The sequence below is a fragment of the Aythya ferina genome (genome assembly GCF_964211825.1).
Source record: "Aythya ferina genome assembly, chromosome: Z".
In the NCBI taxonomy this organism is placed as follows: Eukaryota; Metazoa; Chordata; class Aves; order Anseriformes; family Anatidae; genus Aythya; species Aythya ferina.
In genome coordinates, this window is record NC_140299.1 from 11,967,657 (window position 1) to 12,499,358 (window position 531,702).

The 531,702-nt window shown below is 39.1% G+C and overlaps 10 protein-coding genes and 2 long non-coding RNA genes across 32 annotated transcripts; 8 read left to right on the top strand and 4 right to left on the bottom strand.

Annotated features, from left to right (window-relative positions):
- The first annotated feature begins 53,317 nt into the window (after nucleotides 1-53,317).
- On the top strand, nucleotides 53,318-139,257 carry RAI14 (retinoic acid induced 14). 4 transcript variants are annotated; one of them, XM_084503665.1, is made up of 18 exons: nucleotides 53,318-53,479; nucleotides 63,942-64,033; nucleotides 102,684-102,814; nucleotides 119,557-119,645; nucleotides 121,379-121,443; nucleotides 123,591-123,648; nucleotides 124,371-124,441; nucleotides 125,867-125,973; nucleotides 128,396-128,574; nucleotides 129,242-129,270; nucleotides 130,325-130,411; nucleotides 131,057-131,134; nucleotides 131,845-131,905; nucleotides 132,242-132,360; nucleotides 132,870-134,396; nucleotides 135,182-135,331; nucleotides 136,896-136,961; nucleotides 137,214-139,257. In XM_084503665.1, exons 2-18 carry the CDS (start codon nucleotides 63,998-64,000, stop codon nucleotides 137,289-137,291), a joined length of 2,931 nt encoding a protein of 976 aa, XP_084359791.1. In that variant the 5' UTR covers nucleotides 53,318-53,479; nucleotides 63,942-63,997; the 3' UTR covers nucleotides 137,292-139,257. The 4 variants fall into 4 exon arrangements, with proteins under 4 accessions (XP_084359791.1, XP_084359794.1, XP_084359793.1 ...); XM_084503667.1 differs by lacking the exon at nucleotides 53,318-53,479 and adding an exon at nucleotides 53,616-53,731; XM_084503666.1 differs by lacking the exon at nucleotides 53,318-53,479 and adding an exon at nucleotides 53,634-53,751.
- A 7,636-nt stretch (nucleotides 139,258-146,893) lies between these two features.
- Nucleotides 146,894-156,515, bottom strand: RAD1 (RAD1 checkpoint DNA exonuclease). Of its 3 annotated transcripts, XR_014687179.1 has the most exons (7): nucleotides 156,195-156,515; nucleotides 154,628-154,736; nucleotides 152,530-152,788; nucleotides 152,067-152,165; nucleotides 151,583-151,768; nucleotides 148,979-149,089; nucleotides 146,894-148,101 (listed from the first exon to the last, which is right to left on the bottom strand). XR_014687179.1 is itself a non-coding variant. In XM_084503975.1 (6 exons), exons 1-5 carry the CDS (start codon nucleotides 156,387-156,389, stop codon nucleotides 151,585-151,587), a joined length of 846 nt encoding a protein of 281 aa, XP_084360101.1. In that variant the 5' UTR covers nucleotides 156,390-156,515; the 3' UTR covers nucleotides 149,574-150,442; nucleotides 151,583-151,584. The 3 variants fall into 3 exon arrangements, 2 of the variants coding, with proteins under 2 accessions (XP_084360101.1, XP_084360100.1); XM_084503975.1 differs by lacking the exons at nucleotides 146,894-148,101; nucleotides 148,979-149,089 and adding an exon at nucleotides 149,574-150,442; XM_084503974.1 differs by lacking the exons at nucleotides 146,894-148,101; nucleotides 148,979-149,089 and having other exon boundaries at nucleotides 151,492-151,768.
- On the top strand, nucleotides 156,485-161,194 carry BRIX1 (biogenesis of ribosomes BRX1). The gene is made up of 10 exons (XM_084503973.1): nucleotides 156,485-156,683; nucleotides 157,428-157,539; nucleotides 157,939-157,982; nucleotides 158,624-158,694; nucleotides 159,073-159,122; nucleotides 159,220-159,293; nucleotides 159,390-159,440; nucleotides 159,688-159,789; nucleotides 160,329-160,457; nucleotides 160,753-161,194. The coding sequence occupies exons 1-10, from the start codon at nucleotides 156,540-156,542 to the stop codon at nucleotides 161,020-161,022; spliced, it is 1,047 nt and encodes a 348-aa protein (XP_084360099.1). The 5' UTR covers nucleotides 156,485-156,539; the 3' UTR covers nucleotides 161,023-161,194.
- A 975-nt stretch (nucleotides 161,195-162,169) lies between these two features.
- Nucleotides 162,170-175,371, top strand: DNAJC21 (DnaJ heat shock protein family (Hsp40) member C21). Of its 2 annotated transcripts, none has more exons than XM_084503982.1 (12): nucleotides 162,170-162,405; nucleotides 162,700-162,793; nucleotides 165,486-165,609; nucleotides 166,494-166,616; nucleotides 169,742-170,046; nucleotides 170,595-170,746; nucleotides 171,104-171,191; nucleotides 171,443-171,601; nucleotides 172,188-172,227; nucleotides 173,486-173,670; nucleotides 174,084-174,156; nucleotides 174,865-175,371. In XM_084503982.1, exons 1-12 carry the CDS (start codon nucleotides 162,309-162,311, stop codon nucleotides 175,027-175,029), a joined length of 1,605 nt encoding a protein of 534 aa, XP_084360108.1. In that variant the 5' UTR covers nucleotides 162,170-162,308; the 3' UTR covers nucleotides 175,030-175,371. The 2 variants fall into 2 exon arrangements, with proteins under 2 accessions (XP_084360108.1, XP_084360107.1); XM_084503981.1 differs by having other exon boundaries at nucleotides 162,179-162,405; nucleotides 174,081-174,156.
- A 1,672-nt stretch (nucleotides 175,372-177,043) lies between these two features.
- AGXT2 (alanine--glyoxylate aminotransferase 2) lies at nucleotides 177,044-188,590 on the bottom strand. The gene is made up of 14 exons (XM_084503983.1): nucleotides 188,481-188,590; nucleotides 187,303-187,388; nucleotides 186,747-186,931; nucleotides 186,317-186,440; nucleotides 185,122-185,216; nucleotides 183,912-184,005; nucleotides 183,278-183,371; nucleotides 182,100-182,200; nucleotides 180,901-180,993; nucleotides 179,941-180,073; nucleotides 179,221-179,309; nucleotides 178,106-178,255; nucleotides 177,680-177,778; nucleotides 177,044-177,384 (listed from the first exon to the last, which is right to left on the bottom strand). The coding sequence occupies exons 1-14, from the start codon at nucleotides 188,533-188,535 to the stop codon at nucleotides 177,274-177,276; spliced, it is 1,509 nt and encodes a 502-aa protein (XP_084360109.1). The 5' UTR covers nucleotides 188,536-188,590; the 3' UTR covers nucleotides 177,044-177,273.
- Nucleotides 188,591-191,031: 2,441 nt separating this feature from the next.
- On the bottom strand, nucleotides 191,032-361,148 carry PRLR (prolactin receptor). Of its 12 annotated transcripts, XM_084503761.1 has the most exons (18): nucleotides 361,099-361,148; nucleotides 342,596-342,681; nucleotides 325,175-325,229; nucleotides 286,243-286,339; nucleotides 285,574-285,668; nucleotides 224,298-224,366; nucleotides 218,896-219,009; nucleotides 217,745-217,877; nucleotides 215,444-215,613; nucleotides 212,121-212,290; nucleotides 210,720-210,861; nucleotides 209,075-209,207; nucleotides 206,780-206,949; nucleotides 205,319-205,488; nucleotides 204,154-204,298; nucleotides 203,228-203,327; nucleotides 200,842-200,911; nucleotides 191,032-200,205 (listed from the first exon to the last, which is right to left on the bottom strand). In XM_084503761.1, exons 7-18 carry the CDS (start codon nucleotides 218,963-218,965, stop codon nucleotides 199,180-199,182), a joined length of 2,499 nt encoding a protein of 832 aa, XP_084359887.1. In that variant the 5' UTR covers nucleotides 218,966-219,009; nucleotides 224,298-224,366; nucleotides 285,574-285,668; nucleotides 286,243-286,339; nucleotides 325,175-325,229; nucleotides 342,596-342,681; nucleotides 361,099-361,148; the 3' UTR covers nucleotides 191,032-199,179. The 12 variants fall into 12 exon arrangements, 10 of the variants coding, with proteins under 10 accessions (XP_084359887.1, XP_084359885.1, XP_084359892.1 ...); XR_014687114.1 differs by lacking the exons at nucleotides 325,175-325,229; nucleotides 342,596-342,681; nucleotides 361,099-361,148 and having other exon boundaries at nucleotides 191,032-193,582; nucleotides 197,398-197,457; nucleotides 199,154-200,205; nucleotides 286,243-286,502; XR_014687115.1 differs by lacking the exons at nucleotides 325,175-325,229; nucleotides 342,596-342,681; nucleotides 361,099-361,148 and having other exon boundaries at nucleotides 191,032-193,582; nucleotides 197,398-200,205; nucleotides 286,243-286,501.
- Nucleotides 361,149-363,220: 2,072 nt separating this feature from the next.
- Nucleotides 363,221-429,647, top strand: SPEF2 (sperm flagellar 2; the record flags this gene model as incomplete). Of its 2 annotated transcripts, XM_084504685.1 has the most annotated exons (33): nucleotides 363,221-363,278; nucleotides 364,031-364,133; nucleotides 371,058-371,310; nucleotides 372,633-372,803; nucleotides 375,291-375,431; nucleotides 376,114-376,193; nucleotides 377,126-377,342; nucleotides 381,696-381,884; nucleotides 383,034-383,221; nucleotides 385,006-385,174; nucleotides 389,125-389,344; nucleotides 389,849-389,979; nucleotides 390,183-390,252; nucleotides 393,234-393,307; nucleotides 394,258-394,361; nucleotides 396,163-396,419; nucleotides 398,109-398,217; nucleotides 399,032-399,189; nucleotides 400,204-400,343; nucleotides 402,365-402,492; nucleotides 402,599-402,737; nucleotides 406,069-406,206; nucleotides 408,763-408,923; nucleotides 409,767-409,953; nucleotides 410,764-410,920; nucleotides 413,148-413,270; nucleotides 416,237-416,375; nucleotides 417,708-417,937; nucleotides 426,221-427,413; nucleotides 427,516-427,733; nucleotides 427,820-428,028; nucleotides 428,123-428,246; nucleotides 428,349-429,647. In XM_084504685.1, the coding sequence occupies 33 exons, from the start codon at nucleotides 363,221-363,223 to the stop codon at nucleotides 428,722-428,724; spliced, it is 6,354 nt and encodes a 2,117-aa protein (XP_084360811.1). In that variant the 3' UTR covers nucleotides 428,725-429,647. The 2 variants fall into 2 exon arrangements, with proteins under 2 accessions (XP_084360811.1, XP_084360812.1); XM_084504686.1 differs by lacking the exons at nucleotides 363,221-363,278; nucleotides 371,058-371,310; nucleotides 372,633-372,803 and having other exon boundaries at nucleotides 364,105-364,133.
- Nucleotides 429,648-435,848: 6,201 nt separating this feature from the next.
- LOC311427380 (sperm flagellar protein 2-like) lies at nucleotides 435,849-450,414 on the top strand. The gene is made up of 7 exons (XM_084504687.1): nucleotides 435,849-435,893; nucleotides 438,046-438,228; nucleotides 440,008-440,100; nucleotides 440,778-440,942; nucleotides 444,930-445,118; nucleotides 445,210-445,332; nucleotides 450,266-450,414. The coding sequence occupies exons 2-7, from the start codon at nucleotides 438,223-438,225 to the stop codon at nucleotides 450,347-450,349; spliced, it is 660 nt and encodes a 219-aa protein (XP_084360813.1). The 5' UTR covers nucleotides 435,849-435,893; nucleotides 438,046-438,222; the 3' UTR covers nucleotides 450,350-450,414.
- Nucleotides 450,415-466,674: 16,260 nt separating this feature from the next.
- Nucleotides 466,675-469,705, top strand: LOC311427688. Of its 2 annotated transcripts, none has more exons than XR_014687489.1 (5): nucleotides 466,675-466,877; nucleotides 467,068-467,210; nucleotides 468,258-468,309; nucleotides 469,009-469,117; nucleotides 469,432-469,705. It is a non-coding gene; the product is annotated as an uncharacterized lncRNA (long non-coding RNA). The 2 variants fall into 2 exon arrangements; XR_014687490.1 differs by having other exon boundaries at nucleotides 468,262-468,309.
- A 7,730-nt stretch (nucleotides 469,706-477,435) lies between these two features.
- Nucleotides 477,436-494,575, top strand: IL7R (interleukin 7 receptor). Its single transcript, XM_084503768.1, has 8 exons — nucleotides 477,436-477,687; nucleotides 483,307-483,445; nucleotides 485,200-485,354; nucleotides 487,082-487,236; nucleotides 487,612-487,786; nucleotides 488,235-488,325; nucleotides 490,306-490,381; nucleotides 491,736-494,575. The coding sequence occupies exons 1-8, from the start codon at nucleotides 477,597-477,599 to the stop codon at nucleotides 492,237-492,239; spliced, it is 1,386 nt and encodes a 461-aa protein (XP_084359894.1). The 5' UTR covers nucleotides 477,436-477,596; the 3' UTR covers nucleotides 492,240-494,575.
- Nucleotides 494,576-496,781: 2,206 nt separating this feature from the next.
- Nucleotides 496,782-515,171, bottom strand: CAPSL (calcyphosine like). 2 transcript variants are annotated; one of them, XM_084503772.1, is made up of 6 exons: nucleotides 514,917-515,171; nucleotides 505,996-506,132; nucleotides 504,522-504,699; nucleotides 503,487-503,696; nucleotides 501,082-501,185; nucleotides 496,782-496,944 (listed from the first exon to the last, which is right to left on the bottom strand). In XM_084503772.1, the coding sequence occupies exons 2-5, from the start codon at nucleotides 506,130-506,132 to the stop codon at nucleotides 501,084-501,086; spliced, it is 627 nt and encodes a 208-aa protein (XP_084359898.1). In that variant the 5' UTR covers nucleotides 514,917-515,171; the 3' UTR covers nucleotides 496,782-496,944; nucleotides 501,082-501,083. The 2 variants fall into 2 exon arrangements, with proteins under 2 accessions (XP_084359898.1, XP_084359899.1); XM_084503773.1 differs by lacking the exon at nucleotides 514,917-515,171 and adding an exon at nucleotides 510,489-510,864.
- On the top strand, nucleotides 496,951-501,080 carry LOC311426930. Its single transcript, XR_014687116.1, has 2 exons — nucleotides 496,951-500,603; nucleotides 500,724-501,080. It is a non-coding gene; the product is annotated as an uncharacterized lncRNA (long non-coding RNA).
- Nucleotides 515,172-531,702: the final 16,531 nt, after the last annotated feature.

Below are 531,702 nucleotides of genomic sequence, written 5' to 3' on the forward strand. Positions count from 1 at the left end.
CAGAGATGAGACTGACTGGCCTGTAGTCTTCCATTTTCCCTTTTTAAAAATGGGAGTTGTATTTCCCCTCATCCCATCAGTGGGAAGTTCACTGGCCTACCATGCCTTCTCAGATGTGATGGATAGTGGCTTATCAGCTTCACCAACCAGTTCCCTCAGGACCCTCAGATACATCTCATCAGGTCCCATGGATCTGTGCACCTTCAAGTTCCTTAGCTGGTCTTGAACCTGATTTTCTCCAACAGTGGGAGGTTCTTCATTCTCCCAGTCCCTGCCTTTGCCTTCTGGAGCTTGAGCTATGGGGTAGGTGTAATTTTCTTTTTTGTATAGATTCATTTAGCCAACATGGGCCTTGGAGAGAAATAAGGAGACATTATTCCTGCAACATGTCTTTAGAAATGCCTCAAAAACCTCAAGACACAGAAGCTGCTAAAGCAGACATTAAATTTACTGATCTGATTTTAATTTTCCTCATTGGTTCATAAGAAAAACAGATGGGATGCTGGATTATGGCCAAAAGATCTTCTGCAGTGGGACACTTTGGCTCAACAAGTCTCGCACCATGTCTGTAACTTCTATTAACTTCATCAGTAATGTCGGATTCAGTTTCTGGCAGGAAAGAAACCTGAGTATTGTTAAGAAAGGCTCTGCCACGGGACTGTTAGCCAGCTTCTGAGCAAAGAAACTCCCAACACAGAAGGCAGCAAGCCCAGCCTCTACCTTTAGGCTAAGCTGCATGGATGGTATGTGGGAAAAGCAACACCATCATTGTGGTCAGTGCCTGTGGCCAGCTGTAGGCATGGGTAAAGTTAGCTGCCACCAAAAGCAGCCTGAAGGATGGAAATGGCATCCCAGAGATGTGCCAGAGAGAGAAACTGCAGCACTGAGCGGCCCCTGGGGACGAGGCAGAAGTTTGCCCTCCCTCGGGCGGCCATGTCAGGGAGGGGGGGCATGGAAGGAGGTAGGCCTCGGGGATGTGGGGACATGCTGGGCAACAACAGAGCTTGGGGCTGAGGCAGATGGAAGGACTCGACATGGCAGGAGGCTGGACAGGGCAGGGCCACCTCACACAGCCTAAGCAGTGCTCCTGGACTGGAAGGTCTTCATCTTCCCCCTTCTCCCCAGAGCAGCAGCTTTCACCTCCTCTTGGAGACTTTGTTTCCCCCATCTGCTGATAAAACGGCTACAGGACACTAGCCACAGGCACTCCTTTTAATATATTTATATATTTATATATTATTTTTTCTTTCCAGAGAAAACCTGTGCTTCTCAGGGTGACTTTGGAAAGCAAATTGTATCCTTTCAAGTAACTTCTGCAAATCCTCAGGTTGATATCTTTATCATGTGCTCCAGCTGATGGGATTTTCCGCCGTTAGTCCTCACCCCGATTTTCCCCTGAAATATACCACATTGCACAGATTAGCAGTGTCCTAGGCAACAGGTAAGCACATGTTTTCCTGAAAACCAAGAAAAACCAATCCCCACCAGCAGAAGTGTGCCAGGAGGTTAAGCCAACAAGGCAAGGATGAGCAGCAGAGACAGGAGATAAAGGTGTTCACCTAGCCTGGTGGGCAAGAAGCATTTCTGCAATTCAGAAGTGCAGATTTACCAGCACAGTGAAGTGTATGTGTCTGGAACTGGAGGGGATTCAAAGCAACCTGCTGAAGCTTTACATCTATCAGACAACAAACAGTTTGCTAGACTCAAACAGAGGTTGCATAATTGTCCCAGCACCCCCTAACACAGCAACCATCACTGAGAGAGACTTACCTGCCTCCTTTCAGGCAGTGAACCTAAGCAGAGGCTCGAGTCTGCACAATATCCATCAGAGGCTGCCCATCACATATCTGAATGTCCTTTATGAAATACTCTTCTGCATGCTGTGGTCTGGGGTCTTGCTATAGATTCATTTCTGCATCCAAACTGAGGTTCATGTTGTGCAGGAACCTGCAGTGAAACATGGGGTCCTGCTAACATGGGCAGCAGACAGAGTAAAAATTTGCTTTCAGGTGGGGTGAAAACCCTGAAAGGACAATAATTTTTAGTGGTCTGGGTTTACTTCACTCTGAAAGCTAACAGGACCCCAATGTGCTATGCATGCAATGAGCAGAGCAGCAGGAGCTGCCATGAGATCGGTGTTCCAGGGCGCTGTGCAGTGCAGACCCCCTAAAGTGCATTGGGGAATGAAGGATGAACCACAGGAAGAGAAATCCACATGAAAATTATTTGTATTTGGTGTAAACTCCATCAGCAGAGAGAGATAGGCCATGTTAGGAGACAGCTCATCACATCTCCACACCCAGAGCGTGTAGCGTGCCGGCAGCTTGCTGACAAAGGAGATGGATCCTGCCAAATGAGACCACACATCTCCTTTAACTGAGAGAAAACTGGAACTGGACCCAGCATCAGACATGGCAAACAAATCTATATGAGGACTGTGGCCAGGGAGTGGTCAGCCACATCCATCAGCGGGAGGATGTTGCTGGCAAGCACTGCAGACAGCTGTGGGGCAGCTGCTGTCCCTGTGCTGGTTCTGCTTGGAGTCGTAGGGGTGGGATAAGGGTGAGTTACCAAACACATTCTTCTGTGCTAACTGAAAAGAATGACCTGACCACAGCAAAAGGTACACGACCATAAGCTTCTTCTTGATAGTAGGAAGAGCAGGGGGAGAAAAAAATATTGAAGTAACTGAACCTAATTTTGATTGTATGGGAACAGAGTGTTGCTTCTTTACAAAACACATTATACTGTGGAAATACCTTCCAAACATCAGACTGCATGTGTTCAAAGGACTGAGTTCAGTGAAGGAATACACTTACCTACCAAATAACTCCCATTCCAACATGGAGGGCAGAAAACTGGCATTCAGATTCAGGGACATTAACTGAAGCATACCACACCCATAGGATCTACTTACTTAGTAGCCTGTACATGTGGTAAGAGCAGTTCTTACGGTATATCCATTCATCCATCCACACACCTATCCACCCATGGCTTTAATAACCTTACTTCAGAAATCCTTGCTGAAAGCTGTAGGCAAGTTGTCTTGCTTGTGGCTCTCATGCACTTGGTTCAGGAATTTTGTCTCTTCTTCATGTATTTAACTGAAGAACAGAATTGTATTCAGAACAGTGTAGGTTTTATAGGACTCCCTCTATTGCTCTGTGCTACAGCTCACTGCCCTCTCTGTGGCAACTGAACAATCTTTGAACATTTACGTACCGTTGCTGACATTTGCATGGGTCTGAGCCTTAGCGTGTAATAGGGCAGCAAAAATCACTGCAAGTCTGCAAGTCTTACTTGCATTTTAATTATTCATTTATTTACTGTTACAAGCCACAAGATCATAATTTAATGCAAGTTCACAGACCTGAACACTGAGTTTTTGTCAAAACTTGATTGACTTATACATGGTTTTGTGAAAAAACACATGCAAAGCTTAAGCAGACTAAAGTGCTTAGTCTCTCATACACACAGACCTCAGGGATTTTGGATAAGAACAATGTAAATGCCAAAAAACAAACAAACAAACAAACAAAACAAAAACAAAAACAAAAAAAACACCTCACAGCAAAGTTAGCTTTTTTCAGCTTTTTTATTTATATATATATATATATATATATTATTATTTTTTTTTTTTTAAGATATATGCTTACAAAACATATCTGGCAAAAATATTAACTAAACTCTCTAATGTACTGTATGTCCCCACAACTCAGAGGTAGCACCAAAGTTTCTGGTCCCAATTAATGAAAGTCCTTAAACCTGTGTTTACATCTCCCTCAACTCAGCAAAGCCTTTGTGCTGCTCTCCTGGTCTGGCTAAGCATCAGCAGCACTGCAACTGACATTTGCTCCAGTGGTGACCTTTTTGACTTGACAAGCAGTCAAACAGTGTAAAGTGTATCCACATGACAGCCCTGAGGTAATGCCTTGTCCATCCCATGTCCTACAAGAGACTGCTTTGTAACTTACACTGTGATGTGGAAAGCTAGAAAGCAATTGATTCAGAGAGGGAAAGATAAAGTTTAGAAAATGCAGTAGTGTTGAATAGAAATTTCTAGTCTAGACACTCAAAAACATACAGAAGCCTGCATGAAAATAGCAGGAAAGATAAATGAGCAGCTTGAAATTCTCCTTTGCATGGAAAATTTCCTTAGCGTCAGGATTACTGGAGCTTTACTTGCCAGCCCTGCTGTGTTGTGACTGCACAGAAAAAAAAAATAAAAAATAAATAAGAAGGCCTTCTCTGAGAAATCCAAGGTACAAACTTACCGTGCACTTTTTATCTAAATTACCCAGACAAGGTATTCCCACTTATGCCAATACATTTCAAAGCAATATCCACAATTACTCTGGATATACACTCAAGCAACCAACTTACTCTGCTCTTGTTCTTGTGAAATTTGCAATGATTTTTAGCCTCCCATATGTCCTACATGGTACAACATAATGAGTAGTACCAGCCTTGAGCGATCACCTTGGAATTTTGCACCATGAATATATTGCTCTGCACCCTAGCACCCTTACTGATGCTTGTGTGAGAAACATCCTGCATTTAAAATTGTGAGAAGTATTAGTAAAGATTGCAAGACTATAAATGTTTTTGTTTTTATTTTTAATTTAAAGTTCATGTTTATTTGAGTGCTTGATTTAAAATGCATTAACAGAGCTCATCACACACACACCAAAAAAAATGAGATAAAATGAAGAGGTAAATCTATAGTAGTCAGTCTGTCATGCCAGTGAATAGGCTTATTTCTCTAGCTCTCAACGGAACAGAAACAGCACCATCTGTTGCTCTCTATGCTGTCAATCACAGCAACTTTTTTGCTGCCCAGAAGATGATTACAAGAACTGAATCATATGCAACAGAAATTAAATGAGGAGGAAAATGTTTATTTTCAAGGTGTGCTTGGACAGGAATAATTTAACCTGACCCACTGCATGTGTATGGAAGAATCACAGTTGCTTTTTCTTTTTACAAAAACAATGAACAATCCATGAGATTTTTTTTTAAAAAAAAAAAGGGTAAAAGCAGTTTCATGTTTCTCCAGAAGTCTTGCAATGTAGGAATGACCCTCATAAAATTATAACCACTAGGGATGGAAAATATTTTCTTGGTCTAGCCTGATCCCTAAATGTCAGCTTGAGTATATGTCTAGTGGAGCATCTTATCCAAATAGCACCATCCATTATTTGGCTGGTTGAGACAAGACATTTCTCCAGACTGCTTTCCTGACACTTTCTCCCAGAAGGGTTAGATGACACTGCTGAAAACCCTGCTGCCAGCTGGAAGCTGTTTTACAGAAGGGCTCTCATGTTGCTGGGGCTGAACCCTGATAGCAATGGCGGAAAATTTCTCTCCATTCAGTGCAGCGTGAGCCAATATATTAAAAAGCATCTTGGATGAGCACAGACATGGGAAAACCATGGCAGAAATTTTAACAGGATGCTCTTGCACTGTTGCACTTGTGCCATTCACCATTTCACAGTTCCTTCTTGGAGGTAAAGATGCTTGCCCACAGTTTAGCAGACAAACACTGCTGTTTGTCTAGGTTTTGCATCTCTCTCAGGTGTGAGATCCTACTCTGGGAACTCAGACGGTGCAGCTGGTGTAGGAGTCCAGTGAGCTTGGCAATCTCTGCCCTGTCACATAACCAGATTTGGGGCAGAGGACCTTCTATTTCAGCTGATCTGCTGCAAAGAGGGTCTTATAGTCTAAGTTATTAAGAAAAACCTATGGCAGTTATAATCTTCAGTTTTGACTGTTATTAGGAAAGCAATGAAGGTGCTTTTTTTGTCCACATATCGCATGGCGTGTTTGCATGGGGCCTTCAGCGATGCCCAGGAGCTCACTCGGGGCAAAAGCGCTGTTCAGTCCTGTGCTCCCCAGGTATGCAACCTGAGCATCTTTTGACATAAAAAATACACACAACCTCCAGAGCCCTCTCACAGACCAGAGGAGAGCATCCCACAACTGCAGCCCTCACCTATTCTCTTCCACAGGCCTAGCGCCAATAATTTTCTTCCTATGAATTTTGGAAATGAAGTGAGAAAAACAAATTACTTTGTTTTGAGTGATCAAAGGAGAGTGCTGAAAGGCTCAGCAGAGACTGGCAGCTGCTGTTCTCCTTCACTTCAAAATTGAGTTTGGAATATTGGACATTGGAGTTATGGTCAAGATACCTTAAGGGTGCCTGGTAGAAAATGAGATTTCTTCCCCTCCTTTTTCCCCAGTCAGGTGTTTGGTTTCTTTACATAAAATGCCAAACTAAAACTGACATTTGTTTCACATCAAGCCCCAGTTTTGACTTCAAATTTTAACATGTGCAAAAAACAGCAACAACAACAATAATAATAATAATAAAGTGGTTTTCTTTTCACTTTTGTGCAATGGCTTCTCTTCTTACCCCATGGAAAAAAAGCGGGGAGATATTAAAAAAAAGGGGGGGGGGGGGAGAAATGGAGTTTGAAAAGGCAGAAACAGAGAAAACTAAAGAGTGCAGTGAAACTAAAAGTCACATTTTTTGCTCTTCAACTGTTTTGCAGAACAACACTAGGTTATTTAATCTTTTCATGCTGAGGTCTTTGTCATAAATCAAAGATACTTAAAAAAAAATGTTTCAATGTTAATTACATTGCAGACTTTGATGGAAAATTATTTGGCCAAAATGTTTGAAGAGCCTTTCCTATGTATACAGAACATGTGGGGATGGCTGAAGTTGGCAATAATCATTTTAATTGTCATGTGATACTTGCTAATCACAAGTTGCCCAGGTTAGCACGAGAAGCTGGATGTGGATATATCTTTTAGCAACTTGCCTTAAACTTTATGATGGAAGTTGAGGAATTTATCAGCTCCTCCAACGATACACTCATTCCCTTATCTGACTTGTCAGCTCAAGATTAAATTTCTGCAGAAAAGCCAGATGCAGCTGGGGCTTCTCCTTCATTCACATTGACCACTGCAGCACACAGATCAGCACAAGGCACAACCATAGCAGAATATCACCCTCCTAACTTATCTGCATCCAGGTTAGGGAAGCAACTGTTGCTAGAAGAAGTAAGATAACACTGCACTTCAGTCAAAAGTGCGTAGTCTGGGTGCGCTGGTGTTTCCTCTATCAAATCTAGAAAACTGAAGAAATTAGATACATACATCAGTGCTTGGCTTTAGTCTATTCTGTTTATTGCTGTCAGATAAAACAAAAGGAATAGCTCAGAGAAAGCATTCTCCCCTGTACCCCCGTCATCCCCCCCCCCAAAAAAAAATATGTACAGAGAAACATTTTTATCTCTAGTGGTGTGGCATCAGCTCCACAGTATGGGAAGAACATCTAAAGATGATCTACCATAGCAGGAAACAACAACAAAAAAATAAAAAATTGAAAGCTGAAAAAGCAAACTGAAGTCAGACTGACCCACAGAAAGGGTCACCAGACCAGAGGCAGTGAAGAGCATAGCATGAAGCTCTGTGCAGCAGTCCTGGGTCCAACAGGGTAGAGTTGAAACCTGAATAATTTCTCGCCAGCAAACCAGCAAGGCTGAATCTTACATACTGAATAAAGCAGAGATCCCATTGCTGCTGGGGAGAGCACTTCTGAGTGTGTATGCTTGCAAAGACATCCAGAAAATATGTGCCATAGCAGTGGAAAAAAAAAAAAAAGGCTGAGTGTAACACTGCTGTCACACAGTCATCTTTTGTCTTTGGGTCTCTGGGACTGCATGGTATTGTACAACCATCCCCCTAAGAAAAGACCATTTAAACTAGCTGTGGTAACAGCTGAACCCATCCTTGTTTCTGCCTGAACACAAAAACTTCAAGAGAGGCCGCAGGATGGCATCAACAGTTTTGTCCTGCTTTGGCACAGCCAAGGCTTCCTGGCAGGCATGGCACACCTCAGGGGCCTGTCCCTGTTCACTCAGGGTCTTCTGAGCTAAGGGTGAGGAGTGGGAGAAAGAAAGGTTCAAAGGAAGCTTCCAACCCTGTCTCTTTGCCTTCTTTCTTTGGATACTTTTTGCAGTTTGGCTGGTGGTGTTCATATGAGCCTTTCCTCTCCCTTGCACTTTCCCCATCCCTGTGAAAAATGTTGATCAGTTCCCAAAGAAGACATATCTTTTTCAGTATAACATTCAAAGTGAAGAAACAGAGGTAGGTGGCAAGTTTTTTGATTGCTTGTAGCTGTCAGGAATACCAGAATCGTCAAATGTTTCCAAGCCTTTTCCTCCATGTCATGAGCCAACACCTTTCCCTCTCCAGCTACTCGGTGCTGTTCACCTTCACTCAGGATTTCAGTATCACTGTGGGAAAAGAAAACTGCAACCTGGCTTGGAGCAGTCCCACAGAGATCAACCACATCTGGAGGTAGCCCTGAGCCAGCTTTGTTCTTTTTGTTGGCAAGGGCAGCTCCAATCGTCCATCTCAGGCTCCAGCACCATCCCAGATGCAGGATTTCTTAAAACATCCAGGATGGGTGCTTATAGAGAGACATCCACCACACTAGTCCAAGAACAATCCTTTCAGTACTTAAATTCTGATGCATTTTTTCATGTGTGTCCAGGGCTAGCATGTTCTTTATGACCTGAAAAGAAATACAAAAGTAATCCCACAAAGCATTAGCAATGCAGACTTAAGAGGAAAAAATCTATTATTGATTTTCTGTTCAAGTGTTTTCTTGTACGCTGTTTTCTAAGGCAGTGGCTATTGAGTTTCTTACAAGTACATTCTATGTCCTGGGGTGATGAGACCTACAGTTTGATACCAGTGTCAAAGACCTTCATGCAAACAAACAAACAAAAGCAATAGTATTCAAACTGATGGCACCATGGTGCCTGAAGTAGGTTAGGAAGGAAATGGGAGCAAAATCTGTCTGAAAGGGGAGATCTCTGTAGTTTCACATCTGCTATATTTTTTTTTTTGTCCTTTGGCTTCATATCCTTTCTATGCTGCAGCATTCTTTTATCCATGCTCCTGAGGGAAAGATTAATGGCTAAGAAGGGCTGTTCTTCCCCTTGGGTGTCCCCGTGTGGGTGATAAAAAGGAACCTCCCCTGCAGCTTTCACACATGGTCACACAGAAAATCGGTGTCTGAAGATTTTGTCAAAACAGTCCTGAGAAATTTGGATAGTGTTGAAAACCAGCTGGTTTTTCAAGTTAACTGGTATCAGTAGAGTGAATTAATTAGTATGATGTATAAAAGAAACCATCTCCCTACCTGCAGTAGTCTGGACAGTGCAAAGCAGCACTGCGAGCACCTCCTTCCCACTAGTTCAAACTCACCTTCATGCCCCTGCAAGATCTATTTCCACTATCAGCACTCAAACTCACAGCAGCTGCCCAGCTCCCCCTTTCCAGGCAGTGCACTGGGCTCTCATGCTGACACCAAAACTCCCAGCTCCTTCCTCCTGACATCTTGTGCACCCATTTGTGCTCTTGCCAGAAGAGGAGAGCTCAGAAGGAGGGGTCCAGCTCTGTGAGGGAGTATTCTAAACATCTTAGCACCATGGTCAAGAAATTCACAGTACAGCACAGCAGACTTTGATGCTAACTTCAAAGTGCAATATAGACAGGGACTGGGATTCACATGGCAGGCTGTGAGCAGCACCAAGGTCTATACTGTACATCATGCACAAACTCTTTTTGTGTATACATACAGCCCAGCTTTTTAGATCAAGTGGTTACCTCTGGGCTCATCACTGGGCTTCCATGTTGAGTGCATAGCCCCTCACAGCTATCAAGAGAAGCTGGCATGCATGAACTCAGTATAAGCAAGACTTCTCAATAGGACTGAACTAGTATCTTCAGGACATGTCTACCATTAACATTACCACAGACGCACCCACCTGAACAGAGGAGCAGTGGGGTGGCAAGCTTGCCAGCTTTAAATGTCCTCATTTATTGTTACTAATTGCAAGCCTAATTGCAGCTCCCTCACAATTAGGAGTCCCAGTGCACCTGCTGATGTCCTGACAAACAGGGTCTAAGAAAGAACCATGGCTGCGAGGTTAATTTTTTCTTTTAGAAAATCACAATTGTTCATATCTTCACCTCTGCTACAAACCCTTCCACTCTCCCCCGTGTCTCTCATGATCCCACCGTACACCCTGCTCTGCCCAACCTCAGCACAGGCTGCTGCCTCCATGTGAGTAAACGCATTTGTGCTGTCTGCTCTGTGGTGGTTATCCATATGCTACCTCCCACCCAATTGGACAGGCAAAGTGGCTTAAAACAGGGAGAAATCCTGACAGCTGGAAGAAGTATTTGTCCCATCTTTGTAGTGGACAGAGGGGACTGTGCTGGTGTGTCTGCCTGTGTTGCGTAAGAGGTGTCTGCACCACTCCCCAGTCTGAGTGAAGCCATAGGGGAGCCCCAAGCTGCTGTAGCTGGGACTGAAAGCAGTGCTCAGCCTGGGTCCTTCCACTCTGGAGCTTGCTCCTACAGCATAAATGAAAACAGAGCAACTACTTCACATGGCTGAGCCATGCGTTGTGAAAGGCTTCTGCTGGCAGAGAGGACAACTGTGAGCACGCTCACGTGGGAAGAGCAAGCTCTGGGGGAGAAGGCCACAAGGCTGGCTTAGTCAGAGCTGTACATGGCTCAGATTAGTGAAACCTACTTCTGAAGTATCAGGTAAGTGAAGTAAGTAGTCTGGTGTATAAAGTGAAGTATAATTTATACAAGGATTATAGGTCTGTTATGAAAATGATTCTGATGGAAGACAAGGTTTATTCTTGCCTAAATTAAAGTGGCCACTTTGCAGGTTCAACGGGAAATGGATTGACCTCAGCAGTGCTTATTCATGTGCCTTAAAACTTCCAGAAAAAATATATATGATTTTCTTTTAAATGAAGGTATGTTCGTCAGGCACTGCACACACAGATGCGTGCAGCAAGGAGCAAGCGTCTCAGCAGACAGTGAGATGCACTGTTCCCAAAAAGCCATGTCAGAGCGCTGAGGCACAGGGCCAGAAATTCCAGCATGCGGTAGGATAGAGAAGGAAACACAAGAAGAGGCCGGGGGGGGATATGGGGAAGGAGCTGTGTCTCCAGGGAATATGTGGGAGTTCATGTAGCAGAGGAGTCTATTGTGTAGATAAGTATGCAGACAATTTCCAAATGCATGGTGTTTGCTTGATAAATTATAACAGATTCCTTGGAGTTACGCCAGGCTATGTGTAAATAATGTATATTTCTGATGAGATGAGAAATACAGGCAAGGACAGAGGAGTTTAGAGCTGCCACTTTGAAACGTGGTGACAGTTGGGAATTTGGAGCCATCCAATAAGAGGAATCTTCTGGATATTCCAGTTGGGTTTTGGAGCAGACTCATGTTACGAAAATATTGTAAAATAATGTGCTGTTCATACACAATAATGTTGAATAATACTCCATTGCTGTTTCTCCCTTGCTGTGGTAAGGACTGTGATATAATGACTCCCTAGATCAGAGATATGTAGATAGGACTTACAACTATTGCATTAATACAGTTACATTAGTTTAGAAACGTTTCGCTGTAGTCAATTAATGCATCACAAGATGCAGTGTTCAAGACAAGGGTCATTTCAATATGGTAAGAATGCAGCACAAGCTTAATTTAAAATGAAGGTTATAAAGGAGCTTTTGTGCCCTGGAATTTTGATATTTCAAAGTTTGTTCACAGAGATCTACTAAATCTAATGACAGTGAAGCATAAGGCCTCCCTAATTAGAAGAGATGGAGCCAAGACTGGACATTTGCATCTGAGTTCAAAATAATAGAATCATATCCATGCAAACATGGAGCACGTAGTGTCCTTCATACAGGTTAACTGCTAGCAGAAGACATCATTCTACACACCACAGCTAAACTGTATACTCAGTGCACATATGCATCTTACCTTACAAGTTATTAACCTATGGATTAATCTGCTGGTTAATAGGATGGGCTCCAGAAAAGACATCTGGAGAAGCTCCTGGTCTGGAGCTTAGTGTAATCCAAAGAGAACCACCCACAGCTCTCACACGTAACTGCAAGCCATCCACCCAACCTCCCCATCCTCGAGCAAGGATTTGAAGCAGCTCAGCTGGTTATTGCTGAAGGCAGGCAGGTTCAGAAAGGAACACAATGACCTTCAGTTATGCTGCCCCCCACTTAGTTCCTCTCAAAGGCTGAGCAAACTTCACCCCCATGGGACGAAATTACTCTGTGACAGATGTGAACAGGCTGGTGGCAGATTGTTATTTCAGGTGATGGGAGTGCACACACTGGTTAATGCTATCTGTAATGTATGTATCGATCCTGGAAATGTGGGACCAGATGAGTCCCATATCCTCCTGTTGCCATGGAGATTCCTTCTGGGAAATCGGCATTTATTTCTTCTTCTTGAATCAGTCACATTGCTGCCTGCAATTAAGATGATTAGTGATATGTGGGCCCTTGTTTCCGTTAAGAGGAAAAAGCTGACTACACGATCCAGCTATCTTTCTAGTGCACTACAGTTCATGAACATGTAACACCCTCAGTGCTGTGGCCTGGAAACAAGTGGAACAAGCAGAAAGAGAAAGAGTTTTGATTGTCTCAACCCTGTCCAAAGGCAGGGGTATTTAATGGCCCCCTTGTTTCAAGCTGAAGAGGTGCAGTGCCACAGCTCCCCCCACAGCAGAGAAGCGTTTGCCTGGGGTCAGTGACTCTTCCTGGCATCTGTTGGAGGATCCCAGCATGACTGCATACTCATACAGCTATTCCTTAAGGGTCTTAATTCAAGACATGCATGAGCAAAAATAAGAAAATGTCTGAATGCCCGACATGCCTGAAATTATGAATAGTATCTCCGTTTCAGAAATGTGCTGTATATTTGGCTGACAGATCCCTGGGTATGATCAACTTTGAATTTCATCCCCTTTTAATCCATGAACCAGACAGGATTTTGATGGCATGCAGTTTTGAAAGGCGAGGAGTTAAAGGTGGAGAAAGGCCTGAAGGCTATGTGACAGCCCTTGTGCAGAGAGCAGGGGGTAAAGGTAAATGCAGCAGGGCACTCTGTGAGAGGTGAGAAAGGGAGAACTGGAGTTGTAGGAAAACAAATCGAGGGCCATGAAGAGCCCCTACCATGGTGCAGAGACAGGAATGGGGGCACACACAGAGGAGACCAGTGTCACCATCAGGGCATAACAGGGTGCACCCACACTATCCCTGGCACGATGTGGGCAGTGAAGGGGTCACAGATGTCCAGAAAAGGCAAGAGAAGAACTCACAGTGGATGTGTAGGAAGGACAGAAAGGAGCTACAGGAACAGGTAACCTACACATAGGAGCACACAAAGCTCACTGGTTTTTAGGGGTTTTGAGCTGTTGAGGTGGAGTTTGAATGTACAAGCTTCAGAGGGCCACATCTGTAAAATACAATACCGGTGTTACAAGGGGTGTTATCTGAGGACTTTTAACAGGAGAATTCCCACATGTCAGATTTTAAATGTTTTATGGTGTTCCAAATATCACGGTTCTGTCACAGGCAATCACAGAAGATGCAAGACCTGTAGCTCTGATCTGTAGCATGGATCCCATATTAACTAGACTATTTTTCTTGGGAGTTTTTTATCAGCAGTTGAAGAGTGCTTTTCAAAAGCCACTGGGACACGGTCCTGGGCAACCTGCTGTAGGTGTCCCTGCTTAAACAGGGGGTTGGACCAGATGATCTCCGGAAGTCCTGTAAACCTCATACATTCTGTGATTCTCAGAAAAATAAATGAAATGTGATGGTTGTGTAAATTTGCTCATCTTCATTTTCTTCTTTAAAAAAAGGCAGGGAATTGGAGCATTTTCTGAGGGTCTCACTGCACCACTAACATTCTGGAAATCCACACTGGAACAGATTGTATTCTCTATTCCCCTTCCTCCCTTTCTATTCTCCCCAAAGTTTACTCATGCTTCTTGATACCACAAACAAAGGCACAGTTTGCTACTACAGGTATGTGAAATATAACTCTAGTCAGCCTCTGCTTAGCTGTTTCTGTTGATGGAGCACAGCCACATCAAAGCATAGAGCTCACCCCTTGCTTTCCATTCCTTCAGACCAAGAAATAATGCTGGAGTTTTCTCCTTCCTACCTTCCTCCTTTCCTTCCCTTCTTTCTCTCTCCCTCTCTTTTCCTGGCTAGTATACCACCCTGGAGACTCCATAGATGAACATTTCTTTAAAGATATAATGGAGATGGTGATCAGGCTGGCTCAGGAAAGAGGAGATAGGTACAAGATAGCATGCAGAGTAAAAGAAGTTAATGGGCAGAGAGCTCTGGGAGCCTGCGGTACCCTGTGCAGCGCTTGCACTCGGCAGGAAATGATGAAGGGCTCTGTTTAGCCAGGAAGGTTGCCCGGAGGTGGAAAAAGGCAGTCTTGTAGTGCCTTAGCATTTCTAATGGTCTCTGGGAAAGCTGGGAGGTGGTTTGTTGGGTCTCCAGGGAGGCAATGATTTCTGATGATGAAAAGCTTGGTTTGACAGCATGAAAGGCAGCTGCCAGCCTCACTGAGAGCTCACACAGCCGGGCAGGGCAGGCGGCCAAACCCCACTGAAGGGGGCATTTGTGAAAAGCTTTGTGGACCCAAAGGGTCAGAAGTGATACTCTCAGAGGAGAGCACAAGTATCCTCTGGCCAGACCAAACAGCCCTGCAGCTCAAGGAAGGTTGCTCCTTCCCACTGCCGACAGGTCTGGAGCATCCCCGGTTGGTGTGGTCCTTGGAGCAGAGCCGGCTGTTTCCCAGACACCAGCATTCCTCCTCTTCATTCACCACAGCTGTGCTGCAGTAAGGGAGTTTTTATTTACTCAGGACTGTGATGACAATACGAGTAGGACAGCGTACTTTTGCCAACCTCCTTTATATGCACTTTGATAGATGATGCTATGCAGATTGTTTCTTTCTAATCTTAAACCTCTATTTATAAACATTCTTTCTCTCAATAGGTCTCATATCACTTTGTGAGCTATTGCATTATGGCACTATAGTTGTTGTTATCTGACAAATGCATAAATCAAATAGAATAAAAAGAGATTTATTTCACCACTGGTCAAAGCCAGTGCTATAATTCAGTCCCCAGTTCCCAAGTATCTCCCACTTCCACTTCTGTCACTGGCATTTCTTCCTTTCTCTAGAAAAAAAGTCTGAAGAAAACAGAAGATCTTCTCAAGAACAAAATTTGTAGTGATATTATACATACGATAGTGTTACACCAGCAGTGACATAAATCTAAAAGTATAATGTACCAGAGAAAAATAACTGCTGAGAGCAGCATGATAGCTGGATTTCATGCTGTTTGCTTTAATCTTCTCATATAATGTGGCATACATATTTCAGAATGCAAACACTGACTTGCTTCTCCTTAGGTTTTGAATTGGTAATATAATCCACATGACAAAGACTAGAAAACAAATGTTTGAGAGATGCATATTCATATGTATCTGCAAGTCTGTCTTGAGGCAAGGCAGAAAAGGCGTAAATATAGGACATAGAATTAGCCTTTTCTAAAAACATTTATTTCTCCAACTAGGAAAAAATCCAGGGGCAAAATTTCTAATACTACAGTATTTATCTTGCAAGTGTCTTGTAAAATGTATTTCTAATACAACCAAAGCAAATTTACAAAGTTGTAGACAAAAATATCAGGCATATGCTATGGAGCTTATCCTGGGAACCCCTGGCAGTGAAACAATACAACAGCCATTGTGGTCCAACTGCTTAACCTTAGCTCCTATTGTGATGCAACAAAACTGAGTTTGTACCTAAGGGACAAACATACATGATCAGGGAGTTAATTTTGATCCTGTATGTAGTCTTGATGAGCTCAGCTCTGGAACCGTGCAAACTGTTCTGCTGGTAGTGTTTTTAAAGATTTCAAAAAAATTGAAGAAGGTAAGGAGAGCGTCATGAAATTATTCAAAGTGCCTTTAAAGACTATCTTCATCTCTTTATCAAAAATAAATTTGCGAGAACATTTGTATGTAGTGTCTAAATAAATGGGAAGAAAACGCCAATGGAGTCATTGCAAGAACTTGTGACTAGACCCTAAAACCAGGTGAATTTAAATCAGAAATCAGAAAAACTGTTAAAGTAGTGCATTGTCCAATCTTTGATATGTTTGGCAGGTATCCTGCTGGAAGATATGTTTGTTTTTGCTTGATGGAGGAGAAACAGGGTGTTTTGGTATGGGCTAAGACAGATACACCACGGATCAGATTAAAGGTTACACTCAGTCCAGCCAGCACAATCTAACAGCGAGGCAGCTCTTGCAGGTGAGGTGTCAAGGCTGTTCTGTTGTCAATAGGGAAGGTAAGCCAAGAGAATGAATCACACCATTTATCTCAAACACCGATCTCAGGAGGAGATGAATTGCCTTTTTGGGTTGTCTTTCTCTGTTATTTGGATTGGGAAATGACACAGCTTCATCTGTACTCTGGGACAAAGTTATGTGAGGTGAATCCCAGCTCTGCCCGATGGTCCCTTTGGATCTGGAGTGACCAAGCAGGCCAGCTGCAGATGTTACTCAGTCTTTGCTCAGCTCCCAGTCACTCACTGCTTTAACCCAAGTTTTGGGTTATCTTCTGTGCATGCAAAGAGCAGTCTCTTCTGGCTGTATTTTTGTGGGCATTTCTCAGTAAGAACAGATTTATTTCTTCAGAACATGCATTTTTCTGCAGCTTGGCCATTCTCAGCTACTCACATCCCCCAGCTGCCACTTACACTCCTGCTCAGTGGAACCAGCAGGCAACTTCACGCTGCTTTTACTTTACATCAGCCCAAACCCTCCACAGCTGGCTCTTCTTTCTTATACCCTCTTACATGTTTGCTATAAACCTTAATGTATGCACAGCTTCTTAGCTGCTTTACAGACAGGAGGTGTGCATGTTGGTGCCATCTGGCATCACAGGGCTTCGTGTCCCTGGTGTTTGCAGGGTCGCAGTAGGAAGGGTCCCATGAGTCCATCATACTCCACAGTGCAGCACTTCTGGGAATAACCTCAAACTGCAAGAAAAGGCATAGAGAATTGGGGCTTAAGGAGCTGCTTCTGGGCAGTGCCACAAGGCAGTGCTCCGTCTCCCTCTAGTGATGCCTGGGAGCAGGAAGGAGAGTGGCACAGCTCAGGTTTGACCATGGCTCGCATTCAAGTTTGGCTTGTGCCATATGGCCTAGTCCTGTGAGGGCTGCTCATACCTCTACGTGGCTTCCCTTAGCGGCTTCTTACTCTCCTGTCCTCCCCTGAAGGGAAGATTTCATCCATCAAGTCTATGGGAAGGACAAGCCGGCCCAATTAATTGCACAAGTCAGACAAATAAAGCAGTTTCATCCTCAGGCCACAGGCATATCACACAAGGCCATGTGTGGTCACAGGTGAACCCAGTCCCTGCCCAGACAGGCTTCTCCCTCTCCTGGCACATGGTGGGAGGCCCAAGTCTCCATACCTGACTAGTGGTTCCCGTCTCTGTCTCCTGGACAGAGCTCTGGTTAAGGCTAAATACATCATCCAGGTGAGGGGCCTGGAGAACAAGTCCTATGAGGAGCGGCTGAGGGAGCTGGGCTTGTTCAGCCTGGAGAAGAGGAGGCTCAGGGGCGACCTTATCGCTCTTTTTAGGTACCTCAAGGGAGGCTGTAGCGAGGTGGGGGTTGGCCTGTTCTCCCACGTGCCTGGTGACAGGACGAGGGGGAATGGGTTTAAGTTGAGCCAGGGGAGTTTTAGGCTAGATGTTAGGAAGAACTTCTTCACTGAAAGGGTTGTGAGGCATTGGAACAGGCTGCCCAGGGAAGTGGTGGAGTCACCATCCCTGGAAGTCTTCAAAAGATGTTTAGATGTAGAGCTTAGGGATATGGTTTAGTGGGGACTGTTATCGTTAGGTCAGAGGTTGGACTCGATGATCTTGAGGTCTCTTCCAACCTAGAAATTCTGTGATTCTGTGATCCCGTACTGTGGGAAAACATTCTGTGGATGAACTGCAATCCCTTAGGCAGCCTAATCTAGCAGAGGCCATGTCAGAGCTCACGCCACCTTCTTATGCCAGAGAAGAGGGGCCTTGTATCGCTTGAGAAGACCGTCTCTGCAGGCAGTTTGCAAAGCAAGAAAGCAGAAGATGGAAAATGGTCTCATGCTCCAGGATATTATATCTGGCCTGCTTGGTGTTGCACATTGTCACTGCTCAGAAAACACCATGGGTTACCTTCTTTGAGCAAGAGACCTCCCAAACTTGCTCTCTCTGGACAGAGTCATGTAGCTGGGTATCAATATGGTGTCTTGGGTCTTTTAGAGGACACCTTGGTCACTCGTCTTTGCACAAGGGGTGAACATGTATCCTCCCGGTCTCCTCTGTACGTGCCTTGTCCCCTGCAATGGGGACTCAGCTGGGTATCAGCCACGGGGCTGGGCAGCGTGGGGTCAGCGAGAGCCCTGGCTGAAAATGCCTGTGGGACAGAGCAAGGGGGGACACACAGCACTGGAGAAGAGGCAGGCCAGGCCAATCTAACAGCCAGCCAAGGCAGAAGGCATGCAGGGCACAGCCGCTTCCAGCAGGCTGCTCCGGGAGGCAACTTTTCTCTCGAGTTTGCATGAAAAGTAGAGCCCACTAGATGGCAATCACAGGTCTAGGATGGCCGAGATCCCTGCAAAGCTCCCCAGGTTTAGTTCTCCGGAAGCGTAAAACAGACAGTACGTAGTGACTGTATCATGAGCACACTGGTATTCAGATTTCCTAATATTTCCTGAGAGCTGTTTAGGGGTAATTGTCCAATAAATCTGAGGTTTCTTTGCCATATGCTGAATTGGAAGTGCTGTGCTTTTTCAAACTGTCTCCTTCACGGATGCTTCAATAGTTACACAGATTGACTTGAGCTATTCGAGTAGGTTACCAAGGCCAGAAGGAAGGCTCCTTCTCTGCCACGTCCCTCCCATCCCAAACACGGTGAACACCCTCGCTCTGCCAGGTCTGACTTTCCCTGGAACTGTGCCACTCCGACAGTGCTCTGCCAGGCTGGGGATCCAGGTGGATCTGTAAAAGGCCCAGCAAGTGCCAGAACAAACACAAGGAAAGGGCAAAACATGTCTGGGATCAGAGAAGTGAGCAAGAGGGGCAGGACTTACCATTCTTGGTGGTTGGGAGCTGTTAGATATTACTTGTAACTTCAGCTTTAGAAACTTTTTCTTAACAAACCTGCTTTTCTTTGAGGAATACATAGGGTTTTCAGCCATGGATATAAAGAACTTAATTTTATTTTGGGAGGGACACCAAAGTAGAGGTCTCCCAGTCCAACACACACAGCTCAACACAGGTGAGATCAGGTTGCTCAGGTACTTTTCTGAGTGTTGAAGGTCTCCAGGTACAGAAATTCCCTACATCTCTGGTCTCTGTTTGAAGATTTGTTCCCCTACACAGAGAAAAAGGTTTTATTTTCATCTAATGAAGATTTCTCATGCTCTAGCTCGTGTATCTATTACCTCTTGTCTTACCACTGCACACCTTTTGTGAAGAGTTGACTGGATCAGCCTTACCTAGTTACTACTTACCTAGTTACTACTAGTTACCTAGATAAATGTAGACAGTATTAAATCACCTTCACCTTCCAAGGAATATACTCCCAGAGAAGTTTTACACCAACAGAGTTTTGCTATCAAGTATCATCATTATTTCATTTAGTTTAAAATGACTTTTTCCATTTTCTGATCAAAACAAAAACAAAAAAGAAAAGAGCAATAACAACAACAACAAACACGTTGCAAAGCATTGGGCAGTTATGTACATAAACCTGTTTGATACAATGGTCCTGAAGCAAAGCTCTTTATGTTTCTTAAAAAAATAAAATGAAAAATCAGTGTATGTGGTTCCCCCTATGCGGTTCACTACACCCATTCAAGGAAGTGTGGTTTGCAACACTAGCAGCTGACACCCACACATAAAGCTTTAATGACTTCAGCTGGGGTGAGGGCTCTGACTCACTAAGAGGGGCTTATTACCAGTCTGGGAGAGCTGCCTTAACCACTAGATCCCCCTTTACCCCACCCTCTTTTGGAGGTTCCTACCCCAATTGCAGGCATAGCTAAAGGTCTCCTTAAGCGCCACTGCCATAAACTACAATCCAGCTGTGAAGGTAAACCTGCACCAATTTTGGTTTTCTTCTGTGCATGAGGGCTGTGATTTATAATTCATGAACTGCTTTGCTCAGAGATTATCTGGAAATTGATGGACTGATGGAATTGAAGCTTCATTTCCAGACTCAGGGAGCTCTGGTAATCAGAGCTGAATCATTTAGTCTGTATTGTGCTCATGATGTGAGCAACAAGGAAAAGGAGAGGTTATCTCTGCACTCACAGACAATGAATCAACAAAAAGACATCATTAAAGAACTAAAACTGAGGGAGGAGTACAACAGGAGTTCAAAGTCACATGAACTCACTGTTTATGTTCAAAACAAGTCACCTGGAAAGTGGGAACTTCTGGGTTACTTTGAATTAACCTTGACACTGTAATGTTCCTTCAAAAAACAGAGCACAAGATGAACGTTGTCATGCTAAAACCCAGTATTGTTGCCAAGTATTCCATTTAGTGAAAATGAAATTCTTGATTCTATACGCAAGTAGAGTGGATACTCCATATACTCAAGTCTCTGTCCTCGATACTCATTCAAGTCTTGATAGGCAAGGAGTAGAGTGGATCTGCAAAAGTGACAGTCTATCTTTCAGATCCTTTATTCATGATTAATGCAAAACTCCCACTGAAATGTAAGGGTTTGACTGACCATAACTAGTGATTAAATATTGCCACAGCCAGTTTGCAACATAAGTATTCTCCACAACAGGAAAGGGATATGAAAGTTTCCCTGAACTATGATTTTCTGTAATTCATACAATGACATCATGATTCCAGGCACTAACTTTTGCACTCACTATCACATGCTGGATGAATGTTACACCGTCTCACTGCCCCTTCCGGGTCCCTTTGATCCAGGCAGACACACCAGCTGTGGCAGCTGCTGAGCTTTGTCTGGAGGAAGAAAATTGTCTTCTATGGAAGATTTAAAGATTTTTTTGGTTGATTCATTTGAAGCTGAAATAAACTTTCTGAATTTATCTCACAAAAATGAAGCACTACCTTTTCTCAAGCCTATGCAAATTTCATTTTCACAAAATAGAATTGTTTGTATTTTTTATTTCATTATATAATATATGACTTAAAGATGTTTATATACACAAAAACATTGAAGCAAATGCAGTTTAGCATACAAACTAGAAACATATGTTGAAACAGGACTTTTTTTTTTTTCTTCTGTCTTTTGAGTTGAAACCTCAGCAAATTCAATTCCACTTCTGAGAACATTTCAAATTCCACAGGCGGGCAGATCCCAGCAGCCTCTTCCACCGCAGCGTGTTTTACCCCTTCCACTGCTGGTGCCTTACTCTATTTTCTGAGCTGCTTTGCAGCAATACTGGAGTTACAGGAGTCCTATCACTCAACTCTTTTATACATGGGATCACATTTTTGGGAGAATTGTTTTTAGCAAAGCTGTGCAAATCTGCTTGAAAGGACGACCTAGCACAGGTCTGCTCAGGACATGGGCCAGCTCTGCCGGGCATGCAGCGGAACACAAATGGAGGCTTTTCTCAGCTCCAATAATTGCAGCCAGACCTGGTGCTGCTTAATTTAACAGCAAGGCTCTGAGGCCAAGATTTTCTGTTAGCAGAATCACGTGGGAATTGTAAAATGCTCAGAATGTCTGAAAATCGGTTGGCTTATTCAGATGGCTGAACAGTGGACTTTGGAGACACAGCTTCAGGCAGACATTTTCAAATGTCTTGGCTCTATCTACTGTAGCAAGCAAGGTGATAGCACAGTTCCTTTATATTGCTTAGAGAAATGCATGTATTCAGACAACTGAGTCACATTTCTAGCTTTAGAAATCTGGCCTCTAATTCAGTGATTGCCCCTCTTCCACTTGGGTGCTCATAATTTTATTATGCAAAAGTCAGTCTTTGTTAGGGAATGGAAAAGAGATCAAGCTTAGCCTTTTAATTGTCTTTTCTTTAAAAATGGGGAAAATGTTTTCACTGCTACTTTTTTTTTTTTTTTTTTTTTTTTTTTTTGATGACATGACTTCTCAGGGTAAATATAGGGAAGCAGATGCCAACATAAACAGCAAGAGTGCCCTCCTTTGACCACATCAATGGGAAGTCCCAGAAAGATTTGTGCCCTGATCAGCTCTTCTACCATCTTTTTTTTAGGATCTGTCTGAACTGCTGCACCCATTCCTCAGTCCCCAAGATGTGCAACCATGTGGCCACAGGCACAAGACCCTCATCCTCCAGTCACCCATCGGGATGCTGATGTGACACTCAGTCCTGTGACCCAGACGGGATGTGAGGGACACACATCCAGCTGGGGACACCCAACAGGGTCTGGTCATAGATGAGATGATAGTCCTTCTCTGGAGCACATCTGATAAGATGCTGGAGGAGAAGGCAGGGTGTGTTTCCCTCAAACACCTGCAGTGGATGTGTAGAGGTTGCTTGCTGTGTCCTCTGAATCCCACACTTTCATTTGATCCCCATTCTCTTCAGCAAGGAAACAATGGCATCCTGAGAGCTACAAGCACATAAATGTTAATATTCACAGCTATTCTCCCTCAAAAAGAGGGTGGACCCACCCCTGCCCTAGCAAAACCAGCCCCTGGTTCATGCTTCCCAGTAACCTTGGTGTTGTTTGGGGTAGCGTGAGATGCGAGCTCATGATTAAGCAGCAGGGAAAGGCTGTGTGAACCCTTGCCCCTAACTCTAGCTGGCCCATGCAAATGTGACTTGGATTTAGTTCCCCTGCACAAAGCCCTCTCCTGACCCAAGGTGAGTCCCAAATTGGCCAGGGGCTGCATGTGATGCCCTCCATACCCTTTGCCAGTGTTGGAACGGATGCTCTAAGGTCACCACAAGCTGTTTTTATTGCAAGTTCCTTCTCCTTTCCTGCCAGGCACATTTTCCCTTGAACCATATCCAGGTCTCCACCTGAGCAATACTCACCCGCCACTTCACCACATGTCAAATGCCTGTTCAAGCACTAAACCAACAATGTCCCTGCAGAGTTTTCATTTATCTGATAGCAAGCAGATTGAAATTACTGGTTACATGCTTACCTCTGCTATGTAAAGCCAAGGAGCTTTAACTCTTTGCTCACGGCTGACAAAGACTGGCAGGAAGTTTGCCTCCAACACCTCTGCTCTCTCTTATTTCTGCCATATGAAATTACCATTTGGGAGCAAGAAGTAGCTTTTCACTGGCAGAGAAGTTGAACCTAGAAATATCCTCCTGCAACTCCAGAAGCCATCATTCCCACTACCCATGTTAGCCTGCTACATAAGGTTTTCAAAGCTCTGCTCTTGAAAGGGAAGGCTCCCTTGGTAATGTACACAGGCTAGCACTACACAATGCATTCTCATTTCATTCACTCTATTTTGGAGAATTAATATGTTATCTGGGAGCTCTGGCAGATTGCAACCTGCCATGTGCCAACAGTGCTATCCTGGTGCAAAAATAAAAGCTCTATACCAAGATGACAAACAAGACACAAAAAATAGTAATTCACCACAAATCAGCACTGGTAGAGCTGCACCTACAGAACCCGTCTGTTTTGGGAAAATGTTTTTCATAAAAGGGGTAGACCAAGTGGTGCAAGGATGCCAAGAAGAATGAACAGCTGTCTGGAAACTGTTTTCTTTCCAGAGAAATTGAAATAATGGAGCAGGTTACCTTGGGAGTCTGATGAGGTTTCTAAGAACAAATTAGAGAAATTCTTTTGGAAAAGGTTAAATTATATCGGATCCTATCTTCTAACAGGGGAAGTGACTAGCTGGCCCTTCAACATCCCTTCTAGAGCTATTTTTGTGTTTCCATGACAACTCTTTTTCAGATAAAATTTTTCATTGTATCACCGGGGTATTCTAAGGTGACTCATGGAAGACAGTTTATGGGGGTTGATACTTAACACCCACATGTGAATAGCTAATAATGTTTTTTTTTTTTTTTTTTTTTTTTTTTTTTTTCCCCTAGACTGATCCTCTTATTAATTATTTGAGGACACTTTCATATAAATCTGGTGTTAAACCATTTTCATCATATTTCCATCCCCCCACTGAAATTCAGCCAAAGATGGGATGACAGCAACAAGATCACACCCACTTTCAGTAGGACAGAGAGGGAAGAATAACGTTTCCTGTAGTCGCTACCAAAGGAAGTTCATTTAAGCAAGATTTTCCAGCTGGAATTTGCCCAGGTATGCCAGGGTTCACATAATTGCTCTTTAAAAAATAACAAATGGCCAGAGAGAATTTGACTTCTTATTGCCTTGCAGAGCTCCAGCTGAGCAGCATCCTTTCCTCTCTGGGGAAGGGACCTGAGGTGGGACTAGACACTGTGCAGAACCAGTGCCGACGACGTTGCCAGCTTGGACATACTGGAAAAGAAGCTAAAGAAGAAGCTGCAATCCACAGGAACACACATCAGCCAGGACTGATAAAGAAATACTCAGTCAGCAAGTATTCTTGGCCAGAGAGCTCTTACAAGAGGTTTCCACAATAGCAGTAGCATAAAGGGTGAAAACAGCTATCGAGTGACTGAGAGCTGGTGGTACAAGCCTAGAGGGTGAGGTCAGATATTGCAGGTGAGATGGGAGAAATTCACTTTGTCTTTTAGGGACAAGCTGAAATTTTCCTCCTAATGGGTATTCTACACCCTCCTTATGTAACTGTAGGAAAATGCTGGTTAAACAGATGCTGGGCTGCTACCCTGAGCAATCTCTTAACTGGCCTGGCAGGCGGCTTGGCAATGGCCTAGGATCCAAAGGCCTGGATGGAAAACTCTGAAACAGAAGCTGCTCGCCACGTAGCACATTGGCATCCTGCGGAAAAGACCTTGGCCTGGGACCAGGTACTTCTGAGTAACAAAACCAGCCGCAGGACGAGCTAGCATGGACACTTTGTAACTGTAATTTACAGACAGCTTAAGCACTTTTCGTTGGTGACAAAAGTACAGGAGTAACGAGACTGTCCTAGCACCTACACAGATGTTAAGACAGAGATTACAGAGTGATGTTACACACCCGTTAAAAAACCAACCATCTGCCTCTCCCTCCAAATTGTTTTTCTTTATTTTTTTTCCTTTTGCTGCACACCACCTCACTTTAGTCTCACAGGAGCTTCCCACAGGGCCAAGCCAGGCCATGTGTCCACATGGTGCATCTGCTGGTCCCCCAGCACATTCCCAGTGATATTTTGCAGACCTCCTTGGGTGGAGGTGCGGCAGCTATGGTGAAAGCTGGGCCACCTGGGCCAGGCAAGGAGTTTTCCCCTGCAGCTGCTCTTGTTGAATCAGCATACAGCAGCAATTGCTTGAGGAGCTGGGCCTGATTCACATCTCGCTTGGACTAATATTTCAGTTGGGAATGTATCGGTGTGCAGCTGCTGTAAGCAAGGTCAAAGTGAGCTCTTACGCACAAAAGGAAATAGAGAACGGAGGCAGCTCTGGGTCAAAGTCATAGGAAAGGCACGGTGGTGCTTAATTGCACGTATAGTTACTCTATACATTATGTCATATGTTATGCTCTTCCTGCTCCTGCAGCCAGCCAGCAATCTGGAACTAAGCTGTGGAGGAAATTGACTTTAGTTCCTCCACCTGTCTGCTGTGTGGCTTGGGGAGACTCTCCATCACCTCATGCTTCTGGGAGCATGAGGACACAGGCTGGGACAGCTCCAGTGCTGTCTTCTTCTTTAACTAAAATAACACAGTCATCTTCTTTAACTGTTAAAATGCCACTGGCACCCAAGGAACACACAGAAAGTGAAAATGCTGTAGATTAAAAGGCACCGCTGTGTCCTTCATAGCAGCGTGTAGAAATGAGATGAAGATGCTGGATGAGACAACACGTAGGCAGCAGAAGGTGTTCTTGGGCTGTGCTTATCAGTATTACCAAGAGTGAGGGATTCTAGCTGTAATTCTAGCTCCTTCAGATTAGGTATCTCTGGTCTGAGGGATTTGTTTTGATTCCTCGTGTAGTGAACAGATAGAGAATGGCAGCTGCAAAGGGGGTGATTCAGCCCACCCTAAAATAGATGGAGTGAGTCATCCCCAGACAGGCTTATCGCCTGCCACCTATTATAGAGAGAGACCAGACAAATTGCTTAGGTGAGATGCCATGGCTTTTAGATGGCTAAAATTAAACAAGTGGTATTCCAGTCTGTAGTCACAAAGGTCTTTAGGTCTTCTGCCCAGTGATTCTGGTAAAAGATAGCAGCTTTTCCATCTTTCACTTGCAGTGAAATGACATCAAGTGTTCTTGCATATTTGGAAAAGCACGGTCCAAGCAGGGTTTCAGCTCTCAGTGCAATTAGAAGAATTCCAGAGGAGGACAAATAGGGCCCCAGGCGGCTGAGCCCAAAGAAAATCCAGGATAAATTATCTGGGGTCCACAGACACTTAACAGAATGCTGAACATTTATTTTTAGGAAAAAGCATTTTCTTGGAACATTTTCCTTCAACCAACATGCAGGGTGAAAACATGAGAGGCAAGGATTGGAGTGAGGGGGATTTTCCTGGGGTCTGGGCCTCAGCAGCACATCCAACAGACCAGGAGATGGGCAGCAGCACCACAACACAGAGCTGGGTGCTACAGCGGTGGAGCCTTGGGTGTCATGGGCATGTCTGCTGCCCCTGCATATGCCCAGAGTCACCAGCACCACTTGCCATCATGGCTAAACAAATACACTATGAGGGAGTCTGCACTCTGACCCCTATTTTCGCCTTCTCCTCTCCTGATGGCTTTCTACGGCAGCTGTACAGAAACGGTGTGAGTTTCAAGCAGTCTCTGACCTCCTGACGGAGGAGCAAGGCTTGCCAGAGAAGAGTAGAAATGTAGCTGTGTCCCTTCCTAAAGCTTCAGCATGTTTTACAGAATTATAAATAATAGACCATTGCATAGCTCAGGGCAAAGCTGTTAAAAACAAGTCGGGTTGGTTCTGCTGGATAAGGTACAGAGCAGGAAGGTTACGCAGCAAAATGTCACAGCCCAGAAAATAAGCTGGCAGCAGGATGCAAGGAGTGAGCTGAGTTCCCATGCTGAGGCAGGGAGCAGAACGAAGCCTTCGCACCACCAAGCACATTTCCTGCAGCATCGATATGTGCTTTGGTTGCATTTTCCAAGCAACACACGCTAAGGCAGCAGAGTTGCAGAAGGACAAAGCCAAGGGTCAGTGGTATTTTCTCTGCGGAGCCTGTGGTGGAAGCTGAGAAGTCCCAGAGTAAGCAAAAGTTTTAGTGCTGCAAGGGGCACAGCGTGGGCACAGACTTAGCACCTACAGGATGAGGGTGAGCTGCTGCTTGGAAGTGTCTGGAGCACAAAACAAAAGCAAAAAAAAAAAAAAAATCAGCACAGCTATGTTGAAACCAGGGTGGTTCATACAGAAAAAATCTCTGACAGCTTTCAGGGTAAAATCATTTCTGGAACAGCTGTGGTGGTTTAAAGTGTTAACTCCTGTGATGAGGGAGGTCTCCATCACTTCCGAGGACAGGAAGAATTAAAAAAAGCATCCCACAATCCCAGGACTCTCTGACTTGGGAGGCTCAGACCACCTGGTAGGTAGCTACACGAGGGAGCAATCCACTGAATAGTTGCACCAGCAAGGAGTTAAAATTGTTGCTTCCCCTTCATTTAGACAAACCAGTCTGCTTGTGGTTGCCTCGAAGAAAAAGCAGGCTGTGGTATGTGGGCTTCTGGGCCAGAATCAGGCCACATTCGTGCTGTGGTGAGAGACCAGCGTGGCCAGGCTGCTGCGAGCATCCTCCCTGAGCTCTTTGCTTGAGGCTGGCGGCAGCCCTCCGGCCGCCTGCTCCTGTCACGGTGGGATATGATGTCCCCAGCATCCCTCTGCACTGTGAGCCAGGCTTGTCCAACCAAGACTATTCTGCATTTGTTTTCCCATTCCTGGAGTCTGTGGCAAACAGAAAAAAAAAATATATATATATGAAAGCAGTGAGTTAACAGCTCTTGGAGCAACCCTTCCAGCAGTGCTGGGTGTGCCTTCCTATTTATGCTTGACAAGTGTTTTTCTGGCACCAGAGGGAGGACAAGGGCAGTGGCACACTCTTTGCAGCAATGTGCAGAGGCAGTGAGGAGCCCGGTGGGCTCACAACCTGCACAGACCATGCTTCTGTGGAGAGGTCCCCATCTGAATGGCCTTCTCGGACTGAAACCCTGGGGCAAAGCAACAGGAAAAAATGCTCTGTGTTAACACTGCCCTGCAGAAAGTTGTTTCAGAAACTGTCATCCTTGCCAAGTGTAAAAACAGGCATTTTACCTACAGGAAATGAGTCCTGCCAGACAACGAGCTATCACAACCCTCCAGACGGAGTCCGCGCTCTGAAGGAACTGCGTGGCAGGAGGAAACGGGTTACGGAGCAGGCAGCACTGGCCTCAGAGGGAGCGGAAGGAGTCAGGCAGCTCCTGAGGATGAAAAGAGGCATAGGGAAGGCATGACAGGGCTCCTACATGTGTTTTGGTTTCTTCCCTGATGTAACAGGGGTAGTTAAATAAGCTACAGGCACTGGCGGGAGTCCCAGGTGCAAAAGTGTGCTGAGTAACAACGTGCAATGGGGCAGCGACTGCGGCTTCAAATGCAATGAAACACAGGAATAGTAAAACAAATATTAAAACTCCTTCTCCCCTCTGCTCCCTGGACTGACAACACTCATCCCTCTTCTCTGGCAAGATCTGGAGTGGAGCAGAGCTGTCTGCATGCTGTCTGAGCCTCAGAGTGAGTTTATGCCCCGTTTCCGAGAGGGACAGAGGTGAGTTGCACCATGGAGCAGTAGTGCCAGGGATGTGACTCGATTTCCCAGGTAAATCAGGTCACGAGGGAAGCAGGCAGCTTGTGACTGTCCAAGAGACACAGCTGCACAGTCAGTCCTGAGCCTCACTGCCCCTTTGTCCGAGACTGGTGGTGTTACACTACGAGGTGAATCATTACACTGTTTTTCCTTGGTTTTATGAAAGATGCAAGTGGTATTGCCCATGGCTGTTACATGATCTGCTTCCTCTTTAAAACATTCTTCCAAGAACAACATTCCTACCCTATTATCTTCTCTTTTCTCTCCTCTCCCCTTCTTCCTAATCCCTTCTCCACAGATCAGTCATTTGTCACTGTTTTCTCAGACTAAATTCCCCACCAAACCCTCCTCCACCACCGGGGGTGGAGGAAGGGGGCCTGCAAGCTTCCTGCATAGCTCTCCTCCAGGCTTCATGAAGCCTTGCACAGCCAGTGCTGCCCTCTCCAAAATGGCACCCTTCCTCTCTCAAAATGTATCTCAGGGTACTAGGAGGGCAGCAGAGTGACTTGCGGGTGCCAGGAAGGCTTAGCATGGGATGCTGCAGAAATAGAGGGTGAGTTTGTTCTGCTCCTCTCTGCCTGCAGCTTGCCCAGGCTTTCTGCACGCTGGGCAGCTGTGGCTTTTTAATCAAAACAACCACCCTGCAGCCTCTATTTGGTTTTGATTTGCAGGAGGGAAATTACCAGCAGCTAATAAGCTAATGTAACTTTTACTGGGAGTTCAGGTATGTAGCCTGCTAACCTTGACAGACTTAATCACGCACATTTAACTGGAGCACTTTGCTGCAGGATTTTGTACAGATGTTTCCAAAGGGCTGAAGGAAGAGGGGTCAGGGGACTCACATCCACACGAGATTCAGGTAGGTCTCAGGCTAGGGTTGCTTGTCAAGGAAAAGAGGGCAGGGAGAAGAGGTAAAACAGACTATACATAGTCTATCAGTGCTGTGGTTTTGGTCTCTCAGGATTAATTAACTTCACTGGGAGCACGCAGAAAGCAGCTCTAACTTGCACTATAATTGCAAGCAGTGCAGCCACAGCATGAGGAACAAGGAGGTGCCACTACTCCTTGGAAGTCACAAGCCTGAAACCAGTTGCCATTGCTCACAGCTGAGGTCTAAGAGCGTGCTTTCACTTGTGTCCCTCTCAACAACAACCGCCAGCAGCTAGGAAAAGTCCTTGGCCAGGGCGTGGAGGGAAAAAGCCAAAGGCTCTTGTTTAAACCAGTTCTGTGCTCGTGTTGCTTCAGAGGAGCCACCCCAACCACCATGGACAAACCAGAGAAAATGTTAGACCCTCAGGACTTGATCCCATTTCCTGGGAAGCCAGTGACTAACCTGCCAGGAATGGCAGTGGTGGGAGATTGCTGCTGCTCAGTCCTGCTGCCCCATAGCCCGCCTCTGAGGAGCAATGGAGGAGCTCCCCAGTGAGCACACTTCTTTGCATTGCCCAATAACAGTGCAAATATCGCTGATCTTTCCCATCTGTCCATCCCAGACTGAGCACCTTGCCTCTGGCTGCACGGATCAGCATTAATGAGATGCTGGGTGGAGACTGGACATGGAGAGGACGTGGAAGGGATGGGGTGAACTCCCCTGGCAATGAAATTTGAAATTTCCCCTCCAGCAGAGCCCCAGCTCTCTCTGTGCAGAGAAAGAAGTGGCCAAGGAGCCGCACGCTTTCTTTAGTGGGGAGAGATGAAACCTTGAACTGACCTGCCTTCGTGTATGAAAAATGAGAGCAGAAACATGGGAAGAAAAAACTTGTTTCATACCAGCTTTCGAACCCTTCATACCGGAGGATCTCAGTTCATCTAAACGTGGGGATTTGAAGCTCACATTTCATCCCTGAGAGAGGCTAAAACACACACCCCTCCTTGCCTTCTTTCTGAGTCAGTGTCAGAAAGCAGAGTCTGCACACTGGAAAGCCCCCTGTGCTCCGGCAGTGACGGCAAATTTCCATTCCTGGAAATCCCCCGCCGGCTCCAGCAGCCCTGGCTGGGGAGGAGAGCCAGGGCTGACCACTGTCGCCTTCCCGGAAAGCCCAAGCAGGGGGCAGGGGTTGCAAGGAGCATTGCTGGCAGCGGGGCATAGCAGTGAACGCTGCAAAACAGCAGGACCAGGGGCTGCAGGGGAATTTTCCTTTTCCTTCCTCTCCCAGCCTCCTTTTTGGGACAGAAATTACCAGGGGTCAGCTGAGACGCAGCAGTTTGTTGAGGGGGACCAGCATCTGCTTCCTCCACCTTTTCACTTTGTTTATATATGTATATTACTGTCTGGAAGAAATGTCTTGTACATTCCAGACAGCAATAACAAAATCTATTCAGTGTGGAGGGAACTGGGATGGTGGGTAAGGCAACACAGGCAGCCCAAGCTAAGCCTTTGGCTGTGCAAACATGACAGGATAGTGGTTCTGCACTGTTCCTTCCCTTCCCTTCCCTTCCCTTCCCTTCCCTTCCCTTCCCTTCCCTTCCCTTCCCTTCCCTTCCCTTCCCTTCCCTTCCCTTCCCTTCCCTTCCCTTCCCTTCCCTTCCCTTCCCTTCCCTTCCCTTCCCTTCCCTTCCCTTCCCTTCCCTTCCCTTCCCTTCCCTTCCCTTCCCTTCCCTTCCCTTCCCTTCCCTTCCCTTCCCTTCCCTTCCCTTCCCTTCCCTTCCCTTCCCTTCCCTTCCCTTCCCTTCCCTTCCCTTCCCTTCCCTTCCCTTCCCTTCCCTTCCCTTCCCTTCCCTTCCCTCCAATTCCCAAGGGAACTTAGGGAGACACAACTCATCAGTCTGGGACTTGCTCAGAATATTCAGAATCCCCTTCTCATTAGGGTTTTTCACATCAAATTGGTTTGATAAACGTTTTGACCTCTGCATACCACTGATAAACTCTGAAAGCTGTTCCCCTCCTCCCTCTACCCTTACTGTAAATATCTTGCAGATGCTCTGCTCATTTTTCTTCTACTATAGCCAGCTGGCAACTCTGTTGGCACGCCAAAGAATTCCAGTCATCATAGCAAAGCAACCTTTTAGTTTTCATCTCTGGATATTTTCTCACCAATATGCCAATCAGTTGATATTTTAAGATTTCTATTTAATTTTGCCATTAGACCAGTGGACAGAAAGTGTAATCTAGACTATGAATCTTCAGCATAAACATCTTCAGGAAACCCTGTCCATCAGAATGAGAATATTAAGCAGATGGAGTTGAAAAAGGTTATGGAAAAGTCCAAGAGAATTTCACAGAAGGTTAGTGCCTTTGAACAAAATATTTAAACCAATCTATAGCATTTTATAATAGGGATAGAATTTTCTATTAAATTCCTTGGATGGGGCTAAAAGTTCGCCTGGAAGGATCACATTCAGTATTGAATTTTCATTTGCTGGGTATATCCCAGAGGCTTCCAGCTTTGTTTCAATATATTACTATTATTTTCATCCCTAGTAAATGCTAAATGCTTTTCCATTTAAAAGAAAGAAAAAGAAAAAAAGAAGCAGCAAGCCAGAGCTGCTAGGTAGTACCACTGTTATGCACAGAGACTGTGTGAAGTCCGTGAGACTGACATCCAAGGAATGCACACAAAATCACAGGAAAAATGTGCTGGACACGGCTGATGTGGAGCCCCTGTGGTGCTGTGCTCTGCGAGAGGAAGGGAGCTGGCAAGAGAGGAATTTGTCTCTGTCCATGTCAGTGGTGGGACAAGCACGCGAGGCAGAGGGGAGGGTGGCATGAGGCTGATGCAGCACGCCTTGTCTTTAATGAAGCTTGTTAATTCAGACCCTGGGCTGCACGGTCCCTGTCGCACAGCTCTCAGGCAGCACAGAGAGTGGGCAAGGTTAGGCTCTTTCTGCTCACTGTGGTGCAGAAAACTGCCCAGAGCAATGCATTTGTCTGGAGGAAGCCAAGTGAAGCCTGTGGTTTTCGAGCACGCCCAGCACTCGTTTGTCTCCCAGCACTGCCCCCGTGTTATTCCCAAGGAGCTCAGAGGCAAATTGCAACAGGCAAAGCCTTTTTCTCCATATCCACATGAGTTTCTAGCACACAGGAGTTGACTGATCCGCTCCAACATGTAACACCACATGTGACACTATTAATGCTTGTTTTAGCATGAAGGAGAGGGAGGCGTGAGGATGACACAACCAGGAGTGTGGGTGGGAACTGGTTAGGCAGGTGTAGCTGTTGGGAAAAGCATCTACCAAGTTTGGCTCAGAAATGGAGAGTCTGAGCCACAGGTAAGTAGGGGAAAGAGAGAAGGGGTAATAACACAAAGACCAGCCTGATACACTGGAGAGAGCAATGATGAACCCACAGAGCGAGTGTGGAAAATCAGTGGGGTCTGAGGAGTGCCGGGAGAGGATGGAGCAGGGAAAACAAGGGAGAAAAATATTTTGAGGAGTGTCAGTGGAGCGAAAGGAACAGGAGCTAGATTGATGGTATGTCAGACAGGTCTGGAAGAGACAGATTTGAGATTAAGTTATGGATTCTCCTCCCGATTCTACTCTTGAGGTGGAAGAGATGATGGATTTATGCATCACTGTTACTTTTATACAGCCTACTGAATGAAAGGTTGTTTGCTGTCACAGCGTGATTCACACGTTTCCAAGGACCAGGCCTGGAAGACACACTGTGTCTGTACATTGAGCAGTTGTGCCTACTTTACTTCTCACTTGAATGGACATCCTGGTTAAAAATCTAACACTGGCTCAAAATCTTTAGGCATGTTCAAGAAAAAACTAACTGCTTACATCTCTCCTTCTCTGCTCCCTACATGCACTATTTCTACTTTCCCATTTCTCCAAATCCTCTTTTATTTATTTATTTTATTTTAACTTGAGGGGGTGGATAAAGAGGCAATCACAGCCAGCCAGGAGACCAAGAGATACAGGAAATCTGACTAGCCAGCTGGCTACTCACTCCTGGCAAACAGGAAGGTTAAACAAACGGGCTCATGGGCCACGTGTACACAGCCAGCCCCAATCTGAAATATAGCTGTTAGTTGCTTCCCCTAGCTCAGCACCACCTCTGAACCACAGCCCAATTCGTCAACTCCTGACAACCGAAATACAATCTCTGAGCTCTCCTGAGATTAATGTGAGCCCTGCTGCATGGTCAGCATAGAGCTGCCCTGCCTGTCCCTGCTAGCTTCAGCCTGAACCCTTTGCGGTCCCTTGGGGTAAGTCCTATCCCAACCTAATCAGCTTCTGTTGACCAGACTTTTCCCCTTCCCTTCACAACTAGTGTCAAATCCAATCCAGATGTGAGCACTTGAATTTCCCAGCTCTGCCAATGAACTAATGACCGTGGGTGGGTACCTGGGTGGGTATCTTTGTTCATTAGTCCATCTCGACCTTAATGCAGAGATGCCTTTCCCCTAGGTCTAATCATGCAGCTCCTACTTTGTTCTTTTCCTATTTTCTCCTTCCAAACCCAGTGCTAACTGGGCAATGAACCTGCATTTTGTACAGTGATCACTCCCAGAAAGCTGGAGCAGGGGCTGCCTTGTCAACACACCCATGTGAGATCTTTGGTGGCAAACTTCAACCACCTAACACGATAGAACTGTTTTACAGAGAGTACATAACAGCATGCAAACCTGGCAGAGCTGAAAAGGATTTTCCTATGTTTATTTTGCTGCTTGGAGAAGGAGAGGTTGGAGAAAAATGTAAGATGGTGGCCTTCCTAATCACAAAGGACAGGCAGGAAGGGAAGCACTCAAACAGTACTTGAATATGATAGCCCTTCCATGGGCATGAAAGGGCCAGTCGAGCTGGGGAGCTGTGACTGGGGGAGCAGAAGGGAAGCCTGACTCTCATGGGAACCCCTGGCTGCTGAGGCAGTGGGTGCCAGGCATGTGTGCCCCAGCCTATGCAGTACAGAGCAGGCTGGAGGAATTACAGGCGAAGGACAGCCGGGTGAAGAAAGAGATTTTATTTTTTGTTTACTCATTGTAGCCTTGTTTCCAGCCTTGTAATGCAAAGACAGATTGTGTTTCTTCCTGAGTAAACTCTTACTCTGTCTTTATCCTTACATTCCTTTGCAGCTGGAGGTGGTCCAAGTGGGACTCTCAGATTCAGTGACTTTTTTTTTTTTTCTTTTCCAATAACTAATGCAAATACAGTGCTGTGTACCATGCCTCTCCGGGGTGTTTGCACTGTGACATCTGTTCAGCTTCATAAAATACAAGGACCCTCCCTTGACTCCTTCAGTCTGAGCAAAATGGGAAGTAGATGTCACGGCAAACCAGTTGGAGAAAACTGTGACTGGATATACACACACGTATTTTTACAGGCCTCATACATTGGGAACTGGTCCTCAGCAGTCTGCAGGCACACAACCAAGCAGTTTAGAAAGTTCCTAGGACATTGACACACAACCACACTACCCGCAAAAGTCATTTAGTGATTACATGACTGTGAAATTGCACCTGCAGTTATACTGAAACCTGACTAGTAAGCGTGATGGTCAGTGTGACACAGACCTACAGTACGTGTATAAAAAGGCCAACAACTTCCTAATTGCATGCATAGAGGTAAATCAGGCTCTCAGGCCATGTATTTGAGACTGTAACACATTTTACCACAGTCAGCTTTAACTTTTGTTGCTTTGTTTCTCTATGTTGGGCCCAACAGAGTTCTTTCATTCCCAAAAGAAGGACCACTGTGGGGAGTAAAAGTGATGTGAATCACTTTGGGAATTGAGGGCTTGCTTCTCTCCATTCTTCCTCTGTGTCCTACCCCATCAGGTCCCTAGAAAGCTACAGTGGTTTTAACTTGCATCAGCCAGCAACAATCCCATAAAGATGCTGAGATAGCTGTGGGCTGCTGCTGCATCTACCATCCAGATGTTCCAATTTCTCCCCAGTAAAGCAAAGTGTAGCATAAGTCCTGTAAAAGTTACTCTGCTCTGATTTAGACAACATTCTTCAGAAAGAAATCTGTATCTCTTCCATAACCCTATAACTTATGAGGCGAAAAAGGAAACATAAATCAAACATATTTAAATGACCTGGATATGGGCCTCACTGGAAAAATCTTAAATGCTTCTGTGGTCACAGGAATAATTTTCACTTCATGTTTTTGGACTCCATAACACACCACCAAAAGCACTCAACATTGGGAAAGTAAGATCTCTTAATGGAAATATTATAGACTTGTAATTTGCTTAGGCGGCAGTTTCTGTAAAAAGATTTCTTGCTATTCTAAGGAAATGAAAAACGTATGTTTTGTTTTCATACAAAAAGCACAGCCATTGACAGAGGAAGGGCAGTAAACAGTGAGTGTTACAGCAAAAGTCTTGGTGCAGTGCTATTTTAAGGAAGAAAGTATGAACTGCTCTGCTGAAAGGCAATCACAGACCTTTATGGACTTGAAGTTTAGCTTGAAGTGTAATGGACAACATAATAAATGTTAAATAAATAATAAAACTGGTTTAACTTTAGGATGGACTTCACTTTGGGCTTCACTTCTGTTGCCATTTTCACAAGGGTAAAATTTCAGTGGACATCTCTGATTGAACAATACAGATTGTATTGCTGGTAAAGCTGTAAAGCAGAAAGCATAGAGCTATACACATTGAATTAGATGTTAAAATACATTAGAATGTGTCAGATGAGTTAATATATATGGAATCAAACATTTTTCTGTTATTAAATCCTTTATTCTCTGTGAAACAATGAGTTGCAAGTAGGTCTGCCCACAATTAAAGAGTTCTGAGACTTTTAAACAGTAATAAATGATTTGAGGTGTAAATCTCTCTAAAACAACAGGATATTCAAAATGTTTCAAGCACCTGCATTCAAAAAATCATGATCTTTGATCCTTAATTTTATCTCATTTCCAACGCCCCAAAATGGAGCCACACAAAGTGGTTATTTCGTACCAACAAACTTGGGTTTCAGTTCTTTGCAAGCTCTAACTGTGTTATTTAGATCTGAAACTAAATCCCTTTGCAAAGTTTCAGCAGGTCCAGATCAAGGGTTTGGGTTTGGTCTAGAGTATAGAAAGTGGCCCAGCTGAAAGGCTCGGAAAATAACTGAAACACGCCCGAGGTCAGAGTGCTGGTGAGGATCCAGGTCTTTGATTCTGGCTCCTCTCTAATTTAAGCCCTGTATTTGATGAATTTTCTCAGAATAACAAAGGCTGAAGGCATAATGGCCCTGTGGTCAAGCCTGGAAAGCAATATATATATATATTTTTAACCATGAAGAACTTATGTTCATCATATTAGGAATTTAGACTGACTTCTGTCATTTTTAAGTAGCTGCAGAGAATGCTGCTGTGTCAGGGAAATGGGCCAAGGAAAGATCTGCACTGTATCTCCAATAAAGTTTACCTGGCAGCTAAAAATCAGCTCAAGTGGGGATTACCTAACTGTAATATTCTCAGTTAACAGTGAGTACACTCATTTTAGACAGCTAATGGTTTTAAACACCACCTCGCTCATACGCCCGCACAGCCCTAAGCGGTGTTTTGGCACACTTGCTGGTGTGCCTGCCCTCCTGCCAGGGCTGCGCTGATGATGACTCTCTCAGTTCACACACGCATGGTGCCTGGCTGAAGACATGTGGGACGAGCTGAGCGGCCGTGTGAACTTTTCACGGTGGTTTCTGTGATGTCTGGACCCTCTGGAATGCAAAAGATTCCTATTTCACCAGTGTACCATGACTTGCATTTTGGGCAGAAAAACATGTAAATATAATTAGGGAGCTGGCAGCTAAAATTCCCTTTAAAAACACAGTCAAGCTCTGTGGCTTTCATTTCTATTTTATTTGGGACAGATTAATCTGATACTGCTCGAGACAAACTTGCCTATTGCCTTAAGAATTTGGGAGTTCTCCAGCAGACTGTCTATGGGTTGTGTGTGCCTGTCTGTCCAGAGTAAAGGTGAAGCAAGAACTGTATGATTTTCACTTGGTTGTGAGCAATTGTGAGAGGCTGTGTGTTCTTTATCTTTCTTCTCTTTTCCCTTCCAAGTATCAAGATACGCAGTTTTTAAATACCTACCACCAGCAGGGTCAAGGCTTTCATAACTCAAAAAATGTGTGTTTCTCCCTGCCGAGGTTATGGGCTGAGGAGAGTAGCCCTGCTCTGGCAGCCTCCTCCATCTCCATCGATGTTGCTGTTGTCTATGGCCGGGCTGCAGGGAAGCAATATAAGGCCAACAAGGTATTGACCGCCTTTTGGGTAGGCATGACAAGATGCAGAGCCTCAAGAAGTCTTAAGGGAAGGAAAAGTGGACTGACAAAGAACCAGGTCTGTGGCTGAAAGACACTGATTCCCTCCTGTAATTAGACAGACATAGCTATCTAATTTTGCTAGAAACTACAGACAGGGAATTCCGTTTCCCCCATGGTCAGGCAGGAAATGCAAAGTCCTGGAGTCACTGACTTTTATGTAATACGAATACACTGGAACTTGTAAGGACCCTAAAAGCAGTTCTCCAAGGCCAGCTTCTGGAACCAAATAGGGATTTACTGCTCTGTCTGTGATGGGGGAGGAGTAACACAGACAGATTGATTTCAATGCGTGAGGAATTTCTGTTTATGGAGCCTGTGATTGCATTGAAAGGACAGAGAGGCTTTTCTAAATTGCTTTTCCAGAACATCAAGGAAAGGCTTTAATGTGCACAATGGGGGTATACTAATTTATCTTCAATCTCTTGCAAAGCACTTCTCCCTGGGCTCTGGAAACCAGCCTGCAAGAACCTCTTTATGGCTGGTGCCAGCAATGTGCATTGACACCCCCAAAACACAGAAGAATGACATTTCCTTATTTCTTCTGCTTTGTTGCTTAATACTTTCCCTTTTTGTGGCACTATGTATAGAAATGCCATGCCTACTCTGTTTTATTTAATCTTTAAAATCCATTTTCCCTTTCCATTTGTAAATTCTGCACACGTCTTATGTCTGCATCCCTAGGTCTTAATGCTGACTGTAGGTGATGGATCAGCTCCCACTTGCTAGTTCATTTGGGAGTCTGTACAGCTACTGACTATAGCCAAGGTTAGTTTCTCAAGTAATTGGACCACAACCTTTTGTTCTGCTTCAGTGTTTGTGTGGCTTCAGCTAGCAAAGGTCTATGGCAGACCATGCTTACCCATACACAGGCATCGGGTCATAGCAGCAGCCCACAGGCTTTTTTTCAGGGCAACATGTGCCGTGATTACACAGTCACAGACAGGCTATGGGAAGAAAGCAAAAGATCTATAAAAATGGTAAACATGTATGGTTATGTGATCTATTTTTGTCTCTATAGTAGTAGAAACATTTTTAAAAGAATACCTCCAGCAACGGGGAATGAAAGAAATCAGAGGAGGAAAAGGAGGAAATTGGACAGAGTAGAAAAAATAAAGAGAAAGAAGAGACAAGGAGCAACAAAGAAAAGCCATGAATAGGTGGAAAAAGGAGAAGAAAATTTTTGAAAGGGCCCATTTGGAAAGCAGAACAACAACAACAAAAAGAATAAATAATAAATGCTGAAGCTGTGTTCAGTGCACACTTTTGAACTGAGATGTCATTTATATTTTGGTGAGTATTATTTGTTCCTTCACACCCAGAAAACAAACTCCCACACCCATTTCATAATATATTCTCAGTGTTAGCTGGATACAGCTATACTCACAAACAGGCAGCAATAAATTTCTGTTCATGCATGTACATAAAAGAAAAAAAAAATGTATGTTTTATGCTTTTGCTGAGATGCTTAAATGTAAATGAGGTTATAAATAAAAACACAAACATTTTCAACTTTCCCTCTCAAAATCTCATTTGAAGTTCAGGTTGAGTATGGTGTGTTCTTAAACCAAACATACACACAGCTCAAAAGCACATGAGCAGCCCAATTTTTAGGATAGAATTCTACATATTTCCTCTTTTTTTCTTGGTGGTATGGCCAGCATAAAGAGTTTCTATTGTGCACTCCACCCTAAGACTTGGGCTTATGGCTCACAATTTCCAAAGCTGAGCTGATACAATTGCTTGGGAGGTTATTCTGTACATATTTTTGTGGTATTTGTGGAAATTATATGGTAAAACTCTCCTTGGTTTTCAAAGACGGAATGTTCTTTCACTCCAACATGGAGGTTTTACAGGAGTATGACCTTTGTGTTTTTTTAACTGATCTAGATCAGGGTTATCATTAGCTTAAGGGTTTCAAAACACTCTCTCCCCACCTCTTCTCCTCCTCTCCAGCCACCAGCAGTCTGCAAAACCTTGCATCAGCCACAGAAGAATCTTTTATTTGAGGCTGTGCTGTTGCATTTACTCAACAGTAAAATTTTGTCATGCTGCCCTAGCCAATATTCCACCCATTCTGAATATCTTGCTGGGATTACAAATTTAGGAAATCCTGATCTAGACCTAAACTCCTGAGAAATGTCTTTTTGTTGACAGAAAAAGAAAACACATTTCAGTGAAGTTTAAAATGTAATAAGAGAGGTTTTCCAAGGTTATTTGGTTGTGCTCACACATTTTTATTATTGCTTAAAAAAACATTTACAGAGCATTCAGAGCATAATCGCAGTGTTATCATGTATTCCTGTCTCCCAGATTGTTAATCCTCAAAGACAGAGGAGGCTGTGGTGGAGAGATAGGGGCAGATTCCAGCCAAATGGGAAGGACACAGAGTAAAGTTAATCACAGTACCAGAATAGCAATGATTTCATCAATGACCTCGGTATGAGGTTTCCATTCAAAATCTGCTTCAGAAACATCAGAATTTATAAATACAAAGTTAGCTATCATGTTCACATTGACAGCCCCTCACATGGCTTTTCTTTCTATTGAAAATTGATTCATGATTTTTTTACATTAATCCTGTTTAAGGGTAACAACATTACTGTATCTATTCACCTACTACTGCAAAAAATGCTGTACCTATTATTTGCAAGGAATAAAAAAGAGATAAATATCTTTAAAAAAAAGTAATGATGAATGGATGTTTACTGTTATAAGCATCTACCATGAGTATTCCATCTCATCATAGGTGTAGCCTGTGTCACAGAATTCCTTCAGTTAATCTTTCACTCAGCCCCACACCGCTCACCTGAAAGGCACCCATCTGCTCCTGGCAACTCCTTCTGAGCTGGTGCTGAATTCTGGGGGCCAGCAACCACTGTGCTCTAACAACCCACCACACTGGCCTGATATATGAATGTAATTTACAGCCACTCCAAGCTCCACTTTCATCACATAAAGAAGGCTTTATATAACTGAAACTGAGTTCCAAATGCATTAATAACTAAAATTGCACAGGTACATGAGGTCAGCTATAGCTACCTGGTGAGCTGGATGGGAAAGCTCAGCAGCAAACTGTTCTGTCCACCCCTGGATATCCTGCCCACTTTAGCCTGGTAGATAGTGGGAATTTATTACCAGCTTTGGGATTTTGCTCACATTTTTCTGACCTTCAGGGCATGCTCAAGAGTCTGCTTCTGCTTTCTTAGGTAATTAATGGAGGAAGTGATGAGGTCTGGGCTCCGGGAATGCAGTGTGTCTTGAGCAGTGATGGCTTGTATAAATAGATTAAGTGACAGACAGAAGCTTGCTTTTTTTCTGTTTGTCTACAATATAACAATTCTCATTTTGTTCATTTTGTAAATACACAGGCTTGTGTATTTATCTAGATATACTCATTAAAACATAGTCTTTAAAAAGACCAGTATATGATCAAAAACCTTAGAAAAACTGAATCACTTTGCTGTGGCAGTCCTTTCTGACACAGCACCTGGGAAGAAATCATGGGCTGGGAGAGAAAGAGTGAGGGAGAGAGGCAGAATGTTAAATCAACAGTGGGAGACACAGAAGCAAACAGAGAAAAGAAAACACAGGCCATGGAAGAGGGCACAGAGGTGAAGGGGAGCTGTAAAGGAAAAAAATCCAGACAAAGAGAGAGCAAATGAGATGGAGACTGTGAGACAAAAGGTGCGGGGGAGCAATATGGGAGAGAAGGAATGGGAGAAACCTATTCCATCAATTTTTGTCATTTACTAATGGAAATGTCTTAAAAAAACTGATGGATGCATGGTCCTCTCAAAAACGTACACGTGTTCCATGGGAAGATTTGAACGCAGGGCATTTCTTTGCATGCCTGGCTATGAAGCCCAAATTGTCCTCTGATCAGTGAAGGGAACCGTCAGCGTAAATGATGTTTAATGGCTGCTCTTGACATTAGAAAAGATTGCCCTCACTTCTGATTTATAGCCCCAAGGGGATAGTCTATGAAAGAATCTTACACACTGAATTTCCAGTTTAATAGACACTGCCCCAATATTCAGTAGAAATATTTCACGTTCTTCATGTATTCTTTCTTTTTATGGATTTCATCTCATCTCAGAGCAATAAAATCTTAGGATATGCTCCTACTGATTAAAATTTAGATTAGACAAAATTGATCTTATTGATTATCTGAACCTCAATGTGCCACTACTTAGAGATTTGATGAGAAACATTTGCTCCCTTTTGCACATCTTTAGATCACTTTAGTAGCAGAGAAAAGAAAATCTTAGATTAGTACATGTGCATAAAGTAAAAAGATTGAGGAGTATGACTGTATTGTGATACTTCAAATTAGACATAATATGCATATACATGTAGCTACAGGTTTTAGCTACTTGTCTGATATTTATGCACTTCAGTCCATTCTCATATCTGTAATCCCTTTTGTTTTACTAGAGCTATTTGCGTGAGAATAAGCTATCTGAGTAAGTAAATGTTTCCAGGATTGGCCCCTAACTGCTTTTAGTATGGTTATCAACACTGGCCATCTGTGTTTTTTCATTTTAATTCCATAATTGAATGCTTGCCCTTTGAGAATTTCAAGGACCAGGAAGCAGCAATAAACCTCTTTTGCAGCTTCAAACCAAATACTCCAACAATTATAAGTTGATGGGAAATGCAGTAAAAAGATTTTTTTTTTTTGACAGAGCAATTTATAAATATAATTTAATTTTGCTAACAAGAATCATAACATTTCTGTGCAAAGATGTGGCTTGCTTGGCTGTGTGCTTAACTATTTTTGAGCTAGTCTTTTGAGATGCAACCTAGACAAACAGCAAGTACATAATCAGATAAGTAGGTCTGCATCAATGGTACATTCTGATTTAAGATTATTAGGGTTTTTACTCACTTTTATTTTGTTTTACAGACTGTAAATCCAAGCCTGTATTTTCTAGTTGGTAAGTAAGGAGAATTAAAAACCTGCAACCAATGAAAAGCAGCAGTCCAATCTTCCATCTATACTGGTATGGTTGGAATGTTGGTAAGGATACAGTCACCATCTTATGATTCAGCGCTTACTCAGCTTTTGTTAACTCTCCCATGATTAGTTTTAATAATGAGATAAAACCTAAGGATCCAATCACCATACTGGTTTTAAAGTATGACTGGGAGCTGTAACCGTGCAAATGAAAGCAGATATGGCTACAAGACCAGATACCTACTTAACATTAGCTGAAGGAAAGAATAAAATATACGGATAGATTCTTACTTACAAGGCAAATAAAGCAGTGAAAATGTAATTGGACCTGCTTTAAAGGAACTTTACACACAATAAACAGCATAAATCACCCTTATAAATGTAAACGAAAATACAATTATTATATTAGATCCAATTGGCACAAAATTAAGATTTGTAATTTTTCTCAGAGTTCTTGACTAATAATATTCCTCATGAAATAAAAAAGTTGAGGTTAATAAAAACAATTCCCATGCACAGCAAAGTAAATCTCTATGCTAATGTTTTTACCTTCAGACCAAGCACAAATTTATAATGTAGACTGTTCCCTAACTCTCCAGGAGAGGAAAAAGCCAAAAAGTATAAAGAATGATAAGTCGTATCTTTATTATATATTTATTTATTTATTTCAGGTATTAACTGCAACATAGTTATTAAAAATAAAAAAATAAAAAAATTAATAAATTATTCAGTCATTACATTTATAAAGAACATCACAGTCTTTGCTAGCCTTCTGGTCCAGTGAAGCATGAAGCCATTCCTAGTAGACCAAAGCTTCTTTGAATACTGGCTGTTTAGAACAATATATGCTACTTTGCAGATTCAATTCTCCTAAATACTGATGGCAATCTCACTCCATCATGAACTGAGGTTTTAAAACCTGTTGGCATGGCAAGTATTCAATTTAGTTCGACACAGCTTTCATGCACGGATACATATCATGTAATCTCACCTCCTTGGAGGCAGAGAAGGAATTTGGACAGGCATTTTCTAGTAGGTAGACAGACAAAGGGGCTGTCCAGATTCCTAAATCAAGTTAAAGTAAACAAATTGAAAACACATCAGGAAGGTTTGTCTGTGCTTATGTTAACATTTTGTTTTGGTGTGGTTGGGAGTGAACCTCCCATCATGTTGGCTTGATTTGCATGCAGAGCAGCTCTGGTCCACATGAATTAGATGTAGAAGAATCTCCATTACAAATTCTCATTAAACATGCTCCACGTCCTTGTGGGATTACGTGGGTCTAAGTCAACAATTTGTACTTTGGATGTCTTTGAAACACCTGTGTTGGGGATGCTTTGCTCAGGGGAACAGACTGAATGATATCTGAAGGAAAAACGCACAGCTGCATGCAGTGTAAATACAGGGGCCTTAGCTCCAGCTGCTCCCTCAAGCACCAAATGGTTCAGTGAAGTAGACACAGGTTGTTATCATCCTCATTTAGAAGATGTCTCTCACTGAGACCTTCAATTCACTTGTATAATATGCATTTTTTACAGAAGATGAAAAGGGATGGCTTGATATACTCTGAAGGACATCTGGGGAAGGTGAGGTTCCTGGAAGTCAGCAAAGTCTTGGGAGGGAATGATGCTGATGAAAACAGAGGTTGAGGGAAGTTCAAAAGCTGCATGAAAGTCATGTCAGAAGTAAAAGTAAAAAAATAAAAATAAAATTAAGAGACAAGACTGCCTTTCGCAAGGGAATTGCTGATTCTATTATTTACATTAACAGAGATTTTCAAAGCAAAGAGACCTATTTGCTTTCTTCAATAAGTGCAGTGCTGCAAAAAAATCTCTCAAAGCACAGGACATGTTGAAGGATGAATTCAGTAGCAGAGGCTGTAGTCTTCCCCAGTAGGCATCTCATTGCAACCAGCTACCATTTCTCTGCAACCTTTGAAGAACCGATTTTCCAGATAAAGTCACTGTGTGGCCCCCAGCACAAGAAGGACATGGATGTATTAGAACGAGTCCAGAGGAGGCCACGAGGCCATGAGGATGCTCAGAGGTCTGGAGCATCTCTCCTATGAAGACAGGCTGAGGGAGCTGAGGGTGTTCAGCCCAGAGGAGAGAAGACTGGGTAGACCTTACAGCTGCCTGCCAGTGCCTAAAGGGGGTTACAGGACAGCTGGGGAGGGACTCTGTGACAGGGGGTGATAGGACAAGGTGGTCTGAGCTGAAACTTAGAGTTTCAATGAGACAAAAAGAGTATATGAAACTTATTCCCAAAGTCAGAATAGCAGATGCTGAGACTTCCTGGCAGGAATAAAATTCTGGATAATGAACAGATGCAGTTCCAGCTAATGATAGAAAATAAAAATCTCCATCTAAAATATTTACAATGAATACATTTAATATATCACTTAACAATCAGGTTCAATTATGGGGCTACTCTAAGGGCAACTCTATAGAGAAAATTATGCTGTTGCAGAGTATGGAAGGCAGAAAGTAGTTCATGATAAAACTGGAAAGGGCACCTAGTTCTTTTTGATGCCACGACAGAAAATGATGGTTTACAAGACATTCTGTGAACTCTCATATGCATAAATGTTCTTAAAACCCTTCCTTTCTTTGAATTTTCAAAACAAAAGCCTCTTACTTTCATGAATGATTTCAGAAACAAATGCTGAGAAAATCCAGTCAGATTATTTTAAGGTACTTGGTATTTACTCAGTTCCAACAAGTACCAGCCTATCTAATGCTCATAGAAAAAGTGTTTGGTGTATCCATCTGTCTCCACTCTTCAGTATCCAATTGCAGACACACTTCTGTTATTCAACTACTAAAAAGGGAATTGACAACATCCTTACTGCTAATATCTACACATTTTTTTTTGTTTTTGTTTTTGTTTTTGTTTTTGTTTTTTGTTTGTTTTTGTGTTTTTTTAAATATATTTTGTTGCTTTAAAATTACAAAATATAATGGCAGGCAAGTACCCAAGTAAACAATTCTATCTTAATTATTGTCTGTGCTTTATTATTACATTTTATTGTAAATAGTTCCATTCCTTACAGTAAAAATTTCAACCCGAGGCTGCAGTTTCTTGGCTTTTATTTTTAAATGCACTTAAAAGTTAATTAATAAAGTGTATCCATATCTCTCAGTAGTTGCATTTTTCCTTCCAGGGCAGCAGAAGGAAATAACTAGCAACTGACTAGAAACAAATGTTGACTTTTTATATTTAATGATGTTTATTCAACCTGAAAGCTAGAGGAAATGGAAGCAGCACCAGATTGTCAGCTGGGCTCTCACAGTCATGGCCTGCAAGAATTGAACTCTATGCCCAGGGCAAAAGCTATCCGGATATGGTGTCGGGCTCTGTCTTTTCTCAGAGTTTGGTGCCGCCAGACCAGATCCGACCTTCCTGCATAAACTGGAACACTTTCTAAGAAGGCATTCTATTCTCATTTCTTATACAGCAGTTCAGATCCAGGCAAAGTTTGAAACTGAAAGAGCTGGTATGGGTGAATCCAAATCCAGACCTCCTGTATATTGAAAGCCATCAGTAAGACACTCCAAGATATTGCTGGACTTCTAGGATCTCTGTACACCATCCGCTATAACAACCCCTAGTGTCAATGTGATTGTTAGTGGATTTTTGAATGGTTTGTCACCTCTCAGCACAAATTCGATCTGCCTGAAATCTGAGCACATCTAACCTGGTGACAACAGCACAGCCGCCTCATGGTGTTAGCATGGTTGTTCACAAAGGAGTTCATTGCTGGGTATCCCTTGCATTCTGCTTTCCCCTTAACTACTAATGCACTCTGGAAGGGCTCCAAGCCTGTAGTGGACTGATGTCCCCCTCCCACAATCATGACCATTCATTTTGTTTAGTCTGTTTGCATTCTTTCAGCGCCTACGTTCTCAGCAACTTTAAAGAAAATGACTGCTCCTTGAGTGTCTTCATTCCCAGATGCCAGGTCTCTGAGCAAGAGAATAAAAGATATTCACACAGCAATTACTGGGAGATCAAGCTCCCCTCTCCTCCATACCACAGTCTGGTGAATGAGACATTGCGGTTGATACCAGACCTATCTGTCTGCCCCAGATCTCCACCTGGAAGGGAAGCACAGGCAGAGGAACAAGTCTCAATGGCTCTTAGGAAAGAAAGACTTATGTTATGATTGGTGTAATGGGAAAGCAGAAGATGGGTTTGTGGTGAGAGCATGCTGGGACTTCTGTTATCTGTTCCTCTGATTGGGAAAGGAGGGTGAGATTTGGCCTGGACTCAGTAGTGGACACATGAATCCACAATGGGTCATGAAAGATGGATGAGCAGGAAGAGGGGGATAACCCAGCTGGTGACCACCATTACATTTTGATATTACCCTCGCACAGGATGTGATCCTGTGAGTTGTTCCAGGCCAGCAAAACTATTTCTTCACTCTAGGCTAAAGGAATCTGCTGAACAGACTGATTGAGTCTTCTCTGGTGGTAGGTAATGAAATGTCTGAGACTGAGCATTCAAGTGACAGAGCATGCACATAACGTAGAACTGTGAGAGTGTAGGACGTTTCAGCCTTAGCATTGTAGAGGTATGCAATATTGGTTCAGCTCTGCAGAACGTGGCTTTGGGTTTTGATGTGCCAAACCCATATCTCATCAGCTCATAGAACTGTGTCCTTGGATCCATATCCGTAATCTTTGATATAAAACTGCATTCCTCTGTGATGTTTTGGCTTGTCATGATCTCTAAAAACTGGTACAATATATCAAAGGCTTACTCTCACTCCTTTGTTTGCTACATATTTGGTGGTAATTAGCTGCTTCATTTGTAGAAGTCCTTTCACAAAGCCTCTCTGCTGGAGCAGGATTACATAAGATTTATATCTGTCCTTGTGCAAAGTGCAGAAATCTCCAAGGTCTGCACACTAAATCGCAGAGTCTTAACCTTGGATCCCATCCCAATTTCCAACCCTTTGATTTTTTTTCTTATGATCGAGGATGTACGCTATAGCCATCTCTGAGAAATAAAATGGAAGGTCTGATGCTCATTTACTACAGCTCCAGCAGAGGCAGGGGACTTTCAGTACAAATATGAATCAGTTCCAAACAAGCTGTTAGTTTCTTCTTTTGTTAAGAAATTATGATTTATACATAAAAAAGAAAGATCTTAATGCCTCAAAATAAATGAAGAATCATAGAACAACATTATGGTATGAAAGTCTCTGTATCAAAGGAAGCACTTTTGAAAACAAAACAGATGACTGACATAGTGATTTTTTTTTTTTTTTTTTCTGGAGATGTAAGTGAAACTTCTGTTTCAAAAGCTTGAAGAGCAACAACAAAGATAGAATTTATATGGGATATTGCACCACTACCACAAAATCAACAGCAGAAATTGTGTCACAGGAATACAGCATGGGACAGAGCTGAAGTTTTAGCTTAAAAAAAAAAAAAAAAAAAAAAAAAAAAAAGGAGTAAAGCAGTTAGGAAATGCCATTTGCAAGGTGCTTGGTTTCTCTGTAATGCAAATAGTCATATAAAATATGCAGGAATGTGGATTTCTTCGTTTTGAATGGGAAGAGGAAATTGATTTACAAGTCCTGAATGGAAGAGAAACCTTACAGCAAGAGCAGAGACAAAGCAACTCCTGGCATGGCGTGGAGTATATATGACACATAACTGCCTCTGCCTGTGGGAACTGCTTTGACTTTTGTGCTATTACAACATAATCAAGGTGCTCTCCAGCGTAATTGAATACTAGGGTTTTACTCTTTAGTGATCTGCAGATTAGTATAATCTTCGTGGTTATTCTCGGGCAACTGGCCTTTCAGGACTTTCCGTGGTGGGCTTTCAAAGAGACCTTTATATTTGCAGAGGGGTTGGAGTCAGCTCTCTGCAGTGTGTGCTCTGCCTGGCCTCTGGCAGTCGGTTAGCTTCACGCAGACGTTGCCATCAGGGTTTAGAGATGTCTCAAACCCTCAAGCTTCCAAGGAGGTCTCTGGGTTGTGCAGAGGCTGGGAAACAAGGGATTTCCTCATGGGTGATCTTGGTCCCCAGCTGTTCCTGGAGCATCTATTGGGCCAAGCAGTGAGAAAATCTTCCTTTTGCTTGTGAAAGAAAGGGGAAAATTTGAATGAGCCAAAACTCAGAATTTTCATAGCTCCATGCAGGAATAGCTGTGAAGGTGAGACACTATCTCAGAAAATAAAAATAAAATAAAATAAAATAAAATAAAATAAAATAAAATAAAATAAAATAAAATAAAATAAAATAAAATAAATAGCAGGGAATGCTCCAGAAAAATAGTTCATTTATGGTAATCTGAAATACACCCTTTTGATTCTGAGGTAGGTTTTTAACAAAGCTTTACTTTTTACCTATAAAAATCTTCTCGCCTATTTGGACTGTTGCCATTCTGCTTGCAGAGCTTTTCTATAAGAAGAAAATAAGCATTTTTTCCTTTTTAAATTATTCACATAGAAGCACTGACATTTTAGGCACAATTTGTTTTTGTGGGGAGCGTGTAATCTTCTTTTGTTGTTTCCATGGACTTGTGCTTTGAAAATAATTTTAAAATGAAATACGTTATGGGATAATTCCGCGAATGAGTCTCTGTGGGAAAGCTGCATTAGATCATCAAGCTCACTGCCTTACAGCTCCAAGCTGTGGTCCCCACAGCAAAGATGTATAAGATAGTGAACTTACACTGCACTGGATGTTAGTGAAAGGGCCAAGAAATTATTTTTCTCCTAGTTAAACCTACAGAAAGCACATTCATATCAAAGCAAGCACAGATTTCCATAATAATGTGAGAAAGTGAAAGGAAAAAAGAGGATTTTTATTCTTTGTAGTTAAGAAGGATTGCATTAATTCCTTTTGTATATCCCAGTGGCTAAAGCTAAACTGAAAAAAAACATATCCAGAGGCAGATAATGTCCTTCATCTCATAGGGACAGAAGAGTAAACTACATTTCTGGAGGGTTGTTCGCCCTCCTAACCAGACACATGCTCAAGCTCTGATCCTTTCAGTCCCACCCAGGTAAGGCTGCTCTTTAAGGGTGGCTCCCCAAGGTCCAGGTGATCTTCGCTGCAAAACTCCTGAAGCATGTAACTACAGTGACACAAACAGCCTATTTCTGCTCCTATGGGAGAGGAGGAATATAGAGATTTATGAGGCCTGGCTGATGGCAGCCCAGCCTCACAGTATTTGCCATGGCAAAGCAGGGCTCAGTGGTGCAGAAAGAAGCTGACAAAACAAGTGAATTGCCATGCAATTTTTCTAGAAATATTACCTGGGACCATAAAGAGGTCCCGTAAATGTCAAAGACTCTGTGGGACTGGGACTGGGACTGGGACTGGGACTCCATGCAGAAAGGTGTGAAGAGGATAATGTCATGTGAAAGCCATGAGGGAGAAGGAAGATTGATGGAGGCAAAGGAAATACCCATCTAACAAGCGAAAATTGAAATAATCTAGAAAATTCCCTGCAACTATTTCTGGACTTATCTTCTCTAGCCTTTAAAAGATCACTTCAGAGGAAAACAAGTCCCTAGACAGATTGTCCTCTCTCTCAAGGTGTCACCTCAGTTAAAAGCTTTGCCTGAGCATCTCCAGTTGTGACTTTTTTCAGTCTTCATTATTTTCCTCTGCTGTCCCTGTTTCTCTTACGTATCAGAAGGCCCATTGCTGGTGCTACACAAGTGGTACCGGAACAGGAAAGGAGAAAAAGTCCCCACTGGGTGAAACATGTCATGCTGTGAACTGAGACAGAAGAGAGGCATCAAGTAACTCTGTACTGTGATAACATTTTTTTTAAAAAAGAAAGTGCTCTGGCGGAAGCAGATACAAAACACACTTTTTAACTATCTCTCATTTGTTACCACAGAGATTCCTGCATTCTGGGGGGACATCTCTCAAAAAGTGTGAAAAAAAATATTTTCCTGTAAGCAAAGAACTGTTCAGGGAAAAAAAAAAAGCCTCAAAATCTAAAAACAAACTTTATTTAAATTGTTCTTCAGTAAAAATATCAGCCAGGATTAGTGAAACAAACTATATTCAGGCTGGAAGCAATCAGACCAAAACAAGTTCAATGAGGGAAGACAATATGCGGAACTTGGGGCTCACAGAACAAGTTTACATGGCTTGCAAGATGGCAGGAAAGTGATAAACCTGTTCAGGAGCATGATTTCCTTTGCAAATGATTTCTAAGCGAAGATGTGACTGGCACTTTGTGTTCTACAGAAGGCAGTAGCCAGAAGCAGCAAAAAAAATTAACAATGCCAAGTAAGATAATTAGCAGATGCTATCAAGGCAGTAGAGTGATAAGGTGTGATTGAAGACATCTTTAAGCCACTTCCAGGCCTTTCCCTTCTGGAGAAGCAGCAAGGAAAGCACAGGTGGTTTCATTACACCCTCACTGTGGTGGGCAGCAGCTCCAAGTCACAACTGGCAGCAAGCACCCCAGCTTTTCCAGGAGAGGCTGAGCAGAAGACAATATTCTCTTCCTCTCCCACCCTCTTTGCATGCCTGTGGTACAAAGGGTTGGAGGGAGATGGGACAGGCACGTCACACAGCTGACATGCTAATACTTTCATTTTGACTTTGTTTTTGTGTGTTGGATATGCTCCACCTTCCGCCTCTTGCAGATTAGATTATCTCCATTTTACTAACAACTTTTGTTAGCTCACAGGTAGCATTTGTTAACTACAGGTTTCAAAGAATGGTTCTCACCCAGTAGATAGATAGTAGTGGCACAGGTGGCTACCCCAGAGCTTTATGCATGAGATCTCCTGACTCCCAGTCTTGCGCTCTGCCTGAAGAGGCACAAAATTACACAGGAGTGTTTTGAACCAGAGGCAGTGCCCTGCCCTTGGAGAGGAACCCAAAAGGGAGCTCAGAGAAGAAAAGATGAAAGCACAGTCTTCCATTAAAGGAGACTAACCTAGAGGGCAGTCAGGACCTGTAAGGCATCAGTCTGGTTTAACAAATTTAAGCTAGCTGCCACTACAAAGCCCAAAGCCTTTATCCTGGACCACAGTTTATGAGACGGTGAAAAACACTTCTCTGGGAACTAGTAAATACTGTATTTCCCAATCCTCAAGAAATGAATGTTTTATCACACCATAGCCAAAATATATTACCTGTTATTAAGGTGTTGTATGTGACCATCCTATGCAAACATACTGAAAAACCATCTTCATGATATTCTGGCATTATGAAAGCAGGTAAAACTTCATAATGGTCAAACTACTCAGAATGTAAGAGATTATACTTGCATATTACATCATTTTCATATTGGTCACGCACAATTACATGTAATTTTGCTGGTGTTTGAAGAAGCAGGCAGGGTATTTTCTAACCATATTGTACACGTGTATTTTGCTTTTAAAAATAACCGGAATTAAAAACAATTGCACAATAATCACAGCAAGTTTTGTAGCTGCTGAGATGGTATTGTTGGAGAAGTTTTATTTTCCTATTTACTTTTTTTTTTTTTTTTCTGTGCAAATTAAATTTTCAGCATTAACTATATTAGATTAACATTGGTGTTTCTTTACAAGAAAAAGGAGAGGTAACAGGGCCGGCACGATTACGTCTGTTCTCAAAGGTAAAACACATGCAGAATAAATTGGCTGAGGTAAGGACTGCGTGTTAAGAGAGGAAAGTATGCTTCTGGCGATAACCGAGTGTATTTATTCAATAATACTTGCCGCTATTACAATAATGACCTAAAGTTTTCAAGTGCTTACTTCCTCCCCTTTACTGTTTGCCACTTCATGTGTGGATATGGCTGGGAACAGAAAAGATTAAGAGATTATAGGGGGCCTTCTGAGGTGGGGAGCGTGGTTGTGGCGAGTGGGACCAGCTGACGTTCTCCAGTTCTCCAACCCCATGAGGTGGGAAGTTGGCTAAGAGCAGTGGACTCCTGTGGTGGAGACTCACCAATGTTAAGAGGTAAATTTGTTGACAAAGTGTCCAGACTTCACTCCACGGGGTCTGGAAGGCAACTGCGGCGTTTGCGGTGAGGTGCGGAGGTGGGACAGCGGCTTGCCATCGGACGAGGCGCAGCCGTGAGAGGAGGAAAGCTACTTTTTGGACCGCGTCCAGTGAATCACTACCTCGGCTCAGACTTGTCATTTTCTAAGCCCAGAGAAAGGTTAATTCGAGGGACGGGAGCAGAGGGGGCGGCGGTGGGCACGGCAGCGCGCCGCCCCCCTCTCCTCAGCCCCCTCCTCAGCGCTAACGGTCGCGGGGGCGCTGCCGCGCAACGGCCGGGCGGGCTCCGCGCGCCGCCGCCACGTGACGCGCGCGCGGGTGTCCCGGGGCGCGCGGCGGCGCCGCTCCGCCCTTCGCAGTGCCGGGAACCGGAGCGGGACCGGAGCGGAGCCGGAGCGGGACCGGGACCGGAGCGGAGCGGAGCGGGAGGCGGCTGCTGCTGCTGCGGCTCCATGCGGTGAGCTGAGGCTCGGAGGAGGAGGAGGGGGAGGTTGTGCACGCCCGCACGGCGTGAATCGGGGCTTTGTGTGCGGCTCCCACCTGCCCCCGCCGCCCCGGGCTGCTGCTGCTGCTGGCGGAGGAGGAGGAGGAGGAGGAAGGACGAAGGGAAGGAGCTGCTCCGGAGCTGCTCCGGAGGGGAGAAGCCGCCAGCTCGGCGCAACAGGAGGAAACTTCTCCCTTCTCGCCCCCGGAGAGCCCCGTTTGCACGGTGCGGGGAGCGAGCAGCCCGTGAGTCGCCGCCGCGGGGCTGCTCCGTTTTTGTCTTTTTCTTTTTTTTTTTTTTTTTTTATATATATAGATAAAATACATCCTTTTGGGTATTTCTGCGTTTCCCCGGGGGCTGGCGGGGGTGACAGCTGCTTGCCAGCGCCGTCTGCACGGGTCCTCTCGGTGGAACAAAGCGGTGGCCCCGGGGACGGGCTTGTGGCGGCTCCTGCGCCGGGTGGTTTCCCCCTGGGGCTTTAGTTTTATTTATTATTATTATTTTAATATTACTGGAGCCCCTTTGGTCCCCTGTTATCGCCTCGCTCCCCACCGGGATCCGCGCTCGGGTGGTGGCGTGGGGCTCAAGGAGGGCGGGGGGAGGGTCCCTGTGTCTGCTCCGAAACGACGGTAATTAAATTAAAATAAATGTAATTAAAACGCAGGCAGGCTGCGCGAGGGGTCGCGTCAAGTTTAAGCAAGAGCCCTGCGCTGCTAAGTCTCAGCAGCACAGGAGGGGTCTGCTTTTCTCCTGCACGGCGCTTGGCAGCCAAAGCCTTCCACAGGCTGCCATGGCTCCTTGTGACAGCCTCAAGTTTCCCTGAGACCGTGAAAAGTGCGGCGACATCCCGCTGTATCAGCGCTGCGGGATCTCAGCAAAGTCCCCTGTTTGTTTCTGGAGGGAGCGTGAGCGCACTCCTTACAGATCCGGTGCGAAACGCAGCCGAGCTGGAGTGAGTGCTACTTCTGCAGAAGCTGATTTTTTTTTTTTTTTGTTTCCGTGTATGCCAGCAAGTTTAAGATTAGCTTGTTTTATTTCAAGTTAAAAAAAAAAAAAAGGAATGCCAAAAAATATGCATATGTCATCTTAGAAGGGCCGTCTGATGTCCCAGATTAACTAGGAGTACATGAAGCTAGTAAATATCTGTCAATGACCTGCTTGGCTCTTTTCGCGGGACACTCATGGAAAGCTGTCAATGAGATTTTATTTACTAATAGCAGAATTGCATAAGAGCCATATGAACCGGAGTAAAAGAGCATTTGAGTAGAAAGAGGCTGGATATGAGATCAGGGTTCTCTTGAGTTCAGGCCAAGCTCAGTGCCAATAAGTCACTATGCAGTAGCAGATGTCCATCCCTCCAATCTCTAAAAATATTGGCTCTGTGCTATTCTCTTCCCTCTTCCAAGAGCACATCTGCTAGCGAAGCAGTAAAGCGCTATCTCCTCCCCTCTCCTTCCCTGAACCAAGAAATGGATCGCATCAAGTGGAGAAGAGACGAGGCAGGAGGCTGCCAGTCTCTCAGAGGGATGTAAGCATTTTGCAGGAGGGTTTACTCACTTGCCCCATCTTTATTTTTATTTTGTACGCTCCCCATTACGTTGCTTTTCTTTCACTCCCTCTCTAATAAGGAGTTTATGCCTTTCTTAATGGAGAAGCAGTGCCAGGAGACCACGAAAGCTAACTTCTTGTGTGAGACGTTGGCAATTTGTAAATCCTACTGCAACAATACCCTAATCACATGCCTTTTGAGAGCTGCTTGTGGGCTGGTCCTTTTTGCGTAGGGATAATACTTGAAATAGCTATAGAGGAAAAACAAGCAAAATTAGAACAAATCAATTCAAGGCTCAGTGCCTTGCTTAGTGGCAGAAATAGTAGACTACTGAAAATCCCAGGCAGCTTCCATTAGCTGAGTGGTAGGTGGGAGCAGAGCAGTCCATTACATCTTTTGGGGTTGGGGATTTGCATACCTGTACTTCCCGCATATCTGGGAAGCCTAGTCCCTCTAACTTGTTCCTTGGGGCTGCTGTCTAAGTGCCTGTGAATGCATGGGTGCAGGTGATAGCTCTGCATGCAAGGTAGCTTGGGGATTGCTTTGGGAGTTGTTGGTCTTGCTGCTCCTTATGTCTTGAGGGTCACCTAGTAATGCAGTTTCAGGGTGTAGAAGAAGAGAGAGTGCAAATAGCTGCGATTCAGGTAATATGTTATAGCAAAGCTTGACACTGTCGCACTGACAGATGTGAGGCTGGTAAGGCATGGAAGCAACTGAAGATCTCCACAGGTATTTAAGGAAAAAAGCTAGTATAGGCACCGTCAGAGGACTGCTGAATCAGAAGACCATAGCAACGAGAGAAAGCATCTTTCCCTCATCTTGAGATCCAGACCAGGATTGCCAGTAATGCCTGGAGGTGATGGTGGCGGTCACAGAATCACAGAGTGGTTGAGGTTGGAGGGTGCCTCTGGGTCCATCTGGTCCAACCTCCTGCTCAAGCAGGGACACACCAGAATAGGATGCCCAGGACTGTGTCCAGGCAGCTTCTGAAGATCTCCAGGGAGAGAGACCCCACAGCCTCTTTGGGCCACACATCCCAGTGCTCCATCACCTGCACTGCACAGAAGTGCTTCCTCGTGCTCAGAGGGAACCTCCTGTGCTCCAGTTTGTGCCCATTGCCTCTTGTCCTGACACTGGGCACCACTGAAAAGAGACTGGCTCTATCCCCTTTGCACCCTCATCTCAGGTATTTGTAGACATTGATGAGATCCCACCTGAGCATCCTCTTCTCCAGGCTGAGCAACTCTCTCAGCCTCTCCTCAGAGGTGCTGCAGTCCCTTCGTCATCTTGGTGGCCTTGTGCTAGTTGGTGTGATCACTTCTGGAGGGGAGAGCCAGCAGCCTGATGGTTAGTGCATTTGCCTGGGCAGTGTTAGATCTTCACTCACGTCTTTCCTCTGTAGAGCAGGTCTTGCATTTTAGGTGAATGCGCTCATAACTTGCCCAAACTTCCTAAAGCTGCCATAGTGTTTTTTTTTTTTTTTTTTTCGAAGCCTTTGTTCATATTCAAAATTCTGTAAAAGAAAATGTGTGGAGGGTTTTTGTGTTTATTTTCCACCTGAGTCTATAGGGAATTGGGTAAAGGGGAGAGCAAAGTTTATCCAGTCACTACAAAGAAAAAGAACTTCGATGTAGGTCAGTCTGTGACTCTGTAGGACTCTAGAAGGAGATGAGGCCTTCCCACTTCTTTCCTTATAACTGCTGAGTGTCAGCAAGTGGCTGTGGGCTATTGCAGATGGGCATGCAGAAACAATGGCCTACATCCGATTCCCAGCAGCACTGGGGCAGCCTGAAAAGTCTCTGGGCAGTTTGGTGCCTGAGTGATTTTTGAGAACCTTGTTTGCAAGGACTTGAGTTCCCACCAGGGTAACTCTGAGGATGTTCTAGAGATTCACAGATCTCTGAAACCTGGGAGAGTATCACGAACACTGCATCTCCTCCACTATTTGTCTAGCAGTGTGGCTACTATTGAATGTAAGTTTTACCAGCCAAAATGAAATCAGATAAAACTCATTTGATTATCACTAAGATGCAGGCGCTGATCTTCTGCTTGTTTATAGCATTGGTACTCTTCCATAATAGAAAAAATCTGAATTCCTAATACATTTTGTGCGGTGTGGATGTACTTAATTTTTGATTTCTAAACACACCCAATTCTCTTTTTCAGGTAACGTTTAAAAATACTCTGCACTTTCATCAGCTAAAATATTTTCCCCACCCAAAAACTTGGAAGCAGAATAGGAGAGTTGTTATTAGCACCGTCTCTGAACATTTCTGCATTAGGGAAGTTTTCAGTAGGATACTCTTCCAAGGCCCTTCAAAAGTATAAGGGCAGAACTTATGGGAGTGGGGCTTGGCAGGTGTTAAATTGATGTTCCAGTTTTTCTGTATCCTGCCCAGCAGGAGTCTGCTCTGCCTTGATGCTATTTCAGAATATTCATCTATACATTGATGAGTCTGTCTCTTTTTAGATTTAAGGTTGCATCTGTGCAGATTCTCATTGTTTGCTGGTTCTGAGCAGCACTTAGTTGTTTATTGATGCAGAATGCTAGGAAGTGAGTAAGTACAAACAAGTACTAGCTGTTGTTATCCATGTGGGTTTCTCATTTAAATAACTGGCATTGAGCAAGTGGAACTCTGCATCATTTTTCTCTATTTCTGTTTGTAGCCATGTGTTTCAGTTCCAATCTAGCCTTGTTGGACTAAGCATTGAACATGGGAAAAGTTGTCAGGACTGCGATGTATCTTGTGTATGATGAACCCTGAGAATGTGGTCTTAAAATAGAGGGGCACACAAGGTAGAGGGGGACTTTTTGTTTTAGAGGTGGGGAAAATGAAAGCGGAGAAAGACAGCAGTATGTGCCAGCTCATGCAGCAAATCTTGTCTCTTACTGTGAGCTGCATGTGTGTTGACAGATACTTCAAGACAAAAGAATTGGAGTAAGTACAGAGTAAAGTTGTAGTGTAATGAGTGAATGACAAATTTGCTTGGACTTCTCTTGAGCTAGGATTTTGCCTGGAGTGCTGTCTTATATGCCAAGTAAACAAATCAGAGCAATGTCACATTTTGATGATTTTTCTCTAATCTTCTCCTGTGTAACTCACTGTGTCTAAGGCCTTATTGATTTGAACTTTCTCCTAGTCATCTAGAACTAGGAGAAAGCACTGTTTAACAAATTGCACACATCCCCACATTGACAGTTGTGCATTGGTTTTTATTCATGGAATCGTAGAATAGTTTGGGTTGGGAGGGTTCTCAAAGATCATTAATTCCAACCCTCCTGCCACGGGTAGGGACACCACCCACTAGCTCAGGTTGCTCAGGGCTTGATCCTGAGCACCTAGCCTGGTCTTGAACACCCCCAGGGGTGGGGCATTCACAACCTCTCTGGACAACCTGTTCCAGTGCCTCACCACCCTCTGAGTGAAGAATTTCCTCCTTGCCTCTAGTCTACATCTCCCCTCTTTTAGTTTAAAACCATTCCCCCTATTCCTGTCATTATCTGATTGAGCAAAGAGTCGCTCTCCATCTTTTTTGTAAGTCCCCTTCAAGTACTGAAGGGTAGCAATGGGATCACCCCGGAGCCTTGTCTTGGGTAGGCTGAATGTCCCCATCTCTCTCAGCCTCTCTTCGTAGAAGAGGTTCTCCAGCCCCATGATTATCTTTGTGACCCCCCTCTGGACACACTCTAACAATTGTATTTCTTGTACTACGTCCCCGAAGGCTGATATTGCTTTAGCTGAAAACATTAGAAATGAAGTAAAATATTTGCAAATTTTGAGTATCAGAAGGACATGTAAGAGTAGAAAGCTGATTCAAAGCATTCTGGAGGGAGAAGCAATAACTGCATTTGTTAGTGATGCAATATCTATGGAGCGATAACTTCTGGGCTCAAATGCTTAAATTTGTACAGTTCAGCACATCTTTGCCAGTGATTTGTGAACAGATAGAGGGATAGTACTAAGTTACTCAAGGCCCTTCCTATCTCTGATGTCTGATTCTGTTTGGAGTGGGATTAACTGTATATAAATCACTCCCAATCTTGTGTAGTACTTGGGCTTCTCAGTGCATTTTTCAGTGTGTTTTCATTGGTAAGTAATAATAGATTAACCAAGCCAAGAATTATTTGTCTTTATAGGTGACATTAAGTTCCATTTGACTTTTCTTATGATAGGAGGAGGAAGAGGAGGACGGATTACTCCAGATGGAAAAACTGAGTTGTGCTGATAAAGAGTGGGGAAATGTTCCCATTGCTTTTGGTCAGATTGTACATGCTTCCCTGCTTTGGCCTGAGAAGTGGAGAGAGAAATACTCTCAGCTGGATGGAAACGAGAAGGTGGTCCAAGATGAAGTGCTGGGTGGATATTTGTAGCACAATATGGACTTGCCTGTAGTCATGTGCAAACTGAAGAGGCTGGGTAGTGGCTAATGCCTCCAGGTTGTGCAGAGGGCTTTGCCAGTGCTAAGGAGAAGCTTGGTTTTGGGCACGTTCTTGGTATTGGTTTGTAGGTCAGGGTAGCTGAAGCATGTGAAGCACTTGATGGGTTGGGTACTGAAGGTGGGCAGCACAAGAAAAGCTAGTGCTGTGGATGCTTCTGGTGGCCATGCAGACCTGGCTGCTACCAAGGCTTGTTCTCCTGGGGCAGAGCAGGGCTTGTGTTTTGGAAAAATGATGGCCATCCAGAGAATAAATGAAGTTGAGGTGCTGGAGTACAAGGCAGAAGTGATTGCTGGGACCTCTTACTTTCTCCTGAGAGAGGAGGTGTATTCACACAAAGGAGATGTGAATGTGCGATAGCAATGGTACTCTCTGAGACCATTTTTTTCATATATATATTGGTTTCTCCTTATGTTACCAAACCTTGTATGGAGTCTCTAGTTCTTTTCTGTAGCCTAATAATGGTAGGGGAAAAAATACATATTTTTGGGAGTGGAACGGGAAATTAGTTGACATTATAAACGATGCTTTGCTGCAGAAGAGCATTGCCAGACACGGAGGCTTGTCATTGTGTTCTGAAAGAGATGCAGGACTTTTGACACCTAAAATTAATTAAATTCAGCATGTTCTAATTATTAAAGGGTAGCAGTCATTGCCATGAACAGTATGCATTGAATATCCTAAGGCTGTTTTACTGTTGCTTCAGTGGATCTTTGGCCATTCAAGGAGTTAATAGTAACATCACAGGAAGGGCCCTGCTCTGGTTTTGCTGTGAACTAGTGAAAGGGGGAAAAAAATGTCAGTATGGTTGTTTACTGTGGTTTGTCCAAATCTTACTGTGAATCAGTAGGGGAGATTATCTTAATCTGCTTCCTACATTTAAACCCGATGAGTCTATTGTCTTTTAAAACACAGTTTCAATGAAATTATTGAGGCTGAAGATCACTGCCACTTCAATGTCTCTTGTTTTTAACTAGATAGGTTTACCACCAACCTAAAGATGTTTTCTGTGGCTTGTCTTCCTGAAAGCTATTAATATTAAGCTAAAGGAAGATGAGATAGAGGACCAGATATTTAATTTTGGAGATAGTGTTTAAAAACATGTGATCAGCATTAGCTGTTGAGAATCTCTGGAGTTAAGCAATTCTCTACTGCAAAACTTTCTGCAGCTTCAAAATGACAGCCCTGAGGATTTATTACCACATTTGTTTTGAAAAGGGAGAAATGCCGCCATAGGTAGAACTTGCTTCTTGTTAATACCTGTGATTCATTGCAGAAATTGTTTTGAAATGTCTTGATTCTCCATAGTGAATTTCTAGTTGTCGTTTCCTGTCTTGTAAAACAGGAGTTTATTAACGGTGCTTCCTTTATCCCCCCTCTGGCAAACGAGCAGTTGTCATAAAGCTCTGCTGAATCAGAATGTTGACCTCTTTTTGCATCAGTTCCAATAATTACACCCTTTGAGAGGTGACTTCCTCCTTTAAACTGCGCCAAGAAAAGACAGCCCTCACTGTTTCATGGGTTTTTATCTCTACAGCTGAGGGATTATGGGCATTATGATACATGAGCTGTAATCTTAATGTTTGTGTTTAACTATCTTTTATGGAAAAAATACAGATGTGACACACACTAAACTTAGGAATGCTGTTTTTGTGTGCTTGTGCATGCTTTTTTAATTATGCTGTGGATATAAGTTTCAAATTTAATGTATAAAATGCACTTACGCAAGAAGTGAAGTATCCTGTGGGAAAAAATAAGTTGGCTTCTAGCAGAAACACAGCTCACCTCCCTTCTTCCTTCCTGAAACTGGGAAAAGTAGCATACTGGGAGTGCTTGCAAAGCTTGTTAGACTGCTACAGGTTCCTCGCAGAAGAGAGTTCAGCTTTGCAGCTCTTCCATGCGTATACCTACAAGGATTTGCCATCTTTCCCATAGCCCTGTACTTTAGTACTTCATTTCCATGGGAGCTATAACAAATATTTCGTTCGTGGGAGCCAAAAATGCTGTCGGGGGTGGGAAGGGGAAAGATGACCTATAGCAGGCAATTCTTTGGCAATCTGTCTGTGAGGAAAGACTTCATGATTTTAATTCCCCATGCAAAAACTTTGTTTTTACCTTAATAAATAGGCTATTTAAACTGGATACCTTTTTGTTTACCTTCTAATTCTAAAAAGATGTGTTAAATTTGGATTATGTAGGATACTGTGTGATGTTTCTCAGCTTAAAGTTCTTTTAAATCTTTTTTCCCCAAAAAACTTTTGCTGGTGTGGTATATAAAGAAAGCTAGATAAATGTAATGGCATTTGTCTTGTCCATACTGTGGCATTTCTGGTCTTTGCAAGTCTCATTATCCTTGGTGTTGCTAGAGGATGAGTTAGGAGATTATTGGGCTCTTGCTGAGGTTCAGGCTCATTTCCACTGCAGGTTATGACAGCTGGTCTGCAGTTTCACACTTTCTTCAAAGTTTGAATAGGTGTAGCAGAAATACAGCGTTCTGCTTCTATCAGAGCAATCTAAAATAATTCTTTCTTTTTGCTTTTTCAGAGCTTCCAATTTTTTAGTTCATTCAGCCCAGGAGAAAGCAAAGAAATTGTCACTTAAGGCAGGGAGTGAAAAGCTTCTGCAGTTGTTTTCCCCCTTGCACGATAAGGATTTAAACACAATGCCACAATCTCATTCTCTGAGGTCCTGTACCTTGAGATGAACAGCAAGAACTTAGAGTAAAACCCAACGTTTTTATTACGTGGAAGCAGTCAGGAATCTGACATGACTTTAGGATGATTATTTAATTAGACTTAGAGTCATATAATTAGAGTTAATGATATTTTAACAGCCTACAGAATTATCCCATCCAAATTACCTGTTGGAGGTCTGTGGGAAATGTATTTGTGTATCTGCAGTGTATGGGATTTTGTTTGTTTTGTTTATTCTTTTTTTAAGAAATGTACTTGTGTGTGTCTTAAATGGCTGCCAATTAAATATGGGTTTGAACAAAGTGACATGTTTACTTAGTGCTAATTCCTCTTCCTGGATGGTGCTCTGCGTTCTGTTCTGTGGGAGCATTTTTATATACTCTATAAAGATCTTACTGCATAGTTACATTTTGAAACTCTCTCATAGTAGAGGAATCATATAGAATGTAGCAACTTTCTTCATAATAAGGGACTTTCTCTTATGGAATAATTGAATCTCTCTTTGCCAATCAAACTGTAATCTGCTGTTTCTGAAGAGTAATGCAAAACATTAGTGACCCACCATGACCTGTTTGGATTTATGTTCCAGTCTTCTTTTCAGTTATTTATTTGGCTAGACTAGTAATATTTTTCTCCTTTTTTTCTTTTCCAGGGTGGAGGGAGGAAGTTTATACAGCTGAACACCCTTCACTTTAAACTTTTCTTTCAGCAGGAATTTGTAGAGCAGCTAAAATATGTAGATGAGGACTATTCCAGTGAGCATACTGTAGAACAAGAAAGCTGGAATATTTTTTGTACAGGTGGCTTTGTCCAGTCCACAAGTATGGTGCTGTTTCATTAAGCTTTTCTACTGTCATCTATGAATAAACACGTTGCCATGCTGCTGTATTATGTTTTCCCCATTTACATTTATCTTTGATTATTGTATATTGTAGCTCGCTGTAGGAAACTTTGCTATAGATGCTATTTCCCCATTTCCCTGTAAAAGCTCGCAGCTTGTCTGTAATGCTGGATGTAGATGTTTGTGTTACTGCTGCTTTTCTTCATTTGAAAGAGAGGAAGGAGGAATATGACTGTTTGTAATCGATAGTGCATTGTCAAATTAAAATAGCTATGATTGCAAGAATAAACTTACAGTTTCTTTTGGGGAAAAGTATGAAACAGTTCTTCCAGTGATGACCCCTCTTGCTTAGATGGTTCTACCTGCTACATTGCATTGACCTAACTAATACGTGTCATGCATGGTTTTGGTGTACTTCTGAATTGGTTAGTGGTGAAATTTGTGCATGTACTGCCTTGGCAATATGCGTAGTACTTTGTACAATATAGATGCACAGTTGTAGGATAGTGAGGTTTTAATTGAATGGCTGTACATATAACTTTCTGCTTTTTCTTCTTTAAAAATGGCTGCTTTGACATTAATGTTAAAATTGGATGTGGGCAGAGAGAGATGCTACGTGTATGAATGTGTGAGTGATGTACTTATAGTGATAGGTAGGAAGTAATAATGTGATACACATTTGTTTTTTTGGCAAAGGCCTCCTATGTTCTTCTGTGATCAGACTTAGGCTTGCTTTTAAGTTTGGAAATACAGAACACTTCTCTTAGCTGGCTGTTAATCTTTTTTAGAGCTTGAGGGCTAAACCCTCAAAGGGTGATATACGTATGCAAATTCAATTCAGACTTGGCTGCCAATGAACTGAAAGGTATCAAGTTGGAATCTTATTTCTCTCTTTTTTGTTGTTGTTTGTTTAGATATTGAAGAAGGATAAAAAGCTTCCCAAAGATTTGGAAGGTTGAATGTGATCAGCATGAAGAGCTTAAAAGCAAAGTTCAGGAAGAGTGACGTAAGTATTTCTGCTCGGTTTGATTGCTGGTTTCCATGCTGGAAACAAGTTCTTCACTCCCACCTTGATAAGGTTGTAGGTTAATGAATTACAGAGAATAACAGCTTTTTTTCCAAGCACAAAGGCAACAGCTGAGTACAGCATGTAGTAGGCTGTTTCTATTTCGGAGTGCAAGTCTCTGTTATGCAAAGTAATGGTATTTCACTACCTTTCTCCCTTTTTGGAATAATTGAATCAAGCATGTACAGATAGGGTCTGCAGAACTTCTGTTAGATTGTGCTGATGCCTGGACTGAAACTTGGTTCCAGGTACAGGATTACGCCTAGTAAGGACTTTACTGCCCAATCATATTTCTGTCTAAACATATCATCATTCTTATCAGTGTGGTGTTTCAGCACTTAACAAAAGGTCTCCTCAGCCTGTGTCGGGGTTTCTTTGTCAGCAAGAATACGGGAACCAGCTGTACAATTAGGGCGAGATGTGGCTTATCAGTTCCAGTGTGACAGGAGAGGTGGATACAAGGCTTGATCAGTGAGGACAGCAGGCATAAATACGGAGGTTCTACAGAACACTCTTCACAGCTGCATTTAGAGAGACATTATCCTGCATGTTACATGTTGTCTCTTGCTAGGGGTAGTATCAGGTGGACCCAAGCTTGAAATTGTACAGCAAGTGTACTTCCCTTGGAGCAGTGGGAGTGCTGCAGTCTGGCCCTGTCCTTCGCTTTCTTTTCTTGCTGCTACTCATTCTAGCTTCTTGCTATGCACTATAGCAAGTTGATGCTCACACGATAGTGCAGTGAGCAGTCAGTGATGTGGGTGACTTTGGATTTAATTGACTTTCCTGATATTGTGTGGAATTTAAAAAAACAACCAAATAAAAAAACCCACAACCAAACAACAACAACAAAAAAACACCTCCATGATCCACAAAGAATGTGATGTTTCATCCTTCTGCAACTTGCGTGCTGCTTTGAGAGAAATGATGTGGTGCTTGTTGTTGCCAGATTCCCACAGGATCTTAGAGCAGCCAAGTTTGATGAATATACATTAGATTTGAAAGTGTAGCTTCTTTAGAAGTTTTGATATTCATCACACACTGCACTTGGGAGCAGTACAAGCAGTACTTTGATGTAAAGATGGTCTTGTGGCACAGTGTTAGAGTGGTCTCTCTAGTCTAGTGGTCTCAGCTTGTAATGAGCTTCAGTAGCTGGGAAGAAGGAAGAAATGTTGTGCCACGATCTGTAGATGTGCTGATTACAGCTTACAAAGTCTCTGAGCTGCTGGTTAGCATCTAGTGCAGGCAGCTGCTGTGCTGGCACTGTAGCAACGGTTCTGGTGGTTGTTCTACTCCTTCATTTTAGCAAGAGGCCTTTATAAGAAAGCCAGCTCCTATAACCAAGCTAAATATGTCAACCAACCTTTGGGAGCAGAGTGAAACACTAAACTGTTTAAGAGATACTTGGCTTTTGCTGTTCACCAGGACATTTTGGCCAGTGGCACAGTTATCTAACCGCAGATGCCTCTTGGTCTTCAGTTGCTTACTTGGTGGTCAGAAGTTGCCACCACTGATGGAAAGAGTAGCAGCAGTTGCAGTTTGAGTTGACCTATGCCAATAAAACTTCCTTTAGGCATCTGCTTGAGTAATGAGAGGAGTCCCTTGGCTAACGCATGAGCGCACTTGGTATTATGGAAGTTAGGTGTGCCTGTGTGTTAGGATGACTTCATTCACACTTTTATGCTTGTTGGCTGGGCTGCTGCTCTAGAGCAAAGGCTAAGTGACATGCATGATGCAACTAGATCTTGCTGAAGCTAGTCCACCCACTGTTATAAATTCCACTGGTTCACTTCTTACTCGCCTGGCCTTGACAGCTCACTCATACCTCTCCCCAAAACCAAGGGAGGTCTGAAAGTAATTGCTGTTTTGATACTACTGCTGTCTACTGGCTGGAAAAAAAACTTGCAAAGTTGACCACAAAGGATTTTTAAGATACCTAATGTTTAGATATGTAGCTCTACGAGCACAGCAGTCTAAACTCAAGACAGTCTTATTTCCTCAGTGTTGAAGCCAAACCTTAAGGGCATAATTCAAAACAGCCAACAGGAGCTGTTCTGTATTTCGTGCATGATAAGCAAGGAAAATTATCTTTCTCTTCTTTAGTTTCCAGAAGCTGCCCTTAGCTATAATATGGGAGGAGGGAGGAGGTGGTTTTAATTGGAATTAAGTCTTATTTGTATCTCAATTTATATAAAATGTGGTAACTGCTTTCAGGATGGGGATAAGAGGAAAGTCAGCAGGGATAGAGGGACTTTTTTTTTTTTTGTTAACCCCCCTCTTTGTTTTTTTTTTTTTTTTTTTTTTTCCTTTCATTCTGCCTCCCCTGTATGGCATTCTGGAGGAAATCTTTAATGTCTTATTCTGTAGAGCTGGAGGTGTCTTGGGGTAAGGAATGGTACCTCTTTTTTTAGCCTCATTGTTAACATAAAAAAACATAGGAAGAGGGGAGGAGTAGGAATAAGTCTTTAAGGTGTGCGTGGGAGACAGGAATTACTCAAACACTTCTCTAGCAGTAAGTCTGATAACAAAACTGTATGCTAAAGCAAAGACCGGGTAGGCAACTTCAGTGGTATATTAAAGCTCTCTGGAATGGCTGAATTGAAAGTGGGCATAACTGCTGATACTTAGCCATAGGTATAAGTCTCTCTGCTGTGTGGCTTTGCTTTACTGCCATGTCTGTACCACTCTTGCAGCTTCAAAAAAGATGGTCCTGTTCCCTCTTCTATCTCTGCCCTTCTGTTTTTAAGGATGTTTGACCCTTGTTGAGGGTAACAGTGAGTCAGTTCAGGAACCTAAAGTGATGGAAAATTACATTGTGGGGTTAGTTTTAGCTGGATTAGTTGGTTAACTCCCTGCTTTGTCTCTCTGTGTGGTCAGCCCCAAGAGGAATGGTGAAATGAGGAGGAGCAGCAGGACTTCCCTTTCTTTGCTTGTTTTAGCTGTGTTGTCAGATCATGCTTTCAGATTATTGGCCTAAAAAGCACTGGGCTGAGAATGACAGCAAAGGAGTTGCAGGAACACACAAGTAAAAGGCTGCTAATTCTGATATTTAGCAGAATTGATGTAGTCCACAGCTGAGAGATGAGAGCATTAGTCCTCTTGTGGCTTTGCATTTCTTGCTTTTGCTACTCAGCTCCCCTCTCCTTTGCCTGATTCACTGTCTGTGTGCACAGGCAGCTCCATTAACTGGAGAATCTTTTTTCCCTTGACACATTTAATTGCTGTGAAATCCTTCCTTAGGGTGACTGTTGCCATGTGAACGTGTGTATTTGGTGTGGAGGAGTGAGATTTATAGCCCTGTCACAAACAAGCATTGTCAAAGTGTGATGTACAGTTACAGCAGGATGTATGTAGTCTAGAAATCTGAAGGGGATGCATAGGTGGGAGGAAACACTGAGACTAGAAGGTAGGTAGTGGTTGTGCATACTTCAACTATCTGTAGACAAAATGACAGAACTTGCACATATGTCTTGACAAAGGAACTAGGCTCTTTTTCTGCCTGAGGAGCTATATTTTCTCAGCTCTTTCCTTACTTCTTTGCTCCTTGTTATCAAACTCAAAATCTACTGTTGGTAGTAACACCTAAAAGCAGACCAATGGATGGCCATTTTAATTGTTGCAAGTCACCTGTTACATATGATACTTAAAGAAGTTGTGTTGATATCAAGAGCTATTGTTTCAGAGCCTGAATTTATTTATGGACTGCCTGTAGGAATTTTATCTGCAGGAATAGACTGTAGGAATATGGTGGAGAATAGATGTCTTCAACCACAAATTCAGAAGTTCTTCAGTGTTTCTGTCTGCAGAAGTAGAATGTGAAATAATCCAATTAAAACCAGTACTACAGGTGTTTAAATGAGCCTCTTAATTGATGTTAATATTTGAGATTTGAATGTTTTCTGTAGTAATTAGTCAGTTTGTGGCCTGACTTCAAAAGAGTCTAGAATCTGAAACAGGCAGATCAGGGCCGGGTGGATTTTCAAATGTACACAGATATCAAACCTGTCTAAACATGTTTTGTCTGCTTCTTAAATATGACAAGATGCTCATCCAAATTTGTGGGCACCTGCATTTACATATCTTGCTTTTTGATACTAAGATATTGTAGGAACCTAGATGACCTTGTTAGGTGATTTTGTTTTTAACAGTATTTACAATTCTTGTAGAAAAAGGATGTGTGAAGGTTGTGATGGATTGGATTTTTTTCACACTGACTTATGTCAGTGGGGAAAATAACTGAAAATTTTTAGGGCTGTTTGTTGTGAGTATTGAAGATCAGCTGAAAAACATTTCTTGTGATTTGACAACATAGCTATTTTCTTCTTTTTGCTAGCCTGTTGACTGGGCAAGTGGAAGATCAGAATTGGGATTTGTTTCTGCATACCTTCAATATTGAATAATTAAAATATTAGAATTTTTAAATCTTTAAAATTTAGAATTGACTGTGCAGTTAAGCAGAAAAAGTAACTATTGTCAGAAGCAGAGCCAAGACAGGCTGGGATTTCCCAATGCTAATTGCCAGCTCAAACTTCTGGTATTTCTGGAAGTGCCTATTTGTTTTGCTATCAAATGAGGGAGGAAAAGTTTTCAGTTTGTATGGAAATTTCTTCGTTTTGGCCTGTGGTGTAGTCATTGTTCCATAAATCTTGAAGTAATGAGGCAGTTAGGTACGCTGTAGTATAAAATATCTCAGTCTTAACCTAGAGGCTATGCTAATTAAGGCTTGGCACTTCTTTTTAATGCCCAGCGTTCTAACTAGTAGGTTCCTATTCAACAGTTTTTATAGTATAAAATGCTATGTGGGGGTCTGGAACTGAAAGATTGCTGGGATACATTCCACTGAAATTGCTGTGTTCCCATGTGCTCTGGAGTGAGTGAGTGTGTGGGAGAACAAAATTCGGGTGGGGCAACTTTAAAAAATAATGAAGCAGAATCTCTTTTAAATAGCCTTTTTTTTTTTTTTTTTTTGGTCCACTGAAAACTGCAATTGACCTAAAAAGGAACATGGGATTGTTGAAAATTGCTCTATCTGCCCTGTGTACACATACTATTTTCTTTCAGGGTAATTGTTACAAAAAATGGCATACAAAATTCATGCTGGCTATAAAATGGAATAGCAATGTTTTCTGATCACTCTCCCCAGTTATTCAGAAAATGAACTACTGAAACTTGTGTGTAAGTGTCTTTGGATCTTCGGATTCCACTATACAGTGTGTAGGAGGAGACTTACTTTCTGGAATGCTCTGGACGTTCTCCTCCACCTCCTCTTGGAAAAGCAGGATTTATCCTCTCTCTTGAAACAAATGTGGTGGCTCCTGCTTCTGCCTCCTTCTGTCTGGAGTTGAGGATTTTACCTTCCACCGCATTTTCAGCATGGGAGCTGTTTGGCGTCATGCCTCCAGTTCTGGACAGAGTACAACTGCTCTAGTCAGCCTGCTCTTCTAGGCAAAACTTACATGTTTGTGCAGAAAATAAGTTAAATGCATTCAGAGGCTTATGGTACGTAGAGTAAGACCTGCTGCCTGTTGCAGTCAGTTCAGTATGAACATCTTGACATCACATAGCGTCTCTTTGACATTACTGACAACAGGAATGTACTTAGAGTAAAAAAATTACTTTATTCATGTGAACAGTAATTCTTGTGCATTTCAGCCCTCTATGAGGGGGCTAAAGTGACATGTAAGTGATGTAGCATCTCTTTTAGTGATGGAAGGAAAACGTAATGGAGAAAAGAAGTGAGCAAGGACTTAGAGATAAGGATAGGGAAGAACAGAAGGGGAAAAGGAAAGATCTGAAAGGGATGGGAGGGACAGTTGAAGCTGTTGGGTAAGAGTTACCGTTTTGGTATCTGTTCTGTATGGAGAAATAACTGGGCTCTTGTGGGATGCCTGCTGATCAGCTAGCTGTGTAAGGGAAAGCACCTAGCTGTGGCAGAATGCACGAAGTCGCGTGTGGCTTCTCATCACATCGCATTCTGGCAACAGCCTGCAGCATCTCCAAATGGTTGTGACAGAAAGAAAGGGAAATAGATCAAAAGAGAACTGTATTGTGGTGGTTGAAATTATGGCAGGGGAGCCTGAGCTGGAGTTGGATTACTCTGAACAAACATGTAGTTATTTCCTAAAACAGGATTATAGACAGGAGTGTAGTAGAGAACATCCTGGTTGGGCTCCCAGCTGTGCCTTGTCAGTCTGTAACAAAATGTCATTGTGAGCTACAAATTCATTATTGCTATGGTGCTGGTTCCTTGTCTGTTAAGTATGCATTGTTCATCCACAGGCTGGGTCAATCACGGACAGCTGCAGCCCTGATTAGGTAGCCCCACAATGTCATTGCATGTCAAGTGGAACTCTATTAAATCTGGCGATTGAAGTCGAAAGAAGCGCTGGGGCTGAAGGACTGTCAGATCAAACCGGCAGGGCTGGCTAAGGACACGATACACAGCTTCTGCACTTCTTTTGATTTCTACCTCCACCCATGTTTGTGCCCCAAGTTACATGAGGAACAGTATGTCCCATTATTACTGGCCATAGAGTCATATTCTTAGCAGCACAGAGTGACACAAAAATGATGACTCTTGTGCAAATTTAGCTTGGGGAAAGGGAAAGGTGTCTTCTTTTCCCAAGTGCCTGCTCAGGCCTCTCAACTTTGTTATCCCAGATGCCTCCTCACTTTTTCTTCCGTTTGGAGCTGGAGGAATATTGGAGGCTGTGTGAACAGAAACATTGGTTAGTCGCTGGCTGGCCTCAAACACTGCTCTGCCCTGCTATCCTGAGCAGCACTTGGCCAGCTAAACACATTGCATCTGTGTTCTGCATGTGCCATTCTCGTGTGCTTCCTCATTAAAAAGAACATGTAAAGCCTTTGCAGAAATAGACACAACCCCCCGCCTCCCCCCCTCGGTTACAAAGCTGTTTTAGAGTTAAACCCTGTAGTGTTTGGGACATTGATCTACAAAACTCTATTAGATCAATGCAGAAGAATTAGAATGTGAAACTAGCCAGTTTGTTGACAGTTCAAGACTAGATCAAGTACCAAAACTAGGCAGCATGAAGTGGGGGTGGGTAGGAAAAAGAAAGGCAAATTGGCATATACACACTGGGAAAAAAAAGATAGTATTTTTAAATATATTGGTAACAAGAAAGGAATTTTTGTTGTGTAGAAACATGTCTTTTGTGTCCCTTTAAACAAAGCACAAAAGTTCAAAGGCCTGTGTTTGGAAAAGTTGCAAAAAAGCAATTGTAATTTTTTTTCATTTATTTGCTTATCTTTAGTAAGATTTAAATGTAAAGTAAAATAAATAAAAAATATGATAAATTAGCTGTCTGTGTGTTCTTACTGTGGTACACTATATCCTTGCTCTTCCTTTTTGGCACTATTTGTGCCTAGTCTGATTTTTTTTAACAACAACAAAAAAATCTGTCCAGCTGTCAGTTAAAACTCTTTTAAAGGGATTTAATGAGTGGTCTAGTCTTCATCTGAAGTGTTGTCTCTTGTCTTTACTAAGTATAAAAACATTTGCTGAGAATAGGCACTGTAGTATTAACTAAACAATAAAACACACATACATCTTATTCTGTTGGAGACGAGACTTGAGCCTTTTCATTCCATGCTTATCTTTTGAGAGCCTATGAATGGTACAAGCAGACAGCAAATGTTAAAAAAAAAAAAAAAAGTTTATCAAACTGAAACACATGTATTGTTTGCCTTATTCAGCAACCCTTTCTGGTCCTGTTCTTCAAGGAGCTGTTCTGCTTGCTTGTAGTCAAATGTGAGCTGTGTCTAGCATTAGAGACATGTTAAGTCCTTTTCTGTTCCCTGGCTTGCCACACTTTTGCATCTCCTTGAGTTTCAAGCCATGAATGTTCTGAAGGATCCATGAAGCTTAAGTGTAGAGGAGAATAGCATTCTTCCCAGGAAATACCATGTAGTAATTAAGGACAGTTCAGACAGTTGGACTGCCAGCACCTCATTGAAGATGCCTTCTTTGCTCCAAGGTTTGGGCAGACAGGTAGAGGGAATAGTGATGAAGAGGAGTTCCTGTGTCGTAGTTCATTGTGGTTGTTATAAGGAAGTTGCTTTTTTTTTTTTTTTTTTTTTAGCACAGCTGTGAGGAGGACTTCTGTGGGCTGAAGATTTTTTGTGTCAGGTGAGATTGATGGCTGATGTTTGTGTTTCACCACTCTGTGTTAGCTATAGTGATTAAGGGAGTGTTTAAAAACTGTAGACCTATGTAGAAGGAAAACACAAAATTGGGATGAATATAAGGTTGAAAGCTAAAAGGAAGTTGTCTTTTGGCTTGTGAGAAAATGCTGTAGTACCACAGTGTCTGTCTTACAGCGTACGTATGCTATAGCTCAGCGTCAAAGGTGTTCTATAAACAACTGCTCTTTTTTTTCTTTTACAGATGATATTTCTTTAATGAACTTTTGAAATAATACAGACTTAAATTTATCACTTAATTGTGAATTGATGCAAAGCTAATAATTTGTGGTCATTCTTACATACTTGGCTCCAACTTGGTCGTATAACTAGCCAAAACCTGACTGGGCAAGGCTGTTGGGGTTCTTCATTCTGGAGAAGAGTAGGCTCCAGGAAGACCTTGGGCCTTCTAGTACCTAAAGAGGGCCTACAGAAAAGCTGGGAAGGGACTCTATCATGGAATGTAGTGATAGGACAAGGAGTAATGGTTTTGAACTAAAAGAAGGTAGATATAGATTGGTTATTAGGAATAAATTCTTCACTCATAGGTTGGTGAGGCATTGGAACAGGCTGCCCAGAGTAACTGTGGCTGCCCCATCCCTGGAAGTGTTCCAAGGCCAGGCTGGATGGGGCTTTGGGCAACCTGGTCTGGTGGGAGGTGTTGCTGCCTGTGGCAGGTGTTTGGAGGTGGGTGATTTTGAAGGTTCCTTCCAACCCAAGCCGTTCCATGATTCTATAAAGTTCTGAGCAACCTACTGTAGTTGAACCTTCTTTTAGCAGGGAAGATTATCTCCCAAACTTGGCCGCTTTGTGATTCTGTATAAAGATTTGTATCTTGGCACACCATGTAGGAAGCTTGCACTTATGCTGATCCTTACAGAAGATACAAAATGCTCTTAAGTCTAGAAAAAGATACCTCTACTTTTTTTTTTTTTTTTTTCACAGCTGCTGAAAAAAAGCTTAAGGGTTAGCTTCAGGAAAAGCTATGGTATCCTTGTCCAACTGTTAGTAGTGAAGCTGCCTGGAGTGGTGTAGTTATTCTGACACATGGAAAGCTATTTAAGGAGCTATCTTTGTTGTGTTTCTAGATCTAGACCATCTAGAGTTATGTAGACTTAAGCTTTTAAAAGCACTGTAGACAGTGTTGGTGAAAGCTATTGTGGTTGAATGTCAAATTTTGACTACAGCTGCAGGATGTCTTCATCTTTTTGATTCATAGCTTGTATTCATATTTTGTATTCAGGCTGATTATTAGGAAAAAAACTCTTCAGTGAGAGGCTGGTCAGGCACTGGAACAGGCTCCCCAGGGCCGTGGTCACAGCACCGAGCCTGCCAGAGTTCAAGAAGCATTTGGACAACACTCTCAGACATATGGTCTGTTTTTTTTGGGTGGTCCTTTGTGGAGCCAGGAGTTGGACATGATCCTTGTGGGCCCCTTCCAACTTGGGATATTCTGTGTATTCTTAAAACAGTATTATTCTCTTCCTATATTTTGCTTGTTACATGGACTTTATACTTTACCCTCAAGTATTTTGAGGTAGGAACCTCTTTCAGTGCTGCTCATGTGTAGCACCTAACACTAGTGCTACTTGATGCTATTTGGATTTGGGTGGGTGATAAAACTTGCAAAACATAATCTGGAACTCGAGCTAAATTTACTGCTGCATAGCTGTCTGAGAAGTCTCATTCCCCAGATAGGCTGCCTGTACATACCTCAGATGGAGGTATACGGTTAACTATTCAGAACACTGGAATGGTACAGATGATGACAGAAGCCAGGGTGTTTTCATAACTTTGCAAATAATGTGGTTACCAGTACTTACATATGTGTCTGACATGCTCATTCTGCTCTGCTCGCAGGTGCATGCTTTTCTTTCATCTTAGCTTCCTTTGCTGTGTGTGGTGGAAACCTCCTAGGAATCTCATAAACTTTGGGAACCTGTCTGCTTATCCAGAGACTGAAGCAGTGCCCTTTGAAGTTAGACGAAAGACTTCAGTCTGTTTGACTGAGCTTTGAATCAAGAACCAAAACTAGAATGCTGACTGCATGGAAGCAAATGGCAGGGCTTCCATGAGGCTTGGGTTTCCTCTGAGTCTAGGATAGAAATAAACGCAGATAATTGTTGAGGATACTTAGTTTGACGGGTTATCCAATAGTGTCTTCTTTGTAGGGTCTGGGTGTCTTTTTTAAATTATTTTTTTAGTTTGCTTTAGGGGGTGATTGCTTGTGATCTGAAATAATTTCATTCAATAGGAACAATGGCAACCCCTCATTGACTTTGCACTTTCAATGTGAATCTCAGATCTATAATTAATAGATCTGTCAGAAGTCTAAGTGAAGCACACCACTTGAGACTTGGGTAAACAAAGGGATATAAGTAAGCAACCGTGTGAGCTTATGGAGTGCTAATCAATGCACTGCTTGCAGGAATTCACATGCACCAGTTGCAAACAAGTTGCTACGTATTCAAATTAGAGTAAACTGCATCATGTATGGGCACCTAGTTAACCGGTAAGCCATACAGTAGGTCAGTGAGGAGAAGCAAGTGCATCTCTTCTGTTGTTTTGCCTTAGTTGCTTCTTGTCAACATGCAGTTAACAACAGGGAAAAACATTGTATAGCAATGCAGTCCGATTTGAAATTATAATTCGGAATACAACCCATTTAATGAGAGAAGAGAGGATTTGGTTGAAGACAGTGATTTGTGAATACATACATAGAAGATGTTGAATCTGTAAATGTATACTTGATTTGGAGGCTGATTTTTAAAGGCCTTTGTAGTATGATGGATTGACCGAACTATTTTCTGTGTATTTACCAGGTGAGGAAGCTGGATATTTTTCTGTAACCCTTCTGTCTGGGACTAAGGGCATCTGAACACTGTGTACAACATAGCTGTTTGAGCAGGCTGCAAGTTTCAGCTATCTTGGAGCATGTGTTAACTGCACTTACTGGCACAGTAAAAGCATACTTAGGGGTGGCATTTTTGTGAATATCTTTTTGCCCACCCAGTTATGTCCCTGTTTTGGTACAAACAGCCAGTTGCTCTTTGTTTTTTGCTGGACTTGTCACAGCTGTCTCCCATCGTGTGTCAGTGTCTGATGACAATTACAACAAGCAGCAGGTGTGCACCCTGGCAGTTATGTTGGAATAGGTGTTGCAAACAGGACTCTGCGTGCAAAGTGCTGTACAGCAACAAAGCTGCCCTAGGCTTGGTGTTGGGCAGCTCTCTTTTTGCAGTAGCAAATACCACTTCTTAATGCATATGTTGTTTGCTGGTAAACTTGAAGTTGCTCAGGGTGTTTTGGTTTTGTTGTTCTTAATGTAGGTTCCTTGTTTGCAAGCCAGGTCTCGCTTCAGCTGGATTGCTGTGCTGGTTATTTAGCATGTTGTGCTCTCAAGAAGGAGGTTGTGTTATCCATGTGTTTGTGAGGACCGCCAGCTCAGATTAATGTCACAGCAAAGATTTCTTGACCGTTTGCTGTAGTGGTGCACGTCAGCTATCTCCATTTACTCAGATGATGGTAAGATGCATAAAATTAGATGAAGGCTGGATTTTGTTTTGTTTATGAGTGGAGTTGCTTTTTTTAGAGGATTGTTTGAGTTGGAAGTCATTTATGTAATGCTGGGTGAACTGTGACATAACGAATGAGATGTGGCAAACATAAGCATCGTTTGGGGAAAGTGGCTACAGGTAAGTTTCTTCATGCCTGTTGAAGGGTGATCATCAGATTCTGTTGTATTGTCTAGGACTTTGGGATAGTGTGTGGTATAATTTTCCTCATTTTTTTAAAAGTATGGATGCTTGCTCAGTTGTTACGCACTAGGTGTAACCACCAAATGCACCATATCTACTTTGGGTAGCTGTTCTGTGTTTTTGAAGGGAAGGCATCAAGTCCAGTCTGGGATTTACATATGAGATGAAATGGAAGAACATTAGGTAGCTGTTCGTTAGGGTGCAGGAAGGCAAGTTCAGTAAGTTAAGATGTAGCTGAAATGTACTTGGCAGTCACTGATGTTTTTCTTCTGGTAGCATAAGAATGTCATCATTCTGCCATGGTGTATTTTTCCCAATCCATACAAGGGATTTTCCATACCTGGAATATAGATTTATAATCTGCCCCCTTCCCCTCCTGCTTTAGGTTAAGGTCAAGTCACTTTACAATTTATCCTTGAAATGCTAAGTTACCTGTTTCCTGCAAAGTGAGATTCAGGTTGTGTCTGTCTATAAGCTGGGGGGGATGACACAACTAACCCTCTGCTACCTAGAAATTGTATATAGATATTATTTAATGACATATTTCTTCCTGCTCTTTTGCAGTAGTAATTCTTGCACTTGTTCACCTCTTCTGGCGAACTCTCATAAGCTTAATGGCTGTGTTCAAGACAGTGTTTTTATTCTCTTAGATTTATGTTTCTATTTTAACAGGGATAGCTGTTCTTTTCTTGTTTTGTCAGGCTAGCATCTTTCGTCTGTAAATTACTTATATAGTGCTTAGTAGGTCCAGTTTTATGAATGTAGTATTGTTTCAGCTCTCTGTACATGCAGTAAACACAACTATGAAATTATGTTCTTTGACATAAGGAAAACAAACCAATTCTAAGTAGCTTGTGAATTCACTGAAGGTGGCTATAAAACAGTATACAGCCTCCTTTAGAAAAGGGGAACGGGCACTGTAAATCTCACCATCAGGACTGACTTAAGATCATAGGTTATCAGCATGAGAACTGCCCAGCTAGTGCAGTAAAGGAAGGAAAAGCTAGAAGATTGGAAGAAGGACTCAACTGCTCATTTTTCAGTGCAGGTTTCTGTAATCTTGTGCAGGTACTTGTTACTCCACATTTCATATATTTAAGATGAGGGAGTGGTGTGTAAGAATATTTATATGGGGTAATTGTGGTGGATAAAAAAAAAGTGACTCTGCAGTGCTAGAATACTGTAGAAACATGGGGGCTGCATAAATTCTGTTAAGGAGAGACAACCAGCTTTTGCCTTGCCCAGCTTTATTTTTGGCTCTACGTAGCTTGAGACTGCTCAGCCTGTTCTGACTTTTGTATGTCTGCTGGCTGTTGTAAACTGTCTCTTGAATTTCCTGCTATTAAAAATCTGTGGGGAGTTAGGTGAGGTGTTGCTGTTGATTCTTCTGAAGATTTGACATTCCTTGCATGCCGCACTGAGTTTGTCCCAAATATGTGATAGGACTCCATGAGGTTTGCATGGACGCTTCCATCAGCACGATTCAGAGGGCTGATTTTAAATATGGAAACCATAAATGGCCATAATCATGAAGTCTCCTTTAATATTTTTTTCTGAACAATAGGGACCTATGTTCTTAGTGACAAGGTGCTCAGGACCTTGTAGAATCAGATATTTTATGTTTTAGTATCTCAAATGCTTTCAGTATGTTTGCTCCAAGTTTCCGTCAATGCATGACCTGATACATGCCTCCTCTGATTTCAGTGTGTGTGGGATTTTCGATGAATTCTTTGTTTTCACACACACAACTGAAATGCATCTTCTTTTCAAGTATGCTTGAGTAATCCATGTGATTAAGCAAAACAAATAGGAAAGAATGTGATCTTGCTATATTCCATGATTGTAATGACCCGCCTCTTTGAAATACATCAGTTGTTTGTCAGAAGACTCATGTCTGCATATGCACAGGGCATTGCTGCAGACAGGAAATGCCCTAGTCTGTTGACCTCGTCTCCAAGGGAAAATCAAAGCTCTCATTAAATTTACAAAAAAAAAAAAAAAAAAGGGAAACCAACTTGTCTTAGTTGGAGACAAAGGCAATAGTACATATAACCTCTTCTTATTTTTTTTTAGTTTATGAATGTGCAATCTGATATTTAAATTGCTTTCCAAACTTTTTTTAAATGCAGCTGAAAAGAGTGAGGTCAGATGTATTTTCTTAGGGCTATGTTATACTCCACAAGGGTGAACGGGAAATGGTTTAAAGGAATGCCAAGAAGCCCTTATTCCCTAACCAATTCCCTTGTCGTCTTTTAACCAGTTTTATTTCACATTGCATGCTTCAGCTGCTGTGAGCATTTCTGGGTTCAGAAGAGGGGAAGATTTCACTGTGTTCTTAAGTTACATCACCCAGGTTCCTTTGCCAGTGGTTTAAAGAAAACTGGCTGACTGGATTTTAAATGCATCTGTATACAGACCAGGTGTGGGGAAATTGAAATGGTGCTGTAATCATCTCTGATCTGTTAGAAGTGTTGGGAGCAATACCTTATTAATACCAAGAAATGGTGATAGTTTGATGTAACAAGAATATTCATCTCAGTTCCCAGTTATTACTACTGTTTTCAGGAATTTACTGTTCGAATTTATGCAGTACAAACCCCATTCTTTCATTTTATTCCATGAATTTTATTTTTCTGTTTCTTGCTAGGTTTTTCTTCAAAGTAGTCTTGATTTTTTTCCAAATCTCCTGCTGCAAAAGTCTAGAAATTAATTGAAAACAAACAAAAAAACAAAACCAAGGCAACTTAAATATTTTCAAATCCACACCTTTCCAAACTATTAAAAATGAACAAAAACAAAGCTGGATTTCTTTGTGTTTCTCTACTATGCTTATATTTCCTTGCTGTCTTTGCTTTTCAACTTGAATATCCAGTTTAGATGCACAAATGAACATCTCCCTTTAGAAAAGAGAAAATGGAAGTAAATAATTCAAACTGCTCCAGGGGGAATAAGTTGCTTTCTGGAGGCGCAGTGCCCTGTACACAGTGTGATCATGGACTTGCTCATACTCATAGGTAAGGCAAGTCCCTTCTTCTCTTGGGAAGGTTACTTGTTAGAGCAAGTCTTCTCTTTCTGAGGCTTTGAACAGGTGTAATGAACGCTGTTTTAAAGTCTGGCTCCTGATCTAAAAAGTCCATAAATTTCTTCATACCCAGTGTGGCTGTTACCAGTGGTGTAAGTGATGGTTAGTTGTATCTGTTGTCCTGCTAATAGGGCAAATCTTGCAAAAATATTCATTGCCCTTGCCAGAATGTTGCCACACAGAATATTCAAGGCTAAAACAGAAATTTACTGAATTCCTTCACTGTGTGTGTGTATTTTTTTTACAGTACTGTCTCTTCATGAGTCATTTCAAACACATGCATAAGTGTAAGTTTCAAAACTAACCTACTGCTTATCTTAAAATATCCTTAAATAGTCACATTGGAGATTATCCTGTGCTCTTTCCAACTTGGATATGAACCCAAGATGTCTGAAGTATGACAAAACTAGATAAGCTGGCTAGTAGTATTGGTACAAATTCAGGAGTTTAAACGTAGTAATGTTTTCCTCCCTTGTTATTCAGAAGACACAGTTGTAACTTTTTTTTTGTAGCTTATGGACACCTAGATTTGGCTTTCCACAACTCAGCAGCTTTACTGACTGCCTGGCTTAGAAGTTCTCTCTTAACAGTGTTTACAGAAGTCAGAAATATTTGCACAACAGTAATTATTAAAGAGAACTAGGAGCTCTGGTTATGAAATCCAACACCTATAACAATAATTAACATTGAATGGTTGGGTGGAAGGCATGTAATATGCTAAGAATCTACAACTAGGATTGAGTGCCTGCTACATTGCATGAAAACCTTGGTTGCTAAAAATTGTAACTCGTTAGGCATGTGGCAGTACCTTATGAAATAAGAAGTTTTTTTCCAGTCTTCATGATATTCATTTTAATTCTAAACTTACTCAGTTTTCCATACAATTAGTCATTATCAAAGCTGTGATTTGTTGCAGTTTGAGTTGTATGGGGAGGCTCGAAATTATAGAACACTTGGTGTTACATGCCTCCCTCCCCCACATTTCTGTTCACTTTTCTGTTTGTTTCTGGGCGATTCTAGTGTAGGAGAAGACATTTAGAGAGGAGGAAAACAGCCATTTTTTTTCTGCTTCAGGAGCGCTATAACAAAGTCTGCTTGAGACCTCAGCTACATCTCTAACACTGTTTGTCTCCTACAGAGGTTGGAAGGTCACTTCAGTCTTCTCGAAGGTAGGGACGTTGAGATCACCTTCAGTAGCGGAGCTCTGGAGAACAGTTCTTGTTTGGAAGCAATACAAACAAAAACCAAAGGAAAATACATCTATTGTCACACAGCTTGAGTAATATTTAAAAAAGAAAGAAAAGAGCTTGCACAGGCATGAATATCATCCACATTCTGTTTCTTGTTTTCTCTTTAGATGATTGTGGGTGGAGTTCTGAAGTATTTCAAGCTAAACTAACTTCAGAAGGCAGTAACTTGGGAGAGAGCTACCATCAGCCTGGGCCTCCATTGTCCTACTGTAACTTTGAGGATGTTTTTGGCACTTCTTCATGTGGCTTTTTCATTCTGCCCTTGAGGCATTGTGCTTACCAATAGATCTTAGTTGTTGCTGTAATGAAAAGCATCACTGCTAAGCCGTGCCTTCTTTCCTGTTTCCATATCCCTTTGCTGTTCCCCACACACTTATTATGTATCTGTACCACAGAAAGCTAGTACTGGCCCTGGATCTTGCTCTGCTTAGTGCTGTTATTTTTATTCTCCCTTCTTGCAATTGCAGTTTGAGTTGTGCTCTTGTAGAGTTTCATTCTAAAATGACAGCTATGTCTCTCTCTTATAAAATATCAAATATTGTTGATCGTACCTAAAAAGACACATCGTGCTTTTTTTGCGGAGCAACGGGTAAACATAATTTGCGTTATGCAGACTTGCCGAGAACATTAATAAATTCCAATCACCCGAGTTGATGAAAGACGCACATTATCTGTTTCTGGCAAGAATTGTATTGCATCTAATTAGGCCCAACTTTAGAACATAGCATTTCATGAGCAAAGTTAATTACAATGTTTTTAGTCTTTGTTACAGGAAAGCCCAGTGGTGGGGAAAATCAGCAGTTGACGTTAATTTGTGTTCTCTTACTTAATGCTTAACTGTCTCAGTCTTTTAGTATGTAAGCTTGCCAGACCTGCCATGTACTGCAGTTGGTGGGGAGAACATAATTTCAGCTGATGAGAATGACAGGGAGAGGATCTTATTTCCAGTAGCTAAAGGCAGCGTGGTTAACTGTCTAGTGGTCGTGGAGTTCTCTATCTTCAGTGATTCAATAGAGGCAGAGATTTTACCAATTCATAAAAATCAGTTTATCAACTGATCACTGATACTATATGTAAGATGATGGCGTTGGAGTTGCTGCTATTGGTGTTTAGTCCAGAACACAGTCCTTCAGAGATTTCCCATAGCTTCCTCTTCAATCCCACTATTTTAAACCTTCTTTCCTGGTACAGTCTACCTGATTTATGTTATGAACATGACTACATATTCTGTAAAAGCTGTAAGAAAATAAAGCAACCCTTTCAAAAAACATCATTTGAACATTTTCTCAATATTTCTTGAGACTGGGCAGTCAGTCTTTAGATATCTTCTATTTCACAAAGTCCTTTGGAAGCAGCACAACTGTTGAAGCCTGATTGGTTTGTATTCCATCTTCACTGCATCACAGTACTTGTTTACCCGCACTGGCCTTCAATGTCTGCCTTTTCTGCTCTTTCTCTGACATACGTGTAGAGACAGCTCTCAGCAGTGTCCCCCATGTGCCTGCTGGGCATCAGGCAGTGCCTGTTGGGGCTGTTCTGAATTGCTAAAAGAGGTAGTGCAGTTAAATGTTTAGCATTTGACAGATCAAACAAAACAGCTAAGCTTAAACTGCAGCCTTTGGTGGCAGCACTGCATTATTCTCATCTACATAATCTCTGTTTCTCATGAAACTTGCGTGAGCTTATTTATCTTGGAGACTGCTTCCTAGCTTTAAGTAATCTTGGAGTAGGTGTACTGGTATAGAATGATTGCATAAACCTCTTTCTGTGGTGAGGAAGGAAACTGCATCAAATTAAAAACTATTTAAAAATAAATAATTTTGGAACAAGAACAGGACCTTCAGACCTGTATTGCTGAGTTTGCTGAAACTAGCCATACTAAGGACTGTAAGTTTCTCTGACACTTGGTAATGAATACCATCAGTGCTAACAGAAAGCTACCAGCTGGGTCCGGTTTTTGAAACTGACAATTCATATCGAGGAATAGGGATGTGGTTTCTGTCTATGCTAAATAAACTTGTAAGGAGATCTGATTCCACTCTGTAAAATAGATGGAACACTAAAAGTAGTGTCACACTGAACTTGTTTAAGAAAGCTACTTAACATAGCTGTTCTGGAGACTATCTGTTTGGGTGAGGATCTGGCTACACTTGCAATTTGAGAATAATCGAGGGTAGATTGTTTTCTCTAGTGCTTTGTGCAATAGCGCTTTCAACCATGACTGGGGCCCTGAAATGTTAGGATAATTTGAACTCTGACATGCATCTAGCTGCACAGTTTCTTGTAAAATAAATAGATCTCAATCTTTTGCTACATGACAGTATTTTTTTCTGCCTGACATTTTGCATGTTATGTTTATGGGTGTACCTTCCACCCAAAGGGTAAAATTGTACTCTGTTACTGTCACTGTTTTGTGAACTTAAATGCCACATCTTACATCCTGTTTTTTGGTGCTCTTACACTGTTGATTGAGGCAAGAAATAAAAGAGTTAAAATAGGATATTTTGTCATTAACTTAACCCTGCTTCATTGTATGATGTGAATTTTTCCATTTCACCCTTCAGGGATGGAGGCTGCTGACTCTTATGTCTGAAGGTCAGATCTCTCACATACACATCAGTGAGATGATCTCAGGAATGGTGGCTGGCTGCTATCTGCTCTGTCCAGGTTTCTGCCTCCTCCAACCTGTCTGAGCAGCAAAGGTTTTAGGTGAAAAATGTGCTGGACAAGGCAAGTTTCAGGAGACTGTAGCTAAAAACAGGTAGTGACTAGATGGCTCACATGTAAAATCTGCATGTTCTGTGCAGGGAAATAGGTATGGCTTTCTTGTTGGTTTCCTGAAGAACTTCTCCTGCAAACCTGTTACTTGTTCAAGATGCTGCAATCTAGTGAACAGCCAAGATATGATGCTCTTTTAGCAAGTCTATTAGGCAGAAGTGCAAAGAAAGATTGTTTACATAGAATAAAACAGTTACAGGACTGGGTGCAAAGGTATTTTGTACTCTTCTGTGGGGAGGTGCTGGGACTTGTAGTGCATCAAACTCCAGTTTGCACATCTTTGAGGAACAGAGCACTGTTGTGATGCCATCTCATTTGAGCTGTACTCCTTCTACTTGTGTTTCAATAGTGCAGTTGTTTTGTGAGCCTGCGATGCTCTCTGGAATAATATAGAGCATGTGATTGTCCATTGAGTCATCTGCGGCAGTGCAAACATTATAGCAGGAGAGTATGCTCTAAAGCAAATGCTGAAAACTTGCATTCAGTGTTAAAAATAGGAATTTGCAATGCTACAGTTTGTAGAACGCAAACAGTTGGTGATCTCTTCTCTATTGCACTTAAAGGTCTGATGCAGAGTGCTACAAAGACCTTACTGCACAGACTTCTGTACTGGAAAGTTGAGTTGGGTTTGCAAGAAAAAGCTGTTTCCCATTTTCATCTGAAATATGAACTCTGCTTTACATTCCTGACCCGTAACAGAGCTATTCCAAAAACATGCTTTTTCTCCACCAAAGCAGCATGTGTTGAATTATAATGGCCCATCTTGCAATGCAGACTTCTTAATTTTTGACAGGCATGAACTTCTGCAAGGGGGTGAAAGTTTGGGGGGAGAGGGGGACTTAACTCAGAAAATATGAACAGAAATATGCTCCTTTCCCAACCCTCTGTTCTTCCTGACATTCTTACCAAAAGAAATTAAAACCAGAAAGAATTTTAAGAGTTTTTATCTTGAGAAGAAAACTTGATGCCTTTTTGAATTTCTGGAATGTAAGTCATGAATTAAAAGCCATCTTATGTTTGTTTACAACTTTACAGTATTTTATGTGATGGTGAAAAATACACCTTTGAGGGCTGAAAATAGATTTGTAATTATGTATAATAGGCCAAGATAACTGACTGTCTTAGCCTTGGCATGTCAGCTGAGAAGAAGGGGAACCTTCTGCAATCAGTGCTTTCCATTGAAAACACTGAAATTCTTCACGCCTTGTAAAGCATGTTGTCTGCAAGTTGTGTGGATGTTGAACTGGTTAAGTTGGGCTTCTGCTGTATCTGTTGCTCACTACTTGGCTGGCTCTGTTCCAAGCAGAAGCTGAGCTGTTTGCATAATGGGATTTGAAGTTCGTGCTGGTGCCTTCTAGTTGCAGCTTTTTGTAGCCCAGGGACCGAACAGCCTAAGAGGTAGCTTTTGTATTAATAAAGGTACAAATTGTGCTGTGCTTTTGAAAGTCTGAAGGGTGCAGAGTCTGATGGGCAAGTCTCATGCAAGTAGCTAAAGACTAAAGACCTGTGGTGATGGATTGAATGTGGTAGAGTGCTGGAAAACTATACTTGGCTTCTTCAAAGAAAAGGAGCATCTATTTTTTTGCAAAAGCACCTCTGCAGTGATATATGTGTTAACAGTAATAATGCCATGTGTCATCAAGGCAGAAGAGATGCCACATATCCCACTGTACGCCCTCAGGCAGACTTGTGAAGCAGGAGGGTGTTGTGTGAGATACTATTAATAGGGGACACATCTCTGGTGAAAGAGAAGTTCTCTTTGACAATTCTGTAAACAGGATTAAAGCAATTTTCCTGATTTATGTTGGGATTGAATTCTGACAGCAAGAGAACTTGCTGACAGAGATTCCTTCAGTTAAAAAACAACAAAAAGTATTATTGAATTGTGTAAATCACTGTAGCTGTGTTGTTCTGCTCTTTTGTAGCTCTTCCTAGTTCTCACCTGACTGTTGCAGGGCTCCACAGAGTATTTCCCAGATACAAATTATTTTAGGCTTGGTTTAGAAGGGACAATGTCAAGATGAGCCTGCTGTACTATTCTTCTTAAAAATAAAGATGTGTTCATTCCAGCATGTGTTCCTAAACACCAGCTCTCTTTCTGTCTCAGGGACTGTAAGTATTAAAGTAATTGGTATATTTTCTACATTTGGGGTGAAAGATTTCTCTGGATGAAAGTTTTCAGTATCCACTTGTTATTTGTGCAATCCCTACCAAACCAAACAAAACAAAACGCCTTTTTGTCTAGCAGGCTCCTACTGCACCACAGTTTTAATACTTCCATATATGCTAGGATCTGGATGCAATTATTTTATCCTTTTATCCTATGCTTATATTCTAGCTATGCTGGGATACATTGGTCATTTTCCTTTGTGTCATTGTATTCTGCTCAAGCACATGGAAGTTGTCTGTACCCAGCGGAGAGATGCCTTTTGGTGAGATGTATCACGAGAGGTCTGCTGGAGCTGGCTGGGAGATGTCTCCAAGGTAACCAGGCTTTTCCTGGCATAACTCAATAACTCTGTCTAAAATAAGTGCTGGTAGGGGCTGCGTTGGTGCAGTAGCAAGAAATGCATCAGTTTTGTTTTAGACACAAGTAACTCGCTCTCTGCTGATGGACTAGTGTTTTATTCAGACATGATCCATGCGAGGCATGCTCTGTCACCTCTCTTGAAAGGGTTCACAGTTTAGTCCCAAGCTCCCAGGGCTGGAGGAAACCAAGTGTTAAAGCATGCTCAGCTTCTAGACTTGAGAATAAATCTGTTTGTGTTTGTCTCCCAGTGATTTTTTCTTCAGCCAAATAAAAAAAAAAAAAAAAAGCAATACTGACTTGCTCTGGTGGAAGATGTATATGCAGACAGTGAAATATATAATGAAGTCTGAAGTCTTCTTTCTTTCTTTCTTTCTTTCTTTCTTTCTCTCTCTCTCTCTCTCTCTCTCTCTCTCTCTCTATATATATATATATATATATATATTTCTTCAACAGTCATTTGATGGTTTAAAATCATTACAGTGTTGCCCTACAGCACCTAATTTTTCTAGGTCTACAGATGTGCATGGGTTCTTTTATTGCTCTTTTATTGCATGTTACAGTCTCATGCAAACAACATACGGATCATAAACAACACAGTATGTTATTTTGTACTTTATTGAAATTCTATCGTTTCTATTTGCAAAATATGACTTCTCTTAAAATAGCACTGGCATGACTGGTTATAGTACTTGCGGTAATTCAGAGTGTGTATAGTGTGTCAGGATGTATGGAGTGTGTTGATAAAGCTCAGTTAAACTGGCTGTCATCCACTTTCCACTTCAGTTTTCCTGTTCGACATTAAATGTTTGGAAAACTTTTTGCATGGGCATAGAAATAAATGAATGACGCATTTGAAAATAAAACAAAGCTCAGGAAATGGTTAGCTACCCATGAAGCTCAATACTCATCTAAAACTTACAATTTATTTTCAAATAACATAATTCTCAGAAATTTATTCTTTTGCCAAACTGTTTGTTGCCTGAATTTTAAACAAATCTGAGCCTGAACAGTGGAATTTTCCTTTCACTCTGTCACTTATGTCTGATGTTGATTGCTTCTGTGATTCTGTAATTTCCAGTGTAAAAAGCTGATGCGTGGAACTCTCCCAGCTCTTTTTAACACACCGTGGAGGCTGCAGGTAACCTTCCAGCAGTCATGAAGCCTTGCACCAGGATTTGATGTCTGGTACCATCTAGAGCATTTGTGCTGAAATGAAGTGGTAGAGGTGGTGGCCAGCCCATAGTGAGCATAACAGCCCAGTTTTGCAAAGGGGAACATAGTAAAACCAGTTCAGTGGCTAGGCAGGCATGTAGCAAGCAGCCTGAGGCAACGTGTTGTGTGAGGGACTGAGTACAAAGCCTTGGACAGCTGCAGCACAGAGGTTTAATTTATAGTGACGTTGCAGTGTGTGTGCCAAAACTTTCTTCACTCCTAAGGAAACACTTTCCAGCACATAGTCACTCAGCATTGTAGAGTTCTTTGGAGATGCTGAAGAGCTCTTTGTTTTTTTTTTTTTTTTTTTTTTTTTTCAAGCAGATAGCAATGCTTTGTGGTGGGTTTATGGAAGACTTGTCTGTTCACACTTCACTAAAATTTCTGTAGTCACTATAGTAGTATTGCTTCCATATTTTGCTAATAGCAATATCTTCACTGTAACCTTTTCTGGAAAAGTAACAAGACAATTTATCTTAGCTTAGTCAGTCTCTTCCCATTCAAACAGCATGCCAAGCCAAAATGTTTAAAATTTGATTTCTTGGAGGTAGTTGAAGGGCAGTTGTGAAATACTATAGTGTAGTAAAAGGATAAAATAGAACTGATATGTTGTAATTGACACTTCAACTGTTAAAAGAATAAATTTGCTAACATCCATCTCAAGTTCTTGAGAGCTTCCTTTTCAAATCCATATTTAGATGCAAAAACTAGATACCTAGTTTTCAAAAGGGCCACATGTTGAACAAGTAATTCAGCATTTCTATAGCTGGACTGGCATGATATAAAATATGCTTGATATAAAAGATGATAGTGCATTGAACTTGTATCCTTTCGTAGTGTGGATGTGACCTCAGCCTATGCAACAGAGATCATTTTATACATCTTTAGGTTTTTATTAAAATCCCTGATTTACGAGCATGGCTGCAGCCTGTCCTTGGTTTGTACTCCAGCCCTTGACTCAAGTTCCACTAAAAGCTCTTGCCAGAAGGTTATAGGAATGGGTGGCTGCAGTACGAGAAGACCATACAATCAGAAGCATTCAAGGCTTCTGCATGGGTAATGCTCTGTGGTTGAGGCATCATGGACAAAAATGGTGGCTTTAAGCCACTTTTGTTCTGCAGTTTTCTTATGAGTGTTGGGTTGGTGATACAGAGTTGGCCTGCAGAATTCAAGGTTACCGGTTTATTTTCCTTAATCAGCTTTGGATGCTTGAAGTGGTTAAAGGATTGCTAGCAATCTACAGCACACAGCTTGCTTCAGCACAGAGGTTTGAGTCAGAAGCATGATTGTTGGTAAAGGGAAGCTCAGACAAGGGGTAGCAGTGCTGGTTTTTTTTTTTTCCTCTTCCTTTATGCTTTCTTTCTTTATGCTTTTCTTCTCACTAGAGGAAAAGCAGTGTCATCATGTGTGACTAGCTTCTTCTCTAGGGCCGTGTTCCTAGCATGGCCTTGTTCTGGTCCCAGTCAAGGCCCTGGGGAGGCTGGTGTATCTATTGGCTGTTGGAGGGAGCAGGAGGATGATTAGGAGATGTGATGCAAACAGTGACAGGGCTGAATCAGATTTGTGCTAGCAACATAACAATACTGTTTCAGATTAAGGGTTCCAGATTAAGGGCCTAATACCTCTACTGAATCTTTCTAGCTAATATGTGACCAGTTCCTTCTTGAAACCACATAAACGTCTTGCAACTGCAACATCCTTTGAGAGGAGTTCCACAAGTCTGCTGTTGACTTTCTTTTCGTTATGACCTCGTCCCACTTTTGTTTGATGTTCCCTCATTGTGCCAAAAAAGACAACAGTTGATCCCCACCCATCTTGTCCATGTTACCGATGAGTTTGTTGATTTCCTGTCTCTCTTAACTCGTCTACCTTAGAGACTGAGGCATCGTGGCCAATTTGTTCTTGATACAGATGCCATTTTGGATCATATTTGCACGTTTGAATCTCTTCCAGCTCTAATGGCATTTTAGAGATGTATGATTGGTATACAGTCCATATTGATTGTTGTTTTCTTTATGCCTTACCTGTTGATTTCTAACACTTCTTGATTTGATAGGGCTTGGGTGGAGAGTCAGGAAGCTTGGAACTCTTTCATGGGTCACTTGTGTAACCACTTGGCCTATCAGTTTCTGCTCTTTCTCTACAGTTTAAGTGTGCGTGCTCATAGGAAAAAGGATGCTCAGCATAATGGCTGCTTGGGCCCTGTTTCTGCTGGGGGGTATTGTAGCACAGTGGTTTCAGACAGGTTTTGGAATGATTGTCGCTATATTCCAGCCCCCAGTAATTTTCCGTTGCCAATTTTGTCACCATTGAGAAAGGAAACTACTGCTGCTTGTCACTTTTTCCTTATTTTTCTTTCTGGAATTGGTCTTTTTCTAGTAGCCTGGACTCAAATCCTAGATAAATTTGAACTGCCCACAATAAAAAGTGGAGTTTTTATAGAGCTGTTAGAAATTACATGCTAAGACATCTGTGCATACCTGCTAAAGTGGAGTCCTAAATATAATGAGGGCCAGAGTTAGAACCATGTACCGAGTGGTCACTGTTAATACCAGGTGATTGTAGAACACCTGAATTACAATGGTATCGATGACTTCTGTTGTGTATAGTTGGGTGATTAATGATTTGGAAATTATTATTTTTTAACTATTTTAATGATTTGGAAATTATTATATTTAATGATTATTTTACCTGTCAGAGCTGATGGCTCTGATTTTTCTTAGCATTATTAAATTCAACCTTTACGTAATGCAGAAGATAATATTCTTTGCCACTCAGTGTGTATGTATTCTTAGCTGATGTGTATTCTTTCCCCTTCCCTAGATATTTTTAAAAGGGAAGTTTCTTTTGATTTGCAAATAGTCCTTTAAACTCTTCATACTCATTAAGACTGAGGTAGTAATCCAGCACAGATTGATTTCAGAGTTTATAATGGCAAACCTTCTAAAAGATGCATTGTTGTGGAAAGGTATAGCAACTACTTCACTGTACATGTTTAGATGAGCACTGTTTGTAACAATAATGTCTGATGCATTGATTTAGATTTGAAGAGCAATACTTATTCATTTTCCAAGAAAAGATTTGAGAATATTTATCTTGGAGACTTCTAAAAAGCCCTAATTATTTGTGTATTACCTTTTTAAACTAGCTAGCCAGATGGATATAGGGAATGCTTGTGCATGTCACACATGTCTAACGCCTTTCCTTCTCCTGGGACCAAGCTACATTACATCATGTTTTATGATTACGAGACAGAATTTTAGTGGAACTTAGCCATATGGTTGAGTCATCTGTTCTCTTCAGTTTTGGAAGGATTATACTAACATCTTCAAAAGACTGTTAAATTTATTGGCTTTTTTTAACCCATAAAATTTGGAAACTTTCTGCTGTTTCTGGCAATGAAAACTACCCCGTTTTCAGCTTATTTATACAATTCTTTGCAATTATTACTGAATCTCTTGAAGATGCTGTTAGAGGATACAAAAAGGACGCTTGTATTGTTTGTCAACTTGGTTTTCATGTCTCTTGAAGTAGAAAGGTATGTAATGCAAATTCTTAACAAATACACTTCCTTTGCACTTTGCTCATGACATACAAAGCTCTTAGGTGTTATCTCTTCTTCTTTGAAGACTTGAAATCTGTTAAACATCCTTGATCTCCTTTTCTCTCTCCTTCCACCTTCTCACATAAATTTTCAAAAAGCATGTTTTGAAGAGGATAAGAATTAACTTACTGATGACTGGCCATTTGCTCTTGAGAGCAGTCTGAATTTAGCATCTATTCATTCACAGTTGTTGCATTAGATATTCTGTACAGAATCCAGGATAGCCATGGTGTGCATTTGCAACCTGAAAAGTTTGTAGAGTAAACAAAATGTAGTGCAGAGTGGGTACATCTCGGGTTATTTGTCTGAGTGCTCTACTTGTAAGCATCAAAGGGGAACGGTGGCTTAGCAAAATCTTTTATAAGATTGGTATTATTACCAGACACTCTTCTTCCTCATGTCAGTACCTCTGTGTGCTCTGATGAAGAAGTTCTAACTGTAACAGTGATGTTTTTGATGATGGAAAATGGGCTTGTAGCACCGCAGAACCACTGTACATGGGATTGTGTGATCTTTCTTCTCAGACCCTGGGACTGTGCTGCCCTTAAGGATTTTTTGCTTTGTGTGTCTTTTCATTGTAGCAATTTAATTCACTGTGACTTTGTACTGGAAAGGTGAAAACCTCTGGGTAGTTAAGCTGCTGATCTCTGTTAATATAGGAACTGTGTGTGAAGCTTTTGAAGAAAATCACAGTAAAAGCTAGACAGCCCTGGAAGGGTTTCTAAATGTAACAACAACAGTATTCCTTACAGAGCACGATCAAGGCTACGTGGTAGAACCATTGGCAGCACTTACCTCTGATAAGAGTAAATAGACTGTGGCATGCCAATATAATCCAGCGTAGGACTAATTAATAGGAGATGAGTGAATCTTTTTTAACGACAACAAAAAAGGCGCAGATTGTGATTTCTGTCATTTTGCGTGATTAATCCTAGTGTGTTCACTGAGATGCAGATTATCCAAATGAGCAAGAGCTTGGTAGAGATAGCACTTAGTGCTTGAGTAAATTTCACGTGGATATGAGTATTTAGATAAGAACAAAGGATTCTTTGCATATAGACTGGCCCATTAGTACTGATCCGGGCAGTTGTGTCAGGCAGCAGATGGCTCAATTGCTGTTTGAACAGGCAAGTGCTAAACTCCACCACTAGCGTGGGGCAAATAGCTCAATTTCTACAGGGTGCCTGATAGATGGGGTGCTAGCTGCGGCCCTGATCAGATGAAAGGTGAGGCCATCTGTGCCTGGCAAACAGAAGATCTGCATAAGAAGGATGAGTGTTATTATTCAACTCTGCACAGAAGGGAGCTCCTTCTGCAGATGAGGACCACGGGAAGGAAACAGGGTGAGTGCCCGCCTGCTCTTTCCCTCCTTTTTCTTGAGGCCTGCCATGCGTGGGCAGTTGATGTTCTGTGCACAGAGGATCTGACGCATAAAAGCCTTGTCTGATTATCAGTGCACGTGATGTGGAGGATAAACAACGTGGGAAGATGTGGTGGTGTGAAATCTCACATACTTTTCTCTGGCTGTTGAACTGGATCTTGTTTTCATGCAAAAACAGTTGCTTACATTCCCAGTAGGACTTGAGGAATTTGGAAAGAATCGTAGGTGTAACTTCCCTGTGACTCTCAGATTATCCTTCATTGCACCCATAGAAGTTAAAGCAGCAAGTAAAGCTAAGCTGCTTTAATATTTGATTTTGGAGACCTGACAAGTATTAGACCTAGAGGTCAATCCATGACACAAGTATCCGTCAGTGGCCTATTGAAGATCAGACAGACAGTGAAACATTTTTGCCTTCTTTTGTAGCCATGAAGTGCTTTTAGAGATTGAGTTGAGCCCTTAAAGACTCCAAACAAAATAACTTCTTGGCATAGGGATTTGTTTCTATGTGTGTACTGTGTTTTCTTTGGCCCTGTCTTGGGTTTCAGAATAGAAGGCTATAACCCAGTAACAGTAGATATGTCCATTACAAGCAGGGCAAATTCAGCTATAAATAGACTGCTTTTCTATGCTGAATAATGTTGAGATTTTTAATATCAATTTTGTTATGAATTTTGAAATTGTATTGCTTCCTACAATGGCAGTTTAAAAGATAACAAAAATAGTGTGAGCTGTTTTTTAAAGCAACCATTTATGATGTTTGGATGATATTAAGATTGGTAGAGTTTCGTCAAGTAATCTACTGCAGTCTTGCTAGCAAAAAACAGAATGAAAACAATGGAAACAGCTTTCACTGCAAGCTGTTGGTATCATGTAGACAGTTCATGTGACTCTTGACTGTGTGATTCTGTTTAGTATTGAAGATTTTTTTTTCCTTGTCTGCAGACTTCACAATTAGCCTTTGTGTCTCTGTTCCCCTTTACAGAATAACAGAGAGAAAAAAGGGCAACAGCGCTAAAACTTGTAAAAAAAAAAAAAAAAAAAAAAATCATCTCTATGTAGAAGTGGCAAGAAGAACAATGGTTGGAGAGGTTCAGCAGTAGGCAGGAGGAAACACGGAGTCATGGGTCTACAAAGTGCCAGTCCTAGCAAATGAGGTAATGTTGCAGTTGAGCATGTTCCAGCATGATAGATGTCCTTTTGCTCATCTGGAAGCAGGAATATGCGTCAAGCACCGGTTGCCTCTGCTAAATTCAGTCATCAACAGAAACTGAAAGATGTTACTAAAGATCTGAGTAGATGTAGTCAGCTCAGATACTAACCAAAATATAGGTGGTGCTGAATGTAAAAACAAATCCATTAAGGAAGTGGTATGTGTACAGCATTGGATGTTGAAAGCTGGCAGGTTGTTCTGATCACTGTCTCAACTCCAGAAAGTTTAGAACTATGTCTTGCTCATGAGGCACACTCTGGTCCTCAGAGACCATTGTGTCTAGCACAGTATTGCAGAATGCAAGATAGTCAACACAATAGCTGAACAAACAAAACAAGCTTTGCTTGCAGATAGTTGGCAGTGTCCCTGTATCCTGTAGCCTGTTTATCACTGAAAAATACTTAGCAGATAAAAAGTGAGATTAGATTGCCTAACCAATTTCACATTAAATCTCATGTTTTCTTTTTCCCAACTGAGTGTGAAGCAGTTGTGCAACAGAAATCCTGAAGACTTGAAAGACTGAATGTCCTTAGTGTGAGTTGCAATTTGACCTTGATATTTAGCTAAAATCTGTTGATTCTGTAGTTCTTCGGTCTTAAAACTGCTAGAAAGTAGTCTTCACCAGGCCTATAATGATGAAAATCAGTTTTATTTATAGATTTTATTATTATTATTTTTAAAGCAGAAGGAAGACCTGAGGATTCTCTGTGGTCTTTGAGTAACAATTGGAGAGAATTTTTTTTCTTTTGAGTGTGTGTTCTGACACCCCATGGATTTTTTTTTGAGGGACTGCCATGTGCTTGGCAGTAAACAGCAGTCTACTAGTTGTAGTTTGGTTTTAGTAACATTTACTGAATGACTTCAAGATGAGAACAACAATAATCTGAGTTCATGTTCACTGTAGCTCAAATCTTTAAAGCTATGGGAAAAGGCAGAACAGTGGGAGATGATCACTTCAAAGAGGATTGATTTGACTTTTTTTTTTTTTTTAAGATCCCTTGTGTTATTTTACTGTGTAAAGATAAACATTGTTTTATTTATTAGAATATCCACAATTAATTCTTGGCTTTACTTTCTTCTGTGCTACAGAGAATGATCAGTTGCATGTGGTGTGGTTACTGCTACATCCTTCCCTATCTGAAAGTAAAGATAAATCTCCAGTTGCTGTATTGGTGATGTGAGGTGATAAATAATGGACCGTAGTTCCACACATTGCCAATGTTCTGGCTACATGTTACTGATGATTTCAATGTAGTTTTTCTTACCACATGCTAGACATTAGAACAAAGTGAGCTTTTTGCACATCACTTGTCCTTTATCTCCGCTGGAAAGTAATTGGTTACGTGAAAACAGTAATTGCTTAAAAGAAAATAAAAGACCTGATACGCCTAGATGTAACATTAACAGGAAATCTTGCTGTTTCTCAAATGCGGAGATTGATTTCCTTTATGTTGTTAAAAGGTATTTAAGTGGTATTGGAAGGAAAAATATATCGTGGCCTTTACTAGGAAGTGAAATGAGCAGCACTTGAGACTTTGTGTGCCTCCCAGCTTGCTTAGAATTCCACCATGTGTTGCTAGGTTTGCTAGATGTGGGCCAGCCATTTCCCTGATCTGGCTTTGCTGGACTATGTCACTCTCTTGGCCACCCTTGCAGAGTTTCTAGGCTCAACCTCTTCACTGTTTTACTGTTACAGAAATGAAATCTCACAGTTAAGCTATGAAGAGCCACTGATTTCTGCATTACTAGTTGTGCACATACTGATTTCTGCCCTATTAATTGTACACATTCCCTACACTGACCTTATGGCTACTCTGCATATAAATTTGTCAAAAATAACAAGAAATTAACAATAGTATGTGCAATTATCTCAGCTAAACAGCAAACTCTTCAATGCTTTTTTTTTTTTTTTTTTTTTTTTTTTTCCAATTTCATTACCCTCTTGAGCATTCTTGGAGCACAGCTCACAGCCAGCTGCAAATTGCAAGTCATGATTTAAGCAAAGACCACACTAACTTTTTCTCAACAACATCTTTGTTTCTTAGTCGTTCCCCTCCACAAACTTGCAGTTTCAGATGGCCATTTCAGTCGGGTCATCTTTCCCGTCCTCTGCTGGTAAAAGACCCTTTCATTTCACAGCTTGTAGTCCCCCTTTGCCTGGAGACTTTCCAGGCAGTCCTACTGGCTGATAAAAGTGCCCTGCTGAGTGACTTGTGGTTCTGTTGTATTATTCTGGGTTTCAGCAAGAAAAAATGGTTTGCTTGGATAATAATCACTTCTTTATTCACAGAAGCTACCCAATGAATGCATAATTATCAAGGTTTACTGACAAGCTACCATTAGTCCTTTTTTAACATTGGTGGTTCATGCACTCCAACTGCTTCCTGCGTTCTCCATGGTGGTTTTTATCTACTTTTCACATTGAATTTATGCTCTGACACAAATACAGTCTCCAGTATTAAACAGGCCTTGTGCATGTTGTATAGGCAGTCATTCCAACGAATCAGAGTAGCACAAGGAGCAAGAGAGCAATGGAGTAACACTTTTTATTGTAGAAGGTTCACAGGTTACTTGCATTGCTGCCGCTGTTTCCACCTTTAAAGAAATGCTTTATCTGCTTATATAAATATAATTAATGGTACCAGCTGTCAGTCATCTCAAGTAGGGAACACAGATGGACAAGCAAAGCTGAAAAAGACTTTCTGGTGTAGCAATTAGTAACATATAGATAATATCGCTATGAATTACTTTCAAAGCCATTGTCACACTTTACTTTTTTGACAACTTAATTGGAGGTCAGGACCTTGTTTATGGTAAAGTTAATGAACATAGCATCTTTTGGCAGAGTTGTTCAGGGTGCTACCTCAGTGGAGTGCAGTGCAGCAGAGGTCAGTTTGCGGTGGCACTGCTGACACGCGCGGCCCCTGGGCAGGTTTTGAAAGGTTCAGGAAAGAGCTGGAGCCACAGCAATTGAAAGAGGCCTTGTAGGCAGCAGCTTCTGGCATCTGGTAAGCTCCAGATGTCCTGGGAGCTGCTGCAACAGACTTGGACAAGCTGTTGCTGGTAAGTTGAACAACATCTTGCCACTCTGTGAAGAAGACTTCCACTGCACCATATAAGTTTGCTAGTGACCAATTATTCGGTCTTGGGGATGGAAGGCTGGGAAAGGTATAAGCTACTTACTCGCTTATCAGATTCCTGGGTTAAATGTTTTCAGATAAGCCATTCTTTTGAGAAAAAGCCATCATCTGGTGTTTTAACTTTGAGGGATGTTTTGTCTAGCAAATGCATTCCCTACAATAGGATTGTTCTTGTTTTTAAGACTCTCTTGGGAAGTCTAGCACACACGCTTCTGTGGGTGACCTTGTGATGCAGTGGTGTTCAGCGTCTTTGGCTTCGCAAACAATTGCATGGCAGTCCTTAAGTATTCCTTTCCTTTTCAAACAGCAAGTTGCTGAGTTTGAAGTTATCAGGAATTTCAATTTGCTACTCCTGGCTTCCCTGCAGTTCTGATTTCAGCGGAGATAACATAACTTTGCCTCCAGTAGGTTTGCAACAATGCAAGGTCATTTAAACCATCTCCTGTAGGCTGCATGCCAAAGATAAAGAAGCAGTTGTTGTCCAGTTAATGTTTGCTCTGGTCTTTGCAAATAGGAAACACTGTGTACAAGTGCTAAGTGGAACTATCACCTCTTGTTATATGTTGTCATTTCTTGCACGACATTTACTGCTAATCTCAAGACAATTGAGGTTTAATATCCTGATGTGGTCATGAAGGAAATTAAGAAACTATCTTTCTTAAACATTTTTTAAATTCTTGAGCTTTTCTTCTGGAAAGGAAAATGTTCACTTTGCGTCAGAGGAACAAAACAATGCTTAAAGCTTGCATTAGCTATTTTAACTAGGAAAACATAGGCTTCGACATGAAGGTTTATCTTCAGACTCAAAACAAATTGCCAGCTAAATATACTCCATGTGATCCCAATAGCAAAGGATTTATAATGGGCAGCTCCTGCCCCATGTAGTAACTCCTTGCTTCAATGGCTGCAAGTACTGATAATCTCTAGGTTTGCAGAAAAAAAAAAGTGTGTGTCTGTGGCTGATAAACCTGTGGTTTGGACAGCTATACCTGTCCTGAAGATTATCATTGAAGGTACTGCCCTCACTCTGCTTTTGGCTTCAGTACTATGCCCTTTTTAATAAGTAATCATAAACTGATAGTATAAATCAAGTCAATCGGTTGTCTTCTGCCTTCTGCCGCACTCAATTAACCTTGATCTGACAGTGCTGTGTGCAGGAGTGGCTTTCCCTCCTGAGCTTGGCTAGCTGTGTCCTGCCAACTTCTTTGTAAGGTTCCTAAAAATGTTCCTAAGCTGAACAGTGTGTTGATACTAAAAAATTCATCTGGGGGAAAAAGCAGCTGAAGAAGTACAATGTGGAATACTGATTCTGTTTATATGAAGCTGAAATGTGTGTTTCATCAGCTGAGTTTTGCATGTGTTTACAAACCATTGTTATTGCAGAATGTTAATTGTTTGGGGGGACTTGAGCTTGCTGAGGAAGGGATAAAGAAACCCCACATGTGCAGTCTTTTCTGTGCTGATTCTGCCAACTTAATTACATGCATGTGTTTGCCTTCATGCTGAGCTCAGTTTTTTATTTGCATGTAGCACCATGTGTCATGCTGTACAGGTTACTCAATTGGCTAATTTGCATATCTGCAACACTTTTCAAACAAACAAAAAAAAAATCCCCTTTGGCTCTAATGCTGATGAAAAGTATCTGCTTAACTGCTCGAGTCTTACATTTTTGTTGCTCTGATGCTATGCTCAAGAGACACTGCTGCTATTCTGTGGTAACCTTGAGCTGGTGCCCTACATGGGCTTGCTCAGAACAATGCATGTCTAGGCATCTCTGACAGAACAGGAAACGTCCATTTATGCTACCTGAAAGAGTGGCGGTGACAGGACTGAAACTTCCCAGGGGCTGTTTGCTGCATGGTGCTGTCAGTGCTGCCTGGCTGAAATGTGGAAGCTGTGTCTGTGGATAAAAGCAAGGAGTTGGTGCTGAGCAAGTCCTGCGATAGAGCAGGCAGGATGTGTGGCAGCTGAACAAAAGAGCCTTACAGAAACATTTGGGCTGCCTGGATAAGTGGGACGGGATGGTTTGTGGGGTTGCTGTGGCCTAAGCTTGATGCAGAGGGTTTAAGAAGTTAAGGTCTCTAGTTATGCTGGCTGCATTGGTCCTTCCAGTGATCTTGGTCAAAGAGCATCTGTCTCCCATGTGCACGTTGTCCTGGACTAACAAATGCTGGTGCTATACAATAAATGGCAGCTCAAGGTGGCTTTTAGAAACATTTAGTGAACAGTAGTAGCTGTGTTTGGGGCTACCCGTATTTTTTATTGTACTGGCAGAAGTTACCTTCCAAGTCTTTGGTGGTTATTTGTGTGACTTGTGGGGTCAAAACCAGGCTAATATTATAAGAGAACCAGAAATTGTGTGTAATGCAGCAGTCACTGCCTCTGTTGAGGGTTCTGTGTTTTCCGGTCTGCTCTGTACACCAGTGGCAGTGTAGCTGTTGATTACGTGAGGTACCACTGTGAAAGTCTCACCAACTTAAATGCCTCCAACTTGCTTCCAACCCTGGGGAGGGGACACTATTTCTGGGTACGTATTCTCATATTCTCTTTCCTTCTAGTGCATGGGTTCCTTCTTCTGTGCTTTTTTTTTTTTTTTTTTGTGTGTGTGTGTGTTCCTTTTTTTCCTTTCTCTCTCTCTCTTTTTTTTTTTTTTTTTTTTTTTTTTTGATAGTACGGCTACAATTTCCTACAGGAACAGCTGTTTTTGAAAGCCTGCTGTAAGCCTTTATTAGCTCTACCTTTAACTTCTGGAATGCATTCATTGTACAAAGCTACTGATTTGAGCATACAAAAGAAGAAAAAACAGTTGAATCATATCAGAGGAATACTTAAGCAACAGTTGATGTCTGCATAGTTGTTTGTTTATGTGGACAGATGTATCCCTGATTTTATTTTGCAGGAAAAAAATGAGGTCTATAAATAGATTTATGTAACTCACATTATAGTTAAATGTATATAATTCTGTTAAATGTGTATAAGAGAGCTTGAATAGAAAATGGTCTTTTCATTTACAATAGTGACATGTTTATTGACACCCTCAAATGGAATCCTTATTGCTTTAATAGAAAGATACAGAACTTTTATATGGGCAATACAGCATGATGACTTTAAGCATCTTGCAAAGAACACAACTATTTTTAATACAACTAATTTTTAAATGAGCATAACTCTGCTGCACAGTGGTGAAGAGAAACTACATGTATCCTTTTGTATTCCAGGAGAAAAACAAAAGAGCCAATATGGTAATATTAAAGATGTTATAGAATCACTAAGGAAATCTGAAAACATGCAATTGGAAAAACGAATGTAAGCTGATTTGGTATATGGCAGTCTCTAAAATTATTCATTCCTTTAACAATTCTGAGCCATAGTGCTTAGAAGATGGGGTACTAATTAAATACAGAATTAGTACCCTGAAAAAAGGGGTGTCTAAAATGATTACCAAATACAGAACTTCCTGTTCTAGCCTCCAGCCTCTGCAATTGTCCTCTGAACAGGAAAAAGAATTACTATCTTTGCATGAAAAACACGGAAATGTACGCTGATAGCCTTTCCTTGACACTGAGATGGATCTGATATAAATGACTGTTTTCAGGCTCCTCGTGAGAGACCGCTTTACCTAACAGATTGTCCAAGTTTGGGTCTGTTTAATTCATAGAGACAAGGGATTCTGTTTAGTGGTACAGATAAATAGGAAGCATTTGTTGAAATGAGGCACTGTTAAATCTTTCTCTAGCTGTGTGAGTGTGTTTGTTTTTTTTTTAATCAAAACAAGTATGGTTGGAAACTACAGTAAAAATGAAATAAAGATTCTGTTCTTTTAAGAGACTAATACCATATGTCATAAAATGTTTTGCTTTTGGCATGAACGTGGCATCATTGCGCAACATTAGAATTGCTTTCAGAATGCTCCAGGCTTCGCCATTCAATGTTAAATCTCCCAGGTGCTGCTTCCACGCTATATAAATACTGAGGCATAATTTGGGACCTGGCTGTGTTGGTTTCTCTTGGCTCTGGAATGTTAATGACAGTGTAACTACAGACAGGGATATGGTTATCAAAGCCTGTCCAGAGGGAAATAGACTTATATCTTAAACCTGGGGCTTGGCATTAGCGTGCTTGCATGCTGATACCAGAATACTGGATATAGGATTATATGTCATTTTTTTTCAGTTTAAAAGATGAATATTAAAGAAGTACCCATGCAACTACTTGTGGAATACATGGTCATTTTTGCACTAAAAAAGTGAATGCCCTGCTGAAAGCTGTTTTGCTATGGATTTTCTGCAAGCATTACTCAGTTTCATGTTTTGGTAGTAAACTGGTTATTTCAGGTCATGAGAAAATCTTAAATTAGGTACTGTATTTCTTTTTCAAAGTAGAGGTGAGTATTAGGTTAGACGTGTGTGTAGATCATCATGTTACCTGCTATCTCCTCTTTTCCAGGATTAAATAAATAAATAATTTATGTAGGAGTTAGCTGCTACTAATGCTTTGCAGTCATTGTGGTGATTTGTGGGTGACTGGTCAAATAACTTGTATTTAACTATCTCATATGACTACATAATAACAATAAAACAAACAAACCTAGAAACAGGATAAAGTCCAAAACAAAAGGCATAATATGCTGACAAACAAAGCATGTTAATTTTAAAGCATTTTATTTAACAGTAATATACTTCTTTTTAACATCTGTTTTTAATAGTAGGCTCCCTTTAAAAGCATGAAAATCCCCAAATGAAGAATATGCAATGAGTTTCATTTTAGGTGGAGCTTGCTGCTTGGAAGGGCACTCATTGCCATGGAGTATAAATATTGCTAGAGGAAACATCATTTTTTGCAGATGTAACTAATGCTCTGGAAACTACAGAGGTTTATTCCAGTGGTGTAAGAGTGAAGAACACAACCTCCTTGATGTGCATCTACCCACCAGTCAAAACACTGCCATCAAACTGCATTTGCTCTTTGTCTTCTGCATGCCACCTCCTTTGTTAGAGCGGCCATTCATACTCTTGGTTTCAGGTGTTGTTCTTTCAACTACTACTTTCCTGATTGGACTGCATTCTCATCCTAATATGTGTTTGTTTTATTTTTTAATCTGTTTTTTTTTTTTTAAACAACTAGCAAGGTGGAATACTTTCTTCCCCTTCTGCTATTCAGGGTGTGCAGAGCCTGCAGAGTTGGTTTGTACCAATGTGCACTTCATACATATTTTCTCACGAGTCCAGACGAAAAAGTATCAAACATTTTGTTCAGCTAACAGGAAAAAAAAGTCTGTGCAAAGTGTCAGAACAAAGTGCTCTTCAAGCTGAATATTTCTCAAGGAGCATATTAATAGGAATTCAGTCTTTGCCAAAATTGTTTGTGTAGAAATCCAGTGCTGTTGAATAGACAGCTATGCCGGAGATGAGCTGACTGATGTCAAAGAGAAAGCCATAATCTGCTGAAGATGCTCTCTTGAGTGTAGCAGGGTTTCAAGCTAATCTAAAAGCAGCTTTTAATTGCATGTGAACTAGATGCTCTTACTGAAAACTGTACCTTGTTGTGAGTCCAAGCTAGAAAGCATGGGTGCAACTTTTCACTCATTTTCAGAGCTTTTTTTGCTGTAATTACATGGGATACAAAAGGTTACTCTGTTTTCTTAGTAATTTGCTAGATCCTGGTTGGTAATCTGGTAGAGGAAATAGGCCCTGCCTTGAGAACTGGGAGTGGGAGGGGGAATCATCACATTAGGAAATAGTGTCCTTTCATTAATTCAGCTGATGAGAATGATTAAAAAGACGCAGTGGATTTGGAAAGGTTTAAATACAGGGTGGTCATCTTTTGCTTTCAGCACTGATATAGATGTACTGTCTATCTTGGGTTAATTCCTTTGTTTTTAAGGCAAACATGGCAGGTTAAAAGCTCATGAAAACTAATTACAGCCAGCAAGGGGAAGACTCTTAACCTGTTAATCTCTCCTGTTAAACTGTGAGCTGGGGAAAACCTTGAATATGGAAAGTTTGATTGAGCTGGGTTGATAAGGTGAGGTGTGAATCAGATGAGACAGCTCATTGCTTATCCACATGATGTACGTGATGAAGGTTTCATGGGGCCAGTGCATCTCCAAAAGAGAAACTACGACTCTCCTGCTTCTAGGGAAGTGAAGGAGAACTCTTTAAGAGAAAGTAAGAACAAATGGGTTTGTATCTGCACAGTTCTTCTATAGAGTTTCTATGTCAGAGGTCATCTTCAGTGGTTACTTAGTTCCTGGCTTGAGCCATTGAGTTTTAGGGAGCCTGTGCAACATGTATTGCAACTTTATTTTATGTAGCTTTCTCCGTGTCTTTTCTTTGGTTTGGGCTTTTGTTTCAGCTTCCAAATGTGCCAAGTATGTGTAGGATCATTCAGGGAAGCCTGGGCACTAGTACTAATAATGTTTCTCCCTTCTTCTTTTACTCTAGACCAATGAGTGGAATAAGAATGATGATCGGCTACTGCAAGCGGTGGAGAATGGTGATCCTGAAAAAGTGGCTTCATTGTTGGGTAAAAAGGGAGCCAGTGCCACCAAACAAGATAGTGAGGGCAAAACTGCGTAAGTCGAACTTAAACTTGTGACTTAAATATAATAGAGGAGAAAAAACCAGCTTGGATGTCCATGACACAGTAATTAAGCACCAGGGACTGTACTGTAAATGAAGGTATTTTCACCTGAAGCACAATATATTTTGGAAAGCTTCTTTCTGATGGTCTATATTTATCATTTTACTTTTAAAATTCCATTTCATAATCAGAAACCTATTGAGGTAACTTGAAGCTAGTCTGCTGGGCAGACTGGTGCCATTTTAGGACAGGATATTTTGGGACTCAGGAATTTAATGACACTCTGCAGATTGCACACTCCAAAAGGCATTAATCTGTGGGGCTATTTTTTCCCATGAACATTAATTTAACAATACAGAACTGAAATTATCTTCAGTCCTAAATAATCCATTAGAAACAAAAAATACAGTGATGGGGATTTTAAAATCTTGCAGATGATAATGGCTTGTGCAACTGCTCCTTGTTGTGATTAAAACCGGACAGTGAAAGTTTTGAGTGAACAAGATTCCTTTCATAGTCTCAGTATATTTTATTGAGAATCAGTGTAATATTTTCCTCTTCTATTCTTCTTATTCTCCTGTGAACGTTCTGAATTGTGGAAGATAAAAGATTCCAGTAAGAAAGTTATAACATGAGATTGCCATCCTTAAACTTTTTTTCTTAAGGCATTGGAAGATGATTAAGTGGATAAATGAAAAAAAAACATCCCATGAGAAAATCAAAGCCTTTGTAAAATTGTGGATAGCTGGGGAGAAAGGAAAACAGTTTCTAGTCTTGGGACAGACAGAAAAAGGCTGTTTATACCAAATAATGAGTTTCAATGAATTACCTTCTGGATTATTTATTGAGTCATGATCTGCTTCTTGCTTGGTCTGTCTCAGTTTTCTACATCTGCTATATTTCTGTTCTGCATCTGAGGAAACTGGCAATGACTCATAATGAATGACCTGCAGCTTCTTATTGCAGAAGTCCATGCCCCCTAATCACTTCAGATGGGCTTTCTCCACACTTCAATATGATTTTAATTTTTAAAAGTTGCATGCGCATATTTTTTCTTTTGAAATGGAGAATCAGACGTAATCAAAGCATGACTTCTATTGAAGCCTTTAAATTAAAGATATGTCTAGCATCTTGCATTTTTCTAGTCAACATAACCACAGAGCTAGATTCTTAAGCTGGATTGTTTCCAGTGTAACACCAATATTTTGCAAGTTTCACATATAATATGATACTTTGAATTTTTCTAGGGAACTAAGCAAGACTAAATTTATTAAATACACACAGGCCTCATGACTCTAGGAAGTTGGATTGTAACTTTAAGGATCTGGTGCAATGATTTTCATTGTCACATGGAGACATTTCAAAACTTACCTTCTTTCATTAATTGCAACTGCAAAGTTCATGATCTTATATTTATAGTAATGATGCAGCTACAACTGATGCAGATGCAACTACTTTTAATTGCTTGGGATGTGTGAATTAGTGCTGTGAAGATCTGTTTTTGCTAGTTCATTATGCTAATTTAATTATTGTTTAGTGTACTGGTTTAAAAGAAAACTCAAGAGAAAATGAAGGAAAATACGACTGGTATGCTCCAGAAGTACAGTGTGTCAACTCTCATTCTGTTTCAGGTGCTTTGGGAAACTTAGCAATCTACTCAAGTTATTTCTGCTTCAGTTTTGAAAGATAGATACCGACAGTTATAGAAGCTATGACACTGATCTGGAGAGATGTAGCTACCAGAGTACTGTGACCCAGAAGTATACCCTATTATGGCTTATTAATAATGGGCAATCTCTTGTTTGTGTTTTCCCCACTACAGTCTTTTTTTTGTTTGTTTTTTTGTGTGTGCCTCTGTGTGTACGTGTATGCATGCAGGCTCTAAAACCAAAATACTGTTGCCTAAGCAATGTTATCAAATACAAAATGAAACACAGCTATTTGTTCCATACTGGTACGCTTGTTTCTCCTATGTTTGCAGTGCAATGTCATGGCTTCATGCCTGTGCAGTGAATCGGGGGTGTCTATCATAGCTGTTTTTCAAACTCTGCTTAGAAGCATAGACCCAGCAGCCACCCAGCATTGAGGTCTGGTAGTGTTTCTCAAGAGCATGGTAGTAATTTGGCAGCTGCCTCACCTGGAGCATGGGAGACTCATGCTGGGAAAGACTGATTTGGGATCTGGAGAGGTCTTATCGGGACAACTGGCTACTATCAAATGCAAATGCCACTAGTTAGTTAGAAAGCGGTCTGCAGTGCTATGTGGGGAGGATGATTTTTGGATGAGTGGTCTATTGATCCTTGTGAGTATGTATCGATGCATTTGTTTGCATAATTAAGCTGAAGGTGACAAGAAAAACATGATGGATTCAATTACATAACAACTTGCATAATGCGATTAAAGCTTCAGAATGTGCTTGAAAGCACAAAAGGAGAAACAATTACACATTACAGTACAGGTTTGTTAGGCCTGTTGTCTGTTCTCTTAAGGTGTGACTGCTTCTATTAAGGTCTTTTATTATTCAGTCCTTTTCTTAATAACTCTTCAAACAAAATTCTCGATATTGCTTGTGTTTTATTTGAAGCACACCTTTAAATAATTATCTTAAACAAAAGGTGGAAAAGACTTAAGTTTTCATGCTTAAGGGGGTTCTTCCAAATTTTTGTTTTATAATCAAATGGCTTCTTAATATAAAATCCTTGAACTGAGAGGCACAGAGACAAGAGCACAGGGTTTTCTGCATCTGTTCTGTGGAGTACTGCACAGGTCATTCTACTGAGTCCTGCTCAAGTGTGCTCCACTTCTGGCTCGGGTTTGGACATAACTGTCTAAATATGGCCTGTGTCCTTTTTTGCCACTGTCATATAGATTCTTTTCTCTGTGGCTTGCCCATGTGCAATAAAATACAAAAGTTTAAATTAATTAGGTCTAGGTATCAATAAATTGCCTTGAGCTAGTATTTATAGATTTTCATCAGGAGTTTTTAACTCTCCAGCAGTACCTCTTAAAAAAAAAAAAAAAAAAGGTGTCAAACTAACAAAACATAGTTTTTTTTAAGACTTGCTTGACTTTCCTTGCCACCACACAGCCTCTGACTCAGTCCTTTCAACAATAAATATTAACAATAAACAATAAATCAGTTTTAAGGCCATGGAGCAAATCCACCTTTGGCGTAAGTTGACACAGCCCCATTGTTGTTCCCACTTACAGTGCACAGACTATTGCCAAGCACATTTGTAATAGAACCTATCTGGAAATCTGACTCTGCCATTGTAGTCTTATTCTGCCAGATGGTGTTTTTTTTCTTTTCTTTTTTTTTTTTTTTTGGTCCAGCTTCCTTAAACAACAAAACAGTGCTTTCCAATTTGGAAGTTGATCGTTTAAATCCCACTTAAACTAACAAAAAGGCTCTTTAAAGAGGACCTTTTCAGGAGGGGATAGGATTCATTTATGTACTACTCTTTCCACAAGAGCAAGTGTTCAAACGGGCTGGTATTTAAAGAAGCGGCTGTTGTTACTGAAGGAAAAAAAAGTTTGGAAATGATTCACAATGTATAAATGGCAGCACTTCCGTGTCCTGAAGGTATTTTGTCTGTGTGCCAGTGCATCACTGCCATGTTTGCGTGTTTTTGCAAGGTACTGAACTAGAATTAAATGCTTATGGCTATTAAATGAAACAATAGGTCTCTGTAATTTTTTTTACTGCAATTGAATCAGCTGTTGCTTAATAAAATGAGTCTGACAATGGTACAAAAAAGCTTTAGAAACCTCTACAAATGCACTTTCTAAGGACTCTTTCACAAAACTATTGTCAATAGCAGTCAGTAGAAATGATATGTTTTCATTTGAACCAGAATGTTCATGCCTCAGAGGCTGAGCTGAAAATAAATTTGAACATATTCCATCCCCAAATACTTTATCCTGCATATAGGATTCATTTTTCCTTTCTCACTTTTTGATCTTGTATTCGGAGGTGGGGTGAGTGGCATAAAGGAAATAACTGTTCAAAGAATAAGTTAGATATTAAATGCTTTTTGAGAGGGACTGTTTCCCTGTTTCCTTGTATGTAATAGTATTTATCTTAAAGGAAGCTTATTTATTTATTATATATAGTTATAATACAGTTCTGGTTGAGAAAGAAAATCATAGAAATGATTTAATTTACCTCCAAAATCAGAGTACTTTGTCAGGTGAGTCTAGTGCTTGTGAATTGAAGAAGAATCACAGCATCCTTTCTTTGTTGATTCAGAATAATACAAATCCTCCACAAAACCTTTGAAATTGAGGCAGTCTCCACATTTTTTTCTTGTGTACATACTGGGCATCATCAGTCTAACATCACACACTAGGAGATGTTTCTTTTGCACCGACTGTGTTATCTCCAGAAATTGACCAAACACTTACAGGATGCTAATATGCTTTCCTACTTATTTTGAAAATTGTACCAGAATGGGAGCTGCTACTAGAAATGCAGTGCCTGAGGATCCTAACCTCTCTAGGAATATATAGAATCATAGAATCATTAAGGTTGGAAAAGACCTCCAAGATCATCTAGTCCAACCATCAAACCATGTAGTTCATTGATGTTCCAATAACCAGATAAGATCCCTGACACAAAATAGTATTTGTCTTGCATTTATCATAGTTTTCAATTTATGGTAGTCCAGATGGTAACAACCTCTAGGTTTCAGATTAGGGATGAAATAAAGACAACCGCAGAGATATCTACCTGTGTTTTATTGCTAGCCAAAAGATAGCTAGAGTCTGGTTCTTATTTCAAAATTTCTTGTAAAGTTTGTTTCCATTGGAGATTGGATGTAAAAACTTTTGTTTTTCCAGAGCTTCCTTGAAGATCTTTTCGGGTTAAAATCGTGATTGCTCCTTTTAGTTCCCCTTATCCCCTGCAGCATTGTTATGAATATAATTCAATTGAGATGTTGATATTAAATTTCCTGAAAAATTACTTTCCACTTTCGTCTAACTCTTAGAAATGCTAATGAAACATCTGGGCATGGTTAGGCAAAACCATGCTCTGCCAGGATAGTAAATTGGGCTAATTAACTTTCCATTATATTCAGTATGAGCCAATTGTTAATGTATAGTGAGAGGAATTGCTTGTATCTCCACAATGGAGCAGCAATACTTAACTTTGATTTTAGAGTTTGGCAATACATGAAAAAAATCTATATTTCATACAAACATTACTGTACTGACAGTCATACCTTATGCAAGCTTTTAAACGAGATCCATGGAGTGCATTTCATGCCAGTGGTTTGTTTCTGGCTCTTGACTGAAAGAATTTCTGATGGTTTGAGTATACGACCTGTCACTTAGACTTTGAGATGTACCATGATTCAGTTTTTAGTTCTTAGCTATATTTTTCACAGGACTTTAAACTAACACCATTCATGTTCTCTTATGTGCATTTTTGAAACATTTTTTTGAAAGACATTTTAGTATTTTTTACCTTCATGTTTAAAAATAAAAAGACTAGGTGATCTTCTAAAGAGACAGAAATTAATGCTCCTTGTTTGATTTCAATTATGAAGATCCTAAACTTTGCATCTGAGAAAGTGAAACTTCTTACTTTCTCTTTACTAATTTCATATATGGTAAAACCAAGCAAATTTCACTTAATTTGAAAAAGCAAATTCTCTATTTGATATACATTTCTTTGAATGTTGAGAAACATCCCATGACTTCAGTGTCTTGCATGCACAGTGCTTCCTGCAGATGATAGTTGGAGTTCAAGGATGAAACAGTACCTTTTTTCTAGGAACCAGCTTATGTCTTCTGTTTTATACTAGCTTTTCCAATAGACCAATAGGATGGCTGTTACTAATAAGCTGTTGCATTTCATTGTCGATGAGTAGGCCTATCATCTCAGGAGAAAGCAAGATGCCTTTTGAAGGGCCTCCGTGCATGTGTTTAGGTACCTCGTGAGCTGCTCGCCCCACTCCTGTAGGGTTGGCCAAAACTACAGTGGAGCACCAGGCAGCTGGCAGAGTTCCCTGTAAAGCAGCTCCATTTGCAGAGTTGCCAAATACCCAGATTTTACCAGACCTGGCCAGTTTTCAAGAAGCTTCTGAGATGCTTGAATGGGAGCATAGCCTAGATGGTTGGGAGTTTTTGTGTGCCTGGCTTGAAACAGCTGCAGCTTGGCTCACGTGGAGGCAGAGCATGGTGCCCTGCTTCTGCGTTATGAGTGCCGTGGCAGCTCCTTGCACTCCTCTTATCCAAGCTGGCAAGGGAGCAGAGGGGAAGCGTGCCTCCCGTGGGCTGGGCCAGAACCAGGCCTGCCAAGGCTGGAGGGGATGGGGCTAAGGCTGCAGTTGTTTTTCAGATTTATATCTGCATAATGGGCTGCAGTTGTTTTACGTGTTTTTCAAAGACTTATGCAACCAAATGAGCTGTATGTGTAGATTTTAATTACACCAACTGGCTGCTGCTAGTTTAAAGTGCTCTAATCTAGGAAGAGAAAGGGAACAGAAAGCCAAAACTGAGCAACATGTAAAAACTGGATTTTTTTTCTCCAAAATGCTTCTTTATATGGCTTGTATACCACTCTGCATCTTCTGCTACCTTCTTTACAGGTTCATGCTGTGTTAGGAAAAAGTGCAGAAATTGGTTATTCCTTCACATGTTTCTATTCCATTCCTTTCTCTTCTCCAAAAGTGTGGAGTCTTTGTTAAATGCTTTACTAGTATAGTTATTCTGAAATGCTAAATAAAAATGTTACCATAACAGACATAATAGTTTATAGAATAAATGTTAACAGGTCATATTAACCAGTAGTCTCCAAGGAGCATGTTGTTAGTGGATTTAGTACTATGAGTATGTATTAATGCACTTGGGTTATAATTCCCCGATGAAAAGAAATTCACTGTATACAGTTAAAAAACAATAATAAAAAAGAGTAGTTCTGTTCTTTCAAATCTGAATAGGTCCAAACTGTTAGAAGTTTAAAAATCACAGAAACTTCAAGCAGCACATATCCTGAGCTCTCCTTTGTCAACATCCCTGATGTTGAACAGGGATATCTATGCTCTTTGGTTCTTGGAGTACTGTATGCAGTTTAAGCCTTGCTGGATTTTCATGCAACAAAAATATTTTCTTTAGATTAACTTTTACCCAGTTGTTCTCAGCCTTTTCCAGTCTTTTCCTGGCTTCTTGTTATGCTAACATGTTTCGGGATTTCCTGGCTCTAATTTCATGACTTTTCATGTAGTAGGGTGGTTATTAGCTTTTGCTGGCCTATAGACAATAATACCAAGCACGTTGTATTGTAGGATGGAGGCTGAGGGAGGTGCTAGTCATTGCTTTCATTGTTGGACATAAAATGAAGTTTGAACCCTCTTCTGGCCTTGCAAGCAAGGGCAGCAGATGGGTAGCTGGTTTTACCTAGCCCTAGGGAGAAAGTTGAACTGATATGGATACATCTATGACATCCTCAGAGACTTCGCTCTGCTGAAAAGATGCTTTGCCAGAGGGCATATATATCGAGAAGCTAACTGTGCACCACTTTGGACTCAAGATGTGGGATGTGCTTTTAAAGAAACAATCAGAAGGAAGCTTTCCTGGAAGCTGGCCAATGTTACACTGATCTAAAAGAAGGGCTTGAGAGAAGACCCAGGAAATGATAGACCTGTTCAGTCTGTTTAGTGTAACATTAGTGCCTGGAAAACTTAGAGATTGTCCTGGATGTTATTGAAAAGCATTTAAAGAGCAAAGCTATTGTCAGGCATAGTTAAACATGGGTTCATGAAGGGAAAGTCCTGTCTTAATAATTTGATCTGAAATGATAAGGTGGCACACATGGTAGATGAAGGGAAGGTGGCGGATGTAATCTTCCTGCATCTCAGTCGATACCGTCCCTCACAGCATCCTTCTGGACAGACTGTCCAACTGTGAGGTGAACAGGCTCATGCTGTGCTGGGTGATAAACTGGCTCAACAGCAGGGCTCAAAGGGTTGCAGGGAATGGGGCTGGTGGCTGGACACTGGCGGTGTTCCACAGGGCTCAGTTGTATGGCCAGTCCTGTTCCACAATTTTATCAGTGATCTGGATGCAGGAGTGGAATGCATCCTCAGCAGGTTTGCTGATGATATTAAACTGGGTGGTGCTGCTGACAGCAGCAGCAGGGAGGGATGAGAGGCCTTGCAGGGGGATCTACGTAGACGGAAGCATTGGGCAATCATCAACGGCATGATGTTCAACCAAGGAAAATGCTGGGTGCTGCGCTGGGTCCAGAGCACAATATAAGAATTTAAGAAAGAATTCAGAGGAGGGCACCAAAGCTGGTAAAAGGGCTGGAAGGCATGTCCTGCAAGAAGAGGCTGAGGACACTTGGGTTGTCTGCTTTGAAGAGGTTCTCTGCAGCTCTCTGCATCTTCCTGAGCAGGGGAAGAGGAGAGGGAGGTGGCGGTTGACATGTATGCTCAGTGGGAACCGATCACAGGGTGTGTGGGAACAGCACAAAGCTGCACCAGGGGAGGTTCATTAGGAGCAATTTCTTTACCACGAGGGTGGCCAACCACTGGAAGAGGCTTCCTAGAGAGGTGGTTGCTGTCCCATGCCTGTCAGTGTTCAAGTGATGTTTGGACACTTCCCTCAGTAATGTGCTTTAACTTTTGGTTAGCTCTGAAGTGGTCAAGCAGTTGTACTCTTTGTAGGTCCCTTGCAACTGAACTACTCTATTCTCTTCCCTGCTCTGATTTCTTCCTCTGACCTTCGCTTTAGAGGCACATGCAACACTGCTCTCATTTCTAGGCTTTTCTTTTTCATACCCTGAAACATCAACAATAAAAGCAGCATTTCAAATCTTTAGACTTTCTGTCAACACCTAGGAGTACCCTAAGGCTTGACCTTGGCAGAATCTCTGTTTCAATTTGCTGATGTTAGTTATTGAGGGCCTTTAAAAATGGACAGTCTGCAGGAAACTTCGTATGACAAATTGAAACTGTGAGCACTTAGATTTACAATTAATGGTACATGGAAGAAAAATCTATATGTTTCAGACTTGAAGGGGGGAGTTTGTGGTAATGTGGTAATAGAGTTTGCCAAAGAAAACTGTGCATGAAAATGGAACTGCTGGAACACAACCTAAGAATGAAAAATATAAAGCTTCTGGGGATCTCAGAAATCTCTCTGAAGAGCAGCTGGTTAGATATTTTTGCTGAGTTTGAAGGCTAAAATCAGGAGTCTGTGGCTTGCCAGCTTCTGTAGTGCATGATGCAATTGCTTCTTTCCTATTAAGAAAACAGCCGTTCAGCAGGCTTGCCTTTTTTTCATGTCCTATACCTTGAGGTGTGTATGATTGAAACAAGACTTTTTATGCTGTGAGGCAAAGCTGGAAACTGTAAATGAAAACTGTGTTTTTTGAAAGCTGTTTCAGAATATATGCTAACAGTGAAGACCTATATATTTTATGCCAGAGGGCTTTGTGTGTATTAGGGAAAGCAGATACCATCTCATGTTTAAACAGAGGATAGGAGAACAGAAGCTGGGTGTCCTGCTTTACACTGTAGTGGCTGGTACTAAGAAGGAGAGATGGGAAGAAACACTCACAGCTCCTAAATCCAGTACTGCTTATGTCACCTTTCTTGAAATCTTCATCTGTCTACACTCCAGAAGGCAGTAGCAACTCATTGATTGAATTTCTTTTTAAAAGCCACAACATTTTGTTTTCTGAGTTTTTAATAGTGCCAACTCTGGCTTGAAAATGAAATGTATTTCCTATAACTGTTTTTCCTATAATTTTTCACTTGTGGTTACATGTGTGCATGACAGGAGCATGACATGGACAGCCTGCACTTATGGAAAAACCACATTAACAACATTCACTCTTAACAGGAGTGAAATGGATGCAGTGTAAAGCTGTGGGTTTTAATTGTTTAAAAATAATTTAAAAAATAAAAGTAAAACAAACAAACAAAAAAAACCCTAGTAAATATTGATATTTGTGCCTGTAGATGTATGATATGCCCTTAAAACAGCCTGTGATTTGCTGAATATTTGAATGGGCTTATAATGGTATTCATGGGCTCTCTCTCTGTAGTAGTGTCTATCATAACTGAAATGTATCTTTATGAGGATTTATCTGGTGATATCCAATATTTGTCTTTCTCTCTTGATTTTAATTTGGTTCTCATCTTGAAGCTATTTCTGTCAAGACCTTTCAGTGTGGGATTGCCAGTGTGGGTAGGTCCTGTTCCCAGATCTTTATTCTGGCTTGGGGTGGGGGGCAAGCCTCAAGAACTCAGTAACCTGACACACTTTAGGGCAGGAGGACAAGGGAGCAAGAGCAGCTGTAGGGTGGGGATAATCTAAATTACTAATTCTGCTGCAGTCTGCTACTGCCGTTTTCACACTCAGCTAATAAGTATGAAAAGAAACTCCAGTAGAGAGGAGGCAAGACTGCTTTTATTCCCAAATTAAGGATTGGTAACATACATCCAGATGGTTAGTATTGACAGGTTTGCCAATAGCGAGCTTCAGTTCACTATTTCCTTTGTAGTTGAATCACTGGCTGCTTCTAAGGTGAGTGATTGTCACTTGATTATGAAAGATAAAGGAAAGATAAGGATACAGCAGCTTTCACAGGGAAATGTTCAGAGTCTCATTTTAGTTTTTAGTTTTAATGTGAAATTCTACATCTTCTCAAACTTCACTGTGTTGAGGCTGGTCCTGTTCCTTCATTTGCAGATGGCATGCACGTACATGTGACTGTGATGAAACAGTGGAAAGCAGTTTTGTTATTTTTTTTCAGTGGGTTTTGTTCCCTCTTTCAGCTCATGTGGGTACCTACCTACCTGTGCAGATAGATGCAAGAAAGAAGCAGAACCAGCAGCTGGATCAGCAGATGCTGGCCATGGAAGCATAATCCTTGCTGGAACAGAGTTACTGCTTTGCTAAGAGCTCTCTATGGGTCAGCAGAGGAAGGCAGAAAACACCTTCTAAGTCAGGACCATTCTTGGCTTTTCCTATTCTTTAAATCTGAAAGTGATTATTTTTCTATGAATTAGGTTCAGGATGTGTCAGAAGTTTTTTTATTGGGTATAGGAAGGCTTACTTCCTTCACTGTTCTTTATGTTGATAAAATCCCAAACTATTCACAGAAAAGTAAACAGTACTCTTCTCTAATTACTCATCGTCATATTACATGCCAGAGGACACCACATTGGACGTTAGTCACTCGGGAATACAGTCACTGCAAGCACATCTGTGCACTGAATATGCTGCTTTTGTTGTACTTGCAGACCTTTCCCATCCAGCTCAGGTCTCTGCCACACTCTAGCACTTCTGCCACTTAGCCTATGGTGGAAAGCAATCAAAAGCCAGGTAGCATCTAGTCAATGTATTTTTGCTGTTATAATTGAAGGGGGAAATTGAGGCTGTGAGGGGTAATACTGATTGTGAAAATCACCGTAGACATTTATACACTAGATGCTGCCTCTAAAATGTTTAGAAGTTTAAATCAGTGCAGAAAATTTTCCAGATTATCAATGAGTCTCTTCACGACTGAGATACCTGGCAAAATCACTTCTCTTATCTGGTAGCAGCAAGAGTTGAATGTTTTCCACTTCTCTCTCTCTTATCAGCATTGCAAAGACTCCAAGCAGCTCTGTATCTTATTTTATCAATCTTGTTTGTTTGTGTGAAGGTATTGGTCAGTTTGAAAACTGTAAATCATCAAACCATTGGCAGACAAGTCAGATTTTTTGAAAGTAAACAAAGATTTGACGTACACTAGAAAATGAAGAAGAATGATATGCTTTGGGGAGGAATGTTTTTACTCAAAATAAACCTTGACAATGAGTATATGTGAGTTCATAGCATATTTCAAACATTCTTGCACTTAAAATATTTTCAGAGCACTCAGATTAAAATGGCAGAGAACAATAGTATTGTACTCTTGCATATACATTTGACTTTGTTCTGTGTTTGTCGAAATGCTGTATTTGCTATTTTCTGTTCAGTTAGCATCCATAATTCAACCATGTTCTTTATTTGCTTTGGATTTTGGTAAATACCATGTCAGACTACTTTCAGGCCCTGGAGAAATTCTGTGCTACAAAGAATGCTGATTCTGCCCTGAAAGAACTCTGGAGCATGACCCTGCCATACAGAAATGGAGCCTGTAACAGGATGTAATTTTTCTGCTCTTTTAATTTTGTTTTTCTTTTCACAAATAAAAATTTCCTAGTGTTAGAAGGTTATTGTCTCAAATTAAGACTTAATATTTATTTTTTCTTATTTCATCATGTTCCACTGTAATTTTGTGGTATTTTCTCTAGTTATATGGACCACCCAGTTGTTTTAAGCCAGCTGTCAAAATATCATTCAGTAAGAGGATTGTGCTCAGTTCGCAGGATCTAGCTGTGTAAATGGTTCAGCAGAGAACCTGGATTCAGCATACACAGGTCTCGTTACTAACACCACCTCAGCAAGCTCAGTTAACTCAATTTTTACAAGTCTAAGCTCTAAATGTGGATTAATTCTGATATTTTACCTGTGGTGAAATTATTTGTAAAAAAAAAAAAAGTAGTAAAATTTACTGCACTTTTCTGTTTGAGTTACTCTCTGGTATTTAAATAATTTCTGGAAATACTCATTCTTGACTTCTTAGCAAAGACTAGGTGTATCTAAACTCTTGTGCTCTCTGTCGGACACCCACTGAAGAAATCTCCATTCTCTTGCTAGTTTGACTTCATAACTGAAACACAGAAAATAAAAGATCCTTAGCACTGAATAAACGACTGGCTTACTTAGGACAGTCATGTTTCACTAACATCTATCTGTAAGAAATCTGCTGTTCTCAACTAATTCAGGGATGTCATATGCAGCTGTCCACACCATTCAGTCAGCAAGCATTCATAAAAAGAATCTATCAATGCATTTGAAAATGTTACTTGAGTAACCTTTTTCGGTCAGGAAAAAATTACACCTTACAGGACTTGGAGATGATAGCCTTGCAGCTGTTTTCCAGTTGACTCCAAATCTAATGAAATTTTGCTGTGTTCCCGCTTACTGTCAAGGCTGTTTGCTCCAAACAGGTTTTGTGTTTTTCCTGAAGAATGTCATTTATCATTTTATCCTGTTCATAACCGAGTAGTTGCGGGACCTGTACATTCCTGGTGGAAAAAAGCAGTGTCAAACAACTGATCTTTATCAGCTGCTGCAGAGGTGGGTCTGATTTCTGACATGCCTCATTTCTGGATCCAGTGGGAAGGGTGGCTGCTACTCTGCTGCACTGAAAGGTCTGGAGATGATAGTAGAAGACCATCCTGTGCCACAGGCATGGTAGAAATGTTTGATAGCAATAAAAGAAATCTGTCTCAAATCAATTCAGTCTGAGGTACCAATATTTAGCTGGGAGTATCAGCAACAGGCTTCTCTTTTGTGAAAGAAAAATGAACTATGTTGGAATGGGGATTTAGACTGAGTGAGAATGTAACCCTCAGTGTGGCCCTTGCTCCAAATCAAAACTTAGATGTTTGTTTTTATTTGCCTAAATCATTGCAAAACCAGGAAGTGGGAGGAAAAGTTGTTTGCTTTCATATAAAGGGAAGTTTATTCATGAAGGATGCAAGTAAAAGGCACCACTGCTCAAGGCTTCCAGATGGTGAGAACTCCAGTGTTTGGAAACCTGCAGCTTTTGCTTCAAGTATTTTAGAAAAGTTTATGTAGCTTGTAAAGAATTATTCTGTACTGAAATCAGTTTCTCCAGGCTTTGTTTCAAGAGCTTCCCTTGCAACACACCAGCCCTCAGTGTCTACATCTGAGGTTTTTTTCATTTTTGGTGGGGGAGGGTGAAGGAGGGACTCATAATTTTAAAATCAGATAGAATTACTCCCCAGGGTGAAGTTTGTGTCCAGTCCTCTGCAAATAACTCTGACTTAAATATGAATGTAATAGGTTCATCCTAGTCCGGAACCATTCTCCTCTCTTTTGTAAGCAGGTCTGATTTCCCAGTGAACCAGTTCAATTTACTAACCTGTAGTAAACTGAACTAGCTGTGTTCCCCACCCCAATTGCTTATGGAATATTAAGAAAAAAAAAGTCTTACTATAGGGTTATGTTAGGGATGATAGCATTAAGGAGCAGACAGATAGACAGTAAACATCTGAGAGTGAGCAGTAGCAGCCCCAACCGTGTTTGACTCAGGTAACTGTGTAAATGAATGTGAGTTAAACCTTACCACCCTCTCTTTTCCCAGGACTCTCCAGATTGCTTCTATGTTTTTGCTTTAGTTAGATCCTTACATCTTTCACGCGTGTTCTCTCATCTTTCTCACCACCTGCACTGCTTACAGATGTTTCTTTGATCCTATCAATTTGGGAGAAGCAATACTTTTGATCAGGGTTTCCTTAATTTGTAAATTTTTGATAGCATGAAACTAAGCACATGCATGTGTGATGACTCGTTGAGTACTGCCACAGGAATTGTTTGCATTGGTGGGACTGATTGTTCATAAGTACATAGCCTGAAAGGAGCTAAGTTTTTCTTCTCTGTTTTCTTTGCAGTCTGATTTTACCTAAATCAAACTTCTTTTGCTCTTGCATATTCTTGTGGCATTTAGCATTATCCTCTACAGTCTGTCTCTATAACCTTAATGTTCTTGATTTAGCCAAGTTATTATTATTCAAGTATTTATTATTCATATGAATATAGTCAAGTGTAAGAGAGCCAAGTGTGCACTTCACAGCCTTCCTGATATTTAAGTGACTTTGATTGTATTGCTTGTCTACACAAATGCATCTGAATCTGTTTCAGTATTTACCAGTATGTTGTGCTGGCCAAATTAGGGGTAATGGAATTTATCAGACTCCCTTTGCCTTCCTCTCCTAGCCATTTTCCCAGAGCCTGAGAAACCTTTTCTTCTGAAGAAGAATGTTTACACAACTTCGCATTGGTCACCAAGTACATGAAGTTTTGATATCTGAATGACTAGAGAACAGCCAGCAGCAGGGCTTCTTATGTTTTTAGAAGTGTTAACTCTTCAGTTTGTTTATGGCAGTAGTGAGCAAGTGGACAAGCATACAGGATATTTTTATACTTGCAGAGAACAGTTCAAAGCTCAAGCACTGCCTGTCTACCATTTGGAGTCAGCAGCAGGCAGTGGGGAAGGACTCCGTGTAGGAAGGGAGATAGTTGCTGTACTTGGTACTTTGTTCCAGGAGTGCTCCTGCTTTGATTAATTCTCAGTCTTTTGCCAGATCTTGTCTGTAGGTCTTTTTCCTCTGCTTGGTTTTCAGGAAGGCTGCAAAGAGTCTGCAGCTTAGAGAACCACAGTGTTGCAGTTCACATACTCTGTGCCAGAAATGTCTGTTTCTTTCTTGCCTGCTGTTCCTGGTTGCTCTGCCTAGCATGCTGAATTTTCAGTGCTAGCTTTAACATTTAAAGGAAGCAGTTGTCCGAAATGCAAACTCTTAAATATAGCGGAAATGTGTCTACATGATTAATTAGGCTCCCTTTAGATGCTGGGGGAAAAGGCCTTTAACATACGGGTGTGGTGTGTTAAAAATAAACTTCTGTTTCATAAGATATTAGAAAACATCCCAGGATTACTGGCTTTTTCAGTCTGGGGCATGCTTATGTATGTACCAACTTTTCATACACAATTTAATAGTAATTGAAAGTGTTTTGTCTCTAACTTGCTTTTTTACATTGCATCAGTTGGAAAACAGCTCTCTATATTAAGCTGATATTAGTAAGACCATGGGGAAGTAGTATGTCTGCTTGTACTCTCTCCATATTGTGAGACTCACCTGTGTTGGCACAATATGTATCAGGATGTTATAAACTTCTCCATTTTCAAACGATTTTCCTTTGTCTTTGCTTCTTATCTTAATTAAGTTAGCAGCACGTGTATATGCTTCTGTGAATCAAATTCTGTGAATCCTTGAAATGTCAAGAACGTCAAAGATGAGCTTTCAGTGTAAAAGTCTTGAATTCAGCATAACTTCTTCGGTTTATTCTGCAATCATATCTTTAGTAATTTATGCTGTTCAGTGTGTCCTGCCATGGTGTGGTTGGCAAACTCTTCAAATTTTCCAATGTTCAAACAAGCAGATGCTTGAGATGGGAAAACAAAACCAAAAGTTGGAAAATATATCCCTAGCATAGTCTCAAAAATATCCAGTAGCTTTCATTCCTCCATGTTACATTCACATACACTGATTTATTGATTTATTGATTTATTTATTTTACACACATGCACGCACACACACACACACTTCTCCCCTGTGAAGAAATGTTGGCTCTGTGGAGGACAGTTCAGAAACAGAGTTTGATTAAGTTTAATTCGAGAGCCAAATTACCTTTTAGAGGAACTAAATTTTGTCTGCTGAAAGAGGACAATTATGATTGTCCTGAGTGTCTAGAGCAAAGCCATTTTTTGAGAGTATTTTCTTCAGTAATTTCCTAAATCCAGGAATTCTATGGGGATATATTGCATCACTAGGAACATTAGTTTACAAATCCTGTTGGACTAGATAGATGCACATAAGGTATATGGCTTGGGTTAATGAAACATCACCCTTTGTAAATGTATGAATACAAAAGTTTTTGATGTGCTTTCTCACTTTCAGAGCAATTATCTTCTTGGGAGGTAGTGGAGGTTTGCCAAAAGATCTAAGGACAGGGAGGGCAGAACTTGCCAGTACTTGATTTATGAATGAAGGAGAAAGGAGGTCTGTAACAGAACAATGACATGTAAATGCTCTCTTCCAGCTTTCACCTGGCAGCTACAAAAGGCCATGTAGAATGCCTGAGGATTATGGTGACACATGGTGCAGACGTGACAGCCCAAGATGGTGCAGGTATGCCTCTAAGAACATAAACATGTAGCATAATATGCTTCATTTGCCTATAGTTCTGTATGTGCAGATTGCAACGAAAATTTGACAGTACTGCTCCCCCTCCCTTGCATACCATGTATGAAAAGCACTTCTAACCTGTGAGGGTTTGGATATGCTTGCTTTTCTGCATATAGAATTCAGATTCTATGCCTTTGAAAATTTTTGCCCTAATACTATAAATGCCAGAATTTATAGTGGACCCCAGTTGCAAAATAATAGTTTGATTTTATTAATTATTGCAGTTATTACACCCCTCCCTCACCCCCCAAACAAACAAACAAACAAACAACTTTCTGTTAACTTCATGTGAGGTTTTGCATAGATTAAATCAAGGTCTTGTGTGTTGCTTTTACGTGTATCCAAGCTATTAACTCCATTAACTGCACAGAAGTTGCAGTAGGACATTTACTCAGGATTATGACATATGGAAAAAAGCTGATACAGGCTAAAACAGAGAGAGAACAGTTAAATATGCTGTTTCAGCCCTTGAAAGTCTATGTCTTTATTATTATTCCACTAGAACAATAATGAGAGCTGAATCTGAAACTGGCAAACACTTCTTAGTATATTTCAGTTGACGTATCTGGGGAATCTGTGACCAGCATTCTGTCAGGCTAGCAGAACCACCTAAATGAAGTGTCAGTATTCTGCCCATGGAATAATGATCTGTAAATGCTGGGTTCAGTTTTAGCCACCAATTACAGCCCTAGTGAATTTGTCATACACTGAAATGATTTGCCTACATGAGGAAGTGTCTGTGATACTACAAGAAGTATTCAGATTATACATAATGATAAGAGAATATATACACCCAATAGTATTACTCAGAATTCATACTTCATCTTGTCTCAGGTTTTATTAGTCATTTGGATAAATAACAGGTTGCCTGCTCTTGCTTGAAAGTGTCAACCCTGTGTCTCTTAGGAAACGTCTTTTCTGTAAAAGTCTCATTATTTGCTGTGAGGCTCTACTGTCTGGAGTGGCTCTAGTGTCTGTTATTGAGTACTAAATCTTAGCCCCTTCTTTCTTGCACAGATAATTTATTCTTTTGTTGTCTTTGGCCTATGTAATTTTTCAGGGGCTCTGTAAGATAAAACTAGAGGAGAGACTGTGAAATCTTTCATCGCTAATACATAGTCAGTAAATCACTGTATTGCATAGCTAAATATGACCTCACAGATGCTAAGTAAATTAAGAGAAAGGGATGTCTACAAGATGTAAACTGAAGTAGTCATGTGTTCTGAGTCCTCATATATTTGCGTTTCATGGATGATAAAAATTTGTTGTAGTGATGAGTTTAGCTGGTTTTGCTCTTGGTGCTAGTTTTCCTTTTTCATTGCAAAAAAATAAATAAACCATGCAGACACCTTGGCCGACATCTATCTGCAAGGGAGGCTGTGTAATTTAGGAAAATTATTTTTTATGAAACAAAACATATCTGCATAAAATTAGACTTCCACTAAGGCAGACTCTGACACAATGTTTGTGTCATTCCTGTATGTAAAGCTAGACATTAAGATTGTTGTTCAGGTAGATAATGGAATAGTCTGCTGTATCTGAAGAAACTGGTAACTTGTAACAAGTAAACTTGTGAACTTGTAACTTGATGCAGGATTTTATTTTTATTTTCTCTTGCTAATTCCAATGCTTTGGAGTGATTGAATGCTTAATTTGCTTTGCTTTTGTTGATCTAGGGCACAGTGCTTTACATCTTGCAGCAAAGAACAGCCACCCTGATTGCATTAAGAGGTTACTTCAGGTAAAGAAAAAAATAATATATATTTTTTTGAGATTTCACATTGGTGTTTCTTCACTAGATACTGACACATTTCCTGTTAATAATCTGCATCATACTCCTATACTGTTGTCCCGTTGCCTTGCAATCAAGAGACGTGCTTGAGTTTAAGACTTTTTAGGCACTGTGAACAGATGATAGAAACATCTCCCCTGAGTTGTCTACAAATTCAGTTTTCCCTGTGCAGCTGATCTGACATAGCGGAGCTGGGTCTCAAGCAGACTAATTTCCCAATTTTAGTCTGTGGTTGGATGGCTTGGAAGTAGATGGTACAGAATAGGTATAGGGAAAGAGGATTCTTAATGTTTGGTGGGACTTTGATAGTGATCTACTGGAATGTTTTCTGTCTGTGCAATATAAAAGAATCCATTGTTGACCTGTGTCAACAATGGCTGTCAGGTTTACAGTCAAAGGTAAAAGAAAACAAAGTAGTTTGGTACTAATCCTCAACAACATGACATGAAGCACAGTGAGGGATTAGAAAAAGTAGAAAGAAAGGAGTGGAAGGAGGGGGGTAAGAAAAACAAAAAAGAAGATAAAGAGAAGGTTCTTAGGACACTGAGGGAGGATGAAGATGTGTGTTAGTAAGCAAGGAGACGCATTGTTCATCTCAGCTCCATTGCAGAAAGCCACATAAGTTTTGTTGATGGAGGTGATCAGGTATTTAGAAGGAGTGTAGAATTACCAATAAGATTGTGGCTAAGACAACAGATGAAATAATGAACCTACAAAATAACACCGCCTGAGTGCAGTAACACAGAAAGGAATTGGATCCCACATCTCAATCTCCAAATTCCTTTCCACTGGTTCCTTCAGGGTTACTCTAGACTCTGTTGTGACTGATGCCTGTCAATGTCTCTGACCATATTGAGTCAAATTTAATCGATTCCCAATCATTGCAAGCTGAACCTCCCACCCCCTTCTCCCCTGCCATTCTTGCACAGTTGGAAGGGGTTATGATTAAGCAGCAAGACTCTTCTCTTTGTGATTTGGTTAGCAAAGTCCACTAGATTCTAGAGCAAACCCATTTAGAGCATAAACAGTGACATCAAGCTGTCACTAATTGTATCGCATGCAAGAGCATGATCAACTCAGCAACTAGACGTGTTTAAATATCTGCTGCCTATTCACATGCCCGCTGTAACCACAAACTGTTTTTGTTGATGTCTTGCTAATTTTATTACAACGTATGTATTTTCAAACAAGTTTATAAGTCCAAATTTAGTAATATTCTCCAATAATTCATGCTCTTTGGATTGCTTTCTTGCATCTGTAGACCAACTTTGTGATATAAGGTGTTTGTACGTGTGAGAAATGTCTAATCTTAACATAATTATTTTACCCAGGCTGAATCTTGATGTTTTTTGTTATATAATTTAGTAGCCGGCACAAAATTGTTTTATTGGGAAACCATGGAAGAATTGGAGGCAGTGCTACATTTGAAAGTTACAATATCTAATGTTTGACTTCTAGAAACTAAAAATTTCAGTGTGATATCTTTATTTGCCATAAACTAGAAGTAAAATCTTCTGTACCAAAACAAGTCTTTATAAATATTTGCAATTTGGTATTTTTATATTTATTACTTCAAAGCCTAGCTTAATCAGTAAGCAGGTGGCTTAAAATATTACAAAATATAACTGCCTTTTAGATGCTTTAGTTCTTACAAGTGGAAGTGAGGCATTATGTCCTTCAAGAGAAACAATATAATGCTAATGCACTAGAATGTGTTTGCTTTAGCTCCTTGTGTAATGTAAAATATGAGCTTTTGCTTTTCTAAGGCAAGGGGTGGGGAGAAGAGATTCTTTTTGGTTTCCAGATAGAAACTGTTCCAAAACTGTAACTTTTTTTCTAGGGATATGTCTCTTACCATGTGTGTTTCCCATGACTTCAGAAAAGCTCTTACCAAGAAAGGATAGACAAGATTGGTAGAGAGGAAAGCTGTGCTTTTCATCAGTATTCTTGTTCACTTTTATTGTATGGGCTGAACTTCATGGAATAGCTCATAAAACTATTCTCAGAGATGTTCAGCTCTCTGTCCTTAACATCAAACATATGTGTTATTTTCTTGGTGTTTCACTATTTTTTTTTCTCCTTTCTGAACTATACAGTGTAAATGTTCAGTAGACAGCACTGACAATTCTGGGAAAACAGCTTTACACTATGCAGGTAACTTCTTTGTTAAAAGTGTGTACTATGTATTTTGTCATGCTTGATGTTTCTAGCTCATGAGCTTGATGAAGCTTTGTAGGTTCTAAATGCATAAATATAGTGACTCCCTTTCTGCTGATTGAAAAAACAGTGGGCAGAATGGTGAGCTGTATTAAAGTTGGCTTCTTTCTGCTCTGTCATTCCATTTTTTTCTAGCTTTCTTTGACTAATCTTTCGATTTTATTTCCAACTTGAAATGTCAGATTTATTGAAATGCCTGCATTTTTAATCTGACAATGGAAGTTTACTTTTCTAAAATTAACATATTATTGACTAAGTGAAGATTCGAGTAGCTGAGGGATACGTGTTCATTCTCATGGCTTATAAATTTGGGGTATTTTTTAATACTGCAAATAGCAAATTTCAGTTAATTATAGTTAGCAAATTCACTCTTACATGTGCAGAGCCATTTAAATACTTAAATATTAAAATAAGGTTGATTCTGACTCAAGCGCTTAAAGATAACATGTTAATTTGGACTATAAATAATAGTTTTATTTCTGCTTACAGCTTGCTGTTCATTCTCTGTCTGTTTCAGTCTTCCTTAAAAACAGATATGATTTAATTGTTTTTCTTGAACACCATTGTAATGATGCAATATTGCAAATGGGAAGTGGGGAACACAGGTTTCAAAAAAAGTGTTTCATGGACTTTCATGCTAGTTTTTTTATTTCTTTTAGCTGCGTGTGGTTGTCTTCAGGCAGTTCAACTTCTCTGTGAACACAAATGTCCAATTAACGTCAAAGATTTGGTACGTACCTCTTCTCCCATTGTTCACTTCAAAGCTTTTACCTCCTGCTTCAGTCAATCTCAGGTATCATAGTTCAAAGCAATACTACTGTTGTATTTCGTTTTGGATTTCTCTGGCAGAGAATATTCCTTTTGCAGCTTGCCATAGTAGATGTGGGAAACCACTATCATACACTAGTGGTAGGATTTGCTGTTTGTTAAATTGAGGGTTTGATACAAGTGTCTAGAATCCATTCTGATATATTCAAAACACTATTAAAAGTCTTCCCACTCACTCCAGTAGACTGCGGGAAACGCATGTTATGTGGCAAGTGCTGCAAAAAAAAAAAAACAAAAAAAAAACACAACACAATTTGGTATAATGTAAAGGCTAAGGGACAGTACATTCTCTATTATGAAGTGACTACGAACAACCAGATCTATCTGTGAGAACGATGCAGTTGCCTGATAGAAAACCCTGATGATAAAGATAGTGGATGTGACAGAAATTAGACCAAAAAAAGAGGGGAGAGGAGGGCATTTAACTTTTTTTTTCTTTCTTCCATCTTATCTTCCTATCTGGTCTTTTTGATGAGTTTAAAAAAAAAACAAACAACAAAACGCTCATGAAAATTAGATCTAAAATTTCAGCAGATGCATTTTAAAGGCAGAAACATTTGTCTTTTTTTGTTTAATCCTAAGAATTAGGAAGGCTATGGGAGAATCTTAAGATGCCCTCAACTGCATCATGGGTGATCATGAGGAAGACATAGCTAAACCCACCTCAGGTGCACAACAAAATGATGTCAAGCAATGGTCACAGTTCGGGCGGTAGAACTGATTGGGAAATTCCAATTATGTGTTAAGGAAAAAAAGAATTATTACCATGTAGGTGGTGAAACATTGGAAATGGGACCAAAAGACACCATGGTGTCTCTGTCCGTGGACATGCTTAAAACCTGACTGGACAAGTCTCTGAGCAATGTACTGTGAAGTTTGCCTTTCTTTGGAATGAGGGCAAAGGAGAAAAAAAAATCTCTGAAGTTGTCTTCCAATTGAAGTCACTCTGTTATTGTAAGAAATGTTGTATTTTTGCCTTGTACTTAAAATTTGCCTTGTACTTAAAATTAACCTTTTTGTTGTGGACTTATTTATAGGCATTGTATAGTTGCAAAATCACCGTGTTATAGCATTAAGCAAACAGAAAAGGGAGTACAGACAGCAAAAAGCATTCCTGTTCTTAATGCTTTGTTGAGTGATTCCATTCCCAGTACTAAAGGGAGAAATTAAATAAACCCAGCTACATTTATGGTACATGAGAAAAATGTACAGATAGTGCCTTGTTTGTGCTGTGTAGAAGGAAGGTGCATAGCTGACCTTTAAATCTCAGGGTGGTATTTGTAAGTTGTTGAATTATTGTTTATAGTTTCTTTAAATGCATTCCTAGGATGGGAACATACCTCTGCTGCTTGCAGTACAAAATGGTCATACAGAAGTCTGCAAATACCTTCTGGATCACGGAGCAGACGTCAACACCAGGGATAAAAATGGAAGGTACAGCAGGTTAACCATCACCATGTTAATTCTTTCTCAGGTCTGACTGTCAAATGATGCTCTCTTCCCAAAACCATTGTTATGTGAAATAATGCTTTCAATACCAGAGAGAATATCCCAATTGTCAAGAAAGCTTACAGAATTCTGCCTAAAGGGAAAGAAACTAAATAATTCTAAAACTAGATCATGCCTGTAAGATTTTTGTTGGGTTACCAGAGCAGGAAATCCCATTTTAAAATCATTCCTACAAGAGTTTGAATGATAACATTTGCCCACATGTCACTTTGTATGTGTCCCAGTTTTCAATGCTGCTCTGTTCTTGGCGTGAGTTAGTTTCTCCAATTTTAATCTGAAAACTGTTACTTGGGAGTGACATCCATGGGGAGCTCTCTTTTCTAACGTAACACAGCCACAGCACCAAGAGAAAATACAATAAAACTGTTGTATCATGGAGATTCTGTCGTCTTAGAAAGTGCCATTTAGCGACTTGTTGCATTAATAGACGTCTAATGTGTCAGAAAAATGTGTTTAAACCAGAGCATCCTTGTGGAAAAAAATGTACTCAATGTACTCATTTTGATGATACTGATGAAGTTCAAGAGTTTTTGAAAACTATGGACTGTTTTATAAACGATGAAATGGCAAAGGTAAGGCCAGATGCTGAGAAGACTTGGCACTTAATAATTATCTTGATTATTATGTGATACAATGCCCATATTGTTCTTTGGGAACACCTGGAAGGATGAGACTGGGCCCTAGCTTGATTTATGAGAGTTCAAAGTTCTATTAGTCTGCTTTTTGTTTTAAGTTGCCTAAAGAAAACCCCTTTGTTAGTTCTCAGTTGGTTCGTTTGTTTGAATGGCCTCCACAGTGCTTTGAACTCAAGGTGCTACCATACTGGGACCTCTGCCTTTCTCTCACTAGCTTACTTTTAATCAAGAGGTAGTGCTAACAGGTTGTAATTTAATTGGATGGAGGTATTTCTGTTATAAATAAGACAGTACTTGCAAGTTTGGTATTCCTTATTATTTTTTTTTTTTAAAGAAAGTACAGTGTGTAAAAGCAAGAAAAACTATGTAACATGGAATGTACCATTTTAATTCCAACTTTCCTTATGGCAAGGAGAATAACTGCTCTGGCATCTCTTGTTCACAGAATCGATTGCATATTTAATGAAAAAGCAGAAGCCTTAACAGGAGGAGAAAGAGAGAGAGCCTTTGAAAATGGCTTGTCCAATTCCGTCTGTTGTCCAGACTAAGCTAGTCATTTTGGCAGTCTAAAACCATCCCTGTGAAACTGCTATCCAAGTTACCACTCAACATTTGACTTTTTAGCACAGTACTGCAACAGCCATCACTTCCTGAGGGCTCACCTGTTACAGGGAGTGTGTTTAATTCGTCAGTGAAATGGTTGCCTTACTATCTGGCAAATACCTAAACAACTGGGGTTGTTCAGCCTAGAGAAAAGGAATCTCAGGAGAGACCTTATCACACTCTACAGTTACCTTAAGGGAGGCTATACGGAGGTGGGGACTTGACTTTTCTCCCAAGCACCAAGTGATAAGACGAGGGGAAATGGCCTCAAATTACACCAAGGAAGGCTTAGGTTGAATATTGGGAGAAATTTCTGTAGTAACTTCTCAGTTTCATACCTGCACTGAGAAACGTAGTTGCGTGTGAACTTGGTCAGCCTATTAGGAATGATTTCGTATTTAAAAGGGAGAATTCTGCTGTGTCAGGAAAGCAATATTAGAGCATGCTCGAGAGGTGGGGTTTTCTGTGTTTTTGTAATTATCCTATGTGTGGTTTTTGATCCCTAAAAGTCACTGAGGAAAAACAGACACAACCTGTTAGGAAAATGCTCCTTCTGTATGTTACCCTTACTGTAGGAGGCACTGTCAAGCTGCCCTGTGTTGGAGAGGGAATTGATTGTGATATAAGACACTTCTTTATCTTTTTTATTTGAGAATGGCTCAGGATTTGAGGTCAAACCACCCTTCAGTCTCACTGAAGAGTTTTGAGAAATATATTTAGCTTTGTGGGTGATACCTGCTTAAAAACAACATGAAATAAAGGCTTTCGTGTTGTAATTGAAGTGTGACAGTGAGATCTGATAGTCTGACTTTATCCTTCATCCACTTCTCTCTCTCCTTTTAGCTTCACGAACCCATTTTTAGAAATGTTTGGAGATATGTGCAAAGAATAACAGGCCTTTGCAGAAGGTCCAGCTGGGGTGTATGGGGAAGAGGAGGAAGGGCAGGCAGGTGTCTGTGCATAGAAAAGACAGTTGCACATGTGTTGATACATATGTTGATAAAATTTTATTCTTCGTTACACAATACCTGTCACTCTTTCTTCCTTACAAAATGAGCTGCCGCTTCAAAGGCTATTCTTGATAATTTTATCTTGTTTCTTTTGTCCAGAACTGCTTTGATGATGGCTTGTGAAGCTGGTAACCTTAACATGGTGGAAGCGTTCCTTAAGAAAGGTGCAGATGTCAGTTTAGTAGACGTCTTTGGGCAGAATGCCATGCATTACTCCAAAATCTCTGAGAATGCAGGGATCCAGAATCTCCTATCATCAAAGTTATCTCAGGATGTGGGTACGTAAGAGATGCTGTTATACTGTTTGTCCCTTTTCATTTTGGCTATGTTTATGTTTATTAAGGAACAAATTTACTTTGTAAAGTAACCTGAAAATTTTCAAAAGCTACCTTCAAGATGGTCTGTCTGAAGCTTTTCAAAACAGGAAAATGTGGTATTTGCTGTATATGGTAATATGCAATGGGAGACAAAATATTCAGCAGGGCAAACAGGTGGTCTCGAGAAAGACAAGGTAAGCGGATATAACAGCGTAATGAACTCTTGCATAGAATTTGAACTAGATCTTCTCTTTATTATGTGAAAGACTATGTTTAGCTCCTCAGTAGAAGGATTCAGAAGGAACTAATGCAGACGGGACTTTATGGTCAAGCTAAAACAGATTTTTGAAGTAGTAAGTTAATGTGAACGAATGGTGAGAGGCTACAGTAGGAGCAGAGTTGTCACAATCCTTCGAATTTTTTATCACTGTGAAACAAACCAAAAAAAGCAGCGAAGAAGATGTATTTAAATGGAATTTTTAATTTTAAGTATAGTGCTCAGATTTCAAACAGGAGTTCAAAAAACAAACAGCATTTATGATGCAGGAAGTAGAGCTGAGAGAAGGGTTAGGCAAATAACATATTCCTTGATCGTTGTTCTTAATTCTGCTTTTTTCTTGCTTCACAGATACAAAATCACCAACTAAATCAAAGCAGGTATTTATCCTTTTGATTTTAAAAATACTTGGGCTTTAAAGGCTTGTAGCTCATGGAAAAACAGTAACTGCCATTACTGGTAGGAGTAGATGTGACTCGTAGCTAGTAGTCATTGTGAGATGCACATCTAATAACTGCTCTGTAATGTGAAAAGTTTTTGTTGCTTATTTAAAGAATGTCTTTCAGGAACATCAGTTTTGGGTTTACCTTCTCTCTGACATAGCTGCCAGATCCCTCAGTGAGAAAAGGAAGGGAGGTTGCATGTGCATGCGCACATGTGTGCCAGGAGGATACTCCGCCATTTTCATGTATTGCAGGAGCTTTGCTGGACTCCGGTCTCTTAAAACTGTATAAAAAATCACCCATAAAAGTTTTCTGTTTCCAAAACATCTATCTGAAGGTTTTCCCTGGTTGCACCTTACTGGTGACCCCCATCTGTTGAGACTCTTACCAGATTTAGGCAATTAAATAAGTTTCTTACATTCTGTATTTAGTATCATGCTATCTTGGAGGGCAAATATGTTGCAGACTTACTTGCTGGTGGCTGGAAATTAGACGAGAGTGCTATGTATTAATTCATTCTTTCTCTGAGTGGAGAAGTTGGGTTTTTCAGGGAGTTCAGGCAGAAGCTGATGGAGGGGAAACGTGGTAGCTGTTAAGAGTGGCATGGCTGGAATATGAATGAATGGAAGTTGATGGAGAGGAAAGATGGTAGCTATTAAGAATGGCATGACTGGACTATGAATGAATTTCTGAAAATATTCAAAATCACTAGTGCTAAACTTGTTGTCAGCTTCTGCTTTTTCACTAAATCTTGTTTGTTTTCACTGAAGCATGGATTACAAAGGAACATATTCTTATTGTTAGGCATGTTTAATATCTTTGTGTTATTAGTGATGTAGTCTTTACATAGAAAAAAAGGAGCTGCATGAGCTGCTAAAGTTGATATTAATGTGGGAAAATATATATGTATATATATATTTGTGAAACAACTTGCTCGGACTTTACTAACCAAACTAACAAACCTACCTTCTCTGGCTGGTGAAACTTTCAGCATGATCAAGGCTCTAAATTAAGTTCAGAAAGAAGTGGAACTCCAAAAAAACGCAAAGCCCCACCTCCTCCTATCAGTCCTATTCAGGTAAAGAAAAGACCAATCTTGAGATACTTTTAGGGGATGAAGAGCATTTTGACCATTATGTGAATGATGTGGGCTGAATTTGAGCTGTCTCTCCTACTTTATATGCCTGTCATATTATGAGTGCTTTTCCTGACATGAAGATGACACCATGAAAATACACATTGATGAGTTTAACTAAGAAAATTGCTTGAAATACAGCATGGTTTAAGATGCAGTAGTACAAACTTTACTGTACAGGTGCTTTTTCTATCTAAAATTGAAGGTTTGCTTGTTTTGCAGACTTCCTTAAGTAAATTACATGTATTTTAAATCCACATATGTATGTACACGTTATTATATGCACATATACATATGATAGTAAAACACTTAAATTGATTTGTATAGTATACCAAAATACAGTTTAACAGGTTTTATGTTAAACAGAAAAGCTATCCGTACAACAAACGCATTGCAAGTGTGATACTGGCTCAAAAGAGTACTGAATAATTAAATTTGCTCTTTGAAATTAACTGAGTTGTTACTTATGTTAGTGCAAGGAAAAGTGCTCACATGTGTTTGTGTCTATATATGGCACATGTTGGAGGATTAGTTATATGGACGCATACGTATGCATACATATACTTATTTCTATATAATCTTTTACAGCTTAGTGATTTGTCCTCTCCACGCTCATCAACTTCAACTCCCATGACAGGAAAAGGACAGGCTTTCTTTGCTGACCAGGTATGTGAGATGTCAAAGTTTTCTTTCTTTTCTTACTAAGTATGGGGGAAGAATGTGTAATACCATAGCAATTTATTTTGCTGACTGCAGAATGTCCTGTGAATTAATTAGCAGCATTTTAAGAATAAAAAGGAATCTAAATCTATTTCAATGTAATTTACAAAGCAAATGTGGATTGCTTTAATGTTTAACGAACATCTAAATAGAATTAGTCATAAACTAGTCAGTATATAGGAATATGGTTGTGAAAGTTTATTAATGGTGTGAGAACTCATTAGCTAATACCAGTGAAATATATGGGATTGTGTTGCAAAAAGTAGCGACCCTGTCACCAAAAGACATCAGGCAAATACTTGAGCGTGTTCTGTCTCATATTTGTCTTATGGTTTTGAAGTTTATCTTAGGGTATTGAAGATTTCTTTTTAAGTACACCACAATATATTGCAGCAATTTATCACAGGGGCTGCAGCTTTTCCAAACTATCTGTGGGATAGTAGCCCAAATTACATTCTCATTTAATGAGACCTAGGCAATTTAATTTCTGTCCTGTCCGCATGCTACAATTGAAATTAAAAAAAAAAAAAAAAAAAAAATTTTGCCAGGTTTCACCCAACAAGGTCTATGCTATTTATATTTATCTTCTGTGAATTGTCCAACTTTACATCTGCTTTCTGTGAAAGTGTTTTTTAATTTTTTTTCTCATGTCTCAGCAAGAAGAATTCAGCTCCTTGCTTCGAGATAATAAAGACAGACTGAGTGACAGCACAACAGGTATACAATAAAGCTTAATCCTTATTTTCTCACTTGGTTAGGTTTTTTAGGTGTTGTGAAAAGTCTGTCTGTTCAGATGTGCTCTGTGTCATTCTACTTAGAATGTGAGTCACAGTAAATGTTGGGAATAATGTTATGTAATGTCACTACCAGCTGCCACCTGCTTCTATTGGGTGACATAACACGTTTTTGGGGAAACAGCTCTAGGAATTGTTCACGTGTTCACTGCACTTAATAGTCATGAAAACAAAGTGTTTAATTTGGAAAGCAAAATAACTAGCTAGCTGTGGGATCGGTTCAAGTTCTGAAAGCTTTTGAATCTTTTTTCCTCCAAAGGTGCTGATAGTTTATTGGACGTGAGTTCTGAAACTGAACAGCAAGATCTACTTATGCTGATGCAAGCAAAAATTGCTTCTTTGACATTACACAATAAGGAGCTACAGGACAAATTACAGGTGGTGTATTTTGTGCTGTTCTAGTGCTCTGTTAACCTCTTAGTGGAACAAAGAGCTGCTAACCGATTTAAAGAGATGTTCTGTAAATATAAAGAGCTTGTGGTGCTCATCATTGAAACACTCTGCATCCAGAGGATTAAAATTAGTGTTTTGATCCTTTTCCCATGAATTACTGAATATCTTTGCTTACTATGATAGTTGTATTCTAAAATATGCTGTTAACAGTTGTGCTAGCAGATCTGATTTTAATTTGCTTAGCTTTGATTATTAGCATACGGAGATCAACACAGACTATCAGAGGAGCTTGGCACTTGCTGCCTTCTGTCACTGTAGATGATTAAATGGGACCAGCTGGGTTCTGAGTTGAAACCCAAAGGTTTCTTCCATGGTGCTTTAATTGCCCATCTTTGTAGGATGTGGCAAGGATTGTTTCCTTTTTCGTCTGTATTTTGTTTTAAATAAATGTATTTGCTTTTATCATGCATTTGTTTGGGTTTCTTTTTGCACAGGAAAGAACACCTAAAGAAGTGGATTCTGCGATTGATTCTTATCATTCAACCCAAACAGAGTTTGATCAAGCAGTAGATAGACAAAATGAGTGCTTAGCTCAGGAGCTGAAGCCTACATTAAAAGCCACCCAAATTCAAGAAAACTTGGCAAGCCCTAGTGAAGTAAAAATAAAGTACCTCCAGGAAGACTTAAAGGATGTGCAGAGGAAATTAGAAAATTCTGAAGCCAAAAGAAAGCACTTAGAAGCTCAGTTCCAGTCCAGAGTTCCAGAAGCAGATCGCTTAAATAACACAGACATTTCAGAAAATGGCTCTGATCTTAACGTGAAGTTCCAAGAAACTCAAAACAGGTATGAGGAAACTGTGAAAGATGTTTTGAATGTACAGAGGCAGGTGAAACTGGGTCTCATTTCTTCTGAAAGTGAAGAAACCAGTTCCGAGCTCAGTAGGTTGAAGGTGACCTGTGAAGAAGTTGAAGTGCTTAAGCAAGAATTGAAGAAAGCATTGGAGGAAAGTGAAAGACAAAAAGAGAAAGTGAGAGAGCTGCAGAAAAAGTTTGAAGAAAGAGAGCAGAATGTGGCAGGCAAATTGTCTGTGGAAGAATGTGAAGAAATAAGGAATTCATATTGTTCAGTTATTGATAATATTAATCAGGAGAAGGCACTGTTGATTGAGAGGTACAAAGAAGGGCAAGAGGAAATTAAGAGGCTACAGGACAAGCTGACAAATCAGACACAGTTACAGTCTAGTGCTGAGTCTGGAGAAATGAAAGATGCAATGCACAGAATGATAGATGAGCTCAACAGGCAACTTAGTGAATTGTCACAATTGTACAAGGAGGCACAAGTAGAGCTTGAAGATTATAGGAAGAGAAAAACTCTGGATGATATCGCTGTGGACTACATTCCTAGAGATGAACATGAGAAACTGATGCAGGTAACAAATTCTTTGAAATACAAAGCAGAGAGTGAATTATCAGAGATGAAATCCCAGTACACAAAAGTATTAGATGAAGCAGAAGAACTAAAGCAACTGTTAGACAGTCAGAAACAAAACTCTTTGCCAATTACTGAACACCATCAGGTGATGAATGTACTCCGAAGTACTGTAAAGGAAATGGAGGAGGAAATAAATGAGCTCAAAGGACTGCTTACCAACAAGGAAAGTGAAGTAAGAAACCTGCAGAAGGAATTACTGGAAGAAAAAGCTGCAATTAATGAAGCAATGGTACCCAAGGCTACGTATGAAAAACTCCAGTCTTCATTAGAGGGTGAAGTTAGTGCTTTGTCATCCAAATTGAAGGATGTAATCAAAGAGAAGGAAAATGTGTCCTTGGATGTTATGCAACTGAGAAATGAAATTTTGCATTTGAAAGAAGAGAAAGAAGGCATGCATACTCTGCTTGAAGCAAAGGAACAGGAGGTGACTGGTCTTCACCAAAAGTACCATCAAGCTCAAGAAGATTTACTTGAAATGAAAAGATACTCTGAAAGCACATCAAAACTAGAAGAGGACAAAGATAAAAAGGTTAGTAATTCACTGCTGTGGAGGGAGTAGTACACGAATTCAGACTACAAAACATATTGGAAGGTGCATGAGTGACCTTAAGCCCCAGTTGGTGTAAGGTGTCACAGAGCGGAGTAACATTGGAGTTCATGTGACCATCTGAAAATTCAGATGCCAAAGTACTGTCTCACAGATCTTAATGTCAAAGGAGTTTTTATTCAGCATTTTTGACTTCAGTTATCTTCCTCTCTGGTGGAGATAAGCATCTTTCTGTTCACCTCCTAAGTTCTGTTCAGGTAAGGTCCAGAGAATTCAGTGAACCTAACCTGAATTGAGCAAATTCAAAGTTGAATTTAGAGCAGGAAGAGGTTCGTGAGGAGACAAAGAAACATCAGGATCAGGAAGCAGCAGACATTCACTATTCTGAGTTTACTGTATCATCTCAACCTCAGTGTGACAGCTGTTTTTCCTGTGCAACTATGTCACAATTTCTTTATAAAAAGCTATGCATTTTGCTTAGTATGAATAGCTGGCCTGTTTGGTATGTTTCGGTCTTGTGTTAAGACACAGCATTTGCAAAGGTGGTAAATACCATCTTTGTAAATATTACCTTTTCAGAGCCAGGAATGCATTCTGAAGGACTGCTAGGATTGTGGTAGAGAAGCATTGTTTACATGACATCTCTGTCCATTTTTTCTGCCACTTTTTAAATATAAGTCACAAATACTTATTTGTATAGGATGAGACCCGTGGGAATATAGTATGCCTTGCAGCTTTTCATGAAAACCTATTTTTCACCTTCATAGATCAATGAAATGTCCAAGGAGGTCAGCAAATTAAAAGAAGCATTGAACAGCCTTTCTCAGCTTTCCTACTCAACCAGTGCCCCCAAAAGACAAAGCCAACAGCTGGAGGCGTTACAACAACAAGTGAAGCAGTTGCAAAACCAACTGACCGTAAGTAGATAATAATAAATAATAGTTCATAAACCCACCATTATTGCCAGTTCTCCAAAAGCGTGCGTGGCATTCTTAACTCTGCCTTATTTAAAATGAGCTACAGTCAATAAGTACGAGAGTTTTCATACAGAAATTTTGTAATGCTCTGAAACATGTAGGAATCCTCAAGTCACTTCAGATGTCTTTTTTCCAGAAATAGTCTAACTAAAGAAAACTATTTTTCTGTATATATTTCTTCAGATCGATAATGGATCAAAGTTTCTGCACTTGTAGTGGAATGTAGTGACCAGACCTGCTGCTGAGACCCTGATTTGTGAAAAATCTGGCCAGTGTGCAGTGGACTAAAGTTGTGTTTTCTCAGGAATGTGTATTAAAAGATTAAATCTTTTTGTTATTTTAAGCCAAAAGAAACATGACTTTTTGGAAGAAAATAGTCACTGAAAGCGTGAAGTTTCAAATCAAGCAAGTCCATCTGTTTACAGGAATCGCAGTTCATTTTCTGAAATTCTGAACAGCTTAAAGACTTTTTAAAATTGTACTTGCTTGTGTATGAGAGGCTCAGTCTTCTAAGTCAGGTTGAGCCATAATTGCTATTTCCAAATGTTTGCCTGTCCAAAGAAGCATTTTCACTCACTTTAGAGAGGGTGAAGAGAAGGTACTTCCCACCAGAGACTCATTTGTAGAGAGCTCTGGAATAACATTTGAAAGGAAAATTCTCAGCCCGATGGACTAAATGCCTTAACTGTTATGTGCTGTCCTGTCATCCCCAGCAGACAGATGCAGGAGTTAATATGCACATGAGCCAGAAAAATTCCCTTGCAGTGAGGAGAAATAAATAGGTAGATAGTTAAACACCGTGTCCTGTCAGTGTGTAGGCTTGTATTTCCTATCCCAGTCCACCAAATTAATAAGGAGCCTTCATCTCTCATAGCTCAAGGATCAGCAAATTAGTGCAAAGATACACAACAAATTAGGAGATGCATACAACTTAAAACAGGAAACATTCTTTCCTTCTCTTACACTGGCTTTCCTGGCAGCTTCATGTTTGTTTGGAAAGATGGCTTCTGGGATGTGGCAGTCTGATCACAAAAAAGGTGTTTGACTTTCCTTGTTTGAATGTATAGTAATTAACTGAGAATTTCATAGATTAAGACCTTTGTAAGCATCTTCACCAGAAGAGTCAAGGGTTGATTTGTCAGAATATTGTTGGCTTTCCTTGGTTACTTCTGGTTTCTGATAAACTGAGAAGCAGAGTATGTGCTTGTTCCACATCTTTGCAGCTCAGGACTTCTTGCAACTAATATCATCTCACCATTTATTTATTTATTTGTTTGTTTGTTTGTTTGTTTATTACAAAGTTGGCTAGAATTACAGCGTTTCTGTGGACTATGTTTCCCAGCAAATTATGTTTTAGATAGCTAGCAGCACAGTCCTGTGTTTGAGCTAGTTTTCCACCCATACATTAGATTATCACTTTCACAGAGCTCCATACGTCTAGGTGAGGAGTTCTGAATTCCACAGTTCTGAATACTCTGTGACTTTCTGCTTAACTATTTTCTAGGAAACAAAGAAACAACATCAGGAAATCGTGTCGGTTTACCGGATGCATCTTCTCTACGCTGTGCAGGTATGGTTAGATATTACTCATTACATGGTGTTTTAATGGAATATGTTTTTGCTGCAGATCTATTCAGAACATTGCAGGTTGTATTGAACACATAGTACCTGAAAGAATTGACTGTTTAAGCACAAATTTAACACTGTTTTCTTTTGGAAAATTGGTGTAATTCTTGTATCTTAAAAATAGTTTGTAAACCTTTTCAATGAGTTGGGAAATGTTTGAATTCAGTCACCTTTTCTTCTTTCTCCCCTTGTCTAGGGTCAAATGGATGAAGATGTCCAGAAGGTGCTTAAACAAATTTTATCGATGTGCAAAAGCCAATCACAGAAAAAGTAAACAAACAAACAAACAAGCAAAACTCCCTATTTTCATTAATCCTGTTGTGGGTGTTTATCTAGATTTGCCTTAAAGTAAGATTTTAAACAGGCAATTTGCTGCTTTTTTGTTGTTGTTGTGCTGTTTGTGAGGTGGATTAATTTGTTTGTCTCTACCACTTTCCATGTGCATAGACATGTGCAGTAACTAAACACATGCCTGCTTTTCATAGCCAAAATGCAAGTATGTTCTTCAGACTTTTTACTTAGGCCACTACATGTCGTGTTTACCCTGAAACTGCTTTCTAGCTTCCTCCCAGAGGGAGATTAATATGGAGGCAAGCACTCATGCCACCTGGGTAAAGGAGAAATTCTCCATGTCTCCTTTACCTGTGTATAAGCTGCATATTGTTATTGGGGATAGGCATAATTGCTTGATGTTGTAGCACTCAGATTCAAGACATTTTGCCATACGCACTCTTTGGCAGAGCAGAAGCAAGCCTTGCAGCAGTGAGCAGAAGTAGGTATTTATGGTAAGCCAGAACATCAAACAGCTATACTTCTTAACTTAGTTTTGTTTTAGATTAGCACACCATACTGTAGCTGTCCCAACCCATCCAATGCACTGAGTACACAAAAATCATACCATGCTTCATAGTTTCCTTGAACTGCCTGCTAGTGGAATGAAACTATTTCAAAAGGTAAAGTAATTAGTCTATTGAAGTTCTGTACAAAGCAGTACAGAAAGGCTTGTAGAAACAACTCATGATAGGTTTAGCTATCTATGCAAGTGTTGGCCATGAAGCTCAGGAACAAAACCAGAACATATACTTTAGACAAGGGATTCTAGTGAACACAGGATGTTTACAGTGAATGTCAATGCCTCATATTTCCTAACCTCACTTTTGTAAAGATCTTCTCTTCAGTATATTTTTATTGGCCCTCTAATGAATTTTTTTTTGTAACTAAACCGTTTTTCTACGTAATGTTTGCATTAAGCTTATTAACAAATATTTTTAGGTAACCGTGTTTTAGAGAGTTCCTTTCTATACCCCCAAATATTCAGTAATAGTGAAGCATAGAGAAGTGTTCTCAGTTTGAAAAAGATCTGTATGGAATAATAGACCTGTCCATTGGTGTGGTCCAGAGCAGTGAAGTGTAAAATACAATTTAGCCTGCTGTTTCAACAAATGTAGAAATGAAGGTAGAGAAGAGCAAAATGTGTCAAAAATTTCTACATGTTGTTTCTAGAGGCCAGAGGCATTAAGAAAGCCTTTGTCAGCACTTTTAAATTTCGAAGTCAAATAAAAATGCCTGATGAATGATGTATGGCTTATTATGAAGCTATGGAAGAATTCTTCTAAGCACACACTGCACTCGAGGGTACAACCATTTGAACTAGCTTGCAGCTTCACTATATTTGTCTTATTTCTGGTAGTAGATATGTCTCTAATAGAGAAATCTCCAGAGCTATATAATCTGAAGTTTATATAGAGTCATAATATGACAAGAGTCAGCAGTGCCTGAGGCTGACTGGACTCATAGTGCACTTATATCAGATAATTCCTAACCCTGGCAAAGCAAAAATGGATTTTAAAAACAAACAAATAAAACATTCTTTTGCATCAGTTAGACCTTGGTGTTACTTTTCTTGGGTGGTTTAACTAATGCCTGCTAATTTTGGACAGTATTTTATAGTTAGATGATTTTGAAAATGCTCCAAAGAAATGTGAAAAGAATTTTGCTGCAGCACTTCAGAATGAACAACAAGATTTTAAGCATGCCAATGCTGCGAAGTATAAAACTTGATGAACCATTTTGTAAGTTGCCTGATGGATTTAGTCTTCTACTTTGTTTTGGTTTGTATATTTATTACAATTATCTTTGTGGAATATTGAAAATTATACACTACAGCATAGCAAGTTTCTTTATATGTAATTTACCAGAAGTTTCCTTATGCAGCAAAATAAACTATTTCCAATTTTTCATCTTGGTTCTCCTTGTGCCTTCAGTTACTTTTTATCTCAAGGGTAATCTCACCACACTCACTGCTTTAATGTAGTACAAATGTGTTCTGTACTCCATGTTCAGATACCTGTCAGATGTATGGCTTGTACTGAATCTACACCAAACCCAGCGCAACCACTTTGGCAGATTATGCCTTGTGTTGGATTGATAGGTTGAGATATTTCTCCCATGGGTGTCCTGCTAGAAGTAATATGGGTCTTCCATCACCACTGGATGCATTCCAACTAAGTTTAAAATGACCTTAGACCAGTATTGGAGGTGGCCTAAGTCCCACAATTTCTCAAAACTCTGGTTCTTTATCACTTAGCACTTCACTCCATGTACAGAACTACAGTGAAAGTATATTTGTATGTGTGTGTACTCGTGTATATTTCATAGAATCATAGAATATCCCAAGTTGGAAGGGACCCATAAGGATCATCAAGTCCAACTCCTGGCACCACACAGGTCTACCCAAACATTTAGACCATGTGACTAAGTGCACAGTCCAAGTGCTTTCTAAATTCAGACAGGCTTGGTGCAGTGACTGGTTCCCTGGGGAGCCTGTTCCAGTGTGCAACCACCTTCTTGGTGAAGAACCTCTTCCTAATGTCCAGCCTAAACTTCCCCTGCCTCAGTTTAACACCATTCCCGTAGGTCCTATCGCTGGTGTTTACAGAGAATAGGTCACCTGCCTCCCCACTCACCCTCACGAGGAAGTTGTAGACCGCAATGAGGTCCCCCTTCAGCTTCCTCTTCTCCAGGCTGAACAGGCCCAGTGACCTCAGCCGCTCCTCATACATCTTCCCCTCTAGGCCCTTCACCATCTTCGTCGCCCTCCTCTGGACACTCTCCAACAGTTTAATGTCCTTCTTGTACTGTGGTGCCCAGAACTGCACGCACTACTTGCATTTGAGTATGTATACATACACATATATAGTACTCATGTACATATACATATACAATATTCATATTTGAGTATGTATACATCTCTTAACAGCGTTGACTATATAAGCATTGTATATTTATCATCTTTCTCTCAATTTTTATTTGATAATCTAGTTTTTCAGTACCTGATTTACTAATTACATCTTTTGGTCTCAGTGCAATCCACATACATGACAGGAATTGCACCTCTTTTGATTATGTTCTATGGGTCAAGTAGCTCTCTAGACTTCTGCAGAAAATTTCCGTAACCTATTCGGTACTGGGCTTCCTTTGAACAAGGGTGCTAACAGACTGGTATGTGGAGTCTGTGTGAGTTCAGATCATCTGGCAGGGCAAATTTGAATCGTTTCACAGTGTGGATTAATGATTTTGTTGCTAATAGTTGCTGCTGGATTAGTAAGGTCACAGAATAGCTCTTTTGTGCCATCCATTGCAAGCAGTGGGCCTCCTGACTGGGAACTCCCATCTGAATTGCCATGTGTTTTCCTTGTGGATGGCTGGATGCGAGATCTGTTGCATAACAATTTCTTTTAGGGTCAGACCCATGGTGTGGCAGTCCAGCCTTTTGCCTTCTAGATCGGTTGCTGCCACACTTGCATGAAAATGCCTCTTGGGCATCACTGGTCTGGTTGTTAATTATTTGTCCTCTTCTACCTGGACAGTCATGACAGCAGGGGTCCCCTCCTGGGCACCACTTTAATAGCTCATTTCTTCATCTCTGAGGCTTTCTCCACTCCGATGCCAGCCTCCTGAGCAGATGGCAGACATGAAAGACTGAAGCAATCTGCCCCTTTTAAACGTGGCAGTGACCCATGTGCTGTGGGGAAGAAGCTCCGACTCCAGCTGTGTGGTCAGGCCTCGCGGCACAGGGCTGGTCCTGGTGGTTTTGGCCTTGTGGTTTTGGCCCTCTGTGGAGCCAGGGCCCGGGCCTGTTGTTGGATGTTTCAGGGATCCAGGCTTCAAAGCAGCAGCTGTGCTGTAGGTCATGGTGCTTTGTGATGAGGAAACTCATGGAAAAGCTCCTGGAGTTTGTGTTAGGTCTTAAGCGGAGGGTTGCAAAGTAGTGGCAGAGATGGATGTGATGTAACCCAGCAAAAATTCTGCAGGCACAAGCGTTTAACCCAGCACATTTTTCCAAACAAATAGGAACTGGTGCAAGGCTTTTAGGCCAGATCAGTGGCTTAAATCCTCTATGCGCTGTGGTTTTGATCTGCCACAGGGAGCACTAAAAGTGCTCTCAGTTTAATGTCAAGCCACAGTTCAAGAGTTTGAGTACCTTGAAACCTTTGCTGATTGTAACACTGTTCTCCAAACATAGGTCATCGGCTGTACTTGTGGGTACAAGCCAACTCTCAGCCAAATGTTTCTTAGAAATGAATTATCCGAGTGGATTTTTTATTGCTGCTTCCCTGTTTGGGTCCTTCACTGGTCCTTTTGAAAACAAGTAAGGGGTACTAATTACAGACTAGAACCATACTTTTTCTACTCAGGGCAGTAACAAATTAATTCTTGTTGTATTAACAGCCATTTTCATTATCTTAGAATTACATACAGAAGTAAACTGCAGGTGAAGTTAATTTAAAGCTGTGATTTAAGAAGTTTCTCCTTATCTGAGGAGGCCCAAGATACAATTTTTGTTAACTGCAGAAAACTACTGCAGGCAGACCCTGTTGCTGGCAAAAAGGGCTGTTTTGCTCAATACCTGTAAATGCTGAATTCTCTCTCCCAAGGTATGATAGCATGTCACAAAAGGTTTTCTAAGAGAAATAGCCTTTGTCTTGTGATGGATCCAGTGATGGGATCTTGGGGTAGCATGTCACCAGTGTAAGGTTTTGCCACTTTGCACAAGCTGTACAGGCTTGTGCTTTTAGTCCTGAATATGCCACATCCAGAATCCCAGTGGTAGCTTCAGCATGGTCTGTTCGTGATGCAGCTTGTATTTCCTGAGCCATTTTAAGGCAACACATCTACCCTGTTTACAAGCCTTTGGCTGCTCTGAGGTTTAACACAGGTATTTACATAATCATCACTTTTTCAGTGTTTGATTTTAAAAGCCTGCTTGAACACTGCTCTGTCCAGATTCACAGTGCTGGCCCTCCTCGTGCATTTTCCAACAGCCTGAAATGCTCAGACGGTTGGTAATGGGGCCTCCTACCAGCAGCTGGAGATTGGAAACAGGCACAGCCCGCTGACATCATCCCCGACAGGAGCTCGGGGCCGGCGCCTGGCTGCTCAGAGCGGGGCCCTGGGCTGGTACCCTGTGCTCAGCAGCCCTCAGACGCGAGCATCGCCTGAGTCTGTAGGCAAATGAGCTCCTCTGCAAGGCTGCTTGCTCCATTCTGGCCTCTCTGCGCTTTGAAGGTAACCAAAGTGCTCCCTGGTGGTGGTTGGGCTTGCAGCTGGAGCACTCTTCATGCACTTCCTGTCCTAAAGCAGAGAATGCCTTGCACCCGGTTGCATGCACCAAAGCCCTGTCCAAAAATGTTTGGATGCCTTTGCTTCTCCGTAAGCACTTTGCTGCCCACCAGGAGGTATCCCTGAAAGAAGAGGCTGGGGAGCAAGGGTAGGGCTGGATTAAGCTGTTTTTTTCCAGACAGGAAAAGAGTTGGGGAGGGACAGAAAACTAAAAGCAGCCATCTTCTCTCAGGTGAAAAAGCTGTAGGGATTGAGGGCACAGAGCAGAAAGGTCTGGGCTGCCCTCATTCCTAGAAGTAGCTCCTCTAGGTTTTCACACTCAGCAGTGCAGCTCCCAAAGGAGCAATGCTGTGCTCAGCACAGCTGGGTGGGGGCAACATCTGGCCAGATGTTGCAGAGCTGGGCCCAGCGCAGCCATGCAGATGCTGTGGAGCCAGGTGCCAGTTGGAAGGTCACGGTGTGGGGCAGTTAGCAGGGCTGCTGCCTCCGTGGGGAGGGCAGCGTGTGCTCCTGCTTTGTCCCCTGCACCGCATGCGAGGTGGCTTCAGGAGCAAGCCATGAAAGCCCTGCACTGCGTGGCATCTGCAGTGGTTTTAAGCTTGGTGCTGTTCTGCTGGCAAGGGTCAGCACTTCCTCTGCAGATGCTTTGGCTAATGTGTCTCTGGCAGCATGTTCCCTTGCAAATACGAGTGTAATTAAAGCCCTGCCTGATTGCCTGGTCTGGGCTATGACATTAAAGGGGATGGTGCACAGCTGCCATCTGGGTCCCTCCCCAGCAGCTCTCCTTGGTGGCTCAGCGCCACTGCCCAGGACTGCAGCTGCAGAGTGCCCTGGTGCTAAGTCACAGCCCGGGTGCCCCTGGGGACCGCAGCTGTGATGCAGCCCTGGCTTTCCCACTGCCACAGCTTCATTGAGGATCTTCCCACAGGCACCTTGCCCAGGCTGTACAGTAGCTGAGGCTGCAGCCTGGCACAGTGCATCTCATCCCTGCAGCACCAGAAATTTGGTCACAAATCCTACCCCAAGGGGGAAGGGGCCTCCAACCACCCCAGGGCAGCTGGCCAGGGTCCAGCCTTCCCCAGAGGCTGTGCTGCTCTGTTGGGGACACCGGGGCATCTCCAGAGTGCAGCTGCTTGCAGGGGACCTGGGTGTTCCTCAGTGCTGCGAGCAGGTGATAACATGGGGGTACCCCCAACTCCTCCAGGACCCATTTTATGCCTCATGCCTCCAACTACCTGCAGGCAGCATTTGAAAGAGAGAGAGAGATCCCTGCATTGAGGCAAACAGCTGCAAAACCACAGGGAGAAGAAATGTGTTCTTGGTGGTTGATCAGGCTGCACCTACACAAATGGTTGGGAACATTCTTTCATGCTGTAAGGAGACCATCCCTACCATTAGATTATTTGGGATGGTTCGTGGCATGGTTTTGGCCCAGGCCAAACTGTGATTCCTGCAGGTAACTGCCAAGCACAGCTCTGTATCAGCCTGTTCCCTTCTGAAGGTGGCCCAGTGTTTTGCAAAGTGAGCTTCCAGCAGTGCAAACCCCAACTGTCCATGCCTGGGAGCATCTGCATGGGCAGGCATAGCCTGGACCAGGGCCTTCAGCATGTCCCTGTGGGGTTCAAGGGAACATCTTTGAACCTAAATGCTCACTCCTCTGATTTTGGGACTGTACAGAGGTGTGTACAAATCTTAGAAGTCTGTCTCCTCGGCCATCGGTCTGCTTTCCAAGCAGGCAGAGGCTTTGCAATTTGGTGCTGCTGCAAAAACCCCACTGTTACTGTCTTATCAAATTAATCACTGCACTGTATTTACAGGGTAAAATCTCCACATGTACAAATCTATGTTATCTAATTATGTAAATACAGGGTTGATTTCAGTGCCTTCAGTTTTCTGCTGGCTTGCTCATTTTTGGCCAAGCCCAAAGTTCCATCTGAGCTGAAAAAAGTAGGAGGCTGCAAAATTCTCCAGCGAAAGCTTTACTGTTCCCCTTTCACCAGCCTCAAAGCAGGAAACCATAAAGCCCAGCTCCCCCTCCAGGCCTGTCAGTAAAAGACAGCCTCCAACAAAGCTGGAGCCACTCGGGAGCTGATCCTCTGCAGGGCTTTTCTCAGGATCATCTGTAGGGATGGCTCTGGAAGCTAGCACAGGGCTCACCTGCAGCTCTCTGGTTACTTTAATGTGTGTCATGGACCTGTTGAACTGCACGGAAAACACCTGAAAAATCCCTAAACTGGCTTTGTTAATGGGGTCCTGCAAAAAAAGTGTTGTAGGATGAGGAGGTGAGTACAAGTGACTTGCAGGTATCTGTTCACAGATCCCTCGAAGTGGGAGACTGGCAGACATCACCGCAGGGTGGCCGCGCTTCCTGGGGTCAAGAGAGCTTTAGTCTGAGGAATTGCTAGCTGGTACCAGATCTTGTCGTACAGTAGGTTTTTGAGAGAAGATGTAGACACTAAAACTTGGCTATGACCTCAGTTTCTACATCTGAGGAAAATTTTGAAGGAAGTGTAATCTGGGACCCAGCCACAGGTGTGCTGGCTGAGTCATCTGGGAGAGGAGGTTGCGTGCATGCTGCCTTTCTCCCAGGGCTGTACATTCATACAAATGAGCAAACTATAATTAGGCTGAGCCAGGACCCCATATCTCTTTTGGGAGAGACGGCTTGCGAGGCATTGCATTTCCCTGAGTTAGTCAGAGGGATGGTGAGGAAATGCAGTGCTGATAAGGAAGGAGCAGCAGAAAAATCCTGTTGTCAGCACGCACTGTGTCTCCAATTTTTTGTTGTAAGCATTTCAGTGTTAACAGGGGATGGTGCCAAAGTGGGACCAGACTGAGACTAAAACAAATTCAAATTGTATCCTCATGCATGCTGTAGGGTTATACGGCAGCAAACCATTGTGGTGGGTACCTGGGTGGATTTTTATGCTTTGTGACCGTATGTATCCTCCCCATCTGACTCAGCCAAATGCATCCTTATGGGGAGGGAGTCACTGCCAACATCTGGGAAGGGAGAAAAATCTGGGCCCTTGGTAACTCCTTGCTTTGCTGGGGATGCAGCACGTCTCACACTGAGCAAATACACAGAGCAAAAAGTGTTCGAAAGCAATTTTCCCCTAATGTACCTATTACAGAAGGTTTCATAAGCACACATTAATGGTGCATAACTTCATTTCACATTTCCTCCATCCAAGCTGTGACATCCTTTTGCAGTGAGCAGGACAGCCTTGTGACAGCAAATGTAGAAAAAACCCAGGCTAGGTGGGGGGCAGCCTCAGCTGAGATCAGAGCTAAAACTAAGAGGAGGCATTTTAGGAGGTGGTGACCAGCGTTTTGGGACAAAAAGCAGGGAGCTGGAGGACAGCAACCACCTGGTTCAGCCAGGGAGGTGCTTCCAGAGTGTTTCTCACCCAAGCATGAGTGCTGAGCCTCCTGCACGAGCAAGGTGAGGAGCAGCCCGTGGGACGCAGGAGAGCAGGCAGGGTCAGCTCATGCCCTCTGCTGGCCAAAAACCTCCTGCAAAACCTCCTCTTTTTCCATTTCCAGAAAGTTAGGACCAAGCTATAGGTGCCACAAGATGGACAGGTCAGCGCCAAAGCTGTGCCTTTGTTTCCCCAGCCCCTCGGAGCTCTGTGCAGGCTCCGGCCCCAAAATGCCCTCACCCATGAAGCCCACACCGTGCTCAGCCCAAAAGCTCTGACCTGGATGTTTGCACCTTGTGAAGTCAGGAACAGCAGCGACATGTGAGAGAAATGGTCTCGTTTAACCAAAAACTGATCATGATGAACAGCTGAAGTAAGTGTTCAAAAAAATGATGCTGGCATGGGGAAGAGCAGCCAATGTGGTCATTTCACCCATAGGAAAGGTGTCACCTGAACTCAAACATCTATGTGGGACCTTGCCCAAACTGAAGAGCCTAAGGAAAACCATGTGAGTGCTCCAAGTTGCCTGTTTCAGGTAAGAAAGATTCCATTAATCACATCAACTCAGACTGTGTTAAAGTAACTTGCACAGATACATCATTGCATAGGAAGACTTAGGTCACTCTGAGTTGAGGACCTTGGGACCTTTGTGTTCCAAATCTGAGTCCAGGAGGAGAAAAGGGGAAGCCTCTGTCTGTAGGGAAAAAATGATGGAATGCTGAAAAAATGCTGAAAAATTAAAAAAGCAGTGATGATACAGGTAAACTCGGAGACTAAATGCAGAGAATATAAGGATGTGCATGGGTGTAAATCTGAGCTGGCCTTGAGACTCTTGAATGCCCTAAGTTTTTTTATTTTGTCACTGAAGAAGCACTTCACACTGCCCACAGTGGACAATTTTGGCCCTGCCATAAAACAAACAAACAAACAAACAAACAAACAAAACACTCCCAAGACAACAGAGGCAGCAAAATCTTTGACTTGATTTCCTGGGAGATGAAACCCCATCTCTTCACGTCCACAAAGCACCAAGGTTCATCCTGGCATCCTTTTGTTCTCACACAGCTGCTCCTGATTCCTGAGGTCAGTGCTGGTGAGGTGAAGGCTTGTTCTGGGAGAAATGGGATCAGATGGGAGTCACCAGTGCACACTTCTACTGGAGGTCACTGAATGTGCTTTACAGAGAGCCTCAGTGCCTTACAAGTGACACTGGGTGCAGATAATTCACAGGCTCTTAGCACTGCTGAGGGATTCAGCAACAGTCCGGTCTGGCTGGGGAAAAATCAGGTAAGGACAGATATTTGCTTAGAGGTTTTTCTGCAAATCTGAATCTGGCATGAGCTGCTCACTGGCTGCGAGTGACTCCAGCCCAGTAAGGGATGAGGGAGAGACACGCAATGCAGTGGTAGCATTTTTGGTTGTCCCAATTAATGGTGCTGAACTGATGCCAAATATATTTTTAGGAAAGGGCAACATCCCCATGGGGTTTTTGAATTTATATTCCAAACAGCAATTACAATATAAGAACATATGTAAATATATACTTATTTATATGCATATGTTGATTTTTTTTAATAGCTTTACGTTTGTGCTTCAAAATCCTTGATGTGCTTGCCCAAGTGCCAGACATGTCCTGTATATAGATGACTTGGCATTTGGATGTCTGATGTCAAGCGAGGCATTTCCTAAGAGGTGACCTGCCTCACAGACGTTCCGATTTCTGACGGTATAGGAAAAGGGGAACTTTTCCTGGAATTGTTTGTTGTATGAATTGTTTGTTGTGAGAAAAGTTCCTCACGCCTGGGAATGATGATGTGTACTGCAGTGCATTAGGCACGCACCAGGAAAGCCTCCAAAAAATCATTCTAAAAATTGATATTTTTTTATAAATTTAGCATATTTGCAGATAATCTGAGTTGCAGCTTTTTCTGTCTAGCAGGTCTGCACTCTGCTGAAAGACTTCCTGAAAGGTAAGGCAGCTGTCATGAGGACATCAGTGGGCAAGTGGTTCAGTGTGACCATACAATGGGCAGTATCTGTCTAGCAGATGGAAAAATTGGAGAAATTTTTAACCTATTCAGTAGGGTAGCTGTAATACCACACTTTGCCTTTTCTGTTTTTTTTGTTTTTGTTTTAATTACCTCTCTGAAGTGTAAAGGAATGCACACAGTGCTCTGGGCTGTTGCATCAAAGCTGGCTGTGTTAAAGGTACTTCAGCTTTTGCTATGCTCCTGTCAGGTGTATTTCTCCCTGGAGGCTTGAACAGAATGACATTCACCTCTCTTGGATATTCATGCATCCTTCTCACAGTGTATTAACTCCACAGATCAGAGCTTAGTGGCACTTGATTACATTTCCCTACAACGCTCACTCCTTTGCAGAGCCCTTACAATTTGATCTAGCTGTGCTAATACACTGCCACATTAGTTGTTGGAGCCTGAAAAGAGTGAAAAGTACAGTAGAAAGATGCTGCAGCAGTCTGTAATGGACCCTTGCTTCCATTTCTACCTAAGCAGCCCTGCTTCCCCTCAAAGATTAATTCTTATAAAAATGGGTTTCTGTCTCCAGAAGGTAATATCAAGCTTCTAGTTTGTAATGACTTTTTTTTTTTTTTTTTTTTTTTTTTTTTTAAATAGTTCCATAGTTATTCAGTTTAATGTTAGTGTTCCATCAGCAAAAGTACAACTCAGTGCTACTATTACTCTTTATGCACACTCTACATATTTAGTAACGCCCACCTACTGGATTCCTGGGGCTTCATAAGCTGCTACAAGATGTTCAAAATAGCCACCTACAGGAATCAGCTCGTGCCTCGTATCAACTTTTCCAGCTACTCCACTAACGTCATCAAAGACCCTTCTAGTCAACAAGGCATTTCCTGATATATCCACACATAATTAAATAATAGATTACTTACCATGGCTAACAGAGGTGTAGAACTCAGTTCCTTTCTGGTGATTTTGTGTTCAGCAGTCCTTACAGAACCAAATGATGGTGGATGAGCACCAACCTTTTTATTTTACTGTAGCTGAAGACAGAGATGTAACAGATGCCATCATATGTGCTGCTTAAAACCCTCCCTTGCCTTACTTGCACAGTAATTTCATTTCCTTACCCAGACTTCTTGTTTTTCCCTACCTAGAAGTACATGTATATCCACGAAAGCATTTGTGTACAAGTATCTCCCCACCTCTGTGAATCTAGGGCCTGAGCTGGTACTGAGGGCTACAAACTTAAGTTTTGCAAAGATCTTGCATGTCTGTAATAGCAGTTATTTATGAAATGGAACAGATAGTTTTTGGTATTTTGAAGTGTTCTAACTTCTCAAGATATTATTTCCATGATCACTGTTGGTAATTACAGAATAAATTCTTAAAAGTACTATTTTGAGAAGTAATATAGTACATCTGTAGTCAATTATGTAAAAGTACAGATGTTAAGCCACAGCAATGTCCTTGAGCACAATACAAGGAACTTCAATACTCTAAAATAAATCACACTGAGAAAAATCATATGTTCAGTTTCATTTTTATCCTGTCATTATAGAGATCATTCTTAACACTCAGTAGTCAGGCATCATATAAATAAGTCCCAATGAGGCCATAATACTAATTCTTTTCATTGAAGAAATTGTGATCCTAGGTCAGAATGAAGTTTACCTATACTGAATACTTCAGCTTGAAAAACAAACAGTAAATAAAAGGAATTTAGAACATTGTTAGTTATGTTTATCAGTCTTCTAGTTTAAAGATTTGTAGTTATTTTTAAAATATAAATGCATTTCACTAAATGGATGATCGGCACAGAAGACCAGGAAAGTATACAGCTAAATGGATTGTTGACATGAGCAAGAGGTGAAGAATGGTCTACAAAAACATTATTATTAATAACATGAAATAAACCCAAAGGATTTGGATCCTGTTGAGTTGTGGAGCAACCTACTTGGTGACATAGGAATATATTGATTTCCAAGTGTGCAAGGAAGGACCTCATCTTCTGACAAACACCAAAACTTGACCAACGCCACAGAAACCATCCACTGATCAGACTCTCTGGATCCCATGCTGCAGCAGCAAACCTTCAGGATCTTACAGCATGATTTGCAGTGTCTGCATCTGGTTCGAGACCCAGCTGGTTCAGTGGGCCACGTTTGGAGGAGACTTTGCAAAGGAGAAATGTGAAAGGAGAAGTGCAACTTTTGATCGAAGTACAGCCCATCTCATTGCTTTGCAGAGCTTGGCACTGCAGAAAACTCTCCAGAAACTGCACTGTCCTTTTGGCAACCAAGAGGTCAGGCTCATTTTTAGCAGTGGTATGACTTCATCCCACAGACATTCCTTTAATGCGGTTCAGGAGTCCATCCTGTTTCTGACAAAGGCTACTAAGGAGGTAAATTCATTTCAGAGGCAATTTCAAATACAAAAATTTTCTCTCTTGTGATTCTTAACAGATTTATATAGGATTAGTCTAGCACTCTTTGTGACCCAATACAGGCCCCATATAACAGAACTTAGAAAGAATAACAGAATAAAGAAAGCTGTCAAAGTCTGTGCAACTGACTGACCTAAACACTGAAAGAGAGCATGCAAGTCATTTAATTCCAGCTAGTCATGACTAGAAGGCAAAGACCCTTTAATGAAGTCTTTTACAAAATTATATAAACAAGTCTACAGGACTTTTATCTCCCAAACAAGTACTCCAAAACATTCTCCTTATATTAAAAGCTGGTAGAAGCTTTTGAGTTGCAGCATAGCAGTGTGGGAATGGGAACATGTATGTAAGGAAACATTTCAGCAGCAGTGTTTCTTGAGGATGTGTAATAAATTACTTAAACACAAACTAATAACATTGCCAGAACATTTATGAGTAATGAATAAGTACACCCTGGACTCTATCTTGATTTAACAATTCAATTTACCCATACTGCAAAGGGGTAAACTGATCTGAGGTGAAATTCTAAGGAATTGAGTTAGACTAGGAATTAATCACGTTGATGAAAAGCCCAATGGTTTCACAAAAAAAAAAAAAAGTCAGCATTTGCCAAAAAGAAACCACCTGCTGCTGTTAAGAAAACAGACTGAAAATGCCATCCTCTTTCCAGACAAATTCAGTTTTACTTTTAAGTCACTGAAGTTAACTGGCTGTCTAACGTACAGCTAGTACTCAGACTTTCCCTAGTAATTTCTTGGAACACAAAAAATGACAAAAAACAAAACACAAACCAAAATACTTGGAGAGCACCATAAGTGAAGCAGTGTATTACAAGAACACCACTTTTAACACCAATAACTACTAGGGACTAATTCCCCTTTCTGTTCTTTGAGCTGAAGCTTTTTGGGTCAAGGCTAAGAAATGTTGGCAGGGGAATATGAAAGAAGTCTTCATATTTCCAGTTCCACAGCTTAAAAAATAGAAGACAGTTACCAAGACTATCAATCTTTATAGCTTTTGTTCATTTTTATTAAAAAAAAAATATAGCATTTTATATATTCATAAATATAATACAGATACCAGAACGTACATCTACAGCTCTGCTTCAGCAATATCTTCATCAGGGCAACAGTAGTATTCCACAAAACAGATCTGTCCATCTTCATTCCTAATCATATACTGCAGTGAAAGAAATCCTCGATTATCTGTTCGAATGGAGACTTTACAAGATAAAGCCAGTGCCTTTGTAGATGGTTTAATCAAAGAAATCTTGTACCTGTAGGAGAGAAAAATACCATTTGAAAAAAATGTTATGCAGAGTTTAGCTGAAACACTACTCCGAATTAAAGACATTATAATGACTAAAAATCAATTAGCAACATGTTAATTTGATCTTTTCCTGGCAACGTCATCAGACAGATGTTGTTATGGCTTAGCTTTTGATCAGACGGAAATTATTTTTTTTCACCTGTACTAATGAAGTAAATGTCATGACAGCATAAAAGCAGTTTCTTACACTTTCCATCCAGAATTGATGGCCTGCCACAGAGTGCTCTGGTTACAGATTTACTCACCTGTTTGTCTGGGTTTGGTTGCAGTGGAATGCTTCCACCAAATCAGAGTCCTTGGGATAGTCCAGATGTGCACTTCCTGCATTTCCAAAAGTGGATAACCTGGAAGAAAAAAGGCACCATCTCAAAACACCTGACAGAAGCTCTACAGAAAATTTGTCAGAAGCAGTAGGCCTGTACATCTCTATGGCTATTTCACAAAACACTATTGTTTGTTCTGCTTTATTTATCTATACATGCTAAACTGTGTGCACTAGAGTCACATTTATCAGGTAGTCCATATATTAATTTCTACGTTAATGAAATTACATACTGTGATTTGCTATATTCATTGCAATTGTCCTTGAAATAAACCAATATTCTAAAACAGTTCCCCCTCTTCACCCTGGAAAATTCCAGTCTTTACCTGCTGAAAAGCAAAAAGGCAAGGCATGAACATTTGAGTTGAAAGTCTCATTTCCAGTACCTGAAATATGGTTTATCTGGAGACATGGTGATCTGCAGAACTTCACTTGTCATATCTAGTTCAGCAAATGCTTCTCGTAGTCCCTCTGACTGCAGGATAATTTTGTTGACAACATTGGTACTGCAGAAATCAAAGTCTAACAAGTCCTCAGGTTCCTGAGTGTTAATTCTGCACACTGTCACTACTCCTCCTTCTTCTAAGAACAGCATCAAGGGATAGCCATAGCCACGATAACACATCTTGAGAGCTGTCGGTGTTCCTGAAAAAGAGAACAAAATACACATTCTTCAAAAAAACAATTAGTGTATTTGATCACTAGGAAATTCAGATTTTACTGTCAAATGGGGCACAAATCATTTTAATTTAGCATGTTTAGTCCATCCTCCAGTATGCTAACGTTGCGTGTTTAGTGTAGCCTCCTATACACCCTTTCAAGTGTTATCTTATGCAGTAAAATGAAATGATGTGTACACATAAAACAGTTCACATGCAACTTGTGCCATGTACCAAATGGGTAACGGTAGCTGTGGTAATGAAGCTGGATGTGCTATAAATAGTTCAGCGTTAATAGCTCTGCCAGCTGTGCATAAGTTTTTTACTCTTCAGTGAAGTTAGCATCTGTATGATGTTGCTGATCTGGCTCTGGACTGAAAACAAAAAGGTGCTCATGGTGTTTATCAGTCCTGGGGGACAGTATGGGCTTAAGCATTAGAACTGCAGTCTGAGTTCTAATCAAGCAAGTCACACGACTTTCTTGTCCAAATTACTTGACATGTCTTCTTATCGAGATTACAAAGCCTTTTGAGATTTTCAGCCCCAAACCACAGCAAGCATGTGAACTGGGGTTGTTCACTGCACCTCGTGCCACAGAAGGGTTCTCTCCCAAAACAAGTGGCTGTTTTGTGTTTTACATAGATGCAAGAAACATTATCTTCACAAGAAGACCCTTCTGTTTCTCAGTTACCCCAAACATGTCACACACACATGCATTTTTAATTCCATCTTCCAAGCTGAGTCAGCCTCTTTTACCATCTCATTCTGTAACAGTCCCTGACACACACCCATCATCCCCTTTTCACACAGAATCACAGAATCACAGAATTTCTAGGTTGGAAGAGACCTCAAGATCATCGAGTCCAACCTCTGACCTAACGCTAACAGTCCCCCACTAAACCATATCCCTAAGCTCTACATCTAAACGTCTTTTAAAGACTTCCAGGGATGGTGACTCCACCACTTCCCTGGGCAGCCTGTTCCAATGCCTCACAACCCTTTCAGTAAAGAAGTTCTTCCTAACATCTAACCTAAAACTCCCCTGGCTCAACTTAAGCCCATTCCCCCTTGTCCTGTCACCAGGCACGTGGGAGAACAGGCCAACCCCCACCTCGCTACAGCCTCCCTTGAGGTACCTAGTCGCTCTCTGAGCCTCCTTTTCTCCAGGCTGAACAATCCCAGCTCCCTCAGCTGCTCCTCGTAGGACTTGTTCTCCAGACCCCTCACCAGCTTCGTCGCCCTTCTCTGCACCCGCTCAAGCACCTCCATGTCCTTCTTGTAGCGAGAGGCCCAAAACTGAACACAGTACTCGAGGTGCGGCCTCACCAGAGCCGAGTACAGGGGGACGATCACCTCCCTAGCCCTGCTGGTCACACTGTTCCTGATACAAGCCAGGATGCCGTTGGCCTTCTTGGCCACCTGAGCACACTGCTGGCTCATATTCAGCCGACTATCCACCATCACTCCCAGGTCCTTCTCTGCCTGGCAGCTCTCCAACCATTCCTCTCCCAGCCTGTAGCTCTGCTTGGGGTTATTGCGCCCCAGGTGCAGAACCCGGCACTTGGCCTTGTTGAACTTCATGCAGTTGGCCTCAGCCCATCGGTGCAGCCTATCCACCTCCGCATTGACTGTTGTGACTGCATACACTTGCACTAGGTTAGGCAAATGGAGTGGACTCTGCTTAGCAGTGAGAGCTGCCATCCTCAGATGGACTTCAGGTGAGGAAGTCAGAAGTTTTGCCAAGATTGAAAAGCTCCCTATGGTTGTGCACAGATTTCACTACGTAATTACAGGTGATACAGGTTAAGGTAAATATGCACCATACCTGGAGTAGAACTGGCACCAAAAATAGTCAAGCAGTCCAGAAGAACAGCCAAATTGATCCGGAATGTCACTGATTCCTCCTGAACAGAAAATTCCTGAAAAATGTCTGCCTATGAGAGAAAAAGTAGAGAGATGAAAAGAGGGAAGCTTTTGTAATTATTTTACATTTTAATCTTATCTTCTTAAATTGAATGCTTTTGCTTTCAGAGACCAGTGTAATACAAAGCAATTGCTACATGTAACACAATATCCATTAAAGAAAAATAGGTCATCATCCTCAAAAACTAATAAAATAAATCAGGTCACGGTTGAAACAAAATAGTACAGCATATGCATGGAAACCTACACAGTTTTCTTTTATAGCTTAATACAAGCTACAAATGTTAAAGCCTACAGTTGCCTAGTTCTGGGGCTGGAAACATTCAGGAAACTATGCAATGTAAATGCCCCACTTCTCCAAAAACAAGACTTGATTTTCAGCAAGAAGAATGAAGAAACATTTCAAAAAATAGGAATGTGTAACTGCTTTTTCAAAAGCAGCCCCAATCACCCTGCTTTTTATCTGAGATATTCTGTTCCGGTGGCTGCCACAAAGTAGCTGATGCCCAGTGACTAACAAGAGGTAGTTAGGAGTTTACCCAGTACCAAGCCTAGTCACAGGCATGCTTCAGCACATGTGCTGAACTCACCTGACAGCTCAACATTCTCACAGGAACCTGCTCACAAATCTAGGCATGGTACTGCCAGAAGGAGCCATAGGCTTAGCAGGTGCCAGCCCATGAAAGATACAAGGATACAAGCAGGCATGCATGAATGAACTAGGTGCTGAGTTCAGCCTATCAGTACTGTGTCATCTTGAGCCTGTGCAGAGAAGACCAACAAAGTTGGTGAAGGGTGTAGAAAACAAGACGTATGAGCATCACCTGAGGGAGCTGGGGCTGTTTAGTTTGGAGGAGGCTGAGGGGAGACCTCGTTGTTCTCTACAACTTCCTGAAAAGAGGCTGTAGCAAGGAGGACTGTCAGTCTCTTTTCTCAAATAAACAAGTGACTGGACATGAGGAAACAGCCTCAAGTTGCACCAAAGTAAATTTAGACTGTATATCAGGAAGAATTTCTTCATGGAGAGGGTGGTCAAGCATTGGAATGGGCTGCCCAGGGAAGTAGTGGAATTTTCATCCCTGGAGGTATGTAAAAGACGTGTGGCTGTGGCAGCAAGGGGCATGGCTTAGGGACAGGGCTCAGGCTTAGGGATGGGACTCAGCAGGTCAGTCTGATGGTTGGGCTTGATGACTTGCAAGGTTGTTTCCAACCTAAACGATTCTACTACCTTATAAAATAGATTTATCTATACACGTGTGGCCTATTCATAGACAGCCTATCCAGTGTACCTCCCTCACATCAGCTTCTGACACTATTCCATGGTTTTCCCAAAGATTCCCCTTCCCCCACAGGTAAAATCCCGTACACCCCCACCACGCACTCTGGGCTTTCCTAGGGTCTCTGTCACCGCCACCAGCCCCTTCCTCACCCCTTAACGGGGGTCCCACCGTTAGCAGCTCGTCCCCTACCTGGATGAAGGCGTTGGCCTGGATGCATTTGGCATCCTCCACCGTCACCCGCAGCCCGTTGGCCGTGGCGAAGCAGGTGGCGTGGTCCTGGAACTGCACGGCCCTCAGGAGGCTGGACAGGTTGCGGGCATTGTCCAAGCTGGCCGTCAGCACGTACGGCTCCCCGCTGCCGAGCGGCTGCGTGGAGAGCGGCATGGCGAGGCCCGGCAGGGCTCACCGGGCTCTATCGCGATCTATCGGGATCTATCGCGATCTACCGGGGCGGGGCGACCGCGGCACGAGGCAGCGGGAGCGGTTCCGGGGCTGGCGGAAGGGCGGGCGGGCAGCGCCGTGGTGGCTCCTAAGATGGCGGCGGCCAAGAGGAAAGGTGGCGTGGCGGCGGGCGCCCGGCCCAAGAAGCGAGCCAAGGGGAGCCCCGGCGAGCCTGAGGCGGCTGCCGACGCCAAGCCCGGCCCGCAGGAGTACAGCATCCCGGCCCCGGTGTCTCAGGTGTGGTGGTTGGGGTTGGGGTTGGGGTTGGAGTCGGGGTCGGCGTGGCACACGGCTGGGAGGAGGCGGCTCCGCGCTCTGCGGAGCAACGTGGTGCCGGAGACCGAGTGGTGTGGTGGTTGGGGTCGGGGGGGTTGGGGGGACGGGGACCCGGCTGGTGTGTGAGGGGGGAAAGGCGTGTTCCTGGCTTTATAATCCTTGCACGCACAAAAGCAAGGATTTCAAATTATATATGTAGCATATATCTTCTGTAATTCTGTTATATACGAAGGGCCAGATGAATATTGTGTGTGTTCCATGTCGGGATCATCCCGAGCAGGCTTCAAAAACAGCCTTGTAGTTGGCTTAAAAGAAAGCCAAGAAGCATGTGGGTGCCCGAGACCTCCTCTCGTCCTCGTGGCTGAGCTTTCCTGTGCCCAGGCTGTAGCTCAGCTCATTTCCTAGAGGAGGAGGTGCTTCAGATCAATGCTTTCAGACTAAGTATTGCACAGGGCTTTGTTAATACTTACATGATTTGTAGTAAAAGATCTTACCATAGGGACTTTGTGAAGTGTTAAAGATAGCAGTTGTTCATGTGAAAACATGTTTCAGCACTCTTGCAGAGCGAGAGGTTCTGTGCATGAGTCAAGATGGTAACATATGCTCTTACTCTGCTTTTCTGTTACTACAGTTCAAACATTTGCTCTGTGGTTGTAGCTTTAAGAAGCTCACTTCTTGTGATTAATATTTTTTTTTCTTCCATAGGGCAAATGGAAGAACAAGGAACGGGTGCTTATTTTCTCCTCTCGCGGAATTAATTTCAGAACAAGGCACCTAATGCAAGACTTGAGAACACTGATGCCTCACTCTAAAGCAGGTAGGGCTAGGCATCATTCCTAGTGCATATTCAGAGTCGTTTTAAACCAACCACTTCCAATATCCTGTTCTTTTTAAGATGTTGTATGCAGCTATTCTGATGGAACTGTGGCCTCTTATTCTAAAAAAAAAAAACAAAAAAAAACAAACAAAAAAACACAAATTTGAGCAAACAAATACAGCAAATGTTGTATCATAGTACTCTGGGAAACAACACTATGGTTTCTGTCTTGTAAGGATACTTTTTTGCTTTACCAATCTATTGTAGAACATGGCTGGAAAAACTTGATAGTTATGCGTTTTTCATTTACAGCTAGTAAAAAATCATGCAGACTGATAAAGAAAATTACTTGTGTTAAATCAGTGTACAAGCCTTCTCATTGTTGTTTTTGTCTTCCAGATACTAAAATGGATCGCAAAGACAAGTTGTTTGTAATTAATGAGGTAATTCAGGATTTAAGTAGTGCTTCCTTTTAATTTTCTGTAGAAATTTAACACACGAGAAAAAGGCAGCCAAGATCAAAGGATCTTGTACTAGTTAAGGGAGTTGTGTAACTGCAAAAGTGAAAACTGTTTATACTGAAAAAGTGCTACTGATAAAATGGGAAGTTGACTTGTGATTAATAAAACATTTAAACGCAGTCTTTTTGCCATGGAGATATAAAACAGAATATGCCGTTCTATATAGGTGATGGATGTATTACAGTTTATATTTCAAGAAATCAAGGAACAAATACCCAAGCAGGCCAAATGGCTTAGTAAGATACTGGTAATGCTGAAACTAGAACTTAATGTTACAACTCCTGCTCTAATGTTCATGTGCTGGAGAGCATATCAGGTTGCTTTTAGCTGTAGGAGAGTTATTACTTCTGGTAATAAGGATTTGATATTTTTTAACAAAACAAGTGCTTGAAACTTGATTTGGGGGTCAGTAAGTGTAATTTGTTAAAATGAGACAAATAATGAGCTTTTTAACTTTTATTTTTGGAGGAGGAAAGATGTTGGAAATGGATATGGAAACCTAGAAAGCTTTTGAAAATGTCTTCACTGCATTGTAAATAACTGATTTGATGTATCTTGTCTAGGTGTGTGAAATGAAAAACTGCAATAAGTGCATCTTCTTTGAAGCCAAAAAGAAACAAGATCTCTATGTGTGGTAAGTAATTCTATGTTTTCCTCATGTTTCTCTATATAATTGGTGATGTTTCTGTCTGTAGTTTGTTACCGTAATAGTGTGGATACATGAAATAGTGTTGCTTAGTTAAATTTGAAATAATCTTATGTTTCTGCTGTAGGTAGTGCAAGTTTAAAACACATGACTGGTTTTCGTACTGCTTACGGAAGCATTTTTACAAAATTGTTCAGAAAGCAAGTATGCACAAATATCTTGAAGGAACTTGCGACTGCTATAAAAGTGATTGAAATTACTTCAATGCAGAAATAATTTGTTGGAGTGTACTGTAGAAATCCAGTGTATCTTTCTGTCTCCTACTAACATCTTGCTTTTTTCTTTCCCACCGCCTTTCCTGTGCAGGCTTTCAAATACACCACAGGGACCATCAGCTAAATTCTTAGTGCAGAACAGTAAGTTGGTTGCTATTACTGTTTTTAGACTCTTACTTTCTTGCCTGCACGGCTTTCTTTAAGTACTAAAATGATCTTTTTAAAAAAATCACTGTAGTTCACACACTGGCTGAATTGAAGATGACAGGAAACTGCTTGAGAGGCTCACGGCCCCTTTTGTCTTTTGATCCGGTAAGTACAAGTTTTATATTTAATTGGTTGTGTTCATTTTCTTTACATGACTGTTGTATTTAATCATGTACATAAAATTACTCTTTTCCTTTTTAGACATTTGACAAGGAGCCACACTATGCCCTGCTAAAAGAATTGTTTATTCAGGTCAGTCTTTAGCTTAGAAATCGTCTTTGGCAACTTACTTTAAAATCTTTTTTTTTTTTTCCACGTTAATTTTACACTTCTGAATTTGCAGAAAATCTTAAGAGTCACTCTCAGTCCCTGGCATTCTTTTTCTTAAGTTTCTTTTATGTAACCTGGGATTGGAATCTTAAAAATGTAAAATGAAATAAAGCTATTTATGTTTGGCCTCTTACAATTAGATATTTAGAAGTACTGTCTTTTATTACAGATATTTAGTACGCCACAGTATCACCCGAAAAGCCAGCCTTTTGTAGATCATGTTTTCACATTCACCATTACAGACAATAGGATCTGGTTTCGGAATTACCAGGTTAGTGGTCTCTGAGCTCTTTCACTGGTGCTTAGTGGATTAACTTCAAGTCAATTACAGTAATTAATTATAATTAATTATTTACATTAATTGTGCAATCAATGGGCATTGGCATATTTTGATAAAATAACTTCAAACCTTCTGTACATGTGGAGATAATTTCAGTTTTGTCAAGTTAAGCTTATGTTCTCTTAGTTGTGTTTTTTTGACAGGTGTTTTGGTAAGAGGAGGTAGTAGGTAGCCAAAGCCATGGCTTCGCTTGTCTTTTAACTTGAATTCACACTTCGGCCTAAAGTATGCTGGCACTTCTTTTCTAAAGGAAGAATTCACAAATGCGTAGTATTCTGAAGTGCTTGCTTGAACGTGTAAGAACTTCTGCATGTAAAGAACTTTGCTTGTAGAAGTCTAGCTTATCAAATTCAGTGGCATCATATCTTGGATTTAAATTGTTACGCATCACCATGTGTGAAGTGCGTATATGTTGTTTGTATACATTGACTTAATCTATGAGAAATAAAGAGAATATTCTTTTACTGCAGATAATTGAAGAGGATGCATCTCTAGTAGAAATTGGGCCTCGTTTTGTCCTGAACCTCATAAAAATCTTCCAGGGTAGCTTTGGAGGACCAACTTTATATGAAAATCCCTATTATCAGTCCCCAAATATGGTAAGCAGCCTTGTCTTTTTCTCTTTAGCAGTTAATTTGAAGATTGCAATCCCTCTATCTCAAGCCACATATGCCCTGGACCTCTTTGTAGGAAAGAGTGCCCTAACTAATCATAGTTTGAGAACAGAGTAATTGTGCAAAAATTGAATGCAAAATTTTTGTCAGTGGAAAGATGACATATTGTGGATTTTTGCAATTAAGCAGAGAAATCCCCACCTGTTGTTATAATACCTTATGATTTCTTCCATCTTGCTTGTTTGACACCTGTTTTAATTAAAATTCTCATTTTTAATAGCATCGACGGTTGATAAGGTTGTCAATGGCTGCTAAATTTAGAGAGAAAAATCAAGTGAAGGAAGTACAAAAGCTTAAGAAAAAGGAGAGTAAGATGCTTATTGAAGAAGATCCCACTGAAATGGTCTTTGAAACTCCAGCTGAAGAAAAACCAGTGGAAATACAGCATGTGAAACCGGAGTCGAAGGCAATTGTAAAAGATAAGAGGAAACCACGCAAAATTGAGAGGAAGAGGCAAAAAAAGCTTTTCAGAACCGAAGCAAAAGCCTAAAAGTTACAAATAAAGAAACTAAACAGACTTAAGTCATCTTTTAGTCTGGTATAGCTATATTATGTATATTTCTTAGCTATATTGACATAATATTGTAAATACTTGTTTTTTTTTTTTACAAGTAAAGCTAATTAGACTTCAGTTTTAATTAAACGAAATACCAGTTTCTTTATTGGGGTTCAGTTTTCTCTTTTTTTTTTGTCTTTGATCTGACTCTGGATTTTGAAAAACATGGCAATGGGCAAGGGGAAATAAGGAACTCCAAATATTTCTGCTTTTGGTAATTGGTCTTACATTCAAATACCTCTGGGAAACAACTTGTAACACATACAAGGAATAAAAGTAACCGGGTTGTCACTTCTGGTTATCCGTAATGGGAATTTGAAAGATAGCTTTGCTAGTCCTTCACAGCAGCAGATAATCCTTTTGTAAAGTTTTAATTCTACAGGAATCGTCTCATTGGAGAATGAAAAAAAATAAACCTGAACAAAAGTCAAATGAAAACAAAACAAAAACCTTACTTCTTGTGCCTGTGGTAACTCCTGTATAACATTCTTATGACCTGAACTATCCTGCTGGGGAGAAACAGGCAAACATAAGATTCTAGTGGACTGAGTACCAAAAACATGTGCCTACATTAGCCTGAAATATATCTAACTACCTGTTACTATAGGAACAGTGCTTTTAAGCACTGATTATGCATAAGAATGCACAATTCTGTTACACAGTTGTACACAGAGACAAGTTTTTTGGTACAAAAATTGCTGTTCACTTGGTTCAGTTGTATATACTACTTAGGTTTTGTTTCTCAAAGCCATAGAGATTTTTCCATATAGAAGCTTTAAATATGTTTCCAGTAGTGCTTAAAAGTTGTTAACCTCACACTGCAGCTTTGAACACCTTTTGATTTGGGGTTGTACTTCCCTAAAGCTTTCGGGGAGCTATCAGTGAGCCTGCCTGTTTGGCAGGGAGCTCCTCGCGAGGGAGCTGCGGGCTGCCATGAGGCCTCCCCTCAGCCTGCTCTGCTCGGGGTTGACCAAACCCCGCCACCTCAGCCTCTACCCGCAGCCTCCCACCCCTTCCGCGCCCATCTCGCACCGCCCCGCAGCACGGCTGGGCAGGGCGATGAGAGCAGCTCTGCGGGGCTCCTCCTCCTCCTCGCTGCTCGGGCTCCTTATGGCTCCACCGGCTCCTCCTCCTCCTCCTCCTCCTCCTGCTCCGCCCGTTCTGCCGGCCGGCCGGCTCTCCCCGCAGCCGTCCCCTGCCCGCCCCGCGTCCCCTCCGCCATGCGGTGCCACTACGAGGTGCTGGGTGTCCGGCGCGACGCCGCCGAGGAGGAGCTGAAGCGGGCGTACCGGCGGCTGGCGCTCCGCTGGCACCCGGGTACGGACGCCGGGCTCAGGCGAGGCGCGGCCCGGCCGCAGGCCCCAGCCAGGCGGCCCCGGCCCCGGTCTCGGCCTCCCCGGCCGCGTGGGGTGTGCGGTGGGGCGAGAAGGGGCAAAGGGAGGGGAAGGGAGGCTCCGGGGGAGCCTCCGAGGTGCCTCCGGGGCCGGGTGGAGGCGCGGGGGAGGGTGGGCACCGCACCTGTGGCGCCCAGCGCTCGGCCCTGGTTCATTCAGCGCTTGTGATGGGGGCTGCTGCTAGGCTCTGTGTAAAATTCAATAAATTATTTCACAGATAAGAACCTAGAGAACGCCGAGGAAGCCGCAGAACAGTTCAAGTTAATCCAGGCGGCGTATGATGTGCTCAGTGACCCGCAGGAGAGAGCCTGGTGAGTCGTATTTACCTGCTGGCAGACTGCAAAATGTGCGTTTTTCACCCCCCCGTGTGCGTTTTTTCCCCCCTCTTCTTTGAATTCACCTCCTGGCCTTGCTGGTGGTGAGAGTGGGGCCTCTAGCAGCTGAAGTCAGCCTTCGTGGTGCTTTGCTCCAGCAAACCAGTAGTTGAGAGGCCTGAAGCTTCCTGAGGAGGCGTAGCTGCAGACCCACACCTTTCTCGCTGTGTTTTTGTGAGGTGGTGTAGGGCTTGGACACTGAGAACGTTCCCTGGGGACGTGTTAGTGCTGGCCTCAGTTTCCTCCTCCTAGGGTGGGAAGCAGTTTGCATGTTAACGTAGGTATCCCTCTGCTCACGTGGTATAACCCTAGTCTTTCCTACCTATGTTTCTATAACAGCCCTAATTTGAGATATGCACATGCGTCTCCTTTTAAGAGGTTGCTAAGTTAAATGCTCCGCATAACATTTTTCAAATGGGCTGAAGCATCGGTCCATCTATCTTATGCAGTCAAGAACACATAGGTACTAAGTTTGTCCTTCCTTAAAGTAGTGTTTTTCACTTGAAATATGCTAATTTATGGTGTTTTTTTGTGTGTGTGTGCGTGCGATTTTTGGGTGGTTTAGATGTTCTCCTCGTTTCTGAAAGCTCACTGAAACAGCTTGCTCAAATGCTAGTGCTAGGTTTCTGTTGGGAAATTGTTACTATAGTTATTGCAGGTAAAGTCGTAGTAGGTAAACTAAAGGTCAAGAGATATTTAAGAGATATATCAAGAGGTAGGACCCAGGGTTTTTTCTCTCTAAAAAGAGGGAAAAAAGTGCCCTCTTGGCTGCCAGGGCACACTGCTGGTTCACATTGAGCCTGCTGTGGACCAGCACCCCCAGATCCCATCCTGCTGGCCTGCTCCCCAGCCACTTATCTCCCAGGTTGTAGCTGTGTCCCATTGCTCTGTCCCAGGTGCAGCATTCATCATTTTCCTTTGTTGAACTTCATGTCGTTGATGATCACCCAATATTTTAAGGTATCTAGACCCCTCTGCAAGGCCTCTCATCCTTCCAGGCTGTCAGCAGCACCTCCCAGTTTACTATCACTGGCAGACCTGCTGGATGTGTTTCGCTCCTGCATGCAGATCATTGATAAATATGTGGAACAGGACTGGCCCTAGAATTTAGCCCTGGAGAGCACTGCTAGTGACCAGCCAGCACCCAGACACAGCCCCACGCACTACACAACCCTCTGAGCTCTGCCACTGAGCACCCAGCATAGTGTGAACCTGTTCATGTCACGGGTGGACAATTTGTCTAGAATGATGCTGTGAGGGACAGTATCAAATGTCTCCTAAAATCCAAAAAGATTAAGTCTTCCACCTTCCCTTCGTCCACCAAGTGGGTGACCTTATCACAGAAGGAGATCAAAGTACTAAGGCTGGACTTCACCTTCTTGAACCCGTGATTGACTATGCCTGATAATTTCTTTGTTCGTTAACTGACTTTCAGTAGCATCCAGGACAACCTTCTCCATAACTCTTCAAGGGTTTGAGGCTAATCTAAGGTCAACAGTTTTCTGGGTTCTCTCTCAAGCTTTTTTTGTAGAAAAGTAGAGTATCGGCTAGCTTCCAGCCAGCAGGGATCTTCCCAGACTCCCACAACCTCTGGTAAATTGTTGGGAAGGGTCCAGCTGTAACATCTCTAACTCTTTCAGCACTCAGGGTGAATCCTGTCAGGCCCCATGGACTTATGAATGTTTTGATGGTAGAGCTGTTTCAATTTTGGTGACCTCATCTGGAAAGCCAATGCTCCCACAGTCATGGTCCTCTAATTCAGAGGATCAGGCAGCCTGAGATTTGTCATTACTCTTAAAAACTGAGGCAAAAAAGGCCTTAAAAGGCTCTGCCACCTTTGCCAAGTATTAGTGTTTTCCTTAGACCTCCTCTTGCTGTTGACATAATTGAAAAAGCCTTTTTGTTGTCTGACACCACGGTGACCGGTGTCAACTCAGGGTGGGCTTTGGCTGTTCTTGTTTTCTTCCCACGCTTGCAAACCGCAGCTCTCTCATCTGCTTGTGAAGCCTGACCTGGCTTCCAGAGGTCATAAATTTTCTCCATCTGCCTTCGTCCCAGGAGGAGCTCCCTGTTCAGCCAGTCCAGGCTTCTTCTCCACTTGCTTGACTTGTGGCACAGTGGGACTTCCTGCTGATGGACTTTTAAAAGGTGGTTCTTGAACAGTGACCAGCTCTCATGGACCCTAAACCCTCTAGAGTAGATTCCCAGGGGACGCTGCTAGCTAGCTGCCTGAGAAGTTTAAAGTTTGCTCTCTCAGGTCTAGGTTGGTAACTCCACTGACCTTTTTTCTCCCCACATCAAAAATGACTCCGTTATTTCATCATGGTCACTATGGCCAAGACACCTGCCATCACCTCTCCTTCAAGGCCTTCCCTACTCTCAAACAACAGATCCAGGAGAGCACCCTTCCTGGCTGGCTCACTCGGTGCGTGTGACAAAAAGTTAATCTTCAGCATGCTGTAGGAGTTTCCCAGGCTTGCTTGTTCTGTCAGTATGATATTCCCAGTGTGTGCCTGGGAAGCTGAAGTTACCCATAAAGAGAAGGGTTACTGATCGAGAGATTGTGCTGTTACCTGTCTCATACTGGGATCTGTTTCCTTACGTTACTGATGCTATGAATTTTTGTTAGGTATGATAACCACAGGGAGGCCCTGCTGAAAGGAGGGGTTGATGGAGACTATCAAGATGATAGTCTGGATCTGCTGCGCTACTTCACTGTCAGCTGTTACTCTGGATACGGAGATGACGAAAAGGTGATGAATTAGTTCATCTTCAATGAATCAATTTAATTTTCAAGAAAAATGTCAGCATTTGCTTAGTGTTGACAAGCTATGCATGGAGTTATTGAGCACAGGTGGTATAACAAGTGTTTGTATTAATCCACACTGGTTATCTAGGCGAGCTTTGATTCCTGCTTATTAAAAATTACTTAGTCAGGATTCCTAACTGAACTGTACAACTACAGGGTTTGTCTATGTTACTTACATACACTGTATAGTGAGGCATTCCATAGCATCAGTTTGTTCAGTAATGTCTTTAACAAACTAGAATGCTTCAAGCTAAGGAAAGACAATATGATAAGAGTGCTTAGGTGAAGTGTTCTTCCAATAATTGAATTCCGTGTTGGATTTTAAGATAATCATAATTTAAAAAGCTCTAGGTGATTAGAATAACTCCTCTCAGAGAAAGTCCTTATGTCTTTGCATTACTACAGTAGGAGTGAGTTAGCAACATCTTAATTTAAAAAAATAAAGATACAATTGGGATACATTCTTAGCAAATTTTGTATTTGGAACTTCCTCAAAGCTTGGTCCTGTGTACCTAGAAACTTATCAACATCTCCTGCATGATGTAGCTTTTTTGTTCGTTTGTTTGTTCGAAGTTTAATACAGGTGTTTGAAGTTTGAGAGAGATAGATGCTGAGGAATGAGAGGATGGGAACTTTGTTAAACAGAAGGGTCTTGCTGAGAAAATGCTTACAAGGCCTTTACTTGATTGCAAGTTGCTCTTGGAAACTGTAATTTTCTCTGAATTGTAATTTTTTCTGAAATATGCTACTTAATGTAGCTGAACATCTGTGCATTTATTATTGAGTAACATAGAATGAATCATAGACTTTTTTTTTAATTAATTTCAGGGATTCTTTACAGTCTATCGACGAGTTTTTGAACAGATTGTAAGAGAAGAAATGGAGTATATGACCCAGGAAGATATTGAAGAATTCCCTACGTTTGGATATTCCCAAAGTGACTATGATACGGTAAGAACAACTGTAAAAATAAACTAAAAGTAACACAGTTGTAATTACTTTGTGCCACACTGAAATCAAAGGAAAGGCTCCTGATCTCTGAGGTGAATATTAAAAACAAATATCTACTGTCTCTTAGACCATTACTATAAAGGAAGTGCTTGCAATATGATTCATAATACTTAGGTGAATCAAAAGTGTCATTTCCTGTTGGACTGTATTAGTAGTCAGGCTTTTAGTGGTAGTGGTAGGTTGGCAAACAAACATGTCACAGGGCTAACCATCAATTATGCCAATGAAAATTAAGTGCAATGTTAAGCTTTGCTGGAACAAGGCCTTAAAAAAAAACACAAAAGGATTTTCTCTTTACATCTTGATGAGAGTAGTTCACCAGTATTCTATTGCAATATACAATACAAATAAATATACATTATAGCAAGAGATAGAGAAATAGAGAAATGTATTACTTCTTATTAGCATACAGTATTGTGCCTTATTTAGGAAAAATAAAACTCATTCACTGCATAACATAGCGTGTAGGCAATGAGATATTTGGTTGACCTGCCGTGCGAGCTCCAGCTATGATATTCCTGTCATCTACAATTATTCTATAGTAGGATTCAACTTGCAGAATATTGCATGCCTGCCTTATCTGGAGAAAATAATGCGTAGAGGACACTTGAATTCTTCCCATCTGGTTTATCAAGCATTTGTTGTATTCTATCAGACTTCTGTTTTTTAAAGGTTGCTAGTTCTTCTGCATTGAAATAGTAAAGTAATATTTGTTTTCCTTGTACTCACAAATATTCCTCCTAATTTGCTACTTCTCTCTGTCACTTTTAGTAGCATTGTACTGTGTGCTGAATTATTTATGAAATATAAAATGATACATACCTTAAAAAAGAGAAACTCTGACATTACAAAACTAGGCTGGAGTTAGAAACACTGTTACAAATCAGACTAAGAAGTGCCAAAACGGGTGTTTGAATTTGAGGAAACATTACAGGATGGCTTAAAAATTGAAATATTTCCTTGGGAGAGCATATTAGGTGTCTATGAAATTGTTGAAATCTATCTGTTGCTAGAAAAATCTTGAAACATCATTTGGGAGCTCCTTGTGTTGAAACCATGGAATAAATATGATTATAGACCAAAAATTGTTTTTAATGCTATCAACTAGTAACTGCCAAAATGGCTGTAGTTCTAGAAGCAGCATCATTATACATGTGCCTTGTCCACTCTGTTCTGGAAGCTGAATGCTTGCTTTTTTTTTTTTTTAATGGGATCTAGTGATTTTTGGAATTATTTAAGGGAAAGTAAACTTATTTAAACAGAAACTTATTAATCCTTCTTTGCTTATATTCAAAGAGACAGTCAGAAGAATTGCTGTGGCCAAATTTCTGCTCAGTGGGAGTATGGTGGGAAAAGACATTTAGAAGGGAGATACAAAAACTGTACAGAGGCTTTAAAATCTTTGGTGTGAATGTTCTCTGATTCAGCCTACAGAGTTAACTCCCAGAAAGTTTGAGAGGTGACTCAAAAAACATGAGGCAGTCAGGGAAGATATTCTTATGTCTGTGACTTAACAAGACTTCATGAGAAGAGAATAATTTTAGGTCAGTTAGATGCAGAAACAGAAGCAGTCAGCTCCAATTATATGTAGTAAGCAAAGCAAAATCCACCTGAGAGTTCAGCAAGAGCTGGTTTGTAGTCTTTTGGAGTGAGGACTGAGGTGGACTTGTATTTCAGGTAGCCGCAGAGGAGGAGGAAAATCTCACAGCTCATACAGCTGGTGAAGGGACAGGTGGTTCCTGTCATCAGCTGATGGCCTTGCATCTTTCTACACAGAAAATTCCTCCTTCTAGAGCACAAATTTGAGCTAATAGTCTATCATCACTTAGATTATTGGACAAAATGTCCAATATGTATATATGTCATAGATATATATAGCTGGATTTTAGTGGCAGCAGAGAAAAACTTCATAGCTACTTACCTGCCAGAGCCCACAGCCATGAACATTCACATGTAGATAAGCTGTTAGAAATTAGTGTTGAGGAGATAATAGCTGTAGCCCAATGAATACCAGTGACATAAGGAGAAGAAGAAATACTGGCAGAAGAGATGTGAAACTGTTAAATTGAAGAACAGGACTTAATGCTGTGAAGTGCTCCAAAATACAGAACAGTAGTGAGCAGGAATAAGTAGTAAAAAGTCAGTTTAATGGGCAAATAGTTTTTTAAAAAATTCAGACATATTTTGTTTCCCAAATGTACAAAATGCAGAAGGTTAGTAATTATTTGGAGAGGAATATAGAGAATAAAACAAAAAATCGTTATGCAACCTTACTAATTCAGTCTTTGCTCGTGAGTAGTAGAAGAAAGGAGAATAAGGAAAGATGATTTGCTGTTTCTTCTAATGTGAGAGCTGGAGGCCATCATTTTAACCTGCAGTTATATAACACAACAAAACAGGAGTAAGTGCATCTTCACATAAATCCTCGTTGAACTGCACAAGTCACAGCTCTGTGTTACTCTATATTGCCAAAAATTTACATAAATTAGGAAAATAAATATTAAACATTCACAAAAGAAAAATGGATTGAGGGCTATTAAACAGTTTCTCTCTCGTTCTGGAAGCAGAGAGAATATAGTGGGAAGAATCAATATTTTGTATTTGCCATATGTTTTTTTGGTCTTTTTGTGCTGGTTGTTGGCCGCTGATAGAAATGTACGGATGACCTTTGGTGTAATGTGATACAGTGGCTGTTACACAATACATGTGTCTGCTTATGTACAGAATGTCTGATTCTGGTTTTGCTTTCCCGTTTGAAAGGAAAAATACAGCAAAGATACGTGACTGAGCACTAGCGTTAGCATGGTCCATTCCTAAAAGGGGATAATTCTAGAAACTGGAGTTTAGAATAGTTTAATAGACAGGTTGTTGGCTTGCTGCGTTGTGAAATTTTAAAGATTTCTCTACAGGTTTCTCTAAACCTTCCTGTGATTTATTTATATTATACTCTGGGGAAGAAACAGTGGCCTGTATAGAAATCTCTATGCAAAACTGCTACAAAAGACCTTGGTGAGTTCTTAGCCCCCTCCCTAATAAAGTGCTTTGTTCTTTTTTAATTTTAACAGGTAGTCCACCCTTTCTATGCATACTGGCAGAGCTTCTGTACTCAGAAAACCTTTGCATGGAAAGAAGAATATGACACACGACAAGCATCAAACCGCTGGGAGAAACGAGCAATGGAAAAAGAGAACAAGAAAACTAGAGATAAAGCAAGGAAAGAGAGGAATGAACTGGTCCGTCAGCTGGTAGCCTTTATTCGTAAAAGGGATAAAAGAGTACAGGCTCATAGAAAACTTGTAGAAGAGCAGAATGCAGAAAAACTTAGGAAAGCAGAGGAATTGCGGAGGCAGCAGAAACTCAAACAAGCCAAGTATGTAAATGTGGAACAAATTGTTTATTTTAAACCTGGACAACTATCCATGTGGGTGCCATGTAGAGTTAGTTTCTAATGATAGCTGCAGTTGTTCTTTCAAAAATCCTTGAAAATTCTTTATTAGTCTTGGTCTCAAGTGTAACCTTTTAAAAAATTGTATTGTAGTATACCAAGCACGCTTTTGTAGCACAGAGTCAAGTAGCAATGTGCTAGTGGGCTTTGCATTGCTGTAATGTACATGGGATCGTGTAGCAGGTAAAAGCAGCTGTACTTCTTTTAGGATCGAGCAGACTTTTCCCGCTGTGAGCTTGATATTTACCATGCTGCAGTACTTTTCCTGCCTGACATTCGAGCAGGATCTGCTTATGCTGATACCTCCTTACTTGCGGTGTCAGTATGCCCACTGACATAACCAAGTACTTGCTTAGATTTCCAGGCCCTCCTGAAATACTGGAGAAGAGCAACTTATCTTTTAAATAATACAGTTTCTGTATTTCCCAGCTCATAAATGTGAAGTAGAAGTTACTGTATTACTCTACTTACAGGCTTGCTGAGCAGTATAAAGAGCAGAGCTGGATAACTATGTCAGATCTGGAGAGGGAACTGCAAGAGATGGAGGCACAATATGAAAAGGAATTTGGAGATGGATCAGATGATGATGAACTAGAAGAACAGGAGACAAAAGAAGGCATCGAAGGTATGGGGTGTGGTGGTATGAGCTGTGGCAGGTTGTTGCTGTGTCAATATTGGCTCACTGCACCTCAAGCCACAGCTTCGCAGCTCTGGTGCAAGTCCTGTGCTGTGCCTCCAACTGAGGTGTGCCAGGTTAGAGGCTGGCTTTCTGATGTTTTCCATGGAACATGAGAAGACATCAAGCTACAGCTGTTCATTTATGCTAATGTATGATTTGCTGATATGGTCTTGATTTCTCTGCACATCAGCAATACTGAAGAAGCTGAATGTTAGTATTGTGACTTTCTTGGGGTTTTAAGAGTAACTTACTCAAAAATTGGTCCTCTGACTTTGTCTCTCCAATCCCCATTTGTTTCTTCAGACAAACTGAGTGACGAGGCCGAAGAAAATGAATTTGCTGATGATCTCTACTGCCCTGCTTGTGACAAATCATTCAAAACTGAGAAAGCGTAAGTGTGTGTGTGTATGGTTGGGAATTTCTTCATGCTGGGGGCAGGGGTTGTTGCTTTTTAACTTTTAAAAAAGCCTTTTAAGGACTCGAACTTCACATCATGGTCATTGTCTTCTTTCCAGTAGAGACATTGTCAGGGTGTAATTTTCCATTCTTAGCAGGATGGATAATGGGCCAGTTATTAATTTATTTGCAAATGCAACAATATCTGCTCAGCTACCTGTAGTAACTATTTGCTGGTCTTCACAGCATGAAGAACCATGAAAAATCAAAGAAACATCGAGAGATGGTAGCACTGTTACGACAGCAACTGGAAGAAGAAGAAGGGAAATTTCCTGCATCTTTGGATGATGCAAATGGCATAGATACTAAAGAGGATGAAGAAACAGAAGAGATGCCCAAACAAAAGTACTTAAAATTATTTTTAGATATGTTATGATTAATGATTTAATTAAAACTTGAAGGGCTAAAGAGAGCTTCTGACTTAATTTATTATCATGTTGGAACTCATATCGTGAAATTCAAAATATTTCTTTGTGTAAGAGTATCAATAGAATGCATGCATTAGTATGGCTGAGTTCAGCTGTCAGATTTTTCAGATGGGAACATCCTACAGGCCCAGTGTTTTTTGATGTAGTTATGGGACTCTTTGTCAGTTGGGTGCTGGCACATGCAGAAAATGAGTGTACTTGAAATTAAATTGAATTTATTTAATAAGTTGTACAACTTCATTTTTTGACTGGAAAAACATAAAACCAACTAGCTCATTACTACCTTTCTGTTCAGTCTGAACAGAATAAGTGTTTTTCTAAATTCAATGAATAGTTAGGAGAACTGTTATTTTCACTACAGATATGAATCGTTTCCTAGTTGTGGCCATTATTCTAATACCATGTTATGATGTTAAACAAAAATATAACTTCATAACTTTCTAGAAATTGTATTCATTTTCACTTTCTTTCAAAGAGTTCATTTTGCATTCTTATCTTTACAGGCTCTCCAAGAAGCAGAAGAAGAAACAGAAAACAATGACGGTAGGGAGTCAGACTTAATGAAATTCAGGGAACTTTACAATCCTTTTTATCACATCATATGATAATATGTTTCATAAACATAACTTTATTCTGTTTGTACAGGTCCTACTGAATGTAGTGCTGGTTTCAAAAAGCTTGTGGGCTGAAGTGTAAGGAAAAGAGATAGAAAAAGTTTCAAGAAAAAAGATACAGGAAATACAGGGAAACACGCAGATAAAGAGTGAACACAAGGAATTGATAAGAAAGACGAGCAGTGGCCCTAGTGCAGTAGCAATTTAATTGTTTGGTAATAGTTTTCTGCTTTGGCTGCTAGACCTGGTAAAATGTACTGTTGGTAAATTATTTTTTTTGGCATCTTACTGACACTGTGTGGTTGTTGGAGTGAACACATCCATTCCACCTTTTGCTTGCATTGCAAACAACCAGTAATGCCACCCACCAGAACATGGGTGGCACTCTTGCATAGGTGAGCTAGAACCTTCTTGTGCAGAGAGATTCTTCTGGAAATGTAACTTCCATCCTCTGTGAAGTTTTACTGAGTGCAGGAGTCACTATGGTTTTTGTTTTGTTTTCCTAGAGGTAAATAAATAGCTTAGCCAAGTTTTTTTCAGGTAGTTTTAAGTCCACAAGTTAAGTTTTATATTGCATACTAGAGGTGGTATATGCAATAACATAGTGTTAGGTCAAACCTAATTATCTTGCTTTTGTGACTTTAGCAATTTTGTTTCAGACATGCTCAGACATAGACCTTTGCCAAACTTAGTCTTGACTCAAACTTTGTGTTCTGGTACTTGGAGAAGTTTAGCAGTGTTTTCAAAAGTTAAGGGGGGAAAATAGTGTGTTTAGCTTCTATCAGTAGAGTAATTTTGGCCCAAGTGTCCTAATGCACACATCTGGCACAAAAAACTTTAGCCTAAACGATTTGGCAAAGTTGTAAACAAAACCACTATCTTGTAATGTGAAATGGGAGCCCTGTGATTAACTCTGTAAGTAATTAAAAGCTACCTTTGTTCTTATGTTCTGTAGCTTTTGAGGCTGTTTTATTGGTGTTTCTTCCCTTCGTCACAGGTGGTCTCATCTTTCGAAAAGGGAACTAAGATTTTAGCTGTTACAGTCTCACTGAAAACACAGTGTAAAATTCAGAGGGTTGATGGCTTTGTGTGTTACACCCATGTTTTGAGGTAAATGAGTATAACAGTATAAACATAATCACTAATGAACTTTAAGATGCTTACTTGCATTTATTCTCTTTGGACAGATTTATGAGGACTCTTTTGATAAAAGTGCTGATGAGGAAACAGCTGAGCAAAAGGAGGTGCCATGTGTGGACAAGGACACAGCAGAGGAATTGGTAAATGATGGCCAAAGATGTGCTGTGTCAGAGGAAAGAAGTGCTACAGAAGATAGCAGCCAAGTAAATGAAGCACAAAGTGAAGTGAAAAGGTGTGCTGACTTGCTATATAGCAGTGATTGACATTCTATGTCATGTCTGATACTGTTAAACAAGTCTAGATTTAAGTCTAGATTTTTCACGCCAAGTAAATTGGGAGGTCTACTCCACTAAATCAGAGTTGAATAAAAATGGTACAAACCAAGGAGTGTTAGGATTTACTCTGGAAAAGGTATTAGACTGCAAATCAGTGCCACACATTTACCAGCATCTGATCCATCATCTAGCTGAATCTTCAGACTGACAGTTGATCATATAAATGACAGTTCTTTTCTTCTGAACACACTTGTGTTGTGCGAAGGAAGAACTGGGGAAATTAGGAGAAACTTTGCTTTGAAAGACTACTCTTTAGTGTTAATTTGAATATCTTGTGCACTGATCTTGCTTTCTCTTTGTCTATCAGCAGTGCTAAGCCTAAAGGTAAAAAAGCCAAGGATGCAAAAAAGTCTGTCAAGGCATCTTCAGAACACCCAACAACGGTATGTCAAATTAGTAATGCTACTAATCATGTAATTTAATTACAAACATGTAATTGCAAACAGGATTGTTGGTTTGAATTCTAGACAAATATTCTATTCCAATTTACTGCTTGTTTTTTTGGTAATTTAAACAGGTGACTTCTCTTCCTGTAATTTTTATTAGAATCTGGGATATTGGAACATCGGATCTTGTCTTTGCAGAGAAAAGTAGGACTAAATTTCACTTCTAAGAGAGTGGCAAGATCTCAGTATTCAAAGCAGTTTAAACAAACAAAAAGTAGACAAGACAGCTGTTGTCATTAGTCAGTACCGTTTGCATCTTTCCCAATATTGATGATTCCCAGTAAGAGTGAACTCTTATATTGACTAGAGCTAAGACATACTGAATTCAGTAAATTTCAGAAATGAAAGTAGTATGTGTATAGTCTTCTTTAGTCAGGTGAGATCAAATGTAATCTAATGTATCATAAATGGGATTTGCAAAGCTTTTGTTTTGTTCTAGGCTTTACTTAGCACTCCTTAAAATTCTAAGAGGCCATATTTGTAATGTTTGGTTTTTTATTGTTAATCAGTAATTGGATTTTAATTATAGAAACAAACAACTTAATCACATTTCATTGTTTAAGAAAAGCTACGTGTAACCAGTTGGTGCATTCTATTTATTATGCATTCTGTAAAAAAGTTAATCTTTTTTTTTTTCCCTTGTAGAATGAAGTTCCCATTCACTGTGTAACCTGCAACTGTGCATTTCCATCCCGAAATAAACTGTTTGAACATCTAAAATTGACAGGACATGCAAAAGCAACACAAGCACCAACTGTAAATGGAGCTGTACACACCAGAAGCAAAAAAGAGAAACGTAAAAACAGATAGAACTTAGATACAGTGACAGTCTCTGGAAACATACATAAAAAATCTCCCAAAATGGAGAAGTGTGTATTGCCTGTATTTTGAGGTAAACAGAGCAGGCAACTCCAACTTTGGAAGGAGGAAGGAAAAAAATGTAACAAAAGGAACGTCACCTTGTGAAGCAACCTGTGCTTTCGTTTGTTTTTACCAGCCGTTCTTTACTGACTGAATTTGGCTTACCCTTCCAGCAGATTTCATGCTGAAGGGGAAAAAATAGTGATTTAAAGCTAGTTGCCTTGCATTCTTGTTGAAACTTGCATGGATGCAACCTATGCAGAAGGAATAAATTATTTTAACACGTTGCTATTTTTTTTGAGAGAAAACTGATTTAAGAATGGACTCTGCTGCTTAGATCATCTGTTAAAGATGAAATATGATCCAGGACAAGGGGAAAAAACAGGCTTTTCTGCCATCCTCAGTGGCCTTTTCAAACTAATTAGCAGACAAAAGAGAAAAGAGTAAGATGACAAAGCTGGTTAATCACAGCTTTGGCAGTCCCTATTAGTTCTGTATGTGCACCTGCATGCCAGGTGTGTGTGAGAGGGACAAAAAACCTTGTTGGAATAAGTAGGGAGGAGGGGGATGAAAACTGAGAAGTTGGTGTTAATGTATGTGAGGTGAGCTGCATGTGGGAAGTCTGTCCCTCAGCACGTTTAACTTACATATTCCCATTTGACTGGGGAATGGTGTGAATTAGAGACACCTGCCTACATTTATTCCTTTGATTTCTAATGAAAAACAAAATGGGAGCTGGTATTATGCCTCTGTTTAAATGCATAATCTGCTTCAACTTGAATAGCACTTAAAAAAAAAAAAAGTGAGACAAACACCTGATTTTGGAGTGTAAGTGTAGGAAAGAACTTTACAAATCAAATTGTGAATGCAGTTAGAGAATGCAATGCTCAGGGAGGGTTGGGGCTCTAGTCTGATAGTAAACCCTGAGAGCTGATAAAAGCAATGATCTTGCCTTATCCAAGTTGCTGTAACATTTCAGCTCATCAGACAAAATTGCAGAACACAGTACCATTGTTGGGGTAAGAAATTATTCAAATGTTACAATTTGAACCAAAGTAAAATGACTAATGTACAGTTCTTGCTAACAGCCAGCAATTACATATATATATATTTTTTGAGAGTGAGGGAGGTAATGAACTTCTTTTTTTTCCCCAAAAGTGGTTATGTAAGAAATGCTGCACCTTATTTCCCCTGCCAGATTTTGCATCTTGCTAAATGACTAATTGGTGTGCTGTGCAATCCTAAAAGCAGCAGGAGGAAAATAAAAGCATTTTTGGAGAGGATGATGACTGGATTAGAGCCCCATATAAAAAATAATGAGTGTAATTAGAACCTTTACAATTAGTGTGCACAGATTTTATTTTTTTTTGTGCTTTTAGTGTGCACAAATTACAGTGCTTCCTTGTAGTAAGGGTAAACACCTTTAGCACTGTTTGAAACCTGCACTTATGTTCTCCTCAGAGTGGTTCCTAGCCCAAATAACTGTGTGAAATCTCACATCGTGGGACTGAGGGTGAGACTTAAACCCTGCATTGTTACCTTTGAGTTAATTATTTTTCTTATTTAAATAAAGTCAAATACTTCATCGCTGTCTGTCTTTACAAATGCTCCTGAGTATTGAGTGTAAGAGGGAAGGTTGTGGTGGCTGTGGGTGTGACCACAGTGGAAGGTGGTCAGGGACTACCCTGCACTGGTCACAGCTGGCTCTGCAACAGTCCCACCACATGCCAAAGCTCAGTTAAGAAGGTGTTTGTGTTGTCTCTGTGAAAACAGCAAATGCTGTGAGACACAGGAACAAGGCCATAGGAGCAAGAGGCACTCCATGGTGGTACCTGTAACACCTCCAGAGTGACAGTAGCCTGGTGGAGGACGTGTGCTGGTGCATAGGAAACAAGTGAGATAGAAAGAACAGCAGAAGAAAAGAGTAAGGAACAAAGAGCAGCAGAATGAAACCACTCTGTTCTAGTGTCACCTGTTGCATTGTTAAAGACAACTGTAGTACTGAACAGTATTTTTACAAAACAGATTAGAGGCATTATTTGAAGTCTGGCTCTGTAAGAGTAGTCTTATGATGCTGACACATTTTATCTTCAAACTATGATTCTTCTTGTCCTGTGTAGATTAGTGCAGAGTCTGGATGGCAAGTATCATGGATTCATTCAATTGCATCTCATGTACAGAAACAAGTTGAGTCTACTTTGCAGCTACTCTTTCCATGTGTCTCTCTAATGCAGTATGAATTACTTCAACAGCGAAGTCAGCATCCTTTTTAGTGATGCACATAGGAGGTTTAATTCTAAATGTCTGAGAAGGAAAAAGAAAAAAAAAAGACATCATTATACTTGTAGGGAAAGAACACAGGTTATAGCAGCCCTTCTAGGTCAGTGCTCACTTTGCCACACTATCTAACCATAGGTATGGAAAAATAATAGAACTGCAGAGCTGGGACCAAGGCCTCTTTGATAAGTGTGCCCCGAACTAGTTGAGCACTAGTTTCTAACTAGTTCTAGCACTAGTTTCAGAAAAGAATCAAATAGCTCCTGCTTGGTTTGTAAACCAGGCAAAATCAGTATAGTTAATTTAACCAGAAGTTCTATACCTGATTGTAGAGTCCTCCTCTTCCAATCAGAACACCCATATCTTTACAATCTTCCCAGATCTCACTGATTTCTTCAGTTGGAAGAGGGTGGCGAGTGTCCTATGGAAAGTGAACATTAAACTTAGATAAATTTATAAAATTCTAGATTTATAAATTCTAAGAAAAAGATGCATATTCCAGTTATTCCAATATATCCCACTCCTATCCCTGTCTGAAAACATCAGTTGCATAATTTAATCTGCTTTCTAAAATGGCTTTATGCAATTAAAGTGCACAAGTCACTGTTTACATAAAGCTTGTGAGATATTTGAAATGCTGGTATGTTCTGGCTCATTTTTAGCCAGAGCAATGCTTTCTCACTCCACTTTTTTAAGTAAAACACTCAGTGGTATTGAAAGGAATTAAGGAATAAAGTAAATGATCAACCTTATCTGTCACCATCTCTATCCCAATCATAAGTCCCTTGCCACGGACATCTCCAACAATCTCAAATTTATCCCGCAGTTTAGCAAGCTCCAGTAGCATATACGTTCCCACATCATCGCTGTTTTTTTGTAGATGATCTTCTTCAATAGCCTGGGTAAAATGATGCACAATGACAATGTTGCAGGACAAGCTTCTAACACATCTGTTTGTTTAATACCCTGTAAGATCAATGACACATCATCCTCTCATGCTCACAGATACTATGTTCCTTCACTACTGTGGTATTTAAAAACCTTCACTACTGTGGTATTTCATTTTTTCCAATCCACTAATAGCATCAGATTAAAACTGAACATAATATTTTGATGCTGCTCCATCCTTTTGCACATTTTACTTGTTATTCCATAATCATATTGCAGTAATTCATGCTCACACACAGTCATAGATGAAAAATACCTGACCATCAGGATTATTTTCAAAATCTTACCCAAAATATTTTAAAACTTTCTCCAGCACCGTAAGTATATAACTTGACAAGGCATACCTATTGGTACTAGGTAGCCTTTTAGGAAACAGCTTGAGTGCTTTAATTAGATTCATCAACACTCATCAGTGCTTTTTAAATGCAATTTTTCATACTCTGCTCTATTCATCAAAGTTCTGACATGCAACCAGCTATCAGCACTGATGTGCACAACTTAATTTACAAACTTAAAGTGTACTTTAATAAAATGCACATAAGAAAAAGAATTACAAAAGTTAAAGTGATACTTTTCCTTTTTTTTTTCCTTAACTCATTTTCTTTCAACTCCATTTGATTTTTTTCCTAACTGACAACCCCTTCAGACTTGCTTCAGATAGGTTCAAAGTAATGTCCAAGATGAAGACTACAAATGACTCCTACTCCTGCTAAAGGGATGAAAATTTTGCAGTAGAACTAATCAGGAACTTGTATTTTTTCCTACACATAAAGTGCCCTGCCTATATATAAATAATACTTTATGTGTTTATACAGTTACAAAATTGTCCACACATAACTTTATAATAAGAACAAATGCAAGCAGTTTTTATCCAGAAAAAGCTTGGAATGCATCAATTCATAACGTTCTCCCTACATCAAGAACTGCAGCTCCAACTACGCAGGCTAAAGGGTTTCCTCCAAATGTATTGAAATGAAGGTTTTGAGCCAAAGAATTTGCAATCTCTAGAAGAGAAAAACAAAACCAAAAACCATTAATTAGTCTTACAGTTGTTTTACATTTGGTAACAGTACTTACCTGTGTTAACTTAAAATATTGCTGTGCTTCTACCCTGATTCTCCAAAGTGACAGACCATAATATTGCCAAAACTACAGTTTAACAGATGCTAAAGACAGACTTTAAAATGGTCACACCTTAAAATAATCTAGTCAGTTGTCTCCTTGGGCCAACATCTACAAATTTTCTTAACCAGACTCAGTGAGTCATTCATACGAATCAAGTAGCTGGCTAACATATTGTCTTCTCTTAGTGCACTGGTTATTAAAACAGAAAATTCAAAGATTTTCAGGATTTCTTACAAGGTATTTCTTTTCAGGATTTCTGTGACAAGGTCATCTCTGTTTCAGTTATGCAATTACCCCATCTAAATAAAGCTTTGCACTGGTACAAGCAGAGCTCTAAGTAAAACCAGTCAGTAATGAGAAACCAATTCATTTACCTCAAAAGACAGCTTGAAACCAAGATCATTAATAAAGCTCAGCTGTTTGAATACACATCTCTCCAGTAAGTAACTATGGTACAGTACATTTTGTATTTGCTCTACTTTAATTCTTATCAGGACAGAACACTTATACCTTTTGTTGTAACAACAGCTGCCATGGGAAAGCCATTACCAATTCCTTTTGCCAAAGTAACAATGTCAGGGACTACACCATGTGTTTGAAATCCCCAGAAATGGCTGCCTGTTCGTCCAAATCCTGTCTGTACCTTTCAAAGGAAAAATCCAGAAAAACCCCCATCACTTTCTCACATTTTACAATATGGCTTCTTTCTCTTTTCATTCAATTTTTGCTGATTTTCATTACACTGCAACCATACCTTGAATCAACTATTGTAGAAAGATCCTTACTCAAGTGGCTTTGTACAAAATATTATTTATTATAATTGGGTTCTTCTTTTGCATGTTACACAGCCAACATCACACCATGTCTTAGGCATGGTGAAATGCACAAATATGCTGCAGCTTCCATTTCAAAATGGAGAGGAAATGCAGCTGCTTACCACATTTCAAAATTGCAGTCCTAGAATTGCTGATTTCTACCACTACAATGCTTGACAGTCGCAGTCACTTTGAAGAGTTCATTAATATTTCAAAATGGCCTTAGGCAAGCAAATTTTATTTATGAAATGTATTTGCAGAGGGACAGCAAAAGAACCCCGTTCTAGAGTTGCCAATGTATGCAAACAACACTTGTAACCGTAAGTGTTATTGTGACAATACCACATCACAGCTGGCATTTATTAGTTGCGTATTTTTGTAAATTTACTCTAGACTTCTTCCAAAACTGGAGGACTCAAGCCTGGTACAAGCCTTACCTATGTCTAAAATTAGTATACCATGCTGCAGAATAAAGGCAGTAAAAACTATGAGGCACCTAAGCTTGGAAAGAGGCACCATGTTAGCCTTAAGTGAAATGCTATGTATTTCACAGCTTATTTTATTTCCAGGGCTTCAAGTTTGCCTTCATGTGGATTCTTTCAAAAAGATTTTCAGAGGTACCCCAAATTCTAGAGTTTTTTGTGAAAAAGCTTACTTCATCTGAAATACAAACACCTCCTCTTTCCCGTACTAGCCCGTATGCTTCCTTTAAGAAACCTTTTGGATACTGAACAGCTCCATTAACACCCTGCCAAGACAAATAAACAAACAAACAAATAAATAATAAAATAAAAATAAAATTTCTTTAGGAACAGAAAATGAAAGAGTGGTTTTACTGGGTGACTATCTTTCTACAGTAAGAAAAAAATACCAGCAGCTCTCAGGTAATAGCAAAACAGTAGTCTTAAATTTCAGTCTTCAGCAGTGAAACTGCTTCTGATAGTTTCTGCTCAGGTCACACGTTCCCATCCCACAGGGCAGTTTGCTGTTCCATTAGCTGTGTTCATACAAATGTCTGTGAGGCCATACTGTAAACTGGACCACTGTGAGATAGAGTGGATTAAAGATAAACTGCCAAAACAAGTACCTTGAAAACCTGCACACTGAGAAATCCATAAACTGTGTTTCATGATAAACGTAAACAGAGAATTCACATCCCTCCTTTAGTAAATTTGGTTTGAATACCGTTTCCTCAGTTTCTGTTCATGTTTCCAGAAATTCTACTCTATACCTTGATTGCAATGGCTTCTTAGACTAAAACATGTGAAGGCTTAGGAAAAAGCAAAAACAGAGCAGCTCCAGTTTTCTCTGGTCACAGTTCTCACATTTTTTTTCTTGCCTTTCCTGGTCTTGAGATATATTCTCCATTCCTCCTATTTAACAACCACATACATATACAGCAGTTCTGTAACTGGGGTGAAACACCAAGAGAATGAATACTGTGGCCAGCTAGAGAGCTCCTAAAAACACAGTGGACAACATGTCTGGGAAGAGGTGGAAAGGAAATTGTGCTAAAGTTTACAGAAATAGTAAATAGAAAAGCACTATGAGATTTGGAAGAAGGTACTGAGATACAAAACAATAGTGCATGCCATACATGCTATCTAAATACAGAAAAAGCAGGTACACTTAATTATGATTCTTTGTTTATCTTTATGAGTAACATTCTAGCTCTGCCAAAATCAGTGACAAAAGCTGAACCTTTAAGAGAGCGCATTCATTCTTCCAAATGTTTAAGGTGTTTAAGTCATAAAATCAATGGACATCCATATTTAGGGTGCAGCTAAAGAGCACCAGATTTGAATATTTCATAATATTTGTGATATCACAACTGAGAAATGCGAAACTACCTACCTGAATTGGTTCACTGATAAATCCAGCTATTGTCTTTGGCACACAAGTGTTCAGAGTATCTTTGAACTGTTCAATGTACTGGTCATTTGCATGACATACACCTGTTTACAGGGAAAATACTTTAAATACAATTTAATTAAAATGACAATAGCAACTTCAAAATATGATAGTGCACATCTACAAGTATTATCCGACTATATGGTAAATATCACCTCTCAAATACATAAAAGTGTCTAAATATCATGAGAGAGTCCCTTATTTTCTCGTAAACCATTTATACCATAAAGACTAACAGTTCTAAAACAGCAAGGCAAAGCTGCCAGACAATGAGATGTTACAAATTATACAGGCTGCAATTGTACAGGATGTAACAATAAGCTGTAGGTTAGAGAGTGTGAAACACCTACATCAACAAAAGGAATAAGCAGATAACTTTTTCAGGGTTCAATTAACATCAGAATAAGACATAAGGAACATTATGTTAGTGCAGATACAAGGCTTCTGGAGGATACAGCTGCATATAAGTGTATACAAATAAAGAACAGAGAAGTTAGTATAGCTAATCCATTCAATGAGGAGGGCAAAGATAAGAAGGAAGTATTTTTTTATGCATGTGAATTAAAACAACAGAGTGCCTCTTGAAACAGTGGGGAAAAATACCATCACTTTTGTTAACTGGAGAGCAGTAGAGGAGCTTTCACACTGTATGTGAATGGATGTTCTGCCTCATAAAGACTTTTTCATATCACTGGCTTCACTTTGTCCTTACTATTTATATTACTCCAAAACAGCGGAAAATATCAATCAACAAATAGTACTTCCAGATGCACTAAGGTTTGAGAACCACAGCTTTTTGAATACCAGAGCTGATCTTGACAAATGCTTGAAATGAAGGCTAGGATTTTCAGGGAAAAAAGAAAAAAAAAAGAAAAAAAAAAAAAAGAAAAAAAAAAAAGAATATGGCATGTTGCCTGCCCATATTTTTTTCTGTGAGAAGCAGATACCCATGATTTCTGCAATATTTTCATTAGTTGCCCTTGCAAACCCTAACTAGAGGTCTACTGAGGAATGCTTACCTTTCTTGAGGAGGTAGAAATAACCTGAGCATATACTTTGCCTTCTACAGCCTCCTATTACTCTCTAATCTAAAAACCAAATAACTTTTCTCATTGACCAACCTTCAGAACAGCTGCATTTTCGAACAGTTTGTACTGGAGAATCTCTACAATTGCTGCCTCCCCATGGACCACGAAAAACATCTGGTAACATTGTCTGTCAAGCATAAGAGAAATAGCTACAGATTTGGTAACATCGTTCTAGGAGATGTGTTAATCATACCCAGTAATGACTCTAATTAAAAAAAAAAAAAAAAAAAGAAAAAAAAAGAGAGAGAAAGGCGGTTAGAGACAAAGGGCAAATCTAGTTCCAGTGACTTTTCCAAAGAACACTTGTGGAATAATAGCAGGCTTCTCCCACAAGGATATCCCTGTAGTAGCGACTCAACTGATGACTTCCTTTCTTCTGATATTTAAGTTTTGAAGTTAGTCAGCAGTTAAGGTTATCTAAGATTAATGGCAACATTTTCAGAGTTGCTGGTAGTGCTTCAATAATCCAAAGCATGTTAAAACCTGCAAAATACAGGAAGGCAGGCAGATATCACAGCAGAGTAGTAGCTACACTGCAGGAATAGCTACACTGCAGTTTGGTTAGTAACTATAAAGAACTTTGAAGATAGAAATTTGCTAACCATCAAAATGTTCAAATAAAGTGCTAGTTCATTAGATTGTTAAAAAAAATAAATTAAAATCTCACTGTTGAACAGCCAAAGCCATTGGCAACACCATGCTTATAAGGACCAATAGATGTCAATCCCAGTGCGTAAGGGCTTCCTCCATGGTATGCTCCTCTGTGCAAACAGACAAAGCACAAGCACATCACTCATTTCCAAAAAGAGACTGTGGCAGTATTAGTTCTGAGAAGGCATGCCTCTGAGATATAAATTATTGGGAAAAGCGTGTGCTGCTACGCTCAAAACAATATTCCTACTGCCTTTTTTTTTTTTTTGCTTTGGTCTTGGAAAGTCCATGACTGTCCATCTGCATTGGTTTCCTGTGATTTCATATGCTGTAATTGTTCACAAGGAGAAGCGAATGAGGACTGGAATTGACAGCAATTCAGACAGGTTTTATGCAAGCGCTTCACAAAGTTCTGCTGCAGCACCTGAGCCCCACAGAACGAACATCTCTATTCTTTGAATCATGGGAACTGCTGCTCTCTCAAACAGATGCTGCCAATCATTAAACTACGTGGTGGTTTGTTGATAGTTTTATAAGCAAACCAGAAGTTCGTTAAGAAGAATATACAAGCTAGGTGGATGCCCAATGTTCCATTGAACAGAATGGCAGAAAAATACAGCTCCATATAACAAGGCCTTTTATTCTAATATCTGTGGCTGCCTTGGATGCAAAGTAAAGAGAAGAATTGCTTACACTGGTTCTTACATAGCTCTCACCCCTGCACCACCTCTGTAGTTAAGCCAGAAGAGCTGTTAGTGTAGCTGTGCAGTGAACTGTGGTTCAGGGATCTGGCAGAAAAATAAGGCAGCAAAACAAACAAAACCAAAAAACCTTTCCTCCGGATAATTTTCAGCCAGACCAGTTCCCTGCTGTGGTTCACTGCACCGCTGTTCCGGAGGTGCCCCCATGAAGTGGAGCACTGCAGGGGTGGAACAAAGGAAGAGAGCAGTAGTTGCTGAAGCCTGCTCTGACCCTGAACGAAGGTCCACTGAAGCACAGCCTGAACATAAAGACTAGATCTTTTTACAAAGTCAGAAAAGCAGAAATTACACATTGTGCCTTCTCTGCAGAAAAGTCCTAGTACACTGCATCAAATTTTGAACTCCTGTTTTAATTTTCTTTGTTCGACAGGGTGTCCTCAGCAGGTCTGCAGTTACTTCTTGTTTTAGGCATATAGAGACTCATCACACACACAGTGGGTTTGATATCGACCATACCACCATTACCTGAAAGAGATGATGTCGAAGTTACGAGTATATAGCCTTGCCATGAACATCGCCAAGTCATTGGCTTCTGACCCACTGTTGGTTAGATAAACCACCTGTGGAAGAACACTTAGGATTAGTACAGTGCACGGCCACCACCTATTTATATGTCACTTTATAACAGTATGAGGAATCACTTTTCACTGCCACTAAGTGACCTTTCTGCAGTAAATTTAGTGGTATCCATAGACTACGGATGGGAACAAAGATCATCATGACACCAGATAGTACAGAAGATTTTTAAGACATGCAGTCTTCAGGTTTTCCGTCTCACTTCTAAGATGGAACAATGATTCAAAGAAAAATAGAAGTGTTTGGGTCAAACTGAGCATGACTAACTGAATAACCTTCAGACCAGTAAAATTGGCTGCAAAATACCCTTCTGTGTTAGTTACAAGGAGCGCAACACAGAGAAATAACAGTGGAAAACAAGACGTTGCTTATTGGGTTCCACTGAGAATTAAGGGGGATATTCAGCAATCTAAGATTTGAAAACAGCTCAAATCCTACCGTCACTGCTTTTAAATTTAATTTTCAGAAGTGACTGAGACAGTCACTCCCCTGCTTAAGCTATGCAGATGCCTTACATTTACATTTACTTTAGCAATTTCTTCCATTTTTTTAAGACTGCAATAGCTTCATACACTTCTGGTAACCAAGTCTCTTTTTATGACCACTTTCTTTTACCTGAAGAAACACAGTACTTTTCTTACTGTTTCTGTGCATACGGCACATGACATTTTGACATTTATATGGTTTACTTACTTAAATGTCAGTAAAGCTCACTACATAAAATACTGTCAAATACTTTTCACTCTTAATTTTTGTGAGATCAAGAAAGTTAGGGCTGACTACATATAAGAGTAGTTAAAAACGTCTCAGTTCCTTCAGTCATTTTTCTCCAGTCAACACTCCTTAACAGTGTTGACTGAAGAGAGAGAGCCAAGCAGAAGAGGAGCCTGTGTCATTATGCTTGTCTGTACCTAAATCAAAGAAAAGGCCTTGAGGGTCATCACACTCTCTTTAGCTGACAGTCTCTGGAGAGGTTTTTCTTGCTGCAGATGTTGTGGCTCTCATTTATGTATGTAATAAATATTTTCATTCAATAAACAGACACAAGCTTTCCCCATCCCTGCTCCTGTCAGAAGTGAAGTACCTTAAGTGGATCTGGAAGAAGCAAAGTTAGCTTCTCAGCATATTCCTGGATTGATGGGTGCATGTAAATATTGGTAGTATGCCAAAGGCGAGCAAGCTGTTTCTGGATAGCCATAGTAACCTTCCTGCAGGCAGAACAAGGAGAGACACAGGGACTTCATTCAGTGTATGCGTATAAATCCACGCAACCCCCCGCCTCTGTTACTAATGCTGAAAATACAGACACTGCTCCATTTGCCCAATGGATGAGCAAATAGATCAAATGAATGAATTCTTCAAAACATAGTGGGAAATGACCTTAATATATAAGGCATGAAAATCCAGTGAATTACGTTCTGTTTTTTTGGCTAACTGTGTCACAGATTAAGAAAGAACAAAACTATCAGCAGCATCTCTTCTTGTATTTTGTAGTGTAAATCAAACACACTTACGGATGACAGTGACCAACACTGACAGTAACGATTCCAGCAAAGAGATCAAGATATCTTCGTCCTTCATAATCAAACAACCACTGCATATATCCTTGATGCAGCAACAAAGGCTTCTTGTAAAATGTTCTCAGTGCCGGAGAAACATTTTGTTCACGAATCTTCAACATACGTTCATATGAATAGGACTGGCAGGAATAAAAAAGTCAGTATCTGTTCATGCTTTCTAAAGATCCAGACTAATGGAACAGCTCTAGTTCACAGAACACAGGTTTTAACAAATTCTGGCACATAGAGCGCTCTGCAAAACAACCTTTTGAAACAAGACTGCTGTTCTGCATTTATTTTTTCCTGGAAGTCTTCCAAATCAACAATTTAGCCTTAATTACAGAAATGCCACACAAATGCATCTATAGGTTATACTGTGGTTCTAACAAACAAGCAAATAGCAGAAGTCCTATTCAATGGACAAACTTCACAGCAGATGAGCCGATGAGCCTATCACTCAGATCTCATAGTGGAGTCTTACTTAAATTCAGGTGGAGGATATATTACTTACTTGGTATTTTTCAGGTACAAAGTTGCAAGGAGGCATTTTTGCTTGTACAGAGACAGTGCTTTTCCATTTCTGCTGCCTAAAGGCAACTACAAAATAGAAACAGAACTATCAAACGTGTACCAAAGTGCACATCTGAAAGCATTTCGCAATAAGCTTGTTCACAGGAAATAAAAGCTACAGACAAGGAAAATACTTTGAGGGCTTTCCTTTGGGGAAAACAAAATACTTAAGAACTGTTTGCAGAAAGGCAAAACACATGTTGCTTTGTTTTGACAGAGAAAAACTTAGAAAAATCATTTTCTGACACAAGACCAGAGACAAGGCAATGACACAGGTCCAAGGTCCATGCAGGAGATGGGGACAGGGACAGGACTGGTGGCGAGGCTGCACACCCCCGTGGCATGGCTGAGGCAGGGACATGGACATGGGTGGAGGTCCTGGGGGGCTCGGGGCTGCTCAAGGGGTGCTCAGGGCCCCTACAGCTCTCGTCCCCACCTTCCACCCTCACTTCAAAATCCTGAAGTCACCGTGCCGTCCTATCTTCAGCTTAACTCAAAGTATAATTAAGCTGGCATCAGAGAACGTTATCATTCTTCCACATCCCTAACAATCGTTCTCCTTCTGCATCACTAATGTCATCAGAGGAGAACTATGTCCTTTATTTTTCAGTGCTTTAGGTTTCACACGCTTCCTAAAACACATCAGATGAATGAAAAATCAAGTTTCCCAAAACGGACCAGACACACTGCCACTGCCTTGAACGAATTAAAGACCCACGAGTGTCCAGACTCAACAAACGTGAATTAAAGCCCTAGGGTCTTGGACCCAGCTCTGCCTGTCGATCTCCTCCAGCGGGATCTGTCCACATCTCCCACCCGCAAACACGGCTCTACGAGGATAAATCCGGGCGTTTCGGGGAGAATCGCTGCCCCCAGCCCCTAAGTGTCCCAGCCGGCCCAGGGCTCGCAGAGCTCCGCTGCAAAAACGCCTTTCTGCGGGCAGCCCCCGGCGAGGCGACCCCTAGGGCAGGGGAAGAACCGCCTCAGCCCTTCGCTGCCCCGGCTTAATGCCGCCACCCTGTCCCTGTCCCCGTCCCTGTCCCTGTCCCTGTCCCTGTCCCTGTCCCTGTCCCTCGGGGGCTCGCTCTGCTCTGCCTCGGCTCCCGGCGCTGCCCTTACCGCTGCCGAGCCGGTGGCCACCCCCCTGCCTCAGCGCCGCCATGCCGCCCGCCATGCACCGGCCTGAGGGGCCCCGGGCAGTGGGGCCGCTGCCCTCGCCCCGCCCCGGCCGCCGAGGGCTCGTCCCGCAGCTGTGGGGAGGGACAGCGGGGCCAGGCGGCTCGCGAGGGACAATAAAGGTGTTTTTTTGTTTGTTTGTGTGGTGGTTTGGGGCAGCTGAGCGCCACCACAAGCGCTCTCTCGCTCCCCATCCTTAAAGGGAAAGGGGGGAGGAAATACAATGAATGGAAAGGGCTCAAGGGTTGAGATTAGAACAGGGAAATCACTCAACAGTGATCATCACAGGCAAAACAGACTCAGCATAGGAATATTAATGTAATTTATTGCCTATCACTAACAAGGTAGAGCAGTGAGAAACTAAAAACACAACAAAAACACCTTCCCTCATTCATTGTCTTCCACCTTCCTCCCTCCCCCCCGAGTGGCACAGAGGAATGGGGAAAGGGGGCTGCAGTCAGTCCCTGACGCTTCGTCTCCGCCGCTCCTTCGCGGTCACTCTCTGCCCCTGCTCCACGTGGGGTCCCTCAGCCAGCAGCTCTCCAAGACCTGCTCCCACACAGCTCCATCCCACGGGGTCCATCGCCCAGGAGCAAGCTGCTCCAGCACAGGGCCCCACAGGTGGGCAGCAGCTCCCCCCAGACTCTTGCTCCTGTGTGGGCTCCTCTCCACGGGCTGCAGCGTGGAGATCTGCTCCATGTGGGACCCATGGGCTGCAGGGGGACAGCCTGCTCCACCAGGGGCCTCTCCACAGGCCGCAGGGGATCTGCTGCTGTGTGCCTGGAGCACCTCCTGCGCTCCCGCTGCACTCACCTGGGGGGGCTGCAGGGCTGAGTCTCACGCCTCTCTTCCCGCTGCTGCTGTGCAGTGGGTCTTCCTTCCCTTCCCTTCCCTTCCCTTCCCTTCCCTTCCCTTCCCTTCCCTTCCCTTCCCTTCCCTTCCCTTCCCTTCCCTTCCCTTCCCTTCCCTTCCCTTCCCTTCCCTTCCCTTCCCTTCCCTTCCCTTCCCTTCCCTTCCCTTCCCTTCCCTTCCCTTCCCTTCCCTTCCCTTCCCTTCCCTTCCCTTCCCTTCCCTTCCCTTCCCTTCCCTTCCCTTCCCTTCCCTTCCCTTCCCTTCCCTTCCCTGCCCTTCCCTTCCCTGCCCTTCCCTCCCCTCCCCTCCCCTCCCCTCCCCTCCCCTCCCCTCCCCTCCCCTCCCCTCCCATGTCAAATTGCACTTGACCTAGGCAAAAATGAGTATGGGGAAAAATCAGAACAGGTGTAATTAGGGAAAAATATGAACCAGAATGAGATATTATCTGTAATCTGGGTGATAAAGAGAATTTATCTGTAAAATATTATCTGGGTAATAAAGAGATATTGAAATATATTGTTGGAAGGAGAGGGATAACTGACTGAAGACCAATTTCTTTGCTCTCTACAACTCCATTAAAGGAAGTTGTGAGGAGCTGGGGTTCAGCCTCTTCTCACAGGTGACTATGGCCTCTAGTTGAGCCAGGGGAGGTTCAGGTTGGAAATTAGGAGAACTTTCTTCTCAGAATGAGTGGTCAGGCATTGGAATGGGTTGCCCAGAGAGGTGGTGGCATCACCATCCCTGGGGTGTTCAGGGAAAGGTTGGGTGTGGTGCTTAGGGACATGGTTTAGTGGGTGACATTGGTGGTTGGGGGATGGTTGGACAAGATGATCTTGGAGGTCTTTTCAACCTTAATGGTTCTATGATTATTCCTCCTCCTCCCTTCCCCCCTTTTTTTAACTTCTTCCTTAAAGAATACTGTCATGACCAGCAAGGATGGTGAATCTTCTGAGGGAAAATAAGAAGTGCAAGATTCTAAAATACTTAGTCTTCTTCAATGAAACTTTACGTTCAAAAACTCGCAATGCCTGAATTTCAGTGATAATGACAATTTTCAAGAAAGGAAGAAAGGAAGAAAGGAAGGAAGGAAGGAAGGAAGAAAGAAAGAATGAAAAAGTAGCAAGAGTCTAAAAGTTGTGACCTTGAAAAGGAGCCATTTGTGTTAACACTGTGGTTTCCATGAAACCTAGAAGATGGATTGTAGGTGGTACTAAACATCACACTTCTCTCCAGTTCTGCCTTGTGTTCCCCAGTTTGGAGCAGGTGAATATATTGCTAGTTTTGTGCTCCAAAAAGCATGTTATAGGAATGAAAATAAGCATGAGTAAACCAACCTTTCTAAACAGCTTCTCCAAGAAGTCAGAAGTCCTTCTTCACACAGGAGTTTCTCTTATACCCAAGATTTTATGAATTGATGGCTGTATATTGCATTTTCACTACATGCAGGATGGAGCTTCCTGAATGCTAAATCAGCTGTCCAGTGCACACAAAGTGGGTTAAACACATTTATCAGTGGGCCTTCCACTTGTAGAACAGTGGGAGCCCATCCCACAAACTGTCCTGGATGTCTGACTTTTCTTTTTCATTATTATATATAATGGAATTGCTCAATTTTATGAGGAAAGCTAGAAGATTCTGAGAATATTATTCAAGAACTTTTATTAAATTGAAATGCGAACATCATTGCAGAGAGATATTACAATGACAAAATATAGAAAAGTCCACCAGAAAGCTACAGACTTCAGTAACAATATTGATCTTACAAGTGAAATTGCTAACAGATTTTATTAAAGCCAGCAGTTTCAATATTAAGAACTTAAAAAATACATACCTTTAAAGCATTTTCCTTCAAATACACTTAGAAACAATGAAGAATTCCTGAGCAACTATTTTTGTACCAGTACGCTCCAACCAATGTACATATTAATATGAAATCTACTTTCTATAATTTCTTAAATTTTAGAAATTTACAAAACATTTGGATCTGGTTCATAGAATAATTGTGCTTCAAGTCATTCTGTTGCTAAAGTAATGACACTACAATAACTTGGATGTTCCAGATTGCATACAAATTCTGAAAATGTAATGGAAATGCCTAGCTTTTATTGCAAGGCTAGCAATGAATTGGTTTATGCAAATGGAAAAAAAATGCTTTAAATATGGATGGTCTCTTTCTTGATTGGGAATTATCTTGTTTGTTGTGCATACTATTCAGAACGTGCAATTCAAATTATAAATAAGTTTCTTTGAGAGATCTGCTGGCATTATCAAAGGCAAGGAAATTCTAGAGACTCTCTCCTGTGTTTAACAGCCTGCCAGAAATTTGAACAAATACAAATTATTAGTGGCTTTTTAGTTCTTTTTTTTTTTTTTCTTCCCTTGGCAGTACTTTTTCAGAGCAGCATCCCCAGTATTTCTGTTATACACAGACTAAAAAAATAAAATATGTGGAGCACAATATAAAGATTTGAGAAGGTCAAATGTTGCTGAGTATCTATGAGCAATATAAATGAATATAGCATATGTGAAACTGATGGTTGTGTTATTCCAGATGAAGAATGGTATTTGATGTCAGAATAAAAAATTACTTTCTGAGATGAAAAATGAGCAACAGTATAGCAGCCCAGGAGGTCCCTTCTCAGTATATCTGAGCAGTAGTTTCCTCTTCTTTTTGGAATGAAGGACATGGGGATGAGAATTCAGAGTACTCTATCTACAGCATTATGAATATTAAAACGTGGTTTGACATCATTATACTTCCACCTGTATTCTATAGAAAAATCTGCATATTCTTAGACATGTATAGTTTTCTGTTCTACTCAAGGGATATTTTCTGCTACTGACATCTATAAAGATTTCCAGCATCCACTAAAAATTCTATTCAGTGCTATATCTATAAAACTGACCATTACAATCTTTGTAGGAAGTAAAGTAAAATCTGTACATTTTTATTGATGTCAAAATGAGGTGAATGTACTCAGCAGCTCGCTAAAATAGAAGTGGTGTTGTCCAAAAATAAGATTGTCAAATAAAGTCCAAGACCAGCACCATCACAGAACAGAACAGAACAGAATGTTAACTCTTCTGAAAATAAAAGAGGAAGATGTGAAAAAAGACTTCCTTATTTCTAACTTCTCTGTGTACTGATGTCTTGAGTATAAATCCAGCTAAAAGACTATCAGCACTGCAAGACAGCACAAATAACTGAGTTATTTCTTGAATTACTTTTGATAGATGCAGTAGTTTCTCTTAAAAACTTAGCTTAAATGGGAGAAATGTATTTTAAGTCTGTACTGGAAATTCTAGAATTTATCACCAAGACATGGACTTTGTAATTAAGGAAAATGTCAACTGGTATATTGTCATGCATTGTCATATCTGTTAATATTGTCACAGGTACGAACTATACAATGCCCAGAAATGTCAAGAGACCATTTACTACTATCCACAAAACATTGTCTCTTGGGGTTTCTAGGTCATTGCATTGCCTTTAATAAATAGAAGATAGAAGAATGCTTAAGAATGACAGATGTATGTGTGAGACAATGTAAAAGGATAAAAAAATCTCATTCATAAATCTGTCTGAAAAAAAATGAATTGAATGTAGCTTTTAAAAACCATGTGGTACGTGTGGTATTTTTGTTGATTTTTTCCTTAGGGCTGTAGGAAATGCAACAGCAGATTAGATGAGGGGTCTAGCTGCTCAAGCATTGTTTGCCAGGGGCCAATATCAGATACTTGTAAGAAAATCCTGTAATTAATATAAATGGAATGAACTCTCATGTATAAGTATTTTTCAGCTTTTATCTAACAGCTGATCTGTAGTAGCCAATTTCAGCATCTTGACGACCGGTTAGTACTTAATAAGGCATTACATTTTTTGTGGACTATCTCAAGCAACTGTACGTATTCCCACTTTTGATATAAATATATATATGTATATATATTTTTTTTTCTTAAAAACTCATTTATTACTCTACCATTTCTGATTTTTTCCTATCTACTCTTACATTTGATTCTTTTGCTTTCATTTTCTGTTCTCCCTCCTTTTTTTCTCAACCACGGTCAATATGCATGTTTGCCCACTCTGATTTCTCAACTACCTGTGCACCTTCCTGTAGGGTTCACTGTGACTGTGCTCCTCTTCCACTCTGCCACATGCAGTTTATCTTTAATCTCCTGCTTGACGTACACTGGAAAGATGAAAATAATTTTTCATTTATTTCAAAAGGGTTTTCAAGGCAGAGACAAAAGATTGTTCCAGCTCAGTGTAATTCAGTCCATCTGTCCACACCCATAGGCACTAGAGTCTGAAGGAAGTCAGTGACACTGTATGAGGGTTTGAGATAGTTGAGAATAGGGGTATTTCTCCATTTTCTCTGTGTATCTCCATTTTCACTCATTTAGGAGCAGCGTTTGAAGATTAATTTCTCAGAAGCAACTGAAAACAGGTCTTTCTAAGTAGTAAGTACCGATAAATGCTTAGTTCCCTCTGGTGAGATCCAAAATCAGACCACCTCTGAGAACTCAGCTCATTCAGTCCTAGCAAGCTGGGCATGCAGGCAGTAGCAAAAAGCAGAAAAGGGACTGATGCTTTAGGAAAATAGCAACTGCCAAGCTGGTCAGTATGGCTTTCCCTAAAAGATGGAAACTTCTTTGTTATTTTTTCACATAAAAACATATTTGGATACAAATGTCTAATATCCCATCCTAGTACTACTAGAGCAATACAAGTGATGATTCCATGACAAGCTGTTAGTTAAGAGAAACAATTTGAAAATTACAAATACATTTTTAGAAAAGAATCTGCATTTTGACACACAAAGTAAAATGCTTTTTTTCTGCCTTTTTAAAGGGAGCAAAAATAAACAACATCTGAGGTAGCGATTCTTTAAGAATATGGTGCCTGATCTCATGACGCTTTCATTTCATTTGTCTTTATGGCTTTTAGAAGATGTCTAATATTCATTAACTGGCTTAGATGACTTTGGTTTCCTTGCACAACACTTTCAAATGGTTTACAGTTAATGAGAAATTATCAAACACATTTACAGGCTTGTATGTGAGCTGCACATATACAGTGCTCCATAGGTCACAAATAAAATGGTTCTTACTCATTTTTAACATCTACTGTTACTACACTTTAAATACTTAAATGACATTTAAAGCAACTATAGATTTTCCAGCCATCTAAACATATACACATAAACAGATATACCACAGAGTTCACTGCTTTAACATAAACCACTTATCACTACATATTTGTGTTTCAGTTTGTTCCATAAACATGTACATCCTCTTATTAGTATTCTATAAGGTCTGTTTACTGCATTTTTTTTTTTTAATAATCCTTTGTAGTTACATAGTGTCATTAAGACCATTCTTCAAACCTGTATTTTATGTGAAAGTAAGTTTTGGCAGCACATGCCCCACCTCAGTAAATCATATTTCTTTAAGAGTCAGGAACATTATATTGAAATACTAAAAATATACATTAAATATGTCTTTGCTAAAGGAAAAAGTTTAATTAGAAAATTTAAAATAATGAGTTCTATTTCTAAAAACTGAAGAAAAACTGTACATAAAATAATTCTGAGTCCAAAGGAAAGGTATTTAATTGAAATATATATATATTAAATTTTATGAATTTATAAAATGAATTACTTCTGAAGAGCCTTTTAGGACTTTTATGTTACTAATAGGTAGTTCACGCTGTAAGAGACACATATATAGATCTAACTTTGAAAGCATCATTCAAACATAAATCCATGTGAGAAGTTTAACTAATGGTATGAGACCTAGCGAGACAATCCCTGTTCCTGGGGTAAATTATGTTACATACTTCATCACTGTATATCAAAAGAGGTGTCATGTGCTTGTTATCCCCACTGATGTATCATAACTTTACAAGAATCCACTGAGTACAATTGCTACAAAATCTCATCTATTTCCTACTTAAAAGCTAAGAGCTGTAATAAAAACTAAAGTTGCAAACAAGACAATGAAGTATTTGAACATCCAAAGGCCCTCAAACTTAGCTGATGGTTATCCTGATTTCACAAGATACTAGTTTATTCTCTTTTGATGTGCAAAAGTACAGTTTAGATGTTAAAGGCCACTTTCAAAAGGTATCACTCCCACCTAGGAAGTAACAGGGTGTTTTGGAAAATAAAAGTGCATAAAAATGGAAAATAATCAAACTGCACATTTGTTCAGCTTAAAGGATGAAACACATTTATGAAAAATGTTTTAAAATTCTATTTAGCTAGCAAATCCCTCAAAAAGCTAAGCTACATCCAAGCAACCAAAAAATACACCTTTTCTACTTGGGCTGAATTTCTGTTTTCACAGAAAGCCATGATGATTTGGCATCATGAGACTGTCATTGGCAAAGTTGGGAAAGAATCTATGCCTCATAATATAATTTATGCCTGCAGGTATTTTGCAGTTTCAGTACCAGTTTATGGCTAGGCATATAGAAACGCTTTCACTCCGTTCTCTTTCTGAGGGAGAATTTGTGGATTTACCTTCTTTTTGATTTCTTGCAATCCTGTTTTTTCATGCAATAATACTGATTTTTTCTTATTTCTTTCTTTCCGGCAACTTGCAGTTTGCATGTGCATATAAATTAAAGGTCCTCTGAAAAGCTGATCTTTTGGGTTTTATGAACTCAAGGTGTTAAAGTTACTGATGTTCCTGGGACCTATCAGCTGCCACAGAATTGGACATAACCCACAACATTAATACAGCCCATATTTTTCAATTTAAGCAATGTCAACATAGGAAATATTTGAATAAACATTATTTAAATTCTCATTTTTGGACTAGAGGGTCATACTTCTCTATTAGAGCAAGCTAGGATAGACAAACTTAGTAACAGTCAATGGAGTTTAGAGTATGAGTCATCTCTTTCTAAAGCACACACTTGTATTCTGACAGGCAAATCATGCTCTAGACTCCATGATCTACAATAAAAACTTAGCAACCAGGTACATGTATAGATACTTCCATTTAGTTGGGATCAATAATACACTTAAAATCTGCTCAAAGTTGTGCCTGTCTTCCTCTGGTCCAAAATAAACTGTGACAGCAACAGTCTGCTGCTGACACGTTATCCCACCCTTGCTTTGGTTTGTAGCATCTCTGTAGCCACTTGTAAGTTACCATAAGTAATCCACTCTGTAAAGAAAATCTTTAGGATGTAGCTTGATAAGATTCTATAGCCTCTATACAACACCAGAGGGATGCTAAAGGCCGGCAGCAGCATGTCCTTATGCATGCTGTTAGGAGTAGAAAACAACTGCTTGGCTCAGATATGTCTGTCTGTGTAAAGAAAGAACGTGTCTGATTCAGATTGGTCTTGTCTGATTCAGTCAGAAAAGTGAAGCATTCAGTCAGAAGAATTAAGCATTGTCAGACAGTATACTATCAGCTTACATACATGGACACGCAGATTGCTGTCCTGTAAAACATTCCAGTTTTGACTGATAACTTAATAGTTTCTTTGCAGTACTTTTAGTATCTAGAAAATCTGTAACATATACCACAAATGCTACAGTAAAATTGTCCTGTTACCTGTAATTAAACAAAATTTTATGCTTGGCTGCTCTCTGAAGTAGCCACTTCATGTCTTCAAGCAATGAACTGAGTGGCTGAATTAAGAATCTAAGATCCCTCTCTGTGCATTCAGCAGAGCATCCAGACTGCTCCAATCAGCCTCTAGAAAGGGGAAGTAAATTGCAGGTATAGAGGTCACAGACTTCAAATTTGATGCCTAAAGTAAATGTTACAGTATCCACTAGCATACATGTTCATATACACACAGATAGTTAAATTCTAAAGTCCAGCCAGTGAACGGGCTAGACAGCTTGACCAATCTGTACTTGAGCAGTTCCATTGCATGGAAATATCGTATGAGAATTCGATTTGCCAACTAAGATGTTTTTGTTTTTTTTTGCGGACCTTCAAAATCAGAGGGTCTGTTTTGGCTGGCTCTGCAGCTGCTTACCTGATACTGCAGGAAGGCTGGCTCAGTGCATAAAATCAGAAAAAGCTGAGAAATATGACACTGTTCAGAAAGGACAAAAGAAGAGAGCTCATCTATGGTAAATATACTTTCCATCACATGTGCAGTACAATTTCCCTTACCTTATGCTTCCAATTCCCACTGAAGGTAGTGATGTTGGCTAAATACTTGACCTAGCTTTAATTAGCCATGACTTACTTGTTCATACTTCGATGGAGTAAATTAAACTTTTGCTTCAGGAAGGAAGGGCCATAAGTACACAGCCATTCCACTATCATTTTGATTTTGCCTTCAGTTACATGTGGTAAGAGGAATCCTGACTCTTTCCACAGTTGCTTTCCAACTACATGGACCCCTTTTCTCACTCCTGTTGCTATTTCAGCAGAGCACTAACTGACTTTATGCTGCGTATCCCTGGCTGTTGAGGCTGGATTCCAAAACTAATTTTGATAAGTTCATTATGAAATATCTGAAAATTTTCAAACTTTCTTTCCAGGCTAAGAGAAAAGTGTACATGATGGCTAAGGATGCAGGCAACCATCATTCCATTCATGAGTGGCATGAGAGTACGAATTAAGTGGGAAAGAAGCTTGCTCTCAAAACCTAGATTCTATTTTAATTTTATAATAACAGCTGGTAAAAAACATCAGAAATAAATAATTTACAATTCAAATAGTAATACATTTGCAATATATTAGAAATATAGTTTAAAAATGACTTCATATCCTTACTTAGTATAAAGTTTAATTTTATGCTTTGTATAGAAATAGCAGCTTTACTTGTTACCTCTGTTTCAGCAGAAGGAAACAGAAAAGTTGCTAAATAGCTAAACAACATTGGGAAATTAAAAAATATTTTATTTTGCTTTTTTTTTGGTAATAGAAAAATAGCCTTTAAAAATACATTGTTAAATGTATGGGACTGTACTAAAGTAGAATTGTATATTATGTACAGTAAGGCAGTATATCAAATAGTGTCCTGCTATTTTTTTTCATGTTTGATTTGACTGGAATAGGCTATGAATGGGATGCAGAGTTTTCTGTCATATTGAAACAAAGCAAGATATATTTAGAGGATTTTTTTTACTGTAATTAGTTGAATATATTCTCTTTTATATATGTTTTTTCCATATATAAGAGCTTCAATTTTCTTAAGGGTTGAGAAAAAGTATAGGGAAATCTTAATCTACTGTCAGAATACACTCAGAAAAAAATATGTTGTAGATCAGAATGTCATTGTGTAATGATTTATCTGATTTAGAAACTGCTCAGACAATTGTGGTGTACTGACCCATAACATTCTTAGTCTTTGTTGAAACTGCAGTATTCCCTTAGGTTGAATCAAATAACAGAAGATCTGCAGAATTGAAGAATTAGTTTGCAATGTATTTTTCATGGCACATAGTATCCATTTCCTCATTTCGCTCTCTGAGAAATGTGTTAACGATCCAGGGTTTATTTCTATGATTGTTATATCAAACCACAGTTTATTTTATTCTCTGTATAATACACAAATGAGGCTATTTTTTGTTGTTGTTGTTAGTTTTTTTTTGTTTGTATTTAGGGAACTATTTGCTGTGTGGTTTTATTTTACTGTACATAACTATTAACAAAATTGATATGTAAATCACAGACTTGTCAGCTAGAAAATGGTGTAAGCTACAATTGTGACATAGTAGCATAATCTTAAACCACAGCATTATTATACTGATTGTATTTGACTCATTCTGTAGCATTACCTGATGAAGAGTGATCAAACTTTTAGTTATTTAAAAGAGGGCATAAAGGAGGATGGGTCCATATACTCTGATCCACTAGTCTCTCTTTTGCAGTCACTTGGAGCTGTCAGACAGTAGCTCATGTTTTTCTCAGCTTGACCTTGCTGAAGGTTCTGAGATGCTTCCTTTGCAGGTTCTTGAGACATAGGTGTGTGCTGGACTCGTGAATCTGGCATTAATACTAGAATATTATGGTCCACAACAGTTGAGACCTTTGTATATTCTTTGCTGGTTCCTGGAATAGTGTAATTTTCAGTCTTCCCACTATTTTCTTTATGTTTCAGTAATACTGCTGGCTCCTCATCCTGCTTGACTTTGTGGACTTCTACGTAGTCCATTAGTGTACCATTCAAAAAAGGTGACTTTTCATTAGGTCTGTTTTGTTTGACCTGCACTGCAGTTTCCTCAGTTTTGGAATGCAAATTCTCTATCTCTCCTTGTTCTTCCATGTCTCCAGGGACTGTTTCAGTAACAGAATATCGTGACTGATGCTTTTCTTCATTTTCCACTAAAACTGGGGCAACATTCACATTTGTGGTAATCAGTGTTATTTTACGTGCATCTACAGTGCTGTGGTAGGCAAACATAGGAGGTTGATTATCAGGTAATTGAGCTGCAGGCCACGTGGATGATTTTGTGCTCTCACTGTTAGAAAGGAGTGTTTTCCGTTCTGAGGCTACACACTGAGTTTCCCAGCTCCTTTTCACAGCTTTATTTTCTTGAACATCTCTTACATCTTGTGTTTGAAGCGTTGATGGAAGGGCACGGGACTCCCTGCACTTTTCAGAAAGCAGTGAAGGGCTATCGCAGCTTCCTCGTCCTGAATCACTGTCTGTTTCCTTGGGTGTTGTTTTTCCCTTTTTATTTGGGTTACCATTGCTGTGACTTGGCATGAGTTGCTGATCCTCGCTGTCCTCTACCTCTAGGTATTCTATCAGTAGTTCCTCACAGTCTGATGTTGGAGGAAAACCATGGCAACCAAGAGCACTCAATAATTCTTCAGATTTCCCTGTCTGAAGGCATAACAAATAAGATATTGATATTTTTCCACTGTTAACATTAGGGCTTATATAACTAGAACAATTGTGAACAGTCTACATATTTATTAGGCAAATACTATAATAGCTACATCTCTAGATGTAACCTGGATTTCTACTACTGCAAAAAATAGTGTAATAACAGTAGAACTTCCTCTGAGTTCCATTAGTGGGGAGATCCCACAGTTCATGTTTCTAAAATGGAAGGGCTAGAGAGCTTCTGGCAGATAACAGTCTCAAGGGTTTGGCAAGAACGTAATGGAGGAGAATTGACAGAACAGCCATGTCCTTGTCTCCTCAACACGGCAAGAAACTGTGGAGAGTGACTTATCTAAGAACAACTTAGAACACCTAGGAATTAAGCTCTTACTGTGTCCCAGGTAGCAACTGAAGTTACAAACCCTGTAGATATATGCCCTCCTATTAGTGCCAGTCAAAACTGTGTCTCATACATACGTTCCACATGATCAACCTGAAAGTTTTGCTTATTTTTAACATTGATTACATTAATTAAATATGTTTTATACTTAATTATGGTAGTTGTTTTTGATAGTACTGAATTTAAAAAAGTAAGTAATGGCAAATTCTTATGCTGTTATCAGCAGTACTCACCTCTAACAGATGTGTATCAATGCCTTTTATTTTCGGTCCTGGAACTGGTGGTAGGATAAAGGCTATCATTCTAAAACAAACAAACAAACAGAAATTAACAAAACAAACAGAAAGCAAAGAAAACAAACAAATGGACAAAAAAACAACAGAACAAATACAAATGATATAAATATGGGCCCTCTCTTACCCCCTCCCACTCTTTCATGTGGGTGCCAATGGTGTAGCAACAGGAAGTTTGAGTGCTATCAAAAGAGGTTTCTGGGCCCTAGGAAGACAAGTAAAGGAAGAAGATGACTGAAGAAAAGTTGAAGTCTCCAATCCATCTGGGAGACTTAAACTTCCCAGGCACACACTGGGAATATCATATTGACAGGACAAGCAAGCCTGGGAAATCCCTACAGCATGTTGAAGATAACTTTCTGTCACATGCACCGAGTGAGCCAGCCAGCTCTCCTGGATCTGTTGTTTGAGAGTAGGGAAGGCCTTCAGGGAGAGGTGATGGCAGGTGGCTGTCTTGGCCACAGTGATACTGATGAAATAGTGGAACATTTTGTGGAAATAGTTCAACATTTTTGGTGTAGGGAGCAAAAAGGTCAGTGGAGTTGCCAATCTGGACCTGAGAGAGCAAATTTTAAGCTTCTCAGGCCGTTAGCTAGCAGCATCCCCTGGGAATTGACTCTAGAGGGTTTAGGGTACATGAGAGCCAGTCACTGTTCAAGAACCACCTTTTAAAAGACCAGCAGCAGGCAAGAACGGTATCAGGGGGTGCTGGTCCAGAGCAGGCTCAATGTGATCCAGCAGTGTTCCCTGGCAGCCAAGAGGACAAAGAATATTTTGGGGTGCATTAAACACAGCATGGGTAGCCAGCCAAAAGAGGTGAGTCTACCACTGTATTAATGCTGCATGTTAAGGTCCACAATACATATAAATAATAATAATAATAATAATAATAATAATAATAATAATAATAATAATAATAATAATAATAATAATAAAAAGAAGCCAGAGGATCACACCAAAGTTGGTAAATGGCTGGAAGGCATGTCCTATGAGGAGAGGCTGAGGACACTTGGTTTGTCTACTTGGAGTAAAGGAGGCTCAGAGGTGGCCTCATTGCTGTCTGCATCTTCCTGAGCAGGGGAAAAGGAGAGGTGGGTGCTGGTCTCTGTTCCCTGGGAGCTGATGAGAGGCTGTGTGGGAATGGCACAAAGCTGCACCAGGGGAGGTTCAGACTGGACATTAGGAGCAATTTCTTTACCGTGGGGGTAGCCAACCACTAGAAGAGGCTTCCTAGCAGGGTGGTTGATGCACCATTTCTGTCAGTGTTGAAGAGGCATTTGGATAATGCCCTCAATAATATGCTTTAATGTTTGGTTAGCCCTGAAGTGGTCAGGCAGTTGGACTCAACAGCCTTTGTAAGACCCTTGAAACTGGGCTATTCTAAATTCTGTGTTCTCTCTCTGTATTTGTTCTCCCATTTCCTCCAAAAGTTACTGAAATTTTAAATACTCCTCCCCTATCTTTTGCCTCCCTGTTGGATGTCTGTTTCCTGCCTGCCTTCTGTAGCCAGGTAGTTTACTAAGCCAGGTATAGTTCATAAATTGTCCTTAGATATATTCATAAGAAACAGAACAGCATAAAAGTTATTGAACTGGAAATGTAATACTACTAATGTCCTTTCATTATTCTTTGTCCCTTAATCTCCAGCTCTCTCAAACCACTGTAACTTCATCACTGACCAGGACACAGTGATGTAGGGCACAGTCCTGGAGGACTAGTGGGCCTCTGTGTGCATACTTGACTGTTATTTGACTGGTACTAAACAGGATTTACGATGAATGACTTCTGAATGCTTTTCCATCAGCAGTTTCTCTGTTTCCTCTACTCATACACTATTTTTTGCAATACTTCCACAGAAGAGATAAACTTTGCAACACCTTCATCTTTGAGTGAAATCAGACAAAAATTTAATAAATTATTTGGGAAATTGACTGACAAGTATGTAGAAAGATAACTTCATAACATAACCTTGTTTCATTTAGAAAATTAGTCCAAACCCAAAACATGTGTCTTCAATAGCAGCAGGGATACTCCAAATGATATTTGCTGAATACTTAATGGCTAACCAAGATTGCCAGATATAATAGAGACATGTCTTTACCAATTAAGAATTTAGTTTTTCATTTTTAGTCTGTTTTCTCTAAAGAACAGAAGTACCTCTTTATCATTTGTGAATTTAAAATCAAATACCTGCAATTTATACTACATAACACTTTTACAAGAAAACACAAAACCTATATGAAATTAAATCAAATGTTAATAACATAGTTTTGGAAAAGTCTACTGAGATTTTTAACTCCATAGGATTGTGAAATTTGTGACTTACCTGTACCCTTTTAAAATCATTGTCCAGCTCATGATTAAACATATAAGAGATGACAAGACACCCACGATGATCCACACAATCATATCTTTTACTCTGAAATCTATGAAAGAAATGTAATTATTTGAGGATTCACCTAGCATATATACAATCAGAACGATAAAAAAAAAAAAAGAAAAGAAAAAAAATCTCAAATGACTTTTATTTGAAAAACTGTTCTAAGCTGCCAAATTTAGTACTGAATCTGGAGGCCTCTACTAGCACACACAGATCTCAATATTCATTGCAATATGTGGTAATTAATATACTTAGTATTAATAGCACTATGCAGGAAAAAAATACAGAAAAATGTATGAAGAAGGAAATTTTTGCCAATGTCTGTTATAGTAACATTTCAAATCCACTTATACCAACATAGTTATTTCATTATCAAATGGATATCACATAATTAATTAAATGGTGGGTAAAATAATTTAGGATGATGATTTCTGATGATTTCAATTGTAACATGATACTTTTTACATTGAGATGTTTATTTTGAATTCATTCGAGATAATATGTAATGAAGAGATGTTACTGTCTGAAGGCAGTGATCCTTCGTTGTTCTGATAGCAGTTCTAATGTAGCTACCAGAACTCTCCTAATTAGAAACTACCATCATGAGAACAGATGAGGCAATAAACAGAAAGGATGTTGTTTAAATAAGTAAGGAAATTCATTCACTTGCTTAACTCCTAAAAGTAACTAATGAAATAGCTGTCAGTATAGTGCAGAGAAGCTGAGAAATAAGTTACCTTAGCAATGATGTTGCTACCCGTCCTAGGGAAACAATGGGGTGTCAATCTGCACGAGTGCAACTGACAGCTAACAGAAGTATTACACAAACTTGCACTTAATAACAATTACTGAAAGGATGCCTGGCCACTCACCATTAGGGATCTGAATATAGTTTTCTGAGCTCCATTCACTCCATGATCCATGGTGATCTGGTTTGCAGTGAATCTGTACAATGTACTTCTTTCCTGGATTTAAACTAAACATTTTATATTGTGTTTGCTGTCCAACAAAAATAGTCTGGAAATGAATTAAAAATCATAAAATCCATATATAATTAAGACTTTTTTTTTTTCCCCCCTAGGAAAATCATAGCTAGTTTAGTCTTGATAACCAAGTTGGGAATATAGAAATAACCTGGATCGCTTCCTAATAATCGTTATGCAAGTCATTGAAGTAATAGTACATTTATTTTATTTTTAAATTCATCTAACAGTGCAGTAGGAATGATATCTGGCCCTGCTATACTGTGCAAATTAAACTACTGCAAGGACACATAATGTGGCAGGTATGGCAGGTATGAAGGAACTGTAGTAATGGTGGGAACTGCAGTGGTGAGAAGAGAAGACTGATGCAAGAAATAGTGACTGGGGAAGAAAAATGCTAAGAGGAAAGAAGGAATGTGGAGCTGGTAGAACTGCATAGTTCTAGTAAAGTAAAGAGTAAAGTAGTAAAGAGTGGATCATGCAATGACCAGGGAGCTGGAAAGTACAGTGGTGAGGGAAGGCAGAAAGCAATACAGAGAATACTGTAATACTGGGAAGTATTACAGAAGACAAAGAGGTAATGCAACCATATACTGATAGCTAAAGTCTTTATTTGTCCCCCAGTTGTTTGAGTTGCACATCCTGGATATGGACAATAATTACTAGGTGACCATGACAACTATTATCTAATGGTCATTTGTACAAATTTAAATGATTTTACATAATGCCATTGAGCTTTCTGTTACCTAAGAAGTGCTTGTGGTTGAGAACAAATTATCAGAAAAGAAACCCGACTAAATGAGAACTAACAATTTAAACTAAAATGCCAATACGGTTAATATACGGTCACAATTAAAAATAAGTACTTCATCACCTGCTATCACACAGCAGCATCTGAGATACTAATTTGTCAGTAGGAATCTGTAGATCACACAAGCACTACTTTTGAAAAAGGATATATTTAATCCTGTGTGCCTGCTTCATTACAGTCAGGCATGGGACCTGACTGACAAACAGTAATTGATCATCTAGCAAAAATTTGTGACATTCTTACCTCCCATTCCTCTCCTTCTTCAGGCTTTAGTCGCAACTCGTATTCAAGGGTAAGCCATCCAGATCTGACATCAGCCAGTGGGGGTGGAGACCATGTCAAGACCAGATATGGTTTTCTATTCATTGGCTTTTTTAATTCTAGAGTTACATTCACAGGAGGATCAGGCTGGACTGGTAAAATAAAAGAACTGACAGTAAGAGTCTGAATGATTTTTCTTTGCATCTTAGAAGAAGATATGAAACGTTGTGAGTGGTGAGTTGCCATCTCCATTATATCATTAAATTGGAATGGGTGCTGAAATACAGGGACCAAGATTTCCTGATAAAGTAAGCATGGATTTATGAATTTGGAGAAACTGGAGAACATCAGATATGTGGAGTTCATATTGAGATTTGCCTTAATCATTTATTACCTGAAATATTTTTTTCTTACATTACTATTTATTGTTGCTGTTCCCCACAGCTATGTTTCAAAGTTAACAGAACCAGTTAACATCTTTAACGCTGCGTTATAGAAGTTGTGGTATATCATAAACTTATCAAAGTTGGCATATACCATTAGAAATGCTGTACAAACAGATTTAACTGATAAAAATTGCCCCCTTCAATCTTTAACATTCAGAAAACACAGCAGTATAATCCCAACATGCATAGATAGAAATACTTAACAGCAAAGCAAAACAGATATTTATAGACAGACACGTCTATAACAAAAATAAAACAAAATGGAATGTAGGTTTCTGCCATAGTCAGGCTTGCAGCTACCTCAGTTCAAAGGTGGAACTCCCACATATAGTGCATGATTTTTACCACTGTATGATGCAAAGCTTCACCAGGTAAGTAGTCAGGGCATAGAGGTAAAATGTAAAGCCTTTTCTCCATGAGCCCTTTTCCAGATATCAAGCTCCCGGCAGCCACATCCTTGATAGCAAAGTAATTATTGGTGATAATGTTCCTTTCCCTTAGAAAATAACCTACATACTTGTGCACAGTTACTCTGTGTAAAAAGTCTGAGAGAAGAGAGTATCAGCACATTGCCATAAAAAGCACTGATTCAACTTCTCTTGAATCTGAGAAAAAAGCAAATTTCAGACTTATAGGTAGTCAAATTCAAGTATTTTTAGTTAAAAGATCAATCTGAATTCAGCTGGTGGTAGAGTAGAAAAGGATTTTAGCTGGCTGGTGTTTCTTAGGGCTTGACTGAAGGAAATACGTAAAGTCAATAAATGATTTTCTGAATACAGTTTTAAAGCTTTCAGCATTTTAATGATTCCTTTAAAAATAAAATGCTAAAAGGATGAATATTGACTTATTATTATACCAGAGAAGATCTTTTTTGTTCTCACATATTTTTAACTTGGATATACTACTATATATGAGAAGAGCTGCAATGAAAATTATTGTGTCAAAACCCATAATTTTGAATTATTTGTTTCCACAGAAAACACTTATTATCTCTTACCTATGTAAGTCACATCCACATAATGAGGATCAGAGCTGTTACTTCCTATTTCATTAGTTGCCCTGACAGTAATATTGTATATGGTCCAGAAAGAGGTGTGTTTTTTATCAAAGTAGCAGGAATTAGGGCCTGCAGTTCTGTAATCTGGACATTCATAAACTTGTTCTTCTCTGAAATGAAAGAATCATAGTGATTACACAGACTGAAACACCTGACTTTGATAACTAGTAGTTGCATTTGGATCCAGCACGTTTAGAGCTGGATCAGAATCTTTATGCCTGGCAATTTGAGGAAAATCAGAATATTGCTTTCAGACTAAAGAGTAATTGAACAATTTCAGGGACTGTATTAAGCTTTTCCCTTGCAAAACAAAGACTAAAAAGCCTGAAGAGTTTAGGCTGTGGTACATGTTGTTGTGGCTAGTAGAGTACAAATATTTTCTGAACACCCTTGTCTACTACCTAGCCTCCACAGGTTTCAGAGCACCAGTAGACATAATTGCTACAGTCTTCTAACCTATCTGTTAAAAAATGAGTATTTTCAATGTTCATTTCACATTTACATGAACTTTTGCCCACATGATATGCTTTCAGAATCTATTTGGTCTTTTACCAAATGTTCCTACAAAAAAAAAAAAAAAATCAAATTTGTACATGTCCTCCAAATCCATTCACTAACTTCCCAAAGTGAGCAGGTATAGAAGACAAAGTTGATGAAGAATATGTAGCACTTGTTTTCAGGATCCTCTGAGACACAGTATGACTAAAGTAAGGCCTTTGATACCGTCCCTCATGGCACCCTTCTGGACAGACCGTCCAACTGTGAGATGAACAGGTTGATGCTATGCTGGCTAATGGACTGGCTCAACAGCAGAGCTCAATGAGTTGCAGGGAAAAAAGGGAATGGGGCTACGTCTGGCTGGTGGCTGATCACTAGTGGTGTTCACCAGGGCTCAGTTCCAGGGCCAGTCCTGTTCCACATTTTTATCAGTGATTGGATGCCCAGGTGGAAGGCATTTACAGCAAGTTTGCCAGTGGTACTAAACTGGGAGCTGCTGCTGATGGCCTGGAGGGATGTGAGGCCTTGCAGAGGGATCTGCATAGACTGAAACATTGGGAGATCAATGGCATGAAGTTCAGCCAAGGAAAATGCCAGCTGACTGGAGATGGAGCAATGCCAAACACAAGTACAACCTGGGAGATGAGTGGCTGGGGAGCCGCAGGATGGGGTCTGGGGGTGCTGCTCCACAGCAGGCTCAACGTGAGCCAGCAGCATGCCCTGGCAGCCAAGAGGGCAAAGAGCATTTTGGGGTGCATTAAACACAGCATGGGTAGCCAGACAAAAGAGGTGATTCTCCCACTGTACTTCGCACTGGTGCGGTCTCACCTTGAATATCAGGTGCAGTTCTGGGCTCCACAATATAAAGAGAATGTTAAGGTCCAATATATATATACATATATACATTTTATATATATATATATATATATATATATGTATATGTATATATATATATATATGTATATGTATATGTATATATAAAGCATTTAAGAAAGAATCCAGAGGAGGGCACCAAAGCTGGTGAAAGGGTTGGAAAGCTTGTCCTGTGAGTGAGGAGAGGCTGAGGACACTTGGGTTGTCTAATTGGAGTAAAGGAGGCTCAGAGGTGGCCTCATTGCTGTCTGCATCTTCCTGAGCAGGGGAAAAGGAGATGGAAGTGCTGGTCTCTGCTTCCTTGAAACCGATCACAGGGTGTGTGGGAATGGCAAAAAGCTGCACCAGGGGAGGTTCAGACTGCACATTAGGAGAAATTTCTTTACCATGTGGGTGGTCAACCACTGGAATGGGCTTCCTAGTGAGGTGGTTGATGCCCCGTGCCTGTCATTGTTGAAAATGCATTTGGATAATGCCCTCAATAATGTGCTTTAACTTTTAGTTACCCCTCAAGTGGATAATTCTGGTCATTTGGGAAAGCTTCTGTCTATGGTGCCAAGGAGCTACAGGAGTTACAGGACCATGCCTTTTTATTGTGAACACTATTATGCTGTTGCAGCACCATGGCAACTATCAAGGCAATCTATCCATGCCAGTAGAATTCACAGTAATTTTAAAAACCCAACATTATAAAAAGATCCTTTTTTAACCTTAAATATGTCATTACTAGTGCTATTCCAGAATATGTCACTTCCACAAAACCCTATAGTAAACTATAGAAAAAAATCTCCTAAATGCAAAACTTAATCTTGATTTTCCATTTCCTTCTGATACAATACTGAATAATTGTATACAACTTATTACCCTTCTTTGCTGTAAAGTAAAGTGTAGTTGGTAGGACGTCCTCCATCTGAACCAGGTTTCCACCAACAGGTAAATGTTTCCTTTTCTGGAGAACGGCATTTTATTATTGTAGGCTTTTCAGGAGGTAACTCTTCTGCAAGAGTTCATAAATGAACTAATTAGTAAGTTTAATGCATCAGATCAACTCTGAATTTATAAAACAAATTTAAGTGGAGGAGGGAAAATATATTTTTTTCTTTTTCTACAAAGAAAGAAAATGTTTTGCTTCATTATTTACACAGGAAAGAAAGGGCATTCAGTGATCAGAGCAGCAGCCTTTTACTTTGACTTGGATTCAAAATCCTTTTCCACTGCAGCTACACTGAAGAACTACATTTTATTTCCCTGGCTGTAACTTTTTTCAGCTTCCCAAATCTGACAAAGATTTGCTCAAATTTGCTCAAATGCTGTCAGCAGGTTCTGTAAGATTATTTAAAATACACGCTGCTATTTGATCTATTACCTACATACACAGTTGTTTTTTTTTCTTCAAAAATGTGTTTTAAGATGCAGTTGATTATTCAAAATAAATAAATAAATAAATATGCTGCCAGTTGCTTTGGCTTTTGCAAGAAAAAAATGAATAAGAACATGTTTGCCCATGTCTTTATGTCCCTGCCAGTAATTCTCTCCTGAAGTGCCTATGCTGGGCTGACTCAAAAGATACAAAGAAGTAGTTTTTGTATTTCCTCCTACAGTGATATGCCCAGTACTCACTCTATTTGCCTAATTGCTGCCAAGCAATTTATAATTATCTGGATTCCTGATGGTTGTTACAGACTCAAGCAAAGCAATTAGAATTGGGGTGAAGAAGATGCTTAAATTCTGAATATTTTGATGGTTGTCAAAACCACGATGTGCTTGAAACCTTTGCAGTTATGTATTTGTGGCAAAATATGTTCTCATTATATTAATAATATATATTTTTTACTATTTAGAATGGTGCCATTGATTTTCCAAATTTATAATTGCCTCAGGCAGGTCTGAAAATGGGACATTTACAAAATATTTTTTCTATTATCAGTAATTCAGCAATCTCCATGTCAAATAATGAATAATGCAGTTAGTGACAGAAAAAGAAGACTTGAGACAACCTGGCTAAAGTGTCTGATAACAAGATATGAAGTCATACATATTTAATGTCCCAGCAGAACACGGATAATTATTCCCATGTGATAGCAGCTGCAGTGCTATGCTCTGTTATGCTCCTGGCAGTGATTTCAGTCCAGTTGCTAATGAACAGATGAGTGACTGTTACACTAGTACTTCTACCTGATATCTTTAGTTAGGTGAAATCAACATGATTTTAAATGGCAGGACAAGACCAAAAATTATGCAAACACATTTGTATCCAAAGTGACTTCCTAGTAAATCCCAGTCTGTTTGTCATAGCCAGTTTTGGCAGAGGCCAAGTACTAAGTGGGTCAGCAAGACTAAACATATAATTACACACAAAATATGGCAGGATGTGCTAAGTTGTTCCTCTGACACTATGAAGCATCTGTGTAAGGAATCAGGTTTTCAGGGCTGCCCTTTAGGTACCTTTCACAACACTGAACTGGCTAGAGCGTAAACACAATTAACAGAACAGTAATCATCAACTCACCACTGGGGATCTGAATGTGTTTTTCAGCGCTCCATTCACTCCATTCTCCAAGGTCTAACATGCAACGGACCTGAACAACGTACCTTATTCCAGGATTTAACCTGCTCACTTTATATTGTGTCTGCATTCCAACAGGTATTGTCTGGAAAATAACATAGAATTGGTCCATTTTAACGAATAAGACATAAAGAAGTATGCTTGTGTCACTGACTTTTGAAAGGTAAGGATTTCAATCAGATAGTTTTTAAGATGTTAATTACAAAGTAGTAAAGGTAGTGGTTGAATGAACAGAAAAACCCACTTCAGTGACATTGAGGTTCTGATGCTCAAGTGTTGTAGACTTTCTAATAAGTACTTCATCAGATCAACACTGAAAGGAACATTATAGGTAGTTTGACTCAGACAATCTGTTTAATGCCTCTTAGTGGTTAGTTTTAGGTCTTACTATTAAGTTCTTTACTTAGGCCCTTTAAACATCTCTTCAGAAGTCTTTCAAGATACATAGCTTTCTCCATTTGTAAGGCATCAGCAATTTAGGTAGCATTGAGGCCATCTGAATATAACTTTAAGAAAGATATTTTATCCTGGTATCCCAGCTGTGGGAGTACTGTGGCCCACTCCTAGCAAAATGACAACAATTGGGAATTTCAATGTAAATAGTGTGAGTAGAACACCCCAAGCTTTCAGACAATGGAGGTTTGCTCCAATTAATCATGTTGAGGATGACAACTCTCAGCCCAATTAAATAGTAACTAGGGAATTACTGACATCTGAAACACAGTCAGCTTGAAAAACAGCACTAAAGAAGCATGGAAATTTGGTGAGGGGAAACTGGAAACAGCAGCTGTAGTTGAAATTCAGTGTGACGCTATCAGAAGCTGCTCTGCTAGTATCATGACCTCTGCCTGAGCCAGACAGAGCAGCACAGCCTCTCTCTCTGGTGCTGTGGGTATCTGCACTCCAGGCAGTGTGGATATTATGATTTATCTGTTGTATTGCTGACACTGATTTTTGACTGCATAGTTAACTGATTGCTCATTAATTATATTTTAATGAATCATTAAACTGCTTTGATCATGATTTGGCTTGAACTATGCAAACTTAGCAGTGTCTTACTATGATGGCAACAGACACTTTGATGAAAATGTACAATTAAATATTCCATCAGTGGGCTAAATAGATCTATTTATCTTACTTCTTAGTATATTACATATCAAGGACCATTATACAAATATCATGAATTTCACTGTCTCTGTAAGTTCTGACAGTACTTCTTTTTTTTAATCAGTTTGGTTACAGTATTTTTGTATCCCTATAGAAACTAAAATTTTTATAGTACCAAATAAATTCTGATAAGAGAACTTATTGAAAAGCATTTATACAACATTTTTCTTCCCTTACCTCTTGCCACTCTTCCTTTTCCTCAGGTTTCAGTCGTAGTTCATAGTGATACACGTGTGAATTAGAGCTGGCATCAGCTAATGGAGGTGGAGACCATTTTGCCCAAAGGTATGTTATAGTAGCAGATGTTTTTGCTTCTAGAGTGAGATTCACAGGAGAACCTGGCTGAACTGTATAAATAAAAAGTTTGTCATTAATTATTTAATTTTCTGTCAGAAAAGCTACCTTCTTTAAACAGTAGCCCTGTGAAGGAATGACAAACAAGGCTGCTGAGCAAAGGGCATGAGGTGATGTGATAGGGAGGGATCACAAAATCACAAAAGATCACAAAATGAGGATTAAGCAGGGTCGCCCCCAGTGCTTGCAGGTTAGCAAAGAAATGCCTGCATTATGGAGAAATCCCCCAAACACTTCATAGGAACACAGCATATTGGGGTGTTCCATCTTCAGTGCCTATACACTAATGCATGCAGTATGGGGAATAGAGAGGAGTTAGACACATATATATGGTTACATGGCTCTGTTCTCATTTAAATCACAGAGACATGGGGGTATGGCTGCCATGACTGGAGTGTTGCAGTGGAAAGATGCAGACTGGGGAGATGAGGAAGGGGCATTGCTCTCTATGTCAATGATCAGCTGGAGTGCCTGGGGATGGATGAGGAGCTGACAGCGAGTTTATGGGAAGACATGGCTAGGTGATCTACAGTGAACGTACGCAAGGACAGGTAACCTGGGTGGAATACAGAGAGATTGTCAGAGCATCCAGGGATGGAGTTAGGAAAACTAAAACCCAAATGGAATTTAATCTGGACAGGGACAACAAAGACAACAAGAAGGGCTTCTACCAATAAATCAGTGAAAAAAGGAAGACTAGCGAAAATGTGTGCCCTTAAAGGCCTAGCTACACAGGACAGTGAAAAGCCTGAAGTACTGAATGCTTCTTTAAGTCAGTCTTTACCAAAAAGACCAGCATTCAGGAATCCAAGGTCCCAGGGTGCAGGCTGAAAGACTAGAGCAAGGAAGAGGTATCCTCAGTGGAAGAGGATCATGTCAGGGAACTTCTGAGCAAAGTGGACATGCGCAAGTTCATGGCCCTGATGGGATGCACCCACAAGTGCTGAGGGAGGTAGCAGATACGACTGCGAGGCTACCCTCTATCATCTTTGGTCAATCCCAGAAATTCAAGAGAACTGCCCAAATACTGGAGGAAAGCAAGCACTCTTAACTCTAAGAAGGGCAAGAAGCCCAGGGAACTCCAGGCTGGTCAGCCTCACCTTGATCCCTGAGAAGGTGATAGAACAGCTAATTCTGGAAACCATTTCCAAGCACATAAAGGAGAAGAAAATCATCCGAGGTAGTCAGCATGGATTCACCAAGGGGAAGTCACACCTCACCAACCTGATAAATATCTATAATGAAATGACCAGCCTGATGGATGAGGGGAGAGCAGTGAGTATTGTCTTCCTTGAATTCAGTAAGGCCTTTGACTCTGTCCCCAATAAGATTCTCACAGAGAAGCTGTTGAAGTGTAGGCTGAACAGGTGGGCCCAGAGGGGGTCAATGGTGCAAAGTCAGATTGAAGTCCAGTAGCAAGTGGAGTATCCTAAGTGTCAGTACTGGCTCCAGTTCAGTTTAACTTCTTCATTAACTATCTGAACAATGGGGTAGAGTGCACTCACAGTAAATTTGCAGGTGACACAGAACTGGGGGATTGGCTAACTCACCAGAGGATCACGCAGCCATCCAGAGGGACCTCAACAGGCTGGAGAGGTGGGCTGACAAGAATCTCATGGAGTTATCAAGGAGAAGCACAAAGTCCTGCACCTGGGGAGGAACAGCCCCAGGCACCAGTATGTGCTGGGAGCCACCCGGCTGTAGAGCAGCTTGGTAGAAAAAGACCTAGGGGTCCTAATGGACACCAAGTTGAATATTAGTCAGCAATGTGCCCTTGTCACTAAAAAGGCTAGTGGTATTCTTGGCTATATTAGTCAAAGCATCACCAGCAGGTCAAGAGGGATGATATACTTGGTGCTGGTGTGGCTGCACCTTGAGTTCTGAGTCTACTTCTGCGTCTCCCAGTACAAGAGAGACATGGACATACTGGGAAGAGTCCAATGGAGGGCCACCAAGATGACAAAGAGACTGGAGAACCTTTCCTGTGAGGAGAGGCTGAGGGAGCTGGGACTGTTCAGCCTGGAGAAGAGGAAGCTCGGGGGGGGATCTCATCAGTGTGTATAAATACCTGCAGGGAAGGTGCAAAGAGGATGGAGCCAGACTGTTTTCACTGTTTCCTACTGCCAGGACAAGAGGCAATGGGCACAAACTGGAACACAGCAGGTTTTGTCTGAACATTGGGAAGCACTTCTGTGCTGTGTGGGTGATGGAGTACTGGACAGATTACCCAGAGAGGTTGTGGTGTTCTCCCTCCCTGGCGAAGTTAAAAATCTGCCTGGATGTGGTCATGAGCAACTTGCTCTAGATGTACCTGCTTGAGCAGGGTAGTCCAGATGACCTCCGGAGGCCCCTTCCAACCTCAATCAATATGTTATTTCTGTGATTTGTTTTGTATTTCATTATATTAATGTCAGATAAATATCCCCTTCTCTGAGAGCATAGTACAATAACATTTTTTTTTTTCTTTCTCCCTAATGTTTAAGTGGATACCAATTTACCACAGTATCAGCAGATCTTACACATCATTCTGAATTTGTCAGGCTAAGGAAATACGTATCATAATTTCATCAGGTTACTCTTGTAAAATGAAAAAGTCAGATATTTCATAGGTAAAAAACGGAGTACATTCTAGAATATATGTATGCAAAAAAAAAAAAATGGAATTAAGAACATGAAATATTTGGAAACAAACAAAAAAAGAAGTGAAGTGCTTGGGCAGTTATTTTTACCCTCCCAAGATTGCAATGCCAGCAGCCAGAAAGATGTTTATATTTGGAAAATTTAGTCTGGAACATTTCAGGTAGTTTGACCTAATTTGAAAGTTTTATAATCTGCTCTGCAAGGAACCTACAAAACTGCCTAAACTCAATTAAGACTAATTGACATACTGGAGTTTACTAGAAACTGGTGACAATTTTTCAGACAAGATAAAAATGACAATAGAATATGCAGTTACTTAATTTGTAAGTAAAATACATTTTCCACATAAATTACAGGCACATATTTTAGATCATCTGTAGATAAACACTTCTCCATTGCAAGCTTCACATCATGAGGAAAGAAAACTTTCACCACTACTTGTCCTGAAATTAAAAAACAGATACATCTCCAACTAGTTTTTTTCCATTTCATTCTTTCCTTTTTACCTATTGAGGTCACATCCACATACTGAGGATCCGAGCTGTTACTTCCAATCTCATTCGTTGCTGTTACAGTGATATTATATGTTGTCCACGGATTAGTGTGGTTTTTATTGAAGTAGCAGGAATTGGGACCAGACGTTCTGTAGTCTGGACATTCATAAATTTTTTCTTCACTGAAATAAAATGATTTAAAAAGTTCAAAAGTTTAGAAAATGAATCAAAGTAGATAATTTTCTAGTAATGGCCTAGGTTCAGTGAAGAAGTTTAAAATGTTTAACATTAAGTCTATATATAATCCCACCCTCTGGGAAACATTTCAGTGAGTGTCAAATGCTATTACCATAAATGTTCCTTTGAATCATAAGCTATTTTTACTTCAGTTGTTCAGGATGAAAGCGTTTGTCTGCTTTTTTATACATAGGAATATGTTGACAAAAGAATGGAAAGTGAAATTTCCAGAGACAGCACAAGGCAATTTTCAAAATGTTTAAAAGCAAGTTAAAAGGCAAATTAAACACATTCACTTTGACTAAAGAAGAAAAGTTGCTAAATACCTCCTTTACATTCTCTGGAAAGTAACCTGGTGGGCCCTAAGGCCAAGGACTGTTTTATTGATTATTTTGCTTTCAGCAATGTATTCTTCTATCTGCTTTTGAATGTGATGATCATCATGTCTCTTACCTATTACATTTGAGTCTTCAGATTTTTTAGCAGAGGGATTGTTTTGTACTCAATTAAAGCTGAACTAGGTGAGGTACTCAGCATTTTCTAGGTGTGAAGAACTGTACAAACCCAAAGTACTAGTTGAGATGGCTCCAAGGTAGGTCTTAGTCCCATTGTTATGCTCTATGCATCACTAATAACAAAGCCTTTCAGTATCCAGGTAGTTTTGTCTGGGTTCACAAAGCAAAGATGTAAGTATATCTGAGAGACAATAAAGGTAACTACGGCTCAGATCTGGAGTGCATGGCAATGCCTAGTTTTCAGCAGATCTAACAAAACTGACAAGCATCTATCACTATCTCCAGGTGGGGCAGTTCTGGGCTGTGACGTGTGACTTAAGAGGCTCAAAATAAGTTCTGTTCTGATTGAAACTGAAACATATGGATTTTCATAAAATAAAAGCTCCACAGATATGCTCACTACAGATGAGGGGAGCATCATCTCTTTCTGGTTACTGTTGATTGTGGTAACTTTATTAAAAATTGTAACTTTCTTGATCAATTAATACATATGATCTGGAGCTGGTTTAATTTAAGCAGGGAAGTCTGAGGCTTTACCTTATCTATTCTGAACCTCACTGGATTTATTCAAAAAGATTCAATATCTGAGCCTCCATGCTTGCTTGGATGTGTTCTTAGACCTCTTTTTTTTTCAGGAAGAATGGGCATTTATACAAAGAAGCACAGGCTAAGCAAAGTAGATAAACACGTACACATTTTATTTGTAAACAGTATGAGGGAGTCACAGATTTACCAAAACAGCAAGTTTTGAGATGCAATACCCACACCTGGTTTTATTCCATTTTGTGAACAACCAGGCTGGCTACGAATACAGAAGGGGATGTAAAGTCTCTCAGATTTTGTCCAGATGTGGATTTGCTGTGCATATTAATGGGAAAGTTCCATGACAGGGCCCTGAGGGCACCACCAGCCCTTACTGTCACTGTCCAGCCTCCCCTGGGGCCTCCCCTGACCCTGCCTGTGGCCAAGACCCCACTTCGTCCCACTGCACTAGGGCCGGTCTCCATCTCCCCCCCACCATGCCATGGGTCCCACCAAGACAGCCTTGGCCTGCAGGCTGACACCTCGGCCCAGCCCCACCTTGTCCTGTTCCTGTCCCCATGGTGGTGACCTGTGCCTGGGTCTGCCCCTGGGCTACCCTGCTCAGGGGTGGGATGGGCCCTAGCTGGTGGCCTTGCTTTTTCTGCCCCAGGGAAGCCCCTGCAACCCCCAGGTGGCCTTTGGCCCTCATGGTGCCCTGATACTCCCCTCCTCAGAGAAGGATGCTGTTCAGATAAAAGCTGTGTGCCTTCTGAAAAAGGGACAGATTACGTCTTTCCCAGTATGTGTTTAGAGCAGGGAAATTAGCTCAGATGAGTTTCAGTAGGGACAGGCTGAAAGTCTGGTATTGGTTGTAGCCATGTTCTTTTCCACCAAGGGAAAGCCATTCAACTGTATAGCCCTTGTTGGCTATTTGAGGTGTAACATGGATTCATAAAACTGGCTTTCACAAATTAATGTTATCATTCCCTCATTCTGTCATAATCATGACTTGACAACTTACTTATTCATCGCTTTTTACCTGTCCTTGCTGTAGAACAGGGTGTAATTGGTAGGAAGTCCTCCATCTGAACCAGGCTTCCACCAACAAGAAAAGGTTTCCTTTTCTAGAGAACGACATCTTATTATCTTAGGTTTTCCAGGATATGATTGACCTAGAGAAGTGCAGAAATCCAGCTAGTTACATTAGGGTTGGACAATGTTTTTTGTTGTAGTTGCTGCTGAATGGCAAATTCAACAAGAAATGCTTGAAAAAAAATAATATTGTTTGAACCTATGAACTGAATTTGGTAAATAAATCTGCCTGGGAAAAGGGCCGAAACTTTCAGAAAAGTAAATATATATTATCTCAAATTTCTGAAACAGCTTCTAATACTTTGTTACTTCTCTTTGAAAATAAAAATGTCATTTTAACCTAAACTTTGAAAATGTTCAGTAATCTCCAAAATGAATTAAAAAGTATGGAGTCAAATGCATGACTTTTTTTTTTTTTTTTTCCTAAAATATCCCAAATCTTTACCTTTGGGTCATCTTAGAATTAAATTTCAGCTCCAACTTTGCAATAGAACCAAAATTCCATTATTTGCACAACTCTAAAATTATCACATATTTGGGGTAGATTATAGATATGACAAATTAGAGAAAGAAGGAATCAATGGGATGGATGGAATATTTTGTGTGCTGGCGACCTGTATGTATTCATTAATTATTTGAATATTCCATTATAATCTAGATACATTTTAAAATACCTGTTAAAATTACTTGTCATTAACTTCCAACAAGAAAATAGACCATAAATTTACATATTTTTTGACATGAAGAGCATGTGGCTTTTCAACCTAAGCTTACCTTTACTTCATTAAAGTTCCATACCATATCTCTAATTGTGTTACTATTCAAATGATGCTAATTCCCAAGAAGGTGACAAGGACGGAGTGAGTGCAGGGACGGAGTGAATGCCTTTCATCATCACCACCACTTTATCATTAAATTAATACTATAAAAAGAAAAGAGGACTCAAGCCATTTTCAAAATCTCCATACAAAACTTTAAAAGAATTCAATTTAAATATGTACAGGTTCCAGTGATGGTCAGGATAGATCAGGTAAAGCCTCAGACTTCTAAAGAAAGTGTTTTAAGAAAAACAAGTGTTTCAGGAAGTTTTGTACTTACCAGTCAGTTCCATTGCAGTAAGAGGAAGTAACAATATAATTTGAATTGATGACATAAATTTCTGCTTCATGGTGTCCACTTCCCCCAAGGTGGGAGTATCAGATCAAGGGATCACTGAAAAATATACCATCATGCAATAGTCAATAAAAATATGTAACGTAATATGTATCCATTGGCTTGATCAAAGTTCTTTTTGACTTGCAGCTAACTGATTCTTGTTATTTCTCACAGAGGTGCAGCATGAGTTACATTTCCACTTCAGAAGAAGAAAACCTGAACTGAAGAGTAGTAAGTAGATCTTGTTTAAGGTTTTTGAATGGTTAGCAGTGCTGGGATTAGGCTTTCACAGCATTAACTAATCTTGCATATTTATTTGGCATCTTGGGACACAGGATGCTTTTCTTTAAGTTTTAACATCTGACTTATTAATTTACCTGAGAAATAAGGCTCTTAATAATGAAAAATATATGTTTATCTCTGTTAAGATAAAGAAGATCTCAACATTTTTGAACTCTGGAGGTCCTGAAAACAGAAGATAACTAGAAAATATCCACAATTTATACATATGCTTAGGATTTTTGAGCCAATTTCATGACTTCTGAATATTTGGGACTGGCAATGTTGAATTCAGATCACCTGGGCTTAAGAGTGCTACTCATTCTGTATATTCAGCTCATTGTTCTTACTGCATTTAATTTTGCAGGAAAGCGAAAATGCCAAGAACAGAGAAAAGAAACCAAGGGAAAAGTAGTGTAACTTCACAGTTAATTTACCAGGTGGAAACCCAGTACAAGATGCAATTATCCCTCTTTCTTCAGCCTGTAAAGGCCCGAGGCAGTGTTGCAGAACTCCGCTGAAGTACAGTGGGAGGGCACCAGCTGCGGAGCCCCAGTGCCTGCAGAGGGCTGACACCACTAGGTGTCCTCAGCATTCAGGTTACAGCTCAGGGTAATCGGGAGCCCCTGCTGCTGCTGAATCTGTTTAGCCTGAAGAAAAGGCAGAGTATGACTTGAAGCAAACCTCCTGCTTGTCCCACCAACAAACTTCCTGCGTGGAGCCGGTGACTGGAGTCTGCTATCAGATTCTCTGTAGCCAACCTTACTCTATGAAACTAAAGAATAACGATTTACTGTCTGAAAAGGAAACTCCTTACCTCATCTTTCCACTCCTACCAAGCACATCCAACAGGTATTTTGTGCTTGAAACCTGTTCAGTGTAGAACAGCGTGAGAACAAGCTGTCTCTTTGCAGAGGAAAAATTCTTTGTGGTTTATCAGATGACTCAATTTTCATTATGCAATTCATTTTCTGTATCAAGAAACTACAACCCATCAGCACATAAATGTTTCTCAAGCGCACAGCCAAATGAAGTATCAGTCAATTTAACTGATTCTAAAATGTGTTTATTGTGGATGAAGTGCTAAAGAACCACAGTCAGCTACACTTTCATAGGCTTTGTCTGAGTATCCAGGCACACTTCATTTACGCAACTGAGCTACACTGCAGAATTGCATCTGTGTTAATTTTAAACTTCCTTACAGCAATTTGTGCATAGAGTGTCAATGTGGAGCACACCATTTAAATATAAATGCCAGTATTGTGTAATCACATGCAAATTTTATGTCTGTAAACAAACTGCAGGCCCAACTGTTAGTGTTTAACTTCTGAAATGAGCTGAAAACTTGGTGTTATGTAATGCAGAATGCTGACCACTGAGTTCACGCAAGGAAGAAGCATGTTCTTCTCAAGGTGAAATACTGAACTATAAACAATAACCATTTCATGTACATATGATAACACAATATTTCATCATTGTAAAAACAAACAAACAAACAAGAGTTGAATCTTTGCAAAATACAGCACTTTCAAACTGAGACTAATACTATGCTTCCCTATAGGTAAATTATACCTGTTTTTTATTTTATTTTATTTTATTTTTAATTTTCTTTTAGAGACACATCTTTTCTGTGTTATGAAAGATAGAGAGGCATCACCAAGAAAGAGCTGAAGCAGAGCACACTACAAGGAAAGCAGGATCATTTTGGAAACTGAATACCCAAAGAATCAAATTAACAGAAATAGGGTGAAATTAATTAATTTGTAAACAAGTGGTTTTTTCCTAGGATCATTTGTTGTTTAAAAATGAGATGATCATGAGCCACTTCTGTGTTGTGGCTGTGAAAAAGAACAGGAGAGATACAGTGGAGGGTTATGGACTTGTTACTGCCCCATACTAAATGTATGGGACATAAAAACTCCATATGCAGGGGAAACAACAACAACAACAACAACAACAACAACCATAAACACAACTAATAAACAGGTTAACATAGTTAGAATGGATATAGAAAACTACTGATATGAGAAGGGAACACAGAGGCTGTCTCATGATTGAGATTTAAAGAACTGGCTTCTTACTCCTTTCAAGGATATGGTTGTCTTCCATAGGCATACCAGGGGATTAGAATCAAAAGAGGGAACGTAAGAATGTATGAACTCTACAAAATGTTGAAACAAGAATAAATGGATGTAATTAGTTCCAAAAATTAGGGGAAAAAAATGACAGCAATCAATTTCTGGAATAGTCTTCCAGAAGCAAAAATCCCATTTAGTTTTCCCAGGAAGTCAGATGTATTATGAAATATATATGCCATGGTTGTTTGTGATAGCTGGGAAGTGGGCTTTATGATCCAATATGTGCTTTCTTGGCTATTTCAATGCAATTTATATACCTTGAATTATTAGTAGATAGAAAACAGTGCACAAGCATGAGATGGTTGGATATCCTACTTTACATTCAGAATTTAATGCTTTCAAAATATTTTCTATTAAAGAATTACGAAAACCTCTGGTTATTTGATCATAAATATGTCCTTAAAAGCATCTAAGAAAAGCATTATTCTATTTGACATTTGTATTGCTTTCTAAAGGAACGTCAGCAGCAGCAGAGCTGTAGCCAGGAGGCTCCAGGCATATTAGCCATATTCCATTTGTTCCAGTGCCTGTGTTTCCATGGTTGCTTGGTATTTGGTATTTTTGGTGCAGATATTTCTTATAAGGCCTCTGAAGAGATCTCTTGTTTTTAAAAATACTTGCTTTAATAGAAAAAAATAATGTCCACTTTGTTGTAACTATATCAAAAGGGTACCTTCCCTATATCTGACTTGAAAATCTTTTCAGAAAAGGATAACTAGTACTAACGAATATGCTGTAGGGAATGACTCTCTTTTTGGACTGAATACTTTCTTTTATAAGGGCTACAGCGGACACTGATTTGCTAGAACATCATGCAAAACCAAGGCTAAAGTAACTGATAACTAAAAATCATATGCCTCCTTTTTGAAGGTTTTGATTTAGTTCCAACAAAGTTATTACATTCCGAAATTGTAGTTGAAATTCTTCCTTTTAACACAGCTGTTATGCAGCCTTCAATAGCTGCATATTGAACACCCCAAAATTGTGCACCTGGATGCGGACAGAAATCATTACCAAAGTATTAGAAATCACAGAAAAAAGTAGTGTTATATATTACTGTAAAATAACCCTACTGTGTAATTAATAATAATATGAAATTTTAGCATTGAAAACAGTGCTTACATTGCAGCTAGATGAAGCTGGAAGTTAAATACCATTACTGAATCTGGTGGTGCTGTGAAGCAGGGTTGAGAGATTGTCCTTGTCCTACTTTATTTGTAGCTCTTGTTGTGTGCTGATAGATACATTTCTTGAGACTGACAGAGAAGTCTTTACCTAGTTCTGCACAAATGGAAATATTTCTATCTGTGCTATTTTCAGGCTTGCAGGAAGGGGAAACAATTGCACAGCATCCACTGTCAATGGTATTCTGTCCATCACAGGCTTTGTTTGTGCTGCCAAAGGGATCTAAAGCCCGAAGTGCTCTACCAATCCATACTGAACAAGATTCACATTCTGACTCGTTAGGATGATAAATAATGCTCGTCTCTCAGGCCTAGGGGAAGGCAATTTAAGGAGTCTCAAAACACCACAGTTCATTATCATTTGAAAGAGTGAAGTACAGCTGTGTGAAACCAAATACCGATAAAGAACGGAATAAAGCAAGAAATGTGGCAGTTTGCTATACCATCCAGAATCCTACTGGCCTGTAGCTGAATGCTGAATATTCATTCCACTATTCTGTGGACATTGCACGAGTCTCCCTTCCTATGCTGAGTTCTTATGCCAACACTGATGACTTATGTCCCTAACAGTGATTTAGGCAGGTGTGTTTCTGAATGATGGTGGTTGGGATCATACTGAAAACTAAAGGTGTGCATGTGCAGTGTGTTCTGGGATCTGCTCTCCCACCCTGCATGAGACCTAACTGGAAGTCTCCAACTTCTAAGTCCCTCAGGCAACCTTCATGGAGGTATATGAGCTCTCGAGAAGGCAGGCAGTTCAGACATGCCTCTGATCTACATTTCTTGAGACTAATTCCAGGTGGCTACTTCTAGCATGTAGGTTTTGTTGGCTGCTTTGCAGAGACACATCAAGTTAATTTCTTGGGACCATGCACTTCATATTTTTGTGTTGTGTAACCTGAAGGCACCTATACCTTCCTTTAGATTTCACCTGAAAAGCCTGTATCAGGTTTTCTAATATGTTTTTTCCTAAGTTCCTCTCAAATAAATCTTGTCCTCAGGACCCTTTGTAGTCCTTTTGTATTCGAGGATGATGAGTAGAGTAACTTTGTTCACTGATGCGGAAAAGACAAAATCATGAAAGCCCACACTCCTGAAAATATTTTATACACACAAGTCACTCTCAAAGTATTTATGCACCTAACCTGATCTATGCCTATTGATTTTACAGAACTGAGCCTGGAGTTCTTTTTAAGTCTCAACATCTAAACTGACATGACAGGCCCAGACAACTGGAAGAAAGCACCACTATCCCTCCTTTACAGAGTGGGAACCAATACAGAAAAAGATTAAGTGCTTTGCTCAAAATCATACTAGACATGGACAAGCTAAAAACTGATCCTTTCTCACTATCTTTTTCCCCCCAGAACATCACCAATTCCACCTTTGTAAAACCATAAAACTGTTAAACATGATCTATCTAACAATGGTAATTTTCCTCCACCAGTCTCATGGCTCTCAAAGATTCTGTTTTCTTCTGGTGGTCTGTGTGGTTAATCATATTTCATGATTTTTATCTGTACAGAATTCTTTTCAGACCAGAAAAGCATAAGCTGTAAGGAGAAAAATTTTAGAGACTGAAAATTAGAATTGAAGTTAGAACTTGAAAATTGCTCTTTAAATATGGTGGAAATGCATCCCAACCAACTGCTAAGTCCTACTCCACAGTCATTATTCTACTGTGACACTTTTAATTATTATTTATACATAGCATATTCATGAAATATAAATTCTAATTTCCTACCTAAAGGATTCATGTATGCAAGGAAGATTTTTGTTCGTGTCTTTGGTGAATGTCAGATCACTTGATAATCTGCAAGAAAAAAAAAAAGAGTAGTTCCAGGATTAGTATATTACTGGAAGTATTGCTACTTTATTCATAAAACACAAAGAGGAAAAAAAAAGAAACAAGAAACCCTGCTCATTAGCTGATTAAGATACTGACAGTCCAAGTCAATACATTTAAACATTGAGAGCAGTAGCAACTATTGTAAAATACCGTGTTACTGTACAGTCTTTCCATTATCTGTTTCAGGAAGAGCATAATTTTCGGTTTTAGCAATTTAGGATGCAGCCCAGCTTTACTAGTAGATTGTGCTAGGTTATATGATTAAAAGCTAATCACCATATACACAAAAGCCGGGACAGGATCAGATGAAAAATGACGGGGTGGGGGGAGGAACCCTGGCAATCTAATCAGTGAAAATGGGGCACAGGGAATCGGCTACGCCTAAGACTACCAAAGAAAACAATCAGCCCATTGTCCCTTGTGCAGAACCCACCAGGAGGAGTCAACCAAACAAATTCCCTTCCCAGTACATGTTGCTGAGGGATGGTGGTATAGCACTCATTAAGGGATGCAGCAAGAAAAGAATTTGGGGAATGTGGCAGTCTTATTATGGGATAGTGGAAGGACAAACAGCAGGGAAAGGAAGGGATCAGAGTGGACTGGGGGGAAAAAAGCATGGGAAAACAAGGAGAAGAGGGGAATAAAGGGGCCAGTCAAGTGTAAGCTTGCCTGACTGGGATGTGTGCCTGATCACCATAGCCTACCCTATACCCTCATTAAGTTCTATTTCTGTTGTCTGGGTGTGCTCTGTGCTGGGTGGGTGCATTTGTGTGCTGGTGAACTTCCAGCTAGATTAGTTGGTGAGGAGGGTAAGAGCTCTGAGTGGGATTGCAAACCTCTGGGCTCATGTGCAACTCCCCAGCAACTGGGGACATCAGCGGACGTGGTGCCAGCTACTGGGTGTACAGCCAACCTAACACCAGCCACTGGAGTGGTCCACGTTTTGTGCAAATACACGCACATACAAATCTCTAGCACATTGGGAGCAGATGCTCTGTTTTGTTACTGGCAGGCCCTGAGGACATGGATGCACAGCAGTCTCAAATCTATTGAGCTACCTGACTCAGCTACCTCTAATGGACTGAAATTCAGTGGTTTATTAAAAGAGCCACTGTGTGCAGTTAACTCTTCTTTGTCATCCCATTTGACTACACTCTGCTGTTAAGAAATAGTCTAGATCAGCTTCACTGGGCAATTTATCTGCCACGGCAAGAAAACCTATACATTAAATTACTAACTCCATCATCCTATTTCTTATGAAATTGTCTCTCTTCAAACAGTTTGAAACAATAGAGTATTTTTACAACTAACATTGAGAATGGTCTGGATTTGCCCAGAGACCAGGTGGGAAGCTGTATTACTCAGTTACCAGGGTATTCTTTTGTTTGGCTTCATTTCAGTAAAGCTAATAAGAACAATAAAAATACCATGAAATCATCTGGCAGCTAGACACTAAGCCGTTACAGAGGAACAGATTTAATTGAGGGCAATAAACAATTTATTTTTTATGTGCATATATAAAATGTCATAGATAACATACAACTGAATATGGCAAAAATATGTTTGCACTGAAGTTACTCAACTGTGGCATAAGGTGAAAAGTAGTTCAAAGATGGAGCTCAGTGAAATTTTTCCTGTTTTAAGGAGGACAGGAATCTGATCATCAGTTTCAGAGCTGGGAATAGAGTTTGACTCAAGGTTGGCTAAATAAAGGATTTCTCCCAAAATACAAGATGCCTTGTAGATCTTGATCATGTCATAAAGACTTTTTAAAAATGGAGCAATTATTCCGCATTTAAGAGAGAGTCTAGTTCTAACAGAAAACACGTAGTTACAATTGCTAAATTAAAAATTGTGAAAATCACTTTTTCCTGCAGTCTGCTATGTTTGGAAATAAACCTTCCTCCACTTTTTCAGATTTCTGTAACTTATAATTACAAAAAAAAAAAAAAAAAAAAAAAAAAGTTCAACCCTGTCACCAAATTTCATTCTTCTGTCGCGACTGCTTTCATCAGAAAGTGATACCTCGAACTAGTGACAGATCCCTGTGTAATATGACTGACTTAAAAAGGTCATTTTTACTACAGCTACGCTACTAGCTGTATAGTAGCTACTGGATTGTTTGTAGCTCAGTGATCAGAAAGGTTAATGATAGAATTGGTCATATCACTGGCATAACCCAGAACAAAGACACTCAACCAAGGTATTTCTGTATCAAATTGCTAAAATCTTATTTATTATGATAGCCCTGAGAAGAAAGACAGAATCCGACCGTGTTAAATATAGTACAAAGAAGAATTCGTGCTCCTGAATAACTGAAAAATAACAAAAAATACAGAGTAGAAGAAAGGGATGTAACAAACAGGTCAAAACAAGAATATTTGAAACTAAAGATTATTTTCATTACCAAAAGATATATATATATATATATATATATATATCCCATAAAATGGAAACTACTTACGAAGAACAAGTTTTGGAAAATCTTCACTTCAGATTGTCAAAAAATCTTTTTTGACTAAAAGCAATGCATGCAGATTTTCAAAATTCTAAAAGTAATAAATATCACCAAATAACTTCCAACAGAAAACATTTTGTTTTGAAATTTTCTAATAGGACATTTTTTTTGAAATCTAAGTGGAGTATGCAAATAATTTTAGCTCATTAATAACTTTTTTTTTTTCCCATGAAAACATGTGATGTTAAATTTCTGATAATCTTCAATTATACACAGAATTTCAACAACTAATGCAATGGCATGAATTCTTTTACTATCCTCATATTTTTGGTGACATGCTAGAATGAGTAAAACTTTTCAGGAAGCAAAGGAACAAGACTTTGGAAGTAGTAAAGGAAACATAGTAACAAAGAAAATTGTGAAAGATTTGTGGAGTGAATATGAGGGAAAATAGTAATACAGAAGGACAGAGAAGTGGGAAATAACAAATAAAAAGTTGGCAGTGGGCAGTAAAGGGTTAGATAAAAGTGTAGTTTTAAATATATTCTAGTACCCCCTTTGATTTTCAAAGCTTCTTCCACTGGATTCTACCCTAGATAACATCTTTTTGGTGAACATGTGGTGGGGTTGAGCAGAGGAGAAAAAAATCTCTAGATCTTAGTGCCTGCAAGCATCAGTATGGTAATGCTGAAGAAAGCTGTGACCTTAGCTCTAGCACAGACTCTTTTATTCTCTGTCACTGAAACAGCCCCTTTTGGCTGAAGTCTCTCTTCAAAGCCTTATGATTGTGGTAAGGCTGTAATAGAAGGAACCTGGCTGCAGGGGAAAAAAATCTTTTTCTTCAATCACAAATATACTCAATAATTAACAATAGCAGCGGGAGCAGAGAAAACTATTGAACAAATAATTGTTTTGCTGTTACAATGTTCTCTTTTTCAGGAGGTCCTCAGTACGAGGTCATAAAAGCAGCTGTTTCTTTGTCTTTTTCCAAGTATATGCTGTACACTTAAACATGTACTGCTTAAGTGACTGTAGAGTTGCTCCATAAAAGAATGCAACTACCAAAAAGTACTACTCCAACCAAACTGGTATAAACTGTCAATGTACTATGATCTGTGAACAAGAACATTTCCGAAGCATATTCCCCAAGCTTCAAACTTGATAGAAGAGCTTCATAGTTGCATGCTGAAGGCTGCTAATGCCACATACGGATGAAATGGCACACTGGTTAGCTAAGGTAATGAAATCCCTTATCCCATTAATCTAAAATGGAGATAATTTTTTCTTACAATTATTTGAGAGAAAGAACTGACAATAATGTGAATAAAACAATATTTAACCTTCAACCTTCATTTTACCAAGCTTAAAACTATTAATCTTTTTGCACTGCTGACTTAAAGCATTATATTCTCTTTAATATCAGAACTATGTGGATATGCAGGGAGGTATCTTTATCCCACCTAACTCTAGTCTTGTTGGAATTTTGTAGATATTCTTCGGCACCTAAATCCTAAATAGACTAGAGTTTAACTCATTTTATACAATTATTTTCTGCAGGTGTTTAGATAGCTGGTGTTAATCCCTAATGTGAGTAGAAACCACATAATTTCTTATTATAAAAAATCAAATGCTCATGTTACTCTGACCTCCTAGAGAGCCAAACTGGTAAAGTATCAATACTGCTGTATCACAACCCTGTTGAATTCCACGTAGATGCTCATCTTGTAGCAAAACTGTTTTTATTTAATTACACGTTTGCAGGGAAGAAAATACCAAATTCCTAAAAGCTAAGATATGCATCTCTGAGGGAACTGAATTCACCCTTTAGTCAGCAGTATGATTTTCCCTTCTTATTTCTGCATGATAAACTGCATGAAGTATAGTACTGACCTGATCTACCCCCCATCTTCATCCCAGGCTGTTACTCCTTGGAGATTCTCAGACATGGTGAAATGTATTTTGGATTCTTCGTTTGTTTTGTAAGAATAAGGAAATGACCCTGAGGTTGTAGGCTGTGAGACTTTTATGTACTTGTTTACGGAATTAAAACTTACACTGCAATCTCCAGAGGTTAAAGGTAAATTTATTAATGTATTCATTCATTAACCCGTTCATACATTAACTCACTCGTTCTGTTCCTTTGAAGATAAAAGGACAGTGCTGGGTTGCCTACTGATGAATGCACTTCCAGCAGGTGATACTTGCACCCCTGACAGGGAAAAATGAAACATGCCAAGAAACTACTTGAAGAAATCCATTTTGCAAAGACAGAGGCATCGTCACTGTGAAGCAAATGCAAACAGATGGCTTCATGAATAAAGAATAATTAAAAACATAATATTGGGTTTCAGGCTATGGATAGTGTTTAGTTTTAACAGACTAAGGACATAAGCCTCTCCCTTACCTCTGCTGTAATAACAAATATGTCAAATTATATTTAACATGAATGTTTCAGTTGGCCTGACTCCTCTGTGGAGTTAGTACATTCCTTTATTAAATAATGAAGAAATAGCTACTAAGAAGAATTTGGAGAATAAAAGCTTTCATGGAATAAAAAATACACAACCTACTGAAGTAAAATTGATTTTAACACTTTTCTTCTGTATGTTTGTTTTATTTGGTGATTAAAAAACCACACAACTGCAACTGAAATGAAGGGCATTTTGCTATAGCATGTATCAATGCATCAGGCTACATCTGATTTTTAAGCAAATGTTCTTGATTCACTCTTTACTGTGACTTGATTCAGCAACTGTGATTTTTTTCTTTGCACTCAGTCTCAGAATGGAACCATGGTGTGTATTGTAATTATCTGCTTTTATACACTGATATACACGGTCATGACTTCATCTTGGAACAAGGGAGTCAGCTCTGGAGTTCTGTCCCTTTAAAGTGGCACACTTATTCAACGTGATATAACCCTCATTCACGTTAGGGCTAAGGGGGAAGGTATGAAGGTAGAGTACTGAAGGGGTCACTTCAGAGCTGTTTGCAAGCAAAATGATCTGATTTTCATGTAAAAGAAAACTGACTGAAATGCAAAAGTCTTGTGAACTGCAGGTGGACAAAGACAACTTTTTATACCAAAGCGTCTGAAACGTCAGATGCACATGCTTTATTTGGATAAAAGATATCTCACAAAAATGTCAAAAAAAAAAAAAGAAAAAAAGAGAGAGAGAGAGAGAAAGTATGAAGGTCATAAACCTGAAACATCAATGACTTCATCGATATTTTTAGAAGTATTTGTTATTTACATGGAATCCAAGAGAGGGCATAAGCAGTAGGAACCTTCATGCCTGGCCTTGGTATAGTGGATTTCATGGTAAATTGCAGCAAACTAGTAAATGTTACTAACAGCTGAAATAATTTTAAGCATGGTAATTTAGACCACTGGAAATCAGCCATTAGCCTCTGTAATTAACATCAGTCCACTTTGTTTTATATCCCATTACAATCAACATTTATTACCCAACCATAGTTACCCAATCATATTTCAGATGGTAATAAAATTCATTTTGTGTTTAATCCACAACATTGCTTCCATAATCCCTGAAATAAAAACCTTATGCTGACATTTAAGCACATAGAAATGGCAGGAGGAAAAAAAGCTGTAACTGTCAGTTTTACTTTACGTAATAACACAGCACAGGCTTTTAAGTCCTTGCTTACACAAAGACTGACCTTTTCACTTGATATAAAAGTCATATTTATTGAAACTTGGATCCACACCTTCAATCATTATTGTTACCTGCATCTTTTCATGTTGCATTTCCAGTGGTGCCTTTTACAGTCTTATGCCTGCATCTTGGCTGCACACCCTACTTAGAAACATATTTTATATAATGCCAATGGAAAAAATGTTGAAGAATAACACAGCCATGTTTTAAACTGCTCTTTTTATTTAATCCTTGATTTGCCTCACTGAAACTATGTCTGATATATATTTGACACTGTTTGGTAGACACTCACTGGTACCAGACTTGCAAATCCGATGCACACATTTTAAAGGGACATGACAAAATCCTTGAGCCTGAACAGTCAGGCCTCTGTCTCCCTTAAGATCTTCTTCCATTTGAAAACTTTGGGCCTCTCAGAGTGAAGAGGGGCCCCTCCAGAAGAAAAGGATAGGTACAACCCAACAAGTCTGCCCATATAACACTCTTGGGTGGCTACCATCAGCACTCCGAACAAACCATCTCAAGTACACACAAACTATTAATGCTCTAAGACCCAGCCAGGATAGCAGGTAAAAGAGGCCCCTGGTGCCTTTCCTTCCTCCCCCCTCAAGTTTTGTCCCAAGTGCAGCTCAGAGAGCACAGGAGAGTCAACTTGTAAAGCTGCTATCTGGATGAAGAACGGGTTTTTTGATTGCCTCAAGGTAGTCTTTCAAGATGGTGCAAATAGCAATAGGACCTTAAAAGGGCAAATTAGTTGCAGACAGTATGGATTGGTGAATAACACACTTAGAAATCTTTAGATGTAAACACATATTTTAGAAATAAATCCACCAAGTGACTCACAGAAGTCCATTGGATTATATGGAGCTTTTCAGTGTACTGCTTTTCTGCTTTTCTTGCTCAGATTTATCAAACTGATATTTACCTCATTTTCAGAGCCCTAGCTGCCTGTAAACATTTGCTATCCTACTTTTCATTTACACAGCTATCTTTTCTGAAGCATGCTGATTGGTAGAAAAATTACCAGCTGTTCAGTACCACAGATCTATTCTTTTTCATAGTTAAATGCTGCTGATTAAAATACACTAAAAATATACTTAGTTCAACAGCTACCTCTGCCATGTTCCTAAACTGCTTCAGACATTTACTGTTAATGAAGTAACATGCTGCTTCACATCTTATTTGTCCTTTCCAGACTATGTTCTGAGCTACTCAGGACAGGTACCAAGAATTACAGATTGAGAGCCATGGGCATACAGATCTGAACACAACCATTAACCTCATGTTATCATCCTTCTACAGAAGCTGTAAGTACATTATGAGTGTTGTAGCATCCTATACAGACAAGAGATAAGCAATGTCCCAGTGATGGAAGGTTAAACAAGCGCAGTACCATTTAGCCACATCTCAAACCTCTGTTTTATCTTTGATATGAAAACCAAATTGACTGGATGCGTTTTTTAAGAGATTGCTGGTACACTCCTCCTCCAGCGATGCAAAAGCACACAGGTTCTGCAAGTTGTTGATGGGCACCGCTTTTCAAAGACTACTCCTTCTCTTTTGTTCCCAACTCTAGTATAATTGCCCAATTCTTTTATTGCTCAAACAAAATTAATTCTTTGATGGGTGAAACTGGTACTTGAAAGTTTTTAAGTATGCAAAGATGCAGCTGAAAAGAAAAGGTCACTGGCTCTTTTTCAGTCCTCAAAAGCTCTGATATGAGAAAGACTGTTTACTTTATCCCTGAGTATGCCTAGAACAGTTTCACAATTGTGTGTGGAGTAGCATACACAAGCAGAGCATCTCCAAATAAACATATACACAGTAACAACCGTGTTGCTATACAAAGTGTGAACATTTATCCTTAGGATGAACACTTGTTTATGAACCTAAGCTCACTCCTTTTCATTTCAATACTCAATCACAAATCACCTTCTTGGTTTCAAATCATTTGCAACATTCAAAATCGTAAACAAATGATGTGATTCATTTTACAGAATCACAATCTGAGCACATACTTTATAAGACTTGATAAGTATGTAGATTTCCTTTTAGCATAGTATTAAAGCTCTATTGTATGTCAATTATGTATTCATGGGAAAATTGCAAATAGCCAGATGCAAGAAGAAAGCAGTCTTAAGATCTTATGTGTGGTAAAGGCAAGACTCTCCTACTGAGGCACATGATATTAGGGCCACCTGTTTTTCAGGAATCTTTTGTTATCCTATTTGTCCCTGTGATGAATTTATATGCACAAGATACCATTAATACTGTATTTTCTTTACACACAAATCTATATGTGACAATTTCACCTGTTAAAACTATCTCATGCTAATGAGAATTTCACAGGCTGGTCAGATTTGTATTTCAGTGTTATTGTCAAGCATTAGTTCTAAGAATGATATGTTTGTAATTCACATGGCTCAGCAAAAAAGCACATGTCCTCAGTACTTTACTAAGCCATCTGTATGAACCTCTTTACTCTTTTGAGTCCTATTGATCTGAAGTTCTTTTCCAATATATCTCAATCTCCTCTGTGAAGAATTTAATGGGAAATGCATATTGCTCTGTTTATTTTTATTTCTGTAATGCTAAGTATTATGGCATCTCAGGATTTTTTTCATACAGTACCTACAAAATATGAACTGCTGCATGTGAAATATTCTATATTAGGTGGAGTCTTAAAGCAGTAGCAACTAAATAGAGGCAAATTACTGCAAAAAAAAATTACATATTAATTCCTTCTTTGACACAATCTTTGCTCAAATTCTTGAAGAAGCAAGCATCCCCCTGCAGGAATTGGAATGTATAGTAGCAGCCTCTCAAGGTCAGTTTTGCTATGGGGCTGAATTCGCCAGTACACACTCTGATATTAAATCAGTGTTATTACACTGAATGCATACATTTTTGCCCACAGTGTATTTAGTAATTAGGTATAACCAGTCCTTTACTAGAAATTAAAGTGGTAGGAAGTTATTTATGCTTTTGGTACCATGACAGGAGAAATACTCTAGATCGTGGGCTACATGCATCAGTTGTATAAGCAAACAATCAGCAGGAAGTACAGCTAGCACTGCTAATATCATTATCTTAAAAAAAAATTACTCAGTAATACAGGTCATAACTGTTAAAATCAGAGTAATTTCTGCAAGCTGTCTGTCAGCTTGGAGACCTGCTGCTGCTACTTAAAACCTAAATCCATATTTAGTTTCCTTAGTGAAAGCATAGGTTGCAAAGTACAAATCTGTGGATAGGAGAAGGAAATAAATTTCAAGGGTGGAAAATCATGGAGGAGACGAAGCCTTCCAGGTAGTGTTCCAGAGGCAGAAAAGACAGAAGTGTTGGGAAACAAGTGCATGTTCTGCTGGTGAAGGTAAACTAGAACTCAGCTCCAGAGTTCTGTTCCTGTCCCTGCTGACAGTTTAGTCTCTGGTATTGGACACCTCTTTTACACCTGCCAAATTCAGACACCAAATCTCACAGAGATGTGAATCTTTTAAATCACATTTATAATATATGTGTTGATAAAATGAATTCCCAAGATACTCTGAGGTCTTTAGATTGAAAGCAGAAATAATTGTAGTAGCAATTTAGTTATAAGTAATTGTAAAAAAATATATAATAAATAAATAAATAAATAAATAATCCAAGTAATTGTAAAAAAAAAATCCAGGAATTTTCAAAAAAATGCAAATAACCACAGCATGGATGAGGCTGGGAGGAACCTTTGGAGGTTTTCTAGTCCAACATCACTGCTTGAAGCAGGATCAACTAAAGCAGGCTGCCCAGCGTCATGTCCAGTTGGGTTTTGAGTATCTCCAAGACAGAGGCTCTACAACCTCTCTGTTGTATAGTCCTAACTTCTCAACCCATTCAACCATTTTACTGCCCTTGTAAAAAAAGTTTTTTCTTACATTTAAGGGGCATTTCCTGTATTTTAAGTTGTGCCCATTGCTGCTTGCCCTCTCATTTGATACCACTGAGAAGAGCCTGGCTCCAACTTCTTTACTTCCCCCCCATCAGGTAGTTACACATATCAGTAAGATCCCCCTGGGCCTGCTGTTCTCCAGGCTGAACACTGCCAGCACTCTCAGACCTTCCTTATACAAGAAATATGCCGGTACCTTAATTATCTTGGTGCTCCTTTGCTAGATTCACTCCAGTATGTCCATGTGTTTCTTGTACCAGGGAGCCCAGAAGTGGACACAACACTCTGGATACTTTTACCCTTACGACCCTTCAGGACAACATTCCAAAAACAAAGCTAAAATATATTACTAATTCCATTTATTAGGGAGAGATTATGAGGCCAGTTCTGAAATAAACTGTGCTAGAGCTCCGCTATGCTCATTTTCCACTGGTGAACATGTATAAGAACTGGCACTGAAGTTCAGGAAATTCTGGTTCTAATCCTGAATCTCTTTTTATTTTCTTTTACATGATATTTTTCCATTAGTCAAATTCTGACTCCTTTTTTAGAGGAGCTGTGCTCATAACAAGAGCAGCAGCCAATGACCGAATTCCTTTACAAACCACTTTATTTTTGACTTTACAGCCAAACCATTAAATAAACCATATAAATTCTCAACCTGGGAACACACTGTCATTCTTCAGAAAGTTCATTTGCTTGTGTTTGGCTAACTGCATGGAAAATAAATGCTTTGTCATTATTTATTTATTTATTTATTTATTCCTATCCCCCCATTAGCATGCAGGTTGGTAATCCCCAGCAAGGTTAATATGTCTGGTATTTCTCTTTGAGTGATTGCACTGAAATTACATCCTAAAACACTTCATTAATTATCACTTTACAAAAAACTCAGAGTGACAGCACACTTCACATTACTGAGGAACATGATTCTTTGTCCTTTCTAGCACCTATATAATATGAATGCTTATGTTTTTTCCTCCAGCTTTAATTATATGTTTGACAGTGTTTGACATTAAAACCCAGCAAAACCTCTGACTTATATGATGAAAGTAGTACAAGCTTATAAAGTCTGGGTGGAGTATCTGACTAAGGACATTGTGAATTGGGGAGATGGGCTCTGTGCCAGCTATGATAATAGCAGAATGGAATAAGACAATTCTTATCCTGGATTTTGTAATGATTTTTTTTTCCATCCTTCTCAAGACAGGAGATGAGGTTTGAGTCATAGACAGCTGGTAAGAAACAAAATTATTTTCAAGTAGTTCCATTTTACACCTTTGCTGAGTAGTGCCAGGATGTGACGAGTGCCTTAGAGATATTGCTTCTCCTTTATCCCCTGAGTTGCACCAAATATTTCTTGCCGATTTCTTGCTGACACTTTGTGCCCTTGAATAAAATAAGTCTGTAATTCTAAGAGAACAAAAGCTCTTTCAGAAACAGTTTTGCAATAGTGAGTCAACAGGAGTTAAGTTCTAAAACATGGCAATAACACATGATTAAAGCAGAGACCAGCATGGAAAAAAAACATGTTATTCTTTGAGCAGTGGAATTAATAAAACCTGATTCTCTTTTGTTTCACCTTTCCACTGTAATACCAGCTTCCTCCCTCCTGACATCCTCCATGGTACTCCACTGGCTAACAGACAGAAAGGATGGAGCTCATGTGGTGGCTTCTATATGAGACATGCTGACTGTCCAACTGACTTTTGCCTATTGGAATGTAACGTTAATGAAATTCTGCACAATGTTCCTACAACACAAGGAGGGGCACTAATTAGGGTCTCTCTCTTTTCCATTCATTTGGCAATTTTCATTAAAAAACTGTACATTTCCATTCTTTCTGTAAGAATGTTCCATTCTGTAAATTCTTTGGTAATTCTATCCTCTTTTAAATGTGATTTAAACTGGGCAACAGGATAATATGCTATTGGAGGGAACAGAGACTATAGATTATGAGATCAGTCAGCCTCACTTCCTTAGTAAACCAAACAAAAAGCAGTTTCATCCAGCAGAATCTCCAATGATTATTTTGTAATTTTAGAATGGTTTTGATTTTATTTTTCTGAGGCTGTTTAGTGTAACACACAAGAAGAGATCTAGTCAGCAGAAAGCACAGTATTTTACAGCAGCAACCCAGAAGAATCTGCAAGACAGCCTGGATATGAAGTCATATCTGAAAAGTGATTTGCTGCTTAAGATGCAGGGTGGTTCTGTACTTCTACAGTAGCTAAGAAAGAGAGTGAGAAACAAAGGATTTGGGTGACTAATCAAGAACTGTCCTTGAGCCATGTCCAGCTTGGTCTGCTGATGATAAATTCACAAAGAAACATCAGAGAGGCTGGCCAATATTTTTATTTGGTTAAAAGGCAAAGGGAAAGGTTTGCAGATGTAGATTCATGGGTAATCAACACAAAGAGGATAGATAAAGTTATCTTTTCAGATGAGATTATGCAGTATAAGGTGTGGAGGGAGAGCAAAAGATCAAGAGTAGACCTCTGTAAAGGAAGAAGAGAGAAGTAGCTGAAGTAGTCAGAAGAAGTACAGTAGACAGAGATAAAAGGAAAATATTCCAACACATGTTATGTGTATGTGTGTGTGTGCACACATCCAGAAGGCAGGGGAGGCTGAGGAAGAAGAGAAGTTGTGGGAGAAAAGGGAGAAAGCAACATCTCTTTTGCAATTCTTTTTATAGAGAAATCAATTACTCAGCAATTTAATTGGTATTTCATAAGCTTTGTATTAAACCATGAAAGCTTGCATAGGAGAGCTTGTGGAGTCACCATCCTTGGAGACTGAAATCCGCCAAATATCCATGTTTCTCAAATTAGACATGCAGAAGCATATCTTTGTTTAACTTTCCACTCAAAAGAAACGTTCAAAAATCAGTCTGGAAGAACAAATAAGTGGTATTTGCTTGAGCACAAGTAAGAAAGCCAAGTTAGTTGACCTTAACTCTAGACATACAACAGCTGTTTAAGTTAGGAAAGTGGAAAACCAAATACAGCATGTTTATTTACAATTCCATGAAGTTATGCGAACATTTGGAGCTACATAGTATGTAGTAAACACATCTGCAAGGTTTATTTTTAGGAAGCGCTTGTATCCACCTATTCTCCCCTATGTGTTGACTACACTAAGCTAGATGTAGCTAGACTACAATAAGCTAGGTGGCAGTTAAATCTTATTGGCAGGACTGATAAGACCAGGCAGGTCCAAGCTACTGAAGTTTTACTTTTAATTGGGGGCACTGCCAGTGAAGAACTCCAAAAGAGGAGGTAACTCAAACCAGTCACCTATGAGACCTGACGAGGCTGTGTACCGTTTATCCATTCATAGCTGAAAATTTGTCAAAATCTGACACTGCACAGCTTTCCTGGGACAACATGTTTCATTGCTTGACTGTTCTCAGGTGAACTTTATATTCAGTTGAAACCTCTCTCATTACAATACCAGTCAATTTTTGTCCTACCATATACTGAGGCAAGAGCCTGGCTTCATCTTCTTGATAAACTCCTTACAGATACCGGAAGGCTGCCATCAGGAAAATGTGGAACCATATTTTCCTTTCTGTCCACTGCTCTACTGTGCTGTCATTACTCTTCAGTTGCTATCCAAAAATTTTACTCTCCTGGAGCACATATCTGAATTTCAGGCTGACCTCCTTATACAGTAACTGCACAGTCATTTAGGTTACTATGATGTCTGTTGCCCTTTCACACTCTCAGAAGCAAGTGAAAATTGCACAAACTAAAAACTGCAGTTCCTTCACTCAAATTGGCTAAGTACCAGCAATCAGGGAAAAATGAAAAATGCACTTAACTTACTTAAAAAAACAGAAGGTCAGCAGCAAGTTAATACGAACTTGTATATTTCTGCAAAAGGAAACAAAATTCTCATCAATCATAGAGAGGAACTCAAGTAAGCTACTGTTGTTTCTTCACAGCAGTCTTAACTTGAAACAATTTTGATTAATTTTTCTGGAATGAGTTATATAAATGAGATCAACTTTCATTAGCTCCAAAAAAAAAAAAACCTGTCAACTGCAACATTAAACAGATCTAAAAAATGACCAAAATTTTGAAAACGGGTATGTGGGAGATAATTGGCATGTTGTATTTTGACACAACTGTTAAAGTGGAATTAGAATCGGAATGGTTCAGTTTGAAGGGACCTACAAAGATCATTGTATCCAATTGCCTGAGAACATCAGGGCTGAATAAAAGTTAGAGCACATTATTGAGTGTATTGTCCAAATGTCCCTCGAACGCTGACAGGCATGGGGCATCAAGCATCTTTCTAGGAAGCCCATTCCAGTGCTTGACCACCCTCACAGAGATCTGAACCTACTCCCCTGGTGCAGCTTTGTGCTGTTCCCACACACCCTGATCAGAGACCAGCACCTCCCTCTTCACTTCACCTGCTCAGGAAGGTTGTAGACAGCAATGAGGCTACCTCTGAGCCTCCTTTTCTCCATATGGGACAACCCAAGTGTCCTCAGCCTCTCTTCACAGGACATGCCTTCCAGCCCTGATACCAGCTTTTTTGTCCTCCTCTGGACACTTTCAAGGACCTTAACATCCTCTTTATATTGTGAAGCCCAGAACGGCACCGGATATTCAAGGTGAGGCTGCACCAATGCTAAGTATAGGGGGAGAATCACCTCTTTTGGCTGGCTACCCATGCTGTGTTTAATGCACCCCAAAATGTTCTTTGCCCTCTTGGCTGCCCAGGCATGCTGCTGGCTCACGTTGAGCCCGCTGTGGAGCAGCATCCCCAGATCCCGTCCTGCTGAGCTGCTCCCCAGCCACTTGTGTCTCAGGCTGTACCTGTGTCCCATTGCTCTGTCTCTAGTCCAGAACCCAGCATTTTCCTTGGCTGAACTTGTTGTTGATGATTGCCCAATGCTCCAATCTACCTAGATCGCTCTGCAAGGTCTTCTACATCGTGCATTTTGATCAGCTCTCTCTTCATGCATTGTATGGACACAATTAGAAACCAATCTTGCTGCAAATAAACTAGATGGTCTTGGGAGTCTGGGGGGCTAAACAGTACCAGGAGTTCAGCAGAGAAGCAGATCACTTTCTTGGCTCTCATGGTCGTAGGAAAAATAGCTTGTAATGAAACAGTCTGAAAATTAAGGATTTCACTATGGGCTCAGAAAAGAAGGACTTTATATTTTGATTGATACAAGGACTTTATATTTTGATTTATACAATATTAACAGCCTTCCCCAGCTAGTTTGGAATGAACATGCAAAAAATTACATGAGAATAAGTGGGCAGAAAAAAAAAAAAAAAAAAAGCCAACTCAATGCTAAAACAGAACCTCTCAAACTTTGCACACAAAACAAATTGTTCAAGACCATATCATACGTATGGCAAAAGTACTTTTTGAAAGTTTGCAAGATTAGAAAGACCTTAGCTGAATGCAGCTGCTGGTTGTTTTAGATGAAAGAGATCAATATAGGTGGGAATTAATTTTTCATTGTCATTTTGGTAAAAGCTGTGTGTTCCCAGGTCCAGTCCATTCCTGTGAACATCACTGTCCTGTTCCCTACGATGCAGATATTCTTGAAGTGCTCATTTATCCCTACAGCTGCAGAATAGGAGACAATTTACTGCGTAGCATTAGCGTTCCACTAAACAGGGCAGCATTGGAAGAATGAAGCCTATTACAGCAAGATTGCTTGCCTGTCAAATAAGATCACTAGGCAAAAAATGTTTAGGTTTAAAACTGCTGAAGTGAATAGAGTTATATCAATAATTAATTATTAATCAATTGCCCTCAGTCGCTAAGATCATGAAGTTTAAGTTATTGTGGCCCTGGGATTATGTACACTATTCTGTTTACTATGGCAAGAGACTGAAGCCACTTCCTCAAGGAGGGATACAATAAAGTTTTATGTGTAAAGAAAAGGCAGCACCTTTACTCACCGCAGAAAATCTAATATGCTTTTGTGATTCTCATATGTTTTTCCCAATTTTCTTTTGCCTGTAGCATGTGCTTATGTGCTGTAAGCTTTGCAGTTTTTGCTGATGTTGATCAATTTTTACTTGCAAGGGGAATGCACTGCCATTTTTCTCATGCAACATATCTGCACAATATAAGTAGCTTGTGAACACTTGAGAAAAACAAAAAAAGTTTCACAGTGACTCAGAAGAATTTCTATATCACAGGGAATATAACATGTTTATTTTAAACAAACCCATGCTGAGTATGTGAAAACAATCTGGAAATATCTAGAATGATAATGCACCAGCACACCAGTAGCACTTTCAGTTATTAAACTGATTTGAAGATAAAATCATCATCTCCTTTTTGTGTATATACAGTGGAAATGAAAATCCAAATGCAAATTCTTAGTCTTTCTCCATTGGTCTAATAAGTAAACCAGTAAGAGCCCAGATCCAAATCTAATGAAACTTAAAATTGACCTGAAGCTAAAAACAGTGAGATTAGAATCTCACTTGAATGACAAAGCCCTCTAAATTTGACTTTGTCTTTTCTGATTTCTGAGACTGCTCAACTCTTCCCTTCACCTGACTGCTGAGCTGGGATTCAGTATATTGGGCTGTGGTGTTCTTCAAGTCTGTCCAGCCTGAAGTGATACAGCTTCGCTTGTTCTGTGACTGGTACCTGCTTATGGGCCGCTGGTGGGACACTCACAAAATGGAGGCTCCAGCTTCTTGTTCCTGTGAACACTGTTGACCTCCAAGCCATCTCAACAGATTGAATAAAGCCTCTCTTTGGAAAGACCAACATGCAAAACCAACTTCACTTGGGGCATCTAAACACATCTGTACTCAGATGGCATGAGAATAATAGAAATAAAAGAAAATATCATACTATTTAATATAATTCACAGCTTTCTGTCCTAGGACAGTTCCATCTAAGCTAGGTTTGTCCAACTACTTAACATTCAAGTAGTGTAAAACATTCCTTTTATTCCATGTAGGTCCTTGGGATTCCTCTCTCGAAGCATCTACCTTCTGCATTTTTGAATGCCAGTATCTACATATTTGTTCTTTGTTTTGTTGGTTGGATTTCTCTCTGTTTTCTGCAAAGATTATAGAAGAACCTGTAGCATCAGCCAGTATAATTTTTCAGATGCTTCCTGTTATTCAGGTAAATAAGCCACTATTTTCCTAAGTACAGAGAGACATTAAACATCCCTTATAGTAAGCAGCTGAGTTCAACTTCACTGAAGTAATTCCAATACATAAAAATAGTAAGAACAACTGATAAACTCTCACCCCAAGTTTCATAACTTCAGAATTTCTCTCAGATATCATAAAATGTATAGAAGTTTCTGTTATTTTAATTTTCTATGAAGATGTAGTAAGTGGAATGCATTGAACATGGCAAAAAAAAAAAAAAACACACAAAAAAACAGCTGGAATGTTCTTTCATCATCAAAGTTTGCAAAGCAAATATTATGTTGCTTCCTACATTAAAACAAAACACAACAAAAGAAAACGAAAACCAAACAGGGTGAAATGAAAACCTTTAGTTTGAAAATATTTGCTTTACTGTCTTTCTTCCATTCTATTTTTAAGCTGGTGTACAGTTACATGATTCTGGAGGATGAAAATGAAGTAATGCAAACTATTTTAAACTTTTTTTTTTTTTTTTTTTTTTTTTCCTTTTTGGCTGCATAATATTCTTAAACAGGCTTCCAATAAAAACAATTTTATAACATTACATTTTTACCTTCTATTTTTCACATTTCAGGTTAAGATGCATTCTTATGACTTATGCCTTACAAACTAAGAAGGCTCAAGCAGACAATCATAAATTAGTAAGGAGTTTGGAAGAACTTCCAGGAGAAGTTGCTGTAGATAAAACCACTTTTGGAAATTAACTTGGAGCCTCCTCCATAAAAATCTCTGTGAAAGAAGTAAACCTGAGTATCACAAAAATCAAGATGTAATTTCAAGCCTTCACAGCTAGATCAAGTGCTAACTTGTCCCTCAAATGTCTTTTATACTAAGGAAGTGAAGAGAAAAAAAAAAAAAGTTTACATTGACCTTAACACATTTGATAGAAATAGGCACAGAACAATAACCTTGACTAATGATAGTACAAAAAAAGGCAGAGAATGGAGCCACAGGTTAGGGAGGGGTTGTATGAGTAACTGGAGCACGATTGTATCACCTCAAGGCTGAGGACAAAGCAGTTTAAATTTTCTTTAAGAAAATACAGGGCTTGGGTAGACTGACTCCAGGAAGAGGGAGTGAAGCAGGAAAAGGCGATAGGTTTAAGCAGATTCTATGCATGAGCTGCTTTTCAGTAGCTAGATTTGTCTATAAGGAAAAATGTATTTTTTGAGCAATTATTGTACATATAAAATAGAAAATTCCAGATGCCATTTTTGCAGCTACATATGAGGTATTGATGAATTTGAACCTTTAACAGTTTTATGTTTTTCTGTAACCACATGCCCTAGATAAAAGTAAGAACTACTTACTTAAAATGTAAGCTGACTACTGACCACACATACTGTTCTGTTAATGATTTACACATCCAGGAAAAGAAGCCCTCAGATTTATGTACACCACCACTATAAAGCACATTTACAAGAAATTCTGCAGCCTTGAGGTAACAAAGAGACTTTTCTTTTACTGCTGTGACTACAAAAGCACTGAAACCCTCTTCTTGCCAGTCACAAGCCGTCCTGCTGTCTGCTATTGCTAATCCAAGCTCTTTTAGACCTACCTGCAAGTCTACCTGCTCTGTAACAGGGTCATGCAAACAAACAAGGTCAGAATGAGAAGAAAATACTGTGATGTCTTGGTATACTAATGCCTGATTGGCAAAGAAAGACTATGTAGACAAACACAAAGGTGAAAGAAAAACAGCAGATCAAATTAAGGAAGCTATGAGGAAAACTGTGGAGAAAAAAAAGTTAGGAAGGACTTCTTGAAGAAGAGGGTGCAGATAAAAGCATACTTGAAACTCAGAACCAAAACTGATTATACCATAAAATGTCCATGAAAAAGTGTATCCAAACATCAAAGAGTTCAGTGCTGTTAAGTGCAAATCTTCAGCCCTTCCCACAATGGAAAATTGCATTACTACATTGAAAAATGTTATATCTAAAAAGTGGAATGTATTATTGCAAGTAGTACTTTTTTTTTATTTCAAAGATATTTCTGGGAAATTTTTCACTACAGTTTGTGACTCAGTCACAAAAGCATTGACCCATTCAGCTATTATTATTTATTTTTATTTTTTTTTCTCAAAAAAGTCACTACAAATTATTTTAATGCAGAAAAATACTGTTGTAATGCAGGAACTCTTTCAGCTCTAAATCTAGATAAAAGGGTGAATACAATGCCATGTAAAAATACTTATGAATGAACCATCTTGGGATAACAGTTTCTAGTTTTATTATCATGAAATACCGACTTTCAGCCATTTTCTTTGCTATATGGGTACTGGCACAGAATATAAAAAAAAGCAAACAATATGGGCAAGCTGCCAAGAGAAAAAAGGTTACTTAAAAATAAAGGAGGCATCATTAGAGACAAAATAACCATGCCTTATCTTTTTAAAAACCTTGGAAAAATGTCTATCGGTATCCTTTTAACCTTGGTTTTATTTGAACAAGATTATAAATATGAGATGAACCCTAGTTCATTTACTGATACAGAATATGTAACTGAGCTTCAATTAAAATAACAACCTCTTCTTTCAGAGCAATGAGACAAAGAGCTTTTGTTGGCTGACAAAGCAGATCTCACTCACTCTTGAAGAAAATGAGATATTAATTACGTTTGAGCCTGGATAAGAAATTCCAGGTTCTATTTCTCCAAAAGATTTTTTGAATTTAGTTCCCAAGTTTTTATTTTGTTCTATTGTAGTAGTAGAAGAAGAGTTGCAAGAGCAGAGCAACAAAGAGACTCAACAGGTTGATAACACTGATATGGATTAAGCTCCTTTTGCAGGTCTTGCTGTTAATGCTGCTAAGAAAGAAGAGATCTCCAGCAAGGAACTAGAAAGGCAGCTGGGTTGCCATAGGAAGAGCCTAAGTATTCTAGTACATGAGGGAGAAGACTTGTGACCTAATTATCAAAATGTCTCTTTATACTTCTTCGTATAAGACCCAAATTATGAACTTCAGACTTCAGGGAAAGGACAACAAATTCCTTTGGGGCATGCCAGGAGCACTTGTAAATAAAGAATGCATTTCATAGCTGGGAAAAGAAGGAATGAAGATGAGTTGGTATGAATAAGGCATGTTTTCAAGATGCTGAATAGAACCACTCTTTCTAGCTATACCAGTGACATAAATGCAGAAGCCTAAGCTTAAACACCTATGGAACTTTCAAAATCAAAATGTAAGAATCTGACAGATTTTGCAAATGCTGGATTTATATGCTTTGATTTTGTGTGACTGCCATGCTAGGCACCTACAGAACATGTGAAATCTTACATGAGATAGGTCAGAAGATTACTCCTATCTGGAGGTAACATACCCTACTGGACATAATCACTGCTTTCCAACTTAACTTCTATCTGCTTCTTCCTGGCAGCATTCACAAGCTTGCAATAATCCCCTACTTGCTGGATGTTATTTTTAAATTCAGTAGTGTATTAATTATTAAAACTAGTAGAAATTCTTTATTATCTTGCCTAAAGCCAATTAATTGGTCCCTGGTAACACGAATGTTCCAAATTTTAATTTATATAAGTATCCTGTTCTATTCTGCTTGATTATACTGATACCTAATAATGAGATTACCAGGATAAATACAGATCCTGACTAAAATATTTATAATTAAAGTTGGTGTGATGTAAGATCAGGATATCTGATCTTAAGATCTGAAGGATGAAAAGCTTAATTATTATACTACTTGGCTGAAATGTACACGTCTTCAAAATGTCTTAAGACAATTTAAGACTTACTCAACATCATTTTGTCCAAGAAAGCAACTGTTATTAATAGTAGTTTATTCGAACAGTAAAAAATATCTAATTTCTAGTTCTATATTAAGAATATAGATTCTCTTCTTGCCCACTGTCTTTCCAATTAAGCTAGCTATTACATCTACTTCTGACACAAGAAGAGTTGGCTTTGAGGTATTTTTAGAACAAAATAGAAACTGCATGAAGTGGAGCTTGGACATACCGTACCAATGAGACTAACAAGCCTAAGATGCCTATAAGACTACTTAAGTCTTACAAAACTATCTGGAGTTACTACTTCTGTCAAAATCTGTCTTACTGTGAGTAAAAAATGTCAACTCAATATTAAAGAGGAAAAAAAATACTTGCAATATATATGGTGAACATGCATATTCAATTTCTTCAGACTCAAAATGAAACCTTGTTAATTACATTGTAACTTACATTGTCAGTATCCACTCTTAATGCAAAACACCACATTAAATACTAAAATATTCTATGAATCCTGAAAATGTCTCCACCTTGAATCAGAAAAATAAAAGGAATTCCAAAACAAAAGAGTTTTGTTCCCACTTTTCCCTTTTAATTATAAAGCATTCCTTTAAATTATTTTAAATTTTTAGTTCAATATTTTCAGTGTCTGTGAATGCCAGCTCACAATTTTTCCACTAGTAGAAGTGGGGAACAGAAATGAAAAAAACAGTTGGTAAGCACAGACAACTAAGTCGATTAAACCTTATAATTAACTTGTAAAGAAAGTATATTTTTGCCTGACAAATCTGGTGGCCTTCTATGATGGAGTCACAGCACTGGTGGATAGGGGAAGAGCAACTGACGCCATCTATCTAGACTTGTACAAAGAATTTGACACTGTCCCCCATGATATCCTTGTCTCTAAATTGGAGAGACATGGATGTGACAGATGGACAGTGGGTAAGGAACTGGCTGGATGGTTGGACGTAAAAAGTGGTGGTTAACGGTCAATGTCCAAGTGGAGATCACTAACCAGCAGTGTTCCTCAGGGGTCAGGACAGGGATAGAGCTGTTTAACATCTTTGTTGGTGGCATGGACAGTGGGATTGAGCTGATGACATCAAGCTGTGTGGTGTGGTCAACACAGTGGAGGGAAGGGATGCCATCCAGAGGGACCTGGGCAGGCTTGAAAGGTGGGCCTGTGCAAACCTCATGAGCTTCAACAAGACCAAGGGCAAGGTCCTGCATCTGAGCTGGGGCAATCCCGAGCACAAATACAGTCTGGGCAGACAATGGCAGCCTACAGGAAACCTGGGGAGGGACTCTGTCAGGGGGTGTAGTGATAGGACAAGGGGTAATGGCTTTAAACTAAAAGAGGTTTAGACTAGACAATAAGAATAAATTCTTCACACAGAGGGTGGTGAGGCACTGGAACAGGTTGCCCAGAGTAGCTGTGGATGCCCCATCCCTGGCAGTGCTCAAGGCCAGGCTGGATGGGGCTTTGAGCAACCTGGTGTGGTGGGAGGTGTCCCTGCCCATGGCAGGGCATTGGAACTACATATATACAGTTATATGTATATATATATATAGAATGTCTTTAATTTCCCCCTTTCAACCCAAACCATTTTATGATTCTTTATCTGCAATAATGAACTTTAGTTTTGATCAGTCACTTAGAATACTATATGGAAAAAAAATCAAGTAAGATATTCACATAAATTTTTCTTTTGCAAATCTATGGACTTTTTCTAACTAGTTAGACAGAATTTCATCTAGGTCATTATCTTATCTCTAATATTGACCAGTAATAAAAATATAGAAAGCAGTCCTCTAAGTTAAATACTGAGTTATTTGACCTGCAATCCCATGTACACTTTAATCTCTTCTTTTGCTCTGCATTGTCCATGCAGAAAAGTCTCACTGAATGTAGAGACAGCTGAAGATGCACACAGTACATCTCACTTTGAGTCAGTACCTTTCTGTTTCATTGGGCAAAATATCAAAAATGCACAAAGATCTAATTAGCAGGTTTTCCATGGAATGGCATTTATGGAAAACCTGCATGATTAAAGAAAAGGTTTGACAGGAGACCAGAAATATCCCTCTGATCTCACTACAACTTGTGCCAAATTTAATGGGAATAATTCTCACATAGTAAGTAAGGATATGGCCTCAAACAGGAAGAAAAACGTGATGCAACAAAAGGGAACTATTAGTCAGAAATTAACGAACAGAAGATCTGAAGATTGTGGCCACATCTACACATTCAGTATCATTCCTGAAAGTAAGACTGGAAGTATTTGCTAATTACAGTGTAATTTCAAGCAACTTTTTAGATTAACCATGTTTGCTTTCATTTTATGGTCAAATCATACACCTTTTTCTCACTCAGATGAACCATAATTCGGAAAAGTTAACTATGGAAGGATTACTTATATAAAAATTTACCACATGAGCAACAGATTTGAATCTTTTCTTTCAAGACTAGCAACACTGAATATTTGCCATAGCTATCTTGCATTTACTTGACAAGCAAAATGAAAAATTCATGTTAGTTCATAGTAACAGTATTTGGATTTCCAAATATTGATTTAATGTAAGACTTCCCACTTTGTTTTTTTCCTTACACAATTCACCATATTTTAAATCCCAGAACTTGTCATATTGTGGGCAAGGACCAAACTATTTAAAATTAAATATCTTTTTTTCTCTAAACACGTAGCTTTCTTCTACTGTAGTCCTGTTGCTCTGTGAACTGTTACTGCAATTGCTAATAAGGGGCTGTGTACTTCACTGACTTTGCAAGTCCTCACAACTGAAGCTTGTCACTCTTGCTTTGGACTTGTCTTGGTTTGCCTGCATTTATTTATTTATTTATTTATTTATGGTTTAGCTGAGTAACATTTTTTTCTAATTTATTTTACTTTTACTTATTTTAGTATAACTATATTTTTTATATATGGCAGTAGTAAGTAATTATTCTGGTAAAATGAAATATTTAATAAAAACATAAGGGTGCAGTGTGGAGGAGTACAGGCATGGGTTGGTCAGAAAATGGCAGAGAACAAGCTGACACTTGAGATCCCAGGGGCTATAGACAACTCAGCAATAACCAGTTAAAGAATGCCTACACTGAGCTGAAATGAAGAGAATGAACAACAGTATTCAAAATATGTAAAAATGCACCATGTGTTTGGATGTAACGTAAACTTGCAGATTGATGAATAAATAGCAAGTTGCAGAGAATCAGCAAACACGTAACCGTGGCTCAGAGTGTATCCTAGAGAAGGGGAAGAAAAAAACCCATGAACATCAATATCATATGTCTCCTACCAAAGAAGAAAAGTAATTCCACCATCAACATTTCACTCTTGTCAGTGAAAGACTCAAAACATTTCTGATCTGCTCCAGTGCTCCCCAGTTTCTTTCTGCTTGAGATAGAATAGCACTGATGACCTTATCAGCCAGGGATGCAGCAAAGGTACGAGTATAACAGCAAAGAAAAGGAGGCATGTACTAAGAATTGTGTGCAAAACAACATTAATTGTACTAATATTATTGAAACTTCAATTGCATTCTGTATTTTCTTTTTCTTCTTCTTCTTTTTTTTTTTCTCTGTAAAAATTAGATAAGGACAAATAAGAATTCTTTGAGATTTGGATTTCTACTAAAATAAAAATAAATTCACAGCTTTCTATGTAAGGAGTGTTTCCTTTTTGACCATAACAAGATTTTAAAGACAACGTTGTCCCTACTATCTAGAACTTTTATAAGCATTCAAATTTTATTTTCTATTTCCTGACTACTGCTCCTTAATATCTCATGTTATTTCTGACAGAAGGGAGATTTTGATAGATGTTTTCAACGTATAACCCCTCTCTTCGATTTCCCTAAAATCTGTATTATGTTATATATAGAAACAAAAGGACCATAACAAATTCAGCATCATATGACTGTATCTCTGATACAGAACAGACACATAAGTAATAATAAAGAACTAATGGTTCTCTGCTTTTACCTACCCTTGAAGCATTTTTTTTCCCTCATATAAAAATGTCATGTGTAACTGCCTGGACAAACAGGAAGTGAGGAAAATTTGAAAATTTTATGTATGGAGCTTAATCTACAGGCTCAGCTCTACAACCAATCAGTGTAAGGCCTTCTCATGTACATTCTTCAGCTGGAACTGCTTATGCAGTCAATTATCTGTTTCAGCATTTGTTTTTAATTGTGTTCATAATGCGTAAACCATGCTTCAGAAACAAGACAGTTGCTGGACTGGACTACTGACTAATGCATAGTTTAGTGTGATGTTGCTACAGCAACCAAAAAGATGGACTAGCATGTCATATACTATTTACACATTGCTTGGAGCATACAGCTTTCTAAAACCCATTAACAAAGCAGAGGTGCTGTTATGGAGGAGACAAGAATGTCTTAGAACATTCTGAAATAGTTTCCATTGTTCTGAAGGTGCAGGGAAGTAAATCAAACAGACTAAGCTCTTGAAAAATAAATAAGCCTTACTTCTTGAGTATATGATACCAGGGTATTTCTCAGGGTCTAGTTGCCAGATCTGTGAGCAGACTTCTAGATTATGGATAAAAACTAAAATTTTTACTTGAGTTTCTAAGAAATGAACATTTATGTGCCACATAAAGGCATACAGAAATCTTGCAGACTCCATGATAGACACAGCAAAACAGCTACTGCCTGTCTGAAAGCTTGAGGAGTTTTCAAAATGGGCACCGTGGCCTTGCTCCAAAGAGGCCTCCTCAGTAAATACATGTGCCCTCACTAAAAGTAGTTCTTGTCCTCCAGTACAAGTTAATTGCCTCTCCTACTCACTGACAAATTAATATGAAATAAAAAGCAGTGTGGTGGTGGTGGTGGTGAGGGAGAATAAATTTAGCAAACATACTGGGAAATTCAGATTGGTAAATTTTACAAAGAAAGCCATTTATGCATTGTTTGCACGTATTGGAAAATATGCAGTTTATAATAGTATCATGAAGAATAGTACCCATGATTGGGTTAAAATTTTAGATTTACCAACAAAGTGCACATTTTGGATAAGACAGTGAACGAAACATCTGGAAAGGAGTCTGGAGATGTTTTCCAGACCACAGCAGAAAGATTAATGGCCTAGAGTCTGTCAAACTAAATGGAAGCTTACAGAGGGACTGGATAAGGTTTTGATTTAAGAAAAAAAAAAAAAAGAAAGAAAAAAAAAAAAAGAAAAAGAAGAGCAGTAAAACAATCTATAGAGTGGATAGGCCTGCTGTTCATTGTCAGAAATGGATATAATTCTTCGCTTATGTATAAACATAAGAGAGTTTCATAATTATGTAAAAAGGGAACATTTTGTGCTGCCAGCAGAAGAAATTCTGTAAGCAATGGATAATGCCCAGTCCTTTTCTACATCTGAAGTACCAGAGGGATTCTGGCAGTCATATTCAGAAGAGAGACAAGTTTCTGCACATTCAAGACACTCCCTGACAGCAGCAAAACAGTGAAACGTCATGAGTGCCCAGTGCTTACTATACTTTCCATAGCATCCTCCTGTACAATGGAGAACATGGTGCAACACATCATTTCTGGGTTGGAGGCAAAGGCAGCGTAAATCCATGTGGAGTATGGTACCTTCCTTACTTTATTTAAAAAGTTAGTACCAGATCATGTTTTCGAAAGTGCTACCTACTACATGGACATCACTGCCTATATGCCACAAATGGACTGGATACCAATGCAAGACAAAAGTAAAGAAACAATAGCTGTCACAATCTGAGGATAGGGACAACTGGAAGAGGAGTGGGGGGGAAGAATTCTTGTTAGAGGTCCTCACTCTGGAGAGAACTACAGAACCTCTAACCGTGCCTAAACTTGTTGTTATAACATGATGGAGAAGCGGAGAAAAGGCCTTACATCCTGTAGATAACTCCTTTGAGGGCAGTGGCAAAACTTCTATTCACATAACTGTTGTAATCCTTTATCATGGTACACCAGTATTCCAACAACATCTCCCCTAGCCATGAGCCCATCTAGGTTTATATCTCAGAAACAGCAAGACAAAATTAAAAATTACATCAATTCATCTGGGACTCCTTCCCCATCATGGGAGTATCTACACTACTGAGCTCACTGGCTTCCACTCTGCCTATTAGTTGGACCACACACAAAGAGACCCCCTTCTCTCTGAAGGATCTGTCTGAAAAAAATGATCCAACCAGGAAAAGGAACAGAGCTACAGTCTCTAATAATGTTTAATTATCACCTAATACAGGGGACAAGAATCCCAAGACAGTACAGTAGATCATGGCTTATGAGGAATTCTTATGGACTTCACAAAGGTTGGGGCAGAACCCTGATCAGGACAGAAACTCAGTGTCATGCCTAGTCATGCTCTTACAGAGAAATCTCCATTGTAATGTTTGCTGAAAGTGCTTTGAGCCATTAAGGAAAACCACGTGTGCTAGCAAGTACATACACGCAAGGCTGTCAAGAAACGCTCCAGCCAAGTGGAGGAGACTGATTAGAACAACAAGGACTGGCAGCCTTGCCCAGTGCTTTTCTTCCAAAGAATCCTCCCAGATGGGGGCCAGGGACCTTGTCATATCATGCCATCTCTTCTTAAAAGGCATTCCAGGCTGCATGTGTAATCTCTTCACTCAAACACTAATATCACATTGCCCAGCAAAGGGAGTTCTGGTGTTGGGTGAGTGCATCATGACCTGAATGAAAGACAGATCTGCAGTGTCCTCTAGAAGATAGGGCAGCTCCAGTTCTGCCCTCTAGAAATACCAGAATCAGCAGGTACGAGGCAACAGAACTGGGTTACAGAACACAAGGATTGGAAAGGGGCAAACATGTATCATTCTTGGGTCCCTGCTGATTGCCAGCTTTTGTGGAAGCTGCTCGTTTTCCCTTGACAGAGAAGCAACACAGCAAGCACAAGAAGTCTGGGCAGCAATGAAAATGTATGAAAAGTCCTGCTGATACAAGTAATTGGAGGCAAAAATCCATTCAGATACAGCCAAATGTTCTGTATGCCCCATCACACTGCTCCTTGGGCACAGCATTTTCTGAGCTCTGACAAAAATTAAGGCTATCTGAGTGTGGTTTAATCCAACAGGCAACTAAGCACCACACAGCCATTTGCTCACTTCCCAGCACGGTGGGAAAGGGGAGAGAACTGAAAAAGGGTAAAAGTGCAAGATCTCGTGGGTTGAGATAACGACAGTTCAGTAAGAAAGAAAACAAACAAGAAAAACAAACAAACAAACAAAAACAGAACAACAACAACAAAACACAGCAAATGCAAGAACAAAAGAAAACAAGAAAACAAACAAACAAATGATGCACAACACAATTGCTCACCACCAGCTGATGAATGCTGAGACAATCCTCAGGCAACAGCCATCCCCCCAGCCAACCACCCCAGTTTTATCGTTCAGTACGATGCCATAAGGTATGGGATATCTTTTCAGCCAGCTGGGGTCACCTATCATGGTTCTGTCACCTCCCAGCTCTTGGGGCACCCCCAGCCTCCTCGATGGCAGCACAAGATGCAGAGAAGTCCTTGACTCAGTGCAAGCACTGCTCAGCAACTAGAACGCTGATGTGTTATCAGCATTATTTTCAACCTAAATCCAAAACATAGTATCATACCAGCTATTATGAAGAAAATTAGCCCTATCCCAGGTGAAATGAGGAACTAAGCGTGAATGTAAACATTTCAAATCTAAGCAAGTCCACAAGATACAGGTTACAAAGAATTGTAAAAATACTTTTAAAAATATTCTATATAAAGCATTTATATTAAATATAAATACTTTTTTTAAGATATAAAAAAAGATATAAACCTAAAACAAAATTTCCTGTGGTGAGCTGACTGTGGCCAGCTGCCAAATGCCCACCCAGCAACTCTCGGCATCCCCCAGCAGGACAGGAGGAGAAAATTAGATGAAAAATGCTCCTGGGTTAAGAAGAGAGAAAGAAAAAGAAGGTAAGGACTGTGCTATAAATCCCAAGCAAGATCTTTTCCTCATAGACTATTGTCTTTGTAACCAAAGACAGTCTCAGACTAGACAACAGCTTAACAGTGGACCTGGAGATGCAAGTGGAAAGGGCCATTGACTTTTAATGTTCTCTCATGGGCTGCAAACTATCCAGTTGCCTTCTGATAATTTTACCCAGGCTTGTATTCAGTTGATTTTCTGGACAATACTACTAGGCCCTAAATCACCTGATAGTCTACTCAGTAAATATCTGATAAGATGTTGTCATCAGAGTAGGTGGAACATATCATATGGCAGCAGAGCTAAGCATAACTAGTAATAATTTAAGTCATAGCATTCACGTCTTGATGTAAATCCCTGCATGGGAGTAAGTTAACATCACAACCTACCACGAAACCCTGAAATCCTGAAATATCTGTATCACAGTGTTTCACAAAATATATTATCAAGCTGAGCATGAATTGCTTAGAGTAGCTTATAATAGACCAGGGTATCATGCAATGGTGTCAGCAGAACCATAGCTTCAGAGAAAAGCTATGGTTATATATTTCTCACCAAAAGTCTGGCCCAGCTGGTCATTTTATCTCCGTGAAAAGCAGCAATGATGTCAGGACAGCAATGACCAAAACACTGAACAGTTAGTTCAATGGCCTTGATCAAAGTCATAGGATCATGAAGTGGTTTGGGTTGAATAGGACAGTCTAGACCTAGGCTGGATAGGATCATCTAGTCCAATTCCCCTGCCGTGGGCAAGGATATCTTTCACTAGATGAGGTTGCTCAAAGCCCTGTCCAACCTGGCTTTAAACACTTTCAGTGATGGAGCATCCATAACTTCTCTGTTCCAGTGTTTCACCCTCTCATTGTCTCACTAAAAAACAAACAAACAAACAAAGAAAAACAAATAACAAACAACAACAACAACAACAAAAAGACCTTCCTTATATCCAATCTAAATCTACCTTCTTTCAGTTTAAGAAGGTTGACCCTTGTCCTGTCACCACAGGCCCTGGTAAATGGTCTTTCTACATCTTTCTAACAAGTTCCCTTCATATATTGAAAGGCTGCAATAAGGTCTGAAGGGAACCTTCTCTTCTGACTAAATGACCCCAACTCTCTCAGCCTTTCTTCAGAGGAGAGGTGCTCTATCTTTCTGACCATCTTTGTGGCCCTCCTTTGAACCAGCTTTCACAGGTCCACTTCTTTCTGGTACTGGAGACCCCAGAGCTGGGTGCAGGACTCTCATGAGAGTGGAGTAGAGAGGGAGGATCACCTCCCTCAACCTGCTGGCCATGTTGCTTTTAATGCAGCCCAGGATACAACTTTCAGGGCTGTAAATGGACATTACAGCCCAGGCCTTCTGGGCTCTAAGTGGACTTTTTCAGCTCATGTTCTTTTTTTTTTTTTTTTTTTTTTTTTTTCCTTCTCTGTGGGGCTTCTGTCAATGAATTCATTCCCCAGTCTCTACTGATATTGAGAACTGCCCTAACCCAAGTGCAAGACCTCACACTTGTCCTTGTTGAACTTCATGAGGTTCACATAAGCATGTTTGCTACAGGAATGGTTAGACTAACAGAGCTTGCCAACCATAAGATAGCCCCAAATCTCTAAGAATTATGTTGTGGTCAAATTCTGGAAGATGTTGCCTACCCACTTCTGAATCAGTATGGATGCGCAGGAACAGCTCTGAAAAGGCAGAATAGCTAATTTGGAATTTGTGAAATAAGGTCCAGAGGTGCCTTCAACATGCTGAAATTAGTATCCCCTTATTAATTGTCCAGTGCCTGAAGAATGATGTGTCTACCAGCAGATGCTAGTGAGATCTCAGTGCTGTCATCATTTTACAGTTCAGTTGTGTTCTCAGTGAAATGGGTAGCAAGCAATCTTGTATTGCCAAGTCATACTGTTTCACAGCTACAGAAATATGGAAAATTGCTGACCTTGCAGTCAGCCAGACTTCTTCTTGTCCCTCTCCAGTTTCATATGTATCAGCTTGTTGACAGCAAGCTGGCACAACAAAATCAAATGTGGACATATAAGTAATTAGGGCAACCTATACAGATTTACACGCTGAGATTATGAAGTAATACTGTACAAATGAGGCCAGTGCTAGGTGGATATTACTAGCAGTGACACATGATTTCTGGGACAGCTGTTCTGCCCAAAGGTCTTCTAGCGAGGTTGGATAGAGCTGAAGGACTCTGGAGGTGCCTAAGTAACTCTAAACAGCTTAGATTCCAAATGACGAAACAGTTGTCTCAATAAGCAGTGACCTCCAGCATCTGCACAGGGAGGTCAGGCAGCAGAGAGAGGCATACATAAGCCCTTGGCCTGGGGAATTTGGAACCAACAAATTTGTTTCCAGATAGTGGAAAGAAGCAGATTCTACAGCCTGTGGAATGACGATCTCCTTAGGAAAATCTGTGCCTGATTTTCCTTTTAAAGTACACGAGCTAGGCACAACATTTTGTAAAATTGTGCAGCAGGGATTACCAAGGAGATTTTGAAAGACGAGGACTTAATCAACAAGTCCTAAGCTTCTGGGATAGTAAACAGTAAATGTAATTACCAGAAGATTCCTTTGAAATGAATATGTACCAAAACAAAGCAAATATATCTTAACTGTTAAATAGCAACTCAGGTTTTATGGGTGAACAAAAGTGAAAGTGGTGTACCCTAGTATAGGAGGGCACTTTGATTTCAAGGAAGAAGCATATAAGCCTTTCCATAGTTTTAGCTTTTCCTCCTGTGCATTGAGTCAGCATTTGCATCCCACAAAAGCAATGGTTTTGGTGAGCAGTGACTGTACAGCTTCCTTTCAGCAATGCGTTGTATTTTGGATTGCTCTATCCTAAAAAGCCTATTTACATACTTTTTTGACTAAGCCCCAGCACCCTCTTAGAGACAGGGCAAGCCTCAACTATCTTAAGATACCTCCCTGTGCTCCAGTGAGGAGCTCACAAGTATAACCTCCCTATTTTTAATCCAAAAAAATTGTTGTTATTGTTTTTTATTATCATTATTTTTTTTCCTCAGTGTTGACTATACAACTACGTCACTCTGGCCACAATCCTGGAAGTGCATTACTATTCAGTAGACATAATCCTCAAGTATTTGGTTGGAAGATGATCTTACTTACTTGGCTTCAGGTTTATCCTTCTCACAGTTCCTGTAAAGCTTGATGAATGCACACTCACAATACATTCTTAAAACCAAATCTATAATAATTGTATTGTATGGGCTAAAGGTTTATGAAGTATTCATAAAATTATGTCATTACTAGATCATTATTTAGCAGTCTTCTATGCACCCTCTTTTCCCAACAGAATAAAACTAAAAACCTGGTCCTTATACACAGAAAAGAGAAAGAGTTGCAGAAGTTTCAAGGGCTGCTTTCAAGTGCAAGGACTGCTGCTGAAACCCAGCTTTTAATTTAGAGGGCAGCAGCAATTGGTAGGTGTTTGCAGTTGCTTGAATTGTAAATACTTTTTAGAAAGGGCGCTTGCTACTATTGTAATACAGAATAAATCTTATCTTGATCATGCTGTTCAAGCTTTATCTGAAAGAGTTTATAAAGATTATGAAAGATGTTTCACACTTGGAAATTTTCTTTCCTGACAAAAGCAAAATTAAACCCACTGTACTTCAAAGTGAAAAGCAGTTACTTCATCCCTACAGACTGGAGTGAACTGAGTTGGACAATGATATACAATGAAAAAAAACACCAGACCCTTGACTGTCACACAAGAAGAAATGGGAATAAAGAAAAGACTGCAGACAAACACTTACGGGTTATCATAGGTCTAATTAGAGGCATACCTACGGAAATCAGGGCAGACATCTTCACCACACTCAAGGCTTCACACATACCACACCACACTCAACTTGTGTCTTTAAGTTCTGCATAAATGAGTCTGAAAAACTCAGAATATCACAAGCCACCCTTGCCCGTACATTCAAATGTTATGTAGAGGGACTGAATTTGAAGGGATAAATAAGTTTTAAGCTTTGGAAGTATAACTCCCTGATCAAGTTAAAGCAGTCACAACTAAACTAGTTTCATTGTTCTACCTCTAACAATTGACATAATCTTAAAACATAATTATGTTACTAAAGTAACAAAATCACAGATTATAAAGCAATTACAAAGAGAAGGGAATTCATTTGAACTACATATACTTGCATATAATTTCTACTTAAAATAGCTACAAAAGAGACACACATTTTATAGACTATTAAAAAACACGAAACCTCCAGAATATTTCTTCCATATGGATGTATTTTAATTTTATTCTCTTGTAACAGAAATATAAGGTGTTTTCTAGCTATAGTGAAAATAAAATTAAATGCCTACATATGTAGACTGTTAAGAATGACTTAAGTACAATCTTTTTTTTCCCCATCCATCATGGTAATCTAGCCTTAACTGAAATAGAACATTGTTCTAGAAACAATCTTGATCTCAGGATAGCAGGCAGCACAAAGGAAGAACTACACCAGTGACAATCTCCCAGACTAGGTCAAGACTGCACTCAGATGGACAGCCACATAATTAGTTACAGGTAAAAACAGCAGGATTTAAAAATTTTGTCTTTTCCATTGCAGACCAAATAACAGTTTTAATATGTTAAAACAATAGTTTAAATATAAGAAATTCTTCCCTAAAGTTAAGTCAGCAGAGAGCTCTGATTACCCAAAGACGTTTCAAGAGACCATGCATATTATTTCAGTTTGCTTAAGAACTCTGCTGCATTATGACTATGACAAGTACTTTCTTCCTTTAAGGACAGAATGTTTGAAATATAGCACATTTTTCTTTAAAATTTGTCATGAACTATTCACCAATCATTAGCCATGTCATTGTCCTGCACATGCTAATTGAGTGCAGGACAGCCTATTGAAAATATGTATTTCCTTGTTCTATGTATTTCATTTTCTAAATGGCTTTAGGAGTCTGAATTACAACCACAATCCCATGTGACCTGCTGTCAGTTCTGTTGTTATTGTATATTTCTGCTTAATGTATAAGTGAAAGGAAAGCCCCAGGATCCTATAGCCTATCTTTCCCATTCAGAACTGATAGCATAAGCCTAACTAGACTGCATGCACAGGGTAGCTCATCTGTAGGCATACCTTATATCATGTGTGAAAGGAGACACCATAGATGTTGCTGTGGTTCTTACACATTGGGTAAACCTGACTGTTAGGAAATGTCAGTCTTTCTCCAAACACACAAACTTATTTCTGGGTAACGCAAATGATATTTAAAGTTATTGTAATACTATTTGATTCTCTGTGTACTCTATGGAGAACATAAAAACCAGATATTGTAGCCACTTCCCCTACCCCTGCAAAAAGTTAAAACATTTATTACTTCCATTGCAGTTCTAGCTTTACAAAAAGTATATGGATGGAACAATGCCCTCCTAATACAGCTGATTCCTATTCATTGCTCCTGCAGTTTCTCCTAAGCTAATGGCTATCTCTCATTAGTTCACTATTTAAATTTTCCATAGAATCCAATAAATATACAATTCTATTATGAACAAATCATGATCATATATACCTTGCACACCTTACATTCCTATGTCTCTTCCTATTTCTTGCTGGGCAGCATATCATGTGTTTGAGATTGGAGCTGGGGCATTCTGACAACAAGCTGATCACAGACGTGGGGACATTTCCCTTCCTTCACCCTTCTTGCTTCTGTACTCATGCTCCTGGAGGCCAGCTCAACTCCCAAATGACAAGGAACTACCTTGGTAGAAAAAAAAGTATGAAAAATCCCATTGGGTTAGCAAGTTAAATCAGCTTCATTAAAGGTCCTGTGAGCACCAATGACACAGCAAAGGAGGTGGCGCTCGATCATAGGCAGTAACAAAAGAGAGGAGGGAGTGAAAAAGATATTCCCTTTTATTTGTATTTGTATTTGTATTTGTATTTATTTGTATTTGTATTTATATATTGGTAGAAGTATTTGTTGGTTTACCGCAGTGTCAAACCCAGTACTCAGAAGTTATAGCCAGTTGAATGACTGCTTGTTGTAAAATTAAATTGTTCTACACTAAATTTTTCTAAGAGTTTGTAAAAGGAGACAAGAGAGAGTACATAAAATAGTTCAGATCTTGGAACAGCAAGCATACATTGTCTCACCAGGCTTCCTAAATAGTTAAATAAGCCTGCAGCTTTGGTAGTGCTAATCTCACCTAACCCAACCCTTCCTGAACTTGCCAATGCCAAGAAGTGTTGAACGGCACTCTGCAGAGCTCAGGCAAGCTGCCTGATTCCCACTCCCCGCTTTCCCACTAGAGGATCTTGCTACATTTTGATGATTAATGCTTATACAGTTCTCTTTACTGAAGAAAATTACTGCATTAAGGCTCCAAGAGGTCTGTGGGAAGCCCATAAACACCAGAAGTGTTTATGTAATTACTACTCCCACACGAATGTACATTGCAGGATTCCAGTACGTTGGACAAGGCCAGGAACGCTACTGAATTCCTGATAAAAACCGGGGTGGCAAACAAAGAGAACAATGTTAAAAGCTTATCTCCATTATACAGAGCTACAGAAGCACATATAGCACTTCTCTTTCATATTCCCCTATTTAGTTTGGCAGTTAAACACGCAAGTTCCCTAAGTAAACCTCCCCAAAACCTTAACACGTATATATATATATATATATATACACACACATATATATACATATATATATATACACACATATATATATATACATATATACATGTATATACGGAAGAAAAGTAATAGAGCACAGAAGGAAAAGCACAAGTACATGACAACTGTGAACATACCAGTTTAATAACCTGTACTAATCTAAGCAAGAGGCAAACAACAGGGGCTTTATAAACTCTGTAACTGTTCACCACGAAAATGGATAACAGCAACTCTGAAGAGGTATCTGAAAGAAGGGATTGTACCTTTCCATCTTCCTCCTTTCCTCCCATTTTTTCCAAGGAACTCCCTTTGCTCACTGGAAGGACAGTTAGGAAAGCTGAGGTAACATCAGCCAGACCTGTTCTACAGGTGCCGACTGAATTTCTTACCCACAGAGCTGGAGGGGAACACAGCCTCCTCAGCCGGCATAAAGCACTTCCTTCCCACCACAGGCAGAACCTCAGCTTCACGACGGCGCAATTAAGCCCTTTGCATTCTTCACTTAAGCTCAAAAGTGAGAAAAACATACTCCTGCATATATCAGCCAGCTCCGATCACTGCCTGGGCCTGCCATGAAAATATGTGCCTCAGGCAAATGAAATAATAGCTGAATTCCTAAGGGCTGATACCAGCATAACGGCTCGGTCTTCAGGAAATCATTTTTCAGTTAAGGTAGATCTGTAATACATCAGAAATCCATCAGAGTAATGCCCCAGACCTCTCTGCAGATCCACCCTCACAGATGCAGCTATTAGAAGCATAGGCTGGAAGAAACCACCCAATTCAGCCAAGCCACTTGCTATTATAAACAAACATATTGCATAATTTTGTTAATGAACCAATCAAGATACATCTAAAAGTAGCTACTTCTGTGGTGTTCACTGTTCCTACTGGGAGGTGATCCAGCCCTTGATTGCTTTAATTCAGAAGAATCATCTTCCAATTTCCCACTTAATTTTATTCTTTGCCTTACATCCACTTGTCCTTGTGGCTCAGACAGTTCAAAGAGCTTTGCATCTTCTTTTCCTCTGTGTCCGTAGTGTTCCAGCCTCCCCTTGGCATTCTTCCTCTGCTGTATGGCATGTTATAAAGCAATACAATCCCCTCTCAGACAGCAGCCATATATTCCTTCCCAGACTTTTTACTAGGTTAAACAAATCATTTTTTTTAGGTATCTTCCTGTAAGAAAGGCTACTAGAAGAGTAGTGCCTGTCTTTGCATCTGCTGTAGTTTAATTCATGTTTCCTGAACATGAATGAGTACACAAATTATTTTGATGTGTCCGCTAGAATTTTACGTAACATCATTAACACTTTGCTAATTCTGCTAGAAATAACTCAGCTAAAGCAACCCAAAGCTTCTAGGACTGTATTTGCCAAAGTAATTTGCTTGTGTTTCCAGCTAATGAGTTTCTGGCTGAAACAGTAATCTTTGTTACTAGTTCACTCTCAGTCCTTGCATTCCTTTCCATTCGGATTTGCATTTTGTAGCACTGAATTTCATCCTGTTTACACTACTGTAGTTCTCAAGGTCACTTAGCTCTTCCCATTTAGCACCTTGGTATTGACAGCACACTTCACATAACTGGGAAATGTCATAAACATATTCCTACCTTCTGTATTCAAGTGATTAAAATATTTTTACCTTCTGTACTGAAGTGATCAAAACAAGTATTAAAGATTTATCCTGAGGAATTCCAACCCTAACTCTCTTCCATATATTTTTCTTCCCTTTCATTAGAGAGTCATAGAATTACAGAATGGTTTAGGTTGGAAAGGACTCTGGAGGTCATTCGGTCCAGTTCTCTGCTCAACATGGGCCACCTACAGCAGGTTGCCCAGGACCATGTCCAGGTAGATTTTGAAGATCTCCAAGGAGGGAGATCCAGCACTCCAGCACTGCTCTATGCAACCTGTGCCAGTGCTCTGTGTCACTTGCTCAGTACAGAATTGCTTCCTGGTGAACTGAGTACAGGCGAAGGATCACCTCTCTTGACCTGCTGGTGATGCTTTGCCTAATGCAGCCAAGAATACCACTAGCCTTCTTAGTGGCAAGGGCACACTGCTGACTAGTTTTCAACTTGGTGTTCACCAGGACCCCTAGGTCCTTTTCTGCCAAGCTGCTTTACACCCAGGTGGCCCCCAGCATGTATTGGTGCCTGGGGCTGTTCCTCCCCAGGTGCAGGACTTTGTGCTTCTCCTAGTTAACTCCATGAAATCTTTGTCAACCCACTTCTCCAGCCTTTTGAGATCCCTCTGGATGGCTGCGTGATCCTCTGGTGAGTCAGCCAGTCCCCCAGTTTTGTATCACCTGCAAATTTACTGTGGGTGCACTCTACCCATTGTCCAAATTGTTAAGAAGTTAAACTGAACTGGACCCAATATTGACACCTGGGGCACCCCGCTCATTACCGGACTCCAACTAGATGCTGCATCACTGACCACTAACATCTGGGTCAGGCTGTTCAGCCAGTTTTTGATCCACCTCACTATCTGCTCCTCCAGCCCATACAACAACAGCTTCTCTGTGACTGTCTTATGGGGGACAGAGTCAAAGGCCTTATGGAAGTCCAGAAAGACAACACCCAGTGCTTTCCCTCATCCATTCTACTCTACCTTGATTCCTGTATATTATATTCTTTAAAACAAACAAACAAATGAAAACCCTGTTCTAAAGTTCTGCATATTTTTTAAATTACTCTAACCAGAGTATAGCAGCCTGCATCTCTTTCTCCCAACCTCCCCTTTAGTATAGATTCTATATACACAACATTCTTGAGTCATCTCATAATGTCCCAGAAGAGCAGACTTTGTAATTACATGCTCTGCTTTCTTGTACCACTTCCATAAAGCTAAGTGATGGAGATTGCCCATCCCTCAACTTAAGTAGATGACTTGGGAACTTAACAAATCATTTGTAAAAGGAAATCTTATGCAAAACCTTTAGAGGAAAAAACAACAACAACAACAACAACAACAAGACCCACAAAAATAAACACAAAAATAAAACACCAAAAACCAAAAACAAAAACAAACTTAGATGATTTATGACCGTACAAATCAATGCTGGGGAAAAGTTAAACCTCTACTTTAAATCTGTACAAGTTTATTAAATAAAGAACAATGTTGAAATCAGTCTCTGTGTGTTGCTGTGTGTTAGCAACTTAGGGCACTGTTTCCAGATCCTCATGCAGTATGTTTTGTATTAGCATAGACTGGCTTTCCGTCACTGTGTCCACAATACCCTTGTTTTTGTGGCTAAGAGATAGTTATTTAAAATGGTTTTCTGGCATTGTTTTACGAAGAGTGGTTTTAGCCCACATGTTTGTCCATTCATCATTTCAGCTACTTCTAAAGTGCCCTGCAATTTTAAAAGCAAAGGTTTTTATTTTTTACTAAAATATCCTAATTTCTCACATATAGTTTCAAGCTATAAACTCAAGTAGTTTCCTTCTATTCTAGGGATAAAATTCTCACAAAAAAATACATAATTATACACATTCACATCAAAATGAAAATGCCAAGCAAACACAAAGAGTCTTTTTGGGAGCAAATTGTTGTCATCAGAATTTGTTTTTTTTTTTTTCAGGTGATACTAGTTTCTAAAGAAATACAATTTTTTTCATATACCTTTTGCAGGTTTGCTTGTCCAGAGTCATTCCATAAACCTGGAAAAAATACTTTAAAAAAATTCCATACCGACATACATAAATGTAGCACTATCTCTTGCTGTAAGAAAAAAAAATAATAAAATAAAGTGAAACAATACATTTATTCCAAAGCCACAGGGGTATTTCATTATATTAATTACAATGGACTTGAAAATATTGTACGTGGATTTGATTCTAAATCTGCTTCTTAACAACATCTCAAATGGTTTTCATTTTTTTTCCTCTGAAGTCTTTCCTTTCAATTCTCTGTTTCTGTCTTTAAAAACAAAACCTGGTGGATATTTTCTAAGATGTATGCTGTTTATTTCAATAATTAAACTATTGATCAGCTATATTACTTAATTTAAAATATTGGAAATTCCTTTTCATGGAGGAAATTGTTCAAAAATTATACATGCACTTTTGGTAATAACATGATACCAAAATATTCTATAAGGTGAATAGGAATTTTATGTCAGCAGTAATTTTTCCACAGCTTAAGTTTCTAATGAAATACTAGTAGCAGGACACTACCCCAGAACTACATATACTCTACTTATTATTTAAGTAATTCCCAAGTTATCCACAAAGAGTTAAAGGACAAAATAAAAAAAAAAGGAACATCCAGTACCATTTGCACATTCGACACTAATACATTTCTTTCATTTAACCAAGTAATTTGAGATAATATGTATCATCCAGAAAGAAAAACAAATAATGGTGTGATCTTAACAGGCTCTGTTCTCAAGTAGTCTTCACTGAATTCAGAGAGCCTCTTTGACTCCTAAGCTCCTGGCTGAAGCATTATGGCTTCTCCTTTGTCAGTTGACACAAAGCATATGCTGTGTCAATTTTCAGCTCATTCATCACTTCTCCTTATTGATACCTATCACAAAGTCCTCATTTAAAGATTATCCCTGACACCTTATCTGCGGGGAGAGTCATGCTCAGAATGGAGAGTGAATTGTTAATGTCTAAGTTTTGTGGTGATCAGCTTCTAGTGATCAGTTCCTACAACTTTCTCCCCCTGGTTGCCCAGGCTTTTAATATATTTCTATATTTTATGCAGTTACTTAAAATCAAGTCATCTATTCTTTGTGAATAAATAGACTGAGCCCCTGGTTCCCTCCAAATTAAGACACTGACTTCATCTCCCCTGCAAATGATGTGAACTCTTCTATTTCTTCAGCATTCATGAAATGTAGGAGGATACCAAATACATTAGAATATACTTTGTAATGTTATAATTACAGAGATTGTACAAAATTACCTTGTTATGGAGGCAACCTTGTTGAGATATCGTGTTAGCCTACAGTACCAAACCAACAGCACCTGAGTAGCTCATCCTCTCTGAAGACTCGGTGATTTTCAGAATCAGTTTCCACTCTGTAAAAATGGCCTTCTTTGCTACTTCCTTGCTATCTATTCTTTTGTACCTGTTTGAATACACTGTATGAATAGCTCTGTACTATCATGTAAGCCAAACTGCTGAATATAAATACTTTTTTTCTCTTCCATATTTACCTTCATGAAAATCTTTGGCCATTTTACTTGGGAGTGATTTCATTGCTTCTTTCATGATAGAGAATTAAAATAAACAAGTCTTCTAGAAATATCTCTAAAGAGACACCATTGGATATTTAGTCTGTATTTGAATATATTATTGAAGCATTTAATGATTTAAACAAAACTCTGAAGACCAAATTAAGGTGGTTCTCAAAGATAATCTTATTTCCTGAACATTACATCATTAATATAACTCCAAAATTCAGGAACCCTTATAAAGAAGTCTTGTTTTTGGATTTAAACTGGTTTCTGTAGGTGAAGAAGAGGTTCTCTTTCATTTTATGTATGCTATAGTTAACAAAATCAAATTCAGTGTCAACTGATGTAACCTAAACTTCAGCTCTTCTGTGTTCTGATCCAGCAAAGCCTAATTCTCCAGAAATTCACATTTTTGTCTGTGTTGTTGCATGCTCAACAGAACCAGGTCTACACCTGCTGCATTCTGCTTGCTAGATCGTGCCCATTTTCTGTGGGAGCTGACAGGATTAGACAATAAAATACACAAATATCCATGTATATTTGAAACAAAGGATAAAAAAAAAACAAAACAACACCTAAGAATGTGTAAAAGATGAAACTGTACTAGTATTGGACGCATTTAAACATTAAAGCTTATGAAAAGCTTTAACATCTTTGTCTATTAAAAAATAAAAATCTGAACTACATGTATGTCCTGTATGTAGATACAGGAGAAAACAATCTTTATCTTCTGAGAATATTTGGTGAAAACTTACAAAACCAAACAAAAATCTTCAGGCTAGAATGATTTCTGATTTTGTTTTTCAAAAGAACTAGCACAACAAAATCAATCTTCAGAGTTGGCCTTTAAGAGTAGCCATTGTATATTTTTAAAGGAACAATATACTGGTTTAAACATATATTCTTCTGACAGGTTGGTAAACCAAATTTATCCTTGTTGACTTCTGGTCAGCTGTAACAGGGTCAGGTTATTTTTAAGTTTTAGAGATCAGCTGAAGATTGCATTAGTTAATCGTTTCCTAGCAGAAAGCATACCTGTAAATCAGTATTATTTTGGTATGTCTCCAGGGAAACTGTATGTTCAGCTTTAACTGGACTTTTGAACAAACTGCACTTTCCATGCACCTGTAATCCTCATTGTTTGGTGCCATGTCATGGTTTACTCTATCATGTGCCTTGCCTGGGGAATTCTCCAACTAACTAATCAAAGAACAGAGTCTTGGCTTGATTGTAAGACTAACACAGAGCCTTGCCTATGTATTTTTTATTTCAAGGGTTTATTTCAGGCAAAGGGGAAGACAGCTTCAGTACACGTAATTTAATTTGTACATTTGATTTCAGTTTATGTTTTCTATAGGAATATATTTTCTCTGTAGAATGCAGCAGAATGTTTGCATTAGAGGTTTTCTAAGGGAAAACGTCAGACTTCTTGAGGCAAAACACTTCAGCACAGCTGGGGACAAAAGCAGCAGAAAACAAAAGAGTGTGAGGGGCATGCACATAAAATACCACACATGCAGCACTGCATTTGGCAGTCCAGAGGCCACAGTGACACTCATTAAGCACTCTGCATTGAGTTTCTGTCCCAAGTACTGGGAAACGCTTATGCAGCCTTTGGGCTAGGACAGTGGCCAAGAGGCAACTCTTGAGCTACTTGGTAGCTAAGTAGGTTTGCACTTTGTGATAAACAACCCATTCTGTGGACAAGGACACCCAGACCTGAGTTTCAGGCCAGACAGAAGAGTAGCCTTCCACCAAGCTAAGCACAGGAGGTTCCCTATGGAGAAAGCAGAACCAGGGAGCCAAGGAGACCAGAGGCAATTTTTCATCTACCAGTACCGTATCAAACCCAACTCAACTGTTTTTAGCCTGGTACTGATTTACAAAAAGTTTCTTTTTGCTTCAGCTTAACCCTGTCACAACTGTCTACACTTCCAGGTTGTGAACTGCATTAATAAATGAAAGCAAATGAGTTTAACTAACTCTGTTATACTTATGTAGCTGAAATTAAAAATGAAAAAAATGGTAACAAACTTATTCATTAAGTTAATCTCTTTAATTTGTTTGTATGAGAATTAAAGAGCTGCCACTTAACAGTCATAGGACAGTCACTGCTGAACATTTGAGTTGCAGACCAAACAACTTAGGTGCTTGTTTCATTCTTGCAGCACAACAAGACTGAAGTTAATAGTTAGGAAACTGATGAGATTTTAAACATTTTGAGCAAGGGAGAGGCAATCATTCTAGTTATACCAGTCTGAAGTTATTCTCATAAAACTCACTCTAATATTAGCTTATTCCTTTTATGGATTAGAATGGAGAAAAATACCTAAAACACTGGACGTGGTATGATATATGAGCCAAAACAGGGCATAAGATTTTAACGTGCAGAGTTACTCCAACTGTAAAACAGAAAAGGGGTCAGCATAGTTAAGGACATCTTCTATTTTCAAAAGAGATTTCTATATAGAGAGAAATCATTAGAACAACCACCAACCTACTTATAAATAACAGTTCTTAAATTACAAAAAAGAAAATAAAATATCATTTCATAGCAGAGGGTAGTTTTAGTCTGGTCTTCTTTGGTGATGCTGTGCTGTTAAGTCAGTTTACATGGAATACTCTATAACTAATTTCAGCAGTCCTCCTCAACAAACTCCGGATACTCCTGCCTTCTCTGTAGCATCAGTTCCAGTACTCACCTGAACCTGCAATGTGTCAGTTCAAGGAGCTAAAGCTCTGTGAACAAATTGATGAAGAACAGTTGAAGAACAAGAGAGGAAGGGGACATGTTTTGAACTCTTACACAGTCACACTTAAGGCCAATCTGTTTATTTGGGGCAAACATTAGGAATAATCTCTAGAGTTTTGAATCAAGTATGGGGATGTAGCTAGAAGTTAACACCAATATGACAATGTAAAAGCCAATGAAAAACTGGTATTTTGCTGACTTCTACTGAAGGATTATTATAATATTTCTAGCCATTCTTTCTAGTCATCAAAGCTGTTTGGACAGAGTCACTGAGCTGTTGAACCTAGTAAGCAGTCTGTTAGCAGCAATTAGCTGAAAAAACAAATACATAAGTGGAATTTCAGTAAAGACATTTTTCAGGTACTCATGGGTATTGTTTATTACTTGCAACAAGATTACCTCATGCCTATTTGAATGAAGACATCTCAAGATACAAATCCAAGTACAGCTGTGATGACATACCCAGACTTTCACTGAGTTACTAGTGGAGAATTTGAAAAAAAGCCAAGCACACAACTAACGAGCTTCCAAGCCCATGTTACCTGCAGCTCAGACATTTGTCTTCACAATCACAGAAAACAGCAACACACACCCCTGTAAGCTGGGAAAAGTTACCTGTTATTTGTGGGAACCAAGAAGAGATTTTCCTGAGAGGATTAAAATCAGCCACTCCTACAGTTCATAATGACACCAGTAAGTGAAACACATGAACAGCAACCTTCCTTAAGTATGTTACAATCAAGTAGCAGTAAGATCCTCATGCAATAGGATACCATGAGCAAAGTCTGAGAAATGAAAAGATCTGGGGACATGATGTTTTTCCATAAGCTGCGGCTACAGTTAGAAAAAGAAAGCCCTAAGTCTGGTGGAAAAAATGGTAATGGCATGTGGGGGGACACAAAGTCCTACAGATTCAGTGAAAATGATCTCTTATTTAAGGAATTTATGTATATAAATACTTGAAGGGAGGGTGTTGAGAGAATGGAGCCAGTCTCTTTACATTTGTGCCCAGCCACAGGACAAAAGGCAGCAGGCACAAACTGAAGCACAGGAGGTTCTGGCTGAATATGAGAGGGCACTTCTTTACTGTGAGGGTGACAGCGCATTAGGACGGGTTGCCCAGAGAAGTTGTGGAGTCTCCTTCTCTGGAGATATTCAAAACATGTCTGGATGCCATCCTGCGCAATGTGCTCTAGATAATCCTGCTCAGCATGGGTGTTGGACTGGATGATCTTCAGAGGACCCTTCCAACCTCGGCCATTCTGTGATTCTGTGAATCTAGTCCCATATGTTCTAGACCACATCTACCTTGTATAGAGAATGCTGTCAATTCAAGTTTGTGTCAAGAACATTCTGTTGTCAATGGTCAGAATGAAAATGGCTGCTCCCCAGCTAATGGGGTCGCAGTACTTAACTCAGACACAGTTTATCCAGGGAGTGTGGACTGTGCTGATCTCTCTGTCTAATGCTGGGGGTGTAACTACAATACACCAATGTACAGTAATACAGGTATCTTAGCAAGCTTTCCTAACTAAACTTACTGCCCTTTCCATACTGCAATTTGCTCCTCATTCAGTTGGGTTGACATACATGTAGCTGCTTCTGGGTCTGTGAGATCATCACGGAAAGGGCTCGTACTATAAAATAACCTTCAATTTTTGTTAAAGCCTGATTCATCTCACTGATTCAGTTTATACTATCACTAAACAAAGAGCTGTATTTGCACAGTGATAATAAACTACAGGACAATGGTAGGAACTAAAAGCTTAAGTATGGAATTCCCTTTGCTTGCTGTTCAATGTCACAGAAATACTCCTTAGTTAACACCTATTTGAGATAAATATTCCTTCTTACTTGACTTTAAGTATTAAACCAAGCAACAGTAAGCAAAGTTGTGGGTACACTAGAGTCATATATTCTAAAGCCATTATGCTTTTGGTTATACTGTGTCTTCTATCTTATATCCACAATATTGTGCATTAATTTTGAATCAACTCAGCACAACCTGTTGCATCCACAAGAAACTACAGTTTTCAGCTGAAAGAGGACTGTCAACACTTCCACCTGAGACTGGTGCCTAATTGCAGAATAATTTTTTCCCCCACTGTTCCTATTTTCTGGCATTAGTCTGTAAAATCATTTCACAGTGCTGCTGCTCAGCTGACCCTGTCCTGTGGGAACAGAAAAAGGGGGAAGGAAAGCTATTTCTTTCCTCATTCTGCAGCATTCCTGAGTTCTGGTCTGAACCTGCTGGTTAACTGTTAGTGGAGTCAGGAAACATCAATCTGCTCAGCAGCCCCAGCTAACAGGGTATATTTCATTGCATATTGACCTGCCAGTTTTATGCCTTGGAAATGACCAGGGTTGAATACTGGGATACTGGGAATGGAAAGCTAAGTGCTGACACAGGATTGCAGATGTTAGAAGGTGTAGTGAAATGAGATTCTTTCAGGGCTGCAGCTTGAAATAGAGCTTTCATTGCTCTTTGACAGATTCAGCTTTGAGATACCAATGAAAAGTTAGCCCTTCGGTTTAGCTGTAGTTCCAGCCTTTTACTCAACCAAGTGGAAGATTACTTGTTATATCTCCACACTGCCTCTCATAGGATGTACCTGCAAAAATGAAGTCAGACACAGCTGTGTCCAGGACATTCTCACTGCCTCCATCAGGAGTATGCATGATTAGATTAGGATTGTTCCTTAAAAAGTCATATAATCTCTCAAACTGCAATCTATGACATTATTAACGAGTTATGGGCACATCTCAACTTCTGTATCTCAAATCAACCTGCCTGAAGTGTTCCCTTTTATATAGCAATTAAATATTAAATAAACCAAAGAGCAAAAGGCAAAACATAATCCAGCAGCATTTAGGATACTGGATTAACAGGATCCCTGCTCCACTTCATACTGTATTATTTATGCAAGGTGGGACTACTGAGAAAAGAAGTTAATCTAATTTTTCATAAATATTAAACATGAGTCCCAGGAATATATACTACTATGTGTGGTGAAACAAATCTGTAGTAGCTATTCAGGCTTCTTTCAAACAGTGAAAAAAAAAAAAAAAAAGCATCATAGTACTTTTAGCACTAGTGGGAAAGATAGTCAGCTAGGGCATAGAATATTACATTTAAAAGCTGTACACAAGTTCACAGAACTTTGCATACAACTGGAGATGATTCTCTAAAATCCTATAAGAATGAATGCCCTAGCCTCTCAACCATTTTAATTAGAATTTTGGTTAACAATGGTAATGAGAAACATCTCCCTTCAAAATACAATACCGATTACTATTTTTTTAAATATTCCCATAGAACATTTGTGTCTCAGCAAATAAACCTTCCCAATATTTTACATTAAACTTCTTCATATCTGCCATGAATTAATATGTTCTATTAAGCATCAGAAAGTTGGAAAGGAGGACTGTAATACTGAAATAAACTAGTTAAAATTGCAGAAGAGATGAAGAAAGGTATACGTTCAAGTTTGATTTAGTAAGAAAGCAGTTTAAAGTGAAATTAGTTTTCAAGGAATTATAAAATCATTTAAAGAAGTGACTATAGCTTTTCTTATGTAATTCAACAGCAACTGAGTTCAGAAACTGTTTCAAAAACAGATACTAAAAAACACTATTCAACATCTGCACAACTTCCTCACATGTTTTACGGAGTCAGGTGATGCACTACATCAAGTATGTCTCTCTAAAGAATTATTTTAGAACTCACCCTACTTTAAACCATAAAGTACCTCTTTACCTCAACAAGTTCATCTTGATTTATACTGTTATTGTGAAATCATAATCATCTGGAATATAAAACGAAGGGTTTATCTAAATGTCAGTATCAGTATCATACACAGATAATCAAGCTACTTCTGAGCAAATTATCCTATTTCAGTTAGCATCACTGCATTAAAGCAACTCTCTACATAAATGTTCTACTGTTAGTCTTGTATAATGTCAATATCTTTATATTTGATAACCTTTTTTCTTTCATAGAATAAATGGTGCCCCACTGTTAGGCTCAAATTCCTATTTGAGAAAATATATTTTTAAGCAACTAATTCCGCTTAGAGTTTTAGTTAAGGAAAGATTCTCTTCCATGTTTTCTTCTGAAAACTATTGTGAAACATCACTGTGTGCTCCTCACTTCCATCTGCTGCCTGAAATGATTTCCTTAATCTGCTTCAGTTTGTAAAGCATTTGGTTTGTAGTTCTTCAGGGTAAAGCATTCATTCGTATAGCCACAAGTATCATTTCTTCTAGAATACAGATGCAAATAAACACCAGGCAGTGGCATGTAAATGCCACCATGTTAATACAAATGCCTTCTTACAAGTTAGAGTCTAAAAGAATACATGAAAGAGCTCATTTTAATTAAGGCATTTCACAACATATTGGACATTATTCAAAGGGCTGAACAGCACTGCTGTACTGATATCTGCTACCCTTTTTTGATTGAATGGCAATTGATAAATATAGAAAAACGGTTAAGAAAATCAAGAGCCCCGTGGGTTCAGTGGCATACGGTATTATTAATCATGTGATCTGAGTAACGCTTGCTCAGTGCTCTGATAGAAGACAAATACTAAAGGTCCTGCAAAAACGATACTGATGGCAATCATTCTTGAGTAGATTCTGCTTCAATTATGTTATTGCAGGTTTAGCATCATAAAACCCTAACACCCAGATGTTGTCAGTAAATAAAGAATATCTCATCTGTCCTTGAAAAGAAGCATACATATTCATGCAGATAATTCAGCAAATGGATTCCACCTCCTCACCTCATCCCATTACACGCCAGCCTGGGAAAGGACTTCCATAAGAAGACAGAGGCACTGTCACCACCAAGAGCATTTTCAGGCATTAGATAAACTTGATTTCAAAATTAAAGTCAGATGGTCTACACAATTTTGAGCACACGCAACATTACATTGGGTATCTTGTATCACTGCTTTTGTGCCTAAGAGGAAGACTGATTACTAAATAGGACAAATGGCAGTCAAAATGTGGAAGGGGTAAAGCCTGAGCAGTTAATGTATGGAAGGTATAAATGTAATGAACTAAAAAAACTAGTTTGTCACCTGAATTTTTTATCCTGTAAAATACTTAAATTGTTTTTGTGACTATATTGACAAAAACGTATTAAAATGTTTGTCATGGCTGATTTCTATTACAAATCATATCACAACATGATATTTACCTATGAGAGTTGCTGACAGAGTTTCCAATAAAGTTCAAATTAGCCAAGACTATTTGAATGATGACAGCTAATTCTGAAACATGGCACTCACTGACAGCAGAGTGACTCACAGTTTTACATTAATGTTCCAACATTACAAAACATAGTGTGATGATTAGATACCATTATTACTATATAGTTTCTATAATGACTACAGTCTCTAGCCTGGATTGCTTTGTTGTGTGCTGTACAAATACAGAAGATATGTTTCCTGTTTCAAAGAATATACAACCTAGTAATTTCATGCATGAAACATACTCAGTAAATCACAGACTAGAAGAGGTCTCAGGAAGCCATCTAGACCATCTAAGTGCCCCAAGGAGGGATCCCAGAATGGATACCCTCTAATCCCAAAGAGGGATTAACAATGCCAATTTCATTCCTGAGATTTGCTTAACTTGTTCATAAAAAGTCCCAGTTATGGGAATTTCACAATCTCCTTAGGCAATGTAGGCTACTGCTTTTTTATCTGTACTGTTATAATGTTCTTAATATCTGATCTGTATCTTCCTTGCTGCAACTTAATCCAATTATTTCTTTAGCAGTCTAAAATCAACAAAAACAGACTACTAACTTTCTGCAGAGCCAAGAAACACCACTTCTAGCAGTTCACATATATCACCCTTCTGTTCTCTCATTTAGATTTACCAGTCTTGATTCATTTTTTCATATGCCATGTTTTCCTGATTTCTAAAAATTCTTTCTGCTCTCCTGCAGACTCTGCCTATCTTCTGTGAAGTACAGTGACTCCAAATGACGAAGTATTTCAGTTGAGAATGAAGAGAATAAAAGAATTACTCTGTACACTACCAAACAGACTGCTGTTTATAAATCCTGACATGGTATTTACTTTTTGCACAGCAGGATGGCAGTACTGACTCCTCTTCCTCTTGTGTATCATCACAGCCCCTATTTATACAAAGCTACTTCTTACCTTGTTCCTTTATTAGTGTGATTGAGTCTTCATGTCCAAGCACAGCCCCTTGCTCCTCACTTGTTCTTCAGAAACAGTACTGTCAAAATTATTTTGCTTTCCCGTCCTGTTTTCCAGTTAAAAAACCCTCTCCTTTCACTGTTGTTTTACTAATGCATTTACTAATACCTTTGGTATGACATTATCCAAGTGACTAATGAACAATTGATTAGTTCCTACACCAACCAGATAACAGTGTGCAGCTTGTTTTGAACTGTCCTTTCATTCTGACAGTGACCCACTGATAACCACTTCTACATGTTGTTCTAAGGACCAGTGCATCCAGCACCATAGCTTCATCCAGACTACGCCTTTCTACCTAATTTACAAAAATTTCATGAAACTCTATGCAAAGCCTCACAATACCCAAAATGCTGCTGCTGTTCTTCTGTCCTCAAGACATGTCCATCTTTAGAAAGAAACTGGACTATGAAAAGACTGTTTCTTTTCTTCAGGAACCTATATCACTGTTACTTATCTCTAGGTTTTCTTATATTAATTTTAGTTTCTTCCAGCATATTAATTTCAGCCTCTTCCAGCAGTTTATAACCAAGTAACCAACACACAGATTGTGTCTCTCTGTTTTCCTCGTTTAGGAATGGATGATGCCTCCCCTGCCTGCCAGGCCAGTGTGCACTTCCCTGTGCCCCCAGGAGGAGTCAGGGGACAACCACCCCCAGCAGGACATGGCAAGCACCTTGCCCTCTCGCTCCTGCTGCAGTCCAGCCCCTCATGGGCATACAACTGATTTGCCCCAAAGCCCCTCCTGTCTTCCAGTCAGGACCCCCAGATGACGCCATCTGACCTCACGTGAGGCTGTCATTTTGGTGCAGCCATAACCCATGTGGTAATGAAGCTTTCTGGGACTGGCTGGCTGCTGAAGCCGTGTTGTGGTCACTCAGCAGCAGAAATTCATCATGTTGCCCAACACAGGGCTACCATTTTGTCACAGCTACCGTTTTGTCAGTGGCACAAACCTTGAGATCCCAGTGTACCTGGTGATTAGTTGGCAGCTGAAACCCTGCCTTCCTGCTCGCCTGCAAGCTTCTCAAGGGAACTCATATATTCTTGGTATATCTGATATAAAGACATGTAAATATTGCTATAAATATATACAGAAAGGACTGTAGAGATACATATAAATGCATTCATACGCTTCTTTATATATATGTCTAAACAAGTTTTATATTTGCAGAAGTTTACATATAAAAGTTTGCTTAATAAGAGGTATTGAAATTAATAAAGTTTATACATAACAACCACCTATTACTGGGGACAGCGACAGGATCAAAGGGAATAGCATGAAGCAGCACCAGGGGAGGGTCAGGCTGGGTGTTAGGGAAAGGTTCTGCACCCAGAGGGTGGTTGGGCACTGGGACAGGCTCCCCAGGGCAGTGGTCACGGCACTGAGCGGGACAACACTCTCAGACATAGGGTCTGGTTTTTGGGTGGTCCTGTGTAGAGCCAGGAGTTAGACTCCATGGTCCTTGTGGGTCCCTTCCAACTTGGGATTTTTTATGAATCTATAATAAACAAATTAAATAAAAAGAAAATAGAGTTGCAGGATCACCAGTTAAAAAGACTGCTGAAAAACTCCTAATATGTCTGGGGTGGGGTAAATTGAAAGGGGTTGGGAGTGTACCACAGAGAGGGTGGGGGCATTAAAAATTTGCAGGTCTGAAGGCAGAGGGCTAATCTTGTCAGTATAACCAAAAGGCCCGTTTCCCAAATTTCAAACCAACCAGATCACCATACAGTCTTACTGGTAGTGCAATCTTTGGACTTTGCATCATGCTACACATTACTGGCAACACTGCCTAGTGAAATGGAAAGCCAAAAGAAAAAATCAGCTTTAAAGAAACACCAGGGGACACCAAGAAAAATTTGCAAAGGGTTTTCTCCAAAAGACAGCATCATTTAGATAAATGATAGTTGGGCTTGAATTGCTGAAATAAAAGCAAATTATGCAAATTATGACAAGGGCAGAGGGTTACATTTATCAAAAGGTCTCTTTAATGTGAATGGCTCTTCTGAACCTGATGCTGCAGTAACCATGCCTCATGTGAAGACAGAAAATGAAAGCTCAAAGTGAAACTCCAGGTCATCTCCTCCCTACATAGCAGAGTGTGCCTTACAAACTCAGAATGAAGATGTCTTCTACTGTAACACCCAAGTGGCTGAAAATAGGTGCCAACAGGTACCCATCAAACCCACTCTTTTCTTTCCCAATTTTGCTGCAAAGATACAGCACCATTGTTCAGAGTCTTCCCCATTACCAGTTGTGAAAAAAAATCCTGGGGGGCAAACTCTGCTCAGCTGAAAGTAATGGCATCTCAATGGACAAGCTCTTCTTGATGCTTGTCTGTACTGGGACCACTTCAAACAAATCTAGTTTGGATTTGGTACACTCTTCTGAGCAGCTGTGAACAAAAGTCAGCCCCACTAAAATATATCAGCATTTCTAGTGGTAGAACAGACCATCTTTCTCTGGATTTCTTGTTTCTATTCCATTGTTCAGTAGGGTTTGTTATTCTTTTACTTCTTGCTGTGGATGGAATGCAGCCTGGCTCTTCCCATCCTTTCCCATTTAAGGGTTCGAGGAAGGCCTTCTCTTCAGAGATGTGACGTGTCTCTTTTTAAAAGCTGTCTCTGAATATAAACAAGCCCAGAGACCTCCTGCTTTGCCAATGTTTGCAACTTGGCCACAACAGCCTAGAAGATGCATCTGATCATATCTTTGGCCATGTTTTCAGAGCACTTTTAACATGTGACTTAATAATTTCCAATCTCTTCTGGAAAAATGATACTGCTTTTGAACAGAGGCTTTTACTCCACAGTAATGCCCTGAAAATCAGGGATACCATTGCAAATCTGGGCTCTGTAATAATTCGTATAAAAGCATGTGTCCTCATTTCTTTTACTATTCCCTTTACTACTTATCTTCACTACATAATGGTGTGTGCTCTTAAAATACCAGAACCTTCTATGGTGGCAGATGCACCTTCACCATCTCCTTGCCTGATGTGAAGTACGGTATGCTTGTTTCCATTTGTATTTGGTTCAGTGCTGTCTGTACTGATATGGTGTTATACACTGGAATATAATGCAGCTTGTACTTTGTTGCTGCAATGATTTAACTGCTATTACAATTTGCCAGAACACAGGCTGATAGTGGAACCAATAAATCTGTAAGCACCTGGTGCTCGACAAGTTTTGTGTAGAGGTAGATTGAGATAAAGCTTCCAGTGATGTCAGCTGAAAAGAGAAACTGTCACTGGCAATTCCAGGAGAAGCTTCCAGAAAAATGTGTTAATTCTCCAGCCGTACAAAAAGTGTAAGAATTTTCATCTGTTAAATCTCTGTTTTTCTGATTACAGGACTGTGTACCAAGACTATAGCTGGTCAACAGTTAAAGCTCTGTTGTTGAAGCAATAAATGTTCATACACTCCAGCAGTATGGATGGGTAATGGACTCACCCCAAAGAGTATTGTCATGTCTTACCCAGCAGTGCTATTTCCAGCACTATGAATATTATTCCAGCTGCTTGGGCAGTGTATTTCTGCAAGCCCCACCTATTGCTTGCCTGACAGCTCCTGTGAACTTTTACACCTGTTTGGTAATGTTCAAACTGTTGTTTTGTGGGAAAATCCTTGTGCAGACATCACTGGGGAGCACAATGTAAAAAACACAGTCTGCCATCCTTCTTTTTCTCGCACTGTGGCTCCAACTGCTAAACATCATGGACTTGAGAGGCTTTTATCCAGCTGTTAAACTTCTAGGGCTAGCCACACCACAAACAGCTGTTTATTTCTTCTTTTCCTTTTTACTGCTAGGAAGTTTTCAATTTTGCAGATCCTGTCCTCATCAGGGTTCAGCTCTTGAAGTTCTTTGGAGAAAAACACAGTTTTGATAGCTTGCTGACTGTAGTCTACTAAGCAGTACATGGGTATCTGCCCCTTGCTCACAGTTTCATCTACTGTGATGAACATCTGCTCATAACCATCGTCAAAACTCTCCTTTGTTACAGATAGCCTCATGCAGTCTTCCTTTCTGATTGGAGACATATTTTCTCTAATTTTAAACTTATTCCCAGACATTGTTTTCCAAATCTTGCAGAGCTTGGAGGTTTCACATCAATAGCTTAGACTGGAAGCTGTTTATAAACTACAATAATACGCCAAATGAGCAAAAGGGATTGCATGCTGTAAAACATCCCCACATCTTGGTTTTTAATATCCTGTTAAAGCAATCTGCAAAAGGCTTCTACCCCATTACTAGCAACAGAATGGTGAAAATTACACTACTTTAACAGCTTGTCTTAAGGCTAGTTCAAAAGAAAAAATAAATCCATTCCCTGCTTGGGTTGTAATTTGCAAGGCAGCAAAAATTGTTTTAAAGACCATAGCTATTTAAGAACCCATTTTGCTTTTCAGACATGCAGTCCAGGCACATTTTGTAATATATTCATCACTATTAAGATACGCTTACACTGTTATGGTGTCCAGAATATGCCACAAATACCTGTTACTTATAAAGTGCTTTCTCAGTCTTCCATGTGTTGTAACTTTACTGTATTTCCGTAACTGTAGTCACGTGTGTATGTATGTATATGTATATATATATATGTATACAATATACATATGTGTATATGCATATGAATGAAGACCTTTGACATACTTCTGGGGTAAAGAAAAAGGATTTCAGCTGTTACAGGGAGCTCTGAGATCCCATGCCACAGCATGTGTGATATGGTCATGTCAAAATGGCAGCTCTCATGGACAAAGGGAGGACTTCTTGGTCCAAAGAAATGTGACACACTTCTGGGCTAAATGGATCACACAACTGGAAAAGGGTGAGAGGCTTGTGGAAAAAGAGGAGAGGTTTCTGGGGACAGTGATCATCAGGTTTAAGGGGCAGGACTTCCTGCAGAAGTTAAGGAGAATCACAGCTGCATCATCTTGTACGAAAGTTGTTCTTTAACTGATACTAACTATATTTCTCTTGATGGCAGCCTTTCTTCATCCTCTCCTCCATCTTTCTAAGCCACATTAGAGAACCATGTTGCTACCACTCAAACCAGGAATAAAGATATTTGAAATAAAATAATCTATGAAACAGTATATAAGAATCACTAGAGAGAGGATTTACTTATTAATATTTTAACATATATTACTAACTACTACTACCAGTTTGGGTTAATTTATCATTACGTGGGCTAAGCAGATACATGATGGTTATGGTATAGTGATGATAGAAGACACATGAGGCTGGGCTTTTCCTGGAGAGAAGACTGAAAGAAGTGTCTTGAATTGAAGTAGCCAACAATTTCTATCTTCCTTATATTAAGACACAATACTATCATACCCAATTACCTTAGATAGACTAAGATGCTTTATGTTGCTGTTTAAAATAATAAAGGGGCCACATAAAGGTCCTGTCTTCAGATGCTTAGGCCTTGACATTGAACCTGGCAGTTCAGTAGTTCAGTTAAACCTGGCAGTTTAGTTAAAACTTCCACCGCAATACGTAATTTCTCTATTGATGTTTCAAAAACTAATCTTTACTCTCCACTTAAATTCTGTACCTTTTCTTTTTCTATTTTAAAATATTTTTTCTATGTTTACTTTGTATTCACACAATCTTCACTTACCTGCCTTTCATATTACCAGAACATGTGGCTTTGCCCTACCGTAACATTAAGTGCAGTGTTCTTTAATTTCTCTTTGTATCACATGATAAATAAAACATCTTCTAAAGAAAAAGCCTACATTCTTTGGATCGGCTTTCTTGAACTCATGATTTCCCAGCTAATATTTCGGGGTCAAGAAGTAGCGACAGCAGTGATCCATTCTTTTGGATCAAGCTCGGAGCAGATGTAAGAGATCTGGCTACAAGTCATGTTTGCTTTTCCAAAGACCATCTCTTGTTTCCTTCAAGGAAGAAGTGTGACACCACATGGAAGCACATCTAGCACATGTTATTCATCAAACAGATCATTCTGTCCTAAATTATAAAACTTCTGGCTTTATACTGTGATTGTTCCTATTTGTTCTTCCCTAGTTAGAGGCCTGAAGGTTTTTTGAAATTATCAGTGCAAAGTTTATTGACTGTTTTTATGAACCAGTACATACTTGTTCACAGCAATTGTTATGTATCACGTGTTCACTGGAAGTGGAAATGCAACGAATTTAAAATACTATTAATATGGAATGACTTTACCCCAGGGGAACAATGAACACACTAAGAGATTTGCTTTGCTAAACAACTGGCTACCTCAGGTTGTCAGGGGGTTGAAAATCAGGAGATCAGAAGATTCCTCAAGGCAAAGAAAACAAATGATATCAGACATAACAAATGTACTGAGATATTTTCAGAGCTTACTAACTGTGAAGCTAGGGGGATCATAGTGATGATCTAACTTACATACAAAGCTGACATGACTTCCCCAAATGCAATCCTGAACAGTTGAGATCTTTCAGAAAAACGTATTTTTATCATCAATTTTACACTTTCTTTCTTTCACATTCTTAATTCAACAAGCTGGAGAGAGGCAGGAAGAGAAAACAATGAAGATAAAGCAGAGTGTCCTTGGGTCTTCAAAGGACAGATACAAAATACAGTGTTCTCTTAGCAATGTAAAATAATCCTCTAGTTCTTTTTTGGTTCACTTTATCAGCTTACTGTTGCAAGGTATGCAGGTATATGCAGTACAGGAAAGGTCACCAGGCAGAGCCACAGCTGCACTTGGCAGATAGGGGAATAATGGTTCCTATGCTAAATCCAGATTCAACCTGCCCCAAAGAGCATGTAGCAGAGCTCTTCCAAATGCACCAGACCTATCATGTATTCTCCATGTGTGCGCACGTGACTGCATGTATTTAGTAAGCTTCTGAATACTCTTCTGTAATGCTTATGTGTTGCAAATACTTCTGGAATATTCAGTCCCTCATAATGCCTATGATGTAAGACAAGAGGCCTGGACTATGGAAATGAATAGGTGCTTTGAGATTTACACTTGTATCTTTGAGTTAATTCTTTAAAATATTTTTTCTTATCTCTCAGTTTCACAATTCTCAATGAAATATGGAAAAAACATACACATAATAAAGCACTCACAGTCAAGAGTCTGAAACGCTTTCGAACACTGCACTGTACAGACTTCTCAATCTTTTTGTCTGTCAGATGGTCTTGTTTGGAAACTCCGTAATTATCTGAATGGCTGAGTCTCATTTGCTGTGGATTTGTATCTTCTAGCTAGTTGGAATATTTAATTTAAAAATGAAGTTTATATACATGTGTAATAAAAACAGACATATATAATTGCCTTCCACCAAATAATTTGGCTGTGACATGTAGACTGCCACACTGAATTGCAGAAATAATCTGACAGAATCAAGTGACTGCAAATGCTCCAACTGTTCTTTCTATTTTACACATATTTCTATATAATTTGAAGGAAGCATTGTTTGAAATCTTACCCTTACTGCCAGAGTAATTTGCAATTAGATAGCAAATAAAAAAGTGTAAAAAGATAGTGTGACTATATAAATCTTATTTCTATAGGGAAATATGTTTTTGCTTCTGAAGGACAAGTATATTAGGACATAATTAATTAATTAATAGATAATTAATTATTGCCCCAAACTAAGTACAAATATGCTCTCTGTTACGCGTTGCATAGTTTGTCAAATAAATAAGCTCATATAAAAACATGACTTTAAATTTCAGGAAAATGATACTATAAATGCAAATGAATTTGCAATCCTGAAGAGGATTTTCAAGGCTTGACCTACAGCAGATCTCAAGTGGAACTGTTCCATAAGAGTAACCTGTATTCATGAATATTATAATTTGAGACAGAATTGATTGTTTTGCCTCTCAACTGCCTCTCTTTTCTCCCCTTTCTAATCATTTTAATGTACATCCTAAGGTATGCTCTTACAATAAATCAATTTTGAATTACGTGTTGGATGGCAAAAGGGTTATTTGTGTTTAAGTAAAAGTAAGCTTACTGTATGCTTGCCCAGATTTAACCTCCAGATACATTTCACAGATGAATCATTATAGTTACAACTAGATTACAACCTTAGTCATGCAGTCAGAAACTGATACAAATTTCGTCATGTTTCAGTGCTTCCTGATTTCTTATTTTAAGAATTTCAATCCAAACTTTACTCTGTCTTCAGTCCAAACATCCTACATAGCTAGTCTATTTTGAAATACATTTTAAACAAAACTTTTGCAAGGTTACTGGCTATCCTGTAAATCAAAATATGAAACTTTTTTTATTGCAAGAAAAAATTCCAAAAGACTGTAGTTTGTATAAAAAAATTACTATTAGTGCAGAATTCTACTACATGTATATTTCTTCTGTGAATATGAAATTACCTGCAATACACTATAAAAACTTTTGTTGATCAGCTGCAGAGAACTGCCATGCAATTAAAATGAATTTCAGAAGACAGCAAATTTGTAATTCCTAAAGAAAAGGTAAGTAAGGTGCAATGTTCCAATTAAGATGAGATGACTAGATCATTTTGGTATTTATCAAGATTCACACTTAACAAGTGGGAGAACCATTTTGATGGAGGATGCAATAGCTGCAAGTCTCATAAAGTCCTTTTACTTCTGTGATTTGAAAATATTCCTTTTTACTCACTGATAACAAACAAGCAACAATTTGAAATGGTCACGAGATTCTCAGAAGAAAGTTTGTACTAGTCTAGACCATACCAAAAATGACGGATAGTTGTAGAATAGGAAAAGTAGAGGTTTAAATTACATTGAGCAAAATCTTTGGCTGGAACTTTTATCCAGCCACACAGGCTAGAGTCATCTGAAACAGCAAAGTAAGCTGTACCAGTTTTAAGAAGTTGTTTCAAAAGAGAAAGAAAATGTAAATAGTCTGAAATACTCAAATAACTCATCACAGCTTTTTATGAAGAAAACTTCTACATTTTACATACATAGGACACTATCATAACTCACTTAATTTTCTTTCTAAAGAAATCTTTAAAATGAAATGGTTTTCTTTCTGATTAGGCAGCATTAACTTAGTTCAGCCTTGTTTTGTCTTTTCAATTTGCCAAAACACAATTAAGAAAACCTGCTAATTTCAATTACACTGTCTTTAAAAATAGTTTTCAGAACTGCCAATGAACTGAAAAATCTGTTATATAAAAGTCCAATTATATTTTCTGCAAAAAATATTTTTTTTTTTCAGAAAAACAGAGTTACATAAAGGCAAGTTGTAGGGCTAAAAATTGATTGTAAAAAAAGTCAACTTCATATGAAAGTTTCTTAGCAAGTAAATTTTTATAGGGATTAAAGGTCAAGTGAAATAGAACCATTACCAACCAGTATCTACCAGAACTGTGAGATACTATTCTATCAGAGCTAAGTCATTACCTCTTCAATAGAGCTAGGCAATAAAAAAGATAGCAAGGCGGAAGGCCAAGAAAGTGAGATACCTTCCTTCTGTCATTATTTAGTTCATGGAAAAATCTGAATCCTTGATTTCATAATGGTTTATTAAATTGCTCCACATTATAACTTGGGGTGGGGGAGGACTGCAGAATAGGTATAGCCAGAGCTGACTAATCAATATAAAATATTGCAGTACCATGAGCTGGTTCTTCAAAAGGATTAAGACCAGCCGGAGAGAGGGTAAATGTGAAAGCTATGCAAGGGTAAATGTCAAAGCTATACAAGAATGGAGACCTAACCAGGGAATGAAGGCATCTCCCCAAAAAGCGTAATCAGGAAAAGGTAAACAAGGAAGTCTTTGTGAATTATGTAATCAGAGCATTCTATTAGCCCAATTAATTAGTCCAACCAGCAAGTTTTGGTACAGGCTGAGTTGTGCTTCGATTCTACCTTCTGAAGTCATCCAGCCTCTCTAAGGGCAATTGTACTGAAGGAATAAATGAGAACCAGAAGGGGCACTGATGCTGAAGCCACAGAAGATTAAGATTTTCTTGACAGAATAGATCTTTGCAAGAAGGGTATTAGAATAAGGGTATTAGGAATTTCGTGCAAAACCCAAATAAAATCCTGCCTGAAGGATAAGAAGTGTATTGATACATATGTATGTACATGCAGGTACACAAACACCATTAAAGTCTGTAAATTTAACTGTCTGCAAGTACCTGAATATTAGCTTTAAACAAGACAAAACCAAGAGGTAATAGGAACAAAGTGTTTTTGTAGTTTTATGAGTCTCTAATTAACCTGTGTCTAATTCTGATGAGGAATACATGCCTGGGAGACTAAAAGTTTGGACTGAAATCCTGATGCAGCTGAGGGAAGTGGCTGAAATCCATTTGCTGCACTTCAGTAAGGAATGTGCAAAAGTGAAACTTCCACAAGCTCTAAATGAGGGCCAGAGGTTTCAAAAGCCAGCTTTGTTTGCAAGGGCTGTTTCTGATAACGGAGCTTCATTTGCAACGGGTGTTAATTCATCCAGAGCCATGAAAGCTGAACAAATTTAAAAGAGATCTTTAGCTGGGCAACAAAAAAGATCACAATCCAATGGAAACAGCTTAAAAGCATATAAAGCCCTTTTCAGATTTAAAGATGAAAAATCAGAAACCTGAAATATCCTTATAAGCTCAGTCCATTGGATAATGTTGCCCTGTCAAAGCATCGCATCTTTCACGGGAAAATTTAGTCTGAAAGATTTCCAGACCAATTTTAAGAACTCAAAAAATACTAGGATTACCTATCAGCTTTTGCTCTTCATTGCCTTTATACTATCAGCATTTGTCTACATTATGTTTTCCTTAAAGATTGCAAGCTGCATGCCAGATGAGGGCAGACATTATTCTTTGTGCCAGACTCTTTCACTAGGCTGTACTTCATCAAAGAAGACCGATGTGCTCTCGTGCCAAAGACTTTCTGTAGATATTTGGTGCCACTGAAAGTGTATATAGCAAATGACTGCATTCATTATACAGATATTCAAGCATTACTTGTTGCTTAAATCCTGTTCACTCCACAGGCAATCCACCCACCTGCCTTGGGGAAGGGAGTGCCTATTTCAGCCCAATAATAGCAAACCCTCTCTCAAAAGAAGAAAAGACTGATAGCTGCAGAATAACATTTCTGCAGCTTATGCTGGCAATACGGAAACAATCTATACGCTGTCTTGCAGGCTGCTGCGCTCTCTAGAGGGAACTGATAGCAAAGGAAACTGTGCATATTCTTCAATTCCCCTCCCCTTCCCAGACCATTAATGAATTCTCAGGTGCTGTTGGAATAGTGAAAATATTACTGATGACGACAATGCAGTGTTTCAAAAAGATGCAGAGAAAAATGGCTAAAAAGATGCTTTCAAAATCAAATCACACTGTTTTCTTTATTTCTCACCAGCTCAGTTAGCAGCTTTTCTCTTCTTCCCCTTCTTTCTGATATCTGTTTCCCTTCTACCTTCGACTTCCAGTCTATGCCAATAGCAAAGAAATCTGAGGATAATAACATAGAAGAAGATCTGGTAACTAGTGAGCATATATATATGAACACAGAAGAGAGTGATGCAGGAAGAATAAAATAATAGCTAGGGAACAGTAGATACTGGAAGACACGACCGGCAGCAGTTACGGGAGCTCCGGGAAGCTTATTTCTTCAACCAGCATATCTTCATTAACGAATTACATAAATAAGGAGTACTTAGTGAACATACATAATATAAAGGGGTAATAGCATGAGATCAGTATTACTAACTGCATTAAAATATTTCCCAAAAATAAATGCAATTCTGAAATGTCATTTTAAAAAGCTGTGTACGAGAAGTGGCATCTCTGCGTCTGGTTTCTTTCAGCATTTTAAAAGAGCAACTGCTGACTGTCAACTTAAAGTGGTCTTTTTACAGAATGTGAACTGTACAATATTTAGCATTACATATTAATTTTATCTGATTTTACTTTTTTAAAGTTTTTCAATTCTGCTAATAGTCTACTCCGTTCTTTATACAATGACACTAAATGCTTTATAGTCAGATAAACATACAGTAGGAACAGGTTTAACTGCAGTACTTACTTTTGCCTCGTAACGAGAAGTATGTTGACCCATGTCAATTCACGAATACTTCCTGAACAAGGACGTGAAAATCCAGCATTTCAGAGTTTCACAAATACTAAAAGAAAAGAAAAAAATAAAGAAAAAAATCCAGAAAGAAAGAGTGAAAAAAAAAACAAACAAACAAACACAAAACACCTCAAAGTAAAAAGATAAAGAAAAAGCCTGTAAGGTTTACAGCTCTGACTGCAAAATATTCAGCCTGGCAGCTCCAGGAGAAATACAACTCTGTGTACTTGTACATGCTCTCCCCATTAGAGGAGGAGTCAGTTTTGCAACACTTATGTTCCTTGCTTGAGGCAAGACAGTGATTCTCTTCAGTACAAGCAATGTTTGGAGTGTGACAGCTTTAAAGGTGAGAGGTGTACTCTGAAGCATAGGAATGCATCAGCAGAAAAAGGATATTTTTAAGCATCAGCTACATATGCTACAGGTTGTTGTGGCTTCTTTTAAATGCTTATTGCCTACGGGTGTTTTTTTTTTTTTTTTTTTAAACTAATGCCCCTTACTATAAACCACATCTATAATAACCTTTGTGCATCAGTAGACCATGTTTTGTCATCTAGAATTGCAGAAAAACACATTCTTTTTACAACAGAATGAAAGTTGATGGTACAACAAAAAGCTGACTAAACAGAATAAAGTCTTTTTTTGGTAATTTTGTTAGCTTTTTCCTGTGATTTGAAAGGAATTTTAGATTATGCAAGGGGATTTTGAATTTAACTTACATAGTAAATTATTCACTAGTCATCCACCTCTATTCAATTGAAAGCATTTTTACATGTTCTTATTAATGCTTTCATTGACTCACATTTTTAGCTTTTCTGTATTTATGCCAGTGAAGTGAAAATAAAATGCATGCATATGTAGTGATTTTTTTTTTTTTTAAGGAAGAAGACTGAGCAAGAACATTCTTTTTCATAATGAAGTGAGTTTTATGTGGTGTGGTTGTTTAGTTGTTATTACAGTCAAGTCTTTCTAGTCAAGGTCACAATTGTTCGTATCTTGTGACCAAATGGACATTCTGCAGAATATTACAAACAATCAGCAATCATATGAACAGTTTCTTGGCAAGACAGGCAAACATTTGCGAGTAAGGAACACATACCTTGTGATCTATTCACACAGAGATTATAAAACTTCAGGTGTGTTTTTTCAGTGTGGTTGGACTAAGCTAACTGCCAGTTGCTGCCAAGAGGAACAGTTTCACTCTGTACCTCCACTTGCTTACTCCTGTCCATCCATCATGTGTGTTGTGTTACTGTGTTACCCATTTGAGACCTGGTTAGGGAGGGGTTAGGGAGCTAAAATGGTAAAAGAGGATTCCTCTTTTTTTTTTTTTTTTTTTCCCCCTTCCTATTGTAAATATCTGAACAGCCGCACTCTGAGGTCCAACAAATGCTAGCGATAGGGGAATGGAATGCATAGCTGGCAGTAAAGACTCAGTCGATGGTATCATAAAACTATGCCCTAAAATATCAGTGTGTTCAGCTAGCTGTAAGCAAATTCCACCAGGGACGGTGTAAAAAAGGGATGAAACTGCTCTTAGAAAATTGGTAACATGTTTGAAAGGATGCTATCACCACAGAAATGAGAAAAGGAATAGAGCTAACAGGTATTTAACTGGCCAGAAAAGATGTAGCAGGTTGTGGCTGTTTGCTTTATGTCTGTATCTGCTTGCTGCTGCTGGAAACAGGGAGGGCAAACTGGGGGAAGGGGGTAAGTGGGGGGGGGAGGGGGAGGAGGAGGAGAGAGAGAGAGAAATAAGATCTGGCCTAGAGAAGAGATTTTCAAAATGAAGGTGAATCAAGGAAGTACTGTTCCACCTCATCGCTATCTTAATTTCCGTAAGAGGATGGTAATAACATTAAAGTCTGCATATGCATTTTTTCATAGTGAAAGCAGGCTTTATAGGATCTGGATGAAGGGAAGAAGACAGAACAGAAACTAAATCGCTAATGATCTAGTGAAAGACAAGATGAAAGATGTGAGCTAAGAACTAACATTGAGATCTGTAACAAGGGTAACTTTCGACATTTATACCTGTGCTATTTAGTTTATAGCTAGCTGATGTAATGCAACCTTAGTTACGGTGGCAGCAGGCAGTACAGTGTGAGAGGGTTCTTAAATATTTCCCCAGAATTTTGAGCTATTTGTTCAGCTTTTAATGAGTACTGTATGCCTGTGGCTGTACTAGTAGCAACACTCAAGCCAGTCAGGCAAGTCTGTACAAGCATACACAGCTTCTGGTGGAATACTGCCAAGAAAAGACAACTGTGATCCTAGGAGCACTGGATTAAGGAGATTATTTTAAGGTAGTGGCAAGATCTCACAACACAGGTCAGCCATGCTCAAGAAAGACTCTTTCAAATTAGGCCAGGTGAAAAATAAGGTATCCAAGATGAGATAAAGGCTCTAAGACCCATCTACTAAAAAGTGACTAATATGATTTGACCTCACAAAGTAAAGGTTGAGGTGAAAAATGGAACAGGCACTTATATGTCTCTATAAAGATAGTGTATGGCTAGCAATACAAAAAGGTGTAAATACTGGACCAGTCCAATAGCTGCTTAAGCTAAAGATAAATGCTGGAGCATAAAGAAGAGAGAGAAAATGAACACAAATAACATCAGGCGGTTAACTAAAAGGATACTAGCCACCAGAGTACAAAAAATTGAAGCAGACTTCCAACAGGGTAAAAAAAGCATAGCTCTTCTAGAATAGAACTTGGCAGGTCTGTGAAAGGGATTATGGACTTGACTCATCCCATGTCATGTAACTGGTGTATCCACTTTAGAAATCTGGTTTAGGTCAGGATCTTAAGCTGCCTCTATAGTCAGTGGAGAAAGATTATTCTGTGGCTGGTCTAGAAGCATAATAATTTCATTTCCGGAGATTAATTTTCTTAGAAAAGTTAGTAGGTTTGGAAAATGTTAAAATAAGCTGTTAAATTCCAGACAGCAGTCCTTACAGACACATCAGTGAATCATTTCCAGAAAGGAAGGCTTAGAAAACTAGGAGAGTAAGGGCCTAACCTTATTTTCAATGTAATGACTTTTGTATCACTATAACCGCGCCAACCTTACTGAAGTTATTCTTCACCACAGCTACATCAGTCTTCTCAAACATTTAGGCAGCACACAATTTCATTGCAAAAACGAGCAAAATGGTGTCAGAACAGTAAGCACACAAGGTTGGGAGGAAGGTGGGAAATAAGATACAAGATGGAAGAAACAATCAAAGATAAGTGAGAAGGTTTCAGGAAGGGACTTTAAAGGTGAGAAAAATGCTAAAAGGAGTGTTGCAGACAGTACAATCGAAACAGTATTTAAAAGGAGGCAGCAACCTGTCTTTCCCTTTCCCACAGTCCTTATCTACAAAAAACCTCAAGCCTTCCTCAGAGAGCAACAGCTTTTATAGGGGTTATGGCTGTTTGTCCCTGCCCTTCCTCTCTCCATCCCTGCCTCCCTCCAAACAGCACAAGCCTCTGGTTTTTAAATGTAGAGGAAAGAATAAAAGAAATAAAATAGGAATAAGAATTCTGAGAACTTCAGAGAGAATGATATTTTCTTTTGCTGCTGCCTTCTTTCCTTACCACAACTTCCTCTGAAGAATCAGCAGCCAAAACCCACTGATGTGTCCCTTTAGAGACAGACAAAATGTACTTACAGGGCAATTTTCACACAAAGACATGGCAAGTACCATTCTCACATGATCCACACACCTCACATGTCCTGCCCCTTTTCTAGTCACACATGAGCTTCCAACAGTAGTACAGCAATGATGGACCAGGATGTCCTTAGCCCACATTGACTACCATTTTGGCAGAGAAGTATCCCATGCTATTTCACAATGGCCTATGATAGTCTGCCATGTCTTCTAATTTACTCCAAGGCCAGCAGGTCAAGGGCATTCTGTACATGCCCCATGTCATCAAAAATGTCACTCTTCCATGTTTCTGTATTTTTGGTTATGGATAAAAAGCACTGGTGCTTATTTATTTTCAGGATTGCTCACAATACATACCACATTTTCAGCCTTTACATTTGTGAGTCTTTTCTGCATATCCTTTTAACCTCAAACAAAAACACAATTACTTTAATTGCTATGGCCTTGTGCTGCTGCCACTATTCCCTGCACAGTGGTCTACTGTTAGGGCACCCTACTCTTCTTATGTTATCTGCAGTGCTACAGAGTACCCAGAGCCAGCACTAGGATTTACTGCAATGAAGACCTGCTCTGATTCTGCAGCACCTGTGGTTCTACAGTGTCTGACAAAGCGCACAGAAGTTTCTTGTCCCGTATGCTTTCCTGATATCCTTAGCGCCATAATAATGACGCTTGTTATCCTCAGACATGGTGATGATCTTTATGTCGACATGTAGCAGATGCTCAGACAACAGGCTCTCACTCAGCATGACCGTCATGTACACAGGCCACACTGGCAGGCAGACAGGGCTTCAGGTGCCAGGCAGCCATGTGGAACCCTGGGATGGCAGGGGATGTGCCGGACTGTGGCAAAGTGACAGCTCAGGTGGGCCAGGAGAGGGAGTACTTCCTGGTCCTAAGAGCACAACATATTTCTGGGGTAAATTTGTCATGTGACTGTGATGGGCAGGACTTTTGCCAGAAGTGAGGTCGCTTCTAATCTTGTATGGAAGTTGTCCTTTAACTACTAACAAAGTATTCAGTCTACCACACTTGCTCATGCCTTCAGCGAGTGCGACTCCTTATCTATATTGGTGTATTAGGTTTAAGTGGCTTTTTTTTTTTGGGGGGGGTGAGGGGGGATGGGAGAGAGCGGAGAGGGGGAAGGGGGCTGCATGGCTGGCCTATGAGCAGAACCCAGCAGCAGCCCCAGATCAGGTAAGAGCCAGCTCCAGCCGGCTCCAAAAGGGACCTGCCACTGGCCAGAGCTGAGCCAGGGAGTGACACTGGTTGGGCCTTTGGGAGAGCAGACTGAAGAAAGAGGAAAAACAAACAACAACAAACAAACAAACAAAAACAACAAAAAAAAACCCTGCTGTGCTATAGCAGCTGGGAGAAAGAGGAATGAGAACCATCTCTGCAGCCCCCCAGGTGAGTGCAGCAGGAGCGCAGGAGGTGCTCCAGGCACACAGCAGCAGTTCCCCTGTGGCCTGTGGAGAGGCCCCTGGTGGAGCAGGCTGTCCCCCTGCAGCCCATGGGTCCCACATGGAGCAGATCTCCACGCTGCAGCCCCCCCATGGGTGGAGGAGCCCCCGGTGGAGCAGGTGGATGTGGCCTGGAGGAGGCTGCAGCCCATGGAGAGCCCCTGCAGGAGCAGGCCCCGGGCCGGAGCTGCAGCCCGTGGAGAGGAGCCCACGCAGGAGCAGGGGGTCTGGGGGGAGCTGCTGCCCACCCGTGGGGGACCTGTGCTGGAGCAGTTTGCTCCTGGGGGATGGACCCCGTGGGACAGAGCCTTGAGGGAGCAGTGCTTGAAGAGCTGCTGCCTGTGGGACCCCACGTGGAGCAGGGGCAGAGAGTGACCATGAAGGAGTGGTGGAGACAAAGCATCAAGGACTGATCACAGCCTCCATTCCCTGTTCCCCTGCGCTGCTCAGGGGGGAGGAGGTAGAAGAGGGTGGATAGAGGGATGATACTTTTAGTTTGCGTTTAGTTTCTCAATGTTCTAGGCTAACAGGCAATAAATTACATTAATCTCCCTATGCTGAGTCTGTTTTACCCATGACAGTAATTGGTGACTGACTTCAACCCGTGAGCCTTTTTTCATCATAGTCTCTCACTGTATTCATTTGAGGAGGGGGAATGAAAGAGCAGTGTGGTGGAGCTCAGCTGCTCATCAGCTGCCCATCAGCGTGAAACCACCACAGTTTGTCCAATAGAGGAAACTGTGCTCCTATTGAGTTAGGTACAATGAGAAGGCTTTATTAGATCTAACTGAGCTGAGGAAAGTGAAAAATTTTATAAGGCCTGAGTAAATCCATAAACAAATGAATTAGCCAGTTCTCTTTTTAAAGAAGTTGTTTCCATATGTGTTTTTTTGTTGTTTTGAAATGGTAAGCACATCTTTGGTATTTATATAAATGTAAGAATATGCCTATCATCACTGACAGCTGGTACTTAAGAATCAGTCTTGTCTCATGATATTGAGTACACATATGAAATACTATGGCATATTTTAAATACAGACCAAATATTGACTGTAGCATTATCTAATTCAGCCATTTATCACTTGCTCTATAAGCCCCTCTAAATTCATATTCAGCTATACATGGCTGGCACATTCAGATGAGATTACCTATTGGTACAGGTAAAATAGTGATTTTTTCTCTGATGGGATTACTATACAATGTGGCAGTTTCCTACTTCATTAAGCTATTCTTGATCACTTTATTATTTCCTAAATACATTCTTTAAATTTTGCTGCCTCTTTTAATTATGGACTTTTAATGAACCCATAGCTCTCTCATGGATGCCTTCACTATCTCATTCTATGATTGAGACTTGCTGCTCAGAGACCTGCTATCACAGAGACCTGCTGGTCCACCTAGATTGTCACAAGTCCATGGGGCCAGGTGGGATCCACTCAAGGGTGGATGTGATTAGCTGGGCTGCTTTCCATCATCTGTCAGTGGTCATGGTCATCTGGAGAGGTCCTGAATGACTGGAGACTTGCTTATGTGATGCCCATCTATAAGAAAGGTCATAAGGAGGACCCAGGGTTCAGACTAAACATGAGGATCAATTTCTTTACCATGAGGGCAGTCAACCACTGCAACAGGCTTCCTAGCAAAGTGGTTGATGCCCCATGTCTGTCAGTGTCTTGACTGCCCGTGCAAAGGGATCTGGGGGTTTTGCTTGACAGCAAGTTAAACATAAGCCAGCAGTGTGCTCTGGCAGACAAAAAGGGCGAACCATACACTAGGGTGCATTGGGCACAGCATTGGTAGCCAGCTGAGGGAAGGCATTGACCCACTCTATTCTGTGTTGTTGCAGCCTCGCCTCAAGTACTGTATGCAGTTTGGGGCACTGCAATATAAGAAGGACATAAAACCATTAGAGAGTGTCCAAAGAAGGGCTACAGGGATGGTGAAGGGTTTAGAGGACAAGATGTATGAGGAGAGGCTGAGGTCACTTGGTTTGTTCAGCCCAGAGCAGAGCAGGCTGAGGCGAGGCCTCATGGCAGCCTGCAGCTCCCTCACGAGAGGAGCGGAGGGGCAGGCGCTGAGCTCTGCTCTCTGGGGACAGCGACAGGACCCGAGGGAACGGCATGGAGCTGGGACAGGGGAGGGTCAGGCTGGGGGTTAGGGAAAGGCTCTGCACCCAGAAGGTGGTCGGGCACTGGGAAAAGGCTCCCCAAGGCAGTGGTCATGGCACCAAGCTGCTGGAGTTCAAGTGTTTGGATAACACTCTCAGACACATGGTTTGATTTTTGGGTGGTCCTGTGTGGAGCCAGGATATGGACTTGATGATTCTTGTGGGTCCCTTCCAGCTTGGGATATTCTATGGTTCTATCTTTGAAGGTCCCTTCCAACTGCACTATTCTATTCTAATTTAATCCTGCAGAGAAAGGGAAAAACAGTAATCTCTATTGTCTACAAATATGTTTTCTTTTCATGGGAACATCCATGAAATAGAGATGAAATTCATCCCGACTGATATTTTTTGGTTTCAACTATAAACAAAAATATTTCTGTAGTACAACAGCTTGGTTGATATGAGAGGCACATGTTCAAGTACTGGTTTAACACCAAAAGATCTAAACGATGAACTATGATGCTATGAACACAAAGTAGCACTTTACACAATTACATGGTCTTTCTGTAGTGGTAGTAGACCCCTTTAGGGTCTAACTCATTTCATCTCTTTGATCTATAACCGGAGTTATCCTGTCATACATGGAGTCATTTCTTGTTTGATATTTTTACTGCTACAAAAAATCTACTTATATTTCTTAAACCAGCATGCATTTTCACAAAACTGTACATTTAATTAACAAAGGATGTCCAACTGAATCTCGTGTTGTCTGAAAAGCTGAATAGGAAAAGAGGCAGTAATAAAAAACAGGCTCTCAAAGGATGTGTCTCATTATTTATGATTTCTCCTAAATTCATTCAGTCTCTTAAAATATTTTATAAAATGGTCGCATCCTGTATTCTGGGACAGATACAGCCTTTTACAAGACAACAAACACAAAGGATACTTAATTTCTAACTTATGTGATTCTCTTAATAACACTACCTGAAAAGCTCTTCCACCCTCCTTCTGTTCTTAATTTTTAGCCTCCATCTTCAAATGCAGAAGCATTAGAACTCTGAGTCAGAGTCTTTGCTCCCTAAATCAATCACAAAATGTTGAAATAGATGGGGAAAATGTGTGAAATCAATTAAGTATGTAATATGTAGGAAGCAGAGCTATGATGATAAGATTACTCTGTAATCTGTTGGATTATGAATTTGGCCTAATATACATGTCAATGCCATGCTACTGATGGCCATCAATGTAGGACCTATGGCCAAGAGCAGTGCCTCCTGAGTGATGTTTAAATTTAATCCTGACTACAGAAGAATGGCTGTCAAGAGTCTTTTCTGAAGTGTATTTTTGTTCCTTGCTCCAGAATGATCTCGGGTCTCTGCTTCAAGGCCTGACAGTTGTGTTATCCAAAGAAGACTTGAAAAATCTTTTCCTTTTTTGTATTAGGAGTTTCAGAAATCTAGTTATGTATCATATGAGATATATTTTTAAATTAGAAAACTCTTCCTTAAGTGTTGTATCCAATAAATGTATTAAATTCATTTAAAATACAAACCAATATTAACTTCCAAAATATATTTTGCAATTCAAAGTGTTAAATGAACATCAAGAGTCATACTGCTGTCTTACTTACTATCTGAATAATTACTCTACAGAAAAGTATAGATGAGTGGTATTTCGGTGCCTTTTGAGCATTCTTTATCTTTACAAATAAACTGCTATTATTTTTGCCTTAGGTTGAATGATTAATGTGCTACTTTACAAAGCAGAAATATATGCTTTCTTGTGCTTATTATCTTTCCAAAGTAACTGTTATCAGTCATGGCTGGAGAAGAGATAGTGAACTAGGAGGACCTTTCATCTGAGCCGGTATCACATGTTCTTCTAACAGAGTTTAAATCAATAAATGACAACAAATGAAGGTATAATGCATCTTTTCCTCCCATTCATGGACTCTCTCAAACCTCTTCCAGGCAGTGAGTCTGAAGTAAGTGGTATCTGTCATGTGAACTACCCAATCTTTCAGAATCTAGTGAAAAAAAATAGCTAGGTCCCAAGAAGGAAATTTGGAAATAGTTCCTTCCTCACAAGGCTATCCGATTTTCCACATAATTATTTTAAACCAAAATAATTTGTTGTTTAGGATTATGTGGGGGCACGGACTCACCTTTTGAGCAGAATCATACTTTATAGTTAGAAGCAATCTCATAAAGAATATCAGCATACTAAAAGCATTCTATCCAATCAGTTATATACCGATAGTCATTAATATTTAAACATTACTTAAGAATCGTAGAATGGTTGAGGTTGGAAGGAAACTCTGGATGTCATCTGGTCCAATCCCCCTACTTATCTATTGTGTTTTGGTTTTAATTCTGTCTTTTTTCACTTTGTGTAGTATGAGTAATGAGTATAGCTGCAAGAAAAATCAACTTGTCAATAATAATGATAATCGTCTCTCTCCTTGTTAACTATTAACTTTTATTGCAAAGATTAAATCAATTTTTGTATGTAGTAGTTTGTTACGAAGAAACAAATAGTTACAATGCCCAGTTCTTGTTCTTAACTGATGCTGTTCTACTGTAGTAGTTCAAAACTGGAAAAATGTTTTATTAGGAGGGTATCCCTACTTTAATTTTCAGCTTTTCTATGAATGTTAACATGAAGAACTAAAGAGGCAGTGACAACAGAAAACTAGCAATGAAAATGGCTATGACAATTTATTATAAACTACAGACTGAAAAGAAGGAATTAAGACAGTGAACTTCACAAGAATACAACCTGAAGACACAGATTCTAGAGGCTGGTAAGAGTTATTTCATTTAACCTGCTCAAGCCATTTATGTGACACAACACACTAATCAGAAAAACTTCAATGGGAAGCAAAATGAAAAATAAAATTCATGTTGAATAAACAATATGATGTACACTATAAGCACTCTGACAAGTGCTTCCAAGTGCAATATGAATTATGTTTGTTTCTTGGTACTTAAGCTTTAAAATCCCAGTAATACTGCCTATTTGGAGGGACATCCGTTTTTATTTATTTATTTATTTTATTATTTTCTTTAATCTAAAGATTTTTTGTTGAATGTACATGATTCCCTCTTTGTGTATAACAATTAAAATTAAATAGCTTTTTCAATAGAACTACATATTTGAAGATACTTAAAAATTCTGTGCAAAATCACTTAAAATACAATGCCTTGCAAGATTATTTATGAATCTCTCTCAAGCAAATACAATAAATAATGCTAATTTTCTCTACTTCCACTTTCTCTCACATCTACCATCACAAAATTACAGGAAATGTACTGCAAAGAAAATATAAATCAACAAATGAAATCAAATTACTGCTGTGTTCCCCTGCTCTGCCAAATTTAAGCATCCATCTGAGGTACCATTCCTCTAACATGTAAAATCTAAAATCAACTTTCTGACATTAGGTAGGGAATTATAGAGAAGTCTCTAAATTTCTCGTGAGTCAGTGGAAACAGACTCTTTTCAGAACTGCAAAGACAGATTTCAACAGCCCCTTTAGATAATCTCATCCAGTGTCTAGCCACTCTCATTGTGAATACTTTTTTCCTGATGTCCACTCCAAATTTCCCTTGTTGCAACTTTTGACCACTGTCTTCTCCAACTACACGCTTTTTAGAAGAACATAGCTTTTAGATAGTTGAAGAATATAACTAGATCCCCCATTAGTCTCTTTTCTAGGGTAAACAAATCCTATTCCTTCAAACTCTTCCTGTACAGCATATACCTCGGTTCACTAACCATCCCAGGGCCCCTCTGCTGCAGGTTGTTGATAACTCTCTTGTACTGGAGAATGCAGCAGTACAGATGCAGTAACAAAACAGCATAATATATAGTTGCCTGTTTCACAGTCAGAGTGCACTGTTGGCTCACATTCAGCCTGGCATCCATTGTAAATCCCAGGGCCTTTTCAACAGAGCTGCTGCCCTGCCAGCTGGTTCCCAGCCTGTACTGATGCAGGAGGATATTGCATCTTAGATGCAGAACTACACAAGGCTCTTTTGCCCCTCCCCAAGTATATTAGCAGTCCTCCTTGTTGAACCTCTGCCACTTGTCCTCTCAGTCTGACCTCACCCCCAACTTAATAACTTTTGTCTATTTGCTAATGCTGATGGGTCATCATCCGGGAAAATATATTACATCACACCACCACTACATAGTCTGGAAGTAAAAATAGCTCTGAAAAAAAGGGTCCTCTACACTGTCTACCAATGCCATCTGAGCTGTAGATATTAGATGTTCATAACAGAAGAAAAATGCACCTCTGTAAAACAAATATTCCTAAATACGTTTGGGTAGGCTGATGGAGTAGGTGGCCACCATTACTGTCTGGATTCAGATAAATTTCAGGAGCTAGTGTCCTAGTTTAGAAAAGAATCCTGCTGACTGTATTTCACTCAATGTCTTCGACAAGCAGAGAAGTAATTCCCAATTGCTCAGGGACAGTACATGGCAGCATGTAAGACCAATTTAAATGACCTGAAGAGACCTTAGGTGCCCAATACCTGACAGAACATCCACAGAAACGTCATGGAATTTCTGTGGTAATAGTTCAAAACAGTGCCTTATAGATACCCCAGAAACTGTAGGTTATTCCTACAATAAATAAATAAATAGATAAATATTTAAAGTAATGGTTCTTCGCTGCAGAGTATTTCTTGGTTTAAAACTCTTTTTATAGCTTCTCATTTCAGAATGGTAAAGCAGGCTGTCTAATACCATGACCTCCATTTCAACAGGTCCATTGCAGAGAAGAAATTTTCATCTTGTATATGTCAAAATGGCAGAAGAAAATGATTTATAATTATGTAATGACACACTTATTTTCAAATATAGTTTGGCAACTCAAGCTTCACTTTTCAATGCTTGTCTATGGTAGATTATAGTGCTTTTCCAGTTCTACATAATCTTTCATTATTGTGGACTGTCAGAAGCTTTCTTACATAGATGAGCGAGATCCCTTGTGAAAAGCTTATTTGCTGCAGAAGGTGCTTTAGTTCTGCAGACTTAAAATACTGGTTTCTTAGCAAAACACTATTATTAGTTTGCTATTATGAACAAATAATTAAATGGAGACTAATATATGATTATGGTTTTGTGACAGTTGTGCTCCTTTGTTACAAACTACAGTTTTATGTTTGTAGCCTTCCAGTACATTTGAAAGACTGTGCAACACATTCTGTTCTCAGCACGCCTTACAACAGACGTGCAGTATTTGACATACACACACCACTTCATTAGCAGAGCGATGATTGAAAGGAGTTATTGAGAGGGAACAGCTGTATAAGCTGGATGTTTGCAAGCCCATGGAACCTGATAACATTCACTCGAGTGCTGAAGGAATTAGTGGATATTACAGCTTGACCCTTCTGAACAATTTAGCGAAGGCTGTGGGAGTCTGGGAAGGTTCCTGCTGACTGAAGGGCATGAAGAAAAGACCCAGAAAACTGCAGAACCATTAGTCCAACCTCACACAGGTACAGCCTGGGAGACAAGTGGCTGAGGAGCAGCTCAGCAGAACGGGATCTGGGGGTGCTGCTCCAACACCAGCGGGCTCAGCAGGCTCAACGTGAGCCAGCAACGTGCCCAGGCAGTTAAGAGAGAAAACGGCATTTTGGGGTGCATGGAACACAGCATGGTATTTAATTACCTCAAAAGAGATGATTCCCCCACTATACTCAATTGGTGTGGCCTCACCTTGAATATCAGGAGCAGTTCTGAGATGTTGAAAGACAATGATAAAAATTATATTAAGGTCCTTGAAAGCATACAGAGTAGGGCAAGAAAGCTGTTACCAGGGCTGGAAGACATGTCCTGTGATGAGGGGTTGAGGACACTTGGATTGCCCAGTCAGGAGGAAAGGAGGCTCAGAGGTGACCCCATTACTCTCTGCAACTTTCTGAGCAGGATAGGTGTTGGTCTCTGGTTCCTGGGAACTGATGGCAGGATGTGTGAGAATGGCACAAAGCTGCACCAGGGGAGGTTCGGACTGGACATTAGGAGCAATTCATTTTCTGTGAGGGTGGTTAACCACTGGAACAGACTTCCTAGAGAGGTAGTTGATGCCCCATGACTGTCAGTGTTGAAGAGGCATTTGGACAATGCCCTCTAGGATAACATGCTTTAACTTTTGGTTAGCCCTGAAGTGGTCAGGCAGTTGGACTTGATCTTTGTAGGTCCTTCCCAACTGAACTATTCTATTCTGTTCTGTTCTGTTCTGTTCTGTTCTGTTCTGTTCTACTGGTGTATGCAATAATTGTCTGCCTTCTCCTTTTAGCCATATATACAAGAAACAGTAAATGCTTTTGAAATGAAAGATCTAAGGTATAGTCCAAATCATCTTGTCAACTTATGGGAGGAATTCAGGAGGTACCAAACTCTTGGAGAAAGCTTAGTGGTTTTTTTGTTTGTTTGTTTGTTTGTTTGTTTTGTTTTGTTTTTATTTTTATTTTTTAATACAAAGCCAACCCTTGGAATGGCGTAAAGTGGTGAAGTTTTGACTTGATGCAATTATGAACACAGCAAAGGCAATATTCTGAGGTCCTTCTGAGGTCCATTTAAACCACTTTTTGATTCTAAGACAGAATCAAATATACCTAATTCATTTATAACAAATATTTCCTTAACCTGTTTTCAAAGACATCTGATAACTGAAATTCTACATTTCCAAACAATGTTGAAGCTAGTTTTTCCCACTGCTCTTGAAAAGTCTTCATTTTACCATGATTTTAAGACACCTAATGTAGATAGCTACAGTTGCAATTGTTTATACTTAGAGTCTATATATCTGTGTATCTGATTCATAGGTATTGCAAAGGATGTAAATATCTACGTCAATTTGTAAGTTTGCTTTTACAAGTGTGCTATGCAAATGAAAAGCAATTCACAGAAAATCTGTGCATTTTAAGTAAACAGAAGAAATGCTCCCCTTCCTTGTTTGTGGTTTAAATATATGAGTTAATTCTCTAGAATCATCTAGTTAAAATGCTTCACAGAAATAGTGGAAAAAAAAAACTTTTTATTGCTTTTCCTGCCAACAGACTAATAAATTAAGTATTGTAGTATATCTCAAGCAAAGTACTAGAAGATAAATTGTTCTAGATGTTTAAAAAATGGACAAACACATACTGATTTTCACTCCTCAGTCTCCTCTCTTCTGCATTTTTATATTTAACAGGAATGCAGAGTGTCTACTGGAAAAATTGATAAAAGTAGTAATAAATTGTGCTCATTGTTTTTTCACTTCCTACAAAGGTTACCTAAAGTGACTATATAATATGTTTATGTCAAAACTTATCTTTGTTCTACACTGATTCTGGATAGAACTGCCTAATTTTTATTAGGATAAAAATACATACTCATGAAACATATCGAGTCATACTAAATGGGAGATATTAAAAAAAAAAGAAGAAAAATTTTCTACCTTAGTCTGTCTTAGTTTGACTGTCTTTGACTTACATTAACTGAGAATTATTTTATGCATCTAATGCATCCCATACAGTTTTCGAGAAAAACAAACAGAAAACAAACAAACAAACAAACAAACAACAACAACAAAAAACAACAAAAAACAAACTACAAAACTCCTTATTAAAAGAGAATCCATGTTAACAGAAATAACTAGGTGAAATAGCATTGCTTCTTTAGACAACTAAGCAGAGAAAATAATGGCTAGTGGTATATCTTTCTACACCATAATATGTTGGATTTGATCTCTATGTGCATATGCTATTAATTTTCTATTCAGTCTTTGTAACCCAGCCTAGTTCCCACCTTCTGTGTGACACATGGTTTAGCCAGACTGGTCTTTTACTTGATCTTCTCTTGCTTTTTATAGAGAGTAATTTGTGTTGGTGTCTTTCATGTTGTTCCTTTAAGAAACTGTCACATTTATTTATCTCCAGTTATGATGGCATGCTTCTGTCTAAATGTGAAAACAAAGTAATAGCCTGTCTGGTCCTTCAGCTCTTTGAAAGGAGGAAAAATTGGTGGGAGCTCTCATTCAAATACTGTTAATATTTAGCTATAATACTCCTTTGCCATGCTTAACAGTATATTGAGTGGGGTCTGAGATGATCTGCTTGTTTTTATATAACTGTTTGTGTGCTGCTAGTATTGTGGGATGAATTTCAGAGTGCACACTGATACACGTTAGTGGCACATTGTTGGTATTACCCATGTCTTTGACACACTCCTGATTCTAGGGTTCTGTTTTATTAAGCAATTCTTGTACCATTTTATCTTTTATACATGCTCGGTTCCTTGCATAATCCTAGCATATTTAATAGCAAACCCTGTTTTTAACAGTGATCCACTGTTCACCTCCTTGCTTGGATCAGTATGAAGTAGTTTACAACTTCTGCACAGCCAGCCACCAGTGAAAAAAACGACGAAACATGTTCTTGGTAAAACTTTGAGTAAAATAGCCTGAACACCGAATACACAAAGACATGCAAGGCTAAAGAGTACTGAAATTAAAACAAATACTAGACAATATGGCACAAAATAAAGACAGAAGATCTGTGCCATTTTGTACATATTCTAAGGTAACAAAAAATGTTCAAAATATTGCAAATGTTATACATAGCATTTGTGTGGACAATACCACCTTTTGCTGTATTTAATGCAGGTTTCCTTAATTTTCTGCTTCAACTGAAGACATTTCACATAGTTTATAGGAAATTTTACTCCGTAGTTTTACTGTAGGAGGAAAGGCTCATGTATGAATGTCCATAAATCTAGTGTGGATACTGGAGAGACCAGAGGGGTCTGAGAGGAGAGGCCAGAGTCTGGCTAATGGCAAGGTTATAAGTCTGGACCAGGTACTGGAGAGACCTGTTTGCAGGTTTGTGTCAGTGTGCAAGGTAATTGGGAGACAAGGGTATCCAGTAGCAGCTATAGGGTAGACTAGTTTTTTAATGCCAGTTACTGGAGGAATCTGTAACATAGATCTGTTACCAAAGAATATCCCAAGCTGGAAGGGACCAACAAGAATCATCGAGTCCATATCCTGGCTCCACACAGGACCACACAGAACTAGACCATATGACTGAGAGTTGTCCAGATGTTTCATGAACTCTAGCAGGCTTGGCACTGTCCCATCACACTGCCTTGAGGAGCCTGTCAAAGTGCCCAAAAACTGAACACAGTACATGAAGTGATGCTGCAACAGCACGGAGCAGAGTGGGTCAATCCCTTCCCTCAGCTGGCTGCCACTGCTGTGCCAATGCACCTGAGAGTATGGTTGGCCCTTTTTGTCTGCCAGAGCACACTGATGACTCAAATTCAAATCGCTGTTTACCAAAACTTCCAGACCCCTTTCTCGGGGGCTGCTCTCCAGCCTCTCATCCCCTGGTCTGTACATATAGCCAAGGTTGCTCTTGTTGAACTTCATGTAATTAGTGATTGCCCAGCTCTCTAATTTGTCAACATCTCTCTGTGAGGCTTCTCTTCCCTAGAGGGACTCAGTGTCTCTTCCCAGTTTGGTGTCATCCACAAACTTAGTATGCATTTGCATCCAAATCATTTATGAAAACATTAATGAGAACTACCCCTAAAATGGAGCCCTGGGGAACCCCACTGGTGACTGCCTGCCAGCCCCATGCCAGACCTCCAAGATCACCGAGTCCAACCTTTGACCTAACACTAACAAGTCCTCCACTAAACCATATCACTAAGCTCTACATCTAAACGTCTTTTAAAGACCTCCAGGGATGGTGACTCCACCACTTCCCTGGGCAGCCTATTCCAATGCCGAACAACCCTTTCAGTTAAGAAGTTCCTCCTAATCTCCAAACTAAACCTCTCCTGGTGCAACTTTAGCCCATTCCCCCTTGTCCTGTCACCAGGCACATGGGAGAAAAGACCAACTCTCACCTCGCTACATCCTCCTTTAAGGTACCTGTAGAGATTAATAATGTCGCCCCTGAGCCTCCTTTTCTCCAGGCTGAACAAGCCCAGCTCCCTCAGCCGCTCCTTGTAAGACTTGTTCTCCAGGCCCCTCACCGGCTTTGTTGCCCTTCTCTGGACTCTCTTGAGCACCTCGATGTCCTTCTTGTAGCGAAGGGCCCAAAACTGAACACAGTACTCAAGGTGCGGCCTCACCAGAGCTGAGTACAGGGGGACAATCACTTCCCTAGCCCTGCTGGCCACACTGCTTCTTATACAAGCCAGCATGCTGTTGGCCTTCTTGGCCACCTGAGCACACTGCTGGCTCATATTCAGCCAACTATCAACCAATACTCCCAGGTCCTTCTCTGCCATGCAGCTTTCCAACTACTCATCTCCCAGCCTGTAGCTCTGCTTGAGGTTGTTCTGCCCCAGGTGCAGGACCCAGCACTTGGCCTTGTTGAACTTCATACAGTTGGCCTCAGCCCATCGGTGGAGCCTATCCAGATTCTCCTGCAGAGCCTTCCTACCCTCGAGCAGATCAATACACGTACTTAACTTGGTGTCGTCTGCGAACTTACTCAGGGTGCACTCGATCCCCTCATCCAGATCATCGATAAAGATATTAAAGAGAACTGGCCCTAGTACTGAGCCCTCCACTAGTTACCGGCCTCCAACTGGATTTGACTCCATTCACCACAACTCTTTGGGCCTGGCTACCCAGCCAGTTTTTAACCCAATGAAGCGTATGCCAGTCCAAGCCATGAGCAGCCAGTTTCTTTAGTAGAATGCTGTGGGAAACAGTGTCAAAAGCCTTACTGAAGTCAAGGCAGACCACATCCACAGCTTTTCCCTCATCCACTAAGCGTGTCACTTTATCATAGAAGGAGATCAGGTTCGTCAAGCAGGACCTGCCTTTCATAAACCCATGCTGACTGGGCCTGATGGCCTGCTTGCCCTGCAAATGCCACACGATAACACTCAAGATAATCTGCTCCATGAGCTTCCCTGGCTCTGAGGCCAAACTAACAGGCCTATAGCTTCCCGAGTCTACCTTCTTGTAGATGGGCATCACGTTTGCTAGCTACCACTCGATGGGAACCTCCCCTGATAGCCAGGACTGCTGGTAAGTGATGGTAAGCGGCTTGGCCAGTTCTTCCACCAGTCCTCTCAGCACCCTCGGGTGGATCCCATCAAGCCCCATCGACTTGCATACATTTAAGTGCCATAGCAGGTCACCAACCATTTCCTGATGGATTGTGAGGGCCACAATCTGCTCCCTATCCCCTTCCACCAGCTCAGGGTACTGGGTATCTAGAGAACAACTGGTCTTGCCGCTAAAGACTGAGGTGAAGAAGGCATTAAGCACCTCAGCCTTTTCCTCATCTCTTGTCACTAAGTTTCTGCCTGCATCCAGCAAAGGATGGGGATTCTCCTCAGTCCTCCTTTTCGTGCTAATGTATTTACAAAAACATTTTCTGTTGTCTTTAACAGCAGTAGCCAGATTGAGCTCCGGATGAGCTTTGGCCTTCTTAATTTTGTCCCTACACATCCTTACAACATCCTTATAATCCTTATGAGTGGCCTGCTCTCTTAAAGATCATAAACTCTTAAACCCTCTTTTTTTTTTTTTTCCTAAGCTCTAGCCACAGCTCTCTGTTCAGCCACGCCGGTCTTCTGTACCAGCTCGTATTTGGGCACATGGGGACAGACCGCTCCTGAGCCATTAAGATTTCCTTCTTGAAGAGTGCCCAGCGTTCCTGGACTCCTCTGCCCTTCAGAACTGCCTCCCAAGGGACTCTGCCAACCAGTGTCCTGAACAGCTCAAAGTCAGCCCTCTGGAAGTCCAAGACAGCAGTTTTACTGGTCCCCCTCCTGACTTCACCAAGAATAGAAAACTCTACCATTTTGTGGTCACTCTGCCCAATAGAGCTCCCGACCACCACATCTCCCACCAGTCCTTCTCTGTTTGTGAAGAGAAGGTCTAGCGGGGCACCTCCCCTGGTAGGCTCACTAACCAGCTGCATCAGGAACTATCTTCCACGCTCTCCAGAAACCTCCTAGACTGCTTTCCCTGAGCTGTATTGCATGTCCAGGATATGTCTGGGAAGTTGAAGTCCCCCACAAAGGTAAGAGCTGATGATTTCACAACTTTTGCTAGCTGCCTTCAGCTGTCTCCTCATCCTGGTTTGGCGATCTGTAACAGACCCCCACCAGGATGCCTGCCTTGTTGGCTTTCCCACCAATCCTAACCCATTGGGACTCAACCTTACCATTCCCAGTCTCAGCCTTGAGCTCTACAACATCAAAACACTCTCTAATATAGAGAGCCACACCACCACCCTTCTGTGTTGCCTGTCCCTTGGTGGGAGTGGTGGGAGTGGTCCCACCACGTTTCAGTCCAGAAGGATACTGTGAGAAACAGTATTGAAAGCTTTGCTTAAATCCAGAAGGATTTGATTGACTGGCTTCCCTTGGTCAACTAGGTGGGTGACCTTGTCATAAAAGGAAATTAAGTTCATTAAACAGGACTTTCCCCTCATGAACCCATGTCAGCTGTGACCACTGACTGCATTGTCTTTTGGAAGTTTTTAATAACTCCCAGAGTAACCTTTTACCAGGCACTGAAATTAGACTGATAGACCTGTAATTACAAGGGTCTTCCTTCTTGCCCTTCTTGAAAAGTGAGACAATGTTTACCAGCTTCCAGTCAACTGGGATCTCTCCAGATTCCCATGACCGCTGAAAAATAATTGAGAGAGGCCTCATGATGACGTCAACAAGCTCTCTGAGTACCCTGAGATGAATCCCATCAGGCCCCATAGAACCATATGCATCCAGCTCAAACAGAAAATCCTGCACAAGTTTGTAGTTGAATGTGAGTTTATCATTCCTGCAGTCACAGTTCTCCAACTCAGGGCTCTGGGATGCCAGGGCCCGTCACCTGTGTTGAAGACGGAGGTAAAGAAGGCATTCAGACAGAAGAAGGAAGTTTACAGCATGTGAAAAAAGGCCACATGGGAGGAACACAGAGACACTATTCAGGGATGTGACAAGGAAAGCCAAGGCCCATTTGGAATTAGATCTGGCAAGAAATATCAAGGACAACAAGAAGGGCTTCTTCAAATTCATCTGTAGAAAAAGGAAGACTGGGGAAAATGTCGACCTGCTGCTGAATGGGGCGGGTGCCATGGTGACAAAGGATACAGAGCAGACAGAGTTGCTGAATGCCTTTTTTGCTAAGATCAGCCCTCAGGAATCTCAGGCTCTGGAAACAAGAGAGGAAGTCCAGAGAAAGGAGGACTGTCCCTTGGTCAAAGAGGATCAGGTCAGAGATCATCTAAACAAACTTAACATCCACAAATCCATGGGCCCTGAAGGAATGCACCCACAGGTGCTGAGGGAGCTGGCCGATGTTTTTGCTAGGCCACTCTCCATCATCTTTGAAAGGTCGTGGAGAACAGGAGAGGTGCCTAAGGACTGGAAGGAAGCCAATGTCACTCCAGTCTTCAAGAAGGGCAAGAAGGAGGACCCAGGCAACAACAAGCCACTCAGCCTGGTGATGGAGCAGCTTATCCTGAAGGTCATCTCCAAACATGTGGCAGGTAAGAAGGTAATCAGGAAAAGTCAGCATGGATTCACCAAGGGGAAATCATGTTTAACCAATCTGATAGTCTTCTATGATGAAATGACTAGCCTGGTAGATGAGAGGAGAGAGGTGGATGTGGTCTACCTTGACTTCAGCTAGGCTTTTGACACTCTTTCCTATAATGTCCTCATAGACAAGCTCAGGAAATGTGACCTTGATGAGTGAACAGTGAGGTGGATTGATAATTGGCTTGATGAGTGAACGATGAGGTGGATTGATAATTGGCTTGATGGCAGAGCTCAGAGGGTTGTGCTCAGTGGTGAGGTGTCTAGCTGGGGGCCTGTAGCCAGTGGTGTTCCTCAGGTGTCAGTACTGGGTCCAGTGTTGTTCAACTTATCCATCAGTGACTTGGACCATACAACGGAGTGCACCCTCAGCAAGCTCGCTGACGACACAGAGTGGCTGATACCCCAGTGCTGCCATTCAGAGGGACCTCGACAGGCTGGAGGGTAGGACTGAGAGGAACCTCATGAAGATCAACAAGGGCAAGTGCAGGGTCCTGCACCTAGGGAGGAATAACCCCATGCACCAGTACAGGCTGGGGGCTGACCTGCTGGAGAGCAGCTCTGCAGAGAGACCTGGGAGTCCTGGTGGACAGCAGGCTGACCATGAGCCAGCAGTGTGGCCAACAATGAGCCTTCCTGTGGCCAAGAAGGCCAATGGTATCCAGGGCTGCATTCGAAAGAGTGTTGCCAGCAGCTTAAGGGAGATGATCCTGCCCCTCTACTCAGCCATGGTGAGGCCATACCTGGAGTACTGTGTCCAGTTCTGGGCTGCCCAGTACAAGAGAGACATGGAGCTCCTGGACTGAGTCCAGAGGAGGGCTATGAAGATGATAACAGGACTGGAGCACCTGTCGTACAAGGACAGGCTGAGAGAGCTGGGGCCGTTTAGCCTGGAAAAGAGAAGAGTGAGGGGAGACCTCACCAATGTGTGTAAATATCTGAGGGGAGGGTGTTGAGAGGATGGAGCTGGTCTATTTTTAGTTGTGCCCAGCAACAGGATGAGAGGCAATGGGCACAAATTGAAGCACAGGAGGTTCCAGCTCAATATGAGGGGGTACTTCTATACTCTGAGGGTGTCAGAGCACTGGAACAGGTTGCCCAGCGAGGCTGTGGAACGTGCCTGGATGCCATCCTGCACAATGTGCTCTAGATGATCCTGCTCAGCAGGAGGGTTGGACTAGATGTCCCTTCCAACCTTGGCTATTCTGTGACTCTGTGGTTAAATGCCTCTGCTTTGTCTACATCCCTGTTTGTGAGGTCACCATCCTCATCAAGTAACAGACCAATGTTTTCTCTGGTTCTCCTTTTGTTCTTAACATATTTTTAAAAAGGCCTTTTTATTGTCCCCCACAGTACTGACTAGCTTCAACTCTAAGTGATTGTTGTTTGCATGAATTTTCTCCCTACAATGGTGAACAGCATATCTGCAGTGCTCCCATATCGCCTGACCTCGCTTCCAGTGGCCATACACTTCCTTCCTTTTTCTGTTCCAGCTCAAGAAGATCCCTGCGCAGCCAAGTTGTCTTTCTGCCCTGCCTGCTGGACTTCCAACATTGTGGAATTGTCTGTTCCTTTCTCCAATTGCCACTTTACCCACGAGATCCTCTTGGTTTACAAGCAACAAATACAGGAAGGTACCTTTTCTGGTCAGCTCCCTTAGTACCTTTACCAAGGTATCATCAAGGTGTTTTAGGAATCTCCTGGACCTGTTTTATCATCTGCGTGGTATTTCCAGTTAACATCTTGCAAGTTGAAGTCATCCATAAGGACGTGGGCAGCTAATCTAGAATAATTTGGTGGTATATATAATGTATATTTTTGACTAACGGGCATTCATTCTGATCAGCCACAAGGAGGAACAGGATGAGACCATTGGTGTTGCTTGTGTTTGCATGACTGCCATGTTTTCTGTCTGCACTGATCTGTGCTTAGCCATATATATATATATTTATATATGTACTGTATCAGTTTATTTATATGTGTATGGGAACACAGACTCACTACTGGCTGGATCTGGTGACATGGAACCACAGCGACCTCAGTGCTGTTGGGCTACCAGATTCAGCAACTCCTAACAGAACACAAGACTTCTTGAGAGCGTAACAGAATGGACAAAAAATGCATGAGAAATAGTACCTCATGAAGAACATTCTATTAAGCATATATTGACCCTTAAACAGATGAAAGAACCTGTACTGTACAGTACCCCTATTGCTGCTGTGGCATGACTCTCTTTCTACTGACACAAGAAAGGAATCAGATCCCCCCCCCCCCTTAGCCTTTGCTTCAAACTGAACAAACCCTGATCCTTGGTCTCTCCCTGTATATCACATGCTCCAGCTCCTATCTTGGAGGCATGCCACCAGACTTATTCTAGTTTCCCAGCGTCTTTTCTGAGAAAAGATTCCGTGCTCCAGATGTGATCTCAGAAGTGCTGAAAAGAGAATAATCACTTCCCTCAGTCTACCGACTTTGCTGTTTTTAATGCAGACCTCTTTTCCATTAGCTTTCTCTGTTGCAAGTGCACGCTATTCCATTAGCTGTCTCTGCTGGAAGTGCATGCTACTGACTCATGTTCAATTCATGGTCCACCAGGATCCTCAAGTCCTTTTGTGCAAAGCTGCCTTCTGACAAGAGAGCTACAGTCTGTATTGTGGCACGATTATTTTGTTCCATCTGCAGAACTTTGCATTTGCATTTGGTGGACTTCATGTTTCAAAGATACAGATCTAGTCAATCTATACAAGCATGTTATTTTCTTATCTACTATCAATATAATGTAGCACAGTTCTGTTTTTCTAGGCATAGTTTCATGCCAACTAAAACTTCAGTATCATTGATCATGCTTGATCTATGCTATATATTTATGTTGTGTTTACAGGCTGTGGCTTTGAAATGGTGAAAAATGGTCAGCCTTTTCAATCCTGTTCGGAGTGTTTTATCTCAAATATTTCAACAAAAATTATGTTTCTATAATAAAAACATATTTTATATTCAGTAAGTAGAGGCTGTTTTTTTTCCCCACCCCTAATATGCATATCACTCTTAGCAGAGATGCAAAGTTTATCTGAGTTAGACAGATGATCATTTCTTGCCTGGTCTTTTAACAGAGTGATGACTACTTACAATAATTCTCTAATGCTTAAGGTGAGCATATAAACATATTCTTTCTATTCTCTTCATATATAAAAAATATATGAACTTCATATTCATCCACAGGAAGGACAATTGAACAAAAATGGTATTGAAGCAGTTAAGAAGCAGAGTGCCTTTCTTTATAAGAGAGAGAAATATTAGTAGCCAATTCTACAAAGTGGCCCATAGCTTCAATTTCAGTCCTCTTATTATGGAGTGGCTCAAAGGTATTAAGGTTTGCATTGTCCTTAGGACAAAAATTTAACTTATACCTTCTGAGAATAACTGTAACAGATGTTTGATAACTAGTATATGGAAATGTATAGACAGAAATTTGTAATGGCTTGGGGGGGAAGGAAATGTGACCCTGACCCCACAGATCCATGTGCATTTTCATACTGACAGTGCTTATTTAAGTGTCTTTAATCAAAGATGTTCCTGTTTCCTCTCCTTTGATACATCTTTAGTTACAACTGTTAGTTTTGCAGGATCTGTTGTGAACTTGATCTAGGAACTGACCCACCTGAAAACAACTGTCCACCTGAAAACAACCTGCAAATTTGATCAGATCTTCCACAAAGTAAGAGTCTGTCAATTGCTTGATTCAGTTCACAGTCTAGCTTCACAGTCAATTGTGTCAGAACAGAAGAAAGGCAGTGCACTGTGACTTGAAATGAGCAGGGAAACTCAGGGGCTTTTCATTATCTATGAAGGAAAGAGAAACTTAAGAAAGTGTCATTTAATGTAAGGAGATGAAGACTGAATAAAAACATTACATATCTTCAAATACTGAAAAGGTTGACGGAAATGCAAAGACCTTACATCAATGCTGCTCCGTGTAGAACTTTATCCTAAGAATCATTGCAAAATAGGGTCAGAAATAGCCTTAAAACAGCATCTATTTTATCTCCAAAGCACATTCTCATTTTTGATATTGTTTTAACCTGCTGTTAATGATCTGGTGAAGGATTTCCACAATCTGCCAAGAAATCTAGAAATCTTAAAAAATAATTCTGCCCTCTCCATAAACTCTCATAAACTGTCAGATGAAAGATGTCTTTCTAATCTCTATCCTAAATCACCCGTTCTGTAATTTGGAAATATTACTGTTTGCTCTGTGCACCACAGACAGAGAACAGATTGCCCTGTTCCTTTTTTGCAGTAGCTTTTAAGTATTTGAAAATTGTTGTAATATCCCTCTACTTCTCCCTCACCCCCCATGCGATTTTCTAAAGATCAAATATTTCAAGTTTTTCCATTGTCATAGATGTCTCTGGATTTCTGACAGAACTTGTTGCTTTTTCCCAGACTCTCTAAAATTATTCTGCCTCTTCTAGAAGCAAAAATCTCCCCAAATGAATGAAATACTTCAATTCAGTCATTACCATTGCTGAAGAACACATGGGCAAACACACATCTTGCAAATAGTACACCTTTTTATATGCAACATTAAGACTTGCCCTTCTAACATCAGAATGATAGTTTTTCTTATCAAATCAGGAAGTAGCCATATGTCTAACTCAGATAAAGGATGTTTATCTGCAAAGAGTAACTCAAACATATGGCAAAACAGAAAGTCTTCCTTTTGAAAACAAAGCATGGTTTCAGTTTGGAAATAAATTTCATATTCAAATAATTGAAGTGAAACCCTGCAAACAGTATTCATCAAGCTTAAATCTCATTAAGCTTTTGATGTACTATAGTCTCTGGATCCTGTTATTTTTACAGAGTTAGTATTTAACTAGTTGTATGCCATTCTGCCACTCTGCGGTTATTTCTTCCTACCTACATTTATAATTTTCTTTACTTTCTTGTTGTATCGGATCCTATCTTTTTCAGAACATGACTTCAATTTTTAAAGGCTATTTTGGACTATATGCCAATGCAGTTTGACCATACTAAACTTCTTTCACTTGTTTACTTATAAAGCATACCTTTATAGACGTACATAAAAATCCTGAATATTACAGACAGACATGTCTAGAACTCCACCACTGATAACTACTTTTGGTTGTGGTTTTCCAACTACTTTTATTTTCACCCTACCATAAGTTCATCTTTATCATGTTTCATTATTAGTTTATAAGAATACCATGTGATACAGCATTGAAAGTTTTATTAAAGTCATGATAGCTAATATTTATGTATTTATATCTTAATATTATTAATGTTTATCCATCTATATAGCCTGCTGCCATCTCAGAGAAATAAATTAAACTGGTTTGACATTATTCATTCCTGAAAAGCTCATGTCCTTGATCCCTTCTCAATGTTTGCAGGTAAGTAATTTTATTATATTGTTCTACTTCTCTCCTTCAACATAAAACAGATTCCATTAGCTCTCATTTCTGGTATTAACTATATTCAGCAGCTCATTGAGGCTGACTATTCAGTCAAAACTAATTAAAAACTTTGGCCTTTCCACTTTTTAGAGAACTGTAATTCTTTGGCCTTCCTCCTACAACTAGAGAGGTATTTTGCATTTTCCAAATTGTCTCATTAGTTACATCTCATTCCATGTATTGTGGTAGAGAAACCTTGTAATCCTGCTTTATAAGAAAGCCAAGAACATATGCTGTTAGAAGAGTTAAGGAAGATTCATTCCTACTGAAAGGCTTTAAACAAGGACTAAACCAAGGAAGACAAATCTGCTGTAAAACAGTCCCCCAAGTGAAAGGATAGGCAGGTTATGTAAGGACCTCCCTAATGAAAATAAACATATTCTCTGGTATAATGTGAAAAGGACTCACTTGTAATATTTACTCTGTTAAACAAACTAAGGTCACGGCACAAGCTCGAGCTCAATTATGTGTCTGTCCATCCTATTTAACAGTTAGCGTGTTCTTAGAACAGTTAGTTTTAGCATCAAATCAGTACTCTTTCAGAGGGAACAGAGGAGTGTTTGGTAAGTAACATGGACCTGTTACTGCCTACAGGCTGCATGGGACAAGGCCACACTGTTTGGAGGACAGAGAATTTAGTTATATGGGTGCAGTATGTGTTGTGCCACATGTTCCTGGGGCAACAGAATTGTCCCTGGCTCATTTTATATACCTTTTGTCTAATTAACCAGTGGTTTCTTTTATTTTGATTGCCCCAAGTGTTCTCCATTTGTCTGAGTTTGTCCCCACTTTTATACTATTCCCTTCTACTCATCTTTTGACCTTTCTTCTGTTTTCTTTGTGCTTAGTCTTATATTTGAGGTCAAAAGAGAACTTATGATTTATTTGGGCTGTTGCTTTCTACAACCTTGTCCTGGTTTCTGCTGGGATAATTTTCTTCCTAGTAACTGGCACGGTGCTGTGTTTTGGATTTAGGATGAGAATAATGCTGGTAACACACTGATGCTTTAGTTGCTGCAGAGCAGTGCTCACACAGAGCCAAGGATGTTTCAGCTTCTGGTGTGGCCTTGCCATCAAGGAGGCTAGGGTGCACCAGGAGCTGGGAGGGGACAGAGCCAGGACAGCTGGCCTGGGCTGGACAAAGGGATACATAATGCTGAACAATGAAATTAGGGAAGTTGGCTCAGGTGGTACCACTGCTCAGGGTTTGTCTGGGCACTGAGCTCAGGGTCAGCTCAGGGTGAACAGTTGCACTGTGCATCACTTGATTTGTATATAGTTTTCCTTCATTTTCTGCTCTATTGAACTTTCTCTATCTTAACCCACAAATTTTACTTTTTTTTTTTTTTTTTTTTTTTCTTTTTTTCCCCATTCCTTTTCTTTTTCTGATTCTCTCCCCCATCCTACTGTGGGGAGGGAGGGAGGAAGTGAACAGCTGTGTGGTGCTCAAGCTGCCTGCCAGGTTAAACCACAACAACCATACATCCTCTGCACCGGAGGAGTGTGTACTCAAAATCTTTTTATAGTGTATTTGAGGTAATACACATTTTCCTCAATTCTTTTCTTAGACTTACTTCCTATGAAAATATTACATATCGAATTTCAGAGTTTAAGTCTGCTAATTGGGAATCTGGTGGATTTATTTCTCAAGATTCCTTTCATCAAAAGATATCTTACTATTCAAAATCCTTCACTATCACTAGTAGTGGTAGATCATTCTGCTAGTTACTTACTGGAAACCTTGGAATCTTTGCCTTTTGAGGCTAGCCTGGTTAGTAGGCCCTTACCATGATGATTATCTATGTTTTCGTCCCCTTCAAAAACTACCCAGAATTTTCAGCATGTTTATGTGTCACTGTATTATAGACTTCAGACCAAGTGTTCAAGCAGACACCACTGAGCCTCTTCTATATCAATTCACATAGTCAGTTCAGAAAGTAGAATCAGCCTGTTATGACTCGATAAAGGAGACAATCAGTAGGATAATTAATGTATATAATAACATATATATACATAATAAAACGATATACATATAATTTATATATATATAAAACAGTGTAGCTTTTTTGCGAGGAGCAAAGATGGGAAAAACAGATGCTGTTTGCTTGGACATTAGAAGCAATGCAAATATCTGCTATATGTATTTGGAGGAAATGATCTGAAGCATGAATTGGGGGAGCATTTTTAGGAAACATGAATTTTACACATGAACAACAGTGAAACAGGAGCACTTAAGTTTGGAATGCACCAACAGATATAAACATGCTTTCTGAAGAGACAAAAAGGAAGGCAGCCTCAGCATGCAAGAACGAATGAATTCTGTTCATCCAACATCCAATTTACTGAAAACTTCTAGCAGCTTATAACAGAACATTATAATGCCCTGAAGCTCAGGGTAACAGAAAGCTATGAGACAGAGGTTGTATCTCCAGATTAAAGTAAAATAAATACAAGTTAAAATGCAGTGGTATGGGTACTAAAGAGGAGTTGTCTAAATATAAAAGACTCCGGAAGATAAGGATCAGAGACAACTCAAGAAATCTCCATTATGGTAGAAACAGCAGGTCTAGCTGAGTAGTGCAGCAAAATACAGGATGTGTAAAATATTTTCAGTATAAAAGAAGCATAAAAACACACATATATATAAGGTATGCAGTTAGAGGAAAATTTCCCTAAATAAAAAAGACAGTTTCAAAACCATAAGCAAGAAACATCTAGAATAGAAGAAACAAAAATCAAAGAAACAATCAAAAAACATGAAAAGGAAGGGACTTTGATCTGTATCATCAGTTAACCTCTCAATTAACTGTACGTTGCCTGCTTATAGCACAAGCTCTTCAGCACAGAGATCTCTGTCTCTACATGTCTAAAAATTTCATAAACTACACCAGTCAATTACTCTTTCATGTGATTAAAGTGATTGTCAGTGCTATGATGGAATCCTGCAGCACCTGAACTGGAAGAATTACTGTTCTTAAAGTTGCAGTTATTTTCCATTACAGATCTGCCAAAACGACTGGCCTAGAATTGAATTATTTTACAGTAGCTTCATATTCCATGCAAGTTGATAGATATCTATTCTTTACTACAGGTATTAATTAGAGCATTGCTTAATATTCACGTTTTTTAAAGTACAAATCTTCCAAAACAATAACTGCCAACACTCTGAGATCTTATTTCTCTGTCAAGACTCTGAAGAGATTGCAATACTCATCTACTGAGATGATGACAAAACCAAACCATTTACAAACATTTACTAACATTACGAAGTATCATAGGTAACGTCATTCCCACCCATTAAAATGTAAAATACCCCCCAAAATTTAGGGGTTGTATTTTTTTTTCTAGATGTGCCAGTAAAAGTTGTCAGTGTAATTCATGTTGAAGGCAACAGACTGATTATATGATTTTTTTTTTTTTTTTTCCTCTTAGAACATGAAGTTATTGCAGAATTTGATAGAGGTGGCAACAGTATTCAGAAAGTGCCTATTAGTGTGATTTAAAACACATTACACATTACTCATACATTAACAAGGTCAAATTGAATTTTACAGGCTGAAACTGCTACATATTAGCTAAAATGGATACATCCATCTTTGTAAATCAAACTGCCTACCAGCATTCCTGGGTATTGGATCCTGGTTACCCATACTGATAAACTGCTGGAGTGGTCCCTGGCACAGATTTGGTCCAAATCAACCAGAACTAACCCAAACAACTGCTGGGTACAGATCTGGAGCTGCACAAGCACCAGTCCCGGTAGGTGGTCTGCATGCAGCCATAGTGTTTTGGAGGGCAAGACAATTTAAAAGTACGGACATGGAGTTATTTAATATTAGTTGGTTCCCACGCCAATATTCCTGGCACATTTAATTTGCTAAGATCATGAAACCATAATGACTGATAGAAAAGCATGCTGAAACTCTTCAATATGCATTGGCATCCTACTGATATTGTAAGTATGTTTAATAAAGAATAAGCAAGTATTTTATTTTTAAAGTATGCATTATTACTAGTAAACTGTAAGAGGGGTGTTTTATGCAACATCAAAGTGTTATATGCTAATAAAGTATGATAACCTACAAGACATGATACTTTACTTCCTTCTATTTTACAAGTTGCAGCAATATAATATATCCAGCTGATAAAATGGTTGTTTGGTAAAATTAGGCTAAGTGATTAGAAGGCAGCAGATAAAAGTGTGTGAGTTTTAGGGGTGTTAGCATTTGCTTTTGTTTTCCCCCCACCCACCCCTATAGGCTCAGGCAAAGTCTCTTGATTCTGAAGCTGCAGAGGTGGGGTGATGAGGAAGCAACAGTTATTTGAGCCTAATGTTCATTACTGCTTTTGCCACATTTACTGCATGCTAAAGAAATGGGATTAAGGGAATACCCTCAGAGCAGATAGTACTCTAATAAGATTGAACTAATAATCTGATTACAGAATGAGCTGCGCACAAGATGCACAGAGTGAATACAGTATGCATGCAAACATGCATATACATGCATACCATAAGACAAACTTCACATCCAAATACTTTTGGTATCATTTACAATTTAAGGAACATTGACAGCCTAATCTATTACTACCACATCCATATAAACATATACTTTTCAAACGTATAGTGTGAAAATGTTAAACAGAGGTGACCTATCCTCAGCTTCCTTCTAAATCATTCCAACCACTAAAACAATTCCCCAGGAAAGACTTGATAATACTTATACATATCATTTGCATTTATTTAATTAAAATCTGATGAATTTCTCTCAGAAGAAAAGCATGCTTTCCCAAATAGCCTACTTATTAACAATGTACTCTATTGGGCTATTCAATAAAATACCAGGAAAGTCTGTGGCAAATGCTAAATTCGTAATAGATGTAAAGTTGTCAGTCAGCATATTAACAGCTACAGTGCTGAGCTAATTGGTATCTGGACTTTATCTGCATCATCTCTAAGAGATGAATTTTACCATATGTTGTATGATATTTATGAACTTTATGATTTATTATAGAATTCAGAAGTTCTTTTGTTCCAGTTTAACTTTAAAGGTAAAATGGCAAGCATTTGTCAAATGACACTTGGAAATGATGATACTACGTAAGATAAGACAACAAAAGTCAAGGAATTGAAAGAAATTTCATTTGCTTTTTGACATTAGCAGAGCTGGTGACTTTTATAGAATTCTAGACCCACGTATTAGCTGATGTGTGCTAGACAACGTGCCATTTAACATGTATTAACTAATTAGGATGAACACCAGGGAGATTTGGCTTCACTAAGATTACTTAAAAGGTTAAAGATACATACTCCTTTAGATGTCTGTCTCAGCAGAGCAAAAACTTTCCAAAAAGCTATCTTTATATGGATAAAAAAATAAATTCAGACTCTTACAAAATATAAATATTTGGCTGAGAGTAACATACAGTTTTAGTCATTTCTTATTTCAGCCAGAAAACATGGAGATATAAAAGTACCTTTAAAATTACAAAAGCAGAGTATGATCCAGATTGTGTATTAGAGATCCAAACTGTTTTACCATGTTGAAATAGAAAAGCAGCCAGAAAGATTATAAATCCAAGATCTTGAGAGACATTCAACCCAAATGCCAAATAAAGAAATAAAAATGGAAGTTTTGATTTTGGTTATTCGTTGCACCTTCCTCATTCATAGTCTTTAATTTTATATTTTTATTTTATTTATTTATTTTTTCAACTGTCCATAAACTTGCAGTGTCTCAATACATACAGCATTAGAATAATCATTCACAATATATGTACAGGACTGTTGAAATAAAAAGAACAATAAACACAAGAAATTAGTTTTATGAAAATACGGGAATTGGAAGGAAGTTAGATTACAGTTTCTACCTTAGTGAGCAACTGTCAGTAAGGGACAACTAATTATAGATAAATTAGTCCAAAGCAAAAGCTGATTTTGCCATCTGGTCCAGTGTAGGCCAAGCAGCTGGCAGTTAGTTCAGTAACCTAGACTGAACCCAAAAGGTCACAAGACAATGAGAAGAGTAACTGCCACAGCAATTTGTGACTTCTTAAATAAGACAGAAGGAGAAAAAAAATAGCTGAGAGACGTAAAACAATTCCTGAATTAATTGAGAACACCAAGAAACAAGTAGTTGGGAGAATTAAAGGTGACCAGAACAACTTGTGAATACTCAGAACAAAGAAAAGCTGGGCCTACTTCTGAATTGTCTCCTTGCAAAAGTCTCAGGGTTTCCAGACATTTAGAGAAAAGATCTCATTAAAAGGGTTTATATCTCATTGGTTAGTTTTGCATAGTCATATATGTAGCCAGTGACTCTTGTCCATTATATTATGGACCACTCTTACTTACAGCATTCAACTACTCAACACTGAGAGTGACACTGTGGACAAAGGATTTGACATCCATGGGTAGGTTCAAAGGTTGAATGAACCAAAATAAACCTTTTAGGTTGAAGAACTGCAACCTTCCAGCGCTCAATAATCTCAAAAACCCTGTTTAATTGGGCTTATAAAGCCATTCTGTACGTCTAACATCCTGCTTCCTTCAAAAATAGCTCACTTTGTCTAGGATGGAATGATCAAAAAACAGAACGCCAATTAACATGAGTTCTTACTTCAGAACTTTCGGTACGTAACAGCTTTCATTTACATTTGATTCTTAGGATTAGAACAAATTTATTTTCAAAAAGAAACTTGAGTTATGATCTTGACACTTAAAAAAAATAAACAGCTTCAATCATCCAACCTTTCCCAGACATTAATAAGCCATTAGCAGTTATTGATAATATCTCAAGAGTGTTTACATGCAATCATCTTCTCATCAACATACACAGCAGTTTAGATTTTAATTCCAATCAATCATGAAATGATTTAATTAAAAGTTGAACTCTACAGTTTTACTTAAACTCAGTGTCCTTTCCTATCTTTTAATTTTCCACTTGACGAGCTCACCTCTCTGAGCAGAACTTTGCTTATGAAAATACATACACCTTGTATGTGCCAGACAGCACACTACAGACTTTTCATTGTTGCTTCCTTACCGCTCCTGCTTCCATTTGCCCTCCCTTACATCTTCCATTATTTGAGTCCACTGGACCATTTCACTCACTGCAAGCAGTATAAGTGGGTCCAAATCACAGCAATTCCCACACAGCATAGCTGCTATACATGAGAGACATTCAGCATCTCTAACAGGGTAAACTCTTATGGCATTTCCATTTTCCTTGCATGCCAGAAAGAAGAGGCAGGCACATTAATGTTTTCTGTAAAGCCTGTTTTGCAGAGAATGTTCTTTTGCAGATGAAAGCTTGTGGCAGAGGCCCTTGGGCAATTATATATCAATTTCATTTTAAATCGTGTCATATTTTTTTTTCTATTTCAGATTTCCAGTGCAGACAGGTAAGATGCAGCTTGGTCAGATTTTCTAAAATGTCTATCAAAGCAGGAACTTTTGCTGAGCTCTTTTCAAGTTCTGAGCAGGCAGGCTCAAATGACTTGTACACCTACTAAGAGTATAATATACAGTGTGTGTATACATGTATATATACACACACAATATACAAACACAGTACGTCCTAGTAATGTCAGGACCACGAATATGTAAGCGACCATCAAAAATATTGGTATAAAAGAAAGAACTAGGACCTAAAAATCAGACCCTGGGATTGAAAAATCTCAGGGAAAGAAGAATCTTGGATAACGTGACCCATAGGCTGCAAAGACTTTAGAGCTCTGAGCCATAATTAAGAGGGTTTGTTTGTTGCTGTTGGGATCAACCCCTGACATTGTTCCCCCACCCCTGACACTTTGTCACCATCCAGGCATTTCTAACTGGGACTGATTCAGAATTGAGAACTCACATATACTAAATTATCTACCCCTAACCTCCAACACTCCCAGTAGGTCTGTGGCCTTATCTTCCCCTTCATTCCCACACAGAATTTCCTGATATTCAAATACCTGCTGCCATCAGTCCTTGTTTTAATGGTTGGGAATGAGGTAGCTCTGCAACAAAAGATGAGAGAAAGAGAGGAAAATCTCTTCTCTGCATTCATAACTACAGTCTCTGCACAACAAAGACATGAAACCAGAAAGGTTTCTCAGCAGGAATACATCTTGCTGCAGAAGATTTCAACCAACTCTTTAATACTCTTCATATACTTTTGATTATGCAAAGAAATTAACACTGTATCCATGTATCTCTTTAAATGCTTCATTACAATATGATGTTTAATTGCAAAAACAATAAAAAATTGTACTTATTTTGAGGAAAAAAAAACACTAATCAAAAGAGTTTAAAAGAAGCAGAAAGCAAAAACATACCTTGGAGTTTCTCTTCAGCCCTAGAAAAGGACTATTCTCCTTTCTTTCATGTTTCTCCTTATTTTTTGGTTCTGGTTAACCAATCTACCACGTTTCTCTCAGAACTGACTATAATAAAGATGTTTTTCATGAATTAGATAATATGGATGTGGTGTCTGGATAGATAATAAGTGGAATCAGTTTGAACTAGCTCCAGCTCACTGGTATCATTGCAACCAAATTTCCTGTTTAAGTTACAGAGCAAGACCACTGCTGAATCCAGAAAATACAGTAAAAAAGGCTACTGCAAAATGAACAAGACAATATATATATATGTATGTATGTATATATATATATTAAGATCAAAGCCTCATCTAGTCTAAAAATTTATTACAGTAAAAAACATGTTGCTTCTGCATAGTCTTTATGATCCTCAATTGGGCCCAGAGATAGTACCAGAAATGCAAGACGTATGTCATCTTTGATGCCTGAAGAAAATTTTGTAGGACTACATCACTATGCATAGCCACTACTACTTAACTTTATATTATTATTTTGATAACAGAGTGGTTAAGCTTGTATTAAAAATTACAAATGTACAACGTAAAGCAAATTAGATGCACAAAAAAACCTTGTTCAACCAAAAGGCTATGCATAGACCTTGCACTGAATGTAAATCCTACATTCTCCACCAAATGCAGAAAAAAAGTATTTCTTTGCAATAGGAGCAAACATTTCGAACCTACTGTTAACCTACCAAAGAAATGCAAAACAAACAACAGTGATAAGAGGCAGATGGGATGGGCTAGTATGCAAAAGAATACATTCACATTTAATGATTCCATAGATGAATCCTCCAGTAGAGGACACTAATAGAAGGTAAGTGGGAAAAAAAGAAATATAAAATATAAAAGGAATTTTCCACGTCAACTGGGCAGTCTGTGGGAAAGAACTGTTTTTATTTTTCCATGGTTGTGATCAGAAATATTTATTTCTTTGCTGACATTTACAGAGTTTAATATGCAAACATAAAAATCCTCCAAGTAATGGAAACAGTTTTACAATCATATCCTTTCAGAAATAAAATATACTGTAAGTCATCATAATCACAGAAAAAATATTTCCATTAAATTTAGTGATCCTTTACAGTTTTTGTAATTTTTGTGATCTTGGAGTCTGAAATCTCCTACTTACCTACATAATATATAAAAAGCTGACTTCACTGAGTTAAAGTTTTCTACCTCAGCTTCTTGAGAGGACCAAGTCATTTCAAAGGAAATACCCAATAATAAATTAAAATAATGTACTCAGCAGAATATTGTAAGCCTATGTGGATGATAACTAAGCATTGTGTGTCTCTTTATTCTTATTTTCTCTCAGTTCTTTCCTTAATCTTTGCATTTTTATATTTCGTTAAGAATTATTAAAAATATTTGAGGAAGAGATTAAGAAGACCTTGTAACTGCAGCAACTTTGACATGGTAATTTTATCTTAGAGCTAAATATTCCATATTTAGAATATCACCATATATTATGTTTTTTTTTTTGTTTTGTTTTGTTTTATTTTATATATATATTTTTTTTTAATAGAAAAATATTATATTTTCCTTGAACTCTTTTAAAACTTACTACAGGTAGTTATTTTTGTATGTAGTTCCACATGCATTCATTCATACCTCAAAGCACAGTTAGACAGTTTAAACCAAAATTTACTAAGAGGTAATCAAAAGCAAATGCACAAATTAATTCCTAATTACAGTTAATTTAACTCTAAAGTCACATAATTTAAAACTACTGAAATAAATTTATGCTATTGAAAAAGCTTAATATTAATATAAAGATTATTATACCAGTTGCACCTTGTCAGTGACCTTTATTCAGAAGACCTAATTAGAAGATCCATCCATTTAAATTACCTAAAAACAGGAGATGCAAATATAGGCATTTAGAATCACACTTGAAATAATAATTCAGGTGAGCTAAGACAAGGTATGCATCCTAGCAGCATCAGCAATTGCAAATTACACCAAAATGAACTGCAATTATTCTACTTAGTGAAGGGCAGCTGTGTTAAATCTGGAGATGACAGTTCATTTTACATGTGGACCAAATGAACGGTCTGATAGTGCTGGAAGGGTGAGATCTTGCTTCCTCACTTTTTCCTTTTCCTCTTGTTTTTGATTCAGTTCCTTCCCTCCCACCCTCACTAATAGCTTCCGTACCCTGCCTCACTGTTCAGCAGATACAGCATCCATGTGATCTCAAGATTAAACATTTAATGAGTTAAACAGCTTCTGTTTTTCCCAAGTTACTTTCCTGACGTTTCAGTGAGTTGGTTCATGTGATCAAATAAATGCCAGCTGGTGCAAGGTCAGCAACAGGCTTATGTGACCAGAACTGGGGAAAGAAAAACAGGATAGGGGAGTTCCTGCTCTGCACTGGAGAGTTGTTAAAGTGCCTACACCTACTTCATATAACCAGATCTTGTATAGCGTGTTTCCAAGAGGAAGTACACTGTTCATTCATGTAACTTCTAGTCTATATCAAAATTTCAGGAACTATAAAGATCTACAGAGAAAGAGAAAAGAAGGCAAAATAATTTCTGCTTGATAAGCATAAAAAACATAGTTTAGCATACCCTATATATTTTTTTCCTATAGTTGGAAGAAATCCTTAAAGTACTACAGGCAACTGGAGGTCAGCAAAATGCAATCAACTTGATGAAGTTAAAAACAAGCTAGAAAGGTCACTGTAACTTGCCCATCTTGGAACAAGGAAGTAATGTTCCCTCTTTAATGAGTTTGACTGAGTTGAACTTTGAGTAGATTGTGTGCTCTCTAAGAGATAATGTTTTCAGAATGACAAATCAGGACTCATCTTGTTTTAACCAGATGCCTATAGCTGAGCTGTATAGGTGTCCCTATACTGTCAATAAAGGGAAATGGGCTGTTACCGAATGTGACTCATCTTACCTGTTTTAGATATATATTGAAGGGCGAGACAAATTTGTCTGAGAAGTACCTATTTCTTCGCTATGACAAGGGAGACTACACAGGCTATTGCAAGGAACCACATTTAGAAGAACAGCAGCCATGGTAACAAGCAGGAAGGAGTTGAAAGACAAACAGAGAACAAAACAAAACAAAGAAATCACCACCACCACCAACAAACCAAAAATCACACATACACACACACAACCCACCAAATAAGAAAAAAAAAATAAAAAAAATACAGAGAGATAGTAGCTAAGCCTCATCATCACAGACAACTGTAAACACACTCTAAGGGCCAGTTTTCAGATACTTAAGATATTGCTTGTGTCCAGGTATGATACTTAGCCTTTTTAATGAGATCCCAATCTGCCCCCCAACCAGCACAAAAATAAAGGGAAAATTCTATTGATCTTGATGAACTCAGAACTTGGACCTAAAGTCTGAACGAGACATGGGGTTAGACTTTCTTTTAATAAAACAAAAACAAGAGATAGAGGATGGATGAGAAGAGTACAAAAGACCAATGAACGTTTCATGGCTTTTGTGAAAATCCTAAAAGAACACAGAACACAGAAAGGGAAGTTCAAATGAAAACTGAAGAAAACACTGCTAGGATATATTGCCTTATAAAATCATTTAACTATCCTTCAGTCTCCCTCTTACATCATATTTAATTGCTGTTTATGCTCACTGGGATCTTAATAGGATCATTATGGTCTCTAAGAAAACAAAAACATATGAGTACCTACAGAACATCTACCCTACGAGCTCAGTTGAAAGCAACCTTATTTTTAGTGTCAACTTTTATTAAATTTTTTTGACAACTTTCATGTTTTGTTGAATTTTACTTCTCTAATCAAACTCATAATCTGGTATATAGAATGCACATTTCTGAGGGTAGAAGAGCATTCCCCTTATCTATGATTTGAAAGCTGGGAAAATTTGAGATGAACTAAAATGGGTTTAGAAGGAGAAGGTGCTCAGTGAGTATGGACGGCAGAACCAGCCAGAAAGTTCATGTCTACCCATATTTACTAATTTTAACCAAATGAAACAAATTCTTACAGCAGGCATACAATATACTGATGTATGCTTTTATAATCTGTAAAAACAATCAATATTTTTCCCCTCTAGTCATAGTATCTAAGATTATTACTGACAAAAGATTATTTCATGTTAACAATCAATCTGTTTATGGTAAAATGATATCCATGATACCTTTTATAAATTAAATATTACTTCAGCAATTAATTCATGTAATATTCTTAAAATCATCTCACTGATGTGTAAAAAAATACTCACGGCTTGCAGTTTTAACTTGCTATGTCAATCAGGCAAAGTTGGGTGATACACATATCTATGAAAAGAAAAAAATTCACGGATGAAGGGAGCAGAGAGGAGAGAAACATTTACATTTGTAATTCCAATGAATGACTGGAATAATGTTCTTGTTTTCAAGAATTTCTGATAATTATTTTGGTTTAGACAAGAACACTAATTTCCACTTCCTATTATGACGTCTACATGTAAAAACTTAAAAAAAACAACAACACAAAACCCACAAAAAAAAATAAAACTTACAACAACAACAACAACAAAAAAAACACAACACAATTTGCTTACTAAACTTAGGCTACAATTTTCTGTGAAAGATAGACAAATTGAAGATGCTGGCAGACCCTTAATTTTGCTTCCTGAAGTGCTTTAGAAAAGAAATGATGGCTTTTTAATTATGATAATGACACACAGACTTTTTGAATATGTGTAATTACATAAATTCTGTTTTTCACATAAGCAAGGGCTACTGCATTGTAATTGGACACATTTATAATAAAAATTTGAGTCAATTTTTCAGACTTCACTTTCCTTCTGTTAAGATTTACGACCTTATACATGTGTTTTTTTTCATTATGAAACAGATTAAACAAAACCAAAAATCCTTCTCTTGTTGCCCTTACTTTCCACTCAAACAAAGAAACCAAAGCAAAATAATTTGCAAAAAGCTGTAATCAAGCCAAAGAGTGCTATATAAAAGCAAAACTTTCTTCATGAATACAATGGAAATGGGGACTTTCATTCTTCCAGCACCAGGCTAAAATCTAAGTGGTCTTTCCCAGATGCTTTGAGTTTAAAATAACAATTTAGGGACTGTGTGGTTATCATTATTTCAGATTTAAAGTATTGTTAAGCATGCTAAATAAGACTGAACCTGAAAATTACTGTACCATTTCATACAAACAGTCTGAAACTCTCAGAACTATGATAAAATATGGAAATCTGAGGATGATATGAGTAGGAAATTAATAAATATTTAGGAAAAAAGTCCTGCATTTGCCTCCAAGTTTTTATGAAAATGAAGTCATTATTTAATATCGGCAAAACGATTCTTTCATAGTCTCTTCAGTTTCTTGACAGTGTAAAACTGTGACTCAAGATGCCAGGAAAAAAATGTAGAAACATCTATAGCATAATTACATTTCTTAGTGCACCTACAATAACAAATTCATTTTACCCTATTCTGCATGATGAAAATTGCAACCTCCTCCTACAAAACATACATAATCCATAAACATTTCATACTTTACACCAATGTTGTTCTTCACTCCAACTTTGTAATTCAGATATTATTGCTTCCCTTCAATTTCTGTGTTTATTTTTCTTTTTAATCTTACAGCAGACAAATATGGCGTGATTTTTTCTCAGGCATACTCTTCAATTTTAAGACTTTAATATCATACAGCTTATACTGCACTGTTGGATGTGAATTACAAGTAAAGCAGCTAAAATTAAAAGAAAATATTTACCTGAACTGTTTTGTAGGTATGTAAGAATCCGGTTACTGGTTAGTTAACAATAAAGTCCTATTTACACAGGATATAGAAAATCAAAAAATACTACCAAATGTATGAAAATACTCAAAAAAAAAAAAAAAACACAAAAAAAAAGGAAAAACAGAATGGTTTTAAATTAGGTTAATAACCTACTACAAATCAGAACATGGAGAAAATATAATAGTAAGTGAAATGCTGTAGTTCGCTGTACAAAACAGGAAAAAATGATTGTTCACTCCAACATAGGAGTAGTGTTAAATACTGAAATAGCTGAGTTAAATCAGATAAACCAGTTTGTTGAATTAATAAGGAAAATAGGATCAGGACTAGGATTCTATACCTAAACAGGAAAGCACAGGATTTTAAAGACTGTAATACTGAGGGTGGGACTAGGATGATGACAGTGACTGTGACATACTCTGGGAGACCAGGAAATCTGAGAACAAGAAGCAAATAACGTAAACCTGTTAAATTCCACAAGGGTATATTGCTGAGGCAAAATTTTTAATGGATTATTTCAGTGAATCCAGTCGGGTAAGCCACAAGAGAAGAAACAATTCTTGAGATAGTCCTCCACCGTATACAGGATGTGATTAAAAATTACTAAGGAGGTAAGCTGTAAACATGTTCATCACATTCTTCATTTCATGGGCACCATAGGCAAAATCAAAAATATCACCACCAATAACAAACCAACCCAACCCAACCCGACAAAAAACAATCTAGGGCTGAATTTCAAACAAGGCAATTACATTTCAATGTGGGGGATTATTAAAATAAATCAGAAGAGAAATTCTAGATATTATCTGCTTGTAAGTGCCATGAAGACTTCAGTGGCACAACAAGAGTTGTTCAGTAAACACAGGAGCTCTCTTATAGGGAATACACTGGAAAATCTGAATATACTGGAATATTCTGTTGCAAAGGTCTGTGACAGTGGGAGGTGTGGAACAGAGTGGCAAAACGAACTGTAACAAATTGCCAAAACTAAAAGAAAAATACTAAATAGCTTTGAAGGAAGACACCTCCAAAGTAACTGAATTGTTAGTGTAGAAATGCAACCTCAATTCTAGTGTTTTCCAAAGCAACTCGTTAGCGTATGTGCTTGAGTTCCCCTTCTTTTGCCCTGAATGTAAGCTAAGTACTAGTTCTGTTTCCCACTCATTTGCAGTCTGACAACATTGCAAATGAATTCAGTTCACTGTGGGAAAAACTGCAGAATAGAACAGCCACAGTAACAAAAGAAAAGTGCACATCAATACCAACAAACCAGACAATTTTATGAAAATAATGACTCCTGCAGTATCTTAGAAAAATAACAAATCATATAACAAAAGAAACACACAGAATCCAAGGCATTCTGAGATTTAGTTATCCCACTCCTTCACAGCTATTGCTTTTGCTATTGCTTCACAGTAAATAAATATTGTGCCTACATATTGGGTGTATATTAAAATCAATTTAATAGTATTGCATTTCCTTTTTGCATCCATATCAAGATTTAAATTGTAGCATTTATCACTATTGCCAGGAGAAAGCTCAGACAACTCCACAAGTACCCTATAGGTAATCTATAAAATGGAACACAGTGAACCAAACAGACATAAGGAAAAACAAGAATGAAAGAAAGAAAAATTCAGCTGAGATACAGGCAGGAAATGAAATTAACTGTCACTAAGAAAATCATGTATATGGTTACTGGATGCTTGAGAAAAGATCAAAAAAAAATGCTGTGCCACCTTTTTTCACAAACTCAAAATCTGTAAAGTGGACACTATTCTAGGGCATAGAAATTGAAAAGTTGAAAATACAAATATTTTGTCATTGAACAAAAGAATGGAATAAACGTGACAAGTGTATTTGTACAAAGAATATAGAATTATTCTTGAAAGAAGCCAACACAAAGTAACAATAATGAATACTAAATTTGTAACTAAAGGTTAATTTATTAAATATCCCTGGTTTTCATACCTGAGAAAGAAAAAATGTTTTTCATTTAAATATCTTTCTTGAATAGGCATGTTTTTGTAAGTCTGTTGTTAAGCCTAAGAACAATTTAGCTTCACTGACTAAAAGTGATTTATGCTGACTCAAAACAGTTCAAAAGTCCAGAGCAATAAATTAAAAATATCCTCTAAATTATCTAGTCAATCAGCTAATGTTTGAAGTTGCATAGCAATATGATGCTTAACTGGGTGTAAGTAGTCTATTAACTTTGGAACTTAGGAAGAAAGGTAGTGTCTGAGTCCCAGAAAGTAATTAAGAAAGTAGTCTGTATTTTCAGCAGCTAAGTTATTTTCTAAAAATTTATGTCTCTCTCTGAAGACTACAAGGTTGATTCCTAATTGTAGCATATTAGAGCAAATACTTTCAGGGTGGAGTTCCCCACATATAGAAGAGCTGGAGGAAACTGCCTGAGGACCACCTAGCCCCAGCTTCCTCTGGCAGGTGCAAACTCAGTACCACTGGAGAGATATACCACTAGAGGAATTATGACATGTGGGGCCACTCACTAAGATTGTTCTCAAATGACAGAAAAATCTCAGGTATCTCAAGTGTCATCAGAGAATTCTTACTGTATGGCTTGTATGACACTGCAAAGCACTACAGGTGGTTACATATCTCCATCTGATATTCAGACATATCTCAAATGTAGAGCATTATTCTCTTACAAGGCAGGCCTCTGACAGTTATAAAACTTACCATGAATACCACCCTTACACCAAACACATAGTGCAAAAGTGCTTTCCAACTTCTTTCCTGAACAACAGCATACCTCCTCAGCAACATCTGATGATAGTCTAGAACTATCAGTTCAGAACTATCAGTCTAGAACTATCAGTAAAAATGCTGATGGATCAAATAATCCTGATGAAATACCACAGTAGCAATAACACTCCCAGTTAGGAAAAAGCAATGAAAGTTCAAACACCAAAGGGACAACTAAGGACAACTGCAAATTCTACTCAATGATCCTGGTACACTCATTCTTCCTTTAATAGCAGAGGTTTTAATCATATCTTCTCAAAACCCAAGGAGGTATGACATTCAGAACTACTAACCAGAAAAGTTCTTCCAATTCCATTTCTTCAGATAAAATATAAATTCACTCTGATTTTAAATAATATTCAGTTAAAATTGGAGCTGTATTTATTAGAGTCCATATGAACTGTGAATTATCACCAAAGAATCCAATTATAAAGGGTAAATGGACCAACAGATGGTTTATGCTTAAAGTAAAAATCACCAAAACCCAATGAAGAGATTTCACAGGGACAGAGGTACAAAGAATTATAAGAACAGGAATCAGTCTGGAATACCAAAGAATTAAAAATATTGTTAACATTTCTGTCCATTGACAGATTTGCAGTCCAACATAGCATTCGTGTCTTTTCCAATTCCATTTCTTTAAGTATTGTACAAGACAAAGTTATTGGAAACATGCCAATAAAAAGACAATTTGCAGATTAACCAAGGGGAATGAAATAATCATAGACGTTAACACTCCTGTATGGGCAAGCAGAGCTGAACACTTTGTCATTCCTGCAGACTTAATACCTGTCTTAATCAGTGTTAGTTACTGTCTTAGTCAATATTGGAGTATCTTATGTAAAAGGATTTTTAAGAAAAGCACATATTAAAGTTGTGAAAGTAAGATAAGAATTGCTTGTATCTAGCACAGTGAAAAATATGTAAGTAATGAATTTTCCTCTGTTGTGTTCTGCTGAAGCTTGCATATAACTATATTTTTGGAATACTTAAAAGATAAGTAAGTTGAAAACAATGTCAACCCTGTTGACATTGAAAGAAAGAAAATAAAATCACTTGTGCATATACTGGATATGTAGTCAAATAAGCCTATTAAAAAAACAAACCTTCTCCATATTCAAAGTTGCTCAAATGGTTAGGCTAAAGCAATGCATAAGAATTAGAGTGGAAGAGTTTTCACATAAACTACAGAAATCAAAGACATACCTATATTGTCAATACTGATTTCAGTTTTGAGAAACACAAATCAAAAAAGAAGACAGGATCAAAAAAGAAGACAGGATTCAAGAGGAATGTTTAACTTGCAGTCATTGAATATACCATATTAAACTGTGGGACCCATAAAAAAAAGACCTAATACCACAGGGTAAGAAAGAACTCTACAATCCTTAAAAATCAAGAATAGGACAGCCATCTGACAAAAGGGACAACTGGGTGAGAGAATAACTGTTTGCCTAATCGTGATTCTGGTTGTCCAGATATCATATTGCTTCATTAAATACACTATCTACCTTGACAGATAGGGAGTTTGCAACCTAGTCATTTAATTAAAAGCTGAAAGACAGACTCTGAAAAAAAAAAAAGAAAAGTGTGGAGGTGGCGTGGGAGAAAGAAAGGAAACAGCACTTTCTATCTTGTTATCTCAAGCAGTGAGGAATATACTGAGAGCAACAAATGACTAAGTGAGCTAACAGCAAGAACCTCTATTTCCATGAGCTCCTGTGCAGGAGATATGCAAGTTGTCTCTGAGCTCTGCTCTGCTCCCCAAAACATGGACAGCTTTCATTTCCACTTGGAAAATCACATTAGCAAACACAATTTTATTGATAACTACAAAGCCTGTTGACATTGAAAGAAAGAAAATAAATCACTTGTGCATATACTGGATATGTAGCCAAATAAGCCTATTAAAAAAAACACAAAAAAAAACAAAAAAACAAACACAAACCTTCTCCATATCCTAAGTTGCTCAAATGCTTAAGCAAAAGCAATGCATAAGAATTACAGTGGAAGAGTTTTCATATGAACTACAGAAATCAAAGACTATACTATCAATACCGATTTCAGTTTTAAGAACCACATAACAAAAAAGAAGGCAAGAAGAATACAAACACAAGGAAGTTCAAATAGGAATTCAAAGCATAATGTTGAAAGTACAAGGAGAGGTATTGAAAAAAATATGATACAAAAGGGAAAGAATTCCTGGACTCAAATTTAGAAAGGAGATGATTATCAGGGCATAAAAAAACAACAAACCATACAATGAAAATAAATTTGTCTGCTATTACTCAAACTGAAAACCAGAAAATTTTAAATTGACAAAAAGGCATGCTTAGATAAGCCTTTTTCTCAACCTTGTGGTTCATGTCTTGTTTACTATCAGGGCTGAATATACAGCCCTTCAGATACCACATACATCTCTTATTAGTGTTACCTAATAAGCTGTATATTAGGAAATATAATTAACATCAGTCAATAAGCCAAGAGCCTCTTCCTCCAAGGTTCTCATCACATTCATGATAGACATAATCATATGCTCTCCCTCAAACTGTATCCTGAATTTTACCCTGTTTCTCTTGTTCAGGTAGTATCCATCAGATATTGACTGTTCAGAAGATATCTTCTGACTGTGCCATTAATGTGCCACCGGAATTCTCTGGATCTATGTCTTTCCTATTCCTTCTATTAGTCTTCCTTACTGTTCCCCATTACCCAGCAGCATTACAAAGTAATTTTTACCTTTCCTTCCTTTTCTCAAGAGCAGAGTCTTCACATATAAAGCAAGCCTCACAAGCAGTGACTGGGAGAAGCTAGCATTAAATTTTCTTTAATATGATTAATCTGTAAATGTAATGGATTCTTGCCTTATTCTATGAAGAACAGGTAATCAATTCCGATCATAGGCTGAATAAATGAACCAAAGCTTTGATTCAGTACAGCAATTTCTAAGTTCTTGTGTCTGAAAAGACTTAAATACCTCCTAAGGAAGCAAAGCGGTTTTGTGTTAGCAACCACGTGCCTGAGTATAAATCCTAAGCAACAAGCACTGAAGTAATCATCTTCTTGGATGTGGGCCTGTTAATACTTTTAAAAAACAGAGCTGGCAATCAAAAAGATCCTCTGTGTGTTTTTCTCAGCAAAGCTGAAGGTCTGTTAACAAGATGAACATTACTGCCAGTGTATCTCTCAGTGGAGGTATGACCAATATTTACTTGGGTTTTATCAAGACTGCAGACTGGAATTGCAGGCACCAAAGAACATTAGCAAAACAACTGAACTCACTTTCTCAATTTTTCTGTTTGTAATTTGGATTTTATTCCAACACTTCTCAAATATTAAACTGAAAAATGGTACTTTAAATAAAAGTAGAAATGGAAAATATGCATCATTTGCATTTGTTCCAATTAACATTCTGGAGAAGTACACAACATTCTTCATAAGATCAAAAAAACAAGTGCTGGGGCTTCCCTAAACACTCTCTTTCCTAAGGTGACTGACAATGAAGAGATACAATGAAGTAGTAAGTTATGCATTGCCTGCAATTGTGAGTTTATTTCAGTGACACATGATTATATATTGCTACCTATTACTGCAGAGATACAAAGATACATACTAAAATGTGTTCATATATCTTCCACACAGATATTTACTCTGGCTGACAGCCTTTGACTTAGAATTCATGGGTAACAACATATATATAGAGGTATACTTTTTTTTTTTTTTTTCTTTCAAGAAATCATATACTTTTTGATTGATATACCCACCAAATAATCTGGATTTCACAACCTGAAAGTGTGCTTAAATTTGAATGTTTCATTCATCAAAACTGTTCAGAAAGCAATTATAGCTACTATGTTACCTTCCTGAGAAACTTACTTTTAAATTTGTAAACCAGGTCAGAATTCTAAAAGGTAAATTGAAGAAAAAAAAAAAAGAAATACAGTTTTGAAAATATGTTTTATGAGCAGTGCACCAAATTAAAGATATTACAATACAATACAAGAATAATACAATACATTTTATTCCTATTAGTGCATAATCTCAGAACAAAATGGAATTAAATCACTGTAATCCAAGGAACATAATTCCCATGCAAAAGAGCCAAAGAACATAGGAATAAATTAATTTGACATTCATATATTATACTCATTTATTCATTGTTGTTAAAACTACAGTTTAGCCCTTTGGCAATAGCAGCCACAATACTCAACGTCTTCCACAGCCTCATTTTTCTGGGGTTTTATGTCAATATTAAATATATGCCAAATGTGAGTATTTTGATTTAGTAAAACTACTCTTGCATTTTACACTACCACAAATACCTAAAAAGTATTAAAGATGAAGAAAAATTAGACCTAAGTAGACTATCTAGGTCTTGTTTTGATTTCCTTCATGGTGATATTATGTAATTTACCAGATTTCACCACATGTTTCCAATGACTACTCCTCAATTCATGTCTGAATTTAATCAAGCAAATTAAATCTTAATACCAGGCATTTAGAATAGATGAACCAAAGTTACACAAATGACTAAAAATGGAGTGAGAAAATCATACTTGCTAGCATTTCACATGGAAGAAAAGAGATCTACTCTACAAGTTGGAACACCAAGACACATGGGTTTGGGACATATACTGATGGCCTGCTGTAAATCTGCCGCATCAGGTATATCTCAGATTTGTTATGCACAAACAGATCAGTTGTTCACCATGCGCACAGGACAGATGATGACATGTCCTGAATGCTTGTAACTCACTCCATAAACACAGAAAGCTTGATCTGCCTATTTGAACACAAATAATACGACTGGAGAGACTGCTGTTGCTTTGTCTATTCTTCAGGATTGCAAGTGGCAGGATAGTACATTACATGTACTAAATTACTGGCACACTGTTAAAGGAGTTAGTTGGTTTAAAAAAGTGGCTAACACTTGTTGCTCCCTAAATTGGTAATACTTGGTCAATGTCATTTATACTAGTAAAATCTAGAATAAAAAATCAAATTAATTCACATCAAACTACTTAAAGAAGACAGGCTATTTAAGCAATGCATGGATTCAAGTGGTTGAGAAGCAAAGAAAAATGACCATAAGGATAGAAAACAGACCAAGAGAGAATATAAATAGAAGTGTTTGTATAAAATTGGAAAAAATGCAAGGAGGAGAAAAGGTCAAGAAGACAAAAAAGTAGGAAAAGTATCCCGCTCTGTACCCAACATTCAAAATAACTATTAAACACATCAGTAATAAACAGAAGCACAAGAGGAGGAAATCAAACATGATACAAAACCACTTGAAAACTGAAAGTAAAAAATGAGTGAAAAAAAGAAGAAATGGGAATGAGTAACTTTTTGGGAAGTACAACACATTTCCTAATCCTCTTGTTTTCAATGTTAAGGTACATGTTTCTCTGAACATTTCTGGATCATAGTGCCTTTTCTTCAAGGACTTAATCCACAATTTCTACAGCTAACTGTTGCATGTATTCTAACAACTCTGATGTTAGAATGGCTCAGCATTAAGTATGCTCTTGACTCTAACTTTCCTGTTGTACATTTTAAATAGTTAATAAGAATGACATCATTTTTAGCTCACAAAAGTAGCCAAGTCTTCCCTGTCCTCTTTGTTTCATTTCTTCCCTTGAAGTGCTGGCATAAATTCTCATCAGGTCAGTGGCAACTACCTTAGAAATGAAGCAATAAAATAAGGTCAATTTCAAGTTTTCTATAACTGCCTTAAACATGCAGCAAAATGTCTGAAACCCTCTGGTTAGCTGGCTATATCTTATACATAGGATTCTTCTGTAAATTAAATGAAATAGTAAAAACAACAATTCTGGGGAAAATAAGTCAGATATTTGAAAAAAGAAGAAATACAGAAGCTCTGCCTTTACTGAAAACAGGAGTGGGATGCAAGAAAAGAAGCATCAAAACCTGACAAAACCCATGGTCTTGGGTAGGTTTAGATTAAATGCACTGTGAAAAAAAGACACCATGAAAGAAAATAAAACATAAAATAATGTTAAAAGCAAAATCACTATGATAATCAGATATATCTCATTTCACAGTTTGCTTCAGCCCCTTCTTTTCTGTACAAGACACTTGGCAGTATCACTAATGAAAAAGGCTCATCTGGTGTTATCTGCAGATAAATTAACACTGATTTTTTTGGGGAAAAGACAGTCATGCAACACTGAAAGAGATACTGAAACAAGAAAAATACAATAGTTAAAATGAGTAAATCCAGATAAACAGTTTAAACATAGGGTTAATTAAAAGAGACATTTAATCACATTCGATGTTATGTGACAATTTAAAACAGATAAGCACAATGAACTCCAGAGATTCTGCCAAACCAAGTAAAATTTAGTTGCTTGTTCATTCATTCTTATTTATTATGAAGCTTCAACTCAAGTGGAACAGTCTATTTTGCTTCTGAAAAAAAAACAAATAATATTTTATAGTTCAAGCAAAACCCAACAACTTCTGAGAGCAATTTAAGCAACTTTTCTATTTAAACTTCCTTTCCAACAAGCCAAAAAATACTATTTTTCTCTTGCATTTATTTATCTCAGTTCCACTTGGATTTTGATTCTTTTAGATATAAAATGCTGGGATGAAATAACATGTATGTTGGAGTGTGAGTTTACTTAAGTGACCCATGCATTAATTAATTCTTAGTAGTAAAGAAGACTTCTTGAAACTGTTGACAACTATTCTGCATCTCAGTGTCCTGTCTACAATATTCCTTATCACTGGGAAATTAACATATTTTTAATAGTGGTACACTTGTATGTAATTTTAGCCTGTCTACAGAGCTATGACAAAAATTAAAAAAAAAATTCCAAAGTCCATCATACTTTAATTATTTCTTCCTCGTTTCATAGCTAACTAAAACATGTCACATTACTTTCTTTTATAATATCTAATTTTATTTTATATCAATGTTTTACTTACACAAGTGGAGTCTTTTAATCCATCTAACTGGGAAATGCATTCACTTGTTTGAATAATCCAGGTCTGACATTTAAATCAGATATACTGCATGTATGTTTTTGCCTGTGCATATCTCCCTCACTCCTGAGGGACACCTGCACAGTGAAGAACAGACAGATCTTGTTGCTCCCTGATAAGGTCACAGAGGCTTAGCTATAATATAGCCTTGCTTAATCCTCATTGGTTTTGCCTACTGAGCACAAGGCTGTTTCCTTGACAACACAGCTGCAGTTGCCACAGCATCCGGAGCCACATGTGATGTCCAGGTTTAGGGTATGGCCCAGCTGAAAATCTATTATTCAATGCTATTTTCTACAAATCATTGTAGGCTAAAAATAAAATCAGTGAAAATCTTCCTTACGTTATATTTCTTCTGTTCATATTAAACCATTTGCTATTAATTACTTACAAAGCCATCCCCCATATGGGATGAACACTTCTGAAACTCAGGAGCCATGGCAATTCTAGTCGTGTTGAGCACACAGTCTAAGGGCATTTTTTATTCAAGGCATGTCATTTACATGCTATATGGAGGTAAGAATTAATTGTCAGTGTGAAATGTAATAAGGCAGACAGAATTTGGAAATGAATATTAAAAAAAAAAAAAAGCAGCAATGATCTTGAAAGTGGAAATATGACCAATGATATTACGAACAGTGAGAGGATTACACATAGTATGAAAAACTGACATACATTATCTCCAGTTAACCAGTTATGAAGCTGAGAATCATGCAAGAGCATGCAAAGCCTATTACATTTTTAAAGCCTCACCTCACATTTTAACTGAAATAGTCAACTATCCTTCGTAAGAGATTTGTCATTCAACAATATCAGTATAATGACACGGTATTAAAATCATTCATAGGGTTTCTCTGCTGAAATAGCTAATGCATTAGGAAAAGTGATCCCGTGAATTACCTTTCCGTTCTATTATCACTTAACTAGAGAGAGGTTATATGATTTAAAAATGCTCACAGTGTGTTTGTTGGTTACATGACACAGTAACCTTGCCTAACCTGTGTTTCTGCCTAACGAAATACCAAATCTTCCTGGAGCCCTTACCCATGACTGGAATTCTTCCAGATTTAAATTGTCCTGGAAATGTCAGGGATAAGTTGAAACTGCCAGGTGTATATGCACATGACTGCTGAAAAACATCTTGCCTATCACATGGGCAGTGAATACTTGCCAATAGATGAAGATTTCAAAGGTATAAGTATGACTAAATCCTCTGGTTAGAGGTTGATGGTAGACGAATTCATGACAGAAGCAAAGTACAGAGTTTCAATTAACTGCTGGAGGGTTGTACAACTTTTGGATTATATTCTAGGTGATACGTTCTACTTTAAAGAACAATAGATGCATGGGAATTCTACAGATGTTAGAGTGGTAGTCATAAATTAGCTGTGAGAAATACCACTCTCTGGGACTAACTGCCACTGAGCAGAAGTCCAATTTTTTAAATTATATTATCTTCCAAACCAGGCTGTCTGCAAGCAAACTGCCAGCTGAGAATAACCCACAGCCTGTATAAACTCCCAAACTTTGAAAATGTTTAGCAATGTCCTTGACAAAACTCTTCTCACTTGTACTAATAAGGAAACAGCATGAACAACTTACTTCCAGTGAGGAGGGTGAAAATTCCCTAGCAAAGTGACATTTACTAATGCAAGCACAAGAAAAGTGGTGAGCCCTCATGTGCCAAAACCTTCCTGATCTTGGAGCAGTCTGACCATAATCCAGACCTGACCCTCAATAAAGCAGTGTCTTATAACGGTGAATGATAGTATCAACCAATCTCTAATAGTGAATTTAGGACTAATATAAAGTCTAGCCTCTTTCAAGCAAAATAACACTAACAGTGGACTCCATCTAGAAACCCCAGAACAAAAGGAGTCTAATGGAATTCAAAATTGAGAAATAAAACAAAAATTTATAGCCAGAAATGCATTTGCAGAAGTAGAAGCCAGAAATCCTCCATTATTTCATTAGCCAGATGTCCAAATCAGTGCTTTAAGACATAACCGATCAGTTTAATCACCTCTTGAAAAACAGCTAAGAATTCTGAATTAGCCTGGAATATGAAGATTTCAAAATATTTCTTTTTTCTTCTTCTGGGAAGGAGCATTACTGCTACTATAAATCACTACCGCTACTCAGCCTATGTTATTTGTCCTAAAAGCATTACAGAGTAAGCATGTACTAAGCATCAAGAAAAAAGTAGATGAGATTGTGTGACTGCTGATCTATAAAGCTATTTGTACTACCTGAAAATATATGGCTGGGGATAATAAATGAAATATATCCAATTAAGAACAGGATGGAAAGGTAGAAATAATGGTCAATGTGTGATGATTAACAGCCATAAACACTAACTCATAAGCTCAAGATATTGCAAACTGGAATTTCTAATGTTCTATCAGTTTTGGCTGACTTAAATTTCAGAGCTTCTCTGGGTACATGATTTCTTCGCAATGGTTAGATTTAGAAACTGAAATTAAAGTTCTAGTTTCACATACATCAAGAGAGGGAGGGAGAAGCTAGGAGGCTTAAAGTGAAAAGTTTCAATACCAGTTTAGAGATGGATATAAAAATGAAATAGTGACAAACTACACAGAACACCAATATTTTAGATAAATATACACAGAACATTTTTCTAACTACAGAAGATGGATTTTACAATAATTAAACAGTAAAGCAAGAGAAAACATATCAGCTCTGTAGCTGAGTAAGTAAGTTACTATTTTAGAAACACTCTTCAAAAAGTATAGGAAAAAATGATACAATAAATATAGACAGATTATCCCTACTCTAGATAAAAGTTATGCAGTGCCCCCAATGCACAGAATAGGTAATTTATAAAATGACTTTGTTGGTTTAAATTAGTTCACACAATGCTGACATGTTAACTCTGTATTGGCTTACTTTATATCTGATCGTGTATCAACCAACTATCCTTCCACAACTAATATAAAAATAAACAAGCTTTTACAAATCTTTTGTTGTGGGCACTGCCAAATTTCACAGAAAGGCACTATGTGGCCACATGCTGTAACCTGCCCTGCACTGGGCAAATTCAGTACTAGCAAGTGGAACAAGAGTGGGCTGAAGATGATATCCACGCTACAGTTCTGTGTGACAAATGCAGTTGGCAGTGATCCTCTACCAGGATCAAGAAAAGAAACAGGATACGGAGATAGGTCTGGAGAAATAGGAAGAGTTTTTCTTTGTCCCCTGTTGCACTGGAACTTTATACTAGATATTCACTGAGAGGTGTCTAAGTGATTTTAGTTTAGATGGAACAAGATTGAAGGAAGTAAAGAAGCAGATAATAGCTTGACCTCATAGTTAATGGATTCGAAACGTCCAAGCCTGAATAAGGCATTGCAATGTACTTTGTGGTAAAAACACTTAGAAGAGAAGGACTTAATCAATTGAGAACGCAGCAGTTTGTTTCTTAGCAACGCAGGTCACCAAGAATACATCACTCCACTCATAGAATTGTTTTCCTATTGAATACAGTTAAATTTAAGTTTTCAATTTTTCCTTTCAAATGCCTCAAGTGCGCGAGCTTACATGACAGAAAAAAGCAGTTTAGCACAATCACGAACATAGCCTCCCATGACAATGACCTTCCACCTTCAAGAACAACAGAGCTGAACATTTTAAGAAAGTTGGTTTTGTCTTTTTTTGGGGGTGGGTAGGGGTGTTTCTTTAAACACCTAACACACAATAAACAGTGTTTTCAAGCTGAATGGTCCATATTTATCAGTTTAGTCCTGGGAAATCAGAAGAACTACAAATGTCATTGATTTCAGAAAAAAGTATAAAATGTATAATCAGATTTATTTTCTACATACTATTTGCTACATAAATAACAAAGAAAATTTGGATCTTTGAAGGAATGCAGTAAGAGAGAAAATATCTATTTGATACTAAGACAGTTCAGTGATTGGCAGGATATAACAGACCTAGTAAAATAATTGAAGTTAATTAACAGCATCTGGTGAGCGAATACTTTTTATGCTTCAGTCTGCTAATGATTTATAAGTTAGAAGTCTTTGATTTAAAGAAAACTTTCTTTAAACTTGTGAAAACTTGTTTTGGATATAATATTGCCTAAGCAAAATTATTAGAAATCAAATATTTGCTCATTCCAATTCTGAGAAAGCTGTTATTTACAAAGGTGATTGAACCACATAAAATTCATATATTGCAGATGTAACACACTGAAGAGAGATTAAATAGCTTCTGGAAAGTGACAGGTCATCTAAAGTACCTTTATAAAGAGTGTTCAGGCTGTAAAGATTAAGCACCTTGCGTTATTGTTTCTCTGCGAAAACACTGATATAAAATATTCTACACATTGCTAGAATAATACATAATCAAAAATAATTAATTACTGATTTCAAACCTTAATGATGAACAAGCAGAAGAGAAAGTTCATGAGATCTAGGAGTGACTTTTACACAAAACACAACTACATTCATACAGGGAGCTCATGTGATTATACAAAAGCTTATCTATAGAGAGCTCCAGAGTTAATTATTAGAAATTCTGAAACAGGTGACAATTGCAAACACAAATTTATTTGCATCATATATTTTGTATCTGCATCAGATAAAAAATCTATAGTTATGAAACAAACTTAATTTTCATAATCATCTTAATGACATCAGAAGAAAAACACAGTAAATAGGAAGTACAAATGCTCAGAAGAGAATAACAACATTACAAATTTCATTTTAAAAATTCTTTAAAAAGAATGACTAATGACTAAACAACAAAAGTTTCAAGCTCAGTCCTTCTGGAGATCAGCACGTTGGGCAGGACAAGAGCAATTGCAAAGCTAAGCAAATACAAGCCTTTCTGCAATGGAAGAAGAAAGAAGAAAGAAGAAAAGAGAAGAAAAGACACTAGTTAACAGAAAAGAATGCAGGTGTACTCAGTAGTTCATGTTTAACAAGATGTACAGAACAAAGAAGTTCATGTTTACACCCACTCTAGAAGAACCTAGATATAAAATAATAAAAGCAAGTTACAAACAAAATAATGTACTGATCACAATAGTTATTTCACATTCATGGTGTTGTGCATCTTATAAGCTAACTGAAGGAGTCGTGGGAGCCGTGAACACCCCTTTTAAATATGAGCTACTCAGAAGTCCCAATTCATTCCCATTGTCTCATCTTTAAACTAGGTAATTATGTCCTGTTTACTGCAGATTGAGTTCTACCATCCTAGCTCACCAAGAAACTCCTCAGAAAATTCCGTTATCTATTTCCTTGATTTTTTATTGAAGGTAATGTTCATTAGATTATAACACAGATCTGTGAAAAATATCTTCTTTGGTCAGTTGAAAGATGCTGATATTATACTTAAAAGGTAGATTCTCTACTAATACCATATTAATGTGATCAATAAACTGAAACTTGTCAGTCATTCCTGATTCACACAGAGGGAATTCTCTCTGTATTTCTTCTTCCTAAAACATCCCTATTTGATATTTCCCTATATTCCCTATATCTTTTTTTTCTTGAAACTTTTTAGTTTCTTTCCTTTGAGATCACTTATTTTCTGGATCCACTAGTGAATAGCTCAGATAATTGGGACTTAAATAATTCATAACTCTAAAAAAAATTCAAAGTCATAATTCACCAGCTTCAAAATGAATTAAATTTAAAACACAATCAAGCACACAGGAAGAAAATGAAACTGCAGCTAAGATTATAAAGTTGTAGCCAACAACAACATATACTTGTTAAACAAGTATATACATTAATTGCTCAAAACATTCTAAAACTAATACGTAACAGTGTAAGAAGGATAAGCAGCTGTAAGCAGTCTCACATATTTTAGGTCAGATGAAATTGTTTGTGAAAGTATCACAAATCTAATGAATACTTTCAGATGAAAAAGTAGAAACATAAGGTTTCAATTTAGATTTTTTTTTTTCAAAATAAGTTTCCTTTACTAAATTAATCTCAATTTTAAAATAAGATGAAAATTTGCATCATGGTTGGCAGGGCATCTCTTATAAACATTTCTGATCGACTTCATCAAAGTATAGAAATCAGAAAATTTTCATCATCTAGAATGAAAAAGCAGATGAAATGGTTACATGACTTACATCATGTCACACAATCAGCAGCTCGGGCAGGAGCAGGTATTTATACTTGTTTCAAAAACCCAATGGATTCTTTCAGCTTGCAGTATCTGAAAGGAGAGCTAAGCACAGGTTAAAAAGGGAGCAGTAATACAGGTGCTAAAATCAGAAAAAAACATTTTTTATTTCCTAAAAACAACGTAGTTTCCAGCATTACAGAATGTATTTTTAAAGTGGTGTTGATAGATTTTTCTTACTGTTGCACTCAATGACAACTTGTCATGTGTTCAGGTAATTACCAAAAACCTAACAGCAAAATGAAACAACCCAAACTGCCAACAACTTCAAGTATCTGTCATATATGTTTTAAATCACTGCAACTCCAATTTCAAGTTCCATATCATAATTATCCTTCATTACAATAATAATGTTAAGACATGAAAGTAATTTCTGCTAATCTTAATTGTCCTACAGTAGTAATTTGTTTGACTACCTGCTTGTCTCTATATTCCTTGCTTAAAATTTTCCAGTATGACAATATTTTTTTGTATTGCATAATTATAAAGATGTTACATAATTGATCTCTTTTCATTAAATAATGAAATTTTAAGATGTGGACGGCGCATCTTACAAGAAAACACAGACATCTGATATCTTATGCTCTCACCTTTCTCCCAGTCTTCTAAAACCAGTGCTAGCATAGTCTCAAACCCCTTCATCATTCAGTGTTGGAATGTGCCCTTTAAAATTTGTAATATTTCAGCAAACTTCTAGATGCAAATGTAGAAATAAAGCCTACATGAAATCTCACATAATCTTTACAGTATGACAGAAGTAGTTACTGTCTCTAGTTTTGGTAAAATTGAATCACTATAGAAAACATCACTAAAAGAATGAAGTAATTAAAACGATTTTAAACAAAACATTCTTTAAACAATGAACACATTTCAACATAATGCAGCAAACCTATTTAAACTTCCTATTAAGAAATGAGAAAAAATCTACAGTATTAAACATCTTACTGTATCTTTATTCTTTCTCAGATTTGATCGTATTAATAAACTACAAAGACATTTCATATCAGGAAATTTCACAAAAGAAGTTGCAGCAAGGCGGTTGTCAGTCTCTTTTCTCAAATGATAAGTGACAGGACATAGGGAACTGTCACCAAGTTGTGCCAGGGGAGGCTTAGATTGGATATCAGGAATAATTTATTAATGGAAAGGGTGGTTAGGCACTGGAACTGGCTGCCCAGGGAAGTGGTGGAGTTGCCATCCCTGCAGGTATTTAAGAAACATGGTGCTTATGGACAGAATAGTTATGTGGATGGCTGGACTTGATGATCAGAAGGGTCTTTTTCCAAACTAAGTGATTCTACAATCCTCTCTGTAAGAAGTTAGAATCATAGTATTGTATAATGGCCAGGGTTGAAAAGAACCTCAAAGATCACCTAGTTTCAACCCCCCTCCTCTGGGCAGGGTTGCCAGCCCCTACAGCAGGCTGCCCAGAGATGCTTCCAGCCTGGCCTTGAATGCCTCCAGGGATGGAGCATCCGCAACCTCTCTGGGCAACCTGTTCCAGTGCCTAACCTCCCTCTGAGTGAAAAACTTTCTTCTAATTTCTAACCTAAATCTCCCTTGTCTTAGTTTAAAACCATTCCCCCTTGTCCTACCACTACCAACACTTATAAACAAGTGTTTCCCCTCCTGTTGATATGCTCCCTTCAAGTACTGGAAGGCCGCAATGAGGTCTCCATAGAGCCTTCTCTTCTCCAAGCTAAAAAAGCCCAGTTCCCTCAACCTTTCTGCATGGGAGAGGTACTCCAGCCCTCTGATCATCTTAGTGGCCCTCCTCTGGACCCATTCCAAGAACTCACATCCTTCTTGTGCTGGGGGCCCCAGGCCTGCACACAGTATTCTAGGTGGGGTCTCACAAGAGCAGAGTAGAGGGAGACAATAATTTCCCTCTCCCTGCTGGCCACCCGTTTTTTTTTTGATGCAGCCCAGGGCATAGTTGGCCTTCCAAGCTGAAGTTGGCCTTCCTGTGCTTATGGACACAGTTTAGCTGTAGACTTGGTAGTTATGTGGATGGCTGGACTTGATGATCATAAGGGTCTTTCTCCAACCTAAGTGATTCAACAATCCTCTCTGTAAGAAGTTAGATGGGCCTAAAGGCAAGACACACAACATATACCACACAAAAAATTACAATATTCTCAAGATGAGGAAAGGTTAATTTTTGAGGACATTTAACCTAATAGAAAAAATAAATGATATTACACCTCTAGGCTAATCACAACAGACATACGCAAACACATTATTTTCATGGTGTGAAAATATTCTATCTCCAAAACCAATACAAAGCTGGTTCTTACTCCCTTTCCTGCATTCTTTCACTTCAGTCTACATTTTAACAGGCTAGCAAACTCTAGCTTCTCCACCCTTCCTACTTATTTTAAGACTGCCACTCTCCTAAACTAAGTGACTGTACTGTCCTTTGACTTAGATGTTTCCTGTCTCCTTCACAGTCTTACTGCATTCTCATTCACTGCATTCTTGACTGTAAGATTATTTTATCTTCCTAGTTGCAAGGAGGTTTTTTTGCTTGTTTGTTTGCTTTTTAAATAATGCTACTCTTTTCTCAGAATGTAGCTTCACATTTAGGAGGCAGAATACCTCCTGCTTTGAACATTAAATTTGGTATGTGAAACACATAAATTCTGCTGTCTCAGTACAGGTCCTTTTCAGTTTTTTAATTATTATGTTGTTCAATAGTAAGAAGTGAAGAAATTCAGATTTTAGCAGACCTGAATTTTGGAAATGTGTTCAGCTATGATGAAAGTCAACAACAAAACTGTACTTCCAGAAGAATGCAAAGAGGTGGCATCCCTGTCATAGGGATCCTTTTTATGGAGTTATTGATGACTCTCCTGGAGGAGGAATGGATAACCTTATCAGCAAAGAATGCACTAATGAAAAATCTCAAGGAAGGGAAAAAAAAAAAAAAAAAGAGTAAGCTGCTCCTAAGATACCTCCTTCATTAAGGGTACAAAATAGCATATTTACCATTCTTGGTTGCTGCAAAGAGTACTTAATAATTTATTCTATCAACTGAAGACTTGCCAGAACACGTTCTGGGGTTTCTATTCCCCGTAGGAAATAAATTTTTTACTCAATCAGTCTGCTTGAAGATTGGTCATGTTAGTTAAGCAATGTTATTTTGATGGATATCAGCCAAACTGCTATCCCAATCATGCACTTGGAAATCTAACAATGACCTATATGCTGTGTAATTCACCCACAAACCGGCACGATTTGGTTTATCTTTTGTGACCTAATCCTGAATGCACATAGTTCCATCTGCAAAGACAAAATACGCTTTTTCTTATTCCCGTCTCCAAGACAGTAAAAGCTTAAGTAATGCAGAATTCAATGGACAACAGCTATTTGAAGATTTTGTGATTACATGTGAAAAACTTTTAGTTACAGTCCAGTATCATCAGTCCTCTGAAGAATGATACAGGGATTTGAAGCATATTCACTCAACCATACTTCATAGTAACTGTGCTTTTCATACATACGATACCAGCTTCCAAACAACTGTGTTCAGTAATTCGGTATATGAGGAAACTTTTTTTTGTTCACGGCCAAAGAACAACAAAAGTTTAAACAACTCTATCACCTCACAATTCTGTCCTCCTCAACTATTACACACACACACAAAAAAACAGAGAGAGAGAAGAGATGTTCATGAAAAACATATCTCGTTCATGCTTTCTTTTTAGCTCCCTATATTGGGCCCATGCTTACAGTCAATTTCATAAGCCCTCAAAAGCTAATGTTGAATATTCTCAATAAATATTCTTGTAAAATGATGTTGCCCAGACTGCATCTATCAGCAATTGGTTAGAGAACTTTCAAGTGCACTCAACTTCATTTAACTCATTTGTTGCAACATTTTTAAGAATGCTGCTTGCAGATTATACATGTTGTTTTGATTGAGATGTTACAATGAAACTGCACCATCCTGAGCCAAGACAGGAAAGCCAAATGGATTGTTGCAAAAAGTAATGAAAAAAAGTAATGAAAAAAGTAATGTCATTAATGTGGCTAGATGAAAAGCTTCACTAGATTAACAAGGAGCTCTAGAAAATTCAGGCCAGGTGCAATGTAAAATATAAAATAGAGCCAAGACAAGGTAAATTAAAAAACACTTCATGGAGATGCATCAAGCTTAATCCTTTCAAATGGCAGAGTAAAATAGATTATGGAAAAGGAGCAGCTGTTTGGTTCATAAGCAAATCTACAATTACATGCAATTAAGGATTTTAAACTAATACAGATCAGTTCTAACATTGGCTGCCACAGAACTTTAACCCAATTAATATCTGAAGAACAACTGTATATTATTTTAGTGATCTATAGATCACTACTGATATGATTAGCATATCAATAATTTCTACTAAAATTGTTGGAGAAGGTTAGTTAAATAATACAATTGCTCCATGTTCTCCTTTTGGTTCTGCTGTTACTCCAAGTAGACTTAAAAGAGCAAAAAAAGAAAGGCATAGCTTACAGAAGGAAAGGAAGGAGTTGAATTTAGACAGAAAGCTATGTTTATACAAAGTAAACTATGTTACACAAAATGTGCATTATATATAACAAAACCAATGTTGGTTTTACACACACTTATTCAGTCTTTCATTGTTTATAAAATGACTCTTGATACATTAAGTTCATAATTTACATAATATACACACTGCTTTGCAAATCTTCAGAGGCAGCTGCTGGACAGATAATGTACCCATACTTTGACATGTCTCTTTAAAATCCAGATCAAATCCTTCAGGGACTGTGATCTTCATTATGATGTTTTTATATTTTCAACTTTGTCTTTGACTCCCAGTTGCAAAGATACCTTCTTCAGCTGACTCTATCATCACACACAGTAAACACATTGAAGTGCAGGAACAAAACACTCTTACCAATCCATACTTTATTCACATACCCAGACTTGGCTATTGATGCTCACTCTGTATCAGTTATTAAAAATTCAGTGTTAATTCTGACCGGAATTTGCACCTCATTACCAGCTGCCAAGTGTTCCATAAACAAAATGTCCTAAAGGGAATGTAGACCTACCCATATATTATCAGCATCACCATCTACTTTGTTCACATGGTTGAGGAGTGAGGGGAGTCAGTACAAATTACTTGCTTTCACTTACATTTCTGTATCTGCTTGTTTATTTTTACATTTGGAGACTCCAAGGGTTTGTATGTGTAACTAGGAATATAACTTCCAGTGACTGTGGGAAGGTTGATGTGGGAAATGCTTTACTTAGTGTGCAAGAAGTAGTAATTCTGCTGTTCAGAGCCATAGAAGGGTAACCTAATACTCTTACATGTATATTACAGGTATATTACTCCTTATGATTTTGGAAAAGGCTCATTTTCTGTGGCTGCATCTACAACAAGGTTTACCTTGATTTGAAAGTCTTCAGAAAAAAAAAAAAAAAAAAAAAGAAAAATCAACAAACAACATCAGCTACGACAAAGTTTACATTTTACATCAGCCCTTATACCAAGCTAGTGCTGCTCACACACACAGTTAAATTACACAGTACCGAGACATTTATCATTCCAGCTTACTAAATTAAAATACTGAAAAGACAGTGGAGAAAACATTTATTTCCCAGTATGAATACAGTATTTTTAAAAAACGAGGTTGAAAAGTAAACAAGCGTACTTTTATGCCATATAATGAATTTTCCCTCTACACGATTTTTGCACTTTTCTCCTTTGACAATGAATGTTAAAGTGAAGATAAAGTGAATATTTTTTTCCAGTGCCGAAAAAAGTAAGTAATGCAAGCTATACCATGTCAATCCTTTTTTCTTTTTTTGAAATGCATCACATTCTTAAGCCCTAAGATAAAGCCATTAAATAAGCTGCTACTGATTAATATTTTCTCACAAAATAGGGTACAGATTTATGAAGGGTTAGCCTCATATAGGAGTAACACATGAATTATATATGCTTACATAGATATACATATATATGCATGTATATGAAAACAGATGTACTCACTAAACTTTATTCTGAAATATAACAAAAATGTATGTGATCTATCAATGTTCCAAAACAAACAAACAAACAAAAAACAACACTAAATGCAGGTACACATTTACTTTTATAATCATATCACCTGCTTCTAAATTTTCACAGAATCTCAGAACTGCAGGGGTTGGGAGGGACATCAAGAGATCCAATTTTGAAGTTATGCATGCAAAAAAAAGCACATACTCTTGAAGAGACACAATAGTACATGTACAGGACAGAAAAGGAAAAAAAAATGTCAAAAAACATATAAAGAATACAGAAAGCCGTAACCAATCAGAATATCATTTAATTTAGCACTTTGGGCAAAATGGTCAATAGAAACATATACATTTAAGGTCTATATTACAACTATTTTAGGAGTAAAAATTCAGGTAATATGTTAAGGGTTGTACAGTGAAACAAAAAAACTCACCTCCTTGATACTGACTGCTCTGGGATAAATCAAAGAGAGAAACATAATACAGAAAAAGGGACAGTGGAGGAGAGCAATATACTGATGATTTCTCTGATAGCTTTATTCCTTGTAAGAAAAACATCTTATAGTCTTACACAGAAATACAGAATATTGCTTTAGAAGATTGTAACACCAGATCCATTGTCAATGCTGTAGGGCAATTTAGTATCAAGTATTCAGAATATATGCCTGAATTAGGAAGAACTTGGCACAGACTGTCACCTACCAGAAAAGACAAAGAATTTTGATGACACTGTAACAAACACTAAAGTTGAAACAAAAAAAGATGGTTGAGCAACATTAAGATAGGCAAAGCAGCATAGTCCATTAGCAAGAAATACGATCTACACGTGTCAATTTAAGCTGTGGTGATTTCCATGGGTTATCTGTCAATTAAATGATAGGCTGCAATATATTTTGATAGGGACATTAAAGAAAGTGGACAGCTTAGCATTCAGCTGTGGATAGCACACTAAGAATTAGCCTCCACTTATGATTTAACTGATTTAAATCCCAGTTAAATTTAAACCCATTGAAATGATGGGTTTCTGCGAACAGAATATTTAAAGTTCTAAAGAGGGTACATTTAGATTAGACAAATGGAAGAAATTCTCTACTATGAGGGTAGTGAGGCACTGGCACATGTTGCCCAGAGAAGCTGTGGATGCCCCATCCCTGGAAGTGTTCAAGGCCAGGCTGGACGGGGCTTTGAGTGACCTGGTCTGGTGGGAGGTGTCCCTGCCCATGGTGGGAGGGTGGAATTAGGTGGTCTTTAAGGTTCCATTCAACCCAAAGCATTCTGTGATTCTATGAAAGTCAAACACTAAACTACTAAAAAAATCCCAAACTAGAAAATAGATTTTTTATCTTCTTCTGATACATTTTTTTTCTTAGGCAACACAGGCTCTCCTAGCATAATCCTAACATAAGTGAAATTCTGAGTCATGGGTAGAAATTAAATAGTAATTATTGACAATAACTAGAAATTAAATTGTATCTTTTACTCCACTTAAACATACACATTGCCTATAGAAACCATCAAAATACCACACCTACCACAAATGAGAGCTAGTACATTGATAATGGCAAGTCAGACTGACTCCTAATGATTTAGCAGGCTGGCATTTCATTGTGAATAATAGTATCCTCTGTTGTTGAATTTGATTTTATTTTTCCCTTTAAAGATAAGAATAAAATGGATCCACTATAAGATGGAATAAATAGGACACGCATCCCCAAATTAAAAAATAAAAATAAAAAATCATACTATAAATATACTGCATGTGTAAATAAAAAATCATAAATTATGTACAAGAATAAAACTGTTCACATATATGAAGGAAATCCAAGTTGATAACTTGATTGAAATTAAATCTTCAAACTGAAAAATCTGTGTAACTACAGTACTCACACCAAAAGATTAAAGGAAAACAGTATACTTTCCTAAATCCCTTAAGTAGTTAGTATTGAATCTCCGCAGTAAATTACTATATACCTGTTCTGAACAGGAGCTAGAACACCACACATACAGATCTCCCTGTGGCTTGAAAAATACAGCCAAGTTAGGCTTCAGAGTGTGTGTATGTGTTTAAATGTGACTGGGACATATAAAAGGTACCTTGCCATCTTTCCATCAAAAATTACCATCATCAAAACCTTTCTTACAGTTTTAGACGACCTAAAGCTAAGGACTGAACAAGGAAATAAACATCCTTCAGTTGCGCAAACAGTCCCCACTTTCTTTGCTTCTGTTTTCTATTTCAAAACACTTATTACTTATGAACGGACTCTGATTTAAAAGGTGTTTCATCTGTTTTATAGGTCTACTGATTTGCTTGTTACACAGCTTCACACGTAAGAATCTAGTCAAACTGGTGGTTTTTATTTTTATTTTTTTTTCCTTAACAACTGATCAGAACCTTTTCCTCTAATTTTTTGGAGATAAAGGTTTATTAGTTGCTATTTTCCTAATCAAAGCAAGTAGTATTCTTTTTCTATAAAGCATGCCATACCCAGAAAAATGCTTTAATGAGAATTGTTTCAATAAAGATTGTGTCATCTCTATCTAGAACTTGCTTTTTAATGATTTTATCTTACTGCTTTACATATTTACTAGCTTGAAGGTGTTAAATATTTCCAGGCTTTCAGTATGTCAGCAATACAGCATACGTTTCATACAGTTCAATGAAAAGAAGCGTTTAATCATACAACAGCCAATTAAATTAGTGAGAACACTGATAAATCCAAGTATAGTAAACTCAGTGTTTTCTAGTAAAATTCTGTGTATCTTAATAAATTCATATATACCGAAGATATTCGGACATATATTGTCCACTGTTATTTACTGTGATATGTCTGCTTTTTTAAGCTTTAGATTATCTTTCTCAGTGATATTTTAGAATATCACCTATGATATTTTAGGGCCTTCGTCTCAATGTCTTTGATCACAAAGTTGCAAATCTTACACTCTTTTTTATAACGTAAATATGTTATTTTCTTCTGGCTGCTCTGAATTAGTATATTGCAAAGGGACTACTGACATTGGACTTGCTAGACTTCATAACATGAGGGCAAAATCACTTGCATAAATTCACACATTCAATTCTTATTACTGTGGAGGTATCCTATATAATTAGATAGTGAGTTTTACTTGCATTGACAAGATCTATATAATTCTCTTTCTAATAGGAAAAAATTGTGAAAAAAGGATGTGGTTATAGACTGGTTAAAGAAAAGTGTAGAAGAATTTTAGGCCTTCTAGCATTTCTGAAATAAGAAACAAATAATAAAATAAACGGAATCAACTGAGTAAAGCAGAAGAAAACGCTCTCTTCAGTGAGGAAATAATGACAGCATAGAAAGAAAAGAGGTAGCCCAGGGAAGACCAGACAGCAAGCTGGTCTTGCATTCAAGAAAATAAAAGTTGATAGAAGAACAGTATGCTTCCTGAGTAGTCACAAATTCACACAAAACTTACAGGCTTTAGTAAAGCTTAAAGCTTGAGTCTCCTCTAGAGATATTCAAGGCCTGTCTGGATGCCTACCTGGGCAGCCTGCTCTGAGGAACCTGCTTTGGCAGGGGGGTTGGACCCGATGATCTTTCGAGGTCCCTTCCAACCCCTATAGTTCTGTGATTCTGTGATTCTTACAGTAATATCAGTTGAAGGAGGAGGAGGAAGTAAGGAACATAGCAGAAAGCAGAGGTTGGAGAAATCTGGATAAAATTCAGCTCAGGTCTGAAATGGAACTTCTCATAGAATTACAAGTGCATTTATAAAAATATTTTTTATTTTGAGAAATTTTGCCAGTACACACAAAAGGGTTGAACTTCCCCCTTCCCCCCCCCCCCCCCCCCCAACACTACTCCAGAGAATGACAGTTACAGCATTAAGAATGTACACAGAACATATATGTAACACATACTACACCTGAATATATAGATTAGGGTAAATAAGATTTTAAATAGGCACATTATGGCACGGTATTTCTTAAGAACTTCTTGGTGCTGACAAGGACAATACACAAAAAAGAAGAAATGAAATAATTTAGAATTTTATGTTTCAACACTGAATATAACCTTAGATTGTTTCACCTACATGAAACTAGTGAGGAGACAATTATTTGACATGACACCAGTAAGACAGGTTCAGCATATGAATGTAACTGTAAATTTCCCATCAGGAAAAGTGGTAAGCAATGCCTTGTGATAATTCTTAAAAAAAGATCAAAGCTGGATCACTGTGAGAAGTCAGAATAAATTACCAAACAGAATGCGTAGAAGTTGTGGATAGTACTGGTAACCCAGGAGTCTAAATGTCTAAAATGTCTCCTGATCCTGGCTGTTATCTAGGCAGCAGGTAAGTGAACTCCTGACAGATTTACAGATGAAAAAGAATTCTGAGAATTTCTGTCAAGCACTATCACTGTCTCTAATTATTTCCCAAACAACTTTCTTGCTAAAATAACTCATAGAACTTTGCCACAAATTTTACTCCTTATGATTGAAGAAACATTTAAGTTAGAATTATTATTTCCATTTTTTCTTTTTTTTTAAAGTAACATTTATACTATCAAATATATCTTGCTAAAGCCAATTGTTATACCAAACTTATTTATATATTTAATAAATCTTCAAATAGATTTTATATCTCCATTATTTAGTAATTACATAATTTATGCTTCCATTATTTTTCCTGAATTTCTTACAGCCCACCATCTTGCAAAACACACATTTTATTTTCTGCTTGTTAAATTACCACACTACAGACATGTCTCATAACCTGTGGCTTGATCCACACCTGGACATTATAAGGGATCCTCCCAGAAACATTGAATACTTACACTCTCTTCACTTGCAAGGATAACTTCATCACAAACAAATCAAAAGATAAAAATGAATTGCCATATTCAGCTCAAAGATGAAGGGAAAAAACTAATATATGTGAAAGTTTCTGTTGTGTAATATGGACACAGTGAATAATAAATCACAAAAAACAAATTGTACATGTCATAATTATCAAAAAAATAGTGGCTGATGTTCTATATGCTGACATAGGACAGAAATACCTACTTTTAATCTTTCAAAAGGTTATCAATAGTAGCTCTTAAATACAGATGTGATTGGGACAATAGAAACAAATCACCTAATTTCAAAAAACAGGCAAGCAATGTTACTGAACCTACTTCACAAAAAGAAAACAATGAGCAAGACATTGATAAAAAAACACCTTCCATATTCATTACCTACTGTTGCACCAGCCAGCTGATGAATGATAAATTCAAAAGGCAAACATTGTGTTTGTATAACTAATCAAATTTGAAAAAAATGTATACTTATATCATGAAGGAAGAAAATATTAAGTGAATTACATTTAAAAGTCAGAAAAAAATATACAATGATTTTATTTTCATTCAGGAGCTATACGAAAGGAACAACATTGTTGCAGCAAAGACGACATTTTTTGTTTGTTTATTAATGATTTGAAATAATGAATTTAGTGCTTGCAAAAGTCCTTCCAAAACCATAGGATGTTCTCATAAAATATTTATAAACACAGACATAGATACTTGCGTACTCACACATAGGCTACAAATATTTTTTCTTATCTTACAGGTTTCTGCAAATCTTGGTGTCATAAAACCGAGGAGGTTTGACTGCTCAAAGCGTCCTTTATTTTTCCTCTAGAGGTGGTTTGGAATTGCTATGACTACCAAGATCCATTTACATTTGTAGACCTGTTTCCATATTAAAATACCCAAAGCAAATCAAACTAATTCCATAGTTTTAGCCACAGATGGTAAGATGAACAGTTTTTGAAAGACTTCAGTTAAAATTTCTATCAATTTAACTGCTACACCATCTGATTTTGTATGAATGTCTGGATCTGTATAAAAGTAATTACAATGCCTCTACATAATTTATTTGCTTTTTGGTGATTTTTGCCATTCCTGGGCTTTTAGTATTTGTCTTCTTTCTCCTTGTGGATCAGCAACTTTTAAAGGCATAGAAAGAATTGCTGAAGAGAGTTACCCTAGGCAGTTAATCATAGGAAGCAGTTGCAGAATCCCAGAAATAAATGAATATTAAGTTCCACATATTATATTATGCAGTAAATTATTAAATTTTATCGGCACAGTCTATATATATAAATGAGACGAAGTTGGAGCTGTGTAAGCCATAACGTCTGTCAGACACACTTATTTCTTGTTTCAAAATTAAAACTATTTTTCCACTTTTCACCTGGCCCATAGAAGTAATATCACACATTAATATATAAATTAACATTTCAAAGCAAATAGTAAAATATAGAGGAAGAGGAGGAGAAGGAGGAGGAACTGCACCCTCAGAAATACCAAAATCACATACCTAAAAGAAGGACTACTCTGTTTCTACAAGTTCCTTTTGATGCATGCAGAATATATGGATTATGAACTTTAGTGAAAGAATTTTCTGTTGCTTCTCCACATGCTTTTCTACCATGCAGGAGAAAAACTGTCACAGAAAATTTGATTATTTTCATTTTAAAATGGAAATGAAAGGATATATTAAATAGAATTACAAAGCAATAATTATATTCGATATTATACTAAATCTTCAAATCCTATACTGAATATAACTTCAAAAAATAATAAATTCTACCAGCAACCTACCATTGAGCTACTACTTAAACTTCTACTGTGTAAGCATACATTTAATATCAATGACTAACCACCTTTAAATGTAGAGTTGAAAGAGCTGTTTTGAATGGTGCTGCCTGAGCATCTATGTTCAGTACTGTAGAACACAAATAACAGTGTGATGAGAGGTAAAACAAGAGAATGGGCACAACAAGCTTTATTACCAGAAGTCACCAGTGAGAAGAAACCGTAATGTGGAATATCACCTCTTTACTGACACTTAAGTCAGGTCTACCTGAGTATATGTTTAGATTATTGCTACTTCAAACTCAGTGAGGGTTTTATAAGATACAGAAATACAATGGTGCCTTCTTGATATTGTTAATGATTCAGTGTCACAAATGTTGCTACTGTGATGCTAAAAAGGGACTTGTGATTGATCACATCTTTGGAGCATTCATTCTACATAAACTAAACACACTGACAACTAGCTGATCCTAAAGGCATGAAGAAACCCAAGGACAGATAAAACAGACTTGAAAAATAAGCTAAATAAGTTGGTTATATCTTAGAATTTATATCATAGGTTCAGACTAAGACACAATACACAACATAAGCGCAGACATAATTTTGGGGATACACATTGGAGATACAAAATCAGTTTTTCTCAAGATGAAGGGGAACGAGGTACTCTGTCTAGCCTTAGCCTTTTTAAAGCTGGCATATTCACCATCTGGTTTTGTGCATACCTAACACTCCATTTTCATTGTTTTTAATTTTAAATCTCATTGTGAAAATATTTCTCTGGGATGGAGTAAGTCACCTATCATCTCTTTGGGAAAGGAACTAAATTCTTACTTCTGGTTTAGAACATTCTATGCTGTTATCCAATTTGAACTGATCCATCAGTAATAATAAGGGAATTCTTGCTCCACAACCCAAGTCCCTAAGTTATAATTTCTGCCATTTCTTTAAAATGCTAGTTTGTGCCACTATTCAAGGTAAAGAATAAGTAGAATATCTTGACAGAAAAACTCGAATAAATTTAAAGAACTAAGGTATGCACAGCTGTATGGTTTTTCTGCATCTTTCACTCTCATCTCTGTTCAGTCATTCTATATTAAACTTCTTTTCAAAATTTCAATTATTTTAAGGCTGAATATTTATTCCCATTCAAGTCTTCTAGTCAGGTTGTAAGTAGTCAAAAGTAAAATGTTTACAAATATGACAAAGAAATGGTTAAACAAGGCTGCATTGCAGTAGCCATTGAACACAGGCATACCACTATCCCTTCCATTTCCAGCAACTCTGATGTCTAAGGGAAAACGAAAAACACAAATCTATTGGAATCAGCCCGAGTAAAAATTTATCTGCCTCAAGAACAAAGAAATAAATAATTTGTAAAAAGAAAAGATAAATCATTATTGTAGAAAATAAAGTCCACACATCTTTTCCTTATAAAATTTAATTTTGTACATTAGCATTATGATGCTATAACTCATCATTCATTATTAAAAGGCACAGCTGGGCACTTTAGCCCATGATCTCTCCTTTGTCTAGCTACATCAACATCACTCCAATTTTATTTTATTTTTTGACTATTTACATCATCAGTTTTACTCTAATTTGCTAACAATTGTGGATTAAAGAACAATTGTGAAAACCTAATGTTCTACCAAGAACATTTCCAACATACAGTATGCTTGACCAATGTTCTCGTTCAACATAATGAGAAAGAATGAGCATCTAAGGCTTTTAAGTATTGGCATTAGGTACAAAGATGCTAGCCAAATTCCAGATTACTTAGTTATATTTGCTTACTTGCATTCCCTCTCCACTTCAGATCAGACATGCTATTCTTCATTTTATACCTTAAAAATAGAATCAAACAGAATTGTTAGTGCACAGTAGATGTCCTATTTCTAAGCAAAAAAGTAGTTGTGTTTCAGTAGCAGCCAAAAGGATCCTAGTTATATTACAACTATTCCCTAGTAATTCTAGACAAAAGTTACAGACAAATGGTGCCCAATTCATGAGCATTTATTAAATGATGAAGATTAAACACTAAGTGACTAGACTTCACGAGTACTTCAAATAAACTCAAAATTTCTAACTGGATGGAAAAGCCTGGCTTCATTAACTTGATTTGTATCTTACAGAGAATCACTATACCAGAGAATAAATTCAACTATGCACAGCAAAAATGAACTATCTGAATTTTACTTGCTACTTAGCTGCCTGCTGTGTAGGAAAAATGAACAACTACAAGAAAACCATTCACATAATGTAAGTTGTAACCATATTATAAAATATATGTTTGTGTGTGTGGATATGGATAATTATGGAGAATTACCAAAAACATCCTTTGCCAGTACATTCTCTATTTCCTATGGCAGAGAAATTATGGTTCTTAATTTGAAGATTCTACCTCAGCCATAGAATTAAAGCACCTTCTATCCTCTTGATCCCTTTTTTTTCCCATCCATAATGAAACCCACTTCTTGGCTAGCTATCTGTACCAGCTACTTTCTTTTACGAATCTTTATCCAGTTCCAATCTCTAATGCTCAATTTGTTTTAACCCTTGCTCACTGCCTTTCCCAACTACACCTAACGTCCCACTAAGGGCTAACAGCCTGCATAATCTGCCTTCTTTGTGGAAGAAAAAAAAAAAAAAAAAGCACAACTTAACATGGAGTTATAAAAGAAATTAAATTGGTAGTAAAAGGCAAATAAATTATTAAGAATTAAATGCTCAGAAATCAGTAACCAATTCAGTGGCATCACAGCAGCCTCAAAAATAAATAGGCCCTTAATTGCCCACTCCTGTATGTATTTGCTTAAAGCTGTATCTACACATTAATCTCTAATTTTCTCATATCCTACCAGGTCCTTAAGACATATACTCATTATTCAGACAGGTTTTAATAAGCTTTCTACTTTCGTTTTGCTTTCATGAATTTTCAATCTGTCAGACAGTGTGGTTCTTTTCTTCTATCACTTATGCCTCAGATTTTACTGTTTTGATGCTTTATAACACAGTATTCCTTTCCTCTGGAAACAGTTGAGCAACACTTCCTACCTTGAGGTCAAAGAACCTCTTTGAGATCTTTCAATGGAATTCAGTACACTTCAAAAACAACAACAACAAAAATGCTTTACCAAGTCTGTAAGTCTTCTAACAAACAAAACAAAACAATATAAATATTTCACACATTACTCAATATTGTATACCACTATTTACTGTAGACAGTTCCTGACAAACATGCCACACTGGAGAGAATTTTCCCTTGAAGCTGAAAAATTTATCAGACCTCAGTTTAAAAATGGAAGTCCTATAACTGAAGTAACATGAAACATGTCTTTGGATGCAACTGGTGAGTTCAGTTTTGCACAACAGGCTAAATTATCTTTTTCTTCACTTGGTTACCAGTTAAGAAAATAAATCAAACATCAGCCAGACATAATACTGTTCCTCATATGGGAAGCATTTCACCATGTTTCCTCTTCATAATGTCAGAACATGTCTGCAGTTCTCTTGCCTTAATCTTGCCCAGTCATTTATTGACATTCAAGTTGAACCTACACACTGACAATTTACTTTGCAGTACAGAAAACAATGCACTCAGTTACAATATTTTCTTGAACACAGTGTACCTGGCATCTTTCAGACTGCATCATACATTCTCGTCTCTATTTGAACAAAGGTGACACACTTGATTAAAATACAAAGAGGTAACTTAACAAGTAACTGCAATTCTTTAATACACATTGTATGCAGCCACATTAGCATTGCCAGTGTTTATTTTACATGTACTTAAAAGGGGGAGTTGTGCTTGGTTTTTTTTACTGTACTTATACAGTACACTCACATTTTAGCTTTCTTCATGCAGAAAATAGAAAGAGCTAAATATGCAAGAGAAACCTCAGTTTCTCTCCAGAGACAGAAGTCCCCAACCCCAATACAGTGAAAGAGAGAGAATAAAGCTTGACACCAAATGTACATATAGACCGTATCTATTACTTATTAGTTTTTGGTGACACAGCTATTAGAAGCAAGATAGCACTTGAAACATCAGGTCAGCCTGCAACTCAGATGCACAATGCTCTTGTTTAAAAATAACAGAAAAAACACAGCGCTGAAAGTAAAATGTAGAGAACACAACTCCAAAATACACAAAACAATGTACTTCACATAATGAATTGTAACAACGTGTTCATATAAAGCCTGGTTAAGGAATGGAACACCTTACCACAGATCACTGTCAATGCTAAACATTTACACAGATTCAAAACCAGTCTGCATGTATTCATGGAAGTAATTAACTGTACAAGCTTATGTGGGTTCAGAAAAGTCCTTCAGCCACAGTCAGTGGGTGAGAATGTTGTGGAGGGAGTAACTACAGGTTTCAGGATATGATTTCCCCTAATCTCTTCCCCAGAATTTGTTATTGATTAATGTCAGCAACTGGACTAGGCAGACATCTGGTCTGAATTAGTATAACTGTTGCCTTGTGGCAACAAGGAAAACCAGGGTAGGAGTCAGGACAGGGTTCCAGAATTATGACTTCAAAATGGCAGTATGGGGAACGGAGTTCACTGATTTAGTAGCAAACAGCTGTGGTAACACGCTGTAGCACAAACTTCAAGATCATGGAAATTTCTAAACCTTTCTTTAGCGCTTGATCCTCTTCTGTCCTCAGTACAGATGCTTATGAGGATCCAGAGGTGACAGGAGGAAAGCATCTGTGCAGGACAAATATAGTCGAAACTAGGATTCAAAGAGGATGTGGTCATTTGATCACGCTAGAAGGAATAAATGGCATGCAAAGTAAAATGAATAATCAAACCAGAGAAGGAAAATTGGGAAAAAAAAACACTATCAGACATGCATGTTATTTAGCCTTTTTGCAACTTCCCAAGAGACATGGCAAGCAATAAAAAACAAAGTTACAAAAAATAGGAAATTAGCATGTTTATAAAAATTTTAGCGATGCAGCAACAAATTCCAGTGCAAAAAATGAAGCTCCTGAAACCACACATTGTTTAATTACACAGTATGTTAGGCTGATACTGTCATTCACAGCTTCAACCTAAATGCAATTTAAGAATTCCAAATGTCTCCATTTGCTTTTTTTTAATCTTCATTGTATTCAGAAGATCATTCCTCCTAACTCCCCCTTCAGAGTAGGATCTTCAACTTTTAAAAGTTCTTCAATTGTCATTTTGTGATAAAAGTCCAAGCTTTTGTTCATAATTTTAAAAACTGGATCCTTGTCCTTTTATTCCATATACATACTACTATTACATCCATGTGATTAAAAACTAATACTGACAACATCTGTAGGCTTGAATAACTAAGAGTGCGTGACATAATCTTCATATTTGCAGTTTCTTTTAGGAGGCCAGAAGGAATGAAAAGCAGCATACAGTCCCTGACACTTCATTTCTGTCTATGTTCAGCAGGTTCCTGTTTGAGGTCTTCTGCTCCTTTGGCCATTATAGATATAACCTACAAGCAATTCTCTCTCAAAGCAAGTCCATAAGAGGATGTATGAAGTTTAAAATAAATTTGTATGTATACATTTAAATAAACTTAAAATAAAATCACAGGTTTGTTGGTGAAAACAGCAGATGCATTCTACAGTCTAGTATTAGTGTCTTAAAGTTACATTATCCAATGTACAGTATGCCACAGGAAGTCAATTTGTAATTTCCAAGTCAGTCCCATTGGCATTCTTAGCAGAGAATTAAGGAATTAAAAAAACAAAAAACACACCTTATTAAAAAAAAAAAAAAAGCAATTTCAGGAAAGGCAGAAGTAGGGAAAAAGTTACCTTACTTGTTGTCTGCAAGTATTTTCCTTTAAACACTCTGCAGACTCAGCTTTCACCATGCAGAATGCAGACATCTTTCCAAGTTCTTTAAATCAGGAAGACAATGAAGTAAAAAAATTGATTACTACAACATCCTATCACTACTCAGAATTCTGTTAGAAAGCTACATTAATTTATTAAGAGCTAAGACAGGCTTAGATGAAACAACAAACCACTATAGAATTTAATTATATGAAGGATTTCATGTTTCTCACAAATCTAGCTTATCTGAGTAGGATTTTATCATGTCCACCAGAGCAGATCAAACCAATGTTAATCCACTGCTTATGATAGATTTGAAAATACGTATCAGCTTTTCAAAGTCAGAGGCTATATGGAAAGTAGTTCTAAACTTAATATAAATGACTATTTACAGTAACATTTAAATATATTTAAATATATATATGTATTATATACATTATATATATATATGTAATTACTTGAGCTGAGGAAAGAATTCCACAAAAAAAATAAAACGAATTTCTTCTTTGTTCTTTGACATATCAAAGGCACACCCACATGGTAGATACTCTCACTAAGAACGTTATATTAGAAAAAAAAAAATCAAGGTTTCTACTTCCTCTGAAGTGTGGGTATTTTTATAGTTTACCACATGCACAAAACTTTGTAACTTCAAAAGGATACAAAATTTGCCCTTAATGTACTTCCCCTCTCTTGAAGTTTGTTACTTTATTCATTCATGCCACTAATTTTACAATCTTAAGACATAAACTGTTCAGTTATACCTTTCTTCTAAGAAAACTCAGTAATTTATTTTGATTAAAAGCACACCTTCTGTAAAAGCATAGAGATTAAATGAAAGACTTCTAAAGGTACAGAATCTATAGTATTCAAAGTCATGTCAAGTCATTGTCACTTTTGAAAAATGTTTAATTTGTTGTCTGCCCATCATTAACCACTAGATCCTCCTGCTCTTCTCTAGATTAAGTCATCCTTTAGGATTCAGTGAAAGACACTTGAAGACTTCAATCTACTTTAGATATTCCTGGAAAGAAAGGATTTAAATTCCTATGGGGTACAATGCTTTTTCCAGATGTAGATCTCTTCTCTATTTCCACGTTTTTGCAGCACGCTGTTTAAAACGAGGGCACCAAAACTCCTCAAAGTATTTATTTCAACGTGATACTAAACCAAAGACGACCCAGTAAAAAAGAGAAGTAATGCAGTAAGAGCCGACGATTTCAGAGCAATCCTGAAACGCCCCAAACTGGCGGCGCTCAGAGCCCCGCGAGCAGCTGCACTGGCACTCGGATGCCTCACTCAGACTCCTTACACAAGGAGCACTGTTGAAAAACAGCCTTGCAAACGTGTAGCACTGCCAGTTTGAAGCGTGTGCTTTATTTATTTATTTATTTATTTATTTTTTTGTTATTTCCCCCTCAGCAGCGTTTTCACTTTTCGCGCTCCCTCCCCCCCCCCTTCCCCACCCAGCCAACGCGACCATCGGTGCGGTTTGGCGTTCTCCACCGCGAACAATTTATCCCGGGCTCGTTCTCCCCCTCCTGACAGGGCGCTTTCTCAGCCCGAGTCCCCCCTCCGCAAAGCGCCAACACGGCAGGCAGCGCAGCCACCGGCGGCCGAAGCGGAGCTGGGGATGGGGGGGGGGGAGCAGCGACACTTTATTAAACACCAGCGGGGAAGACAGGAGGGCAGAGGGGCGCCCAGCAGGACCGCAGCCCCTTGCAGCTGGAGCAGCCCCCCCCCGCCTCAGACCCACGGGGCTCCCCTCAGCCCGCTCCCGCCCAACGAGGCGTTAACGGCTGGCCAACGGCCGTGAGCGCGCGCGCGCCGCTGGCGGCGGGGGCGGGCACGCGCATCCTCCCCCCCCCCTCCTCTCCTCTCCTCCCCCCCCCCGCGGCGCGCTCACCTTCCTCCTCGCCTCCCCGCCCCGGCCACACCCGCCCCACCTGCGGCGCATGCGCGGCCCTCGGCGGGGCAAGAGAGAGAGCGGGCGGGGTGAGGTGGGGGGGGGGCTGTCGCCCCTTCCCTCCGCGCATGCGCCGGGCTCGGGTCGCCGTGGCAACGGGACGCGGTGCCAGGCAGGGCGGGGGCGGCGGCGCTGATGGCGGGGGTTCTGTGCGGGTGGCTCAACGGGGAGGTGCGGCTCTCCCGCAGCCTCGGTGAGTGCAGCCGGGCCATAAAGCCTGCGGCCGGGGAGGGGAGCCCCCGGGACGAGTCCCGCTGCTGTGCCCCGGAGCCCGGCGGTTTGATGAGGAGAGCCCTCAGGAGGGGGGGGTGGCCTTCGGGTGGGTGGGGGGGGGGTGCCAGGCGCCACAGACCCTCAGGAGGTGTGAGGAGAGGGTGGATATATATACATATATACACACACATATATATATATATATACATACATGTACATAAATATGTTTATCTGTGTCTCCAGGGGACACAGTTCCTTTAATCACTGCCCCGTTTTGGGATGCCGGCTTTGGAGAAGCAGCTGTTCCACAAGAGCCCACAACTCTCCGTGGAAGCGCAGCTCTAAAAACTCTGTGTTTAACACTTTCCAGCAGAAAACTTCACGGTTATCCTTTATCGCCGCTGTCCCAATGACAGCCGCGACAAAGTTTGCAGAAAGCTTAGCGATCGTTGTTCGTAGCTCTAGCCATTGTCTGGGTGACAACCACGACAAAGTTTTAATTTTCAGCACCGAAAAGGAGAATTAATTGATTGTGCGAAGCTGATGTTGCAAAATAACCACACTGAAAGAAAACCTATTACTGGCTTAAAAAGGCAGCTCCTAAAATTCTTTTGAAATATTTAATAAGGCTTGTACTTGATTTTGTCATAAAAACAATAGTGAGTAATATTAAAATTAAAGTATGAATTATTTTAATTATGTTATTCTTTCTGGGAAAAATAAACAACTTAGTTCCAGGATCGTTTGCTGAAGAATTTTCTAATGGCTACCTCTTTGGAGAACTTCTACACAAATATGGCCTTCAGGATGACTTTAATAAATTTTCACAGAGCAGGTCAGTACATACGGATAACAAGTCTGTTGCAGGAATCAGACAAAATATTTATTTTTCAGTTGGAATTTGCTAGTGCAGAGGGGAGAAGATGTGGAATTTACCAAAATTTAATGCAACTATCAGTGTAAGTCAAAAACTACTTCTATTTGATGCGCAGCCAAGCTTCCTGTTTCCAAAGTTGATCATACTACTTTACAAACATTACACATTTTGATTGTAACTATGGTAGCAACAGGTTAGATCAAAGGTTCTAGAAGTCATAGAATCATAGAAGTCCTTCAGAATGTCTTTAATGCTGGAGATTCTGACATTGTCCCCATAAGTTGAATGAAGACTGGGATACTCAAGTTTTTTTCCTATTCAAGTCCTACCAACTTGTAGGAGAGAAGCTTGAGTGCAGCTAATAGGCAGACAGCAGTTTCTGGTTTCTCTTTCTCAAAATTCTAGATCATTTGGGAACATTTCAGAATACTGAAGCACTCCTGGGGGCTCTTGGAAGAACATTAGGGTACCCACTGATAGCTTAAGGAGGCTTTTACTTCTACAAGCACTAGCAACATCTAAAAAGCTCTATCAACTACCAAGCTGTAGGGTAGATAGGGTACAACTATAAGGTAAAAGGATACTCCGAGCTTTTGTTCCCAGATGACTTCTCATTAGGGAAGTCACCCTTTCAACAGATGCAAGGAGAGGTTAGAAACTCTGCTGAGACAGTGAATGCATTCTCAGCAGATGTGGTGATGCACAATAGGGTGTGATCTGGAGAAACAAGTTGATATCTGCTGGAAAGGACAGACACAAGCAATCCATTAGGATACTGGAGTGCATTGATGATAACTTTCTGAGACAGGTGGTTGAGGGGCTGAAGAAGGGACATGTTCTGCTAGACCTAATACGTACAAACAAGGGAGGTCAGGGGCAGCACTGACTGCAGTGACCGTGAGATGGTGACCTCAGGATTCTGAGAGGAGGGAACAAGCTGAAAACAGTATCACAACTATAGGTTTCAGGAGAGAAGCTGTTAAGGGACATGCTTGGAAGAATCCTATACAAATCAGTCCTGGAGAGTAGAAGTGTCCAGGACAAGTGGCTGAATTTTTATTCAAAGGTCACCACCTTCAAGTATGAGAATAGTCCATCTCACTGTGAAGAAAATCAATGAAGGCAGCAGGAGGCATGAATGGATGAACAAGGATCTCTTGACTAAACTGAACCACAAAAAGAAAGCATACATGTACAAGATGTGGAAGCAGTGTTGGGTGGACAAGGACTTGACAAACAGTCTCTGAGTGTGCATGGGAGGCTTTAGGGAAGCCAAATCCCATCTGGAGTTAAAACTGGTGAGGGGCATGAAGGGCAAACAAAAGGATTTTTACAGGTATTTCCACAGCAAAATGAAGACTAGGGAAAACATTACTGCTGAATGGGGCACAGGATCTAGTGGGAAAAAAAAAAAAAGAAAAAAGTTTGAGGTACTTAATGTCTTCTCTCTCTGTCTCTGCTGGTAAAACTTGCCTTCAGGAATCCCAGTCCCTTAAGACTAGCAGGAAGACTTCTGGTGGAAGAGGATTAGCTTAAGGAACATTAAAAATGGTATAAATACACAAGTCTGTGGGATGCACCCACAAATGCTGAGGGACCTGGCTGCTGTCACTGCTAGGTCACTCTCAATTGTCTTTGAAAGGTGATGGTGACTGGGGGAGATTTCTTAGGACTGGAAATGTCACTCCTCTCTTCAAGGAAAGCAAGGAGGAATTGGTCAAGAACAAGAAAACTGATGGAACTAATGAGTATGGGAACATTTTCCAAGCATATTAAGGACAAGAAGATGACTGGGAGTTATCACTGTGGCTTTATGAAGGGGAAATCATGCATAACTAACCTGATAACAGCCTTCTGCAATGAGGTGATGGGCTCAGTGGAAGAGGGAAGATCAATATGTGCTGCTTATTTTGACTTTTGACATCCTCCAACAAAGTTTGAATTTTGAGTTATTGATCGTGAGGAATATGGGCCTGTCAAAGAGCAAAGTCAGTACCCTGAACTTCCAAAGAACAGAATTCCAGCCATGTAAATACCTAGTGGATGGGATCACTTGGGACACTGCTCCTTGGGACAAAGAAGCAGAATGGAGCTAGCCACTCTTTAAGGATGTTTTCCTTACAGCACAAGAACTCTCTATTCCCCATGTAGGAAAGCAAGCAGGGAAGGCAGGATGGAATGGCTGAGCAAGGACTTGCTGGTCAGGCTGAGGTGCAAGAAAGAAATGCACAGGCAGTGGAAGCAGAGACATGAAGCATGGGAAGAGTACAGGGTTGCTGTCTGGGTGTGCAGGGGTGGGATCAGGAAAGCCAAGGCACAGATGGAACTGAGCTTGGCAAGGGATGCAAAGAACAACAAGAAGGGATTCTGTAGGTACATGGGCCAGAAAAGAAAGGCTAAGGAGAGTGTGTCCCCTCTGAGGGATGAGAAGGAAGAATTGGTAATGACAGACCTGGAGAAGGCTGAGGTGCTCAACTTCTTTACCTCAGTCTTCACAGCCAGTCAGGCTTCCCATGTCTCTCATTCCCCTGAACCTGTATGTGAGGGTGGGGGAGCAAAGTCCTTCCCAGCTTAAGTGAAGAGCAGGTTTGAGATGACCTGATGAAACTGAACAGGTACGAGTCTATGGGCCCTGCTGAGAAGCATCTCAGGGTTCTGAGGGCACTGGCTGATGGAGTTGCCAAGCCTCTCTCCATCATATTTGAAAAGTCCTGGCAGTCAGGTGAAGTCACTGGTGCAGTGTCAAGGCACATGCAGGACAAGGAGGTGATCCGAGACAGCCAGCATGGCTTCACCAAGGGCAAGTCATTCCTGACCAATCTGGTGGCCTTCTATGGCAGGGTGACTGCATCAATTGTTTGATGTCATCTACCTAGACTTCTTTAAGGCCTTTAACATGGCCCAACATGACATCCTGATCTCCAAATTGAAGAGAGATGGATTTGAAGGGTAAACCATTCTGTGGATAAGGAATTGGCTTGATGGCCACACACAGAGAGTGGTGGTCAATGTCTCTATGTCCAGGCAGAGGCCAGTGATGAGTGGTGTCCCTCAGGGACACCAAGATGGGTGCAGTTTAGTATCTTTAACAGATATTAAAGATAAAATTATCTTTATCTTTTATCTTGTCTTGGGACCGATGCTGTTTAATATCTTTATCAACAACATAGACGGTGGGATTGAGTGCACCCTCAGCAAGCTTGCGGATGACACCAAACTTAGATGTACAGTCAGTGCAACAGAAGGAAGGGTGCCATCCAAAGGGACCTGGACAAACTTGAGAAGTGGGCACATGTAAAACTAATGAGGTTCAAGTCAAAGAATGAGGTGCTGCACCTGGGTTGGGGCAAGCACAGACATGAGGACAGAGAAAAACTGATCGGGAGAAAAACTCAGTGAGAGCAGCCCTGCTGCTCTTGGGGGCTCTTGTGGACAAAAAGCTCGACACGAGCCAGCAGTGTGTGCCTGCAGCCCAGAAGGCCAACTGCGTCCTGGGCTGCAGCAACAGAGGGGTGGGCAGCAGGTGGAGGGAGGGGATTGTGCCCCTCTGCTCTGCCCTGGTGAGGCCCCACCTGGGGGCATCCAGGGCTGGGGTCCCCAGCACAAGAGGGACATGGGGCTGTTAGAGCAGGTCCAGAGGAGGGCCATGAAAACGATTAGATGGCTGGAGCTGCTCTCCGGTGAAGAAGGGCTGAGAGAGCTGGGTGTGTTCAGCCTGGAGAAGAGAAAGCTCTGGGGAGACCTCGTTGCAGCTTTTCAGTACTTAAATGGTGCTTATAAAAAGATGGAGTGTGAATTTTTACTTGGGTAGATAATGACAGGACAAGGTGGAATGGTTTTAATCTGAAGGAGGGGAGATTTAGATTAGATGTTAGGAGGAAATTCTTCACTGTAGAAGTGTGGTGAGGCACTGGCACAGGCTGCCCAGAGAAGCTGTGGCTGCCTCATCCCTGGAGGTGTTCCAGACCAGGTTGGATTGGGCCCTGGGCAACCTGATCTAGTGGGTGGCATCCCTGCCTATGGCAGTGGGGTTGGAACTAGATGGTCTTTAATGTCCCTTGGACCCCTTCCAACTCATGCCATTCTATGATTCTATGATGAAACAGATGAGTTGTGGTCGAGGGAGGTGAAACGAATGAAGTATGGACTAGGGAAGTGGCCAGTGAGGTGGACTGAAAACTGGCTGAACTTCCAGGTTGTTACCAGAACCACAAAGTGCAGCTGAGAAGTAGTGATTAGTAATGTACCCAGGGGTCAATTCTGAGACCAAAACTGTTTAACATCTTTATTATCAACTTGCATGATGAGATAGAGTGTAACCTCAGTCAGTCTGCAGACCACAAAACTGGAAGGAGTGTTTGATAGAGCAGATGGTTGTGGTTGCCATTCAGAGGGACCTTGATGGGCTGGAGAAAAGGGCTGTCAACACTCTCATGAAGTTCAGCAAAGGGAAATGCAAAGTGCTGTATCTGGGAAGGAAAGTTCCATGCATCAGTTTAAACTGGTGGCCAACTGTCTTGAAACCAGTCGTGCAGAAAAGAGGCCTTGGAGGGCAACAAGCTGACTGTGAGTCAGCCATGTACACTTACTGCGAAGAAGGCTATTTAGCATCCTGGATTATGTCAAGAAGAATTTTGCCATCAGTTTGAAGACAAAGATTGCCATATGAGGAAGAACTTCTTTACTGTGAGGGTGACAGAACACTAGAGCATACTGCCAAGAGATGTTGTGGAGTCTCCTTTGGAGATATTCAAAACATGCCTGGATATGATCCTGTGTAACATTCTCTAGGTGATCCTGCAGAGGGGTTGGACTAGATCTCTGGAGGTCTCTTCCAACCTCAACCATTCCCTTCTTCTGTGAAGGAGGCTCTACTCAGCCCTGGTGAGACCTTATCCGAAATGCTGTGTCCAGTTTGGGGTTCCCAAGTACAAGAATGACCTGGATATATTGGAGGAGGTCAAGGAAAATGCCATAACAATTATTAAGGTCCTGAAATAACCAACATGAGAGGAAGGAAGGTTGTATTCTTTACCATGATATTCCATGACCTCATCAGGATATTTTGATACTTTCTGCCTTCTCTTCCTTTTACATTTGCTAGTGACATAGATCCTTTAACAGCTATTAACTGATACAATAATACAATAACTGAACTGATACAATATTTCCTCAGTTCCAAGATACTCCTCCTGCACATTAAAGGCAATTATTTCTGTGTAATAGTCATTATATAGTCCTGGAATCTTGGAAGAACCCATGCTTGACAAATCTTACTAGTTATCTATAAAGTAATACTTTTAATTTTTGAGAGTACTATATAATTCAAGGGTCATTTGGTAAACTGTCATCACTCTAATATGTTTTAGTACAGACCAAGGGAAGATCGTAACTACTGGTGTGGCAGTGGAGGAAGTATGGGCAACTGTAATCTAGAGAGTAATAACTGAAAAGAATGGGTGGTCATTTTGATGACCTTCTCAAGCTTAACTATATTAGTTATTAGTTATAACTAATTAGTTATTGCTTAACTATATTAGCTGCTTGTGTTGTGCAGTTCTTTATATAGAACATAGGCATATATATAGTCATAAGAGGAAGAGAATAATAATTGAGAAAGTGGTACTACCTTTTTGAAAGAAACACTGCTGGAAAACATCTTCTAGTTAGTCTGTCCGTATTTGAAAAATTAAATACTATAGTTTTGTCTTATCTCTGAAAATGATCTTGAGATAAGGTTTAGAACATCTTTGTATTATCAAGCATGTTTAAGAATTTCCATCTGATCTGTTTACGCAATAAAAAATTAAGAGGTCATGTCACCACAGTTTTTCAATGCATCCAAGATTTCTGACAGTGGGTGTCACCTTAATCTTGAATCAATTGCAGAAAGATTTTCAATAGCTGTAAGCTAAATTTATGTATAATTGTATAAGAAATAAGGCATGGATTGTTATAGTGAGATTGATTAACTCCAGGACTGTTTCATTTAGGAGTATTGTGAATTCTGAGAGACCAGGAGGTCTTCAAGTTAAAATTCAACATTTTTGTAGAATTATGGTGTTGCTCTACTGACCTCAAAACCTTTTTGGTTCATGTAAATGAACTATTACGAAGTTAAGTGATAGAGCAGCATAGAAATGTTCTGACTCAGCCAGTAGTTAAGGATTCGCTGAACGAAATCTGATAGCATGTTAATTGTGAGATATTGATAATTTCTTTTTCTTCTTTTTGGCCTATCTACTGATCTCAAGTGTTTCCACAGGAGAATCTATACATCAAGAAAAATAATTTATCTGGAATCCACCATTTCTTTTTTGAATGTAAATTTTGCTTACTGGGACCACAGTCTTTATTTTTCAACACTACACCAAGCCATGTGTCTATTTCTTTTTATTGCGGAAAAAAAGTGACAAGGTGTGAGGGTTAATAGATTACATAGGTTTTTTTTTTTGTTCGTTTGTTTGTTTTGTTTTTAATTTCCTGTATTTTGGCTGGTTAGAGCTCACATGGATTGATACAGTTTAATAAACTTCATTCTAGTTCCTTTTACCTTTTGTGGATGGTATACTTTTAGCTGCAATTTGGAGTAAGCTTTTGCTGTCAGTTGTACTTCTTGTGTGCATGTATCAATATTTATATAACCCAATGTGTCTTCTATTTTTCCCCCAAAGTTATTCCTAGTAGGCCAATCTATTAGCATGTACTACAGGATAAAATTGAAAACAAAGTGTGTATCACATCACTCTAAGAAAGTACACTGTGTTTTTTTTCCCCCTCCTATCTTGATATGAGATAAATGTGATGACGATGCTTATTGCAGCAAGTTGGAATTGAAAGTACATTTATGTTTTGTTTTTTTCTTTGTTTTTAATCACATAGGGTTGCAAGTGCAAAACTTAACAATTTTTCTCTCCTGGAACCCACGCTTCACCTCCTTGGTGTACAGTTTAATGAGAATGTGGCCCAAGACATCATGACAGGGCAGCATGGGGCTGCAACAAAGCTTTTGTATGAATTGTACATTGCTTTAGAAAAAAAGAGAAAAACAAAGCTCACTGCAGTAGCCATGGAAGCAATGAGACCTACAGCACCTGCAAAGCTCAAGTCTATCGGAAGTGTTTTGTATCAAGAGGTAGCTAACTATACCAATTTTGTATAAATGTATAGGAAAATAAGGTAGCTTATTTACATGTATCTCTCAAGCATATTTCATGCTTCCCCTCCCTGCTTTTTAGATTTCTTGTTCAAAACCAGTATGCTTCTATGGAAAAGATGAAATCCTTTGCCATGTCCTATACATAGACACTGGGATTGCCTGGTTAATCTGTGATTCATGAGGATAATGACCATCTGTGTTCCTTTTCGTTCTTTTGTTTTGTGTTCCTTTGTTTTGGCTTATTCCATTTTACCTGCTCTCCCACCTTAAAATATGTATAACAACAAAGACTAGAAGTTGTTCAGTGGCTGCTGTCATACTTATTTGATCAGTACAGATTGCAGACAGCTTTGGAGTCGAGGTATGAAATTAGGTATAAATGTTTCCTGAAGGGGAAATTAGTTTGTGTTGGTTGTCCATGGTGATTTGATTCCTTCTGTTACATGTCTCCCCATATATTTATACTAGACTCCAGCTGGCCAAGTAACCGTATGCTGAATAATGCAAAGAGAAAATAAAAAGGCAAAGAGAGTATCTAAGAGGAAGGCATTATTTGTGTAGTACGTTCTGTTAAGGACATTCTTCTCATCTTCAACAGTAATGTTCAGCATGTGCAGACCGTAATTTGTTACCAGGATGAGCAATCTTTAAGAAGCTATTCATCACGAATCAAATTCAGCTCGGTGAAACTTCACATTTTTTCTAGCACACATCCTAACAAAACATAAAGTGTACCAACAAATGTAGAGATAGCACCAAACAGCCACGACATCCCTTCACATATATGAATAGCTTAAAGAAGATAAAGCAACTGAGATTGCTCCTGTGAATAGATACATTCATCATAAAATCGTTAAGGTTGGAAGGGAGCTCTGAAGGTCACATAATCCAGCCACCCTACTCTTCTAACCAGAGTTAACTGTGTCAGGGTGCTCAGGACCTTGTCCAGTTGGTTCTTGAATGTCTTCAAAGATGGAGACTTCATAAAATATCTGGGCAAATTATTGAGCAACATTTCCATGAAAAAAAAAATTTCTTATGTTTAAGTTGAATGTCTTAGATTTCCATTTGGCATTGTTCAAGTTCAATTCTGCAAGTTCTTTTCAATAGAGCTGGTCCTTTATTTAAAACAAACAAACAAACAAACAAAAAAAAACACAACTCCACCATGTTTAGATACTGTTCTGTGGATATTAACACCAGAAAACATAGTTTTAAATAACTATCGTAAAATTGTCACATTTAAGTACAATTTCTCTTACTGTTTCTGACTTGACTATCTTGAAATGTAATTTCAGCGTTTGAAATCTTTAACACCACGTCAGGCAGATTTGCAGCTACAGCAGGTTTCAGAGCATTTTGAAATGAAGTCTAAAGCAATGGAAGATAAAATAGCTCGTATACATATTTCAGAACAACAGAAAGTTCAGAAGCTTCGAGAGGAACAAAGAGCCCAAGACATTGAAAAGGTGACTAATTACATTTAATAGAGACTTCTGAAGAAGTATTTTCTTAAGATCACATACATAGTTTTGCTGCCCCATCATGTTTACAGAAAAGCAAAGAAAGAGGGCGCTCTTAGAAAGCATTGAGGTGGAGATACAAAGCCAATACAGTCTTGTAAGACCATTAAAAAACATTAATATTTCAAAATGATATCATGTTAAGAGTACTTGTATTTGCATGTTTTTATGCAAGAAAAATCTTAAGAAATTTGAAGATAAAGTGTCAATTTCACAACTCTAAGTATTTAAAGTGTTCTTATAAAGGAGGTTTGTGAAAGTTTTCATTTTAAAGAAAAAGTTGGAGCATTGTTCAGAAGCAGGATAAAGATATAAGGAAGCGGACCTACATGTATAGTGGATATGGCCTCAGTGCATCTTTTAGCTCTGTGTAGATGTTTTCATTAAATCAAAAAGATGAACTATTTTTTTTCAGCATATGGGAACACTCTTCCAAAGTACAGGCTGTAGTTTATATAGAAGAATTGGCAGTCAAGGAATTCCTAGTCAAGGAATATTAAGCCACGATGAATTAGAAATTGACTAATTGGAGATGAGTTTTGTATGGCTAGAATCAAAGAACAAAAGAATGTCCCGTGTTGGAAGGGATGTACATGGGTCATTGAGTCCAACTCCTGGCTCCACATAGAACCACCCAAAAATCAACCCATTTGTCTGAGAGCGTTGTCCAAACACTTCTGGAACTCTGGTAGGCTTTGGGCTGTGACCACTGCCCTGAGGAGCCTGTCCCAGTGCCCAGCCACTCTCTCAGTCAAGAACCTTTTCCTAATAATCAGTTTGAACATCCCCTGTCCCAGCTCCATGCCGTTCCCTCGGGTCCTGTCACTGTCCCCAGAAAGCGGAGCTCAGCACCTGCCCCTCCGCTCCCTTCGCGAGGGAGCTGCAGGCCGCCATGAAGCCTCCCCTCAGCCTGCTCTCCTTGGTCCTCTGGCAAGGGACCTCAGCTGCTCTTCACATGTCTTCCCCTCCACACCCTTCACCATCTCTGTAGTTCTCCTTTGAACACTCAAAATTTGTTTTATGTCCTTCTTATATTGTGTCACTCAAAGCTGTAGGTAGTACCTGAGGTGAGGCTGCAGCAGCACAGTGCAATACCTGATGCATCCCAGTGTACACTTGGCCCTTTTGGCTGTCAGGGTTCACTGTTGACTCACTTTCAACTTTCTGTTGACCAAAACCCTTAGATCCCTTTCTGTGGAGCTGCTAATTAAAAGCGTCTTTCAGTGGTTATTTACATGTAGTTCTTCTGTTGCCACTGCAAGAACAAGAATGGAAATAAATGACTAAGTGACTCTTCAAGTATCTACAAAAGAAAATATGAACAATATCCCAAAGATTTTCAAGACTTTTTTTTTAAAGAATTTTTTAAAATTCTATTTGATTTTATACATATTTATTTTTTAGATTTCTTTGAATCTTTGTAGAAAAATGTTTTTTTCCCACACAACTCTTCTTTTAACTGCATGTATCTGTAGTGCACTTTAATGGTGTCAATTTAATTTTTGCTAATGCTTAATCATCTGAGACTCAGTATTGAGTGGTAGCATTGCCTCACAGTATGTGTGTTTTTCAGTTTCTGTTCTGAATTCTAACTAGAAACAGGTGCTAGACTAGAGCTAACATTTAATACAACCCTTTAAATGCCTCTCAGGCATTGAGTACAAACTGTTTTTTTTTTGTTTGTTTTGTTTTGTTTTTTACAGACATGCTTCTATTGCACCTCATCCCTTGTTAATGCAGGCATAGCTGGGATGGGATGGGATGGGATGGGATGGGATGGGATGGGATGGGATAGGATAGGATAGGATAGGATAGGATAGGATAGGATAGGATAGGATAGGATAGGATAGGATAGGATAGGATAGGATAGGTAAGTTCGGTTGGAAGGGACCTTCAAAGATCTTCCAGTCCAACTGCATGGATCTGATTTTCTGATACTGGTACTTAAAATATTTTTTCATTCTCAACTATTGAGAATATGTACTAGCATATTGAAAAGCTGTCAAATGACTCTGTATGTGGAGTGATGCTTTAATTTAAAATGCATCTGTTTCATCATAGAAACATAGAAAGGTTGGAAGGGATCTTAAAGATCATCTAGTTCCAACCTTGCCATAAGCAGGGATGCCACCCACTAGATCAGGTTGCCTAGGGCTTTGTCCAACCTGATCTTGAACACCTCCAGGGAGGTGTTCATCCACAACTTTCATGGTATTTTAATGAATCTTTTTTTTTTTTTTTTTTAATAATCATTTGCTATTCTCTCTGTCACTCTTTTTTTATTATTATTATTTTTATTTTTCTTCCTAAAAGATATTTTTTTCCTTATGGGTTAATCACATTTCCTTCATGGGTAAATATATCGTGTATTAGGTCTACATAGTATATTTTGTTTCAACTCAAGTATCTGAACACATTATGTTAAATATTCAGCATCGCATGGGAAGAAGGAGACAAAATGAAATAATGGCCAGGATTCAAGCAGCCATTATACAGGTTCCAAAGCCACGACCAAACCACACAATAAAAGCTATTGAAGCCCAAAAATTGCTAAAGAAGAAAAGAGAAGCAGAGGTAACTATCATCTATATTTCATTAATGGCAATTATATGAACTGGGAAAACATTATTTTCTGGAAGCATTTACACTTAGGAATACTGTACTTGTGCCATCTAAAGCTGATGATACAACTTGTGAAATTATATAGAAGACTCAATGTGAACTGGGCAAAATATGTGTGATTCAACATTTGTTACACAGGAAAAATTGTTTTGAAGGAAGAGAAAGTTCTTATTGCATAAATAAATAGATAGATAGATACTTTTAAATGTAGAGTATCCAAACAGAGTTGCTTGAATAAATATTAGGGATAAATTTAAGCTAGTAAAAGCAGAACATAGACCACAATACCTTATTGCAAAATCCCTGAATAGTGGGAATTATACGAGCTAGTAGAGTCCTATGCAAACTGTATCTTGCAGGATGGAAAGCTGCAAAAATTTAGGATTTTATCTGGTGAACATCGGTGTAGATAAGAAAAAGGGAAGAAGTAAATAGAAATGAAAAGAAGAAGGAAATCGTCTTGCCTTTCATCTTGATGTAGTTGACGCTCAATGTATTTTCAGTGTAAACTTTTTTGTGGTACTAACATGAAGCATAAATCATTCCCTAGTATTTACTCTGTGAAAAAATAGTTGAAGCTTCCTTACGACACTTTGTGAAGATAAAAACATTAAATTTTATGTTATTTCTTTAGGACACTTACAAGGAGATTAACAAGTTTGAGAAGTCTATTGCAGGAAGGCTCTCTGCAGTACACAGCCAAGTCTCTGATAGGTAATATCTGGATATTAGATTGTTAAGCTTAGACAGTACCTTAGGCACCTTAGGTGCCTACTATCTGTGGAGACAGCTATTTGAAGGAAATGTAATGTCTTGCTTAGTTTAAACTGTGATTCTCCTTAGAGTGATTGTCTATATGTCTGTTAGCATTACAAGTATTCCAGCTCCAGCTGTTAGCGTTTTTACCTAGTTTTTATATAATTGTGTTAGGGATGGCTCAAACTTCCCTCTCTCCTTTTTGCAATATATGCAGCACAGAGGGCACAAAGTGTATCTCTTTTTCTATGTTTATTTCAGTCATTGAGTCTGTATTGTTGGTTAGACTTGCAGAAAGAAGAGAGAGGTGGTGGATGTATATACATGGTACCACATTTCAAAGAAAAGTAACCTTTCTCCTTAATTATGCTTTATAGGCAATTCACATAGAGGGAGATGTTGGTTAATTTGTGAATAAGCGATAGGCATTCTGTCACCTTTAATGATATGTATACAAAATATAGAAGAGGTGGCAGTCATGCATGCTGCTCTGGATACTTCTGTGTGAAAGCAACATCTGATTAATAACTGCAAAATTGTGCTCAGACTGGTTATATATAAAGAGTAAACTAAGTTTAATATTCTGCAATCCTAATTTATTGTTTCTGCAGAATTCTTTCTGCAGAAAGGTTTCTGTATTAAATATTGGCAAATGAGCTATTTGGCAGTTGGCTTATGTAAAGTCTGGAGCTCTCTGGACTCAGTGGTGATTGTGGGGTATAAGGGTGTCAAGAAGTAGCCACAATGCTCATGAACATTGCTGTCCAAGATAATTCTGTGCACTTGTCAGACTTGCATACAACTTCACAGGGATCTATATGAAAACACCTCTAAAAAACGTAAGTCCCGTAAAGTCGATAAACTTTTTATATTTTGATCTTTTTAATCAGTGATATACAAGAATCGTTGCAAACACAGAAGTTGCAAGTACCAACCCCAGAAACCACAGCACAAACAGCACCTGAACTATTAAATGTTTATTCAGATGATGAATATATAAGAAAAATTCAAAAACGTTTGGAGGAAGATACATTTGCTAGAGAACAACGAGAAAAAAGACGACGAAAAATGCTGGTGGAACAGTTAATAGCACATGAAGCACAGGAGGTAAGAGAAGTACATAACCCATGCACAATTAGTAACCTAAATATATACTTACAAAGTAACACTATTTTTGAGGGCTGAATGAAATTTGAAGGGGAGAAAGGGAAGTATATACATTTTATCTCTGAAAATAACTTTTATGCATTGTAATTCTGTATTTCTGTGTGATTCTGTGTTATTCCTTGAAAATTATGGAAGGTTTTGCATTCTTTCTCACCACTTTTATGTCATACTTCATCCTTATAAATCATAAAGGCTGAAATGAAAGCAGCAGGGCTTAGGTGATTAAAAACCAGTTGAAGGCCTGCCTGCTATTTTCCCCAAAAAGAATGAAAAAAAAGGTGACCTTTAAACTATCAAAATGCATTCTGGGTCTGAAGATGGTAGTACTTAAAAATCAGCAAATGTGACAGTTGAAAACCTGTATTTGCAACTATATTTAGACTGGATTAATTTTAAAATGGTTGTGCAGGGTAGTATGAAGAAGCAAAATACTTATTTTGCAGAGCTTTGATTTTTGAAGTGTTATGGAATAGAAAGTGTGTCTTGGGAGGATGTCTCTTTTGTCCAAAAATGGTTGTTGCAGGTTATTCTATTTGACTTTTGTCTAGAAAGCATAAGGCTTTTCAGGTTCCTCCTCAGACACTTTTTTTAAAAAGCAGCTCTTAGATTGTTGACTTCACACATCTTCTCTGTAAAAAATGATGGTATCAAACACACCTTTGTGGCGTTTTTCTGTAATTTCTAGTTATCTTATATTTTAGTATTATTGCATTTAGAGTTCTTAGCTTAGATCAAGTAGATTGAACCCACTGTAGCTGAGCCTGTCTCCCCAGGTATTTCATAATAACAGCACTGAATATGCATGGCTCCTCTTAAAAGAAAAAGTATTAATTATATATATTTTTTAAAGCACTGGCATATATTGTCTGGAGAGATTTTTGAAGTTGTTAAGGAAAATGTAAATTTATTGGGGTAGACATTTAGAAATTAGATGACTTCTCAATATTTCTCCCAGATCAGTATTCTGTGGGGAAGTAAGGATATCTCTCGTGGCTTAGACTAAGAGTCTGTACATCCACGCATGCTGTATTTGAGCTCTCACTCAAAGTGATTCTTTATAATCTTGTTGATATGCATAGATTGTGAAGAAGTTTTGCCATCCAGCTGTCTTAAATCTCTGTAATTAAAAAACTTCCATCAGCAGTTACAGCCCCAGTATACTCCAGTAGCCTGGACCAATGGTTCCAATAGCCATGGCTATCAGCTGATGGCTGTATGGTATCAGCAGCCATTACTGGGGTGTTTGGTAGAGACAGCAGCCCTAAGCCAACAAAGCCAGCCAGGGCTATCCAGGTCAGATGGCTGGTCCACCTGCAGTCACAGAACAAACCTTGCCAGTTTGAGATGGAGGAATTGCCGATAATGTTCTTCTAATCAGACTGTCTCCAGTGGGGCTCCAAAGCAAGGCAAAAGTAACAATAATATCTCTAACTTCCCAGGAAATAAATAATCTTCGGTGTAGGGACAATAAAGGGACTACAAGGATTAGAAGGAAAGACAAATGATCAGTTGACCAAAACAACAGCCTGACCAGATAAAAGAATCTATTTAGTGCCACTTCTGTTTTGAATTATCAGGGGAAGAAGTTATTGGTTGGAATTCTATGAGTTGAGAAATTACATATTGCTTGATTTAAGGAACTATGAAATAAGTATATATAAATATATATTTAGGATTGAAAACATTATATAAAGTAGTTGAAAATTAGTATCTCTCTGCATTAGAGATGGAACTAAAAAGGATTTGCAAGCAGAAATCATGGCTTTCCTGTAGTCATTAGGCTTTATGCTTGTACTACATAAAACTTGAAGACAGGCCATAGGATCATCTAGAATCAAATTAATTTTATGTTTTCAGAATGCATTAATGTGTTTCATGACCATATCTATAAATGTCTACTAAAAGAACCTTGTTCCAATTTTTGAATCTTGGCACACTGCAAACTGTAGTACAAGTCTGAGTCTGGGAGTAAAAGTACTTTAAAATTACATGGCACTCCTTTGTGCGGAGCATGTGGTGATGCCAGTCAGATTTTCACAGGCAGAAAATAAAAGTGTTTGACAGTAACATAGTTTCATCCCAATTGAATCTTTGATCTGCACTGTTTCAACAAATTATTTGTTCTAAGTACTCATTATTTTTAAACGGTGTTTAGATTTTCTCTCTGTGGAATTTAAAAAGCTATCAGAAAGTTACATGCCTTCTTTTATTGCATTGTTTTAATAAATACAGAAGACATCTGAACAGATTTGCTCTTCAAAAGGCAGCGCTATTGGATAATTTTATTACCCAAAGTGTATCAAATGACATGTAGGATGAATATGAAAATACAAAGTGCATCTAAAATTGTTAATATTGCATCGTTTTCCATTTTAGAGTTGCATGTGTGATGATAATTCTGCACAGAGAAACATAATGTACAAAGAGTACACTACAAATCAGATCCTCATTTAGTGATAAGCTTTGTAGGGAGATGATCTTGCGTGCGGGTAAAGCCCTCTGGGATTAAAGCCTGAGATGACCACATGATAGTTTCTTTGCTGTTAAAACTATAATACACTGTGATGAGATACTGTGCCAGGAAAAAGCACATTTTGGCTGAAATAAACAAAACTTTGAGGGACTTTTGTATCAGCTTGGTCTTTTCAAGTCACCAGTATTTAATTGGAATGTAGTTTTTCTACCAGTTGCAAAGAAAACAGAACCTAAAAATATGGAATGAGCTTTTGTTGAAAAATACTGGCTTCTCTGTAATATCACCATCAAAGATTTCAATTTATTTGAAGGTTATTGTTATTGTTATTGAAATTCAAATAGTTAAATAAGTTATTTAAATAGCTAAATAGTTATTAGTCTCCTCAGGGCTCTCTCAATGCGTTCTCTGCCCAGCCTGTATTTGTGCTTGGGATTGCCCCAGCCCAAACGCAGGACCTTACACTTGGCCTTGCTGAACTTCATGGGGTTCACACAGGCCCACCTCTCCAGCTTGTCCAGGTCCCTGTGGATGGTATCCCTTCCCTCCAGGTATTTGTAGACTGCTAATCTATGATCTAGACTTCTTTGTAGAATCTGGTATTTCTTTCATAATGGCATGATTATACTTAATAAAGTTTGAATTTTCATTTAGAGGTGAATTTATATAGTGTGTTCTGCCCTCTCTCTGTCACAGAAAGCTGATGAAAAATAAACCACATTAAAAGAAAATAGAAGAGGTGATACTTTTTTTTTTTTTTTTTTTTTTTTATTATGCTATTAACTGGTTTTACCCTATTTCTCTGTTCTTAGGAAAATTAATTTGAACTCTTCAGATCAATTCCAAATTTATGTCCTTAAATCTGAACCTATATTTTATAGCAGTTTTTCTGCATCTGAATCAAAAGTCCAGGGAATCTGAAATTTCCTCTAATATTCTTATTTAGGAGTGATATTTGGCAATAGGGCTTGAAAGGCAAGTTGATGCGTTTGATTAGAACTCAGAAATAGTTCTGGACTGTGAAGGCTGTGGGATAAAACTTTAGGTTAGGTTAAGCTTTAGATACAAAGCACAGAAAAGAAGTACAGTAGTGGGAAGATATTAGTATGTTCTGTCAAGAACTTTGAGAAGTACCGGTCCACAGCCTGCAAACTGTCAGTATGCTCTCACCATGCTTCAAGCAATGGTTCAGAATGATTTTTTTATAATATTGAGTAAAGTATTTTTTGCATGATGCTTTGTCATAGTGAGAATGCTGAAACTGTTACCTAGAAGTCTTGTATTTCCCTCTGGTTGGAATGCTTTCCTCTATTCCCAGTCTCCTAAATGGAGGTGTTATTTACCTGAATCCTGAGAAAAAAGGATGAAGTTCAAAACTGTAGAAAAATAGACTTATTCAAAGGGTTCAGTGGAGCATGGCTGAGAATGGGGACTGGTAGAGAACAAGGACAGATAAGGGAAATAACGACCAATGTAATTCAAAGAAGGGATATATCTTTACATTCAGAAGCAATTATTTGAAATATGCATTGCACACAGGCTTTATCCAAGTTAAAATCGAGTTATTCTGAACAAATGTATTTTTTACTCAGTATCTCTGTTAAGACATATTTAGAATTAATTTATATAGTTCTACAGTTCTTGTATGTTTAACAAAGGTAGTATTCATGAATAGAAGTGTTCTGGACGTGTGTATCAAATTAGCAAGTAAATGTTATATAACTCCATTCATATTTCCCATATAAGACACTGATGTGTTGTCTATGAAATAATTTATAAGCTGTTCTTAATGCTAATTTTTATATGTACATACATTTTAGGAGGCTTACCGAGAGGAGCAACTTATTTACAGACTAATGAGACAATCTCAGCAGGAGCGGAGGATTGCTGTTCAACTCATGCATGTTCGACATGAGAAAGAAGTGTTAAGGCAAAACAGAATTTACAGGGAAAAACAGTATGAAGATAGACGACTGAAAGAGTTCCAGAAAGCTCTTGATAGTGAGGCAGTAAGTGATTATTTACTCCCCGAGTCATTGTAGCAGTTCTAGTACTTATCTGTGGAATTTGTATTGTCAACTGTTAGAATTTAGGCTTTTTCTAGGGTGATCCAATGATGAATATATCATTTTTAAATACCTTTAAAGTTGCAGCTCAGTTAATAATGGACATAACTGAGCAACTTAAAGTCTCATTTTGTTCTTTTCTTACAAAATAATTTTCACTTTTTAAGGAAACCTCTCTATGCTGAGGTCAAAAGACAGTCTTGTAGAGACAAAATGACAGAAGAGTTACAGAAAAACTTGCCTTAAGAATTATGTTTTTCATGTCCTTTAGGTGTAATAAGCTAACACCCATTTTTGAAAAATGCCGTAATAAGGAATTTCAGTCATGCATGCATTATTTCTACCTTGAATCTTGGAGGAGATTAATAAATTAAAAGAATTCATAATCCTGTGAGAAATTGCCAAGTGTTACACCCACAGCAGGCCGTAATGTAACAGTAGGAATGTTACTTTGCTCCTGCCAAAAATAGTTAACAGCTCTAAATCTGAACTCCTATATAATCAGCAGCCATAGCTATTGATTGCTGTGCTTCTGTAAGAACACTCTTGGCAAAAAGGAGCACACGGTCACAGGAACTGCTGATACATCTCTACAATGACCAGAAATCCTTTGCAAAGGTCAAACAGCATCAATAATCTCAAATTATTTGTATATCAGAATCTGATGAATTAAATCGCTAGTCACATACTGTAAATGAGTATTCCATCATAGTTTTCAGTGAAACTAAGCATCTGCATTGTTCCTTAGGAAGAACAGACAACATCATTTCATGTTTCCCTGCCCTCCAAGCACTGAGTACATTCTTAATTTGTTTTTCATGAAATAAGTGATATATTTCTCCTTTTTTTTTTTTTTTTTTTTTTTTTTGTTATATTTTAGCAGTTAAAAAGCAAACAAACTGGACTTATAGAATGAATAGAAGTTTTTAGATTTTTGTATGTGTCCGTGTTCAATGTCTTTCCAGCTCTGGTGTGACTGTTTTCATTTATTGGTTTAAATGAGTAAGTTAATTTTCTTAGTCCAGGATAGTGCACTTCTGCAGTTTAATTTGGTTTGCAATCTCAGATGTACTTTTCAAAACAAAATTCTAGGCTCTTGCAAAACAAGAAAAAATTGATTGTGAAGAACAAACTATCAAAGAAAGAGAACGTCATGAGAAAAATGCTGTTGGAAGAGCCCAGGCTCGTTATAAAAAGCATTATTCTATATGTTGGGAAGTGATCGACCAAATCATTGACTTGTCAACAAAAGTAGGAGAGTATCGAATACTGACAAACAAGTGAGTATGTTAGCTGTCAGGCAAAACTAACAGGTGTTAGGTAGTTGTTAGGCTTAATGATTCGTTCTGCTTTAAGCACCAGTAATGTCTTATGTGGATCCTCATGTATCTTACAGGACAGCTTGAATTACTTTACATAAGAAAATTATGATATTCCTTTCATGTGAGTATTCACTGATATGTAACACAAGGTGAAATAGTGCTAAAGCCTTAGTGTAATTCCTTGAAAACTCAACCAACTTGAATCCTTAGAAAACAAGGATTCACTAGTTCTACAGCTTGTAGAAATACTGACTTCTGTTTTATATGAAGAAATTCCTTCATTTAAAAGTTAAAAACTGAATGCTACTCATCTCACAGTAGGTTGCTCCACTAGCTGAATGTTTCCCAACAGTAATATAGAGAGGATGAATTTCCTAATATATATCAACCTGCCTGGACAGTTCTGAAAATTGCAACTTGGTCCAAAGTCTGGGTCCTACATGCTGTGATTCCCTAATCTGACACGCCACAATTCCACTGGGCTTCTGAGAATGTCTTAAAAAGGCAGCAATCTCCACATGCCTGTGATGTAGTAGTGTTTCCAAAACCACAGAGCAGGGCTTTGGATTCTCTGTTGTTCTCTCATTAGTATTCAGTGATTAGACTGGGGGGGGGGGGCTTGCATGATTAGAAAGTATGCCAAAAACTTCCTTACCTTTTTATGTAGTTGTAGGCTAAATAATTAAGCCATATACATATGAAATATGTATGTCTATATTTCAGGGAAATCATATAGATTTTGGCCCAGTGGGTACTGGATAAAATAGTCATTCTCGACACAGTTTAGTTATGATTTCCTTGTCTAATACAGTTTATTCCACAGTAAGACAGTGTCATGTTTGCTTTTACTGAGTAATGAACAATATGTACAGATATCTGAAATACCTTTGCAAAATATGCATATTAAGAATTTATCTTCATTACTGCCACTACCTATAGGTTTTGTCAGTGTTTCTGTGCACTTCATTGAAAAGGGTGCATACAGTATGTATTCAATTATTTTTGAATCATGCATGTAGCTTCCTTAATGTTATAGCCCTCATCTACAAGCATTAATAAACAAATAATAACAAAAAAAAGCTCCAGATGGATGTAATCCTAGAACATTTTGAGTATATGCCAAATTTAAGCTGTTTTTATACAGTTTGTTTAGCACCCATGCATGTCAGAGTCCTATTTATATTTTAGCAATAACTATAATTGCTTAATAACTTGGTACTTATATGCAGTTTATCTTGTTCCGTAAGAATATTGTTCCTTTCTGAATGAAAGGGGAAAAAAAAAAAAAAAGAGTTTAATTACTTATAAAATTCTGAATGAATTTTAGATTCCAGGAAAATCTGGAAAAATTGTATTGATTTTTGGTGAGGGGAGGCCATATGCCACAAATGAGAAGAGTATTTTGAAGCAGGGAAATAGAGTTGCAGCAAAACTGTTACCACACATCTCTGCCAGACAAATACTGTATGATGAATCACTTACAAAGATACTGAAACCTACAAGGACCTACTGATGTCATACATGTACAAGTAACCACACACAGTGACTATTTTTATGGTTTCTTCCTAACAAGCTATAGTAATTACAGAAAACATTATAAACCATACCAAGTCTAGCATATCCCTATTTCATGATTGTAATTCTTGTAAATTTGGGTCCACTATTTTCAAACATCTAACTCTTAATTTTTGGCTTGGAACTCATTCCATTTTTTTTGTTTGTTTGTTTGTTTTCTACTGCAGCAAAATTCCATTGAAACTGATGCGTGATTGGAAGGAATTTTTTTTTAATGGAAAACCAATATATGAACAAGCCTCAATTCACCCTTTGCCAAATGAACCGAGCCCAGAACAACTTGTAGAACTGAATAAAATGAATCTGTTAGATGAAAAAGATTATGGTGAATATAAGGTATATCAAACTGATAAGACGTAATGGAATATAATACATCCTGATTGTACATAATCATAAACATCTTGTTGTGATGTTACATTTTGTTCTTTCAGTAGTTTCTGATATCAGAATTTGATATGCATTTTCTTTGTGTTACATCAGATTCTGTATGAAATACATGGCTATATTTTATGTTTGTAGCATTGGGCAGCTGATACAATTTGAAAACACAGTTATAATTTCATGCTTATTATAACATTGATTATATTTCTCTCCTGAGTTCATAGAACCAACAAGTAAATTGGAATGCAATGAATTTTAGTTAACTGGAATGTGAAAGTATGGTTAATGCTACCTTATTTAAAAATTCAAGAGGAAGTAGACAGCAAAAGCAAGTGAAAAGAAGTAGGGTCTGTTACAAAAGAGCAATTCTAGCAATTTTGAATGAAAGCTTTCTAACAAGATTTATTGGTTTGGGTGATCTATTTATTTTCATATGGGAACATTTTAAAACATTGTTATAAATGGCTGATGTTTTTGTTAACCTTCTGTTAGGATACAAGGTACCTTAAAACTTTTCCTCAACTTTAGGATGCAATATGTAATTTCAGAAGTGAAAGGTGAAGAATGAATGTCGCCCTGTTATAATTAAAAAGTATTGTACAATATTTTCCAAATTAAAATGTAACTGATGATTTTCTTTGGGGGTAAAAACACATCAGTATTTTCAAATATTCTGTTTAACTATAATATGTCAAAATCATTATAAGTAGCCTGTCTTTGACTGGCTGGGAAATTATAACCATAATATACATGTGCTTTTACCCACCTCCTGAACAAATTGGTACAACGAGTCTAAATACTTTTTAAGAATTTGTGGGGAAGGTCTTGCAGTTCAGTTTATTTTGTTTTCAATCTTAATATGTGCTTTTCTGATTAATTTATTTGTAAGTTCCTTGTTCAGGCCATATCCACCCATGTAATGAAATTCACGATCATTCTCTTTAGGTGGAAAAAAAAAAAGCAAATACTGAAGATCAAAAGGGAGGACATACAGGACAGATAGGGAGGAAAAAGTTACTGGGGAACATTAATGAAAAATGAACTTTTTTAGTCAATATTTTTTGTATTACAGAGTCTCAGTAGTCTTCTTTCGATATAGGGGCACTGAAGAAAGTGAACATTTAAACATTTAATTTAAAGCATTTTTCTCACTACCAACCTGTTTCAAATGCACATTCACATTTTTTTTCCAGTCTTATGCCTTACTGAATGAGTGTTCATCAAAAGCTGATACAACATAACTTGTGTAAAATTGTTGACACCAATACATACTTATGTCACCTGAAAACCTAAGTGAACAGTTAATTCCTTCAGAGTATTTCATCTAAACAAAAGTGTATTGGCAGGGCATTCTGGTAAAATTTATGCTGATTTTCTTCATCACAGAGGAAAAAGCGTGGCACAGGCAACTTGGCATCTCTCAAAAACAATAAGTTTATATTAAGAATGCTGACTAAAAGAAACATGTGATAAAAGAAAAGAACAAAATAAAGCACTATCAGTATGTTGTACATTCTATATTAGACTGAGCTTGAAAATATTTGGAAACTATCACATGATCAGTTGTGGCTAATCACTTCATAAGTTAATAAAATCCCCCAAACTAAACATAACAGTAGGCACTGTCCAAACTATCAAATAATTTGCAGTTATCATTGAGGGTGTTGACTGGCAGTCATATAACTCTGGCCTGATACCTGAAGCCTTGTTTCTAACATGTAAGCTACTTTAACAAAGACAAATTCAATCTAGCAATCTTTTAGATTGGAAAGAAAAAGACAAGAAATTTGAAAGGTGATTACTTCAAATAAGAAACCCATTCCATTTGGAATTAATTTTTTCTACAGGTTTGATAGAATTTAAAATAGTTGATAACATCTTTTCTCACAATTTTAAAGGAGAATGATTCAGATAGAACAAGGATTTTATTTTTTTAAGCATATCTTTTCCACTACATATTAAAAAATACATTCTCTGGGATAGGTCAGAGAGTGGATATTTTGCAACTCAAAAATATTTTTTGTTGTTTTTACTGGTTAAAAAGTCACATTTTCATTTATAGTAATAATAAATTATATGGTGTTATTTTATCTAATGCATATATGTTCAAAGTCAACGCTGATCTAGTTCTGTTACTAGAAAGTATGCTATGGCAATATATAATTTATAATAGAATCATAAATCATAGAATGGCATGGGTTGGAAGGATCCTTAGAGATCATGTAACTCCAACCCCCCTGCCATAGGCAGGGATGCCACCCAGTAAATCAGGTTGCCCAGGGCCCCATCCAACATGGTCTTTAGCACCTCCAGGGATGGGCATCCACAGCTTCTCTGGGCAATCCATTCCAGTGCCTCACTACCCTTACAGTGAAGATCTGCTTCCTAATGTCTAATCTAAATCTATCCTCTTTTAAGACTTCTCTTGTCCTATATTTATGTACCTGAGTAAAGAGCCCTTCTACTTCCTTTTGATAAGACCCCTTTGAGTACTGAAAGGCCTCAGTAAGGAGTCTCCAGAGCCTTCTCTTGTCCAGGCTGAACATTCCCAGCTCTCTCAGCCTTCCTTCATAGGAGAGGTGCTCCAGCCCTAAAGTAAATAGTAAAGTCAGGAAAAACAAAACAAAACAAAAACAAAACCAACCTAGAACATGAATTTAAAACATTGTATTTCAGTAGAACTTTGAATGAAACTAGGTGATGTAATTAAATATTTAATTTATAGAATGATACAATAGTTTACATTGGAAGGGATATGGTCATCATTTAGTTTAACCTCTTTGCTCAAAGCAGGTTCAACTTCTAAATCAGATAAGGTTGCTCAGTGCCTTGGCTGGTCAGCTTTCAAATATTTCCAAGGATGGAAATTCCACAGGCTCTCTGTGCAACCTACTCTTGTGCTTAACCACCCTCATTGTGAACATTATTTTCCCTCATTTTTTTCTGTGTTGAAATTTCCTTACTGAAACTTTTGACTGTGCCTTACAGCCCTTTAGTGTGAACCCCAAATAAGATGACAAGCCAAAATCTAATTGGAAATATTACTAGTCCACATATCTTCCAGACAGCTGTTTATTACCCTCCAGTTAAATAATAAGTGAAATAAGACTAGTATTATCCTGCATACGAGAATGTCCTCTTTTAGCTTATTATAGCATAAACTTCACATGTACTTCATTGTTACTTTCCTAGCCTTATAAGATGCAATAATACAGCAGCAAAAAATATATTCAGTTCTTCTGACTATATCCTTCCATTCTCATCTTTCTCCCAGTGCAATTGTCAGTAAGAGACAGCCTCATTAAGCTGTATGCTTGTAACTCATACCACTGATAAATTTATATTAATCTCAGTGCAGATTAAATGGAATTTTCTACTCAGTATTTCCTTTCTTTTCTGATTAATGTAATTCATCGGGGGTGTGGGAGTGGGGAGTATTAGGGTTTGGCAGGTGTTTTTTTGTCTATTGACTGCATATTAGGCAGATAACTGTATTTGAAATCTTTTTCTGAATTTTCAAAGATCTCATTGTGATACTGGGCAATAATGTTGCCCATTTTTTAGAACGCTGAATGGTAGGATAATATTTCACAAATATGCTACTGATTCATTCTGTCATATTGGTGAAATGACTTTTCATGTTTTTGGGATTTAAAAAATGAATCTAGCAATCTGTAAAAATGATTGTAGGAGTACTTGTCTCTCAGCTAATTATTAGTGAATATTAATAAATGGTTAGAGATAATGACAGTTATTGATTTTAACAAGGCTCTATTCTAAAAATATTTTATTTTTAAGTACTGTTCAGATTTGGTTATTGTATATTTGTTTATGTAATGGCATATATAGAAAGATGAAAGACAAGGCATATTGACAAATTGTCTCATAATTTGTCATTTATACAGAGTATGACAGGGGAATGGTGTCCAAGTGAAGATAACAGTGAAAACAAACCTCCTCATAATAATAACATATTGGGTCATGTGCTTCGTAGACTGATGGAGATCTTCTATCCTCCAAAACCCAAATCTTCATTACCTGTATTTCCTTCTTTTCCTATTAAGGGATGCATTTTGGGAAAACTTTTTAGTGGAAAAACTACCTGTGTAAAGTTTCTTGAAAAAGGTAGATTTTTTTTTTTTTTTAGCTTAAATTTCTTTAAAATACTTAATTGTTTTTAAATCCAACTCTTAGAATGACATTTGTTTGGGCAAATCCTTGTGTTACTTATCCTTGAAACACCCGTGCATCCATATTTTCTAGGAGATCCTTGCAAGTCATTCATTCATTATCTTCCAAAATAAGATAAAAACACATGAACTTTCATAAAGTAGTATTACTTCTGCATTTCTTGAGAATTTAAAAATGATTTTGAATTCTCTGAGGATTTTTTCTATGGAAGAGACTAGCAGACATCTGTATGATTGTGGTTATATGCTGTATAGTGGTCACAGAGCAAAGACAGTGGTAACAACTTACATCAAAAGCCCAAACAAAAGGAACTATACGTTGCTTTGCATGTACTAGGCTTTTGCATGTCTTCTCAGAATTAATTTAATTTCAATAGTGGTCTGTGTCTATGTGTGATCAGCTCAAACTGTAAAACTATCTTATTTTTTCTTATATTAGTTTGCAATATTCAGGTACTATCTATTGATACTCTGGTTCAGGAGGCCATCCAAGCTTTTCTTAAAAATGAAATGAAAAGTGAACACAGCTTAATTTCACAGGAAGCAGAGAGTTCCGTGAAACAAAATGAGGTAAGCATTTTTATTAATTTTCATTTTGGGTATGACAGGGAAAAGAGAGTGACACGTATAAGGAAAAAAAGCATATTGTTTCAATTTCTTACTTAGTTCTAAGTTTTGACTTAGAAGACTTCAAGACATATTCAATTCACAGGTTTGGTTTTCTGTAATGTGTAGTTTCCTTTCTCATAATTTCTTTTCTTAATTGATACAAGGTCCAGATGAACATGTCAAAATCATCACTACTGGAAGTTCTAACAGAAACATTTATCAATGAAACCGAAGGTGTGTATGTGTGTATATATATTATTTAATTATAATTTATTGTAATTTAACTCTTATCTTATTAGATTTAAATGCAGTTAGCCTTTCTGTTATCCATGTCTGAGTTTTCACCATAGTTTCTATTACGAAGTTACTGTTTCCACACATTTGTAGTGTCTGAAAGCAGCAAGTGCAGGCTGCTCCACAAGGGAGGGTGAGCTAGGAGATTAAGACAATAATAAGTTAGGCAGGGCCAACACTTTGCCAACAAAAAGTGAGGATATTGACTATAGTCAGGGTCAGGACCAGGTCCAGAGACAGTGTGAACCTTAGTCTGGTGATAAGTCTGCTGATGAAAATAAGTCTTGAGTCAAATCAGACACTCAAGACCACAGATGTGTATCAGGGTCAGAATCAGAGATAGAATACAGAGTGCTGATGTGGTTGTTACACAACTGTGATGTACCACAGACAAAGTCCAGGATGAGAGCTTCGTCTTAAAAACAACTTCCAAAGGAAGGTGTTGAGCGTGGAAGGGACCTCTGGAAGTCACATAGTCCAGTGTTTCTCCTTAAAGCAGGGTCACTATTGCAGGTTGTCCATGACCGTGTCCAGTTGGGTTTTGAACATCTCTAAGGAAGTAAACTCCACAACCTCACTGAGCAACATGTTCCTATGTTCCATAACCTTTAGTGTTAAGATTTTATTGTTTAAATGGAATTTCTTGTGTTTCAGTTTGTGTTCTTTTATTTGGCATCACTGAGAAGTTTCTGACTTGGTCTTTACTTCCCCTCATCAGGTATTTATGAGCATTGACAAGATTCTCCTCAGGCCTTCTCTCCCCAGGCTGAACAATCCCAGCTTTCTCAGACTCTCCTTGTACGTCAGATATTCTGGGACCTTAATAATTCTTATGGCATTTTGCTTGACCTCCTCCAGTATATCCAGGTCATTCTTGTACTGGGCACAGCATTCCAGATACAGCCTAACCAGGGCTGAGTAGAGCTCAAGTACCACTGCCTTTGACCTAATGGCAACATTTTTAACACAGTCTAGGATGCTGTCAGCCTTCTTTGCTGCAAGTGTACATGGCTGACTCACAGTCAGCTTGTTGCCTTCCAAGGCTTCTTCTCTGCACAGCTGCTTTCAAGACAGTTGACCCCCAGTTTAAACTGATGCACAAGACTTTTCTTCCCATATACATGTACAGGACTTTGCATTTCCCTTTTCTGAACTTCATGAGATTGTTGACAGCCCTTTTCTCCAGCCCATCAAGGTCCCTCTGAATGGCAACCTCGACCACTTGAGATACAGAATCATAGAGCGGTTTAGTTTGGAAAGGACCTTAAAGATCATCTAGTTCCAACTACCCTGGCATGGGCAGGAATACTTTTCACTAGATCAAGTTCCCAAAGCCCTGGTCAACCTGGCTTTGAATGTTTACAGGGATAGGGCATCCCCAGCTTCACTGGGCAACCTGTTCCAGTACCTCACCACCCTCAGGAAAGGATTGCTTCCTTCTATCTAATCTAAACAAAACATCTTTTAGTTTAAAACAATTACCCCTTGTCCTATCACTCCACTCCCTGACAAAGAACCCCTCTCCAGCTTTCCTGTAGGTCCCCTTTAAGTACTGGAAGGCCACTGTAATGTCTCCCTGAGCCTTCTTCTCTCTAGGCTAAATAACCCTATCTCTCTCAGCCTGTCTTTGTACAAGAGGTTCTCCAGCCCTTTGATCATCTTCATGGCCTTCCTCTGGACTTGTACGAATACATCCGTGTCCTTCTTGTGTAGGGGATCTGAAAGTAGCACTCTAGGTGGGGTCTCACAAAAGGAGAATAGAGGGGGAGAATCACCTCCCTCAACCACCTCCCTCAATGTGCTGGCCATGTTTCTTTTGATGCAGCCTGGGATATGGTTGGCTTTCTAGACTGCAAGTGCACATTGGCATCTCATGTTGAGCTTCTCATCAACCAGGACCCCCAGGTCCTTCTCCTTGGACCTGCTCTCCATGCATTCTCCTCCCAGCCTGCGTTTGTGCTTTGGATTGCTCCAGTCCAGATGCAGGACTTTGCACTTGGCCTTGCTGAACTCCATGAGGTCTGTGCAGGCTCACCTCTCCAGCCTGTCCAGGTCCCTCTGGATGGTATCTCTTCCCTCCAGCGTGTTGACTGCACCACAAAGATTTGTGTCATCTGAAGACCTGATGAGAGTGCACTCAATCACTCTGACAAAGATGTTAAATAATACTAGTCCCAATACTGACCCCTCAGGAACACCACTCATCACTGGTCTTCACATGGACATTGAGACATTGACCACAACTCTTTTAGTGCAGCCAACTAGCCAATTCCTTATCCAACAAGTGGCCCATATATAAAATTAGCATCTTTGTCCTCCAGTTTCGTCAGGACCCCTGGATTCATTTCATCAGGTCCTATGGACTTACACACACATTCGTGTTCCTTAAACGGTCTTGCACCTGACCTTCTACACTGGGCAGTACTCCTTGCTGCAGACGTTCCTGCTAATCTCAGGGGACTGGGATTCCTGAAAACAAGTTTTACTGTTAAAGGCTGAGAGAGAGAAGGCTTTAAGTACCTCAGCATTTTGAAAGTCTCTTTCAGCAGGTGGATCATGTTTTCCGTAGTCTTCATTTTGCTGTGGAGATATCTGTAAAAATCCTTCTTCTTTCCCTTTTCCACCAGACACAAGAAAATATCTTTTCTCCATGAATATATTGAAACAGTTTGTATGGAGAGGTAGTCTCCATCATTGGATGTTTTCGAGACAAAGTAAAAACCTGAGCAACCTGGTCTGACCTTTCAGCTGATGATGCTTTAACCATAAAGTTGAACGATGTGACCTCTGGAGGTTGCTTCCAACCTGAATTATGCAATGATTCTATGTTTCTGATGATTTCACATACCTTTTATTATTTATCTGCAGTAAGAAATATTATAGAAGTAAAACTGTCAAACTTTATAATGTACCTATTTTAGGTAATTGTCCTATCAAAAATGATTCATCTAGTCAAGAAACTGAACCAGACAACAGCCAGAGTGACCTGTCCAAGGTTTGTAGTTTGATTTTATCTGCTACTATATAAAGATACCTTAGTTAAAATCTTATTAAACTACAGAATGGTGACACCATTTCATCATCCTGCATTTATTTGTTCACCTTACTGCAAGCATTTTCTGTATGAAATTTAGAAAGACATCTTATAAAAATCTATTCCTGTGTATGTTGGGTAGAGTTGTACATGCAGCTAGAATTTTACAGAAATGTTAAATTTCACATTTATGTAAGATATGGTACTTCCTCTTCATTTCTGAGTTAGCAGAAATGTATTCCTTATCTTGATGGTGCTAAGCAGATAATTCATCCCATGATAAGGTTTCTTTTCTTTATTTTCATAAATACTTAATTCTCCAGTGATCTATTTGACTTTACTGGTTGAGCTGAAGAGTACTTCAAAAACTAGGAAGGTTCCTATAGAACTAAAAAAATTAAATGCTGCTATAGGAAACTTCAGTTTGAGGCTACTTTCAGGCTATCAGAAATGAAATCATCAATGGATTTAGAGTAGAGAAAACCAGAGTGACCTTGGACACGAGTCAGAATTATTGCACAGTTAAATCAGAATAACTTGTACACTTGATTTTTTAATCTTTTGGCTTTCATTATCCTTTATTTCTCAACCTCATTTCTGTCTGGCATTTTCATGGATGTAATGTTGTTCAGTGATATTTCAGTTATATTAGGTCTTTTTACATAATTTTAAACTATTTCTCCTAAATAGATAATAAACATAGATAATAAAATAAACATTAAATATAAATAAATAGCACAATAAAGATTAATAAATAACACAATAAATGTAAATAAATATATGGAGAACATAGAAGTAAAGTATGTAAAGTAGAATCTATGTAAAGTTGAATAGTTCTTTTTAACTGTCAGTGTCATGGGCATTCTGAGCACTTGAATCTTACATGTTCTTCTAACTGCACTCTTCCACAGCTATCTGTACGTGCCCAGCTTGGTGCTGCATCACAGAAATTGTTGAAGAAAGGAAAAAGTATTCCTGATGAATTACTAGTTGCCATCCTGTTGGAAGCTATTAAGTATGAAATTGTGTAGCTTTTTTCCTCAGTTATAGAGAGTGTAATTATCCAGTTTGTAGAGCCATAGTCAGCCATTTCTCTTTATTCCGTGCATTACTGGAACGTTAGAGTATTCTGCTGGGAAAGTGGAGCTAATTAGTGCAGTTAGTTAATCCTCATTTTAAAGCAGTAGAATCTAGCCCTAAATTACACAGACATTATTGTGCACCACTGACAGCAAGTAAAAAAATAATCATCTATCACATAGACATTAAATATAACTAATGTCTGTATTTTGTTTATCAGTTGGAAATTATTCACAATGTTCTAGTGTTTTTTCTTCTAGCTTTTATGTGAAATACATAATCCAAACATTCATACTTTGGCAGTTAAGTTACTTATTTTTTTATGTTCTTACATGACAGAAAATTGTCTACTCTCCTGATAAGCAATTAGCACTTCAGTTCTCATATGAATATCATGTAAGTTGTATTACTCCCATTGGAACTTTATGTTATGAAACAGATTTTACTATTTATTTCTTTAGTGCAAAAGTTAGCACCTCAAGAAAACAGTGAAATTACATCTCTGATAATAGTTTGTATAGAAGTTGTTCTTGAAAACTTCAGGACAGATCACAGAATCACAAAACCATCTATTTTGGAAGAGACCCCCAAGATCACCGAGTCCAACCTCTGACCTAACACTAACCAGTCCTCCACTAAACCATATCACTGAGCTCTACATCTAAACGTCTTTTAAAGACCTCCAGGGATGGTGACTGAACCACTTCCCTGGGCAGCCCATTCCAATGCCTAATAACCCTTTCCGCAAAGACGTTCTTCCTAAAATCCAACCTAAACCTCCCCAGGAGCAACTCTGGACTATTCTCCCTCATCCTGTCACCAGGCACGTGGGAGAACAGACCAACCCCCACCTCACTACAGCCTTCTTTAAGCTACCTGTAGAGAGCAATACGGTTGCCCCTGAGCCTCCTTTTCTCCAGGCTGAACAATCCCAGCTCCCTCGTAAGACTTGTTCTCCAGACCCCTCACCAGCTTCGTTGCCCTTCTCTGGACTCTCTCAAGCACCTCCATGTCCTTCTTGTAGTGAGGGCCCCAAAACTGAACACAGTACTCAAGGTGCGGCCTCACCAGAGCTGAGTACAGGGGGACAATCACTTCCCTAGCCCTGCTGGTCACACTGCTTCTTATACAAGCCAGGATGCTGTTGGCCTTCTTGGCCACCTGAGCACACTGCTGGCTCATATTCAGCCAACTATCAACCAATACTCCCAGGTCCTTCTCTGCCAGGCAGCTTTCCAACCACTCCTCTCCCAGCCTGTAGCTCTGCTTGGGGTTGTTCTGCCCCAGGTGCAGGACCCAGCACTTGGCCTTGTTGAACTTCGTACAGTTGACCTCAGCCCATCGGTGCAGCCTATCCAGATCTTCCTGCAGAGCTTTCCTACCCTCGAACAGATTGACACACGCACCTATCTTGGTGTCGTCTGCAAACTTCCTGAGGGTGCACTCGATCCCCTCATCCAGATCATTGATAAAGATATTAAAGAGAACTGGCCCTAGTACTGAGCCTTGTGGGACTCTGCTCAGACGTTGTTTTGTTTATCACTTTTAGCTATACTTGACCTAATTTCCTGGTATAAAATCCGTTGTTTCACAAATATAGTAGTCATATTCTGTGTTCATGAGGGTATTGCATACACTGAATTCGGAATGAAAGACTGCTAGGACAAGCTGTTCTTTAGGTGTTAATATTATGCTGTCAATTCACTGTATAATCCTGATTCTTTATTTGCCCATAGCCAAACACCGCCGGAGATGGGATGGATTCTGGATGGATTTCCAATGACAATTAATCAGGCAAAGCTTTTTGAAAAAGCATATATAGGGGTTGATCCAGATGAAGCAGAAGCAGAAGATATGAACCCTGGAAAGCTCTCCCTTGTTACAGATCCCAGAGCCCCTAACAAGCCTCCTGTTTCCTTACCTGCATTTGATGTTTCAGTATTATTGGATATTTCAGACACGACAGTACTGAAACGTATGGCTAGCTTGAAGTGTAAGTTTCCAACCACCCTTTACAAAGTTAAATGACAAGCAGATTCTGATTTAAGGGGAATATAAAGGTTGTTATAATATTGAAACTACTAAATTTTGAATACTTTGCAATGTAATGGCAATTTGATTAGTGCAATTAGGATACAAAATTATATATTATTTTTAATTTTTCAGATAATTATGAAATTACATTTTTTATCATTTCCTGTCAGTTTTCCTCTCCATATGTAAGTCCTTTTCTAACTTTGGCTGTTCTCTGTTTATTGTCTAGAAGTACATGACTTTATAAATTTAGCTTATATTTATCAGGTTTACCCTTACATCGTGTTCATTGGAGCGAAATAGCATTATTGCACAATTTCTTTATATCTCACAGTATCACTTATATGTGTTTCAGTCAAAAGCACATTAGAAGTGTGCAAGTACATGTATATATGCTTGGTTTTATTTGTTCTGAAATCTCACTAGAGCTGATGTAGTGCAGTGGCTAGTGTTAGCTATCACATAAAACAGCAGTTGAGAAAAACACAACTTACGTCAAATGCAGAAATATGACTCATTCTAAATGAGTATGTGTAAATAGTATTTTTCTCCAAGAGACACATTTGGAAAGAGACAAAGGGATGAGCTAACTTTCTTTCTCTGGGATGTGCCAACATTCATTCCCTATTGAACACTCCATTTGTCATATGTTAGTTAGTCAGTGAACACCTGTAAGTAGGTGATTTTGACCAGAAATGACAAAGGCATCAAAGGCCTTTTGAGGGCTGTTTCAATTCCAAGCCACATACTTTTCATTGCTCTTATTCATCTTGGCAAAACATGAGTTCTTTTCACAAGTACATCCTGTATTGTCCAAATTGTAGGGAGATTCTTTATTGTTTTTACTGCAGCAGTTTCATAGCACTTGGCTTGAATTTAACAGCATTTAACTTTTGTTAAAGAAAAGAAAGGAGAGGTGGGATGAGAATGAGGCAAAATTGTTAGAGGTTTTGCTAACAATGCAGTCAAGATAAATGTATAGGCACTTAACATTTGTGTTAATTTTAAGACCTTGTGTGCCAAAACACTTTGAAAATTTGATAATACATGATATAGTCTCAATAATCCCAAAATAATTTATTTCTTAAGATGTCGTGTGTAGATAGAAAGAGTCCTAGGAACAATAAAAAACATCATAAAGTTTTTTTTAAAAGTGTCAAATTAGTTGATTAAAGTGTTTTTTAATCTCGAGAAGACTTGGAGAAAGAGGATACCTTGTCCTCAGGTGCAATAGTTTATCTGTCTATTGCTGTTGTGGAAAGGAGTAGTTACTTCAAGGAAGATTCAGATTAGACTGGGAAAACAGCTTCTAACTGTAAGAATAGTTAAGCCTGAAGTAGTCTGTCCATGAGACTATCCCATCTCTACAACTGGAGATTTCTATGACTGCAAAGTATCCATCAGGAAATATTAGCATTATCATGGACTGCATTTAAACAGAAAAGAAGGGAAGGCACTGACTCCAGGTCCTTACTCAGATCTGACCCTTCTTTTCTTTTAGGAAGCTGGCACCCAGTTTTTAGATGAAGAACTGTAAAATGAAGGAAAGCTAAAATCTTTCTTTTAATAATTATCTTATTTGAGGCCAACCACTACTTGTATAATTACCTTTTTCAACATATGTTCATATATGCTGTTTTCCACACAGCACATAAATCAAAGTCATCTCAAATGGAACAGAAGGACAACAATCAAAATTCAGATGCTGAAATCCTTGAAGAGAAGATTGACTTAGTAAGGGACCAGGTGCTACATAGGTATGTTGCTTGAAGTACAAAAAAGTTACTTGAACCATATTTTTAGGCATGTAATTAATCTGAACTTCATATGTGATCCATGATTGTACTGATATGCCTCATGTTAGGATTTTACTTATGAGTTTATCTGATGTGGAGCTTAAAGAGCTAGTGGATTCTTGGCATGACACAAATAATCCTAAAAGATAAGAATTCATATGTTTTGCTTTTCCAAGGTATTTTTATAAGGAGAATTTCCTTTCCAGATATATATTGACTGAACCATACATACATATACTTACATATCTATGTATGCATACATACATCAGAGAAATGTCATATATAATGTGATTGCCCTTGAGTGAAATGGCTTGAGTTACAGAATTTTTGAAATGGTATCTTCTGCTTTTACAGTAATAAAGAATAAATTAGTTTTGTGTGTTTTATACAATTACTATTTGTTTTATTTTGCATAGAGAGCAAAATCAAGAACACCAAGTTTTTTGTCTAAATGTATGATACTACTATTTTAGACTACTAGATTATTGATTATTATTGTTTTTTGTTGTGATAGAAGAAAACATATGCTTACATTGTGACAAGAAAGAGTAACAAATATATAAAACTAGATAACTTGAAAATTTTCTGATGCTGAAAATGAAGGGTTGATGTGGATGGACATTTAAATATTTTCAAAAAGTATTTGCTGAATTTCCTTTAGTATTGGATTAGATGTTGTGATCTTTCTTTTGTTTATTAGTTTTGGGAAAATGTTTTCTTTTCCTGCAGTTATTTCAGTAGTTAGATTTAAAAAATTTTAATATGATTTTTGTAGAATTTCAGGCTTTCTAGACACATGGCCAAAATTAGAGAACTGGTTTTCAGTCCATCAGAATATTCTAGTGAAAGTCAATGCAGAGACAGAAGAAAGTCTTGTGTGCAAAGCAGTAAAGGAAATTCTAATGGGAGAAATTGCCAAAAACCAGAATAGAAGTAAGTTATTTTGTTCCTACTTTTTACATTTAATTAAAAAGACTTTGTTCTTTATAATTAATACTAATGATTAATATATACAAATATATGGAAACACTACCAATTTTCACTGTCCCTGCAAGACTTTGGAGATTTATGAGTTAGTGATAACTGCCCTGGAACTCTGAATTTTTCTGCTACCCTGTTTCACAGAGACTGATTTTACATAGTTGCAAAGGTAATTTGAGAAAAGGTTTTAATATGTTTAAAATAAACTGTCAATTGGGTATATTTAAATTCACTGAGGTAACGGATTACTAAAGTCAGTCCTTTCTTCTGAGTTAAAGTATTACGGCTAGCATCTTTACCATGTGGCATAATATCATCAGCAGCTTAAAAATATGAATAACTTGCAGTGTTATTAACATTTCTTTTGGTGCATCTTATTGCATGTTTCCTCTTAATCACCCCAAAGGACAGAATCATTTAAAAATAAAAAGGGAAAAAAAAATACCCAAGGGAAAATATGTATCAAATAAAACAGAATTGGCAGACTTTTGAATAACCACTTTCATATCTTGAGGATTTTTAGAAGATAGTCTATATGTGTCTTGCACCACATTATTCTTTCCCAAGTCTCACATGGAAACCATAACTGCTTACAACTGTGCTTTAATTAAGCAGGGAATCCTTGAAATAATGATAGTTATAACGAACCTCAGAATTATATCAACACCCACTGACCTTGGTTTACCTGGTAAAGAATATTTTGTAAAATCACACAAAATCTTTATCTTCTTGTTTCTCTCACAGTGATGGTTTTAGAAAAGTATCAATCCTGCAAAACGCAACCTAACTGGAAGGAGATGTTATAACAACTATGGAATCACTGGTTTGATCAGTATATATGTTGATGAAAAATGCCTAACAATGAAACATTGAATCTGTTTCATTATTTTCAGCATAGACGTAGCGTAGATATCTTTGTTTACTTAAAATACATTTGAATGTACTAATTCTATGTTCTTATACAAGGTTCTGCTCAAGAAAAATTACCAGGAAAAAAGCCTTTACCAGTTACATCTCAAGATTTGGTTCCTTCTATTCCTGTGACAGCACCACCAATTGAACCAGGATCAGATGAATGGATTTATGTAGATGAACCACTTCCCAAGGTACATTAATTCATAGAACCATAGAATCATTTAGGTTGGAAAAAACAGTGAATAAAACAGTGAACAAATACAGCTGGTGTTGGCCCATCAATCCAGACTATCAAGGTCCCTCTGTAGACCCTTCCTATCCTCAAGTACATCAGCACTCCCACCAAACTTCGTGTCATCTGCAAACTTACTGAGGGTGCACTTGATCCCCTTGTCCAGATCATAGATAAAAGTAGTGAAGAGAATTGGCCCCAGTACTAAGCACTGGGGGACACCACTTGTGACCCCCAGATGGATTTAGCTCCATTCACCACTACTCCTTGGGCCTGGCCACCCAGACAATTTTTTACCTAGCAAAGCATACAGACATCTAAGCCATGAGCAGCCAGTTTCTCCAGGACAATGCTGTATAAAACAGTGTCAAAAGCTTTACTAAAGTCTCAACAGACAAAATCCACAGCCTTTCCCTCATTCACTGAGTGCATCACCTTGTCATAGAAGGAGGCCAAGGCTGTTGAGCAAGACTTGCTTTTCACAAAAAGCTGACTGGGCTTAATCCTGTGCTGGTTGTCCTGTGTGTGCCGTGAGATGGCGCTCAAGATGATCTGCTCTGTATCCTTCCCCAGCACCAAGGACAGACTCACAGGCCTGTAGTTCCCTAGGTCCTCCTTCTGGCCATTCTTGTCAATGGGCATCATATTTGCTAGACTTCAGTCAGCTGGGATCTCGCTGAATAGCCAGGACTGCTGATAAATGATGGAAAGTGGCTTGGTGAGCACTTCTGCTGGCTCACTCAGTACCCATGCGTATCTAAGTGGTGTAACAGGTCACTAACCATTTCCTCTTGGATTATGGAGGCTTCATTCTGCTCCCCATCCTTATCTTCCAGCTCAAGGGGCTGGTTACCAGGAGAACAACTGGTCTTACTACTAAAGGCTGAGGCAAAGAAAACATTAAGTACTGAAATTAAGATCTGAAATTTAGGGATTTCCTGAGATAACTTTATATCTGCATCTTTGTTTTTAGTAGCCCTCAGCAGGTTTTTCTTCTGTCGTTATGTCTAGTTGTTTATTTGGAAGCAATTTACTTTTTGTTCTCTGTAATATGGCCTGCATAATTCTGCTTTTTAGGAAAAAAAAGTTAATTCTGTCACTTTGCTTTAAACTTGCTGTCTGCTTGGGTTATTGGATGAGTCTATGTTCTTGTATTGTGAGATACAATGAAAATAATTCTGTATTCACCCTCTGAAGGTACTTATGTATTACAGGCATCTATCCTATCTCCCTTCTTCATTTTGCCTCAGGTACTGTTTTTCCAATACAGTCATAATGTTTAATTCTCCTCATGAAGAATCAGTACAGTATGTTCAATCATGATCATTGCCCTTCTTTCTGTCTACCTGTTGTAGTTCCAATGAAAATTTTTTGAGGCAGGGAGGTGGGACTGCTTGCAGTATTCAGGATGTGGATTTGAGGGGTGCATAATGATGCTTTGTATTTTGTTCTGTAATTCCATTCCTAATGTTTACCAGTTTTGACTTTATAACTGCAATTAGCTTGCATATGCTGTAAATCTCTTTCTGAGTAGCTACAGCCCATAGGTTAGTATGTTGTGTTTCCTCTGGTCATGGCCTTCATTTGTCATTTTTTGACAGTCGGTCAGTCAAATGTCACTTTTGCAACACTTGACAGTCACCTTTAATTTTTACTAGTTTGAACAGTTTTGTACCACCTAACTACTCATCCTTCTTTACTGAATTTATGAATATACCAAAAAGCACGTATCAGCAGTATTTTGCTGGTAATTCCCAGTCTTGTTGAGTATGGCCACTTTTTTCCAAAGAATGCATAGGATAACCTATATGTTGGTACAATGTTTATAAGTAGCTGTAAATAGTTGTAAATCAAGAGAAATACGTAGTGAAAGAAATCAGTAATATGATTTGATGAAATCTTTCTTATATTTGCTAATGATATAGATAAGAGGATTACCAATAAATGTGTCAATGAATTTTAATGTTTTTAAAAATGCAGGAGATACCTGATTTTTTAGTACCTTACTGGGAAAACATAGAAAATGCATATGTCAGCACCATCAAAGCTATACTTAGATGCCTAAGGGATGAACAGCACTCTATAATTTATTACTTAGCAGACATTAGGTGAGTAGAAAAAGTACCCTACCACTTTAGTATTCATATTTTATATTTTTCATCTGGCATTCTATTTGTATTTTAACATTACAATTTTTTTTGCCATAATTTACAGAAAAAATTTCCAAGATTATTTAAAGCGCCCAGATCTTAAGCAGGAGTTTGTATCTCAGTGGCAATCAGATTTTAATTCAATTGCTGATGACCTGCGAGAAGACGAGGAAACAAAAGCAGAACTACATCAAAGAGTTACTGTAAGTTAATGACAAAAGTTATAATATACCCTATCGCTTGTTTGTATACAATCTTAGTGTAACATGAATGATATTATTATTTACATTTTTTTTGGCTCTTTACCACTCTTCTTAAACTAATTAACTTCTTGTTGTACATAAAGTGATATGTCACAATTGGTATGGCTTGTGGCCATGCCTTTCTTATGTCTTGCTTCTTTGTTTAAGTTAGACTGTCATATTCTGGTACATTTTAGAGTAAGAAGTCTGCTTTCTTTTTCTTTACATTGTATGGTTTTCAGAGATGTTACTTATAGTTTTGGTCATTTCCATAACATTCTGGCAAATCTTGTCAGCCATTTAGTTTTTCCGTAAATGAGATATGGTAATATATGTGTTCTAAAGCTGATTCATACAAAGTACAGAGAATTTCTGTGAAATGTTTTGATGCAGGTAAGTGTTTGCTCTCATACCTCCCCTGAGAGCTCTACACAGAAATACATAGCTGTAAAGGTCCTAACAAGTTCAGAGCCAATTTAAACATAGGCAGGAAATGGAGCTATCTTTGAATTTACCGGATTCCCACTTCAGAACAGACATAAACAGAATTCTACACTATCCTATATTGCTTTCAGAAGAAACATACTTCTGCATGATTTTTCATTGAAATCAAGTCAGGAAATGCTCCCAGAAAAGAGAAGAAAACGACACACATTTTTAGTTGTAGGAAACATTGGTAGAATTATAGATTGATTCACAAAAATGGAAAAAAAAAACAGTACCTCCTTTTATATAACATTATTTCAATAGGATGCAATAGAAGACTTAACAATCATCATTCATATTCCTAATTTCCAGTAAATGGAATTACAAAAAAAAACTGGAATCCCTCTGTCTTATATTTTAGAAAGCTAAAATTTTAAGTATTTGACCTTTCACTCATAACAGAGATCCTTGTTTGACATTCTCCATTTCAAATTAGGCTAAGAGGATGAGATAGTGCTATATTTTCTTGACATTTAGGCAATGAGTCTCAGGCACTGTGATAATGCTAAGCACCATAAGTAAGACTGTTTGTAGTCAAGGCATGACTACCAGGAATTCTGTTTCCAAATTACCCATTCTAGTCCTTGTGGATTCCAAACCTGTGGGTGAATGTGAAGATGATGCTTCCTCTGTGCGTTTAGGCCCATCAGTTGTACCTCCGCAAATGTGAGAATTCTGTCATTCATCCTTCTGTGTTACTAGAAAAGAAGAGAGAGGAAATGAAAAGGGCTGGAATCTGTGGAATATATTTCCTTAAACATTTCTGCTTTCCCAGACTGTTGAACTCTGTCATCTCAGCTGGACCCTTTCTGAAACACCATCCACACTGGAAGCTGCCATGTTGTGAAACCCATAAACCACATTTCTCTGATACCAACTGGAAAATGGAAAAATACATCCCATCTTACCATGTATGAAAAATCCCTCAAAGGCTTTTACATCGAAGGCTCTGACATCCAAGGCTTTGGCAACCAAACTCATAACAGAATCACCACACATAAGATCTCTGTTACGCTGTCTTTTATCTATTTCTCCCACTTCCCACTCATGACTTTGCTATCATCTGATGTGTTCAGTCACTTGATCCTACTACATCTCTTGCCCCGTATAGGAGACAACTTAGCACATGCATCCATTTTTCTTTCTTCCTCTACCTGAGTACAAAGAAAGAAGGGGAGAGAAGCTGTTTCATTTTGAAATAAGATAGAGTGGTGAGAGAGAAAAAGAAGAGACACATAAAACATGTTTTTGGCTTCTCCCTGAAAAAGATAGCTCACCATCTACTTTTCCAGCTGTAGCCACTATTTACAGTAAATCAAAACTGTGACCTGCATAAGATGAGAACCAAGAAGAAAATGCTGCTTGTTACTTGTCGCAGGAAGATACTCTAAAGAACTGTACATCAGTTTGTGCAAAATACTAGTTAGTGTTATTTATATCCACAAAACGAGTCACTTGTAAGCTTATATCTTTTTATTCAGTAACAGTTCCTTATGTGTATATCCTACAGTGCAGAACAACCACAGGTATCTGATAGCATTCAGTTTGGCTACCTTCTATCTATGCCACTGCTGTGTTAAGTAGCTCAAGGACTATTAATTTGTCAGCTTCCCTGTGGCTCTTGTCCTCCTGAGGACAGCTGAATTTGTCTGAAGTTTTCAGATACAGTGGGAGAAACAGGATCTGACTGACTAGGCTGAGACCCAGAGCTGGTGAATATGGAATCACTCATCACCTGAAACCTAACCTCCTTGTTGTAAGGGTAGTAGTCTGGAACAGCTTTCCTTTCTTCCCAGAATAAATCAGGTGATGTAGAACTGCTTGGAGACTGAGAAACGGCTTGCCTGAGCATACCACAGCATTTAACAGCTCCTTTTTCTTGTCTCTTCTTACCCCATAGAGGTCTGTAATGCCACTTCCATGTGGAAATGGTAGTGGGGAACAGAAGGTTTTCATGCATGTTTTATGCTTACTAGGTTCTCAGTGTTGACAGTGATCTACATAGCTGCTGTTAGATGTAGTAAATTGGAATGGGCTAAAGTTGTGCCAGGGGAGTTTTAGGTTGGATGTTAGGAAGAACTTCTTTACCGAAAGGGTTGATAGGCATTGGAATGGGCTGCCCAGGGAAGTGGTGGAGTCAGCATCCCTGGAGGTCTTTAAAAGACATTTAGATGTAGAGCTTAGGGATATGGTTTAGTGGAGGACTGTTAGTGTTAGGTCAGAGGTTGGACTCAACGATCTTGAGGTCTCTTCCAACCTAGAAATTCTGTGATTCTGTGAAATTAGTGAAGAGCACTTAGTTACTTAGTTATATAACACCATCCATGTTAAAGCAAGAATAGAATGGAGCTATGCAAATAGCAGAATGTTTGAATAGTGAGATGATTTTCTCAGGATCACTCATATTGCACATCCCCTTAGAGTTCTCCTTATACTTATATTGCAAACCCTTCAAGTGGAAAGTTGCTGGTACTGTTAGGAGCTTAGCTACTCTTGTTCTGAAGTCTTTGTCTGGCTTAGATAGGGCTTTGCTTGGTGAAAGCAAGGCAGCCTAGTACTGTCCTATGCATTAATCTTATACCTCTGGAGTCTTCTCTTTGGCATGCTTGTAAAACTACTTTCTGTCAGCTGTCTATAAGCACATAACTCTTGGACCAGGCTTAGACTTTAATAACAATTTAAAAAAAAAGAAAAAAAAAGAGGAAGATGCCTTGCACACAGGCAAAAATATAGTTTTTAATAATAAATAAAAATGTATGTGTGTTTTATTTCATAGTTATTTCTCATATTTTATTTTGTGTTTCAGGACTTAAGAGATCTTCTCTGGGATATCTGTGATAAAAGAAGGGAAGAAGCAGAGCAGGAATGTACTGATATCATGAGTGATGGCTGGTTACTGGATCATAAGGGGATCGCAATAAACCATTTTTTTTCACTTATGCAGGTATGATATAGACTCTACTATAGAGTTTGCAATGGAAGTAGACAACGAATTAGATTTGGAAGACAGTAAGCCTCAGAGGAATTTCATGTTTGGCTTTGAATAAATGAGGGATCGAGAATGAGATAAGCAAATGTTCATGCCTCTTCTGATTTTATCTAGAATGTTAGAGATGTGTGATTTTATCTAGAATGTTAGAGAAGTGGATGACAATCCATATATTTACCCATTTTGCAGGCAAAAAAATTTAAGAAAGACACCATTGTTATTGTCCAACACCATGAACTTTCAATCTGTAATGCATAGTGCTACTTTTGAAGTTTTATCAGTCCATTGAATTATCTGAGTTTTGTAACAGAAATGTTAAAACTGATTATACTTTTGTGATCACGTTAATATCAGCTTTTTATGTACAAATTACATAATTGACCATGGTTGTAGACACACTTACGGCTAAGATTGTCTTGTGTTTCCCATATCAAGAAATTATTTCAGTTGTAACTTCACCAGTGTGGCTTGAAATTTTACCTAGTCTTAAAAAAACATATATAGTTGTGAGGAATGTTTTTGAGAAAGTGATGTTATTTGTTATTCTTGAGAAAATCCATTGAAATGTGGTGCAGCTTTCACACATCTAACTTCACAGTTTTCACAAGTCCATCTTCACTTAGGTGGCTCTTCCCTTCCCAACAGTATGCCTTCTCATTCAGCCAGACTGTGAATTACTTCAGTTCCTGAAGTAAAGTAAGATTTATTTTCCTGTGACTGCCATTTTTAGGTAGATAAATTGGGTTTAGGGCTGGAATGGAATGGAATGGAATGGAATGGAATGGAATGGAATGGACAGGCATTTCTGTAAACTGAGTGATCTTGCTTTCAAAGTTTTGGCAGCATTAAAGAAGGTGGTGAAATCAGTGCTTTAAACACATGCCATGTTATGCTAATTTAGTTGAAAAGTCAGGATGAAAAAGTACCTTTGGTTGGGCTCCCTGACCTCTAACTCTGTGTTATTTTTATAGGCTTATTAAACAAGGGAACCACTCTCTTATCTTACATGAATGTTGTGGCAATCTAACTAAATTATAGTAGGGAAATTATTAACTCTATTTTCAACGAGCCTAAATAATGCCACAAATAAAAACTAAGGTCATTGACTAAACTAAGAGATCTAAATATCAAATACCTGCTGACTAACTGAACAACATTCATTAGGTTATTTATATGATTGTGTATTTAAATTCTGTATCTTAAATAATATGTGCAAAGAAGCCAAATTAAAATAATACCGCTGAGCTTAAATCTTGTCTTTTTCTATTTTTATATTCATGTATAAGTTTGCAAGCTTAATTCTCTTTGGCAGAGTTTCATTGACATGTATGATGCAGTCCAGAAGATATTCACTATGAATCTAGTTTGATCTGTCTTCTGTGGATATGCAGAATAGACTCTTAAGATGAAAAATATATTAACAATATGTAATATTTATGTTTTTCCTTAAGAAAAAAATCATTTATTCTTTCCTTATTTATTATCCTTATTTATTTTCCTTACTTAGTATATACTCCCCAAATTAAATGAATTATTGTTACAACTACAAAAATAAAAATATAATAGCTAAATCATTAAGTTATGGCTTTGTTTGAGAAACAACCAAAAATAGACTTTGTTGGTCTTGAGTTCTCCTTTTGCGGGTTTTTCTGTGGGAAGCTACATATATTCTCCAGGTGGTTTTGTTACTGTATAAACATATAGATTTGTAAAAAATCCGTTTAACAAAGTCTTAACCTTAGGAAGGTTATATCAGATTTCTTTCCGCCCTTCTTTGTGTGCACTGTCATAATATAAGATATTTTTTCCTTAACTTATGGATAAGTGCTTTTTTACACCACAAAGGTTTTATTCTTTGTTTTGTGAATGTGGTTTTGTGCATTTTCCCATGAATTTTGTCAGTTAGAAACTAACACTGTTCTGTATCAATAAATCAAAACATGACAGGTGTTAAATGTTTTTTGAATCTTGATTTCTCCTGAGGAGATTCACAGAAAAAACCTTCAAGGTATTTAGGTGTGTAAAGTCTGTTGATTTCATTGTCTAGGATAAACTGTGTGGCTTTTAAATTGTTTTGTCCATCACTTAACTCTTTTTATTTTATGTTATTAAGGATTTTATTTATTTTGACCAAAGTGATCATTGCAGTTTGTTGGTGCTGGTATACTTACTAGCACAGGAATACACACACATGAAAATATATTATAATTAAATTTAATGTATCAAACATTGCTTATTGGAAATATTTTTCCTATTCTAACAACTAAGATTTTTATCATTGTTAGAAATTCTTGCGTGAAAATTAAGAATGTAAATTTCAAAGACATTGTTGATGCCAGTGGAAATTGTGTTAAATACAGTATAAATATTCAAACAAATATGGTTATGTTTGTCATTTTCCCTAAAACTTTTATGTTTTAGAATTGCTTTTGTTAGTGTCTATTTAAAAATGTAACAGAATTTTGTTCTGTCCTGTTTTGAATTTCAATCTTTCTGTTCTTTCTTCTTGAGGTTGAAGTGGATCGTTTCCAAGATACAAAGAGACTTCTTCATGATTATTACAAGGCAATGGAAGGAAAAATCCCAACAGATGACAGTCAAAATTTTACTAGACTCCCATTGCTAGATATTATTGATATAGAGCAGAAAGAAGATCAGAGCAAATCAAGAAGGTAGAAATACATTATTAAATCATACAAATATCAAAAATTATAAGGCATTCATTGCTTTATGGGTGAATGTGGAAATAAATGTGGGTGTATTTCAAAGGATTGGGAAATAAGAATTTTTAACTACTGACAATAGTTAAAAGATGAATCTTACATCATTTTGTACATTTAAGTTATTCCTGATTTTTGACTGATCATTTCATTTTCACATCATTTTCACTAATACAACTCTGAATTGTAAAATGTTTCAAAAGCTGCCTTAGAAAGAAATCTGTTCTAGGAATATTTCCTACTTCCCTCTGCATTGTTGACAGTTTTCAGCACAATCCTCATGTAACTAACTTAAATACTATTAGAGAGCATTAACAGTTTTAATATGTGCACAGACAAACGTAATGAAATGGGTCATGTAATGACAAATATAAATCAAAGCAGCCTAGAAAAACTCACAGAATTGAATGCAATATTAAAGGTAACGGATACCATCAAATAATTTGACAATATCAAAAACGCTGTCAACACCTATATTTTTTAATACTTACAGTTCATTTAGAAAACATCTGAATAATGAGGCTGTGCTTCTAGCCCACATCATTAGATCACACAGACATGTGACGTAGTTTTATCCCTCTATTATTATTCCTTAGTTTCTATAGTTAAACTAGCCAATTTTCTTGTCATGCACACATTTTACCACTAATGGTCATAAGGAAAGTTCATCCTTTTTCTGTTGCTGTGATAAATTTTAAAAATAACATTTCATTCTCTTTACATATTCTCCAAAATAGTTATAAATTATCTCATTACAAAGGGAAAGTGATTTATGCCTTATATTTTATTTTTCAGGATTCCTCTAGTTTCTGTAAAACTGCATTTACCAGAAACAAATATTACCAAGTCAAAAAACAGGGGAATTCTACTGAAGAGTATTAAGGATGAAAATTCTTCTGAAAATGTAGCAGCCACTTTTGGCAAAGATGAAAATCTTATTTCTGATACATGGCAAACAGCAGTAACAGCAGTATCAGATATGGTGAGGAATGTTTTGTTTACTTAAAGATTTCTGGAAAGGACTGTCAAGGCTTCTCATTCAGTATGTAGCCTGGACACACAGCCTTCGCACTGTGTATCACAGTTTCATGTGTGTTACTCCCCTACTGATATTTCCATTGAATACATCTTCATTTCTATGAGGTAATTGTTGGATCTGTGTATTATCAGATCTGCAGAATCTCCATATTTGGAACTGACCCTTTCATTCCAGTACAGAGAGAAATACTTTGAATGTTGGCTCTATATATCTACTTCTTCCATGATAAACTCTCCCCTAATTCTTCTATAGAACCATGAGAAGGATGTCTAATCTTGGGATACAAGTTTTGTTCAAAACTTCAAAAACCATGGATACATCCTTTTTTATATATAGCTAAAAGTAAATGAGATTGTTCTCTTTTTTTGTTTCTTTGTTTTGTTTTTTGCTTTTTTTTTTTTCATAATGATCATTTAAAAACAATTGAAATTCTGCAGCCTTACAGTGTAACTGTAGTGTTGCTTGTGTACAGTCTTACATTTCTCATCTGACTCTTACTTTTCACACCTTTTCCCAGAGTAGGTAGATAGTGGATTACAAGAATTAAAACTACCATCTTTGTCTTAAACTTTTGCTGTACAATTTTATTTTTGATACAATGATTACATTCTGATTATTTATTACTTTAAATATCTCTAATATTTAAGTGTGTATGTCTTAGCTAGTACTTGCAGTAAGTATAGGCTATTTAAAACAATAATTGGATAGTACTGATGCCATTTACTTGACTGTGTGTGTGAATATGATGTGAAGGTAACAGCTGAAATGAAGTCATGGGAGGAAGAAAAAGAACAGCAGCTAGATCTGAAAGAAGATCTGAAGTCTTCTCAGACCACGTCAGGCAAAGATACAGGGAAGAATGCCAAAGATACCAAAAAGCTTTCTCCCAAATCACCTACTAAAAAGAAAGGTATTTGAAATGCAGACTTTGTTTTAGAAGTGCTTGAAATTACTGAAATGTAAATGTGACAGTAATATGGGAAGGGGTAACCCAAGGTATTTAGTTTATATTTAATTTCTCTTTTGAAATGTCAAATATGTGAAAAGCTGATGATGATAAAGGAATGCAGAGGCTGTTGAATGACAGTTGGGTATATTTAATCTTATGTGTTATCGTTATTATTATATATGGATTGATATTCAAAATAAAAAGTAAATATTAATTTTTATCCATGTGCTGTTGTGGAATGAGAGAGTTAGAATTATGAACTTTAACGAACTCCCATTGAATTCCTCCTACTTTCCAGTCAAGCTAAAATGTTTCAAACATAAAAAAAAAAGAACAAAATCAAGACATTAGCCAATATCTGAAGATATTTCTGAATGAATTCATTAGTAATTATAGTAGTTTAGATCTACCAAGGTCCATCATTTAAAAATGTAACTTAAAGATGGTGTAAAGAAAATAAAATCTAATAGCATTTATAGTCCTAAAAAAGAGTAGGTTCCTGTTGAGGTAGATCTTGCAAATAGGCCTGGCAAGAGTCTGTCCTACCCTCTTATTTTTCACTGTGCATGTAAGAATACAAACTTTACTTACACAAGACAAAAAGACCTAGAAGACTCTCTGTCTTTAGCTTAGTAATAATCTAACAGTCTGCTGGGAAGACTCCTGTCATTCAATGCTGTTTACACATTTTTTCATAAACACTACCTTGAGCAGGTAGTGGTTTAAGTAACTGCCATAACTTTCTGCAAAAGTCATAGCTTATGCAAGAAGTTAGTTTAATGGTATGAACCTTGTGTCTTTTGTTAAGACATTCTGCAAATCAAGAGAGGGGCTTGAGCCCTCCATGTGTGGGGGTAACCTGAAGTTCAGGTGTTCCATTTCTTGTGAGAAAGCTGTAACTGCAGAGTTATTTTGCATAAGGCAGGTAGCATTTTTTCTTTGGCAGACATTTTATTTGCAATGTACTCAGTCCTGCCTCTCTGGTTGAGTTGTGCTCATACTACAGTGAACAAGTATGGCCTTGCAAATACTAAGCTGCGTGGATACTGAACCTGCGAGCTCCAGGGAGATTTAGCTATGTACTTAGCTCCTCAATTCAGCCAAGAAATTCATAGATGTTTAGTTTTCTAAAAAAGATTTGTGATAAAAAATCAGCAGCTATCAGCTCTTGTATGCTAAGTGGCTATGTTAGGCTTTTGTGGATTGCTTCTTGGAAGTAATTTTTTTTTCAGATCTGGTACTAGATTACTTACCTGAAGTCACAAAAATGGGAAGTGACAGAAGTGTGACTAGAACTCAGCTGTGAGCTCCTCATGATACAAAATCAAATATCAATTGATGCTTGTTTTATTGTTTATTATGAAAACTGTTACTGTAGTGCTCCTGTAACATAAGACTTCCCTTACTTAGAACTACAGGCTAGTAACTGAGCGTTGCAATATATCACATGTAATTTCATCACTTCAAGATTTAACTGTTTGCTTTATGTTTACATGTTTACCTTAGATATCGTGCAGATGCTATTGTAATTTTCTCTAACTGCTTCATCTGCTTTTCTTCTAGGATAAAGCAGTTACAAAGATTAATATTTTTGAATAACAGTCAAGGTGTTATGTATGCAGAAATAATTTTATGCATGATGAAATACTATGTTTACAATATGTGTTCATGGCTGTGTAAGCTAAAACAAGATGCAAAGGTAGCTCACGGAATGCTAAACTTGATTTTGCTGCAGAAGGAACAGTTATCATTTAAAAGAGGTGTATTTATATACAGACTGTTATGAATTGGTAGATTTTAAGGTCAAAGAGGCCATTTTGACTTTCCAGGATCACAGTGAAGGTGTATATGTTCAGTCATGATTTTCCAGTCAGAAATACATTTTGGGATGTTGTTTAACCAATTTTAATACAGATGTATACATTGGACTATTTTTATGCAGCATTAATGTTAGCATGTCATGCAGATGTAAATCATCTTTGAAGAAAACTAGCTGTTTTGTTGACATAAGACAACTGTGTAAACACATTTGCGTCCTCATAAATGGTCATACCAAGTGAGGTGGAAAGTGCCATTTTTCATTTCAAAAATGAAAAATGTGAAATGAAAATGTCTTGTGAGTGCCTGTGTGCAGACACACAATTACCATCAAAGTCCAAAGACTGTGAGTGGGACTATTTCTCTGCAGGACTTCCTTCTACTGTACCTGTGGTTGAAGTCAGTCCAGTTCCTTTAACCTCTGAAGAATTAAAGAAGCAAGAACTGACACTTAAAATACAGCAAGAATATTTTGCTGCCCTGAAACATGAGGGTATGTTACTGTTTGGCTACTTACATTTGGTGGTGATCATTATTCCTAATTTAGGTAATTAACAGTCAAAACTAACCAGAAACTCTTTGGGGGAAGAAGGATGGGTAAGTAAAGTAAGGTAGAGAAAATAGTGTCTGAAGAAATTAGGACATTTTCTAGACTGGTAGTCATCAGGGAATTTTGTGATAGATATAGCAAAATAGAAATGTTTTTATTTCATGTCATGTCATGTCATTTCCACAACTAAGCAAGTATTCTTCATGAAAGAATACGTTTGAGATGGGCCACTCTTCAGTATTCAATTGAATTGAGTTCAGTATTTTAATTGTTTTGATCTGTGGAAGAATTTTTTGGCAATTACATATTTCATTGATGCTCTTCTCTCAAGTTTCATCTTCCTCAAGCTGTGCAGGATTTAAGCAGAGAGACACAAGTTTGCTTTTTCTTCCAAACCCCCTACTAGACAGACCCTTCCAAAAAAACTTGTATGACTCAGCTTTCTGTCTCTTTGTCCTGCCCAATAACTTCCAAGCCAATTGGTCACTATCAGCAAAAAGTAGATGTCTGAAAAACAGAAATTCCAAACTGAAAATTAATTGATTTTTTTTTTAGGATTTTTTTTAGTAGAATAAAAGAACTCATTCTCACTAAAGAATAGATAGAGTTTAACTGTTACATATTCTATACAGGAGCAGTTGGCAGTTAGCCTTGGATGGGCTAACTTTTACATAGTACTTATGAAAACTAGAGGGCAAACAGCAGTTAATAAACAAAACACAGACTCACAGAATCACAGAATCATCTAGGTTGGAAGAGACTTCCAAGATCACCTAGTCCAACCTCTGACCTAACACTAACCAGTCCTCCACTAAAACATATCACTAAGCTCTACATCTAAACATCTTTTAAAGACCTCCAGGGATGGTGACTCAACCACTTCCCTGGGCAGCCCATTCCAATGCCTAACAACCCTTTCTGTAAAGATGTTCTTCCTAATATCCAACCTAAATGTTCCATGGCACAACTTTAGACCATTCTCCCTCGTCTTGTCACCAGGCATGTGGGAGAACAGACCAACCCCTACCTCTCTACAGCCTCCTTTAAGCTTCCAGCTCCCTCAGCCGCTCCTTGTAAGACTTGTTCTCCAGACCCCTCACCAGCTTCGTTGCCCTTCTCTGGACTCTCTCAAGCACCTCCATGTCCTTCTTGTAGTGAAGGGCCCAAAACTGAACACAGTACTCAAGGTGCGGCCTCACCAGAGCCGAATACAGGGGGACAATCACTTCCCTAGCCCTGCTGGCCACACTGCTTCTTATGCAAGCCTGGATGCTGTTGGCCTTCTTGGCCACCTGAGCACACTGCTGGCTCATATTCAGCCAACTATCAACCAATACTCCCAGGTCCTTCTCTGCCAGGCAGCTTTCCAACCACTCCTCTCCCAGCCTGTAGCTCTGCTTGGGGTTGTTCTGCCCCAGGTGCAGGACCCAGCACTTGGCCTTGTTGAACTTCATGCAGTTGACCTCAGCCCATCGGTGCAGCCTATCCAGATCCTCCTGCAGAGCCTTCCTACCCTCGAGCAGATCGACACACGCACCTAACTTGATGTCATCTGCAAACTTCCTGAGGGTGCTCTCGATCCCCTCATCCAGATCATTGAAAAAGATATTAAAGAGAACTAGCCCCAGTACTGAGCCGTGGGGGGTTCACAGGGCTTCTCTAGCACCACACCAGACCAAATGTCTATATATCTACCACTTTCCTTTAAGATACTCTCAGTTGCTTAGAACTTCTATGTCTTTGCCCTCAAATCAAATAACCTTTCTATGAGACCCAAATCAATGCTAGGTGTAAAATTTTGATCAACTATTTCTTTCTTAATGGAGGAAGTGCTCAGTATTGCATTCTACTGTGACTGAGAAATAACATTAAAATGACCTGTCTCATACTTTTCACAGTTCATCTTTCTACACTAGCTGCCTAAAGAAAGTTTTAGCCCCAAAGTATTTTGAAAGCTTCGTAGTAAGAATTGTAATATAAATAATTTTACATTCTTTAACTTTGAAGCCACTATGCCAATTACTATATAAGATTACTTATTTGAAAGATTCTGTCACAGAGAAGGTTAAATATAAAGAAAAAATCAAGTTGAACACTGAATTGGCTTATGTTTAAGATTGAGAATAATATCCAGCTACTCTTCTCTCATTCTTCTTTTCTAAGGCTTTAAAAAACTGTCAGTGTCTGTTTCATGTCTCTATCAATACCTGTCTCTTCATCCAGTTCGTATCCATTTCACCTTGGATATTGTTCCCATATCTTGTCTTTTCATCTTCTTTCTTCTCTATTAGTCTCTCAGTGAAAAACTCTCTCCGTTCTTTCTATTCGGAAATCTAACAAATTCTGAATTCTGAAATTCCCAACGTTTTTAAAAGTTTAAATTGAATATTCTAAGCATAATTTTTGTAGCGATTAATTACTTTCCTAGTGGTCACTAAGCAAATGAAAACTGAGTTTTAGGGTATAAAATAGTCATATGTAGAAAGGTTGGAGCAAAACCAAGGAAGTTAATTTTGAAGAGCTGGAAGTTAGGAAAAGAAAAACTAACTTTTATCATGATTAACACAGATAACATGTTACACTTCCATTGTTACACTGCTAGGTGTGTTTGCTATATAATGTTAATTAGTTTGATGTCACTGTGTACTTAAACATCTCCTGCACCTCTGCATTAGCTTTATTAAGATATTTGTTACCTTGTGAATTCTGATACTTATAGAATACACAGTTTTGTAAAATAAATGGTACAATAAGGGTAATTCTGAAAAATTAATAATTTAAGAACATGAGAAATAAATATTTTGCTGCCTAAGTACAGGTTAATGTGTTAAACATCAGGAGCTTAAGGGTGAAAATTCATGCAATTTTATAAGTATTAATTATTATTATTATTAAAAATATTTTAACAGAAGAAGCCACCAAATCTCGTCTAGATCTTATAAAAGAAAAAGCATTAGCATATATTGAAGAACTAACAGTGAAATCAGAAGAAGCTTATAAAGATATGGAAAAGTGGCTTGGAGCCAGGTTCCTAGCAGAAATGTCCAGGTAATGTATATCCAATTTTGAGCAGGATTCATTTATTTTGTTTTTTTAATTGACTAAGCTGGTAAGGGTGTTTGTTTATATAGAACAAATAATTTGCAAAATGTATTAGAAAATAATCATTTCATTTCATGAGCTAAAATTTAATTTTATCTTAAATAACTGAATGGTAATAACACGTTTCTTCAATAATTAGAAGGTTCCGCTGGCAATGGTAGAGGTAATTAATTATCAGTTTTACTGTTTTGCTAGGCTACAGATTTAGCAATTTATAAGCATCATCAGACAATCAGATATTAAATTTCCTAAAAGTCTGTATATCATTTTAGTGGTTTTTGTCACTTTGATTGTAGGTGTGTTTATTTACTTTTATTTATTTTTATTTTTCTTTCTGTACTATACAAATGCTGGAAAGCTCCACCTACTGTTATGAACACTATGTACATGTATAGCATTAATCAAAAAAATAATTCAATGTCTTTTTTTTTCTTGGCCATTTTTCTCTTCTACCAAAATGTGCTTGGAACCACTATGTGACACTTAGGGCACCAGGCACAGAGTGGCCTATGTCTATATCATTAAAGTGTTTTACTTTCCAGAAGAAAAATGTCACATTGCCTTTTGGAAAATATTTCTGGCCTGTGTTAAATTTCAAAGCATACTTGGGGCAGTGCTGGTTGGTTCATGTCAGTGCACGCTCAAGGATGTAATATGTGAAGGTTCTAGCAGGCAATAGCCCAAAGAGGCTGAGCTCTACTTGCTAGCCAGCTTTGTTGGCCCTCCTGACAACCTCTTCCAAAATACATTATTTACAGAATATCATGTCCTTTGGATGGATGCAAGCATAATCCTGAAACCTCAGGCCAATCCCGTGCCTATACCTGTTAAAAAGTGTAAGTCATGCTCACCAGACTTGGAACAGCAGGTCACGTATCTCTGCAGAATGCTACTCTAGAAAGTGTTTTGTAGACCTACAGTCTAAGGGCAGACTAGGGGATGAGGCATCGAGAATAACCAAAAGGATGATTACAAATGGAATATATATGTCTCCTATGAAATTTATGGAATAAATAAAGTTTCATCATTTCATACTTTTCTGTCAGGTCTCTTATGTGGCTTAGATCTGCCTATATTTCTTACCACAGTAATAAAATGTGTTGCTGCCAGAGTAGGAGTACACTTCGTAATGATTTTGCTGAGTACAGAATTTACATGAGGATTTGTGATTCTTTCTTCAGGAAAGCTCCCAGAGTGTAAACACATTAACATTTGAACTTGATATTAACATTCTCTGTTAAAAAGTACTTACTGTTTCCTGCATTTACATTTTCACAGTGTTGAAAAGCTGATTGAGATAGGACGACACCACATTGAGTGTTCTAGCAAAATCCAGTATGAAATGACTTTAGAAGAAACAGATTTCTTCCTCAGCAGTGATGTGAAAGTGATTCCTGATCCTGTTCCTCCACCACATGTTCCACAAGTAGAGACCTCTGACAGTGGTACTCTAACTATTTCACAGCTTAATACATTTCATAAGCAGTTTCTACAAGTCGCACCTAAAGGTAAGAAAAAAAAATTCTACTTCGTTCCAGAGAGGCAGTTAGATAGCTAATTAAAAAAAGTAACTGCAAAGAGTTACTAAATATTAGTCACCTATATTGTTAAAGATCATACTACAGTTAAAGATGGTGCAAAATATAGAAGCAAAGTTAGTAAAATATTAGTGTAAAATATTAGAAATGTGAAATACCAGACCACTTGGAAGCTTTTAGTGTCTCTGTTATGGGCTTCGTATCTTCAAGACAATGTGCTTAATATTATTCTATCTCTCCGTGTAGTATGTTTTTTAAAGAGCTACGTATCATACTTTGCTTAGAAATCATTTCAAATGCAAGTCTTTAACTCATTTACTAATTCAGAACTCAGTGAACACGAAAGCTGTACTATTTTAAAACATATTGTTGAAAAACCACTATTTTTATGATAGGGTCTATTAAACTGTTAATGATTATATTCTTCAAGTAAACGTATGCCAGTTGTTTTGGGTGATTTGAAAGTATTAACTCATATTTTTTCTTTCCTTTGTTAGTATATTTATTGTGTACCTACCCTCTAGTTATGGGAACTTTAAGTTTAGGACATTTAAAAATACCTTCTGTCAAAACTTAATACTGCTGTATTTTTAAACTGAGATGGCAAATAGTTACATGCATTTGCAGTGGGTTGTACTACTACCGGTGTTCCAGATTATAACTGTGACTTTAGTACAAGTGCCACTAAGATTGTGAAGCAGAGTCCATAAATCCGTACTTACAATTTTGGATCCAACTCTTCCAATATAACAAGGCCACCAAGGCACAATAATGTTGAATATAATCCTGTATTCAGAAATTATTTTCATGCATAGTGGTGGAGAAAATCCATTTACCTTTTGAACATGAACGCATTTTAAGAAGAAAGATGTTAGGAGTTTTCTTTTAGAGAGATGTTTATCATTCTATCTATAATGCAGAGATTACTTGTGTGTGTGTAAGCATTCCATACTCCTCTACAGAGACTAAAGAAGCACATATTATTGTATATATATTGCCATATGAAACTAAAAATCTGTACACTTGTAATTAATTATTAGTGGCATAGAGGTAAACATACATGTACTACACAAATACCAGTTCTGACTGGTCATTCCTATTACAAGGTTTTCTTTTGTTTTTTAAAAAAATATTCATTAATTAAAATACTTAAAACTAAAAACATTGTCTAATACAAACTCAAATATTCTTGAAATTTTAAAGATAGAGATAAAGTGTTTTCATTGTGCCTTTGTAATAGATAGCAAAAATAGAAATGAAATCTTTAACTTTCTACAATATTGTCTTTTTGATATTATGTTCACTAAAATGACCCAACAAAGCAAACTTTTTCTTTGTGCTTTTTCTTTCTTTGTGCTTTTTCTTTCTTTTCTTTAGCTTGGAAGATAAGACTCAGTCTTTTTAAGATTAAGTACATAGTAAGTTCCAAACTCTGGAAGCTTACATCATAATTTTAGTCTTGGTAGACCATATAATTCATACCAGGAAGGCTCCTATCCAACATTCTTCATTCACTTAATGACAGAATGATCTAGGACTGATCTCACAATTAGGCAGGACCCAAGTTATATAAAATAATTTTTATTTGTATTGTGGTGATGGTGCCTGCTAGGATCCCATAGGATTGAAACAATTCTTTAGACTCCTTCCAGCAAACCACAGGGCAGTCAGCAGAGGTAACATTGCAAATGACAGAACAATTGCTACAGTAAGTATCTTGCACAGCAGGGCATCTACTTTATCCTGAACCTTCATTGTTTCATTATTTCAAATTCTTTGTCAGGTGCAGATAGAAGAAACTCATTTTGATTCGTGCTGAAACATTATTTTCTCCAAGTATACAGGAATTCATCTAAACTTTCAAATTGGAAGCATATAGGTAATGTAGGAGACAAATATCCTCCAGGATAAGATCTTCATAACTACTTCCATTGGGATGCCCTAGCTCCTACAAAGATATCCAGCTGTCACAGCATGACAATATTTCTTTGTAGTTTCTTCCTCTCTTGTCCCTTCCTGCACTCTGGAACAATGAAAAGAAATTATTTAAAGTACAGTTCTCAAGAACATGCAACAGCATTCTTCTACCATCTGGTGACTATTAAGTCAAAATAATTTACCTTTTTAGACAGATGATTTAGGATGTGATTTGTGCAAGGCATCTTTAAAATATTTTTTTTTTCATTCTCTTATGCATTGTAAAAGCATCCCAGATTTCCTAAGACAACCACTACCCTTCACCACAAGCACTAGACTCTACAGGGAGAGTTAAATCCTTCCTCTCATAAAATCAGGAAAAATTCTTTACATCCCTCTGTCTCCCCTTGTTTAATAGAAAGCTCAACAGAAAATATATGCCTCCTCCATGATTACTCTTGTATCGAATAAAACAAGGAAATACACTAAAGCACCCATCACATCGGCAGTGAAGTTGTTGGATAGCAGCTAGCTCCAAAGGAGATATAAAAAAGTAGCCAGCTAATAATCTTTCTATTGCATAATCTCCAAACATCTAGATTTTTTTGCCAAACATCTTAATCTTTTAATTCCTACTTGCCTGGGCAGTCCCCTGAGCATTTGTAATAGAAATACATCGGAGAACATAAGGCATAGACTGTAGGGCAAGTCTACAAATTTTAATAAAATAAATCCACCAATCCTCTATACTATGTAAATAGCAAAATTCCTAAAGTTGTTCTGAAAATGGAATATTAGGCTGATTTTGTATAGCATTATGAAGATTTCATAAAGAAGAATTTTGAATTAATTGAAATAATAGAATCATAGATTCATTACGGTTGGAATAGACCTTCAAGATTATCAGGTCAAGGTCAGCTTTCAATTTACCTAGAAAACCTAGCAAAACAAAGAGTAAAAAGGAGAGACTGTGAGGTTGGAAGTAAACAGTTTTCTCACAGGATATTTGGCAGATGTCAAAAGGATGTGTTTTCAAATATGTCTAACAAATTGACAAAATGAAAGCAAAAAATGGGACTACCAATATACTTTAAAATTACTAGGTATTTACAAATTAAATCTTATAAAATTATAAACAGTTTTGTGTTCCCTAGGAATTTAAAGTATTAAAGAACTGCGGATTCATCATAGACAACTTGTTCTGTCCTGCATGCTTGGTTCTCCATGGAGACACATTACTGACCATTCTAAGCACCGATGGACAAAAACTGTGACCTCTGCTGGACCTTCCTACATACTGATCCAGTCTTTCATTTGATAAGAAAATATTTAAATGTTTTATTTTATTAATTCAAGTGCCATTGCCCCAACTCAGGGTGGCTCTGCAGTATTTGTTAATTTCACTAACTCCTTTGATCTTTTTGTTAACAGTGGTTTAATATATTGCCTCAGGATTGTGCTTCTTTTTCATAGAAAGAACCGTGCCAGATATGAAATGGAGCTGATAACACATCTTTCTGTTTATATGAACAAAATTAAACTAACCATGGATCTCATCTCCTCCGATTACATTTACTGTCAATTCAATTAGCATGCATCTGGAATTTCTCAAGTTTAAAGGTGCTTCAGAGAATGCAATTTTGGTAATGTTTCACATTATCAAACTGATCAAAATCGATTCTATCCTTGATTTTTATTCTCCAGTTTATGACTGGAATGAATTTTATTTTATTTTTTTCTGTTTCTTTTCCACAGCAATGATCATCATGAGCAATCCCAGTTTGAATTATAGAACTGATTATTCATCTGAAATAATTTTCAGTCAGGCTTTAAGCACTTCTACATCCAATATCCAAAATTTAAAATGACTCTTTTAAAAAACTTTGATGCAGTCTGCTAAGATGTGAGCAGTCCTCAGTAATTTTGCCAAATGTGATTCCAGATTTGTCAACCATAGGAGCCAATCAATAACCAAACTGTATGGCTATTTCTTTTTTCTATCTAATTATAGATTTCTCAGTTGAGTTTTGCTGCGCTGCCAGATTCGGAACAGATAAGTGTATCAGTGTACATAGTAGTGGTCAACAGTAGTTCTGTTGACTTTTTTTTTTCCTTTTTCATAAAAGGTTTTGCTTAGTGTCAGAGTCCAAATTGCACACAGATCATGAATAATGTGTACAGGTTATGCTATCTCTTCTGAAGTACTTTTGTAGAAAAAGCTCATGAACTTATGATGGTAGCCCTCATGATCTGACTTTGGTGTGCATAGGGGCTGAAACTTATATGCAAATATGGAAATAAGTTCTTCATCTATAGCTTTTATCTTTCTAAGACTAGATTTCAATGTGTTTTTTTCTTCAGAACTTGAAAATAAGAAAGTCTAAGTTTGTAGGCAGAGGAACTATCTTTTACTAGACCAGAAATATAGATAGAAAATGCGTAAACTTTTGAGAAATAAAGCCCTTCATCAGAAGGGCTTTGTACCCAGGACAGGTACAATACCTCTCCTTACAGATATTGGAAAATTTGTTAATTCTAATTACTTTTACTTTCATTTCCCCCCCCACACACCCTGTTAGTCTTCTATTGTATAAATATCATGTATATTATTTAATTTCAGTAGCTGTTACTGTTTGCCTATGTTGTTTAAAAATCCGTGTATCCAATTACTTTTATGAAACATTTAACATCTTTGTATGTCTGTGCACTTGAATACATATATCCCAGTATCAAGATCCCTATGAGTATAACAGAGGAAGTTTCCTTTCCCCTCATTTCACCCATGTAGCAATTAGAATAACTTACTCTGAGATTCTACATTTAAAATCCTAATTATTGATAATTAGTAAAGATTAGGCATGTAACACATCAATAATAATTAGTGAATAAATAGAGTAAATATTTCAGTGAGAAGCACTTGCAGGGGTGATGAGTATTTGATGAGTATCTCAATTTCTTGTTGGGAATGAATCATATTCTTGAGATTCCTGTCTTTTTCACTGAATGACAGTATCCCCTATTAATACCTTTTAGTGGTGCAAATGCTAAATTTGGATGAATATAATTCAGCCTAAAGATTTAGTTCATTCATTTATCCATTGCAGTATTGCTACAGTCTGGTGTGTAACATGCATAGATCTCTGTCATCCAAACATCTAGCCAAAAATATAATATAACAGGATAGGGTAGAATAAACTTGAAAAAGGGAATGAAATGTGAAAATAATTCTTGTCTGTAGTATAGATTTACTATTTCTTCATGTTTAGTTGCTTGTATAAATTTCTAATCTCTATCTTTCCTACAGTGTTCTTCAGTTTAGAGAGAAGAACCCTATTTTCATACAGTGCCAAACTGGAATTTATAATCAAAATATTGTACTGCTGTCTTGTGTGTCATTAGAAAACAGTCTCTTTGTATCTACCTGTGTTTTATAACTGAGGCATTGTGATTGCTCTTTATGCTCTTTATGACACTTCAAAATGCCTCAGCCCTGTTTGCAGGGTATATATCTAGTAACTTATGTTACCATTTTTAATGCTCAGTTTTGAAGGATTACTTTTCTGTTTTCAGTTTCAGTTGTGGTCATAATCTTAATTACTTTTTTTTTCATTTGTTTATTATATTTCTGCATTGGTTATTAAAGTAGATGTAAATGCATGTCCATGCCAGCTGGTATATCACTGAATGATATGAACTTTCAAACAGATTTTTAAACTTTTTAATGGATTTTAATGAAGGACTAACTTATGTAGATTTTTCTACGTATGCTTTCCCTTTCATTTCATTGATGACAAAGATTTTTGTCAAAAAGAAATAGCTCCATAAGTAGAGAAGGTGAAGTTTGTTTGTTTGTTTTTTTTTTCAAATTTATTTTCAGTAGTGAAGTTTTCCTTTTGTATCCTGTGTTCTTTCCATAGTACCACTGCAATAAATCCAGCCCTTTTCCCATATTCCTGGTTTCTTCCCAATAACACACCTCCTGCTTCATTCCATGTCTTTTAGCCCTATTTGAAAAAAGTGTTGTCTTCTTCATGTCCTCTTATCTATGTTTTTTGCTTGCACAGCAATGGCCAAATACACTGGATGTCGTGTGTGGTCTGGAATTGAGTGTAGGCTGACATATGAGTCTTGACCACAGAGCGGCTAAAAGCCTGGAATCTCCCTGCTTTTTCCTCAGTAGGAATGATATGAGGATCATTGTCCTGTTCCTCAGAGCAGATCTGAAAGAAAATTTTGGAAACTTCATATCTCCACGCTACTGATAAACTTGGTTCAAAATGGCCATATAGAAATTAACAGTGAGGAAGAATTGGCAGGCAGATAAATTTATGTAGAGTTGCAGAGACAGCACAGATGCATAACCTTCACTTCCTTAAGTACGTGTGGTAAGAATATACTAGAGAGAGGACCTGTAATGAATATAATCTGGTTTATAGGGGTCGTCATAATTTAGAAGGGTTAGGGATCTGATCTGATGATTTATGCCTCTTAGCATTTACTGTTCTCACATTCTGTAGAATATACTGTCTTTCTAAAGACACATACAGCTGATCACTTATAAATACAAGATGTACAAAACAGAATTTTCCAAGAGATTAAAACCCTTGTGTTTTGAAATAAAAATAAATAAATCAAAACTTGAAAAATGTTAGTGACATTGAAAGTCCATCTTATAGGGAGTCCTATCTCAAACAGTGGCTCAGAGAACCTACTCTGATCCTTATTTTTTTGTAATCAGCACCAAATTTCCACAGGTTCCCATACACCTCAAGAAGCAGTAGGCACTGCAGAGGTGTTCTCATAACACATTATCATATTAGAACCATTTTTCCTCTTCCATCCTCTGACCTCTGCAGTTGCAGACCCTTTAATCCTGCCTCGTATCTTCTTTTTAACCTATTCTTGTGTTTTTGTGACTGCCTACAGCTAGGGAAGGTTTTCAATCTTTACTGTTGGTGAAGAATTGTTCTCCTCCTCTCTTTTTGGTCCTGGGTGTCCTTGGGCACGCTTCAGAAAAAGAAAACTTCTGTGGAAGTCCATTTGTTTTTGCTATCCACATGGACTACAGCTGTTAACATGGATTTAAAGTTTTCTGTTAGATATAAACAGCTCTTTCAAATAATTACTCATAATAGAAATATATTTAAACTGCATGTTCCTAACATTTTTTTTTCACTGTTATGGCCTTTCAGGATGCTTATAATAAAATGGGAACAAACTGTTCTCAGAAATTCTGTAAAGCATATATAAAAGTTTGCCCCTTCTTGTAAAATAGACAAGAATGCAGTACCAGGAGTCTTTCTCATAAGACCTTTGAAAACACTCAAAATAACAGTTCTTTCTATGATTGTCTTAATGTAATTATTAATTTTGCTTCTTGAGGTACAAATTACAGCAAGGATGGTGGGAGTCAAATTGTTTGTAAGTCAGTTCCTCAGTGCTTTACTTCTATTATTTTCCAATGAATAGACTTCGAATTTTATTGCCTCAGTTCTCCTTGGAATTTGTTGTAGTTATTTGGCTGCTTTCTTTTCCAAGTCATGACCTTATGGCAACTGCATGCTAAAAGAATCATTAAATCAACTGCCAAAGGTAGGAGATTTGTGAACTCTAGAGGGAAACATTTCAAAAATGTCAGCTTATGGCACTTCCTAGTACAAAATATAAGAATGACCACCTTGAAAACAATTTGGAAGAACAATGTTGAGAACAATCTCAATGCTTTGAGAATGTCTCAGTTTTGAAAACAAAATGTGAAGCTTATGCAGTTACTCTCTCTCAAAACAGTAATAATTTTTTTCTGCAGATAAACATACTTAAAGATGACCAGGTCAGTTAATTGTGCTTTAGAACATCTTATTCATTCTGGGACAGATATTTGATTATGTATTTATGGACTTGGTCCAAGTAAAATTTTCTGTTAATATCAGGTGGAATTGTGATCATAATAGACTTGTGACATCAGCAGTATCTTCTGGAGACATTTTTCCTCAAAGACAATACTGAATTCCATTCCCCGACTCTGTTTTACTCTGTTTCAAAAACGGCATCTATGTTGCTGCATTTTACTGGTTGCAGATTCTGACAAACCTATGTTAGTCAAAAGGAAACTATAGCCAAAACTGACCATTTTTTACAACGGTCCTGAGTAATATGAAAGTGATGTAAGAGGAGATCTCAGTTTTATTTACTCCCTTTTATGGCTGTTTATTTTAAATCACAGTCCAGTTGCAATGTAACAAACTAAATGTGGAAGAAAAAATAATAAAAAAATGCAATTGATAAAGTATTAAATAAAAACTATTTTATATTTAGTTGTTTCTTTCTAAATTGTAGCCATAAGAGCACTGAAGCAATTTAAAGGCAAGAGTAATTCTTCTAGCAAGAGAGAAGTTGGTGACAAAGGGAAGGAGAAGAAAGATTTGGAATATCAAAGAACAAAGAGGAATCGCCAGTTTCCAAAAATATGGCTCACAAAGTACTCCTGGTTAAAATATGATGATGAAAGGGGAATAATGTTCTGTGCATTGTGTCGCAAGCATAATGTGGATTTGGGGGAAAACATTCATAATTTTTGTTCTGGCACTGATGACTTCAAACTTGAATTTATAAATACACACCAGAGTAGTGAAGCTCATGCCTGGGCTACCTGCATGGAAGCTGCCAGTACTGCCTCACCAAATAGAGCTTCTGCTGAGCAAATGTTGAAGAGTATGAACTCCATAACATTAGGAAGAGTAGAAAATATTTTTAGAACATGCCATGCTATTGCTAAGTCTGGTCGTCCTTTTACAGACCTTGACTGGATGTGTAAACTAGATGATATGAAAGGAGTGGATATTGGTTCTGTATTTAGAAATGACAAGTCAGCAAGAATATTTATACATTTTATTGCTGAAGTAGAAAGAAGGGCTCTAAAAGAGAAACTGGAGAAATGTAAATTCTTTTCTCTCATTAATGATGAAGTCACAGATAGCATATTCAAAGCAGCTGCAGTTGTCTACGTGCGCTTTGCAAATGAAGGAAAAGTCCATTGCCAAATTGTTGGAGTTCAACCTGTTCAAAAAAATGATGCTTCAAGTATAAAAAATGCAATTGAGGAAATTTTAGAAATAAATCTTCAGCTCAATCTGGGAAACCAAGACTGGTCAAGAAAATTAGTTGGGTTTGGAAGTGACGGGACAGATGTCATAACAGGAGAAAACAATGGGGTAGCTGAGCTTCTGAGGGAAATTCAGCCTTGTGTACAGTCTGTGCATTGTTTTGCTCACCGCCTAAAGCTGGCTTACAAAGGAGCACTGAAAAATATTCAGCTATACAACATCTTAACCAATGGCTTGAGAAATATGTATTATTTTTATCATAACTCACCTCTAAATAAGAATAATCTCAAAGCCACATATGAAGCCATCAAGATACGCCCAGCAATTCCTTCTCGCATTGGAGGCTCGCAGTGGCTTCCTCGTCTACAAACAGCTCTACAAATTCTCCTTAAAGGTTATCCTGCAATTGTTCTACATCTGAGTAAGGTAACTGATTTAAAAATTGGATGTAAAGTTTGGAAAAATTAATTGCTATGGTTAATTTTGGTCCACCTACCTAATACATCTTATTTCCATATTGATTTACAGATTGAAAAGGATTCAAGAGCCTCAAACAGGCAGAAAGTCAAAGGACTTTTACACTTCCTTCTGAAAATGGAGATAGTCAAGTTTTCCCATTTCTTGTTGGATGTCATCAATGTCCTCAACATTCTGTCACGTGTTACTTTGGATCACAACTCCTCTATTGCAGATATATTTGCAAGCATGCAGTCAACAGTGGAAACACTCCACATGTATCAAACAAGGTCTGACATTTGTAACGACTGAGTCCTGATCTACTACAATCTAGCAAAAGATTATTATATACCTTTTTGTATTTCGAATCTTTTAGAGCTGGTCCAAAGGAACGCATAATGGAGACCATTCAGCACTTTCATGGTCACCAGCTTGTTGGGAATGGAAATATTTCATCAGTACGAACCAAAGTATTAAGTAATTTGGTGAAGAGGCTACGTAATTGTTTCTGTGATGCAAGTCAAGATGTCTTAAGAGCAACTACTATTGGAAGTTTTAAACTATGGCCTGACAAAATGAGAGAAGGTATAGAACTATGATAGCGGCTAGTTGAAGAAATGCACATTCTAAGTTTTTTTTTTTTAAGTACAAAAATATATTTCTGTTGCCTCTGTTATAGAATTTGGTGAAAAGGAAGTGTCTGTCTTGACGAAACATTATGAAGTTGTACTAGAAGCTGCTAGTGTGAAAATCAATGAAGTTGAAACTGAATGGAGCATGTTGAAATTAGAGCTATATAACAGGTAATAAGAATACTGCATTTGCTTGTGTTTATTGATTAATTTAAAAGGATTATGGACGTATATTTAGGAATAGGTATAATTATACTTTTTACTATTTTTTAGATTTCAGAACATCCAGACCTTGACATGGGATTTGGTGAACTCAGATTATTCAAAGAAGTATCCCAACATCCTGACATTGGTAGATTTGATCCTAACTCTGCCAGCAAGTTCAGCTGAGACAGAGCGAGGCTTCAGTCAAATGAAATTCATAATGATGCATCTGCACTCTAAACTAGTGTCTGAAAGTGTGACAGATCTCATGATAATTCAGATGAACTCCCCAGATATCAAAAAGTTTGACCCCAAGAAAGCTATTCATTTGTGGAATAGTAGTTGGCAGAGAAATAGAAGACTGCAGGAAGGTGATGTGATGACAAATGAAAGATCAGATTGCTCCTCTGAGTTTGATATGGAGAGTCACTGTGGAAGTGATTAGATGAAAATTCCTACTTTCTACTTTGCAGTCACTCTTTTAACATACATGGACACTTTAGTAATGTATCTTGCAAGATGAAGGAATGTGAAATTTATATTTTTTCATAACTTTACAATTTGAAAATTTTGCTCTTCTTTCTGTATTCACTGCTGAATCAACATCATATTTGCCAGTCATTACCTGATTCCTACAAATCTGAAAAGAATGAACAAAAAATGTCGAGTGCATTGTGGCTGTTGTGACACCTGGACAGAGTAACTGGACTGGTAACTACCTGGTTGTTGCATTTAATCTGAGTCATTGACACATTTATATCCACTGGAGTTAACTGTTATCTTGTTCTTTAATGGTTCAAGAAATTTTATTGATTCTGAAAATCCTGTTTTTCTTTTGATAAATATATGGAAAATTGGTGTATTATTGCTGTCTAATGATTGCTTGGCCTATGTGGCCTATGAATTTTTGTCACGCCTTCTCTCTATATGTGTTGCTACTCTTTAATCTCTTGTGGATAATGTTTAACATGACCTTTCAGAGATATTTCTCAGACTTGTCCTTCAGAAGATTCCTGCAGAGGCAAAGCAGATCCATATTCCATTGCTGTTTATTTATTGCATAAATCAGTCTTCCCATAATACATAATATGATAGCCAGGATATGACCAATATACTTCACAGATTAAACTGCTGCTTTTTCCTGTAAAAATGTTTCAATGAAGGATGTTATAAGAACTCTATATGTTGATTTTTAACCTACGAGTTGAGAATGAGAATTGTTCAGAAAAGTTTCAAATTTCATTATTTGCCACTACCCACATGTTTTAAATGCAATTTCCTGCTTGCTAAGTTCCAATCAAGGCAAAGAATACCAAAAGAATATATTTTGAGAAAGCTAAAGTGAAATCATTAAAGACTTTTCAAACAGTGATGAAGATGAACTAGAAATAATTCAGGAGAAACAAATTTGAGGTCATTCACCTTTAAATCAACCATTTTCTAAGTTGAGATCCAACATTCTACTTTCAATATAAGACATTTCTAGTAATTGCAGAAGGTATGTTATTTATATAGTCATTCTGAGTATTTTGCATATGTATTCATGCTACTTGTAGGTCTAAATATTTGCCTACAACAGAAATAGAGTACATTTTGAATGCATAGCTCATTAAAGTATGATAATCCACACAAGCTGAGCTAAGCTGTAGGGATCAGAGCAAGAAATCAGTACTGTGCTTTATATGGTATATTATAAAAGATGCATCATTGAAGTATGTGCATTTGTGATTTCTCAGGTAACAGAAATGTGTAGTTATATTTTACCTAATAAGCAAGAAGATAGATATTACAGAGGGTACTTTCTTAGATATATGGCATAACTAATTCTAAGGATTTTCTCATAAGTCTCATAATACCATGGTTTTTCCCTTGAAGTTTCAAGTGAGGAAGTTCTAGCAATGATGAAGTTAAAAATTTTTTGTAATGTACAAGAGCAGAAGACAAAACAAACAAACAAACAAAACAAACAAACAAAAAAAAAACCACCATAACAAATAAAACTATATTTTGAATCTATCTATCTGAATCTATTTATTCGAAGTCACTTCCATGATGCCTGAGGGCAGCATCTCATATTTGTAGCCAGTATTTGCCCATGCTTCTGTTTCGATAAGTTTTTAAAATAGTTCACTCTATATTTTTACTAACATCTGAAATGTTTTTGCGGAAAAGAAATTTGATTTCCTCTCATACTTCTCAGTTTTAACTGGAGAGGAGTTTATCACTATCTTCTTTGTAATACTTGATTTTAACTGGAAAACTACTCCTGTTTACTTATAATGTTCCTTTTGTAGATGAAATTAACAGAACTGCTTCAATATTTTTTCTCATGTTTTCTAACTCTGTAATTATTCTTGCTGCTTTCTTCTGAGTGCTTTTCAATTTCCATGCACCCTTCTAGATCTTCAAATTCCAAGATTGCATGCCAGCAGAAAACTTAAAAAACAAATAGAATGCAAAGTTCGTTTCCAGTATCTTTACCTGTACTTTTTGGCAATATTGTAATCGACTATGATCCCTAGAACCTTTTCTACAGAACTGGTACTTTGGTAGTAATATTCTGTCTGTGACATTTATGCAGTGCATTATTTCAGCACAGTATAGCACTTACTATTTATTTGTATTGGATAGTGTTCTTTTTATCCCAGTCTATACCTCCAATTTGTAAAGTTCACTTTGAATTGTAATTCCGTTCTTCAAAGTGCTTTAAATCTTTTCCACATTGTTTTTATCTGCAATGTAATAAACACAGTTTTTGCAGACTCTTTCCTCAATGCACTTTGACTTGTTTTCAGTGAAAAGACTTACTGGTCTTGACTATCTCTCCACTTTTCAAAAACTCTTTGAATTCTGATTCTTTTTCCAAAATGATTGTTATCCCTTCTAATTAAGACAGTATCTACACATTTAATACATTTATTTTCTATTCAGTCATTTATGTCACTCAAGAAATATGTTTTTTCTTTCTTTTTTTTAAATTTTTTTATTTGGACTTACTGAATGAAAAGATTTTGTAAAGAGCATATGTGTTTTGAAACCATTCCTGTTAGATGGACAAAGCAGATTCTGGGAATTGTTTTCTCATTCTATCCCAGAGGACACTATTTCCTCCTACCACTTGCAGAGCCCCATTTGGGAGCACCAGTCTTCTTTTCTCAGCACCATCTGTGTGGCTGCCCACTCAGCATCTCACCCTGACTGTTGAGCAGTTCTGTGGCATTGGCAACCCCTGAAGAAAACTGACTAATCTGACATTTAAAAATAGTTCCATGCTCTATAATATAAAAATAAATACATTGATTCTAGACTAAATATCAAAAAATATATTGAAGACATTTATTTGATATCTCTTTATATCAAATAAAGATATTAGGCATTTTCTCTCTCCCTCTGAACCTCCCTTGTTCCACCTAGGTATGTGACAAGGAGGAATTAGGTTGTGCTACATTTAAAATTTTTGAACTATTATACTATTTTAAAAATATTTCAGAATTGTGCCACATCAGAGATTTCATGAGGAGCTAATTTAAGAAATTATCCCACAGCACATCATCAATTATATAACTAGCAGATAGAAAGTATCTTAACTCTGAATAAAAGAGAAGAGCTTCCTTAGCTCTACCATAGAGAAGGAAAAATGGGTAGATGCTACAAACCACCTGAGAGTGCTTAAACTTAATCCCACAATAATTTATTAGTTTGTTTCAGTTTACATCAGCTAAAGTCAAATTTACCTATAAACTATGTTCTAGCATATTCTATGATCCAATCAGATTCCTATAAGTAGTGATTAATGGTTTAGTTGCCAGTCCTTTAATCCCATTTCAGGAATTATCTCTTGATTCAAGTTCTTTAATTTCCTTGCCCCTGAAATAGTTTTTAGGTATGTTTCTGAAGTCAAATAGTCTCACAGAAAGTGACGTGAGGATATTTGTATCTTTCTGGAATTGTATGCAAAAGCACATAGGAAATCCAGGAGCTGCATTTTTGATTGTTACATAGGGAAATCATAGTAGGAATTCAACAGTTTAAACCATAAGATACAGTGAGAGAAAGAAGTTTGCAAATTTCCAGAGTAGAAGGGATGAGATGTGAAAAGGGAAACAATTAGTAAAATAAGAAATAAAAATGATGATAGCTGGACTTCACATAGTAAAGCACTGGACATCTTGGGACTTCAAGTAAGATGTAAAAACTTACATTTATTTTCATACTATTTTATGAAATTATTTTCATAAAAACTTTTTTTTTTTTTTAACTCTTATTTTCATATAAACTTTTTACTGCCTCCTTTGTGGACCATAGCCTCTTCTCCCCATGAACCAGTAAAGAGTTTCCTAGAATAGAGGTAACTAGTACTTAATCTTCTATGGAGTCTCCCAATAATGATACGTTTGTGATGTAGGCTTTATTGTACCTTATGGAAATGATCTGATTCTTGTGGCTTGAAGTACACATACAAGTTTCTGATCACCTTAAAGTAATTAAATCAACAATTCACTGTGTTTCAGTAAACAGCCTAACACACAGGACTTTAAAAATATGTTATTTCTCAAAACATATAAGTCAAAAACCTTCAGGAGGTGATGTTATTGCTGTTAGCACTCATCTGTTTGACAATGTTTCCCTAGCTTTTGCTTTCATGCTGAAATTTATGGTAGAATTTATGGCTTTAAATCCAGATGTTTCTTCCTTCTTCTTTTCCCAACAGACTTTAAGCTAGCCAAATCTACTTTTCCTTTTCTCTCCAAGCTTATGTTTTTTTTTTCCCGATGTATTAAGAAGTGCTGAGGGCTTAACTCCTGATTTCAGGATTGGAGGCAAACAGCAGAGAGTGCAGACTACTAAATCAAATTGGCAACTGGACTTTGAATGCTCACACTATGAAATTAATATTCTAATACATTCCATATATTTCTACCACTTAAATCTTTTTCATAAACTTAACAATTTTCACTTCACTGTTCCACTTCAGAGATCATAGAATGGTTTGGACTGGAAAGGACATTAAAGACAAAAGCTTTTAGCTGTAGAGCATAATGGCTCCTTTCAAAAAGGATATAGTTTGGCTGCATTACGGAAAAAACTGTTAGACTTTTTTTCCTTCTTGTTTTTCATTGTTTGTGTTTGCTTTATAATCTGAAAACTTACTGTCTTGACCTTCCAGAAGTGATCATAGACTGACCAAATCAGTCTTGTCTCCTAAAATTTCATTTGAAACTTTCTTTACATTTTTTTTTTGTCTTTACCGCAGAGATTTTACACTGAATCCTCACTGAGCAAAAAAAAGTCTGTTTCTGAATGGACAGACTCATATTTATCCATTGTATTTCAGTATACTTCATTCTGTGTTTTAATAATATACATGAAGTTCAAAGTTACTGTTTGCTTATAAGCAAATCCATGCCTATTTTACAAAATTAAGTTTTGTTATCAATATATACACGTGCCATATATGCATGTACTTATTTAACTTTTGATTGCTTTAAATTAAAATTGACGGAGCTATTTATCTCTAACTCCCAACAGCTAATCCTATGAAACTTTTTAAGCAATTAAATTTCATTTCAGAGTTTAACAGACAATATTCTGTGTTTACCATCCTATTCTCTAGCGCATTTACCAAGGGTAGATGTAGATTTATGATTAACTAAAATAGAGCACAGTGAAAGAAAAGGTTGGTAGGTGTTCAATATACAAAATATGTATGTGATTGTGATTGGTATTTTTAAAATGCTTATTAACTGTCAGTGTGATATGGGAGGATAGATTAGTGATCACAATGGAGATCAAGACAAGTATCAAAATAGCTGTAGTTTATTGGAATATTTGACATTTTGCTATTAAATAGGCCCTACATTATTTATTTTAAATGAGAATGTATTATGCTTGGGTTCAAAGATAAAGCCAATATGAATACTATAGAATAGCAAAACAAGTATTTTCCCACATGGCCATTAATATAAAAAAAATAGATCCCCTTTAACAAAAGAAGTCTATTTGAATATATTTTTTATTGATTTTTATTTTATTTCATTAGGTTTTATATATAAGAAAGTATTTATTGACATTTTTATTGACGTGATTAATTTGAACCTTGGAACAAATTACCTTCCTGATGCATGGATGAACTTAACACTTCCAGATGTAAGTTAACAACTATTTTCTTTCCTGAGGTATTTCTTTGTATAGAAGATGAAGCATTGCCTTTCTGTGACAAAGTCAAGAGAATAACTATTATAGGGCATTATCAGTTTTTCCTTAAATTTTTCCCTTTCACTAGAGAAGACAAAGAAACGACAGTGTCAGGAGTTAAATGCTTGTGTTAGCACTATACTTACTTACAAATTTCAAATTACACCAGTTCCTTAGAAACCATGGAAAATTCACTTCCAGGTGTTAAATTAAGACTGTTTTTGTTCTTTGTTATGAGATAGGAGAATGAAATCTGGAGCTGTATGACCTTAATCTTATTTATCCATGATTTTCAGATTTAGAAACATGAAAAAATTTAGTCTTTCCAAATCTTTCATCACAGAATTCATTGATTATTTTGAGATGCGGTTGGTAAATTGTATGGGATAAAAATATCTAGTGTATGCTATTTTTAGTATATTTTGATAATTATTTCTGGGAGTTAGTCACAAATCACATTAAGATTTTAATTGGACTACACATGATGGAAGCAGCTTTATTCAAATATTCTTCACACAGATGAATTGCACGAGTAAACCATTTTAAAATCGCTGAGTGATGGATTTCCATTGAGTTTAGTGAAAACTAGTCACAGCTGTCATCAGTATGTAAAAAATCTAATCTTAGCACAGGAAATTAATTATATGGGGAAAAGTATTAGCAAACTGAATATTTGACTCATAGAGCACATGTGCATGTATCCCATGTTCTTTATTCTGTAAGAGCTCTTAGTGCTTGTAAGTTCTATTTTTATTTTAAGAACAGGATTTCCTTTAAAAGAGTTTCCTTAATAGCATGACTTTAAAATGAGACTTTTAAATTTATTGTGAAAGCAAGAATTGCCATGCTAAAGGAAATGAATGAAGCATGACCTAAAGTGTAAGTTTATTCTGCACAAGCTATTCTGAACAGAAGTCGCTATTTCATCTTTACAGTTTGTGAATTAATGTAATTTCAAATACGTTTTGAAATTAAAGTAAGCAGTGCTATACTTTCCAATTTTAGGGCAGGTGGCATCTACAACATTATTGAATTGACTCACTCTGTATTGCCTAAGGCCCTAAGCCCTCTAAATACATTTCTTCCATCTGAAAATCCAGTCTGCAACCAACCAGATGCTTGACAATGAAATCAGTATTTGGAGAAGAACATAGTGTAGAGGAACATAATAAGTTCTCATCACACCAGTAGTGCAGAAATGAACTGTGCCAGACTCGTTACCTCCATCACAATGCTCTATCAGGAGATCTTACATGTTTCCCTGTTTGTGATCAGGACCCCACCCTACTATCCACATACTGCATCCTCAGCTGTAAAAGAATACATGGCAAGATGCAAAGCAGCTTTTCTATTGATAGTTTTTGATACCTGGAAACACTACTGGAACAAAGAAAATCCGTGTTGTGAATACCTGAAAGAGTAAGCAAAATAAGGCCAAGGCACAGGCCCTATACTAAATTTTGTACTCATGCCACTAAATTGTCAGTTCAGTTCCCCACTAACACACACTAAGAACCATTATCTTGTAGGCAGCTTAAGTATAACCCCTGATTTAGGAAGTAGGAGTACTTATTTAGATGTATACCAGCTGCACATGCCAGTTAGCCTCAGTGACAAACAATGATCTCTGGTCTGTTTTATTTAGTGATAATGTGATGGTGCACCTCCAACTCCCCACAACCTTCACAGCTTTATTTTCCATAACCCTGCTTAAGAAGATAACCACCAGCAGCAGTCATGGTGGGTGCCATCTGGTCACAGTGGATTCATGAGGGACAGTTAACAATACAACAGCCAAGAGGCTAGCTGAGCAAAGTGCTCACCTGACCACAATGCTGGTCAATGTCAGACTCAAGCCAAATTTGGAAGAAACTAACATCTATAGTGACACAACACCTATAGTATGCCGATATGATTGTTAGTAAATCATCTTTTATCAGGAATAGTGTAGCCAGGAAGACCAGGGAGGTGATTGTCCCCACTGTACTCAGCTCTGGTGAGGCCACATCTCAAGTACTGTGTTCAGTTTTGGGCCCCTCGCTACAGGAGGGTCTGGAGTATGTCCAGAGAAGGGCTATGAAGCTGGTGAAGAGTCTGGACTAAAGTTCTATGAGGAGCATCTGAGGGAACTGGGGTAGTTTAGTCTGGAGAAGAGAAGGCTCAGGGGAGACCTTATTGCTCTTTACAACTACCTGAAAGGAAGGTATGAGGAGCTGGGGGTCGGCCTCTTCTCACAGATAACTAGCAATAGGACTAGAGGGAATGGCAACAAGTTGTGCCAGGAGAGGTTTCGATTGGAAATTAGGAGATGTTTCTTCTCAGAAAGAGTAGTCAGGCATTGGAACGGGTTGCCCAGGGAGGTGGTGAACTCACCGTCCCTGGGTGTATTCAAGGACAGGTTGAACATGGTGCTTAGGGACATGGTTTAGTGGGTGTTTATTGGTGGTAGGGTTATGGTTAGACCAAATGATCGTGAAAGTATTTTCCAACATTAATGATTCTATGGTTCTTTGTAACCCTATAAAGAGTGAGCCAAGAGCCCTTTGATTTCTCCTGCATGGCAGTGGGCTGCAGGCCAGGATCTCTCCTTGAGTAGGAATGCCTCACAACGTCTGCCACTCAAGGATGAGAGATTCCTTACTGTTGATTCCTTATCCACAGCAGATACTCAGTAAGTGGCTGATAGCTTGCTAAATTTTGTAAGCTTTGCTAAGATTAAATTTTAGATTGGTTGTGCACATGTAATCCTTTAGACATAAATCATTGACCAACTGTGGGACTAAGTTTGGATCTAGCCACACCTAGGCACCTCTGAGAAGGAGTTTAGAAGGCAAGGGGATCCACTCTGAACCGCATGACTGCCAAGATCATTTGTTTGACCCTTTCCTCTATACAGTAAATATCCAAGCGTACCTCACTGTCTCAAATCTTATTGTTGTCTTATTTATGACTAAGCTTTGTTAGATCACTACATTTTATCAGTAAAATACATTGCTTCTTCTCTGTTATGAGTAAAGTGCATGTAATTTCCATTCATGACAGATACAGAGTTAGCCATGCATTCTACAAGAAATCAGAGTCTTGAAACTAATTCATAAGGCTCTTGCTCTCCCTCAAAACTCAGCTGCTCACTATACAGGGAAAAGAGATAGGAGACTGGTCTTTTTATGTGTTTATATTTGAGAGAAGCAGTGCTCCAAGAGTTTGGGGTGAACCACAGATGCCTCTCACGAGGACATGAGGCATAAGCACTTGAGGGCAGGTTTTTTACTGTGTAAAGCCTCTTATTTACTACGTGGAACTATGCTTGTGCGTCCATTGGAGTTACTGTAAAGTCACTATAAGCTGTAAATTTCATAAATGTGTCAGTGTAACTGCACTATGCAGACAAGGAGGAAGTAGAAAGAACTCTGAATCCTTTATACATCTTTGATGTATCTTGGACATATACAAATCTCAATGGATAACCTTGTCCATCCTAAATAGGAAACAGAACTAAGTATGCGTAATATATAAAGAATATATGTTTATGCATGCATATTTGACAATATTTATTATTTTATTTCTATAGTTGCAAAATCTGACATCTGCATTCACAGTGAACTCAGAACTGATTGACTGGCGCAGATTCCTTTTAGCAGCAGCACAGCCTTGGCCAGTGCCATCTCTGACACAACTTCTCAAAACTCTCAGTATCTTCAAGTCTGTTGACGTAGCTGGATCAGGCTTAGTTACACAGGAACGCTATATGCAGGTTATAATTCTTTTCTCTTTGAATATTCATTTGTTAATCTCTTTGTATTGAATAATATATTGTCAGGTTTATTCAAACTCAAAAAAATCAGCCTGTGTTTTAAATGTTTTGCTATTTGAGGGTGCTTTCTAGTGAAAATTGTCTTTAGAAAATTGAGGGCCAAATATTTACCTTATCCATATATATTAGTTACAAAAATCAGACTGATTAATCTTAAATTTTAATTCCATTTTCTATTTAAGCCATAAATTAATTAAAAAAAAAAATCCTTCCTGTCCTAAAGAAACTATTCTGTGAGCATTTTAACTACAATTAGCTACCATTGCTATTGATTGATACTGTATGTCTCTTAACACACAAAAAAATTGCCCCAAACAGAAACAAATACTTTAATTTAGATAGTCTCACCAGTTCTAATTTAATTAAATATCTTGAGAATTTTTCCAATAAGTATTTTTTTGCAAATGAAAATTGTTTTTCAGACCTTGAATATATAGGAAATTAAACTATTCTTTGATACATTCTTTTGTTTAAAAAAGGTTCTATTTAAACCTTTGCATGGCTTAGAACTGCTTTCAAAGAAGCAAGTTTTGTAAAAAAAATATCAAGAATACTTTTTTTTTTTTTTCCTTTTAATATATTTGACCTACTTCTATACATTTTCAATTTTACTTTGGATTTTTAATCTTAGAATGACTGCTGGTTCAGTCTTTTAATGTGCCCTAGCCAATACATATACGTATATATTGGATATATATATATTATACACAGTATATATGTGTATGTATGTGTATATACATGTATGCATGTATACACAAATATTTCATAGCTCTGTCAGTTTGGATTTGGTGATATTAAAATAATTTCAAAAATATTTTAACCAAATTTCATAGAACCTTTAAAGTAGTTAGTTTTAAAACTGTCTAACATTAGATTTATTCCAAAATTAAATAAAGGCTGTGTTATTCCAGAAATCTGCCTGTTTTAGAACTTCTCTGATTAATTGAAAACTTGCTGCAGAACCACATCCCATCCAAGACTGGTAAAAATATAAATAAATAAAGCAAAATTCTGCAAAGCCAGAAACCCACAAAATTTGCAGGTCTACATGCTGCATCTATTTGTCTATTATGATAATTTTTACTGAAATTTGAGAGTATACAAATAAACAGATTTAAGACATTCAAGGCTGTGAATTAACATTTTTAACATAGGATCCTAATTATAAAGTAATACTAAGTGATCAAAACATTTACACACTTCAGGATCAGAAATGGTTCCCATTCAGTCAGCTCAAGGTAAACATGCAAGTGTGTACATTCATTTGTTTATTGACCTCCACCCCTGTTAGTTCTTCCAAACTTCCCTGAGAGTACTGAATAAACCTACAGTCTTCTGCAGTTGGTTAAGGACTGAAAAGGACTAGAAGGTTTATAAACACACAGGTAACTCTCAGCTGAAGATCCTTTTTTTCAGAAGAAGCCTATATAAATGTGGGCAGGTTTAGTATGCTGGAGTAGATGTAGCTCTGTAAACATTACAGGACACTTATTTGTTGCTGGAAGTAGGCATGCATGGGAAGAACTATGACTCTCTCCCAGGTTGCACTGAAGTGTTTGGACATTTCCAAAAGAGCAGTTAAGACAAAAGCTACAGGGTAGCAGAGGATACCCTGTAGGTATCCTCTAGATAGAGGATAACTGGTCTGTTCAACAGTTACAGAGCATAAAGACCACTTTTGTTAAAGTGTGAAAATAAATGACTTTTTTTTTTCCTCAGGTTGGCTTATGGTTTACTGGAAATGAAGATCTAAACAGTACAAAAGATTGCACAGAACCTTTGCCTTTTGATAGGCTAGGATGTCTCATAAAGGTAACTTTGAAAACAGCTATTTTGAAGAGACCACTCACTATTCTAACCCAAGAGTTCTCATTTTGAATTTTCTTAGGTATCTTCTTCCATAATTGCTGCAATGTTTTGGTGGCTTTTGAGGTCAGGTGGTACTTCATGATATGGCTTCCATGTATAGAAACCTCAAAGTTGGAAATAATGTGGAAAGTAGGGACAGGAATCTATGAATTCTCTTTCAGTATTCTAAACCGTAGTCTTCTCAGAAAGACTTAATTATTCCTGTTCTCTATTGAACCACATAAATTTTGCTATACAGTGAACAACTCTGTAAAGAATGAGAGACAAATGATGGGAGCATCTATGCTCCCAGACATCACTGTGGAAGAGGGAGATGCAGGTGTAATCTGAATACAGGACAAAGGTTTGGACCTACCTATAATGATATCACATTTGGTGAATTTCTTCTTGTTCTGATAAAATCCTCATTCTAAAAAAATAAAATAGTACAGTTTCTGTTTCCTGGAATGACTCAGACACGACTGATTTATCTCAATTTACACAACCTCAACACATTTTTAAGGATAGTATCACTTTTCAGCTGTCATTACTTATGTTATCCTTTTCTGTACAGTTTTTTATTTGTATTTGTTCAACATTCATTAGTAGAAATTAATGTATGTATTTTTGTCCTTTTATAGTTTTTCTTCAGCTTATTTGCTGATACCAGAAAAGATCCTGCTCTGCTCAACTATATTGAGATGCTACTTTATTTTGCTGCTCATTCTGATCCTGTTGAAGGTGTCTACCGAGCACTTAGCATTGCTGCTGGAACACACATTCATAGAAAAGAAGAATCTTCTCTTGTATGTGGGGTAAAATATTTAAGTAAAATATTAGAGAATAGTAATGATGCTTGCTAAATTATAGGTTAGCTCAATTTCTGTACATATCTATATACTGAGTAGGTCCAGCCCTCACAAACAATCCCACTGACTTCATGGGAACTCTGCAAATAGTCCCAGTATTTTTGGTACTAATACTCAGAAGTATTCTTCCAGAAGTCTGAAATGTTGCTTGTTAAATAACAAAAGTTTAAGACATTTCCTGGTAACTACCCCTTGTACAGTTGAGGAGGTAAAAACTGAGGACATTCTTTGATCTAGTCTTAGTCCAGCTACCAGTCCACGTGAGTAGGACTATAATGTAGTATATGGTAATGTCATTTAAAGATATAAAACCTGTTTTATTGCTGTTCTTTACCTTCTTTCCCACCACGTTTCTTTGAGGTATTTAAAAGTGTATACACTTCTATAAAACTTTGTTACTGTGTTATAGTTAGCCTGTACATCAGAAGGCTTATTACTAATTATTTAATGTGAAATAATTTAAAAATATATATTTTGAGTATGAGTTTTTTTAATACATGTTGAATGTACTGTCAAATCCCATAAAGCTCAGCTTTTGAATTATGTTAGTGTTTGTGAAGTATGTTATTAATTTCCCATTTTTTTTAAAGACTCCTAACTGCCATTAGTAAATGCACTAAATACATCAACTGTGTGTTGCTTAAGTATAAGTCACTTTTTGAGACATACGATTTATATTGGTACACACTTGGAAAGAGCTCACTCTGCTAGATAATAAAATGTTTCAAATGCTGTCACGAACTACAGTGACTTTAGCATTTTTCTAGTACTTGAAATACAGCTATATTCTCCAGAAACAGTAGAGAAAGAACATTATTTTACCACACACTGTTACTTCATACATATTTATAATCACATTTTATCACTTATGACATATATTATTGTACTCCCCTCTGTCTGTTTTTGCTTTGCACAACACAGTTTTGGAAAGGGAACATGTGAAGTGAGTGAAGAATTATTTCGAATTGACTGAAGAGAGAAGGAATAGAAGTTTTTAAAGTGTCAGTGTGAGAGTGTGAATATACCACTTACCTTTTCATATGTCATAGGAAAAAAAAATAAAAATAAAAATAAAAAAAAAAAATAAAAAAAATAAAAAGGAGAGCACAGAAAGAAGACTGTGTTCCCACTTAGATACAGTAGATCTGAACTTAGTACCCCATATTCCAGTGTAAAATTCTAGCTATCTGGACATTGGATATAAAACAACACAACCTATTCTCCTCAGTGCTTTTTGTTTGGCTTTGTTCTTTTGAGTTGGAACTTCTGTAACTGCACGTTCATTATCACCTAAATGTGGAAGGCTTCGTAAGGCTGTGAGTCACAGGTAGAGGAAAACCTTTCCCTCCAATCTAGAATTAAAAATTTATCTCTGAAGGGCAAGATTTATATGTGCTATGATGCACGTCTCTCAATGTATTATACAGATGGTTTGCCTAATTCTTCTTGGAGAGTCCCTTAGAAATCTAGACATATCTAAGAATTAGATTCTGTTAGAACAGCTTGCATATGTAGATTCTCTTTGACTTTATAGTTGTCTGTTCTAAGTTGGTATCCCAGGGCTGATAGAACATAACCTTTTAACCTTTTCTTTTTTCTTATACCTTGTCTTCTGTATGTGTATCCTTTACAGTCCCATTGAATACTGAGAGAGAGAGAGAATTAATAAAATCCCACTGCTCTGAAATGAATGTGAGTTTAACCATAGGCTTCAGTAGGGCCAGCATTTCATGCAGGATATTCAACAACCACGAGGGGGCAAAATGTAAACTATGAGTGGGTATTGTGTCATCTTTAATTGAGCCATCAAATAGAAAGGCTTAGGTCGCTGAAGACATCCAAAGTGGTATTCAGCTCCAAATTATGAACCTAAACTGTTGTCTACCTGTAGTTTTGCTTACATGTGATCTAAATCTCCAAGTTCTCATTATAGATACTGGAAATCCAATAAATATTATCAGTGGAATATTCATCAGTGGAATATAAAGAGCTACCCAGCTTATTCTGAGCTTATAAACAGACACTTACACAGAGACACCTAATTTCATTCATCTCTTTTCTGTTTCTTGTTTTTAATTTTTTTTTCTGGTATTGTAATGACTCTTGACTGGAAGTTTCGTAAAGAAATAGTTCTGAAAATTTAATTATATTAATGAGAGAAGATCAAACGAACATATTCTAGAGATTTTTGTTGCTTGTACTATCTTCAAATGCTTACCTTTTAGGTCTCAATTATTTTGTTGTTGGTTGTGTAGATCTTTTAGCTAAATGTAAATGGTACAGTGAGCATGCTTATATTTTTATATTCTTCACTGTGGAGTGTTAAAAATAAAATAAAATAAAATAAAATAAAATAAAATAAAATAAAATAAAATAAAATAAAATAAAATAAAATAAAATAAAATAAAATAAAATAAAATAAAATAAAATAAAATAAAATAAAATAAATTATCAGTGGATCTACTCCTCCTGGACTAAAAATGGAATGTATTAAGGCACAAGATATGTACCACAAATGTTGTCTTAATCTCAGCACTGTGTCCCTCCTAATAAAGAGGAAAATGGTATGTTGAATTAAATGAATTTTCCTATTGTTAAGCTCAACAAAATGTTGTTCAGCTTCATGAGGTCCTTTCTCATCTTTGTGATAACAAATACCTGGAGTGCTTTTTGTTGTTGTTGTTTGTTTTTCTCTTTGGTCATCTGTAGTGTCATCACAAAGACATCTCGTCACTTGTTTATAACAAACAAACAATATACCGAACACCTAATTATTCTGCATAAAGCCTTTCTCACCTTTTACTGTGGAGAGCTGGTGAACTTATGTTAGCTCTTAACCAAAATGAATTTCATAATGTGAATCTTTGTATTGGACTAGAAAATTCATGCTGCCTTTTCTTTTTTTTTTTTTTTTTTAATCTGAAATTTGTGGAAAGCAAATTTCTCCAAACTATGGTTTACTGTATTTGCTTTGATTTATTACTTTCTGGTGCAAATCACTCAGGGAAGAGATTGTCCCCTTGTATTTGACACTGGTGAGACTGCACTGTGAATACTGTGTTCAGTTTTGGGCCCTCACTACAAGAAGGATATTGAGTTGCTTGAGCAAAGAAACGCAATAAAGCTGGTGAAGGGACAAGTAAACAAAACTTATGAAGACCAACTGAAGGAATTGGGATTGTTTATTCTGAAGAAGAGAAAGCTGCGAGTGACTTCAATGCTCTGCAATTTTCTGAAAGGAATTTGCACTGAGGAGGGTGTTATTCTCTTCTGTCAGGTGATGAGGACACAAAGAAACAGCCTCAAGTTGCACTAGGGAGGTTTAGTTTAGACATTGGGAAAAATTTCTTTGTGGAAAGAGTGGTTAAACATTAGAACTTGCTGCTCAGAAAAGTGGTGGAGTCCAACCCCCACCATCCATTGAGTGAGTATTGAATATTTAAGAGATATGGGGACGTCGCACTGAGGGACATTGCTTAGTGATGGGACTTGCTAGGTCAGGATTATGGTTCAACCTGATGATCTTGAAGTTCTTTTCCAACCTAGATAATTCTATGATTCTATGAATTGCTAAGCTTACTCATGTAAATAAAAAGTTCTTGGTAGTGTATTGTAAATTGTAACTGTTAAGTATTTTTATATTTTGTTGTTCTGAAAAATACTAATTTCTCAGAGGAATATTGGCCAGGTTCCTGGAAAAAGATGATTATTTCATTTCTCCTGTTGTCAACATCATAGATATTTCTGGACTGTCAGGACCCATTCATTCATCTCATAGTTTGGTGGATAATTTTGTATAGGCTGATGACTTTTTTTTTGGTAAGAACTGAAGTTTGAAAGTATAATCCATTGATCCTTAACAAATATCTAGGTGAAACAGATGATCTATTGACTAAATTTTATGCCTGTGTTTTATTTTCTTAGGCTTTCCCTTATATTGATGTAGTGACAAATGAGGGACCTTTAATAAAAGATGAAAATGAAGTCTTGAAATACACAGATGAAGGAAAAATTTCACTGGCAACTCTACTCAAAGTGTTTCATGATGGAGCAAGTACAGATGAAGATAATCATAGATTTAGTAGCTTGGAGAAGGAAGGCAGATATGATAAGGTAGTCTGATGATCCAAAGGAGGTTTTGTACCTTACATTATATGTTACAGAAATACCTGCTGTAGTTAACAGTTATTATTTTTTCTTTAAGCATTTCATAAAAATATACAAAGAATTAGGCACTGAAGATCTGACACCTATTCCAGTTGAACTCCTTTTGAAACATCCTTTCATTCAAGACTTGATCAACAGGTATCAAGAGTACAAGCTTATTGTAAGTATTGCTTTCAGGGACCACAAACTTTGCAAGTGTTCATATCAATATTTGCATTATCCCAGAAACATTGTTTATTTAGATACTGTCAATTTGAAGTGTAGATGAAATATACATCATAGAAGATTGTAGATTAGATCAGTTGTTTCATTGTCAATGAAAGCATCCATCAAAGAGTGCACTGCTTTCTGACTGATTTTTTATACCTGTCTAGCTGGCCTGTAGCTGCCTCCAAGTTTTCTACTGCCTTGTCACAGGTGGCAATGCATTTCCCTGTAAGGAGTGAAGTACACAGTATTTATCATATTGGTCGTACTCCTTATTAGTAAAAGACAAGACATATGAATAAAATAATCTATTTGTTGAAGTTTAGGCTGAAAATTTATTTGTTATAGTAGGAAAAGATACAAAAGGAAAACATAAAACAATGACCACTCAATTAAAGATTATAACTATTAATCGTATCTATTCTGGCTACTTTAATCATATAATCATATAATCACAGAATGCTTTGAGTTGGAAGGGACCTTAAAGACTATATACTTCCAACTGCTGTGCTATGGGTAGGGATACCATCCACGAGACCAGGTTGTTCAAAGCCCCATGCAATGTATGTCTCAGCAAATTTGGGAAGATAGACGTCATGGAATGACAGGTTATTCCTCCCTCTCCTTCCCCTTGCCATCTTTCCTGATCCCTTTTATTTAATCATGTACTGCATTTCCTAATTCAAACATTTTTTCCATCTTCTCTGAGTTTCTTGTAGACCACAGCATTTCTTAAATGAGCTCTTTGTTATATAGATGATCTATCTCAAGAAGTATTCTTAACACACATTCAACATACTGCAAGTTCCCCATGAAAAGCAAGTGTGATGCAATTAAAAGTAACACTTAACTATGTTGTGAAAAGAGTAATGCCATATGTATATATTCCATTATTTACAAGGAAGGGTACTGTTTTTGAAAACCTTTTCTCACAAACTAATAGCTGAATATCAAGAGCAGAATGTTTGTTCTTAATCAAAATTTCCAGCTCTACTTTAAGAAGAAAGTATTTTATACAGCTTGAAGAGTAGTTTGCAGTATATATTTAAAATGCATATTCTGTACTTAGAATGACAGGATAATATTCCATGACTGCACCAGTAAATATTGACTGCTGTTTTATGCATGAAATCAACTAACTTTCAAATTCTGATTAAGCAGGGGAGAGCTAAGACTAGAAGTTCTTGCTCAACTTTACAACAAATTACTATATTCACCAGCAAACATGCATAGAGAACCAGTGGCCATTGTTTTATGTAGAACAGGTCAGAAATCTATGCCCTTCAGGAATGACATTCCTCTGACAATTCATAGAAGTATATTTGGTGAACAGGTAAACTTTTTTCTTCCTAAAGAAAGAATTCCAAAATAAGTAAACAATAATTTTAGCATCAATTATTTGTTCAGAAATTCTCCAGAGACTATAAAAATCTCTATAAAAATGAAATCCAACCACAGTGCTGTTATTTTGAGATCTTTTACAAGATAAATATAGCAAGGTAGGGTGTGGTTTTTAAGGTTAAAATGTTTCTACTGCTGCAGTCACAAACAGTGGAAAATGAAATGTTTTGCTGAAAACCATAAATGAAATATTTAGCTTACAACTTGTAAAATCTGTTTTAGGGCACCATATTCCTTTGGTCTCTTGATGGACTATTCAGTTCTAACCAGTAGTATCTCTGATAAAGAATATCTGCTGGTGAGATATATAGATGTCTTCTGAAGGGAGTTTGTTTTTTCAGTTCATATACCAGTAGGCTGGCAACAACCTGCATGATGACAACCATTCTGTTAGCCACAGTACAAATGCCAATAAGTGAATAAACTTGGAAATTCTATTATTTTGTCATGTGGTCTTTTTCATCCTGATTTCTGGTCCTGAATAGAACTTGCAAGTGGTTTTCCATAATTGACTTTTTTTTTTTTTTTTTTTTTTCCACTTATCAGATGAAATTTGTTTCTTAGGTATAGCCAGACCAATCCTACATGTTTATGTAGACACTTCATTACATTCTGAATGATATCATTTTAAATACATTCAATAGTAACAGAGAATATTTTTCTAGCTGGAAAAAACAAGCAAATTTGCTTTTTCTACTCTATGGGTTGGTCTAAAAATAAAAATTAAGGTCATTTTCAGGGCTGTTATTATTTCATGTTAAAAATGTCATACTTCTTCCATCCTGATACTATCACAGATACAATTATCCAGAACAATAATACATTTTAGTAACTCTGTGTTTTGATTGTGATAAATTTAAATAGTCTGCATTGTATTTTATTTCTACAATTCTTAATACATTCATTTTGAGTGAACTACATTCTTACATTTAGTGAGGATAACAAGGTAGCTTAATAATTACCATTCAGTTATAACCATTATGCATTTGATAATGTTATGTTAAATTTTTTATCCTGCTTTCAAATCCTGAGTGGTATGGTTGCCACTACTTAATTCATTTAAAAATAATAATAATAATTTTGAAGGCTGGGATACCACATTGTATTTTGATATATCTATTTTTTGAATATTTTCAGTATAGGTCCATGCATCAGGCTTGTTCCTTTTAAAGTAATTATCATATTATTGTGTCTTTTATTGTTGATTTTGTTAATTATTTCAGTATCATTACCCAGTATTGAACTCAGTATCATTCATTTAAATTGAAGTTCTACTGGGTTAGGATTTCTAATAATGTATAGTAAACATATCTATCAAAATATTTATTGGTAAGTTGAGCAAATATTACAAAAACTGCTTATACTCACAGCAGCCATTTAATATTGCAGAACTCAACAAGCATTCAGAACTCCACATGTCATTTAGCAGAGTAAAAATGCATTCTCTCTCAGGAAGAGTTCATGAAGATTCTATTCAGTAAGGTTTAAGAGGCAGACCGTATAGTTCATAGTCAATACTTAATGGTTTGGAGGAAAGAGCATTGCTGAATCACTGTCTAATTGTAGGCAGTAACTGTAATACTTATGAAACTTGAGAAGACTTTTTCATGTGGTGTTTTAAATGTCCTAGTGTGCAAGAGAAGGAAAATTAAACTCAGTGTTTAAATACCTGGTCTAAATGAGAGACATATGTTATGTTTCTCTTGATCATGTATTCTATATCCCATTAAAAAAAAAAAAAAAAAAAAAAAAAAAAAAAAAAAAAACAAGAAGTGCAAATATACAAGAAAAATAGCATGTTTCTTATATTAAAAATGATAAACATTTTGTTAATATAACAGAAACATTATGTCTGCTTCTTTAAGTACAGACATACTAAATCTATGGGGGGACTATTTCACCCATGTTTTGAGGTTATTTAGTTTTGCTTTCCTTTGTAAAACTGGTAGCTACATAAATTAAATCTGTCTTGCGGAAACCTTCTTTCATATGCTTAACACATTCTTAAATGCTGTTCTATCACTCTCTCTTTTTCATCCAATTAAAATTTGTGATCATATCATTCTTACTTTTAGACTGATATTTAACATATATTTCTGTCGCATTGCTAGAGCATAAAATTTCCACTTCCCACACACAAGAACACAATGACAGTATTGGAAGTGACTGTGTATCTCATTTGCTCCATGATGATGAGCAGTAGCTTTCTCAAACTTATTTTTTACAAGAACACATACTTAAATTTAAAACACTCATAATTCACATTCTATCATGTCAGAAGCACTACAGTTTACTGAGATCCTCATCTGCTTTGTGTGGTAGTGATAAGTACTGATAATGAGCTTACTGATGGTTCCATTTGCTAACATTTACTTTTGTCGAACCGGAATTGAAACTTCATTTCTGACTCAATGTACTGAAGTAGGCCTCCTTAAACTGAAGTGTTTCTTAAAGTCAAGGTAACTGTTAGCACTACCTTCCAAAACTAAGGACTGGTAAAATTAATCTTTTAACCCAGTTCTGTATTCACTGAAATGCTGCTCATACATTACAAGTAATATGAGGCATTGTTCAATACAAGCAGTTTATGCTTTTGAAAAAAAAAGGCTCTATCTTCAAAATAGGCACCAAATGCATACTGGAGTATGTATTTGAATCTAAACTCATTTATTTCATAAAAAATCTGAATATTCACTTACTGTTTATTTTTATAACACAAAATATTTTTATAACACAGTTTGTGTTATAAAAGATGCAGAACTGAAAAAAAAAAGCAAAAAAAAAAAAAAAAGCATATATATATATGTCTGTAATGTCTAAAAGGGGGTATGTATTATTCCAACTGTTGTAGTTACTTATTTTCTTTTATTTCCTTGATGTGTTAAGTTCAGTCTGAAATGTGAAGACACAAGAAAAGAAACTTCTGAAAAATTTGTCTCTGTATGCTCTTAATGATATTTGCTGGTTTAAACAACAATTTTAAACAAGAATTTTAATGACTTAAATGACATGGTTAAGGAGATGCTTAAGGTTTCTGCTTACTTTGAGAACTGTGTTTTAATACACCATAGTTTCATAAAACCACGGAAAGCAATGAGGTTGTATGGATAACATGAAAACACCATCTCTGTGATAAGAATGAGACATCAGTAACTTCTAGAATTTGCCATGAATACTGTTCTTTCTGCAATTGCCACTATATAGTTATGTTTTCATCAGTGTGCTCAACATAGTGCTAAAGCTGAATGACAGTGCTGTTTTAAGTGTTCTTTTGGGAAACATCTTATGTAACCCAGGGCAAGTGTAATTTATAGTAATGTATCACCATTGAAGTTAATTTTTCATCAGACACTTCTAGTGACTAATCAGAAAGCTCATACCATGGAAAGACAGACTTCATTATTACAAGTTTTGAGATGATCAAGTTGCTATGTGAAATGACCTTTTTTTTTTTTTTTTTTAACTTTTCATTTTCTTTTTCATAGGATATTAAAATCTTTCTCCAGAGAGCTGAACAAGCACAGTCAATTGATGAGAAAACCACAACATACAAAGATATCGATGCATGAAAAATTGTGGTTCGTGAAAGCATATATTTTGTTATGCATGTAAGAAATGGGTGCTAGATCTCCACTCCTCCATTCCACAGGAAAGATTTATTCATTTAACATTGAAAGAAACAGATTTTGTAGTAATTTTACATTTATTTGTTACTTTAAACTAATAATAATAATAATAATAATTTAAAAGCAACATACAAAACCAGAGAAAGAATATTATTAGTTCATTTTAAACAGTCGTGGAATTTCTGAATAAATGAAAGCTGGTTTCTGAACTTGAATAGAGCTGCTTGTGTTCTTTAATAGGTGGTAGAAGAATTGAGTAAATCAAGGTTTTGTAAACAACTTAAGACATCTGGTCAAATTTTGTTAATGTTTATAAGATATTAATTAAATTTGTTTTAATTTAATTATTATTTTTTTTAATGATGCAGTTCATAGCTAATAAAATAAGTAAATGAAAACATGGTCAGTATAAGGTCAGTATAAGCTACCAAAACATCATGATATACATGAAAAAGTAGTGCTTGTTAATAGCAGAGGTGATGAATCTTTGTTATCCAACCTTTGTTTTCCTAACTTTCCATCACAGCCGAGCTTTGTTGCCACCCACTAAAACTCCACAGGCTCTTTGTGCAGTGCAGCACCACATGTAGCCCAAGGGGCTGGGTGGCATAGGCTGCTGCCTCCTCCCCCCTGGCCCAGTAACCTCTCCTCCCATCTTGTTGCAGAAGCGGTAAAGTAGGGGCTGTACCATTTGTGGTTCCACTGCTAATTCTGCACATAAGTTTGCTAGTCACTGTAATTTATTTTGGGGATCCACATAATTGTTTCCAGTAATCGGTCATAATTCATTTTTGAATCAGCATAGTGTGGTAAGGGGCACTGCATACACCAGCTACAAATTGCAGGTCTCCTTGTATGATAGGTGCTTGTCTAAAAATGTGTATGGCACTTGATGACACCTATCAGCTGCTGCATTATTTGGCAGATTAAACAGTCTTGGTGAAACTCTCCTTATTTACTTCTGAAGTTGTTGTTTCTTTTTCTACATCCACTGTGACTTTTTTGGCTCTCCTGGAGGTTGTTCTGGAGTTTCTTTCATAGAAATGTGCTTTTTAATAGGAATTTTTTGTTTCCTTGCAGTTTTATTCAACCTTTTCATTCTCTTGTTCCTAATGATGGCTATAAATAAGATATTGGGAACTGTATATTTTCACAAAACTTTTTCATATAAATCTTAGAATACTTTTTGTTTCTAATTAGTTCCTCGGGAATTCAACACTGAAATGTCTAATACCTCCTCGGCTTTCAATAGTACCCATTCTTCTGATCTACGGTTTCAAGTTGTTGGAAGACTGGACATGGCAAGAATGTATTTGTGATTATCAAAGCTCAATAGAACTTCCAATTTGCAATTTGACAACTGCCCAAGCTGTTAGCAAACCTTGTGCGCTCTATAATGTGTTACTAGCTTAGAAACATAATTAAATACTTCCAAGACATCTGCCTACTCATACCTGAACACTGCTCTGTCATTCTGGGGTATTTTTTCTGCATTTTGGTAGTACCCTGGTAACAATCACACAAAGCATTTAAAGCTTCCTTTCTCTGGTTTGATTCAGCAAAGCACTCAAACATATGGTGCTCTCTAAGAATACAAATAGTCCCATTGAAGTCAGCTAGCTCATAGGGAACCACAAACCTTTGTTGAGAAGTGCTCCCTGCACAGAATATTTTTACATTTTTAATGTATCTTTGTAACTTTTTAGTCAAGTTTGCTTGACACAGTATAGCACTTGCACGACATTTTCTGATGTTCCTAATGAGGGTTTTAAATTGCCTGCTTGAGCTATAAAACAATTATGTATCAAAAAAGGAATAGCAGCATGCAAAACAGAAAGGCTGGCATAGTTATAGCCAGTCAATACCTAGCAGACCAAGATGTAAAATAAATTCTTTTTTTCTGTGATGATTAAAATTATAAATATTTTGTCAGATTTTTAAAACTTCTTGGTGTCAATAATGGCAGGCTCATTTCTTAGTTGATTTCAGACAGTCGAATATTGAAAGAAAAGTTGGTAGACTAGCACAGCAGATCAAAGCATTTATGCATGATATACAAATTCAAAATAGAACCCAATAAGCTTATCACTTCAGGCAAATAATGTTGTGTCTCTGCAGTCTACATGTTTTGTGCTAACCACACCGGCACATTGTAGCTAAGTACTATCTTAGAAACAGATATAACCCTGTTGTGCCCCCGCAAACCATGCTAAAACCTCAACATCCTCGTTTTACTTATGACAACAGACTATACGATGCATACAAATTAATCTGCTTTGTTACCAGAATAATTTCTTCTTACAGCACGTACAACTCAGTCAAAATTTCATTGTATTTCATCCCCTATATTCTTGAGACATTGCATATGTATACTCATGCAAGACTAAGTCTTTTTCTTACTACAAGGATATTAAAAATTACAGCACAGTTCTCTTTTGGAAACTTTACATTTTTTTCTTTTTTTTTCCATTTTTAGTTTCTTTAGTAAAAGCCACCTTTAATCACTAGGTGTTGAATTCTAACTTTACATACTGACCTTCTCTGTGGGAAATTAGAAAGGTATTCTCAGAAAGGTTCTCCTATGGTTTGTAAACCCCAATGAGGTAAAAGGGAACTTCAGCTACCGAAAATTGTAAATCGCTGTTTTAGATAGGATTCTTAAATTCTTGCTCCTTTTTCATGCAGTATATGTTTTATCAACGTCCTGGAATCGAACAAAATCATTACTGATAAAGTTCGAGAATAAGCATACATTCTGAATTTATGCTGACTAATAAAAAGTGAAATGGATTGTACGGTGAATTATGAAATAGTACATGTGAAAGACAGTACTAATTTCTATATCCCAAGGCAAAGGCATAATTTAAAAAGCAAAGAATATATGTCCTGACAACACCAACTTATTTTTTTATAATTGTTATAACTTGATTATAATTGAGTTTCACGGTGGATATCTAATAGACTTTGATTCTCTGCGTAATGCTGGGGCCCAGAGAACAAAATAGGTCCGATATTTAGGAATGGGGAAAGCTGAGTAGCGATGCATTCAGATTTAGCAGTGGAGTTATAGTCATATCTTGCTCAGTTTGGTATCTAAGCTTCAAGCAGGATGTTGAAAACTGGAAAGTGTTCAGAGAATAACCACGAGAATGATGGGAAATCATGTTTTGTACAAGAAAATTCAAGGAACTTGTTCTTTTTACTTCATCAAAGGAAAAGTTAAGGGGTGGTTGTGTCAGATTTCCATTTACAAGGATCCATATAAAAAGTTTTTTTTTTTTCCAGTAGACATATAGATATAGCAAGACTCCATGGCTGGAACTTTAAGGCTTCAAAATAACGCAGAGATTTTTAGCAGGGAAGAGGATCAAGTATTGAAACAAAGTAATGTAAAAATTTCTCATCACAGGGTCATAAAATGAAGATGGATAATGCTTCTGCTATTAAATCCAGTTTGTGATGGAAGCTGAGATGAAATATCTGCATTTTTGATATTAAAACATACACACACCAAAACAAAACAAAACAAAAACAAACAAACAACAACAACAAAAAAACTTGAAATGTAGTTCAGCTTTCAGTTAACCATTTTCAATGCATTGGGTCCTTTTTTTCCTAAGTTTGCTGTAACTTACTATTTTATTTCCTGTACCATTTGTGTTCAGTTATTCTTTTGTATGCTGCATAGAAAAAGCTTTGGATAGTCTACCTTAGAAAGCATGCAAGAGAGTTTATATTAACAATACTCTTATTATGATTAAAACAACTTACAGTCCATTCCTGCAAAAATGTCCTTGCAAAAATAAATAAATAAAAAAATAAAAATAAAAATAAAAATAAAAATAAAAATAAAAATAAAAATAAAAATAAAAATAAAAATAAAAATAAAAATAAAAATAATAATAATAATAATAATAATAAAACACAGAAAATACTGCTGAGTTAGGAAGTCTCTTAACACTTACTGACTGGCATAAAATTTCTCTGCATAAATATGGCTCAACATTTCATTCTGTGAAGAATCCAGGCTGTGACCAATTCCCTATACAAAAAGAAACACTCTGGGCACATCTCTCAGGAAGCAGACTGGCACAGGGAGATTCAAAACACTTTACAATTAACCAGAACATTTTCTAAGGCAGTATTTTTCTCACTTCAGAGTGTGGCTATGTGATGTCACATTGTCACCATGCTAGCAAGAAAAGTTCCTCAATCTGCTCTGTGGTCCATACCTCAAAATTTCCACTGAGCATGAGGTTCAGCCATAGTTTCTTTTCACATTCTTTACAAGTGAAGCAAGCCATTTTTTGAAAAGCTTATTAGCTATGCTGAGTTTTCTTAATGCATAAAGACTGCCAAAGAGAAGTTCTCTAAGCCATTCAAAAGACACAGAATGGCAGATACAATCCAAAAATCAAGCATACTTCACAAGCTTGTATGCAATATTGTAGCTATAATTATGAAATTAACGAAACAGCAATCAAAAAAAAAAAATATCAAAAGATATTCACTTTATCAGTACAAATTGCTTTTGTACTGCTTTTGTTACCTCCAACAGATTCTATAACAAATATGCTCCTTCGTAAATAAAGTGCAATTTTATTTCATTCCTGATTTTACAAACTTCCCTTGGCACTAGAATATAAAATATTTTGTTTCCTTTAATTTTAGGTAGAATGTATATAATGAATATTCTGTAGTTTGGCATCTTATCATTGGACATGTCTGCAAACTCCAGGACAGATGCAAAGGGCTGCACCTTTGGAAGGAGTAACCTCTTGCAATGATAAACACAGGGGTTTTACTAGCTGGGGAGCAGCTCTGCTGAAAAGGTCCTGTGGATCTTCATGTACAGCAGGCTGAACCTAAGCCAGCAGCATGCCCTGGCACTAAAGGCCAAGAGCATCTTGTCCTGTATTAACTGGAACATACCTAGTAGAATGAGAAAAATCACTATTCTTGAGCAATTTCTCATTTCTTATACAATTGTGTGTCCAGTTTGGGGCCTCCCGATGCCAGAATAACATTAGCAAATAGCAGAAGGCTCAGTGGAGGGCCACCAAGAGGGCTGAGGGATTGACCTCTTTTCTGGAGAGGAGAGGCTAAATAAACTGGGCTTGTTCAGCCTGGAGAAGAGCAGTCTTTGAGGGAATTTAACAGTAGTTTTACAACACCTGTGATACAGTTATCAGAAAGAAGGAGTCAAACTCTACTGCGGAATATGGCAGGAGGACATGAGAAAATGGGCATAATTTGAAACATGCCTCATTCTGAGCAGACATAGGAAAAAGCTGATGAAAGTCCTACAGTGGAACAGGTTGCCCAGAGAGGCTCTACAGTCTCTGTCCTTGAAGTTTTTCAAGACCTGACTGCATAAATGAGCATGTTATGCTGACTGCATGCTGCTGATGCTTGAGGAGGAGATTGGACTAGATGACCTCTGGATGTTTCTTCTGGATTATTGTCATGTTTATTATTTTCAGGTATACCATGCAAAACCATTGACTTCACTGACATTGCATAAGCATAACTAATGGGCTCTTAATATGTAGTTCTCCTGGAGATGAAAATTGTTCAGAGTCCTATAGAGTGTTATTTCTTTTCTTATTAGCACCGTAATAAGAGGAGTGAAAAAGTGAATATACATCCTTTCTTTACTTGGATCAACAGGTATGACTTTGGCTATCTCCAGGTAGCACCACTGTCATGCAGAAATGTCATCTTCCACTGTCACTTTTAAGTGTCTGCTCAATTTCATCCCTGGCTTTTCTATATATGCATTATGTATTTTATGAATAATTTGTATCTAGAAGTTGATTCAATAAAGTTAGAGTAAATAGAAATAAAACACCACTACCGACATTTAGTTTAGGAGCATTCATTTTGTAAAGGCAAGGGTAGTTTCCTGACCTATGAATATTCTATTCATAATTTTAAAATTCTCTCAAACATTTTGAATTTCATAGAATCATAGAATCATAGAATATCCTGAGTTGAAAGGGAAGCACAAGGATCATCGAGTCCAGCTCCTGGCACCATACAGGTCTACCCGAAAATTCAGACCATGTGACTAAGTGCACAGTCCAAACACTTCTTAAACTCCGACAGGCTTGGTGCAGTGACTACATCCCTGGGGAGCCTGTTTCAGTGTGCGACCACCCTCTCAGTTTCATTTTCTTTGTTTTCTGTAGTCACTTTACATTCAAGATTTCTTACTTTCATTTCTCATGTGCAGCATCTTCAGATGTCCATGTACTTCTGAATAGGTGGTCTTTAACTTAGCAATTTTGTCTGATAGACTTCTGGCTCATGGCCTTGCTCCTTTAGCATAATTCAATGGTTGTCTGTAATTATCTCCCAGTATGAATATCATGCCTGTTAAAAAATAGCAGCAGTACCTGCCAGTAGTAAAAAATGTGCCATGCCCACTTCAAAGTTTAATTTAGGCAAAGCCTTTGGTTTTCCTCTTTTCTTTTTCTCGTAACAATAGTTCATATTTTCTTTGTTTCAAATATGCGTATATATGTGGGCTGAACAAACCAAGGGACCTCAGCCACTCCTCATACATCTTGTCCTCCAGATCCTTCACCATCTTTGTAGCCCTCCTTTCAACATTCTCTAATAGTTTTATGTCCTTCTTATATTGTGGCATCCAAAGTTGCATACAGCACTGGAGGTGAGGCCACACCAGTGCAGAGCAGAGCAGGACAATCCTTTCCCTCAACCAGCTAGCAGTGCCATGCCTGATGCACCCCAGGGTGTGGTTGGCCCTCCTGGCTGTCAGGGCACACTTGTTCAACTCATGTGCAATTTGCTGTTGACCTGAAGCCCCAGATCCCTTTCTGCGGGGCTGCTCGCTGGCCTCTTGACACCCAGTCTGTACTTACAGCCAGGGTTGTCCTGTCCTACACTACATCCAGAATCCAGCACTTGCTCCTGTTAAACTTCATATTGTTGGTGATTGCCCCGCTCTCTCATTTGTCAAGATCTCTCAGCAAGACCTCTCTAACCTTGAGGGAGTCAACCGCTCCTTCCAATGTAGTGTTGTCTGCAGACTTAGCTCCTATGCATTCAAGTCGTGCATGCAGGCCATTTATGAAAGCATTAATGAGAACTGGCCCTAAAATGAAGCCCTGTGGAACCCCACTAGTGACTGCCTGCCAGCCCCATGTAACCCCATTTATTAGAACCTTGTGAGTCTGACTCGTCAGCCAGTTGTTCACCCATTGTATTATGTCTTTGTCTATCTGCATGCTGGACATTTTGTTCAGAAGTGTACTGTGAGAAACATTATCAAAAACTTTGCTGAAATCCAGAATGATTACATTGACTGGCTTCCCTTGGTCAACCAGGTGGGTGACTTTGTCATAAGAGGAAATTAAGTTCATTTAGCAGAATGCACCCCTCGTGAACCTGCATTGGCTGTGAGCAACAACTGTTGTCTTTAAGTGTGTTTCAATAACTCCCTTAATAATCTTCTGGGATTTTTATGGGCATTGTAGTGAGACTGACAGGCCCGTAATTAGTGGGGTCTTTCTTCTTACCCTTCCTGAAAACTGGAACAACTTTTGCCAGATTCCAGTCAACTAGGACCTCTCTAGTTTCCTAAAACCATTGAAAAATAATTGAGAGAGGTCACAATGATGAGTACATGGGATGAATTGTGAGTACGCTGGGATTAATTGACCACAAAAAAAAAAACACTTTGTGGTACCACGACAGCTTAAGTTCAGGTAGTATATGTTGGACTTGATTTAGCATTGTATTTTCATTTTTAGCACCATAATGATTAATAGTGACACAATGAATAACGCCTTTTTTTTTTCTTCTTCTTTTTTTCTTTTTAAACTGGGCATGTCATTCACATTGTTACTGGGAGGAAGCCTGAAAGGGAAAAAGGACGGTCTTGTGGTTAGAGTTCTGCAATAAGGATATGTCTACTTTGTGAAGTGTAATTCAATATAGAGGTGTCAAAGCTGGCTTTAAATAGGTTAATTAGTTAGTTCAGGCACTGGAAGCAATCCTGCTACAACAGAGGCTGGTAATTTACTGTAATGCCATGGCTAAATTTAGAGCACCTGATCTTCGTACTTCATACTACTTTAAGCAGGCATAGATTCTTTGGAGACAAAAATCAGTTTTCTGAAAAATGCTTCTCATCTTTTCATTCTTACTTTAGATAATAGAGGGTATTAGTTTATTTCAGGGTAAATGAGGTTGCCATGAATCCATAGCATTTTTTTTCCTTATTTTTAGATTTACATGTACTTCTTCATGTTTTCTGCCTAACACTTTTAACAACAATTAACTTTTACTTTAAAGGAAATATGTTTTCAGTACCTCAGCCGATTTGGCTTTTTTTTTTTCTCCCTTACCACTTCCTTTAAAATCTGTTGAATTAGATGAGCCCTCTGAGGCTTAGCCTATGGCATATTTTCACCTCTTATTACCTGAATTACCTAGACTACTTGATAGCTTTCTCTTTTCCTCAAGCAAACTATCCTAGTTTGAATTGACCTTTTTTCGGTCTAGAACTAAGGCAAAAGAGAAAAATCTTTCTGTTACTTCATTGTTGCCATGCTCAATAATAAGTCCAAAGGTTAAAATGCAGGACTCCTTAAAAATCCAAAGCTGAGCAAAGGAAGGGCTAGGGTGGCTTCTCAGAAACAGATGAATTAGAAGTAAGAAACAGATTTCCTCTGCTCTACCACTACCCACATCTGAACATACAAACAACAAAAACAATGGTAAGGTAAGGAACAAAATGAGGACAAACTCAAACTCAAACTCAAACTCAAACTCAAACTCAAACTCAAACTCAAAAAAAAAAAAAAAAAAAAAAAAAAAAAGCTGGTAGTCAGATAAAATCAAAGAGATTGTTTCCTACCTGCAGTTTGTTTTGGACCATTTATATTCATAGGGTGATTTCTTGTCTCTACTAAAATCAGTGGGCTGTTTGTTATTCATTTCATACTAAGCCAAATTTTCATCTGGATATTTTATTTTTGATTGTGAGAGACCTCATCCTAGAGTACCCCACAAAAAGTATTTACAAAATACTTTTACATATTTATAAAATTTACAAAAAGTAATTGTTCTGTTTTTTAGAAAAGTGTCCATGTATGATTGCAAGAGATAAGAGAAAGAGATTTCAGATCACATACCAATTTATTCTAACAGTTAATTACACTCATGTGCAACTTCTTCTTCGGACTAAGTTCTACCTTCAGAGTCCAGTGTTTGGACTTGTTTATGTTTTATGTTCCAAGCTGAAAGACCTTATTTCTTTTGGAAGCTAGATACAATGATGAAGTATTTTCTTTATCCTTCATTTAAAGTGAAAAAATAAACTGAAGTTCTGATGCCTCTCTGTATTTGTTTGTGTGGCATTCTCTTACATTACTAAGCTCACGTTCTGGAATCAAGAATCCCAAGTATTTGATCAGACTTTACAATTTCACTTGTGTTAAACTTATCTAGAAACCAGGTATCATTCAGTATTCACAATTCTCCCATCTTCTATCTTCTATTTAATAAATTGCTAACAAAAATAAATAAATAAATAAATATGTTGTGTTTTTTTACAGTAGAAGAGGCCACATATAAACAAATATGCAATACAGTTATAAAACATAATATCATCTTAAAAAAATCAGTGAGCCCTTACTACTGCAGTACTAATTTTTTCTTTAAAATGTGTTATTGACACCAGCTATGCTGTTTGTGAACCTCAGGAGGATTTGGAGGATGTGCTGTCTTCTAGAAGCTTAAGTAATTATCTGTGAGGTTTAGAGCTGGTCAAGAGCACATCAAAGCTCTTGGGAACTTAGTTATGAAACATAGAGTGCACCTCAGTGTTGGTTTTATACATGCAATGTGAGTGGTCTAAGCACTATCAGAGTCAGAGAGCAGGCTTAGCTGTTAAGCGAACTTAGGTGCTGTAATTTGGGTTTCCAGATCTCCATTATTCATTGTTTCTTTTTAATCTGTAGGCAAGTGCTGATGCCAGAACTGGGTGAAATTACTCACCTGTTCTATATTTAGAACTAAAAACTCATTCTCATGTAACATAGGTTTGCAAATTCTTACATTATATCAAACAGAATTAGGTTTGTTTGACAGGAGTTGCACAATATTTTGAAAAATATGTTACCAGAGGTTTTCAGGATAATGCTGTTACAATGGCAGGTTAATGGAGTTGGCTGAGTTAAGCTATTGTTCACGATCGGGCTTTTATCTCACATGAGTGAAGCATACACAAAACAGAAGTCAGGCAGGGTTTCAGGAAGCTTGGCAAAAAGAATGTTCATTTCTATTACAGGCATAAAAGCTTTTGTGTACTAAATAGCTTGCCTTCGTGTAAGGAATGCCACCTTTAAAAGACGTTTAGATGTAGAGCTTAGTGATATGGTTTAGTGGAGGACTTGTTAGTGTTAGGTCAGAGGTTGTACTCAGTGATCTTGGAGGTCTCTTCCAAGCTAGATGATTCTGTGATTCTGTGATTCTGTTTTCTATAGTGAAGTGTCACGAATATTGACCTTATCGTGTATTCATGTTTTTATAAACTGAAAGATATGTGTCAGCATCAAAAGTATTTATAGGGAATTACTGATGTTAAGCTGCACCTTCAAGATAGTAAATTAATCTTATTTTAGTAGTATTGTATTATTAGAAATGTCAATCCATAATGGAACATGGCATAACATAAATAACCCAAGGAGACCAGCTTACACGTAAATAGTTTAAGGAAACAAAAGCATTATGTTTAAAGGCTTAGTCAGGGGTGAAGCTGTACACCTAAGCAAAAAGTTCCAATGTGTGTTTTCATTTTGCTTTTCCTTAGCCAGAGTGTGTGAACATGAAAAGTAAAGAAATAAAAGACTAGAATATTAAAGTAAAATTAAAGATAAAGCCAGTGCAAATTTTACATTGCTGTTTTTACTATGCAAGCATTGACTATATTGTGGAATATCTTTACTAATTTTCATCTGTCTGGTTAAGTAAATGTATTCAGCCGGATATCCAATAGAAATAAACACGTAAATAATACTGGAGAAGAAGACACGTAATATTGGGCTATGGGATAAGAACAACCTTACACTGTCTAAGGAAAGGTAAGTTGCCAGTATGTTTTCCATTTGTATAGGCCAAGTCTAAACACATTTGAGTAACTCCAACTGATCTGAAACTGACGATGGTATATTCCTTGTCATTCTTAATTCCTCGGTTAATATTTCTATAGATCTTGTATCTTCTGTTCTAGAGGGGTATTTTGATAAGCAGGACACTGCGGGCTGACCTAATTTGATTTGAGTAGGTTACACTTCGAACACTCACAAATACAAAGTGACCTAATTTAGATCATGTGTTACTGTGGTGAAAAGGTTCTTGCATTCAATTGACTGTCATGCTTATGTAAAAGTTAAGTGCTTTGGAAACTTTTCAGAGATCTGAAACAATTTCAACAAATATCTCAGTAATTGCTATAGCAGCAATGACTCAGATATAATCATTTGCATATTTGAATTTAACCCAACATGCTTTAAACATTGTATTTCTACTTTATGTTTAATCAACATTTGAAATATCCTCAGAAAACTCCATATTAGATCATTTTTTCCCTACTATCTGAAAAGATGGAAAAGACATCTTTTGTCAGACTGTTGCAGTGCTGGAAGACATCTTCAGCCTCTTTTACATAAGCTTCAGTATTTTTCAAATACAAAGTCAATAACATTAATTAGGAACTAATTAATTAATTAGTACAGAATCAAAACTTCTAAAACCCATTCATGCTTCTTCATACATCATTTTGGCATTGTCCCACAGTGCAGCATGGACAGGTTTTGTATGAGAGATGTCATTGCAGAGCCCTTAAAGAGAGCAAGGAGTTATCCAACAAGTCAGCAGTGTGACAGTCCTGGGGTGCTGTGCTCAAGCTCTACTCACTTCCACAAACCAGTGTAAACATACCCTGTATGACTTTGACAGACTCATTTATCATTTTAGCTATGTTCTTTATCTGTGTAGCATTGGGAATATTCATTGGGAGCACTGGTCTTCAAACACCTATCTTCTATTTCAGTCAACTGTCTCCAGGACCGGCAAGTTGAGACATAGGAGCCTGACTTCAGTTTCTTATTTAGGAAAATATTGGTAAAAATTAATGCATTGACAAATGGGATGAATAGTCTGCAGTGCAAAAGTCTGTCAGGTTTTCCAGTTTAGCATACTTGGAAGAAAATTACCTGAGGGAAGGGAAGGGAAGGGAAGGGAAGGGAAGGGAAGGGAAGGGAAGGGAAGGGAAGGGAAGGGAAGGGAAGGGAAGGGAAGGGAAGGGAAGGGAAGGGAAGGGAAGGGAAGGGAAGGGAAGGGAAGGGAAGGGAAGGGAAGGGAAGGGAAGGGAAGGGAAGGGAAGGGAAGGGAAGGGAAGGGAAGGGAAGGGAAGGGAAGGGAAGGGAAGGGAAGGGAAGGGAAGGGAAGGGAAGGGAAGGGAAGGGAAGGGAAGGGAAGCTTTGCATCTTGACAAGCATTAGATTTTTCCATTTTCACCTGTCATAAATGAAATTTATTCAAAAGACAGCGATTTCTCCTCTTATGCAATTAAATAACTGTATAGTGCTGATCTTTGAGAAACATGTAGATCACAATCATTCATTCCCAACACATACAACCAGCAGCAGGTTGTCTGCATGCTAGTAGCTCATTAGATGAAAAAGTTATAACACGTAAACCACAGGCAAAAGTGTCACGTCGCACCCACACCTAAGTGAACCACTCACACATCTTTAGGGTAACTAAAAATCTACATTGGTCAATGTTTTTTCAGACGTACCTTTGTTTATTTTTACCCCCCCAAAAAACAAACAACAAGAAAAAAAAAACAGTATCAGATGATGAGTTTAAAAGAAGTGGAACAAAACAGGGTAAAATGAATTTCTGTATCTCTGAAGATGTGAAATTCTGTATAAAAGATGTTAAGTTTTAATTGAGGTAATCAGCTGGAGCTTGTCATCCGAAATAGACTGTCATAGACTATATTTACAGATGTAGTAAATTCCTGAAGCTGATTTGAAAGCACTAGATTTTTGTGGGTTTACTGAAGATGAAAGGTTTTCAGAATGAACTGCATGACAAACAACATTAGCAGAGCTCTCAAACCCATCACTCTATGTAATTATTTAAATTATTATTTTCAAATAAAATTTCAAAAAGAGCTAGACCTCTTCATCGTTGTCAGTCCTTCACAAATTGAATCAAAGATGTGGAAATATATTTGTGACTCATGAACCTCCTTATTTCATTTGGACTTTGAACTGACAGTTTTCAGTTTGTGTGTATCAGTCCTACAAATTTTTAGCAATTTGTATGGATAATGCACACAAGCAGATGAATGAAACCATTCCTATTTATATCTGGGGATAAAGTGAGATGGAAATGAGTAACAGGTATTCTGGTTCATACATTAATACATTAATAACAATCCCCTTCACATTGAAATACAGATGTTTGTAGCAACTAAGGTAAAAAACAACTTTCAAATATTTATGTAAAACAAATATTGTTCCTACGACTACTTAATAAATAAAGAGAAGAAAGCTAAATGGGACAGCTGCTGAGAGCTGCCTTTGCCTCACAGAAGCCCTTAACAAAATCCCACCAGTGCAAGAAGCCCACATTGGCTGCAGCATTCCACTGATGAAGCATGGGAAAATGCTGTTACAAACAAGTTATCAATCTCCTTCTGTTTCCAAAATCTCTGTTCTGAGGCTTTCTAGCTTAACTATGAAACTAGTTCAAATGAGTTCAAGTGATTTAACTCTCTGTAGTCCCCAGTGCTGCTATCTTCTCTGTTGATAGCTGTTGTTGAACCCTCTGTTTCATCAGCTGGGTATTCTCACCTTGGAACAGAAAATTTCACGTGTTCAGTGCACATTAAGTGTTTGTGATTTTTATATTAGTTAAGAGCATTTAAATATTATTCATGACTATAATAAGTTTTTCAAGCTGTAAGTATTAGCTGTGCTGTGTAAACAGGAAAATGTAATTTTGGTAGCTTCCCACCAACACTGTTTTCTCTTTTGCATGTATGTACAAGTTGATTGTCAGGAAACTTCAAGATTCTGTATGTGTTTACTAAAATACCACTTCTGTGACAGTGTAAACCACTGTTAGATAGCAAAGATGCCTGGGATAGATTCAACATACCTACAGAGGACCAAAAGCTGTGTATTTGTGGCAGAGGCAGAATGATCACGTGTCCTGCTCTGATGCACACTACAGTTCCCACACTACATCCCTTGTTGCTCTGTTCAGCAGCATAGCTAAAATCCAGAGTCCATGCTCCAGTTTTACATGAGTGAACAATTTTAGAGAAAGTTAAAGCAAAGCTGAGATGAAAGTGCAAATTTATTGACAATAAGAAGTTGCATTTTTGGTAAAGACTTTTTGTGGTTTCAAAAAGGAGCAGAAATTAAAAGTTTTGTTATTATTATTGTTACTACTTACACGGTGTTGTATTATGGTTCATTATGTATCAGTTGTGCTTGGTGAGAAGCCTGGCCTCCTCAAACTCAGTTTGACAGCTGATATTCCTTCACTGGAAAGGCTTATTCATTCATCTATTGCTTTCAGCTACTAATTACTGCTAATGAGGTTGTCTTCATTAAGTTTCCAGTAGGGCAGAAGTATTAAGTACTCCAAAACATGCAGTTCTGGAAAAAATGCTGGCACTTTTTCCAATCTGCTTTCCTAACCTACCATGGTCAGTGTCCAATTCCTCTCCTGAACCATTTCAGTTATTTGAATCTGGCAGACAAGTGAACAGAACAAGTGGCTAAGGATCAAGATGCTCTGTGTTCCTGGCAGGACTCATAGTTCACATTGCTGAGTGAGTCTCCTCTGTGAAATGAAGCTAATATTTACTTATCTCAAAAAGTTAAGGTTTGTAGGTTTTGTTATCAATAGTCTCAAATCAGTGTGTTGTAGATAGCACAATTCCATCTACTTTGCTTTTACAAAAAAAGTCTGTGACAGCACCTACATCCTCATTTCTGTGGGGCTGAAGGTAACTGCAATAGACAGAGGGAAACTCTGCAGACAGCCTGTGTTGGGAAAGGGAATGCAGATGTGGGATGACAGCAACCCCCCTTGTACCCTGCATGTCTTTAAACCTGTACTCATAAATGTTAGCACTTAAATGAAATAAGACAGAAATAGTGTATTGCCTACCCCTCTTTGACTACTTTGTTGAAGAAAATCAGCACTCTTCCTACATTGTATAAGTGCTGAAGGAGTCAACATAAAATCACTTCCAATTCTGGGCATTTCTCCAAAATGTTATACATTCAGCTTCCCATAATTCCTGAATGGCAATCCAGAGTGATCAATAAAACTGCCACGTGTAACCTAGTAGTTATGCAAGGGGGCTGTAAAATGGGAGGAATGTTATTTGGAGCAGCAACAGCCTTGTTTGTACTATTCTATGGAAGAAACCCTGTACAGAAATCCATTTTTAGGTACCCAAATATATAGATAAATAATTAGAGTCAATAACCGTCTTCTAATAGATTTGTGCAGGATGTTGAACAGTTGTGAAAATCAAGCCAAATATTATGTAACAAAAGGGTTATAGTGAGGTTTTCCAAAGCCTTTTGTGTGTGTGTGTGTGTGTGTCTGTGAGAAGCACAAATCCCCATGAAATGAGATTTTTTTTCTCTCCTTATTCACTTCTATACCTTGAAAATCTTTTCCTAGAGTGTGAGCTAAACTGGAAGGTTCCATTTTGAAAAACATTGGTCTACAGTAATCTGAAAGCTGAGAGTTAAAGGTAACAGCTGAGGAAGGAAAAAGTTATGATTCCGGTAGTATTTATAATGCAAGTCCCTTGTCCTTGCAAGGCTTTCTTCACTCCAGATATAAACAGATGCTACAAAATCTTGATCCATTAAGGGGAATAGCTGTGATTGTGGAGGATCTCATGGTGCACTCTTCCTTTTCAATGGTTATAACATCAGTTACAATTTCTCCTGATGTTTCTTCAAGTGTGGCTGTGTCTTTGAGGGACAGTTTCGTAAATTCTGCTGGGTGTAAGACTTGAAGGGAAATGAAACATTCAGGGAGTGGGAACATCCAGCCGAGGAACTGTAAATGCTTAGGATAGGCTCGGATTGCCCACGTGATGGTCAGACCACACAGCACAGTGTCAGGAATGAGGGATGGCACTGTCATCACAAGAGGAGTGTTTGAAAGATGCAGAAGCCAAGATCCAGACATCTCCCCTGTCTGTGAGAGTTCACTTCACCTTGCCAGTCACATTGTGGGAAGCGCAGAGCAGATGTCCCAAACCATCAGTCTCACTGCTGTCTTCTTGACAGAAGTAGGAGTTTCATGGCTTCTCCTTTCTGCTTGACTCTGGAGGAAAAACAGTGGGTATTACCTAACAGTACCACCACCCCAGCAGATGTCTATGGTGAGAGCCATCCTTCTGTTTTGTGCACTTATTTTCATACTGAATATTTTCCTGCCTGAATCTCAGATTGCAACAAATGCGCATTTCAGCAGCTGGTGTCTGTTGTGGTTTGTTTTTTTCTTTTTGTCGGTCTGATATTCAAGATTTTGTTTCCCTCCCTGTTTTTGTTTTGTTTTGTTTTGTTTTCCAGGTCGAGGTGATTCAGTTCAGGTTTGCAGCATGTTCTGGCTGTGAACACAAAAGCTTTGAAGCTGATGGCTCCAGTTGCAGTTGTACCTCAGTTGTGCTGAGGTTCAGCTCACAGTGTTTGCCTTGAAAAGTGAAACCAGGGAGGTATTCCTGTTTTCATGTTTTGCTACAAACTCCACCTCAGGCCAAGGTCACTGAAAGGTTGGGCAACCTCCATAGCCTGTGAGCAATCCCATGTTTATTGCTTTTCAGCGGCTTTTCAATACTTTCATATGACACCTTGGCACAGGTTCATTAAATTGTGATAAATTTATGACTTGGCTTTGACCTTTTCCTTCCATTTGGACTTTAAAAAAAGATATACATTGCTCATTGTATTTAAACCAACATGGAGTGAAGCCTGTGGTAAAAATTGTGCCTTACATATAAAACCCTGGGCCACACCCTTACGTCCAGACTGTGGTATGTAATGTTAATCTGCGTGCATGGTAGGCAGTAAAGGCCAGCACACACTCAACTTTCCTGCAGGTATTTTAGTGTAGAGAAACCAGCTTTGTGCACTGACAGAAAACCCTGGCTGATGCTGTGCAGGGCAGAGTGTGGCAGGGAGCTGCTGCAGGGGTCGGGGAGGAAGGGGCTCCACCAGGCCTGGCTGTGCAGCAGCAGGTTTCCAGCTCCCCCCTGCAGTGTGCAGCTCTCCTGGCTGCTCTTTTACAAGTGGAAGTCATATTGCTCACTTAAGAGCAATCAAAAGGCTGCTTCTTGGTCTGTGACGCACCAAGGAAAATTCCTTGCAATACTGCAGCTGTATTCACCCCGAAAATTACAAGAAGATGTCAATTCAAAGCATCGTGTTCTGCACCAGGCCTGAGTGCAGGACCCCATAATGTGGGTTAGCCTTCCCACTGCAGGTTACCCTGCCCTGCTTGTGCTGCCCTGCAGGTGCTGAGATCTCCTCTCCACCTCTCCACTATGATTTCCAGCCCTCCTTTTGCTTTCGGTCTTCTTAGCCCTTCAAATAAATAGACAACATTGTTAATCATAGTGCTGAAATTAGAAACAATGCTTCAGCTGAAATCTTGGAGTTAGACCAGAATAATGACCCTTGCTTGTTCATTGGAACCACTTTAGGTAATGTGTCATGAAATCTGCTTCTTCTTAATTATGATGACATCCGTTGTTTCTGCCCAGGTAGAAAGACCAAGCAGCTGGGCTATTAACTATACCATGGACACAAGCCAAGGTATGTAACAGTCCCAATCTAGACCATGTTTGTACTCTCTCATCCCTTTTATCAGATAAAGGTCTGAGCTCAGGGAAGTAATGACTCTAAAACAGAGTCAGGTAAGACCCTGGCTGTATAATTCAGAAGGTCACAGCAGGAGGTGTAGCAGGTAAAATGACTGTTGTGATCCAGGATGTGTAAGCTGTAGAACATGGAGAATCTCAGTGATGATAACAACTCTGCATACAGAGATAAGTGAGATTCCTGTGAGAGTATCGTGAACAGTTTTGAACGCTCATAAAAAGCTGAAGGAAAATTTGGTGTCAGGAAGATCTATCTTACTGAGCAAGAAGTTTAAAGCCCTAGATTTAGTTTACTTGTTCAAAAACGTGATAAAATGATAATTTCTTGGTTGACTACAGTTATCTGCATGGAAAAGAATTTCTGATAATACTTAAATCTTAATTTTTGTAAACAAAAGATTCACTCACTACAGGTTGGGTTTAGACAAATTTACACGTACATCTTGAGCAGTCAGGACAGCTGATGTCAGGTGTGCAGTAACTTCTTCAACACGTTCAAGTCTTGAGAAAACCAAATGTAACAGGTCAGAAGTAAACCTGACAAAAAGATGAGTGACATTCTTTAGACTGCAGGGCAGACCAGGTCACCATAACTGCCTGTTCTGCCCTGACAGATCTTATGTTATGTTTACAGTACCCAGTGAAGAACAGGATAGAGACACCTTAGCTTGATCGAAGAGTGAACAACACTGATGATGGAATTGTGTTGACAGCGAGTCTATCTAAGCTCACCACTCATTACGGTAAATTAGGTGGATCAGAACTCTATGATAATAATGCTACATAGCTTCCTGCTTTCCTAACTACAGCTTTACAGTATTTGAGATGGCACCTGTACCTGTAATCTTTATTGGACTGTGCACTGAGAATATTGCTGTGCCTGAGAAATCAGCTTTCTAATTACATTGAAAGGTCAGCATATTTGAGAGCAATTTTATTAGCTGTAACCGTCAGTCATTTCTTCACTTTAGCTAGGATGAAATATCCACTGAATTAGATTATCTTTTGTCATATATTTTCTAAGTATTTTTATCATGCAACTCCCTTTATTTTTTAGGTCTTTCAGCTGATTTGCCCCAGTGTAAACCAGAAGAGAACTGGACAGGTTTTAGTTCCATGCTGTTACACTTTAGAAGCTGCACTGCTACAGCAATCCTTCAAAAAGATTTGCCATGGGAAGAAACAGCAGGATGTCAAACAGTGTTCTGCTGTGCCCTGTAGTGCTGCTCAACCCTCCCATTAAGCCAACAACACATTCTAAGTTTCAGTACTATGCCACCTTTCTTTTTTTTTTTTTTTTTTTTAACATTTTGACACAGATGAATTTAATCCTCCAGGGGGGAAAAAAAGACTAATCATATTCAGTTTGGGGTTTTAGCCTGCTTTGATCTGCATGGATGACAAGCAATTTAAGAATGAAACAAAAAATATGAAACAGATAAGAACCTTTCCCTTGGGGTGAACTAGGTAGACAGCAGATCTAGCTCAGTAGCTCATCTGTTTTATTTAGTTGCTTGAGGAGTGTTCTTTGTGGTCTCTCCCAGGAAAAAACACTGCATATTTGCCTTGTGGTACTGGTTGTTACACCCTGCTTTTGGGGCAACCAGGAGGGAAAAGCATGATTATTATTTGTCTTTGAATATAGTATGGGGGATAATCTTTCAGCTTAATCACGTATTTTCCTGTGGTTTTCTGGCATGAAGTGTCTCAATGTAATGATGCTTCAAAAATTACTCATAGTTAAATTGTTGAGATGACAGCTATAATTCATTTTGAACAGAAAAACACCTCAGTGCACAGAATTCATGCCAAACAGAATCACATCTTGGTTGCCTAAATTGTATATATTTCTGATACCTTTAATAATGTATGTTTGCAGTATGGTTCTTTTGATTGCAATTTTTCTTCCAGTTACACTGTGTAGGTTTCATGCCAGGATAAAGATTTTAAAACATATTTAAATTTAAATATATTTAAATGATTTTTCTATTTCTGACCTTTTGTTTTCTAATGCCTATCTGCTTACACATTTCAAATGTTATGTGGAGTTTTTTGTTTGTTTGTTTGTTTTTGTCTGTTTTTTGTTTTTGCTTTTGTTTGTTTTTAATACTGTTTAAAAATATGTTGATGAGTTCATCTTTATGGATTAAGCTGCATTTGACAGCAGGTCATTTTAAATGATACATGCAGTTACCCCTATGACTGGCTTGTCAATGCTGCTCAATAATGCACTGCAAGATTGATATATAATGAAATTTGCAACCAGCTAAAGGAAACTATGCTAATATTTAAGGTTGCCTTCAGCATCCTGATCCACCTGAGTTACCACATCTGTCTAAGCAGCACAAGCCTTGTTTTAGAAACCCATTGTCCTCCTAAAAATTAATCTCTGAAATTTTTGCCTCTCACTGAGGGCTTGTCCACTTACCAGGTAAGCAGCCAGGCACTGTGGGGCGAGTGTTTGAGGGCTGCAGCACTAAACCCACATGAAAAATGTGCAAGGGCAAACATCAATGGAGTAGAAATGTGGGTGAAAACAGTGTTTGAGCAAGTCTGTGGCTACCTTCAGGACCTGCCTCCTGACTGGCAGATAAAAGTCCGTGAACCTCCTTCTGTGAAGAAAGCTGAGATGTCTGTATGGGCTGGGCAGGGAGCATCAACTGGGGTAGAAGGATGAGCAATAGAATAATTAAGGTTAGAATAGACCTCCAAGATCATCTGGTCCAACCATCCCAATACCCAGCCTGACCCTCCCCTGTCCCAGCTCCATGCCATTCCCTTGTGTCCTGTTGCTGTCCCCAGAGAGCAGAGCTCAGCACCTGCCCCTCTATTCCCCTCCTGAGGGAGTTGCAGGCTTCCAAGAGACCTCCCCTCAGCCTGCTCTGCTCTGGGCTGAACAAACCAAGGGACCTCAGCCACTCATACATCTTGTCCTCCAGATCCTTCACCATCTTTGTAGCCCTCCTTTCAACATTCTCTAATAGTTTTATGTCCTTCTTATATTGTGGCATCCAAAGTTGCATACAGCACTGGAGGTGAGGCCACACCAGTGCAGAGCAGAGCAGGACAATCCTTTCCCTCAACCAGCTAGCAGTGCCATGCCTGATGCACCCCAGGGTGTGGTTGGCCCTCCTGGCTGTCAGGGCACACTTGTTCAACTCATGTGCAATTTGCTGTTGACCTGAAGCCCCAGATCCCTTTCTGCGGGGCTGCTCGCTGGCCTCTTGACACCCAGTCTGTACTTACAGCCAGGGTTGTCCTGTCCTACACTACATCCAGAATCCAGCACTTGCTCCTGTTAAACTTCATATTGTTGGTGATTGCCCCGCTCTCTCATTTGTCAAGATCTCTCAGCAAGACCTCTCTAACCTTGAGGGAGTCAACCGCTCCTTCCAATGTAGTGTTGTCTGCAGACTTAGCTCCTATGCATTCAAGTCGTGCATGCAGGCCATTTATGAAAGCATTAATGAGAACTGGCCCTAAAATGAAGCCCTGTGGAACCCCACTAGTGACTGCCTGCCAGCCCCATGTAACCCCATTTATTAGAACCTTGTGAGTCTGACTCGTCAGCCAGTTGTTCACCCATTGTATTATGTCTTTGTCTATCTGCATGCTGGACATTTTGTTCAGAAGTGTACTGTGAGAAACATTATCAAAAACTTTGCTGAAATCCAGAATGATTACATTGACTGGCTTCCCTTGGTCAACCAGGTGGGTGACCTTGTCATAAAAGGAAATAAAGCTTACAGTAGCAATGGACATATTCCTAACGAGTGTACGCAGCCAAAAGCAAGTAATTTTTTAGTGGTTCCGATTATTAAAAGAAAAAAAAATAAATTAAAAAGATGGAAAACATTTATTTTAAAATTTGCAGGGACATTATTAATGTAATTTGCAGAAATAAAATGCATTGACAGAATGCTTCATTTCCACTGAAATGACAGGTTTGTGTCCCAACATTGTGTTAACACCAGATTTTTCTTGCTCTCAACACTAAATGTTGTTGACAAGCACAGTGGTCTTCTGTTTACCTTACTGTCTTGTACTCTCCTGTCAATTCTCATGACTGAACAATATTCGTGGCAGCAACGTATATGTTTCTTTAAGGCATAGAGAAAATAATGTAAAGATAGTTTAAGTTTTCATTTCTTTAACTATGCTTTAACTTAGGTTGCTCTGGAGAACAGATGAAAATTTGATTCTGAGTGCTCCCTAAAGACTCAGAAACTTGAAGGCAAGCCAAAGAAGCCCAGAAGTATTAATATGACTGTTCTTGTTACTGCTGATACTATTGCTGTAATTGCAACATAAGAAAAAAAAAAAAAATCATCTCTTACAGCCAGTCTTGTAGTTTAGGGGGCTGAACTCATATTATGTGAATGCCTGAAGTGCACACTCAACCCCCATTTTAGCCTCCACACAGCACACACCAAATTTTTTCTAACTTTTCCTTATTCTTCTCTCAGTGTAACAGGATTCCTTGTTAATGTGCCACCAATTTATAAGTTAGTCCTCAAGTAGTTGGAAATGTAAAGCAGTAATTTCAAGTATCAAAATCTCAAAGACAAAGGAAGTTCAAAGAAGGGGTGAACATATTCTGTTCTCTGTTACACATGGCTCCTTTCTTTGGGACAATGTGTCAATGAACTATATACCTTCCACCCTGCATTGCTCATTGTATTATTCAGCCCAAAGTAACTTGGTGAGGGGGGAAGCAAAATATTCTCCAAAGCAACTACATTCAATTTCAGGATTTTTTTCTTTTTCACTTTTACCATAGATGGTTTCTTACACACACACATATGCACATACATGCTCTCTTTGAGGCTTTAAGTTATGTTTGTCTGTGGTGATGCTGCCTTAAGCAATACCGACTCCTACATGGTCCTGCTCCTGGGCTAGCAAAATAGAATCGTAGGAGCCTGAGGCTAAAGAGAAGTTCCTCAGCTGATGAGCTAATGAGAGATGGCTCCACTGGGAGAAAATACATGGAACCAAGTTCTCATGAGAGTGAGAACTGTCAGAAAGCAACAAAAATATCTGAATTCTTTTTTACGTGGAAAAACAGTTCATGGTTGAAGCCAGATGGAAGATTTCTGCTTCTCAGCATATCTGGGTAATAAATAAATAAATAAATAAATATAAGTATGGATTATGCTTGAGTATATATATATATGTTCTAACAGCATTCTGCTTTCTTACTTGTTTCAGCTTTTTACCAAAGTCTTTCCTAACAACAACAACAAAATAATAATAACCATATGTTTTAGTCTTAGGCACCAGTCTGTATCTGCAACTTACAAATATGGTTATTAACATCTCAAATTCCCATGTATAGAATTTTACAAATTTTGTTTCAGAGCTGAATGAACCAACCAATTTTATTTTGTCAATAATCTAAAGAAACATCCTACAGCAGATTTTTAAAGGGTGTTGAAGCCTTAATTAAGGCAGTTTGGAAGCATGTTAAAATTATGCACAGATGTAAATATTGTATTGAAGGAGGGTGGACCTAAACGGTGTTAAGAATCTGTCTTGAATAAGTACTAGTGGCCTGTAGAAGGGACACAAAATTGTGTCATCCTTTCTTCCAGCCTTTCACCTCTCTGAGGAGCAGGGTAGAGCACGTCAGGTCAGGCAGTAGGACCAGCACCCTTATTTTGTAATATATAGAACCCTCACCCCCTGCCACGCCATGGAGAGAGCCAAGAAGCCCAACAATTTCTGACAGATCTGACCAATGTGAGAAATGTTCCCTCCCAGTCCCAAGCTGATTCACAAATTTACCCATTGATATAACACCAGGAAACACCTACTGAGTTCCTCAAACACAAGGATGCCTGTATCTTCCAACTGTCACTGTCAACATGAACTGTCTACACACTAGGATGTCTGAGAATGTGCTTCACTGGGCTTCCACAAGTGCCACAATCTCCCTGAACTGGCTGTTTGAAGCGGATATATGGTAGAATGATATCTACCATCTTCATCTTACTAAACAGGTAGTGGTGGCAGACTTAATGCTAGAGTATGTACAGAGGCCTTTTCCATTTTTATTTATTTTATTTTATTTTATTTTATTTTATTTTATTTTATTTTATTTTATTTTATTTTATTTTATTTTATTTTATTTTATTTTATTTTTATTTTATTTTATTTTATTTTTGAGAAAAAACAGAATTGAAACAGACTTTTGTGTCCAAAGGGTAATCAAAAAACAAGTGAACAAACTGTGTAAGAAGTGAACAAAGTGTTAATTTATAAATTACTTTCTTAATCAGTCATAATCAACAGATGAAATGTAAGCAATAACCCAAGAGGGTACCAGGTCATGTGGAGCAGTCAGTGCGAAGTGCTGAGGAGCTAACACACCACATGGATAGCACAAAGCTGTGAACCACAGTGCACTGAAGAACTTGTTTTCCCCAACTGTTAGGTTGTAACCTGGATTTTGCTCACTGCTAAAAATGTCTGAAGGCTCAGAGTAACTCAGAAGCTCCAAGCAAAATGTTGGGGCCAGCAAAGGTTGGCACACCACTGAAGGACGGGTATGTTTTTTGCTGTACCATCAGAAATCTTACCTGTTTAAACTGTCATTGTTGAGTCATTGTCTTCAACTGTGCTTTTGATAAATGAGTGTATGTACCTAATCTATCGGCTTTCCAGAGGCCCTAAGAATTTAAAAAAAAAAAAAAAAAAAAAAAAAAAAAAAAAAAAAAAGGACAAATGTATCCCTTTGGTCAAATTTGAAGCTTAGATTCAGAAAAATGTATTTTTCTTGTTTATGGAACCCTGAATAAGGAAATAAGGAGACAGATGTAGAGTAAATTTATAGAAAGATTAATCCAGTCTCCTTTCAGCCTCACCTGAGTATTAACACTTCAGCTACCCTAAAATTTGGACTCACACAAATTTGATTTCCTATCTCCAGCATATTAGAGAAAGACAACAAAGTGAGACTGATGGACTTAAGTACCTCTTAGAAATCAAATAACTTTTGAATCAGAGACCCAGAAGTAAAACAAAATGTACTTTTGCTTCTGGGTTTTTCTTTATACTAGTTTTTTTCTTTTCATTGTGGTCCCTCATTTCTCCACCCAGACAAAATGCAGCTATGACAACATGGAAATCCCCTGAGCAGCACAGCTCTGATAGTAAGATTGTTCAAGGCTCAGCCGAAATATTATTTCTGAAGTCTTTTTCTTTTATTTTGCTTCATCTGAAACAGGAAAAAAGAAAAAAGAAAAAAGAAAAAAAAAAAAAAAAAAAAAAAAAACGATCAAAGTGATAGCCCACTCAATTATAAACAAGAAAAATTTAAAGTGAGAAGGTGTAATTTCCGGATAACAATCACTTTGCATGGGAGAGCCCTTCTTTATTGATGTTTCTGGCTGAAAATGCAGTAGAAATTACCTTGAGGGTCTCTAGAGTAATATGATGTCGAATATTACTAAGCCAGGTGATGAAATCCTGAAATAAAATTTTCTAATAAGATAGGGTAGGCCACAGGGACATGAATTCACCAAGACCCAATCTCTTTGATTCACATTTGGGGTCAATGATCTTGGAGTCAAGTATAGGAAACTCAGGAGGGAGAGGTGAGGGGCTAACTACTCCTAAAGTCCTGCCTGCTGACAAAGCCCTCTGAAAGAGGGTATTTCTTTAAAGGGACATTGTATGTATCTGGTTGCCCCAGATAATTTTTTAAGACCATCCTGAGCAGGGTCTGGTCAGGCCAAGGTGCTGCCATGTCCATTGCATTTGGATAGTTCCCTCCAATGTCCATGAGCGGGATGTATCATGGAGGTCTGCCAAGCAGATGTCTACCCCTTTTTCACCTTGGGCTTTTTTGTGCCATGGAGATAAACATATACATTTAGGGGCTTAGATTTTGTCTTTTGAAAGTCTGTGTTAGGATGAGATGAATCATGCTGCCCACCAAGTAAACAGGGGGAAAGTCTGAGAAGCTCTAGCATAGAATATACACTGCAAATACCTATATTTCGTCAGGTGAAGGGTCCCATCCCAGGACAGGACTTGATACAGGGGTGAGAAATTTCCAGTTTCCAGGCAGCCCTGCTGAGCTCTCATGGAAAGGGGGCTATTTCCTCCTATTAAAGCAGTGTGGGGGAGCCCAGAAGCACCCCCTTGGGTATCCACTACCCCTGGTCAGGGCAGGGGGTGCCACTGGTGAAGAACCCCTAGCTCTCTGCCAAGAAGGACACTGTTCTAGACAGGAGGGCTGAGCTTTCATAGTTCTGTTGAGTGGTTTCTTTCCTTGCAAACAAAAAAGTCACTGCGGCTTGCATGTTGTGTCTTTTTATAGTGTCACCACTTTTCTGCTTGCTTGGGCATTGTTACCAACCTTGCCCTCAGTTTCCTTTACGCCTGCAACATGCAGCTTTCTTGGTGCAGCCAGTGCTGTGCGGGATCTTGCTCTCCTCTCTCAGGTCTTCTGCTCGCTTGTAGTTGCCCACATCAGTCAGCTCTGTGCGTGGCCCTGCATTACGCTTTGGTGTGCGTTGGTGTATACAGCCACAGAAAGTGTGCATAGGAAATATTTAACACCTCTTTATCATCCTTTTTCTGCCTCTGCTTTGTCCACAGACTGAAAAAAAGAAAATAAAAAAAAAAAAAGGAAAAAAGTGAGACGTGCCACTTTGTTCTCAGGAGCTGGGTTTTTGCTGGATTAGTCCTGTAAATCACAACTTTTCTGGGTCGGCATTGTCTTATTGGGGACTTGTATGATGCCAACACTTAAAGAACAAAAAACAGCAATTGCACTTAACATTTCATAGCTGGAAGATTTTTTTCTTTCTTGGAACAGTGTACCTCCACTGAGAGGAAAGTGGATGAAAGGACAGAACCATTTCCTCAGGAAAATCAGAGCAAGAAATCCCACTACCCCAGACAGGAGCATGGTCCAAGAAACTTTTGCATCCAGCCCACTGGACTTGACCAGATTCAGCCCAATGAGTTCAAGGGGCCTGATCCAGAAGGTCCTTAGTTTTGAAGTGGGAAGCGTGTTTCAAAGTAAAAGCTCTGCAAATATCTTCTCTCTGGCTTCCTGCTCTCTGCCACTAGTCATCCTTGCCAGCATGTTTACACTTCCCCTCGCCTGCGGTTGTTTTATCAGGCAATGTGTTTGTTCTGCGTCTAGTATAAAGTGAGTAAGCGAGGGTTTCACACACACAGGTCCTGCACACATGCAGTGTGCTCAGGATGACACGGACGAGTACAGTATTGAGCATTTTCATCTTGTTTCTTCGTACCACTTTTGGGGAAAGTGGTTGCACTTCAGCAGATGGTGATGGTGAGTCATTTCATGTTCATCTTTCCACTCATGTATGATCTTGAAAACCTGAGCTAAGAGCTCCAAAATGCAACTGCTGGGTTAAATATGTTAAAGTTTTAGCCTCCAGCCTCTTTCTTTCAGTGCCAGTACCTGAGGTGTATGTGGAGCTGGCTTATCTATTTAATTCCCAAGTCTGCTGACCTTTTAATGTCCAAACTTGTCTGAAATGAGGAGGTGATTCCTGTATGCAGAAGGCATGCAAGATCAGACCTGTTAATCCTTTATTTTTGTATGTAGTGTTTGTGTGAGGAGTTATGCCTGTTTCACTCTCCTGCAGTCTAGGATCACTCTGACCTGCCATCAAAGGATGCCGAGGTCTGACTTCTCTTGTTCTTGGCAGTTTCCTCCAAAGAAAATGTCTTAATATACGTAAAGTGGGGCCCAACTTGTTCCACTTCAAAAACAAAACTTTCTTTTTTTCCTTTAAACAGTTGTGAAAGCTCTACCTGCGGATAGTCCCATTGTCTTTCGTACCGTGGCTGAGGCGGCAACTCAGCCATGGGCTTCTCACAGCCCATCACTAAGAGCATTCATCATTTACGTGCAAAAAAAAAAAAAAAAAAAAAAAAAAGATAAATTAACTCAGCGGATTAAAGTCAGGCTTATTGCAGATTTTGTTATCTCACTTGGACAAATGAAAATTATTTAGTCTCATCAAGATCAATAAAGTCACAATCAATTTAGACTCAATCAAAATCATAAAAAGCAATGATAAAAACCACTGTCTTTCAATCTGTTGTCCCTTTTCTCAAAAGGGAGCTGAAAAACTGCATTTGTAGATTCAGTCTCAGATCTGTTTAACTCTTACTTGTCTAATATTAAGCAAACAGCTGTGACAGAGCTTGCTGCACAGTGTCTGAAGGACATGGACTGTCATTCAGTTACTGGTAGCTTTAGGGTACCAAAATTTCATCAGTAAGGAGCAAAATACTTTTCTGGTTTGTAGGAAGATGATGTCTGTTTACCTATCCTGTCTCACATATTTAATGGCTAGAAATCTCTTTTTCATGTAGTTGTCATTTATTATACAACGTATATATATACACATACACACATACGTAGTTAGGTTATGCATGATAAGTTTTTGAGTTAGTAGAAAACAGAAGAACTCAGAACTGCATCCATCAAATTTTGTTGTGTTTGTTTGTTTGTTTGTTTTTTCTTTTTTCTTTCTCTCTCTCTCTCTCTTTTTTTTTTTTTTTTTTTTTTTTTCTCTCTTTACCTTTTGTTTGTACAATTTGCAGCTGTTTAGAGCTGGATTTTGCAAGCAGCTACAGTCGTAAGTGGTCAATGCCAGTGATTTATAGCAGATGTCACTGAAATGCTCAGGGCTTTCCAACAGCAGATGGGAGAAGACCTTTCCTTTGTTTCCTCACTAGCTTCCAGTAAACCATAACTAATCCTTTGCTTAGAATTAAAGAAAAACAGATTCAGAAAATCCCCACTGAGCAATTACCAGCTTTTATAATTTCCTTATGAGTCATATGGGTTTGACCAATAAATTGAAGAGCATGATAGATGTTTGGATTTCTCTCTGTCTCTCAGAGTCACCCTGCTGCCTGACAAAGTGCCACCAGCCAATGCAGGCATGATCTCATCCATGCTTAGGTGCAGAGGAGAGGAGAAGCTTAATGTAGCACTTGCCTTCTTCTCCCCCTCTTTGATGAGCAGCAGGTTGCCTCCTCAGCAGTGCCTCCCCAGCTCTGTCCCTGGCCTGACAGAGCAGTGGTGACCCCAAAACTCCCAAGAGAGCTACAGGGAAAATGAAGCCAGGGTAGCCACGGATGTGCAGGCAGGCACGGGCAGGAGCAGCAGGCAGGGGCAGGACGGCCAACATCAGTGGCCATCTTTCCCAGACTTGTTCAGTTTATCCAACCCACATCAAAACTGTTGTGATGAAAACAACTCCTTCCTGAGACAAATAAACCCTAAAACAAGATGATATGCTGTCTGCTGCCATCATCACTAGAGCTTTCACAGGGCTCTGGCCACAGAGCTGGTCACTTCATCGACTTTGCAAATTCTGTCAATGATCCTGCAGGCAATTACTAGTGTCTTCAGTTTCACACATTGTGGTTAGTCCTGGTGGCTTCAAAGCATAGCCTCTGCTAACACTTCTCTTGGTAAAGGCTTGTGAGACTCTTGCTGTGATTTGAAACATTCTGCTGGGTGTTGGCCAAACCCAAGGGATGACCATTTCTGTGAAAGACCTGCCAGGGCTGTAGCTGTGAGAGCAGTGTTTCTCCCTCTGTAATCACTCCATCTCAAGCCATGCCTTGATTTCAGCAGAGCCAGGCTCAGGGGTCTGTCTGGTCTGGGTTTCTAGAGGAAAAATACTATAATCTTGTAAACTTCTAATTGTGCATACAGTCCTTAACTATGGGAGCCATGCTGGAGTCACCACAACTATTTATGCAGCAGACACATTCGTGTGTGGTATTTCTGAAGTTTGGGGAAGAAGCGTGACGGGCTACACACATATGTACATCAGATAAAAAAGAATTTCTTAGTCCATGGAGGAACTGTACCAGGAAAAGCACTTCAAATTTGCATACTTAAGGCCATTCATGAGGCTTAATTATCATGCATTCTATAGTTAGGGTGTTATTTCCATGAATAAGGAACCATATTATCAACAATATGAAAGTTCAAAGAGGTAAAGTCAGCTTTTCTTCTACCTAGGCACCAAAGGTGAACTATGCTGGATAATCATTAAATGTCTAAACTGCAAGAGAAGACATTTTTCTTTCTTTTGATTTTGCAGTCAGCCTTACAGGGATTGACTTAAAATTTCTGTTGCTTTTCAGCGAAGCAGCAGCAGACAGCTGAGAAATTCTTTCTGATATGCTATTTATTAATATGATGTTTGCCAAATCACCATGTTTATATAAGATAATTTGTATGTAAATTTTATACGCAGAAGACACCAAGCAGTCTCTCTCTATTACATAAAGGAAGATTGGCCATCCTAGTTCACAAGTTTTAATGCTGCCTTGAGGTAACTATGCATATAAACAAACCAATCTCCTGGATCATTGTAGCTGAAGTCTTAGGGATGTGTAAAATGTATGTACATACCAAAAAAAAATAAAATGCATGTATATACAAAATATATGTACATGTAAGCTTTGAGTGTATTTAACTGTCTAAAGCTTGGTAGGTTGGTGTGTTTTTTTTTTTTGTTTGTTTGTTTTGTTTGTTTGTTTGTTTTTCCATTTTATACAGATTCATTTCAGCTCACTTGTTATCCCCTGAATTTTGAATGTATGTGTATATATGTACAAACACGCAGACTTACCTCAAATACATAATTATATATTATATACATTTTTGTAGATACATGTCTGCCCTGATGGCTCAGGGCTGTGTTGGTCAAGACTTTTGCCTCAGTGAAACTGCTGCAGGGTTTGTTCTGGAGTTGCACTGGCCTGTGTGTCTCTCTCTTAAATGTGGTGGTCAGAGAGCACGGCATGCTACCTGTGCTGCACAGGTTGTCCCCTCAGACAGGCTGCCTTGGTGGAAGATGCCCCATTTCCTCTTCCTTCAGGGAGAGCCAAGCTCCCCTTGGGACAGGCAACACCAGACCTGCAGTGAGAAAGGAAGACCTGGAAGAGCTTCTTAGCACCAGGTGCTCACAGTGGAAATGGGCACTAAATCTTAGCTCAGGGGATAGATCTGATTCTGGAGCAGTGCAGCATCAGATGCTCCTGTGTGAGGGACCCTGGGGGGATGACACTCTTTAGTTACACATTCATGCAATCACAAAACTCTCCCCTGCTTTCTCCATTTTGTTAAACAATGACTGTTTTGGATCTCCAGGTGTGCTCCCTCTGCAGACAAGGTCTGTATCTCCCCGTATGCTGGCAGAGTTGGCTGGAGATTATGGGGTATCACCAGCAGGACTGTGAATTGCAGTGTCCCTTCTGTGATCTGAGCCACCTGGGCCACAGCAGAGATGACCATTTTCTCTGGGAGGGACTTTCCATTGGGAATATCTCCATGGGCATTTCCCCACACAGTTTATGCAAGTGCTTGAGTCACTGATATTCCTGGCGCAGCCCAGGATGTGTTCTTGCTGCAGCAGGCGCACAGCATGGAAAGGGCACATGGTGGAGTGGGTAAGAGACAATCCAGTGGAGGATCAGGAATAGTCCCTGGACATAGGGGAGAGAGTTACATATCATCACTTAACCACTGGTAGAAGGGGACAGAGGCATTCCTGCCCTGAGAATCTGCTGAAGGGCTCGCACTGTGCTATTGGCTACTGTGGGTGAAATTTCATGAAACTGGGCTGAACTAGCATTTTCTGCCGGAGAGGAGTCCTCTCAGAAGCATCAGTTTTTGTTTCACTGACCTTATACATGCCAAGTGTAGGACATGAGACATATGTTCTTAGTCAAATCATGATTGTTTTATGAGTCATCGAAGCAAATTTGCAGGAAGCTGTGTGTTCTGGCAGAATGTCTGAGCTTTCCCTCCTCAGCCCAAACTTGTGACATTTCAGAAAACTCTGCAATTCAGTCAAAATGTGCTGTGGGGCTTAATTGCCTCATGACACCAAAATACTCTGGCTTTCCTAAACCCACCCATATCATTTTCTAGCCTTCCCAGGTACCTGGGGACAGGCCAGACCTGCCCAGACCTGCCCAGCGCGGGCAGGGGCAAAGCAGGGCAGCTGGTCCTGGTGCAGGAACAGCAATAACAATGATGTGCAACCTTGTCTGTGGGTCTGCTGCTTCACACTCAAAGGTATTTGATGTCCTTTCAGGCTGTCCTGAGCTGAAATCCCTACACAAGTAAGTCCTGTTGAAACTAGCCCTTGCTTTTGAGCAGACATTAGCCCTGAGCATCAGCCCCAGACACCTCTGGCAGCACTTGTGCAGAGTGTATCCCCCAGTGTGTGTTTCTGTGCTGTTTGTTTTCAGGAGTGTTTTGGTCCTTGTCATGTCTATTCTGCTTTACAGCAGGTATCATGAATACATATTGCTCCCATTGCTCCCCTTTGCATGCCCAAGGATAGCAGCATTTTGTGGTTCCTAATAGGAAAACATATTTGAAAAAGTTCTGGGATGATTTCAGCCAGGGCAGGTCCTGCTTTTTTCTTGGTATAAAAATAATCTGTAACTTTTAAAGTGAGAATTCTCCTGGCTCAAACATAGGAGGAATTAGAATTGGACTGCAGAGTGAACAATATATTTAATATATTTGTACCTCACGGAGGTTTAAAGGACAACATTAGAACCCCTCTTTGCCCATGATTAACAGAATAGCACAGACATTGGGTGTCATGTCTGGATGAACCATCTGTGATGCAAAATTTTACAATTTTACAATTCACAGGCCAATGTGCATGTTGAGTGGGTGGGCTTCATTGGCATGCATGGAGAGCAACCTTGAAAGGTGCAAGTGGCTTTTAATTTCATTTTGAACAAGCTTGCTTTGCTTCTTACAAAACATATAGGCTGATCCTCTTCCTTTTAGGCAACCACACAAAGAAACAACCTCCTTTAAAATGGAGCTGCAAACTGAATACACATGCTGGTTTGCTTCAGTACCATTGTGTGAATCTCTCTCTAGGGACCTTTGAAGATGACGAACCAGGCAACTTTGACATTGACTGCTTCAGCCAGCTGGAATTTAAGGATTCCTACAGCAGCCTGACCTGCAACTTTACAGAGATGCCTCCTCACAACACTAACCATACCCTGGCTGTGTGGTAAGTGCTGTCAGTCTGTCCTTTGGTAAACTTCTGGGAAGATAAATGCTAAAGAATGGTTAGTCACACTGCCGAATGCTGGGAAACAGGAGCAGAAAAGTGAGACTAAATTCTGTTTCAGAGCATTTTACCAGGTTTAAATACTACATTTAGAAAAGAAGAAGAGCTTACTGAAGCAGAATCTAACCCTCAAGAAGAAAAAAAAATCAGATGGAAAGATCTATGAAGGCTATTATAATGTCTCCAATAGTCCTCATCTTGCTCCTATTGCTCTGGAGCCTCTATTGTTTTTGGTGAAGCTAAGCATAAGACAAAAGCATTTTTTCTTTAAATTAATTGATTTTAAAAAAGAGAGAGAGAGAGAAAGAGAGAGAGAGAAAGAGAGAGAGAGAGAGAGAGAGAAAGACAGAGAGAAAGAGAGAGAGAGAGAGAGAGAGAGAGAGAAAGAGAGAAAGAGAGAAAGAGAGAGAGAAAGAGAGAAAGAGAGAAAGAGAGAAAGAGAGAAAGAGAGAAAGAGAGAAAGAAAGAAAGAAAGAAAGAAAGAAAGAAAGAAAGAAAGAAAGAAAGAAAGAAAGAAAGAGAACAAAAGAAAGAAAGAAAGAAAATGAAAGAACAGAAGAACAAAAGAAAGAACGAAAGAAAGAAAGAAGGAAAGAAAAAGAAAAGAAAGAAAGAAAGAAAGAAAGAAAGAAAGAAAGAAAGAAAGAAAGAAAGAAAGAAAGAAAGAAAGAAAGAAAGAAAGAAAAAGAAAGAGAAAAAAAAAAGGAGAGAGAGAGAGAAAGAAAAAGCAAACCCAGACTTATCAGTAAATAAAGTAAATAAGTAAATAGTAGGAATGAATTTGAAGAGGCGGATCCTTTCCACTGTGAATTATTTCATGAGAAGTCTTATTTTCCACTGAAAAGGTCTTTATCTAGGTCAAGACAAAAGTTAAAGAACTGTCTTTGCACACACAGACATGCAAAACACACACTAGAATGAGTATACAAAAAACAAAAACTTACCAAACTTATCTCCACTTCTAGTCAAGGCCATGAAACACTTCCACCTTTTTTTAAATACACCTAGATGAAGAAGCTCAGATTTTGTTTCTTTAGCATACTTCTGCTTTTTCCCTTTGCATGTTTTTCCTGAAACCGAAAGTACAGTGACAACCAGCAGAAGTGGATTTTTTTTTCTTTTTTGCATCTTACTTTTCTAATCACTAATTAATTTCTTTCCAACTGGTTCATTAGAATTTTTCTGTTTTCATGGGGTTTATTTTGGATTTTGGCTGAAGTTTTATGACAGTCCTCAAAGACAAGTCAAGCAGATGGAAGAATACATAGATACATTTCCACCTCTGAAAAGGTATCATATGTCTCCCTCATGGCCTGGCTGGCCATTGACCCCTCAGTCAGTAAGAAATTCCTCATTACCCTATTTTGCCCTATATCTAAAATGCCAGCAGTAAGTTCATTTTTAAAGATAAAAAGTTTTTCTTAATACATGCATCTCCAATATAATAGTTTTGTTGTTGTTGTTGTTTTTTAGGAGCTCTGGGACTCCTCCTGTGACTCAGATCACTTTATTATTTTGCTCAAAGACCATGAGGAAAAACAATACCCATCCTTTAATCTCTTTATTTGCACGTTATTTTTTCTTATTTCATATGGAGTCTCATTTCAGTTAAAGTGATATGAGCAACCAGGATTTGCCCCGTATAGTTTTATAGTAAGACTGAGAAGAAACTAATGTGTCACTTTGCTCAACAGTACCAAAGAAGACAGCAATTATGTGTGTTTCAATATGGAGAAACGGGATGACGTGTATTTCTTACAATTCACTGATATACTCTCTAATAAAGATATTTGCATGGAATATGAGATAAAGAGAAGAGTCTGCAGGAGTCTGTTCATCACTGACATTGGTAAGATATTGAACATTTTGTAGATTATAAAGGTATAGACATTAGCAGGTGTGGGTGTGTGAATTGTCCAGGTGGCAGCACCTGAAGGTCAATCTGGATAACATAGAGGAGGTATAAAATGGTGTCGTAGGATGGGATGGAGCCTGGGTTTAGGTGTTGGTAGAGTGTGATGCTTCGAAGATAAAGATGACTAACTCCCATTAAAAATGTGCAGCTTAATACTGGCTTATCATAACACTGTTTGCCCAGACCTGGACCTAGAATGAATCACACAGGTGGTAAAAGCAGCTGTACCTGGGCTTGGATGAACTGTCAAGCAGGGATATTTTGTCCATTTCTTACTAGGGCTTGCTCAGTTTCAGGGCTGACCGGCTGAACTCTAGCCGAACCTTGTAGCACACCAGAATCCCACACAGGGACTGTGGGGTTGCAAGATCTCGCTTTTTCACACCTTGCTTCTTGCTGGAGTCCATGGTCTGAACAAAGTGTTCAGGCATCCTGCGGGGCAGAAAGGACACCAAGAGTCCATCAATGGGCTCATCAAAACCATGCTAGGAACCTGCCCACGTTAAGAAATAGGGAGCTCCAGGAAAGAAGGGTTACTTAGGACTTATTCCTCTTGGAAGCTGGTCTCTTTCCAGGGCTGCAGAGAAGCCCTTGTAGGGCAGCCCTGTTTTCTGCTCTGGTGCTGGATTGCTTTGCCTTCCTTTGGCAATAGTCACAGCAATATCCTGCTCTTATAAAGCACTTCTGCCTCAGTCCAATTGTTTTGTAACAATCTGACACCACCTCTGTCTTGTGGGACAGCATGGCCCATCTCTGGTGGTGTCTCCTTCAAAACTGTTGGTGCTGCATGGAAGGATTAAATATTTGGAGAATACGGAAGCAACGGGCATAATATGTGACTATATGCATTTTTGTGAGAAAAGAGACACATGGGCTCTCTGTTCTTGCAAGATCTGATGATAATGTAGGAAGCCTCATTGGTACAAACGTGGGTCCCTGTGATCCTCAGGCATGTCCAGCCTCAGGCAGGGCTTACAGGGCCACATAGGGATATGGTTTAGTGGGGACTGTTAGCGTTAGGTCAGAGGTTGGACTCGATGATCTTGAGGTCTCTTCCAACCTAGAAATTCTGTGATTCTGTGATTCTGTGATTTTGGACTTGTACTTGCAAGGGTGGTCATTTTGCCTTGTCTCCTTCTACAGACCAAGTCAGGTGTGGGTTCACGGCAAAGGCCTGGAGCTGCAGCCCCCTCTGCTGCATCTAACACTACCATGCTTCCTCTCTTCCTCTGTCCCACCACCCTGTTGGCCACCAGATTGCTTCCAGTGCTTTAATCCCAAATAGTGATCACTTTTGGCATGGGGTTGCCAGCTCAGAGTACTGGGAAGGACTGAATTTCAAGTATTCGAGCATTACTAGGGAAGGGTTGGGCATGCTCTGGAACTACTTTCCAAGACTAAATGTCACAGTCTGAGGAAATGCTGGCCACAGTTCCGCTTCAGCTGGTCAACACCAAGCCCATCTTGGGACCAAGGTATAATGATGAGCTAGCCTCAGCGTAAAACTCACCCAGCTCAGGCCAGCCCCTACTCAAGATAGGTCACCCTGCAGGGACTTAAACTTGACATGGACTCTACTTTTATTTTATTTCTGAAGACCATTTTGTTTTGTAGTTACATTATTCTGCATCTGTTGTATCCTGGTTTGTTGCCATTTGCAGTTAAGCCTGAGGTACCATTCAATATCAACATCACATACCAAAAGGAGGCAAATGAGTATCTTATTCACTATAGTACACCGCATTCATGGAAGAAATACTTAAAAGACAAGTTAATACACCAAATTGCCTATCGGCAGGGAGAAGGTCCTTGGAAGGTAAGTATATGTTGGTGAGCTTACTCTAATTTCTGAAATTAAATGCTATCAGAACTACCAGTATTGTGCAAAAACCATGAGGTCTGCATTTCTTTAGTTTTCCAACTGACAAGTAGGAAAGGAGCAATATCTGTCTTTTGGAAATTTCCATAGTGAAAACAACCCCTGACCAACAGCTCCCTTGTCTGTTAGGTGCTTCTCTGGGCTATCAAAGTTTCATTCATTTGTCCTTGGGCTTTGCCATGGAAACACAAGACATAACATCATAAAGAAAAAGAAACATCTTCAGTGCAATAATAACAGTGTTTGCCTTGGTGATTTTGCTCTTATTTTGTATGCCTATTAGTCAGTAATTGCATCTTTTTGCATGTCTAGACAATAGAATCGCCATACCTTCAGGTAAAGTTACTGGGGAAGAACCTTGAAACAGATGCCTCTTACGAGGTGAAAGTACGCTCGCAGCCCAACGGAGATTATTTTAAGGGCACGTGGAGTGAATGGAGCGTCTCCAAGAGCTTCAGAACTGCAGGAGACCACTCTGAGGAGAAATGTAAGGGCAAAAAGCACTTCGGTTCACAGGACCCTAAGGGGCCCTTGGGCTGGTGACACCCCAGCTGCCTGGTTTGCCCTGGCAGCAGCCGTGATGAGAGCATGGGGAGGGGAGAACCAGCAGCCACAGCAGGGCCAGCTCTGCTAGGCACCTGGTCACACAATGGAAGTCACCTCAGTGCTGCTGTAAGGATGTGGTGAGCAGCAGCTGCCCGGGGCTGGGGGTGACAACAAACCTCTGGAAACCAGCCTGGAGCTCAGCGAAGGGCTGGAGCCCTGACCACCCAAACTTTCACACACTTAGGGATGTGGGAGAGACCCACCACTGCACCAGGCCAGTGCTAGGAAGGTGCAGTGCTGGGCTCTTGTCTCTGACAGTCTAAGGTGGTTATTGTGGCTAGCAGTGAGGCATTTATGGGCACTGACAGATGTCCTGTGTTTGCCTTTAGATAACAGCATGTTCGTGATTATGCTCTCCATCCCTGGATTCATTCTGTTAGTTGTCATGATTGTCCTGATCCTAAGTTTTTGGGAAAGCAGGTAATCTAGGTCTCTTCATATGAGAAAGATTGTTGCAAGCCAGTCCTCTTCTGACAGCCTTCCCTGTTGTACCTATGATCTATTCTCTTTCTATCTCTGGGCTTCTGTATCAAGTCAAAGGCAGACAAAGATATGTTTTGCAATATAGGCAGAACATACCTCTGCTGCTTCAATCAGACTTTAGTCTTGGGCTCAAAATGCTGGGACCCTTGGGAATCTGAAGCCACCACGAAACACTTACATAGTCAGTGTCTCACTGGGGGCACATTTGACTCAAGAGCTTCATGCAAGACTCAGAAAAGAAAGCAAGCTGTGGGTTTTAGTAAAGTCCCAAGAGGTTTGGAAACTGTATAGAGAGGAGATTGCCTCTTTTCCTTTCACAGTCTGAGTCAGCAGGGTGCTGCTTTCAGAAGTGCTGGGGCAGTGCTCTCTGCATAAAGGGCGTGATGGCATCAGCTACAACCCCAGCTGGGTCCTCATCCAGCTGTGTGGCAAAATCAAGCTCTACAGCCACCTCCAAAGCAGTCAAGGCAGAGGTGAGATCAGAGCTACACTACCTACACAGGCAGTCCTTAGTCTCTGTGAGTTTTTTTTGTGTATCAGCTACAAGCAGTAGATAGGTGCATGTAATTTTTTTTTCCAGTATGTAGTGATATATATTTATATGAAATAGATAGCTAGTAGAAAATATTAAGACAATAAACAAGTACAAAAATAATCTGGAGTGATCAGAATATGAAGTGAAAAATTCCCAAGTTCAGCCATAGGAGATGAGCCCCCTGAAAGGCAGGATGCCCAGGGCTGGTTGGTGGCATCCAGGGCAGCTCCTGTCCATGGCATCCAGCTTCACTAATGCCCAGAGGGATGCCTGCATGCCAGCAGCTTTTCGGGACAATACTTGGGATGTCATAACTCCTGATTTACACATGGAGATTGTCTGGGAATGTGGTTAGGTGACCTCAGTGAAACTGTGTCAGGAACATTTTCAGTAATTAAACATTTTAGCCACCTGAATTGTCTACCAGGGACTGGTCCCTGGTGCTGCTTAATTTGCAAGTATAGCTGTATCTTGAGATTTCTAGCTCTCGTTTTTTACTACTGTTGAGCACCTGCACCTCTCTAGCTTTTCTAGAAGTTCTGCATATGTAAAACTGATGAAAAAACAGTTTTTTTAATATGGTGAGTCCTTCTGAATCTGGAGTTTTCCCTTGTAAAAATAGGGGTTTTATGCTTATATATACATATATATATACACACACATATACATACATATATACATATATACATATATACATATATACATATATACATATATAAACCAATATATATATATATAATATTATCATACTGCTGATAATTCTATAATATCAGCTATATTTATATCACTGCAAAGTTGAATGTCAGTCAGGCTGTATTCTGTAGATGCATCATGGCTGAGGGTTTTCACAGCAGCACAGCACGAGAACTTTGCTAATTCAGGCAGTAAAAGGAAACCTGTAGTCAAGGTTATAATACAGATACCTGAAGCAGAGAAATTTGGCCAAGGAGTAGGAAAAGATACATTTCTTTGACTAATATAAACATGCAGAGGCAAATATCTGCAAATTTGCACTTCAATCGCAGCCTCTTTTTTCACTTGCAGAAGATGGTTTCACCATGCAAAACCCAGTTAACACAGCTAGATGTAAATGAGATCTTTGCCAGCATAATTTGCTGCTTTCCCAGTACTTGGTGAAGTGTTTTACTTTAACTACAACAATTTGTGCACTCAGAACAATGACTATAGGGTGACCTTTATAGCTCCTCTTCTTCTCCTGTCTTTGTTTTATTCTGGAACTTCTCTGTCATAATTCTGGGTAATGCAAGTCACATCTAAGGCTGGGTGAGAATTAGTACAAATGATGCAACATGAACCTCTGTTATCTCAGCATGTCTCATTTTTGCTACTGTTGAACTACTTGTCTACTGTTGCTGTTTCAGGATCAAGCCTGCTATGTGGCCAAACCTTCCTGATCATAAAAAAACTCTGGAGCAACTGTGCAGGAAACCAAAAAATGTATGTATTTCCACTGCCTTTTTCACCTGAGTATAGACTATTGGGAACAAAACTAACACTCATTACAGAAGGCACATGCATTTGCTACACGAACTGGTCCATCTTTCAGAAATGACTTCTACATTCTGTGCAAGAGAGCTAATATTTGTACAGGCAAATAATAGCAAAGGGTATGGATATAGCAGACAATTCAACTGGTGCCTGAGCTTTGGCTTGTGGAAAGTAACTATAGAGGGACAGAGAACCTAATATATGAAGAAAGATTGAAGCAATTGGATTGTTTTGTGGAAAAGAGAAATCTCAAGGTGACAGTGCTAATCACAGCCTTCTAGTATCTAAAGGGTAGGCAGAGGGAAGGTGAGATATTCTCTTCATAAGGCTGCATGGCAACAAGAAAAAAGGCAAAAGGCAGGTGCCGTTTTGGGGGAAATTTCCTCTAGATGTATGAACACAATCCTTCTCTGTGAGACCTGTTAAACATTGTGTAGGTCACCTGGAGCATACCGGTTGCTGGAAATGTTCAAGTCTTGGCTACACAGAGCCCTGGATAACCCAGTTTAAGGTCATGTTTCTGGCAAAAGGCTGGACCAGGTGGACTCCAGAAATCATTTCCAAGTGGGACATTGCAGTGCTTCTGTGAAACTGTGATCACAGAGCAGGATGGGAACCCTTTGCAAACATTCCCAGTGATACTCACGTCCCCTTACACAGCCAACAGAATTGCTCATAGGCCAGACAGCACATGAAACACTCTTTGCCAGATAAAAGTCTGATGGGTAAATGCCACAAACTTTGAGGGGTAGGATTAACCAGTTGCCTTAAAACTACATCTACTATATTTTTTCACTAAGGAAACTCAGCACAATTGTCTTGCCAACAATCCATCTGGTGGATGATTAGCAAGTTCTTAATTTTCAGAGGTCAAAGATATCTCTGCCTTCCCCTGTGTTCTCTAGTGCAGGGATTCCTAATGTGTTTCAAGAAGTCAAGATAAAATTTTATTTCTTTCACTGCTAAATTAGGAACATAGAACTGAAAGGAACTGCCTGTGCCAGCACGCTTGTTCCTATTAAATGGCAGGTGTGCAGTAGATATGTGGCTCCAAAAAGTCTCTAAAAAAATATTCAGTGGTGCTGCCTGCAGGAGACCACATAATAGATTTAGATTAATATGCAAAAAGATGTTGAGCTTTGAAATAGCTAATTCTCTACTAACCTGTTTAGCCTGTTCAGGGTTACTTGCAGAGTTAAAGGAATAATAAATACCTTTCTAAAATCATACGAACTATCAAAGGATCTTTTCTGTCAACTGTTGGCCACTGTTAACTGACTGTGCTGTTCCCTTTGCCATGCAGAATTTTGATATAAGCTTTAACCCAGAGAGTTTCGGTTACGTTTTTATCCATAAAGTGGACGGCATTCGAGCGAAAGCTGAACAGGAAAGTTTTCTGCAGCCACCAACTGCTCCAGAGACAAATGTTCCAGCAAAGGTTAGGAGTGCATCAGACCTGAAGAGGAGCCCTGCAAGGACAGACAAAAGCAACCTAAACCTGTCCATGAGTTACGGAGGAATCTGTTCATCAGAAGCCCTGCATGGTCTCCTGGGAAGCAACCAGTCTGCAGACACTGAAGGCGTCTGTGGATCCAGCATGTATGAGGTGTGTCACAGCAGCGGGGTGCCCCTGTGTGAACAGGATAGTGACTTTCCCTCTGCTCCTCCCCTGGATCCTTCAGGCCAACTTGGACCAGAGCCCCTGGAAGGTGACATGGTATCCCAGATGCCACCTAGCAGTGAACTGAGGTCACTGAACAATGAAGAAGCCTATGTTACCATGTCTAGCTTTTACAAAAATCAGTAGACCTTACAGACATGACAGAATGCTGTTTTTTCACCAACACAAGTGGGATAATGAAGCGGTCTATTTTGTTTTCCTGTGTCCTGCAGCAGCGAGCTCCCACCTCCACCATGCATCCTGATCACAGTGCAAAGCTGTACCTACAAGGAAGTGGGTTCTTCAGCCTTTTAGTGCTGAGTATCCTAACCTCCACTCTCAGCCTGCTGGCAGCAGTCTCCACTGCAGCAGAAATGAAATTTAATTTAACCTGACTTTAATCTTCAGATCTGATTAATCCAGAGCAATGACGCTGCACTCCTAGACAAGGATGACAGCATCTCTCATAAAAGTGAATGCTTCTGATAAGCTCTTATTAATGCCTAAGGAAGAAATATGGTAACAAATTCAAGTTAAATAGCATCTGATATCTTTCACGCCAGCACAGATCAAGAATAACTCGTCTGCAGTCAGTGGAAGTCCACAAGTTTGCAAAATGCCAGTAAATGAGAATTGCATCTAAGCATTAATCACCTGGGGATTCAGGAGCTTGGCCACTGCAAAGGAGGTTTCCTTCGAGCCCCCAGGAAAAAAAGGCACATGGAATCACTTTAAGAAGATGTTTTCTCAGACTGAATTTTTTCAGATAGATGAAAACAACACAAAACCCAGCACGCAGCTCGTTTGACTACCCTGGAGTCAAATTCAGGGTCCATGGGAACTTCTGCTAGTAGTTTATATTAAATATCTTCAGTTATTTCATGTATTATCAATTTTTTTTAGATGACACAAAACAGAATCAATGAAAAGCAAACTCCTAGCTCTTCCTATAACTGAATCAGGGCTGTAAAACACATGTTGCTGTCTTTCTCTGCAGCTCTTACACAAGCATTAGTACAGCATGCAAATACTTTCCAGGACAGATGGACTGATCGGGTAATGTTTGCTTACTAGCATTAACCCCAGTGACTGTGGCTGCATGAGAATGCTTTGAAGTTGGCCAGGAACTTTTCTCATGCAGCTTCTGGCCTAGGAATATGGATGGAGCATCATGGATCTTGCCGCTCGTCTCAAGATCCATATTTTAAAAGTAGTAGCTTGTAACTTGCCTGGAGGTGATGTAGAAAAAACCTTTAACATTATGACTAAGGAAGGCATCCTGTCCCTTCCCATTAATCCTTCTCTGGACTCTGTGCCCATTTGTAAGGGGCTCCCCACAGGCTGCCACTCTGGGAGGGCTGAGCCACTTCACTGTCCCTGTGGGACGCTGCACACTGCGGAGCACACGCTTGGAGACAAAGCTGCTACAGCCACATGGTTGCATGACAGCCAAGCAGTGTGGCCATGGGAAATCCAAGATGCTTTGCTGTGCTCTGGGGTTGGGGTTCACCACACTGTGAAGTATCAGTTCCTCTAGCTGCTTGAAATCCTCCTTGTTCATGTTCATGTTACCAGAGTCCAAGGGTAAAAGAGTCCTCCCTCATCCTCAGAGCTGCTTGAACATTTTCTGACTGCTAATAACCACGGAGAAGTTGTTATATTTGATGTAGTCTGCTGGAGAAAAACAGCGCTCCCAAGACAGCTCTCCACCAGCCCCAGCTCCACCTGACATCTGGGGACCCTTCAGACAGGGATAGCTTTATGGTCTCTGCATGCAAAGTGGCAGAGAGTTTGGCTCATGATACTCCAGTGACATTTTACAGAATTGTTTTTATTACTGTTTCTCACCAAACGACAGGCTGATTAATGCAGTAGAAAAAGATGAAAGCCCTGGACATTCATTTCCTTTATGATATTCGTATTTCATTTTTTTAAAAATAGCTGCTGGTAATGCTCATGCTGTGCAGACATGCACAGCATGACTGTAGATGTGGAGAGAGTGTACTGGGAAGACAGCCTCTTCCAGTAACGCAGTGACAAAGAGGGGATAGAGGAAGAAGCAAAAGTGCATCAGAAGAATCCTGTACAGTATGTGCTATGCTTGTTCTGAGCTCATACATACATTTTTAATGAATACAAGTGCCACCACCAATGTCTATTTGCACTATTTGAACAGTAAGGTACCGACATCTAATAGTCTTTCTGCTTGTCCAGAGAGTATACAGAATACATACAGAATACAAAATATAAACAATTTTTCTGTATTTCTTTAATACGGAAAAAGAACCAGCAATCTCGTGTTTATTTTGTGTAAGCACTCCAAAATAGTTACATTTTTCCTATGTAGTCCTCATATTTTTGCATAGCTGCTATGTTTAAACAATCTTATTCTCTGTGCCTAGTGGTTTTATTTAATTAGGTAACTTGTAACCTCGGTTTTATAATGTATTTACTGTATTAAAAGGACGTGGCTATTTGCGTGACCTATTTGTGTTGATCTTCTGTCTTCTTATGCATATCTATCAGAAGAGGGTTTACTCTGCCAACACTGAAATTAGGACAATTTCATGGGCGCTACCTAGCTTCAGGCAGGATAAATCTAAAATAATTCCAGACAGCTCAGCGGTGTGAAAGCATGGAAGTGGTGCCTTGTGGCTGCAGCCCACCTCCTGCCAGTGGCTCACAGCTGCTCAGGGGGGCAGAAACATTGACCAAGACCCTTTGTGCAGCCGTGAGTCCACACCAACAGCACCAGCAAAAGCAAAAAGCCCTCAGGCTTGCAAAAGCACAGGTATGCAAACATTAATGCAAATTCTCATGCAGGTTACAAGTATTTCCTCAGAGATGGTGCTTTGGTAACACACTAGTGAATGATGGCAAGTATGAAGCCTTTGGTTCAATACGTTCATTCCGCTGTAGCTTTTCTTCATGAAGACTATAAGCTAACTCATGCCAAATACAGGCATTACTTTCTTCTAGTTGTGTACAGGATGAAGTCTATCCAGAAAGGTGTATTTTCAGGAGAGCAGCAATGAGCACAGCCAACTTGAGGAGGGTCAGCAGTAAGGTTTCAAAGGACCCTGGCTCTGAGATACAGCCGTGAAACCCATTCATTGAGCCACATCCAACTGCTACCAAGTCAGTGCCAGCGACCTGGTCAATGCAGTGATGTCTGAGCAAGTCCCTTCAGGCTGAGCTTTTGCAAGCACTAAGCCCCTGCGAGACAGCGCTGCTCAGGGATTAGCGCTCTCTAAGCATGCAGAGACTAGCAGTGCTCCTTCAGCTTTGACCATCTGGCCTGAACAGTGGGAGGTGAATCTCTTGTGAATAGTCAGTCCCTGACTATTTTGTAGGCATTGGGTAATGGTATTTCATCAGCCCACTTGCCCTGCTCTGCACGTAGCTGTCTGATGTTGGGGTGCTGGGCACTGTCAGGCTCCCACTGCTGTCCTTTCCCTCATCTCTCCACAGTCCTTTTCCATAATGCAAGCATCTCCTAATGCCACATATACTATCACCCCTGAAATAAACTAAGTCTTTTGTCAGGTCTAATACAGTCGCAGACTAATTTTAATGATGCCGAAAAATGTTAATTATCTCCCAGGACGGTAATTGTCCCCTGCTGGGTTTATTAGTTTGTTTACCAGATATCCTCCTCTTGTGCATGTTCATTAAAAATATCGATAAAGCACATAAAAATGCTGCTTGTAGGGTGCTAAGCATGGGGACCATTTCTGTCAGGGTGAAGGAAAGATTAAATGCAAGTGATGCACTGTGAAGTTGGGCCATGAGATAAACAACGAGGCAAAGATGCCTTCACCTTGCAGCAGGAAAGGACGAATCTCCTCCAGGTAGGCCCTGATGCTCTGAGAGGGCTCCTTGCCCACATCGAGCTGGGGACGAGGATCTCCTGACCCGCAAGGGGAGCCCATGCCCTCTCCTGTTGTGATCCACACGTTTGGGATCTGCTCTGCACTCCTGAGATGATGCCCCATGCCACAGGGTGGCCAGCCACCCACGCAGGGATGCATGGCTGAACAAAGGGCAGATGGAGACAGCAGAAGCCAACCGTGAAACCACCCCAGTAGGAAGGGGCAGGAGGTTGCTGGGGTCTATGTCTGCAAAGCAGGGGCTCGGCTCCTTCTGGGCTTCCCAGCAGAAGTGTTTCTTGCCTGCATTTGTACAGTAAGGCTGCAATGTGGCAGTGAACAGCAGCAGTGTTGTGCTCACTGTGCTTTGGGCTTGAGATAGTTCTCACTTTGGTCTCCCGTTCCTGAAGCTATCTCTTCAAATGAGCTAAAATGCAACATAAAGGAGAATTACTGCTTCCATGAAGCATTATTTTGGGGTCAAAGTACTGTGATCATGAAGAGTCCCAAATCAGCACCACTGTGTATAACAGAATATTGGCAAAACAAACATAATCTACCAAGAGAGAAAAGAAGTGATGATGCTGGGAAATGCAGATGCTCCTTTTTAGAGATGCTCCATCGCTTGGCTCACCCAGCCAACTCCAAATTTCACCAAGGCTTGGCTGTTCCTTGGCCTTTAGGTACCTCCTATTGAAATGCTAAGCCACGTGGAAGTGCCCAGCAGTGGGACACCACCGGTGTCACCCCATCAGAAAGTTCAGAAAGTGCCCCCCAGAGATGAACAGGGGAAAAAAAAACAAACCCACAACAAACTAAGCAGTGTTTCACATCTTTATTGCCTCTGCTTTCAAACAATGTGGGGCAAACAATAGCAAAATTCAGAGTTTCCAGGATTTCTGCATCATTAAAATGAAGTAGGCATCGGTGTCCACAGAGGCACTAACTGCGGAGTAGTAGTTCAAAAATTCATCTTTTGTAACCTAGGAATGAGAAAAACAGAGCTAAAAATGTGTGATGGATAGACTGTAGCCCACAGCAAGGTGTTTATGTAACACGTTCCCATGTTTTGCAGAAAAATCTTTAGCCCCTTTCAGAGAAGTCTGACTTTTTCATCAGGTTGTCCTGATCTGACATCAGGATGTGCTGCCCCAGCAAGCTCTGACACTTTGTTTATTCCAATAATTCTGAGGTCAGTGTATTGAGCTTGGTGTGTTTGGAGACAGAGTTGTTGCTATGTCCTGGCAAACTGAATGTAAGACAAGTTATTCTAGTTATTGCTAAATATTGATTGCAAGACTTAGATGCTGCAATGAAATTAGAGTATTCCAACAATAAAACCACCACCAGATGAATGCAAAAAGCTCCAAATGTTAGTAAAGATATATATATTATTATTATTTAATTAAAAATGAGAAACAAAGCAGAAATCCATTGGTGGGACTGTCTCAAATACTAAGTCTATGCCATAAGATCAGAGCTTCCCTGGAAGCAATCATAGCAAAAGTAACAGAAAATGGGCAGCTGGTGATGGCATCGGGCTGCTCTCAGCATTTTCTGGTTTACCATGGGAAGCTGAGCATGCTGCTGCTCCCAGCACAGAGGTCCAAACCAGCCCAAACCCACCAGGCTGGCCCCTTCCATCAACTGTTGCCGGCAGAGGTGCGAGCCCGGCTGCGGGGTGGCACAGCTCTGCTCTGCCCACGCAGTGGTGAGGCTTTGGGTTAGGGCTGTGAAGTCACTGCCTCGCTGGGTTTCATTTAGCAGCATGCACAGCCGGTTTAGTCTGCAAAAACCTCAGCCGCTTCCATCTGCCCCTGCCACGACAGCTTTCTGCCAGGGGACCAACAAAGTGAACCAGCTTGGTGAGCGCAACCCGTGGCCTGATTGCAAGAGTGAAAGAGGCTTGCATCAAAACTTGGTTACCTGAACCAAAAATTCTTGCTGCAGGAGAGAAACATGAACCAAACATCTCTGGACCAGATCAAGCCAAAAAGTTTCACTCCAGGAACAAAAATACAAAGCCACAAAACCACACCAGGGGCAAAACCAACATGCAGTACCAGCTGTTGCAGAAGCAGCCTTTCTTTTCCTGGGAACATACTGAAGGGAGAGGCTGTGCCCTGCGTCTCCCCCCACTTTGTGCCAGTTTGGTGGAGTCACAGAGATGTTCTGATGGCCCAGGTAGAGGTAGAAGAAAGCCATTTCCCTCCCTAAAGGACCAGATGGGTCAGACAGCATTTTTGCAGCAAGGCTGGAGCCAAAATCTTCACCTCTTATGTTGCCTCACAGCCCTGCAGACTCAGATGTTCCTATGGTTTGTGCCATCCTGTTTAGCATCTGTCGCACAATCAGAAAGAAGAAATAAAATGTTCGAGCGTGAAGTACCAACCAAGATCTGACAATCTTGATGGCAGCGCCAGATACGGTCACGTGCATTGCCACCTATCTCCCAGCATCTGCCGTGTGTGCTCTGCAACCACGGGCTGGCAGGACAGCCTGCACCGAGGTCTATCTCCAGCATCTGCCATCTCTGTACCCAGCACACAGCAGCCTGAGGCTGGGCACAGGCACTCAAGCTTCGTTTGTGGCTCTGCTGGCTGGCAGCGCAGCAGCCTCAGCAGAGAGGGGTGGTGAGGGGTTGAAGGGCAGCTCAGACTTTTGAAGCAATATAATCATAAAAAACGTCCTCCTGAAGGTGCTGAGGAGCACACCCCATGGGTGACAGGACAGCAGCTGGGCAGAGTGAGGAGCCCAAAGGGTGGGTGCTGAGCTCTGACACCAGCACGAGGGGCTTGAGCTCCCCCGGCTCCCACACTCAGGCCAACATAAGAGGCTACATCGAAGGCTGCCTGAGGCTGGTAGCAAAGTTTCTGCTGGCTTTAAAAATGTTTTGTTGTTTCCAGTTCTGCTGTTTGGTTCTGTTGTTCCTGCTCCCAGTTAATCCTCCCCTCTAGAAATGTATATTGCTCTGGGGATTAAGTAAAATCAGAAAGGGTTAGTACTGGGAAGACAAACTGGTTAGGAGTTGCAGCTATGTAGATTTAAATTTCCATTGCCCTTGATTAAATGTCAGCACAACAGATTACTCGTGGAGTCTGAAACCATGAGCTAGCATGTCAGAAGGAAAGCACTTCATTTTGTGATGCCTGCCATCCATTACCATTGCTTTCTTTTGAGTTGAAATTTAGAAGATAGCTAACATGAAACCCTGTTCTGGAGCCAATTAGTAAATGAAAAAGAAATGGATTGCACACAAGCTGCCAGGATATGCAAAGCCTTTATTTGCAGCAAGTTTGTTTTTCATATAACCTATGCTAGCACCTCAGTAGCATCTCAGTAAGACTCCTATTATGATCAATGGTAATCACAAAAAAAACTCCTTCAAAAAACAGTTTACACTGTTAGCCAGTATGCAAATTTCTAGAGGCTCACAGATCAAAGACAATAACTGAGCTTGCACAGCATTTACTAAGGAATTTCATACACCTATTGCTTGTATTGAGGTCATGGCTGGAAAAAACAAAAGCAGAGTTTGCACAGGACTAGAGCTACAAGCACTCAGGACTGCAGTGCTCCAACTTAGAGCAGTCAGGCATTGGGACGGGTTGCCCAGGGAGGTGGTGGAGTCACTGTCCCTGGGGGTGTTCAAGGAGAGGTTGGACGTGGTGCTTAGGGACGGGATTTAGTGGGTGACATTGGTGGTAGGGGGAGTGTTGGACCAGATGATCTTGGAAATCTTTTCCAACCTTAATGATTTTTATGATTCCATGTGTTTTGTTAGTGTAACACATCCTTGCACACACTAACAGTCCATACTAAGCATAAGCAGAGACTTCATCAGTCAAATTAATTTGAAAGTATAGTCTGTGAGTCTACACTGCTTTTAGCTGGCTGCCAGTCTGAAATGGACAAAACACTGCAATGCACAAGCCATTTACTATTTGCTACAGCAACTCTGTCTCAGGGAACATCAGCACATTGTGAGAGAAACAGAAAGAAGACAGCAGATCTCAGAACTGACAGTCTCATCAGTGTGGCCAGGGGCAGCAAGGAGAAGGATGTGTTCCCACCCTGTCTTCAGCATCAGAAACAGATGACCAGACAAGAAAATTACAAGTTCCTGAGTTCCCAGAAAGTTCCCTGAAGACATAGCTCTGTCATAAACCAATACAAATACGAAAAGCAGAAAAAGCAGCAAGCAACTTTCGGTGTCAGTGTATACAGGCAACAGCTACCCTACTGGTAAATGTTCCAGGAACAAAGAGAAGAAAATACTGTAACACACGTATGCCATTTAAAGAAAACCATTAGTGAGATGGTTTCAGACTACAAAAAGAAAGAAACCAAAGTGGGGAGAAAAGCAATAAGCAGGCCCACAGAGGTTTGAAGCAAAGCATGCGCACAAAAGATGCCTGCAAGCTGACATACTTTGAGTTGTAAGCTGTGGAAAAGACAGGGCTCTAAAGAGTCTTTGGCATTTATATTGATCCATCCTTCCCTGCTTGGTTTGTTTCCCTTTCCAGCCTCCCGGCACTGGGAACTCACGTATTTCCAGCATCAAGCTGAGCACTTGGGCAGTGGCTCCGTCCCACGGGTGAGACACAAGAAGCCAGGAGATGCTGCAGTGCAAGCGAGAGGGGTATGTATGTGACCCTCCAGCCCACCCCTGGGGCACTGTCTCATGTTCCTAACAGCCTGCCCCCGATCATCACCCTTTCTGAACATTTATTTTCCTCCTATTGTGTCCTCTGCCCCACAGAGCTGTATCTAGTGCTGGAGGGTGATACATTCAAGAGTCATGGTGACCTGCTGCAGATGTCTGAGAAGAGAAGAACAGCTCATCTCAGAGAAGAAAAGACATGTCAGGGATGCAGGAAGAAAAGGGTTAGATCTGCTGAGTGGCTGTATGCCAGATCTGCTCTCCGATTATGCTGCCAATCCCCTAAGGCTGAGACTACCAAAGCATCTGGGAATTATTTCTGTAGATTGACTGTAAGACTGTAATTGGCACAGTTACTGGAAGCTGCTATTATGGAAAATGAGCGTGTTGTTGTGCATACACTTAATCATGGGAACCTACAAAAGGTGAAAGTAAAGTCTTGTTCCTTTAATCTTACATTCAGAGTTTCCAAGCGTTCTTCATCATGACGATAAAATAGACATCAGTGTCTATTGAGGCACTGACTCCTGCATAGTAGTTCATGAATTCTTCTGTTGTGACCTGAGACAGAAGGATTTAAAATAGAAAAATGAACTTTTTTTTTACTTTTTCATGTTATAGTAAGCCAATACCACACATCGAGAAAAACTCTAAATGAAACTTAACACCTGCTATTTCGCATTGTTGTTAGTGAAAAGGAACGTAACAGGAATAATGAAGACAGTGAAAATGCACAGAGTTCACTTTACCAGAAATAAGGGCTTTTGTCCTCCAAGAACACTTGGATGGAAATTAAACATACAGAGTTAAACTAACCTTATCAGGTTCTAAACTTAAAGTCAATGCCATCCAGGAAGGCAAATATTTTATTTATTTTTTTTTTTTTCGAGGAGTGCTATCATCTGTCTATTTGCATTATCATTAATACAAGTGGATGGGGTTTCTGATGCAACCCAGAGACAGATATGAGCTTTATACCTCTTCACTAGAGAGAAACTATCAGTGCCCTAACAGGTCTCACTTAAAGAAGCAAAAATTCTTTCAAATACTAAAAAGTTTTTGAGTATCTTTAATAGGTAATTGATGATGAAAATAGTGCATCTCTTGTGATACCTTAACTCTTGAACCATATGCATTATTCTTTGAATATAACATTACACTTAAAAATATTTGCTCCTATGGTGTTGTGCATTTGAGAGCTAAGCAACAAATGACAAATGGGAGGAGGGAATTCTACAGCCTGTCCTACTATTACGACCTGATTACAAGCTTCACAGACCCTGCCTGTTTCAGAGGCACCCAGCAAGATCATGATGAAGAGGACCTGTCTAGCAGAAACTTACCCAGGAGGCATTTTAGCTAAAAGCATTTTAGGTGTCATCTGTTCATATCAGAGCCATTAGTGACCCCTGATTCTGGCATAGGCAAAGTCAGAGGCAGTTCTCAGAAGAAACCACAGCCTGGTGAGCTAGCGTCAGGACTGCTGAACAAGAGGTGAGTGGTAACTTTTCTGTAAGTTCCAACACTGTAGCATTTATTAGGAGCAAGGAATTGATGTGGCCAATCAGAGGAATTCAGCTTGTCAATAATAATTCTGGAGGCTCATCTTTTTTAATGTATTCATTTATGACCTCGGCAAAAAATGAAATTTTTGCTGAGGTTTGCTAGACATCATCACTGCTGCAGAAAAGGGACAACTCTCACAACCGGTACCTTTCAGGATGACACAGCAGAGAAAGGGATGAAACTCTGTGCTACTAAATGCAAAGTCATGATGCCCAAGAGAAATAAAAGCAATTACTACTCTACCAAACTGAGAACATGCCTGTTGGAAACAAAACAGGTGGAGGATTTGGGTGTATTAACCAGTCATTAGACAGGCAGGTGTCACCAGTACAGTGCAGTAAGAAATCCCAGGTGCAACCTAAGACTATTTGGGAATAGACAGTGAAATGTTACAGACATTGCATAAAGAGTTGATCAAACCTTATCCAGTTCATTATTTTGAAAACCTGGACCACGAATATTGACAAGTGAACAGCAGAAGTCTCTCAGTGTTGATCCGATGCATGTAAGATCAGACCAAAGAACTCTGCTGACACATAATGAGGGGAAAAGAAGCATGCCTGGCTCAGAGACAGTTATGAACTGAATGCATGAGAAGTCCATCACAGAGGGTGCCCAGGCTTTGCACCTGCATTGGAGAGGGAAGGAAAGCCTCCTACTCCTGCCCTGGCTGGTAGCTCCTGGGGAGCATGTCTGGTGGCAGCCCTGGGTCCCTCTGGCCGCACTCTCACAGCCCTCCAGCCACAGTTCTTGGCTTTCCCTCTGCTCTTCTCAAACCTCACTGTCCCTCTGACACCCTGTGGATAAGTCCATCTCTGCTACAGATTGGCTTCCAAGTAAAGCATCTCAGAGATTATGAGTACTAGAGAAATGCTAACTGAAAGTTATTATATATTCACATATTAGGGAACCTGCTTTTGAGCTGGAACCTGTTTTTATTCTCCTAAGAAGTAAAAAAATCCTCCAATTTACATAGGTTTTGAAAATTAGCAATTGAGTGAGTTAGCTTAAAGACAGAGTTTGAATAAACTAGATCCATAAAAGTAGATCCATATAGGCTACAAGCCCATAAATGCAGTCTCATGCTTACCTTTGCACCTCCTGTTCTTTGCCTATCAATGCCTAAGCAAGCTGCACTAACAGTCCTACACAGAGATTATGCATATGTTTTACTGTACCACATGTATATGATGCAAATGCATGTTTGGTACTGGGACCATTTTCACGTTTAATAAATTAATTCATATTGTGAGTCAACTGGTGACTTCATGGCCTGACATCAGATATATCACTTACCTTACCATCTTTGTCATAGGGTGAATCAAAACTATCCAGAAAGGCCTTAAAAACCTGATCTTCTGTCCATTCTCCGTTTTGGTACTTTGGGTGGTGCTTTGCATTATACACTCCCTTTAAGTCTTCAATTGTGATGACACCGTCTCCAGTTTTATCTAACTTCCTAAACACCTGCATGATGATCTCTTTTCTGGCGCTCGACATGGGAGGCTGTAAGGAAATATCAGCAGATTCAATTTATTTCTGTAAATGCCCAGTTCAAAATTCATGTAACTGCTCTTGTTAATAGTAAAGCGAGTTCAAGGCACATAAGACAACAAAATGCTGACAGTCTACACTGTCCATGACATAGCAAGGGCATTATATCACCAAAAAGTGGTGTGGTAGAGTCCAATTAATGTCTATCAATAGGATTGTAAAGGAACAAAAAGAGAGAAAAGACTTCTTGAACACTTCTATTCTACCAATTTTAAATATTTCTGTCATCAGCAAGCACTAATTATTTTCTTTATAATTGTTGTGACTCAAGCAGAGCAGAGGCTCCGAACAGAATCTGTCATGCTGTGGTCTATTAGAGAAAGCCCCGACTGGACTAGTTCACACTATGAGGAAATATAATATAAGATGAAGGACAGAAAAGTGAGATTAATGGGCTAATCTACATAGGTACCTGGACTGTTATATAGGAACTGAGGTACCTAAATCGAGACAGCAATTTATAAAAATCCATCAAAACCATTTCTTTACTAGGACTATTAGATTTTGCCAACCAATTGCAGAGACATGTAAAGTTTTGAGCTTTCTCATCCACAGAGGAGTTATTTGGGGGTGATTTTTTTCCCTTTGGCATATTAAGATGGAAATGGAATATTGTAACTTCTCAAGAGTTACAGATATTGTAAGTACAGTTGTAGATTTTGCTAGTTTCTGAGGTGCACAACAATACTGTGTTTCAGTAGTACTGAAGTTTAGCTAATGATAAATCAGGGCTCTTTCTCCATTTAATTCAGTAATAACATAAATTCCCAGACTTACTCTCAGTGTAACAAGAAATTCATCAAAGTCAATTGTTCCACTGCCATCTTTATCAAATGCCCGGAAGATCTCTTGTGCTTCTTCCTTGTCTATCATCATAGCATAATCATTTAATCCTTTCACAAATTCATTGAAATCAAGGGTCCTGCTGTTGTCATCATCCAAAATGCGAAATGCTCTGTGGAAAATGTTCAATTTGAGGAGAACAGAAAGGAGAATTTAAAGGATGCTGCAGATGTTTAGCAAGGTGCTGGAGAATAGGGCCACCTTACTGAGATATGAGAAAAACAAACACACACAGACACACACACACACACACACACACAAAATCGACAGCAGAGTGGACCTGCTTAGATTGTGTTCCTGAAGCTTAAGTTAAATGAGTTGAAGGCACCTTAACTGAAGTAGTCTTGCTATTCATTACATATTGAGCTCTCCAAGAGTTGTTCAGATAGATGAAGTTGCAACAGGTCATCTAGGATCCCTCTGAGGCTAAGGAAGACAAGGAGGGGTTCCAGGGCATGACCCAGCTACCCCTTCCTGGGGTGGGGTGCCCCACACTCTCAGGGTGACTGCAGAAGCAGCCTGTGTGCCCCCCATGTACTGGGCAGCTGACAGACCATTGTACAATGGGAGTCACACCCCAAGGAATGACAAAATCCCTCATATCAAGGCACTTAAGTTAATTGCAGAAAACATGAAGGGGAGAGAGATGTTCTACATTCTTCCTCTCTCCCTGGCAAAAATGAAGAATTTCAAATTCAAACATTTCCTGGCACAGTTGGTAGTTGGGTGGAAAGTTTGAAGGACCAAAACTTTGAGCACAGGCAGCTAAAGAGTGAGTTGAATGAGCCTGAATTCCTTCCCTGGATCTAGTTCAGAAATTCTTGAGTACTCACTTTGCCACTTGTAAACAAGATATCAGGGAGGGGTATTGTACTTTCCAGGCCCAAACAACAGCACAAGGAGTGCAAAGCACAGCCATGCTCAATAAGAGCAGTGGGGATTCCTACTGCACAATTCAGCAGGGCCAGAATTTCAACCAAGAGCTGTTTTGGGATCTTTATTTTAAGAAAGACAGAATAATTTAGGTTAAACATGATCTCTGGAGGTGTCTAATGCAACTTTTCACTCAAAGCAATGTTAAATTCAAAGCTAAGCCTAGGTGCTCAGTGCTTTAGCCAGCTAGTGTTTGAAAGTCTCCAAAGATGGAAGTTTTGCTTCCAGTGCTTAGCTGTCTTCCAGTGCTTTGTCATGCACATGGTGAAACAGCTTTTCAACATATTCAGCTGGAATTTCCTTCACATCAACTTACGGACACTGACTCTCACCTCATCATCACTGCACACCCTACAAAGAGCCCCCATCTCTTTTTCCCATAACCACCCTTTCACTAGTTATGGTGCCCCCTGCAACTGAAACTGTTAGGCTGAACATTTGATTTGACTTCATTGATTTGACTTCTTGGACTCACCTGCCAAGTCCTTTGATGCCTGCAGATCCCCTTGCTAAGCATTTCAGTCGAAGTCTTTCTACAGGGTCAGTTGTTTTAGACAGGTTTCTTTTGGCCTGGATTGCCATCTCTCGGTCATGCCTTTCTGTGCCTGCCATCTGAAAGATCAAAGCTCTCAGACAATGTGGGTTCATACACAAAACACAGTGTACTGAAGCCTGCCTTAGTATATAGAGCATCCTAAGTCCCTCACTTGTAAGGTGTTTGCAACTCTTTCATGAGGACTCCTTTTCACCCTCTATTTCCTTTTCATTTTATCTTTTTCTCAGAAGAGGAAATTGCCAGAGGAACCGAACATTTTCTTTTCATTGAGTGAAAATAATTGCTTTGGCCTGCACTTCATGGGCCACCAAACCCGAAAGAAGAGCTCAGACAACGACACTGCTGCCTTAACCCAGATGAAATTTGAAAATATGGGTACGAGTTTGCTTGCCTAGAGTGTACAAACATAATGAAAGCTGGTGGACGTAACTGGGAGAGCACTGCTGCCGCTGTACTGCAGCCCCGCTGAGCCTCCTCAGCCTTGCCAGCTTGGCCGTTAGTGTTCCCAAACAGGAAAAGCAGTGACAGCAAAAATTGTCCTGGCTGAGGGCTTTCTTCTTTTCTGTCTGTTGTTCCCTATGCTGATGCTGGGGAGAGGGTGTGTGGGCAATGAAGACACTTGTAAGCTTGGGTCCCCATCCTTGTGGCTGAGTAGGGAAGCAGCTCAAGGCCAGGACTGCCATCCATAGCCTGGCTGCTGGGCCTGCAGATCACGAAGAAGGTTCCCAAAATGTCTTCCAGCCGTTAAAGCATCACAGGAGGAGGCCACGGTGTGGCAGAGCTGTGGAACGGCCTGGCTGAGTCATGGCAGAGGCCTGCCTGGGCCTGGTGCTCTCTGCTGCGGGGTGCCCAAGGGAGGGGAGATGTGGAAGGTGGGCAACCATGATGTGGAGGCATCATGGGTGCCCACTGCACTTTGAATCTCGGTGTCATTGAACTGAAACAGTCAGAAAATTTCTGAGAAACTGGGGATTAAACTTTTTCACCTTAACTACTCCACTCCTGTCTACAGGGCATTGGCTATGGCTGCTTGTTGTTTTTATGTGTGCTGGCTTTTGCAACCCCTTCAGACCACACCAACTGAGCTTGGGAGAAACATAAAGACAGAAAGTCTTTGTTCCCCAAAATTGTTTTCAGTGCTAGCATAATGCAGAAATCCAGTGTGGTAGAAAAGAGATTGTTGTTAGCTTTTGCTTCAGCCAGGATGGGCAAAGTTATCCCAGGAGCTCATTAGTGAGTGACCAAGAAGCCTTCCAGCTATGCGAGGTCAGCAGTCAAAAATGTTTTCTGGAAACAATGACCTGTCCTTAAGGGGAAATGTTTAGCTGCCAAGAATATAAAATACAGTGAGATTATGTAAGTACAGTGCAATCTGTATTTTCATTCTGTATTTATATCCTATAGCTTCTATATATTATGCATATATATCTATATACAGTGTGCATAAACATTCATGCTTAGCACTGTGTTTCTGCCTCTGTATTACATTTAGATGCATAAATACTATGCAGACATGATCGAGACAAATTATGAAATAATTCATCTCCATTGCACACTGAAAATATCTACACAAAAACACCACGTAAGGACTTCAGTAGCTCTCTGCCTCAGGCTCAGTGCGGGCATTTCCCGTATACTGCAACACACATCAAATAATCATTGCAGTGAGATTGATGAATTGAGGCTAGAGAGGGACCATCTGATATGATATCTATTATAATCTCCTATACCTTCATAAAAGCCACTGAAACTGTCCAATCCTCAATTATCTCTGCAGCAAGTACATAATTTGCTTCTGCACGTAAAAGCATTTCTAGGCAAGAACGCGCCATCTCTAGACTAAATTGTACTGGTATTGAATCATTTTCATTTTTAAAGTATCTCCTTTGCTTCCAGTCTGAAATTTCCCCATCACCAAATGATATTATATTTTCTTTTACTAGATTAAGGGCTACACCTGTTCAAAATTTGTCCAGATGCAAACATCTGAAGGCTCCTTTTAAGCACTCTTTGGCTAAGCAATTAGACAGAGCTTAGAACTCTTGCTACAAAATCGATTTCCAGATGTTAAATAATTCTGCTGTTGTTCCTGACTTGTTCCAGTATTTTGTCAGTATTCTTTCTGAGGTGGAACAAAGCATTATTATAATCTTCCTAATACCATAGGCAGCAACAATTCCATTTTTTATCTCTACATATAATGGTTAAAAACACTAACAGTCAATCATTCTGCTGGTCTTTGAGAATCTACATTCTCTATAAATGTCCAATAACAAGATCAACCTTCACCATGCTGTGATATCAAACTCAGCAATTAAAGTTAGTTCATAAAAATATTGCACTTAAATGACATATTACATTAAAGCCTCTTAAACATGAACTGGCTTCCTATGTCACACAACAGCATGTATTTGACAATCCTTACTATACATTCAATGAATGTATAAAAAAAAAAAAGCATTAAAAATATAAATAAAAATAATAAAATAATAAAAAATAATAAAAATTATAAAAATAATAAAAATTATTATAAAAATAATAAAATTATAAAAATTAATAAAAGCATTAAAATATAAACCGCAGCACAGATGAGCCTGGTCCGCACTAGTATGTCTATCACTTCCCTGTTTCTGCTGGCAGCTGCTGTAAACTAAAGATGAACACTTCCAAGGCTGTTAAAAGATTATTTCAAGAAATGTTTTAAGAAAACAGATTCTGAATCATAGCAAGGATGGAGAATTCACAGTGATTCAAAAGCTCTTTCTTTCAGTTTGCTCTCCATATATGCTGCTTTTTCCAAGCAACCCTCTTTCTGCAGACTGTCCCATGAAATATTGAGAGAGTGCAATACCTGATTATATCTCTACTAGAAATGAGTGGCAAAATCCTTTTGTTATTTGTTAGCAGCAGGATCTGATCTCAGTCTTTGAAAGGACAGGAGTTACAGAGCTCACAAACAATGAAGCAAGATGTGACCTTGGAAAAATGGTAACAATCAGGTACCTCTGCAGGAAGTCCCACTAGCTGCTTAAACAACATTCTTGCTAGGACAAAATAAATAAATAAATAAATAAAAAATCCTTAAGATTACATAACAGCAGTACAATTTAGGGTGATGGACACCTAGACCAACAGGTCACCCTGATCTGCAAGAGATCTGGGTGACCTGTTGGTCTTCATCTTCAACTGGAACTTCCCAGGGGAAAATGAGAAACCTCCTCTGAGTGGTTGCATAAGACCATCAGATTAAAACAACATTGTAGATATTGGCATTGAAGATAAATGTGGTTGTTCAGATCCTGCACTGGAATATGGAGCTCAGACATCCTGTTTTCCCCGTGCTTCCAGCTCTTTCCTGGAGGATGAGGCTGGAGGCTGGGATTTTGTCACCTCTCTGCAAAGGCATCATGCCGTTGTGGGAGATAGAACACATAGTTCTTATGGAAGAACAAAACAGCATGTCTTATCACCGGTGATACTCCAGAGCCAAGCTGATGGCATGTCCTAATCTCTTGTCCTCTTTTTCCTAACTTTAAGCAGCTATTCCTACAGGTTGATATTAAGTATCTGCCCCTTCTGATGCACTGAATATGGGAACTGATGTGGACAGCACAGTGTGTGCCAGGGGACAGACACCTACACAGTGTCGTGGTTTAACTCGGCCAGCAGCTAAACGCCACACAGCTGTTCGGTCACCCTTCCCCCTCCCTCTCTGGGATGGGGGAGAGAAATGGGAAAGTGAAGCCTGTGAGGTGAGATAAAGACAGCTTAATAAGACAGGAAAATAATAATAACAATAATAATACTAACAATAATAATAAAAATAATGATGATAATAGTACTACTACTAATAATGTGTACGTGTCGTGGTTCCGCTTGAGTAGGCAGCCGAGCTCCACCACAGCCACTCTCTCACTCCTCCTCCTCAAAGAGGAATGGGGAGAAAATATGTGAAAAGGGCTCAAGGGTTGAGATAAGGACGAGAAAATCACGCAATAATTATTGTAATGGGCAAAACAGACTCAGCATAAGAAGATAGTAAGATTTATTGCTCATTACTAACAAGCGAGAGAAGTGAGAAACAAAGGAAAGAAACCAAAAGCACCTTCCCCCCCCATCCACCCTCTTCCACCTCCTCCCCCCGAGCAGTGCAGGGGAATGAGGGAGTAGGGGCTATGGTCAGTCTACGGCGCTTCTTCTCTGCCGCTCCTTCTCGGTCACTCTCGTCCCCTGTGCTGTGGGGTCCCACCCACGGGATGCAGTCCTTGATGAACTGATCCGGCGTGGGCTTCCCACAGGCAGCAGCTCTTCCAGAACTGCTCCAGATATGGGTCCGTACCACGGGGTCCATCCCTCAGGAGAAAACTGCTCCAACCTGGCTTCCCTATGGGCAGCAGCTCCTGCCAGGTCACCTGCTCCTGCCTGCGTGGGCTCCTCTCCACGGGCTACAGGTCCAGCCTGGAATCTGCTCCAGCAGGGGTCTTCCACAGGCGGCAGCCTCCATCGGTGCAGGGCCACCTGCTCCACCGTGGTCTCCTCCACGGGCTGCAGCATGGAGCCCTGCTCCACCATGGTACTCCATGGGCTGCAGGGGGACATCCTGCTTCACCATGGTCCTCACCACAGGCCGCAGGGGACTTCTGCTCCGGCACCTGGAGCACCTCTCCCCCTCCTTCTACACTGACCTGGGTGCCTGCAAGGCTGTTCCTCACTGCTTTCACTCTCCGAGCTGCTGTGTGGCACAGCGTTTTTTTCCCTGTCTTAAATATGCTCTCACAGAGGTGCAAAACAACATCGCTTATTGGCTCAGATCTGGAAAACAATGGGGCCCTTCCCAAACATGGGGCAGCTTCTAGATCTTTCTCACAGAAACCACCCCTATGGCCCCCTGCTACCAAAACTTTGCCACATAAACCCACTACATTCCACCCCTCGCCTCTATTAAAAGCATATTTAAGATTACTCACAATATACTCTTAGTTTACAATTATCACAACAACCTTCACAAACTTCACTTACATCAAAATAAACATAACATCATCACAGCACCAACAAGGTGGACATTTTACACACACACACCACCCCTCATCCCTTCACCACACTAACATCTCACAGTTACTGCTTTCTTAAATTCTTCACAACTAATACATTCCTAACAACCATCCTGTGCATATTTTGCCCGTTACTTCTATCAACTATCATCCTTATCTCAAATTCCTCGAGCCCCACATTGGGCGCCAAAAAGGACTGTGGTGGTTTTACTCAGGTGGGCAGCCAAGCTCCACCACAACCGCTCTCTCACTCCCCCTCTCCTCAAAGAGGAAGGGGGAGAAAATACAACACAGAGAACTCGAGGGTTGAGATAACAATAGCATTGACTAAAGTATTTACAACTAACATATTGGTAGTCATAATGCTCTGTTTTCTGGTAATACTTTACTGTGTGGATATGTTGTATGTAGCCCACTCTCTGTTTTCTTTTTTCCTTTACATCCGATCAGAGAAAATGTTGGTCTGTGCTTTTTTTTTTTAATCATGTTGTGCTGTAACATACTGGCCTTCAGTTTTGTTTGGTATTCAGGCCCGGCATTGTTATCCTCCTGGTCTCAATGAGATTATCTTATTGAAAATATTAAGAATTACAGCGCCTTCTTTTTTGACCGTAGCAGTCAATCAGTGAATAATATCGGGTGTGGTGCCTTCTACTTTTCTCCCTGTGGGCTAATTACAGCAGCCTTTCAGTATCTTGGATACCCTTGGTCAGATATTATCCTCCTATTACTAGGTCTAGTGTTTGTCTTCTTCCCCAAGGTAAAGCAATTTATTAAGAATATTATCCAAGGACCTGTCCCCAGACAAAGTTGTGGGTGGCAAAGTGTGGGGGGGGATTTGGGCAGGTACCTATCACGATTTTCTCCTCCAATGGTTCTAAATTTCACCCCTGAACAAGTACAAAATCCAAGAAAACTGGTAGAATATTCGAAAGATGTATGCCCTGACCCTGGCAATACTCGAGAACTCCACCAGCTTGCTGCACTCTGCTGGGGTCTGGCTTACACCTATCAGATGTCAATTAACACTGCCCAGCACCCCCAAGGGGAGAGGGAGGTTCCTGAATTTAATGATGAGACAGCACACACTGTGACCACCCCAGAGGACCGACCATCTATGGTATCAGTCGCCCCTGTAGTAAAGACAAAACAGTGGAAACGGAGATCAGGTCATTTAGTAAGGGAAGAAGCTCCTCCTACGGATGAGGGAGAAGAGGAAAAGGCAGGCAGCTCTAAAGCAGCGTCATCACGGCAACATGACGAAGAAGAGACTGAGATCATAGATGAATCAGAAACTATTCGGTCTCTATCCTTGAGTGAGCTGCGAGAAATACGAAAAGACTTCAGTCGCCATCCAGGTGAGCACATCCTCACTTGACTGCTTCGATGCTGGGATAGCGGGGCCAATACCCAACAGCTAGAAGGCAATGAAGCCAAGCAGCTGGGATCCCTTTCTAGAGAAAGGCTCATTAATAGAGTAATTGGAAGAGAGGCACAAGTTATCAGCCTCTGGAGGCGAATCCTAACAGCTGTGAAAGAAAGGTATCCCCACAAAGAGGATACTGTATACCAAGTAAACAAATGGACCACTATGGATAAGGGCCTCCAGCAGCTGCGGGAATTAGCTGTGCTGGAGCTGCTTTATAGTGATTTAAACAACACCCAGGCACCTAAAGACCAAGATGAAGTCCAATGCACAACGTCCATGTGGCGGAAGTTTGTACAGGCTGCACCCCCAACACATGCCAGCACACTGGCAGTAATGGGTTGGGAGGAGGGAATGGGGCCAACTGTGGACAACGTGTCCAATCAACTTCATAAATATGAAGAAAATCTCTCTGCACCAGTACGGGGCTGCATTTCAGCTGTGGAGAGACTGTCCCAACGGTTAGATGAACACATAGCTTCGTCCTCACCTAGACGGAAAAATCTTTCAGCCATCAAGCGCCAGCAGTCCCCAGCTCAAACAAGGGTGAATCCGGGACGCACACCGCGAGGTACCTTGTGGTTTTATTTACGTGACCACGGGGAAGATATGAGGAAGTGGGACGGTGAACCGACCTCGACCCTAGCTGTTCGGGTACGTGAGCTACGGAAAGATACAGCAGCAACAAAGAGGGCCCCTAGGAGGATTGCTGCCCCAGTTTCTGTTGGACAGTCCCCCAGAGGCAGTAGAAGGGATAGTATTACTCCTGACCCTGACGAAGAGACTTCTGCTTCACATTTGGAAGAAATAATTGATAGATACTCACTCCGACCAGGACTAGTGGGGCCCTGCCTCTGGCCAGGTAGAGGAGAGGGACAACCGGATTTACTGGACTGTGTGGATTTGATGGCCTGGCACACCAGAACCGCAAAAATATAAAGCTTTAGTGGACACAGACGCACAGTGTGCCCTAATGCTGTCAGGCCACCGAGGGGCAGAACCCATCTCTATCTCCGGAGTGACGGGGGGATCCCAAGAACTAATCATATTGGAAGCTGAAGTGAGTCTAACTGGGAATGAGTGGCAAAAGCACCCCATCATTACTGGCCCAGAGGCTCCATGCATCCTCAGCATAGACTACCTCAGGAAAGGGTACTTCAAGGATCCAAAAGGGTACCGGTGGGCTTTTGGCATAGCTGCCTTGAGCACAGAGAAGATTAAGCAGCTGTCTACCCTGCCTGAAACCAGGACACACAGTAACCAATGCAAAAACTAAGTTTTCAGTATCTAAGCCCCCTTTTGGATCTAACATGAAATAATAACAGATACAGTCAGGATAAGTTGAATATAACAGTTCACTGTGTACTTTCCAAATGTGTTATGTATTAATAACCATTACTACAACAAGAAAAGGTCATAACTGTAATTTTACATGTTTATAATTCTTATACCTCTTCCAAGATCATCACGTCTCCCACTGTGAAACGAAAAAGGGGCTGGTTAATTTAATTGAACACTGGAGAGCCTTGTTCTGCCTTGCAGCCTGGACTACAAGCAATTACAGCACCCTGAGTTCCACCATTGTTTGTTTCCATGGGCAATGCGGTGTTGTGTGAGCTGAACAGCAATGGTTGCTTTTCTTACCAAAAGTTAAACCTGAATTTTTATTTATTTATTTATTTTTTTCAGAAAAATGTCAAACTGTTCATCACCCTAATCTCCTTGCATCCCTTTAAGCCTTAGGCTTAAACCTGGAAGGAGGCAGATTTAACCTAAACTGTGCTCTAGTTCAGTACTGTTTGTTTATACATTATCCTTCAGCTGAGCCCAAGAGCCCCCTTACAAAATCCAGGCCTGATTTTCCTGAGAAACACCCAGGTGTGGCAGACATAAGCCCACACCAGTCTGTGGATTATTGTCAGCTCTGAAAGCGCATGTCCTGGCCAAACTCCCAAGTCACACACCACACCGGAGCAAAAGACCTCAGAGTCTGTCAATCAATTTAAGTGGCCTAAACCAATTGCATGTATTTGGTTTTTATTCCTAACAATTTCATTAAATTATTGCAAGCATGAAAATTGGATGGGTGTTTAGCAACTCCCTTAACATCTCACTAAAAATCAGGCTTCCCAGTCCCACCAACCTTTCTGTGTCAGCCTGCAGCCTCCCCTTTGCCTCTCCCCCCTCCCCAGCAGCACTTGGCTCTGTTCTGGCAGGTGGGGCATTGCTATTCATTACATTTATATCTATATGTGATGATATATGTATACGTATGTAAAACAAACTGCTCGCGGCCAAGCCGCAAGGTCAACCAGTGAGAGAAGCCCGTTGCAAGCCAGAAAACAGAAAATAAAATCCTTTACCTGCAATGTTAACTTGCACCTGGTGTTTCCAGCTGGGACTGGGGAGCTTTCGGGGGCTGGTATGGAGTGGTAACACGGCTACTCCCAGGCTGCTGCCCCGACACAGGTGGATGGTGAGGGGAGGCAACGTAGGGCCGTGGGCAGTGCCAGCCTCACGGCAGAGCTTCCTGGTCCACCTCGTTTTACTTGTTTACTTACCCAGCAGCCTTGCCTCCCCTTTTTCGGAGACCAGTTTACCAGCCGGTCTCCAGGGTGACACTGGTGGCTGCGGCTGGCCCAACCTGCAATTACGCTGCTTCCCAGGGCGACTGCCACTGGGTTTCAAGCGTCCTTTTATTTAACCTGATTTTAAACAGATGCCTTCTTTCTCCTCCCTGCCCAGGCAGGCTGTGGAGGGGACATCTTGCACCTGTGGGTGTGATGTAGGAATGGGGGACCCCTTGTGCTGCCTCTCGCCCAGACACCCCGCGATGCCCACAGGAGGGTGCCACAGCAGCTCTGGGGGATGGCAGTGTTTTGATGACATGTTTCTCCACTCCATAGTTGATAGGGCGGAAAAGACTTGCTGGTTTAGTCCTTTACTCAAAGTACAATAGGAAAAAGTAATTAATAGCCTGACAGTTGTTTTTCACAATAAACAAGTTGCTGGCATATTTTTTTCCTGCTGATTAATTATCATTTGGAAGACTGGCCAGCAGCAAGAGCCTCTGGGGAGATGCTGAGATGATGCTCGTTTGCAGAAAACTGAAAAAGGTTAAACACCCATCTGATGAAGGAAAATTTCTCTCTGTCTAGACAAAGCTATTAACGACTCTGCCTGCAAAAGGTCACAAGCATTATCACCGACATACTGTAGCACTTGGGTAAGGAATTGGGGTATTGATAGGCTTCTTAGGGGGTGACAGATAGCCCATGTTTTGCTTCTGAGCCCTCTCCTGCAGCAGCACACTGAACATACATGGTCAGGGCTGAGGGCAAGGGCAGCTAGCTCAAGCTAAGTGGGGAAAGGGCCCAGTCCTGCCCATGGATAAAACACCGAGTCAGAACGAGTATGTGCATCCTTTCCTGACAAGAGCAGGAAATTATTTTAAGCAATTAGTAGAGTAATAAAATTTGCATCCTAGCAGGCTGCTTATCTTTCATCGACAGGTACTTCCTGGTACTAAACTGCAGCTTGTGCAAGACTTCATATACACTTATACCTCCCATCTGGCAACTGGTTGTACATTAATGCAAAGCCAGGAGACAATGCATGTTTAATCAGTCAGTGATTCAAAAATCCCTGCCTCTGTGGCAGCGCGACGTCCCTGCCCGCCGGCTTTGCTCTGTGCATCGATCCCCGGGGTCTCTGGGCGTGCGGAGCAGAGGGGCTGGCAGCGCAGGAGCAGCAGCCCCTGCTGTCCGCCGGCGCTCACTGCAAGGGCTGAACAGGAGCAGGGCCCGGGGAAGTCGTCTTCACAGAGCAACGACTCTGTCCTCGAAATGCAGCATCCCACCTGCGTGAAGCCACTCTTTGCATGCAGAATTTGCAGCTTTCAGAAGGGTGCCTGTAGGCTGGCACAGCACGGATGGGCTCTTGCAAGCAGAAGAGCAGGTTAATTAAACACTTGTATACTTGGTTGCTTTCTGCTGAAGGCAATTTTTATGCCTGAGCCCAGGCACACACATACATACACATACACGTACACATACACATACATGTACACGTACACATTCTGTTTACCTTCAGCACACTCCTCTGAAAAATGTGCTATCTAGTTAATGAATTACAAGTCTGAATAATCATTAATGTGCTTTCAGGTGTCTCAGATTGCATCAGGCTAGAATTAAATTTATCTGATAGTATCTGCTCTGGTACTGTGCACAAAGCTGTACACAGAGCTCAGGGGATTCAGAGTTTATCAGAAACGAGACAGGGGTTTTGCCAAAACTTTGGAATTGTTTCTTCTCATCCTCTAACCACCTTTAAAAATGTAACTTTTATGTTTTATTTGTTTATTTTTTCAGTCTGAACAGTCTCTTTGGTTTGTGGCTCAGCACTTGATTGAATCTAACATGAAGAAAAAAATCTGTGAGTTCTATTGTAGTCTATATGCTTATGACAGAGAAGACAGAAATCTTGTTGATGTTCAGTTTCCAAAAGAAATCAGATTTCTTGTTGAATTTCAGCAGGAGGGAAGGCATAAGAAATGTACAGCCTCTCAAAGAAAAGAGATAAGCCCCTGGGCATTTTGTCACAGCTTGCATGTAGTAGTATTATTTCTAAATGTGAGCATACTGTTTTGATGTGTGGACATTACTGCAGAGAAGTCCTCCAGCATTTACAACTGCAGGTATGAGGTATGAAAATGAGTGTGTCCTCTTGCACTTGGTAGAGGAGTCAGCACAGTATTTAATTTTCACAATAGGTTAAGAAAAATTTAAAAAGCATGGGGTATCAGAACACTACATCAAAGATGACTAAGTGTACAGCATAATCCTTTGTGTGTGTGTTTTTTTTTTTCCTGCCATTAAAACTCAGAAAGTTTCACACACACCAAAAAAGGAATCCTCATGGTAAATAATATTGTCAGGGGAAAAATATTCCCATTTTAAACCAAACTATTACCTAATTAAATTGAACTCCCAACCTATAAAATATTTATACATCCAAAAATATTGTCTCCCTGTGCAGCTGGTAGCAAGCCAGCTCCAATAAATGGTGCTCACAATTGCTCTCTGGAGCTGAGACCCCATGGACAATGACCCCAAGGAGGACACTGGTGGGCCTGGACCAGGCTGTACTAGGCCACACAGGCCTTATGTTCCAGACTGGTGCCTAGGGTCACTCCCTGATGATATTTTATCATCTGACAGAGACGTAGCCCAGCCTCTCCACATGGGGACATGGAGATGTGGCCCAGCCTTTCCACATGGGGACATCCCCATGGCAGTGGCAATCAGCTTCCAGCACAGGGTCATGCCTGGCAGAGCTGCCATCTACCTGCACGTTCTTCCCAACAGCAGGTCCTCAGCATTTCTTACCTTCACCACATCTTACCTCACCCTTACCCCTCACTCTGGAGAAGCACAGATACGTACATCTTTTAGCAGTATGTCTTCTGTTAAAGGTATGTGTTGCTTGATATTTTTTTAAGGTCATTTGAGAAGAGGAGCCTTCCAGAAAAGGGGACAGTTGTTTTGAAATCTTTCTTCTTGTAAATTTACCACAAACATGTTCTCAGCTGGAGAATGAAAAACGTAAACGTGAGGTATTTATGATCTTTATAAAGCTCAGCAACAAATGTTTACCAAAAATCAGTTATTTTTAGCACCATACACACCATAAAATAGGGGAAATTTGTTTTAAAGCTTTTTTTCAAAGTGAATATCATCATTTTTCTTTTATTCTCTTACATTTTTCAAAAATACTGACAAACATGTCACACACAATCAGACAATGTAACGCATGTCTGACAGACATAGAAAACTTCTGTGCTCAGTCCCCCCCTCTTTCTCTCCTCTGGAAAATAAAACAGTTAAGTGGACCCAGCACTTAGTAGAATCAAATGTCTTTTGATGCTGAAAAGCTCTGTTTGATCTTTGCAGAGAGAGGGAGGTAAGGAAGAATAGGAAAGCATTCTGCAGCTTGATGCGAAGAAAACCATAACAAGCTGTTCTGTGATAAGGACAAAGAAACAGAAGCTACAACCAAAGGAGCAGATTTCAGTGAAGCTGCTGCTCATAGAGGCCTCCCGAAAGCCCATAATAACAAAGCGCTGTTAATAGAGGTGGGGGCTGGCTGGGAGAGGCACAGACACTTGCAGAAAAGTCTTGATAACTTGTCAATGTCCCTCACAGTCCTCTGAAATGGACATTTTTACATGTATAAATATTGTGCAGGCACAGCTTGGCAGGAGGGAAAAAGGTGCTAAGGAAGCAATTTCAGTAGCTGCACAGGAGAGGGCAGAGGCTCTTTCTTTAAGACTTGGGCAAAATATCAGCTGGAGTAGATGGAGGCTGAAGTAAGGAGAAGCTGCTTTAATTACCAGTGATGGAAACGTTTCACTTGTCAGTCTGTGGAGCATGTCTGACATCACTTATTACTTCAGTCTGTGATACAACTTCTAAAATAACCAAAAATAAGATGCATTCTTTCATTATTGTTCTCTGGAGCTTCCTCTCCAAATTATCAGAGAGGGTTTTTTGGGCCCTGTCTCCAGAAGTTTGTTGGTGGCATGCAAACCAAATGCTTTTCCCTACCAGAAAAGCTTGACATGTGTCCTTGTTTCAGCTGGTGTAGAGTTAATTTTCTTCCTAGTCACTGGCATGGTATTGTGTTTTGAATTTAGGATGGGAATAATACAGAGCAGTGCTTACACTAAGACAAGGACGTTTCAGCTTCTGGTGCTGCCCTGCCCATGAGAAGTCTGTGGATGCACAAAGAGCTGGAAGGGGACAGGGCCAGGAGAGCTGGCCCAGGCTGGACAAAGGGGTATCCCACACCTGAGCGTGTTGTGCTGAACAATAAATCACTTGCTTGTGTATCCTTTCATTTTTATATCTTATTAAACTGCCCTTATCTCAACCCACAAGTTCTTGCACTTTTCATTTTTTTTCTGCCATCCCAGTGTGGAGGTGGAGTGAGCAAACAGCTGTGTGGTGTTAAACTGCTGGGTGGGAATCAAAACAATGTGGCAGAAAGATTAAGCAGACGCCTACCTATCCCTGTTGGTGATACAGCATTGTTCTACAGAGCCAGGGGATATCCCAGATTCCCTTCTCTATATAGCCTTCTCCCTTCAGAAACAATCTTTTCACCCAAAATGATTAGGTATTGTCAGGCTCCTTTGCACATGTGGAGCCCTGAGACAGTAACACTTTTGTACATGAGCTGTTGTTGCTTCATCGAAGATTTTATTTCTCTGTCTGCAAAGGGCAGATTCTTGCAGAGATGAGACAGCAGACAAAGCTAAAGACCCAGGGCCAGATCTCAAAATGGATTAAAGCCAAATACTGGCATTTAACCTCCTCAACCTCTGTGGTGTCCAAAACCCTGTGGCTTGTGACCACCAGAACCTAAACATTGAAATCTTTCAAACCTACCACTGTTGAAAGGGAGTCTCAACACTACCAAGTCAGACCTGATCCCAGACACAGTGGAAGCCCAAACACATCCACTTAGGGCCATTTTAGCCAGCAAGATCACTCCAGACATCTGCACAGAGCTATTCAGTACCTACCTGAGCTCTCCTAGGAGTGTAGCTGAAAAGATAGCAGGACACCTAATGGTGCCAGATGCTGGCATTGAGACAATTGAATCACCCTCAAGCTGTCTCTCCTACAAATCCACAGTAACATAAAATCATTTACATTTAACAAATAGCTAGTTTGGGTGAGCTTGTAGGTCTTCTGGCCCAATCTCTTAATCCCCACAGTAGCTGTGGTTGGGGTACAAGCATCGGGCATGACTGAGTTCTCCCCCCATATACACCTCTCCAGCAGCCAGACATTTCTCAGCATCCTGAGATGGAACTGCTCCTATAGAGCTGTTCTCCACAGTTTTCTATAGTCCATCTTCAAATCAATTAACACAATTAGCCTTCATGGGAACCTCACAGCAACAAATACCACAGGTGCGGAGTTGCCACCTCTTGCATGCCACATCTGGTGTTGAAAGCAATTGCTTGGATTTCATGGCATCCTCACTGAGGAATAAGGACTAGAAGGTAAGGGGACACTGTTGGTAAAGTCCAGCAAGAGTGTCTCTGTCAACAGGCTTGCCAATCTTACCATGGTGACTTTAAGCCAGGTTTGTTGGGATGGGTGGCCAAGGCCTGGGCAGAGAGGCATGAGGCAGTCCTAACACTTTCCAGCTGAAAGCAGCACTGCTGGCAGCCATCTCAAATGCCTGCACAGCACAGAGGCACACAGACAAGAGCAGAAGAAATTAAAAGTCAAAGTGCACTCCTTCTTTACTGGTTTCTTCCTGTTTGTCTGGTGTAGGAATCATATTTATGGGTTTGTAATTCCAGCCTAACTCATCAGACATGACTTTCCAGGGATGCTATTTTTTTAGGCTTGGCAGAATCAAATCTGATTAACATAAGCACCTTCATACACCTCTAATTTTTAGGTCCCCGGGAGAGTGACTCTCAAAATAGGTGCCTGCATTCCCTGCCTAACCAACTGACACACACAGGTGCCTTTGATAACCCTCAGACAAACGCAGAGGAGTTTGGTGTCCAGTTCCCCCGAAGCTCCCAAGGGAGCAAGGCTCTCACAGGCATTCATGTCACGCAGCAGAGACATGCAGGGTCTGCAACCACACCCCAGATTACTGATCTGAGCCCTCACAGGACATGAATTTGGGATGATGATGAAGACAAATTCCTTTTCCACTGTCTCCTGGCTCCCTACAGTTTGGCTTTTGGATTGCTTTTTCCAGCATTGTCCTCCAGCATCCAGTCTGGGTATGCTCTGCAGGGAGAGCAGGGAGATGGGATACTCCTGCTGCAGCTTGTAAGCTTCTGCAGCTTTTTAAATGCCAACAGGAAGAAACTGTCAGCTCCACTTTCTCTAGGGTTTGGCAGCAAAAAATGGTGCTTTTTGGATAGCAGCAAGAACTCAGTATCATGTTTGGATGCTACAGCCGTTGTAGCTCTGAGCCCATTTCCATTTTAGAAAAATCACAACATGTAGTGGGTTTACGTGGCAAGGTTTTGGTAGCAGGGGGCCATAGGGGTGGTTTCTGTGAGAAAGATCTAGAAGCTGCCCCATGTTTGGGAAGGGCCCCATTGTTTTCCAGATCTGAGCCAATAAGTGATGTTGTTTTGCGCCTCTGTGAGAGCATATTTAAGACAGGGAAAAAACGCTGTGCCACACAGCAGCTCGGAGAGTGAAAGGAGTGAGGAACAGCCTTGCAGGCACCAAGGTCAGTGTAGAAGGAGGGGGAGAGGTGCTCCAGGTGCCGGAGCAGAAGTTCCCTGCAGCCTGTGGTGAGGCCCATGGTGAAGCAGGATGTCCCCCTGCAGCCCATGGAGTACCACGGTGGAGCAGGGTTCCACGCTGCAGCCCATAGAGGAGACCACGGTGGAGCAGGTGGCCCTGCACCGATGGAGGCTGCCGCCTGTGGAAGACCCCTGCCGGAGCAGATTCCGGGCCGGACCTGTAGCCCGTGGAGAGGAGCCCATGCAGGAGCAGGTGACCTGGCAGGAGCTGCTGCCCGTAGGGGAGCCAGGTTGGAGCAGTTTTCTCCTGAGGGATGGACCCCGTGGTACGGACCCATATCTGGAGCAGTTCTGGAAGAGCTGCTGCCTGTGGGAAGCCCACGCCGGATCAGTTCATCAAGGACTGCATCCCGTGGGTGGGACCCCACAGCACAGGGGACGAGAGTGACCGAGAAGGAGCGGCAGAGAAGAAGTGCTGTAGACTGACCATAACCCCCATTCCCCCGTTCCCCTGTGCCGCTCGGGGGGAGGAGGTGGAAGAGGGTGGATGGGGGGGGAAGGTGCTTTTGGTTTCTTTCCTTTGTTTCTCACTTCTCTCGCTTGTTAGTAATGAGCAATAAATCTTACTATCTTCTTATGCCGAGTCTGTTTTGCCCATTACAATAATTATTGCATGATTTTCTCGTCCTTATCTCAACCCTTGAGCCCTTTTCACATATTTTCTCCCCATTCCTCTTTGAGGAGGGGGAGTGAGAGAGTGACTGTGGTGGAGCTCAGCTGCCCACTTGAGCAGAACCACGACACAACCTTATATGTCTTTCACATATAAGTGGAAGTGACCAAGGAGCAAACTCTCTGTCAGCTGGGAAGGAGAAATGTGTCATGGACTTTCCATTTTTTGTGTTTGCTTTTCACTGTAAATTAAGAAGAAAAAAGCACAATTCCAGGTAAATTCCAATGTTCAATTCAAGACGAAACACAAAGATGATTCTTTTTCCCCTCTAGCTTTTGATAAGAAAATGAAAAAAAATACACCTACCCTAGCTTTAAAATTCTGATTTTTTGTTTTCCTTGGACCTTAACATAGACTGACATATGCAGAATTAATTCTAGTAGCTACCAACAATCACAATCCTAAAGGCTTCTTTTCTCCCACACAGTAGCTTCAGAAATCAAATTAGAGCTGTTTTCTTGTACTGCTCTGTCTCTTTCTGTGATGATGGCATTAAATGCTTCAGCCAAACTGATCTTACTTTAAAAGTCCATTTTTAAATTAACTCATACGAAGGAGTGCATGTAAAACTAGCTCCATCTGATTACTACCCCCTGTGTTTTACAAATCACTGAAATGCAGAAATCATCGTGCTGAGGGGATTATGTTGCAAGCAGTATTTTCTCATGCCTTTGACACACACACACAATACAAGGCTTCAGTCACTCCTTTGACTCCAATCTGACAGCACAGTATTAGTGGTAGGAAAGGTCCTGGAGTATGTGTTTGAGCACCAAAAGCTTAATTGGGCACAGGATTATGTGGGAGGGAAAAAGGAAAGAAAAAAAAAAAAAAAAAAAAAAAGCCATTACTTCCTTTGCTGCTCCACTCATACCTACTGATCTCAAATGCTTCCATAATCTGGATCCTCTCTTTCATTGGCAAACTCTCAGCTAACCATGCATGGATTGCACAGAACACAAAAATTTAAAGAAGCACTCAACACCATAGGATGCTTCATTCCCTAAGAGGCAGGCAAGAAAAGCCAGGATGTACAGCTGCATAGCCCTGCAGCCTGGTATTGCAGCTGCTAGCAGCAGACCATCAGCTTTGTGCTGAGCTTGCAAAGCTTCAGGATGAGGCTGCCAGTCTTGCATTGTCTGAACAGTTCTTCATCTGCCCGTAGCTTTGTTTTACTATTTCCTGTTCAGCAACTTCTCTAACTGACCAGATGCCTACGTCTAATTTGTTTTTAAGAATATTTATCTTTGTATGGCACAAACACAGTTTTCTATAGATAGCAATAACAAGTAGTAATTCTGTGTATAAAGCGATGTTTATGATTAGCAGGGTGCAGGCAGGGAAGAGAAATACCAGCCCGATACAATTGCAGAGGGCCTGAGAAGAGGGAAAAAAGCTGCAGCACAGAGCAGTAAAGGCATGGCATGATAAAAGCTGGGGCACAGCTTGGTACTGGAGACCCCACAGCTCTCATCAGTGTCCAGAGAAATGCAGACCTTGAGCTCAACAAAGCTGAGTTTAGGGGTAACAAAGAACAATGAAATAATAGCCTTCAACATACGCAAAATACACCACACACAATAAATTCAGCTCTAACGTAAACCTGCAGACTAATGAAAAAATGAGAAAGGTGCAAACGCGTGTTAGGAAGCATGTACAAATGACCTTGACTGAGGAAGAAACCAGCAACAACAATGCCAGTCTTCTCACTGAGGGACACCAGAAGCTGTCATGTTACATACATACAGTGTAATGTCACTGCAGGCCAAAGATACTGACTTTATGACCCAGAGGAACAATTGAAGGGTGTGCATAATCCCAGGAAAATGGATAAAATCTAAGAAGTGTATTGCAACTTTAACTGTATTATTATTATTGGCACTTTCCCTATATTGAAGTATTTTAACTGCATTATTATTCTTTCTTTTTCTATAGCAGTTAGATCTAAACTAACAATAATAGACTCAAATATACTACCAACACATTCTTGGCTTTATTTATATATAAAGTGTTTTTCCTCTTTGCCCATAAATGAGATTTTGAGTACAACACAAGGAAAAGATGTGCTTGCAGGCTTCCTCAAACCCAGCTCCCAGCATGGGAGCAAAAGGCACCCTGTAACATCACTCAGACTCGTTCCAAGTGTTATTGTGCTGCTGGCTTCAAGTTGGATTAGCAGGAAGTTTCACTGTTAGGTTTTATGGCTTTATTTTCACATCCCTGTGAGGGCACAGAGCTGAGGTCTGTTCCAGCAGTGAGGCTGCTTTGCTGCTTCACCTTGTTGCGTATTCCCCATTCCAGGATGGTGGAGGGTAGATTTTAGCTGGGAAGCTAGGCAAGTGATGCCTCTCTCCATGTTCCTCCTTTCTTTACCAGACTTGCTGCAGGGTTGTTGTCTTTGTGTATATCACTCCCTTCACAGTTGATCCATGGTTAGCATACAACAAAGAATGATTTTAAATAGAGGTGAGAACATGTATCGGTTATGCTCAGCAGATTCATCACTGGTTATCCAGATTTCTCGAAAAGATCCTCCTATTCAGCTGACATGGAAGTACTCCCCAGGTGTGATGTGCTCTCTCCTTCACACCATCAAGCCTTGCTCTCCCTGCCTTCCCTCTAAAAAATCTATATTAACCTCATCTTCATGCACACAAGCTCTTTTTACATAACCCAGGTGCTGGCTGCGTGGAAGCACCACTAGAGCAAGTGACCACTGCTTCAGGAGACCATTTGTGACCCTACCTTGCACAGTGCAGTAGATACTTACATGTCTTGTGTGGGAGGAAATGGAGAGGCATTGAGTGGAGACACCGTCCTGAGGGCACAAGTTGGAGAACACACCTGGCAGGGGAATGCAGAGAGGTAGGCACACCAATCTGCAGAAATGGCAGTAGGATCCCCAATGCTTTTCTAGCTCCATAGGCCAAGTAATAATGTGTTACAGACCCTCCTTTGTCTCAAGACCTTCTCCACTAGTCAAGTCTTAATTTCACTCCTTAGCAAAGCTCCATCTGATTACAGAAATGTGGCATCTGACGCATGCAGTCAGGGCTGATGCAATAGGGATGAAGTGCCCAATAACCCTGCTTCTTGAATTTACTCACCTGGGCCCCAACCATTTTGACTAGCTGAAGATCTCACTCCTTGTCTCTGCATCTCCATTAGGAGCACTAATATTGATCAAGACTCTGCTCCTATATAAACCACCAGCAGGAACTAGAAAGCAGTCCTTTACACAGTTTTAAGTCTAGGATACTGGCATATGCCAGCATATAAGTATCTTTAAAACAGATTTTCTGCCTGAAGATGTTATTTTTAAAAACAAAGCAACTAAATTGTCTCAAATCGATCTATCCTGCTGAAAGATGTATTTCGGCCGTATGAACAAGCAACCAGACTACAAACACTGCTGTGTCTCTGATATACTGTTCCTGCATTTCAGGACAGATAATGCTTACAAGAATTTTTTAACATTATCTACCCAGAAATTGCATAATCTGGCATGTTCATTATCTACAGGAAGAAGTCACTATCTCCTGATGGACAAAACCTCACAAGTCTTTGTACAGTCATATGATCTGGATGTTACCCAGGATGACTTTTTTGATGATGCCAACCAAAAAATAAAATTAAATTAAAAAAAAATCCACCAATAAAACACAACCCCCACAGTTACAAAAAATTTGAATGTTTCTCAGAATCAGAATACTACAGAAATAATGCAAATTCTACACTAATTAGCATACTACTGCAAATATCGTGTACACTCAAGTAAAAGTGCATTTGGCTCACCACTGGCTGCCTCTGCCAAGAACAGGGGATGCAGTGCTATGCTGCAATCCATGCTGTGTTACTGCCTGCAGCTTCCTTGAGCTCACAGGGCTCTGCTGAGCAGCATCGTCATTGTGTGGTCCAGCTCATCCTCCGACAGAGCTTGGTGTTGCTCCCTCCCTGACCTGACGCAGGTGGGAGCAGAGTCCTGAGGCTACTTCTGCTGCTTCCAGCAATGTTTTAACACGAATGTCAAGTAAACATTCTTATCTGCACTATCACCTCAGTGCTTTCAGTGCTTGTCGGCCTATACAGAACCAAACAGATAAAAGAAAAAGATGGGGCCCTGGACCCTTGGAAAATTCGGAGCTCCCAGCTTTTGTGGGAGGATTTGTGATTACATGGCACTAATCAATGTCTGTTTCTTAGTTACGGACAAAAAGGGTAAATTGGACAAGGGCTTACCCCTGCCAGGGGATCATTGTGAGAGGTTTGGTTCCTGACATCCAGCTGTTCTGTCATTGTCAGAGCTTGGTTCCAAATCAGAATAAACAGTGAACTCTTTGCTTCACTGCTGTACAAAAGCAAGTGCTACTCATTCCTCAGTCTGACTTATTTTTGAAGGAAAGGTTAAATTTAGGCTCTGGAGAGTCTAAAGGAAAAGGAAATGAAGACGAGTTACAGGCAGTATGTTAAAACTGTCCTCCCTTAAAAAAAAATAAATTGCAAATATCATGTGGATGAAAATAGAGTAGGCATTCCCTACCAAGATAAAAAGTACTCTGGTTGCCAGGACTACACTAATGAATATTTAAAATAGGATTTGCCAGCCACAGAGACAGGTTTGCAGAGGATAGGTACACATTCCCAGCGATTTCTGTGTCCAGATCCTTAAGCAGCTTGAATTATCTGCAAAGCCCACCAGCTTTCCTCATGGTCCCAAATAGTGTCTTCTTCAATACTAGGTTTTAAATAACACAGTAAATCTGCAAAAGCCAGTCAGTGGAAGTTCTCTTTCTCTTACTCATGCAAATACCATTCTTTACCACATTATTCCTAGGCAAAGCTAATGCTGCATTGATAAAAGGGGATTTAGGTAAACAGCTGCTTAGAATTAAGTCCTGCAGCCACTCATTTCAAGCTTAGGGATTTCCCCAGTGGACCTTGTTCTTGGAATAATATACAAAACATTTCCAGGCATGACACCGAGGAGAGTCAGTGTAGTTCTCAATTCATAACCAATGCTTCAGTGTAGAACTAAGACCCAAGATCAGTAATGTGGAAATGAAAGGAAGCACAAAATGCAATTCCTCTCTTATTTAGGTGGTGTGACACTTTCTCTCCTTGAAGTTTTGGCTTTTTGTTGGAAGATTCCTGGTCATCAGTGTCAGAAATCTTCTGTGGCTGGTGTGGGTAAGGCATCAGTCACCCACCTTAATGATCAACTGAGAAGTCAGTGCACTGGGGAAACTCATGGAGGATATGAGGCTTCCTTTGCAAAATTTACAACACTTAAATTCATCAATTTTCAAGCCTTTGCCTGGAGACTTTCCCAGTATGGAAATTTCCTGGAAAGACACACTGTGTTGAGTCAGGGGTTCCTGACATTTGGCTGTTCTCCGGCCGTTGAGAGTTGGATCCAAACTGAAACAAATACAAAACCCTTTCTGCCCAATGCTAAGAGCTCAATCCAGTCCCTCACTATTGCGAGGTAAAGGAGAGCAGAAATCCTCTTGATGAATTCTGCTCCATCATCACCAAAGCTTGAGTCAGCCTGAGACCTGGGAACAGGCTCTCCAGTTGCTGAGGAAGATGAAAGGATTGTTACACTGAGCTCAGGAATCTGACGAGTTCAGAACTATGATAAACAAGCTTCTCATTAAGTGCTTTGGCAGCTGTAGATAGATAGATAGATAAATACTTAAATAGATTTTACCTACCAGCATAATCTGTTCTCTAGAACTTTTGAAGACTGCCAGTGATTTCAGGGGAGGCAGGACTTTGCCTAACTTGAATGATGAGGCTATTTCAGGCACTGCGATGCTTATCTTATCTCTGGTCTCTTAAAAAGCAACACATGATTTCCTGTCAACACTGAGCAAAGCTGTAAGCAGTCCAGAAGAGTTTGCAGTGGTGCAGGATGGAAGTACCAGCTTTTAAGCGGGCCAGTCAAACAGATCACTGACAAGGAGGCTACTGAAACAGGGTACATTCTCCTTCTACTTAAGGATACACTGAAAGTAAGCCAGTCTTACAAGTATGAATTTCAGTGATAATAAACACAAATTATTTTTTAATCCAGAAGAATTAGTGTTTTTTTTTTTAATGTTATAATAGTTTATGATATTCTTTCCATAGCATTCATTGAGAAGTTATCCATATTTGCTAACTTCCAAAACATTAAAATTTATAGAATTCATAATTGATATATTTCATAAAGAAGTAGCAATTAAAATGCTTATGAACAGCACCCAGCTAAACAGTCTTGCTTTTCCTCCCACTCAAACAGATGTTCAATCTTTCCCAGTTTTATGGATTGACTTGCACACCAATATCATACTCAAAGATCTCAACTTCTTGAAAGAGAAGTTTGGTGTTACACAGCTCATGCTTTTAATCCTACACAGCTCATGCTTTTAATCCTTCCTGCCCTTCTATAGAAAAATGAAGCATTCTCCATAGCAGAATTCCCTACTGCTAGCAGGTCACAAGCTGGAATGTCCTATGTCCCACTATTTCACTGTCACTTAGCTGTGGGCTTCTGGAGCCATGTAAAGTTTTCTGCCTTTCTGATCACTGGCAGCAGAAAGCCATGAACAGACCAAATCTGAAAAGATCAACAAATAGGAAAAATTCAAATCCAATGAAAATCTGACTTTCTACACAGACTTCTCTAAAAAGACTTTAACGATTCTTTAGATCCAACTAGGGTGACTGTCCTTCTTAATAGTGTGGCAAAAGTCAAAGTGGCAGCTACTCAAGATTCGGGGGATTCTCAATTTCAGAGTAACAGAGATATGAAGAAATATCCCAAGAGTGTAAGCATCCAAGGAAATGACAACTGCTTGAATATGTTGGTAGTTTTAGAACTCAAGAATCATTTCATTGACTGCCATGGCTCATTGTTCTCTGAAACTGCTGAAAGACTGCAGCAAAAATGAACAGCCTGTTTTTGTTGGTTTTGGTTTTAATTGTAACATTGGGCCACTTACTCTCAGCCTTATTGCTGCACATACTATTCTGGAAGCATCATGTCTTTGCCTATCTACCCCAAAGTATCTGGAAGTGTCACTTGTCCTTACAGCTGATGAGCTCAAATTGCCACATGTTGAAATTTACAGCTTGCATCCCTCAGTATGATCACAGGATCACAGAATGGTAGAGGTTGGAAGGGACCTCTGGAGGTCACCTAGTTCAATGCTCTTGCTTAAGTACAGACAGCTGGAACAGGTTGTGCAGGATTGACATGCTAAGGAACACCACATCTAGACTATATAGCTAATCTAAAGGTTGGCTTAATATTACCCCTTTGTTCAAATACACTGATGTCTTCAGACGATCTCTGTAGCAGTTCCCAAAGAAATACCCATGTCAGATGTGGACTGATACTACTAGTGATGAAGGACCTGTTCATTTTGATGAGAGCTGAATCAAGCTCATCGGGATCAGCAGTAAATGTTGTTCCTGATAAACTGTGCAGGGGTAAACTCTTAACATCAGATGACGAGCTATGCTTAGAGTAGATGCCTGAGGTAACAGAATGAAAATCTGCAGTACATTTGCACAGTACTGAGCCCGTTATGGGCCTTCACAGCTGCTCTGCAGTCACAGAACTAAGTATCCGAAAACCTCTAGGGCCAGCTGTCAGCATGTTGCTATGAGACATCATATTGAGCATTTTAGGTGAGGCTGTGAGCAGCAAAAGCCCAGGACTAGGTAGAGCTCACGCTTTCCTCTTTGCTATCCTTTGACTCTCCCATGCCTCGCTGTGCCTCTCAACCCGCTTCCTCTGTCACATCTCTCTGCCCATGGTTCGCCTCACCTCGTTCCTTTCCACGCGATGTGTGACACACCAGCTGCCTGCTCCGAGGGGGGTCATGCTGCGTGTGGCACACTGGCTGCCCCATCTGCTAGCCTCCTGCAATAGACTTACTGGTTATCTGTGAAACTTGGGCTTGAAAGCTGCTGCTTGCTGAAACTTGGAGGAGCAATACTCTGCTTTTCTATCTTCTTCCTGATTCCTATAGATTTAAAAAACAACACAATCCTCCAAATTTAAAAGCTTCATGTTTTTACCGGAGTACTAGTGATTATGGAAGGAATGTTTCTAAATGACATGAGAATATGCAGGTATCCATGGAGGATTTTTAGGCATTACACCTCAGTTTTGCTTTAGTGTAGTCTGACTGAGCTACTTAAGCACACACCTCTAACCAGAATAGCTGTTTCTGTGGAAGGAACCCAAGAGCTTTTCTCATTGTTTGTGCCTAACTTGCATTCATACAACTGCTCCAGTGTCTGACCTCTGGTTTTGAGCTGAATTTTTCTCTGCAGGTCAGGTCACGTTTTCTGAGAAGGGAAGAAAAAAATGTGTCTCCTTTCAGAGTCTGGCCCTGACCAACTCAATAAAACTCTCAGAAAAAAAAAAAACCCTGATGGCAACTGTGTCTATTGAACCAAAGCATGAGAAGACGATGCAAAAGATAAGATGTTTATGAAGAGGAAGGGATAAGATCTTGATCACAGTATGTGGAGCAGACTGGGACAAACAAGTACCAGGCTGCGGTAGGCACACCACGGCACTTTGCAGACAGGGGAAGGGAGAAGGGCAGAGTGAGGTTAATTCGCAACCCAGACAATTCACAGCCAAATGCTGTATCAAAAGACTTAACATTTGCTAAGAATGTGAGATAGTGGCATTAGCAACCACTGAGAACTAAAAAACAGAATCAATATAGCTCTCTAAGCAAGTAAAAATCTGGCAATGAATAACAAAGTTAACATTCCATGCAAAGTGAATTCCCCCCTTTGAACTATAGGGTTAAGCTCACAATAGCTACCTTATGACAGCAAGTTTGGAGGAAGTGTGTGGCTGATGAGCTATGCTGAGAGTAACTCAATTCAACATCCAAACTGTCTGTGGAAAAAGGAAAAAAGCATATACAGACCATCATTCTGCCACTCTTGTCTTGTCTCCTATCAACAGAGGAATGACATCCCCTGGAATGTGATAAATGAGATGGCTCCATTTAGTCCACTGAGCTTTGTCACTAACCTTTCATAACATCCACATGTGTCATTCATTTACAACATTATCCTGAGTGCACAAATACATAAAATGATAAACAAA

Excerpts from the sequence above, each read along its gene's own strand:
- RAI14 (XM_084503665.1), top strand. The coding sequence starts at position 63,998 with ATGAAGAGCTTAAAAGCAAAGTTCAGGAAGAGTGAC. Across the intron at positions 102,815-119,556 it reads GATAGTGAGGGCAAAACTGC|CTTTCACCTGGCAGCTACAA; the intron begins GTAAGTCGAACT and ends GCTCTCTTCCAG. Across the intron at positions 119,646-121,378 it reads GACAGCCCAAGATGGTGCAG|GGCACAGTGCTTTACATCTT; the intron begins GTATGCCTCTAA and ends TTGTTGATCTAG.
- RAD1 (XM_084503975.1), bottom strand. The coding sequence starts at position 156,389 with ATGCCGCTCTCCACGCAGCCGCTCGGCAGCGGGGAGCCGTACGTGCTG. Across the intron at positions 154,737-156,194 it reads AGGCCAACGCCTTCATCCAG|GCAGACATTTTTCAGGAATT; the intron begins GTAGGGGACGAG and ends TTTCTCTCATAG. Across the intron at positions 151,769-152,066 it reads AACCAAACCCAGACAAACAG|GTACAAGATTTCTTTGATTA; the intron begins GTGAGTAAATCT and ends TCTCTCCTACAG.
- BRIX1 (XM_084503973.1), top strand. The coding sequence starts at position 156,540 with ATGGCGGCGGCCAAGAGGAAAGGTGGCGTGGCGGCGGGCGCCCGGCCC. Across the intron at positions 156,684-157,427 it reads TCCCGGCCCCGGTGTCTCAG|GGCAAATGGAAGAACAAGGA; the intron begins GTGTGGTGGTTG and ends TTTCTTCCATAG. Across the intron at positions 160,458-160,752 it reads ATTATCAGTCCCCAAATATG|CATCGACGGTTGATAAGGTT; the intron begins GTAAGCAGCCTT and ends CATTTTTAATAG.
- DNAJC21 (XM_084503981.1), top strand. The coding sequence starts at position 162,309 with ATGCGGTGCCACTACGAGGTGCTGGGTGTCCGGCGCGACGCCGCCGAG. Across the intron at positions 165,610-166,493 it reads GATACGGAGATGACGAAAAG|GGATTCTTTACAGTCTATCG; the intron begins GTGATGAATTAG and ends AATTAATTTCAG. Across the intron at positions 171,602-172,187 it reads GAAGAGATGCCCAAACAAAA|GCTCTCCAAGAAGCAGAAGA; the intron begins GTACTTAAAATT and ends TTATCTTTACAG.
- AGXT2 (XM_084503983.1), bottom strand. The coding sequence starts at position 188,535 with ATGGCGGGCGGCATGGCGGCGCTGAGGCAGGGGGGTGGCCACCGGCTC. Across the intron at positions 186,932-187,302 it reads TTGTACCTGAAAAATACCAA|TCCTATTCATATGAACGTAT; the intron begins GTAAGTAATATA and ends TATTCCTGCCAG. Across the intron at positions 177,385-177,679 it reads GAGGAGGACTCTACAATCAG|ACATTTAGAATTAAACCTCC; the intron begins GTATAGAACTTC and ends TTTCCTTCTCAG.
- PRLR (XM_084503761.1), bottom strand. The coding sequence starts at position 218,965 with ATGAAGCAGAAATTTATGTCATCAATTCAAATTATATTGTTACTTCCT. Across the intron at positions 212,291-215,443 it reads TGTGGATGTGACCTCAATAG|TTCAGCCAGGTTCTCCTGTG; the intron begins GTAAAAAGGAAA and ends TTATTTATACAG. Across the intron at positions 200,912-203,227 it reads ATGATTTTAAAAGGGTACAG|AATGATAGCCTTTATCCTAC; the intron begins GTAAGTCACAAA and ends TGTTTGTTTTAG.
- LOC311427380 (XM_084504687.1), top strand. Across the intron at positions 440,101-440,777 it reads GGCTAGGATGTCTCATAAAG|TTTTTCTTCAGCTTATTTGC; the intron begins GTAACTTTGAAA and ends GTCCTTTTATAG. Across the intron at positions 440,943-444,929 it reads GAAAAGAAGAATCTTCTCTT|GCTTTCCCTTATATTGATGT; the intron begins GTATGTGGGGTA and ends TTATTTTCTTAG.
- IL7R (XM_084503768.1), top strand. The coding sequence starts at position 477,597 with ATGACACGGACGAGTACAGTATTGAGCATTTTCATCTTGTTTCTTCGT. Across the intron at positions 488,326-490,305 it reads CTAAGTTTTTGGGAAAGCAG|GATCAAGCCTGCTATGTGGC; the intron begins GTAATCTAGGTC and ends TTGCTGTTTCAG. Across the intron at positions 490,382-491,735 it reads TGTGCAGGAAACCAAAAAAT|AATTTTGATATAAGCTTTAA; the intron begins GTATGTATTTCC and ends TTTGCCATGCAG.
- CAPSL (XM_084503772.1), bottom strand. The coding sequence starts at position 506,132 with ATGGCAGGCACAGAAAGGCATGACCGAGAGATGGCAATCCAGGCCAAA. Across the intron at positions 504,700-505,995 it reads GGCATCAAAGGACTTGGCAG|AGCATTTCGCATTTTGGATG; the intron begins GTGAGTCCAAGA and ends CATTTTCCACAG. Across the intron at positions 503,697-504,521 it reads AATTTCTTGTTACACTGAGA|CCTCCCATGTCGAGCGCCAG; the intron begins GTAAGTCTGGGA and ends ATTTCCTTACAG.